Source organism: Felis catus, chromosome B2 (genome assembly GCF_018350175.1).
Source record: "Felis catus isolate Fca126 chromosome B2, F.catus_Fca126_mat1.0, whole genome shotgun sequence".
NCBI lineage: Eukaryota > Metazoa > Chordata > Mammalia > Carnivora > Felidae > Felis > Felis catus.
In genome coordinates this window covers 133,711,951-134,259,195 of record NC_058372.1, presented here as the reverse complement: position 1 = coordinate 134,259,195, position 547,245 = coordinate 133,711,951, and the positions used below count along the sequence as shown (strand labels likewise).

Genomic DNA, 547,245 nt, shown 5'->3' with positions numbered 1-547,245 from the left:
AAGATCAGATGCCCAGACTTTTGTTACTGAAGGAATAGGAGAAACCAGCAGGAAACTAGACTGTTAGTAAAGACCACTGTGCCCATTGGTACAAATAGCGATGTGATCACTATCAAAAGTAAAAGCACCTTTAAAATTACTGAGATCTTCTTTAAGCCAAGAAAAGGATTCGAAGAAACCACACTAGCTGGCCAGAAACACCTAGAGTACAGTAACCTTATTATGACTCCTTGATTCAGGTATGGGACTGGGCTGGCAAGGAGACCCCTCCTTGGGACAAAATTGGTGGATGGGAAGATGAGGGTGGAAAGTGCCATGAACAATGCACCGGGACAAAGGAGAGAGTATAAAAAACCTAGTCTCAAACTTTGAAGCACTCCTAAACCATGCTCCAAACTGTCAAGGCTGTTTAATGAAACTCCAAAGTAGAAGAAGAAAAAATGTTACTTGTTCCTTCAGGGTCTAGTTGAAATTCTACCTCTACATAAACTTTTCCTGGGCCTCCAGACAGGTATCCTTTTCCATCTTTTGGACCTTCATAGCATTTACTTTGTGCCTCTCTCAGGGCACTTCCCATGGTCCACTCATCTCCTTTAAGATGCCTGCTTCCTTGACTTCATGGATTCGTTTGTACCTTTGTACCTTCCATGGACTCTAGCACAGGGCTCACACATAACAGTCCTAGCAAACGTGTCTGCGAAGAAATGAATGAATGAATATATTCTTTAGCCAATCTGGTAAATTGTAAAATTGGATATAAATGACTCTGTCACAGATTCAACTAAATTAGTAACATGTAAGAGTTTACTTCCGCCCCCCCCCCTTTTTCTGTAAATTAAAAAAAAATTATATCCAAGTTAGTTAACATTATAGTGCAATGATGATTTCAGGAGTAGAATCCAGTGACTCATCCCCTACGTATAACACCCAGTGCTCATCCCAACAAATGTCTTCCTAATGCGCCTTGCCTGTTTAGCCCATCCCCCCACCCACAACCCCTCCAGCAACCCTCAGTTTGTTCTCTATTTTTAAAAGTCTCTTCTGTTTTGCCCCCTCCCTCTTTTTCTATGATTTTTGCTTCCCTTCCCTTATGTTCATCTGTTTTGTATCTTCAATTTCACATATGAGTGAAGTCACATGATATTTGTGATTCTCTGACTAATTTCACTTAGCATAATACCCTCTAGTTCCATCCGTGTTGTTGCAAGTGGCAAGATTTCATTCTTTTTGATTGCCGAGAAATACCCCATTGTGTGTGTGTGTGTGTGTGTGTGTGTGTGTGTGTGTGTGGTATATATATATATATACCACGTATTCTTTATCCATTCATCCTTCGATGGACATTTGGGCTCTTTCCATACTTTGGCTATTGTTGATAGATAGCGCTGCTATAAACATGGGGGTGCACGTGTCGCTTCAAAACAGTGCACCTGTATCCTTTGGATAAATACCTAGTAGTGCAATTGCTGGCTGGTAAGGTAGTTCTATTTTTAATTTTTTGAGTAATCTCCATACTGTTTTCCAGAGTGACTGCACCAGTTTGCATTCCCACCAGCAGTGCAAAAGGGTTCCTCAAGGTTTACTTTTTCGTATCACACCATACATACTTAATGTAGAAAATCACCTCTACTTTTTCTATCCTGAGAGAGCCACTTTCCCTGCTTTTTTTCTATTTGTAAATACACAGATATATGTGTATATATATAATGTATGTACACGTGCACACACAAGCATGCATACACAAACGTGTATTTTTTCCTCCAACCAAAATATAATAATGTGATATACTGCTTTGTAGCCTGTGTTATTTCAGGCTACACCAAGAGAGGATTAAATGCACATGAATTTCATTGGAAAACACCTGTGAGGGGAAAAGTGAAGGGAGCTGGGAGAGGCTGGGCAAGGCCTCAGACCATGATCTTCGTCTGATCCCAGTGAAGGAGAGAGGGACGGGAGGTGGGGTGGTGGCATCCTGCACTGTCATGTGGTCTGGGGAAAGTTCAGCAAGTGTCTGGGGGAGTCCTGAGAAAAAGCTGGCCATCAGGGGAGTCCCATGTCACTCAGGAGGAGGCCTGTCTTTGTCACTCTACCAGGTTGTCATTGGTTGGGAGCAGGCGTGGGGAGAGTGGCCTTGGTGCAAATGTTAGGGTACTTCGGAGCGACCAAGGCCCTTCTTCAACTTTATCTCCAGAACTTGAAAGTCTGCTGTCAAAATAGCCACCCTTTATTGTGAACATGTTTCCAAACCGTAAGATGTTCACCTGTAGTGTTTTAATAAACATTTCTATTTCACAAGTAACTCATGGCCATTTTGGAAAACTAGGACTGAAAAATAAACTGAAGAAACACAAAAATTGACTAAATAATTCTAAGCCTAGAATTACCCCCTGTTAACCTTTTGATATATGCCTTTCCAGATTAAAGAATGTGTATACATGTTTATATATATAAAATACATATGTTTATACGTTTGTGTGTATAATATGTACATATGTATGTACACACACATAAAATGTGCACATATATGTATGCTCATGATTTTCCAGTATTTGTGAAAATGATGGTACCTGATCCTGAGCTGGTTTTGGGCAGATCTTTGAGTGATTGTATGAAACAGAATAGAGACACTGATTGAGAGGTTTTCACACACGTGACTTTGACATTATGTGTACCAGAATGATTTCCTTCTTGGATTTGAAAATAAGTTTACTTTTATACGTCTCAGTCAAAACTGTTTTGCAAATGGCACTTAGAGTTTTGTATTAAATAATATACAAACATAATGGGAAAATAAACCTTAATCCTTATAAGTTTCCTTCTGTCATCCAAAATAGTGGCTCAGTGACTATGCTACATAATAGCTTCCTAAAAGTGGTTTATTTTGAAATCATAAAAATAAGGTTTTAAGGGATGTTAATATGTTCAGTATAGCATTTGCTGACAAGTATTCCTTGAATACATAATACTCTTTTTAGTGACAATGTACATGACTGAAGATGGAATATTATATGGAAACATTCAAATAAAGATACAGTTCTTAGGACACAAAACAACATTCATGTGATAAAACAAATAAATAAAAGGAGATTTGAAAATGTGGACTGGCATTCATTGAGTTAGGATTTAAATGTTTTTTTTTAATGTGTATTTATTTTTGAGAGACAGAGAGAGACAGAGTGTGAGCAGGCGAGGGGCAGAGAGAGAGAAAGACACAGAATCTGAAGAGGCTCCAGGCTCTGAGCTGTCAGCACAGAGCCTGACACGGGACTCGAACTCACAGACTGTGAGATCATGACCTGAGCCGACGTCTGACACTCGACCAACTGAGCCACCCAGGCGCCCCTGAGTTAGGATTTATAAACATGGGTTTTTATTTCTCCTGACCATGTTTCCTTGAGGAATGTTTAAGGGTAACTTGCAGAAATGAACATTTCATCCTCTTATTAATCCCTGCCGCCCATCATTTTGAGAAATTTCAAAGGTTGAAAACATAATGTATATACAGCAGACTTCAGCAAGCTCAGTGTATAAATAAGATTACAATGATCTTAATATTCTAAATTATAATGGTCCCAAGAATCCATAACTTGATTAGCAGGCTTCCTCCATTCCCCAGGATTATTGTAGTTCCCCTGTTACTGTCCATTAGAGGAGAGAGAGAGAGAGAGAGAGAGAGAGAGAGAGAGAGAGAGAAAGAAAACTCAAATGTCCCTTGGGACTAAACTGTAACTGTTGGCTTCTTGACATGCCCTCTGGTTTTGTTCTCTCAAGTGCCAGAGATTTTCCACTGGTGTAACTGGTGATTTTCTACGGTTGCTCCTCTCTCTTGCAGAGATGTGGCTCTGGCCAACCCCACTGTGGACCTTTGCCAATTAGCCATGTTCATGATGAATTTGGGGGTGAGGGGGTGGGTGGCCTCTTGTCCTCACTCAGTCTGTACCCTGGTTATCTCATAGCAAAACTCCCCAAGCATGGGTTCATTTTTGCCAACGTGCATCCAATGCACTTGGGTAACTAAGTCAGGATCTTACCTTTCCACACGGCAAAATGCAAAGTCTGAACATTCCACCCCAATGACTTAGGCTGCAAAGCTAAGGATCCTGAGTCTTGACTCTTCCTACCCTCTTTCAACCTTCCACCTATTTGTGCCTATGATTGTCTCCTTAATTCCCTGCTGGAGCCCCTGGTCTAACATCAGGTCTGTCTTTTAACCATAGCAGATCGTGTGTGCATGGGGTAGGGTGGGGTGAATGTGGTAGTCGGGGGAGAGATAGCTGATGTACAGAACTTCAGAATTTTATAACTGGAAGGGATTTTAAAGACCATTTCATGCAACTTCCTCATTTTACCTGTGCAGAAACTAAGCGATTTGCTCAAGGTCAGAGCAAATTATTAGTAGAACCAGTTCTACAGTCAAGATTATCTGACTGTATTCAATCTTGTGCCCATGATTCAACCAGCATGGCTCGCCGATCAAAGCCATGCTGTCTGACTTTTCCTAATATGTGGGGAAACAGGACATTTTAGTTTTCTTGAGTCAAGTATACAATTAAGGGCTTTAAATTTAATCAGAGTAACAACACATAAACATTTTAGAATGGATTCCTCTTCCTCAGTTCACTCACAAATTGTCAGGATTACAGTAAACTATCCTCAGTTTAGTCCTTTCCTGTACAAGATACTGTTCCTATAAGGTTAATACCTAGAGACTGAAGTTTTTCAACAGTAAGAAAAAAATCCTGTCTTTATCCAGAAGCTTCATCTTTATCTAGCAAAGACATTAGCTAGTTGGCCCAGCCTTCTTTTTCATCTTGCAAAAACCTGGGTGAAATAAGTTTTGCCTAATTTGCACTGTACTAGCACGCTTATTAATTTTCTGATGTGAATTATAATAGCAGCTGACAATAGACACTAGTGTAATTACTATAGTTTCGTGGCCAGAATTAAATATTTCAAACTAATGCTATATTCATAGATGAAAATTTCTACTAAAATCAGATCGTCTTAACATAGTTTTTCCCTTCCACTGTAAGACTTTAAATTTTGTTTTGCGTGAAATACATAAAGATGTTCATGGTTTGCTGTCAAGTCAAGGAAAAAGAAATACATTTGCATACTCATTTAGCATGAAAAAGATTCTTTAAGCAAATCCCCAAGGGAAAGTTATGATTGATAGTAATAATGGAGCTAAGCCTATTTTTTTAATTCAAAAACAACATAAGTAGAAGGAATGTACTTAGCCGGTTATGGAATTAATCCCCCTAGCCGAGATTATCTTAAAAATTCTCAAACAGGTTCTGTCTGGTGGGAGAATATAGTATCATTATATGGGATTTGCTAAAATTAATGTTTTCCTGTGTGTTCGTGTGTGTCTTAGACTTTGTAAAATGTCTTCCACATTTGAATTCTTCCCTAGAATAACCTTGAAGAGTAGATACTATAATCTCCAACTGATAAGTAACAAAAATGAAGTTCAAAGAGCGTCAGTGACTGTTTCAAGGTTGCACGTGTAGTAAGTAGCAGAGTCTCGATTTAAAACAAAGTCTTCTGATTTTAAGGCTACATGTCTTACCCCTAAAGAAAATGCATTTCCAAGAAATAACATGCATGTTCTCAGAGATATCTAGAACAGTAGCTATTGTAAGGTACAAAATATTAAAGTAGCTATGGACATAATCCCCTAAACCCCCCTGAAATAACTTAATTTTGTCTTTCAAATAAATTGTGATTTAGTACCAACGGCTTCTTTGGGTGTTTTAAATTGGTAGCCTAATTTTTAGGAAAAAATAAAGTAAATTGATAATCTTATTGTGAAAGATAAAATACTTGTTTTCAGAATTTCCATAACCCAATGTGTTGTTACATGAAGCCACATATTTTTAACTAAACAGGGAATATGTAGTATAGTAAGAAAAACTATTAAACAGCAATATCATGAATTTCATGACCATCATAAATTATTTAAAAGTGTATTCCTTCATTAAAAAATATCTTGGTTTAAATATTATGTAAGTTGTACATGCTCACTGAAAAAATTAAAACAGTGTGGCAGAATATGAACTGAAAAGTTTACTTTCTTATTCATACTTCAAATCATTATTTGAGTGTCTGTCTGATCTGGTCAGATCTTTTGCTGATCACTCATTCTTAAAATAAAAAGGAATAGACATGACAACCAAATATAATGCATGGTGCTTGATTGGATTCTATATAAGAGAAAAGGATATAAAATTATTTAAAAAGCTATAAAGGATATTATTAGTATGCCTGGGAATTTAAAATTGATTCTATATTTGATAATGGCATTATATCAATATTAACTTTCTTCAGGATGATAGTTGTATTGGATGTAGAAGAAAGTCCTTGTTTTTTGAAGCATTAGAGGTGATAGAGGAGAACTGTCAAGATGTCTACACCCAACCCCCTAGCTCCAAACAACTGAAGGACCGGATACAACAATTAAAAAATCTACTTGAAACATTGATGAGATGACAAGACAGTGAGAAATGGTCAAGTCAAGACAAGACAGTGAGAAATGGACAGTGAAACATTGATGAGATGACAAGACAGTGAGAAATGGACAAGACAGTGAGAAATGGACAAGACAGTGAGAAATGGACAAGACAGTGAGAAATGCATTGCGTGGAAGGCAATGCAAAGAAAGCAGGAAAAAAGATAGTTTTGCTTGAGGTCATTTTGTGATCCTGGAATATTAGTACAGACTCATTTTAACAGACTTGAGCACCCAAAGGACAAATATCAAAGTCCAGAGCTTGCTCAGGGTGGGGAGACAGGCCAGTGATGGTCACCACAATAAGCTGGGACCTCGAACTCAGAGCAAACCCCAAGTGAGACAACCAACTCTGTTGAAATCTTCTGGTTGCCTTGAATCCCTTTTGCTCTTTAGGAATGTCAAACCTTGAATTTGGTGCGAGCTGGTCTTGGGTTGGTAGCATGTCACTCTTGGTAGAAGCAAGCACAATCCTCCCTGAAGAAAATGGCCTTCACTGTGAGCCTCAAATTATTCCTATAAATACTTCTACAAATACAGTGCGTGGTCAAAGACCACCAGGCACAAAGATAACAGAAGAGAAATCATGGCAGGTTTGAAAGTATCAAATATAACTACCAGAAGTAGAAGAATTATATAAGGGAAAAATTTTAATTTAGTGGATGGTTTTACCACTAGGTCAAAAGCAGCTAACAATAGAATTGGTAAACTATGTAATAGTTCAAAAGAAATGATCCCAAGAACAACATGGAGAAAAAAGAAGAAAGAGAACTAGGAACACAGAGGATACCAATATATATATATTGGTACCAAAATATATATTAAGATTTTATGTTTTGAGTAATCTCTAAACCCAACATGGGGCTCACACCTACAAGTCAAGTCAAGAGTCGCAAGTCAAGAGTCAAGTCAAGTAATCTCTAAACCCAACATGGGGCTCACACCTACAAGTCAAGTCAAGAGTCGCAAGTCAAGAGTCAAGTCAAGTCAAGAGTCTACAAGTCAAGAGTCGCATACTCCTCTGACTGAGCCAGCAAGAAGCCTCAATCTAATTTATATGTATATATATATGTTTTTTAATTTTTTTTTTAACATTTATTCATCTTTGAGAGACAGAGAAAGACAGAGCGTCAGTGGGGGAGGACCAGAGAGAGAGGGAGACACAGAATCTGAAGCAGGCTCCAGGCTCTGAGCTGTCAGCACAGAGCCTGACGCGGGGCTCAAACTCACAAGCCCTGAGATCATGACCTGAGCCAAAGTCGGATGCTCAACCGACTGAGCCACCCAGGTGCCCCTCGATTTAATTTATATTTAATTGGAGTTCCAGAAGAAGAGGAGAAAAACAACAGGAAAAGAATAGTATTTAAAGAAATAATGGTCGAGAATTTCCCAGAGCTGATGAAAGATACAATCCACAGGTTATAGATTCCCTAGCCAGATAAACAAAACAAAACAAACCCCCCACTTAAACTCATTATAGTGAAATAGCAGAAACCAGTGACAATAAACAAAGTCTTAAAGGCAAGCACAGAAAAAAAAAAAAGACATTATCTTCAAAGGAGAGATAGTTGGGCTAACTAAAATCTTATGTGGCTTGACTGGCAGCTTTACTAAACATTTGTGAAAGAAATAAATCAGATCTTTCACAAATCCTCTAGAGAATCTTGCTTCTATTTTTAGAGCCCGCCATGACACCCACTCATGATGAAAATCCTATTCAACATTGTACTGGAGGTTTCACCAGCATGATAAGGCAAGAAGGAAAAATAAAAGTATAATGACTAGAAAGGAAGAAACTAAACTGAAGTTTAGATGGTATGATTATGTACTCTTCTGTATCTATGTTATGGTTCACTCGAAAAAGGTTAAAAGTATCTGATACAGTATTTGAATAGCACTTTATGACTTTCAGTGCTGTCTTACCTTAATGATCGTATTTGGTTGTTACAATTCTGTCAGGAAACTAAGGCTTAGAGAGGTCGGGTTACAAAGCTAGTCAGTAATAGAACCTGCACTAACACTCTAGTCTGGTGACTCTTCAAGAGTCTTTCCAGTTTGTAGGCATTTAGACTATGGCATACATTTTATTAACAATTGTCTATAAAGCAATCCATGTATTCAAGAACATAATTTATATTATGTGGGGTGTTACTGGTTATAAACTAATACCAAACTATACATGACCTTGGAATTAGATGGGAGGAAGAGGCCATAATTTAGAAAAATGTTTTAAATGTTTATTTATTTATTTATCATTAAAAAAAATTTTTTTTAATGTTTATTTTTGAGACAGAGAGAGACAGAGCATGAATGGGGGAGGGTCAGAGAGAGGGAGACACAGAATCCGAAACAGGCTCAAAGCTCTGAGCTGTCAGCACAGAGCCCGATGCAGGACTCGAACCCACAAACTGTGAGATCATGACTTGAGCCAAAGTCAGAAGCCTAACTGACTGAGCCACCCAGGGGCCCCAAGGCTATAATTTAGCAAATGCAGCTGCATTACTTGAGGGTCTTTGCTTGTCAAGATAGCAGGTGGTAAAAATCTGTTGTAACACATGGATAATACTAAAGTCACAGGTTGAATTGTGACCCCTGCCCCCGATTTATATGTTGAAGTGCAAACTCCTAGTACTCTAGAATGTGATTGTATTTGGAGATAAGATCTTTAAAGAGGCAAAGTTAAAATGAGGTCATTAGGGTGGGCTCTAATCTAGTGTGACTGATGTCTTCCTAAGAAAATTTGGATGCAGATGGGTATAGAGGAAAGACCATGTGGAGCTATAAGGAGAAGATGACCATCTACAAGCTGAGAAGAAAGGCAAGCTCCTTCTCTCACGGCCCTTAGAAGGAACCAACCCTACCAACAGACTCTAGAATGATTTGAAAATAACATCCTATTGTTTAAGCTACTCCAGTTTGTGGTACTTTATTACTATGGCCCTAGCAAACTAATATAGCTAGTGACAAAGAAAGAAAGAAAGAAAGAAAGAAAGAAAGAAAGAAAGAAAGAAAGAAAGAGAGAAGGAGGAGAGAGGGGGAGAGAGAGGGAAGGAAGGAAGGAAGGAAGGAAGGAAGGAAGCAAAACTCTTGAGCAAAACCCAGATATAATCAGATGCTGGATTGGAACAGTGATGTCTCGGTTGTACAGTCATTCTCTTACAGTTTTAAAAACTTTCTAGTAATTAAGATTTTTTTTTCAGGGAAAGTAACTTTGTTACTGAATATTTGATACTCTCTAGCCTCTATCTGCCTTTTTACCATTGAAACAATTGTTTTTATAACACCGAATTGGATTACTTGAAGTTTTGTAGCAATTAAATTATCATATTACAGTAGAAAACAAACACTTTTATGAATATTTTTATTTTTTTTTAATTAAAAAAAATTTCATTTGAGAGAGAAAGAGAGCAATGCAAGTGGGGGAAGGGGCAGAGGGAGAGAGATTCTTAAGGAGGTGCCATGCCCAGTGCAGAGCCTGACAGAGAGCTTGATCCTATGACCCTGGGATCATGACCAAAGCCAAAATCAAGAGTCAGGCACTCAACTGAGCCACCCAGGAGCCCCAATGATGACTCTATATCATCACATGGTATACATGAAGTCATATTATCTGTGAAGCGGTTTGATAGCATTTTGAAAGGTATCACAAATTTCTCCTTAACAGAACATGTTACGCTTACATTTCGAGGATGATAATTTTGAAGAGCAGACATAAATACTAATTTATTAACTATCTGAAAAGGCATTGGGGCCCTGCTGTACATGCCCTTCTTAACTCGGGCTGAATGTACCTGGAACATCTGGTCTTTCATTCATTGAATTCAACATTCCAGTGCAAAATGCTATTGGAATGTGCAAAGATTCAAACAACAAGCCAGGACAGCTGCATCTGAGACGAGTTTTATTTTGAAACCAGAAAACCCATGCAAATAAACAACAGCAACACACATAAGAAGTGAATTAATGACAACTTACTGGAGATGCCTCCAAAAGAAAAAAAATTCAATTGCATTTTCCAGACTTCTTCTAGGATTAAAAGAGGTGGGTTACTAAGCATCTTGAATGAGATGGTGGAATTTATAGAAGAAAAATTTACACTACATTACACATAAGAAAATATTTCAAAACATTTTGTTTTATACTCAATGATTTTTCTAAATCAAACAGTTCCATTTACTTTTCACCACAAATTTCTCCTTCCCCCACCCACATCCTCTCTGTCCCCAACGCTACATTAAGAGAAAGAAGGACAATTCAAAAGTTTTTTTTAATGCTCTATTGTCTAGTAAGCTCCCTAACGGAGGCCTGCCATCAGGAAGCCTAGCCTGAGAAGTTTCTGGACTTTACATGGTTGTTTTCATTGGGAAGTACAACTCGGTTGGAAACTCCCAACTTGCCAACCTTTCAGTCAGGGAAACTAATAAAGATATGTGCCTGGAAAAATTAATTTATTCATCTGCTCAAAAAATTATAATTTAATTCTCATATATTGAGTAACAACGAAAACTTTTGTAATCAGCTTGAATTATATGATATTTTTATTAAAGAAAAACAAAGGAATTTAATTAAGGTTAAGAATGTTAAGGAAATAGGTCATATGATTAGCTCTGAAATAACTTTAACTTTTGAATAAGTTCATTGTTGCTTAATTATGGTATATTGATTTGTAGAAACGTCGGAGGTGTTCTCCTTCCAAATCAGAAATATGCTGGATTTCTTACTGTGTAACTTTTGTGCTTCTTAATTTACCTGTTGGAACACTGTCAATAACATAGTTTAGTGTTCTTTCAAAAATAAATCTAATAATTGCTTCTTCCTCTATTTAAAAGAATCTGTTTGGTTTATTTCATACTTTTTCTTAAAATAAGCAAAAATTCTAGAAATGCCACTGGGCATAGTCTTATTGTTTAAACTTCTACTTTATAGGCAAATCCTTAATAAGTTTGATTGCATCAGTCACTCATTCTAAAAGTTTGCCCTTTACCTCGACTTGTCCGGTTCTCACGGACTCCCGATTAAGAACGAGTTTTCTGACGCTAACGCTGATCGAGTTTAATCTGTGGTCCGGGGCACTAGGAAATGAGCTTCATTAGTCCACGCTGCCAAAACTTACTAAAACTCTCCCTCTTTATAGAGCTCTGTTCTAATCGGAAGCACCATGCTTCTGTCTAGTGAATCAATCTGTTTGCCATCTCTATTCTGAAATTCTGCAAAATACAGTTGAAGTTCTGCAACCACTTCCTCTTGGAAGGCTGCTGAGATTATCTTCTTGTATGTAATTTTAATGAACATTCATCGGTCTGTTGCCTCATCACATGCTTTCTAATGATTTAGCTCTTGTGATCCATCTTCATAGACTGGAAACCCTTGATGGCACACAGTCTTCTATTGCTCATGGGACCAGCAACATCGCTGAGATTAGCACTCATTCACCTAGAAGCCTCAAATAATATTCCTAATGACGACATCCAGTCACACTAAAATTCTGCAGCGGTCTCTGGATAATCGAAGAAAGTTTAAACTGGTCTCCACACTGTGCTCTGAGTTTTGGAAACTTGACGGTCCCCGCATATTAATGTATGCAGCCACCTTTAGTCCACAGAACACGCTGCCCCCAATCATTCTGAATAAATGGGAGTTTACTCTGTGGGGTTCTGCATAGAGCAGGAACTTAGGGACTCTGTTTGACTTTAACAGGATGGAATGAAACCTCCCAAAGAAGAAAATCTTTTAAATTTCGTTCTCATTGTTTTAGATTTTGTGACAAACTGTCAAACAAGGCCCAGGCTGAAGCATATCTTCATTTTTGCTATGGAATATGGGGTTTATCTAGTAAGTTATTTGCATAAAGGAGATTTTTTAGCACCCACCCTGTACCATATTCTCTTCTAGGTTCTTGGGATATATAAGAAAGCAAAATAGACAAATATTCCTGCCCCTATGGAATTTACATTCTAGGGGAGAGGAGTATAGCAGAAACACAATAAAAAATTAGTAAACATATTGGATAATGCCAATTGCTATAGAAGAAAGTAAAGCCAGAAGGGAGGATAGAAAAGATGAGTGGGAAGGAGACAGAGGGTGGTTAGGTAAGTGCACCCTGCAAAGGGCATGTTGAACAAAGACCCGCAGGAGTGACGGTGGAGCCATGGGTGATCCTTCGCGAAGGGTGCACCCGCCAGGGACAGGAAGCGGCAAGCAGCCCAGCGGCCTGGAGTGGGTTGGGTGAGGAGGTGAGCCGTGCAAAACGAAGTCAGATTCTGCAGGACTGTGGTTCTCCACGCTGGCTACTCAAACGAATCACAGAGTTGCGGTACAGATATGAATCAGGACTTGAAGGACTCAGGCTAGAGCCCCGACGCAGAGACTCTGGTTTTCACAGACTCCCCCGGTGATCCACTGAAGACCATGGTGAGGACTTTGGCTTTGATTTTCATTTTTAGAATTTTCCCAGTTTTATTGCGATACTATTGACACGCAATGCCGCATAGGTTTAAGATGTACAACAAAATGATGTGATACATGTATATTTTGTGACGTGATCACAGAAGGTTTACCTAAAATCCATTACCTCATATAGTTCTACTTTTTTTTTCTTGTGACGACCACTTTGAAGATCAACTGTCCTGGCAACTTTCAACTATCCATTACGCCATTGTTAACTGTAGTCACTGTGCTGTGTATTACACCCCAGATCTTATGTTACAACTGGAAATTTGTGCCTTGGGACCAGCTTCACCCATTTCCCTTACCCCCCAACGTCTGCCTCTGGGCAATACCAATCTGTTCTGTTCCTGTGAGTTTGGTTTTTAAAAGTTTCACATATAAGTAAGATCATACGGTATTTGTCTTTCTCTGACTTATTTCACTTAGCATATTGCTCTCAAGGTCCATGTTGTCACAGATGACAGGGTTTCCTTCTTCCTTGTGGCTGAATAATATTTCTATACGTCACACACACCAGATTTTCCTTAGCCATTCATCCTGAGAGGGAAACTTGTTTCCATCTTTGGCTTTTCTTAATCTATCTTTTAAACGTTTATGTATTTATTTTGAGGGAGGGAGGGAGAGAGAGAGAGAGAGAGAGAGAGAGAGAGAGAGGAGCATGAGTGGGGGAGAGGCAGAGAGAGAGGGAGAGAGGAAGAGAATCTCCACGCTGAGTATGGAGCCTGATGAGGGGCTCGATCTCACAATTGTGAGATCATGATGTGAGCAGAAATCAAGAGTTGGGCGCTTAACCGACTAAGCCACCTGGGCGCCCCTACGTGATCCATCTTTTAAAAATAATTGTTTGGGTTCCTGTGTTGAGGGATGAGGGCAGAAGCAGGGAAACAATGAACGAAAAGCTATTGTGTGCAGTCTTACAAAAAACTGCAGTGAGTTCAAGATACTCTCTCTGAACATTACCAGGCATTGTTTTAGTTCCACTATCCAGTATTGCTTAGTACCAATACGTAAAGTATATGGCAAGTTCCTTCATGCAAAATACGATTGCATCTTTCCAAAAGTGTGCTGGAAATCATATTTGATTAGCTTTTTCGGCAATGGTTTGGGTTAGAGAGGTTTTTCTGGGCACAGAGGTTTTGTTTCTCCAGAGGAGAAGGCCCTTTTCTTTCTCTGGTTACAGGGTGACATCCGTCTCCCTCATCACTCACGTCTCGGGGGCTCTGGGGATAAGCAGGACGAGAGGAAAGCAGCTGGGGTGTGATACAGCCAGGCCGGTGGCTCGTGTTTGTTTGCGGGCTTGGTCTTGAGATGCCCAGAGCCTGGGCTCTGGTGGGGGAGCCTGTAGCAGTCAGTCTCTGTGGGTTTGCGACTGTCCGTTTTTTGCTGTTTTGCTGAGAGGTGACCAAAAAAGAAGAGGGAACCAGAAAAACACCCACTCTACTGAGCAGGCCATTGTGTGAGATGGAAATGACACAGGCACCAGTTTGTTAGAGTCTTTGTCCCTTAGGTTCCTCACCTGGAGATACGGTACCCACCTTATAAAGTGAGTTTGGGGCACCTGGGTGGCTCAGTTGGTTAAGCGTCCAACTCTTGGTTTTGGCTCAGGTCATGATCTCACGGTTCGTGAGTTCAAGCCCTGCGTCAGGCTCTGCGCTGACAGCATGGAGCCTGCTTGGAATTCTCTCTCTCTTCCTCTCTCTGCCTCTCTCTCTTTCTCTCTTACAATAAGTACATAAACTTAAGAAAATAAAATGAGTTTGGCACGAGTGAGATAATCCACATAAGGCGCTTTGCACGGCACCAGGCACACAGTGAGGACTTTAAAAATGTGTTGTTATCATACCATATCTTTGCTGATTTTATGTTTAAACGCTGAAACATTTGACTTAATTTAACTTAACCATATTTTATTCTTTGGCTTACCAGTAATTTGATGATTGAATTTAAACATGGCACACACTTATGAGTCAAAGCTCCAAACATTATCTAGCGAGAAACTATTCTATGGAGCTTTGTGCAATTGGGATCAGTGCTTAAGACTTCCCTGTAAATACACCCGACGCATGGGTTCTCAGGTTTTTTATTTACTATTGCACTTCAGAAAGTGTTCAGGACTAACCTACCTTTTCCTGAATTTCTGTCTACAGGGCAGTTTAAGCAAGCATGATGTCTTTATTTTAACACATACGGAAAATAAAACCAGGTATGCTACCACAAAGAAAAGGAGTTGGGTAACAGGTTGTTTGAGTGGCTCTGGGCTTGGTGGGCTGGCATTGTATTTTGACAAGGTCTCTGAGTGATTTTGATGCATTCCCAAATTCAAGAGTCACTGATTTAGGGTTTAAAAGCAAATCAGTTTGCACACCTGCCTAACTACTTCCACCTGAGGCTACATAGCAACCAGTTAGACATATATAAAGGACATTTCTGGCTTACAAGTTTTGCTTATCTACACGTGTTTGGAGACGTCACTCAATGTGCTTAGTACATGAGCGTATGTGATGAAGAGGGTATATGAGTATATTAAAATACAGGTTTTGAAACTTTTCCTCCTTTCTCACCTTATGCGAAGGAAAGATTCTTTGTTGCTTCCGGACTTCCTATGGTTAATAGGAATACTAGGTGGAAATGCAGAAAAAGTGAAGGAAAAAAAGGTAGATCATTTTGTTTGAGATAGATTGGGCGTGCCTCTGGGAGATGTGGGAACCATCCCCCTGTAAAGAGATTCTAGGAACTGTACAAGACTAGGCTCCAGGCACAATTGTGAAATATTTGAGACTTGTCTTCAGGGTCTTCTGGCTCTCTCTCCCAGGGGTCTTATGTTTTTGGTTCACCCACTATGGTTGTGTGGGTGATAATTCACAAGTTTGGCTAGAGGCACCCAGGCTGGGTTTGTCGGGAGATAAAAGCATTTGATATGGTTTCAGTATGAAGCCAGCAAGGATTCCGCCAGTGGTAAAAAGACTTCACAGGACAGATACGAAGTTCTTAAACACTGTTTAGGAGCATTGCCTTTCTGCTGTAGACCATAGGAGGCTATTAAATGCTCTAAGATGAGACATGACACGGGCCAAGTTGCATTTTAGGTGTATGATCTTGCAAATGAGTGTTTAGGTTGACAGGGAGAGATGTTGCAGATAATTGTTGGTAGATCCTAGTGACCACACGCCTGTAAGATTGCCATCATTGGTGTTCTGGAATCTGGAACTATTTGCTCCATTAATTTTAATGACTTTTAGTATACTTGAAACATTTTTTTTTTCATTGAAAGTACGCATAGTTATAAGCCACCCCCCCCCCCGTCATCCGTATTTAACTCTCTTCCTGTTGTGCAAAATCCACTACTTGTCTTCCAGTTAATTTTTCTTGTGCTTACTTCTATCCTGCCAAATGATGTTCCTCTGCCCCTACACTGTGATTTATTAATTCTAGTTGTCAGCAAACATCTCATCATGTGATGTAAAGACAAAACATGCCATTCTTCCTCCTCCCATATTCACATAATACGTGCATCGCGAGTTTGTTTAGTTTCTCTATTGCTCCCCAACCCATTTACATAAGTAAATATAAAATGTAAAATGTAAAAAGGCCTAAACTCTATGGCTCCTCCTACCTATACCCACTCAGCATCAACCAAGTGGTGCAAACAGAGCGCAGTGGGAGAGGAGCAGGGAGCTGGCAAAATTCCAGCCGGGGGTCCTCCCACAATACACCCACCCAAGCCTGCTAATTGGAGAAATGTTTAATTTATTAGGAAGTAGATCACTCTTCCTACATGGCCACTTGTCAGCCTTTTGCTTATTAAGGTAGAAAACCAAATCTTCACATAACGTTTTTTCTTTCTTCATTTGCCCCTCCACCCCCGAGATCCCCAGTCAGTTGTAACTTATTATGAACCAACAGTCAAGAATGCTTTTCTGTGATGTATTATGGCCTTAGGTGGGTGGGAAGAGATTTTTTTCTTAATGCAGGCAGTATTTTTTTTTTTTGTCTGTGCATGGCAAGAGCTGCTTCCTCCAAGAGCAGTGGCGATCAGAGCTCCTTCAGCGCGTGACTAATGCACGTGACTCACACATCGTCTCCTGCTTTGTTGTGGAAAGAGAGTCAATTCCTGCTGAATTTGTATCTGTTTTGATGGTTGTCCTAAAATACGGTCTGAAAATGCAGTGAGTAACATTTTCAACCACACGCTTAACAAAAACAAGTCTCTGTTTTTTGCTCCATTTCCTTAATTTCGAATTTAATTCATTGTAGCCAGAGAAGAGCCTTCAGACGACTTGAGCCCTTTAAGACCTTTTTTTTAAAGATTTGCTCACTGGCTCAGATTATCATCTAACTTGGTAAATGTTCCACGTGCACCTCAAAAGAATGTCTATTTTGTTGCCGTTGGGGGAGGTGTGCCATAAATGTCGGTTAGGTCAAGTTAGGGGATAGTTTTGTTTGAGCGGTCTGTGTTCTTACTGATTTTCCATCTAATTTGTCATATCAATTATTGAAGGGGGTTATTGAATGCTTCAAAAATAATTATGAATTCGTCTATTTCTCCTTGCAGTTCTGTCAACTTTTACTTCATATATTTTGAAACTTTGTCATAAGGTATAGGGTATATTTGCAATAAGGTATAAACATTTAGGGTTATTATGTTCTCCCAATGAATTGACACCTTTACCATTATGAGATGACTTTTTTAAAAGTCTCTGGTAAAATTCATTGTTCTGAAATCTTCTTTCTCAGATGTTACTGTAGCCACCCCAGTCTTCTTTTGATTAGTGCCAGCATGGCATATTTTTTTCATCCTTTGCCTTTAATCTTTTTATCTCTTTATATATACATTTCCGTATATATATCTCTTCTGCATTCTATATCTCTTTATATATACATCCTTCCTTCTGGAAGGACATATGTAGCCAAGTCTTGCTTTTTCCCTATTCTGAACAATCTTTGCCTTTTGACTGAGGTGTTTAGACTCCATTGTGTTAATACGATCAGTGATAAGGTTAGGTTTAAATTGGTCATCTTGTTATTTGTTTTCTGTTTGGCTCATCTACTCTTTTTTTTTATGTTTATTTATTTTTGAGAGAGAAAAAGAGAGGGAGATAGAGGGTCTGAAGTGGGGTCTGCACAAACAGCAGAGAGCCCAGTGCCAGTGTGGGATCATGACCTGAGCTGAAGTCAGACACTCAACCGACTGGGCCACCCAGGCACCCATGTCCTATCTGTTCTTTATTGTCTCCTTTTTTTTTTTCTTCTTTTCCTGCCTTCTTTTGAATTAACCAAGTATTTTTATGATTCTATCTCTTTTGTTGAGTTACTAGTTATAACTCTTTCCTTTGTTATGTTGGTGGCTGCTTTAGGGTTTATGGTATACATCTTTAACTTACCACCGTCTACCTTCAAATAGTATTTTACCACTTCAGATACAGTGTAAGAGACTTACAATAGTATACGTTCTTTTCTATCCCTCCCTGTCCTTGTGCTATTATTTTTATACAACTTTTCATATGCTTTTAAGCTACCCTGGTATTATTTTTATTACAACAGGGCATTAATTTTCTTTAAAGAGATTTTAATAATAATAGGAAAAAAAATCTGTTATGTTTATTCAATCAGTTAGCATAGCCAGTGCGTTTCATTCCTGTGTGTAGGCCTTGTATTTCTATTTGGTATCATTTAACTTTATATTATCAAGATGTTTTGGAAGAGTATTGTAATTAGGACTAAATGCATCACGAGTCTGTTTCTCAAACCACCATTAGACTTTTTGCAAGTAAAAACTATAGCAAATACTAAAATCATGAATATTATGCCTTCAATTCTAAACGACTCACTTAAAGGAACTAGAAAATGTTAATTAACTTGAACGCTATATGGTTAAGTACATTTAGACTCTGTTATCGGAGTAAGAATTCTGCATCATAGACAGCAGCCTTCTATTTCTTCCAAGGTAGATTTTAAACACTTATTTGACTTTTTGTGTAGGTGTTAAATTTATGTGGTTCTAACATCAAAAAATATAGAAAGGTATTCAGTGACAATCCCCTGCCTCTGTTTCTTATCTGCCCACTCGCCAGCCCTATTTTCATTCTCAATTAGGTAATCACTGTTATTAATATTTGGTTTATCTTTCCAAGGACTTAAAAAATGCATTTACAAGCATTTTTATCTTGTAAAATCTTATCTACACACACACACACACACACACACACACACACATTATATTTGCTGCACTGCATCTTTTTTTTAACTTAATATATTTTGAAAATTTTCTAGATCAATGTATAATAAGCTTGCTTATTTTTGAAAAAAAAAATCTATGTATTCCATTGTAAAGATGCATCTTACTTCAATTTAGACAGACCTTTAATTTATAGACCTTTCAAATCATTTTCCATTAACATACAATGTTGCAATGAATAAACTTGTACTAAGTTATTTGCACGTGTGTGGGTATATCTGTAGGATAAATGACTAGAAAAGGAATTGTTAGATCATTTGGAATTTTTTTTTTAATTTTTTTTTCAACGTTTTTTTATTTATTTTTGGGACAGAGAGAGACAGAGCATGAACGGGGGAGGGGCAGAGAGAGAGGGAGACACAGAATCGGAAACAGGCTCCAGGCTCTGAGCCATCAGCCCAGAGCCTGACGCGGGGCTCGAACTCACGGACCGCGAGATCGTGACCTGGCTGAAGTCGGACGCTTAACCGACTGCGCCACCCAGGCGCCCCAGATCATTTGGAATTTTAATATTGCCAAATCCCTCTCCATTGAGGTCTTACCAATTTACCAATTTACCCATTAGCATTGTAGGAAGGTGCCTGCTTCTCCACAGCTTTACCAGCATAGTGTACTTTGGGATTTTTGCCTATGTGAGAATAATGCTACTTCAGTTTTAATTTATATATCTCTTATTATAAATGAGGCTGAACCATTTTTCAAATGTCTAACAGCTGAAGGTAGAATTAAAAAAAGATTGATTTATCGAATCCCCCAAAATGCTTTGGAGAAAGTAGGGAAATCAAAGAGGGAAACTTTCAAATCTTTTAAATATTCTTAAGCATAAAATTCCTATTTTTTTGAAAAATGTTTATTTTTGAGATGGAGAGGGAGAGACACACAGAGTGCAAGTTGGGGACGGCAGAGAGAGAGGGAGACACAGAATCTGAAGCAGGCTCTGAGCTGTGAGCTGTCAGCACAGAGCCCGATGTGGGGCTCGATCCCATGAACCAGGAGATCATGACCTGAGCGGAACCGACGCTCAACAGACTGAGCCACCCGGGCGCCCCAGCATAAAATTTCTATTAAAGACAATAAATGTTCCTCAGAGTCAGAGTACTTCTTCCAACACCTGCCGCTGTTAATATCTCATGATACATAACATTTTCTTTGGCTCCAATAGAATACAAACCAATTACAAATGTTATAATGTACACATTGATTAACATGATTAATACTCCTTCCAGAGATTATCACCATTAAGCTGTACTTCTCTTTGTGATAAAATGTCCACACGTTGGTCCGTTGTATCCACTTTTTGAGGCTTATAATAAACCTGAGATCTTTATATATCATTATTTTTTAGTCAACTTTATTTTTTTTTTAGAAAAGTTTTAGATTTATGGAAAGACCATGAAGCTAGCACAGAGTCCTCATACACCACACCCCTCGTTCTCCTGTTGTTAACACCTTACATTAGTATGGTATATTTGTTACAATATTGAACCAATACAGTTACGTTACTAACTATAATCCGTACTTTATTTAGATTTCTTTAATTTTACCTCGTATCCAATTTCTGTTCCAGGATCCCATCTAGGATACCACGTTACCTTTAGTTGTCATGTTTCCTTAGGCTCCTTTTGGCTATGAAAAAGTCTTCAGACTGTCTTTGTTGTTGATGACCTTGGCGGTTTTGAGGAAGATGGGCAAGTTACTTTGTGGTGCATAGCCTTTGTTGGGATTTGCCTGATACTTTTCTCGCGATTAGGTTGGGGTTATGGGTTTTCGGGAGGAAGCCCACAGAAGCAATGTGACATTCTCATCACACCGTATCGAGGGAACATACTATCAACACACCTTAGGTTGATACAGAACTTAAACAGCTGGTTCATTCGGAGTTCTTCTACATGGGAGATTTGTCTCTTCTCCATTTATTTATGTATTCAATCATTTATTTATATCAGAGTGGGCTCATGGATATTTCTTTTATACTCTGTGTTATCATCCAATAGTACTTCATTTTGTTGTCAGCTTGCTCCAGCTTTAGCCATTGGGAGCTCTTTCAGTTGGTTTCTGTGTCCCTTGGACATACGTCTACCATTGTGTGTGTGTGTGTGTGTGTGTGTGTGTGTGTTGAATGCTTCCTTACTTTCCGGTACTGCGTGATGCTGTAGACTCATCCTGTACGTTTGCCTTCCCTAGGCCTAGAATCAGACATTTCTCCAAGGGGCCCTGGTTCATTTATTGGGGAATGGGATTAGAAACTAAGCTCTAAGTGCTAGATGTGTTCATTGCTGCTGGGGTTCTGTGGCTTTGAGTCCTCTCAGCTGGCAGAGTAAGGAAACAGGTGTGTGTATACTAAGCAGAGTATATACATATATAAGTATTGCCCTATCTAACCATCTATATCTATACTAAACTAAATATGAGTTCATACTCGTGTCTCCAACTCTAATCCGCTACCTGCGGATCATTATAACCTCCTCAAAGGTAGGATTTTTAGCATAGAAGATGATCATTTTAATATGTAACTTCAGAAAACTTTAGACTTCTGTTGAAAATTGAAGAGATGAGTGGGGTATGAATATCAGTCTACAACTCAAGTTCTGGGTCCATGTGTAGCCAGTGGGATTGAGCACCTCTTGGGGATCTCCATAAGCCCTGGTTCTCACTTCTCTCAAACCCTCAACCTCCTTCCCTTTTCCAATCAAGGTCCAAATCTCCACTCTCTCTTTTCCACTTCTCAAAGGCCCTCTCCCTCCAGGAGGATGCGGGCAACATCTTTAAAGGACTAAGACATTTTCCAAGGAAAGAAAGGGAATTATCTTTCAGACAACTTTTGCTTTTGGCTCTGTAACTTCTTGGACAACTCATTATCAAGGGGCACAGAAACGTCTGGCTACCTGCTTAAAATGGTGGAAGGGGAAAAACAAAGGGAGGGCAAATCAAAGCTAACATTTCAAAGCATTTTCTTCCATAAATAAATAATTGCAGGCTTGAAAAGTCAAGGTAATAAGTTGCTTTCAGTTACAGTTATGAGGCAAAAGAAACCCTTTCTACTGTGAGGTTGAAAGTCTATAATTCTGCTCTTGACAGCAAGAGGCTCAGGTCACATTCACGCACTACAGCAGTGGGATCCCTTCATGAAGTCACTTACTCCACAAGACTTTTGGATAACTGAAGGCAAGACCACCCACCTATAGCAATTTGAATGTACTGCTATTTACGTCATATAGCAAATGGTTGGTTTGGGGTCCTGGGTGCAAGAATCCACCACACTTTTGAGTTTTGGACTGAGGCCCTTTTCCATTTCAAACAATGGTAATGGCCAACGGAAATATGACACCTTTAAGACATAAAATTGGTTTATTAAGGGAGATCTAACTTTGCGAGGTACAAGCATAAAATTTTATTTTCTCCAGTCACTGCTTTTGATTCCCTACTGTCCATTTTTCTGGTTCTACTAGGCAGCAGGATTTTAAGAGCTCTGGGACTCGTCCTTGGACTTTCTAGTCACTTCCAATTTATTGAAATTAGTCCGGTTTCAATTCCAATTACCAGTCTCATTCAAGACCTCCCCTCTCCTCCACCACAGGTCAGACTTTTGGCTTGAGAGACTCTCAGCAAGGAAGCTATGTGGTCTGCCCTTCTGTTCCCTTTCCTCATTTCATTTTGAGGGATTAAGGACAAAGGGGAGGGTGGGGACAACCACTATCTCCCCATGTTGATTGTTGCTGTCTCTTTTGCTAAGATGCATGGGCTGCGGATTGCTGTCTTTGTGACGGGTGCCCACAGGTGGATTCTCTCATGGAATATATAAATCTTAGTTCTTAGGAGGCCCCATGAGTCTTCCCCAGCACACAGTTCCCTTCTTGGAGGGTCTGGCCCTGGCTCAACCTCTTCCAGCCTCTTCGATACCTGCCCCTGGGCAGTCCACTCTTGCTGGTGGAGCTCACTCACTGGGTGGACAGATCTTCAGAGTGTGGCTCTGCAGGGCAGATTCCTCTCAGCCCCTTTGGCAAGAGCCACTCACTCATGGGAAACTCAAGTATCCATTTCGTGCCAAGAGAAGACTCTCATGCTGCTGGCCGTCACTTTTTCTCTGAGACCCACCATTCCCTCCATTTTCTTTCCCCCTGCTCGGGTAAGCAGAGACAAAACCACCCATGTCACTCCCTAAAGATGCCATTCTGGACTTTTTTTAGGCACCTCTACTCCAGACTTTTTGAATCTTAGCACTGTTGACATTTTGGGCTGGATAGTTCTTTGCTGTGAGGGACTGTCCCAAGTATTGCCGGATGGTTAGTGGTACCCCTGGTGTCTATCCACTAGACAGTTGTGACAATGAAAAGTGTCTCCAGAGGTGTGCCTGGGTGGCTCAGTTGGTTAAACATCCCACTTCAGCTCAGGTCATGATCTCATGGTTCACAGGTTTGAGCTCCACACTGGGCTCTGGGATTCTGTCTCTCTCCCCTCCCCCATTTGGACACTTCTCTCCCCTCCCCAACATAAATAAATAAACCTTAAAAAAATGTTCCCAGATATTGCCATATGTCTCTGGGTGATAGGGTGACCAACTTTCCTAGTGCTAGGACTGAAAGTCCCATGCCCTGGTATAATACACAGAATACTGTCCCCTTAAAGCAGTCCACATGCAACTCCCCCAAACCTGTGAATGTATTACTTTCCATGGAAAAGGAGCTTTGCAGAGGTGACTAGTTAAGCATCTTGAAATGGGAAGATTATCCTGGATGATTTGGATGAAGCATTGTAAACACAAGGGTCCTTACAAGAAGGTGACAGGAATACCAGAGTCAGAGATATAGTAGCATATAGTAGTTGGAAAAGTCAAGAAACAAATTCTCCCCAAGATCCTCTAGAAGGAACACAATCTTGTCAACTCCTTGATTTTATTCTAGGGAGGCCACTGACCTCCAGAACCGTAAGATCATAAGTTTGCATCATCTAAGCCGCTACATTTATGCTTATTTGTTACAGCAGCAATCAGAAACGAAAACATCCGAAAACTCCTCTGTCCCCACCCAAACCAGGATTGTTGATCATCTTGTATGGGAGGCAAAATTACCCCCTGGATGAGAAACACAGCCCTAAGTTCTAGGAGTGATTTTTCTTGAGGCTTGCTCACTTAGCTCTGAGAAGGGACGTCTCCTTTTCCTTTCTCTTAGGATGAGGAAGGAATTATCTCTCACCACAGAATATTACATTCCCCACAGGGCAATTGCTCAACTTCCTCCTACCTCTCTATTCACTCAGTATCTGGGAGGTTGGGGGTGGGGCTGGAGATGTGTGGTGGTGTTTTTGTGGGAGCGTCTGACAGAATTGATGCCTGGCTTTTTGTCCTCGGCTTTTGCCAAGTCCTTTTGCTAATTCCAAGGCAAAAGAAAAATCACAGCAACTTTCCGTGAACCTCAAAGCTTGCTTTGGGCAAAGCTTTTTTGTAGCTTGTAAAAGGCAACTTCTGCTTTCCAGTTGCCCGTGAGTATGAGTAGGAAGGTCTTATTTTAGGTACAACAGCTCCATTTCCTACCTCTGGTGGACCAACTACTTGTCTCTCAATGTATGCGCTCCATAATAATAAAGTTTTAAGGAAAGCACTTGATTGCCTGGCTAATAAGTATACTCTCAAGACTTCCTAGCAGTTAGCTGTGGATAAGTCACTAAGATCTAGCCAAAAGGATGTTAGTAACTTCTGGGCCATGTCCTAAAAAGGAAGTGGCTTGCCCTTGACTTCCTCTTTTCCCTAGTGTAGGAATGCAGATAAAATGATGGTGAATTGGCTTCAACCAAACAGATGAGGAAAATATACCAGAGGATAATGGAGCCACAAGATAGAAAAAACCTGGGTCCCTGGATGACCAGGGAGTAGAGCTGTCTACCCATCCTAAATTAAGTAACGTTATGTATGTACAAGCTCATTGACAAAATTATTCACATTCTTGTCCATTTCTGTGTTCCGCATAGTAGGGATTCCCGAACCCTGTCATACCAATAGTGTTCTTGACAGTATTTTCAACTGTCCAAGTCTAAAGGAAAAAATAAGAATAATACTGTGGTTAAGAGAATGAAAAGAAAAGCCACAGACTAGGAGATGATATTTGCATTTATTTGCTAAAGGAGTTGTTTCTAGACTATGTAAGGAACTCTCAAAAGCAATAATAGGAAAACCAAATAAGCCAAATAAAAAATGGGCAAAATAATTAAGCGGACATTTCATTAAAGAAGAGATGTAGATGGCAAATAAGCACATAAAAAAAGCGTTTAGCATCATTAATCATAGGGAAATGCAAACCAAAAGCCACAAAGAGCATCAAACACCTATCAGCATAGTTAAACAGAAATCAACGTTATCAAGCACAGGCTAGGATAGGAACATTGGAACTGTCATCTATTGCTGATGTGATGCAAACTGGCATGGCCACTTTGGAAAACAGTTTAGAGGTTTCTTGTAAAGTTAAATACACCCTTACTATAGGACCTAGCATTTCCTCTCCTAGGTATTTACCCAAGTGAAATGAACATGGTTTTTGTTCACATAAAAACCTGGAAACAAACCAAGTGTCTCTCAACAGATAAATGGAATGTGATGCGTTCATGTAATGGAATACTACGCAGCAATAAAAGGAATGAATTACTGATACGGGCAACAACGTGGCTAAATCTCAAATACATTTTACTAAGGGAAGGATGTCATACTCAATAGTCTACATGCGGTATGATTTCACTTATGTGATGATCTTGCAGAGGCAAAACTTCAAGGACAGAAAACAGATCGGTGGCTGTCAGGGGCTGGGGCGGTGACTGGGTGGATCATAAAGGAGCACAAAGAAAATGTTTAGGGTAAGGGAAGCATTCTCTTTAACTGTTCCATGGCGGTGGGGTTATAGAACTCTATATGTTTGTCAAAACTTGAGGAACCGTACACTAAAAAGGGTGAAATTCACTATATGTAAACTGTAATGAAAAACAGGAAAGAGAATAATGCAGTAAAATTTTAATGAAACTATTTAAAGATGTTATAGTATGCACACATTCTGATCTGTGGCACTACGCTGATGAGAGTACAGTGCAACATTTCTTGTCTTTTATTTTGGCAGAATAAAAAGTTGGCAACTTTATCCTGGAATCCCAGGTTTTTGGTGGACATCTTCCTGAGGTATGTAATCTCAGCCTAGGATTCACTGCCTTAGAAGTCCAGACTCCATAGGTTGAATCAGGGATCATTGGTGCAATAAAATAAAACCCACTCAAATCATATCGAGAAAGGGGTTTACTAGCGAGATACGGAGGACTTTCGTGGAGCCCAAATGCAAGAGCTCTTCCTGGTCTGTGGAAGCAAGAAAGTCTGGAGTAGCTTCCCCACCCATCCCCCCACCTCATTTTCTCTCCCTTTGGTTACAGGTTCTCTCTTCTCTGTTGCTGTCTCCATAATGCTCTCCTGCCCTGGCTGCACCCCAAGTTCTTCTGCTTGTACATGGCCCGATATGGTGGCCACCCTAAGTTCTAAGTGATTCCTGACTCAGTCCCGATTCACAAGGGACGGGACCTGACCAGCTCAGCTAATCACGGGTTAACTCTTCACTTCGGTGCAGACAGCTATGACTGGAGAGGGGTTGGGTTATGAAGAACCGAGATGTTGGGGTTATGGGCATATATCAGATCATTTAAGAAGGGGTGTGGGGAGGCAGTGAGTGGTACCTTTGCTACAAAGGAGTTGTGTTTGTAGTCCGCTCTTAGCAAATGCTTGGCAAATGAGTAAAGTCAACCAGGGAATGTTTCCAATCTTCTCCCTCTGTGTCAACCAAAACAGGTCCCCAATTGTGAGACTTTGGTCTACTGAAACTCTGGTATTGACAATATACTCAAAGGAGGCACCACTTTTCACAGCACAGAGATGGAGAAAAGTGGTTTTTATTTAGGTGTTATGCCTCTGACTCAGTTCTCCATCTATCTTAAATAAAAATAATGTGTTATATCTTTATAGATCTAGTGAATGCTAACAAATTGAACTCTCCGAGGTCCTCGAGTATCCTTCCTTATCGCACTAGGAACCTAGGATTCAGAGAGGTTAAAGGGATGGCAAAGGCTACGCAGCAAGGGACTCTCAGTGCTTTGATAAGGACTTGGAAGTTTCCAGCTCCCAGACTCATGCTCCGTCTACTAGGTCACTCTCTGAAAAAAATTTTGACATTAAAAAAGATTGACTCATTCTGTAACCATGAGAATTGGAAACAACTACTGTCCTGTGCTTTCTTTTTTTAAAGTTTTTATTACACAAGCAGTACATGTTCATTATAAAGAAATCAGAAATTATGGAAAATCAGGCAGAAGAAATTGCAGATAGATACATTTCATTTTAAAAGCAAAAGGGAAGATTTGTTATCATCACGGTGGCAGATCAGCCTGCCTACATTTAGAGCAGCATCAGCAACTTTTCTCGTTTTTAGAGATGAAGTAGTGAGCATTTTCCTCCTCTTCCCACATTTCAGCCTCCCCTTTGGCCCTTCAGAGGGGGAGAATCGTTCCTCTGCTAGAGGCTGCCAACATCCTTCCGGTCTAAGAGCTTTCCAAGGTCTTCATGGAGATAAAGCAAAACCACGGCCGAAGTGCAGAGAAAGCCTGGAGCGAGTACCATGAAAAATGTACTCTATGTTGGAAAAAATACAAGAGCCAGCTCAGTTCAACACATGTACTCGAGATTCAATGTACCCTATGCTAGGGAATAATAATAACAGCCTTACCCTATGCCAGATACTTACTATAACAATCCTACGTGGAAGGATAAATCTGTTTTATTTATGAGGACTCCGAGGATTTTGAGAGGTTATGTAACTTGCCTAAGGAACCACAGCTAGTGAATTATATGGACAGAATTTGAACCCAGACAGTCAGACTCCAGAGCCTGCTACCTTAACCGGTACTATCTGGAAAGATAAAATTCTTGGATTCATTAAACAAAAATTTGGGGGTGTGGAGGCAGGAACTTAAAAACCACAAAAAGTACAAAGGAGACATTAAGAATCATTCGTATTTCTACCACTCAGAATTAATCACGTACCATATTTGTTTTTTCAGAAAAAAAATTTTAAATCACATGCTTACAAGAAAATAGCGCAAATAATGCAGAGGTGTACAAGTAGAAAGTAAAAAAGTATTACCCAGAGTTCCCACTGAATTAGATAAACGTCACTGCAGATATATTTCTGTCTACCTATGCAGATAGGGTGGCAGGCACTTTACTTAATGCCTCTAAACTCAGTCTGAAGCCCTGGATAAGCATCATGGGAGTAGCTTTTTCTACCTCTTTTCCCCATTGAGCTTCTTACATTCATGTTTGGCTTATTTAGGGTCGAGTCATCTTCCTTCCTTCTTTCCTTCCTTCCTTCCTTCCTTCCTTCCTTCCTTCCTTCCTTCCTTCCTTCCATCCATCCATTCATCCTTCTATCCACCATCCATGCATCTACTCAGCGGTTACTGTGTACTAGCCATCGTACTAGGTCCTTGGGATAAAAAGTTTTTGGTAAATGGTAAAAGAAAGCCTTGTGCGAAAACCAGACACTTGAAAACAATCCCAGAAACTTAACAGCAAAACGTAAGTAGTACCCTGCAAACACGGAGGTAAAATGGCAGTAACAGCAACTTACACTGATTGACAAGTGACCAGGTCACATGCTACTCCAGGCTCACTGAGTATATTAATTCGTTTGCGCCTGGGGGGGGGGGGGGGGGGGCGGGGGGGTCAAGGAAGGTTTCCCAGAGGAAGTGACATTTGAGTCGAATCATGAAGGGTGAGGAGTCATTTAATGGAAATTAAGGTGAAGAAGATGTATCCCAGGCACACAGAACGACTTGTCGCAAACCAGCGAGTGTGCTTTGTTGAGTGAGCTTTGTCAGTGGGGAAGTGACAACAGCTGAGGCTAGAAAGGTCAGGTCACGAAGGGACATAGTAATGAATTTCAAGGAACTGCATGGCATCATCTGATAAGTATATTAAAAAGATCTCTCGGGCTACACATGGAGAGTACATAATAGGAGAAGAAGCATGAAAGCAGATGGACCAGGAAGAAAGACCTGTGAGTACTGGTCCAGCTGAGAATTGATAAGGCCTGAATGAAAGGTGTGCATCTGGGAGGGAAGGGGAGGGAGGAGAGATGTCTAGGGGTTAGAATGGTCAGGGAATAATTATAATAGTGATAGAACACATTTATTGAACGCTTAGCGGTGCTCAACAATCTCCACCATAGCCTTAGGGGATATAGACACTGTCATTAGTCCCTTTTTACAAATGAGGAAACTCTTTTTTTCCCTTTGCTCATTTGCGTGGTTTCTTAAATTCCACATATGAGTGAAATCATATGGTATTTATCTTTCTCTGACTGACTTATTTTGCTCAGCTTAATACCCTCTAATTCTATCCATGTTGTTGCAAATGGCAAGATTTCATTCTTTTTTTATGGCTGAGTAGCATTCCGTTGTGTGTGTGTGTGTGTGTGTGTGTGTGTGTGTGTGTGTGTGTATAAACTGCATCTTCTTTATCCACTCATCAGTAATGGACACGTGGGCTTATTGCCACAATTTCTCTATTGTAGATAATGCTGCTATAAACATAGGGATGCACATACCCTTTGAATTAGTGTTCTTGAATTCTTTGAGTAAATACCTACTAGTGCAATTGTTGGATTGTGGGGTAGTTCTATTTTTAAGTTTTTGAGGAACCTCCACACTGTTTTCCAGAGTGGCTGCAGCCATTTGCATTCCCACCAACAGTGCAAGAGAGTTCCCCTTTCTCATCCTCACCAAGAAACAGGCTCTTAACTATAGAGAACCAACTGGTGGTTACCAGGGGGGAGGGGGGGTGGGGGGGTGGATGAAATGGGTGAAGGGGATTAAGAGTACACGTGTCATGAGGAGCACTGAGTAATGTAGACAACTGTTGAATCACTATCTTGTACACCTGAAGCTAGCATCACATTTTATGTTAACTAACTGGAATTTAAATAAAAACCTTAACAATACAAAAAATAAATGAGGGAACGGAGCTGCTCAGTAACTCGCTCAAGGTTATATAGTTAGCAAGTACGGGGCTTAGTAGTGAACCCAGGTCTTCTGACTTCAGAGCCTATGCCTTTGACCCTGTGCTGTGCAAACTCCTAGCATTTTTATTAACTATATTTATAGGAGGAAATCAAGACAGAGACTTAAAGAACAACTGGGTGTGGAAGTAAGAGGGTGACATCTATGATGATTCCCAGACTCCTTCACTGGGCAAATCCTGGGAGCCACTGGAATTCCTGCAGCATTCTAAATTAAGAATATGAAGGTGTCTTGGCATACATGGAGAACCACTGTTTAGCAAATTGGATTTACTTTTCTTCCTTTATATATGTGACAGACAGACTTTCTCAGTGCTCACTGTGGCAGAGCATGCCAGTTCTCTTTCATATCCATTCTCCCTTTCTTCTTTAGTAAATAGAAAGTGTGAGTTTTGAGTGGGCTCATGACAACCATAATATTATTTTTTCCAGCTATATGTGGCCACATGACTAAATGTAAGACGAGGCCAGGTGAGCAACTTCTGAGAAGTGCCCTTAAAGGAGAAAGTCCAGGACTTCTTGCCTTTCTTCTTTCTGGCTGGAATGCCGCCATGATGGCTGGAGTTGGGGCAGCCATCTTGACCCATGACATGACCCTGGGGATGGTAGAACAACAATGAAGAGGGAACCTGGGTCCTTAACACTGTGGAGGGCTACATCAGCCCTGGACTGATGAGTTTTCTGTATGAGTGTCTTCTTGTTTAAGCCACTACCATTTTGATATTTCTGGTGGTTAAAGCCAACTTAATCCTAATAAATTGATTATGATGTACTTTGTAGAGCATATTTCACTGTAGCCTTTGTTTTCACCTTTTGTATTGGGTCCTACTTATTCATTCAACATCAATTTACTGAGTTCTTATTATCGGTCAGAGAATATTCTAGACATTGGTGGCATAGCAGTGAACAAAACAAAATCCCTACGCTCTTGGAGCTTACTTTTGAGTGGAGCAGAGAGATAATGGATAAATATCTACATAGACAATACGATGCCGGTTATTAAGCTGTTGTTCCAAACTACCCTTCCGCTTTATGATGCTGAAACTGAGACTCAGAAACCATGTTTCTGCTTTGCAAGCTGGCTCCTCACTAGGTTCTACCGATAGGGGGCATCTGAGAGAATTCGGACCTCGGGGAAGAGGAAGAAGGGATATATGCCTCTATCTTGTTCGCCGTGCACTGCCAGCCTCATTGCCTTCCCCTGGAGGCACCAGCGGCAGGTGCTCCCTTCCTGGCTGTCTGAGTCCCAGCTTTGCAGGAATCCCCTCTTCCCCACTTATATTAATTTTCTAGGGCTGCCATAACAAAGTTCTGCAGACTGGGTGGCAGAAACAATAGAAATTTATTGTCTCACCATTCTGGAGGCTGGAAGTTGGAGACTGAGGTGTTGGCGAGACTGGTTTCTTCTGAAGCCTCTCTGCTTGGCTGGCAGGTGGCCCGTCTTCCCTTAGTCTTCACGTGGCCTTCCTTCTGTACCCATCTGTACCCTCTGTACCCAAATCTCCTCTTCTTACAAGGACAGCAGTCATATTGGACTGGGTCCCATCCTAATGGCCTCATTTTAGCTACTTTAAAAGCCTCCTACAAGTAATACAGTTATATTCTGAGGTATATTCTTAGGACTCTGGCATGAGAATTTGGCAGGAACACAACTTCAACCATAATGCTCTTCCAACCTTCTAAATTTTTATAATTCCAACCTCTTTCCTTTGCTTCCTCAGGCCCAGGGGTGGGAGCTACTTTCTTCCATTGTTAAATCCGTGAGACCTTGTGTTCCTTTTTTGCATTTAGTCTTTAGTCACTCAATTCTTTACATTAATTTTTTCCATTAGAATAACTGGTGTGGGGTCTTTCTCTGACGCAGACCCTGACTAGTCCAAGGCAAGACTGTGTGGCAATTATAGAGACAGTAGGGTGGTGTCCCAGGGATTCAAGGTGTCCCAGGGATTCCCATACGGGCTTTCAGGAGGCATTAACTCCACATTTGTGCCCTGGCTTTTAGCTTGTGAGGTTCACAAACTCTGTTTGGTCAGTGAGCCTCGAGTTGACAGGGTTCTTCGTGGTGGGTCCTTGCAAAGCAAACTCACAGGAGATCAAGGTGCGGAGTAGGAACCTGATGAGCACTTGTTGGATGACACAGGTTTGAGATAGTCATGTTCTGCAATTAGCCCTTCTCTCTCTCTCTCTCTCTCTCTTTTTTAAAATTATTTTAAGTTTACTTATTTTGAGAGACCGAGCAGAGGAGGGGCAGAGAGAGAAGAAGAGAGAGAATCCCAGGCAGGCTCCGTGCTGTCACTGCAGAGATCCAATGTGGGGCTCGAACTCACCAACCATGAGATCATGACTCAGCCAAAACCAACAGTCGGACGCTCAACTGACTGAGCCACCCAGGTGCCCCTAGCCCTTCTCTTTCTTAAAGAAACCTACACAGGCATCCAAATGTGACCAAAGGATCCGTGGTGAGCATGAAATGTGAACAAGGAGAAAGAGTGGGGTGGTCTCAGCTGAGAGGTGACCAGATTATGATATTCTCATGTATTTGTCTGCTAAGGGACAGTCTGCCAGGTGGATGAGAACCAGCGAGGATGACCTCTCAAGGGACACAGACACATGGACAATCCGTGGCTCCTTGGGCAACGGCTGACTCCTTTTTTTCTAGATCTGACACAGGCCAATCCATTTTTTTGTTCACATATCCTTTCTGCATGTGGATTTGACTACTTCTCTCTTTTATATTCAATTAACACCAGACGATATTCTGGTTCCGTCTCTTCTTTTGACTTTAAGGTGACTTTTACTAAACACTAATATCACCTAACACATCCCACTTTTAGCTGAGGGCATCAACTTATTTCAGGCTTTGAGTGTGGCAACCCATTGTAAGGCCCATGGGTGGGCTTCAGGTCAGTAGGACCTCTGCAGGGAAGGATGTGGCCACCAAGTGGAGGGTTGAGTAAGGCACAGAGAGCAGGGATGAGCATATCTTGCTCAGGGTTGACTTCCTAGCCGGCTGGAGAAGAGAATTTGTGTGGGTATTGTGGTAGGAGACCAATGCAGGTCAGTGTCGGACTGGGGAGAACTTTGAATCCCAGGCTAAGCAGTGTGTACCTTATATAGACATTAGGACAGCAAAGACATTTGTGAGGGGATTATACCCTGGCCTTCCAGCTCCAGCTCCAGTGCTCTGGAAGTGACCACCCTTAGGTATAAGCCCTTGTTATGTTCCCTTTATCTTACTTTTCATAAAACTTCACTTTCAGTAAAGATGCTGGACGGAGCAGTGCTCCAGGGTAAGTGGTTGGGGAGGAGGGAAGCTGAGGAAGCTCAGGGAAGCAGGAGCAAAAACACAAACACAAACCACAGAAGAGGAAAGTGAACTATTGGTTATTATTTCCATTCCTGTGGATTTGGAATACTATCCTCACTGCGGGAAGCTGAGAAAGGCCACAGCAAAATAAAAGAGAAGTGGTCGCGTTAACAGTGATGTTCAGATGTTGGAAAACATCTAAGGTGTAGACTTACGTTATGGAAATATCCTTAACCTCAACCGAATTCCAAGAACATTCGAAAAGAGAACGCTGGCAGACTGGATTTGCTTTGCAGGGTCTTCGCCATCAGAGACCCACAAAATTGTAAACCTTGGAAACTGCTGTGTTTAAAAAAAAAAAAAAGGGTTCTGAGCCCTTGTCATTTAAAATGCATTTTTCCAGCATCATTTCAAGTGAGTCAACCCCCCGGGCCCTTTTAAGGCTCCTACTCACTAAATTTGTCTAACTCAGATCGAGAAATCACACGCTTGTAAAGATAAGTATATCCTAATTCCCAAGCCACTCTAGCTAGCACTGGTGCAAAATGTGTGGGTAAAAACAACAAAATATAACCAACTGGCCTTTCTAACTCTTCCGCTGCCATGGCAGTCGCAGAGATGCGGCCACATCGTGGCTTTTTGGCAATGGCTCACACTTTGTCTTTGGCCATTAAGTTCTTCTCTGAGCTAGGTGCCCCGCATCCCTGGTGCCCTTGTCTCGTTGGCCTCTGCAGTTCTCTGTTGTGGGCTCACCCTGCTGTGTCCTGGGGATGTGACTGGCTCACCCATGTTGTTTTTGTTACTGTCTCTGGAGGGTCACTGGTGTTTCTGTCATTCCTTAACTTTCCCGCTCTGCTTCCGGGTTCCCTGAGTCTTCAGCCGTGACTGCCCGAGGACGGAGTAAGATCTTCCTCCATCACCACTGGTACAGCTTTTTATTAGCCCCTGATGAAGAACGCCTTGTTCCTTCCATTAGTCACATACATGAGTCACTAATCATCAGCCATTAACACCAGAACTCTCATTGGACTTAGGCTTTGCTTTCTTAAGACCCCTCTGTTGGGGACCCTCGCAGAACATTCTCTCAGGGAATGGGCCAACGTTGCTCTTCACAGAAGAGATTGTCCTCCCTTGCTAGAATCACCAAGAGTTCCTGCACCAAGCAAGGGCAATTTGAGGCCAAGGAATTCCCAGGCCTCCGCGCCCTGCCGAGGAGGCTAACGTGTGGCCTTTGTCCCTCTTCCTCGTTCCGGAGACTCAGACCAGGGGCAATCTGCCCGTTCCACGGGGCCTCCGAGGAACACAACCCACAGCAGCCGTCCTTCCCATTTCTGAATTCCCGTGATGGGCAGGCCGAATAGGTATCGCCTTCAGCAGAAACTGAAAAACATTCACCCGATCCTCCCCTGAAGCTGGCAGGACGCAGGCTGGGCATATGCCATGGGAAGAGGAAAACGACCCTGCCAGATTCTCTAGTTTCCAAAGTCAAGAAGAGATGGGGTTGGTGCCCCAGAACTGACTGCCTACCAAACAGGCCGCAGAGACGGCTCCTCGTGAGAGGCGTGTCCACTACGGAATGTTTGGGAGAACTCGTGGGTACGGATACCACTGGCCTGTCCCATAATAGCCTGTAGAAATTCCTTTTAGGGAAATCGTATGCCCGGGGGTGTCGAAGGGAAGAAGCCTATTAAGTTACTCTGCATTTTCAGGGCAGAGGAGGGACTATTTTTCACCATTTAGGGTAAACTTGGATCATGCCATTCATTTGGAACATTCTGTCGATCTCCATATGATGATATCCTACCAATACTTTGGTTTGGCTAACATGGCATGTCTTCCCTGAACCAGTTCCTGTGGAACTTACCGCCTGCGCACGGCTTTCAAACTGTAAATTCCTGCAGGGTGCTGACTGGTAACTCTTGGCTTCCACACAGTATCAGCATAATGTTTTGTGCACAGTAGGTGGCCAAATTAAACTGAGGTTTTTGTGTCTGGATAGTAATAGGAATTTGTTAAATTTAGGTGAAAAAAAAATCTGTTTTGATACAGATAACTACCCATTTATTTTTAATTAAAAACATCTGGTTTTTTTCTGTGACAACTATAACATGTCTCCTTTCTCCTAATGAACAGGGCTATTTTAACAGCTCTGAAAATTAGGCATCATTATCAAAACTTCTCAACGTTTGCACCTCGTCTAAAGCCTGGAGCCAAATACACAATTAAAACTTGACCAGTTGAATATTTCTTTCACAAAAGAATATTTCACTCTTTTTTTTTTTTTTCAACGTTTATTTTTGGGACAGCGAGAGACAGAGCATGAACGGGGGAGGGGCAGAGAGAGAAGGAGACACAGAATCGGAAACAGGCTCCAGGCTCCGAGCCGTCAGCCCAGAGCCCGACGCGGGGCTCGAACTCACGGACCGCGAGATCGTGACCTGGCTGAAGTCGGACGCTTAACCGACTGCGCCACCCAGGCGCCCCAAGAATATTTCACTCTTAAAAAGAGTTGCGAGACCAAGTCTTAAATATGTAATTCCTTTTCTTCCCTCTTGGATTTAATTTTTACATATGGGACAAATTCACCGTGAGAGCTACTGATTGAAGGTGGATGACGGCTGGTGACGGGGATTTGCTTCTTCCTGCTCTCCTGTTGTTTTCCCTAAATGGCAGCGATTTTTATCCAGCCAAGGAACACAGTCCTCTCAAGTTCCTTCCATTAGCTCCAGAATTTATTTTGCCAGGTGACAACTTTAGCGTTTGAATTTTTTACCTAGAAAAACAGACCTTAAAATGGCTGACTTTGACGCCTGGCATGTGAAGGTGGCAATTAGTTGAGCCTCATCAGCTTTGTTTATACACATATTACATTTCTCTGTTAACGGTTTAGACACCCTTAAACAGCCACACCCTTCCACCAGCCCGAGTTTCTGTAGCTCACAATTTCCTGGTAAATACTGCATTTCTTCAAGGAACAGGGATGTTACTGAACTCCAGCTGGTGTTCGATACCACGTTTCAATTGCTTGGGACAGGCAAAGCTCCACCTGCTTGGACACAAAAGACCTGACCTGAGCTGCTGTCCACTCTGAAATTTGGATCCAGAGCTACTGTGAAGGTGCTAAATTTATTCCCTACGGACGGATAAAGTAGTCTTGAGTTGGGCCTACTAAGAAGAGCTGGGCTGGATCCATGTAGTTGATTAGAATGGAAGTTATTTTACCCTGGGAGCCACTGTGCCCAGCTGGGCCAGTTTAACTTAGCTGTTCTCTGGAGGAGACACCATCCCTCATTTTCCCTTTTTCCTTTTTTCGTCAACAGTTAGACATCCATGGACTCTTGTACCCCCAGACATTAGTTAGCTATCATTAAATGTAATTGGGAGCTTCAACAATGCTGTCAATAGGCCGTGGTATTCTGTCATCACTTGACTATTGGTTATAATCCCGTTCCCTTATAGAGACTTCTCCCCTTTCATCTTTGTGGTTGCCAGACTTGTAATTTGTTTTTCTGTTTAATAGAAACCTTAGAATCATTTGGTATAAAGTATGCTATGAAAAACACATGCTTTTTAAAATAGCTCTTTTCGTCTTTAAAAATTAAAATATTGTGTTTTCATCTGTTCCCATACCATACATGCCCATTTTATAGCATCTCCTCTAAACTTTTCAACAAGATAATTAAAACATTTTTGTGCGTTCTCCTATGCCTCTTCATCTCCCTTTATATAGAAGAGATGAAAGGCATAACATTTGTGCAGCAGAGAAGACACTGAAAGATCTCAACTATGGGCAAAGATTTTGGCTTTCTTTTTTTTTTTAATGTTTATTTATTTTTGAGGCACAGAGAGAGAGACAGAGCGTGAGTGGGGGATGGGCAGAGAGAGAGAGAGAGAGAGAGAGAGAGACAGAATCTGAAACAGGCTCCAGGCTCTGAGCTGTCAGCACAGAGCCCGATGTGGGGCTTGAACTCACGAACCAGGCAATCATGAGCTGAGTCAAAGTCAGAGGCTTAACTGACTGAGCCACCCAGATGCCCCAAGATTTTGGCTTTCTAGAGACAAGAATGTGGAAGAACCAAACTGTGGTGACTTAAAATGTCTAATTCTTGCCATCTTTCCACAAACAAAGAAACAAAAAGTTTCTTTTTTTGGAGAAAGTGAATGATATAGGGCCTCTTCATTGATTTTTCTAATTAGAAAGACAATTAAGTTGAGAACTGTAATTAATCATGAATCAAGTGAAACACTTTTCAACCTAATCAAGAGTAAACGTAGCTTCTAAAGTTTTACTCTTAAGAATTTCAAAGCATCTTCTTTTACAGAACTATTTGGAAATCAGCATTTCTTTAAAATTGTTTTTCTTTTGAGATGGGGGGAGGGGCGGGGGAGAGGGGGAGGGAGAGAGAGAGAGAGAGAGAGAGAGAGAGAGAGAGAGAATCCCAAGCCAGCCCCACGCTCAGTGCAGAGCCTGACATGGGGCTCAATCCCACAACCATGAAATCATGACCTGAGATGAAATCAAGAGTCTTACGCTCAACCGACTGAGTCACCTAAGCGCCCCAGGAAATTAGCATTTCATGTGAGAAACAAGGATTTTATCTTACATGAGTTTACAACTCTTAGTCACGGGTCAACAACTGTCTTTCATATGTGTGTGCCTGTGTGACTACCATTCAGATCCGAGTGGAGCATGTCCCCAAAGGCCCCCTTGAGTCTCTGCTTCGTCAGTATCACCCCACTCCCTCAACTCTGCCTCAGGTAACCTCCACTCTCCATCCATCACCATGGGCTGGTTTCGCCTCCTTTTGATCTTCATATGTAGGGAGACATACCCTATGTTCCCTTTTGTGTCTGGCTTCTTTCTGTCAGCGTAAAGTCTGTAGGGTGGTTTGTCCATGTTGTGTGTCGCAACAGTTCATCCTTGTTTTCCTCCAGATTCCTCACAGAATCTGCGTCATGGGCAGGAGTAGAGAAACTCTGGGCTGAAGGGAAGGGCCAGGCTGTGAGTATTGGTTTGGACAGGACTGAACTCAAGGGGTAACTTTGTCCACTTGTGTCACCATTTTATTCCTTACCTGAAGGATGTGAAAGTTTGGCTAATGGGCCTCTTAACACCGTGGAGAAGTTTTAAAGGCAGCAAATTAGAGACTTCAAGAGAGAGTACATTTTACACCTCAAGGCTCTCCCACCCTTGTATGAATAAGCATCTGTAAGACAGGCCGCCTGATTCCTCTGGAGACTTCTGAATGTCTTGCCTTTGGCTAGGGAGGGCAGTGCTAAGAGCCAATTCTGACTTGGTGCAGGTGTTAACTTCAGGCTAAGGATCTTGTTTTAAGATCTCCAAATGAGGTAATGTCCAGATGAAACACTTACTCTGAGAGAACATTTGAGAGAAAATGGGAGGCTTACGCGCCCTAGTATCTTACATATTCCTCAAAGAGTCAAAGTGCTTCCTTAGGCTTAGCAAAGACCTCATCCTGTGTGTGTGTGTGTGTGTGTGTGTGTGTGTGTGTGTGTGTCAGTCTGTCTGTCTGTGTGTAGGGGGAGCTCCATAGACAGGCTTTGCTTGTCTGCACTATGGCCAAATGCGGTCAGCACTTTCAGGGCCATTTAGTTATACATTTCTAGTTATAGGGCTTTCTAGTTATACATTTTTCTTCCTTTGTTTTGCCTCTTTTCTGAAAACCAGGCTGTATTAGTTTCCTATTGCTGCTGTCAAGAATTACCACAAACTTAGTGGCTTGACATAACACAGATTTATTATCTTAAATAATGGATTGTGGAGGTCTGAAGTCCAGAATGGGTCTCCCTGGGCTAAAGTCAAGGTGTTGGGAGGACTGTATCCCTCTCCGGAGGCTCGGTGAGAATCTGTAGTCTTGTGTTCTCCAGCTTCTGCAGAGGCTGCTGTTCCTCGGTTCATGGAACCCAGGTGGGTTCTCCACCTCCAGAACCAGCAACAGCCTGTGGAGTTTTTCTTATGTCACGGAGTCTTCTGCCTCCTGTTTCCACATTGAAGGACATTTGTGATGACACTGGGCCCCTCCAGATAATCCAGGATAATCGGTTTTAAAATCAGATAATTAGCAAATTCCATTCCGTCCTTCTCCTTAATTCCCCTTTGCCGTGTAATCATTACATAGTTACATAGTTACACTTCTAGAGATTAGGATGTGGGCATTTTAGATGGGGAGCATTATTCTGTTACCACACAGGCACATGGTAATTTCTTTATCTGATTTAAGAGAGACAGGTTACCTGCAATTATCATCTTTTGGATTCAAACTTTTTATTTAATTAGGAAAAGTCGTGTTTGTATAAAAACTGATCCCTTTTAAAATGTGCTATTAGCAAAGAATAGTTCTATGTTCAGTGATGGGATAGGAGGGACACTTAGATATAGGAGTGTGAGAAAGACAAAATGATATAAAAGTGATGAGGGCTTTTATGTGAGAAGTGTGTGTGTGTGTGTGTGTGTGTGTGTGTGTGTGCACGCGTGCTCGCTGAGCCAACGGCGTGCTAGAGCTGGTTCACATTGGCTTATGAGAACCATCGTGTGCCTATTTTCCTAAGGTTACATTCAGGGACATCACGTTACAGGGCTTGAAATTAGCCCTGGTGGGAGAATTTACACCATGGAAATTGGCAAATGCTACAAGTCAGGGTTTTATTCTCCCCGGAGAGCCTAGTGTTGAACAGTAACCAGCAGACTCACTGCTTTCACTCAGTGCACACAACACTGTTTGGTAATACTGTACCTGTGGGTTCCCCAGCCCTATAGCTGGAGAAGGGGCAGATCCCAGGAGGCATCAGGACCAGCTGGCAGTTCTCCCAAATACTATCTAGATAGCCCTAGCTGCTATCATAACTGTAGGCTGCACTGGGAGCTAAACTTTCTCTCATGTGGGCTAAAGGTTCTTTGCTTCTTTGTTACTATGATCAGAACCTCTCTCTGTCTAGCATTTGTTTAGGTGTTTTGCCTGTCCTGTCCAACCCCTGTCATCACTCCATTGTTTGCACCCCACCCTTGAGGGGCTGGAGCCCCTTTCTTTGAGTTGCATTAGCTTGTCCTTGCTTGTCGGACAAGCAGGAAATCAGTGGCGCTCGAAATGCACAGGAATCATCAAAGGAGCTTGTTAAAATGCGGGTTGCAAGGCTCTGCCCCAAGAGAGTCTGACCCTGAAGGTCTGGGGTGAAGCCCAAGGATCTGTGTTATCGACAAACACCAGGTGATTCGGGGGTAGGAGGTTCCATATTCAGGCCACACTGACTGCTCAGTCTGGAAGCTCCTGGAAAGTTGGCGGGCCAGACACCTTTGCCTGTGTTGTGTCCATACATTGTGGGTTCTCAGTAAGGAAAGAGCAGAGTCATTTTAAAGAAACATAGAGCCTAGTCCCTAGGAAGTTTTTTTCCCCCATCTGGCATACAAAGCTTATGATTATATTCAGGCAGATGGGTGCAGAATACCACGCTCCCAGGCTCCCAGAGAGGAGGACATTTTGTTAATCAGGTGGAAATATGAAATGTTCACACATCTGTCGAGATTCATCCGCATGAGCCCAAATATTCCGACTATTTGAAAGCGCCTGAATAGTTTAGTCAACTTTTCACTTTCCATGGATGTTTAGCTGTTTCTTGTGCAGACAGAAACCTCGCAGCCACAGACAATGTCTATTGACGAGAAAATTCAGTCTTCACCAAACTTAATCCAACTTGTTTTTTTATTCACAAAGCCACTCTGACTCCAGAAATTTTCTTAGCAGGAAAGAGTTTGGTTGGTCGTGTGGTTGCTAACTTCATTCTTTTTCATTTCACACGTGAACAGGATCCGATTGGTTTTCTTTAAAAATATGGTCCAAATTAATTTATACGGAGTTGATTGAAAAATAGAGAGAAAATGAAGAATTACTGCCTTAGGAGACTTGGGTCTCAAGTCCTTTGATATTTGATACAAATTTTTACCCCCCAGGATGCAACCTTTCAGTAGCATGTAGGCAAGTTCCAAGGAAAGGAAAGGGTAATGAAAAATCTAATATGAAGGCTATAATTTTCTACAGAAATCTGTTCCTTATTAAGATCAAGTACATGTCAGTCATCTTATATTTTTGGAACATCCAGCGAACGTGAGGACTATACTGGATACTTCCACGTGTGGAAAACTTTATCCCATGCAATCGATTTTTCTAGTTTAGTAAATATCTAGAAAAGGGGGCAAATGAGATGCTTTCTATATCTTATCGGCAGAATAAATACATCTGAGTTATTTAGTAGAAAAGAGCCCCTGACCACGTCAGACTTGGGTTTGAATCCTTGCGCTGTGTCTCTGGCTCTCATTTATAAGAAGACTACAGGGGCGCCTGGGCGGCTCAGTCGGTTGAGCGTCCGACTTCGGCTCAGGTCATGATCTCGTGGCTTGTGGGTTCGAGCCCCGCATCGGGCTCTGTGCTGACAGCTCGGAGCCTGGAGTCTGCTTCGGATTCTGTGTCTCCCTCTCTCTCTGCCCCTCTCCTGCTCACACTCTGTCTCTCTCTCCTTCAAAAATAAACATTGGAAAAAAAAAAAAGAAGACTCTAAAGACGGGGGAAAAGAATATTTGTCTCAGGTCTCACGTTGGGGAGTTGTGAGAATCAGGTGCAATGACTTGTGAAAGTTTTATAAAAGAGTAGGAACGAAATAATACAGTTTATAATGGCAGAGTGCAGTATTTGCATGTAGTTTATAAATATTACATTCTAAGTGCATGTAGAACATTCCAGCCTTAATAATTCCAATTTCTCTTCCTTTATCCCAGTTCCCTCTGGGAGTACAATAGGATTCTTGTGTTATCACCTGGAGATGAAATTATAAAAACGTTTCCCTTCCTTTCTTTCTTTCTTTCTCTTTAAAATAAATGTCTTTCTTTCGCATAGTAAGCCGTGTGCCCCTGGAGGTGTCTCCACAGAATGTGGATTTTCTCCGCGTAGGTCTGTCAGATTACACGTACGTCAGCTGCTTCTTGATAGCTGAGATGGAAGGAATTAGTTGCTCATTCTTTAGCCCCTAGATGGCTGAGTCTCATGACACTGTCTCTATTTCTCCTTTTTCCTGTCCCCCTTAGAAGTGTACCCAGGCTTCTGAGGAGGCCTGAGTAGTGAATATGGTCGGTGGTCCACATGGGTCCTCCCTTTTGCAAGTTGCAAATCTGGCATGGAAAGAGAGGCAATTCTAGATGTAAATATGACTTTCAATCCCTTAAAAAATTTCCCCTTACTTTGGTCTGTCTCTAGGTCACACACACAGATACTGTGTGTAAATATATATTAAACATCAAGGTTCCCTGCAAGGAGAAAGAAACGTGACAGAAACAAGATGATGACACTTCAAGATTTATTAAATTTATGAAGGATACTACCGTAATTTCTTTCCTTGGGTATTTTTCCTGTTTATAGAAGTGATGGCAATTAATCATAGAACATGTGATAAATATGAGAAAGCACAAAGAGGAAATCAATTGTCCATTATTCCACTATTCAGAGATAATCCTTCTTAATAGAGTATCTTCTCAGTCTTACAGTCTTCTTTTCTTTTTTTTTTAATGTTTATTTTTTGTGAGAGAGAGAGAGAGAGAGCGAGCATGAGCGGGGGAGGGGCAGAGAGAGAAGGAACACAGAATCCGAAGCAGGCTCCAGGCCTCTGAGCTGTCAGCACAGAGCCCGACGCAGGGCTCGAACTCATGGACCGCAAGATCATGACCTGAGCCGAAGTCGGAAGTTCAACTGACTGAGCCACCCAGGCGCCCCTAGTCTTATTTTCTTTGTAGGAATGTGGATATATGTATACACATTCCTTTTTCACATATTTAAGATCATACTGCATGTTTTATTGCTTGATTTTTAAAAATAGTTTATATTTAACCTTTCCCTTCTCATCATGTATTCTTGCATAGCACAGTCCCTGGAACAGAGCAGGTGTTGAGCAAATATTTGCTGAATTAATAAATAAATTATTTTTGCTGGATGCGTAATATTCTATTATATGAAAATACCACAATTCATCTCACCAGTTCTGTCCTTTTTTCTGTTTTAAAGTAGAAAGAGCATGGGGTAAGATGAGAAGTTATTTGTGTAATTACAGCCATGATGATGGAGGAAGAGACCATCGGCAGGGAAGCTGTGTGAAGCTCTCTGTGGAGCAAGGCCTGAGGGAAGAGAGTGGAGCTTTCGTGGGTGACTGTGAAATTTGCGGGCTTTATTTCAGATCACCCAGCAACTTCGCCTATCAAACCTAGGATAATGTGACAGGAGGGGTCCTCAAGTGAGTTCAGAAACAGTTGTATGGGGGGCGCCTGGGTGGCTCAGTCGGTCAAGCATCCGATTTCGGCTCAGGTACGTGATCTCGCAGTTCGTGAGTTCGAGTTCCACGTCGGGCTCTGTGCTGACAGTTCAGAGCCTGGAGCCTGCCTCGGATTCTGTGTCTCCCTCTCTTTCTGCCCCTCCCCTGTTCACACTTTGTCTCTGTCTCTCTCAAAAATAAATAAACATTAATTTTTTTTTAAAGACAAAGAAAAAGAAACAGTTGTGTGGTCTGCATCAGCTTCTAAGAATGCTTTCAGATGCAAGAAACAGAAGCTCAGTTCCAACTTGCTTAACCGAGAAGGACGCGTACTGAATCCTGTGAGAATGGATGTTCGCTGAGTGAAAATCTAGAGGTAGTTCAGACTCAGGCACGGTTTCATCAAGCTTTTTGCTTTAGTTTTCGGTGATTGTCACAGCTCTGCACTCCTCTATGGGGAGTCTTTGGATGGTCTACCTTTCTTTCTTGCTCACAAAGAAGTAAGGAAGATAACAAGAGATGGGACTTGGTCTATCTCATAAAAGAAAGTAATTTCCTCCTGAAGACTCTAGCAAATCTTTCTTACGTTATGTTCGCTGCCATGAGCCTAGACCTCTCCATTATGAAGTCCATTACGGATGACGGTTAATAGGATTAAGTCAAAGCAAGCAGCCCCAGTGAAATGACTGATAGTATGTGTAATGCATTTCTGTGTAACAAACAACCACAAAGTCTCAACAATAAGCATTTATTTAGCTCCGGTGTCTGTGTGTGGGCTGGTGGCCGCCTGATCTCGGATGGGCCCAGCTGATATAACTTGACTGGGTTGCCCCTGCTCATGTTTCTCTCCTTCTCTGCTCCTATAGCTTCTCCAGGGACTACAGGCAGGTTCTTCTCACGATGATGGCAGAAGTTCTGCTCTTCTTGAGGGTTGGGACATGGAAGCATGCAAGGTCTCTTGAGGCTTAGGTCTGGAGGCGACCCACCGCCATTTCTGTCTCATTTTATTGGCCAACACAAATCACATTCATTAAAGAGGAAGAGAGATTTGCTCTGTCTGGTTAGTGGAGGAACCTCAACATCATATGGTGGACATCGTGGGCAGAACGAAGGGTAGGGTGAGGTGAGTGAGCACTCAACTTCAGTGAAAAGTTTAAAGGGGTGCCAAGATATTTAGTCAAGATAAATGATGTTTTAATGAAATATTTTTCAAAATCCAAATCAATGCAAAAAAAAAATCCATCATGAACACACCAAAATTTTATTGATTGATTTTTTTAACATTGATTTAAACGATGTTTTAATGAAATATTGTTCAGAATCCAAATCAATGCAAAAAAAATCCATCATGAACTCACCAAAATTTTATTGATTTATTTAATTTGTTTTAACATTTATTTATTTTCAAGAGACAGAGAGAGACAGAGTGCGAGAGGGGGAAGGGCAGAGAGAGAGGGAGACGCAGAATCTGAAGCAGGTTCCAGGCTCTGAGCTGTCAGCACAGAGTCCGATGTGAGTCTCGAAACCCCCAACCATGAGATCATGACCTGAGCTGAAGTTGGACGCTCAACCGAGTGAGCCACCCAGGCGCCCCGAACATACCAAAATTTTAAATAAAGACAGGATCAGTATGGGGAAGGATAAAGAACCAGGGCCAATAACTCAATCTATCATAGATTTCCAACCACAGTGAGACAGGACTCTCATGTCTCATCCTTAGGAGCCTTAAAAATAACTCTCTCCTCTTGAGGCCTGTTGCTTTTTTCTCTCTAGGTCTGGAGCTCAAGTATCTGGTTATCTTGGAAGTCTTTAAGAAATTTAATAAGAATAATTTTCAGAAAATATCCTGAAGAATAAAATATTTCTTGAGACTTTTTTGATAAAAAAAAAAAAAGAAAGAAAAAGAAAACAAAAGAAGAAAAGAAAATCAAGTTCTGTTCAATGATTCTCATACATTAACCCATTTCGTATTTTTTAGTTTAAGAATTGGTGTATCTATAAAAATTAAAATTACTGGGGTAGTGTAATGATTCTCTAGGGACTGAGTTTCATAATATCTGTAGATTTTAAATACAGTGCGTGTCCTAACAAAGCACAGTGAAAATCTTTTTGGATCGGCTGCAAGTTATGCCATGGACACTTAACGTTTTATAAATGAGGTTGGCTGAGGAATTCAAGAGCATATGTTAGCGCAGGGAGAACTTTCTCCTGTCTTGGGTGGTGACTGATGTGCTGATCCCAGCACCGAGGATGTTGGCGGGAAGGAAAGACTTCCCAAGTTCACAGGACTCATTGTGTGTGGAACTACCACGAGTCCGTGACCTGCCACAGAATTATGTGGGAAATAATTTTTTCAAAGAAACAGAAGACAAAAAAAAAAAAAAATGGATCTAAAATTCTATCATTGTTCCATTTAAAAAACACATCTCTTCTTTAACTTGAAATGCCAGAGCTACAAATTTGTCCCAGTGGGAACCACATGCTGGCTCATATGGGGTGGGAATCACCTTTCCACTATCTGACACTCCCCCCTCCCCCAATCCTGGTGACCCAGAGGCTTTTGGAAAAGAGAGGCAGGGTGGGGGGGGTGGCTTCAAACCAAGGAGAACTAGGAATCTCGTTGTGTAGTGGGAACTGACCCATGCTAAGTGAACTGTTAGGGTCAAAATACTTCCTGTGATGGCCCGACAGGAAGCCTGAAATAGTTACCTTTATAGCCATTTATAGAAGTGATTAAGGCACTGCATCTCCCAGAAGCGTGTCAGAAGGCTAACTTGTTAACTGAAAAAGTTAACTCAGATAGTGACGGACTTCATAGTGGCACAGCTGTGCTATCAGTGGGATTTAAAATGGAGACAGAGGGGCGCCTGGGTGGCTCAGTCCGTTAAGCGGCCGACTTCGGCTCAGGTCGTGATCTCGCGGTCCGTGAGTTCGAGCCCCGCCCCGGGCTCTGTGCTGACGGCTCAGAGCCTGGAGCCTGTTTCAGATTCTGTGCCTCCCTCTCTCTGACCCTCCCCTGTTCATGCTCTGTCTCTCCCTGTCTCAAAAATAAATAAAACGTTAAAAAAAAAATAAAAAATAAATAAAATGGAGACAGAAAGGGACTAAAAGTCCTCGAAATGCTAGTGAAAGCAGGATGGTAACGAGGACGGCCAGTGTCATTTGGAAATGAGTGGAATCCTTGGAGAAAACTAGTAGGAGAGGCAGAGACAAAGTTGGTGGTTTCAGGGGCCTCTATGGTGACATATTCGGCATCAGCACGGGGTGAATATTTAACATAGGGTGGTAAACGTGATTTTACAAGTAAAACCAAGATTTGGGGCAAATACCGCAAAGGAAGGGATAAACTTAATCAAAAACAATAGACCCTTTAAAACAGAGCGTCATGCTATATTTCCCTTCTAAATTTCCCCTTTGAAATGTTTTATACACAGTCTTAAGAGTTATCCCTTTAAAAAAAAATCCAGGGGGGCCTGGGTGGCTCAGTTAAGCGTCTGACTTTGGCTCAGGTCATGATCTCGCAGTCCGTGGGTTGGAGCCCAGTGCTGGGCTCTGTGCTGACAAACTCTCTCTCTCTGCCCCTCCCCTACTCACGCTCTGTCTGTCTCTCCCTCTCTCAAAAATGAATAAACATAAAAAAAAAACAAAAAAACCCTGGGGCGCCTGGGTGGCGCAGTCGGTTAAGCGTCCGACTTCATCCAGGTCACGATCTCGCGGTCGGTGAGTTCGAGCCCCGCGTCGGGCTCTGGGCTGATGGCTCAGAGCCTGGAGCCTGTTTCCGATTCTGTGTCTCCCTCTCTCTCTGCCCCTCCCCCGTTCATGCTCTGTCTCTCTCTGTCCCAAAAATAAATAAACGTTGAAAAAAAAAAAAAACCCAGATGTAAATAGGCCACTTCTTTGATTAAAAATTCTTTTGATGTTTTCTCACTATCTACAAGCTGAAATGTAGACTTCCTGGCATAAAATGTTCTTTTTATTCAGGCTCTATCCTACTTCATTCAAAATCCAAGATAAATATTTACTACTGTGTGCTGTTTCAGGATCTGTATGCACTTGTGAACAAAAGCCCCTCCCCACTCATGCTTCCCACCCTGTAGCCCCCTGCCCATTCCCATGCTCAGCCCTGCCCACGCCCTTCCTGTCCATGGTCCAGGAATTACGAGACCCAACTCACATACAGCCCTTCTCTGCAGCCTTGCCTCACAGGTTAAGCAGAGATAATTGCCCCCTTCTCCCTTTTCAAATAGCTCACTGTGCTTCAAGTAAAGGACTTAGAATTGTGTTACGACTTGATTATCCGCCCCTTGAATCGGTTTGCAAAACCGGTGACAAGGAAGGGTCTGAAACAGGAGGCGGTAACTGACTGTAAGTAAACAAGGAAAGAAATGGGTGGAGACACACATCTGTACAGGAACGCACATCCTGAAAGCAAGGGACCAGGGTGGACAGGACAGTGAGGAGCTACAGAGAAAGAGAAGCCTTCAACCTGGAGTCATCCATCCGTCAGGGCAGGTCCCAGATTTGTAGGTCCTGGTGGGATGTTTTGGAAGGCCCAATGCTGAAGAGGAAATACGGGAAGTAAGTTAGGAGGCGAGGGAGGAATCTCGCTATTGAGGCCGGATCCACCTGGTTCTCCTCTTCTGTGTAATTCAGCCTGTGTGTGCGTGTGTGGCTGGGAGGATTGAGTGAAGAGCCAGGAGAGGGTTGCCACGTGTCCTTAAAGATGTAGAGCTATGGCAGAAAATGAGCAGAAGTGATAGTAGCTGGCGGTGGGGGCATCATGGTTCCTGGGACAAGACAGAAAAAATGGCAGAAGGTCCCGGACACAGGTCAGGGAAACAGGCCAAAGAGGAGCAGAGACGGGACAGTCCCCCCGGACACTCGCTCCTTCTAGAGCAGAGCTCCAGAAAAATTCCTGACTTAGCTTGCTGACAATTTCATTTCCCAGAGGGTACAGAAGGAACTAGGGAAACCGCTCCCTTCGATAAATTTTAATGAACAAGGCAGAATTTGAGTTCACACTGTGCTACTTATGGGCACCTTGGGAGAAAGTTTGCAATAGCTGGCGAGAGAAACTCAGACGTGTACGATTTCTACGAACTCTAAATTTGTGGAATGTTGATTTCTTCAAATTCAAGGGAAAGATGCATATGACTCCATGGCCCAGGATTTTGGAAGAGAGGGAGGCTCAAGCCGTCCTGATGAACTCACAACTGGGACTCTGTGTAATTACAACTGATCTTACTGAAAATAAAAGGGTGCCCCCTTGCCCCAGACCCCGAACAGAGTGACTACACTAGGACCTGTCTAATGAACTCTAAAATCTCAAGGAGCAAGAAAAGAGCTGGTAAGAAAAGCATACAATCAAGTTAAAAACAAATAAGGAACATGGTAAACATAAGTAAGAACTGTGTCAGGAGCGTTAAAACCCCACATGAACTGAGGGTTGTGAAAGGGAATGAAGACTCTATCATCCTATTAGGTTAGAAGATCAAGGGTGCAGTTTGGATGACAAGAGAGCCCAGTGGTTAAGAGCATGGGCTCCCACCTCTGCTTCCACATCTTCAAAGCCACACTAAGAGTGCGTAGGGTTGTTTTGAGAATTGAATCAAATAGCATGTGTGAAACTCTTGGAACAGTGGCTGGCCCACAGGATACGACATGCCTGATGTCACCTGTGTCCTTACAGACGTATTAAGCAGGCCCTGTGCCAGCCTCAGGGATACGGGGTGAAGTCCCCACCTTCATAAAGCTTACATTCATGAGGGAGACGTAAAAGGTATCATGAGAAGGAATAACCGTGTGGGGAGGAGTCTCGGGAGAGGGGAGTGCTTACCTGAGGAAGAGTTGTTTAAGCAGAGGCTAGAAGAGGTGGGCTGGGGAGGGCAGAGAAAGAGCAGAAGGGGGGAAGCCACCAAGTTAAGGAACCGAAAAGTTGGCCATGACTGTGGGGCACGGAGAGCAGGCTCAGAGAAAGCAGAACTTTTGCACTTTCTGTTTTGTTTTAGTCTCTTGGTCAATAAGAATCACTTTGACACAGAAATGAACTCAAAATGGATGAAAGACCTAAATGGAAGAGAGGAGACCATCAAAATCCTAGAGGAGAAAACAGGCAGTGACCTCTTTAACCTCGGCTGCAGCCACTGCTTACCAGGTATGTCGATGAAGGCAAGGGAAACAAAAGCAAAAATGAACTATTGGGACCTCATCAAGATAAAAAGCTTCTGCACAGTGAAGGAAACAATCAGCAAAACTAAAAGGCAACCGACAGAATGGGAGAAGATATTTTCAATTGACATCTCAGACCAAGGGTTAGTATCCAAAATCTATAAAGAACTTCTCAAACTCAACACCCAGAAAACAAATAATCCAGTGGAGAAATGGGCAAAAGACGTGAATAGACACTTCTCCAAAGAAGACATCCAGATGGCCAACCGACACGTGAAAAAATGCTCCACATCACTCATCATCAGGGAAATACAAAGCAAAACCATGATGAGATACCACCTCACACCTGTCAGAATGGCTCAAATGAACAACTCAGGAAACAACAGATGTAGGTGAGGATGTGGAGAAAAGGGAACGGTTTTGCACTGCTGGTGAGAATGCAAACCTGTGCAGCCACTCTGGAAAGCAGTATGGAGGTTCCTCAAAAAATTAAAAATAGAGCTACCCTATGACCCAGCAATGGCACTACTGGGTGTTTATCCAAGGGATACAGGTGTGCTGTTTCGAAGGGACACATGCACCCCCGTGTTTATAGCAGCGCTATCGACAATAGCCAAAGTATGGAAAGAGCCCAATGTCCATCAATGGATGAACGGATAAAGAAGATGTGGCACACACACACGCACGCATACACACCATAGAATATTACTCGGCGATCAAAAAGAATGAAATCTTGCCATTTACAACAATGCAGATAGAACTAGAATGTAGTGTGCTCAGCAAAATAAGTCAGTCAGAGAAGGACAAATACCATATGATTTCACTTGTGTGTGGAATTTAAGAAACAAAACAGATGAACATATGGGAAGGGGAGGAAAAATAAGATAAAAACAGAGAGGGAGGCAAATCATAAGAGACTCTTAAACACAGAGAACAAACTGATGGTTGCTAGAGGGGAGGTGGGGGGAGGGATGGGCTGAGTGGCGGGCATTAAGGAGGACACTCGTTGGGAGGAGCACTGGCTGTCATATATAAGTGATGAATCACTAAATTCTACTCCTGAAACCATTATTACCTACATGTTAACTAGCTTGGATTTAAATTAAAAAAGAAAAAAAAGACAATAACTATGAGATCGAAAAGGCCTAAATATTAAAGAGGGAAAGTCCAAAGAGCACCTAGCCCTTCAAACCAAGAGCAAGACCCTGCACCTGAACTCTTGGCTCTTGACTTTCTCACCTTGGATGGTCCCATACCAAGCAGTCCATGCTTAAGGGCCTGTCCAGGTCACTGTAGTAGGTGAACTTGGGATTCCTTTGACGTCTCAATTTTTACTTTAAAAAAGCTGTGGCCAAAAAATGTAAGAACTTCCAATTAATGGTTTTGTAAAAAGCGTTTTTTTTTTTTTTTCAATGATGCAAATTAAGTAGATTGAGGAAATCATCCAGGGAGACTTGAGTTCACATTTGCTGAAAATTGGTTCATATAGCCGGCTCAAGAAACAGTGTCCTGTGAGAAGTATGCTATTGAACACAACTGAGCTTTTAGGCCTGAACAGGTCGTTTTTTAAAAATGTTTATTTATTTTTGAGTGAGAGAGAGAGAGAGAGCAAGCCGGGGAGGGGCAGAGAGAGAGGGAGATGGAAGGGCCAAAGCTGACATCAAAGAACCAATGTGGGGTTCAAACTCACGAACCATCAGATCATGACCTGAGCTGAAGGCGGATAATAATAATAATAATAATAACAACACCTCAATAAAGTAAAAATGGAAGGATGTTAGGAGGAGAATAACTTCTAACTTATACAGCTATGGGCTATTTTATTTAGTTAAGTAACAAATTCTGTAATTTGACATTTGATTTTTTTTTAAATTTTTTAATGTTTTATTTATTTTTGAGACAGAGAGAGAGACAGAGCATGAGCAGGGGAGGGGCAGAGAGAGAGGGAGACACAGAATCCGAAGCAGGCTCCAGGCTCTGAGCCGTCAGCACAGAGCCCGACGCGGGGCTTGAACTCACGAACTGTGAGATCATGACCTGAGCTGAAGTCAGATGTTCAACCAACTGAGCCACCCAGGCACCCCTGACATTTGACTTTTAAATACATTAAAGAAATACTTTGAATCAGATATCAAAAGTAAGAAGAAACAAGGAAAAATATCATGGCGATTTCACATCCTATTCTATAATACAAAACTACATTGTCAAGTGATGCGCTGTCAGATAAAAGCCTCCTCTCATGAATCTTGGGAGAATTAAATAATGTGCCACGTCGATCCGATGGCCATGAGTCCTCTCCGTCACCACTGCGTGCTCCTAAGGGCGCTCTCAGTACCTTTTGAGAAGTCAAGGGCCGGCTCAATCCAGATCACCCTCCACTTTCCAAAGTTGAATCTTTAAGCTTCACTGGCACCTAATGTCATGTTCTTCCTCTCCTTCTTCACAGAATCTAAGACCCTGATCCTCTTTAAAAAAGAAAGTCACTTCGTGCCTGTCTGGTAAATTCTTAGCATTTTGGTGAAGAATGTGGACCCTATAGCTAGATACCTAAGTTCACCCCAGCTCTCTCACGTGGCAGCTGCTGGAGTTGGCAAGTTGCTTAATCTCTCTGTGCCTCATGAAATAAGGATAATACTGATATCTATACACAGGGTCTTATGGGAATGGAACCAGTTAATACATACATAATAAAAATGCTTGCTGTGTCTGCCGTATGGTATTATATTGCTTGCTATTATTATCACTCATCTTTCCAGATTCCTCTAGGACATGGCTATTAGACCCCTCCTCGTTGATTTCATTGTCTCTTCCTACCCATCATTCTTGGGCTTTGAGCAACTTGAGGGTAGGGATCAAGTCTCCTCTATCTTTGAGTGGCCAGGATTGGGCATGGCACCAAGCACGAAATGGAGACTAAATTGATGTTGGAGGAATGGAAGGGACGATGGGTGGATAAAGCCATTCCTGAGATACTTCCGGATTTAGGCTGTTTCCAAACACCCCCGCAAGCCTCAGTGTTTGTGCTTGCATTTTGGTCACCTATTAGCACTACATCTCATTGGTGTGTGTTGTCTAATTTATCTCTCTTTATATTAGTTATATTCCAACTTAAGTTATGTACTTCTTGGTTCATGGTAGGTATTTACTTTCTCTGGTACCTCTTTCAGTTACTCACTAGAAGTGTCTGAGCCTGACTATATTTTGCCAAATGAGATGGGAGAATCTTGGAGGGAAGAAGTTTCAAGGGGCTTTCTCTTGGGGTACCCTAAAGATGGTGACCAAGAATTCCAAGGGGCATTTTCAGATTCCATAATATAATACGAGAAAAGGAACCAACCCCTGAAATGAAGAACCTTCAGTCGCCTCTACCCAGGTCCACATTTCAATTTCATTTCATTTCATCGACTCCTCCCCTTTAATGGTGCCCTGAAGTGAAACCCGTCAAGAAAGGTGGACTTAAAAGGGACCTGTTGAAGGGACCATGTTAGGAAGAATTCCATTTCCAAGAACGGCTCTTTACTCTTCCAGGGAATTCTTCTGTGAAACAAAAAGCTGGGGGTAAGCCAGGAAGGTGAAAATACAGACCGCCCATCTCCCGTTTAAAGACAAAATATTATATTATACAGTCAGAGAGCTCAGATGAAGTGTCTCCTGTTCTTTAGGGTTGGGGGTGGGGAAAGGCCTGGACAAACCTATTTCCATTTCCTAGTACACAGAAACTAGATATAATATCAATCTGTTATAAATAAACATGATGTCTCCTCCAACATTCGTCATTGCTTCTGACTAGTCTACTTGATCTGTGAAAATGAGATTACTTGAAAACCTGTCCTAGATTTTAAAGCTGAACAAGACATATTGATTATAAAAATATTTGTATGTCGCTATATATCTTGATAAAATAACACGCATGTCTGGAGTGTATGTCAGTCTGGAAAGCCTGCCCCAAACCAGATCTATTTATTTAAATCAGGGAAGGCAAAGGGCCATGCTGGCAGCCATTCAGCAAGTCGTGCTCTCATGGCTGAACACGGATAATAGTAATTTGGGGTGCACACGGGCAGATTTCTGAAAAGAAGAAATTAACCCCTATGTTTACATTACGAATCAGCAGGGAACTATCTCAGATGTTGAGACCAGTGGCACGCACGGCCGATTTTTCTTCTCTCTCTTTAGATTTCGAGCCCGTGTGGAGGTCCTCCTAGAATTCCAGATTCAGATTCTCATTTCTGGGAATTCCAGTTTCTAACGAAGTGATGAAAGGGCCGGGTTCCCAGGGCCGCCATTTATTAAGTACATTCCAGCCCGATGCAGTTGGTGATTTCCCAGTCAGGAGGAGACATGCACAGCCGGCCTTTCTTGGATGGTTGGTCCATGGGCTGGGCATGAGGGCGGGGCTGGGGGGGCACCGAGGGGATTTGATGGCCACCTTTGTGGGTGAGTCTAATAGTCCCATGGAGAGGAGATGGGCTATCCTTACATCACATGCTTTTCTTCATGGCAAAACAGCCCAGAACCAGAAGCTGCCTTGAGGTTCACCGGGGGATACCAAGACAGTAGACTTACACGCCCCTCAAGAAAAGTGTTGTTTGTTTCACTTTGGAAATACTCTTAAACCATGCATTCTGGGACACTCCATTTCCTGAATCCCAGAGGAAATGTCTCCTTTTGGGCATTGTGAGTCAGTTATTAAACCGTCAATTTCCTTTCATTGGGAGAAATTTGTTTCTTATTTTCCTCAAGAACAATTTTCTGTGTCTTGTAATTACACACACTGACTTCTCTGGACTGAATGTTTATGTGTATCCCTCCCCGCTTCATACGTTGAAGCCCTAACCCCCAAGGCCATGGTATTTGGAGGTGGGGCCTTTGGAAAGTAATTAGGTTTAGATGAGATCATGAGGGTGAAGCCCCATGATGGATTAGTGCTCTAATGAGAAGTTATAAGGAGAGAAAGAGACTAGAACCTCCTGCCCATCTCCCGGCCCCCCTCCTGCCCTCCCCCCTCTCCCTGCCCCCGGCACCGGGAGGCTGTGTCTGCAAACTAAGAAGTGGCAGTCGTTAGACACTGAATCTGCCAGCACCTTAATCTTGGACTTCTCAGTCTCCAGAATTTGGGCAGATAAATGTCTTTCATAACACCTTCTGGGCTATGATATTTTGTTACAGCAGCCCGAACTGGCAATAAGACACCAACAATAAATAGAGAATAGCTTCATTTAGATTTCACAGTGCTAATAGGTTTTGATTTATATTTACAAATTACTTTTTATTGACATTAGTGTTAATGGGACCAAGGGCGATAGCCGAGTTATCTCAAACCTTCAGTGACTCTTGTGATATTCCTCTCCTGTGGAAAAAGCAATTAATCAAATTTGATACGAATGAATCTTGGGTCCCTAAAACCAGTACAATTAGAGACCAAAGACTAGAATTGGCATCATCAAAATGACTGTGTAGTTTGAAAAATGACTGCATAGGTTAAGCATGATCTCTCTGAAAGCATTGTTTAAATACAAATATGTTATTTGGCAGGAAGGAGCGATATATTGAGCAGCGACTTCCCCATTATATAGAGATTAGTTTATCATTTTCCTAACAGAAAGTGGAGCCCAATGGCACATGACAGATAAGGTTTGAGGGCGAGGGTGTTTGAGGAAAGGTCAGAAGCCTGGGGAAGGCAGTAGAGGCTGTGGTACCTGAGGAAGACAGCAGCAACCCCCCCCCCCCCCAGGACTGTCCTTGCGAGGCAGAGGAGACAGGAGGCACCAGTGAGAAGGCAGAGGGTCAGCTTTGGGTCAAGTCTGCCTCCTTCCCAATTCGTCTGCTTCTCATTTGGATATATGAGTTCAGGGAAGCCATCTTGCAGTCTGATTTGGTATCTACGTATAGATGCAATCAAAGTCTAATCTCTGGGCTTGAGCTATAATAAAAATCATAATTTGGTTTGTAAATCAATCACTCTGGATAGCATAGTGTGGGATTAACTTCTGGTGAGAATTTGCCTGGAAGTCTCCTATGTTCTCTTAAAGATTGCAGTCAGTCTGACCTTCCTTTTTGACTTAACCTCATTTGCATCGTATTTCATAATGCAGAGTTGCTTGTGAACAGAATTACTTTGCAAAGCGTATTTAAACATTTTTTTTTTCAACGTTTATTTATTTTTGGGACAGAGAGAGACAGAGCATGAACGGGCGAGAGGCAGAGAGGGAGGGAGACACAGAATCGGAAACAGGCTCCAGGCTCTGAGCCATCAGCCCAGAGCCCGACGCGGGGCTCGAACTCACAGACCGCGAGATCGTGACCTGGCTGAAGTCGGACGCTTAACCGACTGCGCCACCCAGGCGCCCCGCAAAGCGTATTTTAAAGGAGTATGTGTTCAAACTGAAATGTTTGCAGGTATTCAACCTTCTCAAACATTTGTTGGATTGGTGTCTAACAGAATAAATACAGCAAATATGTCATTATCACTTGTAATGGCATTTTTTTTTTAAATTTGAGAGAGAGAGAGAAAATGAGTGAGAGCAGGGGAGAGGCACAGAGGGAGAGAGAGATACAGAGAGAGAATCCCAAGCAGGCTCCGCACTCAGCATGGAGTCTGACATAGGGCTCCATCCCACGACCCTGAGATCATGACCTGAGCTGAAATCAAGAGTCAGCCACTCAACCAACTGAGCCACCCAGGCACCTCTGTAATGGCAATTTAAAAACATGAAACTTGGGGCACCTGGGTGGCTCAGTCAGTTGAGCATCTGCCTTCAGCTCAGGTCATGATCTCTCGATTCATGAGTTCAAGCCCCACATTGGGCTTGCCGCTGTCAGCTCAGAGCCCGCTCTCTGTCCCTCCCCTGCTTGTGCTCTCTCTCAAAAATAAATGAACATTAAACAAAACAAAAACCATGAATATCATTTACGGGGCACAGAATCAATAGCCTGTTAATTAAAAGAGTTTAGGCAAGGCAGCACCATTTGAACACAAAAAGCCACCCTTGAAAACAGACAAAAAAAAAAAAAAAAGGAAAAGTGGTTTGCCTACCTATCACCAACTGTAAGTATTAAACTTGGCTAAAAATGTATGGTCTTAATCTGCTCGGGCTGCTGTAACAAAATACCGTAAATGGGATGGCTTACCCAACACTTAATTCTCACAGCGCTGGAGGTTAGGAGTCCAGCATTAAGAAGCTGGTTTATTCTGAGGCCGGTCCTCTTGGCTTGCAGGTGACTGCCTTGTGGCTGTGTACTCACATGACCCATTCTTTGTGCAGCAAGGAGGGAGCCCTGTGGTCTTCCTCTGCTTCCACCTGCCTTCTGGGATTATGGCCCCACCCTCCCGACCTCATTTAACCTTTGTCAACTCATAAGCCTTATCTTCAGCTACAGTCAGAGTCCACGTGAATATGGACACATTCCGTCCATAACATGCATCGTGATTAAATGTGCCATCCTACATATTTATATGAGTTAACATATAATTTGTTGACTTTGCACTTTGTGTTTCAATAGAACTATTAGACTTGACATTGGTCAAACAGTAATGAACAGAATGAATGGGTAATACACTTAAAATTTGTTCATGATATTGTGTACAGAATATACCACAATTGGGGAAGAATAAAAATATAATGGAATTGTAGAAAAATAAAGGTAATGGTTCTTGACTGGAATCTGTCTAGTCGAAGCCCAGCAGTGATGTTACCACTATAGTTTACAATAACAATCATGATGATCGTGGTATCCTTTAGTTTCATAGCATTTTATGGTTTGCAAAACATTTTGACCTACCCGACCTCATTTACATGGGAATTCCAGAGGCTCTTCCCAAATGGCTATGTCTCTCCAGTGGCTAAAAGATTCTGGCCGGGTGGGGCAGTATCCCTGTGCATGCGGGGAGTGTCCCTGCTGTTTGGGAGCCTGGAGGAATCCTGCCACCACCCAGGACGTAGCAAGCTAGAGGAGCCCTCTGGCTGAAGGGAAAGGAAGACTGAACCCTGGATTCTTCTTCTCCTCCCCCAGAGATAAGGAGACAAGGATGAGCCCCTGCCACAACCAGGTTCTAGAGCCATCAGTAAAATGCAGATTCCGGAATTAGTAACACTACTAGCACAGGGATCCTTGGCACAGCCATGGGCACGATCCGATTGGCCGTCCCAGGCCTGCAACTCCCTGTTACTCTCCACCACTTTCAATGGAGGGATGTGGACAGCTGGGTTGCCAGCTGTGGTCATAGGGGCCCCGGGGCCCCATTTTCACTTGGGGGCTGCTGCAAGCCCTGTGGTTTAGGATTTGAATAGACGGGCCTTGTTCCCATGCAGAAAGGCCTGACAATAGGCCGAGCTTACCTCTGGAAGTCATTGTCACTAGATTGTTCCCCTCCTCCCCCGCCGTATGCTCAACGAGTATTTGTTAAACAAGGACTCCCACTTCACAGTTCTGAGCCTGGAGTGGGTAACCAGCGTCAAGGTCAGGAGAAAATTCACCCTTTGCTAACATTACTGAAAACAAGCAGAAAAGAGGACACAATAAAGAAGCCCGTGGAAGGGAAGCGGCTTGAATGAAATGCTGTCTGATTTTCCCTGCCCGTACCTAAGCTCACTATATTTAAGTGAAATGTCCTAACACCATGTCAAAACATTTACATACGCCTTTCTAATTGAAAGCCTAGGGTTGTGGCAAGGCCTTAGCATGTTGAGAGCACCTTTTGATCACCACAAATTCTAGGCTTGTCCGTGACATTGTTTTGACGGAGATGTTGTGGCTGGAGCCGTGGTCTGCCCATCAATCGGCTTAGCCTCTGCTTCCTGGCTAGGTTTCTGGCTCAGGTGATCTCACCACATAATCCCAGTAAGCTCTGGCCATGGCAACTCTGGGCAAGATTTAAAGCACTGGCGACCAAGAGGATAGGCCTGGCATTGGTTTGGGCTTGCCCATCAGGCGATCATATGACATCTGTGTTCCCAATGGTCAGACACGCCAGGCTCTCTGGAGACCCAAATGCCCCATGTGTGTTATGATATCTGCAGTGATCCCTTTCTAAGAGTCACTTGAGTTTTAGACGGAGAAATGCATTCATGGCCGGCTATCAGTTGGTGAGGCACTGACATTCCACAGTCGGTTGAGTTAATCCCTTGCGGAGGTCCCAGAGATATTTCCACTGCTGCTGTCTTCTTTTTCAAACTGGTCGTCTGAATATGATAAATGTGAGTTTTACTGCTAAGATTAGCTACGCTCTCAGCCCTAGCTTTGTGAAGCTGGGTGGTTTCGAACGCGGACGTCAAACAAGGCAAGGCATGGCTGTGCCCCCTGAGATGTGACGGTCTCTGTGGGGGGAGCGCAGAAGCTCGCTTTGAACAGGAAACCCCGTTGTGTTTGCAAAGCCTACCTTAGGCGGCAAAAGCAAACCTGTGCTTTCAGAGGAAATGAGAACGTGCCCTCCAAGTCTCTGACGGCTTCCAGACTGTGCCGGTTTGTGTCTTGCAAGGTGTCTTCTTCCAGGGAGAATGGCCCCGATCCCCAGGGTTAAGGGGGAGCTGTGGGGTAGCACAGTGGGTGTTCCGTGCCCCTCTGTGAGGCCAGGGCCCGGAGGGATGGGTGCTTGTCCGGCCAGTGCCCTCACTCGGCACGGGGTCACGGGGCCAGGCCGTGCAGGGTCAGTCTTAACCTCAGTCGTTCGGACGTAGTCAGTTCGCTGTGCCTTGCACACATGCACCAGGTTTGGAATCTTGGAGGAGCACAGGCCAGAAACCAAACACATCCTGTGACTTCCTCACGGGAGGACAAGAGAGACCAGGTGCCCTGGAGCATAACAGAAAAGAAACACGGACTTTTAGGGACCTCTGGAAATTCCAAAGTTCCGGCGTGGAGTTTCACGTTTGTACCGGTGTGTTTTTGTCAGGCCAGCGGATGCGTGGTCGGCGTCTGGCACCCTCCCTGGGTGCTAAGGCCACCAAAGTGTTGAGGACAAGTTCCCTGACTGCAGGGGCTTGCCACTTAGTGAAGGAGGTAGATTAGCAACCACGAGTCGATGCTGGTAGAAACCTGAGCTAAATACCACATAAACAAGGAGGGAAAAGGCGAGTAGGGTCAGACATACTGCTGGGGTGGTGGTGGTGGGGGGGTAGTTTTCAGGAAAACATCACAGAAAGAAACATTTGAGTTGAGTTTTGAAGGAGTGGACGCTTGGCAGGCTGATGGGTTTGGTGGGGGACGTGTTCGAAGCAGAAACATAGTGTTGGCAATGGGGTCATGGCTCATCCTTGAGCCCACCAGGGTCCGGCACACAGTAGGGCTCCTGCAGTGACTGGCTGTCACATGGGAGGCCCTTTGGTGTTCCCAGAGAAGAGAGGACAAGGTCCAGGAAAGAGTCCCTGCAGGAAGCTGAGGCAGGGCGACATAGTTATAGCTCAGGGGTTCTGCTTTTATAGTGTAGGTCTTAGGAAGCTATTGAAGGCTATTCAAGCAGGAGAGGCCTATATTTCAGTGTGCATTTTATTTTATTGTTAAAGTTTGTTTGTTTGCTTGCTTGTTTCTTTAGAATCCCAAACAGGATCCGTGCTCACAGCAGAGAGAGATCCCAATGCAGGGCTTGGACCCACGAACTGCAAGATCGTGGCTTGAGCCAAAGTCGGATGCTTAACCAACTGAACCACCCAGGTGCTCCTCCAGTGTGCATTCTAGAACGATCTGCCTAAGGCCTCGTGTAGAACGGGTGGGAAGAGGCTACAGTGAACAGCTGAAGGAAAGGCAGGACCGACTGCTTTCCCTCTCTAGCACCAGAGTTGGCCTGGATTTGGGCAACTTGGCCTCTGAGTAAAACAGAGTGAGAAAAGATTTAATTTTGGGGTAAATTCACTTTCAGAGAAACAAAATGAGGGTCACACATCATATCTGGTTTTGTGTCTTACTCTGTTCGCCCAGCGTTGTTTCAAGAGCATCTGCTTATGCCCTTAAACGTATTGTTATTTCTTGCCGAATTCCTAGGAATTCTTTATGCTCAGGAATAATGCTTAATAGCGCCTAACACAATCCACAGAAGGCATCTTCACGCAAATAAATTAAAATATTTTACTCAGGTCAATTTAAGAAATAGAAAAGAGTTGGAAAGATAAATTATTGGGCTCTGCAGAGGCATGCCGGACCAAGTATTATATAGCAAAATATCAGTCTTGCAAAAAAAAAAAAAAAAAAAAGTCAAAGGAAAAGATTATGCTCAAAATTGCTCCTGGCTGACCGGCCTTCTGGTTATTAATTCAAATGTCCCTCCTATTGGTGCTGTTAATGGCTTCAAACAGATCTTGTCTCCTTTTATGCAAGGGGAAAATTGGACCCATTCCAAACAAAATAGCAGTAGCAGAAGGGAGCCAACATTTGCAGCTTTGTTAGATAACTCCAACTATTAATTTTCTTCAACCAAGTCGCTTTTCATTTTTCACAGATCTTTCTTGCACTGCTTAAACCTACAAGTTAGACATTCCTAGTGCATACGACAATTTAAATAAAAAAAGAATTCTCCCATTTGGTTAGCTTCCTGTCTCCCTTCCTGGGCTATTTCACCAACGTCAGGTAGTGACACAATAGCAGAAACCTCAGATGTGTGTTTTTTTTGGTTCTCAGCTAGCGATGGGGATACAGAATGGGAAGGGGGCTTTAAAATCTTTGTGGACAGGGAGGACAGCTAGGCAGAAATAAGTTGAAAACGCTCCTCACGTGATGCTGACACGCCCTCAGGTTGAAAACTACTTAGACTTGTTGACTCTTGGAAGTTAAGGGGTCTTTGGGTTCAGCCAATAATCCCTTCTACCTCGGGTTGGAACCTCCCCTGTTTGATCCTGTGATCTATGCTTGAATATCTTACGGACGTTATGTTCCTAGACCACTTTAATATTTAGAATGTATTTCTTCATCTTGAGCCCTGTGTCGTGGTAAATTTTGACTTTTTGGATGCCTTACATCAATGTCTCCTTCCTAAAAGCATCATGGTTTTCTTCTGGGACATAACCCGGAGCAGCCTGGATTGGACAAATAGAGATGTCCTCCTGATGTGGAAGTCAAAGACATCTTTGGAAGTTTCTCCGGCCAGACTCTTCCTGTTCCTTCCCTGGGGTGGTCAAAGTGTAGGCACGTGACCCTGCAATTCTTTTTTTCAAGGGGTAGCACCAGACAAGACGGTAACGAAATTCTTGATACTAGGATCTTTTATTATTACCTCTTTCTTGTTGGTCCCAAGTCTGGTTGGCCCCAAGTTAGCCTCAGGCTTTTCAGCAACTGGTGAACGCCTCTATGCGAGTCGGGTGATATCTGTTGCTCAGCAAACCGGGAGGAAGCAATTGAGGAAAGCCTTCCTGAGGGGGTTCACATCTGAAGACTAGTTAAGATCCATAATTACCTAGCACTTCCTTGTATTGGGCCACTGTCAATATTGGCAAGTCAGGGACAAAACACCACTTCTGGCCTTTAAGAGGCTCACAGTATGACGGAGGAGACAGACGAATGATTTGACCATGACGTTTATGTGTGGCGAATCCAACATAGAGATAAAAGCAGGTTGCCGGGCACTGGGCAGCTCCAGGCCAAGGTAGGAAGGAGTGTTAGTGATTCTCTCTGGAGGACAGAACTCCTACGGTAGGTGTCCTTGACTACAGTAGGGGTCTCGTGATGAGAAGCGGAGCAGGAACTTTGAGAGCAATGAGGCTTACTGTGGACACCTGAATCGTTGAGATTCTGTCACTGTGCTAAGTGGTCCCAGGTGTAATTTGTGACAGAAAAGCCCTGCTGCTCTCCCCTGACCAGGTAGTCACCGTAGCGTTAGTTACTTTATTCATTATTATTGATTGATTATTGCACGTTATTTCTCCTCACCCACGAAGCTCTTCTTACCACCTCCACCTCTGGGTTGGTAGATTTCCATACAGGATGACCCTCTCCTAGTATGAGACGTGGAGACTGATCAGGTTGCCTCGGGATAAAGCTCACTGTAAAGCTACTTACTGTGGACTGGCATGGGGTTATGACTGCGGGGATCTCAGCTGTGGCTCCCTGTCAGACGTTGGCTCCAACACAGATCACAGTGGGAGAAGCATGGCAGCGTAACTCTCAAAGGATGGTGGGTATGACAGGCATTTCGGGGCCTGTTCTGTCCTGGGATGCTTTCTCAGAAGGCAGTCCCACATACGGCTAAAAGCAAGAGCTTTAGTTCTAATGCTCATCAACTGAACGACCCTGGACAACTCCACTTGGCTAAGCCTCGGTTTCCTCATCCCTAAAATGGAACCCTACTTCATAGAAGTAAAGGAAATAATTGACAGAAGGCAACAAGCACCGTGCTTGGTACATAATGAGAGCCACATTCATTTCTTTTCGTATTCAACACAGTGATATTTCTTCACCACTTCTGTTGGTTGAACAAGGCAAACACTCTCCCAACCATATTCCTGTCACGGGCCTGGTTTCCTATCTCCGCGACCGATGTGAGGTCACAATTCCGTCTTGTGTTAAAATAGCCTGCTCCCTTTGAATCTGGGTGCGTGTGGGCCAGCAGTCCTTGGAGGTCAGCCTTGTATACGACCCTCTTCCGTCTTGTTCTCTGCTGACACTAATGGCCACCTCCTGAACCATTCTTCCCTCTCCAGCTCGCTTCTTGTTCCCTGTCCTGTAAAGTTCACTGTTGTACTTGGGTAGTTTCCCCCCTTCCCTTTGAATTTCTATTTCTGGTCCTCCTGTTTGGGTCAGTGAGTTTCCTGCCAAACATGTTCTTACAAAGCTTGTGGATGCGCTCACTGTCCCTTTGCCAGTAACTGTCGTTCCGTGTGGCGAGCCCTGTCCAGAAAACCAAACTCTGCTCTTTGACACCGATTTAGAGCCAGCTGTTCAACTCCTTGTTTCTTTTTTTCTTTCCCGAAGTTGTGAAACCCCAACTGGAAGAAGAGATGTAAACACCTCCTATACCCCCAGATGTTTGCGTGTCCTACCCAGGACTCGAGACGCGTTCTAGATTCCTTGCCAATTGTCAACTTTCCAAAAGAGACTTCTATACTCATTTAAAAGACATTTTGATGAATTTTAATTCATCATTTTAATTGTGCTGATGCAGGAACTCTAACTTAGCTTAATTACATTTTTTCTTTCAAGAGGAATTAAACTCAGTTATGTTCTATATATATACAGTGATTATATATATTGTGTTAAGTGCTTTTTTTCGGATTATAAATACTATATAGAAAACGTATTTAAAGCATATTAAACTTACTTTGAGTATAATCCCCAAATCAAGCTTAATATGTAATTTGTAAAAAAAAAAAAAAATGGAAGAAAACACCACAAGAAGTCGCTAAACCAACTATAACTACCTATATACATTCAATTCACAGAATGTAGTTAAGCCTCTAATTGTGTAAGTGTCTTACCACAGATGCATGCCTTTTTTTTTTCTTAGCTTTTTGTGTGGAATAGAAAATAAAGTCTGGCATTGAAGTGGTGACTGTTTGAGTTTGCAAAGCATGTGGTAGTTAATCATCGGCCCCATTGCCCTTTTCATATACACAATCAAAGGGAATCATTGTCTACCCTTCCGTCTCTCCTTCCTGATGCTCCCCAAATGCTGATGTAAAAGTTCCCAAGTACAAGAACTGAACAGTAAATGTTAAGTTTCCACGTTTAGTGTGGCAGCCCATGATTAGAAGTGTCCTGAAGGTAGAGGGATCTGACTTCCATCCCTCACAAAAGAAAGTTGGCGACGTGCTCAGTCAGTGAGCTTTGCTCTGCTGTCTAAAGAACTTGATACATTTATTTTTCAATGCCATTCTTTACCTCGGGCACTTGACCTAGGAAACATCTCTTATTGATCTAAGTTGGACCAGAGACCAATTTATTAGTCTGTTCGGTAGAGCAACTCAAGCCCCTAACACTTGAGGGAGTAGGAAACTGAGAAGCATGCCCTTGCTTTCTGGGCAGGACAGAACAACTTCTTAGGCTTGCAGAACTTTAGAGGTTTCCACAGGACAGTGCTCCTATGACAAGGGCGGAGGGGAGGTCATCACTGATGAAAGGGTTCTTCACTCTCTCTGTTCTGACTAGTGTATGGGAGGGGCTCAGTGTATCAAATACACAAGCTGATGAATCAGTGACTGTGCACGTTCGTGCAGGATGAAACCAATATCCATTGGTGCTTATCACCAGCATGTTATAATAAATACTTCTTATCACCAGCATATTGCAACAAATACTCATCACTAGCATATGGCGATAAATACGCCTCATCGATAGAATATTGCAGTAACTGCTCCAAAGCCTCTCGCTTTGTTGAATTTCATCGGTTTCATCCAGTGTGTATTTGGCCTGTAAGAACACAGAGGGAAGCTGAGATCTCATTATCCAAAGTCCATTCAGCCAAACACAGGCTTTTTGATACTCCACTGAACTTGAAGCCAAGCCTTTCCGTTATTCTAGCCTCTTACCCACTTCTGGGAGAGGTGTGCAAACATATTTCCAGAACTTGAAACCAGCCAACGTCCTGAGCAACGGCAAATGAGCAAATGAGCATTTGGGGAAATTTAAAACTTGGGTCCACACGATAACACGCCCACGAAAAGAACAAATAAACCCACCCAACTGCACTCCGCTCAGTGGTTTGAAAACTTGACCTGCAAGAGCACTGTTGGGAGTCAGGGATGACATTTGAGGCCCCCAGTGGCGCAAACAAGAAACTGAAGATGAGAAGGACTCGCAGAGGTCCGAGCCAGCTTTGCAGGAGATGGTGAGTCCGATTGTCCACAGTGCCCGTGAGCCCCCAGATCCCTGCTCCCCTGGACAGCCCCCCGTTGCCAGGCCTCCTTTCCACGCACAGCTGACTCTGTACAGGCTCCAGTTTCCCTCATGGAACGAAGCCCATGCGGCCCTGATGTGGCTTCTGGCATTCCCAGCAACCAAACAGCACCACCGTGTACCTACGGCCTCCCTCCCGCCGCACGGGGTGGGGCCGCCGTTCTCCGGAGGAAAGACCACGTGCCGGGATGGTGGCTGCTCCCTGTTGCCACCCTCCCCTTTAAAAAACGTATATGCAAGTCTGTCTTCAGCTTTGCTGGGCGGCCGACAAAAAGCACACGTTTTCTTTGTTAGCAAAAGCACGCTGCCAGTTCAGGGTTTTACTTTGCACTGTTGACAATTTCATCCTTGCTCTTGTGTTTCGTTTCTGACACCACACTTTTTCTTCCCCCTCTTGGTTTTGGCATCTCGCGTGTTTTCTTCTTTTATCTGTCTCTCCCCGTTCCCCTGCCCCGTCCTCCACAAGGCATGCGCTTGGGCTGGTTTGCTTTCCTTCTTTGTGGATTACATCAAGAATACTAGTTTTAGTCTCACCCTTGTAAGGGTCCGCTGTGTGCTAATCTTTGCCCTCTATTTTATCATCAGTGTCAGTATTTACTACCGTCTTTCTAATTGTTCCCTTTTGCTTTGTTTCAATCTCCCAAACAAGGAAAGCACAGTTCAGCTCTGTTTGGGGGTCACTCTGCCCTCTCTCCAGGGGGCTCTTCCAGCATCTGTGTTGATTCTCTGAACATATCCACACACATGCACGCACACACACGTACACACACTCTCCTCTTGCTTGACTAATTGGCCATGGCTATCCTGGGGGTTTCTGTGGTTCTTAGAGGCCAGTGTGATTGAATTGGCACTTTGGGACTCTTAAACCGAGCGCATTTAAAAGGTTGATTGAGAGGGAGCTTTGACAAAGGCTCTTTTAATTATTTTTTCCTCTGCTTTGCCAGTGCGCGCTGCTGTGGCCTGTCAGAGGCCAGTCCCAGAATCGTTAGGGGGCCGAGCCATTAGGTGTTCCTGCTTACTCTGCAAATATAACAGGCTTATCACGTAGAACTCTGTCTCCAGCTGGTTTAAAATGTAGGTGATGCCAGTGGGTAGCAGCTGTTACAGGCTGGGGAGCCGGGAGACGACGGGGACATTTTACGATACAAGGAGGTCAGAGTGGACAACTCCGTACGGTATAATGTCGCCTTCCATTCTTTACCCTGGTGGAGGAGGGTTCTGAAGGGCAACTGCCTCCCGGGGTCCCCAGATGCCACCCTCCCCTTGCCAGCCAGAGCCCAGGCAGGCTTAGCACTGGCTTTCAACAAGTGGGACCAAAACACTCACTCACGTTGCAGATAATGAATAATTCATACATTTGTAATTCAAATAGTCGTGGCGATGCATAATTCAAGTGAAAAGTTGTTATTGTAAACGGAGGGGAAATGGATTCATTTCAGAGATTTTTTTTTTAAATTTTAAATTATGATTTGCCTTAGGTTTCAAGGTTGGAGCAGCCTCTATTTTTGCAGCTGTTTTATCTGAATTGGTGCTGGGCTTCGTGGCTTTGCCACAATGTTGATCAGAGAGGGCAGTGCTTCCGGTTGAGATATTCCACCCAATAAAGGACTGATTTGCTTTTTTCATCCTGAGAAATGAGGTTAGCATAGACATTGTATTTATTCTCTCTCTCTGCTTGCTTCTTGCCCCAACTATGTTAGGGGATTTAAAAAACAAAAACAAAACACCATTATATTATGAAGAGTTTCAACCATACACAAAAAGTAAGCAGAACAGTGTCGTGAACCCCCCATGGACACATCACCTAGTAGTAGGAATGATCAAGGCACCCACCCCTTTCTTCCCCATAGATTACTTTAAAGCGAATTCTACATCTTAAAAAAAAAAATCATTTCGTCTGTTTCATCCAGTATACGTCAGCACGTTAGCCCCTCTTCGGGCCTTTTAGGAAGGATGGCCCGTATGGCCCATACCATACTCAAGGTCAGAAGAGACTCCTCACTGGTGACATGTTCTGGGGGCAGTTGGGGTTTCATGGAAGTGGAGGGCAAGTAGCAACCTGGCCTCACCCCCAGTGACATCACAGAGGAAACCAATCCCTGGGAGGAATGCCCTGACGTGCCCCCCCGCCCCCCCCCCCGGCCTCCACCCCCCAGGCAGTGGCCTGGCATCATGGGAATTTGCCTTGTGTGCTTGTTGGTGGTAACACGACTCTCTTTCTCTTTGAGCTCATATCAAGTTTTTAAAGTCTCTCACACTAGCCTATGGTTGGGGCATGAAGGAGCTAGATTTTTCACAAACAAGCTTCACTCACTTTTCATATTTTCAACGCAAAGTAGGCTCTAAATGTTGTGGTTAGGATGATCAAAGTGTACTGGAGCAAAGAAGAGAGATGACTGTGGACATGCCACTACTTAGTCATGCACGGAGAAGGTGAAGAATTTGTTTACCGTTTCTCATTTCTGTAATTCAGATAACACGGCACCAAAAAACTCCTCGCTCGCTCTAACATTAAACATCATTTGCAAGAGATGAGCCTTGCTTTCCAGAATATATATGTTCCTGAAAACAACTATGTAGATACTGTTCTATTTTGTTTTTTTCTGGGGGGGGGGGGGAGGAGGGGAGGGGGCCACTCAATAATTTGCTGAATCTTGGAGTTCTCCACATAGATTTTGAAATGGAGCTATTTGATAAGCAGAAAACTCTTTTAAAGAATGAATAAATACCTCATTCATTCATTTATTCATTCCTCAAACCGTTTTGAACTCTAAATACTTTGTTGCACATTTTATACATTGGGGTTTACGTGCATCCAGCATTATTCAGTTGGCACGTTGTTTTTCTAAATGGCGGCCTCGCTGACCGCAGTAACTGACATCGATCACACTGGGATAAGAGCACATCAATATGAGCACGACACAAATGCCTTACGTTTGTTTTCACACTTCCTGCCTTACAGAAACCAACGTTAATGAAAAGACACTACTCTGTGGTGCAATTTGAGGAGTCCAAGATCTGCCTGTCTCCATTGCCGTCTGTTTTCTGACTTGTTGCAGATGAGGACCAATTAGGAATACGTTGAGATAAAACAATTTTTACCTGGGAAAGGCTGCAAGTATTATATACATTGGACCCTTGAACAATGTGAAAGTTAGGGGCACCGCTGACCCCACATCTGTGTAGTAAAACAATCTGCATATAACCTTGTATCCCCAAAAACGTAACAACTAAGTTTCTGGACTGTTGACCAGAAGTCTGACAGATAACATCAACAACCGATGAACCCATAGATTGTATATGTATTATACATACTGTATTCTTATGGTAAAGTAAGCCAGAGAAGAGAAAATGTTATTAAGTAAATCATGAGTAGAAAATATATTTATAGTACTGTCTTGAATTTATCAAAAAACATCCCTGTATAAGTTGACTGGTGCAGTTTCGACCCATGTGGCTCAACGGTCAACTGTATTTCTAAAACAGCAATTTATCCTAAGCGAGCACATCAGGTTGGGTGGGCCTCACAGAACAGAGCGCTCCCCAAGCAATGGGGGCTGGACACAGACCTAGGGACTGAAAAGGATCATGGAGGTCAACTATGGTGTCTGTGCTTGGACGCGCACACACACACCCTGGGGACCCCTGGGAGCACAGTCTTTGGGGTCACTGAGGAATGGGACCGATGGGTCCTCACGCTTCCTTTCACACCTCTTGTTGACCCGCTCTCAGGCCACAGCCACGTCTTAGCTGGAGGTATTTCCCGTGTCCCTGAGTGAAGACAGGGGTGGAGACGGTTCCGGAGCCAGGTTCCCATGCTGTACCAAACAACCAGCTCAACCTTAGATGGCTAGGGGTTGGGGTCCTCTGGTTCTTCCCGTCCCATCTAAGCCCCATTTCATTAGAACCTTGCACGCTCCCGGTGGTTACTTTTCTGTGCTTTCGCGCTGTGTCAGCTTGACTTCCGGTTTTGCCTCTGGAACTTCCGTGAGGAAAGGCTTCCGCGGGACTCAAACGCTGCTCACCTCAGCAGACACCCTGGGCCTCGTGCCTGCTCTAGTGTCCTCCTTGAACTTCTGATGCTTTGATCTTGGATTCTTAGCTGCTCATATTCGGCTTCTCAAATTCTGCTTTCTGCTTGTTTTTGGAATATTTGAAATGCTGTGCTCTATTTTTCCCCCCAATCCTAAACAATGGGACAGCCTCACACCAAAACATGTTATTCATTCATAGGCTCCGGCAGGGAGCCTGTCCTCCTTTTTGCTGACTGCCTGGTGCCTTTCATACTAGATGATGTTTACTTGGGAAGCTGGGTCAGGCCCTTTCGGCTTATTGTATTTATTTATCTTAAAGTGTATTTATTTATTTTGAGAGAAACAGAGACAGTGTGAGTGGGAAAGGGGCAGAGAGAGGGAGACAGAGAATGCCAAGCAGGTTCCGTGCTGTCAGCGCATAGCCTGACGCGGGGCTTGAACTCACGAAAGTGACCTGAGCTGAGGCCGAGCCGGTTGCTTAACCCAGGCGCCACCCAGGTGCCCCAAGGCCCTTCTAGTTTCAAAGTTGTGCCTCTGTCCTTAGCTTTGGGTCAAAAAAAAAATTCTTATTACTGTTCTAAATGGGTGATTGATCTGCAAGAGGGAAGGAAGCAGGGAGGAAGGCCCCCGGCCTATTTTATGTGACATCCCTGCTCCCAGCCTGCCTGCCAACTGCAGGAAGACGTTTGCCTCCTTGCTTGCTCTGCCTGGGTCTTGACAAACTTTAGATGTTGGAAATCTGGCAAATTCTGAAAACTTTCCCTTAGACAATGAGTTCTACTTTTCATTAGTAGAGCCACGTTCTTGTCTCTTCCAGTTTTCTGATGTACAAAGGGGATTTAGTTACAGTAAAGCTTTAAAACACAGAGGGACTTTGAAGGCCTACAAGCTACTTCCCAAGTTGGTGTTTCTGATTGTTCAAAAGATTCATGTCTCCATTGTGTCCGTTTACAAATAGGTTTACAAATAACTACGAATTCTCCATTTTCCTTGTTTAGCATGAAGCAAGGACAGTGTCTTTTTGTTGTTGATGTTCTGTTTGGCTGTAATATACATAGCACATTGAGATCATATATTAAATTTTTTTTAAATGCTTATTTCTTTTTGAGAGAGAGACAGAGCACGAACTAGGGAGGAGCAGAGAGAGAGGGAGACACGGAATCCAAAGCAAGCTCCGGGCTCTGAGCTGTCAGCACAGAGCCTGATGTGGGGCTCGAACCCACGGACCGTGAGATCATGACCTGAGTCTTGACGCTCCACCAACTGAGCTACCCAGGAGCCGCGAGACTATAAATACGTTTTAGCTGAATGTACCAGTTTTGAAAAAAGTATTAATAGAAATTATAAGCACTCGATCAAAGCACAAATTCCAGAAAGAGACCAATTAACCCCAACATCCTGCATCAACACAGAACTGAAAAATGACCCAAGAACATCATATGCTATCAATTACACTGACACAGTCTAAAAAAAATATGTCTGCAGGAGAAAATACCTTAATTCCTTTGTCAGCTCTCCTTTTGCGTTTTAAGAGTCTGCTTAACTCCCACATAAAGGTATGTGGGGCAGCATTAATCTATGTATCAACCTGTCCATGATTTAAAAAGGCAAAGCAAAGAATACTCTTACCTTGACATTTTAGGACTAGTTTCTTCCTGCTGCTCTTTTGTTCTTGAAGACATCTGTGTTCTCCCTCACCCCTTGTGGCACTGTGGACTGGCATGTTTCCCTGGAGAGGCACCAGGTTCTAGCAGGATGAATGTTTCCTTCATGTAATCTGAGTGAGAACCACAGTCCTTAGTGTCGTAAGTTGCACTAAACCAAGGATTACCAGGAGCAAAAGGAAAACAGGGCCCATCATTTCAGAGTTCAGCCCACGAACCACTGATATGCTTGTTAGCATCTGACAGCCCAGATAGGAAGAGTTACAGGAAAAAGCCAAATAATTTGACTTGATCCAGGAAAGAGCGTTTGGAGTTTCAGAGGGCAACGCTAATGACTTTTTGCTAAAAATAGAGTATCTCTTCCAAAAGGGAGATGTTGGTTATCTTCCAAAATGAGTGGATCATCATATTGTAAGATAATACTTAAATGCAATTAGCTCCTTGTACTGTCCAAAGCGTGTGCCAGACAGACATGGGTACATCTCATTCATTATCACCTTTTCCAGCTCATGGGCTGCTATAAACATCATTTTCTTCCAAGGTCAGCTATAGTTACCTCACCGAGAACTGTCTAGGTATATTTAACTTTGGGGATGGGTCCAACATGCCGCTTTAAAAGATGATCACATTGTTTTTCCTGCTTTCCATTTCTGAAAAGGCAAGGCTTTGGCCAGTGGGTACTCGACATATCTGGCTGCAAATAAGTTACCAGAAGCCAGGCAATGCGGTGCCTAATTTCAGCATTCACTTAAGTAAAATTATTTATGACAGTCCCTACAGTTTTTTTTTTTTTTTCCTTTTCCTAAAGGGAGAGGTGTGCAATCTCAGCCAGATCGAAGGAATATTTGCATTCAGTCTCAGCTCCTGGTGCATTTGAAATATGGCCTTGAAGATACACCCTAGGTACGGTATAGAAAAAATTGGATTAAATGTCCAGAAAATAGCATTCATGTAAAACATCACTAAATCAAGTTTTCAAATAGTCATATAAGTTTAACATTTTTTTTTATATAAGCAGCTGAAACAACATCAGAAAAACGCTCTACAGTAATAGGACAAATCGCTCTTACCACAGATTTAATCACCAAAGCCACAGAAAACGTGCATAATGGAGACTTGAGCTGAGAGAACTGTCATTTCTAACCATCCAAGTTTGCCTTTCAAATTGAAAGTATTTTCCAAAGGCTTGGAAGGGGACAGAGAATCTGGGCCACACTTTCTAAAATGGCAAGACAATAAGAAACAGCAAGAGACACAGGCTCCAATTTGGAAACTAATGGTGGTTCTAGAACTGCTACATGTCCGAGCTGGGTGAGGCTTAGCGATCAGTTGGTGTTAATTTCTCTTTGGTTGCACAGATTCTGCATACTGAGGAAACAAAGGAAAGCTGGTGCAAGATAAGATTGTCTGAAATGTTGCCCTCATTGATAGGTCAGAGAGTTCTGAGAACCGAATTCCACAGCAGAAACACAAAACAGGCTCTGTCTTCTGCACTAAGACAGAGCTGATGAATCCTCATTTTCTTATCTAAAATCCTTTTGTGAGGAAATATCCCTTTTGATATTAACAAGATAGTCTTTTGAGTTTACGGTTTATGTTGCATGGGTATTGCTACTTTGCAAAAAATGTTGTTTTCTTATTAGACTTGATCTTGGTTCAGAAAATGAGATTGATGCAGTAGAAGGAGGTCGAGGTCAGAATCTAACAGATTCTAACAGAATGGAATTGTAATACTCTTGACCGTTTTATTAATTTTGCTTATTAATTAGAAATTCCTAACAGATGTGATATAGGTTATTTAGGGAAAACGATTCTGGGAAAATAGCTTTTCTAAGTACACAGAATCTGAGGTGCGTGTGTGTGTGTGTGTGTGTGTGTGTGTGTGAGAGAGAGAGAGAGAGAGAGAGAGAGAGAGAGAGAGAGGGGGGGCTGGCAGCAGCAAGAAAAATATGGGTCACGCTTGTAATCACCTGTGAGTTCCCTATTTTCAGAGGGAGTAACTGTTACATACATTCATGTGGTCAAGAGGGGGTGAGTAAGTTTCCCCAAGTCTGATAACAGGAATGGAAATCAGGAGTTGGAACACTGGCATTTCTGAATGTCTGACCGGGGCTCAGATAATCAGGAAGTCACTCCCGTCTTGCTTGCGTTCCAGGATTGACCACCTGCCAGAACCCATTCTACTTAAACTTCGTAAAGAACTTTTTTTTACTCTCTCCTCCCTAGAATAAAAGGAGACACTTTTACAGGGAGTTCAATGCGGTGATTGGAGAGTGTGTTGTTTCATTGCGGGAGGGACAGGGACAGAAAGAGGCTGGCCTCTGAGGGTGCTCCTCAGCTTGCTTGTAGCAGTGGTTCTCAAAGTGTGATCCGTGGACCCCTGGGGTTCCCTGAACCTTTGCAGAGAGATTCATGAGGCCAACGCTATTTTTATAATACAGATGTTATTTTCTTTTCTCACTGGATTCACTTTTGCACTGGTGGTACAAATAACAGTGGTGGGTACAAGCTCCGATGCCTTAGGTCAAATTGTGCAACTGGCAGCGTGTTGTTCTTTTCTCTGACACACTTATTTGTAAAATAGGGCTAGTTAAGGATGCCTTAAGAAGCAGTAAAAAGTATGAACTGCATTGATCTTGATGCTCAGCTACAGGTCTTACTAATATTTTTACAACATGGGAAGTACACATGAAACCCTGCTGCTGTATTTGTAAGTGCAGGGGGGGCTGGAGGAAAAACACCTGTGCGGTTGTTTGAGTCGCACACTTAACTAGCTGCAGGTTTCATGGAATCCCACTCTTCCTTGAAAGAATGACTGACTGACAGGCAAACTGGTTATTCTGACTCGGATATATGACAGGTGTTTTCTTGAAATGAACTAAGCAGGTTTCATTTCAAGGACAATAACTGCCAGTGTTTGTTGCCGATGATAAAATTCAAGCTTTCTGGTGAAAATCAGGTGCTTAAAAAATTTGTACCTTCCACCGTGGGCTTGTCAGCTTCCCCAAACTCTAGCTTTTCGGATGAGATTTGTAGTGAGACTGATAAATTTAATTTTTTTTGGTATTATATAATGAAATGTGCCAATATTTGGAAGAGCTGAATAACTCAGTGAGTTTCCAAATGACCGATGCATGATGTTGCAAAATCATGTATGGGTTCATGGTGAGAGCCCGGTGGAATTTAAAGTAACAGAATATGAAAAGTTCATCACTAATGGATTCTGATTCCATTTGCTAACTTAAAAAAATTTTTTTTGTGGGGGGGCACCTGGGTGGCTCGTCCGTTGAGTGTCCGACTTTGGCTCAGGTTCGTGAGTTTGAGCCCTGCTTTGGGCTCTGTGCTGACAGCTCAGAGCCTGGAGCCTGCTTCGGATTCTGTGTCTCCCTCTCTCTCTGCCCTTCCCCTGCTTGTGCTCTGTTTCTCTCTTTCTCTCAAAAATAAATATTTAAAAAAATAAAAAATAAATAAATATTTTTTTTAATGTTTGTTTATTCTTGAGAGAAAGAGACAGAACACGAGTCAGGGAGGGGCAGAGAGAGACGGAGATACAGAATCCGAAGCAGACTCCAGGCTCCGAGCTGTCAGCACAGGGCCCGTCGCGGATCTGGAACCCAAGAGCCATGAGATCATGACCTGAGCTGAAGTCGGACGCTTAACTGAGCCGCCCAGGCGCCCCCTATTTGCTAATGTTTTTAAAAGAAACTGCCATTTGTTGAGCCTTGGTATGGTCTCAGGGAGGAATAGCCACAGTTATCTGGAAAGGTTATAAAAATATACCTATCTTTTCCAACTTTTTATCTGTACAAAGCTCGATTTTCTTTACATAGTTCAACCCAAACAACATATCACAATAGATTGAATGCAGAAGAAGATATGAGGACCTGGACAGTCATAAAGAGATTTGCAAAAATTTACTTCTCTCACTAATTTTTTAAAATCATGGTTGCTCTTTGTGAAAATGTCATTTATGTAAACATGCAATGGGGTTATTATTATTTTAAATGAATTAATAGTTTAACGATTTCCCAGTTTTAAATTATAAAATATCAAAGGTCGATAGATATGACCTACATAAACAAAAGTTCTTTGGGGGGGTCGGTCTCAATAATTTTTGTTTTTTTTTTTTGAGAGAGTGAGTGAGCAAGCCAGGGAGGGGGAGAGGGAGGAGAGAGAATCTTAAGCAGGCTCTGTGCTCAGCACAGATCCCAACGTGGGGCTCGATCTCAGGACAGTGAGATCTTGACCTGAGCTGAAATCAAGAGTTGGATGCTTCACCAACTGAGCCACCCAGGCGCCCCCGGCCTCGATAATTTTTAAGTGTAAAGGGGTCTTGGAGAGTAAAAAAATTGATAACTGCGGATCTCCAGTTACTACTCTAACATGGACTACGGTAAAGGGTTCTTGCTGTTCTCACGTGTAGTAGAAACACACTGGGGATTTCTCACAAGTAAGGTAAGAATTTGGGGATTGGGGAGATCAGGAAGAGATTCTTTGAAACAAGGGTGATTACACATAAACACCTAAGGGACAGGGGTGAATCAGGTTACTGACTGAAAATAAAGGCAACATAAAGTAGCAGGTAACTTTAAAAAGTTTCCTGTTCTTTGATTGGATCTAAAAGCCTTCTCTAGCTCTCCATTAAAAAAAAATAGTGATTAATAGAGAAGATCCTAAATGAACAGAAACTATTGAAACCTCAGTAAGGCCACTTCTTAGCTGTAATCCAGGCAAATCTTAATGGTTACATCAGTTGTTCTATCTGTAAAATGGGGTAATAATATATAGAGTCAATAGGTATAAAGTGTGGCATTGCCTAGTTATGACCTGACCCAGTGCCTGGCACATGGTAAGTGTTCAGTGGATATTTGCAGGTCAATTACACACACACACACACACACACACACACACAAGAATATGAACTTAGGAAAACAAAAGTTTATAGTGGCAAATAGTGGCCCTGCCTCATCCAGAACAGAGATTTTTAATTTTTTTTTTTGATGTTTATTTATGTTTGAGAGAGAGAGAGAGTGTGAGTGGGGGAGGAGCAGAAAGAAAGAGGGAGACACAGAATCTGAAGCAGGTTCCAGGCTCTGAACTGTCAGCACAGAGCCGGACACGGGGCTCAAACTCATGGACTGAGAGATCATGACCCGAGCCGAAGTCGGACGCTCAACCTACTGAGCCACCGGGGCGCCCCCAGAACAGAGATATTTAAACTGTGAAGCTTCTGGGCCCTAATGCTTTGAGTTCTGGGAGGGACTCTGTGAGCCTCTTTGCCCTCTGGCTGTCACAGATGCACCCCCTCCCCAAACCCTCCCCAGAGACTATTGTAATTAGTCACTGAGCAAATGACAACAAAAGAAGGTTTATTTAAAAAAAAAAGAAAAGAAAAGAAAAGAAAAGGTGAGCGAAACAAAAAGAAAGTCCGCGAGTTTTCTGGACACAACTCTTTTCTTTGCTCAATCTGGTTTTTGCTGGCAGTATACTAGCGGCCTCTTTGCAGTCAGGGATTTTAATGGCCTTTTAAAAAGTACGAGGTTTCCCTTCTCTACTCATTAGTGTGCACTCCCCAGGCCTCTCTGCTTCAGGTCACCAAACGGATTTAGCACACGGGATCACAGAAGATCCTTTTCCCAGAACCACGGGCCGTTTCTTGCCTTTGCCCACTTTTGGTCAGCTTGCTCTGGAGAAGCAAACTCAGTCGCAAGCCCTCGTTGCTCTGGGACAGCCCCGAGGTGAAGCGTGCTGCATCCAGAGGCAGCCAGGTGGGGTGTAGACCTTCAGCAGCTGTGCCGCTGTGGACGAGCTACCTTCTGTGAGCTCCGGTCTTCTCATCTGGAAGAACCCGAGAGCAGTTCCCCACCCTGCCAGCTCGGAGCACCTGCTTCTAAGGGGACAGCCCCTTCTGGGATGGTGGGGGGGGGGGGGCGAGCGGAGGAGGGCCTGTTTTAGCCTCTTTGGCTGCAAGAACAGAGACTCAACTTGAAGTAGGGTAGGCACAAGACTTGGACGCTTTCTTCAGGCTTAACGTCACTCTTTTTTTGTTTTTAAACTTCTTTCAAACCTTGATTCCAGATTAATCTTTTTTTTTTCCTGAATAAGCATTTTAATAAAGCTTTTTTCCCCCTGAATGAGCATTAATCTTTTTTTTCCTGAATAAGTATAAAACATGTGCTCTGACTGGGTGTTGTATGGAAACCAATTTGACAATAAATTTCATATATTGGAAAAAAAAAAAAAAACATGTGCTCTGTTCCTTCAGCATTCTGCAAGAATAAGTGTTCTGTGTAGCCAAGAACCAATTTATTTAAGTTCCAAATGTACTACAAAGAATTTTTTTCAGCAGTGTAAAAAATAGGAGCGGTCGAGGGCTAATGATAAGCGTTCTAGTCTCCTAGATGTGTTTGGCAAGCACAGTTGTTAGGATCAGGTTCATCACTGAGTGCAGAAAATCCCAAGTAAGCTAACCGGTGAGGCACATCAATCCTATTGGACAAGACCAAAGGAGGTAAGATTTCAGAAGCTGAGAAAAGTCTGGTGGAGTTGGACAGGGAGCTAGAAAGTTCGGTCTTTGTCAGTTCTGCACCGACAGGGATCAGGTTCCTCTGGTCTTGCAGCTTTCCCACGAGCGGCCTCCATTCTCAAGGTCATGTCGTGGTCCAGACCTAACTTTAGCCTCTAGGCTTGCATTCTGGGCTTGAGGAAGGAGGAAGGGGTACTATAAAGATTCCGTCTCGAAGTTGCATAACGCACTTCAGATGGCATCCCTTTGGCTAGGACTTAGTCACATGGCTACCTCTAGCAGCAAGAGAGTCTGGACAATGCAGTTTTTATTCCAGGCAATCGCGTGTAGCTTAAAAATGGGAGAAGGTTCCATGACTGCGGAGAAGGGAAAAATGGTTAATGGGAGGAAGTAGCAGCCTCAGCCGCCAATAGTTTTATGCTGATCTGACCGTGGAGGTGGGGAGGTGCTGGGGGCTAAACCAAAGGTTGGCAAATGTTGCTTTAAGGGGCCAGATGGCAGACATTTTAGGCTTTGCCACCATATCGTCTCTGTGGCAACTACTCAATTCTGCTATTGCAGTGAAAGCATTCTTGGAGAATATGTAGTGGAATGTATGCGGCTGAATTTGGAAGTTGGGTCTTCGTTTGTCTTCTCCTGGGCCGAACAACAAAATACTAATACTAATACTCACACGTAACATTTATTCTCCACTTGCAATGTCTGTGCCAAGCACTGTGAATACCCCACAAGCAGTTTCTTAACTATTCCCTACAAGAATTCTACAAAGTAAATATCATCATCATCATCACCAGTTTTGTCTGTGAGGAAACTGAGGCTCAGAGAAGGTAAGTGACTTGCTCAAGGCCACCTGGCTTGTAAGTGGCAGATGGGGTTTGAATGAAGACCTTGACTGTGTGGCTCACTCTTACTCTGCTCCCCAAGAAAGTCTGGGCAAGGGGGTAATCAGAGCCTTGTGACCAGAGATTTGCTCCAAGGCATTGGATTTAGAGGGCACAAAAGTCTTAAATAATGTTTAAAAGCTTAACATCCAGTTAGGAAAAATTGTTGGTTAAAATGGGAAGAAAACGCATTGTGGGCGTTGTTGATTTAAGGGCTACTGTAAGTGCTCTCCTGGGTGCCCTAACCTCTTTGGATCAGGATAACTCGCTATATACAGATACTGGTGGTGGTGGAGGTCTTGGTGGGAGGGCACAACGGTGCGTTGGTTGGGACTGTTGTGTCCTACCATGTGACCATGATGAGCGTGTGACCCCGTACAGCTGTGCAGTATACAATCTACACCACTGTATGAGGTTGTCCTTGTACTGGGTGAGGCCAGAAGGAGACAGGATTTCAGAAGCTGAGAAGAGCCTGGTTGGACGGGGAGTTGGACGGGGAGACAGAAACCTCAGCTTATATCAGTGGAGGCCAGAGTCCAGATGAACTGTGTCTTCAAATAAATGGAGAGATATTTGGGTGGGATGAGAGACAAAGGAGAAAATGTTCCCAGTTCTTGCTGCTGGGGGAAATTCATGAACCCATTTCACTCATTGAACCCACTGAATGCCGAAAGCCTTCCTTCTCTGTAGGTAATTGGCAAGTCTATTTTTCAGCATCTAGTAGCTTTAAATGACGTACAAACAGATTTCTCCAGAAGGATGCTGTCTCCAGGGAGTGCCGTTCAGCTGAGCAAAGCATGGGCTTCCTCTGCTAGAGTACCAGCTTTGCCCCCACAAGACTCGGATTTCCTTTCCAGCTCCTTTATGACTTCTGGAAAGCCAGCCGATTTCTCAAATCCAGGATAGTTTGTTAGGAAATCTTGCCATTTGCAACAACGTGAATGGATCTTGAGAACATTACGCTAACTGAAATAAGTCAGACACAGAAAGACACATACTGTATGACCTCATTTATATGTGGAATCTGAAAAAACCAAACTCAGAGATACAGGAAACATACGGGAGGTCGCCAGAGGCAGGGGGTGTGGGGATTGAGCGAAGGTGATCAAACGGTACAAACTTGCAATTATCAGATAGATGAGTTCTGGGGATGTGATGTACGGCATGGTGACCACAGTTAATAATATTGTATTGTATATTTCAGGGTTGCTGAGAGAGTAGGTTTTGAAAGATCTCACTGAAAGAAAAAATATCTGTAACTATGTGAGCTGAGGATGTTAATTAAACTTGTGGCGGTCAAATCACGGTGGCAATATATACACGTAGCAAATCATTATATTGTACATGTTAAACCAATACCGATGTTTGTCGATACTATATCGATTAAACTGGGAAAACATTTTAAACAGATAGGTCTAAAAAAGGACAATTTGTTATTGATTGGTATTAATATTGATTAATAATCTGGACAATGCGTATGTTTTTCAGACTTTTATGTGGTTATTTCATCTGATGTTCGTAGAAACCCTGCAGGGAAGGGATGATCAAAATAAAACTGACACATATTGACCTTGGATGTTATAGATGTAACTGGCTGGCTACTTTTCCATATGCTATCTTGTTCAGTGTTCGGCCATTATGGGAAGTAAGTTATTACAGTGTGCCCATTTTACAGAGAGAGAAGCAGACATGGAGAATAAAGTAATTTTCCCAGGGCCATGCAGCTCACAAGTGGCTTCCGCTATTACCTCAACTTGAACTCCGTCTTCTGAACTCAGTTTTCACTGCTCCTTCACTCTGGCTCAGCTGTGGGTCCCTATAGAGGGCACGAGAAAGGAGTCAACGCTGGTGGATGTCAGGAACTTCTGAAGACAACGGATTCTATCCAAGCACGTGGGAGTGCCCAATAAAACCCTCTTTATTAACGTAGACCTGTGTTCATGATGGAAACATGAAATTAACCAAGAAACATCTGTTGACTTATTTATTCGTATATTCGACTGACATTTATTGAGAGACAGCCTCTGTTGAGACGCTAGGGATAAGAATAAGAAGGCTGACATTTAGCCAACACTTCTCAGCAAGACCATATGAGCACTTAAAGGTTGGCATCCATTCTAATGGATTGGTGGTCATGCCATATCTGTGGTTAAATTTTTTAAAATATTTTTTAATGTTTATTTATTTTTGACAGAGAGAGAGACAGAGCATGAGCAGGGGAGGGGCAGAGAGAGAGGGAGACACAGAATCCAAAGCAGGATCCAGGCTCTGAACTGACAGCACAGAGCCCGATGCAGGGCTCGAACCCACAGACGGTGAGATCATGACCTGAGCCGAAGTCGGACGCTCAACCGACTGAGCCACCCAGGTGCCCCTAAATATTTTGATTACCACCACTGGATACAGCAATAAATAAGTTCCTGCCCTTGTGGACCACATTTCTTCATTTGAGGAGAGAGTCAATTGAGAAATATTAGCTAAAAACAAACCAGGCGGTGGTAAGTGCCATAATGCAAATAAAACAAGGTGATGTCGTGAAGATAACACCTTTCTGCTTTTTATCTTGTATTTGGTTTGCTATATTAAGAAATTTGATTTTGGATTGAATGGATGCAAATAGAAGGTAAATGCAAACTTGAGTAAACAACAACAACAAAAACGACAACGACATCAATCTAGGATGTTGTGTTGGAGTCTAACCTAGGCATGGTGATCGGGGAAGGCACTTCTGAAAAGGTGATATTTAAGCTGGGATCGAATGCCAGGAGGGAACCAGCCTCCGAAAGCTGGGCTTCCCATGGAGAGGGAGCACCTCCTGGTAAGGTTCTAGATAGGAATAAGGTGGGTATTTGGGGGTGGGGGGAATGAAAAGAAGCCCACTGTGTCTGGAGCACAGTGGGTGAGGGACAGACAGGTATACACAGGAGATCGAAAGGGAGGATATGGCTGATTCATGCAGGGCTCTCACAAGGTTTGAATTTATTTGTAAGTCTTAAGGAAGCCATCGAAGGCTTTTAAACAGGAGGATGACACGGTCTGATTTGTGTTCTTGAAAGATTAGGTCGGCGGCAATGTGGAGAATCGCTTCTAAGGGGGTAAGGCGGGATGCAGGGAGACTGGATGGGAAGTTTTTATAGTAGTCTGGAGACTGATGGCCTGGGCTGTGGACATAACCATGGCAAAGAGGGAAGTGGATTGCTTTGGGCTGTAGTTTGGTTATGGAGCTGACAGGTAACTTGGATGTGTTGGTAAGGTAGAGGAGTCCTGGTTGCTTCCTAAGTCTCTGGCCTGCGCAATGGAGATGGAAAAGACTGGGGAAAAGCAGGTTTTGTATGAAATTCTGTTTTGGACACGGTAAGTTTGAGACGGCTGTAGGGCGTGTAAGCCAACACACTTCCACGCGTGAAGCCCATGGTATGCAAAGTGAACCACATACGTAGCAGAAGGAAAACCATGGTCACAAGGTTAGAAAGGATTTCTTAAGGCTATTGCTCCGGAAGCGTGATTAAGTATGAACCTCCAAGGCAACTCTAAGCTGATTAATAATGTTGCGACCTAAGACTTGTGCAGGAGAGTGGCAGAAGGTACATATGGGAGCAGATGGGAGCCAGTTCAAGGAAGACCCTGTACGGAGGTGACGGGGAACTATCGAAAGGATTCGAACGGAGAGTCATGTGACCGTGCTGAATTCTTCAAAGATAGCTCTAGAACATTATGCAGGGCAGACTGGAGGGGACAGGGGCTGGAACAGGGTGAACAAGGAAGATTTACTGCTAATAGTCCAGGTGAAGGCTGGAACTAGCCAGTGACCCTGTTCCAGAGGAGGGAGCAGATTCAGAAGATTTTTAAAAGATAGATTCTACTGTACTTGGGATTTTTTTGGCCGTGAGAGTCGAAGAGGAGTCCTCACTGGGTCAGTTTTTCGCGTGGGTGCCCGGGCAGATGTTGGGGCCATTAAATGAGATTCAGAGCGCAGGTCCTCGAGGGCAGGGGGATCTGACCTTATCCAGTTTTTCCTGGGCCAACCCCAGAGTCCCTCTTCAGTCTGAGAAGCTGATTTGCTTTAGCACTTCCTCTAAACGCTTCCTCCTTCAAGAAATTCTTGTTGAATGAACTGGGGGAACGCAAACATTTCAGCGGTAGACATTTAGGCGACTTGGTGGGTGGCAGGAGAGCTGGAAATCAGAACCAGAACCAGTGGAGAGAAAGTGAGGGACTGGCCAAAGGCAGCGCAAGATGCCAAGGGGAGGTCAAGTGAAATGAGGACTTACCAGCGTTCTCTGGATTAGGGCATCAGTACTATCATTAGCCAGAGTGGTTTCAGCGGTGTGGTGGCCATGGGTGGAGGGACAAACAAGACAGGAAGTGGAAAATAGTGAGTTAAAAACATTTGTGGGCAGTGTGGTCAGGAAAGTGAGAGATTTCCCACCCGAGTTTCTCTGTTTTCTCTGTGCGTTACAAAGAGGCAGATAATGTCCTGAACTTGAGGAAGCGGCATGGAAGGTTAAGATCAGTGGCGAATTATAAAGACAGGGAGTCTTAAAAACTCAACTCAGAAACAGAAGACTTTGGTACTCATTCCTATCTCAAACCGACCGCTAGAATTGTCCTCCAAGGACAAACCTCTCTGCCCCAGAGACTTGAGTTTGAACTCAAGTTAACTGACGTGTGGAGATGTGAACTCCTCTCCCTCAGGTCACAGAACGCTTCTCTGTCAGAACTCTCAGTTAATCCTGTGACAGAGCCCTGGCTTTTGCCATTTGACTCGGCACCATCAGACTTCAGTTTCAGTTAGCATTCCAGGCCAGGCCAGTTGGTTGCTTTCAATTTGTACAGTTGATTTGCTTTAGCACTTCTATTAAACACAAAAGAGCTTGGATTTGGGACCCCTAGCCGTTGCTGACACCAGTGGGGACCGGGGAAGGCTGTTAGGCATTCTAAGTGCTGCCCTTCAGAGAGAGATGTTAAACTTGTGTTTCTCCTGATAGATGTTGGTAGCTGTCCAGAGAAAAGTTAAAGTTCCCATTGCTTTTTCCAGAAAGAGTAATGGGGAGCCCTTGTGTTGCAGCCAACAATCCCTCTTCTCAATAAAACAAATAGGTTCTAATGTTGGCAGCTTTCTGGGCTGTTGCTGAGAACATAAAGCCTGCTCTGTCTTTTTCTGTGGTAAATATACAGCAAGCATTTAACTCGTTACTAGATAAATCACACCGAGATGGATCGGAGTGTCTGGTGCTGGTTTCTAAATTTTTTTTTTTAAACATTGATTAATATATTCCTCCTTTATTTTTTTTTAGGCCCCCTTTCCCCCCTAGCTTTACTGAGTGAGGTATAATGGACAAATAATAGTATAATATATTGAAAGGGTACAAAGGGGTGATTTGGTAAATTTCTCCTTTCTTGACTAACTCAGTCCCTGAAAGAGACACAGATAAACGTATTTAATAACAGCAATTTAAATCAGGTAACTAATTAGAGAAGTGAAATGTTTAAAGAACAGGTGTGGTGAGATTCTTAGTAATCACCCAGTGGTCTGGGGTCCCTCTGCATTTCCCAGCTCTCGCGGGCCAGCGCGGGTCATGGACTCACTCTGGCTGATGAGAGGATGGGCAGAAGTCATTTCTAGGCCTGGCACTTAACATCATTCCAGAAGATTCTCTAGCTTCCTTTCTGTTTATGATGACCATGAAGGCCATGTGTTCTAGTTGGCATGTATTTAAGATGGAACAGAGCCACCCATCCATATCAGACCTTCTGTGATCAAGAAACAAACTTTTATTGTGTTAAGCGATTGAAGTTTCTGGGTTTTATCGTTACTGTAAGTGAAACCTGTCTTAACCTTTCAAATGATACCACCTTATCAGGAAAAACAGGGTCTTTTACAAGTCCCCAGAGGTAGCTGACATGAAATAAGACAGGGGGTGGATCTATTTCAGAGCTTTCTGCAAAGATCTGCCTTGCCTTAAGATCATAGTTTATATACCTATAGAAATTTCCAGAGGTCTTTGCATTTAGTTATTGTGGATCGTAACCTCCAGTAATAGGCTTCTGACAGGCCTGCTTTCCTTTAAGGCTACAACTTGATGGCGGTCAAAAGAATGGCAGTTTATAATTTCCTCATGGAGTTTCCCAAAGCAGCACTAGCTATGAGTAAACCGTAGTTGTGATCATAGTAACTGCTTATGTTTCTCTGTCTCTTTGTCCTGCCTGCTGGTATAGACCCTGTGAAAATCTCTTCGGGTGTTACTGGTGAGGTGTGTGTGGGTGGGTGGGTGGGTGGGGGGTGCTGTCTAGAGAATGCCTCCCACGTCGTAATAAACAAGTCTGGTCATCTATAGCTATCAAAATGGCATGCCCCATTTTCTTCTCCTGGGCCAGCCTCCTCCGCTGGGCCCTACCATTTCTGCCAGGTATTCCTTCCTGCCCATCCTGGACATTGCTGCAGCTGAGTACATCTGAGGGACCATCTGTAGTTGGACGTTAAGGAACGAGATAACGTAAAACCACTGTGTTGGAGATATGCTTATGCCTCTTCGTTTCTTAACTTTGGGTAGTATCTGTTGACTGTCCACGACAAAAGTTGAAGGATTTTGCGTCCTTACAACTATTATTTCCCACATGCCTTCCTCCTAACAACTGTACTGCATTTGCTGGCGGGGGAAGGGAGATGAGAACACTGGTGTCTTTTGACCCATCCCATTGGCAGTCCTTTCCACAGTTACCCCGATGGCTGCCCCCGGGTCCACTCCTGTTCTCCACTGGGTGACTCAGAGCTTGGCAACTCTTGAAGCTTGTGTCAGTCAAGGGTCTTGTCGGGAAAACAGAACTCATGCCAGGTAGTTCTCTAGAGGGAATTTAATTAGGGGAATTAATTGCAAAGATTTTGGAAGAGCTGGCAGATAAAACAGGATGATGAAGCAACTCAGATTTTAGAACAAGAGGGGTATTAGGAGAAGAGATTTTCAGAGTTTAGGGGCTCAGGCTCTCCTTTGCTGGATGCTAGAACACTGGAGTAGGGTCGCCCAGGTGGAACAAGGCCTCCTGGTAGGAACTCAAGCCATGAAGTAGATATAGCTACTGGTGGAAGACACTGCCCAAAGCAGAATAAGTGGGGGGGGGGGGGGGGGAATACCCTGCCTTCTTCCTTCCTCCCCAAAATATGTGGGGGTTCTAACCCTCAGCATCTCAGAGTATGACCTTATTTGGAAATAGAGTCACTGAAGATGTCATTAGTTAGGTCAAAATGAAATAATACTGGAGTAGGGTGGGCCTTTAGTGTGACCGGTATCCTTGTAAGAAGAGGAAAAACACAGAGACACTTAGGGAGAACGGCAGAGGCAGAGACTGGACTTATGCATCTGTGAGGCAAGAAAGATGGAGGGTGGCTGACTGTCACCAGAAGCCGAGAGAGGCGTGAACAGATTCTCCTTCGCAGACCTCGGAGGGAAGCAACGCTGCTGACTCCAGCTTCCAGAACTGAGAGAAAATACCTTCGTGTTGTCCTAAGCCACCCAGTGCTCGGTGCTCTGTCACAGCAGCCGCCCTAGGAAACTCGCACAGGCTTCTTCTGGAAGGAGTGCGCTTAGGAGCACTCTGGTCTACTGCTTTCTCAGCAATGCTTTTGTGGCGGTATGATACCACGGACTTCCTAGTTTTCAAAAACGTGTCAAAATCTCTTATCCACTGCCCTCAGTACTATCACGGATCGGTTCTACTTTGTTGAAGTGCCATCTAAATGGAGTTCCTTGAAGAAGAGGATGAGAGCACAGGCACTCATTCTGCCATCCTAAAGCTGAGCTCCGCTGACTGACACGGCCAGGTTCAGTGATTAGGGCACCCTTGCCTTCTCCCACCCAGTGATGGGGTCTTCCAGTAACATATACCCTGAATACAGGACTTATCAAGTACAAAACCAGGACCTGGATAAAAGAAATCATCCTTATCGCAGATGGAAACTTTGAATTTTTGTTTACTCATTGATATAATTATCAAAATAATCAGAATGTTGGGGCATACCTATAAAGATATATATCTTATCTGTAATAAATATATATATAATATATATAAGGATATATATGCGTGTATATATATATATATCTGTAAGAGAGCTGGGATGTCTTTCTTTAAGCTTTATGTTATCAACTCACCATAGTTTTGTTTTGTTTTTTAAATTTTTTTAATATTTATTTATTTTTGAGAGAGACAGAGACAGAATGTGAGTGGGTTAGGGGCAGAGAGAGAGGGAGACACAGAATCCGAAGCAGGCTCCAGGCTCCGAGCCGTCAGCACAGAGCCCGATGCGGGGCTCGAACTCATGGGCCGTGGCATCATGACCTGAGCCGAAGTCGGACACTCAACCGACTGGGCCACCCAGGTGTCCCAACTCACCATAGTTTATTGTTAATGTTTTTAAGAACAATATTATTTAACTTTTTTTTTTTAATTTTTAAAAAAAGTTTTACTTTTGAGAGAGAGAGAGAGAGAGAATGAGCAGAGGAGGGGCAGAGAGAGAGGGGGACAGATGATTCAAAGTGAGCAGAGATCTCACAAACGGTGAGATAATGACTTGAGCCAAAGTTGGATGCTTAATCGACTGAGCCACCCAGGCCCCCCTTTAATGTTTTTTTGTAAATAAACAGTGTTGGATAATATCTCCTGCTTCTCCTAATAGCTAACCAAATTCTGTGTCTCTAGAACTTCTAAGAACTTTTACGAAGCAAACAACAATAATAACAACAACAAACACAAAAGCCCGCGTGGCACAATCAGCCTGAGACATGACCACGGGCACCGAGAAAAATTACTGGTTAGATGTCTACAACCCCCCAGATCTAAAGGGGCCACAAAACCATGCAAGTTATAAAACTCCCAATGTTCTTATCATGGGTACTGAATCAGCATTTGGTAATTGCTTAGGATATCCTTGTCTGATGGGAAAAAATAAAAGCGGCTTTCTGTTACATGATATTCCCTCAAAATGACTAATAACAAGGATTTAGAGAGAGAAAACCATTATTTTGAATGGCATTCTCACATGGGCTCGTGGTATTGAAGTGCATGGTTTTCAAGATCTAAAAGAAAAGAAAAAAAGAGTTATCCAGACCCTGTCTTTTAGCTGTTTTAAATTATTTTCCTCCACCTCCATGGCAATAAAATGATTCCCAGTGGAAACACTCCTGCAAAGCTACATTTTGCTTTTTTGTGTGTGGGAGAAGGAGAAAGAGGAGACGTCTTCTAAGGATTCTCTCCACATCACGTTCTATGTTGTGATCCCAGAGAGTTCTGCCCACATTTGCTCATTTTCCCAGCTTCATGCAGAATGGATTTGATTTGGTGATAAAAAGACAAAAAAAAAATCCTGCTTGTTTCTAATGTTAAGCTAGCTAAATTAGCTTGATTTTACTTGAAAGTTGCGATCTTTACGGAACTTGTGTGTTCTATAGGGATGGGAATTATCGTCTGGTTTCAGCGTCTGTACCCCAAGGCCTGCAATACTGGGCGGATGAGAGAATCCTCAGAAAACCTGGGCAAGGAATCCCCCCCCCCCCCCGACAGAAGACCGGTGTCATAACTGCTAAGGCCACTTGCTAAGGTGAGCTGAGGCTCACCTCCCAAGGGCACATTCACCACGTGTTCTCACGGGCGTCTCCAGTCCCTTGTCCCAGTTTGTGCCGAGTGCAGGCTCTGAGCTTACTGGAGAAGCAAAGTCTATTCTGGCGGGGCTCCAGGCTTGCCCCGCTGTGCCATGTAAATGCTGGTGAAAGTCACCAGGGCTGTGGCTCACAGGGTTCTGGGTCTTTGAGTTCAGTCTCTCCCTGACACTCTCATTCTCCTGAGCCTAGAGCTCCAGACTCGTTTCCCTCTGACATTTTTTCATACACTTTCCTGGTGCTCAAGGCATCTCACTTTTTGCTGCACAGTGTTCTTTTTTTTTTTTTTTAATTTTTAAAAATGTTTATTTTTGAAAGAGAGAAAGAGAGAGACAGAGCGCGAGCAGGGGAGGGGCAGAGAGAGGGAGACACAGAATCTGAAGCAGGCTCCATCCGGGCTCTGAGCTGTCAGCACAGAGCCCAATGCAGGGCTCGAACTCAAGAACCATGAGATTATGACCTGAACCAAAGTCGGAGGCTTAGCTGACTGAACCACCCAGGTGCCCTTTAAGTGTTCTTAATTATTCATTCAAAAATTTGGACTGCTTACCTTGTGGGTTATGCTTTGCTAAAGCATGTGAGAGTTACCAAGAAATATATGACAGGCAGAATGAATTTAATTTGTGAATTGTAGGCATTTTTTTCTTTTTCTTTTTTTTTTTTTTTTTTGCATCTCAGAGACATAATCTTATGCCTGCTGGACGCAAAGCAAATATTTTTGCAGTCTACGACTTATCTTTTGAATGACAAAAGACAGACAGTTTTAAAAAACCGCTTAAATGATCAAATATGCCTTCCCTTTCTGTCTGGCTTTCTTGCTCAGAGAAGCTCACTCCACTGCAAAGAATTTATATTCTGAACTTGGTTCAACATTTTAGGAGCGTACACTTTTGGGGACCCGTGGTGTGAGACGGACCTACCTTAAAGAGAGTAAGAGCTACAAAGGAATATTTGCCGAAAAGCAGGACGCTGTGATGGAGAAGAATATGAAGCGTAGAGTGGTGAAGCCTTCAGAGTCAGATGGTCTGTGGGTGAGTTCTGGGAATAACTGCGGGGATTTTAGGTAAGTTACTTAACCTCCTGTAGAAGGACCTACTTCGTATGTTTATTCCAAGTACTGATAACGAACAACAGAGGCATGTAAAGCAATTAGCACAAAGCGTTAGCCACTGTTATTACTGTTATTAGTGCAGAAAAGGTAGGAAAACATTTTGGAAAGGTAGGTTGGAGTTAAAGAGATCAGTCTTTAACTTGCAGTGGATGGAAAGTTTGCTACTGGAGGAGTAATATGGGATGGGCCATATTTAATAAAATTTGATCCCTGTTTAAGGACCTGTGGTTCCCCAAATGCTATATTTGTATGTATGTATGTATGTATGTATGTATTTTGAGAGAGAGAAAGCCTGAGTGGAGGGGGGCAGAGAGAAAAGTAAGAGCAAGAATCCCAAGCAGGCTCCACACCGCCAGCACAGAGCCTGACGCGGGGCTCGAACTCACAAACTACGAGATCGTGACCTGAACCAAAGTCGGACGCTTAACCCACTGAGCCCCCCAGGTGCCCCTATACTTATGTAGTTTTATCTCAAAATTTTATCTCGGAAAAAGGTATCACATCTTAAACCCAGTCACACTTTAAAAGTTATTGTGATTTGGTCAAATTGCGATTATTCTGTCAATTCAGAACTGATTTTAGGCAAAGATTTTTGTCTCATAATCAGATACATTCAATCTTAAAACCTAATAAGTCAAAACTCTATCGTCATTTGGAGGTTCATCTCGCTGGCTCTCACCATATCCCTACAGGCACATAGGATGTCACCTTCAGTGAGATGTGTCTACCTTTCACATTTGTCATGGACTGAATATTTATCCCCCGCCCTCCCCCCCCCACCTCCCAAACTCAGATGTGGAAGCTCTAATTTCCATGGTGACTGTATTTAGAGATAGGGCCTTTATGGAAGTAATTAAGGTTAAATGAGGTCATATGGTTGGGGCCCTGATACAATAGGATTGGCACCCTAATAAAAGACATCAGACAGCTTGCCTTCTCCCTCAGTGGTCCGAGAGAGAAGAGGCCATGTGAGCACACAGCAAGATGGCAGCTGCCTAGAAGCCAAGAGAAGAGGACTCAGTGGGATCCCAAATTTGCTGGCAACTTCGTCTTGGACTCCCAACCTCCAGAACTGTGAGAAAATACATGTCTATTGTTTAAGCCTCCCAGCCTGTGGTACTTTGTGATGGAAACCCAAGCCAACTAGTGCAACCCCAGCATCCATCCTGTACATATGGATGCCAGGGGTTATTTTAATCCAAGTTAAAGTTATTTTTTATGGATGGAATATCTTTCTCTTATTTATTTATTTTGAGAGAGAGAGGGAGAGAGAGAGAGAGTGCAAGCAAGGGAGGGGCAGAGAAAGGGAGAGAGAGAATCTCAAGCAGGCTCTGTGCTGTCAACACTGAGCCCGACATGGGGCTCGATCCCACGAACTATGAGATCATGACCTGAGATGAAATCAAGAGTTAGATGCTCACCCGACTGAGCCACTCAGGCGCCCCAGGATGGAATCTCTGTTCTTCCATTCCTCCCAAACCGAGGTTGCCTTTGCCTCCAAGAAAAATATATCTGGAGCCCAGATTCCAGAGAAGAATAAAGAAACACCCTTTCTTATTTAGCAGGATGTTGGGTCCCTCCTGCATGAAGTGTGGGAGAACGCGGACCAAGAAGTCACATGGTCAATGAATTAAATACTTGGGAGAATTATAAGACACAGGGAAAAAATACATCTCAACTTTAACCCGGCTTCATGAAATCCCAGTTATGGTTTCTTCCATAGAGAGAGAGCACGGCTTGACTCACGACTGTTTTTCCTACCTGCTGGTCTCCTTGTTTCGGGATACTCCTGAGAGACTGAATATACAAATGGACAATGGCCAGACCATATATAAAAATAGGACTCTGATCCGCAACATGCCCGGAAAACCAGGCCCTTTATCTCCAGTAAACAACCCAGGAAGCCCGCCTGCTCTAAATCCGATGCACGGATTGCTATCTCTGGCAACAATCTGGGAAGCTAAATAATAACTTCTGTAACAATTGGCCCTCAACTGCCAGAACTTGATTAATAACGGCTAGCTTCGCCGATTTTTACCCTTACTTCCAACTTAGGACGGGCCAGAGAGAGCCAAATACGCACCCCTAACCAATCACACGGTGCCCTGCTTCTAGTTAGCTGGCCACGCTTCCCGGAGCCAACAGCGTCCAGCGAGAGCACACTTGAAGCCTTTCCTTTCTTTCCACGGAAAGCTTTCCCGCTCCTCTGCCTGCCTTTGAGCCTTTGTCAAAATGCAAATGGCTTTGGCTGACCCCCCCTGGCTCTAGCAACTTGAATAAATAGAGTTGCTTGTTCTCATCCGTTTGATCCGCGTTTGGTTTCCCACTGTGTCTGTCTCTATTCCCTAGACAACTGGAGAGTCGTTTCCTCCCTAATTGTGCTCTGAAACATTTTCTGTCCTGTTTACGATGCAGATACGGTTCCCCCAAACCTGTGCTTGTGAATTGCATGATGCGGTATATATATATATATATATATATATATATATATATATATATATATATAAATCATGCTAGATTACTGTGAAGATAGAAACTAATCCTCAGCGGGAGGAAGGGGCACACGAAACCGCAAGAAGAGAAAACTATCCCGTCTCTCGGTAAACGTGGACTCGGAATATAGCACACAGGGCCCGTGCCCCCAGAGTAATTGTTCTCGGCCAGTGATGTGCAGGCAGGGCCTCCGACCACCTGTTCCTGTCCGCCCCCACCGCTGCCCCCGTCACTTTTACAAAAGTATTTATAGTGACTTAAGCCCATGTTTCTGAGTTCCTGGATCTGACCCCTGGCAGCCCGAAGTTTCCCTGTCTTCGCTGTGCCGTTTTCTCTACGCTCCCCTGGTTGTGTGGCCTCCTGGGTGTCCCCTTGGGGACTGGGCATTCAGTCTAAGGGCTGGATGGGCTCCGGCCAGTGAAAGAGGCATGAGGACCACCTCAAAGGAGGCTTTCAAGCTGCTGATCTTGGCTGGTCTGCTGTTTTGAAAGACAACAGAACAGTGGGAAGGAGGAAAATTTCATTCCTTTAGCGCTTCCCTGCTTAGCTGGGGCAACAATAGTGACAATGCATTGTGTGTGTGTGTGGGGGGGGGGGGGGGATTGTTTGAATCGGCTCCTTATCTGCATTGCTTGGAATAAGGTTTGATAAAAAAAAAACCAAACAAGAGCCTCAACCAAAAAGCCTCTCCACTAAATTCAGACTGTCTCAATACTCATTTTAGTCCGGTTTGTTTCTCAGTAATATGAAGGAATAAATAACTCCCCAAATTCGGGATTGCTAATGAATAGAAATCTGTTTAAATGAATTTGGAACCTGTTGGGGGGGGGGGGTTCTGATTTAACCCTATAATCTCCTTCACTGACCAAGGATGCTCTTTAAAACCGTGTAGCTATCAGTTAGAAACAGCTGACGGGAGAAGGGTCTGGAAAGTGGTCCAATAGTGCAATAAATGGGAAAAATCAAATAAGTAACCTTTCAAAGTATTACCCCAGCACCACACCCCGAGTGTAAGCGGGAGGGGGGTGGTTGATATCCCCTAAGTGACTATGTGTCAGTACCCACAGAATAAAGGAAAAATGTATAAAAGAGATCTTAATTTTGAATTTGAATCTACTCTGGGGTTTCCCAGTCCTATTCCAGGCGCCCTCTTTCATTTCTCGCCGGGCAGGCCTGGTAATGGATTCTCTGGGTATCCATGTGGCCACCCTTGTGTAGCCAGTCACCCTTTCTGACTTTGGCTTCTACCCCTCCCCCCTTTCCCGTGGCCCCTCAGACCTCGGAATCTCCTTTACTCCTGACAAGTGCTTTTCCCTTGACTAAACTTCAGACAGGCTCCTCTGAGCCCTCTTTGCAAGCAGGCCTTGTCCTTGGCTCCATTCTTGGCCCGTTGGGTCCAGTTTTAGCAAAGAATCCTGCAAAGTTCATGCAGAATTGTCCCCACCCCTGATAGCCAACCTAGCTCTTCCTTTGCCCACCCTTGGTACTTGACTAAGTTCCCCTTTGTAATTTTTCATCCACCCGCTGACCCTAGCTGTTGGCTCTAAATTCCCACTTGTTCCCGTTATTCAGAGTTAAGTCTAGTCTCCCTCCCCCACTGCAGTAGTCTTGAAGAAAGGCTTCCTTGCGGTTTCTACCAGGCGACAGAACAGTTTCTCTTGAGCACTCCCAACCCCAGGGTCCTGACTCTCCTATACATGGAGTTCTCTTTGTCCTTCAGCTCTCTGTCCTCTTCTTCGGATTAATCTGGTTCCCACTGTTGGGTGCATGCGGGCGTCACTGAATCCTGCAGGGTAGAAGAGAGGAGAGGAAAAGAGGCTTTCTCAGCGGACTGTTCTTAGGACCTGGCGGGAAGGATACGCAGAGTTTTCTCAGTGCTCGTGTTGGCAGCTCTATGGCATTGCCCTTCCTTCCTTCTGTTAAAAGAGTTCCTGTCGGGGCGCCTGGGTGGCGCAGTCGGTTAAGCGTCCGACTTCAGCTCAGGTCACGATCGCGCGCTCCATGAGTTCGAGCCCCGCGTCGGGCTCTGGGCTGATGGCTCAGAGCCTGGAGCCTGTTTCCGATTCTGTGTCTCCCTCTCTCTCTGCCCCTCCCCCGTTCATGCTCTGTCTCTCTCTGTCCCAAAAATAAATAAACGTTGAAAAAAAAATTTTTTTAAAGAGTTCCTGTCTCCTGTAGTCACCCCAGTCTGAGACCCCAGGAGAAAAAGAAGGAAAAAAAAAAAAAAAAAAAGGAAAAAAGTCTCCAATATTTCCATTTGTGTCGTTGTAAGGATGCATCCTGGAATGCTGAAAAACCCATTCTGCCACAGAAAGATCTCTCTCTCTATGGAATTAGAAATAATTAAAGTGATTTGAAGCTGTTACAAAGCAAACAACCCAAACAACCTGCTGAATGATTGATGCTGTGGAGGAAACATGGGTGTGAGGGCAGGTAGACCTCAATTTAAAACGTAGCTTCCTCATTTACCTTGCTGGGGCCTGAAGCAAGCAGGTGAACTTCTCTAGTTGCCTTCCCTGTAAAAAGCTCTGTCTCACAATATCGGTGACAGAAACAAATCAGCAACTGGGACAGTGCCTGACAGTTATTATTTAAAGGTTTGTTCCCAGGGGCACCTGGGTGGCTCCGTCGGTTAAGCAGCCTGGACTTCGGCTCAGGTCATGATCTCGCGGTCCCTGAGTTCGAGCCCCACGTTGGGCTCTGTGCTGACAGCTCAGAGCCTGGAGCCTGTTTCAGATTCAGATTCTGTGTCTTCCTCTCTCTCTGCCCCTCCTCCTCTCTCCTTCCAAAGTAAATCAACATTAAAAAATTTCTTAAAGGTTCATTCCCACCGCTAATCCTCGTTCTGGTTAGGGGATGACAGTCTCTAGGGGGCCCATTTTGGAGACTAAAAACTATCTAGTTCAAAAGTTTTTGATGGTTACCTTCAAGTTTTATTTTATGATGTACTTGATGGTTTAACATTATATTTCGACAATTCCCAGTATTTTGTATGTTGGTTAATATTTTATAAGACAATATTTTTTCAGCGTAAAATATGAGGGCATTTTGAAAGCAATTTTATTTCATCTAAGCTGACACAGATTTTTAAGCACGTGATTCTATAATATGTCAAAGCAAAGTGAGAAAAACGAGTTTAGTAGAATGGAAGGTGATCTTTACAAACACTGAAGCTCTAAGAATTTTGTAGAAAAGTGTGAACATACGTACAAGTAGAGAGAATAGTACCATGAATCCCCACACACTTATCACTCAGCTTTGGCAATTATCAGATTCTGTCAATCTTGTTTTGCCTATATACCACCCTCCAATTCTTGCCATCCCCTTCAATGGAATATGTTGAAGCAAATTAGATTAAATTAAAATAAATATAATTAAAATATCATAATTCAGGGGCGCCTGGGTGGCTCAGTCGGTTGAGTGACCGACTTCGGCTCAGGTCACGATCTCGCGGTCCATGAGTTCGAGCCCCGCGTCAGGCTCTGGGCTGATGGCTCGGAGCCTGGAGCCTGCTTCCGATTCTGTGTCTCCCTCTCTCTCTGCCCCTCCCCCGTTCATGCTCTGTCTCTCTCTGTCTCAAAAATAAATAAAGGTTAAAAAAAATTTTTTTTAAAAATATCATAATTCAGTGTGTATTTCTAACAGAGAAATTCTCTTCTTATTTTATAAAATCACATTATTATGATCACATTTAATAAATTTTTTAGATAGCTCTTTATTCCTTATACAGTTCTTTTATATTCTCGGTCTCTACTCCATGTGCAAATACTCAGATTGTTCCCCAAACATCTTTTTACAGTTGACTTGCTTAAACTGGGACTCGAGTAAGACGCGCTTTGTGTTTGGTTGGCATTTTTTCTTAATTGTCTTGTAATCTGTATTATTCCTCCTTTCCCTCCAACCATTCATGTCATTTCTTTGTTGAAGAAATGAGTCATTTGTCTTATAGAATTTCCCATGATGTGGATTTGGCTGATTGCATCAGTGTGGTATCATTTCACATAGACTCCGCCGCCCCCTATATTTCCTGTGACTAGTAGTTAAGTCTAGAGATTTCATCGTATGGAAGATTGAATTTGTTTTAAAGCAGGAAGACTTTGTAGCTGGAGCTGGTACTTTCTATGGATCACATTAGGGGGCGCATAATATCGGTCTCTCTTTTGGTGAGTTTTCAACCGACCAGTGAAGAGAAAGGGTATTTTAACTCCAATCCAGGAAAACATAACCCCTCCCTGCATATGTGGCAGAAAGGAGGTGGACTTTGGAGTCAGACTTGAGATAAGATAGTGAATTGTGTGACCAGACAAGACATGGTGACTTTTACTTTGCTGGGTGCTGGATATTTTCGTTTTCTGTAAATATTTTTGAGCCTTGTTCTGGGATGCTTGTACTTGGAAACAGTTTGATGCTTTTAGATCCTGTTTTTACAATTGCCAGATGGACCCAGAGTAGCATTGATCTAGGGCGATTAGGGAATCTGCCGGTATCCACTGAGGTCACCCCTCCCAGTATCATGGCCAGGAAATACAAGGTGATAAGCTGGGCCAATCAGAAGACTCGTCTCACTTACTTCCCATCTCTTGAGAATCATTTTTCTTTGTTACCTGATACTTGATGTCTTGAAAACTGTCGTTTCATGTATCTTACTTAGTTTTTGTTGTTTCGGATGGGAGGTTAAATCATGTGTCTCTACCTGGGCCAGAAATAGAAGTCTTCAAATGGATCTTTTCTCTACATTTAGTCTAGTAATCCATGAACATGATACATCTCTTCATTTATTTAGGCCTTGTTTACTATTTCCTAGAAAATATTCTTTTAGTTTTCAGTGCAGAGGACTTCCAGTATTGTTTTGGAGTTATTCCTGGTATTTGATTTTTTAAAGTATCTTTCTGGTGTTCTTTATCCTTTCTAGCAGATCGTGCTTTAATATGGTATCAATCCCATTTGACTCAAAGAATTTCTCTGTTGTGCTGGGCTACAGGCCACGAAGTCTCTCAACTTTCTGGTCTGCAATTGTCTTTGTTTTGCCTTTTTATAAAATTGTATTTTTGCTGGATAGAGTTCTTTTTTTTTTTTTTTTTTTTTTTCTTTCAGCATTTTAAAGATGTTGTTTCCCAGTCTCTGGTCAACCCTGTTTCTGATGATAAGCGAGTCATTGTTTGTATTGTTGTCAACTTTCCCTGATGCATCTTGTTTCTTTGGCTGTTTTAATTTTTTCTCTTTATCTTTGAGTTTTAACAGTTTGATTATGATGTGATAGATGTGATTTTTTTTTTTTTTTGTATTTAAACTGTTTGACATGTTCTGAGCTTCTTTGATGGCATTGTGCATTTCATCAATTTGGGGAGCTCTTTCTCTTCAAGTGTTTCTTCTGTCCCATTCTGCATTCTTCTCCTTCTGAGCCTCTAGTTATATTTATCTTCTACTGTTTCATATTGTTGAAACATATTGGGTGCTTTTCCATTTTTGTCCACCTCTTTTTCTTTGTGGTTTAGTTTAGATAATATGTATTAACTTGCCATAAAGTTCACTAATTCTTTCCTCTTCTGTTCAGTCTGGTGATAAAACCATTGAATGGTTTCTTTATTTTCGATACATTATTTTTCATTTCTGGCATCTTTATTTGATTCTTTTTTTATAGTTTCCAGTTCTGCTGAAATTCCACATATGTTCATGCCTATTGTCTAATTTTTCCATCTAGATCCTCTAATATATTGAATCACAGTTATTTTAGGGTCATTGTCTGATAATTTCACCATCTTTGGGCTATCTTTGGATCTACTTCTTTTTTTTTTAAATTTTTTTTTCAACGTTTTTTATTTATTTTTGGGACAGAGAGAGACAGAGCATGAACAGGGGAGGGGCAGAGAGAGAGGGAGACACAGAATCGGAAACAGGCTCCAGGCTCTGAGCCACCAGCCCAGAGCCCGACGCGGGGCTCGAACTCACGGACCGCGAGATCGTGACCTGGCTGAAGTCGGACGCTTGACCGACTGTGCCACCCAGGCGCCCCTGGGTCTACTTCTGTTGACTGCTTCTTCTTTTGATCACAGAACACGTTTTTCTTGCCTCTTCGCAGGTCTTGGACTTCATGATTCAATGCCAAATATTGTGTGTAACACAATAATAGAGAATAAAGTAAATAGGGTTTACTCTCAGGAAAGAGCTTGCTTCTTCTTTGGACAGGCTGCTAGTGAGGGAGGATAAGTCCATCTAATTGAGTTGAGCTGGTACTGGCTTTATCACAGCTTACGTAAGAGTCATTTACCAGTCACCAGCTTTAATGTTTTGAAGGCAGCAATAGGGTTTTCCCTTTAGCAGGGCATGAAATCTGAGCAGTGGTGAGATTCCATAGTTTTCTTTATGCTTAAGAGTTCAGCCACCAACGTTCCAAACCATACAAGGTTGCTTTCTGCTTTACAAGCTGTTGCCAACTCTGGGGCCTCTGCAGTCTCTTTGCTCCTGTCCCACTTCCAGACTTTTACTCCGTGGGAGATTTCTCTAGCTCTCTGTCCCGTACAAAACTTGAGGGCCACTACAGGGCATTCAGCATTCAGTGAAGGTCTAGAGTGTCTCAAGGGATTTTTCTCACCTCTCCTGTCTCAATCCTAGACTTTACTAGACTGTTTCTGTGTTCTCAGTGAAAGCCTCATGTACCCTCTGGGGATTTCTCTCCCCTTCTCTGCCTTTCCTCTAGCCTTCAGTATACCACTGACTAGTATTTGGAGAAGGTCTGTGTACCTCAGAAGGGTCTCTGTTTGAGTTCCTTCCCCACTCCCAGTCTCGTGTGGACTTCCCCATGAACTTGATAAGAGCCTCCAGGAAAGAGTTGGCTCTGGCTGGTGCTACTCAGGACTCTGAGTCCATCAGGGGAGCCTCTGTGATTGTTACATGTTTGTTAAACTTCAGCTGGCTTTTCCCAATTCCCTTCTATAAAAAATTATTCCTCCTCCAAACACCCTGCCAAGTATGAAGCCACTATAGATCTCTTCCCTCCTAGGAAGAACTTGTCACTTTCTGAAATTAAGTTCATTTAAGTCTGGCTTTTCCAAAACTATGAGTTTTGTAGCTTTTCTTGCTTCTTCTCACTGTTAAGGTCCCTATAATGTCTAAACTTTTCAAAGGTACTTATTTTGGGGGTGGCTGGGTGGCTCAGTTGGCTGAGTGTCTGGCTGCAGCTTAGGTCATGATCTCTCGGTTTGTGAGTTCAAGCCACGCGTTGGGCTTGCCTCTGTCGGCACAGAGCCTGCTTCAGACCCTCTGTGTCCCTCTCTCTCTGTCCTTCCCCTGCTTGTGCTCTCTCCCTATCAGAAATAAAAATAAGCCTTAAAAAAAAATAAAAGCAACCTACTCTAAAACAAAACAAAACCTTACATGGAAACTGAGTACATAAAACAGATCAAAGCTCAATGTTCCAAGTAAAACCTACTTGGTGGGGAGGATGGCGGTGGTGGCACGGAGGTTCCCCCAGGCCCCCTTATTACTTTCTGCAGTGACTACTTGGAGAAGTTTTCACGTTGTTTGACAATCACTGGTCTGTTCATCAAGTGGGAATGTTTGGTTTATGGGTCACGTCTTTATAGTTTAGTTTACTCAGTATTTCAATGTCCAACACTCTCTTTAGTTTTTACATACTTCTACTTATAGGATACTTGCCTCTCTCCTAATTTCAGTCACTTATGTTTCAGGGTCCAGCTCTCCCTTAAGGAGTTCTACATCCCCCGGACCGTAATGACACTTACCATTCGGGCTCCACAATTTAGACACTGACTGTGATACGTCTTCTTCTGGTTCAAACAAATGTTACTCTGCCTCTGTAGCTGGACCTTCTTCCCCCAGATAGAGACTGGGTGGAATTCATCTTACGTCTTGTTTGGGGCTGGGAGAGAGAGCAGACTGAATGTTTGCTGTTGTGACCACTCTGGAAACGTGAACACTGTCTTTTGGTTAATGACTCTGTGTCAGCCAGGAGTGTTCTATGTTCATGGTTTACATCTTTGCATTGAAGCCCACACAGTTTCTGCTTAAAATGAGCCTTAACTCAGATCATCATCAGGCCTTCAGAGTCAGGTGCTGCCTTTGTTTCCACAGCTATGTCCTGGGATGTTGGGACTCCGTGTGTCTTCTTAGCATTAGTGATGCTTGAAGACTTACCGTACGGTTATTTTAACTACCCCGTGTCTCCCATCCTTCACGCTGTGAGCTGGCCAGGTCCACCCATGCTAGCCTGGTGTTCCATCAAGTCTTACCTCAGTGGGGTAGACTGGCTGTATTCCAGAACCACACTTCAATTGGATTAATGTGGCTCTAAGAGGCGCCAACTGAGAGTGTGTCTTTTCCCTGATACGCGCTGAGCTGTCAGCAACACAACTGGCCTATTGCAAGGTGGCACCTAGAATATCTAGGCAAAGTTCTCAACATGTAATTGTGAGGATTTAGAGTTAGTATGTTACTTTTGACTCTGCCTGATTTCTTCCCTCAGAAACGGCTATTTCCGGGCATCTCTGACTCAAAGAAATTTCTGGGAGATGAAATGTCTTCCTCCTTCCCCAGAAAAATCAGAGAACTTTTAACTTTTCTTTCTCTAGGGTAAGTCAGCTACCCCTCTTTTCTCAAGTATTTTCTTTCTGAATCTTGGGAGTTGTTGTGGTGATTAAAAAAAGGCATCAGTCTTGCTTGAATTCTATGTGTCTTCTTTAAAAAAAATTTTTTTTTATGTTTATTTATTTCTGAGACAGAGAGAGATGGAGCATTAGTGGGGGAGGGGCAGAGAGAGAGGGAGACACAGAATCTGAAGCAGGCTCCAGGCTCTGAGCTCTGAACTGTCAGCACAGAGCTTGACGCGAGGCTAGAATTCACAAACCAGGAGATAATGACCTGAGCTGAGGTCGGACTCGCAACCAACTAAGCCACCCAGGCGCCCCCTATGTGTCTTCTTCAATACAAATGTTTCCAAGGTCTTTTATGCATGTAATACATGTTTTCCATGCATGTTTCATGCATGTTCTTCAAGACCTTTTATGAAGTAATTGGGGCCAAAAGCAACAATTGAACTGCATTAACACCGAGAAGGTTGTTTTTCTTAGAAGACCCAGACTTCAGAGACTCTGGTTCCAAGTTTTAGGACCCCGGTCTGAATCCTCATGGTAATATTCAGATCACATCTGTAGGTTGGCACATCTGTAGCATGGGTCCACAGACCCTGTAGTCGCAAGAACGTGAAGGCTAGTTGGTGAAAGACCCCCACACGTACACCTTTAACTTGGGAGAAGCTTTTATTATGTTTTCAGGGGGCACTCTACAATTTTCTTTACATTTTCTTTTATCAGATTTACACATTTTCCTTACAAAACACATTTCCACTGCAACTTTTGGTAGTGTCAGAGTCTGCGCATTGATTCTGCTCTCATGAGGTCATTTGCCCGGTTGGCATTCTGCAACTCTGAGCTACGCGCGGATAAAAGCTGGAGTTTGAAAGCTACCCAGCAATTAGTTGGCAGGCGAGGGCTGTATTAACCAACTTAAAATGAAACGTCTTTTGGGGCACGTGTAACATGAAGTCCAGCTGTGACTTCTCATGAACCAGGTGAATCCTGCCTTCGGGTCATGGGTTTGGGCACAGGTGGTCAAATCACCCTGTGGCTCTCCGGGAAGGTAAGAGTAGGACAGTGTAGTTTCTCCCTCACTTTGCAAAGGGTTTTATTGTTGTTACAATTCTTGGGGACTTAGATGGTTCTATTTGGGTACTTCATTTATTTATTTATTTATTTATTTATTTATTTATTTATTTTAACGTTTATTTATTTTTGAGACAGAGAGAGACAGACTATGAACGGGGTGGGGAGGGGGGGTCAGAGAGAGGGAGACACAGAATCTGAAACAGGCTCCAGGCTCTGAGCTGTCAGCACAGAGCCCGACGCGGGGCTCGAACTCACGGACCGCGAGATCATGACCTGAGCCGAAGTCGGCCGCTTAACCGACTGAGCCACTCAGGTGCCCCTTGGGTACTTTATCATCTGCATTCTGAAATGAAACCTCTTCAGGAGCAGAAGGGCTGAAACCTTGGCTGGCAGCAGTGTGCAGCCCAGCCTAGCCTCTTACCAGCCCGAGGGGTCAGGGGATTTACTGCTCCTGTAGATAAGATTCAACGTACTTAGACACTGTCAACATGTCCTGGTGTAAATGCAGTGCCCCTCTTTGACTCTCCCAAGGGAAAAATAGATCTCATGACATTGACTTTCATTTCTCAGCTACAGCATCGAAAGCGTCTTTTCTCATAAAGGGGGCTGAGACATCGGGCTTTACAAGTCTCCATTGACGGACAGACTCAGGAATGTAACCTGACAGGCGGTTTAATTGTTCACACATGGACATGTTTACAAATGCATGCATGGTTGTTGTGTTTTTTTAAGTTTTTATTTTCATTCCAGTTATTAGTTAACATACAGTTTTATGTTAGTTTCAGGTGTATAATATTCAACAGTTCCATGCATCACCCAGTGCTCATCATGGCTAGTGCACTCCTTAATCCCCATCAGCCAATTAACACTTCACCCACTTGCCTTCCTTCTAGTAACCATCGGATTATTCTCTATAATTACGAATCTGTTTCTTGCTTTGTCTCTCTTATTTTTTCCCCTCTGCTTGTTGTTTCTGTCCCTTAAATTCTGCAGATGCATGAAATCATATGGTATTTGTCTTTCTCTGGCTTATTTTGCTTAGCATTATACTCTCCAGTTCCATCCATGTTGTTGCAAATGGCAAGATTGCATTCTTTTTTAATGGCTGAATAATATTCCCTAGTTGCAAGCACTGTTTCAAACGTAAATTTACACTGAGAGGAAATGGGGGGCGTATGTGTAGGAAATAAGCATTGACTACTTGACGGCATCGATATCAGTTTAGATTATGACAGTGGCTCCTCAAAGGAAGGAATGGACTAAGCTCCAGAACTAAGCTCCACTGTAGCCCATTTTGTGCTTGACCTAATTGTACTTTTAGGTGGTTATTCATGTATCCATTCATTCATTTAGCACTTTGCGCAAGCACTGTGTTGGGTGCTGAAGATATATCTTGAAAAGCATAGATTGTCCCTTTAAGAGATTACAGCAGAATGGGAAAGACAAAATAAACAGGTAGTTGCTGTACTGTAGGAAAGAGGGGAGGCGGAGAAAGACAACAGGAGGATTCAGCCTCTGGGCAGAGGCCTGCAAAGAAGAGAGGGACCTGGAGGAAGTGACCGCAGCTTTATTTTCCGATATTTGGTGTAGAGGGCTCACGCTTTCTCAAATCTCCCCCGTTGCATAAAATCCGCCCCCCCCCCCATTTTTCCATGTTTATTCTTCTACGGAAACTATGTACAATTTTTTAAGCAAATTTAGACTACGTTTATCGATTAATTTAGGTAGAAGCACTGTCTTTCTCAGGATTGAGTTTTCTTACGTAAGAACCATATGCTTTCCTCCATTTGTTCACATTTTTTATAAAGATGTTTAGCAGCGTTTTATCAACTTATGTCCTCCATTTGTCTTGTTGTGGTTCTTGCTAGATATTCTCCCCGCCTATTTTGTTGTTGTTGTGATTGGGATTTTTAAATTATATTTTATAACCAGTCAGTTATGGTAAATAAGAAAGCTAGTGAATTTTGGATATTTATGTTTTACCTGGTCGTAGAGAGATCACACCAGACATAGGTGATTCCTCCTCCCATTTACTGATTGCCCTAGGTTAAGTTCCCTGGGAAACAGACCTGCAGATAGGTCTGTGTACAGGAGATTTCCTGGAAGGTTCCCTCAAGAAAGTAACTGTGAGGAGTAAAGGAAGCAGGATCGGGAGAGGGAGAAATAGAGCCACAGTAGAGTCGCAGCAGAGACTTCAGCTGGTCCCCTTAGGGACCTGTAGAGCTGGGACGGCCCTTCCAACTTGTCCTGAACTGAGGCATAGGGGCCAGGCCTTTGACCCCATCTACTGCACACTGGAGTGGACTTCCCTTGAGAAGCCCTGAGAAGGAAGTGTGAACTTGGGTCAGGCAGTTCCCTTCAGCAGAGGGCAATCTCAGAGGCCATTGGAAGTCAACACTCCAAGCTGCTAGGGGATCTGGTGCCTCAATCCTGAAAGGGAGAGCTGGGCAGCGCTCCACAGCAGGCTTTACACTAATATTTTCCAATTTTTGATTCCTGAATGATTAGGCAGTCAAGGACACCAATGATACTGATAAGCCCAGGAGGTCAAAAACACCCAGGTAGCTATCCTTTTGTTTACATTTAAAGACTTGTTATTTAAATTTACCTTTTAAAGATTTGTAAAGGCATTTCACCATAAGCACGGTACAGATCACAAAGTTTTTTGAAACCAGATAACCCTCGTTTTGAACTCACGCTGATGCTCTTTGGGGCATTAAATAATATTTTTCCTCAGTATAAGGAGACATACCAAGAATAAGATAGCATGTCTCCAGTCCAAACATTATTGGATGAATTTTAAAATGCCTTGACTAGTCCAGACCTGCTGAAAAAATCCTGACTCCCCTCAAAACACATTCAAAGTAAGAATTAAATATATAGCCATTTCTTTGCTTTTTCTCTTCTACGTATTGAGGTATAATTTACATAAAATAAGATGTGGCTATTTTAAGTGTAGATTTTGATGAGTTTTGACAAAAGTATATACCCATGCAATCACCACTACAATGAATGGATAAGGCATTAAGATATTCCATCCCCCCACCCTCCCCCCTCCACCCCCAGGCAACCCCTGATCTGCTTTCTGTTTCTGTAGTTAAGTTATAAAAGTTTCATGTATACGGACACATAGAGCATGCGTTCTTTTCTATCTGATTACACAGGTATACACCATTACATTTGGCATTTTACAGATAGCTTTATTGAGGTATAATTTGCCCACGATATAATTGACTCATTTTAAATGTGCAGTCTGATGACCTGATAAATGTATACAGTCATGTAATCACTGCCACAATCAAGATAAGCTCTAGAACATTTCCATGGCCCTGCAAAATCCTCTCATTCCTCTATGCAGTCCATTCCTGATCTGCAGAGTCTAATCTGCTGCTAATCCCATCATGTTATATTTTTCCCACCAGACATTATTTGGTCCAGTTGGCAATTTTTTCTAACCTCCTAGCCCTTTCATCATTGCATTCATGCTTTCTTTTATGTCTTTAGGCATGTTTATAAGATTTAAAAATCTCAATCTTTTCATTTTCAATCATTTAAAATCCTTGTCTCCTAATTCCATTATCTTTGTCATTTGATTGATTTTTCTTCTGGTTGTAGGTGAAATTTTCTTGTTTCTTTACATGCTTTGTGAATTTTCATTGGGTGTCGGGCATTGTAAATTTTATTTTTCTGAGTGTTCATTTTGCTATATTCCTTTAATGAATGTTGGTTTCTTTTTTTCCCGCCTGGCAAGTACTTATTACTTGGCATCAGTTTTATCAAGACTCTCTTTTAAGCTTGTTATCGTGGGTTAAAGGCTTCAGGGGACTCCATGCAGATTTCTACAGTTCCTTCTCGGCACAGCTCCCTTTTTTCATATATTCTGCCCCATGGAGTTACCTTGGACTCCCCCAATTCATATCTTTGTCCCCTTCACTTAGAAAAATAGCCAGGTTCTTTTTGCATTACTTCTCCACAAAGTTCATCCAAGCAGAAAGCTTTGCCAATGGTAGGGTCCTTTTCCTTTGTTTTCCTTTTGTCAGGAAGAAAAATCAAACACTGCTTGTTGCACAATGTCTAAACATAGCTAGTTCTGGTATTTTCTCCAGTTTTTTAGTTGTTTATGGCTGGGTGATCATTTGGGAGCCTCTCAATGCAACTTTTGTATTATTGCTTTTAAAACATATGTAAACATCACTGATATTTTAAATTCATTTTGTGATCCAGTCTTTTCTTATGATATGAATTTGATTTCCATAAATAGGGTCTCAATTTCATGTAACGGAAATGAAGTCATTGACCTTTTTGTGGTTTAAAACATAAAAACATTTAGATCGTAGTTCAGTGACGACTAGTACCCTCAGATATGATACATTCTGTACCTTGTTAGGACTAACAATAATTTCAGCATTAACATGGAAAAACATTTTGCCTCGTTGTTAGAATAATAAATCTGAAACTCACAAAACAAAAAACGAGGTAGACTTTAGTCATCATTGGAAATAAAACTACACACATTAGAAAAGGAAGTTGGTATTTCTGTTCCCTTTTACTCTTTTCTCTTTCTGCACTCCTGATTTGCTTGTTTTGAATGATTTATGCACATGAATAATCTCCACCACAGAATCAAGGTAAACCATGTCCCAACCATGAATAATTGCCCATGTACTCAGTATTTAAAAATAAACCATAGTGTATCCAAAGAAATCAGCAGTGAAACTAAACAGAGATGAATATCCAGGTAACACCGAGTTTGTAAGTCACTTCTGGCCAGGAGAAGGACCTGTCATTGTTCCTACCAACTGCTCCTGGCTCCCCTCTGTAGGACTCTTAGAACGACCCACCCAGAGAGTAAAGAGTCACCTTGTCATGAATCTTTAGAGCTAGAAGGGATGTTATAATTGGTGCCCTCCTTCATTCTGTAGTAGAGTTAATGATTTTTTAGTGCCCAGGAGATTGCCACTGTAGCTGTTGTCTTCTAGCTAGAAGGGAAGGTGGATTCCTGGTATACTCACATGCCCAGGATGCATTTTTCATAAAAATCATTCACAAGTAAGAGTATAGTTTCGGGGCACCTGGGTGGCGCAGTCGGTTAAGCGTCTGACTTCAGCCAGGTCACGATCTCGCGGTCCGTGAGTTCGAGCCCCGCGTCGGGCTCTGAGCTGATGGCTCAGAGCCTGGAGCCTGTTTCCGATTCTGTGTCTTCCTCTCTCTCTGTCCCTCCCCCGTTCATGCTCTGTCTCTCTCTGTCCCAAAAATAAATAAACGTTGAAAAAAAAAATTAAAAAAAAAAAAAAGAGTATAGTTGCAAACAAATTATCATACTCCAGTCAGCATATAGTAAGGGCTAAATTGGCTTTTGAGTTGGATGAGGAACTTAAGTTTCTGAGACAGTATGAGTCTCAAATTATAGAGAGTCCTTTACCTATATTCATTACAGGAGTCTCTACAGTTACAGGTTGCAGGATTCATAGGGAAGCCAAAGTCAAAGGCGAGCAAAAACTCGCCTGAAAATACTCACTAATGATCTGACAACCAGTCATCTGACCTTGACACTAGAGTGTTTCTCACCTCATCATGTCAAGGCATTTTGCGGCCTGTCTCTTGCTGGTGGTCAGATCTTGTTAATATATGACAATAAAATACAAATACAAAGGATTCAGGAATTTGTAAAACGGATGAAAATAAATTGGAGAATTGTTAGAATCACACTCAAAGCTTTGAACAATGAAAGTCTGGCAGAGTTAACCTGATGAACAACCAAAGAAGAGAAATCTGGTATGGGTGAGGTCAGGATATATCCCTGGGCAGAAAATGACCTCATTGTCAAAGGATTAAGGGAAGCATCGGGGAAGTTAACACTGTCCTAGATTTTTTTTATTTTTCTAATTACTTTCTTTATGACCACACTGAAAAAGCCAAACATGAATATCAAGTGAACCATGTCTTATTAAGCTATCATGCAATTGGCTTGAAAGATAATAATATCCCTTTCAAGACAATCCTCATGCAGTTGATCTTTAAAATTTTTTAACTTACTTTTTTAAAGCGTGTTTATTTATTTTTTAAAGAGAAAAAGAGAGCATAAGCAGGGGAGGAGCAGAAGAAGAGAAAGAGGCACAGAATCCAAAGCAGGCTCTAGTCTTTGAGCTGTCAGCACAGAGCCTGACGCGGAGCTCAAACTCACTAACCGTGAGATCATGACTTGAGCCAAAGTTGGACACTTAAGCAACTGAGCCACCCAGGCACCCCTACAATTGATCTTTTTAAATTTTTTATTTTTATTTATTTATTTTTAATATATGAAATTTATTGTCAAATTGGTTTCCATACAACACCCAGTGCAATTGATCTTTTTTTAAAAAAAAACATTGAGGCATAGTTGGAATTTAGCATAAATTGTGTTAAGTATAACGTAAATTTATCTGTTATAAGTTTTGTTTTATTATTCAAGATTAAGTTCTTATCAAACAATTTTTATTTTTAGTGTGAAACTTTGGTCCCCGTTTTAAAGAGATTTAACTGACCTTTAGCCAGTTGGGTTACTATACCTTTTTTACAAAAGCAATTTGGTGTTGTCGTCCTTTAGTAAATTGAAGACCATGAGGACTGAGCCACCCAGGCACCCCTCACCTTTTCCACTCGTATTTCCTTTTCTTATACAAGACACTCTCTTTTCTGGCCCTAAGACATTCTGGTAGTGACAGAAATCATCCTGATAATTCTCCGAGTATGTTGTTCAGCCTTGGATATTCACAACCGGATGTGAATTATTCATGTCACCATCTTTAGGTACAAACATAGTCACATGTCTTTTGTTTCATCTCTCCAGTGATGCACTAGGGCCGCCATTTCTCTCTTTAGCAGGAAGTTCATATTTCTTGCTCTTCATCTCATCTATCCCTGCTCCCACAATTACTTAAGAATCTTGGAGGCTTGTTCAGTCCAAAGGGTCAGTCTTGTGCCCAAATGCCAGTAGAAAAAGAACTGCAAAGTCTGATTAGTCTGCTAGGGGGCTTCCGATTATAGTTGCTACGATTCATTTTCAGCCCTACAGTGGTTTCATGGTAGAAAATGGACTTGCACAGTCAATGTGTCTTTGTCCAATGCTTTCAGGGTGCCCTTTGCATCTAGATCTTCCAGGTGTTTATGGCACCATTGGTAGATTTTTTTTTTTTTTTTAAGTTTATACTCACATGCTCAACCACATGATCCCAGAGTCCAATCTTGGTGTAAGCAGTGCTGTGTCTGGACAGGTTTGTAGCCTCAGCCGTCCTTGTCCCCTGCATGCTCCTTTCCCATCCATGTGGTGCCGGAGTGGAGTCAGTCCAAACTCCCCAGGCCTTCCAGGTGGTGTCCCTTTGGGCCCCTACGGCCCCTTTTGTACCATAAAACCTTAGTTAAGAGCCTTCCAACCTCTTGAATAACTTCCCAATAAAACAGAACCTCGAAAGTTTTGTTTCTGTGGCAGTGAAGGGAGCCCCGAAGTCTGTGAACTTACAAAGCACATCATCTCGTTAAAACCCTTTATTTTAGGGGCACCCGGGTGGCTCAGTTGGTAGAGCGTCCGACTTTGGCTCAGGTCACGATCTCCCGATTCATGAGTTCAAACCCCACCTCGCGCTCTGTGCTGACAGCTCGGAGCCTGGAGCCTGCTTTAGATTCTGTGACTCCTTCTCCCTCTCTGCCCCTTCCCTGTTCATGTTCCTCTCTCCCTCTCAAAAATAAATGAATATTAAAAAACAAAAAACAAAAAAAACCTTTATTTTAGAAAGGTGAAGAAAGAAATAAAGATGAGGGCCCCAAACATAACAGCTAGACCAGACCTCTTCAATCTTAGCACAGTGTTCTACATACGCGAGTTTAATGATATCATGGCATAATCAATCAAACTCTCCCTAGAAAGTTTTATCTTACATTTTGTTTGCTTGAAGGAGAATCAAAACAAGCCATGGGCTTCTTGGAATCGTAGGACCATCCTTTTATATGTCCTGCTTTGTTAAATACGATGAGAGTGTTAGGAGCTGAATATTGAAGCCCTTTTCCTAATACACACTTTTTCTACCAAATTTTTAAAATTGTTTCAAAGGTCAACCAATATTTTTTTAAAAAAGCAAAAGGAGAAAGGATAATGGAAAATCGAATTGTCATATATATTTGTTTATGCGTATGGTGCTAACATAGTAAGTTGGCTGTCTCTTTTGAATATCACCTCGTTGAGTGGATTCCTCTGATTCTGAGTTGGGCCCAAACCACCAGGGCCTTGTTAAGACGGCGTACTGAAAGTCCTGTCTGAATTTTTGTCTCTTGATATCTCTTCATATCTTTTCACGTAGAATCTTAGTTCTGGTTGGTTCTTTGGTCTTTCTCCTCAGGCTGTGTGGCCCCAGTTTCCTTCCCTTATCTTGGAGCGGTACCTTTTCCAGGCTTGAAAATGCTACGGCAAAAGCTAATTCATGGGTGCGGACTTCCAGGGGTTGCATGGCTCACTTCCTCCCTTGCAGATGTGTGGAACAGGCAGCTGGGACACTTCTGTAAACTTACCCATTTGCGGACTGTGAGGTACAGCTTGATCTAATCACGGTAAGCTCTTAATACTGCTTTCCTCCAGATGAACGGTGCTTTACCCACCTGACACTGGCCCAAGAACATGAGGAATGGGCCACTCAAATGACTCTCCCCTGACTTCTGCAAAACCTCTCGGAATCCTTTCCAAACTATCAAGTTTGCCCAGACTGGTAAGACACCGTTGTTAGAGTCCCCTGCTAAACAACGTTCAATCTGCCTCATTATGCGCCCTGCTCCATTTTTTTTTTTGCCTTTGGATCCAGCTCAGTGCCTGGCACATAATGAGCAGGCAGGAAATATTTGTTGAGTTAAAAAAATTTAAAAAATTCATGACCCGATTAGACAGAGAGCTCTGGCCTGAGCTAAATGGGAATAACAAGAGGTGGAGGGCAGGGTTGGTGAGGGCGGGGTGCGCCGTAGGCAAATGTAAGTTCTGGGAGTGGTTCATGTTGGTTTCATAGATGAATTCAGACATTTGATAACCCTGTAAATAGACTGCTATTCGGTTATATAAATGGCACACTTAGCTTGTGGTTATAAAGTGCTAAAATAACTATGAAAAATGAAAGAGTCCATCAATCAAACGGTTGTTTTGCCTACGTGAAAGTCAAACAACCAATCTGACCGAGTTTTTTTCTCCTCTGAATCGACCCCATTGTTTCGGGACCCAACGTTATAGCGCAAACTGCCAATTTAAGGCAATGCTGAGTGCTGATTACAGCGCTCGGCAGGCTCCTGTGCGAAAAATGAAGCGAAGTAGGCTTGCTCAGCCATGACGCTGGCTCAGGAAATGTTTGTGCAAGTCAGTGACTGAGGTTGTTTTATCACTGAGGCTATCAGATTGTTTCCTCATGGAGGGCATTATGCAGGTGGTGGAAGGGAGAAACGAGAGGCATAAAGGTGGAAAGTAAGTTCTATATTTTGATCTCTTCAATTTAAAGGCAATTCCTTTCAAGTTGTAGTAGAGAAAGACTGGTTTGTGTATCTGTGTAAATAGGCACTTACTGAAAGTCCCAGGGGCAGGCTGAACAATGGTCCCCCAAAGAGATCCAAGTTCGAATCCCAGGCACCTGTGACCGTGCTGCCTTACATGGCAAAGGTCCTCTTCCCCCGCTGTCCCCATTCCTCCTCTTCCCTTGCCTCCCTCCTCCTCTTTCCCCTCCCCCCTCCCTCCACCCCTTCCCTCTTCCTCTTTGCTCTCCTCCTCCTTCTTTGCTTGTAGCCAGCATTCATCCATTGGACATCCTGGCATTTGCTGAGGGCTGGCGGGATGAGCAGCGGCAGTTATCAAAAGGAGCCTGCTCTGTATCCTTCACTTCAGGTAGGCAGAGAGATAGCGTCTTTACAAGACCCCTACATCCGCCTGTTCACACCTGCTGTTTTCGGGCCGACCCCGGGATTCTGGGGCTTTTCTGAGGTCCCTCTCTAAGAATATCGGTTTGTTTCCCAGGGTCGCTGTAACAAAGTACCAAAATTCAGTGGCTTAAAACAATGGAAATGTATTCTTTGGGGCCAGAAGTCTGACATCAAGGTGTCTGCAGGGCCATGCACTCTCTGAAGATCCAGGGGAGAGGAGGGTCTGTCCCATTGCTTTCCCGTAGCCTCTGGGGTTTGCCAGCAATGCTGTGAGACCCCAGTGTCTGCGTCCCTTCTCTTCTTCTGGTAACGACACCGGGCACATTGAATTAAAGGCCCACCCTGCTCCAGTATGACCTTATCCAAACTTATGTCTTTTTTTTTTTTTTCAACGTTTTTTATTTATTTTTGGGACAGAGAGAGACAGAGCATGAACGGGGGAGGGGCAGAGAGAGAGAGAGACACAGAATCGGAAACAGGCTCCAGGCTCCGAGCCGTCAGCCCAGAGCCCGACTTGGGGCTCGAACTCACAGACCGCGAGATTGTGACCTGGCTGAAGTCAGACGCTTAACCGACTGCGCCACCCAGGCGCCCCGAAACTTATGTCTTAATTACATCTGCAAAGACCTATTTCCAAATGAGGTCACTTTCATAGGTTTCCAGGGTTAGGACTTAACATATCTTTTTGGGGGGAACACAATTCAGCCCAGAGGAGCTGAATTCCTGTCCCCCTTGACTTAGAGGAATTCGGGTAAAGGGGCAGCTTATGGTAGGAATATACATTAAAAATAGGTCAATGGTGCACCTGGGTGGCTCAGTCAGTTAAGTGTCCAACTTGGGCTCAGGTCATGACCTCACAGTTTGTGAGTTTGAGCCTCTCGTCGGGCTCTGTGCTGACAGCCCGGAGCCTGCTTCGGATTCTGTGTCTCCCTGTCTCTCTGCCCCTCCCCTGCTTGCACTGTCTCCGTCTCTCAAAAAAATGAATAAATGTTAAAAAAAAGTTAAAAAAAAAAAAACTAGCTCACTAACATCCTGGAGCAAGAGCTTGATAGGGTGGGTGCTGGTGCTGGAAGGAGGTTTCTTAATACTGATAAGCTCTGGGGACCTCCGCAGCCAGAGGTGTGGAAACCCATTTCTGTGTTGCCATTAACACATCTCAGCTCAAATCTGACTGTTGCTTTCTCCAGCCTCCCAGCACAAGTGACTTCCCATTTCTTTTCACCAATTTTGCTCTCCTACCACAACTGCAGTATGTTTTTGCATTGGCTTTTCCAGTCCTGATTCTGCCCCATGACCTCTTCAGCTGTAACTGACACGTTCTTGTCAGGTTTCTTGGACCGTATGTTTGTGTCTCTCCCAAATTCATATATTGAAACCCTACCCCTAAAGGTGACGGGATTAGGACACGGGGCCTTTGGGAAGTAATTAGTTTAAGATGAGGTCATGAGCGTGGAGCCCTCATCAGGGGATTAGTGCCCTTATAAGGGGAGAAAGAGATACCAGTGCACTGTCTCTCTCTATTTCTCTCTCCATCTCTGTCCCCCATCTCTCTCTCTTGCTGCTGTATGAGGACACAGTGAGAAGGTTACAGGCAGGCAGAGGCCCTCACCAGGGACTGAAACTGCCAACACCTTGCTTTTAGACGTTTAGCCTCCAGAGCTGTGAGAAATGAATGTCTGTCGTTTAAGCCATCCAGTCAATGGCATTTTGTTATAGCAGCTTAAGGTGACTCAGTCACATGCCTTATGGAGAGATTCTGAGTGACTCAGGCCCTCTGTGACAGGCTCCAGGGGAGGCCTTGGGAGGGCCAGGCCTGGGATGTGAGGTAGGTATGTTAATCTCCCCTGGTCTCAGGGGTGTGTGTGTGTGTGTGTGTGTGTGTGTATTGCTTTTTAATAGGACATCGTTGTCTAACTCAAAGCCTCCCCTCTGTAATGGTTGCATTTGAAGCTTACCACAGGCGGCTGACACACCCCAAGTCCTCTCAAAACACAGCAAAGAAGCTGCCTTGATTCTTTTGGGCTGGGGTTCCCACTGGGTTAGGGACCGGGCAGAATTCAGAGGGGCTCTCGGCATCCTTACAGGCGACTCTGACAATCTTAGATGGCACCTCTGTGCTGGTGGGAGGCTTGTGCCCCCGCCATGGCAGGGCTGGTGTGTCCGTGGAGGACGAGAGCACTAAGAGACCCACTCACGGCGGCTTGGTGCCCAAGTGTGAAGGCCAGATCTGTGGATTAATGCTTGTTTGTTTTGCTTTGTTTTTTAAGCTGCTGAAGCACATGCTCTGTTTCATGATGAGGAGAGACAGCCAACACGCGGCTCACTGACCTCTGTGGTTGAACCTGTTCCAACTTAGAGATGTAAGAGCCCCTCTTCAAGTGTAAAGAAACCCCATTTGCCCCCGTGACTGAAATTTTAAGTACCTCTCAGGTCTGGTTTCAAGTCTGGCAATAAAAGAAAAATCTTTCTCACCATTTCATAGATTGGGTCTCCCTCGTATGTTTAAACAAGCACAGTTAGCAGAAGCCTCTGATATTTCTGGAGACAAAATGAATAGGGGCAAATTCGGCCTCACCAGCTCAGTAGCTAGCATCTTGCTGGCCTTCGTGTAATCACAGCTGTGGAATGTTCTGGCTCCTCTCGCTGCACAAGAAAACCTGATTGCAACAGGAGATGGAAATGCAAGCTAGACGTATCTGAGGAGTAACATTGACAAAGGTGAAATGTACAGAGGTCTATAAATCCTTGAAAGGCATTGACGGGAAAGAACTTGTTTCCTCCCACCCTCTAGTCTTCCCATTTGGAAGAGCGTTGGTCACAGTACAGTTTACATGAGTCCAGGTTCCGAAACAGGCAGAACTGAGGGTCTCAGATTTCCAGAAAGAAGGAAAGCACACGGCATTTAACAACACTCAATACAGACTCACAGAACACAGGCAGTAAAGGGTTAAATGGCGCCAACAAGACCTGGCAACAGTTTAATTCCCTCCTCAGGCTGCTCTGTCTGGCTGTCCCTGGGATAGAAAAGCCAGAAGCGATAGCGTTGGCCTGCTCGGAACTTCCAGTCCAGTTGGGGAGAGAAGCCATCACGCAGGGAAAGATTAGACAGCATTCAAGGGGTTAAGTGAAGAGAGCAATGGGGGTGCCTGGGTAGCTCAGTCAATTAAGTGCTGACTTTGGCTCAGGTCATGATCTCACGGTTCATGAGTTTGAGCCCCGAGTCGGGCTCTGTGCTGACAGCTCAGAGCCTGGAGCCTGTTTCAGATTCTGTGTCTCTCTCTCTCTCTGCCCCTCCTCTGCTCGCACTCTGTGTGTGTGTCTCTCTCTCTCAAAAATAAATAAACATTAAAAAAATTTAAAAGAGAGCAATGGAAGAACTACAGTTCTTGAACAACATGGTTTGGAACTGTATGGGGCCACTTACATGCAGATTTTTTTGATGAAGAAAACTTATGCACGTTTATTTTGTTGAATACAGGATAGTACTGAAACCGTATTTTCTCTTTCTTAAGATTTTGTTAATAACATTTTTTCCCCTATAGCTTATTTATTGCAAGAATACAGTACATAACACATGCAACATACAAAATATGTGTTGATTGCCTGTTCGCGTTATCAGTAAGACTTCCAGTTAACAGTCAGCTGTCAGTAGTTCCGTTTTGGGGAAGTCAAATGTTATGCAGGATGGGGCGCCTGGGTGGCTCAGTTGGTTAAGCATCCGACTCTTGATTTTGGCTCGGGTCATGATCGCACCGTTCGTGAGGTGGAGCCCCGCGTCAGGCTCTGCGCTAACAACAGGGAGCCTGCTTGGGATTCTCTCTCTCCCTCTCTCTCTCTGCTCCTCCCCCCCACCGCGACACATTTACTAGCTCGCTCGCTCTCCCTCTCTCAAAATAAATAAATAAACTTAAAAAAAAAGTTATACAGGGATCTTCAACTGTTGTTCAAGTGTCAACTCTATTTTATAATAATGCTGGTATAATCGTCAAAGCCATTCTATCCACTGTTATTGTTCTGAGCTGCCAAAGGAAGGGGCCATGACTTTAGGTTGTGACGGCCAGAGATGAAGCAGGGCTAGACGGGGGGAATGGGCAGGAGTTTCACAGATGAAAGAACAGGGGTCTTTCTGGGTGGGCAGAATGAAGTGGGAAGAGGGCATGGAGGGGAGATGGAAAGGTGTGCTCAGGAGAAACAGGATTTGTAATAGAGGTGTTGGGGAAAGCTTGGGCATTTGGTCTTCATGTTTTACAAATACTCCGAGGGAAGCAGAAGGAAAAACATCCATTCTACAAAGTCCGGGTTTTGTAATAACTGCTGATAATCCAGACTTACGGACTGCAGGGTATTTAAAGGCGTGTTTTATTGTAAAACTTCAAATAAAATATTGTATACAATGATACTGAGATATAAACTGTATGAAACCTCAGAATGGTAAAGGCCAATTCTTGTACAATTTCTCTGATAAGTCCTTTTGTGTCAGGTCTTTTAGGTTTTTTTTTTTTAATCATAGAAAGAAATGTTGCCTTAACCACAGTGCTTTGAAATATCTCACATGGGAAGGCTTCTCAATGAGAAAACAATTATGTAATTCGACTCATGTTTACCTCACTTCGGTGCGCTTTAATTTACTAGAAGCTGAGGTACCTCCCAGAAATCTCTTCAACCCCAAGATAGAACTTGTGAATGGAAACAGGGTAATATCGAAAAAAACCACCAGACGCCGAATAGAAGCGAGGCAAGATTTTATTCACAGCCGGGCCAAACCTGACCTCCTGACATTAAGGAGAAAAGTGCAGAGAGTGGCCCCGAACAAAGGCAGCGGTGGGCTTATATGGATTTTAGCAAGTCAGAATACATCATTATTTGGTTAACCAATTACAATCAGCGGCATTTCATGGTAGCCAATTATATTGTGACACACAGACGTTAGTTTTGGCGGGAACCTATAAATTTTGAAGGTCTTTGTCCTAAGAGGGTTTAAAATGACCAATCATAGTTAGATACATGAGACGCGGTAGGGCAGTGAGTATGTGACTTTTTACCTGTTGGTCTTGCCTAGGCCAGACCTTGGTAGAGGGGGTGGGGGAGCGTTTTGCATCCTAAGTTATCTATTTAGTAAGCAGGCAAGGTCACAGAAGTGAGATAGGGCGGTTAGCAATTACTGAGAACCCAAATAGGGGACTACATAAGCCTTTTATCTCAACTATTCATGAAAGGTGAGTTTAAGCCGAACTTATGTACAATAGGCTTTCTGATATCTTATAAGTTGACCTATTATATGACTGTTGCCATCAGGTAGGAAACCTGATGTTTTAGATCTAGCGCTTTGTGTCAGTTTAGAAAGAGTCAGCTGTCTTTTACTCATCCGTGTGAAGCTGGCTTCTAGCAAACAGACCTCATAAAGGCCCCAGAAGCCATGGAAACTGCTTGCATCCAGACCCTAACTTACTGCCCTTCTCCCAATTAACTTTGCGAGCGATTCACATCACAGATGCCAAGTGGGAAATACAAAATGGCACCTCGGATGCTGCCCTGTTGTCTCTTGGTGCTTCTACCCACGCTGGTACAGCACAGAGAGGACTCGGTGGGCGCCGGGTACACCCGGATAGCATTTGGGCTGTTTGCCGGAAAGCTGAGCCTGGTCAACTTCAGAGCCCTGCCCCCCCCCCCCCCCTTGCCTTTTAGGAGGCGCAGATCACGGCCTGACAAAGCCCATTGAAATGTAAGCCCCTACCCAGAAGTTCATGTTTGACTGATGAATATGTCCCATTGTGAATCTAGGCGTGTCTCAGTTGCCGGCGGGTATTCTGTGAAAGGCCTGTTTGTATATGCTAATTGAGAGCATTTAAGTGTGACAGAGTTGCTGCTTTCTGCCAAGCAGAGATTGAGAAGTGAGGTTTTCCAGGGCCCAGCCAAAGACCGGAGCCCCCACCACCAGGTGTTTGCGAGGCACAGACCACGGAGAAGAAGAGGCTGGGTAAGCAGAAAGCCTGTGTTCACAGAGGCCACCATTGGAGATGGGGGTGATGAGGGAGGGGAGGAAAACGCGAGTCAGGCTGACAGCACCTGCCCAGGGGCTTCTACAGAAAGGCTCATCTCTCCTTTCTGGATTCTTCCCTCGCTCTACCACAGGTGCTTCAGCATATTAACCACGTCTTTGATTGTCTATCTACTGACCCGTTGACCTTTGGGGCCTTGTGACCCTGGAGGGAGGGACTCTTCCAGAGCAGGCCAGTTCCTAGAGATAGTAAACAACTCGCTTCCAAGGGCGCTTGTCAAATACGACACAACCAATCCAGGGTCCGCGCCCTGACACCTCCTTTCCTGAGCTTTCATGCTCTGGGCCACTCTGCACCCCACAGCCAGCTACCAGACAGCCGTGGGCAGCCCCTACTCTTCAGAGCCCCCCAAAGTTACTCAAACTAGCCAGTCCTAAATAGCTCCCCCTGCCTTGCTCGGCCTCTCCTGCACAAACTACGCTAAAGGCTCTGGCCCACAACTGGCCTCCTTCTCCCTCTTCCTCTTGGCCAACCCTCCTGCCCTCCTGCCCTCACGTGCGGCCCTCGTGGTGTGGCATGCCTTCTCCTCTGTGGGACTCTGAGGAACACACTATCTTTTCAGTGGCGATCGTCTCCTGATCTGTTGGTCTCACCATACCTAGATGGTAAAACCCATGACAGCGTTCAGTTCTGAAAATATCTCAGAGGCCAGTGCCTTAGCTGAGCCAGTCTGCTCCCTACGTCCCCACACGCTTACCTCACCCCTGCGACCTGTTCTCTTTGCTCTCAGCGTTAGAGACTTCCGCTGGGGATCAGTAGGTCAGTTATGTGAAATTAAAGCAAAAATGAAAGTGTAACAAAGAACAGGTAGCAAGAGTGCCTAATATTATCTCCAAAATCATCTAATAGAATCTCTGAATATTTAAGGCTGAAGTAAAGCCCGAAGTGCTGATTTTGTTAGTTACCGAGTGTTTGGTCAGTGAGAAGAAATGAGGTGAAATTAAAAGTAAATTTCAGGTCCACCGACCTAGATAGATCTTGGCCATGAATGGGCTGGACGTGGGTGGCAATCTTGAGAGATGCGAGGACAAGAAAAGCCTAGGGGCGTCTGGGTGGCTCAGTCGGTTAAGCGTCTGACCCTTGGTTTCAACTCAAGTCGTGATCTTGAGTTCAAGGCATGAACTCACAGTTTGTGAGTTCAAGCCCTGCCTCAGGCTCTGTGCTGACAACGTGGGGCCTGCTGGGGATTCTCTCTCTCCCTCTTTCTCTGCCCCCCCTCTTGCCCACATACTCACTCTTTCTCTCTCAAAAACAAATAAACATTAAAAAAAAAAAAAAAAAAGGAAGAAAGAAAAAGCCTAACATTTATGGGGTGGTTACTCTGTGTCAGGACAGCTGCGGAGGCTGCGAATCAATCATTTTAATCCTCCAACAAAACTGAGGAAAATGCTTTATTTCTTTATTTTATTTTTTTAAATAATTTTTTAAAAAGTTTATTTCTTTGTATTTAGAGAGAGAGAGAGAGAGACAGAGACAGAGAAAGAGGAAGAAAGATTCCCAAGCAGGCCCCACACTGTCAGCACGGAGCCCAATGCGGGCGTTGAACTCACGAAGCTGGAGATCATGAACTGAGCAGAAGTCAAGAGTCAGATGCTTAACCGACTCATCAACTGAGCCACCCAGGTATCCCGAAAATGCCTTATTTCTATTTTATTTTATTTATTTTATTTATTTTTTCAACGTTTATTTATTTTTGGGGCAGAGAGAGACAGAGCATGAACGGGGGAGGGGCAGAGAGAGAGGGAGACACAGAATCGGAAACAGGCTCCAGGCTCTGAGCCATCAGCCCAGAGCCTGACGCGGGGCTGGAACTCACAGACCGAGAGATCGTGACCTGGCTGAAGTAGGACGCTTAACCGACTGCGCCACCCAGGCGCCCCTCTATTTTAAAGATAAAGAGACGGAGGCACATAGATGCCGAGTGACTTACCCAAGGTCACGTGACTAGCTGGGCACCAGAGATGGGGTTCCAATCCAGCCAATGTGGCTCCAGAGTCTGTGCTCTCAACCACTTTGCCACCTTGTGTAGCAAAGCGAGCCCCTTTGGGGGGCCGGACAGACCCACGTACGAATTTGACCCTACCAATTTTTAGTTGGGTCCTTTTGGGTTAGTAACTTGACCAGCTATGATATAAGGGTTCATCTATAACATAAGGGTGATAATCCTTATCCTGCAAGGCTCTTCTGAGGCTAAAATAAGAATCCTGAAGTGAAAAACCCTAAATACAATGGTACATCAGTAAGGGGTAGGCGAACACCCTTTTTTTTTGTCCTCATCAAGACATAGCTGGTCACTGCCTCATTACTCTTCATGAGTGACCCCCTGGTTCCTCATACCAGAAGTATTTAAGAAAAGGCGGAATGTGGAAAGTTCTGGAAAATATGTCATTCGCTCAATCTTCCCTCCGAGGAGGAATCGAGGCAAGCCGGGCCGACGTTCAGCCAGTAGGCTCCAGCATGCCCACAGCAGTTGTTAAAATATGCAGCGTGTCCGCTTGGGTTGGTAATTAGCCGTTTCCCTGAGACTCCTTCCCCCCCACGCCCCGTCTCTCCGGGTTACCGGGCTCGGGCCTCCAGGGCGTCGCGACTGGCATCCGCTCTGGTCAGTTGGAGCCTTGTTGCTCTGGTGGTTAAACATCCCGAGTGTCCCCACTGGAGGCAAAAGCAGAAGAAGGGCTGCACTGACCAAGACCCCGAATCTTGGGCGGGGGCCAGCCAGAGCAGGAAGCGTGTGCTGGGCACACTGCCCTCCTTTTACGTGCTTGGGGATCAAAGAGACAGAGAGAACAAGAGACAGTTTTCTTCCTTCTGCCCTCCCCTCTCCTCGTTCTCACCTTTGAGAGTGACCTCCTAAGGAGGCAGGTTAACATTTTTAGACCCTCAACCACAATGAAAATGTCCATGTTTATGAAAATATTATTCCAAAGCGGATCTGTGCCACATTAGGCTGACCGGAGAGATAAAATCACCTTTCTCTGGGCTTAGGCCAAATTGCGGGCGGCTTCTCTGAACTGTAACTGCTCCCAATTGTAAGGGGGCACTTCTTGAAAACCCCCTACCAAGAATTCCATCTGCGCTGGGACCACCCAGCCTCACTCACACTGACGATCAGTCCAGATACAATTGGCTTCAATTAGATCTTTTGAAAACAGTTTCCTGTGAGCTTGGCCGTGAAGCCAGGAGGCATCTGAACAATAACATTTGAGCTCTTGCTTGGAGCAAGGTTAGGTTGCTTTGGAGTTTGAGCCAAGGCTTTATCCACTTTGCCGTGGGCATCTGGGAGAAGGCTTCTGAGATTTGGCAAACTCCGCTAAAGACAGTTCGTGAACCGTATTTATCACACCATTTTCAGAGAGAAACCCCGGAATCGTATTTCCCTTCGTATATACTAACTGCCCAGCTTTCCGTGTAACTCCTCATATGTAATCTAGGTCTGCCTTCTCAAAAATCCTATAAAGTGCCCTTACAAATGAATGAAATAAGATTTAGAGGTATTGAGTGCCCCACTTGCAGACGGAGTGAAAATAGAATCTTTCTATACGGTATTCTGCACTTAACCAAATTGCCTGAAACTGAGAAATCATAAACAAATCAGTTAATATTTTCTAGGAAGTAGGAATCCTTTTAAATTATTTCGACTTTTTTTTTTTACAGGTGAGATCTGTTAACCTTATCCACATTCCCCGATACACTGAAAAGCCGAGAAGCGGGTGGTAAGTGTGTACGTGCATTTACACATGCTGTAAGAACTAGAAAAAGGCCTTAGTGATCATCTAGTCCATTTTGTCCCAAAGGATGTGTCTCAAGATGTTAATACAGGTTATGCATTAAAATAAGCTTTTGATCAATTAAAGTTCAGAACAGTGATTTAAACAGTGAAGCAGGTGTATTTACCGTAGGGCTATCAGGGATTTTAATAGACCAGATGGTTGTAACCAGGTGATGACATATTAAACGTTCAACAACCAGTTCTCCAGAGGAAAAGCCCTGCTTTGTGGCATCTGCTGATTTCTGTGCTGTAAATATTCCCCTCACGGTCAATTTCAACCTTCCAACACAACATCAGTGATGGTAAACTTGGTCATCCGTACTGGCCACAATCTAGACAGCAGATGTAAATAACCTCAAGAGCAAACATCAAAGCAAAATGTAGTGAAAGAATTGGGAAGTATTGTTTTGAGTAATTATTACCTTGTTTTTAATATAATTTAGTTAACTGTAAGTTAAACAATTTAATTTTTAATAATGATCGTGTTTAACAATTCACTCACAAAATTCCTAAAAATGTAGCAATTGACGTTTGAAAGCTAGAACAAACCGGATCCAGCACACCAGTGTTTATGGTTCCCAAAGGGGTTCGGTGTGTTGGGGGGGATATTATATGGCAGTCTCCAGAATTACTTGACCCAGGACCCTTTCTTCAAGTAGGATTTTATGGGATTTGTGTTCTGGGGTGCACATTTTGGAAACTGCTGATGTCGTTCAACTTTGTCATTTTTCCCCTTTTGTTTTTCTTCATTTTCAAAGCTCGTATGGTTTCCTGACTACTAGCTGGGAGCTTAACGTACCACACTTCCACTCAATTCGATTCAATAAATAGTTATTGGACTCCTGTTATGTGCAAAATATTATGCTGGTCTTACAGAAAATGCTAGATGACTAAGAGTTCCTGCCCTTGGAGAGGAAGCTGTAGGACAAATTTACAAGAGAACTATAGGAGAAGGCAACATCCAGTTAGTGACCTAGGAAGGATGTAAGTATATAACTTTGGGACATCAGAGCAAAACAAATCACATCCAGCTATTATGGTAGGAGATAACCAAGTCCAAAGTGGGGCTGGAGATTCAGCAGCGCCTGGTGCTTGGGGCTAGAAGAGGTAGACACAATGGCCACCGTGTGCTCCTCTTGTGCAAAGTCTTCTTCAGCAGATGAGTGTGGGAGGTCCTGGTGTAAGGCCAGTGAAACCTAGCTCTTCAAAAATTAGCATTTTTAAATTACCAGGTAGACTGAGCATTTGTTCACATGCTAATTAGCTCTTTCTGTTTTCTCTGCTGTGAATTGTGTATTTGTATCTTCTGCCTACCTTTCTATAGGTTTTCCTTGTTCCCCCCGCCCTTTGCAGGGATTTCTTGTATGTTCGATTGTTTAAGTTACAGTTATTTAAAATACTTTCTCCCGGCCTATCCCCCATGCTTCATTGGTCTGTGTTGTCTTCCAGAGGCCATACAGTGGAGTGGGTGAGCACCAGGGCTCTCAAGGTCGGGTTCATCTCTCCTACACTCTGGATGTGACCTAGGACAAGTCACTTAACTGATCTGTGCCTGATTCCTCGTCTGTCAGATGAACAGTAGCCCCTGCCTCATAAGAGAGGTAGTAAGATCAGGTGAATGAATACCCTTGAAAATTTTTGCTTAGTGATTGATTATTAGCCTTTATTAGTTAACCTGAAGTCTCTGCATTTGATGTCATCAAATGCATTCGTTTTCACTTTTATGGTTTATGCTTCTTGGGGCTTTTTGAAGAAATTCTCCAACTTTTTTTTTCTATTAATTGTATGTCTTTATTTTCACACTTAGGTCTTTAATGGCACGAGGCAACCCTTCAACTTTAATATTCACCCTGTAATGTGCCCACACCATGTCTGAATAATCCACTTTACAATCTTTTACCTTAAGCATCTTCTGTAATATTGGTTTTAGATTAAATATAATGTGTTACATGCAAACGGTAAAACTGTTATTGCATATTTTTTCGTTCATATTTGACTGGGGCATCCTTATCTAGGCTTTTCAACCTTTCTGGTTTCTTTAAAAAAATATGTCTCTTGGAAATAATATTAATAATTAATTATAATAATTTCTGTCTTTAGATCTCTGTTTTAATTCATTTATATTTAAAAATAATCATATATTATCTAACATGATAGATAATACTATTATATGAGAGTATATGATATATTGCTGCCATCTGATTTCATGTTTTCAATTTACCACGGCTTCTTATTTTTTTTCTCCTTTTCCACTTTTCACAACCGTATCAAATTTCTTTCTACTTGTTTAAAAGTTTTACCTCCCATCTATATTCTAAGTTAAATTGCCTTAATTTCATAGATTATCTCAGAGCAGTATCTATTCTTTCGAGGTATTATACAATTCTCTCTAAAATAAGGGCTTATTGACTTTAATAAAAGTAAAACATTATTCAATTTCCTAATAATTAAATATGGGAAAGTTGAAAGCACAATAGAATACCATTTCTTAACCTCTAAAATATGTAAAACGTAAGTGTTTGGTAATACCCAGCGTGGAGAAGGTGCATGGAGACAAATAGTATCGGTGTAGGCATAAACTTTGGAGACACCTTGGCAATATCTACCAAAGTTTTGAATGTTCATACATTTTTAATACTGTATTTTTTTTTCAACGTTTTTTATTTATTTTTGGGACAGAGAGAGACAGAGCATGAACGGGGGAGGGGCAGAGAGAGAGGGAGACACAGAATCGGAAACAGGCTCCAGGCTCCGAGCCATCAGCCCAGAGCCTGACGCGGGGCTCGAACTCACGGAGCGCGAGATCGTGACCTGGCTGAAGTCGGACACTTAACCGACTGCGCCACCCAGGCGCCCCGCGAATGTTCATACATTTTGATTCATCCTTTCCATTTCTAGGTATCTACCCAATGGATAAGGCTTTAATTGTAGCATTATTGCAAAAATTGATAGTCTGTACTGTTTCAGTTTCTTACTATGAGTATATATCACTTTTTTCATTAAAAATGTACTATATAAAAATAATATATAAATATATAATAGAAAAGAGAAGAGAAATGTAAAGATGTTATAAAGCCAAAGCAAAGCTTGGAATCAACACTTTGGGAATCTCTGACTTCATGTATCACTTTAATTGTTTCTGTTTAGAAATATTAGATGGTTAGTGGTGTTTCGGTCAGTTTGGGCTGCTATAACAAATCACCATAGACTGGGTGGCTTAAACACCAAACAGTTATTTCTAACAGTTCTGGAGACTGGGAAGTCTAAGATCGAGGCACCAGTAAATCTGATGCCTGGTGAGGGCCTCCTTCCTGGTTTGTAGATGACCACGTTCTTGTATCCTCGCATGGTGGCAAGAGAGCCTGGGCCAGCGCATTTCCTTTTCTTATGAAGGCACTCATCCCATCATGGAGGCTCCACCTTCATGACCTACTTACCTCCCAAGGCCCCAGCTCCAAATACCATCACATTAGGGCTTCAGCATATGAATTTGGGTGAGGGGGGAGGACACAAACATCCAGTCCGTCGTAAGAATATTATTGTATTTCAATGAAATAAAAATGCGATTTTCTTTGCTCTTATAACACTTTTTTACATGAGTGCTTCAGAAATTCAACATCGTTTTCCTGTTTTATTTTTATAGGGAGTTTACTTAAGCTAAGAAGAAGTTAAAATTAGCTGTCAACTGCTGTCCCACAGTGAGCTAACACAGCCTCGAGGCCTGACTGACCACAGTCATCTCTGGGGGTGTACGTTTGTCTGAGAAACACATCACAGAGGTAATAGTGATTCTCCTTCCGCAGTCATCATTCAGTTCTTTGTACACATGTCTCAAGAGGAAAATCCCTATCAAGGGCTGTGTAGGGGCTTACATTTACTTTGGAATTATTCCATTTATTTTTACTTTTATGGACCATTCAAATTGTAATCATCGGTCAGTCAGCTACATGACTTGGTAACCAATGAAATTTGACAGTCTTAGTGGCCTTCCATTAGAAAGAATTGCATAATAGTCCATGAAATTACAATTTTGAATTGAATTCTTGAAACAGGCCTAGAAGCCACAGAATCAAAGCAAATGGCAAGTGTGAGTTTAGAAGAGGCAGACCTGTGAAGCCATGTTCCCAAGGTCTGGAAGCAAGGATTTTACAGCGGAATTCACAGGCTTGACAAGGCTTCAGGACAGGGAACTGAAGCAGCCCCCATTTCCAGCTTTGATCTGTGTTCTGTTCAAACAAAACACCTTGCTTCCTGAATGCTGCTTTGGCTTAATTTCAGCAGAGTAGCAATTCTTAATCCAAAACAATCAAGAAGAATTTCTACAGTGGTCAAACAGCATTTTTCTGAGTGCTTGGAAATCATGAACGTCCACTGTTGAAAAATATTCTCTAGCAAACAAGGCAGAGAACATGAATCAAAGTGCCAGACAATGCCAGGGTCAGCCTCAGTGGCCCTGAAACCAACTAAGACTCCAGTGAAGTACGTGTCTTGATTCCCTCAGCTGTGAAATAAGTACATCATGCAGCTTCATGCAAAAATTGAAAATTGTGCTCTAATGGGTATGTGTACGTATGTGTGTGTATGTACACGATTCATCCACATGCCATGCCAGTCTCGCCCGAATGAAGCAAATAAAATATTGGTTAATTCTCAGTTTTCAGGTATTACTCACGATCTCTTCTCTGCCTCCAAACCACTCTGTCCATGTTTTCATTAATGTGTTCGTCATATTGTGATGTAGTTAGTAATTTATCCATCTTTCTTCCCAGATCTTTCTCCATCTGTCTCCCCGTCTTTATATTTTCTTTCTTTTTTTTCGTCTTTATATTTTCAAAGCCAAATACAATACCTGGCATATATTAGGCACTCTATAATGTCCAAAGAATAAAGATGTGAGCCAATGTTAAAGCCTAACTATAGTCTGATCGGACTGTGACCAGATACTTTGAAAGAGTAAATACATCATTCACCACACACAGATTTAAAGGGGTGTGTGATAGAATTGCTAAAAGACAAGACGTAGCAGACAGCACTCTTTCCTGGATGGCAGAGGGAAAAAAATATATACATATGCATCCTCATCTTTAGATTTGGACAAAATCGAGGACAATTTCCATTCCAATCATTTATTATCTAAATTCCTGGTCACCAAGGTCCTTGGAATGTCAAAGGCAGCACAAATGTACATTATTTAAAATATATTCCTAAAGGTCTTAAGGATATTAATAAGGTCACAGAAAAAGCTAGTGACACAGGTCAATTTAATTGTTCTCTTTTGTCTACAAAACTTTTCTATGTGAAAAGAAGTCATTTGAATTCTTACCCACCTTAAACCACTAACCCCATAAGTTTACTGATACACATTTATTTCAAATTAATTTTTTAAATTTTTATTTCTTTTTGAGAGAGAGAAAGAGAGAGAGAGTGTGTGTGAGTGGGTGAGGGGCAGAGAGAGAGGGAGAGAGGGAATCCCAAGCAGGCTCTGTGTTATCAGTGCAGAGCCCAATGCAGGGCTTGAACTCACGAACCATGAGATCATGACCTGAGCCAAAATCAAGAGTCAGGTGCTTAACCAACTGAGCCACCCTGTTGCCCTGTTTTCAATTAATTTAATGAACAAAATAAACAGTGCCAATTATATCCCTGAATTTCAGTTAAGCCTACTGCTACTCATTAATACAATGGTAACTTAAAGGGAGAATTTATATACTAATGGCATATTCACAGGCCTATGTGTTGAAAGGAACTTGCACTTCCAATGAGAGGAAGAACATTTTTGCTTGTCAAGCTGGTAGAAAGGAACCAATTTGAATTGATGGGATGATTTTAGGAATGGACCTTTGGACAATTGGATATAATTGGTTAATATTTTTAGAGAGTTGGGAATAAGTGGTTAATAATTTTTAACAAAGAAAGAATCCTTGGGTTGGTGACTTTTCCTTTAGTCTGAGATTCAGTACCAACAATTTTGTGCTGCTTGCTCATCAAGGAGATGGCTGATGGGGAGTGGGGGAGTCCAGCACGGGGAGGCCAAAGGCACAGTAAGAGACACCTGCCGCACAGCATCTTAGAATCTTTGAAGGTCAAGGTATTAGGACCCAAGAGAAGTAGTTGAGGTCAAGATCGTGATTAATGAGAGCAGGTACTTTTATTTCTCTGATGTAATGACAGCATCATTTAGGAAAAAATGTGAGGTTATTCTCCTACATGGACCAGTCCTTGAGGATGTAAAGGAGAGAAGGGTGGTACTTGGGAAATGGGAAAGGGAAGGGGCCTTGACCTAAGGGAATCAGCTGAATGTCCTTCACCCCCAATTTGGGGGGTGACTTGAAAAGTAGGAAAAGCACTATAAATGGTAGCCCTTGAATTTTCTGGAGAGACCAAGGGCCCCACCCAATCTCGGTGATGCTCTGCAGTATGACAGGAACTTTGATGCTCCCACTGCAGTGCAATTCTGTTTGGTTAAGATTCTGTTCATCTTCTGAATGGGAATATCAAGCTGCCAGTCTTTCTAGATATTATTTGCCAAACCACTGTCATCTCCTGAGCAAGATTATTTTCCTTACATCAAGACACCACTAAGCTTAGGAGATCTCTAGACATCTAGACTGGTAGAAGTTGGGGGATAAAGCTTCCAGAGCTGGTCCTAGCTGAGAACTGAGAGACTATGTGTCCCTATTACATTCTCAGGAAGATACCAATACTTGAGGTAACTTGGATGAGTTCCTTGCAGCTGAAGAAATCTCACCAGAACATTGAATATCTGAGAATATTTGAGAATATCTGAGCTCCATTCCTGGTGGCTAGATTGTATTTGTTGACTGAAGCTGAATTGACTTTAACTGACTTTCCCAAACTGTTTTTACCCTTTTGTTAAAGGGGTGAAACCTGGGGCGTCTCAACTACTAGAGAATGTTGCCACTGCTACTGATGATGGCAGAGATGCTTTAATTAAGCAGCATTTAAAGTTTTTAGTCCTTTATTTCATAGCAACCACCGTGAGGTAGGTGGGAAGCTTTGGTTGCATATTCCAGCTTAAGGAGACTTCCAAATTCTCAGAGGCTATCTAGGTACTCAAATTACATTGAGATGAATCCAAATATACTTCCTTGCTTCGTTTCAAAGTCCCATACAGAAAACAACAACAACAATAACAAAAAACAAAGGAAAAGACTTCAAAAAATTTCCCCTAACTTTCTCACTTTTGAGATATCCTATTCTGTATATATCTTGCTGAGAGAGTTCAAATTCACATAATTCTAAAATGGCATATTAAAACACTTTTAAAAATTAGTTGTCACTAGATTGGGACTGCCATAGAGTTAAGGCCAAACCTATGTCGGCCATGTCTGCTGCATCCTTTGTAACAGTGGCTGGCACTCGTTCACTACTAAGTGAATGAAAAAAAAGTCAGGATTTCTTTCTTTCTTTCTTTCTTTCTTTCTTTCTTTCTTTCTTTCTTCCTTCTTTCCTTCCTTCCTTTCTCTTTATTTCTTTCTTTTTTTTTTTTTTAATTAAAGTTTGGTCTCACAGATCCAAATGCCTAGTTCAGAGTTGTTAGGTTGTAAATCTATACACTCATTTCAGTGATTCTGCCATTATTCGAATCCCTTTTGCAATTCTCATATTGGAATTCTTGTCTTAGAGCAAGGCATGTGGTTTTGAAGGATTTATTGGTGGCAAACTTTGCTTTTGTGGGGGGATCTGCTATTTAGAAAACGCAAAAGGCATCTGGAGCCCAGTCTGGTAAATACGTTGAGTAATCGAACTTTATAATCTCATTCATATGTGATTAGAAACTGACAAGATTAATTTTCTGGTGCATTTAATAAACTGTATCTGAGAACCAGTTCACGGATGTTTTGCAGAATGGTGACAAATACATATATCATCTAGGTGGGCAACCACCTTAAATGGAACTACATTGCTTTTATGCTTCTTTAAAAAAAAAATCTCATAAAGTTTTGTCACATTAGAGAAACAAAATTCCAAGCCGTCCTTATTTCGCATCCACTGGCAGTGCCTGTAGATTACTCGGAGCCGAGTGTCGCGAGCCCATCCCTTTGGTCACCTGGCCCAGAGGTCCCCAGAGCCATGATGAGTTTGAATTTGCATACTTCAGCATGCCAGAAGGGATGGCGTTACCACTCTTGCTTCTTTAGCTGATTATATTTTCACTGGAATTAAAATAATAAGCTTCTGTGCTACCTATTAACTTCCTACATGCTGAGATGAGAATAGCTTGAAGCTGTGGAAAAATGCTGATATACTTAAAATAAAGAACCAAAATAGCCATATAAACAAACCTCAGGGAATTTTAACCAAGAACTTACTGCCAAATAAATCTTCAGCCAGTGAAAATGTTGAATATTTTATTTCAAAAAGGAACTATATTTTTAGTCTCTGCCATGATTGTCAACACTCAATCGTCATAATAAACATAACCATTCATAAAAGAAAAAATATATATATATATATATAGAAGCAACCATTTTCAGAAACCCTATCAGCCTCCCTGTGTGCTAGTGGAAGCTGAAATACACAATTAACCCCTGGTGATCACAAGCATTATGTTGGGGCATTTGTAGATTGTGATGGGGAAGAAGAAAAAAACACCCCTGTCAGATGGCAGTTTCAGGAAAATTGCTGGTTTCCACAGTGCCCTTCCCACAAGAACAAAAGACGGGCTGAAAAATAAAAGCAAACACTGGTCATGTTTCATGGTATTTTACTAATATTTTCTTCTCTTTCTGTTTTTCCCTTTTGTGTTCATTTTATTGAATCCACTGTTATGAGGTGGAAAACTGAAGCAAACTGCTCAAGTAATTCAGTCCAGGGCGCCTGGGTGGCTCAGTCAGTTAGGCATCCAACTTCGGCTCAGGTCACGATCTCCCGGTTTGAGAGTTCCAGCCCCACGTCAGGCTCTGCGCCGACAGCTTGGAGCCTGGAGCCTGCTTCGGATTCTGTGTCTCTGTTTCTCTCTGCTCCTCCCCCGCTCACACTCTGTCTCTGTTTCTCAAAAAGAAATAAACATTAAAAAACATTAGAAAAAATTCAGTCAACAAGGCCATTAGAATATGTATTGTAAATATGATCTATATTATAAAACAATAGACATTTATCTTAGAATTGGACATGTAATTGTGTATTTTGATCTTTTTCCTCTAGTGTGTTATGAACCGTTTTCCATGTTAGTAAAAAGTCTTCAAAAAGGTGATTTTTTTTTAGAGGCTGCCTGATTGCAACCACATGCACAGAACATAAATTTGTCATCAAAATTCTATTGATAGTTATGTTATATGCATCCATAATGAGCACTTTCCTTTATGGTGTTTTGTGTTCTATTATGAATATTTCCTTAATACACATCTTTGAAGTGAAATTCCTAAGTCAAAGGGATTATTTGCATACTTTTAATTAATATGTTTTTGGTTAAAAATAAGTGCCTCTACTGATATGATGAAATCTGCTATAATACTCTCCCTTACTTACTTTTCTTTCAAAAATAAACATTATACTCTTGGACCTTGGGTATATTAGTCCCATCTCTATGGGGCATCTCTACGCAAAACCAAACATGATGTACAGGTTTACCAAGATGGATGGTTTGTCTCTTGCCTCACTACCTGCCAGGGTAAATAGGGCTGGATTTGCTAAGAGGTTCAAATATGAAAATAGGAAGCGTGGTAAACATGTTTAGGGGGCCTGCAAAGACCATCCCTCATTTTACAAGCACCTTTTTTACAGGCTTTGTTGAAGAGTAGAGTTCGGCAACTCTTTTTATAACACAGATCAGGGACATCTGACTCAACCTGAAGAACTCAGCTATAAATTACAAAAATTTGACTTAAGAGACAAAGAGATGCTGATTCCATGGACATTTCTTCAACTGGAAGACTGGGTTAGAGCAGTCTTTTTGGGCCATGAGGACTCGTGTGTGAACAGAGAAAGCCAGTCTGCCAAGGGAAGCCAGAGGTTGGAGCAACGGCACATAGGGAAATAGACGTGAGAGACCATCAAGCTGGGGTTAGAGGAGGTAGAAAAAAGAGACAGCGAGCAAGCATTTAGTTCCCAACCGCTATGGATTTCCTAGGTGTACATTTTCCACTTCATGAAGTACTTCACTGTGCTTGCACGAGACCCCCCTTTACTGAAGCTGCTGGAAGTGGGTTTCTGTTTTTTATACCCAGATTATCTCCACTGAAATGATGGGACTGATGTTGACCAACCTTCCCACCTGACTATCTCAGGCACAGGCCCTTGGCTTATGTGGTCTGGTTGCTGGTCAATAAATTTTAAAGAGTAAGGAAAAATCAAATAAGAATGTATAACTGCTGAATATACCTTAATTTGAAAATGTTCTCTCTTTTTTTTTTTTTCCTATCGATAACTCACATTGGTCAGACCACAGACTGACATGTGAATTTACGCCCTCCAAATGAGTCAGTTGACATACAATAGAATAAAAAGCCAAAGAAACAAAAAGCAAAAACCAAACGCCTCCCAATTGTTCTAAAGAATAAAAAGGGAGCTACTTGGTCCTATCAGCTTGTACTAACAAACAACACCCCCCAAAACCTGGCTTCAATATCTTTAAAACAATAATATTAGCTGTTTCTGCTACCCCAGTGGGAACAGAGTTTTAATAAACTGCATACTGTCTGGATTGGTGTGATTTTTAACCTGGCAGGGGGCTGAAAAGTACTTGGTATATAGTCTAAGGTTGAAATAGTAAGAGGAAGTTTCTTTTTGTTCATGTTTTCCTGAGAGGGTCTCTGTGGGTAGAAAACACTGAAACATACTTTGGAGGGGTGTCAGCTCTCCCCTCCCACAACCCCAGTTGCTGTTGGACAATCTATATACTGGTCCTCAGATGAGGCTCTGTGGAGACTGGAGTGTTTTGGTTTGGGTTTTGCTTCTATTTTGGAAGGGCCACGCATTATGTGGAGAGGAAAATGTGTTTGAGGAACAAAAGCCTACGGGACAGGGTGAGGACATAAGAAGCTATAGCTTCTTCTCTGTTTTCTGCTGGAATTCAAATTCTGTCGTGTGTTAGGTCTGATTTCTTGGGAAACCCCCATCTTGGCTGGATCCCTCAGGAGCTAAAAGAAAAGCTAGAAGAACCATGTTGCGATTTCCCCAAACCCTATACCTGGAGGCGTTCCATGCGTGTCGCACTGAGGCCTTCTTGGCAGTGTCACTCTTGTTCACCTGTGGGTACACGACGCACCGCCGAATGGGACAGCTCTGGGGTCTCGAGCGAGCCAGTGGTGGGTCATTTAAAAGTGCTTAAACTAAAACTACCGGTGCCTCAGCTGCGTGAGTGAATTCATTGATGAAAACATGCGAGACATTTGTGGGGGAACCACCACAAATCTTTGGGTGGTATTTGGAGGTGCCCAAGTTCTTACACCAGCAGGTAGGGGCCATCACTGATCACAACTGGATGGCTACTGTAACTGTAACAGCGTCTGTGTCCCCACTGGGGAGGTTGACACAAAGGCAGTGACATTTTACACATCTTAAGTTACAATGGGCTGCTGTTGGCTGAATGTTTGTGTCCCCCTAAAATTTGTATGTTGAAGCTTGATCCCCAGCGTGATGGTATTTGGAGATTGGGCCATGAGGATGGACCCCTCATGCTGGAATGAATGTCCTTATAAGGAGACAAGAGAAGCATGATCGCTCTCTTGGCCAGTGAGGACCCAGGGAAAAAGGTGGCTGTCTACCAGCCAGGAAGCTGGCCGTCACCAGATGCTGGATCTGGTGGCACTTTGATCTGACTTCCCTGTCTCCAGAACTATGAGAAATAGATTTCTGTTGTTCAAGCTACCCAGTCTATGGAACTCTGTCGTGGAAGCCCAAACCGCCGAAGACATGGGCGCTGAAGTAATTTTTATTTGCCAACCCCTGCTTGTCAGAAACAACAGGGAACGTCTCCCACCCAGGGTTTCAAGATGTTTGTAAGTCTTTTTTGTCTTTATTGCAGATACTTCATAGTCTAAGAATACGTTTTGTCTCTGGCTCATCTTCTAACCAAGTGTCCAATGCCTATCGGAATTTACGATCCATAGCGCTCATTTCCCCCCTCTGGGTTGGCCTTGGGTAAATTAATGGTTATAGAAATGAGAAAACAGATGACAAGGTAAAATATCAAAGAGGGTAGAGAGTTTCAGAAATTAAAAGACGTAAAGACATTGCAACCTGATGCTGGTCAAAGAGTACAAATTGTCACTTACAAGATAAATGAATTCTGGAGAGCCAAAAATGCTTAGGCTGATGACTATAGTTAGTAACGATATAATGTATACTTAAAATTTGCTAAGAAAGTAGATCTCAAGTGTTCTCCATGCATGCGCACATATACACACAAAGCTTAACTGTATGAGGTGATGGATACGTTAATTAGGTTGATTATGACAATTATTTCACAATGTATATGTATATCAAAACATCACACTCTATACCTTCAATATGTACAATTTTAATTCATCAATCATATCTCAATAAAGCTGGAAAAAACACAAAAAGAAATTACATATACACAAGGCTTTATGTGGCATCAATTGTATTAATAAAAGAATAGAAACTATAAATATTAATAAAGGAGTACTTAAGTAAATTATGGTACATATTATCCATACAACAAAAGTCACTGCAGTCATTAAGAATATCGAGGAAGTTCCTTATAAACCGATCTTGAAAAAATTGTTCAGGGGCACCTGGGTGGCTCAATTGGTTAAGCATCCGACTTTGGCTCAGGTCACGATCTCATGGTTCATGGGTTCGAGCCCTGAATCGGGCTCTGTGCTGACAGCTCAGAGCCTGGAGCCTGCTTCGGATTCCGTGTCTCCCTCTCTCTCTGCACCTCCCCTGCTCGCGCTCTGTCTCTCTCAAAAATAAACATTAAATTTTTTTTTTTTAAAAACCCTCCAAGATATATTATTTGGTTCAAAAAAAAAAGATGTTGCAATCTGGGTGGGGCAGGGAATTGGAAGGGAGTGTGGGCATGAAGCAAAATATTATGAAACTATTTCAGTGAATAATTGAGTAAGCAGACAGAGCCTAAGGTTGGTTGAACCAGGGTTCCCCTTGTTGGCCTGTGACTCAGGAAGGGTCACCCGGCCCAGGTCAATGGCAAGATTATTGGCCTCCACTCTGGTTGCTGCAGCCAGCCAGAGTGTTATTGCTGGTCTCCACTGCATAAACTTGTAAATCCGGGATTAAAAAGTTAAGGTAATGTTGATGGTGTTATGTAAGGTATGCATTCGTAAGGATCACGTGAATGTAGTAAGTTTTGTCATGACTGTGCTACATTTAGTATGTGTTATCTGATTTTAAGACGTGTGAGATTAGAATTATTGACTTTACTGTATTCTAAAATTTATTGGAGCCACAATAGGTGATTAAATGTTAGAAAGGAATGTACTTTTAGATTTGTTAAATTTACTTGACAGGCATTTGCCACGATGTATTAAATATATTTAATTATGTACTAAATATAAATTATTATATTTAATATAATTAAATATATTTAATTATGTGTACTAAATATGTAACTGTAGTATGGAATGTCTAAGCGAATTTTGTTATTTAAGAGAAGAAAGTTCAGTTCTTTTACTTATGAGCTAATTTAAAAATTAATCAAGGGATGTGAAATGACTTTTCTTATTTTTGGACAATTACTATATTTCTAAATAAAAAAGAAACAAGATTTGTAGGTTGAATTTAAACATTTGTAAGGACCGAGATTCTCAATTTATAGTTTTAATGGATTGAATACTAATGTTAAGCCCTGCTATGGAAAATCTTTCTTTCTAGACACAAAATCCCTCTAACTTTTTTTTTTTAATTTTAATTTTAATGTTTTAAAGTTACATCCAAATTAGCATAGAGTGCAACAATGATTTCAGGAGTAGATTCCTTAGTGCCCCTTACCCATTTAGCTCATCCCCCCTCCCACAACCTCTCCTGTAACCCTCAGTTGGTTCTCCATATTTATGAGTCTCTTCTGTTTTGCCCGCCTCCCTGTTTTTATATTATTTTTATTTCCCTTCCCTTATGTTCATCTGTTGTGTCTCTTAAAATCCTCATATGAGTGAAGTCATACAATTTTTGTCTTTCTCTGACTAATTTCACTTAGCATAATAGCCTCCAGTTCCATCCACGTAATTGCAAATGGCAAGATTTCATTCTTTTTGATTGCTGCGTAATACTTCATTGTGTGTGTGTGTGTGTGTGTGTGTGTGTGTGTGTGTATCACATCTTCTTTATCCATTCATCCATCGATGGGCATTTGGGCTCTTTCCATACTTTGACTACTGTTGGTAGTGTTGCTATGAACATTGGGGTACATGTGTCCCTTCAAAACAGCACACCTGTATCCCGTGGATAAATGCCTAGTAGTGCAATTGCTGGGTCATGGGGTCATTTTTTTCATGTGTTGGTTGGCCATCTGGATCTCTTCTTTGGAGAAGTGTCTATTCATGTCTTTTGCCCATTTCTTCACTGGATTATTTGTTTTTTGGGTGTTGAGTTGAAAAGTTCTTTATACATTTTGTATACTAACCCTTTATCTGATATGTCATTTGCAAATACCTTTTCCCATTGTGGCTATTGCCTTTTAGTTTTGCTGATTGTTTCCTTCGCTGTGCAGAAGCTTTTTATTTTGATGAGGTCCCAATAGTTCATTTTTGCTTTGTTTCCCTTGCTTCCGGAGACATGTTGAGTAAGAAGTTGCTGCGGCCAAGATCAAAGCAACTTTTGCCTGCTTTCTCCTTGAAGATTTTGATGGCTTGCTGTCTTACATTGAGGTCTTTCATCCATTTTGAGTTTATTTTTGTGTATGGTGTGAGAAAGTGGTCCAGGTTCATTCTTCTGCATGTGGCTGTCCAGTTTTCCCAGCACCACTTGCTGAAGAGACTGTCTTTATTTCACTGGATATTCTTTCCTGCTTTGTCAAAGATTAGTTGGCCGTACGCTTGTGGAAAATCCCCCTAACTTTTAAAAACTGCTCATTCCCATTGTGATCTCAGGGAGTAACTTAAGCACCTGAGATGGAAAAAAGCTGAGGGAAAACCTTAATTTAGTTGTCTTTGACTTTTAAAATCCCTCTCCAGGGGTGCCTGGGTGGCTCAGTCGGTTGAGCGTCCGACTTCGCTCAGGTCACGATCTCACGGTCCATGAGTTCAAGCCCCGCATCCGGGCTCTGTGCTGACAGCTCAGAGCCTGGAGCCTGCTTCAGATTCTGTGTCTCCTTCTCTCTCTGGCCCTCCCCCGTTCATGCTCTGTCTCTCTCTGTCTCAAAAATAAATAAATGTTAAAAAAAAAATTTTTTTTTAAATCCCTCTCCAAAATTCAGGTTAATGCAGCTTGATTGTACCTCTGTGATCTTCACATTGAAACAAGCCTTACATTTGTCTTTGCCCTTTTCATCCTTGGGGACGTCTCTGGAGGGAAGGCCTATGCACAGGATTTAATTTCCCCACCTGAGTCCTATGAGGAATTAATTGCAGACATTTTTACTCCTTTTCTAAGGGTTTTAGTTCTTTTCTTGGCTTCCTAAGTTCATTCTTCCCCTTCTGCAGCTATTTCTTTTTTCTTTTTTCTTTTTCAATGTTTATTTGTTTTTGAGAGACAGAGACAGAGTATGAGCAGGGGAGAGGCAGAGAGAGTGGGAGACACAGAATCCAAAGCAGGCTCCGGGAGCCTGACGCGGGGCTCAAACCCATGAACCGTGAGATCATGACCTGAGCCAAAGTTGGACACTTCACCCGCTGAGCCACCCAGGTGCCCCTCCTTATGCAGCTATTTCTAAGAAGCAATTTGCTTATACAGAATTTCTCATGGTTTAATAATAGGTATCAGCATTGAGTTCATGGATACCTGAGGTCCACCTTAGGGAAATGTTGATGGAGGAGGGGTGCATTTGCAGATCCTAAAAGGGTTATGCTGTCCCTTGTCTCTGTGACTGCCGTGTCCTTTCCTCTCTTCTCCTAGCTCACTCCTCATTTTTCAAAATCTCATCTTGACTGCTTGAATGTATTTTTGGGACTTACTTTTGACCCCCTCAATGCTTTTGGGACTCATTCATGTTGCTGTACATAGCTATTTGGTATTCTATTCTATTAACATATCACATTGTATTTATGCACTTCACTCTTGATGGAAATTTTAGACTCTTTTCAGTCTTTTTATATATTACAAATGATGCTATTATAAACAATCTTATGTGTGTCTCCTGGTTTACGTGTGCACGGATTTTGCTAGTGTCTGTAAGTATCTAGGAGTGAAATTGCTGGGTCAACGTTAATAGATGTTGCTGAAGGGTGCACTGATTTTTATGCTACTGCATATGAGACCTCTGGTGGTTCCAGGTCTTTCTGAACACTTTTTCAAAATTGAGATGTAGTTGACATGTACATTATATTAGTTTCAGGTGTACAACATAGTAATTCGATATGTATGTATATTGCAAAATGATAGCAACAGTAGGTCTAGTTACCATAGATGACCCTACATAGTTATTTTTTCTCGTGATGAGAACTTTTAAGACCTACTTTCTTAGCAACTTTCAAATATGCCACACAGTATTATTAACTACAGTCACCGTGCCGTACATATGAATACTTGCTATCATTGAGATTTTTCATATTTGCCAATCATGTGTGTCTGAAATTATGCCCCATTGGGGTTTTAATTTGCATTTCTTTGATTACAAAGAAAATTTTACTCTCTTTATGGCGTCTTCTAAGGAACAGACATTTTTCAACTTATTTCGTCAATATTTTCCCTTATGATTTTCACCTTTTGAGTTGTGTTTGGCTTCTGTACCCTGAGGTGATAAAGGTTGTCTCCTGTGTCGTCTTCTAAAAGATTTTTGTAAAAGAAAAAAAGGCTTTTTATTTTGAAATAGCTCCAAGCTCACAGATAAGTTGACGGTATAAAAATTGTACCAAGGGCTCCAGTAAGTCCTATAACCAGATTCCCATATTGTTTACATTTTATCTTCATTTCCTTTTGCGTTTTCTCTCTCTCAGTATTTTTTTTTCTCTCTTTCTCTCTTTAAACATTTAAAAGTAAGGTAAATCAATCATGACCCTTTGCCCCTAAATACTTCAGTGTATGTTTCTTAAGAGCCTGGATATTCTTCTAAAGGTTTAAAAATTTTGCTTTTCCCATTTAAATCCTTGAGCCTTCAGGAATTAGTTTTTGAGTAAGTTACAAGGTAGAGATCCAATATAGTTTTTTATAGAGATAGTTAAGAGTTCCACACCACCTGGGAGTACTCCAAGCTACCTCTGTAATATCGCTTCCAACAAATGTCAGTGTTTACACGTGTGTGGGTCTGTGTCTAGGCATATTCTAGGCATGTCTTAATCTGTCCCATTGGTCTGTTTGTCTGTTCCATTAAGACAGATCACATTATCTCAATTACTATAGCATTGTAGTGAGCCTTGCTGTCTGGTTGAGGAAATCCCTCTACCTGCTTTATCTTCTTCAAGAGGTCTTGACTATAATAAGCTCTTTGTCCTCTAATATAAATTTTAGAAGTTGTCAACTTCCAAGAAAAATCGTTTAGGGATTTCAGTTGGAATTTCATTTAGTCTATAATACACTTGTATAAGACCTGACATCTTTTTTTTTTTTTTTTAATTTATATAGTTTGAGATTGAGAGAGAGAGAGAGTGGGGGAGGAACAGGGAGAGAGAATCCCAAACAGGCTTCATACTGTCAGCGCAGAGCCCAATGCGGGGCTCAAACTTATGACCAGGAGATCATGACCTGAGCTGAAATCAGGAGTCAGGTGCTTAACCGACCGAGCCACCTAAGTGCCCCTAAGACTTAACATCTTTGTGAAATTGTGCTTTCTGGTCTATTAAATTAGTATGTCCTTCTTTTTATGTAGATTAAAAAAATTTTTTTTAGGTTTATTTCTAAATAATCTCTACACCCAATGTGGGCTTGAACTCATAACCCTAAGATCAAGAGTCTCATGCTTTACCGACTGAGCTGGCCAGGTGCCCCAATTTATGTAGATATTTTTATGCTTTTAAATATTTAAAAGAATTCTACATTTATAGAATTATTTTTGCAGGAAAGTATTGCCTGTGTTTTTTTGGAATTATTCCTAAGTTATTGTATGTATTTCTTGATCTTGTAAATGGTATCTTTTTAAAACATTAAACTCAAATATTTGTTATTGGAATGGAGAACAATGAACTCTTACAAATTGGTATTATATCTTGTAACCATGCTAGAAGTTCTAATGTTAACACTTTGTAGATATTTTTTAGGTTTTCTATGCAGTCATATGATGTATATATACAGTAATAATTTTGTTTCTTCCTTTTTTTTTTAAAGATTTTAAAAAGTTTATTTATTTATTCTGAGAAAGAGTTGGATGGGGAGGGGCAGAGAGAGAGAGAGAATCCTAAGCAGTTTCTATGCTTAGTGCAGAGTCTGACATGGGGCTTGATCTCGTGACTATGAGATCATGACCATGAGATCACGACCTGAGTTGAAATCAAGAGTTGGGTGTTTAACTGTGAGCCAACCAAGGGCTCTTCCTCCTTTTCAATTCTTATATTTTTTAAATATGTTTTTCTTGCTTATCTAGGAAGACTAAGACTTCTAGAACAAGATGGAATAGCAGTAAGAAAGTGTGTCCTTGAATTGTTCCTGATTTCAAAAAATATACTTTCAACATCTCAACATTAAATATGGTATTTAATTGTCTTTTTTTAAATGTGGACCTTTGATCACATTAAGGAAATTCTCTTCTGTTGTTTGCTGCATATTGAATTTCATCAACTGCTTGTTCTGAATCTATTAGGATGATTATAACCCCTCATCCTTTTAATCTGTAATGTCAATTATATCAACAGATTTTCTGAGTTTGAAGTAATCTTGCATTACTAAAATAAATCTAACTTGATTATGATGTAGTATACAACACACAGAATTCAGGCTACCAATATTTTGTTTAGGAATTTTGCTCAATTCTTATGCATGAGCTGTCCCCCCCCACCCATTTTCAAAACAAAATTATACAAATTTTGTAAATAAGTTGAGGTGATATTTCCTCTTTTTCTGCTTTCCGAAAGATGTTGGTAACATTGAAAATATCTGTTCCTGAATTTTGGGAGACCTTACCTGTAGAACCAAAAGCTAGGCTTGGTTTTCTTGTGGGAAGATTTTCAACTACTAATCTAATTTTGTTTGTTATTATCAAACCATTCAGAAAATCTTTTTTTTTTTTTAATTTTTTTTTCAACGTTTATTCATTTTTGGGACAGAGAGAGACAGAGCATGAACGGGCGAGGGGCAAAGAGAGAGGGAGACACAGAATCGGAAACAGGCTCCAGGCTCCGAGCCATCAGCCCAGAGCCCAACGCGGGGCTCGAACTCACGGAGCGCGAGATCGTGACCTGGCTGAAGTCGGATGCTTAACCGACTGCGCCACCCAGGCGCCCCAAACCATTGAGATTTTCTACTGTTGCTTGAGTCATTCTAGGATCTTGTCCATTTCATCTAAGTTTTCAATTTATTTTTATGAACTTATTCACATTATTCTTTTTTTTAATCTTCATAATCTCCACTATATTTGTGGTTTGGCCCATTTTATTGTTTACTTATACCTTCTCTCTTTTTTCTTGATCAGTTATGTGAGACAAGTATTCATTTATTAATCTTCCTAAAAATCCAAATAGATCCTCTAATTATTGTTTTTATTTTTCCTATTTCATTGATTTCTTCTCCTGTCTTTCCTTTCTTTTCTTTTTTTTTCCAGCCTCTTTGGGTGGATTATATTGTGTTTTCCAGGTTAACTTCTTAAATTGCATGCTTATTTCGGTAATTTTCCATTTTTTTCTTTTTTTATATAAGCCATATAATGGTTATATAAATTTAGGAAATATGTCTTCTTTTCTGTACTATTTCCCACCTCACCGTCCCACTAGTCTGGCAGTGATAAACTCTATAACTAGTCTTTTAGTAGCTCCCTTAGAAATTTTATTAGGACTATCTAATTACCAAGTCTAATGTTAATATTTTATCCTTTTGAATAATCCAAGGATGTTTATATGTTTTTCCTATAATCACCTCTCAATCAACTTCCCTATAATTGCCAAATAATTATGTCTTTTTTTCTTTGCCAGTCCCCACAAATTAAAGTTACTCTCTGATAGTGAAATAATTACCCCTTTGGGTCCCAAGTTCTTTCAAGTCCTAAGGCAGTCCACTGACTTGCCCTGCCTTTCATAGCCCTGAAGAGTGTGGACTTTCAGTCCAAGCCTCACTTGGAGTATACCACAACCATTGAAAACATCAGATCATGAAACGATTGCTGTTTCTGAGAACTGTTTATCTCAGACAAATTTCCCCTTGAGTGAGATGATCAAACAACGGCGACTCTCTCACCCCTTTCCTGTTTTCAAACTCTGACACATACCGTGCTTTTTAATGAAACAACTCTAGGCGAATTTTCTAGCACCCATGAAAGCCTGCTTTTCAAAATGAAATTAATGAAATATTTTCCCTTTTACTGGGATGCCACTAATTTCCACTGGTTCCCTTTCTTTTCCCCGTGGCTGAAGTCTTGAATCTTTATTAGCAAATAAAGTATTTGGTATTTGATATGTGAAAACAAAGAGCCTCAGTGAACAGTGGAAACATGGGCTTTACTTGTCGGGGTGCATTCCATGTGCTTCCTGGGTAAACATTTCAGAAAAACCCTTTCAGACAACAGACTCTGACTCTGAGGCCAGCACAGCACAAAAATGGCCAAGCGAAAGAAAGCTTAAGATAAGACAGAATTATGAATATGCCCTCAAAAGAGAAAACTGTATTTCTGAACTGGTCTCCGCTGGGTCGAAGCAATTTAATTCTTTGTCCTTCTGGTCCTACCGTAAATGAAGACCCAGGTGATTTCAGACTCAAGATGGGAGCAGAGACTTGACCTCTGGCTGCCCCACTCTGAAACCCATGGCTTGACTCAAATGACCCTCTCAGTGGCTTCCCAGTGTACTACATTAGGCTCTTTTGATTTTGGTCTATCCCAAAGATGATTATATGCCCAAACCATCAAATGGGTGAGAAAAAAAGCCAGTCTGTGATGGGATGCACACTCACCTATGATACTGGAAGGTCACCACCATGACCCACTGCGGAGGCTGTGTGGCTGTCCTGCAAAAGTCCTGGGAGAGCAGGTGGCAGAACTCTGGAAGATGATTGGCTAAGTTAAGCCACAGAGTGACGGTGGTTACTTCTAACTGAGGAAAAAGAAAGACATAGAAAGTTAGTAGGTGGGCGAGGAATTTCATTTGTGAAATCTGTATTCAATGACCTTTTTGGTTTTCTAAAATCCTTAAAATGAACTTTTCTAAGATAAATGACATATTTTTGTTCAATAGTGGGGAAAGTCCACACTTCCATAAGTACGCAAAAGGATTTTTTTTCTCCCTCTCTGAGGATTCACTGCTTATAATATCTCCAATTGCAATCTGGGAACATTAGTAATATTAAACTATTTTGCTTCATCACCTAGTGTTTTAAGTTTTACTTTTCACTTCTTTTTCAATATATTTTTTAAAGTTTATTAATTTATTTTAAGAGAGAGAGAGAGCAGAGGAGGGGCAGAAAGAGAGGGAGGGAGAGAGAATCCCAAGCAGGCTCTGCACCGTTGGCACAGAGCCCCACGTGGGGCTTGAACTCACAAACTATGAGATCATGACCTGAGCCGAAGTCGGATGCTTAAACAACCGAGCCACCCAGGTGCCCAAAGTTTTACCTTGCACTTCTTGAATGGGACCTGATTTATCCACCCTTCTGGATGTAATGTCTGTTAGAGGTTTGGGGCATATCTTTCGTAAACCTGTCCGGATTCCTCCAGTTTCCTTTTAGATCTTATCTTTTCCCAGGATCAAGGGTTATTGCATTCAACAGGTTTTTTTCTTTCTATGTATCAAACAGAAAATGCATGTTTAATTTTCCAAGATCTGCTTTTTGAGAGTATACTTCTTTGCTTTTTTGCATGAATAACCGGTTCAGAAATATTTAAGCCTTTCCTAAGAATATAAACTTTATAATTTTGCAGATGTTCACGTAGGTCCTTTATTGTTAACCACATTAATATTTGTCCGATGTCAACTATGTGCCAGGCACTGTTGTGTTTTGCATATATTAACTTATTTGATCTCCACAATAACCCCCTGGATGGGCACTGTCTTTATTTCCATTTCCCATGTGGGCAGGTCCAGGCACAGAGAGTTGCAATGACTTTCCTCCAGCCACACAGCCGATAATGCTGGGCCCATGCATCAAAAGTAGGCGTTCTGCCCCAGCTGCTCACACTCCTTGCATTCTGCTGTGATACCTCTCTGGCCGGATGTGCTCCATATTTAACCTGTTTCCCAGGCTCATACACATGTGGAAGCTGCATTAACTTCTAAAAGCCATTATTAGCACGCTATGCCAAGTCCAGTAAGCTGCACACAGATATGGTATCATTCCACTTATGTGAGGTCCCTGGCGTAGTCAAAGCCATGCAGGCAGAAATTAGAAGGCTGGTTCTTGCGTGGAGGGGAAGGGGGGGTGGGGAGAACAGGGAGTTGTTGTTTAATGGGTATGGAGTTTCAGGTTGCAGGATGTTCTGGAGACGGATGGTGGTGATGGCTGCGTTCAACAATGCGAATATACCTAATGCCACACACACGCTCACACACTTGCACGTGTGTGAGTCTGGAAAGGTAATTTATTGTGCTTTCTGAGGCTCCCCAAGACCCTTGCAATTAGGTTCAAATTTCTTGGCTTGGCATTTGACACCTGCCCCGTGGAAGGGGGCACTCTCTCTCTCTCGAACTTCCATTAGGAGTCCAGTGGGTGACAGCCGGGACTATGCTGGTTGGCAGGGAGGCTGTGACGTGGAAGCCTGATTCTGGGATCCCTCTTTTTTTATCTACACCATTGAGGCCTTCCATCACTGTACATTCCTGAGGGCTGTCTAAGGAACAAGCCCCCATTAGGGCCTTTCCCACCTTTACTCAAGCTTTTTTTGTCTGCCCAGATCCTCCCCAAACTACCTGTTGAAATCTGACCTTCTTCAGAACATTTTGTGTATCCGTCCCCAGTCCCTTCACCCAGGGGAGAACCCCTCTCAACCCCAGGTCTCTATATCCCTCCCTCGTGCTGCATATCAGCCTCACATTAAAGCTACTTGGCTTACTTTCCACCTCTTGTCTTAAACTCTGGAGACTAGGTTGGCGAAACGTTGTATTTCCTGTGTAGTTTCAAAGAGTTTAGCCACATCCCTTGCACAAATCAGGTGCTCTAAAAACTCATATACTCTTCTAAGGTAAAAAAGTCAGTATTTTTTTGGTCAGTAAAGTCACCCACAGTTATTTAGCTCAATTTATAACATTGTGGGCTGAACTATAATCTAAGGCAGCCATTTAGGTGTTAGTGTTATCCAGTGGGGGTAGAACACTGAACCAATAACTCCTTCCTGTATTGGTTGACATGAGGAGACCTTCCATGGGCTGGTCCCAGAGGAACAAGATCCTCGGTCCAAAGGGGGTGTGCAAAGGTGGCGGGGAAGGGCCAGTTTATGGGATCATGGTTCTTGATGGGAAGCAGGAAGAGGCAACTAGTTCACAAAAATAAAAGTGAGCATGTGCTGGAAAAACGAATGCACAGAGGGAAGGGGACAGAGAGAAAGATATAAGAGTTTCAAAGACCGTTTCCCTTAATTAAAAAATTTTCTTTGATTCAGCATGCCAAACCAAAGCGTCAAAATTGGATTTCAGAGGTTTTCTGCAAAAGGATTCCCATCACACTTTCTATGTATTTGTGGAAGTATAAACTGTCTCATCTGAACGGTTCAGTGATTGTCGCTTCTGTGTCATTGTTATTAAAATGAGACTCCCATATGAATAGCGTATCAACTTCGTATAGGCTACCATGGGTTATAAGCTCTTAAGAGGAAAATGTCTATCCAAGTGAAAAAATATTATTATTGCTACTTTATTACTTTCAAATTCAGCTGAATCTTTGTGTTGGGGCCATTGGGACATCTTAACATGCATTGCTTTGATCTCTTTATTATTTATTTCCATATCGGTGTGTGTGTTTTTCCTGGGGAATCTCTAGTTTCTGGCTCAGGGGTTCTTTGGCAGTGCAGATGCTGGGTCAGAGAGCGGGGCTCTGGGATTTGCCATTTCAGTTCGACATGTAGACTTACCTTTGAAGGCTCAAAAACTATCCGAAGGGGGGTTGGGGAAGAAAAGAGTTCTTTTTTTTTCTTCCTACCTTCGAGTCCAATTACCTAATAAAGATTCATCATTCGTTTTGTCCGAGGAGCTCTGTGACCTAATTTTGCTCCTTGCCTCGTTTCAGATATCACAATCCATTTTTATGCATTCAGCTTTCCTAATGAAATCCACATGTCTTAAATCAATAAAGCCATTGTTCAGCTGCCTCCCCTTTTTCTCTAGTGCTTTTTGCCTGGTCTGTTTTGTTTGCATACTTGTTTGTAGGAAATATGGCTCTTTATCTAGAATTCCCCCCTCTTTGGGGGGGTCTTTTTCTTATCTTTCCTTTTAATGATTACCAGTTCATTCATGTGCAGCTATTAAATGTACAGTTCTTTCTTTATTGGGCTACTCCAAAAGAAATTTTGTTTATATAGGTTTTCTTTCTCATTAATTGTTTGTTTTAGATAGGTTAAGAAATTAACAGTGAGAAACTCAATGTCTTTGTATACATGGAAGATGTATAAGACCCCTGTGTGAACTTCAGAAATTCAACTTTTATTGCCTGCCAGGGTTCTCTCTTTTCCCTGGAATCCCAAGTCTTGAATTCCATTCAAGAGCCACGCATTATTGAATATGTAGATCTTTTTACATTCTTGAAGCCCCCAGATCATGTCAAGACCCTCTTTTGTGGCTTTCTGCTCCCCCAAACTGTAAACCCATGGAAGTTGCTTGACGGCTACTTTGTAAGAAACATTTTATCTGAAATCCAGGACATCAAAATAGAACCCTACCCACAAGCACCAGAGTTGGTACCAAATGGTATTTTCTTCTGGAGTAGCTCTCTCCAAGTCTTCTCATAAATTCTAAATATTCTCCATCCCATCAGTGACTTTCATCAGAGTCAGGCAAGGGCTAGCCCAGAAGCATCTCCTGTGATTCCCCCAGAAATGTTTCCTTTTTTTTTTTTTTTTAAATAGCTCCAAGTTATCATGGCAGAAACTATGGGCCGTATTAGCAAATAAGCACTTGAATGTAGAAGGTGATGATGGTGATGATGATGATGGTGATGATGGAGGACCAGGTCCCACATGGTTAAAACATTAATATTGGGCTATTTTACTTACCAGATTATCTTTTTTTTTTAATTTTTTTCATGTTTTATTTATTATTATTTGAAAAAAAAATTTTTAAACATTTTATTTGTTTTTGAGATAGGGAGAGACAGCGCATGAACAGGGGAGGGTCAGAGAGAGGGAGACACAGAATCGGAAACAGGCTCCAGGCTCCGAGCTGTCAGCACAGAGCCCGACGTGGGGCTCGAATCCACAGACCGCAAGATCATGACCTGAGCCGAAGTCGGCCGCTCAACCGACTGAGCCACCCAGGCACCCCTCATGTTTTATTTATTTTTGAGACAGAGAAAGACAGAGTGCAAGCCGGGGAGGGGCAGAGAGAGAGTGAGACACAGAATCCGAAGCAGGCTCCAGGCTCTGAGTGGTCAGCACAGAGCCCAATGTGGGGCTTGAACTCACAGACCGCGAGATCGTGACCTGAGCCAAAGTTGGACGCTCAGCTGACTGAGCAACCCAGGCGCCCCTACTAGATTATCTTGATTCAACCTTGCGAATGGAAGAGATAGAAGAAGGAATGAAGAGCACTTGGGTGGTTTAGTCAGTTAAGCATCTGACTTAGGCTCAGGTCATGATCACATGGTTCGTGGGTTCAAGCCCCACGTTGGGCTCTGACCTAACACCTCTGACCTAACAGTCAGGAGCCTGCTTTGGATTCTGTGTCTCCTTCTCTCTGTCTCTGCCCCTCCCCTGCTTCTACTCTTTTTCTCTCAAAAGTAAATGAACATTAAAAAAAAATTTTTCTTGGGGCGCCTGGGTGGCGCAGTCGGTTAAGCGTCCGACTCAGCCAGGTCACGATCTCGCGGTCCGTGAGTTCGAGCCCCGCGTCGGGCTCTGGGCTGATGATGGCTCAGAGCCTGGAGCCTGTTTCCGATTCTGTGTCTCCCTCTCTCTTTGCCCCTCCCCTGTTCATGCTCTGTCTCTCTCTGTCCCAAAAATAAATAAACGTTGAAAAAAAAATTTTTTTTCTTTTAAGAGGAGGAATGAATAAACGGTGGATCCCAATGTTCAGATCCTATTCTTTTTTCTTTCACGATCTTCCTTGGCCCTTTTGTGGGTTCCTGCTCATGTCTCTTTTCCTCATAGTAAACCTCTTGCCAGAGTCATGGTAACTCTTCCCCCGCCATTTTCCTTTTCTGCAGTTTTATTTAAATTGTATCCTAAGTGTGAAAAAATGTCTCCCCCCTCCCCACTCCCTGAAAAGCTCTACTGCTACTATTCTGGACTTGATGTGAGAAGGTGAACTTAGAATGAAATCCCCACATGTAGCATATATAGCTAGCTGGCCATTTTAAAAAACACAAAATAAACTTCAAACCCACCTACCACTGCCCTATTAACATGTTTCCTTGAGGGGACATAGTTGAAAGGCAAGGCAATGAACACAACTGTTCGGCTTTGTCCACCCAAGAAGTGCAATCAGCATCTAGGGCACCAGTTTCCTTCAAGGAAGACAGAGAAAGGGAGAATCCTGCTCTGCTCTGTCTGCTGTGGCCAAGGGTGGTTGCCAAATCCCTTTGTTGTCTTCTCCATCTGTCCCTGTAGAGTCTTCATTCTTCTGAAACGTTTCCTCTCCAATGTCTCGAATTACTTCTCAGACACTTCTGTGAACTCATTTTGCACACCAATTCGAGCCCGTTGGCCATGCAAACATTTCCTGTGGGCAGACGCCCTTTGGCTCATTAGAATTATTTTTCTTCTCAAGTTGGGGAGGTAAGAAGAGTAAAAAAGAGGCGGGTGGAAACTGAGCTTGGTTTCACTGGGGCTGACTGAATTTTAATTAAAAAAGGGAACACTGTATTTGGAAAGGGGGAAGAGTTCCCTGGGGTAGGGTCCCAGACATTGTGCCTCTGGCTGGTGACAGGATCCTGTGGCTGCTTTGTGGACTGGAATGAGGCTGGGAGAGCTCTCGCAAAGGCTCTGCTCCCCATCCCAGCCTGGGTTCAGGAGTGGTACCCAATACCAGCTGGAGGCCAAGATCCTCCCCTGCCCCCACCCCCGCCACTCCTTCTGCAGCACCCTCTTGTCTTTGCACAGGTGTTTTCTCTTGGCTCTATCATTAATTGACCCAGGGAGCACAAGGGGCTGCTCTTTGAACATTATCAATGGATTATCTTTGATCGTTATCAATGGATGCATTAAGGACTGAAGAAGTGACTGCACGTGACCTGCTGGTCATCCCTTTGTGGATGTTGTGATTTACCAGTTAGTTCTGCTGTGCTGGTGTTATGCCTGAGTTATAAGTGGGTTTGAGATGCGGTAAAAGAAAGCAGACTGTGTGTCAGTCAAGAATAGAAAAAAAAAAAAATCATTTCGATCACCAATTCCTGTTACTGTGTTGACCAAGATTTTACAGCTTTGTTCTGGCTCAGCATGAGGGAGGATGGTCTGTGATGGGCATGGAGAGAGAAGTGGCAGCAAGAAGTTTGGCCCTTTTGATCTTACTCCTTCTACTACCGGGGGAGGAAGTGACTGAGAGGAACAAGGACTTCTTTCCTGACTCTCAGATCTGGTCTAAACTTCTCACTCCTTGTTCTCTTTCCTGGGGCTCCTTTGGCGACACTCATGACACATCCAGTCTCCCCCCACAAGCTCAGTGGAAAAGATGAGTGAAGAGAGAACCAAAGATGTGACTCAAGAAAGAGAAAAAAGACACCCATCCAGCACATTCCACGGAGTTTAATGACCGCCATGCCCAGCCCCTCTGCCTATCAGCTGGGAGACTTGGAATGACTCCGAACCTCTTGGTGGCATGGTTTCCTCACCCAGTTTTCTAGAATGGGGACAATACAGTGTCGTGAGGATTAAATGAGATAACACATACAAAGCACTTGGAATATTTTCCTGGTGCATATTAAGTTCTCCGTAAGTGTCAGCTATTGTTAATAGATTATATGTGGTCTCTTTATTTTCCTCCTAAAAGCTCCACTCCCTCTCTGGTGGCTTAACCCCATGTATTGGTAATGGCTCCATTTTTGTCTTTACCCCGGGATCCTCCCCCTTGGGACTCTGAGCTTCTTTGGAAGACAGACTGTGTGGCATTTTGGGAAACAGAGGCATCCCAGAATCAGAGAATGATGAGTCCAGAAGGCGCCTTGGCAATCTTCCCAGCTTGGAATTCATAGCGTGGAGCCAGCGATGGGCAAGAGGAGGATTTTCAGTGTTCCTCAGTCGTTGTATAGATTGATAGAAACTTGGATAAAACCATGAAGAAGGTGGGTGATTTTACGGTCTTCCTGTTCCCTTTGATCCTGACTTCATCACCCCCTGTTCTTTCCCGGCACCCACCTCGGTGGATAGTCCTGGGTGGACCCAGGCCTTTTTCTGGGTTCGCTACACCTTCATTCCCTGGGGGGAAGCATCCTGGTTGGGTTTTAGGAGATTATCCGATTCTGGAGATTTCTACTGTTAAGAACGGCTGATGTATGTGAGCACGTGGGCAGTGTTTACATTTTAAAAAGGAAAGCTATTAATCAAGATTAGGGGAGCAGGAGGTACACTTTTTAGTCTGAAGGGCCTTTCATTTTCCACCAAGATTTCAGAAAATCAGGAGTTTGTCAACGGGTACCCCATTTTGTGAAATGTCGGCCTCCAATCACTGATTCAGAGCCAGCTTTCTCCCCTCAGCCCGTGCTGAGGATTCTCAAAAAGATACTCAGAGAAGAGGGTTCTATAGTGCCCTACATAGCTCTCCCTGACTGTTCGATAATTCTCACAGTCGGAATGTTTTCTCTTGTATCTACGCTAACTCCCGTCTGTGCTGTTTGATCCATTCAATTTCCTCCTGTCCTGCCCTCAGTGGAAACAGAGCACAGCCGGTGACAGTTCCCCACACACAAAGGATTCTGGCTTCGGAGGGTATTTGGTTAAAAGGCAACTCAGTAGAGCAGCCACCCCCAGCACAGATCTCGCAGACCCTCGCTCGGAGGGTTGGGCTCGGGTCTCACGCTGCGGGAAAAGCAGGGGCACCATCACGCACCCGTTTTATGTCACTGCCGTGTGTGTGACAAACCCCGTGTTTAACTTGGGCGAGCTTCAGAAGCTTCTCGTTGTACCGCATTCCAACTCCGAGCCTGCCACAGAAGGGCCGCATTTGAACCCTGTTCACGTTCTCCACAGCCTTGCAGATTTCCCGAACGTAACCAACAAAGTAGCCGCTGTGGAGGACGTGGAGAGTGTCACCATTGTCCAAACGTAGTATTCATCTGTTTATAAAAAGCGGAGCGTGTACAGATGGTGTTGACCCCCAAAACTATGGGGCCCAAACTCTGTGTATTCCTGTTTATGTTATTCCGTCCTTCGTGGAACGCAAAGCTTCCTTCGCCGGCTTGGTGAAGAAAGGGAGACGGGTTTAAGTACAGAACGGATTCAGAACTCCCACTTTAAAGTGACTGTGTGGGGCGCCTGGGTGGTGCAGTCGGTTAAGTGTCCGACTTCAGCCAGGTCACGATCTCTCGGTCCGTGAGTTCGAGCCCCGCGTCGGGCTCTGGGCTGATGGCTCGGAGCCTGGAGCCTGTTTCCGATTCTGTGTCTCCCTCTCTCTCTGCCCCTGCCCCGTTCATGCTCTGTCTCTCTCTGTCCCAAAAATAAATAAACGTTGAAAAAATAAATAAATAAAATAAAGTGACTGTAGTACAAGTCTGTGCCCAAACTTTCTTGCCCATACAACAAAAACATATTGCTGTATCTCTAACTCCACTACTTTGAAACAACAATAATTCCCCAGGTTTTTTACCTTACAAGTTTATCTTTGCCGTGTTATCTACTGCTTTTCGAGTGGGATTTAGGAATGGGGGTAAAATACCGAGTGTAACTCATAATGATAAAAGCTACTTTTTTTTTTTTTTTGTAATGTTTATTGTTTTCTGAGAGGGGGAGAGACAGAGCACGAGTTGGGGAGGGGCAGAGAGAGAGGGAGACACAGAATCCAAAGGAGGCTCCAGGCTCCGAGCTGTCGGTACAGAGCCTGACGCGGGGCTCGAGCTCACAAACCGCAAGATCATGACCTGAGCTGGAGTTGGACATTTAACCGACTGAGCCACCTGGGCGCCCCAAAACTAACATTTATCGGACGCGCGTACCAAGTATTTGATGCATATGAACTTTTTTAACCTTCTCAACGCGCTGCTCCGAAGTAGGCACTGCTGTAAATCCTCATTATGTAGATAAGGAAACGGAGCCACAAAAGAATTAGGAACTTGCCCTAGAGGTAGGATTTGAATCCAGATGGAGTGCTTCCCAAGCCCAGACCCTCAGCCACAGCACGACATGACCGTTAAGCCTAAAGCTGTGGCTTAGGAACATGGCCGTTTTCCTGAAGGTTCAGGTTGCATGATGGTGAGTAATTAAGCACATTATTTTTTACAATGATAAAATAGACATGAAGTCTTTTTTTAAATAATTTATTTTATTTAACAATCTAGAAAGTTCTCAGCCATCAGCAGTTCCAGTGCAATTTCAGGTGCAATTGGGAATTCAGGAATCTCCGTGAAGCTGTTAGTGTAGCGAAACTTATAGGTAAAGTACATGCATACTTTTGATAGCACATGTGAAGGGATCTCTCTAAAATTGACTTCATTAGGGGGAGCCTAGGTGGCTCAGTTGGTTAAGCGTCTGACTTTGGCTCAGGTCATGGTCTCACGGTTCGTGGGTTGAAGCCCCGCGTCGGGCTCTGTGCCGACAGCTCGGAGCCTGGAGCCTGCTTTGGATTCTGTGTCTCCCTCTCTCTCTGCCCCCTCCACCACTCGCGCTCTGTCTCTCTTTCAAAAATAAACAAGCATTAAAAAAATAATGAAAAAAAATAAAATGGACTTCATTAGTTTCGTTCTCAGCAAAGTGACCAGGGCCACTCGACATGGTTTTTATTGTTCCGGATATTAGTGCATATTCTCTTCTGACAACAAATTCATGACCATTCGAAGATATTGATATGACATCCATGGCAGGATCTTCACAGCCACCATAGGTTTTCTCTTCTCCATCCATCATGTTCTTATGAAATCCTACTTTACTTCTGCAGGAACTTTTGTGGTTTCCTGGAAAGGCGGGGACGCAGCCTATGGCCAGCTTCCATCAAAAGAGATATGAAGTCTTATGCAGACACACAACCTCAAAGAAATTTTTAGTGTGTAGCGAATTGTCTCAGGCTGCACCCTGGGTGTGAGGGTATGTGCTTCCTCTCCTCCATGTCTGGGGCACACGTTCAGTGAAAAGTTTAAGAGGTACTATGGTGTGCCTTATCTGTTCCTGGATTCGATTGTCCTGCACTGAAGCCATAGGTCAGAGGTCAGAGGCTGATAGTAGAATTTCTAGCCATTTTTCTTGGAGTGTTGCTCTGTCACCTTCCCTCTTTGCAATGTCAAGGATAGGTCCTGCTGACGTCCTCACCTGCGGGGCAAGAAAGGAGCCTTTCCTTAGACACTGGGACCAACATCCCAGAGGTAGAGATTGTGTCTTTTCAGATCTCGAAATGTGTCCGTGCCATACTTCCCTCCTTTCTGGGAATCAGGAGCACAGAGAAAGCAGGATCCTATCAGCTCCTCCTTCGTGGCACGTTTATAAGGACAAGACGACACGCAGCTGGAAGGATCTTTTCTGGATGGACTTTGAGTGCCACTGAGAGCTCTCCTCCATCCCCCACGGAAGGATCCGCCGAGCAGCAAGGTTACAAGTTCACTCTACTGATATCTTTGTTTTAGTCTCTTTCTCTCCATATTGGATGATGACAAACTAAACTCTAAGAAACACTGGGTTCATAAAATGCACCAGGATGACAAGTAGCATGCCAAACCAGAGTCTATCCGGGGATTTTCTCCTGGTACTGTTGGCATGACCTTTTTCTCTCTTTGCTCTTTCTTTCATTCTTTGTTTTTGTTTGGTCGTGTTTGAAACTACACTCTTTGAAATAACTGCAGATTCGCAGGCTGTTGTAAGACACAACACAGAGAGATCCCATGTACCCCTCACCAGTTTCCCCCCACGGTACCATGCTACAAAACTAGGACAGCATCCCAACCAAGATATTGACAGTGACACAGTCAAGTTACAGAACCTTTCCGACAGCACAAGATCCCACTCGTGGTGAAATTTTATGGCCAAATCCACTTCCCTCCCTGCTGACCCATGCCAACCGTTAATCTGTTCTCCATAATTTTCTCCTTTCAATCATGTTACCTATGGAGTTACATATAGGATTGAATTCTGTCACGCAGCATGATTCTCTAGAGATTCAACCAGGTTGTTATGTGCATCAGTAGTTCATTTCCTTTTATTGCTCGAGTATCCCACGGTAAGAGTGCAGCACGTTTGTTCAACTAGTCACCCACTGAAAAGCATCTTTTTTTTTTTTTTCCAGCTTGGGGCTATTATGAATAAAGCTGCTATAAACATTTGTGCCAGGTTTTTGTGTGAACGTGTTTCATTTCTCTGGGATAAATGCCCAGGAGCACAATTGCTGAGTCATGTGGTGGTTGCAGGTTTATTCGTTTTAAGAAGCTGCCAAAGCGTTTTCCAAAGTGGCTGTACCATTTCGCTCTCCCACCAGCAATGCGTGAGTAGTACAGTTTCGCTGCGTCCTTGCTGTCCTGATCAGTGCGTTGTGATACCTCGTCGTGGTTTGGATTTGCATTTCCCCAATGGCAGAAGATGCTGAACATCTTTTCATACGCTTATTTGTCATCTGTATATCTCTTCTGTGAAATATCGCTTCCTGGTCTCTTTGCCCATTTTCTTTCTCTTTTTAAAAAAACATTTTTTTTTAATGTTTATTTTTGAGACAGAGAGAGACATAGCACGAATGGGGGAGGGTCAGAGAGAGAGGAAGACACAGAATCCGAAGCAGGCTCCAGGCTCCGAGCTGTCAGCACAGAGCCCGACGCGGGGCTCGAACTCACGAACTGTGAGATCATGACCTGAGCCGAAGTCGGACGCTTAACCGACTGAGCCCCCCGGGCGCCCCTCTTTGCCCATTTTCTAATGAGTTTTTTTGTTTGTTTTTTTTTGTTTTTTTTTAACCATTGAATGTTGAGACTATATGTTTGAGAGAGTAGTCCCTTGTTGGGTGTGTGGTTTTCAAATATTTTCTCACCATCTTTAGCTTGCCTTTTCATTCTCTTAACGTGGTCGCTGGTGGTGCAAAAGTTCTAAATTTTAATGAAATCCAATTTATCTATTTTTCTTTTGTGAATTGTGTTTCTGGTGTTAAGTCTAAAAAGTCTTTGCTTAGCGCTTAATCTCAAAGATCTCCCTCTCTTTTTCCCCCCAACATTTTATATTTTTACATTTAAGTCTCTGGTCCATTTTGAGTTTATTTTTGTAACGGGTGTGAGACAGAGGCTTGGGTTCCTTTCTTGTGTCTGGACGTCCAATTACTCTACTGCCATTTGTTGGAAAGGCTACCCTGACTCCACTCTAAGTAATAGTACTCGCAGCACTATCCAAAGTCACTTGGGCATATTTGTGTGTCTTCTTCTGGGTTCCCTGTTCTAGTCATTGCTTACTGTGCCTATTCCTCTCTCAGTGCCTCACCGTTTTGGTTACTGATTGTATAATATTACTTATGACATAATAAGTCTTGAAATCCACATTGTTCTTTTGATTTCATTTTTTTATAAAAAAGCTATTTTACCTCTTTACCTTTTTATATGCATTTGGGGATACTCTTCACATGTGCAAAAAATCTCTCTAGGATTTTGATAGAAATGTCATGAAACCTGTATCTAAATTTGGGCAGAATTGATACCTTTCCTCTGTTGAGTCATCCAATCCATGAGCAATGTATGTTTATTTACTGAGATCCTGTTTGATTTCATTCATCAGCACGGTGTAGTTTCCAGTATATAGATCTTAGGCCTGGTTTGCTAGATTTACACCTAAGTATTTCATTGTTTGTTTGTTTGTTTAGAATTATAAGTGGTATAGTATTTTTAATTTCAGTGTCCACGTGTTCATTGCCAGTATGTAGACATACAACTGAGTTTTGCATATTTATTTTGTATGCCGTGACCTGCATTGAACTCCTTTATGGGCTCTAGGAGTTCTTGGTAAATTCTTAAGATTTTTTACGTAGACAATCATGTCATCTGCAAATAGGGACAGTTTTATTTCTTCCTTTCTGATCTGTATGTCTTTTACTTTCTTTCCCTGCTTTACTACACTGGCTTGAACTTGCAGCACTGTGTTGAATTAGAATAGTGGGTGCGGACAACCTTGCCTTGTTCCCAATCTTAAGTGGAAAGCATTCAGTGTTGGTACATGGTCTAAATGCGCCAATTAAAAAAGAAAGACTGGTGGAGAGAATTTAAAAACAAGACTCAACAGTATGCTGTCTGTAAGAAACCCACTTCAAATATAATGATGTAGGCAGGTTGGAAAGGAGAAAAATGGAAAAAGATATATCATGCAAACATCAATCAAAGGAGGAGGGACTATATTAATATCAGATAAAATAGGCTTCAAAGCAAAAAAAAATTAACAAAGACAGGTAAGGAGATTATATAATGATTAAAGGGTCAATCCACTAAGGAGACATATCAACCCACTGCTGTTTTGTTTCCAAATGTTTGGAGATTTTCCTGTTATCTTTCTGTTATTGATTTATAATTTGAATCCATTATTTTAAAAAAAATTAATGTTTATTTATTTTGGAGAGACAGAGACAGAGCATGAGTGGACCCTTGACCGACTGAGCCACCCAGGTGCCCCTGATTCCATTATTTAAAAAAAAATCAACATTTATTTATTTCTGAGAGATAGAGACAGAGAGCAAGCAGGGGAGGGGCAGAGAGAGAAGGAGACACAGAATCCAAAGCAGGCTCCAGGCACTGAGCTGTCAGCACAGAGTCCTATGTGAGGCTCAAACCCATGAACCATGAGATCATGATCTGAGCCAAATTCGGATGCCTAACTGACTGAGCCACCCAGGCATCCCAGTTTGATTCCATTATGGTGTGATTTTCAAGTCTTTAAAATTTCTTGAAAAAAGAATTTTTAGTGGCCTGGGATATGGTCTATCTTGATATCTGGTCTGTAGGCACTTGTAATAAAAGTACATTCTGCTGTTGCTGGATGGTGTTGTTACTACCCAGAGGGGTGAATTTCCAGCTCCCTACTCTTCTCTGACCCTCCCCCCTGCCACGATGTAGTGGGGGGCGGTTAGCCTGTTGCAGCCTGTGGAGGTAAAATTCTAGCCTCCCCACTTGGCCTTTTCTGGCAGGAGTAGGGCTACAGGCGTTTCTGGGGTGTTTGACTGAAATAAAACAGCTATTGTTTAAGATAATCTGACGAGGCTGACCCTTTCCTGGTCCTCTGGCTGGAGAGAGAAGGCTTTCTTTTTTCTGTGCCCATGGGTTTTCCCAGTTGCCTGCTTCTTTGGCCACATGTCTGGACACATGAGGCAAAATGAAAGCCCAGGGAACTCACCACCATGTCATTCTTTGGGTCCCAAGGTCTCTAGCCCATCTTCCCTCTTCTTTACACCCTTCATGGTTTTATACCAAATGTTTGAGATTTCTAGTTGGACTCAGCAAATGGAATGGAAAAAACTACCTCTGGAAGAAGTCATCTTCCCGGAAGAAGTCAATCTCTCGTGGCTTTAACAATATTAACATAAAAAACATAACCCTTTGATGCTCTAGTCTTTGTCTGCTTGATCACTCACTTCTTCTTTCTTTCTTTCTTTCTTTCTTTCTTTGTTTATTTATTTTTATTTATTTATTTTGAAAGAGAGAGAGAGAGAGAGAGCCTGTGAGCAGGGGAGGGGCAGAGTGAGAGCAAGAGAGAGAATCTCAAGCAGGCTCCGTGCTATCAGCACAGAGCCCGACTCAGGGGTCGATCCCATATGAACCTTGGGATCAAGACCTGAGCCGAAATCAAGAGTCAGATGCTTAACCAGCTGAGCCACCCTGACTTCTCTCTTTTTTAAAACATGTCCTCAAATCACAATGACTTCTCTTTGGGAGAGACTTGAAGCAAAGGAGATAGAGACATGTTTGTTTGGATTACTGTGAGTGTGTTAAACTCTGTTTCTGTACCTCTTCTTTCTTTCAGAAAATGGGCTTGGACTTCCTGTGTCTGTCTACAGTGGTTTGTTCCTGGAGTATGCCCTGGGTCCAGAATGCCAAATGTCTTCTGGAATTGAGGTCTGGGCCCAGATTAAGAATAAGGCCAAGGCTTGTTCTTGGGTAAAGCAGACATGGCTGGCAGGAAGCAAGAACAGGAATGTGAGTCGTCTCAACCAGGGCAAGAAGCTGTCTTAGCTTGGGTGGCCATAACAGAGTACTACAGATTGGGTGGCTTAAACATGGATTTTAATTTCCCCACAGTTTTGGAGGCTAGAAGTCCTACAAGATGTTGGCAGGGTTTTTCTCTGAGGCCTCTCTTCTTGGCTTGCAGATGGCCTTCTTCTTCTCCCCCTGTCTTCACAAGGTCTCTCCCCTGCATGTGTCTAGGTCTAAATCTCTTCTTATCAGGACACCAGTCAGATTAGACTAGGACCCACCCTAATGACTGCATTTAAACTTAATTACCTCTTTAAAGATCCTATCTCCAAATACAGTCACATTGAGGGTTAAGGCTTCAACATATCAATTTTGGAAGACACCATTCAGCCCATAACAAACCCCAGAGAGAAAATGAGAAAGCAGAAGGCAGAAGGGGTAGAGTAAGCCCTCAGTGAGACTTCAGGATGGAGCAGATCAGCAGAGGAGTATCTACTGATTTCACTCAGTGGTATTTTCAACAGATTCTGATGTAGTGTTCATTCCCAGAACATCCTGGCCTTGCTGGGGCTCAACTTCTAGCTTTATTTATTTATTAATTATTCTTATTAACATAAGGGAAAGTTAGGTCACTACTAGGGGAATTTTCCTAGGCACTGAACACATGTCAAATCCATTTTGTTCTTTTTTCTTTTAAATGTTTATTTATTCGAGAGAGAGAGACAGAGTGTGAGTAGAGGAGGGGCAGAGAGGAGACACAGAATCTGAAGCAGGCTCCAGGCTCCGGGCTGTCGGCACAGAGCCTGACGTGGGGCTCGAACCCATGAACCGTGAGACCATGACCTGAGCTGAAGTCAGACGCTTAACTGACTGAGCCACCCAGGCGCCCCCATTTTTTTCTTTTATGGAGATGTACATAAATGCATAAAATGTACCAGTCTGGAGTGTGCTGCTCAATGTTTAAATATGTGGACGTTCTTGCAACCACCACTCAGATCAAGACATAGCACATGCTAAGAATATGTGTCCAGAAAGTTCCTTGTTCACTTTCGAGTCAGTCCGTGGTTTTCCACCTGGAGGTAAGCACTCCAGATCCCTGTTCTTGAATGTCATAGAAGTGAAGTCATACAATACATACCCTTTTGTGTCTGGCTTCTATTGTTCAACATAATGTCTGTGAGATTCATCTATATTGTCAGGAGTGGTCTGTAGTCTTTATTTCTGAGTTGTATCCCATTATACGAACGTAGCACAATTTATTTATCCATTCCCTTATTGATGGGCGTATGGGTGGTTTCCAATTTGGAGTTATTATGAATAAAGCTGCTATAAACATTCTTGTATTAATTCTTTTGGCAGGTCTGTGCACAGATTGCTCTTGGGTACATAAATCTAGGAGGAGGATTTCTGGGTCATATCAAAACCACTTATTAAATTAAATTTGATAAGCAGATATAAGCAAGTTTCAGTCACTTTTTCCTTATGGTGGGTTATTTTTTTGCAGTGGTTCTCTGGACTGCAGTCAAGAATATCGTGTATCTTTGTGATATTTAGCTATATCCTAACTTTAATTGAAGGTAGGATAAATTATAAAAAATTGACCACTTAAAAATGTTAAGAACAACATTTTGCATTAGACCTAAGATGTGGCAAAGTGGGGGAATATCTGAAATAAAATAGAAGCTATATCCTGAGACATTTTGTTGGTATATCACATTTCAAAATAGAGCACCTTTCTTCCAAAGATTTCATGGAAAGAAGAGATTATACACGAAATGCCTGGTAATGATGTAAATCAGAGACGAATTCTCATCCTTCATATACTCTTCTAGCCCAGTGTTAGCATTCTGGCTCTTTGAGAGAAATAGGATTGATGACGTGTCATCAAAATGACCCTTCTTCACCATCAGGAGTTCTGTATTGCTGGGAGATTAGACTGGGATGGGGGCTGGGCCCAGAGAGGGAGGATCTAAGACGTTGCTCCAGACCCTAAATAGTTGTGTTGGTTTCTGAGCCGCCTGAGAAATACCCACATCAGTGGTAATAGGATTGGGTTCCACTGAATTTTCATCAGACCATCCCGTTGAGGAGTACAGAGGCCCCCCATAGTGTGCCCAGCTTGGTCCCTCGGTTCTTGGGCTGGCAGTGGGACTGAAGCTTCCAGAGCTTCCTGGCCTTTGGCTTCTGGCTTGGAGTCACCACACGTCTTTACCTTGTCCCCCAGTGTGTGGTTCAAACATGATCATATTCTCTGTGTACTGTGACACCAAAGGGGATGGGAAGCACTCTGTTGGACCATATTCCCTCAAGTTCAGTTGCACAACCTACCCCAAAACTCTTCTGGAAGAGCTTTTCACTGACTCCCCTTTTCAGAGACTCAATACATGGAATCTCCCCTACTATTACATCTTCTTCTCTACAGTTCTTGCATCACCTCATTTTTGTAAATAGGTGTGGTAGAGAGAATCTTCATGCTTACCTCCCTTAAGGCCAACCACCCACAGGAGAACTGTGAGACGTGGGTTAGACTTGGTGGGACAGCTACCCTGAAGGGCACGGAAGAACTGGGCATCTGGTGGCCGTTGGCTGAGAAATTGCAAAGACCTCTGTAGACAACAGCAGTCCTGTTCTACAGGTTGATAATGTTGCCTCAAACCATAGCACAAAGGGCAGTGACCAGAAAGGGCATGTGGGCTCTTAATGCTGGTCAGGAGTGAGTGACAGGCGAGAAGACTTGAGCTCACAAAACCAGCAGATTCCCACCTTCTCTTTTTTGGGGACAGACAGCTAGAACCACTGTGGGCATCTTTGGGGGAGACGAGCCCATAGACCCTCTCTGCCTCATTTGCGAACGGCATTGATGTGTTCTTTTATAAACACTCCATTTTGTTTGCTTCTGATGATTAAATCTGGGTCATTCGGGGAAAAAAAGAGAGAGGGAGATAACTCCCAACAACAGTTTTGATGAGCACAAGATAACCATGGCAAATACCTGAAGCTGATATGATTCCCCCAGGAGCGAAGAAATTGTAGCCTTCAGCATTTTAACCTTACCTGCCTAACCTTAGCGCAGACCAAGGTATGATTTCTCTTAGCTCTTATCAAATATCTAAATGAGCTGAGGGATCCCCTGTCACTGCCATTATGGATGTTAGCCCTCTGGGGGAACCGTAGCTGTTGCATAATCATCAGCGACCCTTGTCCTGTCCACTAATAGGTTCTGGGAAAATTCCTTCCAGGAACCCCGATCCCTGGTGTCCTGGCCTTACCTCAGGTGCCCTAGAAATGGTGCCATTTCTGTTTTCTTCTCTTTACCCCTGCTCACACTTGATGTGTCGTTAAGGAACTTAGGAAAATCTGGAACTTTCAAGGCTCAGTGCAGTGTGACTGGAAAGTGGTTTTGGAAACAGACTGGCTCTTACTAGTCATATAAGTTGTTACCTTCTCTGAACCTGTTGCCTCATCTACCAAATGAAAATTATAGGAAGATCCATTTCCTAGGTTTGTTATGAGGCTTGGAAGAAAAACAGTGCCTGAAGGACCCATCACAGAGCCTGGCACACAGGAAGCTGTCAGTAGGGTCACATTCCCATGTCACAGTTCCTCTGTGTCCTCGGCAGAACCTGGGGACTGAAGAGGAGAGAGAGAGAACAAATGGAGGGTAATAGGGCTCTCCTTAAGGCCCCCAAACTTGAAGTCCCCTCTGAACTGGCCCGGGGCCCACATCTGGCAGCATCGGCGAGGGGAACAACTTTCAGGGGAACCTCCAGATTGGCCCACTAATAGCCTAAAGCCACTGGAGTTAGCATTCACTGGGCCAGCTGGCCGGCCACAGTCAGGAGCCTGTCACCAAAACTGAATGGACCCACCCCGCATAGTGGGTAATAATCTAGTAATAATTTAGAGTAGTAATCTAGCAATAATCTAGAGGCCCAGCGCAGCCTTAAATACCCTCTCGTCTACGTGAGCCATTTACTTCCTGATAGGATCAACGTTTTCACTTGAAAAGCCTTCTGGCCCCTTGAAAATGATCACTGGGGTAACATAACACTTGGATACTACATTCCAATGCTTTAGGCTAAACATTAAAGTGACAACTTCTAAAGTAGTAAACAACCAACCAGTGACAAACCAGTAAGAAAGAAGACCGAGGACCCAAGGTTCTCTGATGATGGACATAATCCTATCGCCTCCTTACCTCCCAGTTGGACACAGGTCCCAGGACTGCGGCTGCCTGTTGCAGAGGGGGAGAGGCTGGGGTAAGATGGGTAGCAAGGGAGTGAGTTAGCAAAGATGTGCAGTGAAGAATTAGGAGATCTTGAAGAACTCTTCAACTGTTTGCAGTCTGAACATCTGGGGGACCCCACTGTGCCCCTGTTGTGATCTCAGCCTTGCCTTCTGTACTGCTGACGCTTACCTGCCCCCCCCCCCCCCCCCGGCTTCACTTCTTAGCCTTCCTCTCCTGTCCCTGGGCTGGTGCAAGGCCGTGTCAAGGGCCTTGGTCTGGTGTAGGTGTGGTTACAGGGCTGGAACCAAGAACATAGCTCGAGCCTGTATTAAAGCCCTTGGAAATACTTCGGCTAATAGGAACAGAAATGCTCAGCGAGGGCTGTCAAAAACAATAAAAATACCAAACTCTATTTTCAAACTATGGTAGATAAGCCAAAAAGAAAACTGTTTTCAAATGTTTTGTATTAAAACTCACAAAACTGACATTTAAAAGCTGTCATGGAAATCTTGATAATGAGTTGAGGCCATTCTTGTGCAGAAGGGAAAAAAAATCCTCCCCTTTTAGGTGGAGAGCTGGGGAGTGTCACAACCCTTGGTCCACACAGGAAACCTCAGCCCTGGGGATGGCTCGGAAAGGTCACTCTCTGGTCTTTAGGCCGAAGCAATCAATGCAAAGTGGGATGAATCTCATCCGAGAGTTTTGCTGTAGAGAGGCCATGCCTGCCTCTGTCCCCCACAGCTCATCTCCATCAAGGAGGCTCTGCCGTGCAGGGTCCAGGATGGGGTTGCAGAAATGGGAAGGGGCGGGGCTCCAAGTAAGGGAGTTCATGGTCCCTCAAGTGTCAGCTTAGATGCCGCATGCCCTGAAGCGGTCTTGTTTGACCCCTCAAACTCAATGCACCTCCTCGGGGTTCCTATAACACTGCTTAGCACTATGAACATATGATACATACGCTTCCTTTTCAGAATGAAACACTATTTATTTATTTATTTAATGTTTATTTTTTAGAGAGAGAGAGAGAGAGCACGCCGAGTGGAGGAGGGGCAGAGAGAGAGGGAGACACAGAATCCGAGGCAGGCTCCAGGCTCCGGGCTGTCAGCACAGAGCCCAAGGCAGGGTTCAAACCCACAAACCGTGAGATCTTGACCTGAGCTGAAGTTGGATGCTTAACCGACTGAGCCACACAGGCACCCCCATAATAAAATATTTTAAAATAAAAATTTCAGGGGCGCCTGGGTGGCGCAGTCGGTTAAGCGTCCGACTTCAGCCAGGTCACGATCTCGCGGTCCGTGAGTTCGAGCCCCGCGTCAGGCTCTGGGCTGATGGCTCAGAGCCTGGAGCCTGGAGCCTGTTTCCAATTCTGTGTCTCCCTCTCTCTGCCCCTCCCCCGTTCATGCTTTGTCTCTCTCTGTCCCAAAAATAAATAAAAACGTTGAAAAAAGAATTTAAAATAAAAATTTCAAACGGACACACGTGGCATGCATGTGTGTGCACAGGTGCATGGGTGCACGCATGCACACCCACCCACGTGCACACACATTTAAACGCCATATGATTTAAAGTGCCTAGGAAGGGGTTAGTGGTCTCTTACTGGCTGCCTGTTGCAAGCTGGCTAAACAGCCTTGGAGAGAGAGAGACACTTGTCAGCACAGAAGGGCAACCTCCTAGCCTAGATCCACTTCCAGGGACCCTCTTGACAATGTCACTGGCCTAGTCAGGAGTCTGAGCCTACACTCTAGGAACATATGTTTTTTTGAGAGCTTTTGCAGTTTTGCGTGGATGTAAAACCGGAAAATGCCACTGCCCATTGTACGAGGGCTCTCAGCTTAAGCAGAAGTGAGAAACAATGCTGCCTGGAGTCAGTAAAAGTTTTGAGTTGCAAAGGGATTATGACATCGACCACACAGCTCACCTCCTTGAAAGGTGTCACCGGGATGATAGTGCTGTGTTTGGAAGCGTACCCAATCGTCTATGCGAACGTCCCATGGATGGAGACCTTGGAGCACAGCACAGTCAGGGGTTCCAGGATGTAACCTGCCATGTGATCAGACATCATTAGTGAATTCTGAGCCTTTACAAATATTTTTAGAAATACGCACTTTCAATACTCAAGTTTTCCATAAATGGTCTGCGTGCGTGCTGTTCATGATAAGGTGATGAACAAGGGGAAAACCAACATTTTGCAATCTACTAAAACATTATCTCCGGCCCTTTGTTGATTTCTTAAAATTTCAGGTTAAATCTTTATGAGCGATTGGACACTGCCATGGATCCCAAACCGTCACCCTGTGCATCAGAACCCGGGCATCCTGTGATTGCTTGTGCAGCGCGTGTCTCCTCGCTGACCCGCGAGCTCCTCGAGGCCACTCAGTGAGCTGTGCCCTGCTGCCGCCCAGAGCCCCACATAGCGCCTGGCACGTGTCGCCGCTGGGACGTTCCTGGGGAGCGGAAGAGAAGCTCCAGCATTCCATGAGAAAGCTTGTTCTCTCGTGGCATGGCACAAATTTGTGACCTTGTTGGCAGGTTTTTTATAGCTCTCCTGGCTTGATGCTCTTTTCCGTGAAGCTCGCCCTTACTGAATTCGCGTGAGGCAGCAATGCGCAAGGTTAGAAAACTCCATTTTCCGGCTTCCCTTCCTGCTAAAGTACCCTCGCAACTCAGCTCTAAGCAGTGAAACATAAGGAGAAGTCTGTTGGAGATCTCTGGATAAGCTTTGCTTTTTCAAACACAGGTATTGTTCGTGCCTCCTTGGCACTTCCTGGTCTTTCTGCCAAGAATGTGGTTCTGACAACAGCACGGCAGCAAAAATTGTCGGAGATCTCAGCCCTGAGCCTCCCCACCAGCACTAGCAATGGTGCCAATAAGGAACATTAAAACTCCTGATTAAAGGAGACAGATTTTATGAATGTCCAGAGCTCATTTGCATAAGTCCCTGGGTAGATGAGGTGTCCGGGAGTCTCAGGGAGAGTGAGGTCACAAGCAATCTGACTGACCGGGCAGTTCCAGCCCTCTGAGTGAATGAGCACTTTGTCTTTGGGCTGATAGGGACATCGCTGAAGAATGTAATTGGCTTGAAATTGTCATCCGGGCTTGAGCACACCTAGGGACCTGGCTTTGCCAGTTTCCTACTACAGTCTAGTTTCAAACATATTACTATCACTCTGAATGTAACAATATGCTCTTGGTTTTTCTTCCACAGTGTCCCGTCTGGGCTCCATTAGTCTCTCTGGAATCGAGCCCCAGTTGGGCAGTGGAAAACCCAAGGCTTGGAGCCACACCCACCTGCTTAACCCAACTCCACCGCTACACGGCTAGCGACCTCGACTAAGCTACTTAAACACCCAGTTTTAGGTTCCCCATCTGTCAAAAGGCATCAGTCTCCTGGCCTCACCAGATTGTCAGCAAAGGGGGTTTATTTATTCCCTGCCTCACCCAATGCCCTTCTCTCCTCTTGCTGCCGATGTTGAATTGACTTGGAGCTTTGCCTGCTCTTTTCAACCTGACCCAAATCAGGAATTACCCACTTTGAAACTCTCCCGTATGTAGTCTCTGGCAGTGCTAGAACCTGAGATTGACTTGTCACACATCAAATGACAGAGTTTGGCACCTTTGTCTGTGCTCCCCAAGTTCCCTGGACTATTGTATATCTAGGTCACATCTGATGATTATTATTGGTCAGCACCCCTCCCATTTTCAGAGTCTCCTAAACTTAGGGCCCTGTTGTATTCATTGTTTTCTCCCTAGCCCCTAGAACAGTTCTTGGCCCATAACACATGCCCACAGATTTGAAGAATGAATGAGTGAATGAATGAACTCCTTGGGCATTATATACATCTTTGTAGTCCAGAAGGGTCCTAGTAAAGTGCTTTGTGCATATTCATACTTAGATGCCGTTTGTAGTCCGAGAACATTCCAGTGCTTACTTCCCAGCTTTGGGGGGATTCTCCCTAATTGCTGTCAACTTCTTACCACTTTCATTTCTCGGTGTTGTGTAACTAGGACAGCATGGAAGCCCCCAGAGTTATACAACCCTGTTTACTGTATTTTATACTATCTCTGTTCTTCCCCAAATCTTCTCCCCACTAGACTACTCAAGGGAGGGCAACTGGGACCCTTATCAAAATAGGGCTGGCTAGTCTCTGGAAAAAGACAAAACAAGACAAAACAACAAAACAAAACAAAACAAAACAAAACACTGACCCTTGCTCACCACTTAGAACCTAGCAAGCTGTACCCGTAAGAGGTTACACTGGAATCCTGTGGCCACCCATTTAATGATGGTGACAGCCACGACTGACATCCATGAGCACTACATTTCACTCATTAACTCTTCTCAACAAACTTAGGAGGTAGGTAAGATAATTATCCCTGTTTTATAGATGAGGAAACTGAGATACGAAAAGGTCACGAAACTTGCCTAAAGCTACTGGTAACCAGTGAGGCTGGGATTTGAGTCAAGGCTCTCTGATCCAGAACTGGAACTCTTAACCACTGAGCTATACTAAAATTCATTGTTACTTTGGCAAAAGAATTTGGTGGCGTTGGTCCGATCCAACGAAATCTCAGTTTTTGACTTATTGACAGGAACTCCCGAAAGGATAATTTCACGTACATATCACTCCTTTTTCCTCCCAGTTGGATCTCAAAGATAATGTCAAAGTAAATTTCCACATGGGCTTGCCTAGTCTTATTATGGCCTAGTCAGTATTTTAAAATTTCATTTAGAAGAACCTGTAATCTGGTTCCCAGTCTCCCTTCTTTGCCTGTTTCACAGAATGCATCTTGCTTGCCCAGAGAGCAAGCCTGGCCAGTCACGAGCCTACAGGACTGTGTGCACAGTTGGGCCAGGAATGAAAATAACTCCACCGTAGTAACAATCCGTCATTCTGTCCATCTGCTGCCCTAGAGGGATCTTAAAATAGTTTCAATTCACCTTTAAAATCCACTGCTCTGTGAAGGGCTTGTAACACTTGGCGGCCGGAGGAACCTGCCTGTGAAACAGAGCTGGTATTCGGACTACTGGTGTCCAGCTGTAAGCCTTTTTGGAGGGAAACAAACCATCCATTCATTGGGCCCTTGTGAAATTTTCCTTCCCCACCAGCCCTCCCAGCAGAGGAGAATACCTGGAGGAACAGCGTTCTGGGTTTCTGTTCTCCCTAACGTGGCACTTGATTGTTTATTTTTCAGTTTGTCTACTCTTTTTTTTTTTTTTTATCCTGCTAAACTTTTTCTCTTCCAACTCCCCAACCCTACAACTTTCTCCTTCTTTTGGCTTTATTTTCTTCAGCCTTAAAGCTGGGGGATTGGGCATGAGTTGCTGTTTATAATCTAGATATTTTAGATCAGTTAGTGGGGTGACCACTTATAATGTATCACCCAAACTAGGGCACTTCTGAGGATGAGAAGAAGAGAGCTGCTAACAATTAGGGTAGGAGTAAGAGGAGTAAACCGGGACCTTCTTGGGCAAGCCCAGACACATGGTCACCCACTTCAGCTCTGGCTCTGTTGCACAGCACCTAAACAGTGTTTAAAGGCTTACCACACAGCAGCGGAGATAAGAACACTGTGCCTTCTTGCTCTTGGCTCTACTTGCTAACTGTGGTCTAAGTCTCGAACAGAACATGGTTGATGAGGATTAAAAGAGTACAGATTGGGGGTGCCTGGGTAGCTCGGTTGGCTAAGCGTCTCTCTCTTGATTTTGGCTCAGGTCATAACCTCATGATTGTGAGATCGAGCCCCACATCCGGTTCCGCAGAGTGTGGAGCCTGCTGAAGATTCTCTCTCTCTCTCTCTCTCTCTCTCTCTCTCTCTCTCTCAGCAAAAAGAAAAAAGCAGGACAGATTGTTCTCTTTTTTGTTTACTGTATCTTTCATCTATAATGATTGCCTAATTCTGTATTTTTCCAAAGGGCCACATGCTCAAGAGCCTAGTGGGTCTCTATTTTAAATTTGAAAGTTACACTGTAAAATTTCAATCTCGCACTGATTGTTTTTCCATTTTAAATCCTAATTAGGGTGTGAAACCAAGTTTAAAATAAACTTACAGTTATGCTGCTTGATTATTCTTTGGGACTGCTGTTATCAACTAAGAATATCTTATATGTGTAAGGGGTTTTATATCATTGCACATGTTCTCATTTGATACCCACACCAAAGCCCTGGGGTAAGCTGCAAGAGTTCAATTCTTCTTTTGAACACAGAACATACCACATTGCATTGGGATCAAATTATGGCAAGTAGGAAAAAAGGGGGCATAGGGAATCAACAGAGTTAAACAGAGTCTAAATGTACAATCTTGTCATATTTAACTGAAGTATAAACATACAGAACATCGTGCTGAACTACCATTTACTCTTGGTTTTGTTTGTTTGTTTGTTTGTTGTTCGTGAATAATCCTTCTACAGTGAGTAGCAAACAGTTCTGATTGCAACCTATAGCCACCCTCCCCCGCATATCCGTCCCAGCAGATCCCACCTTTACTTAATAAGGAAAAGGCTGGATGGGGTACCTGGGTGGCTCAGTCGGTTGAGGTCTGATTCTTGATCTCGGCTCAGGTCATGATCTCACAGTTCATGAGTTTGAGCTTTACGTTGGGCTCTGTGCTGATGGCGCGGAGCCTGCTTGGGATTCTGTCTCTCCCTCTCTCTGCCCCTTCCCACCCCCTCCCCTGCCCCACTCTCTCTCTCAAAAATAAATAAACTTAAAAAAATAATGAAAAGGCTGGCTTTCTCAGCTGCCATTGCAGCCATGGGCATCCAATTAAATCTTGGCGAATTAAACCAGTAAGGAAGTCTTCCTTGGAGATTCTTGAAAAATTCTTTCTCTTTGATAAAAGAACCATGCGAAGGAAAATCAGCACCTCTGTCTTTTGGCTGCCAACTGAGTGGCTGCAGGGGCGCCTGGGTGGCTCAGTTGGTTGAGTGTCCGACTTCGGCTCAGGTCATGATCTCGCGGTCCGTGAGTTCGAGCCCCGCGTCGGGCTCTGTGCTGACAGCTCAGAGCCTGGAGCTTGCTTCAGATTCTGTGTCTCCCTCTCTTTCTGCCCCATCCCCACTCATGCTCTGTCTCTCTCTGTCTTAAAAATAAATAAAAAACATTAACAAACTGCGTGGCTGCAGTCTTCATGCAGCCATGGAGGGACAAACCTGAGGACAAATGTAAACACACTGAAGACAGCAGACAGAAAGAAAGATGGAGATCTCCGTGGTTGTTTTCCACTTCATGAAGCCACTGAAACAGTGTTGGAACTACCCACCTCTGGGCTTCTTGTTATGTGAAGAAGTGGTCTTGATGCTTTAGTCTAAGCCACATTTAGCACTCTGTTCCTTGCAGTTAAGGGCATCCTTAATGACTCACCATTTAAATGACATTACTGCAGTTCAACATCAGACTTATCTCTCTCTGTACCAAACATTTTGCCATATTCCTTTTACTCTCTTGAAACTAAATATCTGGGGAATAAAACTTGCTTCTACCCATAATTTTAAAAAAGATCAGTAGGACACTCTGACAATAAAATAAAATAAAATAAATTATATTATATAATATACCCTGACTATAATATAATATCTAATAATGTAATATAAAGGAGAAATATTAAAAATAATTTTAAAGAAGAATGTGCATTTAAGTGGTAAATGTTTGGGCAGAGCTACATTAGAAGATGTGAGGAGGAAGTCAGAGCTTACAAGTCTGAGTCGAATCGCCATGAATATTCTAGCTCTCACAGCAGTCTGCTGCAGGCACACCGGTGATGCAAATCCCATCCGCGGCATAGACATTGGCATTGTGATTTTTCAAAAGGCGAACAGCTCTTGGTAAGGCTCCAAACCAAACAGTGGGCAATCTCACATGGATTTAAGTGATAGCTGCGTTCTTGAAAAATTCAGCATACATTAACACCACACAAAATTACTTTGTGATGGTGTGGCACAGAGAGTTAGGATCTAGGATCACAGGCTTATAGGCATATTTTCACTTACGTGCATATCCGATGGCACATTCGGAGGTGAGGTGGGACAACTCCATCTGGACGATTCTGTGCTGTGTGAAATTTGCCTGCGCGTTGCAAAAAAGTGGTGGTGATCCCTCATTACCGTGAGAACCAAAAAGCGCCCCCATGAGTTTTCAAAGTATCCTATGGGGAGGTCCCGCAAGCTTCGCCCTCACCACCGAGGATGGTGCATTGAGGCCAAACTAGTCTGGGGCAGGTCCCTGGGTCTCTCACTCTGCAAGTCACAGAGATGTTCCTGTTTCTTTGGGGTGCGCGTGGACAGGTGGAGAGGAAGCACGGGAGCCAATGGTGGATTGCTTAGGGTGAGAGTGCTTACTGAGTCTTGAGAGACAGCTCTTCACCCTTTTTCAGTACCGTGCGCTTTTTCACAGACCGTTTATCGAGCCCCTACTCTGCACAGCGAGCTACTAGGTGGACACAAGGCCGACCGAGATTTCCTTCCTGCCCTCAGGCAGATAGAAATCTAACGGAGACATGGAGAAAAGTATCCAACTAAGATGGGGCCGATGTTCTTAGCCTGGGGTTCCAGGCATATTTTTCAACGGATTCTCTAGTTTCTTGAAATTGCGGGCAAGATTGTATGTATATCTGTGCGTGCGTGTGTGTGTGTGTGTGCACATTTTTTTTCTGGGTAGAGGATATACCATAGATTTAATCTCATTCTCAAAGGACTCCGGCACCCTGTGAATGTTACAGAACTGGTAAGTGGGAGTGGCCTTATTTGATGGGTTTTCACTAGTTGCCTCTGTTCTAAATGTCTCTCTTGCTCAGTACTTGTCTCGCTGGAATTCTACCAGTAGGGATTCATCTCGAATGAATGAATAGTGAGCATGGGTCCCTGTGGACATCATCCTTCCAACAACATTCAGGGAATGTTTACTGAGTTTCTGCTGTGTGTGTGCAGGGCACTGAACTGAGGGCTAATGTCCCAGCAACAGATGGGAGGGAGCTCCCAGTCCCGTGGCGGATGGGGAGTGGAAGACGGATGCTAGGGCAGCAGAAGTGCAAGATCTTTCGGGAACATGGGGCAGGGGGAGGTAACCTGACCCACTCCAGGGCAGTGGAAAAGCTCTCAGGAGGCGATACTAAGCCATCCTGGGCTGCTAACCTCTGCACTGGTGTGAATGTGCACATCAGTTAGCAGGTTGGTGTGAACAGAGGGTCTTTGTCACAAGGACGCTGCCATGGGCCTGCAGACATGGGGAAGTGGCCTGGTGGAAAGGCTGAGCCAAGGTGGACAGCCTCCACTAGCATCAGGCCTCAGTTGTCTCATGGCTTTGCTTGAGTTAGCCACTAGGTGAGCGGGTCAGGCCTTGAAAGGAGGCCTCTGAAAACGTGACCTGCAGTTTGACGCATATTTAAAATTCCAGCTTACACGGGCTATCGCTATTTGTTGCAAGAGTATGTTTGGAAAGCAGACCGTGGACTATCTGGGGTTGGAGAATGAGGGGGAGGGTGGTTTATAACTGAGAAACTATGTGCTGACTGTAACCATGTTGAAAGCAGTGTGGTTTCTATGGGGTTCATCCTGGAAGCTAGTCCGTGTCGTTTTCCCTTGGGGACAAGGCCTTTGCCAAAAAAGAAAATATACCTTGGTCATGAAAATACAAAAACACTCTCCCTCGGCAGCTCCAAGCAGTTCTCCACACGAGGGTTAACTTGTCCTAAGTTTCCATCTTGTCTTTGGAAACCCCGAAGTAGCAAAACACAGATCTTTTATGCCTTCCCTTCCTTTACTAAAGGAACAGGAGTAATTGCCAATTCAGTAGGCTCCTTGCTCTTTTGTGCATTTTAAAGGCATTTGCTGCTTGGGATTTGGAAGAAAATCATGAGAAATGAGAATCTCTAGCTGCCTTGGCTGGAAGCAGGCTCATTGTTTGCAGAGAGAGCTAGTTTCCATGGTTTTGGACGATGAGAGACAGCTGCATTTTTTTTTTGGAGAGTAGTTTCTACTTGCGATCGGATCTAATAAATAGCCAAGGTCGACGGTCTTCCAACAGCAGAAGGTCTTAAGTTCTTTGAAAACACCCTTCTTATGTTATCATTTACAACCAACAGCACATGCCTTTTAGTTACTAAAACTCATGTATTTCTCTCAGGATAGGCCCTGTTTGGCCCAAATTTCTGCTTTAATCAGGGCTCAGGGTCTTCGTCTTAAAAGTAAGCACTTTCTTCTCCTCTAAACTACAGGAGACACAGGGAAGGGTCTGGGAGCGGGGAGTAGGGCTGGAAGCTGCAGTCTTCGAGGCCGGAGCCATAGCCAGGGGAGTGGCTGGGAGCTGAGACCGGCTTGGCTATAAGGAGGCCATATGACTTCCTCTCTTCTCAACAGCCTGGAGCAGGGCCTACAGACCGCCCCCCACCCGCCCCTGCCGACCTCCAGGAACCACACGGCAGGCTGCAAAGGAACCAACAGGTAGAAACTGCCTATTTTCACCTTCTGTCCCTAAAACAAGACACCGAACACATTTTTTGCTGCTTTTTAAAAATGTCACATAAAAAAGAACAATGTGCTAAAATTAAAAAAACAAAAAAACAAAAAAAATCCTTTTGTCTTATTAGAACACCGGCTTGGGATGCAGGAGGATCACGTCATGAATCGAACAATTTCCAGGGCTAGTAGCGGTGATAAAGCAATACGGTGTCCCCAGGATCTCAAGCAGCAGGCTTAGTCCGGTGGATTGAGCCTCAGCCTTTAGAAAAACCTCCGCTCCTTTTCAACGCGAGTGAACTATACGACTACTGTTAAAACCGCTTGGGGCATCTGGGTGGCGCAGTCGGTTAAGCGTCCGTGAGTTCGAGCCCCGCGTCAGGCTCTGGGCTGATGGCTCGGAGCCTGGAGCCTGTTTCCGATTCTGTGTCTCCCTCTCTCTCTGCCCCTCCCCCGTTCATGCTCTGTCTCTCTCTGTCCCCCAAAATAAATAAAAACGTTGAAAAAAAATAAAAAAAAACCCGCTAATATTTGCCATAAACTTTTTTGTGGGACGTTATGGTCTTTCGCGTGACTATGGCAGTTGCGCTGTGTCATTTTTCACTTGGTTTTCTCGTTTTCTGGTTGGTTTTCTGCTCATGCGACCCTTCTCTTGCTATTTGCTTTTTCTCTGTGTAGATCTTGCCTTCCCAACCGGCTTGTCAGTTCTTTGGGAGCAGAGAGCAAGGGCTCTTTGGATTTTCTGATGTATTCTGTTTCCCCACCTAGAATGAATTTCTGGGTCTCACACAGGAAACCACCTGGGCCTGTGTTGGATGGTCTTTCACACGATGTTTTGGTCACGTAAGACTAGAGATCACCCTTTCCGTGTGTCACCACCTCTTCTCTGGGCATCACGGTTGCTGAGGGTCAGCGAGTTTTTGAGGGTCACCTGAACACCAATTTACTGCCGAAGGTACAAAATGCAGACTGCTAAACTGGATAGATTAGCTAACATTAGACTAACGGTGACTAAGAGGGGAGTTTGGGAAGTTGAAGGAAAGGATTCTGCTTCAATCTGTGATGTAAGCATTGCAACGTCTTATTTTTTGGTAGCCGCTGCCTGTCCCCTTGGCAAGAACCAGATTTCTCCCCTATGCGGCTTGAGTTTTCTCTTCTCGACTGGATACACGTTTGGCTCGGGAACATTTCTTTCTCTTCCTTGGGGACCAATCTGAGAATAATAATAATACTAAGCATTTCCTTTCAAATAACGGCACTAAACTTTTCAGGGAGAGCCAGAGTTGGATACAGTCAGAGACGTGTGACTCGAGCTCGGGAGAGTGTCCCTTGGTGAAAAGAGAAACCCAAGAATGCTTCTGTCCTCCAGGCTGAGTGTCACAGAGACCCCAGGCTCAAGCCTCACCCCCACAACTTTTGTAGTTCGGTTGACAAATGGAGACCAACGTCAGGAACATTGCCCCTAGCTCCATTCGTCCTTAGAAAATGATGGGGCGCCTGGGTGGCGCAGTCGGTTAAGCGTCCGACTTCAGCCAGGTCACGATCTCGCGGTCCGTGAGTTCGAGCCCCGCGTCAGGCTCTGGGCTGATGGCTCGGAGCCTGGAGCCTATTTCCGATTCTGTGTCTCCCTCTCTCTCTGCCCCTCCCCCGTTCATGCTCTGTCTCTCTCTGTCCCAAAAATAAATAAACGTTGAAAAAAAAAAAAAAAGAAAATGATATAAAGTCAGTTTCTCAAGTGTACCTTCTGGTGACCAATACTATTTTTAAAACACCACTGTGAATTTTGTGATACCACTTTAAATGAATGTATTTCAATGTTGCTTCCACAAGGAAACTTCCGCATCTTAGGAATCTAAATAACTGTCGTGGTGTGATAAAAATTGTTCCCCTCTGTGGGCTACTGGTGTGTGTAAGAGAAGCAGGGGGTGGACAGGGCGGGGGGGGGGGGCGGGGAGGAGAGAAGAGAATAGGAGAGGAGAGATGGAGTGAGTTGGCCATGTGGGATGTGAGACTGTTACGAAGCAGCTTCCACAATGTGCTTTGAGACCAGAGTTGATTTTAAGTCAACTCCCTTATTCTAATATCATTGTCTTTTGAGCTTAGGGACGTTAAGTCAGAAGGAATTATGAGGTATGGGATTTAGAATCAAAAGTCCTGCCTTTAATCCGACTCCTGGTTCATTCTGAGCAATGTGAGTTTGGGTGATTTATTTCACCTCTTGAGCCTGGATGTGCACCTATATAAAAGGAAGAGAATGTCTTCCCCTTAGACTTGTTGTAAGGACTTGACTAGATTGCACACAGTGCAAGCATTGGAAAATGCTAGTTATCACATGTAGACCGGGCGCTCTTAAGAGTCAGTTGTTTTTGAAGAACTTACCAGCATCACTGCTGGTGGGAATACAAACTGGTGCAGCCACTTTGGAAAGCAGTACAGAGATTCCTTAAAAAATTAAGATAGAACTACCCTACAATCAAGCAATTACACTACTTGGTATTTATCCAAAGGATACCAAAATGCTGATTCGAAGGGGAACATGCACCCCAATATTTATAGTAGCACTATCGAAAATAGCCAAAGTATGGAAAGAGCCCAAATGTCCATTGTCTGATGAATGGATAAAGAAGATATGGGATGTCTATGGAATGGAATATTACTCAGCAATCAAAAAGAACAGAATCTTGCCATTTGCAACAACGTGGATGGAACTAGAGGGTATTATGCTAAGTGAAATAAGTCAAGCAGAGAAAGACAAATATCATAAGATTTCACTCCTATATGAGATTTAAGAAACAAAATAGATGAACATAGGGGACGGGAAGCAAAAATAAGGCAAAAACAGAGAGGGAGACAAACCATAAGAGACTCTTGAATGCAGAGAACAAACTGAGGGTTGCTGGAGGGGAGGGGGGTAAGGGGATGGGCTAAATGGGTGATGGGGTGTTATATGTAAGTGATGAATCACTAAATTCTATTCCTGAAATCATTATTACACTACGTGTTAACTAACTTGGATTTAAATTAAAATCAACATTAATTAGAATCACATTAGAATCACAAACAATATGTAAAAAAACAAAAACACGAAGCCACAAAAATAGATACATATAATGAAGCTTGATTTCACATAATTTACATAACTTAATGTTATAGAAATATTGGATAGGTAAAAGTGCATAAAATACCATCTAGGCAAATTAACCTTTGCACATTTTCCTTAACCAAACCAAATTAGATAATTATTAGTAAAAAAAGTGAAATTATAAAAAAATTTTAAGAAAGAACTTACCATCATCTAACACAAATAACTGACGTAGAATAGACACTTCCAATGCATGATTAACTGTATAAAGTGTAATATCTTGAAATAACTTGAATAAACAAAGATGAAATAATATTTTGAAAATTTTAACCTTGAATTGCATTGTTGTGGCATGTGAAAAATTAATTTATTCATTTCATACACCTTTACTAAATGTTTCCTAAGGTCGGGCACCGTGTACCCACCAGGAAGAGAAGGAAGAAATGCATCCTACAGGAGCTCAAAGGAAAGCTGGGGAAGCCCGACGTGAGCACAGATTATGATATTGGCATTAAATGAGCTGAGTAGGTAGCTATTGAAATGAATAGGCAATTAACTGGAATGCTTTTTTCTTCAATCATGTGGGACCAATGGGAGGTTTTTTTTTTTAAGTTTATTTACTTTAAGAGAGAGAGAGGGAATGAGAATTTGAGCAGAGTAAGGGCAGAGAGAGAGAGAGAGAGAGAGAGAGGGAGAATCCCAAGCAGGATGCACACACGGTCGGCACAAAGCCTGATGCAGGGCTCGATCTGACAAACCGTGAGATCATGACCTGAGCCGAAATCAAGAGTCGGACGCTTGACCGGCTAAGCCACTCAGGTGCCCCAACAGGAGTTTATTATTTGTGATCCCTGAGCTCTTTACACTAGGGTGGACAAGACACTCAGATCACTGATAATTAGCTCCTAGGACCTCAAAGGGGAGAGATATGTAACTTTGGGTTATTTTTCAGGCTGAGAATTAGGCTTCCTGGAGCTCTGGGCAGTGTTCTGTTTTGTTTGAGATTCGTTATAGCCGCACACCCGCCCCATGACAGTTTCATTACTGGGATGTTGTTGAAGTTTTTCCAGGAATTACTCAAAAAGTACACAAGAAGGGAGGGGGAGCTGACCTTTAAAAAATTAGATAAAAGACAGTGTTTTTTTTTCTTTAACTTAAATACGTTGCTGCCTATTAAAGATATCTAGATTTCCAGTCATAAAATGCCAGTGGCCTTCAGAAGTATGCTATTTTCCCCGGTAGACAGCCATGCTGTATTTGCTGATGTTGGAAGATACAGGTATTTCCTTGTTATGTGACCAGAATAATCACTTGGGCTTTTTCTGTGCTATAACACAGAAAGGATTCTTTTGTTGTTGTTGTTGTTGTTAGCCTCGAAAGAAGCTCTGTTAACGAATTCTTGATTTTCTTTTATGTTTCACTTACATTTCTACATCCCTCCCACCACTGCCCTCCACACGTATATCTGTGACGAAGCCGCTGACGTTTTTTTAACAAAAAAGACCAATTGCAATTGTGGATGATTTGTAGTTAGTCTCCATTTCAGTTTAGGTATTTCTTTTATTTTGAAAATTCATTTATGTATTTTGAGAGAGAGAGAGAGGAGGGCGTGAGATGAGAGTGTGAATGGAGAAGGGGAAGAACGAGGGAGAGAGAGAGAGAGAGAGGAGGGCGTGAGATGAGAGTGTGAACGGAGAAGGGGCAGAGAGAGGGAGAGAGAGAATCCCAAGTAGTCTCCATGCTGTCAGTGCAGAGCCCAACGTGGGGCTCAAGCCCATGAACCGTGAGATCATACCTGAGCCGAAATCAAGAGTCAGACGCTTAGCCAACTGAGCTGCCCACGCGCCCCAGCTAGCTGTTTCTTGTGGAATGGTTTAGTTTATCATCCCAGTAGCTAACCAGACTGTGTTTATCTTTAGCTTAACAAAGATTCTAACAAAGCCACTTATTACGAATCAGGTGGGTTCCCTAGAGCTCCCCATACTACCATGATGTTGAGAGACAACTCTCCATCCATACGTGGGTGTTTTACGTTTCAAGTGCTTGAAAAGCTCTACACGCATTTTCTTTCCTTCTTTCCACTCATTCGTTAGTTCATTCGTGCATGTGGTGTGTCAGGGTTTTTTTTTTTTTTTTTTTTTTGCCAGAGGCTTTATGATAAATGCCACAGGCTGTAATGCTTCTGATACACCGTAGGTTGAAGGTTAGTCATTCCTTCCACCATTAGTAAATTTCCACCATTAGTAAATTTTTTTTTGTGCCTCCCCTGGGCTCTAGCCTAATTTCTTTGAAGGGAAATGGTCAAGGTTTCCCTTGGCTTTTTCACACCTCCCCCCCCCCCCCCGCTTCATCTACACCACAAACGGCTACATACAGGATGTTTTGGGGCAGTGGCACCGACAGGCGGGTGGGGAACCTCTAAGTCAAAGAAATCATCAGACTTTACTGCCACTGAATTAACCAGGACGCGATGGACAAGAGAGGAGGGCAGACGTGCCCAAGCAGAGAGACACGAGAACGTCAACAGCGCCATCAAGGTGAAGGGAAAGGCGAATCTCGGCCTCACCGCCCTTGAGGGGCACGCTGGGATTGGAGGACATGGGCACCTTTTGGGACCCACATGCCAAGTGGCCGGGACCCAGGAGCCTGGCCACAGTTTCACGCTAGGCCTTGGGGCCTGGCCCTGCATCTTCGCGTGGCTGTTTGGATCTCGCTGCCTTCTTTGGACAAATACAATTTATGTCCACTAAAGAAACGCTGGCTGCACGTTTTCTCTCCGTGCTCTGGAATGTTACCAACACCGGAAAAGAAAATCCTATAAATCTCTGCTCATCCAGATCTTTCTTGTTCTGAAAAGAAGCCCAGCACCAGTTCCACATCAGGGGCACAACCTTCTCTGACTCCTCCAACCCACACGGAGTTCTCCCTTGGAGCCCCTACAGATTCAAGGCTGAACCAAGAAATTCAGCCATGAATCACCCTCCAGCACAGAGAGGCTATGGAGCTGGGGAATCCCAGGACACCTGGAGGCCAGGATACCCAGAGAGCGGGCTCCTGGGCGGGCTCTGCTCCTCCGCACCTTGAGCTGTGCAGTCTCTGCTCAATTGCATCCCTAAAAACATAGACTAAGTATCTGTAAGTTGACTTGTTGCTCAAAGACTTCAAGCTCATGCATTGCTTTCTGGTTGCTGGTTTTAAGTCACGAGAGCAGAAATTGTGTTTCATGTTGTTTCCTCTTCCTCTGCACGTGGTATCAGGGAGCTAGGCACACAGTACTTGGTCTACTGGATTATTTAATGAGCAATTACTGGAACTTGCTACACGCCATTGTGCTTCATGCTGTATGCAGCATGGTGAGTCCGACTGACATGCTGACGATCTTTAGAGCATTCAGTGATTCTCCCAATTAAGCCAGAGTCAGAATCTCCTGGAGGCTTGTAAAGACACAGGTCTCTGGGCTGCACTTTCAGAGTTTTCTCCCTTCCTTCTTTCCTTCCTTCTTTCCTTCCTTCCTTCCTTCCTTCCTTCCTTCTTTTCTTCCTTTCTTTCTTTCTTTCTTTCTTTCTTTCTTTCTCTCTCTGTCTCTTTCTCTCTTTCTTTTTTTCCTTTCTTTCTTCTATCTCTCTCATGTTTATTTATTTGTTTTGAAAGAGAGAGAGATAGAGAGTGAGCAGGGGAGGGGCAGAGAGAGAGGGAGACAGAATCCCAAGCAGGCTCTGCACGGTCAGCGTGTAGCCTGATGCGGGACTTGAACTGAGAAACCGTGAGATCATGACCTGAGCCAAAATCAAGAGGCAGACACTTAACAGACTGAGCCACCCAGCACCCCCAGAGTTTCTGATATAATAGGTCTACCACTCCAAGTTTGTATTTCTAAGAAGTTGCCAGATGATATGCCAATGTTTTTGGTGGAGAGAACCAGATTTTGAGAACCGATCTGTGCTCACACAGTTTAGTGGTGACGCTACGTTAGCCCGGAGTCATTATCTTAGCAGCCGGTGTCTGAACCCCTCTTAAGAAAGGATCAGCCTCTGAAAAGAAATGCCTTGATGAACCTGCTTGGATGGGGTGAGACCCTTTGGATGTCAGCCAGCACCAAGATATTAGGAGGGGGGAGTCACTTCTCAGGAGACCGTGTGAGGCATTTGTGGGCTTTGCTCCTGACGGGAGGGAGGAAGACAAATGAAGAGCTGAGAAGGGAGGCAGGAGAAAAAGGACAAGGGGAGGTGGGGGCCAGCCTTTTCTGTGAAGGTTTTTGTGTCGTGCTATAAAACCTGTCTTTTAAAAAAAAAATGTTATTTTAATTCCAGTATAGTTAAGCCACGGTGTTATATTAGTCTCCTGTGTACGATACAGGGATTCAACAACCTTATACATGTCTCCGCTCTCATCATGGTAAGTGTGCTCTTAACCCCCTTTATCGCTTTCACCCATCCCCCACTCGCCTCCCCTCTGGCGGCCGTTTGTTCTCTATAGGTAGGCGTCTGTTTTTCGGTTTGTCCCTTTTTCCCCCTTTGGTCCTTTGTTTTGTTTTTTTGTTTTTTTTTTTCCAACGTTTATTTATTTTTGGGACAGAGAGAGACAGAGCATGAACGGGGGAGGGGCAGAGAGAGAGGGAGACACAGAATCGGAAACAGGCTCCAGGCTCCGGGCCATCAGCCCAGAGCCCGACGCGGGGCTCGAACTCCCGGACCGCGAGATCGTGACCTGGCTGAAGTCGGACGCTTAACCGACTGCGCCACCCAGGCGCCCCTGTTTTGGTTTTTAAACTCGACGTGTGAGTGAAATCATGATATTTGTGTTTTTCTGCTTGTCTCATTTCACTTAGCATCGTGCTCTCTAGGTCCTTGGCAAGATGTCATCCTTTTTTATGGTTGGGTGATATTCCATCGTATACACTTACCACTTCTTTATCCATTCATCTATTGATGAACACTTGGGCTGCTTCTGTAATTTAGCTGTTGTTAGATAATGTTGCAATAAACACAGGGGTGCAAATATCCTTTTGATTTGGTGTGTTTGTATTCTTTGGGAAAATACTCAGGAGGACAATTACGAGATCATATGGACATTCTATTTTTAAGCCTTTGAGGAACCTCCGTTCTGTCTTCCACAGTGGTTGCACCGGTCTGCATTCCCAAAAACAGTGCGTGAGGATTCTTTTTTCTCCACATGCTTGCCAACATTTTGTTTCTTGTGTTTTTGATTTTAGCCATTTTGACCGACGTGAGGTGATATCTTATTGTGGTTTCGATTTGCATTTCCCCGATGATAAGTGATGTTGAGCATCTTTCCAGGTGGCTGTTGGCCATCTGTATGTCTTCTTTGGAGAAATGTCTGTTCTTGTCTTCTGCCCATTTTTAAATTGGATTATTTGTGTGTTTGTTGTTGTTGTTGTTGTTTTGGTGTTGAGTTGTATAAGTTACTTCTATATTTTGGGTACTGTTTATTGGATATATCATTTGCAAAACCTGTCTTGATTCCCTCTCTCTGCCCCACTCACCCTCCCCAAATCTTCAATGCCAAGAAGCAGGAACTCAGGGGAGAAGAGGCCATGAGAAGATCCTGGAAAACGCAAGAATCCTACAGACAGTCTCAAGACTCCACAGGCTGCAGGACAGAAATTCAGTGGCCCTGGATCCCATGTTGCCTGGCATTCAGGGTTGGGAGAACTTCAAGGGCATCTGGGCTACATCATGGCTAAAAGCTGAGTGTTTCATGAGTTCTTTCAGACCTAGACAAGCATTTATTTTATTGAATGTTTTAATTTTAAACATTAGGCCTTTCAAGAAGGAATGGAGCTGAAATTCCATTCATATTGCTATAATCACCACGATACCATACTGCGGTGGTAGCAATGAACTTTTTCAAACTTACAGTGTTCTTTGATCTTCACCACTGTCTTGTCAGACAGCAAGGGCTGGTGGTATTAATTTTACGTTTCCATTGGGAAACAAAGGCAAAAGACATGAACGATAAAGGCACGGTTTAGAGCCCAGTTCTGACAGTCGGTGCAGGGAGCCCCCCCACCAAGGTGACCTTGGGAAGGGTCTTTGTTCTTTGCCCTCTGTTTTCCTCTCAAATGAGCTAGCTGTGGAGTTCGATTCTAATTCGGAGCAAATCAATGTGTAGAATCGCATTTTAGAATATTCCAGCGAGGAGGTTAAATCATTTGGTCCTTAAGGTCTGAGTCTCAAATCCAGCACCTTACCATTTTCCTTTAAAATCTGCATGTTGTTTGTCTGCAGGAGGAAGGGAGGGAAAAAGTGTGATCACACTTCACTCTCCCTACATTTTACAGCCACATGTCAGCAGTAGGGGGCTTCCAGCCCTGGCCCGGGAGAATTCCGGAAGGGATAAGACCCAGAGGCCCCCACCCACTTGACTTGTCTTTTCAGGTATCATCTGTAGTCAGGTGAGGTCAAGTTTAAATGAGACTCCCTAACAGGAAAGAGGACAAGATCCCACAAAACCTAGGCCAAGGGGGGTTTGTGGTCCCAAAGGGGGGCAGCTTCACACTGGGGGGTGGGAGTACCGAGGGGTACTCTACCCTTGGCTCCAACATCCCACTCACGTATCCTCACACTTCGTCTCAGATGATGCGCCCCAGAATAACTGCGGCCACCAGTGAGGAAGCCCTGATGGGCCAGATTCATTTCCTGCCACTGAGTATCCTTTCTTCACAGAAGGGAGCGCTAAGTGGCGGGGATTGCAAGCCACCTGTCGGCAGAGTCAGTGTTTGAGCCTCTGCTACCGCAAAGCCATATGCTATGCTGTTCCATCCACTGCTTCCCCAAAGCCCGCCTATGAGAAAATAAAAAAAGGGGTGGTTTTTCTCATAAATATAAATTCATGTCTTTTTATTTGGAAGACTACGTTCTTAGTTTTTCTGGTGTCGGACTGTCCGTTCTTCTCTGAAAGTCATGACGACGGTAGATGGTTCTTTCCTCCTCGTCCTCCTTTTCTTCTCCTTCTCCTCTTTCGCCTTCTTGTTTTCTTTTTGTTTTGACTTGACCAGGAAAAAAAGAAACACCTGCTGATCCTACTTTGGTTTCATGTTTCCGTGGGGTTTTTCTTGTGACATAAATTCCCAAAGTCTGGGATCGCCGCCTTATCCGAAGTAACTCACCAGACGTTCAGAATGGCTCAGCTCGGGCGTCAAGGCCACACCCCTGGCCTAGGTGATGTGCTAGAAATGTGAGGAAAGATTCACTGACACGGTGCATTGGGGTCACGTGGGACACTAAACTTTAAGTGGGACTACTAAGGACGTCTCGCTGAAAGGTCATCCCTTCCCTACACTGAAGCCCCTTGTTCTTTAGGATTTCCATTTTCCTTTCCGGATTCACCACCCGTCTGGTTTCTTACAGCGCTAGGACGTGCGAATCAGTCAAGATGCTTTGACACCACTTTTATTGCTTTATGCACAATTCTTTTCTTTGCCATAGTAAAGCCTGAGCGCGTTTGCTCCATTTCAAGCGTGCTGGCCTTGTTACAAGCGCTATGAAAGCGTACTGGGCCCTATAAGGTGTGACGGCCCCCTTACACGTGAACTGGCCCTGCAAACGGGGACCCACGGAGCTCACCTGCGGCTCCGTCAGCGAGCTCCCTTGCTGACTTCACGTTCCGTGGTGTTAATCAGCCGTGGGCCAGAGCTGCTGGTGACTCCTCTCTTCTTTGAACGTGGACCCAGGGCAACCGTGAGTCGTCCGCTCCCTCCGCCTCCGAACCGCGTCTTCAAACACAGCCCTGTCTGCGCCCTCCCGGCTTCAGGCCCCTGGAGGGTCTCTGTGCTCCCAGTTCTTTAATTTCCTTTATGGACGTAGTAAATCATTCTACACACCGCAGAGCAGAGGAAAAGCCTGATTTATGAGACCTACCTGCTTGGTTCTTTCAGAGTAAGATCCCCACGTGGAATGGTTTTCTCTCTTCAAATTCTTTTTCTTTTCATATTTCTTAAATGCTTAAATAAAATGCACGTGGCACATCCATCAGAAGCTAAACAGGGGAATTCCGGTCCCATCCGGCCTCCCGCCATGGCTTCCAAGAGGTGACGAGTTACTGCCTTGTCACTTGTTTGCTCTCCATCTTTCTTGTTGCTCCCCTCCGCTTGCTCACTGCATCTCCCCCAGCCCCCTCTGCTCAGTGAAAAGGAAATAGTTCACCTCATTTGTTCATGCCTTCATGGGTTCACTCATTCACTCATTCACTCCGAGGGCTGTGTTAGGTGCTGCAGACCCAGCAGCGAACGAGACAGGCCAGGTCCCTGACCTCACAGAGGGTGTGATCTAAAGGGCAAGATAATGGGTGAATGGCGTTTCCAGTGTAGTGTGGCGAGTGCTACGTGAGGGAGGAACGCGGAGGGGACCCTGACTCAGCCTCGGGGAGGGTCAGGTTGGGCTTCTGGAAGGTTTTCCCTGAGCTGAAGGCTGAGTGCTGGGCACCGGGCAGTGAGCCAGGCACCTAGACCAATGCTGGTTTAGCCGGCCTTCTGGAATTGTCTGGCTTTCCTTATGGGCTGTAAGTGCGATTTTTGGTGACTGTAAAACTGTGGTTGTCCGACCACGTTGGGACACTTGGTGGCAGATGTGACAGAGGGAACATTGTCAGAGCAGCAGCTGAGAGACAGCCCCTTAAAACTGTCTCGAGGGCCCTGATTTTGATATGTGAGATAAGCCAAAATGCAAATAGCAATTTGAGTGTGGACGTGGACTTTGGGTGCTGTGTGTGCTCTGAAATGTAAGCATACTGCTCGCTTCTTGTTTCTCCTAACTGATGAATCTAGTTTTCATCCAAACGAATGAACTCTTGTGAGTTATAAGCATCATCTAACGGAGACTAGGTTTTCTCAAAAGCCAAAAGAGTTTAAGAATTTAGCATTCTTTGGTTTCCAAATTGAGACCAACAATATCTCTTGATCTTTGATTTTTCTTTTTCTCTTGAGGGGAACTTTGACGTATTTTTGTCATTTAAGTGTTGCTGAAAGATACCTAAGGGCGCCTGGATGGCTCTGTCCCTTGAGCGTCTGACTCTTGATTTTGCCTCTGGTCATGATCGAGCCCCGTGAGATCATGCCCCGTGTCAGGCTCGGTGCTGAGCATGGAGCCTACTTGAGATTCTCTCTCTCCCTTTCTGCCCCTCCCCAGCTTTGCTCATGTACACACGCTCCCACTCTCTCTCTTTCTTTCTCAAAAATAAACATTAAAGAAAAAAAAACATTAAAGAAAAAAGAAAACATTAAAGAAAAGCACCTGGGTGGTTCAGTTGGTTAAGCATCTGACTTTGGCTCAGGTCATGATCTCCCAGTTTGTGAGTTCGAGCCTCGCATCAGGATCTGTGCTGATGGCTCAGAGCCTGGAGCCTGCTTCGGATTCTGTGTCTCCCTCTCTCTGTCCCTCCCCTGCTCACGCTCTCTCTCTCAAAAATAAAACACTTTACCGAAATAATTTCAGGATTACTCTTAGCATTTCAGTGAGGATGTGGTAAAATTGTACCATCAAAAAATGAGAAATGAAGGTCCAGGGGAGACTGTCTGAAAATCAGGATGAAGTTATAAGAAGTTGTTAGAATATAGTGTGGGTCTGATAATTCCCAGCTGTCACTACTGGGTTTTCTTAGTTTTTTGGGCTAGTTGCTTTCTGTGTAGCAAAGAACCTACTTCGATCAACGATATTTTCCACTCATTAAGGTAAATTCTAAATTCTGCTTCATATGTGCTGCATGGGAATCAAACAATAAGAAACAGAGTTTAGTCTGGAGAAACTGAATAGAATTTTATAATTGAGAAACGGATCTTCACATTTCTGAGGAAAATGACAGTTTGTGATGAACCGTCACCTAACAATATGGCAAATAGGGGAATGGATTTAACTGAATGGAGGCGCTGAATGGAGGCATTTTAAATAGCAGATGCCTTGGGGTGCCTGGGTGGCGCAGTCGGTTAAGCGTCCGACTTCAGCCAGGTCACGATCTCGCGGTCTGTGAGTTCGGGCCCCGTGTCGGGCTCTGGGCTGATGGCTCGGAGCCTGGAGCCTGTTTCCGATTCTGTGTCTCCCTCTCTCTCTGCCCCTCCCCCGTTCATGCTCTGTCTCTCTCTGTCCCAAAAATAAATAAACGTTGAAAAAAAAATTTTTTTTTAAATAAAAAAAAATAATAAAAAAATAAATAGCAGACGCCTTGATACAAAGCACGCGGAGAGGAGCTGGCTTTCTTGAGGATGCGCCATTACAGTGGCCGCCTGGGTTCATTCACCCTTGACCCGTGCTCCCCTGGGCTAACATGGGACGCCAGACCCAAGGCAAGTTTGAATGGTGTATGTAATTCTTGTTGAGGGTGAAAGGTATCTCAGTGAAGCCCCACAAATGTGTTGGAAAACAAAGAGTAAGATAAAAGAGTGCCTGGAAACAGAGGATGGGACTTCTGCGGGGCAGAAGAGAGAGCTAGGCAGCACAATGTGAAGAGCAAAGTCGGCCACGGGCCATTAAGTTCAGCCAAGTGAGGACTCAAAGATGGGTCTGAGGGGTTAAATCCACTGAAGTTGTATACAACTCACCAGGGAGGGCAAGCTTGAATAATAGTTGACTATTTAGGGGCGCCTGGGTGGCTCTGTCGGTTGAGCGTCCAACTTCGGCTCAAGTCATGATCTCATGGTTCACGGGTTCAAGCCCTGCATCGGGCTCTGTGCTGATGGCTCAGAGCCGGGAGCCTGCCTCAGATTCTGTGTCTCCCTCTCTCTCTGCCCCTCCCCCACTTGCACCCTGTCTCTCAAACATGAATACATGTTAAAAAAAATTTTTTTAAATTGGCTATTTAGTTTAATAGAGAGAGGTGAACTTGGTAAGTTTCCTGAAAAATCCACTTTTAGTTGTCACCTATCGAATGATCTTGCCCTGAAGTCACTGCTCCAAGCGCAGTGCCCAATGATTCAGGTGGCGAAGTGGCTTTAGGCTAAAATGACCTGTCAGTTCTACGCATGCCTCTGGAATTCACCATCAATATCTAAAACTCCTCAGAGCCTACATCCTGTCTCATAATCTCATCTCCAGAGAGCCATGGCTCCCCTGCTCTGTTCCTTGTGCCCGCCAGCCTCCCTCCGTTGTTAACCCCCACAGTGTATACAAACAAGTTGTGGTGACATTCACAAGCTCTAGCCTTGAGGTTAGCGTAAGGGAGTTTTGCTGAGCCGAGATGCTGGGCGCCCGCTAGGCTCACCCACAAACTAAGGATCTGGCTTGCACATTTGGATACAAATTCATGCACTTGCAAGTTATAGTTTGCCACATGTCACGAGCCTATATGTCACTTGAGACTAGTAGAAAGTAAAATATGAAATATACATCAGTTAGGAGTCTATTGTAATTTATGCGGAAATGCTTTGGAAACTTGAATGCTCTTAACCTTTTTCTTGGTCACAGACCACTTGGAGAATCTAGTGAAAATATGTACCCCTTCCCAAGAGAAATACCCATCAATATGCTTATAACTGTAAGAATTTTGCATATAAATTTGAGATGTTCATGGACCTTCTGGTGTCATGGATTCCTGACCTAAAGGGATTTATAAGTATAAAATGTTATTAAGAGTATTCTTTTTACATTTAAATGAATAACAGGATGTAGAATTGTACACTTAACACTATCTCAGTGATACATGTAGGAAAGAATATATATATATATATATACATATATATATATGACTGGAAAGATAAGCACTAAAACATAAATAGTACTTATATTTGGGTGGTGAGATTGTGATTTAATTTTATTCTTTGAGTTTGTTACACTTTCACATTTAAAAATAAAATTTTTACCAGTTTATTTTCACAAAAGTAGCTGTTTATTGTGACCAATTATGGAACTACTGGGCAGAGCTCTCAAAAACAAATCTAAAAAGACACAGTAGTGACCACTCTTCCGGATGGCTGCTCATTCACAACATTTACCAGTCTCTGGGATCATGTGATCTATGGGAATCCTCCTTCTGATCTTCCAGTTGGTGCAAGAGTGGGGGGCCTGACTCAGCGGAATCAATCAGTGTCTTTCCTCAAGATTTTTCTGAACTGTAACTAGCCAGGAGCCAGCCAGCTCCTTTGTGGTGACTGAAGCTGTGAGGTCTGGAAGCTTTGAAGCCGGGCGGGGGACACACTTCCTGCTGGTCTGCAGTGACAGAGAGAGACAGAGAGACACCTCATAGTTCCTGGTTGTTCAGTTGCCTTTGAGTCCAGCTCACCCTAGTCCTTCTTGCATTTTGGCTTTCAATTCTTCCTTTGATTTATACCTTTTACCCTTCCAACAAATTTCCTTTTTGTCTGAACTGGTTAGAGCTGGATTTCTGGCACCTGGAACCAACAAGTCCACACAATTAACAAAAGTATATTTATAAGTACTCAAGAATAAAATTGGACTCAAGTTGTAAAATAAGTGAAATCGACAGAAGCGCCTGGGTGGCTCAGTTGGTTGAGTGTCCAACTCTTGATGTCGGCTCAGGTCATGATCTTGTGGTCATGAGACGGAGCCCCGCGTTGAGCTCCACGCTGATGGTGATGCCTGCTTGGGATTCTGTCTCTCCCTCTCTCCCCTCTCTCTCTGCACCTCATGTTCTCTCTCCCTCAAAATAAATACATAAACATTGAAAAAAAAAAAGAAATCGACAATATGTCTTAACACGGAAAGCGGCTGGCTTTGGGTGTTGGACCTTGCGCAGGACAGAGGGAGTTCAAAAAGCAGAGACAAATGGAGGTTATTGGTTCAGAGCCTCAGATCATCCTGTTCATTTAGGAGGTGGAACTTGTCTTCTTGGCTCTATGTAGAAACAAACCATAACGGGATTGTCCAAACCCTCGTTATCACCATAAACATGATAGGTCACTTCTCTCACTTATGAATGTGATGCTCGGGGTAACAAATTTACAAGTGAATGAAAGATAAATGTATTTTCTGATTCAATGAGCTAGAAAACAATCCCTGCATGAATTTGGCAACCTGAAGATATGTGAGCCCTGCCACAACTTTACAGAGGAGTTTGTGTGCTACACAGCGAGTTCCATTTCAACAAATGCTCAACTGTAATGAAAGTAGTTAGAAATACCGGGGCATGGCTTAATTATGTGAGGACTAGTGGACACAGTGAAATTTAAAGTGACCTGCCTAACTACAAAATAACTCATCCAAGCAAAAAGCTCCAGCTTCAAATCCAGTTCTCTCTGTATCCTATGGAAAATTGTATTTTCTATCGGCAAATGTGTGTTTCTACTGAGTTTTAGAAATGGCCTGCTGCAGATATGTGGGAAGCAGGTCATGATGGAGCCAGTTCCACCTCTGGGGGGCTGGTTAGAGTGGTAAAGCCAGAGGGAAGGAATTTTGAGTTCACATCGAAATCGACCATACGATAAGGAGACTAGATTTTTTAAAAAATCGACATACTGTAACGTACAAACTCTAATTCAAGTAAAAGCTATGTTCACATTTCTTGGAAGCTGAGAGATATCATTAGCACGGTATTTTAGAGGGAGACCTTGAGTCATCTGATCTGACATGCCTGATGTCTTTAGATGATTCTAGATTTGGGATTTGATGCTGTAGCTATGAAATCAGCACTTTTTGGCAGGCAGGGCTTTCAAACTAGTTAGAATCTCAGTGTTTATTTTATTGTGGGTTTTGATACGAATTACTAAACTACTTTTCAGGAACGTACCAATTTTATTCCCATCAGCAGAGTATTTCATCATGCCCTCTGTTCATCCCATGCATTAGCACACTTAACCTAGTTTGTCACTGAAGTACCAACAGTGATGTCACAATGTCACTTCAAATTTCTTTGACTATTCATGAAAATAAACACTTCCTCGTATTTCTTAGCCTTTGCAGAGCTAATTTTTGAGAATGAATATGTTCTTTGCACGTTTTTGCTGATTTATATACGTTCTTTATATATATAGTGATTTCAATCTTTTTTTTTCTTTTTTCAACGTTTATTTATTTTGGGGACAGAGAGAGACAGAGCATGAACGGGGGAGGGGCAGAGAGAGAGAGAGAGGGAGACACAGAATCGGAAACAGGCTCCAGGCTCTGAGCCATCAGCCCAGAGCCTGATGCGGGGCTCGAACTCACGGACCGCGAGATCGTGACCTGGCTGAAGTCGGACGCTTAACCGACTGCGCCACCCAGGCGCCCCGATTTCAATCTTTTTTAATGCCATTTCTGTCACAAGTATTTCTTCATTTTTAAATTGTGACTCAATTTGGAACCTCAGTGATTCTCATTCCTTTTTTCTTCGTGATTTCTCCCACTGTGCTTGCCTTTAAAGCCCTTCCTCATCCCCAAATCAGATTCCCCTGTGATTTATGCTCACTTGTACAATATAACGTAAATCCTGTCAATTCACTGGATCATAGAGACATATTTGGGGTAACAGCGTGAAATCACTTTAATTTTGAATAGCAGTTTTTAATTTATTCTATTTAAAAGAAAAAAAAAAGAGAAGACAAGAAGAGAGAGCATAATGGAAAGACAGAGATCTGTAGTCCCTGAGATCCTGGGGTGTTTGTTGGGTCTGTGTCTCTGTATAGAAGAGGAAACCAGCACTGACTTGCCTCTACCCTCGCATTGCTTCTGGGCTTTGGGTTAGTGTTCTGGCCGGAGTCAGGAAAATAGCTAGAGGCCTGGATTTGCTAACAACAGCCCCAGTGCAAGTTACAACGAAAACACAAATGTCTCCTATCTCACCTGACCATCAAGTGGATTAGGTGCCTGGAAACCCAGGGATGAAATGAGGGGCAGTCTTTTTGGGAAGGGAGGTGAGTGGGGGAGGGAGGAGCCTGGGAAGTCTGGTTCCTAGGGTACCTTTGCCTTCTGCCCTCCCCCTCTCCTTCCTCACTCTTAAGCCCTGCCCCCAAGACTTGGACACTAATTTACAAGGAATGAAAAGGAGACTTTTTTTTTTTAAATTGTTTATTTTTGAGAGAACATGCAAGCGGGGGAGGGGCAGAGAGAGGGGGACAGAAGATCCCATGCGGGCTTTGCCCTGACAGCAGAGAGCCCCCACGTGGGACCTTGTGAGATCATGACCTGAGCTAAAGTTTGACACTTAACCAACTGAGCCACCCGGGCGCCCCAAAAAGGAGACATTTTTAGATTTCTTCTCAACCCAGTTTATCTCTGGAATCATTTTTCTCTTAATTTCTTGAAACTAAAATTTGTACTGAAGTAATAAGTGGAACATAGTAAAGATCAAACCAGATAAAATCTAGGTCTTACTCCAGTCAAATCTCCCCATGAAAGGCCTGTGTCTGGAATTAGAGCTTCAGAAATGCCCCAAGTGAGGGGAGGACCTGTTTTGTATTATGTTCAATTAAACTCTCAGGCTAAGGGTTCAAGTGCTATGTTGCCACCAACTCATAAGAGAACCCTGCAATTATTATGTGATAAACACAACTAATGAATGAATGGATGAAGGAAGGAAGGAAGGAGATGAAGGAAGGAAAATGAAGGGAATGAATGAAAGAAAAAAGCATTTCCTATACAAGAGGAATAGAAAAGGAATCAGAGGATTCTAGAATCAGTTCAGCCACTATGCAACCTATCTGAGCCTCCTTGAGCTTCAGTTTTCTAATCTATTCCAGCTGTCTATCCACAGAGTTGATGTAACGTATTTGAAAGCGTTTTAAAACATGGTCTGGAACTATACGTTCTGGACATTGATCAGAGTTTAGCTGGCCAATACTAAATAATATTTATAACTATGGAAACCCTTTGCTTTTCAATCACTTCAGTGAAAGGGAGACCCTAGATGTTCAGGTTAATAATTTTCAGTGTGAGAATGCCAATAAATGATTCCTACTCTTCCTGGGATATATGGTTGGCCAGTTTGTTTGAGGGCTGGTGCTCATAAGCCTGAGGTCAGAGATCTGCTTTTAGATCAATCAGTTTTGCTATGTTTTCCACCCAAATCGGTCTGAAGCCATCTAAGATAGGCAGGTGTCTAATCCATCATCTTTGCTAGAAAAATTAATCAGGCCATCTTACTGATGGTGAACCAGTGCTCCGGTATCTGTATGTGCTTACCTGGAAGTCAAAGAATAATTAGTGTAAAAGAAAAGAAACCGCAGGCTTGAAGGAAAAGACTTGTTTTAAGAAAAAATATCAAAACCAGAAGCTCTGTGTATTCTGGGTAGTCAACTACAACTGGCCTTCCCAACCTTTTTCTCATATAATGGCACATCTAAAATATGACTAGATTTGTATGATAGTATGCTGATGTCAACTGGGGGGAATTTGGGACCCAGTCCCAGCTGCTTGTGGCCGCACAGAGGGATGAGGGCATCGATGTAATGCCCGTTAGAACCCTGCCTCCGAGGACAGTGAAATCCAGGAAGGGATGACCAGGCTCGCTGGACTCAACACATCCACACATCTCAAATGGAGCCCCTCTGCCTGCTAGGGCAGCCTTCTCACTCCATCGCTCTCTCACTCCATCATTTATGTCACTTGTATCTGTATCCAACTGGAAATTCCTGAGTTAATGCTACATTTTCCCTGGGCTCCTTTGGGTCCATTCGACTCAAATATTCACGGAGGACCTTTGTAGCGGGCACTATTTTCCATTGGTTGAAATCATTCCTGGGGCCATCTTTAAGTTCTGTCTCCTGTCCTTCTTCTCCAGTCTCTTCCCCAGCCCCCGTCCACGCCCCGGGCACACATGGTGATGACTAACGAGGGTTTTGCCCAGCATTCCTTCACCCATTATACAGTCAGAGGCAGAATTCCATCCAGATGTTCCCCATCTTCTGTGTGCCACCCACCGGCCAAAGCCAGCTAAGAGGCAGCAGGCAGGGAGCCCGGGTGACGTAATTCACAGGCAGGGCTCAGTGTCTCAGGAGACGGAGCCTGCGAAGAAGGGTAGTGAAAGGAGAGAGCTCTGGGAGGGCAAAGGGAGAATAGTCTGTTCACCTGCCAATGGGTTTAGAAAAAGAAAAACGATTTCCTCGTGTTTCTTTTCTCTTCTGAAAGGACTAAGGGTTCCTCACCGTTCTCAGCATACAATAAAAATTTCTTCCCCAATCCTTGGCAGTCAGGCTCAGTTTTATCCGGCCTTCTCGGATATGCATCCCGGCCTGGTCACTTACTGGGCTACCACAGGCGCGTTATTTAACCTCCGTGGGGGTCTTTATTTCCTATTATACAAACAGGGTACGATACTGTTCTTGTAGACCCACTGAAAGGTCAGCTTTCCTTTGTGCTTTAGATCGGCCCTGTATTCTTTATACAAATTCCACTGGCCCCGGAGGGGGACAAATTCCACATGATACCTCCTCCTCGTTCGAGTCTTCACCCGCCTCTCACCTCCGTATTCAGCTCCTGAGCGTGGCAATAAGTTTTTGTACGTTAAGCGTATCTGAACTGAGGTTTATCTGAATCTTTGCCTAGTTTGCACTGCCTTGCTGATGGAGCGATATGGGATTCTTCTTCCTGCATCCTCGTTTCGCTTCATTGTACCCACCTCGTCCTCACCGCTACAGCTGCGGTGGTGGTGTTTATTGCTTGAGGGTTATGATGACCGCGTGACGCAACTCTTGATTACCGAATGGGAACTTCAATCGTGTTGTAATTATACAACGCACTCAGGAAGGGTGATCTGATGAAGACCAATTAAAAAAATACTATCGTAATTTCAAAACAAGGGCAACAACGTGAAAGCGTGGCACACGGCTTGGGAAAGATAATACCCTATGAATCGACGGACAGTGTGAACACTGCGTGATTTTTTTTTTTAAGTTTTAATGTTTATTTATTTATTTATTTATTTATATTTTTTTTTTAATTTTTTTTCAACGTTTATTTATTTTTGGGACAGAGAGAGACAGAGCATGAACGGGGGAGGGGCAGAGAGAGAGGGAGACACAGAATCGGAAACAGGCTCCAGGCTCCGAGCCATCAGCCCAGAGCCCGACGCGGGGCTCGAACTCCCAGACCGCGAGATCGTGACCTGGCTGAAGTCGGACGCTTAAACCGACTGCGCCACCCAGGCGCCCCATGTTTATTTATTTTTGAGAGAAAGAGAGAGAGAGAGAGAGAAAACGAGTGGGGCTGGGGAACAGAGAGGGAGACACGGAATCCAAAGCAGGCTCCAGGCTCTGAGCTGTCAGCGCAGAGCCTGATGCGGGATTTGAACTCACACATGGCGAGATCGTGACCTGAGCCGAAGTTCGCCCCTTAACCGACTGAGCCACCCAGGTGCCCCAATGTGCACGTTGTGTTTTAAATACACTAACCGTGACTTCCTTCTGGGCCACACTCCTCTAAAGCATGGGAGGAAAATAAGCAGGTGTGGGAGAGAAATCAGGCTGGGAAAGACGTTGGGACTTCCTGAGTAAATTGTTATGGCTCCGGCTCCCCCTAGTGTACTGAACAACACAGGTACCCCAGTGTGCAAAAGCTGAGTTCAAGGTCAGGAGCCAGCCTTACCTGAACAACTGGAGATCTCCATTTTGCCACCGTTTCCTCCCTACTGCACAACCAACCACAGATCGGAGACGAACTGGGGCAGATGTTCTGTATCCAAACTGATCTGAGCACCGATCTTCGTGGAAGGACTGAATTGATGCGAGGCATCCAAGAAATATTTAAAAGTATGTAAAAATTGCTTTAAAAAGAGTTGCCACTTTCTCATGAAGTAGGGGATGTAATTAAGGAGCATGAGCAAAAATTAAAGACGGTTCCTTGTTAATTATTTTACTACACATTTTATCGGCCCCGGCCTTCTATTTATCAAACCGTTAGGCATCTGTAAATATATTTTCCTCAAGCAGGACACAGAGACCACTGGGAAGACCAAAGATCGAACCATAGTGGAAGGAAAGTAACTCTTCCAATGGGGAAAAAAATGACATATTAAAGCAATGTTTCTTAAAGTGTAATCTCCGAAGAACACTAGTTCCACAATGGGTCTTACTTTAAAAAAAAATTTTTTTTAGGGGCTCCTGGGTGGCTCAGTCGGTTAAGCGGCCGACTTTGGCTCAGGTCATGATCTCACGGTCCGTGAGTTCGAGCCCCGCGTCGGGCTCTGTGCTGACAGCTCAGAGCCTGGAGCCTGTTTCAGATTCTGTGTCTCCCTCTCTCTGCCCCTCCCCCGTTCATGCTCTGTCTCTCTCTGTCTCAAAAATAAATAAACGTTAAAAAAAAATTAAAAAAAAATTTTTTTGATGTTTATTTATTTTTGAGAGACAGAGAGAGCACGATCGGGGGGAGGGGCAGAGAGAGAGGGAGACACAGAATCTGAAGCAGGCTCCAGGCTCTGAGCTGTCACCACAGAGCCTGACGTGGGGCTTGAACTCACAGACCGCGAGATCATGACCTGAGCCAAAGTTGGACGGTCAGTCGACTGAGCCACCGAGGCGCCCCTAACGGGTCTTAATTAGGCTTTCATGATAAGTCGTTTTGAGACATGTGGGGTTAAAAAAAGAGAAACTGACTTTTTAAAACTTCAGTATTCTTCTAAACCCTTAGTGTGCTCTTAAAACCCCACTTTGTGACACTTAGAGCTAACGCATTTCCCAAATTGTCTAACACCATGATTTTTTTTTTTCATGCCTATCCCACACAGCTGGTTTGTGAATTATCTTTTGGAAATGAATACGCCCTGGATGAGAATTTCATTAACTTTCAGTCAAAGATGGAGAACGATTAGGAAAGTGAGCCAGAGGAGGAAAGGAAATGGTATTTGATGCAAGCAGCCAATAGGGTGGCTATAAAGAAGTTTGTGATCAGCAAAACATTAGTGACACAACAGAGTCCGAGAGTGGCAGTCCTATAATGGGGTCAGAAGGACCAACCGTGGCAAATGCATCGCCAGCCCACGCAATCATTACCAGACTTCTCCCAAAACGTCATAGCACTGATGCCATCGTGAGAATGCGAAAGACTGCAAAAAGTACAGTGCCCCATCCTATGGGGTTTTCCACTTTTAATACAACTTTTCTTGTGCACTACCTGTACTAATTGATGTGGACGTTTTAGGCTCTTTATTACAAACAGGATCACAGAGACACAGGGTGCTTTGAGGAAGTTAGAAGATGCCTGTATTTAGCGAAAGCGGTGAGTTTGAGAGGATTCCGATAAGTCACAGCTCGACAAACTCTTCTCAAAGGGAGTGTTAGAGAAAACTGGAAGTCCATACAGTGGCTTGTCTTGGATGATGGCACATGATAAGAATACTGACTCATGTCCACTAGAATGTGTCTATTCCCATTGGCTCCATTCACATTTCAGAAATGCTGCTGGCCATGGACTCATTGGGACGTTGGGTGACAACACGTTCAGTCATGAGGGTTTCGGGGGCATCAACGGACCTACAGTGATGTGTAATTGTAGGTTCTCTTGTTGAGGTCGCAGCGTTTCGTGGAGAAAACAAACATCCATCAGCCCCCAATGGATTGTGGCTCTTAGTCTCTTAGCAGATGGGGGTGGAGGGTGGGACAAAGTCCATTCCAGAAGCAACTCTTGGCCTTCAGCGGACCTCCTATTTTCCAGCTGGGTGGACTTCAGGCATGGAGAGGTCAAGTGATTTAGTCAAGCGCCTGATGAAGTCGAGCAGCTGGGACGTGATTTCAGGGACTTCGCTGGTCCACACCTCTTGCCCGAGTCAGTCAACAGCCCTGTTTCCTGGTTCTAGGCGCTTCTCTAGCTGCACCACACAGTCAGCGTGCTGCGTCCTGCGCGGCCGACCTCCCGGCTGTCTCTGCTCACGACTGGAATAGGAGGCGTGTTACAGGTCAAGTCTGAATGTTCTGGCAGCACAGCGTAAGGCAGATTGCTCCATGCCTGCTCAAAGCATACAGTGTCTGGCGAAAGCCAGATTGAAGATAGCTAAACTCACACGCCAAGATTCCAAAGGAAAAACTTAGCTCACATTTTTCCTCTGCACGGTGATTTTTCTTTCCCCTCCTTTTTTTTCTCTTCCTTTTTTTTTTTTTTTTTTTTTTTTTAAAGGGAATCCCCATGTTTACACGTTGAAATCCAAAGTGCACCAGTGGTCAGTTCACAATTCTGTGACCCATGAACATCTGTGGGCCAGGGTGTTCCTTGGGAATCGGCGGTGCCGGGCCCCGTGAGCCAAGCCTGCCCTACGCAGAAAGGAATTCTCCAGTGAGTGAAGCAGTCAGCGAGGGAAGAGGCCTGGGAGCGTTCAGGGCCTGGTTACTCTCTAGCTCGGGTTTTCCAGAGGCATGTCTGCACTCGACTTCAACTAGTTTTATGAGCTGTACTTGACTTTAGTTTTTGAGGCAGGTCCTTCTGAAGCTCCTTAGAGGAAGCAGAACACGAATCTTCATTTTACCTTTAGGAAAAATAGAACTCTCTAATCTGCGGTGGGCAAAATGGAGCTCAAATCCAGAAATAAGAAGCCCTCTTTGTCCTTTGAGTAGAGAGAAAAATCTCAGAGGGAACAGGTTTATTTTGACATCTGTCCCGGAGGACTTAGTGCTTAGTTAGGGTCTCCCTCTGTGGAAGGGGGTCCCACAGGCCCCACAGCTGGGCGAGCTGCAGGGAGAGATGGCTTCAGTGTGGGGGGTGGCACTGGGGGTGGTTGAATGTGCCTTATCGTTTCCATTCCAGATTTAGGTCGGTAGAGGGACTTTGGCGGTATCGTCGTTTTGATTTGTTCAATATTCACAAATTCATCGAACCCTCAACGGCAAAACTTAGCATGTGGTGTATTTGAATCTTGTATATTTCTGGAGTTTTTTTTTTTTTTTGCCTTGTTCTAAATTTTTTTTAATGTTGATTTATTTTCTGAGAGAGAGAGAGAGAGAGAGAGAGAGAGAATGAGCTGGGGAGGGGCAGAGAGAGAGGGAGACACAGAATCCGAAGCAGGGTCCAGGCTCCGAACTGTCAGCACAGAGCCCGATGCGGGGCTTGAACCCACGAACTGCGAGATCGTGACCAGAGCCGAAGTCGGACACTTAACCGACTGAGCCACCCAGGAACCCCTGTTTCTGGACTTTCAATTCCTTACGTATAAAAAAAGGACAAGGGCTAGATGGCCGTCCAGCCCCATGGCAGTTCGAGGGTTCTGTGAGTTTAGGCTTGCTTCTCTCCTAGTTGGAGACCAGTTCCTCTGTTCCAACTTCTCTGCTGTAGTCTGGGTGCTGTAAGAAGAACTGTGTCCCCCACAAAATTCATATGCTGAAGTCCTAACAACCAGTACCTCAGAATGTGGCTGTATTTGGAGACAGGGTCTCTACAGGGGTAATCAAGTTAACATGAGGCCATCAGCATGGGCCCTAATCCAATACGAGTGGTGTCCTTATTAAAGGAAGAATTTGGGGGTGCCTGGGTGGCTCAGTGGGTTAAGCGTTCCACTTTCGCTCAGGTCACAATCTCGCGGTTCATGAGTTCGAGCCCCGCGTCGGGCTCCGTGCTGACAGCTCAGAGCCTGGAGCCTGCTTCGGATTCTGTGTCTCCCTCTCTCTCTGTCCCTCCCCCACTCATGCTCTGTTTCTCTCTCTCTCAAAAATAAACAAAGATTTAAAAAAAAAAAAAGAATTTGGACATAAATGAGTGTGCACAGAGGTGAGACCATGTGAAGACAGAGGGAGAAGATGCCCAGGTACAAGAAAGACACGGGCCTCAGAAGAAACCGATGCTGCTGACATTGTGACCTCAAATCTCTAGCCTCCAGAAGTGTAAGAAAATAAATTTCTGTTGTTTAGGCCAGTCCATCTATGGCGCAAACACTCTGAGCTCTATATCACAGTGAGTTTTCTGAGCTGTGAAAGATGTTCTATGGGGTTTGTTGGTTTTTTTTAACAGACTCTTAATATTGGTTTTAGCCTAAAGCAGTCTTGTCTTTCCTAGGATATTTAAAATACTTAAAAAAAATGTTTTCTTCATCACCAGACATGAAGGAAATTTAGTAAAATAAACCCTCTTTACTTTTACTTGAAGGGAATTTCATAATTTCGACCCATAGAACAATTGTTCTGAATGCTTATGGATCATCAGTCTGCCTTCTGAGAAATACTACCATTATCTACACGTTTCATTTAAAGCCAAATAGTTCGCTGGATGAACTTGTAGGTGAGAGCACATTTCTGAAGAACTTCGGACCAAACACGCAACTCCAGATGGGGTGTAGTCCGGGTTTTGTTCAATACTTCTGTCTTTAAAGGTCACTCGGAGTCAAACATCATGTGACCAAGTTACAGAGCAAATTAAATGATAAAAAAAGAAAAAAAAAGGTAACCATTGGTCACTTGTTGTTTAAAACTCAGGCTCTTGCTTAAAGTAAAGCATGTTATCACCAAAATAGATTTTTCTTTCCCTTAGTACCAAAACTCTGGTTCTTTCCTTTTACAAAATAGCCACAGGAGTTGGCATGGGGTGCCCAATTGCTAGAAAGCAGGGGACTCCCTGGCTCTCTGCAAGTCCCTTTTGAGGTGGCTGTGAAATTTCTCAGGGAGTGCTTCTGGATCAAAACTGCTCGCTTGGGAGGGGAGAATCACCCAGCTTTTTGAGGCTCTGTGTGTCTGAGAAAGAGATCAGAGTACATGCTAAGAGGCGTGGTGGGAAGGGTTCTGACCAAACCCCGGACAGCAGACCAAGCGGGCCGGTGGAGGCAAGGTCAGGTGCTCAGTATCGTGTCCACACAACTAGAGGAATGAATGCCTTGCTCATTTTCTCAGCCAGCTTTTTGGTGTCACCCAATAACACGAATAGAGTTTATAGATTAAGAGAAAACCCATCTTTCTAAAAATCACAGCTTGAAGGAAGAAGTTTGGCCGATTAAAAAGGCAGAGGGCGCTGGGAAAAACTGCAGGCACTTTTATTTCCAGCTAGGAACAGAATGGGGAAAAAATTGCAACTTATTTATATTCATTTATTTATATGGATGATGAATAAGTTAAGGAACACTTCATCTCAAACACAGATTGCTTTTATTTTAGCTAAGCTAATGTTTCAGTTCCATATATATTTTTGAATTTCCATCAATGTCAAACACCATTTTTTTCTTCCTTCTTCTTCTTAAAAAAAAAAAAAAAGGATTTACAAGCACTTTTACGGCACTCCAGAAGAGTAGGCTGAAGGTTCATAATAATAATTTTCCTTTTAAAAAACATCCATCAGACCAAAATAAAATCATTTTAATTAACTCCTTCCTGAGTAACTAAAACCTTGGAATGTGCTGAAAGGTTATAATAAATAAGGCAGTCAAAGATCAACCAGCTTAAAATGTATTTTTTTTTAAATTAAACTATGTAAAATGTACAATATATTTCATGAAGTACAAACTGCGTTGGGCTCAGGGCCAAAGAAATCCTGTCATGTGTGCCAATAAATTGATGAAGTGCCTTGACTTTTAGGACGTAGAGACTCTTTGTTGGGGCAAAACAGCATTAAGGCCCTGCAAGTGAATAGGTCAGCATCTCTTGTTGGCATGGTCTAATGATCACTGCTGACAGTAAAGGCCTTTGAACACACAGCTGGAAGTGCTCGTGTGAACTTGCACTAGGATGATGCATTTTGCAAATGACCAATGGGTCCCGATGTTCTGACGAAAGCAGAGATCACTAAGCCAGTTCCATTTTATTTTCAGAGAGTGAGCCTGCACAGTGTGTAAACTAATTATCATTCTTTATATGCAGTTTCATAGAAATGACTCACAACGTACCAGGCGCTGTTCTTATCTTTTGTTTTTAATAGGACAGCTGTTCTCTGGGTTGCTTTTTAAGGTATGCCTAATGGTAGGGCCCTGGTCTCTCTACACAGGACAAAGGATATTTCCTCTTCTAAGAACATTTTTCTTAATCACGTCTCCGCCCCAGTTCTCTGAGGCAGAAAGGAGGCCCACCAGTGGCCCAATGCTGGACTTTGTGCCTCTGTGGTCCCAGCCTTCACTGGACTCCTGTGGGGTGGAGCCTTCTTAATACATCTCATGATAAAGTAGCTTTAGTGCACACTCGACAGGTTCCAAATGACTTGCTTTATATCTTGGCTACTGTCCAATTTTAGTGAACGAAGAAAAAACTCTAGAGAGACTTGTTGGTTTCTGAAAAGTAGAAAATGTGTAGCTTGTGTAAAGTCAGTCTTATTTACTATTAAGTATTCCCAACTCACACTCTGCTAGTGCTCTTGAAGGGCTGGCTCTAGGGGAGAAAACATGAAGGAGACAAAATCTGTCACATGTATCCCGTCTGCCACCACCCCCCGCACCCCTGCTTCTCAGCTGGCTGTATGTTATCCACCCAGAAATATATGCGTATCCAGAGCGGGGGGGAGCAGTTAAAGATGAAGACATTTCAGCATCCAAAGACCCACGGGGTCATGAGTCGGGGGCAGATGACAGGAGAGGAATGGGGAGAAGAGACATTTCAAGCAACGGAACTGCCCCCACAGCTATGCACCACTCTGGGGGCAGACGCCTGCTCATAAAGCTGGTCAGGCAGTCTCTTACCAGAAGCTCTTGCTTCTTGTCTTAATGTCTTAATAGGGGTTCTCAGGAAAGAGCTGCTTCCATAACAAAGGGGGTTGGAGTTTCACCGCTGCCTGAGTAGAACTCAGTACCCCTTTGGACCAAAACCAGGTACCCTTCAAGGGACCAGAAGGTGAAAGATGCCATTATGGTGGGACCCAGCTTGGCCAGGGGTTAGACTATGCATTGTCTGTGGGCAGGCTTAGAACTTCTGCCACAGGAGTCAAATGCCAGAGCTAAACCGGTTCCCGGGTCTCCAGTGAAAACGATGCTGGGGAGAGAGATGCCACGTGGGTACAAAGAACACAACCGAACCAATTTTCTGATGTCACATGACCTCCAGAGATGCTCGTGCCCACACTTTTCCTTACACGGCAAACAAATTCTTTTCCCTGCTATGATACTTTTAGATCCGTCAGAATGGTGCTTGGAAACGGAGGGTCTCAATGGAGCTTGCCCTGCACCTTGACCTTGGAAAGTACTCAAGGCTCTGGACTGGTTGGGGGTGTGGCACAAGCTGACTTGCCATTTCAGAGAGAAGTATGCTGCTGTTGGCAAAAGTGTCCCCTGGGATGGACCAGAGGCAGAATTCTACCCACGTGGGTGGAAACCACTCATCCAGGGGCAACCTCCCTTTTGAGGTCCTTATCAGTCTTACCTTCCCCTCTTAGACACTTCTAGAGTAGATTCCCTGGTGTCTGAAGTGGTTTTGTATTTCTACCGAATTATGTAAGTCTGGGTGTTTCCTACCACTGAGGTAATATCTTTACAAGTCATTTTACAAATGATAAATTATTGGGCTATGGGCTGTATTTCTCCCCCTCCTCTCATTATACTAGAGGGAAAAAGCTATGTTATGATGAACTGCCCTGTGATGGCGCCATCTAGTGTACCTGGGAAGGATCCGGGGAACCAGGAAGACCCAGAATACAGTTAAGAAAGACCCGCAAAACCGGGCGTCTCCCAATGACCCCAACATGTGGGAATGTTTCGTTCTTTTCAATGCAACTGAGCATTAATTTAGTCCCTTAAGGATTTTTCTTCCCCCAACAAAAAACTTTCTGGAAAAGGGAGATAAAGCCAGTGGAGGCAACACAGTGCTGGCATCACCTCTTATAAATATCTTCTAGCCACTTCTCGTCATCTTGTTCCTCATCATCGATCGGCTCCTCGGTTTCCAGTGGAGTTGGAATAAAGAACTGGGGTCTCAGAGGGGGCCTGCTGACGTGGGACTTCAGTCCAAACTTGCGTTTCAGCAGGTGGAACTGCTCTTTGACGTAGTGGTAGAACTCATACTCGTATCTCATTCGCTGGTAGAGAATCTGCACGGCCTCGGGGGAGGGGACAGTCTTCTTCACGGTCACAGTCATATTTCCAAGTTTCCTATGCTCTGGAAGACAACCAGAGTTGCATATGAGCAGTCACCTGTAATGCTTTCGCGCAAAAGGAGTAATGATGTACTCTGCATTATGTACTTAATACCGGCAGCTCCTATGGAAGGAACCTCAGCGTGCAAAGAATGGAAGGGGAAAAGGGTGCCCAACAATATTTAGAAAGATTTCACCTTAACCTAGGTGTTAGTATCAACATTAGTTGACTAAACATAAACTACCTGACATTCTTTGCATGGGATGCCAACTATGTAATTTGACCACAATTCAATGAACTACAAATTATACATTCCTTTGAGCAGCAAAATTGACCCATTTTTCCTTTTTTATTTCCTGTTACACACACCAAGGGCTTTCCTTTCAGGAAGAAGCACAGGAAAAAGCTCTCACCACTTGCCAATCATCTTGCTTTTTCTTTTAAAGTATTGCTACGTATTATTGATAGTTTAACTAGATATAAAAGCTATTCGCAGTTCATTATTTCAACAGGGCATTTGTTAAGAAAAATAAAGGGAGAATTGCCAGATTTCTTAGACACAATGTTAACTGTTATAAATTTGAGGGCTTTTTAAAATATGGTAAATTATAACTAAAATCTGCTTAGTTTTATATTAATGACTAAAAACACAATGTGTTATATATTTACACGTAATGCCTAACAAAAAATGTTATATGCATCATAAAATTTTAAGCTTTTTTTGTTCTGTTTTATTTATTTTTGAGAGAGAGAGAGAATGTGTGAGCAGGGGAGGGGCAGAGAGAGAGAGAGGGACAGAGGATCCGAAGTGGGCTTTGCGCTGACAGCGCGAGCCCAGTGTGGGGCTCAAACTCACAAATCATGAGATCATGACCTGAGCCAAAGTCAGACATTCAACCAACTGAGCCCCACAGGTGCCCCCAAATTTTAACCCTTTTAAAGTGTACATTTCAGTGGCATTAATTACATTCATAATGTTGTGCAACCATTACCACTATTCCCAAAATTACAGAAACTCTGTACTCCCTTCCCCAGGTAACCTCCAATCTACTTTCTGTCAATGAATTTGCCTTTTTTAGGTATCTCATATAAACGGAGCCATATAATAACATGGTCCTTTTATGCCTGGCCTTTTTCACATAGAATCCTATTTTCAAGGTTCATCCATATTGTATACATGTCAGTATATGAATAAATGAATAGTACTCCATTGTATGGATATACCACAATCTGTTTCTCCATCTACTCATTGATGGACACTTGGGTTGTTTCTACTTTTTGACTACTGTGAGGAGGACTGCTGTGAACGTTTGTGTACAAGTATTTGTTTGTGTCCCTGATTTCAGTTCTTTTGGGCATATACCAAGAGTGGGATTGAAGGCTTATGGTATTTCTCTGTTTAACTCTTTGAAGAACCACCAAGCTGTCTTCCTCTGTGACTGAACCACTTTGCACGCCTGCTGGCAACGTACAAAGGCTCCAATTTCCCCAGATCCTTTTCTATAATTGTTACTTTAATTAAAAACATTATAGTCATCTCAGTAAGTGTGAATTGGTATCTCGTGGTTTTGATTTTCATTTCACTAATGACTAATGGCACGGAGCATCTTTTTATGTGCTTGTTGGCTCTTTGTAGATTTTCTTTGAAGAAATGTCTATTCAAGTCCTTTGCCTATTTTGAAATTGGATTGTTAAAATTTTTGTTGTTGCGTTGTAGTTCTTTGTATGTTCTAGATATTCTGCATATATACCAGGTATATGATTTGCAAATATTTTCTCCCCCATCTTAGGCTCTCTTCACTCTGTTGATAGTTACCTTTGATGAATAAAGGGTTTTGATTTAATGAAGACCGATATATCTATTTTTTCTTTTGTTACCTGTACTGTTATACTAAAAAAAGCACTGCCAAACCCAAGATCATGAAAATTTGCCGGGATACTTTCTTTTATCATCTTACGAACGAAAACTTTTGTCACCAAAGTTGAATAGGTATATTGCTCACCGAACATAGCTCCAAATGGCTGGTGCTAAACTTGGATTCACCTGACAGGACAAAGGCCTGTCATTTTTTACAGCATTTGAGATACTTTCTGAAGCCTCCAATAGCAATTCTAATGAAGAAATTCTTGGAACAATCATGGCCTAATTGAAATAAGGGTGTTGCTTTTCCAGTTGAGTCTTTTGAAAGGTGTAATGCACATTTGGACATATGAGTTCTAGAATTTTTGTTAAAGAATTTGGCATAGTCTCTTCTGAAATGGGTTTCTGATAGAACATTTTATAATGTCTCTCTTCTTTGCAGATATTGGCTATAGCTAATCTGAGGAGAGACATATTAATAGGCGTATCCCTTTGGGTTTTTAAAACACAGAGTTTAAAAAATTGGAATTAGGGGCGCCTGGGAGGCTCAGTCAGTTAAGCGTCCGACTCTGGTTCAGGTCATGATCTCACGGTTTGTGGGTTCGAGTCCCGTATCGGGCTCTGTGCTGACGGCTCAGAGCCTGGGTCCTGCTTTGGATTCTGTGTCTCCCTCTTTCTCTGCCCTACCCCCCGCTCGTGCTCTCTCTCTGTCTCTCAAAAATACATAAATGTAAAAAAAGACTTTAAAAAAATCGGTACTAAAGACAGACAAGGCACCAAGAGTTTTCAGTTAACACTGAAAGGCACAAAAAACATAACTCACTCGTTTCCAGACTCCTACGATCTCTTCCTCTCAAAGCACTCTAAATTGTGTAGCATTTTGCTATTTCATACCATAAAAAGTATTAGGATTCCTGTGATTTTAAAATAAACTCTTTACTTAACTTATTTAGCCCAACCTGGTCTAAAAAGAATATATATAGAATTATAGAGAGAGAATATATAGAATATATAAAGAACTTTACAAAAATATATATGCTGCAATTAGTGAAACAATTAAGGAAACTGGGCAAAGGGAGTGTGAGGCTAGGAAGGTCAGCACTGGGGATAATGGCTTCCACCTCCCGATCTGGAAGGATCTCCCTAGAGTACTGCTCTTGCCTCTTGCCCCAGTCTCTCTCTCAGGAACCCGGGCCAGAGGGGTTTCTCTGAGCATTTGGGGGAAGGAGTTGAGATGCCATTCCCTCTGGAGAGAGTGCGTCTGTCTGCAGAGACTTCACACCTTCCTGCAGAGGAGGTGAGGGCTTCCAGCCATGCCTGGGACTTGGGGGGCAAGTCTGTCTAAGCCAGGATGGAATATGACCGGCCCACTTCTCTGCACATCTAGGCTGCATTCATGTAATATACCCATTCAAGTGATTTGGTAAAGAAGCTGACATTTTCATCTCCACCTGTCTGTCTCCAGCGTCTATTTCTCAATGAGTTTAAAACCCAGGCAGGGAGACATGGGTGTTATTTACTAGTTCCCCAAACCCCAATATCGAGGGACATAAGCTGAATGTTATGAAGTACTAAGTACTTGTGCAGGAGGTGGGTTGAGAGTTTGTCCCTAAACTTTCCAACAACCAACAAAGAATTTAACACTGAACTGCTCTTCATTTAAAACAGTCTAGTCACATCCATTCCTGGTTATAAACCATAGAGAAATGCCTGGTATGAATTTTCATAAGAAAAAACTGCAATGAAATTAGTATCATTTTTAGTAATGTCCTTTGAACATACGCAGCCATGAGTTTCCTGGGTGACAGAGAAAAATGGCACACCCCAGGTACTCAACTTGGGCTTGATCAGGGAATATGCTCCAGGGTAGAGGTTCTTAGCCCGCCTGAAAACCTGATGAAAGCTCATGCTCAGGAAGACAGGGAGGGTATATGGGCTTCTGGAATTTTCCTAAAAATAACACACGGCAAGTATAATCACTGACCACAAAGCCATCCAAGAAAAGTATCCATTGACTTTTTTATTCTAGAACAAGGAAATTTCCTAGACTAGTCTTCAAGATGAGTTGGATGCAAAATGTTGACTTGCTATTAAGGGTGATTAACATCAAGCCAGTAAAATTTTGAAGCTTTTAACAAAACGATAGTATGTGAAGGAGCTACACATTCCCTTCTTTGGTTAGGATTAGGTAACTGGGCCAACTGTTGTAAAGCTACTCCTGGCTCATCCCAACCGACTCTCTTCCCTGTATGCTTTCCTCTATTGCCGAGGATGGGCGAGTGGGTGGGTGGGCAGAGTAGGCAGCCGTCTGTCGGAACTGACACAGTGTCACTTAAGCACAAGTGAAAAGAACCAGGGTCTATCTGCATCATTAATGAATTGATTTGGCAAGAGATGATGACAGTCGCAGCTAAGCCTGATCCCTTCCGGTGCATTGTTATAAGAAGAGCCACACTGAATGAGCACCACGGTCATCCACTCTCCTTCTGATCACTCCCTCTCAGTTCCCCAGACCCAGACCTCTTACCCTGCCCGTCCTTGAAATGCCAGTGCTCCCGGGTGGTGCTGGTCCAGCCTTTCCCCCTCCTCCTTCCTTACTCTCCGGTGGTGTCATCCAACCCTCTATCCTTAGTTTTCATAATACTGTGGACGCAAACCCAAATGTTTATGTAAAATGATCGCAGCTTTCCTTTTTCCCTTTTGTTTTCCACAAAGCTGCCAAATTCAAAAGGAAGGTTAATGACACTGCCAGAAGATGGTGTCCTGGTCAGAAATTAAGAGCCCTGCTTTGTGAGAGAAGAAACAGGTTCAGATTCAACCAACGCTGACATGAGCACCTATTAGAGGTTTGGATTATGCCCATATGCATGTTGTTTTTAAAAATATTTTCAACCACCCTATGAGGCGCTCTGACCCCCATTTTGCAGATGGGGAGATAAAAGCTCTGGGAGATTAAATGACTTACCCAGGGTCTCACTGCTAGTGAGTAAGTGACTGAGCTGGAACCTGAGCCCGGACCTCCTATTTGTGTTGACGTTTCCACTAAGTACCGGGCCATAACCAGTGAAGCTTTCATGAGCCTGTAGAAAATTATCACCTTCACATGGAAAGACTAGAGGGAAGTTTGCCCTGTATAGTTAGTCGAGAATTTCTAAAATCACATTTCAAAGACATATGGTTATGTGTCTTGCTGTCCAATAATCAGTGCTATGGAAAAGTCATTTCATTGCTAAGTGTTCCACATTTTTGTAAAATGCCAGACTTTCCCTCCAAACCAAACAAAGCTACGTGAACTGTGGAATCAGTCTCTCTCCAGATTGCCCTAATAGCAGTTCTAGAGGAAGTTGTTAGGAATTTTTGGAGACTCTTCTTATTTCAGCCACCAAACAATCATGCTGTAAGAATCTGCACTTATTATTAGCATCCTTTGGGAAGTGAAGTCGCCCTCGTCAGGAGGGCACATACTGTAGAACGTAACCACCGGAAGTGAAGACCTACCCTACGAGTGGCCTTTGAAACTAGCGGGAACTGAGAGATGATTTCAAGGGGCTCATGTCTCTGGTCCCCACTGGTGAACAGTTCAGAAGGAGGAGACAAATTCAGGGCTCCTTCCAACAGGGCAGGCCCAGCAAGAAGGCAGCCTGGGATCTGACTGGCAGGCTGTGTGATTTGGCCCGCGAGCTGTTTTTTTTTTTTTTTAAGAAATTGACTTAGTTGTTGTTAAGACTTGGTGTATTTCACATGGAAATCTGGATTTCTGGCTTCTCTCAAAGTGAGGCAAGATTCTTCTGGAGCTGAGTGTGGCCGAGTGTGGCTGTGCACCCCTCCTCCCCCTCCCACCCCCCCCCCCAACCCGCCGAGAGAGGTCAGTGCTCTCCATTTTGTTCCAGACCCCAAATGCCAGTTGATTCTTTTATGTTACTTCCTTGGCTGCTATAAAAAAAAAATGGAGTTTTATGCTTCTGCTTTAAAGGTTTTAAAATTCTGGGTTTCATGAACCCAGGAAGCAAGTGCTCTATGTCAAAATGAAGGCTTCCATTAGCCCTCGTTCATGTGTCCGATGTTGTCTTCCTTTTTTTTTCTGCCAATATTGACTGAATAACTTTTCTGCACCAGGCATGGGAGATATAAGCAACGAATGGGACTTTACCATCATCATCAGCTGCATCACTATGCATTTTTGAGAGAGCTTTCTCAGTGCAAAGAACTTGAGAATTTGAACATGCACTTGATCCTTACAAAAACCCCAGTGAGGCAGGCTCTCCTATTATCACCATTTTACAGATGTGACCTTGGAATTTAGTCACTTGTTCAAGTTCACATGGCTGTAAGTGGAGAAGCCAGAAGTTGGATCTGGACAGTCTGGCAACTGAGCCCAGGCTCTTGACCTCTCACATTGTTTATGGCCAAATGGAGCTCGTGGTCATGGGGGAGAATCTCTTCTCACGGGCTTGCTCATGATGGGCGCTAATAGGGCATTTCATTCTGGCTTGTTGCATCGTGTCAACATTTTCTTTCCTTGGTCAGAAATCCCTCATGGAGAGACCAAGCCTAATGTGCTTGTCTCCGATACTCTGCATGGAGCTGGGTCTCTCATAACGACGGTTTGACTATTTGATCATGAAGATCTGCTGTGTGTGCAGGTCTGAGAGTAAGGTGTGTGTGTGTGTGTGTGTGTGTGTGTGCGTGTGTGTGTGTGTGTGTTTCAACCAAAAGATGGAAAACTTTTAGGAGGCCTCTGAGGCACTATGAAACTTCTGAAAACGTTTCCCCTGGATGTTTCCCCCCCCAACATCCCCACCATCTATCTCATCTAGCTGTTCTAATGGAGCTTGTTATGCTGAGAGTGCCCTGGAGAAGGGTGGCCCCCCATGTATCTTTATATTTCCACAGCTCAGCACCTAGGGGAACACAGCACCCTCCACACATGTTGTTGAAGGAATGAAAGAAACCAACAGAAGGAGGAGGGTGTTGTCAGACCGAAAAAGGCTTGGCTGTGCCTTTCAGGTGCAGATATAGCCAAGTGGGAACAAAGGCCATATCCGGATGTTCTTAATCAAAAACTCCCAAGAGGCCCATGAATGCTGGGTCCTCAGCAGGAAACAGCTTACCCTTACATCTGGGAATTTTCATCTCCCACTGGGGTCTATAATTTCCAGTGTTTAGCTTTGTGGTTCAGTTGCCTTTTTGGAATGATAGTGCTGACCAAGTCAGGGTTTGCTGTTCCTGTTCTTTAATTAATCGATATGTTTTGGCAAAGAGAAGCTGTGGTTTCGGGATGTTTTTGAATTTTTTTTTCATTTTTCTTATTTACTTTTAGGGAGTGGCAAAGGCTCCCCTTAAGTATTTTCATAACTGCAGAAGACTTCCTCAAAGTAGGCATTGGTTTTGAGCGGTAAAATGATCGCAAGGGAAAACAAACAAAAATCAACCTCTGACCTTTTCATTTCAATAGCAAAATAAAGATTGTTTTTCCTTACAGACATGTCCAAAGTCACCACAGAGTCAGGACTATGTGGGGACAGACTTTTTTAGGCTCCCAGACTCTACTCTCTCTGAGGGGTGGTGGTAAAGACCCTCTTGCTGGGACCCTGAATGGGGGTCCTTTTTATATTGCTGGCCCCCAATAACATAAACATCTATAGTTGGTCATCTAATGCCAGTAGAGAAAAAAACAAACCCAAGACTATAGGGCCAGAAGGGAGATTGCTGAGTTGAGTCAGCTTTCTGCATTATTAAAGCTTTATAGATAGTGGTGCAAGCAACTCGGACCTTCCCCTACCCCACTTTCCCCACAGGTCATCAGAATGGCATACCCTTCTTTGCACAGAGTTCCATGGATTCATGGATTTTCACACGGCCTTTCATTGCCTCACGCATTCCTCAGAGCAATCCATTTTACCTACAGATCCCCAGGGCTTCAGAGGTCACAAGACTTGCTCAAGGTTGTATGACCAGTAAGTGACTGTCCTGAGACTAGAAAGCAGGCTTTCTGATTCCCAGCCCAGCACCTTTTTGCTACATCACCGGCTGTTAATTTCCAAATTGAGTGGAAATCTATAACCACCCACTTCTCCTTGCCCTGTGTGTACTCTGGCATTAAGGGGACGGGTTGAAAAGAAGGGCTTGAGTGTTTTAAGTCAAGGGGAACGCTTTGGTAAGTCTGGGAGGATCTGGTGAAAAACTCGCAAGCCAGCAGAAATGTTTGCAGACCGAAAGAGACTGTATCTTTTTCATTTTTAGCTCCCCAGCACCCAGCTCCACACCTGGCTCATAATGACCATCCATAAAGATTTGTTGATTTGAAAGCTGTACGTTAAATCCATCTATAAGACCGGATTAACCCAAAGGGCAACTTTTGGTGTTGACTGTACATTTGTTGTTTCACTAAATTCGTTCCTTAGAAGAGGGTCCTTCCAGATCAAACTTTCCATTTCTAGAAATCAGATTTCTTTAGGATGGGCTCATATAGGTATTTAGGATTGCAGGTTGCTCTGGGGAGGCAGTGGTATTTGCTTTTCTTAGCCACTCTATTGGAGAACACTATGCTATGGTGACAGATTGCTTACATACACTTGGCAAAGCTTAAGAAATACTGTGATAAGGGACATCTGCCACAAACGTAAATACCCACGTAGGAACACATAATACATGCTAAAACCTTGTAGCTAATGCATTTATGTCACATGTATTATATACTACGGCCATGCAGTAAAGAAACCCCAATACTGTTGGAGCAGCAAACGTCTATGTGACCTACTTTTGCTATATCAGTGCAGTTCAATGACTGAATTCGCCATCGTTTTTGATGCTTTTTAATGCTGTTTCTCCATTTGCAAAAGCAAGTATTTCATTTAGTAGTAAAACATTCCATCAGATCACATGCACTTGACCCAACTTGCAAGGGCTTTGCTGTGGATATAGTTTGAACTGTGGCTCTTTGACCACTCTTGAATGCTCCCTGGTGGAAAAACTTAGGGCAGGACACGGGGAGTATCCCCTGAAAGCTGGTGTCTCAGGGAAAGGACTGCAAAGGACAAGTTCTATGGTGCACTTGGAAACACACCTCCACTCAGCACCAAGTGCATCCATCCACAGAGAACGCATATGCCAATGAAGGCGTTATGGTTCAGTTTCCCAACTCGCTGCTCCTCCCCCTCCCCACAAGGAACTCCTGAGCAAATACTGGGAGTTTAACTTCTGAACGTGATGATAAATATCATTCCCCAGTAGCCCATCTGTATGCAAGATTGAGCAGTGACAGGCACAGCGCCCCCCAACATGGCCTCAAGCTGAGGCCATGAATAGATTTTGCTTGACTGCCTGAGATCTAGACGTTTCTGCAAACGCAGTGGCTCTTTCTACCTCTGCTGCATTGACATTATGTTTGGACTGGTTCATAATCTTCAGAACTCTCAAAAATCCCTCTAATGTAAATAAAAAGGAAATCACAGAGCTGCCCCATGAAGTCCCCCTTCCCACCTCTCTTCATCTGTCACACAGGCATAATGGAAAAACGATGTAGCCCTGGCTCTGGGCCAAAATAAACAATCTGGAAATACTGTGTAAACCCAGCTGCTGCACCGGAGGACAGAGGCCTCACTTTATGACCTCCAAGATGGTTAACCATATGCAAAATAACAAAACCTCACCACGGGCTTGCAGTCTGTTCTGATGCTGAGCTGGTTTGGGCATTCCTTCCCTTGATCTAAGCAAATGCACACTCCACGCTGACCAAAGCCCCCTTGCCCCATCAATCTGGTCCTGTTTGAACTTGGTCCAGGGGAGATTATGTGCAAGAAATGGATACAAGTTGAGTAACAAGCAGAAGTGGGACCAGATTTTATCACCGAATGAAAAGAAGCGTCATCACAAGATAGGCATCAATTCTTTGGCTTCAGGGGAGCTGAGTGGTAATCAACCAGGAGGTCCTGCTGTTCTAAGCAGCCCTCTGTCTAAAAAACTGTGGTGTACTAACCTCAGGTTAGATTACATTTAGAAACGTCTAGCGCACATGGGATGAGGCATGCGTTCTCAGGGGACAGGTATGATGACAGTCACCGGTCAGGTGCAGTGAGCTGGGGCATTTAGTGCTGTCCTCAGACAGCATGGTGGGTCCACATCCCAGGGCCACTCCTGCCGAGCCCCGCATCGAGCTGGCTGCCCCCCAAACCCGTGTGAACATGATGTTTGTCACAGATAGAGTAACCTCATTTCCTGAATTATATAGGGAGGCCACACAGTTCAAACACATGTGGTTCCCTGGCAGCTGCCTTCGCCGGAAATGAATGTATGTCACTGTGGCGTGCAGCGATGTGCTGGGCTGACAGAGCCGGCGTTTGATTTGCCATTTGGATGATCGATGGCATGTTAAAACCAGCTTCTTGGAGGTATGGCAATTAGGGGAGAAAAGAACAAAAAGCACTTCATGCCTGACTCGGTGCTCGGGGTTGGTAAAGTAAACAGAGAGATTTTTTTTCTTTCTCTTTTTTACCATCTCCTTTTTAGATCTGGAAATATAATTAATTGAAAAATAAATTGAGATCCCTTTGAATTTCAAGAGAACCTTTTCTCTGTGCAGCCAAGGGAAAGTTACATGATTGGCTCTTTCTTTTTTTTTTCAAGGCCAGAAAGCGCTAGACCCCTTTGATGAAAGAGAATGAAGCCTTTTTAATGCTTCCAATTTGCTTTGAATTTTGGAAGCAGGAGCACAACAAAGGGAACCAGGAAGAAAAGTAATTGGCCTGTGTGGGACGGGTCACAAGGGCCCACAAAAGCCAAGGCACGGGCCCCCTTTGGAAAGAAAAATGGGGACGAGTCCTGCAAGGAGACGTGTTTTTACAGAAACATTGCATAGTCGGGTTCCAACCCTGTCAAATCTTGAGGTGGGGTGGCCCATCAGAGGGGTTTCCACGTTATGTGCCTTTGTGTTCCAACTCCTCACTACTTATCCTCCAAATCTGCTGCAGTTGCTGGGGGTGGTAATTAGTTATTCTCTTACCCGGCCTTCTTTGGCTCATTTGAATCTGCATGAAGCACCTACTAAGCACCAAGCATGATTCCAGGGAACAAGAGAGCTGCTAAACGTTGGAAACACAGGTTCCCTCTTCCAGAAGGAAGAGTAAACAATAAAGAGAATAACAAACGTACTCTCTTCCAGTCACTTCTCAAGCAGTCTCAAAATCCCATCCTTAGAGGAGGGAAGAAAAGGGGGGTCGGACCCAAAAGGGATGGGTGTCGAGGGCTACCTTTGCGTCCTTCTGTGGGGCCAAGTGAACACTTGGCTGGACAAACGTAATGTGTCATGAATCAACTGGCCAGGCCGACACCTGCAGAGATGGGGCCCTTGGAACCTGCATTTCTTGTTAGTACCCTAGCTGATTTGGTTGCGGGAGCTGTCCAACCACACACAGGTCCTCAAGCTTAGAAGTAAACTCGTCAGAACTGGAAGAGGTATCAGAATTCATCCCTTCCTGTTTAGACACGCACGTACTGTCGCTTAATCAGCCTGGGGGGCGGCCTCAGTGCCCACTGGGGTCTGCTGGCTCCAGTTCCCCACTCTCCCTGGTTCACTAGGCAGAGGACAATTCGTTCCCGTTACCTTTCTCCCCAGCTTTGGCATCACGACCCAAATCATCAAAAAGCTGCTCTATTTTTTTTGAAAGTGTATACCACCCTCGTTATACACGCATGCATTGCCCAGCATGGCATTTGGTCATTAAAAAAATGGCTTGGGCATGAGAATGGCAATAACAGAGGCCTTATTTTCACAGCAACAACTGAACCACGATACTGGAGAATATCTACTGAAAAACACCTTATTGGAAGACTTACTATGGCATTATTAATAAAATGCATTTCTTTGTTGCAAATAACGTTTTCATCTGAAATTATTAAGAAACGCATTTTTGTTACTTTTCGTGTCTTTGTTACTTTACTTGGAATCACATTATGATGAGTGATGATCGAGTGGACTTAACCTGAACAAAGAAGATCAAGCAAAACATTAACCCAGTAGTTCTGTCCAAATTTCTTTGGCATCTGACAATCTCCTAAGTTCTGCTTTTATTTTATATGCAAGATTCTTCTTCTTTCTATCCCTCACAGTCTGTATGGTGTTAGCAGGTCTAGGCAGTTGTCTTGTACACACACACACACACACACACACACACACACACACACATCCCTTCTTTGACAGGGAAAAGGCCCTCCTCTGGAATCACGCTGCATTGTCCAAATCTAGTCTCAATGATGTTGAAGCCAACTGTTAACACACATGGCCACTGTGGGCACTCCAGAGATGGTAAAACACCCACAGGACAGTTCTTGTGTCCTTTAAAAATTTCGCTCCATTATTTTTTCTCTCTGGTGTTTCATATAGATCAAGCTACCTATCTAGTTATATAGAGGGCTATCATAAAGTCCTTGGGGAATTTATAAGCTTTTAGCTTTAAATCTTAATTCTTAGGCAACTTATAATTTAAAAATTCATTTTGTCTGGTTATTATGTACCTAAATATATACATACCATACAGACACATATACTTACACGTATGTACATGCACACATATGCAAACAATAGAGGGTAACGTTTTTGGAAAAAGATTTTAAAAAAGATCAAATGGCTTTAAATCAAGCCATATTTATTACTATAATAATACATTTCCTTTTAGTCTTTTTCTTATTTATGTACGTGAATTGCAAAATAGATCTCTGCTGTACACATTATTAAGTTTCAGAGTTTCATATTATTTTAAAAATTAACTGATCATAAGCATTTGCTTATAGTATTAATTATTCCAAGTCATATTTTGCAGTGTGTTTTTATGTGCTCCACTGGTAGCCTTATAGATCATATAAACAGTTTGCTACTGTTAGATAACTGAGTTGGTTTTTAGCCTCTATGACTCTCAATAATATGAGATAAACAACCTTGCTCATAAGTGATCATGTGCCTTTTTACTTATCTAGCGTAAATGGCAGCTTTAGATATAGAGGGGTGAACTTTCTTTTCATGGCTTGATAAGGGTTTCAATTCTGACAGTTTTAAGACACCATTTACTTTCTTTTGTCAGGGATCCTGCAATTCATATGATGCAATTTTCCTAAATTTTAAGACATTTTCTTTAATGTTGCCTGACATTAATCTAACTATAACCTAACTTACTAAATCTTAACACACACAGGGCTTTTTGAAGATCCTGTAACTACTGTTTGTGAGAACAGAAAGTACCATAGCACTTAATACGGGAACACAGTTGCTTGTAAAACATTTCATGCACAAGAAATTCTTGGTAAATTTTACCATATGATGTGTATAATGACTATTTAATAGTTGCTTGTTCTTGGGATTCTGTGAACTGGGAACTCAGCGCTATCACAAAACCTACATTTTTCCTTTTTATTGTTCATTCTAGATACATTTTATTTGCGAGAATATAGTCTATTTCTTTGTCGTTATTTTGACATTGTATTTATCACAATGATCAGCTCTGATGAGAAAACCAAAGGTGAGTCCCAATCACCAGCAACCTGGATGTTTTCTCTGGAATGTTAAACACGGTGAGATTTTGATAAACCCTTGAAGGGCTTTGAATGAAATCGCTGTTCATGGAGGCCAAACATGTAGATAAGTGAGATATTTAACCTCTTGCCCAGCCATTAAGAAGTTAGGTTACTAAGAGGTGCTACTCAAAATAACCATTCCCAAGTCAGGAAAGTGTGAAATGAAGTTCCAAGGAGGCTGTCAATCCCACTGGGAAAGTCTGCTGTGTTACTCTGAAATTAAGGGCACTTCATCTAGGCAATCTGCAGCACACTGGTAGGGCCAGGTCTTGGGAGGATGTACATGAGTGGTCCCGTCTCTTCCTTCTCTCCGTGTTGGAAGTCAGATTTTCAACTGCGTGCTCTGTAAGAACAGTGTGTATATCGAAAAGCGTATCCAAATGGTTTGGCTTTAGGCAAAACCCTAAGAAAGAAGAGTGAGATGAAGCCACAACCTGTCCATTTGTACGGGAGGTCCATCTGTTCAATCAAGGGAAGTTTGAACTTGAGAGGCTCACACTAGTGGCTACCAAGAAGACCATCTGAGAGGGAAATGCTTGGGCAGCATGGCTACTACTTTAAAGAACAGTGGGAAACACTTGATAGGAACGTTTAAACACTGTGAAAATGTTCCAGACATGTTAAAATTCACAAATGTAGTCTGGCAAGAACAAGATAATGCTTTTCATCATCTGTTTTTGAAAGACTTGGTGGTGGTAGAAACTTGTTCTTGTAACTGGAACTTGCCCATAAAAAGATGGCAGGCTAGAAGTAGCAAGTCTCGAGAGAAGCTATTTAGGGTAGCAGTTGCTCTCAGAAAGAGGTGGTGAGGGAGGGGTGTTTTTATTGAGGTAGAATAGAAATTTAAACTCTTTCTGATGAGAAAAGTTAAACTCTTTCTTTCTTCTGACAGATGAAAGAAAAAAGGGAGGAACATTGGCACGTGCTAGGCGTTAGATCAACAGCAGCTATAAACGAAGATGGTTGGGTGATGTCTTGAGGTGAACTTTCATGGCCAATGGCTGACAGAGACCGCAGAAACCTGTGACGTGGGATGGAAGGGAGAGGACAACTGCCAGGAAACTTCTGATGGCACATGAGCCTGACCCTGTGTAGGTAGGCACCAGCCTTCTTCTTAGATAAGGTGGGGGTGGGATGTGGGGGTGATACTAAAAAGAAACAATCTACCAATGATGGGATGGCCACGCTGTGGATTAGAAGCTGCCGAGGAAGAGGTTCTAATGCTTTTAAGAAATGTGCTCATAGCTACCATTAGGTTCTATCAGGACTGATTCACTTTAGAAACGGCTTTAAAGACAGGTGGGGGAAGGGCCAGGAGGACAGGCGTACTGAATGACATTCAAGACATTTTTAAACTTTTGTTCAAAGGATGGAAAATCAAAGATGTTTGAAGGAGAAAAATCAACAAACGGAAAAGCTGTAACCCATTACATTTTAGTTTTATTGGGCCATGAAATGAAGTTTCATGATGTTCTAAAAACAACAACCCAACCGTGTAAAATTGAATAAGTGAATTGGCATTAAATCCATACCGTATTTTCATCTCATTTTGATATAAGAATAGAAACTGGTTCGTTATGTCATAGTCCTCCTGTTCAAATCATACACAGTTAAGGAAATATTTGAAAACTTTCGAATAGCTCCTACATTCTAGCAAAACCATACATAGAGAGGCTGGTTGATTTATGACTTTCCATTAACCTTTACTCTCCAATGGCTTTTACCAAATGATTTATTTACTTGCTCTATGCTGAGGTAACCTCCTGGCTGGACTGTCTGTCATCCTTATAGCTCAGAGGCTGAGGGACTGAGTTCCCTCACTAACACATCTCTTGAATTTCTGTGTGGGCTGTGGGTTCTCATACAGTGGAATGAGGAGGCCTGGGTTCAGTTTTAAAATGGTCCTCCTTCCCCGCCAATTCTCTTTGGAAAAAAGAAAAGAACGAATGACAATTTCTGACCCACTGGATAATGTATATGAAATAATAATGTGAAATAACATTATTTCAAGCCTTGGCCAGCTCTGTGTCTCTGCTTCACCTTCCTCTTGTTTTACTGGCCAACTTCCTTTCTTAGCTTACAAAATGAATCTGCTCAATGTCACCCGAAAGAGCAAGTTTTCAAAAGAAGACCTGAATGAAATGATTAGCTTTCCCGTTAAGCACGGGTGTCTCCCTTGACCCCAGCGGGTTAGATGTAGACGGTCTCTGGAATCCCAAGGAATTGTAAAGACAATGCCGGTGTTTAGATGACCTCCTTTATTGGCTATGAGCTCAAGGAGGTGGTGGGGTTGAATATCAAAGGTTGTGGAAACGTGCTAATAGGAATGAACGTGTCCCTCTTGAAAACTTTTACCGCATTTCTACCGCAAGAGATTAAATTTGAACTTAATGCTACTTAACTCAATTGTCGCTCCTTGGGTTTTACTTGTGACAATAAAATGGAGAACTGGAGGCTAGTGAAAGTCCTTTGGCTCTTCTTTGGGTGGGTTTAATCCCACTCTCCTTTTCTGGATGTTGCCAAATTTTCTGGAGCGGAACAACTTGTTTTTCTCTCCTTCTATTTGAATCCCACAAGGTCCAAAGCTGTAGAGTGTGGGAGTTGCTGGGCATGGTGGGGATGGGGTGAGAATAGGGCGGGGAGTCACTCCTGCTCTCAAATTCTGCTAGAGCCCTGGGCAGGGGTGATGAATCATGAAAGGCAAGCCACTGTTCCCTCTCTCAAGTCCATGGCAGTGATCAGCACCAGGCTCAGCCTGACAATCCTTGTGCCTGTGATTCTGGCTGCCATGACCGACTGCCCCAAATTGACACTAGACAGAAGCCCCAACTCTTGTACTTTTTCACTGACTGCATGTACACCAATGAAGCAATAGTACACCAATGATTCCTGAAGACTTTTAGACATCCTTGCCCTCTGTGCATTCCCTGAGGTAGTTAGACGCAATTCTTTGATAAGTTAATGGCTGCAACTGAGCGCACAATTCTTTCCATGTACTTAGAATGTTTATGAAGAAATTAGTTTCCAGTGCATATAACTTTATCCATTACTGCATCACCTGGTTGGATAGACATACGAAACGCTATTTTTTCCCTACATACCATTAGTACCTTGACATATATTGTCAAATGCTGAAATCTTTTGACTTCCAAGCTTATATTAGCGGCAGACATTGAATGTGTCATTTCCATAATTGCCATGGAAATGACTCCCTCCAACCCCCCAACGAGCTTGGGTCTATAGACAACAAAGGTCGACAGAGCAAATAGGAAGGATGCTAGAATTTTACGAGAAAAAAATATGACCCTGAACATTAGCATAGGATGTTTTCAAGCTTACTGATATTCACTGCCTTTAATCATAGCTTAATGACATTCCTAAGTAACAAAGGACTTTGTGAAAAATATTTAAAATCCAGTAATTTCTTTTAAACAGACTAATAAGACTCTTAAAAACTGAGAGCAAACTGAGGGTTGATGGGGGGTGGGAGGGAGGGTAGGGTGGGTGATGGGTACTGAGGAGGGCACCTGTTGGGATGAGCACTGGGTGTTGTATGGAAACCAGTTTGACAATAAATTTCATATTAAAAATTTTTTTTAAAAAGATTGAATATTAAATTGATTTTACTATCTGGTGATCCTATTTATTTCTGGTAGATATATATTTGCATAAACTTTATTTATTAAAAAAATTTTTCTTAACGTTTGTTTTTGAGAGTGAGAGAGACAGAATGTGAATGAGCAGGGCAGGGGCCAAGAGAGAGGAAGACACAGAATCCGAAGCAGGCTCCAGGCTCTGAGCTGTCAGCATAGCCTGATGCGGGGCTCGAACTCACAAACCGCAAGATCATGACCTGAGCTGACGTCAGATGCTTAACCGACTGAGCCACCCAGACGCCCCTAAACAACTTTAAAAATAAATGTTACTGAATGTCAACTCACTATAATTTTACCAGCAAATAGATCACAGAATATTAAAAAAATTTTTTTTTCTTAACATTTATTTATTTTTGAGACAGACAGAGACAGAGCATGAACAGGGGAGGGTCAGAGACACAGAATGTGAAACGGGCTCCAGGCTCTGAGCTGTCAGCACAGAGCTCGACGTGGGACTCAAACTCACGGACTGTGAGATCATGACCTGAGCCGAAGTCGGACACTTAACCGACTGAGCCACCCAGATGCCCCTGTCACAGAATATTTTTCTACCTAAATATATCACAGAATTTTTTTCTATCTAAACAACTAAAATCACAGTGATAGGACCCTAAAAAAGTTTTAAAAGAAGTGCTCATTAATCATCTTTTTGTTCTATATGATAAATCATGTACTCTAAACATTTTTTTTTTAATTTTTTTTTTCAACGTTTATTTATTTTTGGGACAGAGAGAGACAGAGCATGAACAGGGGAGGGGCAGAGAGAGAGGGAGACACAGAATTGGAAACAGGCTCCAGGCTCTGAGCCATCAGCCCAGAGACCGACGTGGGGCTCGAACTCACAGACCGCGAGATTGTGACCTGGCTGAAGTCAGACGCTTAACCAACTGCGCCACCCAGGTGCCCCTACTCTAAACATTTTTAAGACTCCATCAAACATTTGCAACAACCAGACTGGAAAGGATTCCCATTTTTGTTTTGCTGTTTTAGGAAAATAAGTGGTTTTTCCTTGGACTGTTTGCTTTCTTAAATTCCATTCCCCGATTCATTAAATCCTTATGAGAGCCAAAGTTGTTGACATGGTTGCAACAAATGGCTTTACTGTTCCAGATAGAGTCTTTGCAAGCACTTTATTAAAGCAGTCAACTTCAGTAATTTCAGCCACTAAAGTCTTTCTCCTAGAGAAATTGAAACAAAGTAACATCTCTAGAATATCAATGAACATCATCTCAACAGAATTTCTAAGCTTTCCAGAAACAATGGGTTCTTAAGAATTGAGCAAAACAAGATTTGCCGGAATCATAGGTTTTATTAACTACCCCATCACAGATCTTCATGGTTTTGATTTCGCTCCTACAGGGAGAGGCAATAGAGTGGTTAAAAGCAAGAGATACTAAAGACTTAGGCCTGAGTGCTGGCTCTGACAATGACCAGCTTAGTGACCTGGGAAAGTTACGAATCCGCTCTAATTTGTCAGCTTCCGTATTTGTGAAACAGGCATGGTAACGGTACCTACCTCAATAAGACTATTGTTAGGATTAAATGAGATGATATCTCTAAAGGGCTTAAAAAGTATCTGGGACACAATAAATCCCCACTAAGTGTTAACTATAGGAACAATTTTTCTCATTATTATTTTTTCCCCCAAATCTGTTCTCTCGAGACATCAGTATCCTGCCACTAAAATGGAAAAATGCTGATCCTCTTAATTGAAACAAAAGGGTGGGAGTTAAATTTAATTGAACATTAGTTGGTAAATTATCCTTCCTGCGATTACAGACATCAAGATTTCAAGATGCTCTGCTCTTTCAAAAGTTTAAGAACTGACTGTTCAGTGAAAGTAGAGATTCATATGCTGTGCCGTATTCGTGCACATTTATAGACTTTCCCCACCTACATATTCACGACCTTTCCAAATTTTTCAAAGTGCATCTTGCTTACTAATACCACACAATCTAGAATTGATTATGTAATGCTCTAGACATCAAAAATATATTTATGTTCCATGCATTTTTCTCTCCCCAAAGTTCCATTTGGGTAGGGTTATCTCTTTTCTATCCATTTTCTCTTCTGTTGCATTTTGACTGGGCAGGGCAAGTATAAGCCTTCAAAAAAAGAATTCATTACACTGAAAAAGAAAAAGAAAAAAAAGTAACGTTGAGGAAGAAACGCTCCCCAACCTGTCACTATCATAGATGGGCAGTTAAGGGAAGTACAATGAAATGGCGGAGATAGAAATGACCACGCGTGACTCTGTGAGACCAGGAGTTGTGCCGTCCAATCCTATGCCCTGTCCCCTAGGTCATGTAATTTGGTCCAAACCAACTGAGACTCACTTTCTTATGGCATGACATGCCATTTAACTAAATGATGACATGTACAAAGGATCAATTTCAGATTGTGTCCAAAGACCCAACAAATCCCAGGAACTAGTGCTGGGAAAATCAGATCCGTTCCCTGGCCTTTTCCTCTTCTGTGTTGGCTCTCCCATTTTTTCCAGAGAAGTCCCCCAGGGGTACAGAGGGGCTGCCTGACTTTCTAGGTCTTTTCCGGTCAGCTGAATCCCTCACAGGGCTGCACCAATGTGGCTGAAGGCAAGTTCCGGAGTTCTCTACTCTTGAATGTGGGTATTTCCTTGGGAAAATGGCTGTGGAAGACCTATAGCTCAATGTGGGATCCATATTCTACCACGAAGACTTCTGGTCTGTGCTGGGCTGTGGCCCCCACTCTCACGATCGCCCCCATCACATCACCTGTCCCTGGGCTGCCTTCTTGATCTGTCTCTAGACCACAGCCACCCCATGTGCCCCGGCTTTGGATGCACGTGCCTTCTGGCCCAGCCCCTACCTGGGCCTAGCAGAAGCATCTGCCCAGTTGCTGCCCAGGCTCTGGTTCCTTAACTAGTCTTGGCATGTGGGCCTTTCCAAACACTCCAAACAAAGTAGAAAAGAATCAGGAAGAGACAGTCAAATAGTCAACACAATAATCAGTCGAATGGGAGAAAAGGCGTATCAATTCACCATCACATTCCATGTGCCCACATCACCTGACACTCAACATCTTTGTAAAATTAATCATTCCTTTTATAAAAAATCAGGATCAATTTGTATCATCCGGGGGTGTGGTAGTTATAGTTAGTACATTTTGAAAGAAAAGCACATAGCTTTTATTTTTTCCTGCTTCATTTTGAAGGAGCGTGAAAAATACATTTTCTTGAAAAGTATCAACAAAGTCTAAACTGCACTCCTGAATCCTGCTGGTGTTTACCTCTCAGAAAGGATCTTTATCTGTCAAGAGGGAAAGTAAACAGACAAATGTCATTTTAACATTCCCTGAGAATTGTGCTATGGAATGTGGGGAAATTGAGCAGAATCTGGAATTTGCACACCTACGAAACTTAATAAGTCAATGACCTCAAAATACCATGGCATGAGAGTTTATTAGGTGCCATCTGCACTTATTCAACTAAAAACAAATAAGGGAGGGGCACCTGGGTGGCTCAGTCAGTCAGACATCTGACTCTTGATTTTGGCTCAGGTCACGATCTCATGGTTTGTGGGATCGAGCCCCACATGGGGCTCTGCGCTCACAGCCCAGAGCCTGCTTGGGATTCTCTCTCTCCTTCTCTTTATTTGCCCCTCCGTCTCTGTCTCTCAAAATAAATAAATAAACATTAAAAAAAATAATAAAAACAAATAAGGGATGCATATAAAACCTCAGTCCCTGACATGAAAACAGCTGCAGAGTTCACATCTGGTTTGGCTAAACTGTGATACTAACATTTAATCTTAACACTATCATGACTTGAGGGGAGGAAGGCATGTCACTCACCACACAGTGAAGTTGATTTGTTTTCAGATTAAGGACAGTCATACTGCAATAGAAAAGATCTGTGAGCCACTGCCCTGCAATTGAAACCATCTTAAATATCTGCATGGTCGCCTCCAGTGGTCAAGGACTCAGGCCTCAGGCCTCGGAAGCCAATTCCTGTGGTATGGTGTTTACACCACAGTTCCAATGAGGAGATAAAAATGTGAAGACTATTAAAGAGTTAAATATGAGTCATAGGATTTAGGATTTCAGAACTAGAAACCTTCACGCAATTTCATGGCTCCAATATATACCCAGAAAGGGCTGTGTGTGTGTGTGTGTGTGTGTGTGTGTGTGTGTGTGTGTATGCGTGCACGCATGTCTAATGAAGGGATTTTTAACGGACCACTGGCTAGGATTTGGCAGGCAATTTGAAGAAATCCAAAGAAGAGCCACTGACAAGAGGTTGGAAGTCTTTAGGGAGACAGGCTGGTGACGTGACAAAAAGCTAGGGCCTGGATTCTAAGCGCACGGATCTACGCTGCCCCCTAGAGAATGGCGTACCTTATCTGTTCCTTCTCAGTCAATGCCGCTCTGTGTGCACAGATCAGAGACGTCCTGCGTGATGCTCCAGGGCCTTAGTGCTCTAGTGGGCATTGCTTCTGCTTCCCTCTTTCACGTGCAATTTTTAGCCGACAATTCAATTACTTTTCCAAAATTTAAAATGCTTATTATATAATAGTAGGGAAAGAAGTCATAAAAAAAAAAATCACTAGTCATCCAACTACCCAGATTTGGCTAAATGACCATGAACACCTTGAGATATGTCATTTAGTTTTATTCCTGTGCTTGTAGCCTTTTTTTTTTCTAATAAAATTAGTATCATATTTTAATACTACTTGCTATCCTTTTCGTCTCCACTTCCTATCCTGTCACATTTTGAGCAATTGTCTCTGTCATTAAGTGTTCTCGAAGGCATGATTTTACTGGTTTAGTATGTGATACCCTTCAATTGATTATACCCAGATGTATTTAATCATCCTCCTGGTTTAGATAAAGTCTGTTTCTGTTTTGCAATTCTAAACTGTATTTGAAGAACGTCCTCATAATAGTTTGTATGCACCTGTCTGCTTTTCTTTTTCTAGAATTAGAATAACTGGATCAAAGGCTGTGACCACTGGGGCGCCTGGGTGGCTCAGTCGGTTAAGCGTCCGACTTCGGCTCAGGTCGTGATCTCGCGGTCCGTGAGTTCGAGCCCCGCATCGGGCTCTGTGCTGACAGCTCAGAGCCTGGAGCCTGTTTCAGATTCTGTGTCTCCCTCTCTCTGACCCCCCCTCCCCACCCCGTTCATGGTCTGTCTCTCTCTGTCTCAAAAATAAATAAACGTTAAAAAAAGATTTTTAAAAAAAGGCTGTGACCATGTTTCCCTATTAAGAATCATGGAATGAGTTAATGACTTAAGTGTAATAAACACTTCCATTTAAAACATAAAGTTTAGTGAGTTTTGGCAGCTTTATATACATGCAAAACCACCGCCACAGTCAAGACACAGGACATTGCTACCAGTCTCTGGCTATGACCTTCTGAAGGCTCTTCATATATATTATCATCATATGTATGCACTGCTCTTTACCCCAGGTTATGTCAATTTGCGTACCTAAAAGCCCATGTTTCTACACCCTCCCCATCACCAAGGACTCTCCTGTTGCTTAGTGTTTGTCCATTTAACAGATAATACTAATTTAATAGAAAATAAGGTCTCATTGTAATGTGCCTTTCCTAGATTATTATTGAGCTTATTTCTTAATATATTTTTATTGGCTACTTGTATTTTCTCTCCATTGTTTTCTGTTGGTGTTTTTCTTATGGATTTATAAAAATTCTTTATATATTAATAAGGTGTCAACCGCATATCTTACATTGTCGTAAATATTTTTACTCTCGTATGTTTTAAACACGCTTACTTTAAAGTTTTAGTTAAGAATATATATATTCTGTTTTCTTTTTGTATGTGTACTGTAGTCCCTTCTTATCCATGGTTTCGCTTTCCACGGTTTCGGTTACTCGCGGTTGACCAAGGTCCAGAAGAAGATGATCCTCCTGATGTATCGTCAGAAGGTCAAGAGCAGCCCAACTGCATCACAATGCCTAGGCCCTTCCCCTAACTTTATCTCATCCTGTAGGCATCTCATCAGCTCACATCATCACAAGAAGAAGGGTGAGTGCAAGTACAATAAAATATTATGAGAGAGAGAGACCACATTCATGTAACTTTTATGACAGCATACTTGTACACTTGTTCTATTTGATTATTAGTTCTTGTTGTTAATCTCTTACTGTGCCTAATTTATAAATAAGCCTTTCTCATAAGCACACATGTATAGGAAAAAACAACAGTACATATAGGGTTTGGTACTACGTGCAGTTTCAGGCATCTGCTGGGGGGGGGGTCTTAGATTGTATCCCCATGAATCAAGGGGGGACCTTTGTGCATTTTATTGCTTTTACGCTGAGAAAATTCTTAGCAAAACTCTATCATTGCAAAAATCGTCATGTATATTTTCTTCTATTTCTTTTGTTTTCATTAAAAGAAAATTAACTCTCCAGATAGAGCATCTGCAATTTGTTAAGGCCCATGGTATAAAATGAGATTCTATTTCTTCCTAAACATTTAGCCAATTCTTCTTCACCTTTATTTACTCTTCCTTCATAATGATCTTTACCATACAGCACATCACTTTTTTTTATACTGGGACCTATTTCTGTTCCATTGACTTGTCTTTCTGAGCACATACCTTAACATCATTATATTAAAACCAAGAACTTTCTAAAATTTTAGAATCCTATAGGACAAACTTCTTCTCATTTCTTTTTAAAAAAAAATCATGGGCCATCTCACACGTTTACTTTTCCAGGTGAGCTCGAGAACCGCTTTAAGTTAAAACAAGTTTTCTTTAAATTATAAGCTACTTTGAGAAAAATGGCATTTTTACAATATTCCACATTCTCATGCATGGATATTTTGCTCTCTGGCTCTGCCTCTCGGTGTTGGTGTTGGTGGATGTTCCCTAGGTCGAGAAGCTTGGTGCTGACATTTCAAGAAGAAATTCTGGGGTCTCTCCAGGGCTAGACCTATTGATGAAAAATCCTGAGCTCAGAGCACACGATACAAAAATGGCCCAGGGGTAGAGCACACAAAAGGTTCAATTTCAGAAAGCCAAGAGGACTTCTACATTTTGAAATGTTCCATTAAATGGCTATTAAAATGTGTTCCCATGACTGTCACCGATGAACCTTTGTGTTAAAAATCCCAGCTCTAGCACACGGAAGAAATGTGGGCTCTGATCACAGCACCATCCTGTACATAGGCTAACTCTTCTTAAAAGACTCGATGTTAATTTGGCATTAGCAACTACTAGTAGAATATGACTAAGTATTAGCACCATTTGTTTTTTCCATTAGCTTACTCACTCCATTTCACAGATATGTGGAAACAACGCCTGGCTTCAATTTGCATCTGAGATGGGTGTGTGTGTATTTTTACTCTTGGTTTATATTAAAAATAAACTAGAAGACCAAGTGGGAATGTGCCACAGGATGTGGCCAGTCAACTTCGTGCCACCTCAACATTTGCATTAGAAAACAACTCTAACTCTTGACTTCCAAGGTGATTTGCAAAATAATGCAGAGGAAAAAGAATTCCTCCGTAACTCCACGCGGAGACACTTGCAAGAAGTCAGGCTGCCCCCATCAGTAGGCACTAAATGGGCAGTTTCCCCACCACAAGAAAAGCTGAGGCCTCATGCCATAACACCCCTGCCAATCCTGCCGGGGAGTACTGGAACTCCGCAGTGTGACAAGCAGACTTTGGAACAACTGTGTCGCTATCTGCTCTGAGACGCAAAGGCCAGACGAGCATGAGCACCTGTTGCACATCCCGCCTTCCAGGGGACACTGAAAACGAGGAATCAAATGAGAAAAGAGGCTTAGAAACGGTGCTTTTGCGCACGAGTACATAATCTCCGCTAGTTCCCAGAACAGGCTCTATGAGGTTATCATCCTCTTCTTTCAAACGAAAAAATGAGCGCTTGGAGAGGTTAAGGAACTTGCCCAGGGTTAAACAGCTGCTAAAATTAGAGCTGATTTCAGAACCGAGTCTATTGGCTCCAAAGCCCATGACTGTGCCCTGTGGACTATACTGTTTTCTCATCTCAGGAAAAGAGAAGAAAACCTGGCTAACGGGAGAAGCGCTTGTGAAAGAGCAGTTGCTACCTTCCGACTAGGTGGTCGAGGACAAGGTAGAGTAGACCAGGCTCCCAGAGGCTCAGCTAACCCCTCTGCCTGCTAAAGGGCAGTGGTGGCCTGAGCCCTGGCCAGTAGATTGGCTGAGGGGCCAACCAAGAATACCAACTGTGTGTGGCCTGGACAATCCCAACCAGAAGAAGCCTCTAAGCCTACTCTTATTAAACTTTGGGGATAAGGGCGTTGATGCTCACCAATGGATTTTGTCCACCAAGTAAAACTCCAGGCTCCCTCCATAAATAGGGTTGTTAAGGACGCGCTCCAAGCAAATGCACGTTCTAAGTTACATTAGAGCTCCCTATGGATTTAAGAGGCAGATCTCTTTCCAAGTCTCTATTGAATATTTCTTGACCGTGGCCTGCAGGAAATGATAGTAATTGAGAGACACATGTCTGGCATCCAGCAATCTGGCATCTGTGCTCTCTGGTGAGCTGGCAAGATTTCCATAAGGCTCCCAAGCAGATTTTCTGGGGGATGGTTCTTTTTAGGGATAATTGAAAGGACCGCACTTCCAAACTTGGGTGACTGGCAAAATGGTGGAGCTATAGAGTGACCTATGTCTTTTTAAATACGTAAGACCTGAAATCCCACAATGGTAATTTTTAAAAAGCAGAGAAGCAGAAGTCACCTGGCTCCTGAAGACCCCTCTCTCAGAGACTGCCTTCTCTCAGACACTGTCATCAACTTTAAGCTCGGTCTTTTTTTTTTTTTTTTTTTTTTTTTTTTGAGAGAGAGAGAGGGGTAGGGGTAGAGTAAGAGGGAGAGAGAATCTTAAGCAGGCTCCACACTCAGCGCAGAGCCCGATGTGGGGCTTGAACCCATGACTGTGAGATCATGACTTGAGCCGATATCAAGAGTCGGATGCTTACCGACTGAGCCACCCAGGCACCCCAAGTTCTGTCTTTCAATCCCAGGAGAGAACTGCTCAATGTGTCAGGTGGCACCACTGCATTGGGATCATGTTGGCACCTCCTATCAGGCTGTCCCAACAGCGCCCCGGGGGACCCGCCCACACACCAAAAAGCACTTCCTGGTGAATGCTTTCTGCACCTAGCAGGGTCGGGCACACAGCAGGTGCTCCAAAATGTTTGCTACCCTGAATTGAGTTTGGGGACAAAATAAGTCTCCTCCCCATATTTCTCTTTTTTTCATCTTTTTAAAAAAATTTTTTTAATGTTTATTTTAGAGAAAGAGAGACAGACAGACAGAGCACAAGCCAGGGAGGGGCGGAGAGAGAGGGAGACACAGAATCCGAAGCTCGCTCCAGGCTCTGAGCTGTCAGCACAGAGCCTGACATGGGGCTCAAACTTGCAGACCTTGAGATCATGACGTGAGCCGAAGTCCGACACTTAACCAACTGAGCCCCCCAGGCGCCCCTCTATAGCACTGCATCTTTAGTGAACAGTGAAATTTATTTAAAAATGAAGGGAAACTCATGGGAAAATAAGAAACATAGAAGCACCCCTCAAGAGAAATGAGTTTCATAAAAAAAGATAGATTTCAAATACACAGGTTTCTGAGCACCCCAGTAGCTAATGATGTCCCTTAATAGCCAAAAAAGTCTGTCTACACAGGCACACTTTACCTAAACACTCTGGGATTCAACCTCAGAACTCTTCACTCTCTCTGAACCTGAAAACGGTACCAGATTAGTTCCACCCCTAATAAAGAACGATGCTTATCAGCTTACAGAATTTGGCACACCGCTGATGAGACAGTGATTATTTCCGCAATACGTGCTCACCACAGGATGAAATATTTTTTCCATTTTGTAAAGCAAAACAAAACACTAAGCCTTTGATGCTGGCGTATTGGCCTTCTTCGTTTGGGTGGATTTCTTTTCACTTGTGTTTCCTGCCCCACATTAATCTGATATCCAAAGCACGCGTTACTGGAAGAAGTTTGGGCTATTTGTGCTCAAAACGTTAGACTACTGAGGACATTATTAAGCAAACTTGAAAACAACTTGGATCTTTCTGAGGAGCTCTCCAGATGCGTTACCGCCTTTCAGCAAGGCCCAGCATTCTTGTCTCTGGTGGTATTAAGCTGGAGCCACAGGCATGTAGCAGACGCCATTTGACCAATAAATCCCATGGCTGAACGAGACATCGATGGCAACAGTCATGCTTAGTACCAAGTTCCACCTATGGATGGAGAAGTCGTATAACACTCTCACCTACCCTCATCACCTTCGGCGAGCAAAACGTGGAAACTAGGAAACTACAGACGTAAATCACTTAAACACTGTGTTTCTCCACTGATACTAAGGAAAAAGGGAGCAAGAGAAGGGGAAACTATAACCACAATGCCATAATTGAGGCCACAAATAAGCTACCGTATGTCAACAGAAGCCAGATACTGACAATAGAGGTTTTTTTTTTTTTTTTTTTTAATGGAAAAACATAGGCATTTTAGAAGAATATGCTAATATTTCTTAAGGGTTAGGAACTAGTAGACATCTTGGGTTGAACAGAGGGAACTGTTTAGCAGAACCCTCATGAAATTGATTTAAGTTTTACGAGGAATTAAGTTACAGTTTTTGACTCTGGACCATTAAAACCAACTATTCAGCCAAAAATGTATTTGGGATTTAACATTTTCTTTTAGAAAAACATCTTAAAAGTGACGTACTCTAGTTACTTAAAGGCTGTGAAACTCTATTTTAACAATATGATGGGGCCCATTTTCAACCAAAGCGAAGTTAATAATAATATGGTCTAAGATCAAGACTAACAACACATGTGGTTTGGTATCTACTTATAGACACTCTGGGAGTTGTGTGGTCTTTCTTGATAGCCATGGGGGCTGATTCTGGGTTGGTGCAAGTAAGCTAATCTTCCACGGTCAATGCCAGGAACCAACTCACATGCCCCGTTATACTTAGGCAAACAATATCCTATGCTATAATGTGGAAATCTAGAAGTATGATAGAGCCAAAAATCACCCTGAACAAACACGAAACTTCATCACCACTTGGAGTGTCAGCTCTATATTCTGTCTCTAAACAAGATGGCTGCCCTCAGTCCACTGGCTCAGTTCTTTTGACCGAGAGCCAGCTCAATAGTCCTCCTGGTCAATCTCCGTCAGATCAGGCCTGCCTGTGTCAAGGCTCACACCCAAGGGGCTTACTCTTCGTGGTAGGGCTCACGGTCCAGGTGAATGGGCATGTTACTAGCGGACAAGCTCTCCAAGAGACCAGTGACTGGAAGGGAGGGTGTGGGAGACAGTGAGCTAGTCTCAGAAGGATGCCATTAGACCACAGGTGGCAGGTTAGTGCAGTGGTTATGGCTGGGTCCAAATCCTGGTGCTATGTGACCTAAGGCAGGCTACTGGGATAAAGAGTATATTACCATACCCCAAGGCAGCCAAGATTTCACCTTATGTCCTAGTTGGTATTGTGATAAGTGGAAGGAAGTACCAAACATGCAAAATAACGACCTGGTTTAATGGCCAACAGAAGTTCACAATACCTCCCTATATTTCTAGGGCACCAAATTTACTCATCAAGCAAAATGAGTAAAAGTTCTTTAAAATCATTTTCAGTATACATATAATTAAAGGTGGCTAAAATGATTCTTTTTCTAAGGAGTTTATTTATAAAATAGTGATCTGTCATTTACACCTCTTTCAACTTTAGTTTTCTCATCTGTAAAATGAAAATAAGAAAAGAATCTATGTCATTGGGTTGTTCTGAGAATTAAACTAAGGAGTCCATATAAAATGCTTACAATATTAATTAATTCAATTTTTATTGAATACTTACAATGTGAAAAGCACTGTTCTACTAGGTGTTATCATTATTATTGGAAAAGTCCCTGGGCAATTTGTCCTTCAATTGTGTTACCGTCAGCCGGTAATACCTTCATACTTCTAGAATTATCTATCAGTGCTCTGAAAGAGTGGGCCACACGACAGCCTAATCCGGGGAGAGGATGGTTGGGGTACCAAGTGTTACTGGTGTGGAGAAGGCAGCTTAGGGTGTGGGAATGGCATACAGGTATCCCAGAAGTCCAGAGGCAGGCACAAAGTGGGAGAAATCTATCTGGAAAGGTGGACTGGAGGGTGCCGATGAGAAACTTCATTTCCTCGCGGTAAGGATAGTTCAATCTGGTCATGGGCAAAGCATGGCTGAGAGAGGGACTTGGGCCTCTAGTTATGGGGTGGAGTGGGGTGGGGGTGGGGAACAAACACTGAAGAGGCATCCAAACCATGGCATGTGCATTTCACAGTGACCAGTGATCATCATCAGCAACCTCTCCATCATCGTGGAAAGAGTCCTCATGACTAAACTGGAGGCTGGCACAGCGGGGGCTCCCTGGGAAGAGGGAGGAGACTTCCCAGAAGAGCAAGAAGCATGGACTAGGGGACACAAAGCAGGAGCACCCCAGTTTTCCTTGGCTATGAACCTCAGAATGCCAATTAGAGCTGGTTAACAAATTATCCAGATTTACGCACCTATCTCCGTGCCTTTGCCTCTGCTTCCCCGCAGGGCATTCTAGAACTTCCTCACTGGGCTGAAGGTCTAAGAGGCAACTTTCTTTGCACATGACTGAACCAGCTGGAGGGGAGCCCTCCTGGAGGGGAGCATAGAAGCCAGCAGTGGTTAGCGAGGGGCCCCAAGGCAGGGAGGAACTCAGCCACAGAGACCAGTCTCATGACCATGCGTTGGGTTAATATCTATAAAGTGTTCACATGCTGCCTGGCACACAGCGAGTGTGATATCAGTGTTTGCTGAATAAGGGACCCAGGTGCCTCTCTCTATTAGGAAATTTCCTTCCTGGGAAGGATGGGCTTTCCTTATGTTTTATTATTTCTGTACAACTGATACCCACCCGGGCATTTACGGGAATGCCACAGACTATATCTCAGGGCAGGGAGAAGCATTGTGCAAAAAAATGTCTCTACTGCAGCCTATTACTAAGATAGCCGAGATAATGAGCTCAGATCAGGAAAACATAATCCGGTAAGAGGAGGTCTTGGGAGTCTTTACCAGGATGCTTCTGAGCCCTTAAAAAAGCTGCGCCATGAAACTGAGCGTATTAGCATCCAGAGAAACGGCGCACCCGCCTAATGGAGACGCATGTCCGAGAACAGACTGAACCAAAGGCCTTTCAGGTACCGAACTCCATAAAAAATAAATTTTACTTTTACAATGCTTATCTGCTAGACTCTGGAGATGCTTTTCACGAAAAAGGACAAACAAAAATCAGATCAAAATAACGGAAACAAAGAATTGTGCAGATGAGGACTGAAATTCTATGATGAAACCTTACGATACATGGATGGAATAAAACTAGGTTTCAATAACCTATTTAAAAAGCAACTTAAATACGTTATAGCTAAGGTCTGAGTTATTGGAGTTGGAAAGGTTGAGGGCTACATGAAAAAGAGAACAGGGGCGAACTTGTTGTCCTGCCCTAACTGGCCTTCGGATTTGGGGACTGGAGGGAGAGGATGCCTGGTCAGCCGGAGACACACTTGCAGGCATTTGTTCCAGAAACGCTGGGTGAGTAACTGTGCTCTACATGGTATTCCCCAAACTCTGCCAGGCGGGGGCATCGGGCAGGAGGGAAGGATGGGAGAAGGAGAGCCAGGTAGACCTGTGATGAAAAGTGTTTTAAAGTGTTCTACAGCAGGTGTCGTGGGGCCTTAGGACGGTAGCCGCCATGGTCCCTGTCTTCAAGAAGCCTCCCAGAGCTAACGACAGAAAGGATGACAACGCCTCCATTCCATGCCAATGACTGAGGATGCGTGAGCCCCGCCCGAAGGAGCCACGGTGACAGTTTCTTCTGGTTTCATCACTGCTTTAACTGTCCCCCTTCCCACTATCTTCTCTGTTTCTGATCATGAAAGGAGAGGCCACAAAGCTCGGTGGAAAACGCACAGGATTTGGAGCCAGACAGGCTCTGCCTCTCACCAGCTGTGAGGCCTCGGATACAATCCTTTGACTGTCTGGATACTTTTTCTCCTCCAGCCTTTTTTTTTAATTTTTTTATTAAGTATTTATTTTTGAGAGAAAGAGAGACAGATCATGAGCGGGGGAGGAGCAGAGAGAGGGAGACACAGAATCCAAAAGCAGGCTCCAGGCTCTGAGTTGTCAACACAGAGCCCGATGTGGGGCTTGAACTCACAAACCGCGAGATCACAACCTGAGCCGAAGTTGGATGCTTAACCTACTGAGCCACCCAGGCGCCCTTCTCTTCTAGCGTTAGTACCTAGTGTGTTGTGGCATTTGGTCAATAGGAATATGCATGAAGAGTGCACAGCATAGGTAATACACTGGGGCTACCCTCAATTCAAGTTCATTACAGCAAACACAGACGATGTGGAAAAGTCTACCCAGAATCATAAATACAAGTAGCAACTGCTATTCTGTTGGTGTCTCTCTCTTCCAGTTTGTTCTTCTAAGCATAGTGTGTGTGTGTGTGTGTGTGTGTGTGTGTACTATAAACACATACGAATATTGTATATGAATATAATATTGTGTCTGATTTTTCATTAATTGTTTTTGTTTCTCATTAACAAGTCTTCCAAATAAAATTCCGACAGCCTCATAATATTTCATCGTATTGTTGTAAAGTCACTTATTCAACTTTCCCCAAATGTTAGATATTTCTTTCTACCCCCACCCCCACCCCCGCCCCGTTCCTTCCTCCCACAAAGAGAGACAATCTGCCGTAGAGGACAGTGCTCACATTTGTTCACATCCAGGCTCTGCTAATTGCTAGCTGCTTTGAACACGGGCAGATCTCATTATCACCGCGTCTCCAGACTTTCGTCTGGAAATGAGGGTGCAGAGGATATGTACCTAGGTTCCTACCGCTGCCATAAATGACCATAAACTCGGTGGCTTAAGACAACAGAAGTGTGTTCTCTCACTGTTCTGGGGGTTAGAAGTGTCAGCAGGGCCATGCTCCTTTTGAGGACTCCAGGGAAGACTCTTCCTGCTCTTTCTAGTCTCTGACTGTCCCCGCTGATAATCCTGGTGGCCCTCGGCTGGTGGCAGCAGAACTCTAGTCTCTACTTCCATCCTCACTCAGATGGACTTCTTCCCTGTGTCTGGACCTCTAAGAACACCATTGGATTTAGGGTCCTCCCTAAATCCAATAGGACCACATCGTAATGTGATTATATCTACAAAGACCCTATTTCCAAATAAGGTCACCTTCGCAGATTCAGGGGGTTAGGACTTCAATACATCTTTTTGAGGGACATAATTCAACCCCAAACACTACCTAACAGAATTGTCAGGAAAAAGTGAGCCAACATAAATCCAAGGTACTTTGCTAACTGTAAAAGTGCTATCCTAATGTGCATTGCCACTTTTAAAGGTTTTTAAAAATTTTATTTTTAATGTGTATTTATTTTTGAGAGAGAAAGAGACAGAGTGTCAGTGGGCGAGGGCCAGAGAGAGAGGGAGACACAGAATCCGAAGCAGGCTCCAGGCTCTGAGCTCTGAACTGTCAGCACAGAGCCCGACGCGAGGCTAGAATTCACAAACCAGGAGATAATGACCTGAGCTGAGGTCGGACTCGCAACCAACTAAGCCACCCAGGTGTCCCCACTTTTAAAGGTTTCAAGGTCAAAAAGGCACCCGATTTAGGAAGGCAGAGTGTCAAAGTATCACATCTCTTGGAGTTTGGGTGTTTGGCCATCGGTACAGGGCAGTTTGGGCTGAAGCCAAGAAGGCAAAACCATATGGAAAAATCATGGCACCTGATCAGTCTCAAATGCCTTAGGTGTGGTCTTGTTGACTGGATGACCTTCCAACTGGCAGCCCAAGCCAGCAGAAGAATCTATAGGGGCGCCTGGGTGGCTCAGTCGGTTAAGCATCTCACTTTGCCTCAGGTCATGATCTCCCGGTTCGTGGGTTCGAGCCCCGCATCAGGCTCTGTGCTGACAGCGTGGAGCCTGGAGCCTGCTTCCGATTCTGTGTCTCCCCCTCTCTACCCCTCCCCCGCTCACACTGTGGCTCTCTTTCTCTCTCAAAAAGTAAATAAACATTAAAAAAAGGGAAGAATCTATAGCAGTGCTTCTCAAACAATCTCTGACTTACCCCCCCCCCCCGTAATCCATTTCAGATTGATTCTTTTATCAACGATAAATAAGATTGTGTCTTTAAAAAAGGGATCACAGCCATGCCAAATTACCATCCAAATTTCTAAAGGCTTACTCTCACTTCCTGCCCTTATCTCATCATGGGCTGGGGGCAGGCAGCTTGTGGACTGGCACCCATCCTCCGACCACACTCTGAGAAACAATGGTCAGGGCCACTGTGGAGCTGGGGGCCCCGTAGGAGCATGGCCCGGCTTCCAGGCCTCAGAGGAGGGGGGGGGGCGGTTAACTGATTGCCAGCCTCCAACTCCATTCCGGGGGGCACGCCTGGCTGGGGAAGACAAACACACCTCCCACACCTGAGTCCCAGTGTTTTCTTTGAGTTTGTTTTCCCACTGACTTACTTTCCTTTCAGTCTGGGCTTTAAAAACAGCCTTCTGAGTGAAGGCAGGCGAACCCAGCAGTCCCACACCACGGCTCATATGGAATGCATTTAGAGAGGGGGAAAAACTCGAACGGAGTGGTTATACAATTTGGAACTGGCTTGGAGATGGCGTGGCTGGAATTTCAGAGCTGGCTTTTGTTTGCATTCGTCATGAAACATTTGTTATATGAGCTGCTGCTACCGCTACTAAGGCAGCTGCTGCTGAGAAACCCCCTCAATGGCTGCTTTTCTTCTGGACGTTAGCTGATGGACAGCGGTCACCAACCGAGGACCCCGACTCTCCTGCTCCGATGCCTTTGCCGCCCTCCTTGCAGAAGTTACGGGAGACGTTTCCCCCCCAAAGGGATACCTGACAGCACGCGAAACAGAGACACCTGTTTCTGCCACATTACGTGGAACGCGATCTTTGGGTGGTCGTGCCCTCTGCCTGGGATGATGGGAGTGTCTTTTGATCAGTTCTTAGAGTTTACTTTCTCTCTCATCATAGAGATCTCCAATATGGCCTTGATTTGTCTTTGAGGTGATTTTTAAAACACTAGTTTGGGGCTTTGTCATAGCAACATCATTCAGCAGAACCCCAATGGGGTTTAATGAATAAATTACCATGAAGGGATCTTGTTTTTGTTTGTTTGTTTTTGCTTGAGAAAGTCCACCAGGACTCTAATCCCCAGATACAGACGCTGAAGGCAGCGCTGTGGCCCAACCCACATCGTGGCTATTCGGACATCGCAAGAAAGACGCGGTGTATGTGACACGGCTGTAACGGACCTAGCTGAGAGCCCTAAACACAAAACTGGTTAACAGGCTCTTAAAGTCTGGGTAGTTAAAACCGTCTTAGCAACTGCAGTAGGCTAATTACATGCCTTCCACTCCTCTCCTCTGAGAATCCAAAAAGACAGTAAAGGATAATAATTTTACAAAAGAACGCAAGATCACAAGGAGATCTGGAAAAGGATGTCAGAACTGGAGAAGGATGTCCGTGGCAAACGGACCTCGACCGGTTTCTGGAAGGCGAAAGCGGATGAAGACACTCGACGTGGCAGAGCCCAGAAAGCGCGTCTGTGGCGTTGCAGTGGGGACATCAGGCACACCAGCTCGCCCTGCTGACCCCCTGAGAGACAGAGTGGTGGCACCAGGTGTCCAGATGGGAAAGCTGGGCGTGAGGCAGGCAGTCTGGGTCTGAAGCAGTTGGGCCCCAAATTCCTCCCTAACTGCATGCAGCCAGGTATCTTGCAATGCTTCTCCCTCATTCTCTAGGGGAGAACCCTCCACCACCTGGGAATCTTAGGATTAGTCTGCAGAGAATTTGGGCAGAGGCTCCAGACCAATCTGCCAACCCAGAGGAGAGAAAGGAGAGGCACGGGCTAAAGTAAGAACAATCAAGGGTATGGTGCACTGAATGCAGACCGTCGGCTCCTGTTCCCACACTGGCCGCCAGATGTTCACCCCGCTCTCCTACCTCACAACTCACCTCCCATCCCCCAAGCAGATGAGAATTCTTCAGCGGGGAAACTGAACAGACCCCAGAGAAAAAAGACCTACAATCACCAACAAATGTTTTTCCAGCAAAACTTCTATCGCTGTTTGATCGGGCCACGCAGCATCCATTGGTTGTTGAGGCTCCCTCACTGCACAACACTTTCAGTGCTTTAGTCCTTCCCTCTTGGATAGAAATTCTGACAGAGATCACCAAAAGAAAGTCTTCAGACTAGGGGCACCTGGGTGGCGCAGTCGGTTAAGCGTCCGACTTCAGCCAGGTCACGATTTCGCGGTCCGTGAGTTCGAGCCCCGCGTCAGGCTCTGGGCTGATGGCTCAGAGCCTGGAGCCTGTTTCCGATTCTGTGTCTTCCTCTCTCTCTGCCCCACCCCCGTTCATGCTCTGTCTCTCTCTGTTCCAAAAATAAATAAACGTTGAAAAAAAATTAAAAAAAAAAGAAAGTCTTCAGACTAAAAAAGAGAGGCCCACCGAACCAAAACAATAAAAAGAAACCTGGAGCAAATCGAGACAATGCAGGGAACAGACGAAAACATTTTTCAAAAATCTCTATACTTTTCAGGGATTTAAGGTGATCTTGCATCCAACAAACAAGAATAAGACATTATATAAGAAGAAAAATAGATGATTAAAAAAGAGTTTTTGGAAAAGAGAAAATTCAATAGGATGAATGGAATGCAAAATGAGGCACTCTTCCAGAGGAATAAAAAGTGGAAGAGATGAAAATTAAGAGGAAAAAATAATAAAGCATGGAGAAAAAAAATGAATGTAGGGGCCCAAATATCTGACCAACAGCATTCCATAAATGAAACAAAGAAAATGGGTACAATAAAATCATGAAAGGAAAAAAAAAAAAAAAGAAAAATTCCCAGAAATGAAAGACATTTTAAGCTTGGAAGTAACTATATATTGGCCATGGCAACTTTGTTCTAGATCTGTCTCCTGAGGCATGGGAAACAAAAGCAAAAATAAACTATTGAGACAACATCAAGATGAAAAGCTTCTGCACAGCAAAGGAAACAATCAATAAAACTAAACGGTAACCAACAGAATGAGAAAAGATATTTGAAAATTACGTATCTGGTAAAGGGTGAGTGTCCAAAATACATAAAGAACTTAACTCAACACCCCAAACACAAATAATCCAATTAACAAATGGTCAGAAGACATGAACAGACATTTCTCCAAAGAAGACATATAGATGGCCAATAGGCACATGAAAAGATTCTCATCATCATTTACCATCAGGGAAATGCAAATCAAAACTATAATGAGACATCACCTCTACACCTGGCAGAATGGCTAAAATCAACCATACAAGAGACAAAAGGTGTTGGCAAGGATAGAGAAAAAAAGGAACACTTGTGCACTGTTGGTGGAAATGCAAACTGGTGCAGCCACTGTAGAAAACAGTATGGAAGTTCCTCAAAAAAATTGAACATAGTCTACACCATGATCTTGCAATCACACTACTTGGTATTTACCCAAAGAGTACAAAACACTAATTCAGAGGTGTACGTGCACCCCCATGTTTACTGCAGCATTATTGACGAACAGTCACATTATGAAAGCAGTCCAAGTGCCCGACTGATGAACGGATAAAGAAGATGTGGTGTGTATATATAATGGGATATTATTCAGCCATAAAAAAGTATGAAATCTTGCCATTTGCAATGACATGAATGGAGCTAGAGAGTATAATGCTAAGCGAAATAAGTCAGTCATAGACAAATATTATATGATTTCACTCACATGGGGAATTTAAGAAACAAAACAAGTGAGCAAAAGAAAAAAGAGAGAGAGGGAAACATATCAAGAAGCAGCTCTTAATTATAGAGAACACACTGATGGTCACCAGGGGTGGGTGGTGGGTGAAATAGGTGATGGGGATTAAGGAGAGCACTTGTCTTGATGAGCATCGGGTGATGTATAAAATGGTTGAATAATTATACTGTACACTTGAAATTAATAAAACACTATGTTAAAAAATTGAAAAAAGAAAGTTGTATATATACTTATATATATACATACATATATAAACTATATATATATTATATATATAAACCATATATGTGTGTGTGTGTCTGTCTGTATATATATATCTATATTAAATATATATATGTATGTATGTATATATACACATATATATATATACACATACAGCTTGAGTACTTAGCATACTGAGGCATGTTGTAAAATTTCATAAGAGGAACACAGGGAAGACCCTGGGGTGGGGGAGGGAGAGGGAGAGAGAGAGAGAGAGAGAGAGAGAAGGAGAGTTTGAGAAAGTCATGGCAAAAGAAGTGAAAAATGGAATTAATGTCTGAAGAAATCTATATCCAGTCAAACTGGCGATCCAAGTGAGATAGAATATTAAGCTCTTTTAGACATTCAATGTCTCAATAAATTTACTTCCCATGTATCAGGAAGCTACTTGGGAATATCTTGAAGTAAAAGAGCGATTAAATCAAGAAACAGGATCTTTGGAATTCAGGAGACCAGGGATCCAATACAGAAATGTGTCAAAGGGAAGCAGCAGGGAGCTTCTGAGTAATCAGCCCAGACTGAAGCAGGAAGTTAGAGAGCTGTGGGTGGAAGAGGGGAAGGGGTCCTTGGGTGGGGGGTGGCAAATATGAAAATGTTCTTATCCAATAATAATGACAATATCAACAGTAGTATTGATACAACAGATGTAATGGCACATATGAAAATTTTGATAAGTACAAATAAATCTAGGCAAATAAAACAAAGGCAATAATTAATTCCAGGAAAACAATAAATTGTGCAAGAAATGAAATATAATCATGGTGTACTACTTGGATCAGCCGTCAATAAAATGTACAGTCACAGTCATGTAAATGGGACTACATATCCTAAATGTGGCTATAAACCATATTAGGAGGATGGGGGGCAGGGGAGGAGGTAGAGGTGAGGGTGGTGGAATAAGAGAACTAAATTTCTCGAAGAAATCAATCAAGAAATATCAGCCTTGCATACTGGTTTTAAGTCGTGTAGTGATTATCACAAGAAGCAGCTAACTGTGCTCAAAGCATCTGCCCCTGGAAAAAATCAAACTTTACGATGGGCAGGGTTGGAAGAGGAGGTTGCTGCTTTTCCTTATATGTCTTTTTGTACTTTTGGATTGTTAATTATATACACACATCACCTTAAAAAACATAGCTGAAAATCAGGGAGATAAAATTCTAGGATCAAATGTTGAAAAATAGCTCCGGCAGTCTCTGACTCTGAGAACACAGCAGAAATCCCTAAGCACATGGTAACAACTGGGGGCTAAGACTTTCCAGTCAGAGTATCTGAAACTTCCACTTGACAAGCAAAACTTTCCTCTTCTCATCAGTGGGGAATTATGCTGCATTTCTCCATGGGTTTAGGGACAATGAAATAAATGTGCTTAGCATAACCCACAAGGAACCGCGAAAAGCAGCAATGTTCTGTGCACAGGTATATTTGGAGGTTTTCCACTGTATTCTTTCACAGTTCAACACTGTTTGCAAGATGTGAAAAGCTAGAGCACGATGCGTTGATAAAAATGTCTGAAATGTTAAAAAAAATCAGGAAATGATACTTTTATTTGAAAAAGATTTAGCTGAACAAAAATAGAAGCTTCCATGGTAAAATGTTGAGTCATGCAAAATGGGTGAGGATTGTACTTCACCCCAGCTGGGGGTACATTTTATAAGCAAAGAATGTCAGGGAAGCTAGGCCATGAGCCAAGGATACAAAGACCGTTCTGAGATTCTCTGTCTGGCTCTCTTTGCGAGTTACCACACGAATCCGTGGTGTGGGCGGGGACCTTGGCAGTTTGGGCATAAGAGGGCAGTAAGATGGCAGGGTGTTTTCTGAAGATCGGCTATCACCCCTGGGGGCCAGGTCTCTCTTTCATCTTCTTTGCTCAGGCTTTAGAAGCATTTCAGCTTTGTGGAGTTATCAGGAAAGTCCAAAAATTGAAATCTGTGGTGACTAATTCCACCCCTTAGTAATATTCTTACTCAGTGCGAAGCATATTAGTGTCAAGCTCAACTTAAAACTGCTCAAAGCAGAAGTGATTATTAAATTCTAAAGTAGAAGAAATTCACCTCTAAACACAGAGGAATGCTGGGACCTTCAACACACCCAGATATTGTTAGCCAGCTCTTTGTTGGGGGAAATGAATCATAGGGGAGAAAACTGCACACCCCCAGGCCTGGCCACACTGTGGGGGGCAGCCGGGCTTCTCCAGATGATGAGGTTGGGACTCAGAGGACATCAACTTCTCAGGATGTGTGGTGTGGGAGGCAGGGGCTGAGGGAGACTGTTCTGGAAGGATGATCTCAAGGGCTTCCAGCCTGGGAGACCAGGAAGACCAGACGCAGTGTTGGGGGCACAGCCGGGTCGGACCCGGGATAGGGAGTCCATGCTGGTGGGCAAAGGACTGAATCTGGGAGATTAGGCAGGGCAGAAACTGGTGTTGACCGACGTGTGGTGGGGGCCCCCGTGACAGCCCAAGGCATATAGCCAGTGGGTGTCCCCAGCCTATTGAGTGGCTGGATCTGAGGTTGGGAGACAGGAAGAGAGCAAGGAGAAGAACCCTCGTGCTAGGAACTCGGGGAGCTGGCACTATCCCGACACACTGCTAGGAAGGGAGGGATTCTTGGGGGGTGGTCAGGACTGGCGGAGGGCAGGGAAACTGGGGGCGGGGGCGGGAGTCTGGGGTTGACACATGGCCCTCTGGCAACTGTGGCTTGGCCACTGGTTCTGAGACTGGTGTGAGTGACTCAGCTCCAGGTTGTACCACACAGAGAGCAGAAGCTGCTGATACTTTTCCCGCCTTGGGCAGAGCTGTCTTAGCAACAGCAGGGTGACTGAGTTATGAGGAATTGAGGCCCCCAGCTCCAAGAGGCAGAGTCAGCAGGAAGGGCCAGCGTGGGCCGGAGCACCCCCACCCCGTGCCTCCCGCATTCCAGGTACTTCCGCATCTTCACCCCTCCTTGCTTATATTCATGTTATTTTTCTGCCAAGAATGCCCCCTTCCGTGTCCATCTGATGAAAACCTATGTCCCCTTCCAGGCCTGGCACAAATACCTTCACCAGGAAGTACTTCCCGGTCCTATGTGCAATGGCTTTCAGGCTAGACCCTGCTTTCTTGATCTTTATAGCGTGCTTTCCCAGGACTGGCATCTTGCAGACATTTAAGCAGTGGCTGAATGTGTTTGTTGAATTTTTCTGTAATTTTCAGTTTATCTATGCTATTTAAATGTTAGTTTTCACAGAAGGGAAATAGTTTTGGAAAATTATTATTGGAAAATCAATGTAAATTAAGTCCTCTTGTCCTTCTCTTCTCAAATAATAAAATTGGAGATCCTTTCTACTGGACGAGGAATGGTACCAAGGCAAGAGAAAATCAATAAGCAAGTGAAAAATGCATTTAAAACTATATAATTCATGGTGGGGCGCCTGGGTGGCGCAGTCGGTTAAGCGTCCGACTTCAGCCAGGTCACGATCTCGCGGTCCGTGAGTTCGAGCCCCGCGTCGGGGTCTGGGCTGACAGCTCAGAGCCTGGAGCCTTTTCCGATTCTGTGTCTCCCTCTCTCTCTGCCCCTCCCCCGTTCATGCTCTGTCTCTCTCTGTCCCAAAAATAAATAAACGTTGAAAAAAAATTTAAAAAAAAAATAAAACTATATAATTCATGGTAATTGTTACTTCTAATACACAATATATACATCTATTTCTATACATAATACATATTTGCTGCAAATTAAGCTTTTATAAAATCAATTAAATACCCCTAAAGGCTGAATCTCTGTGAAAAAGTGATGTTCCTGTAAGTGAATCAAGCTATTGATCTGTGGTTACAGAGTTCCCTTCTAGAAGTGTTCACTAAAAACCCCTAAATGTCAGGGGGCCTGGGTGGCTCAGTCGGTTGAGTGTCCGACTTCGGCCCAGGTCATGATCTCGTGGTCCGTGGATTCGAGCCCCGCATAGGGCTCTGTGCTGACAGCTCGGAGCCCGGAGCCTGTTTCAGATTCTGTGTCTCCCTCTCTCTCTGACCCTCCTCTGTTCATGCTCTGTCTCTCTCTGTCTCAAAAATAAATAAACATTAAAAAAAATTAAAAAAAAACCCCTAAATGTCTAAGTTAATTTAAAGGGATGTTCACATTTATGTTAATTTAAACTATTTACTCAAAAGCTACAATTGAAACAGTTGTATGTATTCAGTTTTAATTTTTAGACACTATTTTAAAGGTCTAACACGACTGTTCCCTTCCACCCCGCACCCCCCACCATAAAGGTATCAGGTGTTTTCTTCTTCTAATGTGGATTACCATACAGCGGCATATGATACCTTAGTGATCTATGATGTTTCATGACCTCAAATTCCTTAGCGAACAGACCATAGGTGGAAAAATAGAATCTATGGATTTTATTTTTCAGCTCTCACCTTTAACTGCAATATATACCACGAATGCTTAATACCCCCAACCTCTGAGTTAGTGATTAAACACAAAGATTCTTTAGAAGGTCACAGGTGTACGGTGTTAGTGGCGGCTCTGGGGACAGAAGCTTGGATGTCTGTGGTCACTTAGGCAACTGCGGGCAGGTTGTTCACCATCTTTGAATCTCAGCTTCCTCGTTTTACAATGAGACAAAGACTGTTTGTCCTTCTCAACTGGATTCAGAGGATTCAAGAGGACTCAAAGGAGATATTCTGTGTGAAAGTGCTTTATAAACTGTAAATTGCTATGCAAATTATTATTATTTAGAGGCTGTTACTGCTTTTCTGACCCAACTCTATTCAGAGATGACTGAGCTATAATGAGGAGTTTAGTTGTGGGAACACAAATGAATGCACACACACACACTCACACACCTCATCTAGTACCAATGTGATTAGTGTCTGAACCTAGGTCCTGGCTAGTGAAAAAAACCAAATCTTCATGGAGAACACCGATGGCAGATAACCAAAAGCAAGAGGAATACTATTTTTATAAATGACAGTTGAGTTCTTTAAACAATGCCATTGGTGTCTGTAAATGGATAGTCTGAATTCCTCCCAGCCATAGCTTATGTCTCTGTGAGGTCCCAGAATGTTTTTCAGTTTTGTCGTGGCAAAAAGCAATAGGAAGTAGGAAACAGCAGTGGAAATGAGGGATGAAAGACAGCATTTGTTTAATACAGACATTGTAGAGAGATGGATTATTTGTGCAAAACCAGAGTTTACAGTGTATATATTTTTTTGACCCACATAAACGTATTTCATTATAAAACTCCCTTTACCGCCTACCATTGGCTCTCCTATAATGTAGTTCGGACTACTACAATCAATTGTACTTGGAATATTTTTGATATTTGTGATCCCATTTTTAGTCCTCAAATTGGACATAATTATACATCTGTGTTCAAGCATTATGTAAACTCCCGCCTGCAGATGCAAACTTATTAGGAAGCCACAGGCACGTCCTTGAGAAAGTGCAGACACTGCCACCTGCTGGACAAGGTTTGATTTACTCATTTAGCGTTTTGAAGTTAATTTTGCACTTGGGAAACAAACTCAAGGTTTTTCAAGAACTGAATCTTAGGGTCTTACTTGGAATAAAATCCACCAAATCTCTGGACACTCATCCTCTATCTACTAAACACCATGATATATAACAGTCTGAAAAAGTCAACATTCAGCAAAAGTTAATGGTTAATTGCCCCAATCATATCTCAATAGTGGGTTTCATTTGAAGTTAAAATCTTAGGGGTGCCTGGGTAGCTCAGTTGGTTGGGTGCCTGGCTTTTGATTTTGGCTCAGTCATGATCCTGGGGTCATGGGATTGAGCCCTGCATTGGGCTACGTGCTGAGTGTGGAGCCTCCTTAGGATTTTCTCTCTCTTTCTCTCTCTTCCCCCTCTCTCTACCTCTCCCTTGAACGGTACATGCTCTCTCTCTAAAATAAAATAAGATAAAATAAAAATAAAATAAGATAAAAATAAAGTGGAAATCTTAGCTCCCTGATAATTTTGGCAAGAGTTTGGGCGTAAAAACAAATGATTAAAAAAAATACCCTCAATGACTAGGATGATGTGTGTTTTCAACTTCTGAAGGTGTCACTGTAAGAATACTTCCAATAAACTTATTCCCTATAATTGTTCCAGAAATAGAGTACTAGCCAGAATATAATTGACTCCTCCAAAGTCAAAAATACTATTTCCTAAAGGCATACAATTTTATAGGCCAGCTGTAACTGTCAAAATAAGTCAAGGCTCATCATAGATTCTCTCTCTCTTTTTCCATGTAGAAGTTACAAAGACAGACTGATGTCCTGTTTCTCACAGACACGGGCCCTGTTTCTCTCCTGTGATGTGGTTTGCACACTAATATTAGTTATTTATTGAACTCTTATCATATGTGAAGCTCTGGGCGAAGGGCTTCCACTCTGAAGTGGATTGTATTGTTTATGCATCTTATTTTTTTTAAGTTTTTTTAAGTTTATTTTGAGAGAGAGAGAGGGCAAGTGGGGGAAGCGGGGAGAGAGAAAGACAGAGGGAGAGAGAAGATCCTGAGCAGGCTTCATGCTGTCAGCATGGAGCCCGACGCGGGACTCCATCTCACGAATCGTGAGATCATGCTCTGAGCCGAAATCAAAAATCCGAGGCTTGACTGACTGGGCCACCCAGACACCCCTTGTTTATTTCATTTTATACAGATGGGGAGACTGAGGCTCAGAGGGATTATACCTTCCCGTGGTGACAGCAGAGAAGTAGCTTTACCACCAGGCTGTCTACCCCAGATTCTGTGCTCTAATCATTCTGATATCCTACCTTCTCAACAGAAATGCATACGGTACAGAAAGAAAGGGATGGACATTGTGACCAGAGAGTTTGAGTTGGTCATCTCCATATCGCCAACCACAGGGAACAGCAGATTCCGAACCTAGAACTCTCCATTTAGGATTCCGTCATGTCCTCTAGGTGGCGATAGCTGCCGTAACTAAACTTGGAAATAATGCAATGGGGACTGTCCAAGGACTGCTGTTTTTTTTGGGGGGGGCGGGGGGAAGTACCCTGTAATTGTGCTAACCAACAAAAGGTGGAACATGTCACCTAAAACATTGTGCTTTAGTATCGTAATAATATTCTTTAGAGATCAGTCACCAAAATTGCACTTACCCTGGGTCATATGGGTAGAACCACGGCAGAAAGAAGATTCGAGTCTCCTGTAACTCCCAACTCAGTGTTCTTTCTTTAAAGAATGGCTGTTCTTTATGATACATAGGCCAGGCTTTAATCACTTAGCATTTGTTTAAACCCAGTCTGGCATTTTTATTGATAGATGGAGGAAAACTTGAATGTTTCCTGTAGCATACCATATTAACTTTTCTCTACAACATATTTGCTATTATTTTCTATGTAGATGTCCTCAGCTTTTTTTTTTTCAACGTTTATTTATTTTTGGGACAGAGAGAGACAGAGCATGAACGGGGGAGGGGCAGAGAGAGAGGGAGACACAGAATCGGAAACAGGCTCCAGGCTCTGAGCCATCAGCCCAGAGCCTGACGCGGAGCTTGAACTCACGGACCGCGAGATCGTGACCTGGCTGAAGTCGGACGCTTAACCGACTGCACCACCCAGGCGCCCCAAATGTCCTCAGCTTTAAATACAACAATGCAAATGAACTCAGAGTACATTACTATACTTCTAATAGGAGGTCTGATTATCATTCATGCATAGTTGAAAAAAATATTTAAATTTGTACTGTCATCGCTTATAAAAATACATAAAATATGTATTTTTTTTAAAGCGCTCAGTTTATGAATGAACTCTGCAGAGTTAGTACATAAGTCATTTGTTTGGAATTACACACTTTTCCTTTGTAATGGTTGGTGGCCAGAGTCTCAAGGCAACCCACAGAAGTGTAGTAAATTCCCTACTGTGGCGCCAATGTTTACATTTGTAATGGGAAAAAGTTGAAAATGAATACAAATGTAATGCTAGTAACGGAAAGTATTTAAAATACAAGCGAAAAGAATTGGACACAGGAGCTTTCGAGCCTCCAAGCGGAAGAAAGATAATGGGGATTAATGTTAGGTCATGAAGTTCCAACGCCTGGATGCTAGGTGGCGCTATTGAATCATAACAGCTCGGTCATTTGCCAAGTCAAGGGACATTCATTTAAGGGCTGTTCCTATCACAGATATTCACATGTTCTCTGCCTTTAATTAATTTGCTTATTTGTTTTGGCTCCTAACACCACTGTGATTTGAGCTCCTAAAGAAATTATGACTAAGAAACATATTGGGGGCTCACAGCATGTCAGTTTTTAAGAGTTGAGAAAAAGTATCCATAAGCACATTAATACTCATGGCTCAGAAACATGTTGAGTTCTGCCTTTTACTTCCACATTTTGGTGGGTGACTATGGATCAACTTCTCAACTTCTCTAGGCTGGCTCCAGTTTCTCAGTCTGAAAAGGTTAAGTAATGAGCAAATATAATCCAGATTAATCAATAAAAAAAGAAATCAGACTGTGTAGGTCGAACAAGTGAGTTTGGCTGTTCTTACCCAACACATCTGTTTGGGACCCAGTTCTCTCTAATTCTAACTCAAAGCAAGGTTGAGTGGAGTTTACTGAGTGGTAAACTTCAGGGTACTTCCCTGGACATCCGCAAGTGACCCCTGGTTGGCAAGAAATATCTGAAGAAAAATTCTAGAAAATTCTAGAAATTTCAGAAATATCTGAAGAAAAATTCTAGAAAATTCAAGAAAATTCTCTTGGTTATTCATGTGCTAAAACTCATTGTTATTTTCCTCTTGAGTACTTATTATACATTTCTTCTGAGATATGCTAAAGGGGTCTCCGCGGAACACAGACATTAATAAAAAAAATAACTTTTTAAGAAAAAACTCTAAAAATTAAGTTCCTCAAATACTTTTGGGAGGAGACAAATTCACTTGTCAGCATACCCTCCTACAAGAAATGCACGAGGTGGGGGCTAACAGTCGAGCTATTACGTAGGAAAGTTACGAACTTCCCTACATGGTTGGCTAGTCAAACAAGCAGTACTATTTGCAAGGAATTAAGAGGTATCATTCCTATCTTGAATAAGTGACAACCCATCTGACTAACAGACGTTAACTATTTTTACGAGCTCCCCAGACGGTCATTGCTATAAGTGCTTTTTCTTCAGTAATGAGACTGGTCTAAATATTTTTCGGATTGCTGTAGGGGGATTACTAAAAATCAGCACACACCTACAGTTTAAAAATAACAAGACAAGCGTCAAAGAAAAATGGCCAGTGGGGGGTCTGCATCTCACTCGGGCTCTATGGTCAGTTCATCTACAATGATCCAAGGGTCACTAGATCCCGCAGTGTCTTCGATTTTAGTGTTTCTTCCTTCCGTTCTCTAGGCTACTCAGTTATAAAATTCTTTAAAAAGGGCAAAAGCAATGATTTCGGTGTGCCATAATCTGAGAATTTAGACTAAAAATGGTCTGACGAGGCAGCTCTGGTATGAGATCGCTAAAGTGACTTGAGGTCACTCTTTCCTTTAACCTGGGTGACACCAATGCGCTGAGCACAAGAAAACAGTGCAGGTGCTTAGTCTTTGCAGAGGCTAAAATATAGTGAGAAACTGGCCAGGAGTGGATGTTCATCTCCTGTCCCCTGCCCCAGGGGATGTGGGACTCCTTGAGACACAGCAGTTGTGGGGCTGCTTGGCTGCCAATGTCACCACACAACAATCTCTCCAGAAGATGGTCGAGAGACCAGAGAATGTGGTGGAAAGTTCTGAGCAATCACTCAAGGGTTCAGTTTGTTATATGCATGTCGTGTGGCAGCTGAGAGCGTCACACTGGGGTGGTATTCAAAATATGTGGCAACCAATTCCACTCAGGACCTGAATTCACAACACTTGCTGAGTGTAGCACTGGGCCAGAGTCCTGAAGACTCGCTCTATGCCTGTGAATTACCTCTTTTGTTACCTCACTGTTGGATGAGGGGGCGTGGCAAGGGCAGACAGGGTGGCCAAGTGTGGGCACTGAGGGCAGTATAGGCATATTTCACTATTTTAACCACTAATACGCTGGACTGTGTGAACCGGCCATGTGTCGGTCCCGGCCTTAGAGAAACCTTTCATCCCACCACACAGGAGTATCGGACCCCCCTTACCCTCTCTAAGGCGGCAAGCCTCAGATTATTTAATATACTCCTAGGCCTAACTCAAAAGGATAAAAATCTTTATAAGGTCGAAAGACTGCGGCTGAAGCCACAAGAGCTAAGAGTAACTCAATTTTCAGAAATATGTTCTAAACGTGCTTCTGGATCATGGGACAAAGGCCCAGTTTCTGAGAAGTCACGCATCTAAATGGAGATGACAGTTGAGAAGTCAAAAGGATATCTTCTGACAACAGCACATAAGTGGGCTCTTGGGGCTGGGGTTTTTATTTGTGGTCTATTTGTATTTAAGAAGAACAAAGATAAAATGCCTCACTTATCGGGCCCACGATACTAGTTCCAGATCCAAGGACGGATGGCGTGTGTGATGTAGACTGACCGAAACTCTTCTCAAAGGCTGGGACGAGAGTGTGTTCATTTTTTTGACAACTCTGTGTCTCCAGGGTTTCGTTCATGTTTTTTAAAAAACATTTTTATGATTTTTTATTTTTGAGAGAGAGAGAGCATGAGTGAGGGAGGGGGCAGAGAGAGAGAGAGAGAGAGAGAGAGAGAGAGAATCTAAGCTGGGTCTATGCGCAGTGTGGAGCCCAAGGCAGGACCTGATCCCTTGAGCCTGGGATCATGACCTGAACCAAAACCAAGAGTCAGATGTTCAACCGACTGAGCCACCCAGGCGCACCTCGTTCACCTGTTATCTCGTACTATGTATCACACACACAAGCGCACACACGTATTCGTGCACACACGCACTCATGCACACACGCATGCTACACAAACAGATAAAGCCAAAGAGCGGAAGTAACGAATAACCTAAACTTTTTCTGCGAAAAAGTCTAACTTAGGGTCAGACCTCACCTTGCACAAAGACCCGAGTTTATGTTATCTTACAGAGTTAAAAATTGGTCACAGCATGGCTCTTCAAATTCTTTTAATTGCCCACTGTTGAAAGGGCAGAGGAAGGCCTACTTTCAAAAAGTGACCAGGGTCGATGATGCTTCCAGCCATTCAAACTGCATTTCCTGTTGAGGAGACAGACCTGCAGGGCTTGCGTGAAGGTTCCTGGTCATGTGCACGTCAGAATTTACCTCGGAGGGAGAGAGCTGAGACCAGGACAGCACCCACCTGCCAGTTATCTTCCTCATGCAAACCCCTGGCGGTGGCAGGGGCCACCTGATGTAACAGGGCCCCTCTGGGCAAAGACCAGTTCACGTGGGCATCGGCACCTGCTCCTGGTGCAGGTGGGGTGCGAGGTCCCTGCCTGGTGGTGAACGGGAGGCACCAGGGCTGCGTTTGGGGAACCTTTCATCTGTTTGGGGAACCTCATTTCTACACAGCAGAAGGCTGTCTCCCATTTCAGGATGATAAAACAACAACCAGAGGGGTGAATAAGTATGCAAGGCTTGCAGGGCAGCAGTAGATTAAGGAGAATGGGAGAGAAACAATGTTGTTTGCCGTTCTCTCCGGATACAATAATAATGAGAAAAATAAATGATGGATTTCTGAAAGTAATTATCTTTACAGTGATACCACAGGCACCCTCTGCACTTGTTCTCTGCTGCATTCCATTTCTCGCTTCTATTTGGAAACCACGCCATTCGTGAGAATAAAATCGTAATTGCGTGTTCAATTTGCTTCTGTGTCTATTCTATTGCCAGAATTGGATATGCCAGAGTGCTTTGTCAGATGGAAGTAGGGCCCAGATAGAGGATCACCTGATGGTTCCTTCACACCCACTTCCATCAGTGGACTCTGGCAACAGCCCTGGACCAAGGTCAATGCCAATGTTGCCAGCTTCACTTTCCAAAGGGAGAAATGGAGCCAGCAGGCCTTTCACACATGGCAAGTTTAGGTCTGGACCTGAAGCTCCCAGTTTTGGCATCTATATCTATAAGCTTCCTTTGAAGGTCAGGGCAACTTCTCTTCATTAACAGGAGAGAAGGTTCTACTCCTTTTATTGCCTGAGTCCTGTTCAAGGTGAGTAACCCCCCAAAACACCAAAGAGCTTGCTACAGAAGGGATTACCTGGGTCTTTGTAGATACTGAGCACACCCTTGAAGTAATGAGGTAAAAATCTTTCCAGTAAAAGCAGCACATCTTCCAACTCTTCCAGAATCCCCACAAGCAGGAAGTTTTCATTCACGTTCAGTTTTGCTCTTTCAAGGGCCCACTCACCAGGCTCCCTTCGTGGATACAAAAATGATTTCAAATCAAAGATTCATTTTCGAAATGCAGGAACAACATGCTGAGAATGTATCTCTTCAACCCGCCCCCCACCATTCGTTTGAGCCCCAATCCCACCTCCTTAAGGATCAGCTCTAATATGGCTGCCGCTGGGAGCCTTCCAGCTGCCATTTGCTTTTCCACCTCTTACCGCTATCATGTTTACCTGTGTGTGGTGCCTCGCCCCCTGAGGCCCTGGTCAAAATATTTTGGGGAAGAATACACACACAGGCAATTAGGTCCTATAAACACTGATCAAAGGGGCGATCAGAATGGCTTTTTAACAGAAGGACCAAACCAATAACGCTAGAAGATATGAAATCTGACACTTACTGATACAGTAGTTCTATAGAAATCAGAATCAGTTTTAGGTCATCCCTGCTAATCATCTTATTCTTTTAAAGAGTTTAAAGACAAGCTTTTATATTTTTTGTTTTGTTTTGTTTTGTTTTGTTTTACAGAAGGAAAATGGCCTCATCTCATCTGCAAGGCAGATCTCTGAGCCAAGTGCATTTCTGTGAGGGGGGAAGGATGGGAGTCATGGGAGCTGGGCTCCAGGCATGGCTGGCATTTCCCATCCGAGGGAATTTGGGCAAGCCAGGATTCTCTTTTGGAAAACTGTAATAATAAACCTAACCCAGCTCAAATAATTGAGGGAACAAGGGGACATTTTGAAAGAGTTTTGAAAATCATCGTCTGTGCACCAGGATAAGGCATCATGAGTGCTCTCCCCAGGATTAGGAAATATATAATTAAAAAAAAAAAAAACCACTTGAGGGAGTTAGGATCATGTTTCTTGGAATAAATATCTTCACTGTGACAGAAAGTGAGTCATCTGGCCCCAAATCTTCCCAGCGTCTGAAGCACTGACCGTGAACCAGGAGGCACTTATACAGGGGTGAGGATTGGAGTGGGGAGGCCTCTTGAACTCAGGAAGTTTATGACAAAGCAGAAAGCTGACGCTTCTAGTTCCAGATTTCAGACCGTAAACAGAGTCCCGTGTTACAGGAAACTCAGCAAAGCGGTAACAGCAACAACACACATAATAATTAAGCAGTAATCACTGAGCAGGCCAGAAGTACAACGGATGAGTTGTACTTCAGAAACAGTTTCTTCTCTCAATCTTTTCAGGAACACACTGACCTTCTAGTCAGTGTTCCCTTTGCAGGAAAATGTCACTTCGGCTTTATTTTCTATCACGTGAAGATCATATTCATTGTTACTATCATTTTTTTTTTCTCCAGGTTACACGTTTGTCTAGTACAATGAACTTAAACTGCAGCGAGACCAGGCTCACGAGAATCATCTGTGCCCCCACCTCAGGCACTGTGATTAGGTGGGGATTTCTAGCAAGTGCCCTGGGGACGCTGATGCCGGAGGTGGGCAGACCACACTCTGAGAGCCTTACCATCTGAGTGAGTCACTTTCTAAAGAAGGTCTTGCATCCAAGTAAGGCTGAGGGGCTGAGGACTAGGAAGCGCATTCCTCTCTTTCTACCAGATGTGTCTCCTGAGAGAAACACTGTCAGATTTTGGGGTGTGAGCGCCCAGTGTTTCAGACCCAATTAGACAGGGCACGTAGGCAAAGACGGGTGCCGATGAAATACAGGCGCTATGGGAAGCAGTGGGGTGATGTCCGCTGGTCTTTACTATCTCATGGGCTGAGCAGGGACAGCTATGAGTTAAGAATAAAAAAGGGTCTGGTTGGCATTTCAGTTACACATCTTCACGGGCGGGTCCCAAGGCCTCTGTCAGACCCTGATCCGTTCATTTCTTCCTACATAGGACATTCAGAGTCTCCAAAGCAATCTTTGGAGATTAATCGTAAACATAAACTGAATTCCAGAAGGCTGAGGGAGTAGGCATACAAGAGATTCCCCACGCAGTGCCCCCCGGGTGGCTTTCCTGCCATTGTCCTTTTTAGTCTTTACCTGCATCTGGGATGCTGTCCACAAAAATATGGAATGATGTAAAATAATCTGGGGTTGGAACACTCAGGATAGTTTTCAAGAATACACTCATTGATATCCTGGAAGAGAAAACACAGCAGTGAGATGTCTCGCAATCCCTGCAGTGCTTTGTCAAATGCCGTACAGGGTGAGTAAAGTTGATACTTCAGGTCACGCGGGCAAGCCGTGGGGAGATACGGAGAATTCACAGATCTCATGAGAAATCTTTCTCGTCGTCATTTTGCCTCCTGTTCCACTGGCCAGGTGCGCATGCGGTCTGAGCATTTCCAAGATTGCTTGCTCTGTTGACTAAATTGCATTTCTGCATTTCCCCTGTGGCCTGCAGTCTTTAGCTACATGACGAGCATCCTGACAGAACTATTACCCAGGGTACCCACTACCTACCGTAACCCAGACGTTACCAGTCAACCGGTATACAGTTGGCACTTAATAAATACTTGTTGAGTGAATGCAGTGTGGCTTCCTTCTTAATTCATTCTGACTTAATTGGAGATCCCCGTAGAGCCAGCCCTACAGAAATGTATTTCCCCGGGTATCTGTACATCCATCAAATAATGACTGAGTACCTACAGGAGTCACATAAAAGATTTTTAGAGTTTGGAGAGTTTGTAAAATAATTTCTAAGGTCATATTAGGTTAGAGAGTGACACGATGTTTGTATACGGTCTCTCACTTTCGAAGGCAACATCTGACTTCTAGATTTTCTATTTCTCTTCTGTGAGGTTGCACATCACGTCTCTGTCGATGGGTAAACAGAAAGGCTAAAAGTCAACTTTTATAAGGCAGATTCATTGGCTGCCCTAGAAAAGACATGCCTGGTTCTTAAGTATTTCTAAGGAGAAACAATAATCCAATTTACAACTAAACCAAACAGCTACGGGATGTTTTTCCAGAGAATACTGGCAAGGTAGATCAAGAGTTGATATAACTCAGAAACATGGTCACACTGGTAATGAAATTTGAGTCAGTTGAAGCCACTGTATCTGATATGACTGGGGTAGGTGATTAGATATTAATTTTTTTTTTTTTAGTTCAAGTTGGGAGTCATAAAAATGTACCACAAACTTTTTTTTTTTTTAATTTTTTTTTCAACGTTTATTTATTTTTGGGACAGAGAGAGACAGAGCATGAACGGGGGAGGGGCAGAGAGAGAGGGAGACACAGAATCGGAAACAGGCTCCAGGCTCTGAGCCATCAGCCCAGAGCCCGACGAACTCCCGGACCGCGAGATCATGACCTGGCTGAAGTCAGACGCTTAACCGACTGCGCCACCCAGGCGCCCCCACAAACTCTTTTTTTAACAACACTTTCTTTCCCCCCCATACCTCTTTGGTTTATATACCAATTAAATAAGTTGCACATTTACAGTAACAACTAACTGGAATAAACAGATTCAGCCACAAACACTTTAGCTGAGGACTGGAGTCTACTGTGGGAAGCAGGGGTATACAACTCTCAGAGAGGAATGAACTAGAAGCAAATGGAGTTCATCAGTCCATCCAGCCACGTGTTAAGTGAAGGGTGATGAAGAGTACTTTATTGTGTATGAAAATCCAGCAAAAATGCATGATGTTAGACCCAAAATACCTTTCTAAGAAGAATTTGACACAGAGGGGTATACAGATCTTCCTCAACTTGTGATGCAATTACATCCCAACAGCCCTTTGGAAGTTGAAAATAAGTTTAAAAGCATTGACTACATCTAACCTACCGAACATCCCAGGTTAGCCTAGCCTCGCCTACCTTAAACGTGCTCAGAACACTGGCCTTAGCCTGGGCAAAGTCATCTAACACAAAGCTTATTTTATAATAAAGTGCTGAATATCTCATGTAATTTATTGACTGCTGTACTGAAAGTGAAAAACCGAATGGCTGTTGGGTGCAGAATGGTTGGAGGTGCACAGGTTGTGGGCCCTCCTGATCGCGTGGCTCACCGGGGGCGGGGGGTGGGGTGGGGGTGGTGGCGGTGGCTGTTCACTCCTGTCCAGCATCCTGAGAGAGGCTGGTCCTGGTCCAGGAAGAGATCCAGATTCAAAATTCCAAGTACAGTGTTTACTGAATGCAGATCACTTCTACACCATCCTTAAAGTTGAAAAAAAATGTAACTTGAACCATCTAAAGTTGAGGACCATCTATGTAGGGATAGTCATTGCTACAAGATTATTACAACAAAATATGGCAGGATTTAAACGTTCGTTAATGGGGGATTGATTCCCTGAGAAGTTACGGTGCATTCCTACAGTGAAATATGGGGCAGCTGGCAAGGACAAGGGAAACCTACACGTACTGTCCTGAAAAGTGTCTGTGATGAATTTTCACATGAAAAAAAGCCAATCACAGGACAATATGCAGACGTAGGACGATATGAAGATAAACACGTATGTTTACATAAACACAAACATATCTAGAAGAACAAGTACCAAACTGTTAAAAGTGGTTCTTTCTGGCAATAGATGTAAAAGATGGGAATACGTTGGTTGAACTTGAACTGTATCCTCTTCCGAAATGTTATTTTCACTATAAATGTTGGATATAAAGTATCTTCAGTAAAACATTATTTTACATAAATGCTACTTCTATTGTAATATATGGATTTTACTTTTATCATCAGAAAAAGGAGATTTGCACATTGTAAAACAAATCAAAGCTTGTGGGAGGATGAGTGGGCTTTGCCCTAAGGATGCTCTGACCTCCCTTCCTCCCTTACAGTCCGGGGGACCCCTGGCAGGTGGCATCCCCCAGGGACCTGAGCCTTAGGTCAGAAGGACCCAGTAATTGGGCTGCCGTCTGAAGGAGGGAGCCAGGAGTTGGGTGCGGAGCAGAGCACAGGAGATCCCCGGCCAGGGCAGGGATGATCAGAGGTGGAGACTTCACACCAAAGGGCTGAGTAGGTTGGTGGTGGTTTAGGGGGTGTCGAGAGATGTGTCTCATACACTGTCACCGCCCGCCACCCAGAGACCCGTCTTAATAGGAGGGGCGGGCGACAGAGCCTGCCAAAGCCGCCCAGAGAGTCCACAGCATCCATGCTTCTCCAGAGCATGGAGAATGTTTCCTTTGAATGAGAACTGTGTCATTATTTGTTTAGGTGGGAAGTCCATGAGAGCACACACTGTCTGCTCACTGTGTCTCCAGCACTTAGCGCCCTGCCTGGAAAAAGCAGGCGTGCAATAAATACTCGGCAAATAGATGAACAAATGGCAGAAGGAACAAGCCTCGACACACAGCCGTGATGCCGTCCCCGGTGACCCTGGCCTGGAGCTTAACAGGATGGGACGGAGGACGTCAGCATCGGCTGGTGGGGGCGGGAGCAGGGAGGGCTGAGGAGGTGCAGGGGCCTGTGAAGGTCATTTCCCTATTGGAATCCACAAATAACCCTACAAGGTCAATTTATGGGAAGACATAAATTCCGAGTTTAAGAAGTGCCGTTAGCAATTTTTCTTCTCTTAGATCAAGGCAGGTCCCGGGGGATTTTAGAGTTCCATTTGAGCCCATTAGAGGTTGATGAATGGTGTTGACCACAACCGTCCTATGGAAACGCTATGGGAGGACATAAATAAAAGATGACTCAGGTGTAAGGTCAAAAAAGAGCAGAAAATGAACTGTGAAGACCCACACATTTAGCTGCCTGCGGCTTAGCCACAGTGACGAGGGACACTTCACCGCAGCTCAAGGACAAGGGGGCCTCAGGAAACTGCTCCTGGCCACTCACACAGTCCACTCTTCCTGGACCTGAGACCCTCCGTGAGTGGCCTTTGGTGTCCAGGGAAACTGAAGGGGACAAGTGTCAACACAGCTGCTCATACAATTTCCCGCAACAGGTGTGACTGATTCCCCAGGACCATTGGGTTTCTCCCCGTGTTAATGGTGTTATTGTTGGTGTTCAGGCTTCTGCCAGCCTGTGTTGTTTGACAGTTATTTTTATTTTTATTTTATTACTTTTTTATGGTCACCCTTTTATACAGGAGTTGTGTGTGTGTGTGTGTATGTATATATACACATACATATATGTATGTATACGTATATATACACATACGTATGTGTATATATATATACACACATACGTATATGTATATATATGTATATATACACACATATATACATATATATGTGTATACACACACAATTATTTCAGGATAAGGTTGCTTTAAATAGCTTTCATCTTTATTGAAGCTTGACAGCTTTGCTCTAAGATGGTCATCATGGTGATGACGTTAGCTAAGCGGGTCAGCACTTGCCCTGATTTGTTCATCCGGTGCCTGGATGCTGGCAGATACCACGGGCTCCCACAGCGCCCTCCTCTGCTCACGTCTTGCCCTCTTTTAAGATTGGGTCTGAACATAAGTCCCTACTCTGCCCATATTCTCACATTATTAGGGAAATGAGACATTATAAGTGAACATCCCAGATAACTACGAGAATCCTTTTTGTGGTCAAAACTGCCAAAAAAAATTAGACCAATTTTGGTGAAACTTACTCTAAACCGTACTATTTGAAAAAATATACGTTTATACCATCTAGGGATTTGTGTGTGTGGGGGGGGGCAGGAGGTGGTGTTACAGGGAAACCATCTTTTATTGATTTCCTCCTGTAACCTTTCGCAGGACGGATTGTGATGAACAACACTCACCTTCTGAGTGCCAAAGGGGCCCCTTTGACAGGAAAGGCCAGTCACGACATCCAGACCCCAGAGTTATTCCTGATCTCTCTCTCTACACCCGGCTCCGCATCCACTCAATTGCCCAGCCCTGCACCAGTTCCCTAATCTGCACTCTTCTACCCATTACACCCTACGGCCCCTGTTCTGTGCCTCTCCGGTTAGAATCTCTTCTTCCCCGGCCCTCCCCCCACACGCATTCTCCGCAGGGCTGTCCCAGCAACCGAGTGCATTGATCCAGGCCACTCCCCTGTTCAAAAACTTTCAATGGCTCCTACTGACAACGCAGTTAGGGCACCTGGTAAAAATGCTAATTCCCTGGCCCTACTAGCAGCATGTTTGACACAATGGGTTTGTCTGGGATCGGGCTAGGAATCTGTACTTTAGAGAACCTCTGATGATTTTGAGAAGGGGTCACTCTTCATGAGCCGCCAACACCATGCCATTAGCGAATTCCACGCCTTCGTTCACCCATCTTCCTTTGCCTGGAATCTCTTTCTCCCTCGTCCCCTGGTCCCAACAGCAGGCGCATGTTTTGCAGCCGTTGCTGTCAGGGTGAGTATTAGCACACTAGAGTCCAGCTAGGCTTGTCACTCAGGTCAAGGGAATGAAGGTGGCCTTGACCATGGCTCGTTTCCATCCCGGCTCTTCACTGCCAGCCACGTTGGGTAGGTGGGGTCCCTGGGACAGGCCTATGGGGCCGTCCAGCACAGCACGTCCTCCTCACCGTTGGCTAGAGCCCCAAAAGTCCCCACAGCCGGGTCTGCTCCCACCATGCCCTGCTGGTGGCCAGAGATCCGCTCTAAGTAGAAGGACTCTGTAACAATGCCCACAGAGGGATTCCCATCTGGACGGAGTGCCACTTGGTGTCCCAAAGTGAGGTTCTCCCCTCCCCCTTGCAGGGGCTCTTGCCTGTATTACCACTTGTGCCCTCCGCACTTGGGCTTGCTCTTGGGCCGCACTTGGGCATGCCCACCCACGCTCCCCTGCCCTGCTTCCTTCTCCTCGCCCCGAACGGCCATGCTCCTGCAGGCCTCATGCCTGCTTCCAACCGAGACAGAAAGCTGCCTGTTTATTTCTGTGCAGAGAGAGGACTTACATGCTTCCTCTCCTGGTTGTAGTTTTGGAAAGAGTGGAAGGATTGAAATCCCAGGTGGAGTTAATCTTATCACAAAGGGTGAATTTAGAGACAATTCATCTTTTATTTATCCTTTTATAAGGCAGCGCCTTGTCTAAAAACTACTGAATTGAAAAAAGACTTTTTGGTGTTCTTATATAGTTCCTTGCCGATGACATTGGCTTTGTCTGTATGGTCTCAGAGGTTAGAAGAGAGAATTTCTGATGCTTTTAGCAGCAGAAACCTTGAGAGGCCACAGGCAAAGCTGCCCAAATGAGGTAAAGGAAATTTGGGTTTCGGCCTCAGCCTGGCGATTAGTAAGTTGGGTGTCTTTAGATAGATCATGCTGTCTTGAGCCTCAGTTTCCCCACGTGCATAACTTGGGGCTGAGCCATATAATCTCAGTCCATGAAACCACAGTAATGGCCCTGGTGCCTCAAATTAACTAACTTTTAAGAATAGTGTTGTAATCTGAAGATCTAGAAAAAGTGGTAACTTTTTTTTATTCCAAAATTTACGCATTTATAAAAGGCTTTCACTCAGCATTTACCATATAAACGTCTCACCTTCAGGGAAGGCAGAGGGGGGAAAGGACCAAGGCTGGTACCAAAGAGACCTCAGTTCACATCTAGGCTGTACCTATTAGTGATTGTGGAGTCTAGCAAATGTCTACTACTTAGAGGCTCAATGTGCTCATCTGTAAAATGGGGGTGATAATACCTGCATTATTCTTTCCTTAGATTAGAAATCACGTACGCAAATCATTTTTCCTGCCACCCAACTTTTTCGACTATCCCATCTTCATCACATCGGTAGCATCTCAATTCCTCTTTCCCTTAGCTTATATTTAAACACATCATGACTGGTGATTGCAATAGTTTTAAAAACAGAGACATCAGCTAACTCACGGAGAAAACACAGAGGGGAAAAAAAACCCAAGGAAATATGAAACGTGCTATTTGTGGCAAGCCAAAATAACAACACAATGTGATGGAAAAACAAAACAGTATCGTGCAATCACTTCTCATGGCATCTCCTCTTACTCCGTACATGAAACAATGTAATAATACCATGCCCAAGAAAAGCGCTTTTTCCGTGTGGATTAAAACCAAACTGGGAGCCAGTCTTGACACTTTAAGCACACAGATTTCAGGAAGAAGTTGAAGGGTGAAGTAAAAGACACAACAAAGGACACCTTCCTGTGCTGGATGTGGCTTCCAACATGGCCACGTTGGGAGTGGGACAGAGAAAAATGACTGAGTGTCAGTCACCGTGGAAGCACTCCCTGAATCCTTGACCTGTAGACAGACCGCGGTAATCAGATCACGCACTTAATGGTTTAGTCAATTTAGAGAAATGGAAAGGATGTGGTCTAAGCTAACTTTTATTGTACCCTACATTCTTCCCTGTAAGCCTTTTTAAGCCTTATCGAGAAATTTGAACCAGAACCAGAAGTCAAGGAAGACCTTTTAGTTATTTATTTTTTTATTTTTTTATATTTTATTTTATTTTATTTTATTTTATTTTATTTTATTTTATTTTATTTTATTTTATTTTATTTTTGGGACAGAGAGAGACAGAGCATGAACAGGCGAGGGGCAGAGAGAGAGGGAGACACAGAATCGGAAGCAGGCTCCGGGCTCCGAGCCATCAGCCCAGAGCCCGACGCGGGGCTCGAACTCACGGACCGCGAGATCGTGACCTGGCTGAAGTCGGACGCTTAACCGACTGCGCCACCCAGGCGCCCCAAGGAAGACCTTTTAGTGAGGCTTAATGGAGTTGGACGTGGCAGATGGCCAGACACCAATGTTCTCTCGTTCTGTGCTCATGCCAGGCGTGAATTACTGATGACACGCTCTTCCTAGTAGTGATGGGAAGTACCGTCAGAATCCCTCTCAACAGAATCCACCTCCCAGGATCAAGCAGAGTAGCACTTTGCTCCCCCCCCCCCCGTTACCAGCACGGCGTGTGACGTCGGATGGATAACACCCATGGCGTTTTGGTGGCTTTGTGGCCCTGTACCCCACTTCTCAGTCTGTCGCTGTGTATCTGGTTTCAGGATGGCAGACAAAGGATTGTGGGTGAGTATAAGTCTGCATTTATTTTAGCCAATAACCATATTCACTGGGGGCTCTAGTCCAGTGGAGCTCCTGAAACTGAAACAATTACAGACATAAGAGAGAAAATATTTTTTGAAGTCCTCCATTTGGACTGCAAGCTCGTGAATTTCAGGTTTCTACTGCACTGAAGAAAAAAAAGTAGTCACGGTTTTATCCTGAACTGTTTTAAGATGAGGATCCATCCGTTATCTAGGTCAGTTTTCACTCGATTTCAATAGACCCTTTTCAGGTAGCTGCAACAAAATTTACCGAGCGCTCGTGATGACTGTGTGTAGGATCCTGTACAGGCAGTAAGTGCTGCTTTCCAGAAATGTCTTTGCACTTCTTCCGTTTACACACAGTGTTATTAAAACAAGGAACCGTGGTCTTTGAGATCAAGGAGTTGTGATGCTTATCAGAGATATGGTGACCACAATCACTATGATTTCCTAACGAGCTGAAAAATTTGGGGCGTTTATACAAATAAAAACGACAACATTCAGATGGAGCCCAGGTGACAAAGACTTTCTATTTTTATAGCAAAATATTTATCATGGTATTGTTTATAAGATCAAAAACAATTATAAACTCTTCAAATATGGAAATTGAGTAAGCTATAATATATCTAATTGTAAGATACTTGCAGTCATTTAAAATATTTACAGAGCATAGGTAACAATAAGGAAAATGTATATGTGAGAAACGTAATGACCCACATTTTAAGAATAGACTAGAAAGATGCGGACCAACAAAGGTTGGGTGTGAGATGGGGGAGCCGTGTATTTCCCCCCTCTTTTTCTTTTCTAGTCTTAAAATCTAATTCACCTTACATTTGCTACTTGAAAAAAGGTTTTCAGTTTTTGTTAAAGTAATACATGCACCCCCAAAACCCGTTAATAAAAAGTTTGAAATGAAAAGTATCTCTTGTCCTCTTCTTCTCAGTTGTACTTGGCAGAGCTAACAATACCATTTAACTAGACTCTATGTCTTACTATAGCTTGGTTTACTCCCTTGTTTTGCTGGAGCACATCTTTTTTTTTTTTTTTTTCAACGTTTTTATTTATTTTTGGGACAGAGAGAGACAGAGCATGAACGGGGGAGGGGCAGAGAGAGAGGGAGACACAGAATCGGAAACAGGCTCCAGGCTCGGAGCCATCAGCCCAGAGCCTGACGCGGGGCTCGAACTCACGGACCGCGAGATCGTGACCTGGCTGAAGTCGGACGCTTAACCGACTGCGCCACCCAGGCGCCCCTGGAGCACATCTTCAAGCAACTTTTTGCTCTGCTGTTTTCTAGCTTACAGTGTTGCTGTAAGGAATTTATTGTTGGTAACATTCGCAATACTTTGTAGGTGATTGTGTGTGTGTGCGCGCGCGTGTGTGTGTACGTTTAAATAATATCCTCTCCTTGGTTTTCTCTATTCTTTAATTTTAGATTTCTTTGTAGCTGGATTGTGGACCTTGCCTGATCCAATAAGAGACACTTATTCTTTCATTTTTTTCTTATTCTTTGTTTTTTTGCTTTTCTTCAAAGAAATTTCCTTTATTTTATCTTCCATATCCTTCTATTGAATTTTTTTATTGCAAAAATCATATTTTAATGTCTAAGAATTCTTTCTTGATACGCCCCGATTTTTTTATGTCATTTGCTCTTTTGATTTATTTTTAATTTTTTTTAATGTTTATTTATTTTTGAGAGACAGAGAAAAGCAGACCACAAGTGGGGGGAGGGGTAGACAGAGAGAGAGAGACACAGAATCCGAAGCAGGCTCCACGCTCTGAGCCGTCAGCACAGAGCCCCACGCGGGGCTCGATCTCACGAACTGCAAGATCACGATCTGAGCCGGAGTCAGACGCTTAACCGACTGAGCCACCCAGGTGCCCCGCGCTTTTTATCGGTGTAATATTTTCCCGAATCTGAGGAAACTAAGAAGAGTTCTCTTTGAAAGCCTACCTTTTTCCTGAAATTTCCACCTCCTTCAGGGTTATACTTTCTGCTTGATTATTTCAGCTCCTCTCTTACAAGGTGTAGCCTTTTCTAAAATATCTATGGAAGTTTTGCTTGTCCATGCATATTTAACAACGAGTCAGTAAAAACTGATGGAGAACTGTGTGCCATTGGGAGGGTTTCTCAATCGGTGGGCTTCATCGTTTTGCCGAGGGTTACTTAATTGCCAGATGGGTAGTGGGAGAGTCTTTGTCCTGGGGACATTCACATTCTTTGGGACACATTTCACTTGGGACACAGTTGCTGGACGTTCCCACATGGGAATGGGCAAAGGGTCACTCTTCCACATGGAGATCTCCGGTCAATCCCTGTTGTTAGCCTCTTGCCCTATAGTCACTCTCAATTGTGCCTGGCACTTCCACACAAGGCCCTGGGGCTCAGGCAGACTGGATTCTTATTCAGCTGTCTTTCCTACTCTGAATGCTCTCCTGGCTGTGGTCTCCTTGGTCCCACTTCATCACTTACCAATATTCTATTTCCTCTCCTATGTATTTGTTCAAGCATATCATCCTGTTGTTCTCCCCATTGTTGTGTGTCTGACCTTTAAAAATTCTCTTATTACCTATCAGCTGAGTGAGGTCTTGGGAGAGAATTAAATGGTGTGATCCACTGTCTTCTTGAACTGAAAAGCAAGGGCTAGTTTCCTCAGCCCCAGGCTCATGCTCCATTACTAATGCATAGATGAAGAAACTGAAATAAAATATACGCCAAAGAAAACTCAACTTCAGATATCTCATACTTTACAAATACCAATTTCAGGTCCTTGTTACTATAAGATACTATGTTTTGATTCAAATATTAATGCAACATTTTACATGTTAAGATGCCCATAAATATTAAATATGCTTTAGTTTTGCGACAGAAATTCCTGCCTTTGTGGGAGATTTCTCTTTTCGTCCTCAAGCCTATGGCAAACTGACAGAAAAGTCTCCTCTCGCTAAATAAGGAAACTCATCAACTGCACAGCAAGGCACCCTGACCAGCAGCAATGTTGTTGCACTGACAGTTTATGTCATCTCATAAGGAAATCGAGATGCAAATTCAAACAAAAGTTTGTCGGTAAGGGCAACATGAGAAGACACAGACTCACTAAATGGCTCTGGGCTCTCTCTGCACCTTAAAAAGTGAAATTACAAATAATAATGTAAGAAAGCAGCAGCGAGGAAGCACCCGGCTTCTGACCTTTTAGGCTCCTCTGCGTTTTAGGACTGGGGACACTGGCGTCTCTCTCCGACAGCCAAGAAAAATCTTCCTGTCTCAAATGCAAAGCCTGGAATGCCATCTTGACCACTTTCCAAAATGTTTACAAAAACACCAGTCGAACGCAGGAAATCAACCATCACTTTGTGATAAAACCCCAGGTAGGAGGAACAACCCGTCCATTCTCTCTGCAGGGACTTGAGCTTCCTGACAATTGCTGAGAGAAGGCGATAGGATAATAATCAAAGGGACTACCATAGGGGCCGCCTGGGTGGCTCAGTCGGTTGAGCGTCCGACTTCGGCTCAGGTCATGATCTTGTGGTCCGTGAGTTCGAGCCCCGCGTCGGGCTCTGTGCTGACAGCTCAGAGCCTGGAGCCTGTTTCAGATTCTGTGTCTCCCTCTCTCTCTGACCCTCCCCCGTCCATGCTGTCTCTCCCTGTCTCAAAAATAAATAAACGTTAAAAAAAAAATTCAAAGGGACTACTATAGACAGACGCTAGCAGACAGTGAATGCTCATGCCATGTCCACACGGAGACAACGCTGACTCTACAGGTATGGAAGGTGGCGAAGTTGCAGGATGGAGGGTCAGAGAAATATTTATGGCATAGGATTAGTGACAGAAAGGCTTGCTGTGAGTAGATTGCAGGCAGTGGCCCTGACCAATTATTTTCAGTTGGTCCCCAAAATTCATGGGCCACGGTGGGGCCAATTGAGGCCATCCTCTTAGGTTTGTGGAAATAATTGGGCTCAGACAGGGAGCTCAGCCGGGCACAATATCACAAGGGATCACAGACACCCTCAGGTCTGCCTTCCTCCCTCTTCCAATATGTCATCTTACTGGGTGTGGTCACGTTTGTGGGAAACATCATAGCTGTGTTCCCCCATCCCCTTGAGGGCCTTTCACCTCCCTAGAGGTACTGGGTACTCTCAAGCCCTCTCTGGCTTCCTCCCCGACTCCTACCTATCCAAAATGGCTCACAGCTCAGGGTCTAGCAGAAACAATCTCGTAAATTAATGCACACAGAGGTATAAATGAGTGCTTCCCAGAAATATTTGCAGAGGTATAAATGTGCTTCCCAGAAATATTTGCATTTCAATGGGGGGGGGCAATCATTTAGCCCAAAGAATTAAGGTTCTAATGCTTATTTGTTTTTGAAAGAAAGAGGGCAGGGCGGGGGCAGAGAGAGGGGGACAGAAGATCCAAAGCAGGGTCTGGGCTGACAGCAGCGAGCCTGATGTGGGGCTCGAACTCGCGAACTTTGAGATCATGACCTGAGACAAAGTCAGATGTTCAACCAACTAAGCCACCCAGGTGTCTCCCAAAGAATTAAGGGTCTAATGGTGAGGGAGCAAAGGAGGAGGAGGAGGACGAGGAGGAGGAGGAGGAGGAGGAGGAGGAGGAGGAGGAGGAGGAAGAGAGAGGACTACCCAACCGATGTTCACAAGGGGAAGAATAGGTTTCTTGTGTACAAGTGTTAAATACTATGTAGTATCTATACTCCAAATACCAAAAATATCTTTTAAAGCACATGGCAATTAAAAAAAAAGATTTTAAAATTTGTTGTAATTTTGGTCTATCGTGTCGATATCAAGTATTTCCAGCAAAACACGTCAATTTCTGGGTCATTTTAGTCTCCATTATCCGTTGTGAATGAATAGAGGCCCTTTGAGCCTATAAAAAGCTGGGACACCAACCACGCCTTCAGGAGGGTGCACGGCACACAGGTGGGGTGCCGGGCAGGCTTCCTGAATGCAACTCTCTGAACCTTCTGAAAGCCACACCTGCTTGGTCCGATGCTGTTCCAGGCTCCAGGGCAGGAAACACTGCCAACTAAGCTGAACTTTGCCAGATTGTGTGGTTATTTTATTAGGTGAATAAATGTCTACAGATTCTAGTGCAAAAACACTGGGCCCAACCCAGTTTTGTACAAACATTTTCAGCACTAAAAGTGGAATACATTATCAGGCACCAGTTCTCATAATTATAGTTTCTTTGGCTAACAATCATTTTCCTTCTCTGTACATAGAGTGTCTGGAATATTTGCACAAAGAATGTCTTTAAGCAGAGGTTAGGCCCTGTAGGATTTACTTAAGAAACCACTGGACATCCTAAATTTTATACAAGTGAGACATCTTGAGAGTCCCATCTTGACGAAAAATTGGGGGTATAAATTTTATGGGGTCATAAATTAAGAGGACTGAATCCAGTGATTAGTTGAAGGAATACTGAGGAAAAAGGTAGAGGTGGGTTATCATTTTTTTTAATGCTATATGGTTAGGAATGAAACAAAGATAAATTTTTCCTGGAATTCTAATTTAAAAATTTCCATTAGAATTTTCTTACATAGTTTATATCTCTGATGCCACAGTATGGTCTAATACAATTTTATTTCAGGGATTTTTAATTTGGGGTAGCTCAAAATTGGTTGTTTATTGTCTTTAAACAATTCAAACCCAAACCTTCCATAAACCAATGCCAAGATTCTTTAATTACATTATGAATTAAGTATCTACTATTTCTAAGGTATCATATTAAGTACTCTGGCCCCAAGTAGATGACAAATAATTGTGTCTGTCTTCCTTTATTTGTAGCTTATAAGACGTCCTCTTACTAACATTTATATCGAATTTCTTCTTAGTAGTTCATTTCCTTTATTTGTATGTGGTGTTTCTCTTCATTAATGCCTTTGCCTTATATTAAAATTTGTCTGATAAACTTTCCTTTAGTACTTAAATGGTGACCTTCTCCATCCCATTATTTTGAGCCTCTCTATTTTCAATAGGTGAACAAATTTAATCATTTGTCTCTACTAGGATTATTGATGTACTTAGATTTGCTTCTACATATTCCTTCGCGTTTTCTGTTTGCTATTCTTTTTCTCTTCTCATGTCTTCTGTTGGTTTAATAAAGATCTTAATAATACCCTTCGCCTTTCCTCTGCTGCTTTAGAATTAAAGGCTACATTTTTATTATTTTCATGATTACCTTTACATTTTTAATATTCTGAGAAGTCTTTTCCCCAAATATATGGTTCTGACAGCTTTACAAATAATAACGTAACGTAAAATACTTTCGTTACTTGGGAGGCTTTGAGGAGGGGTGCAGAATTTTAAAAATTCATTCATATATACATATGGATGGCCAGAAAGATGAACAGTCACCTAAAGTTTTTAATATTCAAATTTAACTAGAAAAAAGTTTTCTAATAAGGTCTGAGGTAATTTTTTTCCCCATGGCTTCATTTATGACATTCCTTGGGGGCAGAACTCCTGTCTGCCACAACTGAGCATGGCCCAAGCCAGTCATGAGACTGCAGATGCTGCTCAGGGACCCAGTCACCCTGCCAGTGCTATCACTGGGCAGGCTGACAGCACCAATGTCGGTCCCACTGCCTCCCATGCCCGCAAAATCCGAAGTAATTTAATTTGTTTATAGCCCTCCCAAATCTGGAAGGATCTTAGCACTTTTAACTATCCGTGAAACACCATACACCCATCTTATCAATGCTATCTAATTCAACACTTTTTAACACACCCCAAAAACTTGTAGCACTTAGTATTGAACTCATTTGCCAACATCTTTTAATCAATGGCTATTTTCATCTTTTAGTCAATGGCTTTTAATCAATGGCTATCACTCTTTTAATCAATGCTACACCTTCCCTACTTTTCTCTATGGAGAAAAGTATGGAGAAATCCATCTTTTAATAGAGCTTTCAGTGAAGTCCGTAAGTGGTAAACTACCTTTCTATGTCAAAAAAAAGTCTATACACTGATTGTTTCACTGGGTATAAAATTCTACTTTGACACTTTCCCTTAGCAATTTGGAGATATTACTCTACTGTCATCTGGCAGCTATTGTTGCTGATGAGAAATCTGTCACTAGCTTAATTATGTTTCCTTCATTGGTCATCTGCTTTTCTGATTTTTCCTTAACATCCTCTATTGTCATTCTAAAGTATTTGGGGGTAAATTTAACTTTGTTTATGCTGGTCAGTATTTGTGGTGCACTTTTAGTCTGAAGACTCACATCTCCAATTTTAGAATATCCTATCCTTCAATTGCTTCAAATATTTCTTGTCTACCATCCTCTTTTTCTGGAGCTATTGAATAACTATTGGAATATGACAAGCTCTTTCCCATATCTCTTAACTGTTCTTTATCTATCTGTCTATGTATCTATCTATGTATCCTTGTATCTATCTATCATCTATCTATCTTCTATCTCTCTGAATTGCATTTTGGTCAGTTCCTCTTGCCAACTTTTTAATTCATAAAATTTCTCTTTAACTCTACACAGTTTAAAGTTTATTTCATTTCTTAAATTTTTATTTTTAATGACCATATTTTCAAGATTTATAATTAACTCTTTTTTTTTTTTTAAATTTTTTTTTTTCCAACGTTTATTTATTTTTGGGACAGAGAGAGACAGAGCATGAACGGGGGAGGGGCAGAGAGACAGGGAGACACAGAATCGGAAGCAGGCTCCAGGCTCTGAGCCATCAGCCCAGAGCCTGACGCGGGGCTCGAACTCACGGACCGCGAGATCGTGACCTGGCTGAAGTCGGACGCTTAACCGACTGCGCCACCCAGGCGCCCCTAATTAACTCTTTTTTAATATACTCATGTTCTTGTTTCATATTTTTGTTGCATAATTTCCTATTTTTTTAATGCAAGTTATTCACTCTTTTATCTTTTCAAACATACCAGGCATAATTATTTCTAAGTCTTTGTCAGATTGTTCCTGAAAGCCATCTGGAGTGAAGTCATGTTTCAATAGATTTTGCTGCGTCTCTTTTGGTATTAGATTTTCTCTCATGTCCTTAGGATGTCTGGCCTGCAGGATCATTTTTGTTGGTTGGTTGGTTGGTTGGTTGGTTGGTTATGTACGTATGTATATATGTTTTTTATTTTCCTGCAGGCTCATTTTGAACGGGAGGTTTGCTCTCATTCTTGCTCTCTCTTTCTTTCCCCTCCCTTCCTCCTCTCCCTGTTTCTTTTTTCCTCCCTCCCTACTTCTGTCATTCCCTAGTGGTTTTGTAGTTACTACCATCTGAACTCCTGAGCACTTACCCCAGAAACAGATCACACTTATACTTCTCATCTTGCGGGAACAATGGGGATACTACAGATCTGGTTACCAAGCAGAAAGAATTTGGTTCACTTCCTACTTGTGAGGTTATAGCTTTGTTTTCCCACCTCTCTCTTTCTATAAACTCTTAACAAGGCCATAGCTGCAGCAATAGCTCAGCAAGTCATTTTGTTCAGCTTTCTTTGCTTGAGGGAAGGGGAAGTGTGGTTCCCCATCTCAAGCCCCAGGTCAAATCTCTGACCTCGTTCTGGTCCCATCTTGACAGGGGTGCATTTAGTCTCCTTTACTTTTCAGGAGCCCAATTTCTGGCTGTCACTGCCTGATTCTGGATCGAGCCCAGCTGGCCTGTAGCTTCACCACTGCTTACTACTCTGCTATTGCTCCAGGCATGGGTAAGCTCTTATTTTCTAACTTGGTAAATACATTGGACTTCCTTCTTTTAATATTCTATCTATCGCCAGCAAAGAATAATGAACACAGAGGCGTGGGCAATCTCAAGTATGGGAAGTGCAACTTGTTAAGTCAGAGGAAAGAAGCTTGGTGACATGTCAAATCTGTGCCAAAGCAAGGTCACATGTTTATTGACACGTGGTAATTTCTGCTTCATGAGTATGTGAGAGAACATAAGGCCAATATACAGTTTCAGCCAGACATCAAACAGTGTGATTCCCAAGGATTCTTCCTACAGACCTTGTAAGATATTAATATATCGCAGTAGGGTCTTTATTATTACACCGTTGCTTTTAATCTTTTAATTGCTTCAAGTGTGTTGCAAACGTTCTCATATTTGAAGTATGCCACGAATACAAAAAATATATAATATTTGTTCTCTATATATTTTTATTAGTAGTATAGAGTCTCTAAACTTCTAGAAGAAAAGCTTCATGTATTCTCTCTGCATTATGGTACCCACCCAGGGCCAGGCAGGTGCTTTCTTATAGCTCATAAAAGTGCCTTTGAAGATAATGAAATTTTAATTTGAATTGTGCTATGCCCAGCAAATCACCATGGGAAGCTGATTAAAGCTTTCAGAGGATGGCACTGGTTTTTAATAAACAACATCATAAAAAGTTCACCACTAGAGTGAAATCCAGAATACAAGTACTAATACATTTAAATGATATTGTATTGTAGGTAAAGATACATCATTATGGATGCTTTTTTGAGTAGACATCTGTATGACTGAAATGCCATTCAATGACCTATAACCCTTTTCCCTGCTAGAAAAAGTGCTTTTCAGATGTGGACTCCACTTAGAGGAATAATGACTTTGAGATTTTGTGGTTCTAGTTTCCAAGGCCCAGGAAGAGCCATGTGGATGGGCCTTTGCCACCAGCAGCTCTGCTGTGAGCTCTAGGTGAACCAGGCACACACTGGCCTCCCGAGCCCAGGGCTCTTCTGCCCGGTGAGTGGCAGAAGCCCTTCCAGAGAAGACTATACTGATTACATTCGCAAGTTCAGAGTCCATGGGACTATCTGTCCTTCTAATATGACTAATATTGAGGTGCTAATAGAAGCAGAAGGTCTAGTTTATGGAGAGACTCAACCCCTCCTTCCTACCTAGCCACATAGAAAAAAAAGGCCTCATCGTTCTGAGGCTTTCTGTAGGTAGCATGATATCATTTCAATGGATTGCCAGTGGATCCTATTGGGTCTACAATTTTACCATTCTAGATCTTAAAACCCTAGAAATGCATTTTAATTTTTGACTGCTCTCTCTACAACACCAGAAGGAAAATATGCCAGAGATCAGACGAACCACTGTAGATTTTACTTAAAAGTTGAATTATGAAGTGAAGAGAAACACATCATTCGAGTCAAATCTGTTCATTCCACCCGTTAAAAGAAGCGCGAGGAGTAGGCTTAGGTCTCAACACGGTTTAGTATTTCCTAGAGGCCGTACCGAACAGAAAGCTCAGGCATGCAACAGATCTTCTCAACCAGCACGAAACTTTGTGAGTGTAAGAATGGCAAGAATCCCTGAGAGACCAAGCATGTTCTTCAAGGATTTTATACCGTAAAAATTATTTATGACCCATTTGGGCCACACAAGTTTTTAAAAAGCATAGAAACTGTCTTCACAGAATTTGGATGATTTTGCCTTCCCAGCTGAAGAGCTTCAGAATTCCTTTCCCTTTATTTCATGTCCAGGGCTCTAATCGTTTTGGCCCAAGACATCAAAACAAACTGCAAAAGTCACACTTTCAACTTCTGGTTACCTGGGGCATAAATTGCATGTCTGTGGATTTTTTTAGGTCCACTCTCTCTCCTTTCTGTGGCCTCCTAGTCCCAACTCATGATCCATAATAGGTTTAATAAGGAGAAATTTAATTTATGCACCCAATATGGAAACACCCAAATACATAAAACAATTAATAACAAAGATAGAGGAACTAATAGATAATAAGACAATAACAGTAGGGGACTTTAACACCCCACCTACATCAATGGACAGATCATCTAAACACAAAATAAACAAGTAGACATGGCTTTGAATGACACATGGGACCAGTGCACTTAGCAGATGTATTCAGAAAATTCTATCCTAAAACAGCAGAATACACATTCTTTTCAAGTGCACATGTAACATTCTCCAGAATCGATCACATATTAGGTTACAAAATAGGCCTCAACCAACACAAAAGTATTAAATCATGCCATGCACCTTTTCTGGCCACAACGCCATGAAACTAGAAGTCAACCATAAGAAAACATATGGAAAGACCACAAATACATAGAGGTTAAGCATGCTACTAAACAATGAATGGTAAACCAAGAAATCAAAGAAGAAATTTAAAAAATAGATGGAACAAATGAAAAAACACAATGGTCCAAAACCTTTGGGATGCAGCAAAAATGGTTATAAGAGGAAAGTTTATAGCAATACATGCCTATATCAAGAAGCAAGAAAAATCTCAAATAAACAACCTTACCTTATGCCTAAAGGACCTAGAAAAAGAACAACAAACAAAGCCTAAAACCATCAGAACAAAGGAGATAATAAAGATTAGAGCAGAAATAAGTGATACAGAAACTAAATAAACAATAGAACAGATCAATAAAACCAGGAGTTAGTTCTTTGAAAAAAATTAATAAAATCTATAAATCTATAGTCAGACTTATCAAAAAGAAAAGAGAAAGGACCCAAATAATTTAAATCACAAATGAGAAAGGATAAATAACCAATACCACAAAAAAACCAAACAATTTTAAGAGAATATTGTTTGCAAATGACATATCAGATAAAGGGTTAGTATCAAAAACCTATAAAGAACTTATCAAACTCAACACCCAAAAAAATAATCCAGTGAAGAAATGGGCAAATGACATGAATAGACACTTCTCCAAAGAAGACATCCAGATGGCCAACCGACACATGAAAAAATGCTCCACATCACTCATCATCAGGGAAATACAAATCAAAACCACCTTACACCTGTCAGAATGGCTAACATTAACAACTCAGGCAACAACAGATGTTGGCGAGGATGCAGACAAAGAGGATCTCTTTTGCATTGTTGGTGGGAATGCAAGCTGGTGCAGCCACCCTGGAAAACAGTGTGGAGGTTCCTCAAAAAACTAAAAATAGAACTCCCTATGACCCAGCAATTGCACTACTAGGTATTTATCCAAGGGATACAGGTGTGCTGTTTCGAAGGGACACATGCACCCTCATGTTTATAGCAGCACCATCAACAATAGCCAAAGTATGGAAAGAGCCCAAATGTCCATCGATGGATGAATGCATAAAGAAGATGTGGCATATATATATATATATATATATACACACACACACACACACACACACACACACACACACACACACAAACACAATGGAGTACCACTCGGCAATCAAAAAGAATGAAATCTTGCCACTTGCAACTATGTGGATGGAACTGGAGGGTATTATGCTAAGTGAAATTAGTCAGTCAGAGAAAGACAAAAATCATATGACTTCACTCACATGAGGACTTTAAGAGACAAAACAGAAGAACATAAGGGAAGGGAAACAAAAATAATATAAAAACAGGGAGGGGGGCAAGACAGAAGAGACTCATAAATATGGAGAACAAACTGAGGTTATGGGAGGGGCTGTGGGAGGGGGGATGGGCTAAATGGGTCAGGGGCACTAAGGAATCTACTCCTGAAATCATTGTTGCACTATATGCTAACTAATTTGGATGTAAATTTTAAAAAATAAAAAATAAATAAAATTTAAAAAATTAAAAATTAAAAAAATAAAAAAAGAATATTATAAAAAACTGTATTCCAACAAATTGGACAATCTAGAAGAAATGGATAAATTTCTAGAGACATATAAATTATCAAAACTGAAACAGGAAGAAATAAGAAACTTGAACAGACTAATAACCAGCAAAGAAATTGGATCAGTAATCAAAAAAACTCCCAACAAACAAAAGCCTAGGACCAGATGGTTTCACAGGTGAATTCTATCAAAAAAAAATTTTTTTTTAATTAAAAAAATGTTTATTTAGGGGCAGCTGGGTGGCTCAGTTGTTAAGCATCTGACTTCAGCTCAGGTCATGACCTCACAGTTCAGGAGTTCAAGCCCTGCATCGGGCTCTCTGCTGTCAGCACAGAGCCTGCTTTGGATCCTCTGTCCACCCCCACCCCCCCCGCCCCTCCTCTTCTCTCTTGCTCGCTCTCTCTCAAAAATAAGTAAACATCAAAAACAGGTTTTTTTTAATGTTTATTTATCATGAGAGAGAGAGAGCACATGCAATTGTGGGAGGGGGAGAGAGAGAGAGGGAGGGATGTGGTGTATATATATATACGATGGTTACTGAGCCCATAAAAAAGAATGAAATCTTGCCATTTGCAATGACATGGGTAGAGTTAATAAGTCAGTCAGAGAAAGACAAATACCATATGATTTCACTCATGTGTGGAATTTAAGAAGCAAAACGAACGAGCAAAGGGGAAAAAAAAGATAGAGAGGCAGTCCAAGAAACAGATGCGGAACTATAGAGAATAAACTGATGGTTACCAGAGGGGAGGCGGGTGGCGGGATGGGTGAGCTAGGTGATGGGGATTAAGGAGTGGACTTGTTGTGATTAGCAATGGGTATTATATGGAAGTGTTGAATCAGTTTATTGTATACCTGAAGCTAATATTACATTGTACGTTAACTAACTGGAATTTAAATAAAAACTTAAAAATAATAAAAGGAGATTGAAACTATATAGAATGATTACTTTAGATTAACTGGGTATTTCAGTTTCTTAACACTCTATTGTCATGAGTGGCTAACAATTGTCTGTGACAGATTCACAGACTTGCTTCCCCTCTAGGAATATGTGAAAATTTCCATAATGTACAGTAAAAAGCAAACAAAAAAACTCCCACCAAGATGCACTGAGTATAGATGTGTCTCCAGCCACACGACCTCAATTGTCTTTTCTGCCTTCTTTTTCTCCTGGGCCTCTCTTTTTAAAAAAGATTTTTCCCTTAAGTAATCTCCACACCCAATGTGGGGCTTGAACTCACAGCCCCGAGATCAAGAGTCGCACGTTCCACAGACTAAGCCAGCCAGGCACCCTGGGCCTCCTTTGTTATAGTTCCTTTGTTCTTCATTCATTATTTAACTCACTCATATTTGATCTTTTTCTCACCACTGTAAGCTTCTTGTCTGTTTTCCACTGGTCTTTACAAATCCTCAGACTTTCCCCTTTGTGATTTTCCATCTTAAGTTTATCTAGAGACCTCATTTCTGACCCTGTCATTGGCTCTGCTTCCTGGATTCCTTCTGCTCTAGAATGAAATACAACAGCACAGAATGCAAGACAGAAAGCTACAGTCCTTTTATGATGCTAGTTATCGGGATTTCTCTTCCATCTCCTCTACCAGACGTTCTCTCGTGTATTTATTATGTGCAGCTACGTTTAAGGGTCTGGCATTTAGCAAACTGATGTAAACCCCGATTAGTATCCTTTAAGGTCTGTGCTACAATAGCTTTCTTTTATTGCCCTTTTCTTTCTCTTTTTGATGTTCTCTCCCCTTTTAAAATTTATTATCTGCCCATGGATCAGACCAGCGCTCTATAAATAATAGAAAAATTCAAATTACTACAATAATTTCTATATACATAAGAATGACATTTTTGAAATGAAGCACTATTAAAACAGCATTTCAACATTGCTTTTACCAAGCTCCGAATATATGCTGGCACTATGCTATATACAGTCCATTCCCCTCCCCACTCCCCGGGAATTCACGGTCAAGAGCAGAGTTGGCAAACACCCATGCCCACAAGTGCCTGTCAGGTAGCATGAACGCATGAGTGGGGCCCTCTGCCTGCTTCCACTGCCTGAATGGAGAAGCCTGGAGCCAACTGGGAAAACACGTTCCCTGTCATCAGGGGGCCGGTGCTGCTCAGCTCAAGCCCACCATTGCTACGTGGAATTTGTACCACGATGGCCTGATGTGATTTTTCAAGAGAAGCTGGAAGTTTGGATTTTTGTGTGAAATCCTTAAATGTCAGTGCCCAAAGGAAATAAAAACTGTGACTGACATAAAACATGTCGGCAGCTCAAATATGATCCACAGGTAACCAATGTATGTTCCACTGTCTTCAGCCATAGCTATTTCACGCTTGGGTATACTCTGAAAAAATGCGAGATCTTATAATTTTCTGTACTACGTTTCTGACAAGAATAGCATTGGTAAATCAAGGACAAGTAGGATTTGTCAGGAGTCTAGACCAGGAAAGAACTAGCTATAAGGTGGGGTAGAAAACACTGGATATGCCATTAGATGATTTGGGTTTGAGTCCTGGCCTCTTATTAACTGGCTGGATTCCAATGGACGGGTTTCTTCACCTTTCGGAGCATCCGTTTCCTCACCTACAACAGAAGGGTACGTCTACCTCTTTCACAGGATGGCTGCAGGGACTGAAGGAAATTTATGGGAAAACACTTTAGAAACTACAGACAGAACTCTGGGCGTGAATCGGCAGTTTGTTCTTGGAAGGCACTGATTACGGGCTATGAAGGATTCAGCAACACTGGATAAGATGGTCATGGAAAGGCAAGGGCTTGATTGTTCAACTCACCCTGGAAAGAAAACTATGTACTTACAAGTACCAGAAGAGCAGGGCAAAAACTAAACAAACAAACAAACAAACAAACAAACAAAAAGCCTGGTGGTGGGGACAGGAAGGAGAGCTGTGCTTTAGAGAGAGCATGGTTTCTTTCTTGAAAAAAAACGTACTGAAACTATAAAGCCCACAATGAAACCCTTCACTGACTAAGTGGTGAATATCCAGCTGGTGGGTTCTTTATAGCAAATTTAAAATCACGAGTTGGCTTCCTGCTCTTGGGATATTTTCAAACCACCAACTTACCTCTCCACCCTTAAGTCAAAGAATAAGAACTCATGTTAATACCAGCCCAAGAAAAACACCATCAGAGGAGATCACAATGCAGGAATACTCTTATTAATTCCAAGACTAAATATAGATGATTTTTTGGATTATTGGGTGTTTTCAATGATCGGCACTGACATTTTCTTTTATGAAAGTGGATAAATAGGTGGTTTTTCAGTATATCAGAAATGTTTCACCAGGAGAGTGGACATTTTCACTATGGGGTTATTCCTGGTTTTACCCTTTAGGTAACCACATAACTGTAAATTCTCTGCTTCTTAACTGTCAGCACTAAGGGCTAGATTAGCTTTTCGAAGGCAGTAAGTCTACGGATGCTGGTTTGATTCAAGAAGCAGAGAAAAAGAAAATGCTTGGTGTAAAACAAGTGTTTTTTCCCCCCCAAAGCAGTAACCAAAATTTTAGAAAGTCCCAGTGAAGGATTCTTGATAGTCCTAGACCCTAGGGAGCCCAGATCTTCCTACCTCCAGCCCAAGGCCATTTCCTTTTAGAAAGAATCTGTATTTGGCAGGAGACACAGTCCACTCAGTCTCGTAGAAGGTGAAGAAACTCAATTCTCACTCCACATTCTTGTCCTGGATTCGTTAGGTCTAAATCTATCTTATTGACAAAATCAGAATTTGGAGGTTTAAGATGCTAATTGACCTGGAAGCAAATGCATTAAAAAACAAATATGATCCTAGGTGTTTCTCCTTGTCAGCAGGATTGGGGGAAGCAGGTGGTTATTAACCTGGAGTACAGAGGACCCCCCTCAGGTGAAGACCTCTCTGTACTGGATATTTTTTCTTGACCGGGAACCACGTGTCTCTGCTGTAAGATGTAGTTCCAGGCTTGTATTACAGCACTGGGCAATTAAAAAATGTCAACAGATTATTTTTAACTGGGAGTTTTAAAATTTCTCCCTTAAAAGCTCGGGTAAGACTTCCATTTCAAAGAGTTGGACAGTAGACTACAATAACCAGCAACAAAATTTTTATGCAAGTAGAGTCCCCTGGGTGGTTCAAATGCCCCAAAGAATTTCTTTATTTGCCACTTAATCTTGCACAGTGGTTCTCAGTGTGTGGTCTTTAGATCCTCGGTGGGACTCTGAGACCCTTTTAGGGGTCCACAAGACCAAAACTATTTTCATAATAATGCTAAGGCATTATTTGTCTTTTTAATGGCGTCAACGTTCACACCAATGGTACAAAACTGTGGCTGTAAATGGCTGGCTCATTAATGTGAATCGAGACAGTGGACCTTACTGTACCAGGCGTAATGGTATTCTTCACCATCGCAACAAAAACATTTTTTTTTTTTGACTTAAGAATGTCCTCGACAGAGCAGTAAAAATCAGAAATTGTGCTAAATCTCAGCCTTGAGTATATATCTCTTGAAACTCTATGAAGAGATAGAATATAGCATTAAGCACTGCTAGTGACCTCTAGGAAGTTTGGTGTAGTCTAAGGACCCACTTCACACATCAATGTGCTTGAACGTATAAAATAAAACATATAGGATTATTAATATTGAATTATTTTGATACATTAAAAATATTGAATTATTTTGATAAATAATAGGTGAGATATATGTGTATACATATATGTATATGTATATACATACATATATATATACATGCTTATTTAATGTATTAAATAATGAGATTTCTCAGGGGGTCTAATATCTATCATAATATTGATACAAGTCTTATGGTAGTATGAATGACTATTTTGAGAGAGTCCCAGTAAGAGCAATTGATGTATCTAAATTCTAGACTGAAGACATTATAGATATTGTTAGTAGTGCTATAGTTTGTTACCTACATTCAAAAATGAAGGAAGGGGCATCTGGGTGGCTCAGCTGGTTCAGTGTTCAACTCTTGATTTCAGCTCAGGTTGTGATCTCATGGTCATGGGATCGAGCCCTGCCCAGCGCAGAGCCTGCTTGGGATTCTCTCTCTCCCCCTCCCGCTGCCCCTCCTCTGCTCTTGTGCACGCATGAGTGCTCTCTCTCTCTCTCTCTCTCTCTGTAAAATAAATAAAACTTTTTTTAAAATGAAGGAAATGCTGAGCTGGTGAAAATCAAGGTGTATCTTTTGCCTCTATTGGAGTTCATAGACTCTCTTAGAATTTATCCATGGACCATTATCACTACCTGAAATATTATATGTATTATTTGTGTATTTGGTTGTTTGCCATCTGTTCACCTCGCTAGGATATCAGCTCCAAGAGAGACAGGTTTTTGTGGTTCACTGCTGTCCCTGGGCTTAGAAGAGTATCCAGCCCGAGGAGATGCTCAGCTAGTGTCTCTCGAGTGAATGAGAAAGTACTGACAGCTTCTAGGTCCTACTGAGTCGACTTAGCAAGCGCTTTCGTCTTTCCGCCTCTAGTTCTGACTCCTGAAGGAATATCACTAAGGATTTCAGTACTTGTGCCTTACAAATATTATGGTTTGCAGCTAGTCTCATTATTCAATCAAAATTGTTTTAGAAAGAAACCGTCACTTTAAAAGAATGTCTCCATCAATTAAGAGCCTCTTGGCAACATTCCGAGGGTCTGGGGATGGTCTGTTCTCTACTGGCTTCCACAGAGAAAAGGCCAATGACTGAAACAACAAGCCAGAAATTTCTGCAAGATCCCTGAAAGAAAGCTTCTGTGGGTTAAGATGGAAAGTATGAATCTGAAAGGATGAATATCTGGGATTGTAGTTTTATCCATGAAAATACCCTGGTGTCATGTGAAAGAGGTCAAACAGCTAAATGGAAACCTACCATCCAGCAAACTTATCAGTGAAATGTTTTCTTTGGCTTCTCGATTTTTATACATTGATTTTCTTAACTATTTCTTTTTTTTTTTTAAAGTAAGAACCACTTTCTTTCTTTCTTTTTTAATGTTTATTTATTTTTGACAGAGAGAGAGAGACAGAGCATGGGGGGGGGGAAGGGGCAGAGAGGGAGACACAGAATCCGAAGCAGACTCCAGGCTCTGAGCTGTCAGCACAGAGCCTGATGCGGGGCTCGAACTCACAGACTGTGAGATCGTGATCTGAGCCGAAGTCGGACACTCGAGAGACTGAACCACCCAGGCGCCCCTTAACTATTTGATTTTAAAAGAAAGAAAAGATCTCATCTGCGTCAAACCTTAGTCCTCCTCTTTAAATATTTTTATTTACTACACAATCAACCCATGTTCGTGATACAATATATAGTTAAGCAAAATGAGGAAAATAAAAAGCAACCATAAATCTGTCACACAGATATAAATATTTTGAAATAAAAGATGTAAAGATTCTAAAAATATAACAAATAGAGGGAAAAATATATAAAACATATAAAAATAAAGAATAAAAGACAGAGCCCTTTCCAGTATTTAAAACAAAAATTTTTTTTTTATTGTTTATTTCTGAGAGACAGGGAAAGACAGAGCTTGAGTGAGCAAGGGAGGGGCAGAGAGAGAGGGAGACACAGAATCTGAAGCAGGCTCCAGGCTCTGAGTTGTCAGCACAGAGCCCGACGCGGGGCTCGAACTCATGAACCTTGAGATCATGACCCGAGCCGAAGTCAGACACTTAAACGACTGAGCCACCCAGGCACCCTTCTGGTATTTTTTATATGAAAGCCTATTTGTCTTGCTGTGTGTGGATTGTCCTGACTGCAACGCCAAAGTCCAAATAAAATATTAAAAAGAACAAAGGAAGCAAAAGTCTTTGGACTTTCTTACATTGTACCCTTTTAAAAAAATATTTATAAGTGAGATTTCTTTTCACACAGAGGCCAATGTTTCTTCGGTTGGATTTTCATTGACTTAGATGTCTTTCCATCTAAATTACAAACGGGGAGGAATGGAATTCATAAAGTGAAATTGATTTGATTACCAAAAAGCTCAGGAAAGTTTGTTATTTACCATATGAACGAGCGTCTTTTTTGTTAGCTCTTATATTTGAGAAAGAGGCATGCAGATCAGACCGTGCCCTCAGCTTCTCAAAGAAGGATGGGCAAGGTTTCTAGGGCCCCCTTTGTGAGCAGTGAATGCGGCTGCCTTAATTTAAAGAGTGATGTGTTCACCTGGAAAGAGTGACACATGACCATGTCACACTGGACAGACCTGGGGACACAAGTGATCTCCTTTGGCTGTTGGTAGAACACATGCTTCTGTTAACGCAATCCAAGCTGTTTTCGGTTTATCCAAATAGGGACAAGGGCCAATTGCCTTTGTTTTCCCTTTATTTTGGTGGCAAGCAGTCTCATGGACTACCTTTTTTCTTTCATGTTCCAGCCATCTGCCGAATCAGTCTATAAGAGTTGGTAAAATGCTAACGCAGTCTGTGAAAGGTCATTGAGACCCACGACTTGGATTTCTCTTGTGACTTAGCTACCTCCTTCAAAGAGGAAGGCCCTGAGCTATCGGTCTTCAACATTTCTTTCCCAGTTCTTCCCTCCCTTACTTGTCCTAATTCCCTTTGAACCTTTGAAACTTTTTAACCAAAGTTTTTATTTTGGGGACACTTACTGAAATCAATGAATTCCATCCTGGCGGACTTCCCACAAAGCCAGAAATGGCTTCTTCAGAGGTCTCGGGGCCTCAAATGGTAACAACAAAAACGCTATGAATTATACTTCTTGTCTTTTCAAAGTCTTTGAACATCTATCATCCTATTTTTATTGGCTGACAGAGGACTGATGAGGCTCCCACATTTCCGGAAGGGCCATTCCAGGAGGAGCAGAGGTGGCTCTAAAGCTCGTTGCTTGGCTCGCTCAGTGTGACGGGTACTGGGGTCAGGATGCAGGAGGAGAGAGCCAGGCTCTGAGCTGCCTCCCAAGGGCCAGTGAGTTACCAGTGAATTACTGGAACCAGAGGGCAGTGAGGAGGAGCGGCATCCCCGGGGCCAGGCAGAGGTCTCCCTTGAAGGGTGGGTTTGGAAATGCCAGGAGGCTGGGACAAAATGGAGAAGGGGAAGGGGCTGGGGTGTGGCTGGGAGGAGGCAGGGAGTGTGGGACCGTGTGGTCACCCTGTAGGTCTACATCTTCAGGACGGAGACCAGGGAGGTGCCCCCTCAGGCTTCCTACCTTTCAGAGAAGACAGCCAGCAGAAAGGTGGACTTCAGGGTATGGTGGGGGTGTCTGGATTTTTGTTTTGTTTTTTTAATAAATGGAATAAACCAGGGAATGGACACATGACGCAGGCCTTGCCTAGCTGTCCATCTTGGGTTTCAGTTCTTGCTACTTCCTGCCCCAGACTTTATACCCCAGCCACCTTTGCTGCCTTTCGTTTCCTCTGTGCACCAAGCTGTTCCAAGCTCTGTCCTGTCTGTGTTCCTTCTACCATCCCATGAGACTCAACTCAGGTGACACCTCCTTGAGGAAGGCTCACGGACACGACCTCCTCACTCAAAGCGGATTCTCGTAGATACCGGCCAGGTGCTAGAACCCAGGGGTTACGTGTCTACCTCCTCCCTTAAACTGGGTTCCATGAACAGAGTCTATCTTCTTCTGCAGCCCCAGCCCCCAGCACCACAGAGGAGACACACAGAGGATGCCTAAGGCCTGTTGGCCACATGACTACATGTTGGATAAATGAACACATGCCCATGCAGTGAAGGTCAAGAGGATTGAAACGAGGGTTGACACTCAGAGGTCAGCCCCATTGCAGTAGCAATTTTGTTCCATTTGCGCATGTTTCTCAAGTGCTGAGAAAAGGGCCTGACATATCGTAGACCCTCAACACAGTTTTTTTGTTTTTTTTCATTGGAGGATAGAGAAAGAGCACAAGAGAGGGGCAGAAGGAGAGAGAGAAAGAATCCCCAGCAGGTTCCACACTCAGCATGGAGCCCAATGCAGGGCTCGATCCCCCGACCCTGGGATCACCACCTGAGCCGAAATCAAGAGTCGGACGCCCAACCCACTGAACCACCCAGGCGCCCCTCAAAAACGTACTTTTAGAATAAATTAATAAGGAAGAGACATTGTTGCAAGTGGTGCAGAGGAAGTGGTGATTTACAGATTCTTTTGCAATGTCAGAACATTTCAAAGAGCTTTGCTGGAGGGCAAGGGTGGCTTTCACGAGAGACCTTGCTTTTTCCTCTAGAAGCAGACTTCCTGGCACGAGCTGCTTCTGCAGCTTGTTCGTGTGCACCAGAGATATTTTGAGTAGCTCACATATTATACGGTTGAAGTGACCCCAAATCCGAGTCTTCCGATGTCTCTTAGGGCCCATCACTTTCTACAGTGGCCCGAGTCCTCTGGGCAGATTCTTTTCACCCTATCCTTTCTGGGGTTCTCTACGGATCTGGGCTCTCGGACCACTGGAGGGCACGACACGATGAGAGACGTCTCAGGACCCCCTCTTTCCAGGCAGCATGCATACTTTATTTCCCAGGCTGGAGAGTGCAGAGCTGGGAAGATAAACAATTTCACAACAAGCGGCCCAGTGGCCAGGCAGGCAGGTAATTAATATATCTGCCGGTGTGTGGGTGGGAGTAGGCAGGAAGCATACCAACCACATCCCTGGGCCGTAATGGATGTTACAGTTCTCTTAAAAGGTCATCTTGAGGTGGAAACACACTTTCCAGTAGCGTCTGCCTTTATAAATGTAAGAGTCAGGATCTGTGAGTGGTAACAGATGCAAATGTTCTGAGCACAGACTTTTATATCATTTTAGAGATGTCACCGTTCCCTAGCTATCAATAGATGAGTGTAGGTATATCAACGCCAACTTCGACAGCAGATATTTATCGAGTGCTGCAGTGGTGCACAGCGGCTGGGAACACGGGAGGCGTAAGACAATTTCTCTCTCTGTCCTAGGGAAATTTCCTATCGAGGTAGGAAGCCGGGGCACACAGCGGTGACGAAGGTGATGAAGGGAGGTAGGAAACACAGGGGCATGACAACCCCTGCTGCAGGGATTCAGAGGAAGAAGGGTGACTTAAGGAATTTTTTGTATCAGAAATGCATCAGAAATCATTAAGGCAATTGCATGTAGCACAGAGGTAGGAGGGGTAGCTCTGGTCAGGTGACCTGGGTTCAAATCGGTGGAGTGCTGATGAGTGTATAACAACCGCTTGTCCAGAAAAACATACAAACAGGGGCCGAATTTTTAGCATTTGCAGATTTCCACGGTGTGAGAACTCCCATCACGGCCCAATTCAAGCTATCACCTTGATATCAACTGAATAGCACAATTTCTAAAAATTTAACAATTGCTCAGAGCCAGTCTGAGCCAGTTCCATCACCCCAGTGGTTGAAATCAAGTCTCTGCCTCTTACTAATCGTTTGAACTTAGGCAAGTTGCATAACTTCTGTAATCCTTGGTGTCTCATCTGTGAAATGGGCATGATGACACCTCTCTTAGAGGGATGCTGTAGGGATTAAGTGAGGTAACGTATGCGTGGCAGCTATGAACCTTTCCTGCTACAGGGAGCATAAGTGACCGATGGCCCCAGATGCTTTGCTCTGAACCTATCACCTCGTTTGTGCCAAGGCCATGCTTCCCATGGGCTGCTCTCAACCAAACACTGAGTGTAGCAAACAGACTATGACGCCCATTCCTGCAGGAAATAGGACTCCTCTGATGGGTGCCTTGGGCTTGAGGACTCCCCATTGGCCTGACCAAAACTTTCTTGGAACCACACTGTGGTCCAAGCTTCTGCCTACTCGATTCTTCCTTCTCTGTTCTTTGTGGCTCTTCCCAGCTCCTTTTCTCCCCACAGGTATTTCTTCCAAAAAATCTCCGAATGTCCAGTCTCATCTTGGAGGACCTCAGCATGCTAATCGCTTTGGACTTTGTATGTAGTAAGTGCTCGATAAGTATTTATTATTATTATTATTATTTTAATGTTTATTTATTTTTGAGAGAGGGAGAGACGACAGAGTGTGAGCTGGGGAGGGGCAGAGAGAGAGGGAGACACAGAATCCGAAGGAGGCTCCAGGCTCTGAGCTGTCAGCACAGAGCCCAATGCGGGGCTTGAACCCACGAACTATGAGATCATGACCTGAGCCGAAGTCGGATGCTTAACCGACTGAGCCACCCAGGCACCCCAAGTATTTATTATTTTTTTTAAAAAGGAATGATGTGGGATTCCCTTACCCCTTAGTTTTTGAGGACCTACCTCTTCCCCTGGTAAGTGATCCTGAAAGAGAACATCCTCTTGAGGAAAGACAATGGCTACCAACCTGGGCGTGCCTCTGCACACCTCATCAGGACAATGCAGATTAGCCCTTTCCATCACCATCTCCATGTTGTTCCTGCCCACCACTCAAGTTCATCTGGCCCCTACCCTTATCACTAAATGGAAACTATTCTGGCCCAGATGGCTTGTTTTTGCTATGTTGCTAATTCCAAGATGGCTGCGTTTTTCTAGTTTCATTTTGTTTGCCCTCCTAGAACCTTCCAACAGTGAAAACTATTTTCCTCTGATCCCGTAATGCCACATCTCTATGTTGTCCTCTTGTTAGGACTCTTGCTCAGGTTCCTTTGCTTCCAATTCCTCAGTGAGTGCTAAACAATGGGTGACCCACAGGCTCTTTTATCCTCAGCCTTAATTTCACCCCATGGCTCGGATTCAACAACTTTTAGCAAGTAATTACTGAGCACCAGCATTGTTCCAGACATGATCTCACCCCTTATGGAATATATACATTAGTAGATTAATTATCCTCTCTCCAGATACTGATAACTTCCAGTTCCATATATCCAGCCCTCTCTTCTGCCTGCTGGAGGTCCTTATCACACATATGTCAGGCATTTGAAATTCAGCATACCTAAGGCAGAACTTGTGTTTCCTGGCTCTCTGTCCCTTCCTTCCCCACCCTCGGCAACACCATCCATGGATTGGCTACAACCAGAGACCTGGGATCTTCCTAACTCCTCCTCTTCTCCTTCATATCCAGTCACTCATGAAGCATGTTGCTTCTACCTTATGGATGTGTCTTAATCTATCCATTCCTCTACCAGGACAATCCTGTTCCACGCCAAAATAATTTATCTTGTTTTGCTCCAGGTAACTTCCCCTGGCGCAAGATTTCCAATGCAAATCCTATCATGTCCTCTCCCTTCAACCTCCCCACCCAGCCATAGTTCAATCTAGGACTTTTCATTGTCTTCAGCCTAAAGGCCCACACGCTTAGGCTGGTTTTGAAGGCCTTTTATGATCTAGCTCCTGCCCACCTTTCCACCTCCGTATCACCCTCCTGTCCTCTGCTTTTTAAACTCCATCCATATGAGATTCTCCTATTTCCTGAGACTCTTGACCTGTGCACATACTATTCCCACAGCCAGATAACCTCTCTGTTAGACGTTTAATGTCTGTTTTCCCTGATAGATTACATACTCTCTGAGGGCTGGAACCACATCTGTGTTTTTCATTACTGGATTCCCAGTATCTGCCAAAGCACTGGCTACAGAGTAGGTGCTGAGTATTTGTTGAAAGAAAGAATGAATGGATTAGCCACATTAGCATATAAAGAGTCCGATCATTTTACGCACATGATGTACATAATCAGTTGCAGATGGGTAGGTTCATTCAAAGATGTTAGTAACAAAATGCCAGACCTACCAGGCTTATTTATAATTTGAGGAAAGAACCCAGGAAGAAGAGCTGAACTTAAAAAGAAAACACTTTTATTTTTAGTCCCTGAGTGTGCTCATGAGCATGTGTCCATGTAGGTGGGGGGACACAGAGGTCTACCCGTGGGGATGTGATCACCTTGAGAGGACCGTGTTCTCCGTCTCGGGACAGGGATGGGATTGCAGTTAAGTGAATCGGTGAACAGTAGATTGGAAAAGTTTAGGGAATAGCCATCATTTCTGAGCTTTATAATTTTGTTTCAGAGCTTAATGTACACCCTTCTAGACCCTCCTGCACTTCATAAGCTTGCTTCTGACATTCTATTTCCTAAATTCACTTTTTCTGCAAAACACCCAGCTGGCCTTCACCTTGGCAGTCAGCAGCAGCACGGTGAGAGCTAACTCCACCCAAGGTTCTGACCTTCCGGCTTATCCTCCCAACTCAAACAGTGATTGGAGAGGAGATAACCTCTCTGTATCTTTTCTACAGTTACGTGCTATGACTAAAAGAGGTCGGGTTTGGGGTTTTTTTTTTTTTGTTTTTTTGTTTTCTCTTCTCAAGTCCTTGGGATCCCACGTTAAAAGAGACCTGATGACAAATCCTGTTCTTACATTTGGCTTCCTGCCTGTTTTTGGGGGGGCCTCTTCATCTAATTAACTAATGATGGCCTGATCATAAGTGAAGGGCCTTCCCTGCGTGACTCCCTTCTGGTAGACCCTGGTAAAGATATTTAATTGCGTCTTGCTGCAACTTTGTCATTTGCAAAATGGGACTAATAAGGCTATCTTGGAGAACACATTTTTGGAAGATTGTAGACTTAATGAGGTGCTTTGAATGTTTCAAAAGAAAAGCCCTTTGAAAACTCGGTCTTCATTCAGCCCTTGATGTAGAATCATTTATTTTGACTGAATTTTAAAATCTGCAATGCTAAATGTGGCTTTGTAAGTGAAGTCAATCCAGATTGTGCTCTGCAGAAGCCTGACTCGCACTCACAGCATTTAGAGAGAATCAGATGAGGTACCTTTTATCAAAAACATTAAAATCCACACTGGATGGAAAGTGGAGACCAAAGCAGTGTTCGGGCATAAGGTGTAAAACAAATAATGGCTTCCTTTAGTTTTGGAGCAGCTTTCTCCTAAAGGAGATTTCTGAGAATGAAATGTTAATATTTGTCAAACTGATACCATTTGATTTACTCATAAATAAGTAAGTGCTATAGACCTCAAGTTTAAAAGTACTGTTTGTTGAGGTGGCTAAACCGAACAGTGTCTCTTTTTGGCTTTGATACTGAAATATTAGTTTAATTAAATGGGTAGAACTTAATTTCATCAGCCCCAAGGGAGACATGAACGCTGAAACCCTTTGGATCCATAGAGGCGACGACTAACTTTGTTGAGGATCTCGAAGCATCCATTTTATTTAGGAAAAAGTCCAGCTCAGTCATCGGCAGCAGCCTGGAAACAACTGAGAGATCTGTCCGTAAAATCCGGATCCAGAAATTTCCGTGAAAGGAAAAGCTTCAGAAGAACGTGCTGATTTGATCATATATTTACTGAACTGTGAATCCATCAAATATTCATTTAGTTATTTATTCAACACATGTTCTCTGAGCACTTACCATGTGCTCATGGTTTTTTGTTTTTTGTTTTTTTTTTTATTTTTTAGGTGAAGAAACGCTGGTAGGACAGATAAGTTCTCTGCAAGTACACAGAGCTTAAGAGCTTCCTATGCAGTGGGCTCCCGGGAGCAGTGAATGGGCTATTGTACACAGAGCAGAGAGGAAAGTGCTTGCCCTTCAGGACCTGGCAGTTAGGCTGGGGAAGGACAAAGGTAACAACGAGAGAGTCACATAGAACAGAAAGAGGCAGTTCAGCCTCGTGGTTAGGAACATGTCTGCTGGAGCCAGACTGCCTGAGTCTGAATCCTAGCTTCATCACTTAATGGGTGTAACTTAATTCTTACCCTCCCTGAACAGCAGGCTTCTCATCTGTAAGATGAGACCATAATAATAATCTCATAAGATTGTGTTGTGAAGGTCAAGTTCAGTGTTCAAGGGCTTAGCAGTGCCTGGAACGGAGGTGAACTCAGGAGTGAGTGACAGGAGAAGAACACACGAGTAACTGGAATTCTAGAAAAGGGACAGCACCCCCAGGCCGGAATCAAGCGAGAGTGGAGGTGAAATTTCGAAGGATAGCTAGGAAGCGGACGAAGAGGGCAAAGAGAAGGAGGCTTTCCAGCTTAGGGGAGCAACATAAGGGAAAGGGTGGAACTGGGCACGAGCCTGTCTGGGAAGAGGCTGGGAGCACCCTGGCTCGAGTAGGGTTTGTTTGGGAAAGAGGGAAATCAAGGCTGGTGGGATAGGTCCAGATGAGTGAGACCTTTGAACGGACTTTCGAATTCATCCCGGAAGACGGGACTCACTTAGCTTCTTGAGAGTGGGCTTAAATGCTGACGTGAAGGGCTGCTCTGGACAACTAGCCCAGCAGCACCAAGCAAGGTGCAAGGGGAGGGAAAGTGGCCTCAGAGAAGGTTTGCGAGGGAGCCATTGCAGCGGTGGGAGAAAGTAAAGACCGTGGTGCTGGCAGGAGCGACGGAGAGGGGCTGAGGACACCTGAGAGGCATTCCAAAGGGAAAATAAAAAGGGTTTCAGTGCAGACTGGACTGAATGAATGAAGAGCTGCTTTTTTTTTTTTTTTAAATCAGGATTATTGTAGATTGGTGATATATGTTTATTATTCAGAAATTTTAAATACTAGGCAAGGTATAGGAGAGTGACCACAGCAGATTCTTCTAGGCTACCCAAGGAAGGCTGAAAATGAACGCCCGAGGAAACCCCAGGGCCCAAGTGTCATCGGAAAGAAAGAAACACCGTGAGACAGGAGGGGCCCATCTGTGAAGGGCTGGAAATGGAACTCACGGTTCAAAATAAAGAAAGATTCACTCGGGCTTTCACAACTGGGATTCTCACAGAAAGGTGGAAGGCCTATACTCATTTATAGTAACGTTCTACATTGACTGATGGGAGCAGCCAGAAATGACCAAGTTAAAGTCTCAGGGACATGGTCTGTCAAAATAATTCAAGTGAGGGGATTTACTCTCTCACGTCAACTTAGTTTCCAGAAGAAAAGGAGACATAGCAGTCTCAGCTCCTGGCACTCTCGCCCACCACACAGGGCTGAGAGGGAGCACGCCAGGAAGTGCAGGTCCCTTGGAAGCTGTCCCACAGAGCTTCTCAAGGCCAAAACTTCAATGAGAAACATCATCCACCCAAGGGTCCACAGTCAAGGTTCCTCTCACGGTTCTGGGCTTATTTGCTTCCATAGTTGTGTTTGAACGGATTGACAGCTGCTCAGAGCACTGGGTCCTAATCAAAGAGTCTTTGCCTTTCTAAAGTCAGGTGTGCTCAGGTTTATATCAAAGGACTTTCTGGTCCTTTCGTAGCAGCCCCACAGGAAGTCAAAGAAGACTGTGCAACAGAAGTTGGGGGAGACATGTGGTCTCAGTGTCAAAGATGATCTTGATCAGGCAGCACTTTGTTTTTACGTTTGTTCAGAACGAAAGGCAAGGTGACATGTGTGTCTGATTCTACCCTCAGCCTCCAGTTGTTCTTCATGTCTCCTTTCTACTATGAAATTGTGAACAATGAATGTATTCTGCATTTATTACAAGTTATGAAATGTGGTCATCGAGGAACTGACTCGCCGGGGAAAGATCATACCCTTGGGAACAGAAACAAGCTCACATCCAGTCCAGAGACTTCTAGAGGGACTCCAACATTGAATTTACCCCCTAGTGTGTTATCTTTCCCTCACCGATCCAGGGAAACCGGCTGTTGAGAACACGGCTGTTCTGGTTACTAGATAATGGGGGCGGTTACCAATAGTGACATCTAATGGTGAAGGGTTAGAAAAATACTGTCTTTTCCTCAGGCTTTTCTGCCATTTGATATTAAGATTCATGTTGCTGGGGACACCAGCGTGGTTCAGCTGGTTAAACAACCAATTCTTGATTGCTGCTTGGGTCATGATCTCACAGTTTGTGAGTTTGAGCCTTTCTTTGGTCTCCCACTGTGAGCTGCTTGGAATTCTCTCTCTCTCTCTCTCTCTCTCTCTCTCTCTCTCTCTCTCTCTCCCTCCCTCCCTCCCTCCCTCCCTTTCTTTCTCCCTGCCCCTCCCATGCTCACTCGTGTGCTCTCTCTCTTTCAAAAGTAAGTAACTAAACTTAATTTAAATTTTTTTTTAACGTTTATTTATTTTTGAGACAGGGAGAGACAGAGCATGAACGGGGGAGGGGCAGAGAGAGGGAGACACAGAATCGGAAACAGGCTCCAGGCTCTGAGCCATCAGCCCAGAGCCCGATGCGGGGCTTGAACTCACGGACCGCGAGATCGTGACCTGAGCTGAAGTCAGACGCCCAACCGACTGAGCCACCCAGGCGCCCCCAAAAGTAAGTAACTAAACTTAAAAAAAGATTTAGGGGCACCTGGGTGGCTCAGTTGGTTAAGTGTCCAACTTCAGTTCAGGTCATGATCTCATAGTTCATGAGTTCGAGCCACATGTCGAGCTCTGTGCTCACAGCTCAGAGCCTGGAGCCTGCTTTGGATTCTGTGTCCCCCCCCTGCCCCCCCCCCGGCCCTACTCCTATCCCACTTGTGCTCTCTCTCTCTCTCAAAAAATAAACATTAAAATGAATTTAAAAAAAGATTTATGCTGCTTATACTCTTCCTGAAATGAAATTCCAAACAGCCTAGATCTCAAACATTACACTCTAGAAAAAAAAAAAGTGGAAACGATCAAACATTGACCGTAGTGATTTGATTTTTACTTCAATCACCTGGTTTTTAGAAGAAACCAATTCTTACCACCACTATATTTAGCACTGTTCTAGAGATATGACAAAAACAATTGGACAAGATCTATAAAAACTAGAAAAAAAGAGAAAAGTTATCATTATTATCTGGGGACACAAATTTTATCTGGTAAATGAAAAGAACTCCCCGAAAATCTATTGAGAAACAGTAAGAGAACTGAGTGAGTTGGCTGAGTTAAAAATGACATACAGAATTTAATAACAGTAATAATAATATGCAAAAGTAGCAAAAACAAAGATAAAATAACCTAGAAATAAACTTAAACTGTGCAAGATCTAAATGAGAACATTTTAAAAATACTCTCAAGGGCTATGACAGAAGTTTGAACAAATGGAAAAGCAAGATACATACTCAAATAATAAGACTCTACATAAAGATGCCAATCCTCTATATGTTAACCTAAAATTTAATATAAACCCAGCAAGTAACGACAGGGTTTTCTGGGCATATATGTGAAGAGGAGGGGAGCTGAACAAGAGGAACTGAAAGTTCCCATGGAAAAATTAACAACGATAAAGAGTAGGACAGTTGGGGGAAAAAATTCATGAGAAGAGATTAGATATGTAAGAGTGTGCGAGTTACTGTTCCTAAAGACACAGATGCATGCAACAAGATTGAAAATCAAAAAATAGGCCCCTCCAGAACCATATTATGTGCTAAAAGTGACACTTTAGATTAGTGTGGAAAAGATGAGTTATTGTATTAAGGTCATTGGGATAATTTGTTAGCTATCTGGGTGGGGGCAAGATGCTGGATTGATATGTTACACCTGACAGCAGGATAAATTTCAGATGAAGCAAAGATTTTAATTTAAACAATATGAACTACAACAACCCCCCTGGGAGACACCATGGGGAATTTTTTTTTTTTTTTTTTAAATAGCTTCAGAGTGAAGAAGGTCCTTGTAAGTGTAGCACACAACTCGGAAATAGCGTCTCACACCACGATATTTACTTTCTTGCTCAAGAAGCTTGGGGACGCCTGCCTTCTGTGATGAATTCTAAAGTCCCTTCTCTGATTCTCGCAGACTCTCAATAATCTGGACCAATCCAGCCTTGACTTAACTGCTTTCCCAAATAAATGCTAAGCAAACCATGCTTCTCCCATCCTCTACCCAGAACTGACTCTTTCTCATTTCCTTTTTTCCTATACTACGTATTGATTAACCCTCTCCCTTCTCTGTCGGTTTGTGATGCTCTTGTTCATTGAAGCTTTTAATTGACATAATTGTAGAGTCACATGCGGGTGTGATGCTTATTGATTACATAGTAATAATAACAACAGTAGAATACTGTTGACAGATATAAAATCCCTTACATCTAAGGAGCAGAAAGACGTTGAAGAGCCATAAGCAGGGGAACGACAATGTCAGATGCGCAAACTGGACACTATGGCTATGAATTGGAGGGAGATGAACTGGAGACAGGTGGTTGAGTCTAGGAGGTTTTTGCAGATATCCAGGTGAGAAATGATGAGGGCTTTTTACTGATGACCTTGATGGAGGCGGATCTGAAAGAAGTCAAGGAGGAAGAACCAACAGGCTTGGCAGGTGACTTGGTCACTTCTGTGCCACCTCCCACCCTCGTGGCCACTTTCTACTCTAGCCATTGCAGCAGCCACAGATTCACGCAGAGGTGACCTGAGATCGCCCTTGCCTCGGCGGCTTAAGACATCCCTTGCTTTCTGTTCTCAGTGCTACGCCCACAGGAACCCGCCTGGCACTCATGTGTGCAGAGCCCAGAGGTGAGGGAGTTAAGGGGCAAACTTGACAACCAAAGGTGAAACCGGAGGATCCATGCACCCCTTGTTTTTTCCCCAAGCAGAAAAAAAAATTAGGGTGAATTCTACACTGTCCTCGAGAGTCCTGGCAGGCTTGAGTCTTGGTTTCCAAGGGAGTGACCGATGTGAGGACATACCCTTGTACTGGCCTTCCCTCCTTCCCCGTTTCTCTCTCCAGTACCTCACGCCTATTCCCTGGGATGGCTGTCCACATTCCCTCACCCAAGCCCTTCACCCTTGCCTCAGGCTCTGCTTTCCGGAGGATGACAGGCTAAGTAGGTGGCTAACTGCACATGGCTTGGGGGGTCAGGGAACGAAAGCAGGCAGGGATGACTCCAGAGTTTCTTGTTTGGGTGACTAAACAGTATCACACTCACTGAGAGTGGAATACAGGGTTTCCTTGTGTGTGGTACAGGTAGGAAGTAGGGACAGATGCCCATCATAGTGCCTGGCACATTGTAGGTGTTCAAAGCACGCTGAAGTTTCCCATGCTAGTGGAGAAGAGAAGCATATGTCATTAGTACTCTGTATATGTATCTGTTATTAAGTATGTGCTGAAGTTTAGGCTGGGTTTTGGCCACAGAGCTGCGACGGGTGCTAAGATCAAAAGAGGAGATTATGCAGGGCGCCTGGGTGGCTCAGTTGGTGAAGCGTCCGACTCCCGGTTTTGGCTCAGGTCATGATCTCACGGTTCGTGAGTCCGAGCCGTGCATTGGGCTCCGTGCTGTCAGTGCAGAGCCTGCTTGGGATTCTCTCTCTCTCTCCCTCCCTCTCCCTCTGGCCCTCCTCCACTTGTACTCTCTCTCTCAAGATAAATAAATAAACTAAAAAAAAAAAAAAAAGAGATTATGTCCTATCATCTAGAGAATTACATTTTAGTTAAAAATATAAGACATATACCACCATGAAATAATTTGGAGGATTTAAGAAGCAACACACATTAGCAAGTAAAATACACACACACACACACACACACACACACATACACACATACACACATATGTATATGTACATATAGGTATATAATCCACACCAAGTAATAATTACTGGAGAAATTAAAGATTAGCAGTAATCAAGGTTGGTTGAGGTTAACCTTACCATGTTAGATTAGATCACTTTTCTTAATCGCACATAGTTTTTTACTAACAGCAACCAGAGAATGCCATAGTTAGATCTGAGATTCTATCGTCAACAAAGTTTCCTCGGTCTCCTATTGAAATTGAGAACTTTCTTTTGTACATATGCTGATTTCTTTCCACCAAGTCTCATCCAAGAGGTGAGTTTATTTCAAAAATTGGAAGTGAGCGTTTAAGACGGCAGGTGACAGGGCGCCTGGGTGGCTCAGTCAGTTAAGCGACTGACTTTGGCTCAGGTCATGATCTCGCAGTTCGTGAGTTCGAGCCCCGCGTCGGGCTCTGTGCTGATAACTTGGAGCCTGGAGCCTGCTTCAGATTCTGTGTCTGCCCCTCTCCCACTCACACTCTGTCTCTGTCTCTGTCTCTGTCTCTCTCAAAAATAAACGTTAAAAAAAAAAGGACTCTGCAGGTGGCAAAGGGGCAGCCATCTTTACTGTAAATTCATAGCAGAGTCACTTCCTCTTTAATGCAAAAGGTGATGAGTATATGAATGTTGGTACAATTCCATTGTGTTTCCACTTTGTCCAATGAAACGCTGAGCTGTTTTTACAAATCTTTACTCATCGTGAAGCTGAGTAGGCTTTGGCCAAATCTCTTTCATTTAACCATGAATATCTTCATGAGCTTAGGGTCAGAGAAAAGATGGTCTGTGCACGAGTTTATAGCCAGTTCATCCCCCACCTGTCCCATTCATTCCTGGCTGCTTTCCTAGAAGACCAATGCAAGTGTCATGTGGGGTAAGATCAGACTTCCTACTAAATTCCCACCAAACCACATTTACTGGTTCTACCCTGTCTGTGACACTCATTAGTCGCTCATAAGAGGGGACTGAGGTAGTTTGTTAAGCGTGTTCTGCAAAACCAATTCGAGCTAAGACCGTCACAGTTTCCAGGCTTGATTATTTATTCTACCACTTTTCCAGGCATTTAAATCTTTAGTATTTGGGGGCGCCTGGGTGGCTCAGTTGGTTGAACATCCGACTTGGGCTCAGGTCATGATCTCACGGTTCGTGGGTTCACGCCCCACGTCGGGCTCTGTGCTGATAGTCTGGAGCCCGGATTCTGCTTCGGATTCTGTCTCCCTCTCTCTCTGCCCCTGCCTCACTGGTGCTCTGTCTCTCTCGCTCTCAAAAATAAACATTTAAAAAACTCTTTAGGATTTGGAGGTGAGTTTTACCTTCTTGTTGCATTTCAGGAGATCAAGCATCTGTTTTACCAGCTTCTAGAGAAGACGGCTCTGAAGATCCAAGGCACTTGGCATTGGGTTTTGGCTTCCTAGCCCTCAGCCTCCATCTAGCCACCTCTTTTTACGAATCTGCTCACACTAGCATCTACGCCGTGCCCCATGCTTTGGGAAGAGAACCTAGACATCGTGCTAAATGGTCAGCCATGCCCTTCTCTTAGTTTCTATCCTCCTTGCTGTGAAAAGTATTTGTCCTTCTATTTCCAGCCATTAGAGGGCAAGGCTGCTGCAGCTAACAGATTTTAAGGCTTGTTTTGGGAGAGCCCGAGCAAAGCAAGCATTTTTCCAATTATACACCATCTAACTCAATTTACATTTATTAGAGAAACTGCCAGCTATTTCATGTTAATATTGACATTTTCATAAGTACTTGCAATTAGAATTTAAGCTGAGAGTCCAATAAATCTCTCAGATGCTTTACACTTTTACTTTTCCTGTCTGTCTTCGAACTTTGCAAAATATTTTTCAGAACGCACTTGGAGGTCATCCTGCCTTTGGGGAATTTGTGCTGTGTATGTAACACGGTTGGGCAGAGAAAAAAATATTACAATTTGGCAAAGCAAATTGAGGACAACTACAGTGGTGCGCCGGGTTCTGCAAAACAAATGCAAGGTATGAAATTCAAAATTTTAACGTAGATCAGTTGAGCCATTAACTTGGCACTTTATATAAAACTTCACCCCGTAAGTTCTTTGAATAGCAAATGCTCTGACTACATTTGGGGAACACTATTCGAAAGGACATTTCCTGACTGCATTTAAAGTGTAGTTCTATTTACCCATGTCTTTTGGCTTAGTATGTATATCAGTGGCTGGCATTTCGAGAGTGACACATGTCTCTTTGATGAGGTGGCAATACAGAGGTCCTCATGCTCAAGGATTTTATTCGCCAAAGTGCTCGCTCTCTGTTTTACTGCCTGAAGCAGGGCTCTAGAAAGTGAGATGTTAAATGCACCTATCATGGACTCTTTGGTTTCTGTATAATAAATAGGACCCACTTCAATTTAGAAGGAAGCCCGATAACACAGGTACAAGTATTCGTTAACGCAGCAAACCTCGCACTACATCATCAAACTTCTTTAACGACATTTATCTGCACGGGCCAAATAAAAGCCTTACAAGCAGAAACGTTTCTGAGGGGAAGGCAAGGACAGCTTTTTCCAAAGGGGCGGAGGATACGGGAGGTAAGACTCCAGACGATACTCAGGCGGTGCGTCTCTCGGTGACAGCAGCGCCTGCTAACACAGCCAGTCACGGAGGTGCTGTTATCCTTCATACTTCTCCACCTTCGCTACGTGTTGCCATCACTTCTGGAGCTTGTAACAAATCCCAAAGCCCAGGCTGCACTCCAGAGCAACCAGACCAGAATCTCGGGGTGTAGGAGACAGGCCTGAGTAGCTCTGGAATCAGGTGATGCCAATGAGCGGCCAGGCTGGAAACTGTCACCTTTGTGAATATGAGCCAACTGGCCCAGCAGGGGCGCAGAGCTGAGCCCCCAGCCAAGAGACAGCTGCAGGGTCCGAGGGCTCACAGGGAGGGGCGGGGTGAGGAGCAGAGGAGCTCAGCTGACAGGTGGCCAGCGGATGCACCTGGCTGTGCCCTGGTGGCCCTGGGGTTTGATGCTCCTGTTGGGACCTTCCATCAGGAGTGCACGCTGCTTCCCCTGCTCAGGGCCATCTGGAGAACTGCTTTACAGCCCCAAAGCTCCTCGCCTCCCTAGACCCTCCGCTCCAGCCAAGCTGGGCGGTTCACCAAAGAGCAAGCCTCAGGCTCTCGGGCTTTTGCACACACTCAGTTCCTATGGCCCTCTTGACCCGTACCCCTGCCTTAATCTATATCCGTCCATAAAGACGGAGCTCCCACCTCGGCTAAGAAGCCTCCCCCAATGACCCCAACTCTCCCAGATTGCCTTCCTCACCTGGATTCTCAGACTGTGTCTCCTTCATCATTTTGCTAATTAAACGTGGCCCAGCCAATGACAATTTCTGTGCTGCTGCACTGAGCTATGACCTCTCTTCTTGTTGGTGGTAAGCTTTTCAAGTTTGGTTCTTCCGTTGCCAGCCGGGCTGGTAACAACTAGGACAGTGGGGTGTTTGACACTTGTTTGTAAATGCTCCCCCATCACCACCCCTGCCCCAGACTGGAGCTGCTCCTTGTGTATGGTCAATGCTCCATAAACACTTGCTTCTTCATTTATCGCCCACTTGGATCTCTGCATTTAGCCTTGAACTAACTGGTCTATGCACATACTTGGAGTCCTTCTGTATTTTGTTAGCTAATTTTTTTCAAAATGTAAAAGTTTCAGGATCCCATCTACATATGCCTCCCGTGCTTTAAATCCTGAGTGTCTCCCCAGTGGTCTTTAACAGGGCCTGACCTCTGCCTGCCCACATTACCGGACTCAGCTTTTTCTGTCCTCCTTCTGATCTCTCTGCTCCAGCCTCCCTTGTTCTCCCCCTCGGCTTCCTGTGCTCCCTCCTGCCACCGGACCTTTGCACGTGCTGTTCCCTACATCTGGATGTTCTTCCTTCTCCTCTTTCCCTTCAGATCTTACTTCAACCATCACGTCTCTGACCTCCCACTTGCCAACTGCCTCATCCTATGCCTGGACAGTGCCCTGTCTCTGCACTGCAGGATGTGATACAGTTACTATCTCACATGCATTTGTGCGGTGGGGATTACTGCCTGTCTTCTGTCTTGCTTATAGGACTCTGAGCTCTATGAGGATAGACATTGAGTCTATTTTTGCTCTATGTTTTATCTCCAGTTTCTATTATCATGCCTGACGTACAGAAAGGACTACCGGTGTTTATTGAATAAATGAATGATGACTGGTTGGATGCGTCATTAGTGTTAAGGAGAAAACCCAAAATGTAAGACTGTACTCTTGGTTTTGAAGACCAGAAGCAGGGTAGCCGTAGTTTGGTGCCATGCCACAGTGGAAAACAGATGAGGGCCCCCACCTATGGACGGGACGGGTCAAGTGCCTGTCACGCTCACATCACCTCCACAGTCTCTTTAGGACCTGCAGTCCTAGGTGACACTGTGGCAGGCAGAATAATGGGCCTTGAAGATGTCCACACCCTAATTCCTGGTACCCGTGAATACGGTATCTTATGTGGCACAAGGGATCCTGCAGGTGTGATGAAGGTTATAGTCCTTGAGACCGAGAATATTCCGGATTATCTGAGTGAGTGCGATCTAATCACACGGACCCTCCAAGTGTAGATCCCTCCTCAGCTGGGTTAAAGGGATGAGATGGAAGGAGGAGGAGAGATTTGTAGCAGGTAAGGGGCTCAAGTCACTAGCTGCTTTGGAAAAGGGGGACCACATTTCAAGGAACGTAGACGCCTCTAGACAATGGGAATGGTGCTCATGGGAGCACCAGGAAGAAAATGGGATCTCAATCCTGCCAGCACAGGGCATGGATTCTGCCTTCCCCGAATGAACTAGGAAAGGGGTCTTCGCTTTGAACCCCCAAAATGGAAGGCGGCTCTGCCGACACCTTGGTGTTCTGTGCTACACTTCTCACCTACAGAAATGCAACCGCAGAAATTTCTGTCGTCGAAGCCACTACGCGCGGTCGACCGTCACAGCGGCAACGGGAAGCTAACACAGGCCCTGCGCGTACAGGATGCTCCATCCTGTCCCACCCGTCTGCCTACCCCCTCGACCAGAGCAGAGAGGGGACGTGTCTCAGAGACAGCCAAACACGACCTATGAGGCAGCTGGACAGACTGACCAACTGGGCAAATCAGGGTCACTCAGGGCCTTGAATGTGAGCCAAAGAGAAATACTGGGCACCACTGTGGGAGCAGCGGACGAGGCCACTGAAGAAGGCGAGAGGAGGGCGAGTGGCTGAAGCGTGTCAAGGACAGAATCGCAGAATAGGGAGCTGGGGACCCCTGGGCGGCCCGGTGCCAACGTAATTTGGTGGCCAGACCTGGCTCCGATTCCGAGCCACGTCTGGTGTCCCGCCTTGACGCTGGGCTTCGCTCTGCTCCCCGTCCTTCTCATGGGCTGTGCTCTGCGTGGCATGTTCTGGTCTTTGCCGGCAGTTGTGGTCCTTCTGTCCTCATTCCTGGACATGTCCTCATCATTGTCCCCACGCTTCTGCTCCCCCGGCCCCTGTAACCTGAGCGGATCTGAGCTCCTTGTAACTCACAGGGCCTAATACGACTTCCTCACATTTGGAGTTTGACCCTATCCATGTAGCCTGTCTGGGCTCCCCTTTGGAGCCCATAAAAGGGGGTCGAGGGGTGGGACCTCATACCTACACGCAGAGGTATAGGAGGATGCTGGAAGGTGAATGAGCAAATGTGAGGAGGGCACACTAACCTGCGACCCACCAGTTGCAAGGCTGTGGCTATTTGGTGGCATCCTGACCAGTGGCTGGAGGTTCTCCGTTCTTCCCTCACAAGGCACCTAGCCAGCCTTTTCTCCGAGACCCCTTCTTGTTTTCGACTCTCCTGCCCCTCCCCCTCCTGTGCCATCATCTTCTCTGTTTGCCAGAAGCTCCCGGGGCCGCTCCGGGGGCTGCTAAACCCCAGAAGTGGTCTTTGGTTCTAGCGATGCCCGTGACCACTTTTGACAAATGGATTCCAAAAATGTTTCTCTCAAGTCAGGGCTCTTTCATCCTCCGCACCTCTGCGCATTTCGGCTCTGGCTCACCTTTTCTCCCCACTCCTTGGAAGCCGACAGTGTGCTGTTTCCGTGACTTTACAGCCCTGTGCCTACAGCTGCTTAGGTTTCCAAGCAAATAAACAGGGACAAATATATGCCAGTGGGCCGGGATCAAAACGCGCCTCCAGCTGCTGGGAACACAGAGAGAAGCAGTTTCCTTAGAAACAAATTCCCAGGGGAAGGGGCCTGGTGGGGCCAAGTGAGATCTTGGCGGAGGTGGACCTCACGCTTCAGGACATGGCCCAGCGTGGCCTGGGCTACAGGGGAACAGCAGCCCCTGTCCGTAGGAGCAATAGTCTCTACAGATCACATGAAGTCAGTGGGTGAAAGCATTAATGCTGAAACCGTTTCTGGAAACTCTTAGCTTTCAGAGCACTTCGGTGTAGAATGTCTCACTTATTCTCCCAACAACTCCGTGATACAGGCAAGGGAGGTAAAATATCCCCATCGTACAGATGAGAAAAGTAAGGTTCACGGAGGCTAACTCACTGGCTGGGTCACCCAGGTAGGTAGGCTGTTGTCTCAGCCTGCAATCATAAGCCAAATCTGAACTAGTCGGAGACAGAGTATTACTTTTTTACTTTCCAAAATTCGGAAAACGTAGATGTGTACTGAAATACTGAAAGAGCAGACCATCCAAATCCCATATTTGTTTTCTTTCTTTAAGAAGATGACGCTTAATAAAGACGGAGGCAAAGCCTGAGGTTTCGATCACAAGACAGCCTCAGCTGGTCAGGGCAGAGTGGAAATTTCCAGAAATGAGTATTTCATACATACATTTCCAAAGCTAAAGGACGTTTAGAGTCCAAAACTTTCAAGCAGATTAAAATGCATAGCTCTCTGCAAAACCTTTGCTGACGCTGGCCAGTTTTCAGGCTTCTCCAGAATCCAACGGGGCCAACATGATTCACTGAATTCTTTATGAATTAAGAAGCTGTAAATTATGCACCTTTTTTTTTTCTAAACATGCATTACTTTCCACGCTTTACAGCCAAGGCGAATAAACAGTATCACAGAGGCGTTTTCTCCCTGGGAACATCTCCTTCTCTCCCTGTTCTTCAAATGGAGGGTCGTCTAGTGGAAGGGTCCTCCAGTGAATGTGCAGTAAGTTTGGGTAAGGAGGCCAACCTGACATTTCTTGGAGTTTGAAACTGCAAAGTGGTATCCCTGCAGAACATTCAAGCATGAACCTTTCTACAGCCAAGTTTTAGGCAAACAGCAAGCAGAAATGGCACACGTATACATAACGAACGGAGTGGAAATGCCAGGGCAAGAAATCCATTTGCGGGGAAATTCAGCAACTGGAAAAGGGAGTGGCTTCTGCCGGCATGAGATGCTCTCCCTCGCTTGTAAATCACAACAGTTGCTTTTCATTAGCGGCCATTCATTCTTTCATTAGCTACGTTCTGGGTGCCAGGGACCTCCCTGCCCTGGAAATAAAAGGAGCCTGGACTCCAGGTGGAGAAGAGTCTCATGCGCTGGGATGTATCCAAGTGTGCCTGGGCTCAGCTCTGTCCCACCTTATGAGTCTAAAAGCAAAAGAGAAAGGAGGAACCTGTGCGCTGGGCGGCCCAGTGTCTGGGTCTGGACAAAGAGATATGAGCCGAAGGGAACGGCCTTTTCACGGCGTGGCTGCTCTATGTTGAATCTGTATCCGTTCTAGCAAGAACATTTTTTTAATGTTCATTTATTTTTGAAAGAGAGAGTGAGACAGAGAGTGAGCAGGGGAGGGCCAGAGAGAGGGAGACACAGAATCGGAAGCAGGCTCCAGGCTCTGAGATGTCAGCACAGAGCCCGACGCGGGGTTCGAACCACGAACCATGAGAACATGACCTGAGCCGAAGTCGGACGCCCAACCGACTGAGCCACCCAGGTGCCCCAAGCAAGAAGTTATTTTAAAATTATTTTTGTGTGTGTGAATACAAGGGAAGCATGGTTTGGAAAGACATAGAAACTTCTAGAAAATCTGTTTCCAGAAAATATGGGAAATAGCTATAAGATGCTAGAAAATTTGGGAAGAAAGAAAAGGTTGTAACAGCTGTTGTCTTTGTAAAGATGCGTCAGACAAAATGATTTTGCTCAGAAAGCACAGAACTTGGCCCAGCCCAGTCCTCTTCTTCCTTTGACATGCAGGAAGTAAAACATAAGGTCCAAATGATCAAATGATACAACTGGGGAGTTGGGGGCCCGGCTTCTCCTTCTGGTGGGGCCTCTGACCCACCCTCAGACCCACACCCCGTTCCTACCCCCTGTGAAACAAGAGTCTCCCCATGACCTCCAGGGACCCTGCAAATCCTATGGTCCCTTTACCCTTTTCCATTTCCTTCCAAACCAGCATCACAAGATGATATTATTTCACCCTCTCTCCACCCCCCCCAACCGGGGCAGGCTCAGAGGCCCTGGCCCTCTCTCAGCTGTATGCTAAGCAGCTCTGTGAGGCTCGGGGCCAGGAGCAGAACTGCCTGAGTTTTGGCAACTGGATAAAGCAAGTGACTTTGGAGTGCTGAGATCTGGAATAATGTGGGTACATCAGTGGACCCGTTTGGGGCCAGCTCCCGTGACTCCGCGTGCGTGCAGTGTTCGGGGAGAGGTCTCACCACACGGCCACGCCTGCCTAACTTCTCGGGTGTGGGTGCACCCTGTGCGTCCCCTCCAGGGACAGCGGTCTCCTCACAGCTGCCCTACACCCCACTGAGACACAACACCCTCTTTTGAGTCAAACAACTGACCACCCAGGCTGGTCAAAATGAGGGCAGGCTCTGAAAGGGGACAGTTTTATTTCAAGGGTTTAATGGGTCCAAGGAGATGAAATGAAAAGTTTCAGCTATTAAAAAGAGGGGGGGGGGGGATAGACCATCTTCTTCCAAATAAACAAACTATCCTTTGAACAAGAAAAGAGTCTTCTAACTGGGTCAGGCTGGGGCCAGGTCACGAAGGAGTCACACGTCCCGTGGGGCCCCCTCTCTATTCTTGCTACCCTGATTTCTCCCTCTGCTGCTTTGGGGAGCCCAGTGCTCTCCTGCTGGGGCCCTGCCAAGGAATGACATGAGCTCATCGGACACAGGCCCTTCCCAGGACACAGAGCTTCCATTTGGAAAGGAGGCCCCTGCAAATCTCTAAGGGGAGAATTCCAGGCGGGGAAAGTTCCCCAGAATCCCTCAAATCACACCATAAAGGCAGCATAAGATTTGCTTCGACTACCAACTTTCAACACTTTATGGGTTTGTTTGTTTTTTTTAAATCTAAGCCATGATTTTTTTTTTTTTCTCTCCTATTTACAACCTCTCTGGCAAATGATTACAACTTAACTGTGTGAAGTGTGAATACGTGCAGACTACGTTATGTGCAATGATTCACAGGATGGCAAAAACGTGACAGGGTAGAAAAACCTAGAGAATTGCTCTCAGCCTCCATATCAATATGTGTTTGTTATTCAGTAAGTAGAATGCTATTTAGGCCTCCAGTATTTCAGCCCCTCTTCTGCGTGCCGGGGACAGAGATGGAACTTTGATCCCATCTGGTCCTCAAAGAGCTTATAGGCTGTTGGAGGGCAGAAGTTAAGACATTATATCACCCAGAGAAATGGTATCACCAGCACGGAACTTTCTGAGAGCACAGAGGAAGAACATCAAGGCCTCCCTGTACAGCTGTATAGCCTGTGCACTGCCTAACTGTGGGGTCACCATCCCACAAACTCCATTCTCAATAGAGCCCTGTGGAAACTTTGAGTGGGAAGAGCCTGTGAGACTTGCAGGGATTGGCCAGATACAGGTCTAGCGCAGGAGGGAGGCCCTGACTCCTAGAAAGGCGGGAGAAGCCTGCTGAGGGTGTTTGCAGGCTGATGGTATGACACATCCCCGCTGGGAGAAGGGCTCAGCTTTCCCATGGAGACTCCAGAGAAAGAGCACTGAGGAAGGTGGGTTTGACTTGGGGTCATTCGTGTTACTTCCCAGCTCACTTAGAGAAACTGGTGTCACTCATGGGGCTTTCTACGATCTGTTCTCTCCCACCCTTACCTCTCCGAATTTTCCTCCCGCCACTTTCCTGTCCCCACGCCCCACTCTCCACCAGCCACACTGTTCTCCCCGCTGATCTCTGAATGAACCACACGAGTGCCCACTGCAGGCCTTTGTCCAGATGCCCCTCCAGGTGGAGCTGTGTTCCCCTCGCTGACCAACTTGCCGACTTCCATCTTCTGCTCTGACAGTCCCTCCGATGCCACGTCCTCACTGTCTTCCTCACCCCCTTACTGACATCCCAGCCAGTCCCCGCCCCCTCTGGCATTCTGGATCCCCAAGGCTGCCCCTCCACGTCCATGTTTTTCCAAAATCACTTTTCACCTTCTGACGGACTGCGGACTGCGACTTTAGCTATTACCTCCATTAACGTTTGAAGAGCGGGATTCATAAAACTCATTTCCAGATCTTTGGTTTTTCAAGATCATCAGCTACAACTTGGTTCTAACTTTCTTAGTATCAGGATCGGGTCAGGAACCGTAATATTCTTTGATTAAATTGAATATGCCCCATCATTTTCAAAAGAACATATAAATGGTAACCAAGAGCCAATGCAAACCACAAGAATCCAAGTAGACATTACTCCTCTAATGAGACCGGGAAATCAAAGAGACCCCATGAAAGCAAAGGCTGTTTCTTTCTCCCCTTGGCTTCTTTTCCTACTTCTCTTCTTGCTGGGATCTGCACCCTACCCTGCACATGCCTTACCTTAACGTATGCCCCCTTTCTAAGGGATAAAGAGATAATGATATCTTTGGAGTTTTCCAGCACAACAGATGATATCTAATGAATGACCGGGCAGAGGTATCATGTGCCTGTTCCAGACCACAGACACTAGATATCTGCACGCCAAGACCCCTGGCTTCAGGGAACGAGCGACTTATGAAGGACGTGTGTGTGGACCCTGTCTTGTTCTGACCCGCTCCTGTATGTTTGACAGGACACACACCCGACCCTAATCACCAATAAAAACCGCAGATCCCAAGCAATGGCCAGACTCCCTCTTCTCCTTTCCAAATCTCCTGGACACACCATTTCTATCTCTTTCGGTATATATCTTCGGTCAACCCTGCTTTTGCCTCCTGCTGGGTTGTGTATGATTTCCATCCTGTGCGAAGCCAAGGAGCCTCCTGGCTGATTCTGTGGGACTGTCCCCCACTCTGGGTCCTCGGACCCGGCCCGCCTGCGTCGCTAGTAAGTGGTTCTATCCTCGGAAGATGTACTTGTCACCGAATAAAAAATATATAGCCATGGTCATAACATGTAGTTTCAAGGAAAAGATGAGAGTTTCTGCCACCAAAAAAAATTTTTTTAAAGTAAAAGCCATTTTAAAACTATTTCACTAAAGCATTAGGTGGTTGAGTAAATCCTGAATGACAACCGGGCTTAGTTTCTGGTCTTGGCCCATCTATGAACGCGTTGTTTCACGCCAGATAAGATACAACTCCATTTTCTCAACTCTGCTTGTGGATTGTAACACGTGAAAGTGACATCATGCAAAATACTCCCATCCTCCAAACACGAACTTTCATTAAACTTTTAAAAATTAAATGAGGAAAGAGAAGCTTGGGCATCGGCTGGAATTGTGGGTAATGACACTTCAGCTCTAAGGATGCTCTGTGGCCTTGACAGCAGCGGGCACAGGCTCTGGGTCACTCTCCCCCCCCCCCCCCCCCCCGGGAACAGACTTGTACTGACCCCTCATTACTCTCTTCTCCTTCTGCTGTGCCCAACGGCCCAGGATGGGTCTGGGTGACCCCAACAGGCTCCCTGAGACACACAGACCAGGATTTCCCCTTCTTTACCACCAGATCTCAGCTGCCCGACAAGCTTTTGTTGATCTAGGTCACAAACAGGTGACAAATGCACTCTAACTCTGTTGCTGGCCCTCCCTTTTTGTTCCCAACTCTGCCCTATGGAAACAATTACTGGGGTCACAATTAACATCCCCATGGAGCTGAGGGTCCCCAAACAAGGTCCAGAAAGAGCAGACAGTTTTTGCTGAGACAGCTTAATTCTGTTGTGCTCTGGTGGGCAAGAACCCAGACTTGACATTGGACGACCTGTAAACAGTCACGGTTGTGCCCACATCCTTTAAGGAACCACAGGGTCTCATCTGAAAACACCCCTCTCTCATAGGACTGCCACGGGAAGCACGTGTGCCCTTCAAGAGAGATCCCAAACACATCTAAATGACAGTAACACCCATCAGGTTTCCCTAGGGATTCCCCTGGGATTTAGTGCGAAAGACAAACCAAGAAAAACCTGGTCAGAAAGTCGTTTGAGAAGATGTTCATCAGGATCTGGGTCATCTGGGACAATCAGCTTTTCACGGGCAAAACCTTCCTCCCTGAGGAAGGTGCCACAGAAGTGCCACGGGACAGCCAGGGTGGGGAGGGAGAGCTCCCCGGCCTCCAGGGGCTCGCCCAGGGCGGGGTGGGCCACTCTTAGATGCCACAGGACTTACCAGGTAGCGTTCCTCCTGCCTCATGCTGGGGGTGCGGATCATGTGGTTCTGTTCTCCTCTCCAGTCTCCAAATCGACGGAAAAAATAGTTAGATAAAAACCGGTTGACGGGGTCTCTAATGATGTTGATGTAGACGGGCTGGTCTCCTCCAAACCTAACACATGCACACAAACATAGAGCTGGTTACGACCCATCACTTCTGGAGGACAGCGAAGCCCACTTAGACTCCGTTTCCCCGCTAGCTCATATATTGTCATTAGAGGACCCAGTCTGCTAAGGTACCAGTGAAGAATTCAATCAGCGTGCAGGGGTTCCTGATCGGCACTTTATTACGTGTGGGAAATGTCTGTGCGGGGACCTGCTGGGGCTGAGTGGGCTGTTCCTAGCCAGCACCATGCAAACGACTGGATTTGTCAGCAGGGAGGTGTGGACATGGTCTCGTTTTCTCCCTGGGCTGTGGGTTCCTGAGGGTGGGGGCACGCGGTGGTGGGTTTTGTATTCCCAGCATCTGGCACAGACACACTGGCCGGTGGCTGGCCCTCATGGAACGTTTGATCAATTCTGATTGCCTCGCTGGGTGAGACGGTGCTTCTTCTATGTTCTGATTCCAACAGACTCAGGGCAGGTGCTCTGCAGGAAGTGGGTAACATTAGCCAACGTTTATTGAACACACTCAACATTTATTAAATCACCTTCTTTTTTTTTTTTTTTAATTTTTTTTTTCAACGTTTATTTATTTTTGGGACAGAGAGAGACAGAGCATGAACGGGGGAGGGGCAGAGAGAGAGGGAGACACAGAATCGGAAACAGGCTCCAGGCTCCGAGCCATCAGCCCAGAGCCTGACGCGGGGCTCGAACTCCCGGACCGCGAGATCGTGACCTGGCTGAAGTCGGACACTTAACCGACTGCGCCACCCAGGCACCCCTTAAATCACCTTCTTGTAAACCTTTCGTGAACACCTCACAGAAGACTCACAACGTCTCCATGGCGTAGGAACCATAACCGTCCCCATCGGCACCTGGGGCAGGGAGGGGGTGAGTAATTTGTGGCTGAGCCGGGATGTGAACCCAGGCAGGTCTGGCTCCAGAATCTGTGCTCTGAACCATGGAAAGAAGATTCCAGAGTTGAGAAAAGTAGTAACGTAAGGGGGCATTATGAGCACAACAAAAATCTATGTAATTATCCTCAAATGGAGGCAGGTGGTTTTAGATCAAAATAAAACGAGTATCTAGGTGTTTCATTTTAATGCCTCCCACAAAGGGACTGGGTAAATGCTCTGAACGCTGGCCTGAGGGCAAGGCCTCCCTGAGGCAAAACGATCAGGTTGGCTGAGTTTTTCTTAAGGCTTCTCCCCTTTTTCTTTGACCGGCCTGCACACAATGGCCCTGGGGAGCCTGGGAGAACACTCCAGGCTCTGGGCACAGGTCTCGCTCTGGGGACCTTCTGGGGACCCGCAGGCAGACCCTCAGGGTCCTTTTACCCGTGACCCCGTGGCCTTCTGCTGAGGATGCCTGGACATTCCATCAGGGGTCAGAGAAAACAAACTGACGAGACCCCGTCCCACGACTCCCCGGCTGGCAGACTCTGTCACCTTGCAAAAGCCAGCCCAGAATCACAGTCACATCCTTCAGCAGTTCTGCCCCATCCCGTGTCCGTCCTTCTGTCCGGCACTGTCCGTGTAGGTCTGCCTCTCCCGTCAGCCTACGCTCCTGGAGCCGGCAACGATGCCACTTAGCACAGTGTGAGCCACACGGTAGGTGCTCAGCCAGTGAAGACTTGAATGCCTGGGTGTATGCTTCTAAGTTTACAGGTTTCTGCTGATATCACAGGCCTCTGCTATAGACGAAAGTCGACATACCAGGTCACCCATCCTTTGTCGTGTATTAACTCACATAAGGTCCTAGGTCTATTTGTGTTTTTATCTAAAATTTTTTTTTAACATTTATTCATTTTTGAGGGACAGAAAGAGACAGAGTGCAAGCAGGGGAGGGGCAGAGAGAGAGGGAGACACAGGACCTGAAGCAGGCTCCAGGCCCTGAGCTGTCAGCACAGAGCCCGACGCGGGGCTCGAACTCACGAGCCGTGAGATCATGACCTGAGCCGAAGTCAGATGCTCAACCGACTGAGCCATCCAGGTGCCCCATTTGCATTTTTATTTTTTTTATTATTTAAAAAAAATTGTAATGTTTATTTTTGAGAGAGACAGAGACAGAGACAGAGCGCGAGCAGGGGAGGGGTAGAGAGAGGGAGACACAGAATCCGAAGCAGGCTCCAGGCTCCGAGCTGTCAGCACAGAGCCCAATATGGGGTTCGAACCCACGAACCCTGAGATCATGACCTGGGTCAAAGTCAGACGCTTAACTGACTGAGCCACCCAGGGGCCCCCATCGATTTGCATTTTTAACGAGAAGCTTCATAAAGAGGAATCCAAAGGTACAAAAAGAAATGACTGTCTAGTGGTGGACTTTCAGGCACCAGGCTGCGTGAATGATACTCTGGACTCCTTGACCACTCCCCACGGGAAAGGTAAGCAGGGTTAGCCGTGCCAATACAAGTCTTGTATGGACACAAGGTGACGTTCACGCAGCTGGAGGCGCATGGGAACCAACTCATCTCACAAGTCAGCTGTGCCAGACCAGCTAACCCCTATCGTCCTGGAGGTATCTTCCTCTTTTTAATTAAATTGAGTTTCGTACCTACGATAAGCAGCAACTAAAGTAATAAAGCTACGGGTTAGGAAGACGAGGCATGTGTCCCAGATGTGAATGCCGGGAGGCCCTGCGCAATCGCATCACGTTTTCAAAAAACCTCAACTGTAGTCTGTCTTCATGTGAAGAATGACTATTACCGCGAATTAGCAGAAGTGCCCAATCCTGTGAAGCAAGGCACGGCTTCCCACTGTGAGAGGGCCCTCAGTCTGGCCGCTGCCATCTCCCCCCGAAAGGCTGCAGACTGACAAGGCTTCTTGGACGTGGGTGACGTGCTCTGAGTTGCACGCGGCAGCCCAATGCAAGGTTTCCAGGATAACTTTCCAAAACAGAAGTTTTAGGGGCGCCTGGGTGGCGTAGTCGGTTAAGCGTCCGACTTCAGCCAGGTCACTATCTCGCGGTCCGTGAGTTCGAGCCCCACGTCAGGCTCTGGGCTGATGGCTCAGAGCCTGGAGCCTGTTTCCGATTCTGTGTCTCCCTCTCTCTCTGCCCCTCCCCCGTTCATGCTCTGTCTCTCTCTGTCCCAAAAATAAATAAACGTTAAAAAAAAAAAAAATTAAAAAAAAAAAAAGAAAAAAAAATAAGAAAAAAAAACAGAAGTTTTAGATGGTTTAGGAATTTATTAAGTATCAGATAATATAATAGCCACTCTCTCGAAATTTCTAACTGTAGAGAGACGTCTGATACAGATCTCCCCCATTCCAGAAATCAACAGTAATAATGGTTTCAGGCTGCCAGCTCGGTCCTTTGTCTAGGACAGAGCTCCCCCCCAAACTGGTAAAACTGGGGTGGCATGTCAGTTACACCAAAGAGGCCAGAATACCACCCACGCTTCCCAGGGAAACACGTTTCCCCCCTCAACCCATCCTCTCTCGAGATCAGTTTCTCCTCCTCCTGCAATGTTTGGTCCTAATCAGAATTCCTGGTCACCCTTAGAAGGTCTCCCAGTCTCCTGAACGTAGGGCTGCTGATCTGTGCCAGAAACAGAAGGCTTTGCACGCCCACCCAATCTCAGGCCACACATCACTCTGCCTTACGTTTTCAACCCTGAAGAGAAGACTTCCAGAGCCTCCCGGTGAAGTCCCTCCTATTGGCCAACCTGACAGCTGAGGTCTTTGGTGTACCAGCCAAAATTCCCAGTCTTCTTTTATCCAGACTTCCTTTTGTTCATCCCCTCCACATAAAGAATTAGCTTCTCTTTTTGTTTGTGGCCGGTTGTTTTTGTTTGTTTGTTTTCGTTGGTTTGTTTGTTTTTACAACTTTTAGCCTTTTCGGCTTCAATTTTAAATCCTGTAAATTCTTTTGTGCATGTTTCTTCTTGAAAATTCCTTTGGCAGTTGCCTTCAGACTTATTTCCTTTTATTTTTTAATCTGTACTACTAATTTGGCCTTTATGAAGCTCTAAAAAATTGTGCTGACCACAACTGAGGAAAGGTTCTGCATTGTGCAAACATCCTAGAGCAGAGGAGGCGGGCCATATTTTGTTTTTCACTTAACAACCCACGCTCTTGTCCCTTGGTCACCACAACAGCTACTGCATATGTGAAGCTCTCTTTTAAGTCATCCTAAAATAGCAGGCGTTTCCACTCTTTGACTTCTGTTCATACACCGTATTTATCAACTCTTCAATCACCCCCTGTGGGTCTCCTTCCGACCCTCTGCAAATTTACCATATTCTTTTCATTTTTGTGTTTTGATGAGAAGATGAAGACCCAAGGCAGAATGTAATTCTCGAGAAATGATAACTGCATGCCTCTCACTTTTTTCCCATGAATTCCTAAATATCTCATTCTGAGGATGTTCTTTCGTATCTGCCCCCCACTGCTGCCTTAATCAGTCAACCCGCAGCATTAGCCACCTCCCCAATAGCTACGCAAAGCAAAGCAGGTGGGAAAGAATTTTAGGTATACTTTCATCAACGTGCTGGTGATATTCTGCCTAGAATATTACTGCACATAGTAAACAGCAAGACTTATGACCCCAGTTGTTCTGGGGAATTAAGATTGTGTTGTCCTCCCATTGTGGTAGAGTTTGCTAGGGCTGGGAACATTCTTTTGAAAGTATGTCTTCTTTTTTTTGTGTTCGTTTAAATTATGGTGAAATATACATAACGGAAACATTTCACGTATACAGCCATCCCCAGAACTTTCTCCTCATCCCAAACCCGAGCTCTGTGTGACCCTCCACTTGGCCCCTGGCAATTTCCATTCTACTGAAAGTGTATCTTCTTCTCACCTCTGGCCTAAAAGTAGGGGTTATCCCTTGTGCTGTTACCTAACATTCAAAGATGGTAAGTATCCCGTGGCTAGAAGCCCGGCTTTGATCCCTGGGGAAGAGACACTTTGAAGTGACAGGAAGGCCATCATGGAAAAGGCTGTGACTGTTTGGGGGGCAGGCTGAGGAGCTTCCCACAGGAGGAGGGAGGGAGGGATGCTTATTTGCTGGTCCTTCGTTGGAATGGGGCCAAAGGGCCACTGAGTATCCTCCCAAACCCGAGACGGGGGCACTTTGGTCCCCGCCGCCAGGGAGAGGATGTCACTTCACAAAACACAAGCAGGGAAGACTGAGCCTCCTCGGCTCTGTGGCGTGTCCTGAGGGAAGAGAGGGGGATGCTGAGTGGGGACAAATGTGGGTGAAGGGAGGGCCGGCTGGGACACTGGAGTGAGGGCTCCCGCTTGGAGACAAGGGGACTGCACAAGAGGGAAGGTTGTTCATAGCAGGCAGTGAGGCGGGCTCAGGGAAAAGTCCAGAGGACACTAATCTCCGACGGGCCAACAAAGCACGTGGGCTTATGTGTCCCCTGACCGGCGCCATCCGCTCCGGGGAAGGGGAAAGTGAGAAGAGAGCGCCATTTTCCCAAGATTGGTCCAGCAGTGTTTCAACAGGATGGAATCAAGCTTCAGGAGGGAAAGACAGCGTTCGGCAGCTGCTGATCTCAACTGTTACCTGGAAGCCCTCTTCAAAGGTGGAGCTTTCTGTCACCGTTACAAAAGATTTGCAGGGCACGGCCTGAAAGTGGGTGGTTTTGCCAATGAGAGCGAAAACAAAGTCAACATTCAGAAATAAGCTGTGGAAACCAGACGGAATTATGGAATTAGTAAGACGGGATTTGTTTTGTTAAATAGTGCCATCAGAGGGCAGCCTTTGTTCACGCCAGTAATTAAGGCTTCTTTAAGGGAAGAGAGAAAGTGTCCAAAACGCTGCTCCTCGAACATCACACCCTGCCCGCTTCTTGAGTGATTGATTTATTTTTAAATATTTTGCTTTTGTGAGTTAGTGTTGGCGTGGGAGCCAGCATCTGCGATAAATAAGGAAACAGAAGAAGTGAAGGAGGGCGAGGGAGTCATGAATGAGAAATGAGGAATCCCGTGAAAAAAGGGCTCTGAGACGGGGTAGTTTGAAATGGTTTAGCGTACTGATCCAGCCTGTAATTCGCTTGGACTATTCTGACAGCACCTTGCTCTGACACGTAACTTCCTCATGTCTTCCCTGCAAGACACAAGTTGGGAGTTGAGTGGCGGTGGGGGGCGGGGGGCACAGGTTGGAAAGTTACTGCCCCCTCAGACCCCCCCAAAACACTTGCAAACAAACAGTGGGGGCAAGGGGAAGATGAATTGAACTGTCTGTCACGGTCAGCGTGTGGATCAAGCCGCACCTGAGGAGGTGCCGTTCATGCGGAAAGGCTGACATTTGTCAAAAATTATCATTCTCTCGGTTAGTTCAACAATCAGGAATGGACACATTAGATGGCGGTACACAAATAGTAAAAGTCCTCCTAAATCATCACAACAAAGAAGGGCATCTTTTGGGCCAAGATCATTTTTGACTCAATTCTCCAGGTAGTCCAGTTGGAAAACATGTGTCCGGACCAAATGTTTAAGCGGTTCAAAAACCGTATGAGGGAGCGGTCTAGTGGAAACCCTCACAGATCCCAACTGGCCTGAAAATTCTGCTGAGTTTGGAGTGTTTATCTCCTCTGGCGGGAAGCCTTCCCCGAAGCAACGATGGGAACATCAGTTTGGTCTGATAACTACTGCTTTCTATGGTTGAATTAATAAGACTGGGTATCGTGAAATGGTCCTTTTAGGTCTAAAAATAGGGAACAGAAGGAACAGAGCAAGATGCCTAGATGACGAATAGATGAAGCAGCTCAGCTATCTAATCACCAAGAGCTCACAGGAGAGGATCTATATTTCAAGATAAGGATGCCATAGTTAATGGGGGAAAAAAAGAAATAAAGGCAATTCGTTCCGGGATAATGCCGTACGCTTCAGAAGTTCAGAACGTTGGCGTGCACGAGGTGTGGGGAGAGAGGTGACTTCCATTCTTATGTTCTGCTCACCAGGAAGTGTCTTGCTGCGTGTTAAGAATGTCAGGAAGACTAGAAACGAAATATCAACAAAGAATATTAAGCTGCACTATCAATTTTTCTCTTAATGACCTCATTATCTTGAAACAAGCCAACCATATGGCTGTCAGCAACGATCCGTGGTAGGTTTCTTAAGAGTAGCTCAATTATCTCTTTACCTTACAATTCAAAATATGGAAGTCATTTTTTAGAAGCACGGGAAAGCCCTCTTAACAAGTTCCCACTTAGTTGTTTTTCTGTTAATTGTATACTGGGGGGCTTGCTCTGTATGCCCGTACATATGGAGGTCTCGTACCTGGGCACCCCTCTTCCCGCCCCCCCTGCCCCACTCCCCGCCGCCTTGTGCGTGTGGGGTGGCAGGAGAGGACATGATCGCTTCCGCAGATAGCATGGGCTTTTTAAAAGGAGCAGAGCTGCTCAGGCCAGTCTCTCTTTTTTCCTGCTTAGAGCTCTTGACTGCTAGCCCTTTTTGCTGTGCTCACCCTTGGGGCTCCCATCTACGGATTCCTCTTGGTCCCTCTCTTTGTCCGGTTTTAGCTCATGCTGGTCCCTGCGCCGCCAGTGCCCTTCCCCTTTGTCTAACGCTGACCTGTCCCTCATATCCCAGAGGCAAGGGCTCCTGTTCTGGAAGGCCCTCCCACTCTTCCTCCCTCAGGGAGGGAGGGTCCCGCCTCCCCTGTGGGAGAGACTGCCACTCTCTTTCCTAAAGCCCATCACACTTTGCTGCCAATCCTTCCTCGATGGAAGAAGAACAGACACTTGCCCTAAAGCAGCGAACGCGTTTCTAGCTCATTGTGGAAGCCCCGGTCCTCCAGCAGTGAACAGGACATAGAGGGTGCCCGGCAAAACACGTGTTTGGTTGAACAAAATGGAATGGAAGGTGGAGAAGTCAGCACGAGCCGGGCCCTCTCCTCAGGGTATCTCGGGAGACACTGCGAGGCTGCTCGGGAACTCAGCCGTCGGCTCAGAAAGAGGCTTCGACGGCAATGCCTCTTGAGTGCCAATTGGCAACACTGTACAGGTGTGTTTCAGCAGTGGCAGAACAATGTGCTCGCTTCGGCAGCACATATGCTAAAACCAGAGGCGGCAGAACGCCCTCACAAACCACTTCGACGAGAAACTACAAAGGTAGTTTGTAGCTGCCCTAGGGCCGAGCGGTTGCCGGAGGCATAGGAACGCATCATTTCTAATACACAAATAGACACACAACCTGGATGGAAAAAAAAAATCACAAGTTATGCAGGGATTCCAGATGAGAATTAATAGGAAAGTACGAGGCAAAAAAAGATGATTGGCATATACCACAGGAAAGATTACTTAGAACAATCTCCTCCGTAAGGAAAACAGGAGTACGTGTTTCAGTCTTGCTCAAGTGTAAATTGCTACACTTTGTTAAGAATGATCTATTTTGGGGGCGCCTGAGTGGCTCAGTCAATTAGGTGGTCCGCCTCTTGGTTTTAGCTCAGGTCATGATCATGCAGTTCGTGAGTTCAAGCCCTGCACCGGTGTGGAGACTGCTTGGGATTCTCTCTCTCTCTCTCTCTCTCTCTCTCTCTCTCTGCCCCTCCCCACTTGCACTATCTCTCTCTCTTTCAAAATTAATTTTAAAAAACTTAAAAAAATATGTTAAAAAAAGAATGATCTGGGCGCCTGGGTGGCTTGGTCGGTTAAGCGCCCGACTTCGGCTCAGGTCATGATCTCGCTGTCTGTGAGTTCGAGCCCCTGTGCTGACGGCTCAGAGCCTGGAGCCTGTTTCAGATTCTGTGTCTCCCTCTCTCTAACCCTCCCCCGTTCATGCTCTGTCTCTCTCTGTCTCAAATAAACGTTAAAAAAATTAAAAAAAAATGATCTATTTTGGTACACGTTTTTTTAAGCATGCATAAGTAAGTCAGTATATATCTGGATTTATCTTATTTAAAATGAAATTATTTCCCCGTAAAAATATAAACTCCACTTTGCACGTATGTAATATCCTCCCCTCAAAAAAGTTGAAGGGCTTTCCTTCATTCCTGTGTTTGGAGCATCCCTACAAGGCCAGGAGTGGGCAGAAACTGTTCCTAGTTCATAGATGGGAAAACAGAGACCTCCCATCCCCACCCAGAGGTGAAACTGCTAGCCCAGAGTCATGGTCATTGGGAAGGTCTGACAGCCAGAGGTCCTGGCCGCCAGGCCAACACTGGTTTCTGGCGACGTGCTGTCTTCTCAAAGGTGTTTACCAATTTTTTTCTTTCATGATTAAATTAATCAAGACTAAACTCTTGGACATGTATGTATGTTGCGTTTATTGTTTTTTAAATGTTTATTTTTGAGACAGAGCATGAGTGGGGGAGGGGAAGAGAGAGGGGGAACAGAGGATCTTAGCGGGCTCTGAGCTGACAGCAGAGAGCCTGCTGTGGGACTCAAACTCACAAACTGTGAGATCATGACCTGGGCCAAAGTCAGACGCTCAACCAACTGAGCCACCCAGGTGCCCGTGGGACATGTACTTAATAGTAGAGGCCATGATAAGACATGGTTACCATGCTGTGCTTAGTTCTGCTGATCCGATTAAGGTACTGGCTTCGGCTTATCATTAGAATTTTACACTGGCCTGAGTCAATTATTAAAATCTGTTGCATTGCAATTTGTTTTGGTTGTAAAAACCTGACCCCTGAAGCAAGAAGAGTTAAATCGGAGGTTAGAGGACATCAGGGGTGACAGGGAAGGAAGCTCACCAGAAAAGCAAGGGGCGGGGGTGGGCGTGCTTGCTCTTTGCAAGTCGTAAAATGCAATGCCTGATAGCTAACACCTTGTTGTCTAGTTACGTCCCGTTATGTGTTCTCGGCCGCTGGAAGTGAGAGGCAGGGCGCATACCCCAGACAATCCGGTACCAGGCCACTCTACAAATGTGGTGGGAAACACGCTCAGGCTCCTGGGTCGCGGAGGCTGATCGGCAGTGTCCAATATGCCTATTCACCATCCAAGGGAACTCTGGGTAGCAGGGAGGCGGGGAAACCGCGGGGAGAGCTTACTTTTAAATATAAGGCAGCGCCTGCTCTTTGCCGCTAGGTAACTTGCTACATAACTTGCTCTGCTGAATCTCACTTGATTTGCTCAGGGCCTGGTGCACAGCAGGGCCTGGTGCAACAGCCCTTCGAAGGCTAAAACCTCCCACCCCCTAGACAGGTAGGCATCCCATGCCTCAGCAGGGAAGCTGAGCCAGGCAGCTCAGGTGTGAACTCGGAAGCAGCTAACACTCAGGCAGAGCCCTGTCTTTCCCTGAGCGCCAGCCTCCCTGGGTGCCTGGCCCTCAGCGGGGCGTTAGGCCAGCATCAGCCAGCAAGGCCTCTTGGTGCAGACCTGCGAGGTCCTATATCCCCGCGGGAGCTTTAGCAGTAAGGGAAGGGCCTGTGAGAGGATAAGGGAGGCCCAGGGGTCCCCGGGCTGGGGAGCGGATCTGCCCCCGGACCCCGTGCTCTGTCAGCGGAAACCAACTGTGAGCACAGACTCAGGCCACCCCATGGAGAGGAGGGATCTGAGAGCCACCGGTTTACAGTAAAGCGCAGTGACAGGGGACCTGGGCTAACGGCGGAAGAGAACGCCCAGAACTTGGGAGTTAGCAACTGAACAGATCAAGAGTCTCACAACATAAATTTGAAGATCTGCATTATTATCTGCAGCTGAAGAAAAAACCAGATTTCTAAAATACCCCCACCGGCACCAAATATGCAAGATTTAGAATAATCAAATGCAATATGAAAAAGGTACGGAGAGGCCAGTACTAGCACTCGGATCCTATAAAATACACATTACTCCTCAACTAAGTTACGCCCAGAGTCCCGTGTGGGTTCACATGGTACAAAAACGTGCAATGAAATACTTGTCGAAACACCTATCCCTTGCCTCTGAGTTTATTTGTTTTAGCACCTAGCCGAGTTTTTTTCTTTAAAACACAACTATGGGGAGTGCCTGGGTGGCTCAGTCAGTGAAGCGTCCGACTTCGGCTCAGGTCATGATCTCACGGTTTGTGAGTTGGAGCCCCGCGTCGGACAGTCTCCTGTCAGTGCAGAGCCTGCTTCGGATCCTCGGTCTCCCTCTCTCTCTCTCTCTCTCTCTCTCTCTCTCTCTTTCTGCCCCTCCCTTGCGCTCTCTTTCTCTCAAAAATATATAAACATCGTAAGAAATCACAACTGTCACGTCAAATGGCTGTGCATTCAAATCATTTCAAGTTTTCAAAAGATTTAAGATTAGTGTTCTAGAAAGAACTGAAGCTTCTGTCCAAATATTTCAAATTTGGATCCCTCCACCGCCAAAATAATGGATTAAAAAAAAAAAGTCCTTTCAAGGGCAATTACGCTACTTTGAAAACGAAGGTGGATTTTAAAATAATTGTTCGTTAGAAGGAGTTTAAGTGCTAAAAAGAAATGAAAGAACCATTAAGCTGGAAAATATCTTACCTTGAGAAGTTGAGGAAATGAACGTGTCGAGTGAATAAATAGGGCTGTTCCGCAGTACTTATATTTTTAATCAGTTCCATCTATTAAAAAAAGGCACAAAATTAGCATATATAGGATCTAATTTACCAAACTATATTAAGCTAAAGGTTATCTTCCCTACTCCTTTATCCTCACTCATTACCACTTGGACCAGGGCCAAACAGCTGTGTTTTGTGCAACAGTTGTGAACTTTACATTAGGCTTCTTGCTGAAATCGATAGTCTTGTATTTAATTTAGTTGATCACTACCATGAAAACAATGTGACAGGTTAAGTCACTTTAACTTGAGAATTCAGTGCGGCTGTACTGAAATGCAAGTAAAAAAAAATGTCTCTATGCCCCTTCTTTGGGAGTCAAGACAAGGCAAGAGGTTAAACATCATTTTACATTTCTATAATTACATTCTTGAGATATACAGAAATATTTGAAGCCAGGTCTGCAGAATTTAAAAGTGAGAACAAAATGAGGCAATAACTTACGATGTTCCTTTTTGATTTCAAAAATGTACAAAGCAGGTATTTTATAGGGAACACACAAAACACCCAAAACTTCTCGGTTTTCTGGTGGGTGGTCATCTGAAGTATTTATTTGCAGTTATCAGCAAGGCGAAGAGGAGTTTATATTTGTATAAACTAACGTTTACGGTCTTCTGGAACATGTCATGATACGGAAAATGTTTAGTAAAATCTGTTAGAAATTCCAAGCATTCTTCTGACTCCCTGACTTCCTGAATTCCACTTTCCTTAGATTTTCGAATTGGCCCCATCAATACTGACACACAGTGGAATTTTTTTTAAAGCACATTGAAAACTGCCACTTTGGATGTACATTACCTCTTCGGAAACAGTCCACGTAGAACACTGGAAACAAAGGCGGTCGTTCATGTGTTAGCCACAGTAGCAATAACCACAATAAAACCAGAGTCCAGAACTCCAGGTTTGGGTCGAGCCGGACAGAAAACCTGAATCTGCCTGGTTCCCTCATGTCCGGCACAGGGCTCACGTCATAAATAAATGCTCAACAGATATTTGCTCAACAAATAAATGCTCAACAAATAACTCCCCCTAGTACCTGCATTTTAGATGGTTACAGCAGGATCTCAGTGTCTCAAGCCTTTAATTAGATAGTCAGGCTCACAACGACTGTTTGAAGAAATGAAATTGAATTTTAAAGTAAATGACTGGCACTTCCTAACCTCCTACACGGTTCATCAGTGGCACGCCTGGGTAAATAATGATCTGCCTGTCCCCAAGCTTGAGTATAAAAGGAAACTGAACCCTGCTTCTTTATCTGTTGTTTATTCTGTGCACCACTCCCTCCCTCCACACACCCCCTGCATGTCCCAGCACCTGTTTTTTGGCAACAGAACTTCCTGCTGGGTCACCTAAATTTTCATTTTTGATGGATCTAACAAATAGACTTACAGATTTGGAAGCACAACCGAAGACTTCCGTTTGCTTAGAAACATAACTCTACGTTAAACGTGCTTAACGCGAAGACCACGTGATGCTTTAACCTCTAGATTATTTTGATTCAAGTATTTCTCTGCATACGTGAAAGTAATACGAGAGAGCCCCTCGTATCGTACAGGAAGACTGGAAGAACAGGTCAGAAGGGCAACTGTTTCTTTTACCTATTCTTCAGCATCATAATATATCCTGTAAACACATGCCAATGTGTTCAATTTAATGGAAGAGCTGTAGTGGTTCGATTTGGAGAGCAGTGTCGTAATAGTTCTAAAGCTGTCTATTTCACAAGGAGAAACGGATTCGCGGTGACAGCGCGTCACTCTTTCTAGACGTACCCTTAAACGTAGGCGAGAAGTACTAATGCTCATGTTTAGTGCATCGGTACACCGAAGTTGGAGCGTATATCCAGCTCTCACACGCTCCATTGCTGCACACAACAGCGAAACCACGTACGAGGCCCCGCAAGCATGGGTGTAAGGCATTATGGTCAAGGTGTCCTTTGCTTTGTCTTCACGAATGCTAAGACTTTCCCTAGGTCTAACGGCAGGCAGTGGTCTCCCGTGCCCCTGCTGCCCTTCCCCGGAGTTTCGTCCTGGACCTCCACGGTTGCCAGCGGCCTGCCGTTTCTCTGGCCCGAGTCTTATCTGCACGGGTGGCATCACGAGTGATAATGGCACTACCTAAAATCGTCTCAGAAACCACCTGTCCTTTTCCTTGGCTCATGCGAGGCCACTGCTGGCCTTTATTCTGATTCCATCGCCTACATTCATTTATCATTCATTCACTCAGCATTTAAGGAGTACTTACTAGGCTTTGGAGACCCTGGAGATCAAAACATAATTGAGGTGAGTGAGAAGACACAGAAAGACAAGACAGTGGAGTGTGTCCTAATGGTGTCCCCAAATCCACGATGACCCGGACCACACTCTCAGTCCTCGTCCATCTTTACTCCTTATCCAGCTTACGCCATCTCTGCAGAGTGTGGTCCTGGCTGATGGTACTCTCCATTTATCCATACCTGGCTAACGGTATGGTATCCATACCATTTCACATTTGATCTGGCTCTTTCCTGACACTCATATTTAGTCACTTGCTGAGTTACGTTGATTTTACCTTTACTATGACCCTCAAATGGCATTTAAGGTGTCCTGTGGCCAGCCAAACAAGACCTCTCCTTGTTCCTTCCTTATACTGTGTCCAAGCTTGACCATATCCGAGCGCAGGCTCAAGCTTCCTCTTCTGGAATGTTCTTCCTCTTTTCTCTGCAGGTCCAAACCCTAACCACCTTTTACATCCTGCTAAAATGCCTACCTCTTTCAAAGTAGCCTTCCCGGATCTCCTTTTATTCAGCATCCATTGATTTCCAACTCTGTGTCAGGCAATGTACTGCTTGGGGTTGTTGCTATAGAGATAAAAGATCGGGTTCTTGCTCTCAGGAAGCTCAGAGTCTTGCCGGCAAGCTGGACTGGTAGGGAGGGACCATTATGTGATAACCACCATGGGGTAGAATGCACAGAGGTGAGTGGCCTATCCCTGCTTGTAGGTGGAGAGTTAGTGTTTCCTCAAGGAGGCATTCCTGAGTAGTTGGCAAGGATTCACAGAAGTCAGCAAGTGAAGAAAGGGACCTGTGGACTGCAGACAGAGGAAACAGTAGATGCAAAGGACAAAACCCGAAATGACCTGGATATTAAAACCGCCAGGAGTTCTGTGTGCTAGGCATCGGCTGTGGGATCTGCGGGGCAGTAGAAACAACTAGAGAGGAAGGCAGAAGCGGGTAATTGAGGGCCCTGCAGGCCATCTGAGGGATTCTGATCTTTATGCTATGGGCAATCCACAGTCAGAAAGGGCTTTCTTTCCAGATCTGAGATCGGGGTGGAGAATGTAAAGAAAGGAAGGGTTAGAGACAGCTTAGCTAGGAAGACGGGGCAATAATCCCAAGAGGAAATGACGCTGGCATGAACTAAAATAGTGCTTCCTGGTGTGGCGCCCAGACCAGCAACATCGGCAGCAACTGGGGTCGCAACTTGTTAGAGATGCAAATTCTCAGGCCCTACCCCAACCAACCAAATTAGAAGAAACTCTAGGGGGTGGGGCCCATCAGTCTGTGTGGGGTATTTCTTGTTCGTTTCTTTATTTTGAGAAAGAGAGAGAAAGCACACACACAAGCATGGGAGGGGCAGAGAGAATCCCAAGCAGGTTCTACACGGGAAGCACAGAGCCTGACACCAGGCTCGAAGCCACAAACTGTGAGATCATGACCTGAGCCGAAACCAAGAGTTGAACACTTCACTGACTGAGGCACTCAGGGACCCCATAAATCTGTGTTTTAACAAGTCCTCCAGTAGATTCAAAGGTACTGAGGGTTGAGGACCACAGAAGGAAGTCACTGAAAGTGAAGACAGATGGGGAGGTTTAGGGACATTAAGAAGGATCTTCCTCAGGCCTGTGGCCAGGTGGCAGCAGAAGGGAAGGAGAGGGAGTGGTCAAGAGAGCATCCCAGAGCCCTGGCCGGATTCGGACACAGGCTGGTGCCCATTCGTGGGGATGGGAACGCACGGCAGGAACACGTCTGGCTGCAGAAGTCAGGGCAAAAGGGTTTGGTTTTGAACACCTTTGGCTAGAAATGCTGTTGCCTCTTTGATCTCCCACAGAGCTTTGAGGATTTTCCAGGACATACATTTTTTTTTACGTTCCATCATAGTTGAGTTTGTGTGCTGTCTTTGAGCCAGACTGTAAGCTCCTTGAGGGTCGAGGCTGGGCTCTAACTGCTCCCCCAGAAAGCCTAGCACAGAACACATACCCCATCACTGTTTATGGCATGAAGATACCCCTTCCAGAAGAACTTCTTTGGAGTCAAGAAACGTATAGCTCACTGAAGACAGAATTATCTCTCAGGCAATGGAAGCTAGCCTTTCTGGGACAGACCTATACACTCATCACCCTGGTGTTACACCATCTAAGACACAGCAACACTAAACTATCATCTCCTGGGTGGTTTCTGGGCTCTGCAGTGTCCAGAAGCTCTTTCTTCACGTGCTGCCATTCATCCTCAAACAACTCCGCAAGTTAAGTAGTATTATCTACACTTTACAGGTTAAGACACTCAGGCACAGAAGGGCTGTGTAAATTGTTTAAGATCTCACTGCTAGAAAAAGGTGGCATCAGGATTCAAACACAAGTCGGTCTGACACAAAAAATCCTGCTCTTTATCACGAAGCTGCAATCTCCTGCCATTCCCAGTGCTTTCTGATCTATACATGACCTCTTAAAAGGGAGGAAGGGGGTGCCTGGGTGGCTCAGTCAGCTAAATGTCTGACTTCAGCTCAGGTCATGATCTCATCGCTAGTGAGTTCGAGCCCCGTTATCGGGCTCCCTGCTGCCAGCATGGAGCCCACTTCGGTTCCTGTCTCCCTCTCTCTCTGCCCCTCCCCAGCTCGCACTTGCTCTCTGCCTCAAAAATAAATAAAAAACATCAAAAAAAAATTTTTTTCTACAAAGGGAGGAAGAGGTCGCTTAGCAAAATAACTCCAGGGACTAAAGAGGGTTTATGGGGATGTGCTTTTTCTATCCGTCCTGTGATGTGTTGAAAAACTGAAAGAAAGTTACAACAGGTGGAAAAGCATTAAAAATAATTAAATACGAAAGCATTAAAATATCAGAGAAGATATGTTTTTTAACGTTCCTGGTGGGAAAACAGTACATTTTCAGAAGAACAGGAATGAATTTAAAATACTGTGGGGAAAAAAGCTATGGAATGGAATGTACCTAAAGGAAGAAGTTGAATCACAGCGCATCTGAGAATGAAAAAGAACTGAGGTTAAAAAAAAAAAAAAGGCAAGAATCAAACAGAATTTATAATGCAGACGATCTGCGAGGAAGTAATTTTAAACTTTGTTTTCAATCTAACTGGCTGGGATGGTACAGCAGAAAACCTTTACCTGTGGTTCTACAAGCACAGCTAATGAGTGAAAGACTCTGCTCCCGACTTCTTTAGAAAATACTTGTCAGCAGTAATTGACAAGAGTGTTGACCCGAGTCAGGTCTGAATCCTTGCGTCACTTGTGAGTAACTAGACGCCCTATAATTTGGAAAACATCTTCATGAAAGAAAAGACATGTTTTTCACACATCAAAGCTAAATAGGGAGCAGCTCAGGGGAGAAATCCGTGGCCCTTTAACCTCAAAGCGTGGGGGGATGGCTATAGGCTCCCGTTATCTTCCCCTCTTCCTCCTGCGTGGGGCAGAAGCCTGTCTAGCTCCAGCCAGGATGGTCTACCCATCTTCAGCTCATGGCAACAAATGCCTGCAATGAAGAATACGTCCACCAGGGGGGGCAATGACATGAACTAGGCAAAGAGGCTGGGCCTGAAGAGCAGAGTCCATCTCGCCACTGCAAATGGAAGGGGAGGAGAAAACACTTGAATTTTTCAGGCCTTGTTGCTTCTACCTCCTTTTTGCCTTTTCTTTCTACTGAGTTTCCATTTAGCGGACTCGGCTTTTGTCTGTAGGAATCCAAGATAAGGCCTTGTTTGCAGAGTTCATCCTTCCTGTGGCCTGGAGACAGATTGATTCTCTGCTAATCTCGTTGGTTTGATTCCGAGGTCCGGTGGGAGCAGCTCCGATGCCTGCGGACACTGTCACTGCTACTATACAGTCAGGAAACTTTGAGGGTCGTTCTACGGAGACTTTTCCAGTAGGTTTCAAGCCAGGGATAAATGTGCAGGCTTCTGAGGAGGCACCACTCGATAATACTTCAGAGGAAACATGATGTCTTCGGAGGTTTGAGAGACCCTCAGGGGAAAAAGGAACTTTCCTTGCTTAGTGGAGTGCTCACTTTAATAAAAAGACAAGTTTCTAATAATTAGAGCCTTTCATGCAATGATTTTTCACTAGAATTGTGCATGAAGACTTCTTTGGGAATTTTTTTCCCCTCAAAGATACAAATACCTGTTTGTAGTGGGGCCAGGAAACATGTGTTGTGAAAAAGCTCCCCAGAAGATTTTGATGCCTGTCATGGTTAAGAACTGTTTATTTAATGGCTCCCCATTGCCCCTTGAATAAACTTCCAACTCCTTAGCCTAGGATTCAAAGTTCTCCAGGATCTGACCCTGGTTCACTTTCGAGTCTTATTCTCCCCCATTCTTCTCGAACACTTGCTCCTTCCTATAAAATGGGGCGATAATACTTTCCTGACGATGTTAATTAAAGGGTTAGAAATAACGTACACAAACATCTGGCGCTTAACGTGCAGTGTTATTAGTGAGTCCTTAATGAGTATTCACCAAAACGAATGAAGAAACAATAGCGAGACCGACTCCATAAAGGAGTGAGCGAACCTTTGTTAAAACAGAGAGGCCAGGGGCACCTGGGTGGCTCGGTTGGTTAAGCGTCCGACTTGGGCTCAGGTCCTGCCTGATCTCATGGGTTTGTGGGTTCCAACCCCAATGTCAGCAGTCAGCACAGAGCCTGCTTTGGGTCCTCTCGGCCCCTCCCCTGCTTTCTCTCTCTCTCTTTCAACAATAAACATTAAACAAACAAACACACACACACAAAACCCAGAGAGACCAGATGCCCCTGCCCTAGGGAAACCCAGGAGGAGCCCTCATGGCCTCTAGACCATTTCCAAAGCCACCATGGTTTCTTTAGGTGAGTTTTCCATTTTGGAGTTACACTTCTACACAGACACAGTCAGGATTTGAACTTGCACTGGTGAGAGAAAGGCAAAGGGAGGTATAAAACATGGTGAAGAAATTCTGTTTTTGACCAAGAGACTAAAGCAATCTAGAGCACATGGGCACAAGGTCTCTGTCTCTTCAATCCTTTGAATACTTTTCAAGGTTTTGATCATTTGAATAGCTGTTGAATAGCGTCAAAGCAGATGTGAAGTTTATAGTGAAATAGTAGCCTTTCCTGGCACGATTGACAGAAGTGAATAGGTTAGTCCAGCATTTTCCAAGCTGTGAGTTGGAGTTCTGTGGGATGCATGTGACAGCCACAAGCATTCATGAAGGCTCCCCTGGTCAATTAAGGCTAGGAAACTCTAGGGGAAAGCCAGATAAATAGAGTGTCAATTTTGCCTTTAACTGGAGGAATTCTCAGTCTTTAAAATGTGAACAATTGTTATAAATCTCCTAGAGGGGGACCTGGGAGCGGCGTTTCCTAAATTTATTTAACCATGATATTTTCTTCAAAAAAAAATTTTTTTTTCAGTGTCTTAGAGGACAATGCTGCATGATAGTTTTGACAGGAGTCTTAACCCTGTGTGACATTTATTTCATTAAAAAAAAAAAAAGTTTTCTGGACTCTACCCCACAATCTCCAGGAGAAGGGCCATTGCAACTATATGTTTCAAAAGGCTCCGCTGGAGATTCTGCTGTGCGGCCAGAGTGGAAAACCACTGTGTCAGGAGAATGGCTTTGGATTCAGGAAGACGTAGGTTCAAGTCCAAACAGCACAGACATTCTATTATGTTACATTTGGAAAGTGACTTAATCTGATTGTCTTAATTTTCCCATCCATAAAATAAAGAGTTATACTCACTCAGTCATATCATTTTTGGTCCAAAAGAATGAAATGAAATAATGAAGGAAAATAATTAGCACGTAGTAAGTGCTGTTTCCAATTTGCAATTCTCAGTAGCTCCAACATAAATAAAACTGTGGAATTATTTTCTTTGTCCATTCCTTAGGCTCCCACGCCAACAATTTTTGCCCCTCTTCAACAAGAATGAAATAATTCTGAATCCTTATATCCTGTTCCTGGGGTGTCCCTTTGCTGTACTCAGACTGATGTTCTGAGAGAGTGTCAGACCATTAACGAAGATGGTTGTGAGTCTGTTGGCGATCACTCTCCTGTCTTCCGCAAAATAGTTCCCTTTCAAAATCTGCATGTTCCAAGAGTTTATCTACACCAGCCCAAGAACCCAGAATCTGGTTTCAGAGCATAAATGCAATGATGTCACCATGAGCTTGTGTCATATGCCCCGAAAAGGCCCAGCATCTGGCCAGTAGCATCTGCCTATGCTCTTCTGTTGAGGTGCTTTTAAAAATATAAACTTCAATGGTATTTCTATTTCCATAAGGGCAGATATAATGGGCTTTTAATTGGCATTGTAACAGTTGGTGTCTTCATGCTCCCTTTCCTTTTTAATAATCCCTTCAACGTCTTATTCCATTAAATAGACTTTGTTAAACTTAGTACTACGTGTGTGTGTGTGCGTGTGTGTGTGTGTGTGTGTGTGTGTGTAATAACAGCTATCTTCTGGGGAGAAATGTATACACAGATTTGACTCTGGCCCACACAAGTGCCTTTGTGTATGAATGGACTGGTATAGATAATTCCAGTCTTATAGTGGACACGATTCCAAAGTTCATTTGTAAGTCAGTAGTTGGGAACTTGGAACACATTTTCTCATAAAAGAACTGTTCTACATGGTGGAGAGAGGCCTGGCCAGCCCACAAGAGTCTGTTTAACTCCTACCGCACCTGAAGTGGAATTGTTATGAACTATGGAGAACAATGTTTCCATGGGAACACATTTTCGGAGCTCGCCTGCTGAAGGTTGGGAACCACTGACTGTAAAATTTTCACTCATCTACTAAATCACTTCTTCCTTTTTCCTTTAATAAATTACCAAGCAGAGGAGCTATTCTGACCACAAATTGTTGCTTCAATATATTAGGTTAAAATAATGTTTCTTTTCCTCCTCTTGTTTTGTGCACTTTGCAACTTTAGCCAAAGGGGTGCATATAAGGAGGAAAACAGTTCCTTCAAACACTCTTGGACTTCCTCACACTCGGGTTCTTGTCACTTCTCGGTTCCCTCTGCATGTCACAGCCAGTCAGCTAGTGGCAGAGAGACAGCTGCCACTCTTACATTTGCTTTCACATCGAAATCGTTTGGTTTTTTTTCAACCTTATCAGTCCCTTAAGTTTTTAGGACGTGCCTTATAACTTAATAGGAATCTGGAATAACTAAGTAATGAAATATATTCTAGGTCACACTGACCACAGGAATCAGAAATGTTTCAACTACACCATACACAGATTCTGCTAGAAGTTGTATAAATATATCACAGAATCACAGGGCTGGAAAGAACCTTAAAAGATTGTCTAGTCTGTTCCCTGGCTTCCAGACAAGCCAATCATTCCAAACAGATGAGAGCTAACCTCTCTTTTAGAGGAAGAGGATGACTTTGTCTTTAACCCTTTCTAGATGTAACAATGTACATAGCATTAGTAAATTACTGTTGTCTTTATGTCTAAAATGCTTCCCATGACAGTTACAACTGTATTTCACTTTCTCATGTTTGCTTCTCGTAGGAAACAAAGTAGGTTTATCTGTGCAAAACCCCAGTATATTTATATCTATTGTCCTTTCTCTTCTAGGGCCTTCCTGAACATCCCAGTGTCTAATACTTCAGTTCCCTTTGTCCTGTTCTTTCTGGGTTATTTGTACCCTTTTAGCAGTGGGAACTAAAGTTAAGCTACAGAGTTTGATGGGGCATCTGAGAACTGAGCGGTTTCCCCTTTCCACGCATAGGAATATTTTAAAGTAATCCATACGCAGACCCAAAGACCTAGGGCTCCAAGGAAAGACAAATTTAATAATTGTAATAAAACTGCAATAACATAGGCTATTTATTTATAGTCACTCTCTTTCAGGCAGTGAAAAGGGCATAACTAGCCTGATAATAACAGCTTTTTTGATCAGGCAAGGAAATTAAAGAGAACCTACCCCTACTAAGGTTATTCATAAAATGTGATACCCTTAAATGTCACCAAGTGTAATTTTTCTATTGCAAGCCTACCGCACAACCTATAAGGGCCGATCTCAAAATATTTTTTGCTAATTGGGAATGACTATTCAAACTCGATACTCAGAGAGCCTTTCATGGAAGTTTTCAAAGGCATGGGCTTTTTGATCTCTACACTGGAAGACACTGAACATACTAGCTTTACAGCAAGGACTACTGGCTATGTTGCTGTCTTAAAAGAGTCGTACTAGCCCCCAAGATAAAAAAGAATGACAGGCTATCATAAATGAATAATGAGATCCCTTCTGTTTGTGAGGTTTTGAATGCCTCAAAGGTGAGGATTATGCCAGAAAAAAAGTAGCCATGGGTAAAAATGTTCATAATTATGGTTTCAATCTGATAGTAAACCGTGTGCCATGTTTATTCCCCAAATATTTCCATACTCACTGGGTGGCGTGATGGGTAATATTCGTGTGTCCGCTTGAGGGGTACCCATATGGCAAGGGGTACCCATATTAAATAATATTTCTAGGTGTGCCTGCGAGGCCGTTTCCGGATGAGATTAGCATCTGAATCCGTGGGCTCAGTAAAATAGATCGCCAAGCGATACAGTAGATCACCCTCCCCAGTGTGGGTGAGCACCATGCAATCCCTTGAAGTCCTGAACAGCAAAATATGTAGAGGAAGAAGGAGTTCTCCCTGTTTTTCCTGCCTCACTGATTAAGCTTGGATATCACGTCTTATCTTCTCCTGCCCTTGTACTGGGAGTACATCATTGACTCCCCTTCACAAGCCTTCACATTTGGAGTAAGACTGAATTAGACCAATGGCTTCCCTGGGTTTCCAGCTTGCAGATGGCAGATTGTGGGACTTCTTGGGCTCTGTTATTGGATTAGCCAATTCCTCATAATAATCTATCTATCTATCTATCTATCTAGATATCTGCATCCTTCTGGTTCTGTTGTCTGAGGAAGCCTGACCTATGCTGGTGGCTACTCATACATCCTAACTATCTAAGGGGACAGAAGCAACTTCGTGAGACCAGGCAAACACATCTGACCCTGTAAAATTATTGTGCCAGCACGGCGCCTAACTTCTGTACGTGAGCAAAGCACCTCAGTGGAGACTGTGGACCCTGCTTTTCTATAAACTTACGGAGTAAAATCTGTCTTCATAGCTTCTTGGCAGACTACAGCACCCCTAATCTACTGCCAGCATGACCACTCACATCATTGGGCTACGTTATGACAGAATTCTTGGGGCACCTGGGCGGCTCAGTCAGTTAAGCATCTGACTTTGGCTCAGGTCATGATCTCAAGGTTCGTGAGTTGGAGCCCCACATCGGATGAGTTGGAGCCCCACTTCGGGTGAACACAAACCCTGCTTCGGGGGAATCCCGCTTCCTTCTCTCCCTCTTTCTTCCTCTCTGCCACCTGTGGGATTCTCTCTCCCTGCCCCTAGCTCACGCCCTCTCTCTCTCAACAAACAAATAACCAAACAAACCAGACAGAACTCTTCCTGGGAAATGGGGTAATTCTTTGGCTTCCACTGAATATGCCAAATGCTGCTTTGGAAACTCAAGACCCCCCTGAGCTCACCCATAGCAAGAAGTTCCTGCCCCCATCAACCAATCAGATTCCTGGCCCAAAGAGAGCTTGCTCTGTAGTATAACCCTAAGTGTGAAAAAATGGAAAAGAAGAAATAATGAAAATAGTTTTCCTGTTTTTGTTGTCAGGATGTCGGCATTATTTATAGCTCAGTGGTGTAACCATTTGAGAATTACGTGTGGCTAATTTTAGCTAAATAGACAATGATGAGTGTATACTGTCCTTCCCCCATCTTAATAAAAGTATCCCTTCAGGGAAACTTCCTGTCTAAAGACTGCCTTCAGGGGCGCCTGGGTGGTGCAGTCGGTTAAGCGTCCGACTTCAGCCAGGTCACGATCTCGCGCTCCGTGAGTTTGAGCCCCGCATCAGGCTCTGGGCTGATGGCTCAGAGCCTGGAGCCTGTTTCCGATTCTGGGTCTCCCTCTCTCTCTGCCCCTCCCCCGTTCATGCTCTGTCTCTCTCTGTCCCCCCCAAAAAAATAAATAAACGTTGGAAAAAAAATTAAAAAAAAAAAAAAGACTGCCTTCAGACTTTAACTTACATTTCCTTCCACACTCGGCCAAAAATACAGTATGACATTGCAACTCTGTTATTCATTTGTTAGGTGTTTGAAGGATGTCTTGTAAGGCACCCACTCATTACACAAATGAATTGACACAAAGCACAGTTTAACCATGGGCAGCGACAACTTACTTGTTCATTTTTAGTAAGCCTGGTTTTGTTGTGAATGTCTGACGTGACCAAATTGAATCCGTGCTTCTCTGACAAGATTCTCAGCAGCAAGACCACAGTACGACTCCCACACTTGCCTACCCTGTTGTACACGACCTGGCTCGGGAAGGGTAGCACCTGGGAAAGAACGAGAAAGCAAATATGAGACCTCGGGTGAAAATACTTGGGATTCTTCCCTCAGTTTCAGGACAACAAATGTCTGATCAATCTAAGCGAGAAGGGTCCATGTCAAGTCAAAGAGAGAACAGGAGCACGGGACTCATGGTTGTCCTCATAGTATGACTCGGGACAAATGGCGGACTCATTACCTTTCTGCACCGACACTTACAACTGGTAAGCTTTTACGCCAATCCTAAGCCTAATTATGAAGCTTCTTTTGTTTCTTCTTAGGAACAAAATATATAAATATGTGCTGTGATGACAGTATCTTTTGCAAGTCATATTATGCTTTATTAGAACTTCATTTGTAGAGTGCTCAAGGAAAAATACTGAGATAGCAATAGAAAAATCGAGATATCAATAAAAACTCACCCTTCCACAGTGGACCATTTAGTGGTTTTAATGTACCACACAGTTGAGCAACCATCACCACTATCTAATTCCAGAACATTTTCATCAGCCCTGAAAGAAACTCCCTACCCATTAACAGTCACTTTTCATTTCCCTCACTACCTGGGTCCCGTGAAACCATTTATCTACTTTCTGACTCCATGATTTTGCCTATAGTATTCTGGACATCTCTTATAAATAGAATCATAAAATATGTGACCTTTTGTGTCTGGCTTAAGTTAGCACAATGCGCTCAAGATTCATCTATACTGTAGTACGAATCTGTACTTTATATGGCTGAATAATATTACATTGTATGGATATACCATATCAAGTTTATACATTCATCAGTTGATGGACATTTGGATTGTTTCCACCTTTTGGTTACTATGAATAAATGCTGCAATGAACATGTGTGTGTAAGTTTTTGTGTCAACATATGTTTTCGATTCACCTTGAGTATATCCTAGGAGTGGAATTGCTGGATCATATGGCAATTCTGTTTAATTTTTTGAAGAACTTCCAAACTGTTTTCAATACAGCTGCACCATTTTATATTTCCACCAGCAATGCACGAGAGTTCCAATTTCTCCACATCCTTGCCAACACTTGTTTTTGCCTGTTTTTTTTTTATAGCCATCCTAATGGATGTGAAGTAGTATTTCATTGTTTTGATTTGCATTTCCCTGATGACTAATGATGTTGACCATATTTCATGTGCTTATTGGAAATTTGTATATTTTTTTTGGAGAAATATCTGTTTAAATCGTTTGCCCATTTTAAAACTGGGTTATTTGTCATTTTATTATTGAGTTTCAAAAGTTCTATGTTTATTCTGGATTTGCAAATATATGATCTGCAAATATTTTCTCCCATTCTATGGGTTTCCTTTTCATTCTCTTGACCATGTCCTTTGAAGTACAAAAGTTTTTAATTTTGATGAAGTTCAATGTATCTAATTTTTCTTTAGTGACTTGTGCTTTGGGTATCATATCTAAGAAATCATTGCCTAACCCAAGAATGTTTTCTCCTAAGAATTTTATATTTTTAGTGGCCTAAAACATTTAGGTCTTTAATTCATGTTGAGTTTATTTTGTGTGTGATGTGAGCTACTGATCTAACTTCATTCTTTTGCATGTGAATATCCATTTGTCCCAGCACCATTTATTGAAGACGATTCTTTCTCCATTTAATTGTTTGGCACCCTGTTGAAAATCCACTAACCATAAATGTATAAATTTATTTCTGAGCTCTCAATTCTACCCCATTGATCTATGTGTTTATTCTTATGCCAATACCGCAGAGTCTCGATTACTATTGCTTTGTTGTAAGGTTTGAAATTGAAAAGGGTGAGTCCCTCTAACTTTGTTTTTTTTTTTTTTTTCAAGATAGTTTTGGCTATTCTGGGTCCCTTGCATCTCATATGAATTTTAGGACCAGTTTGTCAATTTCTGCAAAAAAGGCAGTTGAAATTTTGATAGGGATTGTGTTGAAACTGTAGATCATTCTGGGGACTACTACCACCTTAATAATAGTTTTCCAGTCTATGAACATGGGATATCTTTCTGCTTATTTAGTTCTCATTTCATTTGTTTCACTGATGTTTTGTAGCTTCCAATGTACAAGCCTAATACTCCTTTTATTCTTTTTGATGTTATTATGAATGGAATTATTCTCTTAATTTCATTTTTGGATTGACTGTTCACTGATAGAAACACAGTTTATTTTTGTACATCAATCTTGTGTTATGCAATCTTGTTGCATGCATTTATTAGCTCTAATAGCTTTTATGGGTGGATTCTTTAGGAATTTCTATATACAAGATCATGTCATCTGCAAACAGAGATAGTTTCCCAATATAGATGCCTTTTCTTTCTTTTTCTTTTTCTTTTTTTTTAAGTTTATTTATTTTGAGAGAGAGCATGTGCACAAGCAGGGGAGGGGCAGTGAGAGGGAGGGAGAGAGAGAGAACCCAAGCAGGCTCCTCACTGTCAGTGCAGAGGCCACCATGGGGCTTGATCTCATGGACCATGAGGTCAGGACCTGAGCCGAAATCAAGAGTTGGATGCTTAACTGACTGAGTCACCTAGGTGCCCCTCTTTTGTTTTTCTAATTGCCCAGTTTAAATGACTCTTAGAGACTAAGAAGCCATTATGAAAAGCATCTGATTAAATATTTATATCCCTAATAAAAATATTTCCATTTTGAATGCTCAGCATTGAGTAACAACTGACAAATGTTAACCAAGAGTCCTTCATTCAGCACGTACCCATAACAGAAGGCCACAAGCTAAAGAATATAGTATAATATAAATATACATATACCCCAAACGTGCCTACTGTATGTAATATGAATTTTGCCTCTGTGATTACAGGCTTACTTATTTTTATGAAATATTTTATATTTATATTTACATTTATATAGAGCAGCATTTCATAAATTTGGAGCTTAAAGGCTAATTGTCATTGGAGTAAAACATTATATCTATCACTCACTTAGCAACCCATCATGTACCATTTTGATATAATTCTTCCAAATTTTTTTTTTTTAATGAGCAACACCTTGTTTCTTTAGAACCAGTCAGTATCTTCTATTGTGTGTCCTCATATTGCCTAGAACATGCCATGTATATAAATATAGGGCTTCAACAAACATTGATTGATTAGATCCTCTGAGGGTTTAATATGCTGTTTAACAACGATTAACACAATGATTCTGCTAAAATGTGAGACCAGGAGAATCTTCAAACACAGCTGATCTTTCTACCCAGATGCTAATATAAAAGGCATCAGGGTAAAAGGATAATCATTCTAATAGGTCATTGTACTTATGGTTTTATCAGTGAGTACCCCAAAATTAGCGCTTTCTTTTTTTTTATTTTAAAATTTTTTTTTAACGTTTATTTATTTTTGAGACAGAGAGAGACAGAGCATGAACAGGGGAGGAGCAGAGAGAGAGGGAGACACAGAATCGGAAACAGGCTCCAGGCTCTGAGCTGTCAGCACAGAGCCCGACGTGGGGCTCGAACTCACGGACCGTGAGATCGTGACCTGAGCCGAAGTCGGACGCTTAACCGACTGCGCCACCCAGGCGCCCCAAAATTAGCGCTTTCTGACAACAACTGCGGAAGCTCAGATATTCAGATAAATCAGATATGTTCTTCCTCATGAGGTTATGATCCAGGGAGGCTGAAATATAACAGGATGTCAATAGCGTTTGCAAGCCGGCCTTTCCATAATCACTAGGCTGCGGTTTAGACTGCAGTTGTGACGGAGCTGCTGATATAAAGACAAGTTTTAATTTCTTTGAAAAAATAAATGGCTTAAGAATTGGGATCAGTGTGTCTTTCCTTGTCCTCTAGCACAGCATAGAACAGCAACGGAGAGCGCTCATTCCGTCTGAATTGCTGACCAAGATGAGCTCCCGCATACGCAAGCACTTTATTCCAAGAGTACAGGTGTATCTCAGAAGATTTAAATGAAGAACCGAGAGGCACAAACCTTTGGCGAAAACACTTAATTTCTCCTGAATTTTGTGGGTAATTACACCGTGGCAGGCTTCCCATCTATTTCCTTTTGCTAATAACTAAAGATATTATTATAAACCTTCTAGTTGTTTGTTGACTTTTGAAAAACTTTGCATTCCAACTCCTTCATTAGTCTTGTGGGAGGCTCTCACATAACAGTTATAAATATTTGTTATTTAAGAACACTTTTGTCCTGACAAGAAAAAAATTCTTTATGGATGGTGACGGATTTAACTACACTTATTGTGGTGATCATTTTGCAATGTATACAAATATCAAATCATCATGTCATACACCTGAAACTAACATAATGTTACATGTCAATCAGAACTTGGTTAAAAAAAAAAAAAGAACACTTCCATAAAAACAAAAATTCCCTACATTGTTCCTGCAGCTGTATCTACAATAATATTTGAAAAGAAAAGAGAGCTGAACATCCCCACTGTGACTCTATTATACCATTTCTGTAAACACCAATATACAGCTACAGGGTATAAAAACTGAGCTAGAAAATGTGTTTTTAGATGAAGCTTCTGGAATCAGTCCGGTGATTGTTAAAGACACAACATACATCATCACAAACATAAACTTTTCTCAAAGTTAGGATGGGGCTTTTAAATCATTTTCTAAAAGAACCTATGTAATGCTCTGGAAATTGGCAAGTTTAGCAGGCTAAATCAACGTGCTGATGTTGGATAAGGCGTTAAAATTCGGAACGGCAACAAGTAGATTCATCCCCGCTTGGGTAGAGCTATAGATCCGCTCCTGAAGGTCTGTTTTAAAAATCATTGTCATTTTTTTTTATTTGAAGTCTTCATTCCGGAAAAGTAGGGGGGAAGGAACTGATTTTTATGAAAGGCTGACCCTGACCCTGTGCTAGGCTTTGTGCCAGGTAAAGGCTTTTAATCCTTGTTAACAATACCGAGTCAGAGAGTGTAATTGTCTTTACTCTAGTTGCACATCTCTCTAGAAGGTTAAATTATCAAATAATTTAAGCATCATTAATTGCCCCTAAGGGACTCCCAGTGTGCCCCTCCCTTCTCTATAGATCACGGATTCACAGAGGAACAGAGTTTGAGGTCTAGAGCAATTTAGAATAATCCACCCGCTCCAATCCCCTCCCCATCCCGGCACTCCTACTCTTTATCATTGTCACACTCAGCCCAATGTGTTTGGCTTGGCGAGGGCTTTCTTTTATGTTGTCTTTTCATCCTCTCGAGTACCCTGTGAGGGAGATACCGTGACTATTTTTAGATAAACAAACCGAGGCTCAGAGAGATCGTTTGGCATTTTCAAGGTCAAAGAGTGGCACATAACAACTAAAGCCCAGCTCACAGCTCTCTGGACCCCAAGACGACACTCTAATATATAACATCAAATGGTGAAATAATTTTTAGTGTGACTTCTGTGAGACTGACCATCTCCTCTTTTATATCTTGAATGCGTCCAACTCCATTCAATGCTATTTTTCAACAGTCTGCCACGTCATCCAGTGTCATCGGCCATTACGCACCCATTACCCAAGTCACTGGAACGCACAGGTGGAACTGACGGGAGTCACACAGCCTCTCCTTTTGCTTCCAGAGGACATGTTTTATGTGTGAACGTAATCCCAGAATGTCAAAGCGGCTAATGGGTGAAGGAGAGTAGAAGAATGTGGTGTTCCCTTCACTCCTCCCCTTAATCTACTGTAGGCAATCACAGAGCGTTGCATATGGTGGAGCACTTCCACCAGGAAAGGGAAAAACAGGAAGCAGTAAGTCATAGTAAAACACACGTGAAATCCTAAATACACCTGAAATGCCCATCAAGACAAGCAGATGCCCCTCAAAGACAAGCTGAATGATTTTTAAAGGCCTCTTAAGGTCAACTCCAACATCCCCATTTTTTTTCAACAGATACTTGCCAAGGATCAGGCAGAAAACTATATCCCAACTGTAATATTACCATTATCTTTCGCAAACAAATTTCTAACACTTACTCTTTCTTTGGATGCCCTATAAAGAAGTACACACTAAAAGTCCTCATCCTCCCCCACTCCCCAAACGATTCTTCATTCTTGGCAACTATGGTTATACGAATGTTATGTCTGTGGTTTCTATTTTATGGCCAATTTGTAAAAGTGAAGGGAGCTCCAAAATAGTTCACTCTATGAATTATATATTTTTATGTTGCCTGCTTGTAAGTTCTGCAAATGCCACAAATCCCCAGGGGCTGACAGGCTTGTGTGGAACATGCCAAATAAACAGAAGTCTTTCCAAAATCCTGAGCACAACAGTAACTACCACCAGATGACGTGTACAATTTCAATCGCTTGTCCCTGGTTTGCATCGGTAAGGGGGACAAAGAAGACTTTCTAGGTGAAAAGCATGCTTGGTCTGGACCAAGACTTCCATAGTGTATGATTACAGGACTCCTTGGGGACTGGTCTCGTTAGAAGAATTAACATCAATTCTGCTTTTAAGTCTTTGCAAAATGGCATTTAATATGGTATGTTACAAGCTGTGGTTCCCAAATGGCTGTATATTTGAATTACCTGTGGAACTTTAAAACGACAGATTTCTGGGCCCCATTCTAAGACTAGCTGAGGGGCGTCTGGGTGGCTCAGTTGGTTAAGCGTCCGACTTCGGCTTAGGTCATGATCTCATGGTTCGTGGGTTTGGGCCCCGTGTCGGGCTCTGTGCTGACAGCTCAGAGCCTGGATGGAGCCTGCTTTGGATTCTGTGTCTCCCTCTCTCTCTGTCCCTCTCCCACTCCTCTGTCTCTCAAAAATAAATAGTTAAAAAAAAAAAAAAGACTAACTTAAACAGAAAGTCTAGGAGGAGGGTCAGGAATCTAGCTCTAAAATGCTCCTCGGGGGGGGGGGGGGTCTCTGCCATCACTAAGGAGCTAAGGTGGGGGAAAGGGTTGTCTGCGTAAACGCTGGAGGGGACAAGGTGAGAACCCCGTTTCCTCTTCCTTGGGTCTCCCTGGAGTGCCCACAGCCTCCAACTCATAGTTAAAAGTCATGATTAGCCTGATAAACATGCTCACACTACATTAACGCCTACTTACCCAGAATGGTTACAACTAGTGACCTGGTTAACTGAATGTGTGCATTAACTGAAATTTACACTAAACATCATCAAAGCATTAGACCCGACTCAGTACTCATATTATGCTGAAGATGAAATTACTTTCCTTGAGCAACAAAACTGCCCCTTGTGTTTTACATCCCCTCTGTCCCATGGTTCCTCAGACCCACGTGGGGACAGTCACAGCCAGGTCTCTGTGAGGCCTGAACTCGGGTACACTTCTGCTTCTCGATGTCTCTGTCCACATGACTTTGTTTTGTTTTAAGACAGAGAGAGAAAGAGAGAGCATGCAAGCAGGGGGAGGGGCAGAGGGAGAGAGAGAATCACAAGCAGACGCCACACTCAGCACAGAGCCCGACGCCGGGCTCGATCTCATGACCATGAGATCATGACCTCACCCGAAATCAAGAGTCAGACGCTTAACCGACTGCACCACCCAGGTGCCCCAAGACATTGAGCAGCAGTTCACATCCATTCGGCAAGTCCTCATTTTAAAGTTTCCTAGGACACGGTGATGCTAGGAGCCATCCATATCACACCTTCCTCATCCATAAAAGTGGAAAACTGGGTTGAAAGCCAATAAATGATCCTCTCTTCTTAAACTAAAATTCTTCACTTTAATCTAGATTGCTTATAGACATAAGCAATATATCTGGAAAACCTTAAAAATTAACACTGGATTTTAATATGTTTCCTTGTTAAGTATATTCATAAAAAAGAAACATACAAAAAACCCGTTCCAATATTTTGTGCTGATAACATGGATTCCATCTCAGGGTGTACAGAAGTCTCTCTTGGAACCTTTGTCATTTCTGTCCCTGTCCCGCTCTTGTTGGGGCTGCTCACGTAATAAATCTTCTTTTATGTTCTTATGTTTCTCTTCCTTTCCACAGTTTTAATCACTTCCAGCTCTCTGCTTATTTTAAGACCACCACCAACACCACAGCCTGCACAACACAGGGCTTCAGGCTTCCTGCGGGGCTTTCCAGAACTCAGGAGGCATTGTCACTGACATCAAGCCATTGTAGGTCCTCTGCCAAACGCATGCCCATTTGGTAATCACCATCAACTCCCCAGACCCTTGGGCTAATTGCCTCCACTCTAGAGAAGGAAACACATAGGACCCATTTAAGAACTCTATTTTCCCTCACTGCCAGACCTCTTGAATAGAGAGTTCTTTCTATTCACAACTCTCAAATATCATCCCTGTGTCTTCTAATTATTCATAACCTATCTTTTCCCAGAAGCCTTGCCAAATCTGAACCTTATGCTTTCTCCTTTATCCCTGTTCCTACCTGAAACAGTTTCATGTTGAATGCTATCTACAGAAAGACAAAAGCTACAAATCCATTACAAGCCCATCTGTTTTATTGGTGTAATAGATTGGGTATTTTATGTGCACAGTGGCTACTTAAAAAATATCTGTCTATTAAATAGATAGCCTGGTTGGATAAAAATACTATTCAATGTTGTTTTAGAACCAATGCTGTCATATTTGTCATTATTAAGGATGCTCTTCTGGCCTTCTTGTCTGCTAAAACTATAAGGTAAATCTATCAATTTTTCTTAACCCTCATATTTTCCAACACTCTTGTGCTGTATTACATAAGAAAAAGTTTGGTGATGTGGAGAAAGTTCCCTGTATTGAAAGTCATAAAACTTTGGCTTTCTCCTTGGCCAAACTAGTTGAAGGACCTTGACTAAGTGACTTTGAACAACTTCTCTGGGCCAAAGTTTCCACAAATATAATTGGGGATATTGAATCCAATGATTTCAAGGCTCCTCCCTATTCACATCTCATGATTGTAAGGCAGGGTTGCACAACAGTTACAGATGTTCAGGGGGTCATCTGAATGGCATCTTGCACTTTTAAATATTCATTCCATTCTGGTCTATCTAATGTCCTTATCTCCCTTATATACATCATTATGTTATTTCCAGGAATGTAATACCCTTTACATTATAACAGAATCCTCATACAAAGAAGCAATTTTCACAAGGAGCCAGAAGCAATTTTTGGATGTGATGATTAAGCCATCATAGTTGGAACTTTAAAGTATGCTTCAGAACAAAAATGATTTCTAGTTTGATTAAAAACTCAAATTCCAGGTGACCTTGAGTGAATGCTATCAATGCCACGGACAAGAAGATGAATACTTTCAAATTTTGAATTGACAAATGCTAAAAAAAAAAAAAAACAAAAAACACCATATTAAGGAAAGACAGATTCACTTTTAATTCTGCAACATTCTTTATGCTTCTTTGTCTGGTCAGTATACAAATCACAGGCAAGAAGAAGCCCATAATCTGGGTATCTCGTTACTCCAGTAGGTTACAGTTTCTAAAGTTCAAACCTCAGTTTGGTCCATAGAAAATGGAGTCCATGGAACACTCAGATGTTTGACAGAGAAGAGAAATGACGTCCACATGCCATGTATATGAATTGTGAGCAGAATGTGGAGGATGTGTAAGTGTTAGAGGCTAACCCATCCTGAAGAAGTATTTCAAAGTGTTAACATGGGACTTAGTCTTGCTTCTACATATACATAGTAGCCCTACTGAACTTGTGCTAGGAACCTCTGCCCATTCTCCTAAGAGCCCTTATTTAAACCCTCTGGATGGCTTTTATAATCAAAATCAAATGGAGAAACCCAAATGGGTTTGGCACTCCTATTTAACCCTCATCTTCCTGTGTACGTGTGTGTATGTGCCTTGTATGTTTTGTTGAGTTCAAAGACGCTATAAGTAACGTGGTTGTAGTAAGTCTGAGCCAATTTCAGCCATTTCCAGAACTTTCTCATATGCCATGTATTCTGTGATTTACAAGTTCCTTATTACACAAAACTCAGAAAGAGAGTCACAGATTTATCAAAAAGAACACAGGATGATTCGGTCCTCAAATTAGTTCTAGATCTAGAGCTGTTCCATTTTTAGTATTAACCAATTGACTTCTATATTAACTTTTGGACCAGGATATGGAATTATGTAGATGCTTTTGGGTAGATAATCTTTCCACCAGACCCACATACTTAGTTTTTAACTCTCCATTCAGGTCTAGAACACGTTTTATCTTCATCACGTCCGTCTCCAAATAAAATACGCATAGACATTTTAGTTTATACAGACGTTTAAGGGTTAAGAGTCTGCTTTAAAGTTAGGCCTTATTTCTTCATGTGTTCTTTTTATCCTATTTTTTTTTAAAGAATTTATGCTCTGAGCCCAACCTAAAAACTAATTTGTTATAATGCAATAGAGAAGAGGTGTTGGTTATTGATTGCAAGTTTCAAAATTTATAGCAAGTATTGGTGGCATGGGCCAACCATTCAATTTAGAAAGGTCTCTTCTGGATGTGGGGAGGTGGGAGGGGGAGAAGAGTCAATTATTCTTATTACGAACATCACAAGAGAAGACTGTCCTCACTGTAAACAGTACAAATGCTGGGGGAAGAGCCACATTTGGTTGTCAATCCCCCCCCTCTCATCAAAGCACTGTGTAAAGGTTTTAAAACCAAAGGCTTAGATTCACTGTCCACTGTGGACCACAGCATTATTTTCCACTTAAAATGTCTGAAGCAAATTTCAGTTTGAGTATGAATTTGTAGCAAGAAACTTCTTCTTGGATTCAAATAACCATTGTTGAAATTCCTTGGCTGCGTTTAAGATTTTCAGACCACAACCCACAACTTAAAATAGTGCAGCAGATTGGTACAGTAATGGCCTCAAATTCATCCCCCTTTTCTACATTCATGCAAAAGTGTAACCTCTTGCCACATGGGCCTTGAGCCTGGCCACACACTCTGCTTTGATCAATGGGACAGTAGGAAGCACAATGCAAGCAGAGGCTTGAAAAGAGCCTGCACACTGAGTCTGGATCCTGCTTGCCTCTGGGAGCCTTTCCCCTACAATATGAACTTAGACTAGCCTTCAGGAGCATAAGAGGCCCTGTGGAATATTGAAAACTCTGTGACTAATTATTCAACTGATAATTACTGGGCTCTTACTGAGTGCCTGCCATTTGGTCAGGAGCAAGAAATGAATCGATTATTGCGATAATGAGATTGTCTCCGAGTAGACTCAAAATTCCATGACGGTAGGGGTATATCTGCTTTTCCTTATTCTACATCTTCAGTCCCCAGCTCAACGCCTGGCACGTAGTAGCTACTCAACAAATAGCTATTAAATGAATAAATACAACAAAGGCTATGACAAACACCCTGCTCCATGGGAACTCACGATCTAGCAAGGGAACCAAACACTGGCCTGCTTGTTCTGATACCCTGTGGGAGTGGCTCACTAGAGCTATGACTATAGCAGTAGGAGAAGAGGAACAAGGGGTGATGAACTTGGCCTAACAGGCTCAAGGGAACTTTCACAGAGAATGTGACATGGGAGCTGGGTCTTGATACCTCTAGAAACTGTGTAGCCTTGGGGCGCCTGGGTGGTGCAGTCGGTTAAGCGTCCGACTTCAGCCAGGTCATGATCTCGTGGTCCGGGAGTTCGAGCCCCGCGTCAGGCTCTGGGCTGATGGCTTAGAGCCTGGAGCCTGTTTCCGATTCTGTGTGTCCCTCTCTCTCTGCCCCTCCCCCGTTCATGCTCTGTCTCTCTCTGTCCCAAAAATAAATAAAAACGTTGAAAAAAAAATTAAAAAAAAAAAAAAAGAAACTGTGTAGCCTCAATTTAGTCATTCTCCCTTTGCCAAAGTACAGCTACCTGATTCTTGTTGGTTTGAATTAATAAGGAACTTTCTAGCCCTCCATGCTTGACTTGGCTATGTAGAGTTGGCTTCTTGGCATTTTTCATATTCGTGTGTGTGTGTGTGTGTGTGTGTGTGTGTGTGTGTGTGTTTGTGTTTGCGTATGTTGCACATGTGATATGCAAGGAAAATACACCATGCTAAGTTCATCAACTTTCTGGGCTAGTGTTGCCTCATGCCCACCAGGTGTCGAGAGACAGGACAGGAAAACTGAGGACCTGCGCTCTAAGAACAACTGGCTTAACCATGACTACAGAATTCCCATGATTATGGGGTGCTTGGGTGGCTCAGTCAGTTAAGCGTCCAACTCTTGTTTTGGCTCAGGCCATGATCTCATGGTTTGTGAGATTGAGCCTTGTGTCAGGCTCTGAGCTGACAGCAGGAAGCCTGCTTGGGATTCTCTCTCTCCCTCCCTCTCTGTCCCTTCCCCCACTCATGCTCTGTCTCTCTCAAAATAAATAAACATTAAAAAAAAAAAGAATTTCCACGATCGTTTATATAATATCTCCATACATCAGTGAAGTTGCTTTTGTTTCAGGTAACAGAAAACCCAACCTAATTCAAACAATAAGGAAAACATATTCTCCTACAAATAAATAAAGAAAATATATCCTCTTTCAAAATAGAAGTTATTAGGTATAGAGGTTTTAGGATTCTTTCCTTATTTTTATTCCATCCTGCTCTGCCACCATAGTAAGTCAATATTGTTCCCAGACTAGTGTTCCTCATGTTTCATGATGGCTGCTGCAATTCCAGCCATTACATGCGGAATAACAAAGTCCAGGGGAAGAAAAGACTATCTTTCCTGGATGTTTCCTTTAAGGTCTGAAAATCTTACCTAAAGGTCATGAGAAAATTTCCCCGCCCGTTTCCTTGGCGAGGTCCAAGCCAGCAGCCCGCTCTCCACTAACCATCAGCAAACAAAATGAGACAGTAATTATTGCCTAGAATTACTTAGTTACCTTTGAGCTGAGGATGGGATTACCTTTCCCATAGGGTAAACTATAAGCAAAGTCAGATTTCTGCTAAAGAGGAGGAGATGGTGGGGAAATGAATGTGGGGTTTGCAAGTAACAGGCTCTGCTATAGCAAAAGGACCTATTGTTCTTGATCCTTCAAAAATCCATTCTTGAAAACCCCATTCCTCAACTACAGAAGACACAGTAAGAAAGGCAGACCCAGAAAACTTGCTAAACAACAAGGTTCTACTTGCTGGCTGTGTCCCCACAGTGTCTCCATCCCCTCGTCACGGATTTGCTGATAGCTGGAGAAGGGGACAGATGACATACATTCCCCTTCTACATAAGATAACATCACCACCACCACCCACCCACCCCTGCCCCCCCCCCCCCCGCCACTGACATGAGATGAAGAATTCGCAACAAGGTGAACTTGAGCTGTAAGATTAACTCCACAAAAGAATCTAGAATTCATAAGGTATTTTTAGCTAGAGATGATAATAAGACATTTAAATTGCTCTCAGATGAAGAAATGTCATACTGCCTACATGTTGGAGGCTTTTCACAAGTACATCTTTTTTCCTAAATGGATTAATTTTGAATAAGTGTGTCATGTACTGTAGACCCAGTCCACCAGCATGGACAGGAGTATGTAGGCTGGTTTTTATTTGTTTTCATTCGTTACTTGGTGCTGGGTAAACAGGTTTTTTCATAAATTGCCACCAAGATGAAGTATTTCCCATTTCCTATAGGGAACTATGATCACATTCAGACTATCAAACACTGCTAAATGAAAGAACCATTATTGCAAAAATACTTTTTAAAAAACTGACATGAATATTTGCCATCAGGATTTCACTATAATAAATGGAAATAGTAACAGAAAGAGGGGGAAAGGGAGACAATTTTCAGAGCAACAAATGTCTTTATATAGTTAGAGAGCCCCCACTGGATGTCAAACTTCTGATTTTCCCCATAGTTGTCAAGGAGTTGGACCCGAAAAAGCCATAAGAAAATCCTTGTTAGCAGAGTTCATGGTAAGCTAGAAAAATGTGGTAAAATGAAGAAAGCTGAAGTTTGAACTGAGAGAAAGGACCACAGGTTTTAAGTGTTTAGTGCTGATTCTTGGACTGGAGCCATCCAAGAGCGCTGGGGTAAGATCCAGTCCTTGCCAAAAGGCGACCATTGTCCCGGCCAGAGCGTCAGTTACGCTGGATGACCAAGCTATGCCACTAAAGTGCAGGGGCTCATCATCCACCAATATTCCACTCCAGGCTCCCACCAGGGACTATCTCCTTGAACAGACTGCCACTCAGATTTATCAAAAGGCTGGCTTTTTGATTGATTGAAGAACAGAGAATCCATCCATTTCTCTGTAAACTCTGGATTTTGTCTTGGACCACGCTGGGCGATCACAAGGCTGTACATTACAGCATAATTTCTTGGCCCCATCAAGAGCTGTCTTGACCGAGTGACATTTTCATGTCCTTGGTGGTCATCAAGGGACACTATAAGATAGAGCATCACACAATCCACTTCTGTGTTTGTGATAGGGAAGTAATTAACCACTTTCTCTCCTAACTTCCTATTTTTTTTTTCCTCATCACAGGGCTCTTATTTGTTGGTACCTTACATGTAATTATCTCAGTTTGTAAATCAACCCAACGCTGTGAATACAAGTACTCCCGTATAAAAGATGAAAAGCTGAGAATTAGATGAATTAAGTAGTTGGTCCAAGGTCAATTGCAGAGCTGGCATTCAAGCCCAAACTCATGCTCTTTAATCCACCATACTACCTGGAAAACTAGTATATTTCTGCTTCATGGAAAATAAGAACTGTAGCCATTTATAGCCCCCCCCCTTTTTTTTTGGCTACCAGGAAATTCAGAGTAAAGTCTTTTCAAGTACAGCAATTTTTTGGACTTTAGGGTCTCTGTATATTACAGTTTCAATTCCAATTTATATTTTCCATGGTTCTGATATGTTTTCATTTATATTTTATCATTTTATTTTATATTTTCTATCAATGGTCCCAAATTGTTTGAAGAATGAGCAAAGTATTAAGTCTACCAACAAATAAAAGGTATTATTATTTTGTTGCCTGTTAAAGTATCAGCTTAAAGTTGTGTTTTGTTTTTTTGTGTGTGTGCCTATGGCATATGCACAATCTCATGATAGACCAGCTGCAAGCTTGACTCAGTTTAGAGCAGTTATTATAATTAACAAGACTTGCAATGTTCCCTCCTTCCTCTGGTAATAGTATCTCCATTTTCTTTTAGAGAATCACCCCCTTGCCCGCTCTGCCCATGAGATTTTGGAGGGCTGCCCTCAACCTTGCCTCACGGGAAGATGTTTGACCTGGGCATGGTCAACCAACACATTCCATCCACTGGACATGATAACTGGTTAACAGGTGGGCATCTGACCCTAGGTGTCCAATGAGACTGCATCTCAGGAATTTGTAGGCCTGCTGAAGGTCAAGTCCTTTTTTTCTACTACAATTAGTAAGTGAGATGCTTGCCTGGGTGTGCAGGTAGCCATTTAACCACCAAATGAGCCTACCTAAGAGTTAGGATGCCCAAGAACTGAGAGGTAAGAATAGACCAGAGCTGATGGTACAGACTGAGTCCCTGGATCCAGCCATACCTGATTGAGAGGCTTTAGTTATATGGGCGAATATATGATCCCTTCCCCAAAGATAGCTCCACCTGTGTGCATTTACACACACACATACACACACACACACACACAAAGACACACACACTTCTGTGTTTGTTTAAGCAGTTGGGCTTTTATCACTTACAACATAAAGACCTGACGAACATTTTGAGAAACTGGTGAATGAGCCTATGTTAAAGTCAACTTCTTCCCCGAAGGCTTTTTCTAACTCTTCTGGGCCACAATAATGCCATTGTACCAGACCTGGACTGTTTCTTGCATGCAATAAATAAGCCTCATCACCTGTTTAGGCCACTGTTTAGTTAGGTTTTGTGTTGCCTTCCAGAGAACACATTTGCAAATGATGCAGCCGCTTCCCCTTTTAATTTTGCGATAATTATATTAATTTTTTTTAATGGCCACAGGTATTATTAGCCTCTGGGGAAACCAAGAGCGCTCATGGCTAAGAGAGCTCCAGTCTCCAATCATTCCTTTAGGTCCCGCTATGCACCAACACGGCCGAAGGAGCACCATTAGCTTAAAAATTCTGTATCTATGATCAAAATATGTCACCGGAAAGCTCTGTGCTTTCTTTCTTCAAGTGCTTTAAAATTCTTTCATTTGACAAGGTACTCTCTTCTCTGGGGTAGCTTATAAAATATTTATGGTTGGAAGTCAAAGGTAGCTGAGTAAGGAGGTGCGTTATAAACACCAGCTGCACTAGCAGCCTGTCAAATGTAGCTCACTGTAGTGGTTTTAATCTGCTCAGTGAGGGCAAAGACTCCTTCCAGAAGAGGTGTCAGGTTGATTCTAAAAAACACAAAACGTTCTAATTTGCTCCGAAATATGGCGACAGCGTTCCTCAGCCCCTATGCACCCACCCCCAGCTTCAGTGTAAAAGTGTTAAGGTCTGTATTTTGCATACTTTGCACCTGGAAGATGATGTGGTCAATAAACAACTCCTGACCTAATTCTGTGAGTCGTTCTTAAGGCCAAACTATGTTCTCTAATCCGTCACGGGGAGTGATCTCATCCAGACGGTCCCTTGCATCCAAGGGTGGAAATGCAATTTTCTCTTTCAAGAATTTATAAACAATTCCTTTGAAGCTTCAGAGGAGTAATACTTGGGAAGCTTTGACATAAATTGTTTAGAATCGTGACTTGGAAATCTTTCCCTAGTCTTTCCGCCGGTCAATATGCTTGCAAACAACCTACATGTTGGAAGCCTTGGAGAAAACCTGTTATAAACTGCAATGTTCCATTCTGTTCTGTTCCCTTCCATTCCCTTCTCTTCCCTTCCCTTCTTTTTTTTTTTTTTTTTTAGTAGAAAGTTAACAAATCACTGTGAATTGCAAATCCTTCATTTGCATTTGTCATTTTCCTTTTTAAAGATGTTTCCTTATCTGTTGAAAAAGTCTGTCCAGGTTTTTGCACAAGAGTTGGAAACTGCTCAGCTCTGATCCCGAAAGCACCTCGGGCACCTACTGGCTCAGGCAGGCGCTATCCTGCTTATTTCTTACGTCTTTTCACCTGCAGACTCACTGGCCTTCCTCAAGGGGACACGGAGTCGAGGCACAAATCAATCTTTCCCTTTCTCTCTCATGCACACAAGTTCATTGAAATACATTTTTGTTTTAGCATGTAAGAAACCAAAAAATGAAGACATATCACGTCAACAGTGTTTGCATGGCTAATTCCACACAATTGCAGTGAAAGCTCTAGGTAAACACAGAGCATCTGTTTCTACACAAGAAATTCAACATCAGCATGAATATGAGAAAAATAAGTAGAGACCTAAGAAATTCATTTGAAGTGTCCCAGCGTAATAGACTCAAGCAGGTAGAGTCCCGCCTGCGTCTCTAAGACTCAAAACACACTCATTACACCTTCTTGCAGTCTAGCCCCCGTCCACGAGGGTGTAAATCCTGAACCCAGGCAGCCCAGCTGGGAGCGGCAGGGGGCTCCCGGATGAAGCTGATATCCACAGGCCAAGCTTTCTGGAAGGGAGTTGTGAACCACTGAGAAAGGTGTATCTAGAAGTCTACCCCTGCATGATTGTCAAGGGGAAGTTCAGGATGTAGGCAAAATTGTGCTGTTGGCAAAACACTGTCCCCCTCCTCCTTTACCTTTCCTTTCCCTAAATTAATATTAGCTTCCTACTATGTGCCAAGGGACTCAGGGATGAAGTGCTGATAGCCTTGTAGGGATTCTGTGTGAAAGGGCAGTGACAGACAGGTCCAAGGTGAAGAGCCCTGAGTGGGAGCACCTTGCCCTGGAGCAGGGCGGGCAGGGTGGGGGAGGGAGGGGCTGCCACAGAAGGGTTCGACAGCAGGGGCGGTAAAGTTTTACTGTCAAGTGCCAGATAGGAAATATTCTAGGCCACAGAGGGCATATTTTCTATGTCATATATTTGTTGCTTCACAGACTTTAAAAAACATAAAAACTATTCTCGGCTTGGGGGAGATGTAACATGAAGCCAACAGGCCAAGAGTGTTGACCGGTCTTCTAGAGGAAATAACATCTGTGCTGAGTTCTTCAGGACAAGACATAAAATTAACTACTGTTTAATAAATGCTTTGATCTGTCAGGCCCTGGACCAATTGCTTTATCAAGTTCATTTTCATCATCATGATACCATCAGAAGGTTCTGTTTTTATTACTCTTGTCTACCAGCAAGGAAACTGAGGACCAGGGACATTAATTTACTTGTCCAAAGTCACAATCCCTAAAGCCCAGCTGAGGCTAGAAGCCAGGTCTCTTGGCTTTAAAGGAGCCAACAGCAGACCACATGTTGTGTAGATTGTGCCCTGGACAAAGATGCCCACAAAATAGGTATGAATGGCTGAAATCTAGCCCACACCCTACTGGCTCAGCCAGGAGTCTGGGTGAGAGGCGGTGTCCAGCCCACAGAAGTGGAAAGAGTGCCCAGTTCTTTGCACAGAGGTACCACCTTCTCACCAAGCCGTGTCCTTATGAGGCTGTGTTCGTGGGGGTTTGGGAGGAGACCTATTTCTAACTGGCCCAAAGACCATCATTTTTAGGAGTGTAATTAGCAATAGTTAGGAATGGACACTAGGGTTTTGCCTAGATCCCTGAAACATAGACCATACCAACGTTTTCGATACTGGTTTAGAAAATGTTGTATAACCACAATGAGATAGCACTTTACACACACTAGGGTGGCTATAACTCATAGGACAGACAGTCACAAGTGTTGGCAAGGATGTGAGGAAACTGGAACCTTCATTCGTTGTTGGTTTTATATAAAACGGTGCAGCCACTTTGGAAAATAGTTTGGCAGTTCCTCAAAACAAGTTAAACATAGTTACTATACGGCCCTGAAATTTGACTCCTAGGTATACATACCCAAGACATGGTCCAAAAAATCTTATACGTGAATTATTCATTATTCATGTAGAGCAGCAATATTTGTGATAGCCAACAATGGAAAACAACCCAAATGTCCATTAAATGATGATGGAATATACAAACTGTGGCATATCCGTACACAGTCAAATAGTACTCTGCTATATAAGTGAGTGAAGTATTGACATATGCCACAACATGAACGAATCTCAAAAACACACGCTAAGTAGAAGAAGACCGATACAAAGGGCGACACACTGTATGATTCCAACAACGTGAAATGTCCAGAACGGGCAAAACTATAGAGCAGATTAGCAGCTGCCTGAGGCAGGGGGACCGGAAGGAGGTGGGGAGTGACGGTCAACGGGTGCAGCGCTGAGAAACAGAAGAAACATAACTAATCCCGAGTGGCCGGGGCCCCGAGCAGAAGAGTGGGGCTTGGGTGGGGGTGGGGACATAGAGGGAGATAGGGCTCCAGAGAGACAGGCTCTAGACCAGGGGGTGGCACTCCATGACTGGGCTGCTTGCCCAAGGTCCTCTGTCCCCTTCTGTGCTTGTATCACCCACACAGATGCTCTAGGTCCCTCCTGGTCTGGAAGCTTCTGATCAGCAGGCCACCCTGGGATGCCAAAGGCTCAGCGGGGTCCTTCCTCCCAGGGATGTGTGTGTTCCAAAGGAGGACTCAGGAGAGGACAATGCTTCCCTCTAACACAGTACCTTTCTCGTGGCAGAATGCCAGGCACCGAGGGCCCCTGGAGAGGGAGAAATTTTGTGGGTGAGGTCCCAGCCTGGACGCACTGTAGAGGTTGAATACTTTTTCACTATAGTCCTACAAAACACCGCCTGTCCTACTATACAGCTTTCACGTCACAAGGAAAAGCCAGCTGCGATCTGTGCTGAACCCAAACACTTCCATCTTTTCCAGCTCTGGGGGATTTTCCTGTCCACCCGTTGGACTGACGATCACTAGGACGGAGCTGGGCACTAAGTTATTTTCCACTCCTTAATCTGCTTGTATTTTATCTTCCCCAGGAGACCGCAGGCCCCCAGAGGCATGAGCGCTGGCTCTGGAGATCTTTCGCCTCTCAGGGAAGCGGAAGATGCTCAGCCTGGGGCCGCTCATTCTGCCTGGCTGCCACCAGCAACTGGCCATTAACGGATGTTATGTAAACCTTCCTTGTTAGAAATAATTAATAGACTCGTCTTGTGTACGACCAAGAAAATGCCTCTGAGCCTTTTGCAAGTAACTGCATCTAATTAACTCTCAAGCCATCTATTTCAGGTGCCAGCAATGCCTAATGAGGGAAGCTTCCAAAGTGGCCTGTAACACCCGCCTGGCGTGGGAACACGCGGCTGCTGTCTGTCCATCTGATACACCCGATAGGAATACAGCCGAGGTACAAAGGGAGATGTGATAAAAATACCCCGGACAAGTCTCCAATCGCCACCTCTTACAGAGTCTTAGTTTTGCTTTTAAGAGACCAAGCAAGAAGTCATGGTAAGCAAACAGACAGCAAAACCTCCCCAGGGTGGGGAGAGGGGGGCTGGGGCAGGGAAGACACCCAGGTCCTTCATCCTGGGTCTTCATCCTGAGGGATGTCAGGAGGGTTTGAAGCGGGGGATGCCGGGAGCACACCTGGGCCTCGAGAGACCACATTCGAGAGTGTGGAGGACAGACTGGAGGAGAGAAAGCCGGAGCTAAGGGCTGAAAAACCTAACACAATGGCAGTTAGGAATCAGGCTCACATGCAGTGCCAGTGCTTCCTCTAAAGATCGATTCATAGCATAAAATCCCTAAAAATAAACAAAGTCTACCACATATTCCAGTACTGATGGTCTTCTCTCTTAAATGTGGGAGAGAAAACTTTCTGAGGAGACTCCAAGATGATGTGTTGGGAGGCTGGGAGTGTGTAAGGAAGCCTCCATGGATGTTCTCAGGGTGGGCACGTGGGCCTGACCTCACTCACTCCTCACACCAGCCCTCTGAGCGGGGGGCTACTGTGGGTGAAGAAACTCTGGAGAGGTTAATAAACTCATCAAATTCACATTACTCGTGAATATATAGCTGGACCTTAAACTTCCGTCCATCTGACTCTAGGCCTTAAGCCAATCTAAGCCATTTTCATAGATAACAGGGGTCAGAAATCACCTAGGAACACTCTAGAAAGTCCAAGAGGCTGAACTGACACCAGAGCAATAAAAACTGAAATATGTTTAAAAAACAATGGCTATAGATATTTAGGAGAAAAACCCTAAGGAAAAAAAATTGTACTGAATAACTGCCTTTGGAAGACAAACTATTTTGGAAATGCACAGGTTCCACATTTGGCCATAACCACCATGATACTTGTGGGAGATTATTATTAGCCTGATTATCTCATGACTTAGAAAAACCTTACATGAACTTTTCCTATTAGACTGTGAACTCACCATGGTAACAGAGCAGGTATTCATTGTTACTTATCTGCAGCCCTCACCACAAAAAGTATCCTTACACACCAGCACACACACGTGCACACGCACACATACACACACACCACTCCTACACCAAAGAACACTGTGGAGAGGGAAAAGGGATCTCCTGGCTCCAAAGAAACTCTGACATTTCGCTTTGCTGGGCTGGAGCAGATCTGAGGCAGATCTACTGCAGGGACGAGCTGGCCAGACCCTTGCAAAGGGCAGCCATGTTGGAAGACGCCCAACTGCCCTGAGGAGGTGGACAGGCCCAGAGGTTGGGGCGACCTCTGGTGGTAAGGGTTTGGGGAGGAAAAAGATACATCCTGACTGGCTTGGGGGAGACATTTCTATGTAGGGTATATATATATATATATATATATATATATATATATATATATGAATGTATGTATAAATATATACAATATTCATACCTGTATAAATATGTATGTATAAATAAATATATATAAATATATACTATATATGTAATATATAACTTATTTATTTTGAGAGAGAGAGAGAGAGAAAGAATGAGCGAGTGCACGTAAGCAGGGGAGGGGCAGAGAGAGAGGGAGAGAGAATCCCAAGCAGGCTCTGTGCTGACGTGGGGCTCGAACCCACAAAACATGAGATCATGACCTGAGCCAAAATAGAGAGTCTGACACTTAACCAACTGAACCACCCAGGTGCCCCTATGTAGGGGTTAGTAAGGGGGCTCAAGTTCACTTCTCTAGGAGAGATTCTAGCACTTTGGAGGGATCACAGGCTGTAGTACTGTCCATGTAAAAATAATGCTGTGAATCAAAATGAACCAAAAGTTGGATAAATGTAGATGAATACCATAGTTTCCTCTATTCATGTTTATTAATGATGTTTATTTACACAGATGCTGCTTTATTCCAGAAAGGATACAAGCTAGCTCAAAAAGATATCTTCCCTGTAGCAAAGAAGCAGAAATTAAAAATAAGACCACGTATTTTTAAATTAATAAGAAAAAAAAAAGAAAAAATTACAAGGCTTAGGATCTAACACGGTGCCCGGAGTTAGAGGCTGAAATGCACGCCATAAAGAGGCTATTGATGTATTTCTGGTACTCTGTTAGATAAGGCAGGAGCCATCTGTCTGAGCCTAATCATAAAATATGGGTAGGAAATATGAACTCAATCACACACATTTCCTGTGATACTTTAATCATCATTTAAAAGCAAGTAAGAATAATAAAAAAGAGAGTATTTTGTTTGACAAAGAAGAATTTGAAGAAGATGGCCCTATAAAATTTATATCCAAAGCACTGTGCAGGCCAATTTTTAAAAAGCACTCTGCAGACAAATTCAGGTGCCGGGTGATGAAGAACCACTAAAGAATGGGAGAGTCATTAGGTGCTTTATTAAATCAAATGACTAATAGTTGAAAGTAGAAAGAAAGGTTGGGGGAAAAAAAACTATTAGGTTTTATAACTTACGTGGGACAGGATAAAAATGTTTCTTTTCCAAGCACACTCTCAAAGAAAACAAGTCTTTATGAGCTTTTTACATGGAAACGGTATCTTAAAATTTACTTTAAGAGCATTAAATGACGATTCTGAATAGGAAAGCAAAGTTCAATTGATTTGGGAAGAGTTCCAGGTTAGTATTCAATTCATAAAGCAATGGTCTTTTCCTTCTTACAGATTATGATAAAGCCCTTCTGGAATTTTAAGTACGTGAGGACTCAGATTCCATTCGTAGGGGCCAGAGTCTCAAAGGGGCTCCCTCTGGTGTGTGTGCTGTGTGGCTTGTGGCCACCAGAAAGCCACCTTATCAATGGAGAGGGTGGGCACCGGTTATCAGAAGGGCAAGAAGTTCTGTTTAGGCCATTTCTCTAAGTGAATCCACATTCTACCTGCCTTAGAATCACTAGGGCACGTGTTGAGAATTCAAACCCCTAAGCTCCACCAGCCTGCCCCTGAATCAGGCTCTTGTGGGTGGAACCTCGGAACCTGCAACCTTTACAAGTTCTCAGGTCGTTGTTGGGGCCAATGTGTGAGCATTCTGCCGTAGGATGTCATGGGGTGATGCTTGGCTGTTTATACTAGTCAGTGTGTTTATATCCAGCCAGCATGTAACTATGATCATCAACAGTGACTCTTACGCATTAAATATTTATCGGAGGCCTGCTATGTGCACGATCTTGTGTCTTAGACATGGGAGTAAATGCAGATATCCAGGTGACTAAGACAGCCCCACGTCTCAAAGGAGTGCATACGTGTTGGCAGAGAGAGATGCAGATCCTCCAAAAACCTGAGTCAGTGAGGGACACCGCTCTGAGTTGCTCCTTCCTCCCCAAGCCAGGGCTCCAATTTGGAGCCCACAGGGTGATGAAATGCTGACTGCCAGGACCCCTCTCCTGCTACCTGTCTCCACTCTCCTCTACTCTTTGCACACAGCACAGAGGCCCAACCATGCGATCAGATCAGAAGAGCACAGGGATATGGGGGACGTCCTGGGAGCTGGGAGGGAAGCTGGGAAGCGAGGAGAGGAGGGAGGGAGGGCAACTTCATGAATAAGGTGGCAAGACGTTTCCTCTGCTCTAGTCCACGTTTCCTGCCGAGGTTGGGTCCTGCTAAGTAGCTAGGTAAGAATTCTTTACCAGTGAACCTAAGCGCAAATCACAGGCCACTACAAATCACAACACTGTACCCAAACTCTTGGGGCTGCAAAATCTAGGAGGGGGTGTATTCAAATGGATGGTGCGTGGGGTACGTGTGTGAGGTCAGCCTCAGGGGAGAAGCCGCTACATCTCCTGGCAAGTGTGTGACGTCCAGACCTCCCTCAGAGACGGAGGAAATGAAGAGGCGGTAGTTGGGAGGAAGGAGCGCTCAGGGGAGGAAACAAGTTCTAGGGTCTAAGATCGCCTATTAAATAAACGTCCTGGGCTAAGATCGGCTGGAGTGCCCTCCACCCGGTGCGGATGGCGAGGTATCCACGACCAGAAATATGTCTGCACTCAGCTGTGAAACCCAGACGGTCTCTTCTCCCTGTTTCACTATTTATGATAAAGCAAAATTAGTGTCGACACCCCACCTCCCTCATCTTGCTTCCTCTAACAATTCACGAAATGCACTCAAGGAGATTACTACAGGGGCGCCTGGGGGGCTCAGTCAGATGAGCATCCGACTCTTGATTTCGGCTCAAGTCATGATCTCATGGTTCGTGGGATTAATCCCTGTGTCAGGCTCTATGCTGGCAGCTCAGAGCCTGTTTGGGATTCTCTCTCTCTCCCTCTCTCTCTGCCACCCCCCCCCCCCCGCCCCACTCACGTGTTCTCTCTCTCTCTCTCAAAATAAATCAATATTTAAAAATAAAATAAAATTGATCTATTGCAACATAGCATATTTCCAGGGTTCCAATCTTAGCTCTCCCTCTTACCAGCAGTGTGGCTATAGGCAAGTTACTTAACCTCTCCTTGCTTCAGTTTCTCCATCTGTAAAATGGGGATAATAATAGTACTACTTTCACGAACTGTGAGGTTTAAGTGTAACCTATTCAAAACAATGTGTCGCACAGGGTAAGCACCCAATATACTTTGGCTGTTACTCTTGCCCTTTCCAAAGTTCCTACTCAGACAAAAACCAAACGGCTGACTACTTTAAATGAACCATTGAAGTGCACAGAAGTTCCAATTTCAGGAGAGTAAAAGGCACATCATTTAAAAGGCATATGCTGTTTAAAGTAGTGACAGTCTGTTGAATATAGTTTCTGGAGAAGTTATTTGTTTTATGCTCTATTACATCAGTGGATATATCTATGTAACACCTACATCCCCCACACCTGGCTTCAGTGCTCACTCCCCACTCCCACACCTACCCTCTTGTACTAATTCCTGGAAATCATTTCACTCCACATTTCACGTTGGAAGTATCCTTCCTTTTCTTGGACACACTTGACTTCAGTTCCCATTTCAGCCTGGGTTTCTTGGACGTAATGATTCAAACTTATCTTTCAATGACAGAAACTCACCAAAAGCTGGTAATAAGCTCACCAAGAATTTCTCTGCATTTTTATGTATGTCTCTGTTTTTCCTACCTGGGACCAATATTTCTTTCCCAGAATTTGCTATTTATGTTGACAGAATAATGAGTTGCACCAGGATATAGTTCTATACTATATGTAATGGACATTTATCATTTGTGGCTGCCTAAAATCTTTTGAACACCTTATCGATATTTTGATCACTTTATAGAATGTGAATCCTGCCTTTCCAACTTTTCTGGCTTCTCTTGAAGCTATGGGTGACCACTTAAAAATAGGCAGAATTCCTTCGTTGGCATTCTGGAACAGTTTGCTTGCATTCGTTTGCTTGCTTGCTTATTTATTTATTTACTTATTTATTTATTTATTTATATTTGTAAAAGATAGTGTTTTAGTTTATTTTTTATTTTTTTAATTTAAATCCAAGTCAGTTAATACACAGTGTAATGATGATTTTAGGAACAAAATTTAGTGATTCATCGCTTCCATATAACACCCAGTGTTGATCCCAGCAAGTGACCTCCTGAATGCCCTTTGGAACAGTTTCTTAAATTACAGTGACTCAGTTGGGAGGTAGGCTCTTCTTTCAGCTCCCTCACCTGTATCCCTACGACCAGTCTGTGAAGCAGATGTAATGGCTGGAGCTTCAGTGGCCATTTTGGACCATGAAGTAATCTCAATCATCGAAGCCAGCCACAAAAAGAGTGGCTCCTTGATGACTGAGTGATTGCCATGCCAGTCTAGAACTGCCTATCTTTGGATTTATTTATTATAAAAAAAGAAAATAAACTATCTTCTATAGGCCATTTTTATTTTGTCTTTTTTTTATTGTATGTAGCCCAATTTGACCATATATTTTTATATTATTTATAATGATATATTATATGTTAATATTATACACTATATTTCACTTATCAAAGGTAGGATCAAGTTTTGATTCAGAGTTCTGAACTTTCATATGAAAGATAAGACCATATTTAACAATATGGAGAAAAAAGACAGAAAACCAGACATGTGTATCTCCTACCTAATGAGACACAATAGGAGGCATTCAGCACCACCTAGAATATATTTTGACCCAAACACTGAATTGGAATCTGAGTAAGCATCTGCATTTAACCACCAATTTACAGGAAATACAGGAAGTAGAGCAACGTGTTCTACGATACCACAGGGATGAAAGCACCAAACTCCAGAATGTAGGAAACTCTAGTAGGACAAATGGTTCAGTTTCTTCAAAAGTACATTGCAAGGTGGGGGAGGGGTGGCAAAGAAAAAAGAATTCACAGATTAAAACCGTTTTGAAACATATTAACGAATGCAATGTGTAGAAACTTTGGAACAAACTGTTTGGAACAAACAGTGGAACAAACTGAAAAACATTTTGAGGTCATTAGGAAAATGCAAACACTGTATGGGTTTCTGATGACATTAAGGTATTATAGTTAACTTAAAAAGTTATAATAACGGCTGGGGCACCTGGGTGGCTCAGTCAATTAAGTGTCCGACTTCAGCTCAGGTCATGATCTCGTGGTTTGTGAGTTCAAGCCCCATGTCGGGCTCTGTGCTGACGGCTTGGAGCCTGGAGCCTGCTTTGGATTCTGTCTCCTTCGCTCACTGCCCCTCCCCCACCTGTGCTCTGTCTCTATCAAAAATAAATAAATGTAAAAAAAATTTAAGTTATACTAATGGGATTACAGTTATATTTTTAAGTTCTTATATACATGCTTATAAAGATACATACTAATATAGTCATAGATGAAAGGACATAATACATGGGAGTTGATATAAAATAATCCAAGGATGAGGTGGGGGGTTGAGAATATAAATGAAATAAAATAGACCATGTATCTTAGTCAGTTTGGGCTACTATAACAAAAATACCATACACCGGCTGGCTTAAACAACAAAAACATTTCTCACAGTTCTGGGGGCTGGGAAGTCCAAAATCAAGGGGCCAGCCAACTGGATTTCTGGCATGAGCGTTCTGCTTGCTTTGCAAATGGCTGCCTTCTTGCTCTATCTTCCTTTGGCAGGGAGAGAGATCATTTCTCTCACGTCTCTTCTTTATCAGGGCACTAATCTCATTCATAAGGGCTCTAATTTTATGATCGAATTATCTCCTAAGGCCCCCACCTCCAAATACCACCATTTTGGGGGTTAGGGGATTAGGGCACAAGCATTCAGTCTTTAGCCCCATGTGTTGGTAACTGGTGCGGCTGGAAAATGGGTACGCAGAGTTTTGTCAAACCAGTCTAACTTTTGCAAATTTTCTAAAATTTAAAAACAATATTCAACAAGACTCTATTCTTTTTTTTTTTCAACGTTTATTTATTTTTGGGACAGGGAGAGACAGAGCATGAACGGGGGAGGGGCAGAGACAGAAGGAGACACAGAATCGGAAACAGGCTCCAGGCTCTGAGCCATCAGCCCAGAGCCCGACGCGGGGCTCGAACTCACGGACCGCGAGATCGTGACCTGGCTGAAGTCGGACGCTTAACCGACTGCGCCACCCAGGCGCCCCAACAAGACTCTATTCTTTAGTAGACTTCTAATATTCTTTCTTTGATAAATCAATTTCTTTCAATATGGCAGGTTCTTTTCTATAGAATCAACAATTAATAGGATTAATAGCTTTTCTGAACTGGCATAGCAAAGCCAAAATGTTGAAGTAAGAATTTCAAGTTAAGGAATCAAAATCCCAAGAGAAGTATAAGCTACTCACTGTTATGGGTCTCCTCTGAAATTCCTTGTTATCGTGTGCCCACAACTTTTAGGGGCATTCATCACTGACAACAGAATTATCTTGTAATGAATTAGTGTAGTTACATCTAATCCATTCTAGTTGGTTTCTCGGGTCACCCCAGTGCTCACAGATGATTTTTGGTTTCTATAAGGCTGGACAAATTGCTTGCTCATGTAAATACAAGGTTTTATACAGTCCTGGAAAGGAGTCCTACAGCCTGGAGAGAGTCTAGAATAAAGGCACTCTTCAAATAGCCCTTACTATGGGCAGGTCACAACATCAGCACCAATTCAGGATGGGTGTTTACGGAAGTTCTGCCCTGGCCATAGCAAAGCATTTATGGATGATCTTTGCTTAAACCCTTGGTTTCCAGTTGGGCAACTTTAACAATTAAGCGAGCTGAGGGACGCATAAAAGCCACTGGCATTGCAAGTCCCTACTGGCTCTACTAATTTGGTAAGAAATTTCTGCACAAAGCTATTTGAAACTTCTAAGTTTCTCTAAAAATTCTTCTGTGTAGAGTAAGAACCAGGCATCATCAGCAGTCACGTAACTTGGAGCATGTCAGAAAGTGCAGAATCTCAGGCCCCGCTCCAGACTTACAAGAGTCCTGTTGACTCATATGCATATCACCATGTAAACAGCAACCTAGGAGCACCTACCTCTTGATAATAATGCACAGTGAACGGGTCAGTGAGAAATGATCATCAAAGTTGGCTTTCTGCAACAGCATTCAATACTTATTCTCCCAAGAGATTTTTTTTTTTTCAAGTGCTCTCCTTTGCTTATCAGGGGGCGATTCATCACAAGATAAAAATAAAACACAAACTCTCAGGGATAATCTACCACACCTTGTAACTCTTTTGTCTTCATTTCTTGCCAAATCTATGAACAGGCTCTGACCAGCCAGAGAGAAATTTTTCCAGTTGTTTGTTTCTCCCTGTGGATAAATTATGGAGGCCATTACAGGCAAAGGCAATGTAGATAAGAGCTGCTCCTCCTTGATCCTTGTGTTCTCTTAAATTACACACCATGGGGTTACAGTTATTGGTTAACAACAGCAAGGCCTGAAATCCCCCCATAGTATGGAATTTAAGGAAATGTAGCTCAGAATTGATGCAATGATACCAGTTTGCTCTCCCTTTGTCCTTATCTTCTGTCATGGTTCCTTGTTGCTATATGTCATCGGATAAGCAGCCGGGAGATGAAAAGAAGTGACAACTCATCAACTGCAACTTTCATTGACATATTTTCCAGTGGGTTATATGAACTCAGGAAATGCGTGCAAGATACTATAAAAACATACCTGTAGATAGGGCATTGAATCTATTTTTATTTTTTCATTAAAATTTTTTTTAATGTTTATTTATTTTTGAGAGACAGAGGGAGAGAGAGAGAGAGAGAGAGAGAGAGCGTGAGTGGGGAAGGGCAATGAGAGAGGGAGACACAGAACTGGAAGCAGGCTCCAGGCTCTGAGCTGTCTGCATAGAGCCTGATGTGGGGCTTGAACTCATGAACCGTGAGATTGCGACCTGAGCCGAAGTTGGACACTTAACCAACCGAGCCACCCAGATGCCCCATGTTTTTAAATTATAATCTCTTTGCTGCCAAAAAGGATTTGGCACCATTATCTTCTCCATCCCTCACTCCCCCCCCCCCAAAAGCAGAGAACCAATAAAACAACTAAAAGAACAAAATATAACAAGTAAGTAAAGAGGGAAAGGAGACAATATAGAAAAATATAACAATTTCGGCTTCCTAACAAATTATTTTTTCTGATAATTTCCTTTTATTTTACGTTTCCCTTTTGAGCATCTAAGTTTTCAGTTGTGACTTTTTAGAAAAGCTATTTGTTTTGAAAGCTACATTTTTCCAAAGCCAAGTGATTGAGAAAAGAATGGTTTGGAATTCTAAAAGCTAAAAAGCAAAGCCTGAAGGAAGACATCAAGTTTATCAACAAAATCAAGGATCAGTAAAAGAATAAAACAAGAGCCAGTTGCTTCCCAAGGGGAGATAAAGGTTTAGGTGGCTGGTGGATGAGAATGAAGAGGGACAAGACTAGATGCTAGAAGCTGTCTGGGTCCTTAGGAAAAGGTCTGGCAATCCACCCACCTTGGCCAAGTGGTTTGGGAAATGATGGGTTGATAGAAATCCCAGAGGACAAGGGGCCAGCTTCACAGGGCGTGTCCTCAGAGGCTGTAGGCCATATAAGGAGGCCTCACTCCTGACCAGAGCTTGAACTTCAGGGTGACTTTGGCTGAGGGAGATATCCACTCTGAGACGTGGCCCTGAGGCAAGTCACCATGAGGAGTCTTCTGGGATTCCTCTGAAGCTCTGAGACCACAAGGCTGGAGGCACCTGGAGTTGGGACAAGGAGGACGCAGCAGGTGGGGGCCTGCTGAGCAGAGGCCTGGCCCTGGGGCCAACATGACAGAAGCCAACAGGCTGAAACCCAAGACCAGGCCCAGTGACCGGGGGCAACCCCGGACAGAGGACAGCATGGGGACATGGTGCCGCTCCCTGAGGACACACAACCTCTTCTCGCCAGGGAAACTGATCAGCCACAAGAAACAGATGAAAGGAAAGGGAGGGAGGGGTGCCTGGGTGGCTCAGACGCTTAAGCGTCCGACCTTGATTTCGGCTCAGGCTACGACTTCACAGTTCATGAGATTAAGCCCCACGTAGGGCTCTGTGCCAACAGCGCTGATTCTCTCTCTCTGCTCCTGCTCCACCAGTGATCGCATGCGCACACCCTCGCCCTCTCTCTGGCTGTCCTCTGCTCCAGTACTCTCTCTCTCAAAATAAATAAACATTAAAAAAAAAAAAGAAAGGGGAGGGAAGGAGGGAAGGGGAGAGACATGAGTTTAAACTGGAGAAAACTAAGATCCCTTGCTACCACCAGTGGCAATACGGACTCCTGTGCTAGGTTTACCTATAGTAGGGAAAAATCTATGAATGGATAAAGGAGATGTAGTACGTGTGTATACACACACACACACACACACACACACACACACACACACAATGGAAGACCACTCTACTCGGTGATGAAAACAAATGAAATCTTGCCGTTTGCAACAACGTGGATGGAACTGGAGGGTATTATGCTAAGTGAAATTAAGTCAGAGAAAGACAGATGATTTCGTTGTGGAATTTGAGAAACACAACACATGAACATAAAGGAAGAGAAGGAAAAGTAAGATAACAGAGAGGGAGGCAAACCATAAGAGACTCTTAAGCACAGGGAACAAACTGAGGGTTGCTGGATGGGCTAAAGGTGACACAGGCTTTAAGGAGGACACTCTCTGGGATGAGCACTGGGTGTCGTACGTGAGCGACGAATCACGGGGTTCTACTCCTGAAGCCAAGGCCACACTGTATGGGAACTAACTTGAATTGAAACAAATAAACAAAAAATAAATAAATAAAATGCTACAGTTCTGCTCAACTAACCTCATACCTTTTACAAGTGTGTATATATGTATGTATATGTCCTTAAATTTACTAGAAAGTAGAACTAATTTTGATTAATGGAGAGAGCAGGAAAGAGAGGCCCACCTAGTGGTTCTGGGTTAATTTCATTAACATCATTAAGGTTGTGAGTCCGAAGTTGCGCCACAAAGAGTAGGTGGGTCGTAGTTTGGTGGAAAGTGAGATGGCTTAGATTGTCCGTTGTGTCTGGCACAGAGCTCTGGAGGAAGGAAAGGGGGACGAAGTAGGGAGCAGTGTCCAAAAAAAAAAAAAAAGTATTCAAGATTACCTTAGGGGACTGAAAGAACCTATTCTGCTTATGAAATTTATCTGTCTCTCAAGCACAATCAAATTAACTCTAGGCTCTACTAATAGGAAACAAACTTCAAAAATCAGCAAATAAATAGCAGAAAACGTCCCCCCTTCTCCCAAACAATGCAAAACCATGGCCTATTGCTTTTCGCAGTAAGGTTTGTTAGTTCTTTCCACATTTGCATAATTAAGGCAACAGTTCTTAAAATAATACGCACTATTCATCTATCCTGCGAAAATGGAACTTGCCTGTTTAGCCATCCGAACACATCACATCTGCCATCGCTTCTGACGGGGGTGGGGGGCAGTAGTTGAGGAATTTCTATCCAGCCAAAGATTTATCTTCTTGCCAGGTGCTCCAACCATAGCGAAGTAATCACTTAGAAGGCAGAGCACAGGCCGGCAATTCTCTAAGTGAAAATGGAGGTGGTCTGCCAGCGCACGTCCCCTCCGCTAACACGGAGCCCCAAGGACAGCACTGCTAAACAACCGCATGAATAATGTAGATCCTGAGAGCTTCTGAGTCCCTAGGGACCTACAGGCTCCACTGCAAAAACAAAACAACAAAACTGCTGCCCTAAGCTCCCTGAGACACCTGACATTAGACTATTAGTAGAGCCTATTTAGAGGGAGATGGAAAATTTCACTCTTTATATATCTGAAGAATATCAAATCATACATTTAATAAAATCGGTCATCTATTTTTAGTGCCGTTAGCACAATTAGGGAACCGCGTAGTTTTCTACACCTTATCTGGTAACTTCTGGAAACTGGGAAGAGTGTTTCTCTCTCTGCTGATGGTAGAACTTCTAGAACTCTGTTGTTGAATCTATATAAGGCCAAAAGCAGATGGCACTACCCATTTCCATACTTGAGCATCCATTATAATTAGAGCTCTTTAAATATAAAAGAGTTGAATTACTTTCCATTAAATTTGAAGTTCTGACAACAGAGAGAAATTTCATTAAAATATACTTTTTCTCAAAGAGAACATCATGAGACAAATATAGTTTCCGATAAAATAATATTGGAAACAATTATATTCATATGACACTTTTGAAAAGTTTTGTGAAAAGATAATTCTAAGCTTTTAGAGTTATGAAATATGGGGCACCTGGGTGGCTCAGTCAGTTGAGCATCCGACCTAGGCTGGCAGTGATCTTGTGGGTTTGTGAGTTCCCTGCTGTTAGTGCAGGGAGGTGGGGAGGGAAACCCACCTTGCGCTCTCTCTCTCTCTCTCTCTCAAAAATAATAACATTATTTTTCTCAAAACTAAATAAACATTAAAAAATAAAATATGGGATACATACAAAAGAACCTATGAAAACACATCCTTATAATCCTCTATTTTGAATTACAGCTTTGAGCTGCAACTCAAACATTCAAGGATCACATAATCATAACATCAACTGTAAATAATTAGAAGATTAAGAGTAAACTATTGAAAATACTTTGATAAGGTTCAAGAATGAGTCCCATGTGAACAGATGGGATAATTTAAGTGCTCAGATCTGCCCCCAACAAAAGGGGATGATTCGCCTTTTTTAATCAGGTCTTTTTGTGATGTTGTGAAAAGATTTTCTTCTATTCAAACATTACATTACAAAATCATTTTGTAATTAAAATGAAGGAAAATTCATCTTTCATGTATGCTTTTTGGATTACGTATCTATATTTGAAAACATGTATAACTTAATAATTCAAATTACTCATGTTCACATAGAGGTAAAAGAAATTTTATTTATTTATTTACTTATTTATTTATTTATTTATAGAGAGCAGGGCAGGGGTAGGGAGAGACTCAGGGAGAGAATCTTAAGCAGGCTTCATGCTCAGCACAGAACCCAACATGGGGCTCGATCTCACAACCACGGGATCATGACCTGAGCCAAAATCAAGACTCAGACACTCAACCGACTGAGCCACCCAGGCACCCCAAGAAATTTGATATTTCTTACTAAAATATAAAATTATATATTTGTAAAACAGTAACTTGTTATCTTGTGTAACAATGGTTGACTTTCTCATACACCAAGAGAAAAAATATACCCTTGAAAGTCCAGAATGTTGAAATGAAATGAGTTTTCTCTGGGACACTTCACTAATGTACTACTTGGCTTTGAGTACATAACAATAGCCAAATAGTCCTTAATGTTTTTGATTGAATGAAACAGTAATCTAAAAAAAGTATCTCACTATATCAGTGATTAAAAATATTATGTATATCTGTCAAAAACGTTTAGTAACAAAAACCCATTTCTGGTAGAAAAAAAAATCCAGCTAAAACAATTGATCTGGTTTGAACCCAATGCCACAAAACATACGCAACAAAATTTATTTAAAACATCTATCCTGAAAGGTCTCAGGAGATATTAAAATGGACAGTTGTTATAATGTCTACAAGTATTAGCAATTCAGATCAGGACCCAGTAAAACACATGAAAGTCAGTGACATTAGGGCATGTGACTTAGATAATGAAATTTGTACCAGGTTGGTGCTAAGCATTTTATGTGGTTTCTTTCAATCCACCCTCTCAATAGCCCTTCAAGTGGGGACTTCTCTATTATACAGATAAGGAAACTGAGAATAACACACATTCAGAAATCTGTCCCAAATCACATAGTGAGTAAGAGTCAGCCTTAATCTGAACTCAGGCTCACAAAGCTCTAGAAGCTAAGCACTCATCTACCACACTCCAATGGCAATCGTCTAACAACATCTCTCGTCAGTGTCCATCTTGCATCTCAACAAATTATGAAATTTTAGAAACGTCTACTGGCTAGCCCACATAAGTCATATGTTAAGTGGACAAATGACAAGCCCACATCAGTTTATAGTTTCCTATTCTGATATTTCTACCTATGACGCAGTTAAATTGTAGCACAGAATTAAACTTAAAGGTTTTTTTTGTACATTTATTTATTTTTGAAAGACAGAGCGTGAGTGGGGGAGGGGCAGAGAGAGAAGGAGACACAGAATCTGAAGCAGGCTCTGAGCAACCGTTCAACACAGAGCCCAACGTGGGGCTTGAACCCTCGAACCATGAGATCATGATCTGAGCTGAAGTCAGACACTTAACCGACTGAGCCACCCAGGCTCCCCTCCGGAATCAAACTTTAAGTCAAGGGACCTGAGATCCTCCATAAAACTACGCTCCGCATAGTTCCCTTAACACCCTGGCATACATCTTCATTGGGATATTCTTTCTGGCCGAAGTAAGAGGGGGTGGGGATGGCATCTGGTTCCGAAGAAGAAGGGAAAATGAGAGAGGCATAAGAATCAAAGTCGGGGAACGAAGCGAGTCCAGGCAAGAAGCATCTCCTTTCTAGGCCACCTCTGACGGCCAATGTTCGAGGGCACCATGTTAAACCAGCAGTGCATCGTGGAATCACACAGGATACAGCTTACACAACTGACAAGCTTGTTTTGGGTACCTGTGACCGCCAGATGAAAGGAGTCCTCTGGGTACACATAATTAGTACATATCCATTGAGCCATAAAAGATGTATAAAGCACGCCCCACGCCTTCAAAGAATTACAGTATACTTGGCGAGAGAAAAATATACACATAGAGGTGACATTTCAAAGTATCATATTTGTGCCAACTACTGTTACAGGAGAGAATTATAAGATCCTAAGGAACACTTTTAGTGCTTTATTGGCACACAATGATCTCTAACAGGAACTGAAGCTACCTTCTTCTCTGTGAAGGAAAAGGAGTCCTTCAGGTCTATATTCCTCAAGGACAAAACTAAGCCAAGGGGGGCAGGAACAGTGCTCTCAAGATACGGTACAAAGGTTTTTGAAGCTGTTTTCTACCTGGACCCCTTTCTTGATCTCTGCTTGCCGTTGGCCTGTTTCACATTGTTCATTTTGCTCTTAGGTCCCATAGAGCTTGTGCAATAAGTGAATGGTTTCCAATTTCCCTCTCATGGGGAGGGAAAAAGGCAAGAGGGAGCGTGGGTATGGCCACGGGGAAAGGCTACAGGCAGAGTCCTGATGGCTCTGTTCTGCTCTGGGCCTTAAGAAGAGATAGGGACCATCCTGCATCTTCTTACCTCCAGGAGTAGTAAAAGTTCAAGGTCAAGATGAGAGTGTGAGCCTGAAAGAGAACCATCAGGGTGTCATTTAGCCTGCCTTTCACTAGGGCAAAAGGAACCCTGTAGTTCCACACTGGGGTTCATGGGCAGAGTGTTCCCTCAGGAACCTGGGGAAAGACAGGCAGCTTCCTGAGGACTCAGAGGTTCAGGAAACAGGCCATTACCATCTTCACCTATCAGTGTAGCAGCTCTATAGATCCAAAAGCATTTTTGCAAACAGTTCTTGAGTTCCTTTCACAAAAATGAGAATGTAGAGAATATGGGGAAATCGTTAATACTTTTCATGTTACAAACAAGATAAACAAAACTCAGGACGCATAGCTGGCTTTTGTCGGGTCTAAGAACTAGTAAGAGCTAAAGCCTGGGCTTGGATTAGGATGTTCAAACTCCTGGTTCTGAAGTCTTCACACACTTGAGCTTCTAGCTAGGAGCTACAGCAGGTGCAGCAGTCGGGCAGAACCCTACAAAATGGGGAATCTGAACAGCAACAATTCAGCGAATGACTTTCTTTTTTTTCTTTTTTTTTCTTTTTTTTTTTTTTAAGTTTATTTATTTTTGGGACAGAGAGAGACAGAGCATGAACGGGGGAGGGGCAGAGAGAGAGGGAGACACATTATCGGAAACAGGCTCCAGGCTCCGAGCCATCAGCCCAGAGCCCGACGTGGGGCTCGAACTCACGGACCGCGAGATCGTGACCTGGCTGAAGTCGGACGCTTAACCGACTGCGCCACCCAGGCGCCCCTCAGCGAATGACTTTCGAGGTAAGCATCAATAATTACTAAACTGTAAAGAAGAGTCAATGATTAACAATATTCTTACTGGGAAAAGAGAATGTTCATTTTTCTATTATATATAAAATAAGAATGATCTTACTGGGTGTAAGAACATCAAGTCTGAAACATTAGGTTGCCCCTCCTTATCCATTGTGGATTTGTCATCCATGAATATCCATCCATGACTGATTTATAATTTCAGCCTGCCCTGGCATGTGGGTAAATGAAGTCCAGTCATTTATTATCCACCATAAGAAGCGGAATATCCTTCATTTTGTCTTTGATATTTAAACCTTATTTAAGGTTTGAGAGACACTATGTCTATTTATTTCAGACTAGAGACGTGCTTAAGGCCTCAGTGAACAGTTTTCATGTTCTCCTCAAACACACTCCTTCTGGTTTTATAGACTTTGATCATTTTCCCAAGCCAATGTCTTTCCTGGCAAGAATCATAATCAATGTAGTCATTTCTTCTACCTTCCAAGAGCATTCTCGTTGTTACATTCTGGATGTTCTCCAGGTCAATTATGCCTCCTTTGATCTCTGTGGACTAAAACTTCATATAATCTTTCAGGTGTAGATGAATTGTAGCTTCCACTAGGCACCGTTATGTCCTCTGTTGGAGGATGTCCAGTGTTTTGATGGCCTTGTTGGGCTGCGGTATCACACTGGGTGGGAGCCCCTAGGTGAGAGCTGACCAAGACACCAGGCTAGGACGTAGGGTTTAGTACCACTGTCCCACAACAATAAAATAAAGAAAAGAAAAAAGAAAAAGAAAAAGAGAAGGAAAGGAAAGGAAAGGAAAGGAAAAAAGATCAGAGTCACCTGCCTTCAGAGACTTTTCTGAGCATTTCTTCCTCCAGGCCACCAGTAGAGATCTTAAAACAAATTGAACATTGATTAAAAAGTGCCTGTTTATACTTCCCAACCTGTCTGCCCCAGTAAGTTTTAAAAGTGAAAGTAAGTTAAATTAAATCAATTCAAAACATGTTTCTAAGTGCAAGATCACAACTCACACAGGAAATAGGATTCTCTCAAGTAATGTATGCTTTCAGAAAATTAACAATATTTTGTTAACGTGATAAAGCAAATCCATTTTAAGCTAAATACCAAAATTACAGTTAGTGATAAAAGACTTGTAGCACTACCATTAAAACTTCAAACAAAACAAAGACGCTGTCTATAGCCATTCCGTGATTTGACAAGTATTTACTGAGTGCTACTGTGGGCCAGGTACATGTTCTAAATGTGGGTGACAGGGGGAAATTGAATACACACTCGCCCATGATGGACTTTATATTACTTAATATTATTCTAGATAATGCCATACACCTTGAAACAGAATTAGATAGGAGTAAAATGGATATTGTTCAATGATGTGATTCCCTACTAAGGAAAAGAAAAAGAATAATTATTGAAATAGATAAGAAGTTCAGTAACATGAGTGTATATAATGTATAAAACCTATATATGTGTGTGTGTGTGTGTGTGTGTGTGTGTGTGTATATATATATATTGATTTTAGAGAGAACACAAGAGAGGGAGAGGAGCAGTGGGAGAGGTTTGTTTGTCTGTCTGTTTGTTTATTTATTTATTTATTTATTTAGAGCAGGCAAGGGGCAGAGAGAGAGAGGGAGACCAAGGATCCAAAGCAAGCTCCAGGCTAACAGCAGCAAGCCCAATGCAGGGCTCAAACTCATAAACCGCAAGATCGTGACCTGAGCGGAAGTCGGACGCTCAACCGCCTGAGCCACCCAGGCACCCCGATAATTTTTTAATATGACAGCAATCAGCTTAAAATATAGTGGAAAAAATTCCATTCAGAACAGCAACCAAAAAATAATAAAATATCTAGGAATAACCTTTCGGGAGAAATGAAAAGGCCCCATTTGGAACCAAAGAACATTCAGAGCACAGAAACAAGGACAAAAAGCTCTTGGAAATTAAAACCAGGAAAACAGTGAGGAAGAAACTCAACAGAAAGGCTGGAAGATAAAGTTGAAACACTCTTGCAGACAGTACAGCAAAAAGGCAAAGAAAAGAAAAATAAGATGAACAAAAATAAGAAATATAGACAACTATATCTGGAGGTTCAACATACAAATAATGAGTTCCAGAAAGACAGAAAGAGAAAATGCATGGGAAGAAATCATCAGTGAAGAAGGGCAAGCAAATATCCCCAAATAAGATACTAGTTTCCAGAATGAGAGGTCCATTGAGTGTCCAGAGCAGGACTTGAAAACTGGCACACAGTGGGCACAAAATTGTACACTTTCAGGACATTAGGAATAAGAAGCTCCCACAGAGACAGATTCGATTTTCATATAAAAAGTCAAGAATTAGTCTTCTCTGCTGAGATATATTAGAAGCTGTAGCGAAACAGAGAAGGAACTAGAATTCTGAAGGGAGATTCTTTTATGGCAGAGACATTTAATGCTCAGAGCACCCAAGTGCTCGATTTCCCAGCCTCCTACAGTTGAGTGGGGCCTTGTGACCAGTTCTAGCCAACAGGGTACTCATAGAGGTGACATGTGTCACCCGTCTAGCTCCTTCTGCTCTGCCACAATGACACAAAGTTCCTGTGTTGGGATGGTGAAGCCACAAAGTGGAAATAGCCTGGATCCAGAGCAAGCTTTTGAAAGAAAAGAGCCACCAGACCCACTGAGGGTCTGACATAAGCAACACATAAACTCTCAACGTGTGAAGCCACTGAGATTTTTGCATCACCTTAGCCTATCCCGATTATTATAGATTTTCAATATGGAATTTCACATCCTGTCAAACTATCAGTCAAGGTTAGAATAGCCATCTTCAGAAATGCATCATTTCAGATAACTTCCATACCGTGTACCTTTTCTCAACAAGCTGCCGAAGACCAAGGAAAGAGAAAGATATATGTTAAAGTCGGAATAATGTGTACCCCCTCTAACCCCGGGATGTCAAAGCCGTAACCTCCAGAATCTATGAATGTGTTACCCTACATGGCATAAGGGATCTTGACCTGGGGAGATTACCCTGGATTACTCAGGTGCATACAACATCATCACAAGAATCTTTATGAGTGGAAGAGAGAGAAGAGTCAGAGTTTGAAGATGCAACAATGTTGGCTTTGAAGATGAAGAAAGGGGCCAGGAGTCAAAGAACGCAGGCAGCCTCAAGAAACTGGAAAAGGCAAGGAAATGGTTTCCTTCATAGAGCTTCCAGAAGGGACGCCGCCTGGCTGACTCCTTGATTTTAGCCCAGTGACACCCATTTCAGACTTCTTTAAGGCAATAAGTTTGTGTTTTTCTAAGCCACCAGGCTTGTGGTAATTTGTTACAGCAGCAGAAAACTGATACAACATGGGGTACAGGAAGTGGGAGGAAACACAGAAGGGGGGGTGCTCCCAGACACGTCTGAGCAGGAGGCTGAGTCCAGGTGGGAGCTGGTGGGAAGGCCTCACAAAGACCTCAGTAACTGCACTTGGATAAATCCCTAACGTGTTTGGAGGCTCTGGGATTTACACAACTGGAAAAAAGTTGAAGGGTAACTTGGAGGTCACGGAAAAGCGTGAAAATGAATTCACCAAACAAGACAATTACTTGCTACAAAGAAAACTAAGAGCTGAACAGGAAAGAAAGCACGATCATAATGGTCCTACTGCCACTATTATTTGCCTCGTGTCAACAGGAAAAACACCAAGCAAGGGGCCTGCCCAAATACCACACGTGGTTTCGAAGGAGGGGGCTGCAACGAAGGTGCTAAATCCTCATGTTCCAATGGAAGAATGTCAACAGACAAGGTCTAAAGCTGAGGAAAACCAAGAGGTAGCATAAGCTGGTTATTCAGAGAGATGAAAGCTGACCCTGAAGATTGGCCGGAAGAGTATAAAGTAATTGTTTCTCAACAGCAGAAAGTAAATGGGGAGGGTGTAGCCAGGGGTCCCTTTGTCATGAGCCATCTGGTGCTTTAAACCCTGGGTGTTATGTATGTGCATGACTTTGATTAAACATAAAAGGTACATCCAAGGACGGGCAAAATATTTGCAACCAATGATATGTAAGGCTTTTATACTCTTAATACACAATAAAGATTGGGCAGAATTCTGAAAAATGCTTCATTATGGTCGTCTCTGAGTGGCGGCATAATGCGTGCTAATTGTTTCCTGCTACTCTGCAATTTTCTGTACTTTCCAAATCAAAACGAAATAGGAGCATGCATGGTTTTTAAAACAAAAAGAATTGATCATACGGTCGAGGAAGAAATAAAACAAACAGAAAGAATTAGGTGACTATATTGGAAGCTGCTAAAATGATTAAGTTACTACAACTTTGAAAACCCTGAGGCAATTGTTCCCCTGCCAAAAAATGGTGGCATGAGTTTTCTTAATTTACTAAAGCAATTTCTTGATTAAATATGCTTTCCAACAACAATTTGCAATTTAAAAATTTCATGCTTCATTTAAAGTCCTTTATTTTTGTTGAAGGCAGCCCAAACCTGGCAATGTATTAAGTCTGTGATTGTAAGTGGTGCTGGTTTGGATAAGGTGTGGAGAACAACTTATCAATGAAAACTGGCCCTTGGGTTTTGGGGAGTGCGGTGGGGAAGATACTAAAAGAACAATTACACAAACCACGTATTTTTAGACCCGTGGCTTTGCAGAATTCTTTTAATTAAAAAAAAAAAAGTAGAAGATACGCTTAATAGCACTAATCATTTGTTGAGTAAGAAATGATTCATTATGTTCTTCTTGTGAAAGAGTGAACACATTACATGCTCATAAAATTGATAAATTGAGAAGTACTGTTTCTGAACTTGGACACAGATTTCCATGGAAAGTTGAAATCTCAGGAGGCCACTGGCTGGGCCAAAGACTTCCATGTTAATAGTTAAGAGCTGTGGTGAGTGCAAAGGAAGCATGAAGCAAGAATACAGGTGACTTCAGGATAAGGAAACAATACCCTATTATGTAAGGCTGATCTGTTCCCCTTTGGCAGATTCTTTTTTTTTTTTTTTAACCTTCTCAGCTAGTAATTATCCCTCTCAAACAAAATTCCGAAGTGTAGAGTTCGTTATGGTACCCACTGAACTCAGATGCTCTTCGAGTTATTTAAAGATAAAATATTCGAGTCATAAATTTTCCTATCATTTGCAATGATCAAGACAAAATGAGAGGGTGGATGGGACTCCTTCAAGGTCATGCTCATCTGAGTGAAACTGATTCCTAACTCCCAGCCTCATTCTGTTCTGCTTGTTCTTTCTCTCAACCTAATATATTTATCATGAATCATTAAACACAAACCTATTACCCAGTGCAATTGATTCATCCATAAAATGAAAAGCAGCTTCACTTTTGTAGTGATTTTTAAAAAGGACTTTGGGTAAAGTCAGGTGTGGACGCAGAGAACAATATAGGCTTCAGAAAAGCTAAATGCCCAAGGTTGGTATGTGGAAGTCTTTGCTTAGTGTTCTAAACTAGCCCAAGGAAGAATGGGAGCAACCACAGAACCTGAAAGCTCTTACACTGGTATCTGGTATGCCAACTGACACGTAATTAATTGCTTTTAAAAATCCAAAAAAAAAAGGGAGCATCTGGGTGGCTCAGTCAGTTAAGCACGCGGCTTTCGGTTTCAGCTCAGGTCACGATCTCGCAGTTCAAGGGTTCAAGCCCTGCATCCTTAGGAATCCCTTAAGAATCCCTCCTTAGATTCTCTCTTTCCCTCTCTATCTGTCCCTCCCCTGCTCATGCTGTCTCTGTCTCTCTCAAAATAAATAAATAAACTTAAAAAAAAATACAGTTGGGGGGGGGGTTGTTGAAAGCTAGTCTTACTCTAAGTAATAACAAAGTGAGTTACCAGAGTCTGCAAAAGGCTATATATATAAGCAATATCCAGACTACTAGAGGCCCCACTGCTGGGTGCTTACTTACGTCTGGCATGCTAGGTGTTTTCTATTTATCGCATGTAAGCTTCCAGCTCTATGAGGTGGATAAAACCATCCCCTTTTACAAATACAAAATTGAAGCTCCAGGAGATGAAGTCTTTATTCTAGGGCAACTGGTTACACAGCTAGAATCTGAACTGAGGTCTGACTCCCAAAGCCAGGCTCCTCAGCCTGGCAGAACCAAGAAGAATCTGGCAAGTTAAAAGGGTAACGTGTTTTACATCTACGGAGTGGGCACATTTGGTAGGTTGGGTACTCATCTTATTTGTTTTCATTAATTATCTGCCCTTGGAACGTTCCCCAACTAAAAGGTAACGATAAACACACTTCACTGTTTCTGCCTTGGATAAAAATAAGAAGATCTAGATTTCTTGAGAATGCCACTTTTTTTTTTTTTTTTTCTCCTAAGGAAATCAGACAATGTGGGTCTGAGGTTATTCACAGCAGGAGGAGAGGCAGCTGTGAAACCAGAAGGCCCTCTTACCAGCAGCAATGGCTTCAAAAATTGTCAGAATGGAAGCAGCTCAACAAGGCAGGCCAAATACACCCCCAAGTCTCTGCCAGAGATTTATTTGCTTCTTGAGGTCTTCACAGACAAGAGGAAATCAAGGGGGGCGGCCATGTCTATATGCTGAAAAATAGGTTCTGAGGGATAGAAACAAGAAATTGCTTTTCCTTTCAATCTCAGCGCTACTCTTCCACGTAAGTGATTTTGACCGAGAGAGACTCTGTACATACGTAAAACTCAGCAATCCTGCCCTCAGGGAAAAAGGGGGATTTTTGATCCAGAAACCCTCTCCGAGTTGACCAATGCTTGGCCAAGATACCTGAAAGTAACTGTACTTCTGGTATCTTCCAGAAGTCATTTACCTTTATGATGATTAGATATGTGGGTTTTCCTTTTTAGGCTCCAAACGAGGAATGTGAACCATGGTTTCTCTACTAGAGAACATTAAAACTTCTCCTTTCAGCTGATGTTTGCAAGGATTTATTGATAGAAAAAAAACCAAACAAACAGAAACAAATATGCAGTCTTTCTGAGGGACTTGGGAGTAGAGGTTGTTAAATGGCAGACAGAAAAGTCTCATATAAAAATACAGACATATTTTTTAAAGGGCAACAGACTTCTTTCCTGTTTTTCTCTGTCACTCTCAGCCCCTGATTCTACGAAAGTAAGAAGCTTCCTTTCAGGTAACTTTCTCTTTTTTTTCACTAAGATCTTTTCCCAAGAAAAATATAACATAATATGATATGACTTTTGTATATTAAAAGCACAATTCGAACAGCAGAAATGAATTTCCAACAGAAGAAAGTGCAGACATCAGACTGATGAAGAGGGAAAAAGAGAACTACGAAAATTGAGGAAGGAATTTTGGGGGATAACTTTGGTATTCAATGTTGAAAAAACTATGAACATGCATTTAAATTATCCTAGTGATAGACTTCGAAGGGTGGTTTTGATGTTAATTAAATCAAACCAAATCATGCATAACAGGGCAAACCACTCAAAGCTATCCGTGTTATTGAAAATGTTAAACTCACCCATTTGAATTACTTTCTAGGGCTGCCATTAACAAAGTATCACAAACTGAGTGGCTTAAAACAACAAAACAATAATTATTCTCTCACAGTTCAGGAGGCCAGAAGTCTGAAATCAAGATGTCAGTTGGGCTAATTCCTTCTTGGGGGGCTCAGAGGGACAATCTGCTCCACGCTTCTCTCCTAGAGTCTGGCAGTCACCAACAATCCTTGATGGTCCTTGGCTTGTGGCAGTGTAACACCAACCTCTGCCTCCATGCCTCCAACCTCTGCATTCTCCCTGTACGTCTCTGTGTATGTGCCCAAACTTCCTTCTTCTTGTAGGAACATCCATCATACAGGATTTAAGGCCCATCCTTATCCTGCATGGCCTCATCTGAACCACGACATCTGCAAAGAGCCGGTTCCCAAATAGGGCTGCACTCACAGATTCTGATGGCTAGGACTTCAACGCAGGGCAACACAATTCCATCCATAACCCCACGCAGAACTGAATCTGTCACTTGTCACTCCTTTCCTACTTACCAATTTCTCTACTACACAATTTATGCCGCCATGGTCAACGTCTTCTAGGCTATCAATTTTTTTTCTCTTTCTTGTCAAAGCCACGTTTCTCAAAGCATTTCATATCTTCATTTTCTACCCACCACTCCTCAAACCTCAGAAGTGAGGCCTACCTACCCCTCCTCACCCCGTCCATCCCAGATTCTTTGATCTGATTGGGTTGTCCTACGCAACCTTCAGGACTCCCACCTGCAGAGGTCAAGTGGAGTCTCCAGTGTTCATTCTATCACAGCACCTAGCAACCTATGTAATGTATCTGATCGGGCTTGTATGAGATGCTAGCCTGTCCTTGCAACTAGACTCTAAGCTCCTGGAGGGCGAGGATTGTACCTCCTACAGTCTTACAGCCCCAGCACAGAGCCCAACACAAATTTAGTGCATAAATAATGCTTGGATGGGGGCGCCTGGGTGGCTCAGTCGGTTAAGCGTCCGACTTCGGCTCAGGTCACGATCTCACAGTCCGTGAGTTCGAGCCCCGCGTCGGGCTCTGTGCTGACCGCTCAGAGCCTGGAGCCTGTTTCGGATTCTGTGTCTCCCTCTCTCTCTGACCCTCCCCCATTCATGCTCTGTCTCTCTCTGTCTCAAAAATAAATAAATGTTAAAAAAAATTAAAAAAAATAATGCTTGGATGAATGAATGGTTGTCTGCATAGGGTCATTTAGACTGAAGGTTATATCAGCTGTGTGCTTCCATAGTTTTCTGATCCTTGGAAGCCTTGAGATGCAACTAGATTGTAAAGTACTAGATGGCAGAGATTATCTTCACCAATTTTTTGTGTCTTCCTGATCCTTCGCATAAAGAAGGCACTCAATAATTAATTGATACTAAGGGAAAATTAGCTTCTGGGCTAGGCTGGGAGGTAACAAGGACTAACCTTTATTGAGCAATAGTTCACTGCTGGACACATGTATTATACAAATGTCATGTCAATTAAGATCACTACTTCTCTTTCATTTGAATATGTTTGCTCAGCATAATAAATTATAAAACCCTTCTAATGAACCCATTTTAAAATAGAATTTTGAATACTAACACTAGCTAGCACATGATTATATAAAAATAATATATAAATATTATCTTGTATGTCAAAACACTTTTACATACATACGCAGGCATTGGTAATATATTTTAACCCTGTTATGCCCCATCAAGGTTCACTGCACCCAATTTTAGTTTTTTCGGCTTGCAGCGTTTTTTGAGTAGTTCTAACTATTTGTATGTATTGACATTTCTTGAATTTATTCTTTCTTAGAATGTTCCAAAGACAACATACCTTATTTTTCAATAAAGAGAATAAAACTCATTCTACCCTGCAATTACTGTCAAATAGGTCCATATTATTACAATTATATAATCATAATTATAATAATAGATATAATATAATTACCATATAATAGGGTCTACCAGCCTCTAAAAAAATTTAAGAACCATTATGGGAGCTGAATGCTATTATTTTTTTCTCTATCTTGAGACACTGCTATTTCATCATCCTAGAATAATTACCTACCAATTATGCATCAATTATTCCCAAATATGCTTTAGAAAGACTAAAGTAATAGAAAAATGGAATAATGATAGAATGGCTCTAACTACACTGCTGCTTAGTGGATTACTGGAATGTTCTATTCTGTGCTGTCCAATACAGTAGTCACTAGCTACATGTAGCTCTAAAGAATTTGACATGTAGTTAGTGGAAGTGAGAAACTGAAGTTTTAAAAAAAATTTTAGTTGATTTTTTTTTAAATAGCTACACGAAACTAATGGCTATTTTCCTGAACAGGGTAGGCCAAGAGGAGTAATCCATTAGAGAAATACATTGTCACTCTTGCATTGCTCTTTATATTTTATTGTGCTGCCCCAAGGATTGTATCATCTTTCCAAAAGATAGAAGACTGGAGACACTTTGTTGTTTGCTTTTAACTTCCATTAGAATGGGGGGTTCAGAAGTTTTATTCCTGTCTACAATGACAAAAAGAAGAAGACTGACAGAGGGAGAGGTTCCACAAGATTGGAGGAACCACGGATGAACTCTAAGAGTTAGAGAGCAGCACTCAAGACTCTAATGATGACAATGACATTAATTATGAAAGGGAAACCACAGACTCCAAGTCTTCAGATGATAACATCCTGGATTAATTCTCTAAGATTCAATAGTTCCCGAGGAATCGATATATTTCTAAGGACAAAATGTATATGTATTTACTTTAATTAATTAATTAATTTTTAGATAGCTATATATACAGTATTTTCGTGCAGTAGGTCATCAAGAGGAAGGACTTTGTCAGACAATATTTTGCAACAAGAACCTAGACCATCTCATTTTGCTACATGAATGCGAAACAGAGTTCTTTCACCTTTTATGATGTTTGTACACCAAAATTTACTCTATATGCAGTTTGTAAATGGACAAATTCTGAAGGTATATATGCATACAAAAGTGGAAGGAAAAAGACGAGATAGAAATTTAAAAACTTACTGGACTGATAACTGATAATGTACTGGACTGAGAACTCAAATGGTAGTGAGGACTATTTTTCTTCTGGTATACTGAGTTAAAACTTGTTTACTGTACTAGTTAAGGTACAAGATACCTTATATTAAAGAGTAAAATTCCAGAAATAAGGTAAAACAAATTATTGCATTTCCACTTAAATAAGTAATCTTGAAATGGTTAAAATAAATCCTGGAAAAAACTACAGCCTTGGGCTGGGATCCCAACTCTAATACTTACTACATGACCTTTGGCAAGTTATTCAGCCTCTCTCTCTATGATCTAGTTTTCCTTATCTATAAAATAAAGATTACAAGATTACTTCCTTTTTTGGAAATCAAAAAATACCCTGAGACAAATGAAAATGGAAACACTGCAAAATCTTTGGGACATAGCAAAAACAGTTCTAAGAGGGAAGTTTATAGCAATACAGGCCTAACTCAAGAAACAAGAAAAATTTCCAATAAACAATCAAAACTTACCCTTAAAGGAATAAGAAAAGGAAGAACAAACAGAGCCCAAAGTTAGTAGAAGGAAGAAAATAATAATGATCAGAATGAAATAAGTGAAACAGAGCCTAAAAAAAAAAAAAAACTGCAAAAGATCACTGAAACAAAAGAGCTGGTTCTTTGAAAAGATAAACACAAGTGATAAACCTTTAGTCAGACCCAAGAAGAAAAAAGAGAGAACTCAAATAAATAAAGTCAGAAAAAAAAGAGGAGAAGTAACAACCAACATCATAGAAATACAAAGGATTATAAGAGACTATTATAAAAAATTATATGCCAACAAATTAGACAACCTCAAAGAAGAGATAAATTCTTCAAACATACAATCTTCCAAGACTGAATCGGGAAGAAATAGAGCATCTGAATGGACCAGTTACTAGTAATGAAATTGAGCCAGAAATAAAAAAAAAAAACTTCCAAAAAACAAAAGTCCAGGACCAGATGCTTCACAGGAAAATTCTATCAAACATTTAAAGAGGAGTTAATACCTATCCTTCTCAAACTATCTCAAAAAAAAATTCAGAAAGAAAGAATGCTTCCAAATTTATTCTACAGAGCAGCATTACCCTGATACCAAAGCCAGATAAAGACACTGAAAAGAAAAAAACAAAAGAAAAGAAAAAAGAAAAGCATTACAAGCCAATATCCCTGATGAACACAGATGCAAAATTCCTCAACAAAATATTAGCAACCTGAATTCAACAATATATTAAAAGGATCAAGTGATCGCCATGATAAAGTGGGATTTACTGCAAGCATGCCAATATGGTTCAATATCTGCAACTCAATCAAAGTGATATACCACATTAACAAAATGAAGGATAAAAATCATATGATCATAAAAACTTTCAACCAAGTGGGTAAAGAGGGAACATACCTCAACATAATAAATGCCATGTATGACAAATCCATAGCTAACATCATATTCAACAGTGAAAAGCTATATGCTTTTCCTCTAAGATCAGGAACAAGACAAGGGTGCCTACTAGCACCAATTTTATTCAACATAGTATTGGAAGTCCTAGCCACAGCAATCAGACAAAGAAAAAGGAATAAAAGGCATCCACATTGGTAAGGAAGAAGTAAAACTGTCACTAATTGCAGAGGACATGGTAATAATATACAGAAAACTCTGAAGACTCCACCAAAACACTATTAGAATGAATGAATGAATTCATTAAAGTTGCAGGATTCAAAATTACTACACAGAGTGCTGTTGTGTTTCTATACACTAAAAACATACTAGCAGAAAGAGAAATTAAGGAAACAATTCCATTTACAATTACATCAAAAGAGTATAATATATAAGTTTAATTAAGGAGGTGAATGACCTGTACTCTGAAAAATGTAAGACACCTGATAAAAGAAACTGAAGATGAAACTTAAGGGAAAATATACCATGCTCATGGATTGGGAGAATTAATACTGCTAAAGTGTCCACACGACCCAAAGCAAACTACAGAGTTGATGCAATCCGTACCAAGATACCAACAGCACTGTTCACAGAACTAGAACAAATAGTCCTACAATCTGTATAGAACCACAAAAGACCCTGAACAGCCAAAGCAATCTTGATCAGAAGAACAAAGTGAAGACATCACACTCCTCGATATCAAACTATCTTATAAAACTATAGTAATAAAAACAGTATGGTACTGGCACAAAAATAGATACATAGATTAACAGAACAGAAAAGATCGCTCAGAAATAAACCCACCCTTGTATGGTCAATACATCTACAACATAGGAGGCAAGAATATACATTGGGGAAAAGGTATCTCTTCAATAAATGGTGTTGGGAAAAGTGGACAGCTACATGCAAAAGAATGAAACTAGACCATTTTCTTACACCATACGCAAAAATAAACTCAAAATGGATTAAAGACCTAAATGTAAGGCCTGAAACCACAAGTCTCTCCAAATAAGGCATAAGGAATAGACTCTTGGGCATCAGGATTAGCCATAGTTTTTTGGGTCTGTCTCCTCAGGCAAGGGCAACAAAATCAAAAAGTAATTGGGACATCAAACTAAAGACCTTTTGCAAGGAAATCATCAACAAAATGAAAAGACAACCTAGTGAATGGGGGAAGATATTTACAAATGATATATCTAATAAGGGCTTAATATCCCAAACATATAAAGAATGCATACAACTCAACACCAAAAAAAAAACAAAACCAAAACCAAAAACAGCAACCAATTTAAAAATGGGCAGAGGACCTGCATAGACCTTTTTTCCAAGGAAAACATATAGATGGCCAACAGACACATGAAAAAAATGCTCAGTATCACTAATCGTCAGGGAAATGCAAATCAAAACAGTAACACCTCACACCATTCATGTGTGAATGACCATAAAGACAAGAAATAACAAGTGTTGGTGAGAACGTGAAGACCAGGGAATCCTTGTGCACTGTTGGTGGGAATGTAAATTGGTGCAGCTGCTGTGGAAAAGAGTATGGAGGTTGCTCAAAAAATTAAAAACAGAAATATCATATGATCCATCAATTCCAGTTCTGGGTATTTATCCAAAGAAAACAAAAGCATTAATTCAAAGGGATATATGTACCCCTATGTTTATTGCAGCATTGTTTATAATAGCCGGGATATGGAAGCAACCTGTGTCCATATATAGATAAATGGGTAAACATAATATATATGTGGGTACACACACACACACACACGCGCGCACGCTGGAATATTAGCCATAAAAAAGAATGAAATCTTGCCCTTTGTGACAATATGGATGGACATAGAGGCCATTGGACATTATGCTAACTCAAAGTGAAATAAGTCAAGCAGGAAAGACAGATATTGTATAATTACGCTTATATATATAATCTAAAAACAAAACAAGTGAACAAACAAAACAAAAATAGACTCCAAACAAAGGGAACAAACCAGTGGTTGCCAGAGGGAAGGGGTGGGGGCAGGGATGAAATCTGTGAAGGGGATTCAGAGGTTCAAACTTCCAACTATAGAATAAATAAGTCACAGGTATATAAAGTTCGGCACAGGGAATATAAGTGCCAGACGGTAACTCCATTTACCATGGTGAGTACCGCCTAATGTATACAAGTTCAAATCACCAGGTTGTGCCCCTGAAACTAATACAATATTGCATGTCAACTATACTTCAATTTAAAGAAAATGACTTCCTCTTTTATAGGGTTTTGCGGAGACTGAACTTGCACTTTGCAGAGCGCTTAGCAGACTGCTTGCCCCATAGGAAATGACAGACATCAGCTATGGACAGTGGTTTTATTTTCCTTGGGTCGCTTAGGACAGCTTTTCTATCTATCAGATTTGAGATCCCAACATATGTGAAATTACTGCATCCCATTTGCTACCATCAGAATTCCTGCTGCTGTCTCTCGCTGCGCGTCAGGGGCCCACGGTCCAGGGCGTGGAACAGGAGGAGAAGACGTCAACCTTCAGAGGTCAGGCTGCTCTGAGGCGTCAATGAAACTGCAGACGACCCTGCAGAGGCCCGAGCACCAAAGGCTTTTCGGCCCAACCCTACCTAATCTTATCTCACTTAAGGACTTTCTCCCCTGATGTTTAGATTGAACAGGCATTACTTTAATGAATGCAAAAGTATACAGAAAAGTATCAAGAAAAGAGTAAAATGCTTTCCAAATCTTACCATCCAGAGAAAACACTATTACCCCTTCCAGACTTTTCTCCGTACACAGTCATATACACACAGGTTTATTATTTTTTTAACTTTTTAAATGTTTATTTAAGAGAGAGAGAGAGAGAAAGAGAGAGAGAGAGAGAGAGAGAATGCATGCACGAGCAGGGGAGGGGCAGAGAGAGAGAGAGAGAGAGAGGATCCCAAGCAGGCTCCTCACTGCCAATGCAAGGCCTGACGTGGGGCTCAATCTCACAAACCATGAGATCATGACCTGAGCTGAAACCAACAGCCAGGCACTTAAATCACAGAGCCACTCAGGTGCCCCCATAGACATATAATTTTAGAAGAAGTGACATCACACTACCCTGGCTGTCGCATGCCTGTTTTGTTCTCAAGAATATCCTTCTGAGGGTTGCTGAGGGGAGGTGGGGGGAGGGAGGGCTAAATGGATGATGGGCATTAAGGGGGGCACTTGTTGGGCTGAGCACTGAGTGTTCTACGGAACTGATGAATCCCTGGGCTCTACTCCTGAAACCAATACTACGCTGTACGTTAACTAACTTGAATTTAAATAAATAAATTTTTAAAAATTAAAAAAAAAAAGAGAGAACATCTTTCCAATTCACTCATAAGAGATCTAGGTGCTCGTTCTTCGCTGGGCTCTAACCTGAAGCCACGTGTTCTGCTTGGTGGTCATAAGTGGTTAACAAAAGAAAAGATTAACATCTGCCTTAAATAATGACTTAGATTAAAATCTGAGGTGAGCTGTGAGGTTCAAGTGGATTTTAAAAACAAGTAACAACAACAACAAAAAAATCGGAGGCATTTGGTTCTTTTTTACGAATACGCTGGAGAGAAGGGAGACCCGTGCCCTGCATGTGCTGTGTGGTATACACCCCATTCCCTAAATGGCTATTACTTGTGGAATGTGAAACTTGGGGAATGAACTTGTCATCAAACGAGAACTCGCCCGTAAACCTCAGGACATTTTCAGGGCTTAAAAATCTTACTTTATCTAGATCACGGCTCTTTTCATCTTGGCATCAAAAAGTTATTTCTGGATGCTAAACAAATATGAAAATGGTGGGTCTGCAGTCAGTTTTGCTCTCCCCTGCCAGGCTGGGGGTGCATTCTAGAGGCCACACACGCGTGAGTCCTTCTCACCTGGATGCCACCACGTCCCTGTACCCCTGGTCTGCAAGCCCTTACTAACCAAGGCCCCACCTCAGGGGACACTCGAAGGACCTTTATCTGGAAGTCTGACCTCCTCACTCCTGGGATTCACTTCCACACTGGTAGCGGCAATCAATGTGGATGAAAAGATGTTAACATGCCAACATTATTTTTATTCATTTTTATATTCTTCTCCTCTTTTGGCTACTGCTTCGAAAGTCAAGAGCGTTTTTGCCACTCCACTCCTGGATAATGAAAATACATTTATAGTAAGAGAATCGGCCTCATACAAACTTCTGCTGGTTGAAGGAGATTATAGTCACAATTTCAAACTTGGAATAGAGTTTATAAAACCGGATTTACTCTGAAAGTGGTCTCAAATGATCTGATATGACCTGATGGTTTCTGGGTGTCACAGGGAGCTTGGGCTGGGGGTGGGGAGAGGGGTGACGACCAGAAGGCAGGGGTGGGAGACTGCAGAGCCAGGGAAAGCTCCACAGGGGCAAGGGGAGAGGGTCCAGCAGACGCAGAATCCAGGCATCAAAGATAGTAGGGAAGAAGCAGGCAGGATGGCCAACCTAGCAAGAGTGAGGCCCCAAAGCAGACTAATGAGGTGGTCACCAAGGATTGAGTTCAAGAAGGCAAGTTTATATAAAGCGGGCCTGGGTCTCCTGATTAGGTAAAGCCCCATTTATCAATCCTGAAACCCAAAATAATGTCCCAACATGGCATTGAGAGAAACAGCTGATGGATCCCACAGAGCCCCCCGCCCCGCCCCACCCCGCCCCAAACCCCTTTTCCTGCAGAGCAGAGAAGGTAGGGAGAATTCAACTGGCCCCACTTGGGACAGAAGTAGTTAGTGGTGCAGGAACCTAGCAGACCATCCATACAATTCTTCTCCCCCACCTCCACTTATTTGCCCTCCCAGGCAGGTTACTGACCAAAGAAAATTTGTTTTCACTATAAGTAGAGTTATAATAGTGAGTCACCATTATATTAAGAAATAGCCTTTATATAATAAGCCATACTACTCTTTCTAGGCTATCAGCAGTGAAAACAACATAGAAAATGTCCAGGGAAATTGTTTTCTTCATATTCGTGGCCTTTAAAGCAGTGGTTCTCAAACACGGTCCCAAGAACGGCAGCAGCAGCATCACCCAGGAGCTTGTTCGAAACGCAAGTTCTCAGGTCCTACCCCCGACCTACAGAATCAGACACTCAGGGGTCTGGGTCCAGCAGTTGTGTTTCAATAAGCCTCCAGGAAACCCTGATCCAAGCTAAAGTTTGGGAACACTGGCCTAGTGGAAGGAACCTGGGCTGGGAGCCAGGACCTAATTCAGATTCCAGCTCTGGATTCCCTGGTCCAATTCAGTGAAATTTAATGAACAGTCACAACGTGCTATTGCAGGGATGTGAGGGTACTGAGATGAGCTATCCTGGTTCTTACCCTCGGAGGGTGTCTCACTTCTATATCCTTTTGCTCCTCTAGGGCTTGGGCTATTGTGTTCTTCTGCTCTTGTCTTGTTTCATATTTGTATTCCCAATGGTGCAGTGTCACAGACACGCAATATATATGCAGGGGACCAAGTGGTAGAGCCAGTCACAACTGTGATAAATACTACTGTACCATTCATCAATAACCTTAATGTGGCTCCAGTCTAGTTAACAACAGCCACTCTTTATTTTAATGCTTAGCGCAGGCCAGGTGCTGAATGTCCTATATCAGCTCATTTGATCCTTTTAGATGTCCTCTACCGTGGGTAGTATTGTTAATCCCACTTTGCACATCAAAAAACCAAGGCTCCAAGTAATTTGTCCAATGTCGCACACTGAAAGTGGCAAAGCCAGCGATGAATCCAGCGATCCCTGTTCCAAAACCCGTGGTCTTAAAAATAATAGGGTTCTTTTTCAAATCCCACAAGCTCAAAAGCCGACCTTGGGCTACATTTCCAGCCTCGAAGGTTAGGGGATGATTATCCTCTTACTACGTACTTGAAACTGTACTTTGCAGGTTATCATCTTAAGTGGTCGAAGACTATCTTTATTTTTCCCATTTTCTGGTATCTTGACATTTAGTGTTCATTGAGTACAAGAAAGTAAATAGTGGCGGAGAACTACACTAACATGTCACCAGACTATTCTGACCCTTAATATAGGAAAACAAAAGTGGGCACGCAAGTCAGGCCAGGGCAGCCTTGAGAGGGCACTGAAAGAGAAAGCCAGTTCTAAGGGGTTGAGCCTTTGATGGAGCAGCCCAACTAAGGCAGCCCAGGGAGAAAAGGGGCAGAAATGAGTGTAGCCCCTAGGCCCAAAGGCAGGGGGAGGCCAGGCTGTGGGCATCAGATCACGGGCCAGTACGGATGCAGAGGCAAACAGGGCAGCAAACAGGAGAAGCCGCCAAAGATCTGAAGTCAGTCTAAGGCTCTAGCGCCTGGCACAGTTGCAAGTGTTGATAAAATAATGGCCCTTCCTCCCTCGCCATTTTGGCGCTCTTCATATGCTTCCTTTTCGTCCTCACTGTAAATCAAAGATTAACTTCACATCTGTCATCTACTATTTTCTTGCAAACAATTCATGGCCAGGAGGGCTCTGGTTAGGGTTGTTGGAGGCTGTAGGAACTGAGAAAAGAGAAATGGGATGTATAACCATAAGCAAAGACCTTACCTTACTAGGAGGTGGCCCATGATCATCCAAGTAAGTGGAATTTCCTAGGGGAAAAAAAAAAAGAAGAAAGTTGATGAATCAGTAGTTTTAAAACCAAAGCGAATTTAGTGCATAGTCACTGAAAACAAACATTCCAGATATATGTCTATTTAGACAACTCTACCAAAGAAAAATAGGTCATTAGTTGCCCGTTTGGTGGGATTTTGTTGACATTACCATGCTCAATTACACTTTCAGCAGTTACAAACATTGTACATACGTTGGTGTGCGCACACACACACACACACACACACACACACACACACACACACAGAAACACGCAGCACAATTCCTCACCCCGTGTCTGTTGAGTTTGCTTTAGACCAGTGGTTCTCAAACCTCAGTGTGCATCAGAATTGTCTGTAGACCTTATTAAAACACAGATTGCCTGGGTCCCCTCCCAGAGGTTCCAATTCAGTGACTCTGAGAATCTGCATTGCACAAGCTCCCAAGTGATGCTGACGCTGCAGGTCCTGGAACCATACTTTGAGAACCACTGCACTGTTTCTCTACCTTCGTCTTGATGGTCAATTTCCCTTCATCTTTTCAGTCTAGCTTGCTTCAGAAGCTTGATCTGTCTTGACGAACAGCCACTTTTTCAGAGTACATGATTATCGTTTCCTGATGAATATAGATTCAGACTGGTTAGGGTGGGAACTAAAGGTCCCAGAGTTCCCTTTATGCAGCAGGTACCTGCTAAGTGCTTCCCACCTATTCACTTAATTCAAATTTCGGAGGTGGGTTATACTGATTCCCACTTACAGAGGAGGGAACAGAAGCCCAGAGAAATCCAGAGATTTGCTCAGGGTCACACCCTGTGACACTGCAGGAAAGACAGAAGATCGTTTCTTCCAGAGGGTGCTTGGGGATCTGTTGCTCATCTGTCTGAAAAACCTACCTACCAGCTTTTGCAGAGCCCAAGCACCAGCAACATACTCTGGGCACTGACCGTGTACCCCAGACACCAACCCAGCAACACATCTGAGCCCGTGGGGTAGCCTATGATGTGCTCGGTGTATTCAAAGGCTCCCCTCCAAGGAGATAATGCTTGTCAGTCAGGGGAAATCACCTTCACAAAAAGGGAAGACAGTCAGCCTTTCCAACACAACAAAATTAAAAAAAAATATTGGAAACACAAGGATATCTAGAGAGAACAGTAGCTTAAGGAAAAAGTAAGTGTCCCAGTTGGAGTAGATGAAAGCTGATTTTTTTTTAGAAGAATGCAAAAGTGACTTAGGAAATTGGAATAAAAAGGAGAAGTAAGGGGCGCCTGGCCGGCTCAGTCAGAAGGGCATGTGACTCTTGATCTCGGGGTCAAGAGATCGAGCCCCACATTGGGTGTAGAGAATGAATGAATGAATGAATGAATGAATGAATGAATGAATGAATACACTTTTTAAAAAAAGGAGAAGTAGAACTTAAGACAGAGACAGTTCAAATGGGAAAACTTATCCAAAAATAGCAAATAAGTGGGTTTGGGCCTATAGGGTTTTTTTCCTTCTTCCATACTGGGGTATCAGCCGTCCCTTTTGCTCTGTAGTCTTTTGATCTGTCACCCACTTGAGGTCCACAGTGACTGTACTCTAACTGGCTAGTTGTACATAGTAAAAGGACAACGGGGCCCGATTTTCACGTACAAGACGTGCCAGCACAAACACCTGGCGTGTTCATGTTGGGTTATTTTCAGGAATCTTTGAAATGTGAATATGATTAATGATTTGTTTGATCTTAATTATTGTGCTGCATTCCACGGGGAACACACAGAACTAGGAAGTGAGATCTCTATCTGACTTAATAAAGAGGATCTGCTTGAAAGAATTCAGAAAAATGACTGCCTAAGTCTAGAGAAATATTCAGAGCTATTCCGACATAATGCAGTCGGTATAGCTGCAGAAGCTTCTCGTCACCTCCTCATGTGAATGTGTCTTCCCAGGACGGATGTGAGAAATCCCAACAAACGTTTGCATGTCGTCCAGGTACCAATCTCAGGGTTCAAAGATAGCTCAACCAACCAATGGTTTTGAAACAGGAGAAGTTTCCAAAAGAAACAAAGTTCCTACAAATGGATGACTTGAATGCCGACTGTTCCCTCAAACCCCGGACTCGGCTACCCACTGACGCACTCCTTAGCACCCGGGCTTAGACATCTATAGGCACCTCGCACTTTGCCAGTCCAGACAGAACTCTTTTATTTGCTGCAATTTCACCTCCCCCCCCCACCAAGTTGCTGCCTCCCTATCTTCTGTATCTGGTTATACAACACATCCTTCCCCTATGGGCTCCAAAGCCCAAGAGTCATCCTTGATCCATCTCTACCCCTTACCCAATCTGTACCAACCCACTCACCAGTCCCATTGGCTCAGCCTTCGAAACATGACTCAATGTAATGTTTTGATCACTTCCCACTGGCCCCTCTGGGCCATTTGGGAGAACTCTTACATCTTTTCACTGCTTACAAATTTTCTCCTCTACCCAGATGGCAACCAGAGGGCTCTTCTAACCTTATCATCAGGCCATGTTAACCCTCTGCTTAAAACCTATTTTCTCTAAGAATGAAATAATCCACTCTTTACCATGCTCTATACTTCAACAGGAGCCAGGCCCTGCCCTCCAACCACACCCATCGCCAGCCACAACAGCCTCCTCTCTGCCCCAAAACACACCAACCTGTCGGCAGCTAGGGACCTTTACAGCCAGTTCTTCCCTCTGCCAGAAAACGCTCTTCCCCACCACCATCATTGAGACTTAGCTCAAATATCCTTCCTTTCTTCCTTCTCCCATTCTTCCTTCCTGTCTCCCTCTCTCCCTGGCTCCCTTATAGAAGACTTCACTTCTTTCCTTCTGCACAGAGGAAGGAACAGGGCTGACCAGTGTTGACATGCGCGCCCCGGACCCTGTTGTTCTCTCCATCAGCAGATCCCTGAGTGCCCATTGTTGGTAGGTTTATTAGAACACAGAGGCTGTCAATGTTTGGGCTTGTAGCAGAGGTACAGAAAGGGCAAAGAAAAGCTACATACATTTCCTTACTTGGAGACAGCAAGTTTTTATTCTCCTAGGGCATAACCATATTTTTATCAGATATATAGGTAGGACTTTCCATCCTATGATCTTATGCTTTCATAGCACAAAGTAAACAAAACTGTCAGAATCTTCAAACCTGATGTTGGTAACTTATTGGCTGTGGAGATCAAAGGAGGAGCCCTGTTATCAAAGTAAGCCTCTCTGAATGGGCTCCCAGGCACCGGAGGAACTTATGGTCACTCTGCCTCGTGGGGGACTCAGTAGAGGGTGCCAGGTGGGGAAGGAAATCAGACCAAAGCCCTCCAGGCCTTTGGGCTTGGAGCTCAAGCTGCAAATTCAGAAGGAAAAGGCAGAGGGGGGCTGATGAATGATCTAGAGCCAGGAGAGAGGACAAGGGCTCCCTTGCCACCCACTTCCACCTGCCCTGGGAACCCCCAGTTTCTGATCCCAGGCTGCAGCACCCTATGAGGCAGTATCTCTTATTTATGGAGGCCTATAAGGGCATATCATCTCATTTCTTTCCAGAAAGCAACTCACGTCTTTAGATCTTGGACTCCAGCCTCCTGTCTTAAGTCTTTTCTTTGAGGATCGAGGGTTACGATACTCAGTCAATGTAGAAAAAAAGGAAAGGCACACCCCACGTTTCCACTCCTATCACTGGTCAAATTTTTCAGAAAGGCCTGTCTCCAAACTGCCAAGAAATTGCTAGCTCAGGCTGGCATCAAGCTAAAACTCTTACAGAAAGTCAAGCTTGTCCAGGCTGCTGAGGTACGGAGAGGACACGGTAGGGACTATTTGCAGCAACACTCCAGGCCTTCTAACTCCATGTGGCTGGTCTATAGCTTGATGGAGGTCATGCTTACGTAGCTCTGTACACGGATTAAAACCTAGAGAACTATACATCAAAACCAACACCAACAAAACACTCATGGTTTAATGGTTTTTAAAATTCCCTGACTAGAAAGCAAGTGATCTCACACTTTGCAACCAGCGAAATTATACCATGTCCTCAATCTCACCCTAGCCATCTAGCCCTTCATATTGGACACCTCCCCAGGAGGTGGCAAATATAACATGAGAGATCGCGTGCAAAGGTGCAGAGGTGTTAAATCCAAGTACATGGGGGTTACAGTCTGCATACTTACTACAGAGTATGTGTATGACTGGGGTCTTTGCAGGGCAGTATGCTAGTAAAGCCTACCTATCTCTGCTATCATACAAGCTATTTGCAGCAAAGATGCATTTCAGGACACTCGTGTGACGTCTAGTATGAAAAATCAGGAGGCCAGGAGATGTGACCTGGAATCCGAAGGTTCTCAACCGATTACTATCTCATAGCCAGTCTCCGGTGGCAGAGCCAAGGCACGTTGACCATACAAGAGCCATCCAAGTCTCCCATGATAAGGGAAATGACGTGAACAACCAGATACAACGTATACCTACGCAAAAAGGTTTCGTCTCACTTTTTAATAGAGAATATCCCCAAGAAGCATCATTCAGCTCTGAATAAATTGCTTTGTCTCCTCAAAGTCTTCCATATACACGTCTGTAAAAGTGAAACAAGCTCCTAAGTTATTATAAGGAGTATGCAAAGGTAATTTCATTCTATAAAAAAATGCCTAGAACACTCCCCGCACACAGTAAGCGCCTAGTATGTTTGTTGGCAATACTCGTTGCACTGCTAACAATACTAATTGTATGACCAGGGGTCCTCATAGTAGCGAAAATCCCTCCTCCAACGTCTCTCCATCCTCTGTCTCACTAGTTTTCAACCCCTCACTGCACAGTCCACTTTCCTGCGATGCTTTTTGAGAATGTGGATGCCAAGCCCCAACCCTAGCTCATCCAATTTAATTTGAGGACAAGTCATTTAGCTTTTAGTATTTCCTAAAGTTCTTCAGGGCATCCTAATGCTTCGCCAGGGTTGAGAATCACTGAGTTACAAAAAACAATTAATGGACTGCAGAATTCAGGCTGAATCGCATTTTCCAGAAATAAAAAAAAAATAACAGACCAAATCCAGGCTGATGTGAATCATGGGTCACTCCCATCATCTCTGCTGAGAGACTGTGCAACATGGGTATCACGTCAAAGGGGAATGTTGGTAGAGAGCTGATGGTCACAGAAGGACTCCCAGACTCCAGAAGACCACCGGGCAGCTCCCCGTTGGGGTACATAACAAACCTGAAGAGGGCCAGCTCACAGGCTGCCCGAGGACTGGCATAGGCACCACTGGGCAGGGGGAGAGCTGACCCCCTAAGCCACATGGGTTGTCCAATTTTGTGGGTCTTCACAAGTCTTTCCAAAAATAATTTTCAGAGCTTATAGTTTGACATATTGTTCCTGCAAGCAATGCTTAGCACATGTTGTCCCGGTGAACCTCTTGTTTCAAGGTAAAAGGGGAGGTAAAAGCATAAACCTCCATCCCCAGGGTTTCTCCAGATCCTACTCGACTTAAACAACCAGAGGGTATTCTATCAGTCCTGGAGACACTCATAGGCGATCCCTACAAACGCTTTAAGGGACCACAAGGATCTGAAAGGAGGAAGCTTCCAGAAAATCTGTAGCAGACGCACAGCCTGGTCCCAGCCCAGTGAGGTGCCTGTCTTGGCAGGCTGTGGGCCTGGAGTGGAGAGGAGGTGAGCGAACCTGGTCAGCAGAGAGGATCGATGCGGCACCCAAGTGAATCCAACAGAGACTGTGAACACAGCTGATAGAGGAGAAACTGCTAGAAGCACTGATATGAAGAACTATTGAACAGAATGAGCCATGTATTATAAATAGCAACAGTCACTCTTATGTGAGAGAGAGAGAGAGAGAGAGAGAGAGAGAGTGAGAGAGAGAGAGAATGGAAAGGAGCCCCAGGGTCATCACTGAATGGATTCGGGGAGATACGGCTTATAGCACTGACTGTCACTGGTGACAAGGGTAGCCCGGGGGTGATAGAGGGAATACGACAGGCGGCAGAACAAAAGACCTGGGTTCAAGTCTCAGTCCTATCTTATACTCATTGAATGGCCTTGGAATCAGCACTTAATTTCCATGAGGCTTAATGGCCTCATTTGCAAGATGAGGATATTCACAGTAGCAGCGACAGGATTCTTATGAGAAGGAACAAGACATATATAAAGCATTGAGCACACTGCCTGCCTGGCATATAGATAGTAAGTGCTTAACGAATGGTAGCTTCCTCAGCTTATATTATCTGATTTTATCATCTATAATCAATTTGATAATTGTATTTATTATTGAGGAAATCCAAGAGAATCCTGAGGTCAGGGGTCAGGTTTAAGGATGAGTATTAATATGAGATCATTATCTGACAGTTTCTATTACTTTCTGATTCTATCTTTGATCAGTCTTCAAAAAGATACAAAAAATTCTCCCCAATAGTTTGACAAAAACACCTTTAGCGATGTGCAAATGCATTTACAGAACCTTCCCGGCACAGAAGTTATTCTGGACTCCTAAGTCTCGCATTAGCAAATCTATTTTTGTCTGAATGGGTCCCTGAAGAATAAAAACGCTTTAATTCTAATCCCTCTTATGGAAACCATAATATGCATCAGTGTCAATGTCAAAAGAGCCGCCTGTACACTCCGTCAATTTTGATCAAACACCAGCAATGCTTTTCAGAGTCTTTCTTCAGCCCCCTTTAAAAAATCACACTCATAAGCAACTGAAATCCTTTCCTGTTTTATTTAGAAACAGCCATTTCACACGGGGTTCTGGTTACCTACAACACAATCATCTCCCCCCCCCCCCCCCACCCCGGAGTCTGGGCCTCTGATAAGACACTGTTAATGAAGGAGTCACTGTTAAAGGCAACACTGCAACTTAGCTTTGTCCTTGCCAAAAAATTATGTTAATGCCACACTTTCCACCATTAACTATGGGTTACGTTTCTCTAAGAGGCAGCTGTTAGCACACACCAGCCGTGGTTAACAATGAGGAGTTTGTGTGCTGAGTAAACGTCTCCAATAGCTCCATTTATTATAATTAACGCGGCCCCAAAGACACTGTAATGGAGGAAAATTGCTTGCACAGCTTTATTTAAGCTTTAATGGAATTATTTTCCACTGAATTAAAACAAATGGCTTTATTAACTATCAATAGTGGAATACACCGATAAAAATGCCTCTCAGAAAAAAATCTTAAGTGTTTATCCAACCAGTTAACAAAAGCAGAATCATCCTGAAAACACTTTCTTGATGGTAAGTGATAAAAATGAGCATCCCAGACACTGAAAAACATATTCAAATGAAACTGCCATCAAGTACAATTTAGAAAGTGGTTTCCATTTCTAATGAATTTTAGAAGAAAATTAACGCTCCCCTCTTTGTATTTCGGGCTCAAAAGCACTGTTTTGTTTTATAGTACATCTCTCTCTCTCTCTTTTTTTTTTCTTCATTAAATCTGAATATACATTTTAGGATGTCAAGGGCACATTTGTAGAAGGAAATTACCTTCGGGATCAAATGATCAGTACGCTACTGCTAAAATAACAACCTAAATATAAATACGAATTTATTGCCAAATTAGCTCAGGGATTCATCATAATCATATATAGACCTCATCCAGGTAGGCATGGCGTGTCAAAGAGAGATAGAATCACCTAGGTTTCTGTTTCGTCCCATTAGATTTTCCCCCCAAAGTAATTACTATAGTCAACTGATCCTACCTGTGTAACTCTAACACCCCCATTAACACAGCAGCCCCAAGCCCTGCACGGGGCAAGGCTCGAACGAGCTGCCAGGTTAAGTTTTCTTCCGTAAGACGTAGCCACCATGAGAACGGACACTTCCCATTACGTGCTTACTGCACAAAGCACTCTTGATAACTATGGTGGAAGACAAGCAGGATGTAGCCAATTTAAGAGAGAAACAAAACGAGGCTGAATCAATCAGCATCTGCATTATCGTCACCGATGGTTAGCACCGTGCTCAGTATCCTCCAGACCTCACCCTGTTGAGTTCCTATGACAACCATCCCGTTACCTCCATTTTATAGCAAAGGAAGCCGAGGCTCAGGAAAGTGAAGGTGACCGTGCACGATGCTGCACGGCTAATCAGCATGGGATCCTGGACTTGACCACAGCTGCCTGCCTCCCTGCCTTGCTCAGAGACTCCAGGCTGGAGACCACAGCGTGCTTTGAGGTATTGAGCCTTCTGGCTCCAAGGGCAGCTCAGGCTGGGCAGTCTGAGGCCACCCAGGGATGGCCGAGGCAGAGGAGGGTCTGAGCTCTCTAACAACATCTGGCACTCACCAGCTAGACAGGACCTCTGACTGAACGTCACTGCCCCCACCTCACCCAAGGGCAAGGGGTCTGCAGACTGTGGAAGAACTTAATATCCTGGGAGTCCAAGGAACCAGCACTGCAATGGGTAGGAGAGGGGGGAGGGGGCAAGTTAGGTGGGGCCCAGATTCCAGGGGCAACTCAGAACCTCTGGCTGCCTCGGGTCCCTGTCTAGCTGATGTTCTATTTTAGTGGGTCCTGATTAGCCATAGGACGGTACACTGTGAGGGCACGAGCCTTCTGCAGTCATCATTATTTTGAAATACTTGATACAAAGAGTTAGCTTGGGTTAGAAATCCATTCTCATTATTGCAAAAAATGCCAACGTTGTATTTGTCAACTATCGAAAAGGAAGCTCTGCTTGATTCCTTAGATAAAACTTCAATTGATGCAAATTTTGTGAAGGGTAGTGTGGTAGGCTGAATAAGGCCTTCCCCCGCCCCCACCACAAGGTTATCCACATCCTAATCCCTGGAACGTGTGGATATGTGACTTTACACGGCAAAAGGGACTTTGCAGATGTGATCAAGTTAGGGATCCTGAGGTGAGAAGCTTATCCCTGATGATCTGGGAGGGCCCAATATAATCATAAGAGTCAGGAGGGCCAGAGTCGAAGCAGGCATGATGATTAGAGGTTGGTGGAATGTGCTTTGAAGACAGGTGGAGAGGCCACGAGTCAAGGAATGTAGGCGGCCTCTAGAAGCTGGAAAAGGCAGGGAATAGACCTTCCCCAGCATCTTCAGAAGGAATGCCACCCCGCCAACACCTTGATTGGAGCCCATTAGAACCCATTCCAGATGAACTGTAAGATCATGAATTTGTGTTGTGTTAAGCTACTAAATTTGTGGCAAATCATCACGGCAGCAATAGGGGATTAGCACAGCTGTTAAAATGGTTTTACATTTTAAAAATCACCTCTTGGGACACCTGGGTGGCTCAGTCGTTCAGGCATCTGACTTCAGTCCGGTCATGATCTCGTGGTTCCTGGGTTCGAGCCCCGCATCAGGCTCTGGTGCTGACAGCTCAGAGCCTGGAGCTTGTTTCGGATTCTGTGTCTCCCTCTCTCTCTGCCCCTCCCCAACTCACTCTCTCTCTCTCTCAAAAATAAACATTAAAATTTTTTTTAAAAAAATAAAAATCACCTCTTTATGTAAATAAAGTTTCTTGTCAGTGGTAATTCTCAAGGAGTTGAAGAAATTTTCATCAAAAAGCCTATAACGGGGAATTGGATGACGTCTTGTAAAAGGCTCGTCACTCGCAGGGATAAATTCGAAATGTTTCTCTTTGCAAGTTTCCCATGACTTCCAAATGTAAGATCTTCCCTAATATTTTGTATCTTGTTTTTCTAACAGTTATACACAGTTAAAAAGAAAACATAACAAGTGTTTTCATCATACCTCATATAGATACCCCCCTCCCCCCATCCTCACCAGTTTACCAGCGTTCCATAAAAACCTCAGCATTCTCGAAGTATTTCTGGACTGGAAAAGTTTTGACGCACTGTTTCACTTAACAAACACACAGAACATCAATCAAATAGAGTGCTGCCTTTGACAGAGGGCTTCAGTCCGACCAAACTGCCATTGCTCTAAGTCTGGAATTTCTCTTTGGCTTTGTTATCAGGGCCAACAGTATGGGTCACACCCCGTTACACACACGTGCGAGCACGCGCGCGCGTGCGCACACACACACACACACACACACACACACATCATACCATTTCAGGACAGGAAAATCACCACAGATATACAGTCCAACCCCTCAATCTACAGAGGACACAACTGAATTCAAAAGAGGTCGAGTAATGAGGCCAAGACAGAAGGCTGATTAGCAAGGAAGGGTTAAGAATAGACCTAGGTCACTGGTGTTCATTCCACAACATAACAGTCTTACCTCATGCCACGTTTTTACCCTAAATGGTATTTTCAAGCTTGAGCCCCTGGCTTACTCTCCGAGCTTAAACTGGAATGAGTTTGTGCTTTTCTGACACCCTCAAAATTACCTCTCTATGGGTAAAGATATCTCGCGATTGAGAGAGTTAACAAAAACGTATGCCTCGAACACTGAAGATAACTCCCCGAGAGAATATTTTACACGCCCTGTGCTCGGCTGCGGGGAGTTCACAGCCTCTCAAGGCTGATACGCTAATTTAGATGTTCAAGTTTCGGCAGGTTTGATGGAAAAGAGTACCTGTGCATCGACTTCTGTAAATGAACCAAACACGTAGGAGACTGTGCCTTGTGCAGAAATGTAAGTGAAAATACTAAATACTTGAGGAAGTGCAAGGGATAAGGGACAGCGGAAGGCGAGCGTGACAGGGACGGATGAGAGGCAGGACGCTTCCAAGTTCACGTGTCAGCTATTTATGGAGCGTCTACCCTGCACCGGGCACTGTGCTGGGTCCTGGGGACACAGACATGAGGAAAAAGGCAGGATCCCTGTCAGACTTTGGCAGTGTGGGCTGCTTATAACAAATCACCGTAGACTGGGTGACTTCAACAACGCATATTTATTTCTCCCAGTTCTGGAGGGGGGGGGGGCTGGAAGTCTGAGATGAGGGTGCCAGCAAGGTCAGGTTCTGGTGACAGCCTTCCTCCGGACTCACAGATGTGGTCTTGCTAAGCCTTACATGGTGGAAAGAAAGCTCTGGTCTCTTCCTCTTCTCCATAAAGACATTAATCCCATGGGGGTGGGGGACCCTACCCTCATGACCTCATCTAAACCCATCACTTCCCAAAGGCTCCACCTCCACCGTCACATTAGGAGTCAGGGCTTTGGCACATGGATTTTAGGGGGACACAAACACACAGTCCGTGGCACTGGCAGTAAAAAGAGATGACAGACATTAAACTATGATTACAAAGTAAGTATTTAGTCCGCACTGCGACAGTCTTATAAGGAATAAAGTACCGGGGGGCCTAAAAAGGAACAGAAGCCCCTAAATTCAGGACTGAGAAGCCGTGAGGACAACGAGTGATCCAGGCAGGTGAGGGCAGCCTGTGTCGGTGCCCAGGTCGGCGAGGAGCCCAGAGGGGACTGTGCCAGGCGCACGTCTGCAATGAAGTCAGGCACGGCTCCGTGGAGGGGGGCTTCCAGCTACGTCTCAAAAAAAGAGAGGAGCAGGTGCCCCCGGACAGGGTACCGGTGCTTGTCCTGGGGCTGTGGCACTCAGAGGTGGGCGTGTCATACCAGCACATCCCTGCAGGATGGCGAGTCCAAATTGAAGATGCCCTTGTCACCTTGAGGTCAAGATCAGAGGACGAAGTCTCATTTAAGAGGCAAAGGGAAGTTTGTGCAAAGAGGCCAAGGGCTTTGGGGCACATCTGAAGTGAGCTCATGTGGGTGCGAAGCTCTAATGCTCCCCCACCTCTGACCCCATCAACCACGGGAGATCGGCACGCAGAGCGAGGATCCTCCTTTACCAGGAAGGAAGCTGAGCCCAAGGTGACACGGCTAGGAGGTGTCAGAGCTGGCCTAGGACTTGGGTTGGCCTCAAGCTTGTGGGAACCCCAGTCCGCACTGGCTCAGGGCTCAGTGCAGCATGGGCAGACCAGAGGGTTTCCCGCAGGCACAACATGTGAGCCTGAGGCCAGAATCCGGATGAAGAAGTCTGTGAGGACAGAAGAGGGAAACACCGTGGGCAAGTCGCCAGAGGCTGGTGGTGCCATAACCTCTTGCTGGGTTATGGATCACCACTTGCTTGAAGGTTGGTGTCAAAGCATACGGATTTTTACAGGGGTATAAAAGATTTTATGTTTCTAGCTCTGTCTCCTGCTTGATGGGTGCCTGGGCCATGGCCCAAGGCCACTGGTAAACAAGCCATCTGTGTCTTCTACACTGTAACTGGAACAGTCGTATGTTTGACAGAAAAATGACTTGTCACTTGCCAATTGCCTTCCTGCTTTAGGGAAATGAGTATGAAGGAACATTCCACGCAGTGTTTCAGCCAAACTGCACTGAAATGCTATGCACGTGAAAAAGAGATTTGAAGAGCTGCTCATAAATGCTGATGTTGGTTTAGAAAGCGTGTGGACGAAATGGGTCTGATGGCAAAGTTGGTCTCACATAGTGGTCGTGTGTACAAAGAACTATCCCATCTGGGATTATGCCTTCATATACACTTCCCAGGAACACAACAAAGAGATCATGGTTTCTTCTTTATTAGGTCTTCGACTGTAAAGGGGGATTTTTAATAGAGCAGCAGCAATCATTGAAGTCATTCAGAATAGTAATCGGCACAAAATTAACCACCAATCTAGCATACGAGCCCGGCAGTGTTTATTTAAAAAAGAGTGAGTTTCAATAAACTTATCAGCTCTACTTTTTCTATCATTTCTCTAGTTCCATTTTGAATCAGATTCAATAGGATTTCGGTGAGGTTCTGTGGTTCATAGAACTATAATATTGGAAGATGGGAGAAGATTCTTTTAGCTCCATATGTTACCCCACAGGCCCGGATAAACACAAACACCCGCCAATACAAAAAGGCAAAACAAACAGGTGCTTGAAAAATCAGAAAATCCTCGCCAAAGATGAGCCGAAGGTATAAGGAAAAAACATGTAGAAGAAAGAATATGGGCTCTGCAGCTGAACGGTCCAAGGTGGCAAGCTACTTACTGGCTATGACCTTGAGCGAGGTCTTAAAGTTTCTAAGCATTCGTCTCCCCACAGGTAAAGCAGGAAGAATAAAACTTACCTTATAGAATTGGGGGGATTAGAATTACCCTTTATAAACTGCCTGGCATGCATACAATAAAATGTAGCTCCTACGATTATATTTAAAACAGAGCCAATTTAAAGACCTGGTGCATTAAATAAAACCTCTTCCAAGTAATCACATACATAAACATCAGTCCCGGGCACTGAAATCTACATCCCTCATTATGCACTAGAATGGCCTGTCAGTGTCTTCCTCCACATTTTTCAGGATTTATGATGGGAGGTTATACCTGGGTATGAATGAAATGTAATTTTTAAAACCCTGGCAGGATTTGGGTCTTCCTATGCTTTTATTGTTGTTCCGAAAGATAGAGTGTACTGGAGGTCATAAATACTCTTTAGCACATATTAGATCGCTTTCTTCTCTAGCAAAGTTTTAATTCTGCCTTTCCACAAAAAGAGTTGGGGCCAGGGTGAGGTGGGGGCGGGGGGTGGGGGAGGAAGTGCTGGGAGGACCAAAAGGAGTCCTTCCTGAAAGCCTGGCTGCCTTGAATGCATCACAGATCTGGAAAAATAACGTCTCTCAAAGTCTCAGTGAGATACTCACTTTCCTGAACCCCTAAAAGGCTGTGTCTGCGGGCAAAGGTAGGTAGTCTTGTATCAAAGGCCAGTGCAGGCCCGGCTGGAAGAAAACTAGAGTTCATCTTCGCACCAAAACAAGCAGGTGGTTTGTCCTGCTTTTCACACTCGCGGATGCCAAATATATCCGAGCCTACTTGACATCAACTTGCTTGTGGGAAAATGCTTCTTAATAAAAAAAAAAAAAAGTTTTCTCCAACAGCAGAAAACATCAGTCAGATGAATCCATGCCTACTTAAAATAACCGAATTGTTAGGGTGCACAAGGGAGCTTTAGCTCATCAGAGACAGAGCTTTCAGTCTGAAGAAATCAACTGATCAGTCCTGGTCTGAGACTTTAAGGATATGCCTTTCCTGAATGGAAGGAGGTCCGTGGTGCCCTTCCTACCTTTCTCCCAATTCTCAGATTTCCTGAAGCTCCCTTCTGGCACTAGAAAATGAAATTGCTCATCTTTTATTTTATTTATTTATTTATTAAAATTTTTTTTTTCAACGTTTATTTATTTTTGGGACAGAGAGAGACAGAGCACGAACGGGGGAGGGGCAGAGAGAGGGGGAGACACAGAATCAGAAACAGGCTCCAGGCTCTGAGCCATCAGCCCAGAGCCCGACGCGGGGCTCGAACTCACGGACCGCGAGATCGTGACCCGGCTGAAGTCGGACGCTTAACCGACTGCGCCACCCAGGCGCCCCAGAAATTGCTCGTCTTTTAAACATCATTAATTTATCAAGCAGATTTCAATCACAGAGGGAAGTGTGAATAGTACGAATGGTGATATTGGTGACATCGCAAAGACATTTTAACATATGGGCATAACTCTAACACCGAATTTGACAAATGAAATGGCTTTAAAAAATATACGTGTGGGGGAGCCTGGGTGGCTCAGCTGGTTAAGCATCTGATTTCAGCTCAGGTCATGATCTCACGGCTCATGAGTTAGAGTCCCACATTGGGCTTTCTGCTGTCAACACAGAGCCTGCTTCGGATCCTGTCCCCCTCTCTCCCTGCCCTTCAAGCCTCGCTTCTCTCTCTCTCTCTCTTTCAAAATATATATAAAAAATATATATATGATATATAGCACTTCAACCCTGCCTTAAAGAAAGGTAGACTGGGGAAGGGAAAGCTGGTCAATGCCAAATAAGTTCATCTTTCAGGAACAACTTCATGCCAGGCAAATGGCATAAGTGTCATAGATTTTTCTCTGTTGTGAACGCCAGGCAAGCATGTCCTGATTTAGCCCAGTGAAGTCAGTGGTAGAAACTGGGGGTGACGTGAAGAGGAGACAGTCTCATTTCAGGACACAAGGACTGAAGTTAGAGTTGATTCAGCAGAATCAAAAGATCCCTGTTACGGATTTTGGAGATAAGGTTTTACGAGAGAAGCCCCACAGACCAGGCAACAAGAAGAATAAAGCAAGATTCTGGGTCAATCCAGAAGCCTTCAGACTCAAGCAAAGCCACTACAAACCTAAACAAAAACCAGAACCAGAAATGCTTTGTGAGGGTCGTAAAAAGATAAATCATAGGAGAGTATGTGAATGCTTTTATACGTAACAAAGAATAATTGAAGAAACCACTGGGCAATGGAGAAAATCTATTTCGTGATGGTACAGAGAGGCACTGGAGCTTGTAAGGATTATAAAAATAATAATGTAGGGTTATAAATAATATGAGAAATTGAATATGCTAATGGACTCGTGACAATGAAAGCTGGAAACAGAGAATTAGGTCAGACTAGCTAACAGAACTATGAAGCAGTGGAAAATGGAATTTTAGGTGGGAGCCCCTGATCCTTTCCTGAGGCAAACAGCTACAAGACTCACGCATGAGGCAAATCATTACATAGAACTCTCTCATTCAGTGTTCAAGGCTTCTCATCTTGTGCATGAGGAAACGACCCCCAGAGAGGTCATAAATCTTTACCACCAACGAACAATGAAGCCCACGGCAGGGTCAGGACAGACTCGGAACAGCACGTTTCCAGAACCCGCGGCGCATTCCCCTGACTACTCCGACCCACCACACGCTTCTGGTTCTTCTGAGTAACAGCAGTAATTTAATAAGAGGGATTTTGAAATGTCTTTCGAAATTAGTGGAAGAAGTAAGGTTTGGGGGGGGGGCCCATCGTAGGTTTTTAAAAGTATGTTATTTTACTTTTCGTTTATCACATGAAATAACCAATGTTGTCATGGGACAAGGTAGGGAGGAATTTTAAAACTCCCTTTTTATATACCACACATATATTCTGAAGTTCTAAAGTTATATAATTAATGGCACATAAAGCTGTGCATAAAAGAGATGTCTGTCCAGGGGAGATACGTATCTTGATTGAAAAGACTCAGTCTCTCTCTTTTTTAAAAATGTGTATGTATATATGTATGTATGTATTTTTATTTATTTTTAAATGTTTTTAAAATTTTTTTTTTAAATTTTTTTCAACGTTTTTATTTATTTTTGCGACAGAGAGAGACAGAGCATGAATGGGGGAGGGGCAGAGAGAGAGGGAGACACAGAATCGGAAACAGGCTCCAGGCTCTGAGCCATCAGCCCAGAGCCCGACGCGGGGCTTGAATTCACGGACCGCGAGATCGCGACCTGGCTGAAGTCGGACGCTTAACCGACTGCGCCACCCAGGCGCCCCTAAAATTTTTTTTTAATGTTTATTTATTTTTGAGAGAGAGACAGAGCATGAGTGGGGGAGGAGCAGAGAGAGAGGGACACAGAATCCGAAGCAGGCTCCAGGCTCTGAGCTGTCAGCACAGAGCCCGACGCAGGGCTCGAACCCATGAACTGTGAGATCATGACCCAAGCCGAAGTCGAACGCTCAACCGACTGAGCCACCCAGCTTACCCTTCCTTCTCTTTTTAAGTAAGTTCCATGCATACTCCCAAGAATGTTTCAGTCAAGTTTCCAAAAGATGGTTTTTACCTCCTACTTTCCGCCCATCCAAATTTGGGCCTCTGAAGCCTCATCTTGCTTCTTTCACTAGGTCTATTTTTGAAAACCCTAGGCCACATTCATTCTCTGCATTTCCACTATGACAGGGGGAGAGAGAGAGAGAGAGAGAGAGAGACAGAGGGAGAGAGAAAATACATATATTAATTTTTATTCATTTGTTTTTGTCAGCTTGGACAGAAAGGTCTACCCCAGGCCCGGACAGTGAATCAGATCTGACTGCTGCACGTTCCATTTCACTTTGGTGACCCAGCTGTCTAACCACCAAGTGTCTCTCTTTCTTTTCATCCTCTATGCTAAAAACAAAAAGTAAATGACTTTTCCCCCAAAGCCAAGAAGATTAAGAAAATCACCAACTTTTCCCTCTGCCGTACCTCTAATCATAGAATTAGGGACCATACTGAAAATCAGTGCTCGATTTGTCCCTCTGGGGAGTCATTCCAAAGCCTTCAACACCACAACCCATGCCCCCAAACACACTCGAGAGACGATTTCAAAGGTGGGTTCTGCTGTTATGCGACTCCAGGAATCATTTGAGCATCTATTCCCATCAGTAACGTTACCCAAAAATCACGTAAATACTAGCAGAGAGAGCTGTATATGTGGCCAAATTCCTCCGAGAGCAGTCACCCTTCAACGTGCCACACCAAACACACAGAGTCACCCAGGTAGTGTGTGTATCACCTGTCCTTTCTCAAGGCATCCACATGGCATTCACAGTAGAGGCCAAATTAACGTTTAAAGTTCGAAGCCCGCATAACGTTCACAATCGTGACCACTTCTAGACCTAAATACTGCCGAGTACGAAGTAGCATTTTTAAATTTCGTTTATTTAGGTTTTAAATATTTCATGAATAAAACAACAATATGCATAATGCAAACAAAATTTGTAAATATTTTTCTTAGCACTCACAGAAAATAGACATTAGCGTTTCGGAACACTCCTGGTTTTGCACACTGAAGCCCTGTGTGCTGGGGGAAACACCAGAGGAGCCAGAGGAAAGACGGATGACCCGTTTCACTGCCCAGGAAACTGGACTCTAGAACATTCTATTCTGTCAAGTTACGATTCTTTCCTTTGCTACGAATATTGATTATGACATTTGCAGAAAGAGCCGAGGATAAGTACTAATTAATACAGCAGTCCTGACACTGGCACCCAATCCCTGCGGAGTGTTTCACAACCTCAGAAGTCAGTACATGAGTTTGCCTCACACGATATCATTCTATAATGTTGCTGCGAGTGAACACCACTCTTTGCAATCAATATGTATGTGGATTCTTGGCTTTTCACCCAGGTTCTGGATTCTCACCTGGTGAGTATCCTTGTCCATGGACAGGAGAAACTACCATCCTGTGGTTTCTCAACCACTAGCCACCCAGGCCTGGGTCAGGCAGAAAAAAGAAACAAAGGCAGAGATGCCTTGCTATGCTTCTTCCTCTTAAAGCATCCAAGAAATTTGGAAGGGGTAAGAGCTCTTCAAGGACACCGCAAATCTGTGTCTTGACTTCACACATTAACAACCTATAAAGTAATGGTCGTATCGCATAGCCTCATATGCAGACTTACGGTTAAGACGAATATATTCAAGTAACGTCATGGTGTAGGGGCGCCTGGGTGGTTCAGTCAGTTGAGCATCCAACTCTTGATTTCAGCTCAGCTCACGATCTCACGGTTCATGAGATCGAGCCCTGAGTCAGGCTCTGCACTGACAGTGCGGAGCCTGCTTGAGGACTCCACCCCCCTCTCTCTCTCTGCCCCTCCTCTGCTCACTCTCTTGCTCTCTGCCTCTCTCTAAAAATAAATAAATAAAATCTTAAAAATAAATAAATAAATGAAGTCATGGTGCAAACACTCTGCTATGAGCTCTGTCTTCAGCACCTGCCCACAACCCTCTAATTACACTTATCCAACTGTGGTAATTGACTTATCCACTGACCATAAAGTCAGAGGCAGGACAAGGACCTATGTTGGCAGAACTTAGAACGGAAGTAATACTTAAGTCGTCCCTTAAAGGCTGAACGTGATTCAACTCTGATGTGACACAGGGAAGGGCATTTACAGCAGGGGAACAGCAAAAGCGATCAGAATGATAGGCAGTGTCGGTCTGGCCTGTATGGAGGCCAGGCGCAACGTCAAGGGCACTGCAAGAGATAAAATTGTAAGGGAAAGATGAACATAATGGTATCTGCAGCTCTCCTTTGAGCATTTTTAGAACCTGTCGTGGACTGTGTGTGGAAATTTACACTCGAAGCCAAGTTCTGTTCACTTAACGTGTATACCAGTTCCAAGATTCTCCTAATCAAGCTCCTCACAGAAATGACCAAAACCTCCCCAAAGGTAACATGACATATTACTATACCTACATTCCATCCTTCAAATATAACAAAGCATGTATATAAACACACACAAACATAAATCACATGCAGCACACCATTCTCAGGCATTTCTCTAATAATCCAACTGCAAGACATTGTTCACTGTGAAATGTTATCTCTGGGGATCAAAAAAGGAGGAAAAGGAGAAAGTCTGGGATTTGACCACAGTAATGATTTCAGATCCCAATTCTCAATCAGCTCTGGTATGAAGACCAACCTGAAATGTAACTTAGGGCAAGTTTATACTCGTCCGTCTTCTAATCGGTTCAAAGGCGGTGCTCCTGACCGAGTAGCTTGTGTGTACTTGATTTACCTAGATGTTTCACGAGAGACTGTGTGGGGGAGCCCACCCCCCAAGTCTCATCCCACCTCTCCAAGACCTAGCGATGCCGTGGTCACTGGCATTCGCGTGACTAAAGGAAAAGCCACTGTCAAGGACATTTACATACACAGCAGCCCTGCAAGTACATCTCTTTATAATACGCGAAATAAACAATAATATTGTCAAGGTTGTTTGCAGCCTTGCTAGGTTGCAGAAAGCTGGAATTTCCCCTACTAAACACAAAGGAAGAAACGTCTCACCCGTCAAATGCCGTTGTTTCCAGGTCTGAATGCTGCCAGTTCCAGGGTGCACGAGTCACACAACAGCCCCGCATCTGCGGGGGGACCTATGGGCTCACCCCAGGGGCACACGGCCTGCTCAGCACTGTAGCTAACCCCGTTGGCTCCAAGATCCACCTTTTCTCCTTGAGTAATATGATCATTAGCGAACAACGCTCAGTGAGAAGCAGACACAGGGTGTCTCTACCCTCGTGCACGTAAGGGATGAGACCGGCCTCTGCCAAAACTGCTTTCAGACTCAAGTTCCCACCTGCCTCGGGTTCCTCTTCACTCTGGATGGAGACTCCCGTTTAATCTCCTTAGTTACCCAGATCTAAGGCTCCAAACAGATACTCTCCACGTGAGCAGTGACCTTTCCAGAAGGTGGCACATTCCTGCTCTCCTGCCTGTCCCTGCTGGCCTTCCTCCCCGACCTGGCCTTCATTCACAAGAAGTGGTACGTATTGCGTTAGGACGGTCTTGTGTTGCTTTGGGCGGTTGGGGCGGGGCGGTGGGGGGGGGGGACGGGGTGCAAAAATTCCTCCCCTAAGAAAAGCTGTGTGCTCTGGGACTCACAGCTGACTGCTGGGGGACCAGGAGAGAAGAGAACGGACAAATCTGTGACAGTAAGGCAGGTAGGCTGTGAGAGAGGGACCTCTCTCCGAGCACGCTGTGCCAAAAATTGGAAAGGCTGCTCACGGAGAATTATCACTGGAATAACTGATGCCAACCACAATGCCAAAATATTTCAACAGCAGAGACTACTAAAATACCTCCCTACCTTTCGTTTCTGCCCTCTTCACCAAGTGTTACCCATTACACGGTGATCTACGCACCCACACGTTAACTTCAATTAATCAGGAACCGGGAGCTTTTATCTTCCCACCAGCCTAGCTCCTTCTCCTCCCTAATGTTCCCATTCCAGTGCCACATTTGTCTAAAATTGTATTACGCTGACTTCTCCCGAAGCACGGTGATATTCAAATGAAGGTTTGGTCCTCAGTGAATAACCTTTTCCCGAAATGGAACACAAGGACAAAACCAGGGTCATAACTAATACGCTAGACAGCACATCGCAGTGCTAAGAGCACAGGGGACTATGAAGAAAAGCACGTTTAGACAAAGTTTGATTCTCAGTTCTGCAAAAGGAGAAGAGAAAGAGTAGGCAAGATCTTTTGAAGAAAATAGAACAGCCTCTCTGTAACGTGTGCACTTGGTTGGCCTGAAAGAGATCGGGCGAATTCCTCCCCGGCCACACGTTCACAATCATGTCCACCCTCCCTGGGCTTGCGGTGCCCAAGCCCATGATTCTGAGCCCCTGTGGAGCAGGCTGCAGCAGGGCAGGGAAGGGTGCCAGGCTCCAGGCCACAACGTGGAGGGCGGGCTGCATTTGGAATGCTCACTGCAATGCTTCCAAATCCTATTCCTATAATCTAGTCAAAGCAATCTTATTCCAACAACTACAGGTTTGCTTTTGTCTTTCCGTTTCTGTTTGTTTTCTGACGATGTACCTACCAGGAGCTACCACACTTAATCACGTATGCTATCTGTTTGGGAATAAAGACATCCGTTAGCATGAGGCAAAAGTTGCACATTTTTGTCCTTATGTATCTCGTGAAGTGGAAATCTCAAATGTCACCTCAAGATTTGGGGTAGGCAGCGGGGAGGCACGGAGGTGGCCCTGGGAGCAGGAAGTGCTGGCCGGTGAATGGCGGTCCCTGCTAAAGGACAAACGTCTTTGAGAAGAGAGCTGTCGTCATTCACTCAAGAGATGTCTGTTAAGATCATGTGGCGGGCTCTGTCCTAGGTGACGTGCTTCTGATCCTCACAGACCCTCTGCCTGGTGAAGGATGGAGACACGTTGCAGGCAACTGGAACCAGGTGTGAAAAGGGGAAGAAGGCTGGAGAAGCACAAAGGAGGAATAGTCAACTCAGGCTTGGGAAGTCAGTCAGGGAAGGCTTCCCAGGGGAAGCACCATCGGTGCCCCAATGAGAAAGATTAGTAGGAATTAGAAGATGAGCAGGAGCTTGGTGAGAGAGAAGGGTGGTTTAGACAAAGGGCGTTCTAGACAAAGGGAACAGAGTTCACTAGGCCACTCCTATCTCACATGCCCTGAAAGCAATTTCTGATGCTTCCAAAGCTCTGAATATTATGGTATCTCCTCGTACACATGGATGAAGAAGAGAACGAACTTGGTTTACACAGTGATAGAGGGTAATATCTATCAGTAGAATCCCTGGGTTGAGAAAAGGGGCCTCACTGTAACACAAACAAGACGAGGCTCTTTCCCGGGACTGTCACAGCTCAAACATACATTCAGATCCCGGACAGGCACCATAGGCCTTGGCAGTGGGAGGGTAAACGAGAGATTAGCATTTAACCAAACACAACATGTGTTTCTAATAGATTCAGTATAATTTATCTCTTCACACGGACTGTCACTTTGTCCCAAAGGAAAAATCAGTGGTCTTCATCCACATTTGTTTCTAAACATTTTAAACACAGTGGTCCTGCCTCTGCTTTGCGTTAGGTCCTTTCTTAATTACAACCCTGGCATTCATCACAAATTCAGAACATGAGTCGAGTTAAAAACGTCCTTTCTGGAGAGAGATGAAAAGAATCTGGTGGCTGGTTTGCTTGATTCCTTTGCTGCTAATTAAATCAGCCCAGCCATCATCCTATGGTTCCTCAAGTCTTGTATGAACAGGAGTAAAAAGCCATTATTCAAAACATTTCCCGGTCTCATGCAGCGTGTGCTGTCCCTCAAGGGCTCATCGGGGCCAGCTCCAGGGTCAACACCGCACGGTGAACACCTACCACTTCGATTTCTCTGCTCACTGCCCCCTAAGCGACCAGCCGGAGGGCTCCTCCTGGCTTCTTCCATGCCCTACCACACACTGCATCACCCCCGTGTGCACACCAAGTTTTCAAAGATTCAGGAAAGTCTGCACAAGTGCAGATGTTCTGACAATTCTATTCCTGCTATCTGCTCAACCCCAAGCAAACCTAGTCACAACACTGTTGGTATTTCTGTTGACGAAAATGATGGTCTGGATCAATCACCTGACCATGAAAGAACGCACGCCCTGTTGGGTCGAAGTTTACCAACAGCCTTCTTAGTATGGCTAAATTCACACACAATGACATGTGTCATTATGTAGGTACATACGCATAGAGATGTGCATGACAGGGTACTGAAAATATCAGTGCTTATTTTTAGTAAACAAAGCCTTATCTGTGAATGGCTGGATTTGGGGGGATTTCTACCTTTTTTCTTTATAAGTGTGCATGATGCCTGAATTGTTTCTGTAATGGGAATGCTTTGTTTTATGGTCAGTAAAAACTATAGATATATAGGTACATATAAAAAGTAGGAATATGCAGCTTCATATAAATATGTTTTACATGTAAATAACTATAAATATGTGCATGTGTATAAATATTTGCATACTTATTTAGATGTATAATAAGAACTCACTTATTTCTAGGATTTTTTAAGCAAAGTAAGCCTGTCCCCAGACTACATTTCAGGGACAGATGGTGCTAAATGTGCACGACAATAACTGTGCATTGCTCAAGATGTCCGGGAGAAGGAGTCAGCCCAGCTTCAGCATGGTCACCAGAGCAAGCTGAACCGTCCTCTGCTCTTGCTGCTCTTACCCCACCAGCCCTCCACAGGAGGGTAGGAGGTCTGGAGCTGTCTTCTTCACAAGGGTAAGTTCTGGAACAGGACAATGCCATTTCGATATGGTGGGCGTCAAAGCCTAGGGGTCCTGGGGCTCTGTTTTGCCTCCAGCCCACGAATGTCCCAATGCCATGCGAGTTGCCCACAGAGCATCCATGGATGCAGCAGGGAGTCTTTGCTGGCCCCAACTGTGGCTCTGTGGAAGGCTTCTTTAGAGTGGGACAAGAGGAATCGCGCTGGGGGCAGGTGCTGGTTTAGCGTCCATGACACCAGTGAGACTACGACTGCTCTTCAGGAACAACTCATCTCTTCTATTTTCCCTTTCCTGGCTCCTCTGCGCTCCTATGGGTCAACCTGGAGACTACGCTTACAGATGCCACTTGGGACTTTTCACAGAGCTCCGACCATCACTGAAACTTTGGGGGTTGGTTTTTAATCCACTGGGGGAAACATTGTGTGTTGCCTTTCAGAATCATAATTAGGCCATCTTCGTGGGGGTGTTTATTTTCTTTAAAATAGTGAAGTGTGGGCTTTCTTAGATTGGTTGTCCCAACCCAGAAGCTTGTGCCAGGCTGAAGCGAGCGTGCTTTTCTGGTTTATTTATTTTCCTTAAGCTGGAATGCACTGGTTTATCTTAGACTCTTTTGTTGATTCTGCTCTTTTAGTGTTGGGAAGGCTGGCTCTGGCTTACACATGAAAAGAAAGCAAATTCCTCATGACTGGGGACAGTGTGACAGTTAAGAACAGAGACTCTGGTCCAGGCTGCTGCTGTTCAAATGCTGGCCCCACAATGGAAGGGCTGTGAAGCCCCAGGCAAGTTGCTCAACCTCTCTGTGCCTCTCTTGCCTCATCAACACAATGGGAATAATAGTACCTACACCACAGAGTTTATCAAAGCATACTTTTCAAAAAGTTAAAACACTATTCTCATGTAAATATAGAGCGAGCATGAATCAAATACTTATTTTATTCATTAGCAAGGGAACCAGCAGGTTGAGAACACTGGGGTTCACAGAATATGTGGGCTAATGTGTATATATAGTTCCAAGTTCAGGCATTTTTATAACAGGTAGTTATGAGAAGACTGAATTAGTACATATATTTATGTGTATATATACTAATGACATATGTGTATATATGTAATAATATAGGTATATAGGTATGTATGTAATATAGGTATATATTTACTATATATACTATGCTGGATAGAACTGAACTTGACACATTATAAGCACTACATAACTTTCACCATTATCATTATTTTGTAACTAAAATAAATTTTTCTCTCACTATGTATCCATCGAACAAGGCATTTTTGTTGCTTTCAATGTAAATTGCCTAGAATGAATTTGAAATGTGGCATAAGAAGTTTCTAAATGTCTATTAATATTGTCTTTCTTTTTCAACTAGAAGAGATAAATCTACAATTTTCCATATCTTTGAAATGATTAATTCATATACTCAAGGAAAGTAGGTTATGCAGCTTATTCAAGGAGATGAATCTTGAAACGAACTTTTTTTTTTCAAGTGTAGCTATATGTGGTCTTTAGCTTCTCAAAGCTTTCTAAACTATTAAAGGATTCTAATGTTTCCCAAAAGTCTGGAAGTGAGCCTTTGTGCTTGGTTTAAATTTGAAAAAAAAAAACAAAAAAAAAAAATTTAGGGAACTCCAAATGCTTAATTATTAAGGACAGACAGAGTAAATACCATATGGTCAAGGTTGGACAAGGCTCTGCTGTCTTCCTTAGCTGGCCAAACTCCCCAAAGCTAAGGGTTAAAGCTTGAACACCTTCCAGGTTATCTTCTAATAAGTAAAATATGCTGTTTGTGCTGGTCTTTATATACGTGACTTACTTTTTAAATTAAAAATACTCTCCCGAAAAGTATAGAAAATTTGGTTTCCTATGACCCTCAGGATTTCTTCCTGTGTTTTGTCTGGGTCAGTCATTCTATTACCGATAAGCAAACTCGCGGCCAAGAAGTTTGGCTTCCCATGCTTGTGTTTAAGGGGTCACTCTGCCCATCGCTCTGTGTCTTTAATCCATGGCAAATTTCAAAGCAGGAGCTCAGTCCAGGAGCGGATCATAGAAAAGACTCAATTCATCTACACTGAATGAACCCACTGAGAAGCATTTATCCAGAAATCACTTCATGCTTTCCTATCAATCTTCCATACAAGTGGACATTAACTGCAGATAATTTATCCAGAACAGTGTCCCTCTGTGTTGGGGTAAAACTGGAACCTCTGAAACTATTCAGTAGAACAGTAAAAAATTTAATGCGCTCTTTGGGTCAAAACAACTACTTTGCTCATAATACCTGTATTTTCCACTTTGAAAAAGATATAAACTGACGCTCTGTGGCAGACACTAACATGACCTCCCAAGTGTCCTCACCTCTTGGTGTTCATCTCCTTGTATAATCCTCCCTCCTTGAATGTGGGTAGTATCTGTGACTTGCTTCTAACCAATATTGCAAAGGTGACAGGATGTCCCTTCCGTGATAACGTTACATAAAGCTGTAACATCTACCTTGCTCGGCTGTGCTCCCTTGCCAGCTTTGACGAAGCAAGCAGCGGTGTCCAGGAAGCCATCACACCGGAAGGAACTAGGAGCGGCCTGTGGCCACCAGCTAGCAAGAAACTGAGGCCCTCAGTCAAACAGCCTACATGGATCTGAATCCAGCTAGCAACTATGTGAGCTTGGAAGGGAATCCTTCCCCAGACAAGCCTTGAAATGAGCCCACGGCCCCAGCCAACCCCTTCACTGCAGCCATGTGAAATAGAAGACTCCTTTGAGTCATGGCCAGACTCCTGCCATAATAAATGTGTGTTGTTTTAAGCTACTAAGTTTACTGTCATGTTATTATGCAGCATTTGACAACCAACACGTTATCCCAAAAGACAGGGTGGAGGCTGACGTTTATGCTTTCAGCGATGTCCAAGTGGACTTTTCGTGTCAGGTGCGGCTACTACTGGAGAACAGCCTCCCAGCACACAGTGGGACTCACCAGACCACCTCGCTCAGGAGAGCCAATGCTCACTCATCAGGGATCACCAATCTGCCGCTTCCCTTTAGAAAGGCTGCTCCCCTCTAAAGATGATTATCCACAGGCCTTTCAGTTTAAAACAATCTGCATGCTACATGGCATGAGGTTAGTTCGATTTCTAGATATTCATGGCTGGAAGGGATCCTGACAACCATTTTTGCAATCCTCAAAATTAGTTTCACATGCATCATATTTGTGCCAGACGCTGAGTTAAGCAGTGTGGACACAGAGGTGGATGGCACCTACTTCCTGATCTCAAGAGGGGCTCACAGCTGAGCAAGAAAGAGGGCATTTCAAAAGGCAACATTAAATTGTAACAAGAGCGACAGAATCAAATGTCGGAGAAGATGCGGAGACCCTACAACTCTCGTAAGTTGTCTATGAGAGTACACATGCAATCGGACAGCCACTTTCGAAAATGGGCAGTTCCTTACAAAGTAAAACAGGTCTCTACTCTTTAACCCACACATAGGTATTTGCCCAAGAGAAATGAAAACGTATGTTCTTAAAAAGGCTTGTGCGCAAGAATGTTCACAGTAGCCTTACTCACAATAATTTAAAACCGGAAAGAAAACAGATGCCCATCAACAAGAGAATGGATAAACAAATTGTGGTATATTCATAAAATGGAATACTACTCAGCAGTGACAACGAATACGTCATCCATATGGTAGACACCAGCACACAACAACATGGATGAATCTCAAAAATACTATGTTGAGTGAAGCAAGTGATAGACAAAAAAAAATGTATACATATATCAATTTCTATAAGTTCAAGAACAGCCAACCTTCACCTTGGGTGGCTGGAAATGACAGAGAAGGGGCATGGAGGAACTTTCTGGGCAGTGGAAACGTTCCATGTCTTGACTGGGTAGACAGTGACACAGATGTGTGCACTCATCAAACCTTGTAAACCACACGCTTAAGATATTGTGTACTTCACTGCATGTAAAATTTGCCTCGATTGAAAATTAAAGAATACACTGAAAGCACAGACTTTAGGACTCGGTAAGATCTGGATTCCTACTCCATCTCCGAAATTCACTAACTGTAACCGAGAGGAATTTATTTAATCCCTCTGAGCCTCTGTTTCCTTACCTGTAAAATAGGATAATGATACCTAAGGTTTGTGTCTCCTGGGGTTGTTTTGAGAATCAAAAAGAGATAACATCTGTAGTGTATTTAGCTTAATGCCTGGCAAGTGGACACCAAATGGAAGTTACCAATCCCACTTTTTAAAAAATCACATGGAAGTATATATAAAGCGATGAGTCATACATAGAAGAAGCATTTCTGCTTCAAGGACAAAGTGGACCAGAGAAAGCTATATAAGTGAGATAATGGTATGAACCAGCCCTTGAAATAGGATTTTACCCAGGTGAAAGAAAAGTGGACAAAATCCAACTCTGCAGCTTTTGAAGGGCTCAAGATACCTGAAAACGGGTTAATTCAGCAAGTATTTATTAATTATGTGCCATAGGCATCACATCATGCTATCTACTGAAAATGGAAGAAATAGCAAAACACAAAAATAAACCATAAATACCTGGCTTATGCTGGGAGTGTGGTTGGCTCCACGTAAATGGGAAACCCAGCCAAATCATAAAGGTCTTTGAACCTGTAGGCCCATGTGATATTGAGTCATGGCTACCTGAGGCGTTTGGGGGAGGGGATATGGTTTTAGACAAAGCTGGGTCTGGAAACTGGAACAGACCCCCGACTTGCCAAGTGGACTTTTTTACAAATCAGAGCCTCAGTTTCCTTTCCTGCAAAATGCCTTCAAGAAAGTTATCTCGAAGATAAAATGAGATAACTTGAGTAAAAGCATCTAGTCAAGTAGGTCTACTAGAGTACTTCGTGTAGCAGAGGCTTTAAAGACTATGGAGAGAGCTACGAAAAACTCAAAGACTTGAGTTAGAATATAGCCATGGGGAAAGGGTGTCCTTTAACCACAATCCATAATAGTCTTGGTCACTGTCATTAAAATTTTCGTCCTTTCGTTGATTTTTTATTTAAAAAAAAAAAATTTTTTTTTCAACGTTTATTTATTTTTGGGACAGAGAGAGACAGAGCATGAACGGGGGAGGGGGCAGAGAGAGAGGGAGACACAGAATCAGAAACAGGCTCCAGGCTCTGAGCCATCAGCCCAGAGCCCGACGCGGGGCTCGAACTCACAGACCGCGAGATCGTGACCTGGCTGAAGTCGGACGCTTAACCGACTGCGCCACCCAGGCACCCCTCGTTGATTTTTTAAATGTTTATTTATTTATTTTGAGAGAGCAAGAGAGCCCGTGCATGCATGTGAGTGGGGGAGGGGCAGAGAGAGAGAGAGAGAGGGAGCGAGAGAATCCCAAGCAGACTCCTTGCTCATGAACCATGGGATCATGACCTGAGCCGAAATCCAGAGTTGGATGCTTAACCGACTGAGCCACGTAGGCACCCCCAAAAGTTAGTCCTTTTGAAAGAAAATCTTACTTTTAGATTCCAAAGAAATCTGTATTTTAAATTACAAAACCATTCCACCGTAATGATCAGTATCTTCTGAGTTGGCCCAAAGTGTCCCAGGAGAAACTAAGCGATTGATATTGGCATGGATGGACTGCCTTTGAGATCTTACACGGTAAGATGAGCCACTCAGAAGGGAATGCTTCTCTTGTGGACGCATGTCTCACTCAACATCTGCTCCCTGTTTCTCCTATGATCAGCCAAACCAATTTCAAAATATTTTATCTAAATAAGACACTTGATATAGACGTTGCTTTCCTGAAATTTTAATCTGGGAAATGATGTTTGTTTATGCACAGGAATCTTCAGGTGCCTAGACCACACTCAAATTTAGGGTTTCAAAATTTCATTTCTGGCAATAATTACAGAGGTGTGTGCTTTATTTCATTTAATATCTTTTTCCTGTGTTTTATTTAGCTTCTAGAACCACACTGAGTATGTCATCACCGCAACAGAGTGGTTTTTAAACTCTCTAAGTGCTACTCACCAGCATTGCCACAGACCAGCCCTGTTATAAGAAGCCTCTTAAAATACACAGAATAGAGCCACGCTGTGTTCGCTGCCTCCGAAGGTATGAATTAAGGCTAAGTGCAAGCATATGCCTACCGAGGAAAGAGTCTTACCCTTTTCAAACATATCAAATACTTCAGCAAAATAAAGTCCACGGTTTAAATAATATTCTCACTCTGTGAGGATAGCCACAGATGAAGGGATGTGCGGATGGAAAAAAAAAATCCCCACAACCTTCCTTTAGGCTACTCCCACTTTAGCGGACTGATACCACTCAGGTACCTCCTGAAAGGCTTACCGTTCTTAACAGAGTAAATGGACAGCCTCCTAGTGATCATGACCTAGATCTCCTTCTTGGTCTTCTCATTTGGAACCCAAGAAAATGAAACCACAGTTTTTGCAGTGATGAGAACAGTTCTATCTTGTAAATAAAATCATGGTCGGCATAAGACCATCACAAACAATACGTGCATGCGACTGACTTTTCCTTAAACCATCAGGTGAGGAAAGATGGTTGCCAAGCCCCTTCTTGCCTACACAACTGAGGTTTCTCTTGTATTTTTTTTTTCTGGAAAATACTGAAAACAAAATTCACGATTTTACAGATATTTTCCATGCCCTAATGACAGACTTTAACCATCCTAAGGATGATTGCAAATAATGATCTGTGATGACCTTTGGATTTCGAATTGACTTGTGATTAGCTTACTGCTATTATAGCATTACAGTGGTAGTTAAAATGTAAAGCTACCATTCCTCTTCCTTAGAGACTATTATTTGTTCTAGGTCGGCCAAATAAAATAATTCCCCAAAACTGCCCAGAAATGTAACAGCGCGCTTTTGCCTTTTCACAGGAAAAGCTAGCAACAATTAGCTGTGTGTTCAAACACAGGGGGAACAAAACCAGGCATCCTGGGGCAAATTATAAGGCCCAGCTGGGGAGAAAATGAAAAGTCCTTCAAAACCTTTGAGTAGTAATTGTCAAATAGTAATTCAAAGTGGAACAGAAAACAACAACAAAAGAAATCTTTCGATTTATTGGGACTTTCTTTTCCCCCGTTCCAAAGAACAATTTCTTTTCACACATGGAAATTTGGAAGGGATGAAATTCTGGCGGAAAAAAAAAATCATTTCAATAATTTCTTCTCTCTTTAGATATTACATTAATCATAAGAGAAGGAAATTATGCCAAACAAACGGCTGGCATGGGAGTTTGTTTTACGGATACAAATTAATTACTGGTGCCATAAGAAACTTTCTGACTTCATTTAATAAGAGGTCATCTCTCTCTGCTTTTTAAAAACATTTCCTGGGGCGCCTGGGTGGCGCAGTCGGTTAAGCGTCCGCCTTCAGCTCAGGTCACGACCGCGCGGTCCGTGAGTTCGAGCCCTGCGTCGGGCTCTGGGCTGATGGCTCAGAGCCTGGAGCCTGTTTCCGATTCTGTGTCTCCCTCTCTCTCTGCCCCTCCCCCATTCATGCTCTGTCTCTCTCTGTCCCAAAAATAAATAAACGTTGAAAAAAAAATTAAAAAAAAAAAACATTTCCTTCACAAGTTAGGAGAGAGACATTTTATTCTATTTTAAGTCTTACTAGTCTTTATTTTTAAAAAATCTATTAAAGTATCAAGAAGAGCCACTATAATTTTACAGTTTTTTTTTTTTTCCCCTTCACAAGCTTCTTTGTCATTGAAGACATTCAATTAGGTTTTGGAAGGCAGGCGTGGTCAAGCACAAAGCCATATTTTCACTAATCAACACTAGTGGTCACAGCTCAGTACAGTAAGGACACATACTACGTGGCGGAGAAAGGGTAACCACAGAAGGGACAAGACAATGAATAGAGGGTGAATACCTGGGGCTGGGGGACTGGTCAGTAGGGCTCCGCAGGTGAAGGGCCCAGAGTGGAAGAGGGGCAGACTCTAAATGCCCGCAAGCCACATCTGCTTCCTGTCAATGGCGACCACTAGCACAAGACCAGTGGTTAAAAAGTCCAGCTTTCAGAGCATCTATTGCATTCTTTTACACATAGAAGAGGTGCATTCTAGCAAAAATGGCCTTCCAACAGAACGCATGTGTCAAACCCCATTTTCCCACTGACAAGCCTTTTTCAACAGAGTTGCAGTTTGGAGGGAACCGTAGGCCCAGTGGTTGCAGCATTGACGACCAGAAATGGCGCCTCTGGATGCAAGCTCACAGTTTTCAGCCCAGGGCCGCAGTGGCTTCCTGATCTCTGGGATCATCCCTTCCCTTGTGTCCCATCTGCAACTGTCCCTTCCCTGAGCACCCCCCCCCCCAACTGTAACCAGTCTCCTGTGTTAGATGCCCTCTGTTTGAAATACCTGAGTTTCTGTTTTGTCGTTGGAACCTGCTTCATACAACATTCCTCTCAATATCTAGCACAGTGAGTTTTGCCCCAACCAGGGAAGTAGGGAAATGGTACAGTACTATAAAAAAAAGCACTAAATTTGGAGTTAGAAGAACAAAGGTGAAATCTCCACTTTATCGCTTCCTGGCCACGCGACCTAGGGCAAGTTAATTACCCCCTTTTTACCTCCTCTGTGCAGTGGGAACAACAGTCCTGGTTACCTCCCTGGGAAACTGGGTGAAAGCTTCTGGCTCCAAGGCTCTCAGTCTGAACTATACATTAGCACCACCTGGGGAACTCCTTTAAAAACCCAGGTCTGGGCTCCTCCCCCCAGAGACTCTGATAATTCACCTCAAGTGTGATCCAAACGCTGGTAATTTTGAATGTCTCCCGTGACTCAGCCTCGCAGCACGATTTGAAAACCACTGGCAGAGCTCGGTGTGTGCTCGGTAGGTCAGCAGCATCGACCTCACCTGTTAGGAAAGCGGACTCCGAGGCCCCACCCCAGACCTACTCAACCAGAATCCACTTTACAAGATCTCCAGGTGATTACCATGTAGTTTACCATGTACAGCTTGGAAAGCACTGTTCTAGAATATAGTAGGCCCTCAATGAACAACGGCAGGGACTAATGTCAGCCTTACTGAAATACTTACTGAAATTGAACACTGGGTCGCAAATCTGTACAGTACGCTCGAGGAGAACCTACTGGAACCTCGGGAGTCACAGGCCCCAGTCACATGACCCTGAGCGTCCATACCCTCCAATGCACTACAATAGCTTCTAGCTGGTCTCCCTGCTTCTACTTCTATTTCTCTGGAACTCATCCTCCATTCTCCACAGGGCAGCCCAAGTGATCTTTTAAAACACAGATCAGACCCTTGATACTCCAAGTAGGGTCCATGGACCAGCAGCCACGCATCACCTGGAAGCAGCTAGAAATCCAAAAGCTCAGTCCCCACCCCAGGCTTCCCAAGCAGGGTCTGCAGTTTAAGAGGTGATGCGAACGAATCTGCGTAAAAACTCTAACAGCTTTCGTTACAGCCGTCAGTAGATGAATCTGCACATTCATCTATTACATTAGGAGGAAACCTACATTCCCAGAAGATCTGGCCCCTGTCTTCCTGACCTCGCATCCAAGCACTGCCACCCACACTCACTCTGTTCCACATGCACTGGCCTTCCTTCTGTTCCTCCAGCCCACCAAGCCCATGCCTGCCTCAGGGTCTTGGAACTGGCTGATCCTTCTAACCCTTGTCCGTGAGGCCTCCACATGGCTGAGTCCTCAGCTCATCTGTCACCTCCTAAGAGTGCCTTGCCTGTCCACCTTATTTCATGAGCTCCCCCTTCCCTCACCCTATCCCCATAGTTCTGTATCATTTTATTCTTTTTTTTTTAAGTTTATTTCTTTATCTTTGAGAAAGAGAGAGAACATATGCACGTGGGGGGGGGGGGGAAGGGCAGAGAGAGAGAGAGAGAGAGAGGGAGAGAGAGAGAATCCTAAGCAGGCTTCTTGCTGTCAGTGCAGACCCCAGTGCGGGGCTCAATCCCATTAACTGTGAGATCATGACCTGAGCTGAAATCAAGGGTCAGACGCTTAACTGACTGAGCCACCCGGGCACCCTTCATATTATCCTGTTCTAATTTCTTCAAGGTACTCATGAATCTTTGAAATCATCATATTCATATGTTTACTTATTTATTACTGCCTCTTCCCCCACTAAGAAGAATGTAAGCTCCATAAAGAGAGAGACCTTGTATGCCTTATTCTCTGCTATATCTCAGAGCCCTGAAAAGTGCTTGGTGTTTGGTAGACATTTAATAAATTCTTGTTGAATACGTACTTATTTCATATTTTTCCGCCACAGTTCCCAAGGTCACAATGAGTTTGATGCTAATTGTAGGAAGAGTATCCTTTTTCCACGCCTTGGGATTCCAAGCTAAGGAACTTCAGCCAGAGAACATTCCTGGCCTGATGTCTCTCCCACCTCCTTTTAGTGACTTATTTGATGGATGAGTTTTGGAAAAAGCAACAGAACATTTCTGGCTTTTCAAAGTAGCCTATCTCCTCAATTCTGACATCCTCTGCTCCTAGGGTCTCTTAGTGGGGTAGTCTTTGTTCCAGTAAAGAGGAGAGAGGTGTCCGTAAGTTTAGGAGGATAAATTCAATCTAGAGAAGAGTTGGCAAGCCCATTTGGATGCAAATCTAAAACCATTTTGGTTTCAAATTGCCTGTCTCCAATGGCTCATAATTAGTCCAAAATTCAGAAGAGGACTAAAGGGTAGTATTTATTAAGCTTCACAAAATCCTCACACGAATCACAAGTCATATCAGGGATACTGATTTTATATATATATACATATATACACACACACACACACACACACACACACGCACACACACACATATATTTTAAAGACGTTTCATTTTTAAGTAATCTCTACACCCAACATGGGACTCGAACTTAAAACCCTGAGATCAAGAGTCGCATGCTCCACCAACTAAGCCAGCCGGGCACCTCACAAACACTTATTCTTATGAAAGTTAGAATGGATCTTTTCTTTTTTTTTTTATTTTATTTACATCCAAGCTAGTTAGCATATAGTGCAATAATGATTTCAGGAGTAGAATCCACTGATTCAGCCCCCACAGATAGCACCCAGTGCTCATCCCGACAAGTGTCCTCTAATGCCCCTTGCCCATTTAGCCCATCCCCCTACCCCAAACCCCTCCAGCAACCCTCAGTTTGTTCTCTGTATTTAAGAGTCTCTTCTGTTTTGTCCCCCTCCCTGTTTTTATATTATTTGTGTCTCATTGGAGAGCTAAATTTCTTACTGAAAGATCCATGGAAGTACTTGAAATTCTCTTTTCTCCTCCAATCTATGCCTTCATGAGTTACCAGCTGAGGAAAATGAACCCAATTCCAGTAGTTCCCCATTGCTTCTGAAGAGAACTGCTAATCTCTTTTTCATGGCATAGTGATCCCTCTCCAGGATCTAAGTGTGTTCAGAAAGCTGAGCCCTTGTTTTGCCTGGGAAGAGTCCTGCTTTCTCACCCATCTTGGGGGAAAGTTCTTGGCACCCCAGGGGATCATCTAGGCACCCCTCACACTGACTACTTCCCATCCTGGATACCCAACGGACCCAATGCCCATCTTTTGGCAGGGTCTCCCAGCGTTCCCAGTGACATCCCTAAATGGTAACAAGTCTCGGAGAGCTGCAAATTCATCCCAGGAAAAATTAGAATACGTTCCTTGAGTTCCAAGTCTCTGAATTCCATCAGAGCTAGATGGAAGCTAGAGATGTTCCTGTTTCAAGAATCCAGTGCTCAGAGAAGTTAAGTGATTCGCCCAAGGTGACTCGGCTAGAGCGTGGCAAGGCCTGAACACTGTATCCGCTCAAGACGGGCCACCTTTACTGTGAATTGCGATAAAGAAAGTAGGCAGTTGTGTGAAACACTGCCTTCTGCCAAGCAGGTCCTATGAGATGTTTGCTTGGGTTTTTGTGAGAGGGGGTTAGCACGGGCTAACATGAGCCAGACATCAGAAAAAAATGATGAAACGGTGCCAAGTCATTACAGCACCAATAACAACTATAGCTAAGAAAAGTAACTCATGACTCAGAGTAAATAATTTCCATACACATTGAATTAGCATTGGCTTTTGGCAAGAACGTACTAGAGTGCATGTAACTGCAGGGATTAATTGAAAATGCTGTCAAGCAGATACCACCCCTGTGTGTGCTTGGGACTGCTTTTTTTTTCCTACCAAATAACATGAACTCCGATAGTTCAAATGAAAGAAAAACATGAAATTGCCAAAAGTTGTGATTTTCGTCACCACAACGCAGACCTGTAAATCAGGGCCGCTCGTTTTAGTAAGTTATTGGCTAGACAATAAAAGCGGTGGTTTCTTATAGTCTTTACTGAAAATAATTGTGTGTCATCATGAAAGGAAAATACTCATCTTTAAACTAAAGCTTCTAACATCCCTCTTTAAAAATAGCCACGCAACTGAAAAGGAAAAATATTTTCCAAGGAAAGTTGATTGCTCTGAACTTCCTGTCCTACACACTCCCATATTTTTGCACAAATGTCAATGCTTAAGATTCAGAAATGAATCAACCAGGCGTCCTCTTAGAAAACCCTAAAGGCCCCCAACTAAGCATGCAGCCTGGCCAAAACTCTCTGGGTGCCAGGGAACCAGCCGCCTTGTTATGTGCACGCAGGATGCCCATTTTTCAACGTGGCAAATGACAGATTGGAGATTCAGAAAATGATGGCATTTGAGTCCTTCGTGACAAGACCGCTTCACCAATAAATCAGTTAAATCTCAGCAAGCCATGACGAGAGCTGACTGGGGACAAGAGATGTGCTTGATTAAGACACAGTCTCTCTGCTAAAACTTGCGAAGCCGTCACCTTTCTCCCAACTGGAAAATAGAACACTGATCACCTTCCATGTATTTCACAAGGATGAACAAAACCTTTCGTATTCCTCTTTAATTCAATAACAAGGCCATGGGACGTTTTTCCCATCCATTCCAGAAATGAAATTTAGAATCAGTAGCAACACACTGCCTTAAAGAATGGCTATTTCGGGGCGCCTGGGTGGCTCAGTTGGTTGAGCCTCTGACTCCTGATTTCAGTTCAGGTCATGATCTCACAGTTTGTGAGATCGAGTCCCGTGCTGGGCTCTCCACTGACAGCACAGAGCCTGCTTGGGATTCTCTCTCTCTCTCTGTCTCTCTCTCTCTCAAAATAAATAAATATTTAAAAGAGAATGACTCTATTTGTATACTTTGGGTGTTGCATTTTGATACGTCATGTTGAACAGTCATTTTCTATTAGCAAGCTTCAGATGAAATTCATCTTTAAAGAGTATGAATTTCATGACAGCAGGATCTGTGTTTTACTAACTGAAATATCCCTGCATATAGCGCAACACCTACCTCGTAGTATGCCCTCAGCAACTCTTTCATAAACAAAGGACTAAATCAATGAGTGGCTTGCTTATTGGAAATAATGCTGTTTTAGCCAAGAGAACACTTTCCCAAAATGGTTTATTCTCACTTAGAAATCTAAAGGTTACCTACTAATAAGGGTTTTCCTCCAAGAAGTGACTAAATGGTAATAAACTGTGTTTTGTTTTGTTTTTTAAGTTGGTCAAAGTAAGATTACTTTGACGTTGAGTATTTTTTTTCCTCTTTGTTTAAATGTGTGCAAGGTTAAAATGAAGTGAATTGTATAAAACATATGTGATTTTTTTTTTCTCCTTGGTGTATCAGTGCTATTCTTTTCAGGTCTTTTTTAAAAGCTGTTAAACAATATAAAACCATGGAGACCATAGGTGGAAAAAATTACATGTTCAAGACAGACTCCTGCCCATACTGTTTCAATAACAGCATCAATTTCTGAAGAAAAAACAAGACAAGGAAAAGGTCAACATGGCAACTGGTTCTCTTGACATCAGCCATTTTGCAGAATGCGCATCTTGATAAGAAAAAGACTTTTGTTCTTTTTAAAAAAAAATTTTTAATGTTTATTTATTTCTGAGACAGAGAGAAGAGACAGAGCATGAGTGAGGGAGGGGCAGAGAGAGAGGGAGACACAGAATCAGAAGCAGGCTCCAGGCTCTGAGCTGCCAGCACAGAGCCCGACGCGGGGCTCGAACTCACAAACCATGAGCTCATGACCTGAGCCGAAGTCAGTCTCTCAACCGACTGAGCCACCCAGGTGCCCCAAGACTTTCGTTCTTAAACCATCAAGATATATGCAGCCCCTGAAGACCGTGCTTAGATCTGGGGGAAAAAAAAAGTTTTTTCCTTTAGCCTTTTGATGAAATGGCTGGTTTTAAAGGTATGATTTCTTAAAAATAGTATTCGGATCTGTGCATGTTGAATTTCAATCACTCTACTTCTCTGAGCTGGAGACCCGTACAGTGGACAACTCTGTCAAGGTTATACATAGGTGGGCGGCTGGCTACAAAGGTTGACAACATTTCCAGCAAGGGTAGAACGTGTATAGCCTATTTGTCCTCTGCCTCAATTTTCTTGACTGCAAGGTATCCTTTTATCTTGGACACACATTCTTTGCCCACTAGGAATAGATTTATAAAAAAAATTTTTTTACTACTTGTTCTCATTCTATAAAACCAGGGATAAGTCTTCTTTTCTCTTTCCGTAGGCTCCCCAAGTTTTAAAAACATGTTTGTGATGTCTTCCTATCATTACAAATAACTCTCTGGTTATACCCTGCCAGTAACGTCCTCGTAGAACTGAATGAATCAGGGCAAAATGTCTTCAAAGGTCTGGTGCTTTTTCTGAGGAGGACAAAAGGGTCAAGAACGATTCCGTCAAATGGCTTTGAATAAAGGAACTTCTATACCTTCTTTTCTGGTTACTGAAGTCTCTACAGGAGGCTTTTTTTTTTTTTTTTTCTGTTTCATCATTTTCTAGTGCATATTTGTCCTGAAAGTCATGACAAAGAAAAGACAGTATGATTTGGCACTGCTTGCTAGTTATAAGTTGAAAAACAAACAAACAAACAAACCAACAAAAACCCCCAAGGAATATAAGCAGCTCAGAAGCTTTGATTCCTTGCCTCCGTAGCAAATAGAACTCATCTGACAATGAGTTCCAAATACAAACTGACCACACTTCTTCACCAGGCATCCTCTCTACAGGGTTTGGCTCATGCAATTGAACCTGAGTTTTCTTTTTTCACTTTCTTGTACAGGATTACTTTGACTTTTCCCCCTGAAAGTGCTCCTCCAAATCATGAGATCACCGTAAGGGTGATGTCAACTCAACATGACATGGTCTGGACGCTCTCACCTTCACACCTCTCCCACCGCCATGCTATCTGAACGGATCAGGCCTGGGGATATGCCGTACATTGTCGGTTTACTCTGTCAGGTGCTGAGAGCTTTTAGGTCTCTCTCAGCTTCACCTTTAAATTAAATTTGCCCCATACGAGGATCCTAAAGGCTTCATACTAAGACATGTAAGTTACATCCATCAGCAGCACATTTAGTTCATTGATCTTTTACGAGCTACGGAAAATTAATGATGTACACTGTGACTGTAGGCTGAATGTTGTGTACTCTCCACATGGATGTGTTGAGCCCCATAACCCCCAATATGACGAGATTCGCTAGTGGGGCCTCTGGGAGGTAGTTAGGGCTACATTAGTTCATGGTGGGCCCTTCATGATGGGATTAGTGCATTTAAGAAGAAGAAGACAAAAAAAACAGAAAGAGGAAGACAAATCTCACTCTGTCCGGGCACACACACTGGGATAAGGCCAGGTGAGCACAGAGCAAGAAGGTGGCTGTCTACAAGCCAGGCAGAAGGCTCTCACAAGGAAATGAACCTGCAGACACCTTGATCTTAGACTTTCCAGCCTCTAGAACTATGAGAAATAAATGTCTGTTGTTTAAGCCACCCAGTCTATGGTACTTTGTTACAGCAGTCTGAGCTGAATAGGACACACACCAAAACTTGGCGTCCAACTTTGGCTGATTTCAATAAGGATCTAATAACCTCCTTAGACAGACACATCCCTGAGTGAAACAAAAATGCATTTTACGATGTCTGGTCTAAAGTTACCTAACATTGTCTCAAATGCATTTATAAGTATTATAACCAGAATAGGTCACCGAGTTTAACTGTAACGCATCAAAACTAAATTTCAATCCACCACTTACTAGCTCTATGACTCTGAGAAAGCACTTAGGCCATCTGGCCCTCAGTTTCCCTGTTTTTGAAGTGGGGATAATAATTGTACCTATCTCTTGGCATTATAGTAAGGATTGTATGAGTTTTATGTGTAAGGCACTTAGAACAATGCCTTGCTCCCAATAATCACTATATGAATGTTTGCTGAATGAAAATAGAAAATATTCACAACACCTGGCACACAGAAGGTATTCAACAAAAGATCTAAATTCTGAAAATAAGGGCAATACAGCCTTAATAAAACAACACTAAAACTATAAAGCAAATTTCCTGTAATAATGGCATTATGTAGTAGAAAAAAATTCTCTTTTGTGAGTCATGAAATGGCTGTCTCAGTCGTAAATACACCCTGTGATAATAGAGTTAGACACTTCCTCTCTGCACCTGAACTTTTTCATCTGCGAAATGAGAGAACTATACCGTAATAGTCTCTAAACGCAGGTATGTGGTTGTAAGCCAGTCAGTGCCAATGCATTCTGTGACAAAATGGGAAAACAAAGGACAAAGAATTGATTTTTTTATGAAGTTATATTTCATATCTTTAAACAAATATTCTTTTATTTGAGATCCCTCCTTCCCTTTCTCTCCCTCTCTTCCGTCCTTCCCTCTTTCCTTGCTTCCTTCCATCCATCCATCCATCCATCCATCCATGCTTCCTTTCATTCTTCTCTTTCTTCCTTTCTTTTTGATGTAAAAATTCCCTTTCTTCTAGGCAACAGTCATGAAAGTAGATATTTTTAATTGCAGCAAAATATGCACAACATAAAATGTGTCATTTTTAAGTGTATAGTTCAGTGGGATTAAATACATTCTCATTGTTGTGCAAGCCTCCACTATTCACCTCCAGAACTTTTGAATTACCTGAAACTGAAACTCGGTTCCCAGTAAACACAAACTTCCCGTTCCCCCGTCCCCAGCCCCTGTCTCCATATTCTCCTTTCTGTCTCCACAAATTCTACCCTAGGTCCCCCTTATAAGTAGAATCATGTACCATTTGTCACTTAGCAGAATATGCTCAAGGTAGGATTTTTTTAATGCTCTTACTCAACAGTTCCCAAATAATGTTCTCACTAATTTCCCATCCACAAGTCTGGGAACCGCTGGACGAAAAACCTTTAACTCCTCTTCCAGCACTAGTATTCTGCAGTTCTATGATCGAGGGCAAGGGTCACATTTTCAATATTCTGTGGCACCCAACACTTTAAGGAAGTGCTCAACAGACTTGAAATAATGTGGCAAAGACCCTGGCTGGGGGCTGCTCAGCGGTCTTTGCAGGGGCAGAATTGGACTGAGCCCGTGTTGGGTAGATCACTTCCTGTATTAATTGCCAAATCTCCTTTGTGCTCTAAATTGGTAGAGCCACAGATGTGAAAATGAGACGATAGCAGAAAATACTATTTTTAAACACGTACATCATGGCACCAACAAAACCTGGCCCACTTGCTGCAAACTGGCAAAAAGAGGTTGATGGGCTGGTCCAGTTTCTACTTGATTCCACAAAGCATCTGCTCACGTCTGCTCCAGAAGAATTCAGTAAGTCGCTGTATTAAGGGAACTTGAGGCACTGGTTCGTCAAGTTACCTTGAAACTCACAGATCTCCCTCTTGGAGTTCTGCTATCCAGCCACATGGCCAAGATGCCTGAGAACTTACAACCCTTTATGCAGCAGTTAGTTACATCTAAGTGCAGTGTCCGGTGGGTTTTTTTTTTTTTTTTTTTAATGTTTTGGAGATGGCGTACAAGTCTTTTTCCATGCTACTAAGCCCAGAATGTTTCTGCACTTCAGGTCACCAACCATGAAATTATGAAAACAAACAAACAAACAAACAAACAAAGGATGAGAAACAGCATACACCAGCTTCCAAAATAATATTCCGTAGGTCATACCAAAGCGAGTGGAGAAGTACATAATGATAGGTACGGCAAAAGCAGTTTCATTTTTGGAACTGAAGCTACAAGTGACCATCAGGAGGAAGAGGAATGCAGGAAGAATAAGAAAAAGCGTTACAAATGAAGGTCTATGCATAAAAATGAGCCCTACACAATTTAAAACAATCAAGGCGTAAAAATAACCAGAGAAGACAAGGAGAACACAAGTGACCAGAAGCGAAAGGCTGGTGCCGGGGGGCCCGCACGGAAATGACGGGCTACCAAAAGGGCAGGTGGAGGTGGAGAGAACAGAATGGATTCAAGCCGGATTTTGGAAGCAGATTGACCAGAACAGAGCATATTTTAAAATACTTGCACCTGGACTTTCTCACTTTATATTGTTATCTCCAGTACTCTCCCAGGCTCGCTGTGATGCCCGGATGTGGCTGACAATATATGCACTTTCCAGGCTGGGAATTTGGGCACAGAGATGGACATTACAGCACAGGTGTCTGCTCAGATGGCTGAGTGGGAGAGGCAGAACGAGGCAACACGCATTCATGGGAGCAAAGGGTCTATTTCCTCCATCACTGTTAAAAAAATGCGTGATCTTGAATTTAACAAGGAAAAAAAAAATCAATCCCAGGGCTTAACTGGAAATAACCACTTTGTCCCTGGGTACACTCAGCAAGATCAGGGACACAACTCTTGAATGGATTTTGCACTTCCTACTTGAAGGGATTGGTGGCATTGCGTTTCTGGTACATGAAGTGTATTTTGAGTAACTCCTGTGTATTCCCTCCTGAATAAATGTCATCTGCTTGCTAGTTTTTAAGAAAGAGGCAAATCTGGTTTTAGTTGACTTAGTCAAACGGAGCTACTAATAAAAGGTTAACCGCAATGCACCATTGGTTATGAAATGTTATTGTAATGTTACATTGTTTCTACTCTCAATTTGATAGAGTGATTTGTGAAGCCTTGAAAAGTGGTTGATATTTCACAGGTGCTTAATAATGATTACTTAATGAATACTTTTACCCTAAATCTTAGTAATAATAATAATAATAATAATCAGCATCATAGCAAACATTTACTTACTTACAATGGATTAGGCATTTCTCCAAGTGCTTTATGTATATAACTTTGTTTCATTTTCTCCTCCATTTTATAGGTGAGGATAATGAAACAAGTGGGGTAAAGTGACCTGCCCAAGGACACATATCTAACAAGTAGCAGAGTCCAAGATTTCAGCCCACGCACTCTAGTTCTAGAGTCTGTGCTCTTAGTATCACATTTTCCTGCCCCTCTTAAGCCTCTAAAGGGCACACAATTATTTAAATGTATTCCTCAAATATTATATTGCTGTAACTAACTCTGCAAGCTTAATTTCCAATAATAACATAATGGCATCATTAGCTTATGATGTGCTCGTTCTGAGCTCTTCCTATATACAATTCTTGACATCAAATCTGGTGCCGAAATGAGAATCAAATTTCTGAGCAGCACAATTATAGTTTTCTTTGTTTAAAAAAAAAAATCACATAGACTAATAAAGTACTTGAGACATCAATCTGTCAGACTTAAACTGAGTAAACAGGTAATTTAACGGAAGTCAAAATCCCATTGGATTACCCCAAATCCAGAAAGTGAATGGTTCAAACTCATTTTTAAAGGCATGGAAACAATTGGCAACCTCTATGAAAAAGCTTCCCCCTCCCCTGCCCCCAAATGGCAAGTGAAAATAGACAGTTATAGGAAGAATTTCCCACTCTCCTTATCCAATCATTTCCCAAAAAAGGCATAAAAACACAAGAACACTTAAAAATCTATGCTTGAGGGTAAAAATCCCCTACCATAGGTTTTAAAAAACCATATATGCTCATCTAAATATCATGTTAAGGTTATTTTTTTTCTAATGAATACAGAGTAAACTCTTTAATTCACAGTTATACTTTTTGAAACAAACTAGAATAATTTTAAAATTGAGAACATGGGAAGGTGACCAGGATCATGATGGATATTTTTGCTGAGATCACCTCATTTGAAGTTTGGTCTTTTCTCTTTCTCTTTCTTTCTTTCTTTGGCCTTTTCTCTTTCTTTCTTTTTCTTTCTTTCTTTCTTTCTTTCTTTCTTTCTTTCTTTCTTTCTTTCTTTCTTTCTCCCTTCCTTCCTCCTTCCTTCCTTTCTTTCTTTCTTTCTTTGGCCTTTTTCTCTTTTCTTTCTTTCTTTCTTTCTTTCTTTCTTTCTTTCTTTCTTTCTTTCTTTCTTTCTTTCTTTCTTTCTTTTCTTTCTCCCTTCCTTCCTTTCTTTCTAGTAAAAGGCCACAGATTCCTCTCTTAGAATAAAAGAACAAATCGTATATACTTCTTCGTATCCAGAATCTTGTTCCATTTCATAAGCAGAATTAAATTAGTGAACCTGTTTTGATGATAATTGGAATGTCCAAAAGTCCATTTGCCAGCAAATCCCAAAGTCTGTCCTATATATGAATCACTCACACTACAAGAACAAGCAAGATCGTGGGCATTTTAGTCATGATCAGCAGTGCCCTTACTTACTGGTATTTATTTGTAGGCAGAATAATGGCCCTCAGTGCGGTCCGTGTTCTAATCCCCAGAACCTGTGACTATGTCGTTACCTCACATAAGTTTGTAGATGTGCTTAAACTGACGATCTAAAGGTGGGGACATCTGGATGATCTGGGGGGGGGCAATGTAATCAAAGAGAGTGACAGAAGGGAAAGTCACAGAAGAGGACGTGACAACCAAAGCAAGATAAGAGAGATGCAATGTGAGAAGGACAACCTGACCTTGCTGACTTTGGAAATGGAGAAAGGGGGCGGGGCATGAGCTCAGGAATGCAGTTGGCTTCTGGAAACTGGAAAACTCAAGGAAATGGATTCTCCCCCAGTGCATTCAGATTTGCTCATGTCTTAATTTTCATAGCCCAGGGAGACCCTCATTGGACTTCAGACCTCCAGAATTAAGACGACAAATTTGTATTGTTTTAAGTTACTAACTTGCTTGAAGCATCTTATAAATATGACAGCTTATTTGAAGCTAATGACAAAACTTTGATCACATGCAAAAACTCTACCCCTGTACTCACCCTCTCCATATTTTTTTTTGCTGTCATGATTTACATCTTTTTGTATTGTACATCCATTAACATATTACTATAACTTTTTTTTTAAGTTTATTTATTTTGAGAGAGACAGAAAAAGAGCATAGGGCAGGGGGAGAGAGACAGAGAGGGAGAGAGAGAATCCCAAGCAGGCTCCATGAGCCCGATGAGGGACTTGAACTCATGAAACCATGAAGTCCTGAACTGGAGCCGAAACCAAGAGTCGGTCGCTTAACCGAGCCACCCAGGCACCCCTGTAGCAGTAGCTATTTTTAATCCTCTTGTCCTTTAACTTTTACACTAGAGTTAAGTGGTTAACATGCCACCGTATTACAACATTAGAGTATTCTGAATCTGACTATATACTCACCTTTACTGGTGTGTCTTATATTTTCATGCCTTCATGTCACTGATTAGCCTTTTGTTTCAGTCTGAAGAATTCCTTTTAGCATTTCTTGTATGACATGTCTAGTGGTGATGAACTCTCTCAGCTTTGGTTTGTTAGGCAACGTCTGTCTCACCTTCATTGCTGAAGGACAACTTAACTGGGTAATTTCCATTAGCGGCCATTTTCTTTCAGCACTTTCAATATCTCACCAACTCTCTTCTTGACTCCAATGTTTCTGCTGAAAAATAGGCTGATAAACGTCAGGGGTTTCTTCGTATAAATGAATTCTAAAGTTCTCTGCTGTTTTTAAAATTCTCTCTCCATCTTTGAGGCACCTGGGTGGCTCAGTTACTTAAGTGACTGACTCTTATTTTTGGCTCAGGTCATAATCTCACAGTTCGAGAGTTCGAGTCCCATGGGTTTTGGGCTGACAGCTCAGAGCCTACTTGGGATTCTCTCTCTCTCTCTCTCTCTCTCTCTCTCTCTCTGTCTCTCCCTTGCCTGCTTTTGTGCACATGCTCTCTCTCTTTCAAAAATAAATAAATATTTTAAAGACAAGAAAAACGTTTAAAATTAAATAAATAATAAAAGAAAATTCTCCATCTGTGATTTTAGACAGTTCTATTATAATGTATCTTGAAGAAAATTATTTCAATTGAAATTCTGATGTGATCTATCAGCTTCTTGAACTTGAATGTCTAAGCCTCTTCCCAGATTTGGGAAGTTTGCAGCCATTATTTTTTTTTAAAGGAGCTTTCTACCCTTTCTTCCTCTCTCCTCCTTACGGGACTGCAATGATACATAGATTGATTTTCTTAATGGTTTTCCCTAAGTCCCCCTAGGCTTTCTCCATTCCTTTTCATCCTTTTCTCTCTTTGCTCCTCTGACTGGATAATTTCAAATGATTGGTCTTCAAACTCATTGATTCTTTTGTTTCCTCCAGTCTGCTACTGAAGCTCTCTGTTGAATTCTTCAGTTCAGTCTTCTTCGGATCCAAAATTTCTGTTGGATTCTTTTTAATGCTTTCTATTGTTTTGTTGAACTTCTCATTTTGCTCTCGTATTATTTTCCTGATTTCATGGAATCTCATAGCATCTCTGAGCATCTTCAGAATAATTATCTTGAATTCTTTGCCATGAAATTCCTGTATCTCCATTTCTTAGGTCAATGACTAGAAGTTTATTGTGTTCCTTTGATGGAGTCACATTTCCCTGAGCTTCCAAGGCTTCTGCAGCCTTTTGTAGGCGTCTGCACATATGAAGAAGCAACCACCTCTTCCAGACTTCAGCGACTCACTTTGGTAAGGAAAGACCTCTACCTGTGGGTTGAGGACATTCTGGAGTGTGCTGTGGCCCTGGGTCTAGTGGTGCAGGGCACCAGGTATAGCTCCAGATCCCAGGGGTACACGGTGACTTGTCACCTCGGGCTGCTGGTCACCACAGCAACCACACCTGCATGGTCCTTGATGAACACCATGGGTGGTCCACAGAGGAGCCAAGGGCCACTGGGTGAAACTGAAGTGGGTTCAAAAGGCTGGGGAAGCTGGTTTCTTATCCTGTTCTCTCTTTCCAGCAAGGAGGACTCTTGCTGGGGAGTTCCTTCTTGGAGAGGAGTCATGCCAGCTTAGGGGAGGGAATGATGCAGGCAAAACGAAGCTCTCCTTCCTTTCTTTTTTTGCGTGTCATTCTCAAGGTTGTGTTGTGTTGTGTTGTGTTGTGTTGTGTCGTGTTGTGTTCCACTATGTGGCTGTAGTGTCTCAAGTGGACTCCAGTGCTCTCCCATGACTCTTTTTCTTTGTGGCCACTGTCTAATTTTTGCCGGTGGAGGTAGGCTGGGGCGTCCTACCCTGCTGTCTCAGGGGTGTCACTCGATTCTGAATCCAGAATTATGTAAACACTCCTCCCATCCCAGTCTACAGGGCGCGAGATAGAATCCACCGGAGAGTAGTATTAACTGAAAGTCTAGGCCTATCTTCCTAATAGAGGATACAGTTTTTAAAAAAAAAAAACTTTTCTTTCTCACCCTTCCAAATGAAGGCATAGTGCTACCACTCTTCATATCACTTTTCTGTTCTGTGCTATCCATTAAACGATGAAAAGGAAATGCAGGTAACAGGATAAGGCAGCACCAGCAGCTAATAAATTAAGGCAGAAAATATAATCCTCTTCTAAATTATGTTTATCACAAAAGTGCACAATTGCTCTGCAGCTTAAAACACAGGAGCCCAACTGTTCTCTGCAGGCAATCAGATTACTATTGATTTCAAGAATACCTGATGTTAGCTGCAGATATCATTTTCAGAGCAAAGGGCTGCAGATTAATTTACAGGTCATTTCTTTCCGAAGGTAATTTTCGTATGGTCACTGGTAAACTTCACTTTTTTACAGTTTGCTTTATTTAGATTAAAAAAAAAAAAACTTTCCAAATCATTCTTTTGAATTTTGTCATAAACATTTATACAGTCTGAAAAAGCATGCAGTTATGCAGAAAAAAAACAGTCCCCAAATCAACATTTCATATGACATTCCACATTTTCCAACGAAAAGAATGGTCCCATACAGCCTCCTCTTCTAAAACTAAATGGAATTATCTACACCTCTGTAGTGGTGGTTGGCAGATGTGGGGAGACTCACGCCCCTCTTAGCGTGTGCACACATATGTAATAACACCCATCCACCCCAACACACACAAATACAAATACCCACAAGTCATGTTAGAGCCATGAATACACTACCTCAGTTTTTTATTTTTTTAATTTTTTTTTAACACTTATTTATTTTTTGAGAGACAGAGAGAGACAGAGCATGAGCAGGGAAGGTGCAGAGAGAGGGAGACACAGAATCCAAAGCAGGCTCCAGGCTCCGAGCTGTTAGCACAGAGCCCAATGCGGGGCTCGAACTCACGAACCGTGAGATCATGACCTGGGCCGAAGTGGGTCGCCTAACCGACTGAGCCACCCAGGCGCCCCTGCATCAGCTTTTTTATTTTTTTTATTTTTTTTTTAATTTTTTTTAACATTTATTTATTTTTGAGACAGAGAGAGACAGAGCATGAACGGGGGAGGGGCAGAGAGAGAGGGAGACACAGAATCGGAAACAGGCTCCAGGCTCTGAGCCATCAGCCCAGAGCCCGACGCGGGGCTCGAACTCACAGACCAACATCAGCTTTTTTAAATGGCAAGGTTATTTAATTATCTTATTAATAAAAACAATGAAAACTTCAGTTGCTTTTTAAAAAATTTTTTTTCCACTACCCATAATATATATAGTCCGACTTCTCAAATTTTTTCATTAAGATTTTTTACTTTTGATGCAAAAGTCAATGTTTTAGGCTTATTTATCTATTTTGTTTTACCTTAGAAATGACAAACCCTCTCCCAAAAGAAAGGGAATCAATTTTGTTCATTTCATTGAACAATGGTAAATTACTCATATTCCCGACATGTCTCAGAGTCCATAATTACTTAATGTCTATATGTCAAAAATCTGCCTTGAAACTGAACTCAGGCTTGGTTTTATAGACTGTGCAAAATACTCTATTCTCTCTCTCTCTCTCTCTCTCTCTCTCTCTCTCTGTCTCTCTCTCCTGGGAATGTTGCCAATTAAGGACTATTGCATGTTTTTTCTCACGTGAGGTCAAGGCCAGTAGGGCAAGAGGCAACGAGGCAGCCCATGGATGGGAGGATTGGTTATTCAAAGGCTTAAACAAAATATACTGAAAATAATTGGGGTCAGTTTCTTCTCAGAGAGGGAGTTATACATAAGGATAGAACGTTATTCTTCTGACTAAAATAAACCTAAGATACTGTATTTGAATTGGAGTATCAATGTAAACACAAGATTTTTAATACATGAGTAACAGATAGAGAATCAGTATAGGGATGTGTGTGTGTGTGTGTGTGTGTGTGTGTGTGTACAGTCACGTATTTTCTAGTTCTGTTCACTGAGGCCTAGAAACAATCACCTTCCAGAAGCCACGTCTAACACCCAAATCTTGAATTTTAAATACGAGTCTCAACTAAAAAGAGCCAGATATCATTAGAGAATGTTGATTCCGTGGCAGGGAAAGTACAAGGTGAGTCTAAAACATCTTTTTAGACCACAAAATAAGAAAGTGCTCAAATAATGATGGGAACTGTCCAAAGGACACAGGAGCCAACTTGTTGGAGTGCCCCCATCAGCCAAATCTGGGAAGCTCTGAGCATCAAAATAGATATGGTTGACCCTTGAACAACACAGGAATTAGAGGCGCCAACCCCCTGCACAGCTGAAAACCCATGTATAAGTTTTGACTCCCCCACAACTTCACAAATAGCCTACTGTTGACCAGAAGCCTTACAGATAACATAAGCAATTAACACATATTTTGTATGTTAAAATATTATAAACTGTATTCTTACAATAAAGTTAGCCAGAGAAAAATGTTATTTTAAAAATCATAAGAAAGAGAAAAATAAAATAAAAAATCATAAGCAAGAGAAAACACATTTATACTACTGTGCTATATTTATTGACTGATTTTTAAAAAATTTTTTTTAATGTTTGTTTATTTTTGAGACAGAGACAGAGCGTGAACAGGGGAGTGGCAGAGAGAGAGGGGACACAGAAGCTGAAACAGGCTCCAGGCTCTGAGCTGTCAGCACAGAGCCTGACGCGGGGCTCGAAGCCACGAATTGTGAGATCATGACCTGAGCCGAAGTCGGACACTCAACCGACTGAACCACCCAGGCGCCCCTGTGCTCTATTTACTGAAAAAAACATCTGATATAAATGGACTTGCACATTTCAAAACTGTGTTGTTCAAGGGTTAACTGTAGTGATGGCAACAGATTATAGCCCCTTGAATCAAATAAGACTTCATGATTCTGTAGTGAAAGAGAGAGACAAAAAAGAAAGAAAAGAGAGATTTCTGTTATCACAGTAGAGTGCCATGAAATAAATTAGAAAGAATGAGAATGTTGCCATTTGGCAACAATCTGGTATTAACTGAATACATTTGATAAAATCGATTCTGTCAAGAATCATCAATGGATGCTGAAACTAACGGATGAGAGTCTGATGAACAACAGAATATGTAGTTTTCAATGCCACCTCATAAAATATTTATTAACTACTTATTAGTTCATAAGCACATAATACTTGTTACTTAAATTTGTATGTAGAAATCTGACAAATGCCACTTTATCAAAGTAATAAAAGTTAACAGTGATGAGTTCCTCATCACTCTCACCAATGATGAGACAAGTCAGCACCATGTACCTCCTGATACGATGCACTGGAGACTGGGTATCACTTCCCCAGTGTTTATTCACACCCCCCACAATGCATCACCGGAATCTAACTAACCACAGTGAAACATCACACAACGTCAAATTGAGGGACATTCTACAAAGCAATTGACTGGCACTGAAAAAAAAAGATTACTCCAGAAAGAGAGAGCAGAGAGACATGACAATTAAATGTAACACATGATTCTGGACCAGATCTTGGACCAATAAAGAACATTACTGAGACGAGTGACATTTGAATGGGGCCGGAGCATTAAGTGGTAGAATTATATCTATGTTAATACCCTGATTTTGATGGTGTTCTGTGGTTATGTAGGAGAGAAATCTTTTTTTAGGAAATATATATTAAAGTTTTAAAGAGTAATAGGACATTGTGTCTTCAGTTGACTCTCAAATAGTTCAGAAAACTAAATGACATATAGAGAGAGGATAACACATACACACACATACAGAGGGGGAGAGAGAAAGTGAGAAAGAGGAAGAACAAGAGAGAGAGAGAAGTAAGTATGATTAACTATTCATTTGGGCAAAAGGTGTATGAGAATTTTTTGTTTTATTCTTGCAACTTTACTGTAAGTGTGAAATTACTTCTGAATAAGCATTTTTTTAAAGGAAAAAGATTAGAGATTTTAATATATCGGTACCTTTAGATAGGGCTTACTGAGCACCTACTATGTGCCAAGCTTTTGCGACCCACTGGAGCTTGGGGCTTGCCATCTAGAGGGATGATGAACACATGCGGTAAGATGTGACACACCTTGGACGACTAAGCTGGTGCCCAGAGTAGATGACACTAGTCGGGAATGAGAAGTAGAGTTTCATGGAAGGAGTAATGGATTACAAGACTACTTTCAATCAGGAGCGTTTTCAGTAGAAGATGCTAGTTTTCCCTTTTTCATTCATAGAAAGGTTCCAGACAGGCTACATTACATTTAGTGCAATGAAGATCCTATTGCTGATGTTGACAGTCACACTCATGATGCCCAAGCATAAATTACTACTAATACAAAGACAAAATCATGCTCTTCAATGTCCATATACTGACTTTACAAATAATCTGGAAAAGATGCAATTCCAATTTTTAACTTCCTAAAAGCATAAAATGCATTATTACCCATCTGGAAACCCTTCCATCGGAAAATGTACAAAGCCCGTGTAAGTTGTCAGCAGGCAAATAAGAGATTCTGAATATCTTTCTATCTTTAAGTCAATAGATTTTCCAGTCTGATTCAAGTCGCAGTCTTGATTACTTTTGCAAATGGAAGTATGAGGTAACAGGGCTTAGTTTTTTGACCCCAGGGTAACTACACAATGAACCTTATGTCAAATCATATTTTGTTCTACTGAGTAATGGGAGAGAGTAAATCAAGAACCCACAGTGGTATTTTTACAGTCTCTTTTAACATTTAAACCATACTTGCCTTGCATTTCATTATTATCTCTGCTAACAGGATCAGTGATTAAATTCAGACTATTTTTCAAGCTGAAAAGTAACCTAAATTGAAATCTATTACTTTCTAAAGGTTGCAAATCTGCCCTATCTTTGCGATGTGAGGTTCCTTCGGAGAACCCAGCGGGGGATTCGGCTTCAAATGTAGTCTCTCCATGGAAGTGAAAATTCCATGAACGTATTAACCCTTCATTTCTCAGATCTGACTAATTTTTCCCCCAACAGCGATCTTGCATTACATAAGAGCCCAGATTTTCATTACCACCCCCCAAACAGAAAACCAGGGCTGGACATAAAGGACTATGTAGATCTGAATCCCTTAGCCGTTAGGCGCCAGGAGATGAGAAAAGAGAAACAAATCCACTCCTTTGCCTTTTCTCATTTCTCTCTCTCCTTGGAGATGATCCTCTGTTATGAAATACAAGCACAAATTCGCATGTATGAATGTTCGCGGATACATAATTGGAATAGACTCAAATGATGTTAATTTCTCGTCCCAATCAAATTCACTGAACAACATCATCTTGTCCTCAAATAATAGAGCATTGCTTACGGTAGTTCACATTTTTCTTAATATTTGGCAAATAGTCTTTGAGTTGGCTACCAGCCTAAAATTTCCTTACAATCACAGAATTTGCCCCGGGGTTAAAAGCCAGCCACCCACGTTTGAAACATTTATGTCTGAACCTGCAATTTGTTGGCCACCCACACTCGCTCATTAAAATGTTGGAACCAAATTTGCTTTGCCAGCTTAATTATCAAAGCCAAGAAATCCATTTCCCACCAACTGAATCAGTGACAGCATTCTCTCTCAATGAAAAAATGAAGACCTACGTATATTACCCCTTTCTCTAGATTAGTTAATGCACCTGTCTACTACCAAGGAAAAGTGAGATTAGAGCAAGTCTTGAGTGCAAGGCAACAGTCAAACCCAGCACAGGGCCAGGTGTGTCCCTCACCCCAAGTCACACTTCGGTAAATGAAATGAATCACTGATTGCATTTATTGGCCTGGGCACATCTTCTCTTTCAAGATCTATGCAGCTTTAATCATCTATTTTGAACTTCCTCCATTCTGGGTCTTCTTAATTTTTGTGGCTAATGGAAACAGATTCCTGCCCGACTCGTGAAGTATCAGAGCCTGCCGGTGAAGGTCTTACTTGTTCTCGGGGAAACGAGAGAGCCGTATCAGGTACGTGTTCATCCTTTAACATGGAGGTGGACAAATTTTTTTGGTAATGGGTCAGATGGTAAATATTTTCATTTTTGCAAGCTATGTGGTCTCTGTCCCCGCCATTCAACTCTGCCATTGGAGCATGAAAGCAGCCATGGACAATGTATAAACACATGGGCACAGCTGCGTGCCAATAAAACTGCATTTATAAGAACAGGAAGCGGGCTAGATTTGGCCCACGGGCTGTTGTTTTCCGACCCCAGCTTTAACATTTCTTGTCTAGTGAAACACAGCTTTTATAGAGAAAACAAAACAAAACAAAACAAAAACAACACTGGAACAGAGTTTCTGAAAGAGTAATTCATACATCATCTGTATCAAAGTCTGCCAGCATGTCTGAAGGCCATTCATGGACCCTGGGCTCCAACCCTACTTTACTGAATCAGGGTCCCCAGGAGGGGGGTGCAGGAATCTGCATGTTGACAAGCACCAGATTTAAGATCTTTAGGGCCATAACTGCAAGGAAAGATAGGATATAAAAGTGTGCATCTGTTGGGAATAATGGTTTTGGGGAGAACTCTATCATCCTAACCTTAAGCCCAAAAGAAAGATTCACTCTCATCTCAAGGGCTATTGATGACCCCACCGACGAGTGTAAGTAACATTCAGCTGTTTGCTTTTAAAAAGAGGTTTAAGGGGCGCCTGGGTGGCGCAGTCGGTTGGGCGTCCGACTTCAGCCAGGTCACGATCTCGCGGTCTGTGAGTTCGAGCCCCGCATCGGGCTCTGGGCTGATGGCTCAGAGCCTGGAGCCTGTTTCTGATTCTGTGTCTCCTTCTCTCTCTGCCCCTCGCCCGTTCATGCTCTGTCTCTCTCTGTCCCAAAAATAAATAAACGTTGAAAAAAAAAATTAAAAAAAAAAAATAAAAAGAGGTTTAAACGCAACGAAGAGAAAATGAATGTTCCATATCCCACTCTCCACTTCTCCTATACAATGGCCATTTAATCTCAGTTTTGGTTTTCTTATATGTAAATAGCTGGATGCAAGCCTTAATTGCTTAATGCTTTACGATCCATTCTTCATACATATGTTTATGTAGCTGATGCCATCGCTCTCTTGATTTGTTTTGGTCTGGGCATCTCAGAAAACGTTCATTTCAATGGAAACGGCTATACAATGTGCACAGACAGCTGCACAGAATTCTATCAACTCCCTTCACACGTCAGACTTTGTACAAAAGCTCCTACCAGGGGTCACAAGGGACATTTCCTTCCTGCCCTACCTCTTCTCTCAGTAACACATGCTTGATTTGGAATTTAATTATCTTTTCCCTTAAGACTGAGACACACTTCTCAAGTGGGTGTGAGGCTCCCCTCTTCACACGTTCCACTTGTCTGTCACACTGCACTTGAAACAGCATGTCGCGATCACCTGTCATTCATTTTCCCTACACGGTGACTATGTGGTTGGAACGCACTGCTGGGGACCAATCAGGGGCCTGTGGTGCATTACAAGCCACTGGTTTACTTTTTGTGGCATCGCCTGAGAATTTTAACTGAAGTGTGCAAATCTGGGTGAAAACACCGCAGTATGCGATTTAGATCATCCATTCACATCCGGGCTAGCCCATCACAAGGCATCACACAATCCCTGCATCACAGAATCGCGGCATCTACTAGGTTTTGGTCAAGCCCTCCCATATGTCACAGTCAAGCCCCCTTAAAAAGTTTCATCTTTGTTGGGAGGCTCACCAGCTCTGCTGCTCATGAGTAAAGAAATGTCCCACACAGGGAGATAAGGAGAAAGGTGGGGAGTTGAATATAATGGAAAGAAAAGTGGACTCAGGATTCAGCCTGTGTTTTTAAAAATTTTTTTCAATATTTATTTTTGAGAGACAGAGACGAGCATGAGTGGGGGAGGGGCAGAGAGAGAGGGAGACACAGAAAACGAAGCAGGTTCCAGGCTCTTAGGTGTCGGCAGAGAGCCCGACGCGGGGCTGGAACCCACGAACCGTGAGATCATAACCTGAACTGAAGTCAGACACTTAACCTACTGAGCCACCCAGGCGCCCCAGGATTCAGCCTGTCTTTAACTACGAAGTCCATGATCACCCAATTACTGATAAAACTCTCTAATTATATAATTCCCATTCACATAATTAATTATTTAAATCTGAAGACAGGGCTTTACACAGAATGGGAAAACTGCTGAGAAACTTCAAGAAAAATACATCTCCAAACCCAGACTCGTTTTCTCCCAAACAAGAGAGCTTTTCATTCTCAATTCCTTTTTGTGTTCGTTTTTCTCTCTGACCAAGACACTGTTCATATTGAATGGCAGTAGGTTTCTTTGTTTGTTTTGTTTTAATTTTATTTTGAGAGAGACAGTGAGAGAACATGGGAGGGGCAGAGAGAGAGACAGAGAGAGGGAGAGAGAGAATCCCAACCAGGCTCTGCACTGCCAGCACAGAGCCCAATGCAGGGCTTGAACTCACGAACCATGAGATCATAACCTGACCTGAAACCAAGAGCCAGTCACTCAACCAACTGAGCCACCCAGGTGCCCCAATGGCATTAGTTTTTAAGTATATAATATATACTTTGAAAATAAGAATGAAGGGTGGTTATCCACAAGGTACATATTTTTTCAGTGGACAAATATTTCTTGAAGGTTTGCCATGTGCCAGGCACTATGCAGTGGGAACATAATAGTTCAACCAAGGGGGCAACCTACAGCTTGGTTCTCTGCCCTCCGGGGATTCATTTGTGTCCTGAGGCTCACTCCCGCCAAGCCTTGCTTCAACGTTGCGTTCTTTCAGTATTGCTGTTTGTTTGTTTTATTTACTTGGTTCAAGATTCAAAAGGCACAGGAACACATCCTCGTACTTCTGTCTTCCATCTACCCGCTTCCCTCCCTAGAGGCAACCAATGTTATTAGCTTCTGATAAAGCCTTCTAGAAAATGTCATACAATTCAAGCAAACAAGCAGATCCTCCTTCTCTCCTTGTCTTTAAGTACAATAAATACATCAATCACATGCTCTGTTTTGCACTTTGCTTTTTATACTTGAAAAATCTTGGAGATCATCCCAGCTTAGAACATCCTGTTTACAGCTGCAGAGTACTCCACTGTAAACCACTTTTTTTTTTTTACCGTTTATTTATTTAATTTTGAGAGAGAAAGAGAGAGAGAGAGCAGGGGAGGAGCAGAGAGAGAGGGAGGGAGCGAAAGAAAATCCCAAGCAGGCCCTGCACTGACAGAGCCCGATTCGGGGCTCGATCTCACGAACCACGAGATCATGATCTGAGCTGAAATCAAGAGTCAGCCGCTTAACTGACTGAGCCACCCAGGCGCCCCTATACCACAATTTCATGAGTGCCTTTAATGGACAATTACGTTGCTTTCAATCTCTTATTATTACAAACTATTAACATATAGTTTCTCATTCGTACACACATTTTAAAACAGAAAGCTATCCTTAACGGCGTGACTTGGCTTAGTTCATTCCTTGCTACTCAGGCAGCCTCTGGTCCATAAGCAGAAACGACCCAGGCTGCCCCTGAGCCCCCGACCCTGGTGAAACCCCCAACACCCCTGAAGAGACACGTCAAAGAGAAAGCGCAGCCGTTCGGATCCTGCTGTGCTGTGTATCCTGGAGAGTTTCCTTGGGAGAAAGGGAAAGTGAAGAATCCAGTAGAGATTCTGGGAAACCTGCAAATAATCAACTTGTTTTTCTGAGGTCTCCAAACAACTGCAGCGAACTGCACCGAGCCCCGGAGCCCCCAGAAGCGGACCGGATCAGCTGCGGGGTTAAGAGCTTACAGAACCGCAACCCTGGTGTCACAGATGGAGTTCAGGCACCGGGCATCAGAAATCTACAAGAATTTCTTGGTCAAAAGCCCCGTTGGCATGATTTTTTTTTTTCTTTCAAAATGCTGTGAAATGCACAGAGCCTTTCTCTCCCTCCACGCAGCTGCAAACTTGTCCCTGCAAGAAGGCATAGCTGGAGTGTTTCCTTTTAAACCTTTTAAATCAAACACCTTCCATAGGTACTTTGGCAGCCCTTCTAAGTCTTTAAAAGTGAGGGGGCAGAGACAGGACCACCCACGTGCAGTTTATTGGCACGGGCGTAATCCTTGTGGTGGGCCCTACAGGACTGCCCCTCCTCCCACTCCTTGCACAGGTGCTCCCTCCTCCTGCTCTTGGCCGGGACTTTGGTCTCAATGCAAACCTTGTCATTAGTATAAACGACCAGAGTCCTGTCCTTATTACCCCATCATTTCACTTGCTAGTGGCAATTTACCGAGCACCCACAACAGGGCAGGTGCTGTAAAATTTATTAAATTTCTCAGTGACTGAAAGTGCATCATGTAAACGAATCCAGAGGTACTTCTGGAAAGGCTGAAAAGATTTTTACAGACACGAAAATGAATCAGTCACAGGTATCTCACATAAATGGCAAGGGCGGGGGGGGGGGGTGCGTGTGAACTCTCAAACCGTAGGAGTGTTCATTTACAACGTATTAAATTAGTTCGCAGATTGTAATAAAAGCTTTAAAATCACCCAACGTAGAAGGGCCCTTTCAGTACCCTGGTCCGGAGCACACTTCCTTCATGCCGCCTCAAAAACAGTAAATGATAGCAGACCTGTAACTTGGCAGAAACAGCGAAGGGCCTGGTCTATTTTGTAATGGTCAAGTTTCTTGCCAATGAAAATTTCATCCGTTAAAGGAACTTTTAATGACAGCGGCTTACGTGAGGTTGGGGGCAGTGTGACCTCACTTATGGAAACTGGGCACTCAGTGAAAAAAATTAACAGTTTCTGGGAGACGATGGGACCCGGCAGCTTCCCTCTCTTTTATTTCTCCTTCTTCCAAACCACAGCTTGCGGAGGGCACTTTCTGGAAGTTCCCCAGCAACTACACACTTTGTAAAATGTTCTGAAGTGTTTTATGCACACATTAAAAATATGAGATTATGTAAAACTATAACAAGATCTTACAATGTAAAAAAAAAAACTTTACAAGAATATCTTACCATTTTTTAAATATCTTACAATTCTTTTTTTTTAATGTTTATTTATTTATTTATTTTTTTAACGTTTATTTATTTTTGGGACAGAGAGAGACAGAGCATGAACGGGGGAGGAGCAGAGAGAGAGGGAGACACAGAATCGGAAACAGGCTCCAGGCTCTGAGCCATCAGCCCAGAGCCCGACGCGGGGCTTGAACTCACGGACCGCGAGATCGTGACCTGGCTGAAGTCGGACGCTTAACCGACTGCGCCACCCAGGCACCCCTGTTTATTTATTTTTGAAAGAGACACAGAGTGTGAGCGGGGAGGGGCAGAGACAGAGGGAGACACAGAATCCGAAGCAGGCTCCAGGCTCTGAGCTGTCAGCACAGAGCCCGACGCGGGGCTCGAACCCACCAACTGTGAGATCGTGACCTGAGCCTTGGTCAGGTGCTTAACTGACTGAGCCACCCAGGCGCCCCTCTGATAATTCTTTAAAAGGTGTCACTGACTTGTGGATCTCTGCCAGCTTGTACCTCCACATGAGGGGGATGTGCTGAAAGTAAATGTGTCCTGCCCGTGCATCAGTGCAATTTGAGGGAACGTATTTCCAGCAACGTGCGATACCCAGTCTCCCACGTGGCTCCCTTGGTGCTCCCTGCTCCTGGCACCCACACGCATGTACACTCCCCTCCTACCAGGAGGAGGGCTGGTCTGTGTGGTCTGTGTGGTCAACAGATTGTGACAGAAGTGAAGGCACATCATTTCCAAGATTAGATTATAAAAAACCACAGCTTCCATTTGGGCTTCTCTGTCTCTTCCATTCTCTTTCGCTCTCGTGCTCTCTGCCTCCCTCTCATGATTCACTTGGAGAAGTCAGCTGTCCCATCGTGAGCAGTCTTACGAGAGACCGACGGGCCCAGAAACTGAAGCCTCCTGCCAGCTGCTACATGAGTGAAGGCGGAAGCCGACACTCCGGTCCCAAGGAAGCCCTCAGATGAGACCACAGTCCCAGGCGCAGCTTGGCTGGGCCTACAGGAGACACCCAGTGGGAAGTCAAGCCACTCCTGGATTCCTGACCCACCGACACTGCATACGATAGGAGACGGTTACTGTTTTAAGCTACTACATTTTGGGGTAGTTGCATCGCAACAGATATCCAACACTGAGATACTCAAACCAAGACAACGCCAAGCCAATGACAATATTGTTATCTTGGTGAACTCCTAGATAATTAAAGTGAAAATTACAAGCATTTTGTGCATATAAACTTGAAAATAAACTAAAGTACAAGTATATACACTCATTAAACTGTATAGAAAATGTGTATGTGTGTGTTTTCTCAAAGACCATGGAGAACTTGCACTGAAATCCACAGTTACCCTTATTTATTTCTTGGGTTAGTTTATAACATGCAGAACTATCTAAAATAAGAAAAACATCTGGTTATGTAAAATGGAAGCACACTATTGTGTGACTATGGAAATAGTCAGCAATAAAGATATGAAAATAATGGCACTGTGACTTAACATCACAGAGTAAGGTAAGTGATTTATCTCCATAAACAACTGCGGTAGTTTTGTGGAGATTTTAAACATGTCTGCAAATTCACCAACACTTCTTGCAACAAGAGATAGGGTCTATTTCACCTTCCCTTGGATTTGGGCTGACATCAGTGGTCAGTTGTTACCGACAGAAAATACTGGAAGTAAAGATACGTGGTTTCCCAGGCTACAACAGACAAGGCCACTCAGCCTCTGCCTGGTTCATTTGGGACACCCACTCCAAGGGACGGAACCGTCAGGTAAGTCTGCTTACATGTTGGAAAAGTCATGCATTGGCATCACCTGCTAGCCATGGGAGGGGGCCATCTGCAATGCCCCCACTGAACCTCCAGATGACTGCGGACCTAGCCCAAGTGACTCCCAAATGAGAACCACCAAACTGAGCCATTCCCAAATGCTTGAGCCACAAAATACGATTGTATTGTCTTATGTCACTATGTTTTAAGAAACGTGTTAAGCAGCAGTAGGAATCAGAAGAAGTCAATTGCAAATTTGGTACCAATTTTCACCAATCCTCATATGCATATTCTTTGCTATGTGACATTACGTAGTAGAGTTTTTGTCTCCACTTTTGAGCCTGGGCTTGATTTATGGCTTGCTTTGGCCAACAGAAGCAATGGTGTACTGCTTTCAAGCTTAGGTATCGGTGGCCTTCTGCCCTTCTACACTGTCAGTACTCTGCCACTGCTATAAGAATACACCTAGGTTAGTCATCTAGAAGACGAAAGACCACAAGAGGCTCACCTGCCTCTGAGCTGTCCCAGACCAATCAGCTCCCAGCTGACCCTAAACACTTGAGTGTGCCCTTCACTCGAGACCAGAAGAACTGTCCAGCTGACCAATAGCACCAATAAATGCATCGTTGTGTATGCCACATTTTTGTGATTGTTTGTTACACAGCATCACTGAGGCAAAGGATAGCTGATACAAACAATCATATTAAAAGCAATGTCTTGGGGTGCCCAGGTGATTCAGTCAGTTGAATGTCCAACTTTGGCTCAGGTCATGACTTGTGGTTCATGAGTTGGAGCCCCGTGTCGGGCTCTGTGCTGACAGCTCAGAGCCTGGAGCCTGCCTTGGATTCTGGGTCTCCCTCTCTCTCTGCCCCTCCCCCACCCAGGCTCTGTCTCTCTCTCTCTCTCTCTCTCTCTCTCTCAAAAATAAATAAAATATTTTAGGGGCGCCTGGGTGGCTCAGTCGGTTAAGCGTCCGACTTCAGCTCAGGTCACGATCTCACGGTCCATGAGTTCGAGCCCCGCGTCGGGCTCTGGGCTGATGGCTCAGAGCCTGGAGCCTGCTTCCGATTCTGTGTCTCCCTCTCTCTCTGCCCCTCCCCCGTTCATGCTCTGTCTCTCTCTGTCTCAAAAATAAATAAACGTTAAAAAAAAAATTTAAAAAAAAAAAATAAAAAAAATAAATAAATAAATAAATAAATAAATAAAATATTTTAAAACATTTTTAAAAAAGCAATGTCTTTGATAATCAACGTACCTTTTACGAAACTTGAAAATGTCAGTTTGCAAAAGCTCCATGTTACATGTGTCAAAATTTCTTTTATGACTTAATGCAGACTAATTAGTTATGCAATAGTCCAATTTTGTTTTAGGAATTATTGTGTAGCTTAATTAATGATCTATACTTATGCTGATGTATATAAAAGGATAGTAGTTTAAACTACGTAATCTTACCCCAGAGTTAGGTTAACTAGCAAAGCACAGTGCTAGAAGTAACGATCTGGTGGGTTTTAGAAGGTTTTTTTTAATTGCTTTTCTTCTTTGGTAATGGTAAAACCCCCCTCTTGTAGTTTTGGGACTATAGAGAGAAGACAGAGTTGAGCCCACCTCTGAGAAGGTCAAGAGAGAAACTACCTTGGTGCTTATTTTGATGCCATATTGCTTAGCAGATGGGCAGTAAGGTTCAGACATGACCCAATAGTAGGGCTGATCTTACCCACACACTTTTCCTAATAATAGCCAGGCAGTAATTACGTACGTGGCAACTATGTACCAAACTACTGCGGTGATCTATTTAAGTCACGGAAACAGAAATATCTACATACAATACTTATTACTCATAGGAAAAGACAAACTTAAATACTATTTACATCGATTCAGATAAGGCACCACCTCTAAAGCCAATAGCAAACCATATAATGAAGTGTCGAAAGGACGTTTTTGAACCATATTTATGGCCTTTATTCTAATCCTGATCCAAAGCAGCTTACCCGAAATTCCCAAAGCAGCTATAATTCTAAACAGACTGAAAAAAAAAATACATTGCTATTCAGTCTGCCCTCTGCCTAACCTTGTAACCCCAAGAGAGTCAGCTGTAAGGTTCAATATCATGGTCAGAGTTCAAAAGTTTTAATGCTCAGGTTACTTCTGGCTACTGGCTTTTCCTTCCAGCTACTAATTTAACCCAATTGCATTCTAAAACTGACTCTGGCAATACATTTAAAAATGTGGGCACAACAAATAAGATGGCTCTGTCTCCTCCCTGTCCTCCAGTAGGGAACATCCCTGCCCACTCAAATCGACATCAAATGTTCTAGACTGTAGGCACCAACTGATGTACAGCAGAGGAGCTGGGGTGAGGATGGGCACAAAAACACACTGGGCTGGACCACAGAAAATTTAAATAAAAGGTCAAGACAACTGTGGGAAAGATGCCACAGGGCAGTACATGTGAATTCGAGAATAAAATGTAAGACTGGACGAAGTGACATTTATGGGTTCTTCCAACCCGGAGACTCACTGATAAATAGCCACACAAATGGGAAAGGAGTTTGAAAACGAGACAGCTTCCACCAGGCAGAGATATTCAAGCCGGCTAGAAATAACGACACCACACTAGCAATCCGCAGAGCTCCTGGCTTTTGCTGCCTGAATGCCATTTCCCAGCTCCGTTGCTGCTTAGGATAGAGACAGCTGCAAGAGAATGTCGCTCCCACCCTAACCATAAAAAAAAGACAAACAGCTAATCTACAAAGCCACAAGTTTCAGAGCCAATTAGAATGTTGAGGTCAAAAGGCAACTAAGTGAACTGAATTCCAAAGGGTGATAAACGTCCGTGGGGAGAGAGGACGCGCACACTTTCACCTTCGACAAAGGGTGGGAGAAAGGGGTGGTGGTCAGAAAAGCAGGAGAGGGGCAAATAACTACGATTTTAGCAAATTCTGTGGGGGTCAGCGCAATTAGCTAAGGACCCCTGGATCCCTACAAGGAGAGTCTGGCCCCCACCTGCCAACTCTTTTTTATAGGTTTTCCGCCAAATGCTCATGAGAAACTTGGGACACAGTGAAGCCCTGAGAGGGTCCTCCCGTGCACAGGCCTTGTTGGGGTTTGACGGGGGAGCAAGGGTATCTTGAGAAGCCCGTGTGCACTTTGGGCCTGGCACAGGCGCAAAAAATGAGTAGTTGCAAATGAGGGACGGTGTCTTTGTCAGCTTGGCCTGCAAGAGTACGGTACCACAGACTGGGGAGGGCTCAAACAACAGACATTTATCTCCTCCAGTTCTGGAGGCTGGGAAGTCCAAGCCCACGTTGCCAGCAAGTTTAGCTCTCAGTGAAGGTCTGCTTCCCGGCTGCCTCCTGATGTGGTGGAGAGAGAAAGCATTCTGGTGTCTCTTCCTCTTCCTACGGGGACATAAATCCCTTTGCAGGGGCTCCACTCTCACGACTTCATCTAAACTTCATCACCTCCTAATGGGCCCATCTCTTAATACCATCTTGTTTGGAGTTATGCCTTCAACATATGGATTTGGGGTGTGTGGGGAACACAAAGATTCAGTCCATAGCGAATGGGCACAAGAACTTCCCGTGTCCCGACCTTCTCTAATACCAAACAAAAGCCATCTGCTGCTGAGGAGGGTCGAGAAACTGCCCACGTTCCAGAGGTGCCCCTGACATGAGGCAAAGGCAATATGTCACTGGAAGAGAAGCAAGAAACCCTCCCAACTCTCACCCCCCTGCCCCCAGCCTCCTCCCCAGCCCAGGTAAGGACAGCTGCTTTCCAGGGGTAGAAAGTCACTCCCTTCACTGCTACTGGAAGGAACTGGGTACAAGCCATTTGCCCCCTGAACAGGGGCTGGTGTCCAGGATCTTGCACTGGTATAAAACAGAAAAGGTAAGAAAATGTTTGCCTGTAAGGGTGGACTGTCCCCAAAGCCAAGGGACATGAGTGAGAAGGTAAAAGGACTTAATACTCCCCAGGAAACCCTGCTCGCTCAGGCGCACTAGGTTTCCTCAAGCCCCGCCTGGAACATCCTCTCTGCGGGTTGACACAGACCGAGTGGAGCACTCACGCTCTTTACGTGTATCTCCCTTACGACACCCACAGAAACTCCTGCCACGTCTAGAACAAAGGTGGCTGCTCTTTGGAAGTCTCAGTCCTGGTTCGGATGGCTCTGACCTCATGCCAGCCCAGCCGTACCTGCCACCCAGGCACCCCGACCGGTGCCTACTGCTCACTGCTCAAAAGTACTGCTCACTGCTGGTATCCACCAGGTCCCAAGCGTGGTGCTGTGACGTGCCAACTGTGCTATTCTTCCTTCTGGTTGGTTGCTTCTCAGACAGAAAGTGAGTTCAGGGGGCCTATTCACATTCCTGTCTGAGGTCTTTCAGACCATGACACTGATATCCACACCTGGCATCTTCTCCGCACAGAACAAGCATCCACAGGGACCCTGTAATCCCTTCCAGACACGAACCGCAGCACGTGTGGCTACAGGCCAGCCCATCACGGTTTCTCAGTATGCAAATACAGCCTTTCCCATCCGCCTCTTACCAACCTACCCCAACACCCTGGCTAAATGTCCTCTATCAAGGTCCTACAGAACACGTTCCGTAAGGTCTCCTAGACACGATCCACCCTGCAGCGCTGTCTTGTCCCCACTCCTGCCTGACCTGCTTGCCTCTGGAAGAGAGAAGGAAGCGAGCGCGCATTGCACACGGCCCGGCCAACAGGTGCTTTCACACTCAGTCCTCGTCTCATTATTCTCCTCGTTCTGTGCAAAACGGCCACATGGCTGGAAAATGGAGACCTGGGATTGAAACCACTAGCCCCACAGCCCACACCCTCCCTCCATTCTTTGGCGTGTCGTGAGAAGGCCTAACGGGGTAGGGCCAACGAAGAAAAGATGGCATCTCTCCATCGTGATCAGGTGATGCAGCAGGGGCTTCACCAGACGTTTCTTCCAGCCACCTGTCCGGAATCACTGGCAGCAATTTCCCTGCCAAGAGGTTGACACTTCCCAGTCTGGGCAGCCGAGGGAGGTACTGGCCAGACCCACATGAGAGCTCTTCTCCAGGTGACGACAAAGTGACTCCCCCTTGTGTAGGGAAGCCTTTCAATTGGCCCTCTCCTTCACATCCTCCAAACTTCAAAAACGAGCTCCTTTCAGTATGCAGAGATTCACAGAGAAAAAGAAGGAAACAAACCTAAAAGATACAGGGAGGGTAAATCCCTTCCCTTTTTAATTTCAAGAATAAGCTTGAGAAGCAATAACTTTTCAAGTAACAGAACCACAGGGAAAATGCCTAAAGATGAGCTTGATGAAGTCTGAGCCTAACAAAACGAATTCTAACCAAATTCAGGATTCTCTTCCACATTCAATCTGAATACACTTGGGTTAGATTGTAGACAGTAAAACACCACTGCTTACGAGTGAAGCAGCGACCACATGTACACATGCACAAGAGGAAAACTCGTCCCTTTGATTTCTTGAGAAATGTGTATTTAAGCCAGCCAAGGACACTATTTCCGGTTCCTGTGAACTTGAGTTTCATCTTTTTTTTTTTCCTCCCTTAAATCAGCTCTAGCACTTTCATAAAGATAACGGAAAACGAACAACAGTTGCTTTGAGCACCTTAAGAACAAACCTGCAGCTAAAGCAAACCTCCATTCTCTGGCTCCATAAAGTTTTCTCGCAGAGATAAGAATGCACAAAATGTTTTGAAGGTCTAAAATGTGTTTTAGCCTCCTCATAAGCTGAGTCTTCTGGATATTCATGACTTTTCAAGATACGACAGGGTGAAGTTCACCTTTCCAAAGTGCCTATGGGTCTTAAGGGATACGAAAAGTTCAAGAAAATGAAACTTTAAAAGAGCCTGAATTCTGAACAGTGTTGGAAAATTACATCAACTTTCGGTTTCCTCTCCAACTGTGAATAGCCTTCACAAGAGATGTATTCCCTTTTCTGGCAAACTTCTTTCAGAAAGCCTCACCACTTCATTGTTATTTTCACTTACAATTGGATGACTGTTGGGACATTGAGTCTTTAAGAGAGAATCGTTTGCCTCTTTTCTCACGTCTTTTCTACATAACTTTCCAAAGGAAAACAAAACAAAACCGAAAGCCCTCCACTAATTTTCCAATATCTCGGGTTTTTTTTTTTCCAGTTGACTTTGGGGTGACTAATCATGGAATCAAATCTGCAGGCAGATTATTCACTTCCTATTCTTTTTCTAATTAACATGATCTATGAACATTTCCACACAACATAACAAACACTGAAATAATCCTTCTGCAGATGCCCCGGAAGACATTTACATAAACAACCAAATTATACAATGACTTTGGGATTTTGAAAGATTTCCTTCAAGAGTGAAATCTCAAATAAACAAAATGATCTGGGAGAACAATTTGAAGCCCTTAGCTACATAAAATCATCTATTTTCTGCACATGTTTACACCAATCCTCAGATACAGAATTTTGATCATGTGGACTTCCAAGAACTATATACACACACACCACACATACATTGGAAACATACTGTACTTTCAGAAATTAGAATTTACAAAATTAGGACATGATACACTATATGGAAAACCCTAAAGATTCCACCAAAAAACTGCTAGAACTGATTCATGAATTCAGCAAAGTTGCAGGATATAAAATCAATGCACAGAAATCTGTTGCATTCCTATACACCAACAATGAAGCAACAGAAAGAGAGATCAAGGAATCGATCCCATTTACAGTTGCACCAAAAACCATAAAATACCTAGGAATAAATCTAATCAAAGAGGTGAAAATTCTATACGCTGAAAACTACAGAAAGCTTATGAAAGAAACTGAAGAAGACACACAAAAAATGGAAAAAGATTCCATGCTCCTGGAAAGGAAGAACAAATATTGTTAAAATGTCAATACTACCCAAAGCAATTTACATATTCAATGCAATCCCTATCAAAATAACACCAGCATTCTTCACAGAGCTAGAACAAACAATCCTAAACTTTGTATGGAACCAGAAAAGACCTTGAATAGCCAAAGCAATCTTGAAAAAGAAAACCAAAGCAGGAGGCATCACAATCCCGGACTTCAAGCTACACTACAAAGCTGTAATCATCAAGACAGTATGGTACTGGCATAAGAACACACACTCAGATCAATGGAACAGAATAGAGAACCCAGAAATGGACCCACAAACATATGGCCAACTTATCTTTGACAAAGCAGGAAAGAATATCTGATGGAATAAAGACAGTCTCTTCAGCAAGTGGTGCTGGGAAAATTGGACAGCGACATGCAGAAGAATGAACCTGGACCATTTTCTTACACCAAACACAATAACAAACTCAAAATGGATGAAAGACCTCAATGTAAGACAGGAAGCCATCAAAATCCTCGAGAAGAAAGCAGGCAAAAACCTCTTTGATCTTGGCCACAGCAACTTCTTACTCAACACGTCTCCGGAGGCAAGGGAAACAAAAGCAAAAATGAGCTATTGGGACCTCATAAAAATAAAAAGCTTCTGCACAGCGAAGGAAACAATCAGCAAAACTAAAAGGCAATTGATAGAATGGGAGAAGCTATTTGCACATGACATATTAGATAAAGGGTTAGTATCCAAAATCTACAAAGAACTTACCAATTCAACACCCAAAAAACAAATAATCCAGTGAAGAAATGGGCAAAAGACATGAATAGACACTTCTCCAAAGACATCCAGATGGCCAACCGACACATGGAAGAATGCTCCACATCACTCATCACCAGGGAAATACAAATCAAAACCACATGAGATACCACCTGACACCTGTCAGAATGGCTAACATTAACAACTCAGGCAACGACAGATGTTGGTGAGTAATGCGGAGAAAGGGGAACTCTTTTGCACTGTTGGTGGGAATGCAAACTGGTGCAGCCACTCTGGGAAACAGTATGGAGGTTCCTAAAAAATCTAAAAATAGAACTACCCTACAACCCAGCAATTGCACTACTAGGCATTTGTCCATGGGATACAGGTGTGCTGTTTCGAAGGGACACATGCACCCCCATGTTTATAGCAGCAATATCAACAATAGCCAAAGTATGGAAAGAGCCCAAATGTCCACTGATGGATGAATGGATAAAGATGTGGTATATCTATACGATGGAGTATTACTCAGCAATCAAAAAGAATGAAATCTTGCCATTTGCAACTATGTGGATGGAACTGGAGGGTATTATGCCAAGTGAAATCAGTCAGTCAGAGAAAGACAAATATCATATGACTTCACTCATAGGAGGACATTAAGAGACAAAACAGATGAACATAAGGGAAGGGAAACAAAAATAATATAAAAATAGGGAAGGGGACAAAGCATAAGAGCCTCATAAATATGGAGAACAAACTGAGGGTTACTGGAGGGGTTGTGGGAGGGAGGATGGGCTAAATGGGTAAGGGGCATTAAAGAATCTACTCCTGAAATCATTGTTGCACTATACACTAACTAATTTGGATGTAAAATAAATAAATTAAATAAATCAATAAATCAATAAATAAAGCGCAAAAAAAAGAATTTATGAAATTAGACTTTAATTTGCAAGTATATTTTCATTTCATGAATCACGCATTTTATATATATACACACACACACACACACACACACACACACATACATAACAATCAGCCCACTGAAAAAACACAGTAATTACAGTATCATATATCTCGTATTAAGTATTTGTTTTATGAACCTGAACTCAGGTTTCAAAATAATATGAAATCACTTACACTTCAAGTGTATTACACTCTCACATAAATCTTAAAGACAAATGCCTTTAATGTTCATTAGAAAACAAATTATAGGGGCGCCTGGGTGGTGCAGTCGGTTAAGCGTCCGACTTCAGCCAGGTCACGATCTCGCAGTCCGTGAGTTCGAGCGCCGCGTCGGGCTCTGGGCTGATGGCTCAGAGCCTGGAGCCTGTTTCCGATTCTGTGTCTCCCTCTCTCTCTGCCCCTCCCCCGTTCATGCTCTGTCTCTCTCTGTCCCAAAAATAAATAAACGTTGAAAAAAAAAAAAAGAAAAGGAAACAAATTATAAAATTCCAGCCTTGGGGGGCCTGGGTGGCTCAGTCGGTTAAGTGTCCAACTCTTGATTTCAGCTCAAGTTCGTGAGTTTAAGCCCTGCGTCGGGTTCCACGCTGACAGTGCAGATCCTGCTTGAGAATCTCTGTCTCCCTCTCTCTCTGCCCCTCCCCAGCTTACTCTATCTCTTTCTCTCTAAATAAACATAAGACAATAACACAAAATAAAATTCCAGCCATGACTTCCCTCTCTGAAATACATTCCCGGAAAGCCTCACCCAGAGAGCCACTAAATGTAATAAGGGCACAAACATCCTGCAGGCTGTTTACATGCAATACTCAATCTTTGGGCCTTGTAAACAAGCAGAGAGTACCAGGCCCTCACCCCGGTGTGTGGCACTAAAGTCACCAGAGATGTCCCCCCACAGCAGGTGGATGAGAGGGGCTCTGCTCCAGACTAAGGGATGGAAACTTCCACGTCTACCCTGCAATCGACCAGTGCAGGAGGGCAGCAGAGGACACAGAGTTGAGCGGTGATGGGGGAATATTTAGAAGGGATCATCTTGCAGGGAAGGTTGATAGGCACCATCAAATGGAGCCTCCTCAGTATAAGAGGAGGAGAGTTTGCATCCCTCCCTCTCTGAGGCCGGTGCATCATCACTTGCAAAGCTCCGCATCAGCCACTCCATCTGACCCCTCCTGATGCGTAAATGGCTCAGAGGTTCACAGAAGCACTCCCCGACAGTTGCCCTGCCACTCAGTTCCTGCATGTGCCTCATTTCCGGTCACGTATTCAACAAATATTTACTGTGTCCTACGTACCAGGCCACTGTAGGCCCCGGAGATACAGTGGAGACTGAAAGCAGATATTTCCTCCAGCCTCCGGGAGTATATAAGCAACGAGGGAAGGTGATGAGGAGCTGGAAGGCATACAAAGGGATCATTTGACCCAGCCAAGGATTCAGGGAAGGCTCTCCCGAGATCTGAAGGACAATTAGGGGTTAAGTAATGGACTGGAATCTTCTGGCAATGGGTACTGCAGTGCAAAGGCTTGTGGCGAGACAAAGCAGGGCAAAATCAAGAAGGCCAGTGTGCCCAGAGTTAGGACACCAAAGTGAGGAATGATGTGGAAGCAGGAGAGGAAGACAGAGCTGGCTCTGGCAGGGTCTCTTCTGCTCAGCTGGGGAAAGAGCTCTAAGTCGTGGGAAGCCACAGTAGGGGGTCAGGCAGGCTGGGAAAGGCAGGAGGGATGGGAGGCTTTATCTGATTTACATTGTGAAAAATTCACTCTGGCTGCAGAGTGAAGAACGTTTGGCATGGAATCTGAGTGGATAGAGCTAAACTAGTTTGATGCCTGCTCCAGTAGCCTGGGGGAGAGAATATTGTGCTTATATCGCAGTGTCAAAAATGGAGTTGGACCAAAGTAATAGCACGCAAGAAGTATTTAAGAAACAAAATCCACAGGACTAATGATAGGCAGTGCATACATTTTCTAAGGGATGACTTCCAAACTTGAACATGGACCCTGGCCAATATATAGAGGAGAACCATCATGCCACCTCGGAATGTCGCAGTGATAGTAAAGAATTAGAGACCAAGATCCTGAATTCAGTTCGATGCCATACCTGAAGTTTCTTTCTTCCTTCTCCACGAGGAGAAGCAGAAATAGATCTAGAAGGGAGAGGACAGGAGGAAGAATTATTCTTGTCTATGAATCTGTAAAGTACCAGCCTTGTCTAGCATGAAATCCTATTATCAGAAAAGTCAGCACTTGAAAGCACTTGAAACAACAAATCTTATTCTTCCAAAGACTCTGAAAACCAGCCCCTGTAGTACAAATTATTGAGAAGACACAGTCTCCAAAAACGATGAAAATTATGGTAACAAAACTGGCATGCCATTATGATCGTCAGTATTAAAAAAGAATTACTATTTTCTTGAGAGCCTTGTAGCGGGCAACAGAATGGAGTGCTTAATCCTTACACAATGACCACCGCACAGCTGACGAGGCAAAGAAAGCTCAGAGCTGTTCAATCAAAACGTGTCCCGGTAAAGGTTTAAAACAACCTCCTTCTGTGTCCACTATCCTGCTCAAAGCTCTAAGATCTCTTTCATCCTTTCAATTCTAAAATTCTTCTTACTGTCTGGGTAGAGACATCTTCACTCATGAGTATACACTGGTGTCTTTGAATTTCTTGGTACTTCCCAAGCACAGAATCTGGGACAGCACATTAGCATTTTCTCCCACCCTGGCCCTCAATACATAGCACTTACAAATCTGGCTATATTTCAGAGCCAAGAGAGTATATATAAAATCTCCCATAATTTATAAATGACACACGGGGGGGGGGGGGGAGAATTAAAGTGCATCTTAAAGTGATTCTCTAAAGACCTCAGTCCTTCATTTTTAATCAAGTTGGTTCAGATAATCTTTCCTACTCATCCTTTTCTGCCCCAAACCACCAAATCCTACAGCTATTGAACCTCAAATAAACTCACGCACATAATGTATGCTCATAAGTAAAAAATTAAGACAGAAAAAAATTAGGTAATAAAAAAGTGTGACAGGTGGCTTGTGCGTTCTTGATTCACTGGTTTATTAAACAATCTCAGCTTTAAAGAAGGATGATTGCTTGTTAAATAAAAAGCATTGTAATGACGTCTCAGGTTAAGTTCTCTAGAAGCAGAGTCTGAGATAGGAATTTGGACACAGTCCTCCAGAGAAGGGGCAGCTGTGAATCTTAGCAGTCTACACTCACAGAGGCTGGGGATTTTAAGCATCGACTCAGAGAAGGACCTAGGCAGTGCACTACAGGCTATTTTTACAAGGTGATCTTACTTTCTTATAAAACTTTTCCATATATAGAGTGCCCTGGGAGCTTATGATGCCCCTCTCCCTCTACCAAGAAGAAAACTGAAATTCAGAGAGGTGGAATCACTCATACAAAGCCAGAGAATCAATTAGCAGGGCTGGTACTTTAACCCAAATCTTCAAACTTCAACTCCCATTTATTCAATCTGACAGCCTGAAAACTTTCCCAGTATAAAATATGTAGAAATGTTGGATAAAATATAATAAACACCATTTTATAAGCATGGTTGAGCTCAGAGAGAGAACAGGATATGTTCAGAGGCCAAAAAGAAAGAAGAAACTGAGTGGTAAGCATGTGTTGGTGCCCAGGTGGCCCCTGGGGAGAAGGGTGGGAAATCTAGGAGTTTGGATTTTAATGGCCAAAGAGGGTTGAGGGTTTAATCCTAGACCCAAAAGTGGGCTGGAGTGAGAACTAAAAACCCCATGAAAAGCTGAGAACTTCACATGGCTACCCTGAAGGGATGAACTAGAAACAGAGTCCACCCACCAAGCATAGTGAGACAGTAAGGATGTTCATCTCAGTGTGAGTTCTGGGTGGGAAAAAAAAGAAAGAATAAGAAAACGTTCCAGTGGAAATTCATAATTGGGAGCTGACTTTCCCTTTGGGTTTGGAGGTCAAATCTATACTATCAGTGAGTCTGGGAACCATCAGGACAAGAGATTAACATAAGTACTTTCAGGTCAGAGATCTCCTGGAGCACAACTCAGAAGTAAACATAAAATCTCTCTATAAATAAATAACCAGACCCCAAAGAATCCTACGGATAAAATGCACTGAAGAGAAGCCCACAAATCAAAACTACAAAATACCCAGTGGGGAGAAATCTATCATGACCGCATCAATAGACACAATAAATAGCAAAACTAGACCCTCATGTTTTCAAGTGTCTCTCCTCCCATTTAACTCCCAAGAGACAAGGTTGATAAGGCAGCTTTACTCTCGAGCCACATTATTTATGGAAATGCAAGTCATGCTCCAGTTCATTAATTTAAAAAAGCTATTCAGTCGCTCAGAAAAGTTTCTCTGTGATTTTGGCTTTCAGGGAAAAGTGACCATGGCCTTGTAATCTTGAAAACACATGTATTTATCAATATCTTTTTTAGGTAATTTAAATATAGACCTAGCTGGAGGCAAGCAAGTGGAATAATTTTCTTCTTTAATTCCCCTGGAGTCTTAGGATTCTATGAAGATTCCTCTAAAGCCACGTGTCTCAATCTGCTTTCAAAAAAAAAGTATCTGATCTGAAAATGTTATGCAATCATTGGCTGTAATCAAAAAGAGGGTGGGCGAGGAGGCTGTATTGTTTGCCAACCAAAACAGTAACTAGACTAAAAAAACCCAACTTTTTTGTGTTTGGCAAGCTCTCTCATTCTGAACCACAGATGATACAAATATCCCTTGAAGAAATCCAGAGTGGCTTGTTGTAAACAAATATATAATCATTTCTTATGACTGCTAGTGCAGGTCACAGACAATAGCCAAGTCTCATAGTATGAGACCAGGACATTTTCCAGCTTGTACTCAAAGCCAGATTGTTAAATAAATACAGGGAAAGGGAGATTTTTCTCTTCATAATAAAAAGATTATTTGACTGTTTTTCAATGGTTTATTCTAACTAAGAGCAAAAGATGGGCTAGGAAGAAAGCTGACATAAAAATGTGGAGTTAGGAAAGAAAGACGATTTAAGTACTGATTACGATGCAGCAATAATTTGAATATATTGGTTCACTGAATCCTCACAAAATCTTATGGCTTCTGAACCAACTTACAGATGAGAAAACTGGGGCCCAGTGTGGGTCAGTAACTGCCCGCAGCCACAGAGTCACTGAAAGGCACAGCCTTCGTCAGGTCTTTCTGACTCCAAAGCCTAGAATTTTCAGTAGACTGTGTCCTAAAGTCCATATTCACACCAAAGGCTCATGAAGCTAGGGAGAAAGAAGGCTCTTCCTCTCTAGGATCAGAAAAGTTCTGATAGTTGTAGGCTTTAAAGTTTTAATGAAATATTTCTCATATTGGCACCTCACAGGCTTGATAACATTTGCGTTTACTAAAACACATATGTCCCTCAACAAACTGGGTGTGGAGGGAACATGCCTCAACATAATAAAGGCCATATATAGCAAACCCACAGCTAACATCACACTCAATAATGAAAGGTTGAAATCTTTTCCAAGGAGATCAGAAACAAGAGAATACTTTCACTACTCTCACTCAACATAGCACTGGAAGTCCTAACTAGAGCAATCAGGCAAGATAAAGAAATAAAAGTCATCCAAATCAGAGAGGAAGAAGTGAAATTATCAGTATTTGCATAAGATATGATCTTACATATGGAAACATTTTAAAGGCTCAACCAAGAATATTTTGGAACTAATGAACAAATTCGCTAAAGTTGCAGGATACAAAGTCAACACCCAGAAGCTGTTGCTCTTCTACACACTAAGAATGGAATATCTGAAAAAGAAATAAAGACAGCTATCCCATTCCAAATAGCATCAAAAATAATAAAATACTTAGAAAAAGAAACTTAACCAAGGAAATAAAAGATCAGTACAATGAAAACTGTAAGAATTTGATGGAAGAAATTGAAGAAGAACCAAACAAATGGAAAGATACCTTGTGCTCGTGGATTAGAATTAATATGATTAAAATGCCCATACCCTCAAAGCCATCTATATACTCAATGTAATCCCTATCAACATTCTAATGATATTTTCCACAGAAATAAAAACAACAACCTAAAACTCATATAGATCCACAAAAGGCCCCAAAGAGCAAAAGTGTTTCTGAGAAAGAACAAAGCTGGAGATATCTCACTGCCTGACTTCAAACTACACGACAAACTTATAATAATCAAAATGGTATGGTACTGGCATAAAAATAAATATATAGATCAGTGGAACAGAACCAAAAGCTCAGAAATAAACCCCTACATATATGGTCAACCAGTATTTGACCAAAGAGTCAAGAATACTCAAAGGGGAAAGGATAGTCTCTTCAATAACTGGTGTAATCAGAAAACGGGGTAACCACATGCAGAAAAATGAGCTGGACCTCTATCTTATTCCACTCAGAAAAATTAATTTTAAATAGATTAAGGACTTCAACTTAAGACCTGATACCACAAAATGCCTTAAAGAAAACAGGGAGGAAGCTTCTTGACATTGGTCTTGGCAAGATTTCTTTGGATATGATATCAAAAGCATAAGCCACAGAAGCAGAAAGCAACAATTGGACTACATCAAACCAAAACACTTCAGCACAGCAAGAAAACCGAATCAACATAAGGAAAAGGCAACCTACAGAACAGGAGAAAATATCACCAAACCATATATCTGGTAAGAAATACAATCTAAAAATTGGCAGAGGAACTGAACAGTTTTCCCAAGAGGACAACCAAATGTCCAACAAGCACACGAAAAGATGCTCAACATCACCCATCATCAGGGAAACGAAAATCAGAACCACAACGAGATATCACTTCACACCCATCAGAATGGCCGTCATTAAGAAGACAAGGGACAACAAGAGTTGGTGGGGATGTGGAGAAAAGGGAACACTTGTGCACTGCTGGCGGGAATATAAAGTGGTGAAGAAGACAGGAATAAAGGGAAAGGGAAAAGGAGTGAGGGAGTCAAGAGCCGATAAAAGAAAAGCCAGACGGAGTAAGTCTTTTCTTGAATGGTTTAAGTATGGAGGGTTGTAAAAGATTTCCCTGAACAAGAAGGAACCACTCAGCTGTGGTGTACCACTTCTGCTCCCACCTTATCACCAATGTCAACCGGCATCTATTAACTGACCACTTTGGGCCAAAAATTCATGTGTCATGTGACCGACAGATGCAAAGGAGAACAAACCATGGCCCTGGCCATCAGGGAGCTTAGGGCCAATCTGGGCAAGTTGGACTTTTTAAACCAACAGCTACAGTACAAGACAGAGAGTGGTAAATGCCATAGCAGCAGCATGGATTAAGCGCTATGGGCCATCAAGAAAGAGAGTTGGCTCCTGTTTGAGCAGAAAGAAGTCGGAATAGAGATCAAAGGAGCTAGACTATAGTGGCCCTGAGGGCAGAATTGGCCTTCACTTCCTACAGGCCCCAAACACATATCCTCTGCTCCCACTAGAGACATCTCTTCATAAACCGCCATCACATTGTCACCGCCATGGCTGTGCTAAATTACTACCTTGACCTGGGATTCTGCATACCTTCCCTCCATTATCCACATTCTACATGAATTTTAAAGTCTTTATTTCAACCCTACCTCTCCCTTCATTGCTTTTCCTGACCACTCCAAGCCTCAGTCATTTCCCTGTCACCTGGATTCCTAGGAGTTAATCTTAACAAACGTTGAGCAGCATTTCCTGTAGGCTAAGCACCTTCTGCAGTGTCTGACCCTAGTGAGTGCCCCTTCTTGAAACTTTCCCCTCCCTGGCATCCATCACATCACTGTCCTGCTTATCTTCCTGCATCTACTTACCCTTTTGAGGTTCCTCTTGCTCTGCTCACCAATCAAATGTGGGTAGTCCCCAAGGATCCATGCTTGGTCCTAGACCACACTCTTTACCCACTTTCTAGGCGACTTCATCCACATCCTCTAATTTACATGGCAGTGCTATGCTGATACCTCCCCAGTTGCTATCTCCAGGCCAGAGCTTGCTCCTGACCCAACCATCTATGCATCATTTCCTCAAACATAAATATTTACACCACAAACTCAGCATTCCATAAATACAACCCATTAGCCTCCCTCCCATTCACCATCACCAAGCCTGCTCCTTTTCATGTGTTCCGTATCTTAGCAAATGGGGAAACCAACAAAATCCCTTCTTTCTTAAAGAGAAGACAAAAACCAAAAACAGAAAAAAATGAAAACAGCCACTGCTCGCTCACCTTGGCTCTGAGGCAAGCTGAAAGCTAAGTTGTGCGGCGCAGACATACCCCCCTGTCCACATGGAATTTGCCAAGCTTAGCAGATTCTGTTTGTCTAAAACCCCACTCTGTTTTCACCAGTGTGCCTGCATAGTTCAGGCTCTTTGCCTTTTCTCATCTGAATTATTTCTCTATCTGCTCCCAGTCCCCACCAGCCTTTTGCAAACCATTCCCAACGCTGGCCTCAAGAAGAACATTCCAAAACTCAAATCTGACCACTCTGCCCATCCTTCAGGATGACAGCCAAACTCCTAACTCTTCGGTGTTAGTGGAGTACACAGGTGTGCTCTTTATGAACGGGCCACTGACTGTCTAGCCGGCCTCATCGTGTGACACCACTCGTACCCTCCCTGACACCCATCTCCTCATGCCCTAAGTTCCGGACGTGCTGAATAATGAGCAGTCCTCAAAGATCAACAAATTGGCCTTCACATGCATGTTCTTTCCGTCTGATTGCCTTCCTTCCCTCCTACATGTGATCAACTCCTCCCCATCCTTCAAGACTCAATGCAAGTATCAACTTCTCCGGGAAGCCTTCCCTGCTTACATCTTCCATGAAACCCCGCACCCTTCTGCGCTCTCACAACATCCTGTGAGTATAATTTCCATCATACACTTAATCACCCTATACTCTGAGCACTCGTTTATCTTATGGTCTTCCCTTCAGGCAGGAGTTGAATCTTTTTAGATTTTGTATTTCCGGTGCATACAACAAGGCCCATAATAGGCATTCAATGAATGTTTGTTCAACAAATGAAGAAAAGATTAGCAATGTTTTCTAATATGGTTCTTTGCTCTTCCAGTGTATTAACCTTTGTGTTCGTTCACCTGTGGGGGTTAAAATAAATAAACAACACACAGGACAGTGCCTTTTGATCTGTTTTAATTACCAGAAAACATTGGCTTTTAAGGAACAACACTGTATGGGGATAGGGCCTGGACGCTGGGGGGCCAGTACCCCTGAACTTCACTTCTGAGGCCTACCAGCACATTATCTATCGTCAGTGTGCTCCATTTTCTCCCTCTCAGCTCTTAAACTGTGACTTGACTTATAAACCTTCAATTTATAGACAATTGTCAAGAAATGTTTACATGTTTCTAAAAACACGACCTCCCTTCTAGGCGTGTGGATGCACGTGCTGAAGAGAAGAGCCAAGTCCCATGTGGATTCTCATCTCAATCTTACTCCTGGATAAGGATTCAAAAACCCCTTCCACCAGGTTTTTGGGCTGGATAAGTCACCCGAGAGCACTCTGCCCAAGCGTTGCGGCGGGAATTAGTGCAATTACCCACCACGGTGTCCTACCTTGTTTGTTGACTGATTAAACCACAGTTACGTTAGGCCTAAACAAGATTAGTGGGACAATAAATATTTTCTTGATGATAGTATATGCAGGTGTCGTTAAGAACCAACCTTTGTTTTGCTTATAATAAACTACCTCTGGAAGTAAAACAAAATTAATGGCTGTATATTACTTCAACCAGCCCACAATGAATGAGCAGAATGAATGAATCAATATTATTACATAAACATTTATCACACCTGACATAACAGTTATACAAATCAAGTCCGTGGCAGGGTTTTATAGCTCCATTAGAATGCAAAAATACTTCATCTGAGCAAAAATGGAATATTTTTGAGTTGCACTAATCACAGGCTACAGACCTACAGAGAGCCCCCTCCCCCACCGACCCATTCCATAACCCCATTTAAGGGTACAGTTCTTCAAAAATCCCTGCGTAAAATAGAGCAGGTGTTGAGAGGACTCTTTTTTTTTTTTCATGTATGGCAGGAAAAAAAAAGAAAATTCCTAAGTCCCAGTACAGAGCTTTGCGCCCTGCCCCAAACCCACCCTTTAAGAAAACATATTCACACTAAGTCCAAGAAGTCAAACAAGGAAGCACTTTGTGTCCCAAATCAGAAGCACATCCGTGACACGTTCTCGCTCATGAGCAAGGCAACCTCCAAAGTTAACCAGCCTTGTCCGGGAACTCCCAGGGAATGCCCTGAACGCCCTGAAGACCAGACGATTCAGCTTCTTCACCCACTGTGCATTTACACCACAAGGCTTCTTGTCGTTAATGTTCCCCCACTCCGCTCACACCTCCACGCTAACCCTGACACTCTTCAAATATTTCTTACGATCCCTTTGGAAAGTTTGGAGACTTATTTTTCCATTGTAAAAAAAAATACTACAAATCACATTACAGAAAATTAGAGAAATAATTCGTTGCAGTTGGGACAGAAACAGAAGTCAGGAAACTCCAGACTCATTAGACTTTGCCCCAACAACCAGTGCCCTTTAATATTTAAAAGCAACATGAGTCAGTACTCAGGATGACTGACTGCCTTTCCTTAGGATGTGGAAAAGACCACGCAGCCTTCAAAGACAACTGTAGACCTAAGCACTCAGTCAGAAAGAAGCTTTAAAGGACAGAAGTTGCTCATGGCAGTATAGAGAACATGGTAAAAAGGTAAAAACAGATAGTATAAGTGCCCCTGATCTCCATACTTTATTCATTATTCCACAGATTTATGGCCCCAAATGCAAGTCCTTTCACACAATGGTTCTGTTAGTTCACTGGATGTTCTACACACAACACCAGCAGCCAGTTCTGTCAGGATCTGCCCAGAGTAGGGTAATGTTTTGGCTCTGGGTCCAGAGCAAGCATTATATGAATTAAATCTTCTGCCAATGGGTCTGGTGAGCCTCCCAGCACTTAATCAAATATTTCTACCTCTAACTGTGGGAATACTGGCTTTAAAAAGTCATCAGTAAGATCATCAAATCTTTCACTCCTAATCTAAGACTGACAATAATTTACAAGAGGATTTCGTATCTTGAATCACACCACACTAGCACTGTTTAACTCAAAAAAGGGACTTCCTTACAAGTAAAATTCTGCTAATGGTAATGGAAGAAGATGATACTCTCGCCATCCAAATTTTAGTTATTAGAAGAAAAAATTGGTTACCTGGTCTTCAATCACAAGAGGCGTATGAAACTTGAAGCCATTCTGCGCAAAGAGGAGGTTCATCCTGAACATCAAACACCACTTGCCTCAAAAAACGTAGACAGTGGCTCAGAGTTTTCTAGCATATCTATTTGATATTCAAAATATAGCTGTCATCATAACCGAGGTAGAAATTATCTGCAATCTGACAACATGAAATAATCCGGTACAGTTCAAAGCCGCTTAGGGAAATCTAGCGATCAGTATTAGAAAACACAAAGGGGGGGGGGGCGCCTGGGTGGCGCAGTCGGTTAAGCGTCCGACTTCGCCAGGTCACGATCTCGCGGTCTGTGAGTTCGAGCCCCACGTCGGGCTCTGGGCTGATGGCTCAGAGCCTAGAGCCTGTTTCCGATTCTGTGTCTCCCTCTCTCTCTGCCCCTCCCCTGTTCATGCTCTGTCTCTCTGTCCCAAAAATAAATAAACGTTGAAAAAAAAATTAAAAAAAAAAAAAAGAAAACACAAAGGGAAAAAATACAGAGGTAGAAGTCTTAGTTGGTACAACCACTTTGAACCAGCAATTTCATTCTTAGGTGCTCCCCAATGGAAACATGTGCTCATGTTAACCCAAACAGTTCTCACAGTTAGCACTGTGCTCCCAACCACAGACAACCCAGATATCCATCACCAGTAGCATGGACGAATTAAACATAGTATACTCATCCAATGGAATACTACAGAGCCATGAAAAAGAACAAGCTATCCACACAACAGTAGGAATGCCTCACAAACACCATGTTGAGCAGAGGCATCCATGAATCCAGTAGGACATATGTTGTATGATTTCGATTATATCAATTTCAAAAACAGGCACTGACCCCTGCAGGTTAAAGTCAGGACAGTGCTCATCCCTGGCAGTGGGTGGGAGGAGTTTTGCTAATTTAAGTTCCCAACAGCTGTGTTTAAGAGTTCCTACTCAGAAGACATTAACTTTTGAAGAGTGGGGCAACCGATAAATGCTGTTTCAAATATTCGATTCCCCCCCCCACCCACCGCCTGCCATACAGGATTTTTAAAATAGATCCCAGAAAATGTATAAAGAAGTAAAACCATAAAATTTCCCATAAAACTGAAAACACCAGCTACATGAGTTTTAAGTGAGTCTCAACCTGAAGTCTAAGCACAGGCAGTTTTGGACAGTATCCCTGAGTCACAAGCTGACGGCAAAAAAGTGACATATGGGAGGCGGTTGATATCCAGACGGCCCTCACACATTCCCTTATGGACGATTTTCCAAAGTTGTCTTAATCCTTCAATCAGAAGCATCTAGAAGGCTGAGCGGCTTCCACATTTCTGGCCCGGGGGACTTCTGGGTTTTGTTGAACACAGAAGCCTGGGGCTTGGAGTTGGCAGCAAGGAAGATCTGTGAGCCCTCGCTGCTAGCACAGGATGAGCTGTGGACAAAGGGGCGGCCTCTCAGTTTTTTCAGTTTACAAAACTTGTGCAACCTGAATATATTTTGGTCTGCATCGTGCCAAGGTGCATTTATGCAGTGTAGAAAACAATTTTGAATTCCCACTGATGGGAAACAGGTTATTCTCTAGGTCAGCAATTAACCTCAGTATCCCGAAATTCGGTGAAGATTTCAAGGGAACTGGTGAGGTCCTGTCCACCTTCTCCTTTGGGCCACCTGCCACTCTTCCGGCTCTTGTCACTCTTCCCAGGCACCCTTCCCTTGAAGACAGTGCAATCTAGTTCCTCTTAATCTAAGCACCAGAGGCAATTCGGATGAACTATCTGAATGTGGTGCTTCCAGCTGAATGTGCTAGAGTCAACCTATAAGCTTAGATACGGCACCATATGTCCTGTGATTGAAGCTTTGGTGCCGACTTATTCATTCCTTCGATCTTTTCACGGGCTTCATGCTAATGGATACAAGTTCCCATTTAACACATGAAACTGTCAAGAAAACAACAGGAAACCTAAATTCCAAGATCCTGATATGGAATTCCTAGATTCACATTTCCCCTTTATTGTTACTTTAGACAGGCAGAAGGCAAGAGGAAGGATTTACTATTTCTATCCCAAGAAAAACAGAAAATCTAGGACAAGCAGTCATAAGACCCTGGACAACAGGAGTATTGTATTTAAATGTGTTTCTCCACAGGGCTGGTGATCAGAGCTCCTACCAGCCTCAGGCTTACAGAGTAGAAGCCTTTCCCCCACCCCCACCCCTACCCCGGGGAGCAAAGGAGTGGAAATATTGACTTTGAGTTGGTGTTTCTCTGACCCTACAAACTGCTTCTGCGAGGATCTCCAGTAAACGTAAATTATGCAAAACCTATGTCGCAACACTATATTTATCCACATGATAGTTTTAATATGGAAGCTTTTTAAAAAATATTTTAGTGTTTGTTTATTGTTGAGAGAGACAGAGAGACAGAGTGTGGGCAGGGGAGGGGCAGAGAGAGAGGAAGACACAGAATCCAAAGCAGGCTCCAGGCTCTGAGCTATCAGCATACAGCCCGATGAGGGGCCTGAACTCACGAACCGCAAGATCATGACCTGAGCCTAAGTCGGATACTTAACCGACTGATGCCACATGGAAGACTTTTTAAAACATGGAGCCCACGCCCTAGAAAAATCTGAGGGAAGTACAGTATTTAATTCTTACTTCAACTGCCTCATTCATCCACTGGGGTTGGCCCTATTGGAATTTGGGGCTGGGGTACTTCTTCACTATGGAGAGCTGTCCTGTATACTGTAGGGTGTTTAGCAGCATCCCTGGCCTGTATCCACTGGATGCCAAGACAACCCCCAAGTCTCCAGAAGTCGCCAAATATTTCCTGGAGAACATGATCCGCCCCTGTCGAGAACCACTGCATTGGACGCAGTCAGAACGTGGGCCTGGCAAAGCGTTGGGTCGAGACCGGTTCTGATCTAGATCCGGCAGCTAGCTGACTGTGTAACCTGGTCACTGAGGTTCTCTGGGGTTCAGTTAAAGCAGCTCTTTTAGCTGATGCTCAGATGCTCAGGCAGAGGTGTGCGTGCACGCGGGCATGACCTTTAAAGAAATGAGGGAAGCAGGACTGGGCACAGAGAGAAGGTAAAGTGCATGTGACTGCAAGGGACACCTCCACCAGTCCCACAGGGAGCCCCCACACTGGGACGGCCCTTCTGAGCTGTCGCAAAGTGAGGCACCCCACAACCACCAGGCACTGCCCCCGCGGAGGAGGCATGACCTTGGGCAAGGAGATGCCCTTCAGCACAGGGCGATGCTGAAAGAGGGACCCAGCTGTGAGCCATCAGCACACAGAGAGGACCGAGTACCTCTCTGCACACTGACACATCACAGCATCTCCTAAAGGATCCGAATGATGCAGGAGTAAGATTCGCCAGACACGAACACGTATGTGATGCGGCAGTAAGAGCAAGGACTTCAGAAGCAGATGAACTAGGTAGGTAGCTGCCCTTGGCCACACTGACCTGTCTGCATCCGAATCACTGGTCCCTACTACTCTGACTCTAGTGCGACAGCAAAAATATAGCGACAGGTCCCTCTGTACCAGGCTTTGGAGATACAGCAGGGAACAAAATAGGAGTCTCTACTCACCAGGAACATTCGACCTAGCAGAAGGGTATGGAGGAAGAGGAGTGAGGTGACTGCAGGCACGAGGTGACCTACGGGAACTGCTAAATGCACCCAGAGAGGCTGAAGCCCGAGGAAGAAACAGGGAACGCCGTCCGTGAACAAATCACCGTAAGCAGCCGAAGTCTAAACTGCTTTAAGGACAAATACGACAATAACGTGAATTTATTAATGCCAGGCAAAGAAAAGCGCTAAAGGAATCGGCTTCCGGGGGAAAAAATAATAGCAACTTACAGCTGAAAATACCTTGAAATCCTGAGGGCTGAGAAAAAAAAAAAAACTGGCTTTTAGCCGACACATGTGATATTTATTTATGAGTCCTCATTATCGAAGCATTACAGTGTGGCATTATTTCCTTTTAATTCCATGATCACAAACATTTATAAAATAAATAAAATTACAACACTTCAGGAAGACAGTGCCTGCATGTGTGATCTGTAGAAGAGTTCTAGATCCTCGCTACTCAAAAGTATGGTCCAAGAGGGGAGGGACGGCTCAGTCTTCTGAACCTCTGCACAGGTATGTCGACGTTCTTTTGCTATAATGTGTGTGCAACCTGCCACCTGACTTTGTCAGGCATGAGGCCTCAGCCCAAACCCCAATGCAACCCAAACCTTCCACTTAGCCCATCTTTTATGCTAACTGCCTCCCATTAATAAAGAAAACATATAAAATCTCTTCATTATTCAGGCACTGGGTAGCTATTTTGGGTGCTGATGCTGATAAACCAGCAACAATCATAGTGCGAATTTGGAGTGTTTCTGTTCCTCAGAAACATTACTTTTGGGAAACACACACACACACACACAGAGCTGTTGGAGTCAATAATACTTCATTGATAGTCACCCTGGAAATTATTAAAATTTTCAAGCTGCCAATTCTAGTGGGGAAAAATGCATGTTCACACCAAGCCTCGCCCCCCAAATTTTTCTACACATTATCAGCGTTCAAAGAAAAAACGAAAACAACAACACTGTGAAACTGCATTATAGTAAAGTTAATACTATACTGTCAAAAAAAAAAAAAAAAAAAAAAAAAGCATGGTCCAAATCATGCAGTGCTCACAGAGAAGATTCTATTAAATGCAGATTTTAATTGAATGGATTTGGGATGGGTCCAAGAGCCCACATTTCTAATCAGTTCATAGATGTTGCTGATACTGCTAATTCAGAGACCACACATTGAGGAACAAGTTTCCAGATCATTCAGCTCAAGTGGTTTTTGAAGTTGAGGTGAAGAAATAAGTAAATAATTGAGCATCCTAGAAAGAAAAAGAAATGTGGAAACAATATTGCACCAAGGATCTAGTAGGTTAAATTCTGCTGTCTTAGCAGCAAAATGAACCCTAATTAAAACTTGCAACAAATCAAAGATATTTCCTTTAGCATTTAAATGTTAGTCTCCGGATCTAAGACAAACCTAGGTAGGTACCATTTGCTGGAAGGCACAGGTAGTTACATGGACTTTGGATATATTATTTACAATATAAATACCACAAAACAAGACCTGAATAATATCACTCCCTATGAAAATGGGCCAACCCTAACCACAGCATTTTCCTGTATTGGCATTCACAACAATTCCCCTCAAATGGCGGAGCGAGCCCTTAAGTAGAAATAATTTGCTACAGACATCATGTTGATGAGATAGTTACTGAACATTCTTAATAAAAAGAGTAAGAGTTGGTCTTAAAATTAAACAGACTGCTACAGCCAAAAGTATTTGAGTTCCTCTTAACAGTTTTATTCTAGATCCCTGGCACCATTCAAGAATTTTTTCTTTTCTTTTTTTTTAAACAGCTCATAAGACATATTATAAGTCAGCATCTGGGATGGTATTTTTTATCATAGTCATCCAGATTGGATGTGTCAGATAATTATTATATGAGGAAAATGAGTGATCTGGGGGAATGGTTCAATTTCACTGACATAAACAGAAGTGTATAGAATGAATAATAGCACTTTCAAGAGAAATTCCTAATATATTTTAGTGATCTTTTCATATAATAACCTTTCCTCAAGGTGACTCATATCTGTATCATTTAAACACCCAATAATAAGGTTTGGCTGGTTAACTAATAAAATAACTATTACAATACATATACACGTTATCTACATAAATTATATTTCATTAAATACATTAGAAATATATATGTTTTAGTTTAACCACCTATTATTAAAACTTGATTAAAATTCAAGAAGGTAAACTATTTAAGAAATGACCTAATAGGAAGAAATTACCCGCAAAGATTTACCATGTATTGTTAGTGGCTCTGATTACAATTTTTTCAAATAGCACCGCCAGCGAAGGATCGTTATTTATGATGGTAGAATTTGTGCTAGCAGTCTTAAGATTGGGTTCCAGTTGCCTTTCTTCTTGGGGCGCCTGGGTGGTTCAGTTGGTTGAGCATCCGACTTCGGCTCAGGTCATGATCTCACGGTTCGCGGGTTCAAGCCCTGCATCAGGCTCTGTGCTGACAACTCAGAGCCTGGAGCCTGCTTCAGATTCTGTGTCTCCTTCTCTCTGTCTGCCCCTCCCCCACTTGTGCTCTGTCTCTCTCTGTCTCTCAAAAATAAATAAATGTTTAAAAAAAATTTTTTTAAATAAAAGATTAGGTTCCAGTTGTACTGTATTATGGGAGAAAAAGGCATGTTTTTTTGCATGAACAAAGCAAAATCAAATAATTCTTATTAAATTCCATCCCCTAAAATACCTACGAAAAACAAATTCTACTTCCCCAATATCCTATGTCAGTTTCTTGATTCGCATATTTTTTGCATAATCAGGGGATCAATAATAAGCAAACATGTATATTAGGGAACTACTTTTTTTAAAGCATGTGGTTTAGGGTATCTAGTTCGAGTTGGTCCTTTTCCTATATATTTCTACATCCTTAATACAATTCCAGTGTTGGAGTGCTAGTCATGAAATACACTGCAGACTCTTGAAGCTTCATTCAAGTGATTGTGTTCAGGGGTGCCTGGGTGGCTCAGTTGGTTAAGCATCCAACTTCGGCTCAGGCCATGATACAGTGGTTCATGTGTTTGAGCCCCGCTTCAGGCTCTGTACTGACAGCTCAGAGCCTGGAGCCTGCTTTGGATTCTCTCTCTCTCTCGCTCTCTCTCTCTCTCTCTCTCTCCCCCTCCCCTGCTCATGCTCTGTCTCTGTCTCTCAAAAAATAACTTAAAAAAATTTTTTAAAAATGATTGTGTTCAATATAGCTTTGATGTAACGGATAATTTATCATCTCTCTTTTTATTAACTAGATAGATATTTACTACACTTCTATTATCCAGAATATTAGAATAATCAGAATACCATATTCTCCAACTATTCTTTATAAATGGCAGTTTAGTGGTCATTTTAATAGTGTCCAATTTCAATATAGCCAAGTAAGCATAGTACTTTAGTCTTCAAAAAGTGATTTTCGTATGATTGCTTCATTTAATCCTTAAACAATCCTTGAGGTAAGCATTATAACTGTCCTCATGTGTAGATCTGAGGAATTTCATTAAAAGATGATACAATTCTGGGGCGCCTGGGTGGTTCAGTCGGTTAGGCGTCTGACTTCGGCTCAGGTCATGATCTCGCAGTTCGTGAGTTCAAGCGCCACATCGGGCTCACTGCTGTCAGCCTGTCAGCACAGAGCCCACTTCAGATCCTCTGTCCCCCCTCTGTCCCCCTCTCTCTGGCCCTCCCCCGCTTGCACTCTCCCAAAAAATAAAGGAAAAAAAAAAGATGCTGTAATTCTCTCCAAATCATCTAGCCATCAGGGAGTAAAGTCAGGATTCAAATCTGGGTCTTCGCTGCTGTTCTCTCCACAATGAGCTGCCTCTCCAAGATAACGTAAAGGAAAGTACGACATGGACTGACTGTAAGAGATAATGGTTTAAGTCTTCTTACTGCTTAAAAGCATTAAGATGTGCTCTTCACAAGAACTTAAATATCCCACGGTTGTGTTCTGCTGTTACTGGGTGCTCTACCCTTCATGACCACTGCCAAGATATTTTAAAGTGACTTCGGACGTGCTAGTATGACAGTCTGTTGGTTTTTACCTGACTTGACGTAACAAGCACGATCACGTTCCATTCATTCGTTTGTTCACTCAACAAATATATACTGAGCTTCTACTATGTAGCAAGAACTGTTTGAGCAAGACTGCTTTGAGTCTTTCCAATGGCTCAGTGGATATACACAGAACATAAACCACCCATATATATACAACTTCTCACTCACTCTTCTTTCCAGTGGCATATTCTGATTGCAACAAAGTCTATGTTCTTATAACTAGCCTAGAAACAAACCAAACTATGATTTGCTTGACATGGCCCTCCGATGGGGGTGGGGGGCAGAATAACACCTAACGTCTAAAACACACATCATTCGTTAGTGGAACTTGAGAGGATTTCAGACAACGTGTGAGTGGGCAAACATTACCTAGACTTACGCAGGGAGAATATTATTTTCTTCCCAATCTTGTTTCAGATTACATAAACAAGAAAGGCATAGTTTGGGGCGAGTATACGTTTAACATCTCTATCACTGGATAATCTCTCTTCTTAGCAGAGAGAAAGCTTCAATCTCAGAACCTTGAATAGGCAACTTTGGTTAAAATGTAAAGTATCTTTTGCACTGCATTTAGTGTTACTTTTTTTTGTCGTGGCAAGTGAAACCAGCTCTTATAGAAAGTTCCTTTTATAAATTATTTACATATCAAAGGCAGTCTACATTTAAAATTATTTTGTCTCTGATGGAAGGTGGGGGTACATGACGTGGCATGAATTATGGAAGTGGTAAAGAAATTGCTGACACTCATAGGGAGAAAACACAGCGGATTGATCAGCACAAGCCTGGCTCTAGACCAAGCTGCGTGACTTTGAAGAAGTTCTTGAACCTGGCAGCCTCACCTTCTTCATCTGTAAAATCTGGGGTTGGACTGGATCAGCAATGCAATGTATTTCTGTCCCCTGTCCCGTAGACTTATGACACACTCCCATTAGGCGGAATAACCTCACTGCTACAGTGACTGCAGAGTAGTAACTAGAAGGTTAGAAGGAAATGTGTAGCTTTTTCAGTTTCCCTGGCTTACACTCCCAAGAGTGGAAGCTGTCATGCTGAGAACATGCTTGGAGGTTTAGAATCACCAGATAAGACAAGCCCTAAGGCCTCTTCCAACTCTAAAACTCTTAAGAAACTCTGGTTTTACATATAAATGTTAGTGCTGAAGGATCAGGACCATTTGTTAGCTGTGAGAAGAAAATATGCCCATAATTTCTCCAAAGAAGGAAGAATTATTAAAAAAAATAATAGGGGCTCCTGGGTGGCTCAGTCAGTTGAGCATCCGACTTCGGTTCGGGTCATTATCTCACAGTCTGTGGGTTCAAGCCCCGCGTCAGGCTCTGTGCTGACAGCTCGGAGCCTGGAGCCTGCTTCAGATCCTGTGTCTCCCTCTCTCTGCCCCTGCCCCACTCATGCTCTGTCTCTCTCTCAAAAATAAATAAACACTAAAAATAATAATAATAATAATAATTAAAAACAATAATAGTTCTGCTTTTTTCAAGAGAAGGTATAGCTGGCTCTCTAGGCTCCAAGAGAAAAATACTCTATGCAAGGCTGGTTCAAACTTGAGCTCTGTCCAGCAAAGAGAATATGAATTATCTGAATCTGGCAAAATAATCCTACCCCACTAGAGACATGTGTCTGTTTCTGTATGTGCGTTTCGATACACAGGGTACACCATAAAACACAGTAACGCCTCCCTGATCCATAACTCGGTGTCTGGAGACTTCTCATATCAGGAATAAACCTGAGAATCAATAGGTAAGTCGCCAAAATAAATATCATAAAGCCTCTGCACTACAGTTCATGTGGCCTCCAAGAACGACACTCACAGCAGTTACAATATGCTAACAACAATGGAGTGAATTGGATTAGAATATGCAAACCCCAAATACGTCACTCTGGCCCGAAGATTATTTTGAACTGAAGACAACTGAGAAACAGCAGACACAGGAGGCACTCTCGGTCCTCCCTTTATCTGCCTAAAAGCAGGGCTTAACTTTTCCTTTGTAAAGGTGACAAAAATTTCCACTTGCAAAGGTGTCCCTCTTTCCCACACTAGGAAGAGGATGATGACGTTCATGACTCATCACCAGAGACCACTTGATTCTGCGTCACAAACTATTAAACCGGGGGCTTCTTTACTCTCCCAGAAGCCCAAACCCTTTTTTTGTGTAGTCACCTCTGTACAACTTACCATCCTTTGTTAAAATGGTATTTAAGCTCCCGTGTCTAACCACCTCTTTGGGCTTTCCTTTCTTTTCTGTGAAGCCCCTGTGAACATACAAATATTAAAATGTGTATGCTTTTTCTCCGGTTTCACCTGTCTGTTGGCAATTTAATTGACAGGCCCCAGGAACTTAACCTAAGAGGGTAGAGGAAAAGTTTTTCCTCTCTTACAGGAGGGGGAAAAGAATGTGAAAACCTGCAGTTTAAACATGGATTTCCAAGTGGAGAATAATTCACTATTTCCTCCACTTAGTTGACCAAAGGCCCTCTTTTGTCTCAAAGCCATATTAATATTTCCAGTAATGATGGCACCTACATTTCTGAGGCTCCTTTAACTTCTGAATTTTCCAAGTGCTTCCACATCCACTGCATCTCATTTTGTCTTCATCACATCTGGGGGATTGGGCTGAGTGTGAATTATTCTGCCCTGGGGACAGTGGAAGAAACAGAGACGGGCCCAGAACCAGAACCTCCTCAACCCCTGCGCCTTCCTCCAGACGGGCATTCTCACGGCTGTTAGTTAACTGAAGTCCCCCGTCCATCAAATGCGTCTCCTGTACAAACCTGGAGATTTCCTTGAAAACATCTTAAATCTCTACAAGTATCCTTTGAGAATGTCATGCTGAAAATTTAATATTACATAACGCTTCCTGTCACGTCTTTATTTCATCTCCTCACTGAAATGGCAGGGGCCTAAAATCCATACTTGAAAATTAGAAGGAAAAAAAAAAAAAACGCTGAGTCAAGGGAAGTACGGTGATGTTTCTGAAATAATGAGGAATTTTCCAGGAGGTTTTAGGGGGCACTTTCTGGTTGACAAAAATGTTGCACAAGGAACATTCTTCGGTGAAGTAAAAGCTTAGTCATTCAGAGGGAAAAGAGAGAAGTGTTACATGGGTACCACAGCTGGTAAGGACGGCCACAGCTGTGAGCCATGGCCTCACAGAAGTGCTGGGCTGCTGTGCCCCCCACAGGGATGGGGCACAGAAAGGAGAAAGTGGGAGATATGCCATGGACAACGCATTCTGGGCAGGATGGAGTGGACAAGGCTTAGGCGACACCACAGGAGACCAGAGCACTAGCTCAAGGCCCCATCTCACCACACGCCGGATTTCCAATCCTTGGCAAGTTGCCCAAAGACCCTGGGTTTCAGTCCTGAAGGCAACACAATGTCAGTGGTGTTGACTTGTGTGCCTGTAGATAGATGACAGGCGCACTGGATAGACTCTGAAAGCTCAGGACTCAGACCCTGTGGCCCTATGATGACCCTCCTGCCAGGCCCCATCTTGAAATGGGACCCTCACCACAAGGACCACTCCCCACACCAGCATGCCCTGCTCGAAGTGGCCTGGGAGGGGGCAGGGCTGTTCACTAAGCCATGGTGCCCCGTCCTCTCTGATGAAGGACACCTTTGCAAAATGAGTTAGTCCCAAGGGGGGCATGCTATTGTATTTCTCACAAAGATGCTGTATGTCTAGCAGGGCGTGGAATCTTCAGGACTTTAACTCATTTAGTAAAATCGCTCGATGTAAGAAAATAAGACAAAAAATATCCCCAACAGGCAAAATCTCCTTACCTTGCTTCTGAAACTATTAAGAGAGAAGAAAAAGCGAACAACCGTGCATGAGTGGCCTGAAAAAGAACAAACACTAGGAACCGGGACTCTCTACTCCAGAAACTCCTTACAGGGAAAGGAACCAGCTCTCTCCTCCCAAAGGCCATCTCCTGCTACTTTTTTTCATTTTTCCTTTTTATTTATTTTGAGAGAGAGAGAGAGAGAGAGAGAGAGAGAGAGAGAGCTAGGGAGGGGCAGAGAGAGAGAGAGGGAGACAGAGAATCCCAAGCAGGCTCCGTGCTGTTGACATAGAGCTGCACACAAGGCTTGAACTCATGAACCATGAGATCACGACCTGAGCCAAAGTTGGGTGTTTGTTTGACTGAGGCACCCAGGCGCCCCTCTTGCTACTTTTCTAAATTGAAAATTAAAGTTAAATTTATGATTGTTTGCCTTACTTTAATTTTTGTTATTTTAACCTTGTTGGTACATAAATATAAGGACGTCTATTTAAAATATTCATAATATGCCCTACTTAAGAAAAAAGAATCTGTTATGGTTGTTTGGCTTCACGTTTGATTTGGCGTTATCAGAGAAAAACCCGTCAAAACTGCAGTCCACCAAAGCTTATTTATTCATTCATTCATTCATTCATTCATTCATGCATTCAGAGTTATCTACCGGGCTTACCCATCTAAAAGACAGCGGAATAGGGGCATCTGGGTGGTTCAGTCGGTTGAGCATCCGACTTTGGCTCAGGTCATGAGACCACAGTTTGTGGGTTCCAGTCCCACATCGGGCTCTATGCTGACAGCTCAGAGCCTGGAGCCCGCTTTGGATTCTGTGCCTCCCTATCTGTGCCCCCCCCCAAATAAATAAACATTAAAAATAAATAAATAAAAATAAATAAAAAACAGCAGGATATAGGAGGTAAACAAACAAAAAGGCTTCTGGTGACCTAATGGCCAAAGTGCTAGCAGGTGAGCTCGGTGTTGAGCGTAGAGGAGAGAATGACAACAACACCAGGCAGGGCTCCTGTCGGTGGGGAAGGACGCATCAGGTGAGCATTGAGAGTTCTGCTGAGAGCTAGTGCCCCTTGTTTTACAGACAACTCGGACAAGTTCTGTAATTTGCTATGTATGTATGTATGTACAAGTTCTTGTAATTTTCTAAACGCACTGCTGTTTAGAAGCAACAAGTTAGCAACGGGAGAAGAACTGCCCGCTACCCGAGAGCAGGGAAAAGCACCAAGGACAAGCCAGGAGACAGCAAAGCTCCAAAAGACAGATCCAAGAGTTCACAAAGCAAAGCTGACTCCCGGCAGGTGCAGGGAGGACAGCAAGCGCCTCAACAGCTCCAGGAAGCCCGGCTGAATCACACACAGCGCGCTCCCTACGCCCTGCCCCAGAAATGCCTACAGCCCATTAAAAAAAATCAGGGACGCCTGGTGCCTCAGTTGGTTAAACGTCCGACTCCTGGTTGCGGCTCAGGTCACAATCTCATGGTTTGTGAGTTCGAGCCCCACGTCGGGCTCTGGGCTGACAGCTCAGAGCCTGGAGCCTGTTTCGGATTCTGTGTCTCCCTCTCTCTGACCCTCCCCCGTTCATGCTCTGTCTCTCTCTGTCTCAAAAATAAATAAACGTTAAAAAAAAATAAATTCAAAATGCTCAACTCCAGGGGCGCCTAGGTGGCTCAGTCAGTTAAGCCTCTGACTTCAGTTCAGGTCATGATCTCGCAGTTCATGAGTTAGAGCCTCCTGTCAGGCTCTGTGCTGACAGCTTAGGGCCTGGAGCCTGCTTCGGGTTCTGCGTCTCCCTCTCTCTCTGCCCCTCCCCTGCTCGTGCTCTGTCTCTCTTTCTCTCTCTCTCTCAAGAATAAATAAACATTAAAAAAAATGTTCAACTCCAACTGTTGTATCTCACTTTAAAGTTCACTTTAAAACAAGTCAAGTGCAGAGAATTAGATGATTCTGCACAAAACTGGTAGTCACAATAAATCAGCTCGATTTCTAAGTCCCGGAGATTCTGTTACATCACTGACCACGCTCCCACCCTCAAAAATCCACCGCAAACACTTCTGCTGAAAAAGGACTGAACACATTGGAAAATGTAAGCTAACGGTCATTTTTTTTTTTTTTTTAAATTTGGAACAAGCTTCACTAAATGCCTGAATGAGAAGCAGAAAGAAAGCCTCTCCTGGAAAGCAGTCCTGGAGGTCTGAAGTGAGATGTCCCAACTGCCGCAGCCCAGAATAGCATCATGCTGGGATTTAAAGACAAGATCCATCATTTTTGTTTGTTTCTTTGAGATGAGGTAAACTGCCCTATTAATTCAGCCAAAAGACACAAGAAAGACTCTCTGAAATGTACCTATCCCTTAAAAATGCAGAAAAGAAAATATAAACAAACCTTTGAGCTCAGTTTCTCCAAATTAAAAAAAAAAAAAGACAAAGATATATGCCTTGTTCTCCTAGAGTCCCGAGTATGAAATTCATATTTCATCAAGTGTAGATAATTAACTGTGACATCATCAAAATAGTTCCCATATTTGGGATTCTTTCCCAATAAGGTTAAAACCATGGCAACTTCACTGCCACAGGCTAACAACAGACCAGTGCCTGGTCTGAGTAAGACTGCTTCCCTTCAAAGCCTGCATCTCCTACCCCGCAAATTATTCGTCCCTAAGCCTCAGCTTGTCTATTAGTAAAATGGAGTTCTCATAACTCACAGGATTTTGTGAAGATCAAATGAGATCAATGACACAGCGACAGAGCCCAGGGTAGACAAGTATTAACATTAGAATTTTTTTTCACCAGACTATAAGCCCCTGGAAGCCCCCTGGCACACAGTAGGTGTTCAATAAATCTTTTTTAATGTTTATTTATTTTTGAGAGGGATAGAGACCGAGTGCAAGCGAGGGAGAGGCAGAGAGAGAGAGGGAGACACAGAATCCGAAGCAGGCTCCAGGCCCTGAGCTGTCACCCCAGAGCCCGACACGGGGTTCGAACTCACGAACCGTGAGATCGTGACCCGAGCCGCAGTTGGATGCTCAACCGACTGAGCCACTCAGGCGCCCCTAAATATTTTTAAATAAATGAATACATCAGTACAATATAAATTCAATGAAGTTCCAATTTAATTGTATCTGCATTGCATTTTCCCTGCTAAGCACGAATGCGACACAAGATGCTGTGACAAATCAAAAAAGATGTGTGAGACATAGTTCCTGCCTTGCCATCAAAAAATTTACAAACATAATTGAAATAAAGTGCGCGGCACAGTTAAACAGCTTCTAGTAAGGGTTGGTGGGATCCAGTTAACTCCTATCCACCACCACCACAATGAAACATGATTTGTACTGTGACTGAAAAAAAGAAATGATGTGCTATTTATAGTCCCTGCTGCTTCTAAGAAACTGGCAACTAAGTTTCGCCGAGTGAAGGGATGGGGGTGGGACGTCACAGTTTGGAAAGGCTTGGAGAAGAGTTAAAATGTTCCCAGTGACATCAAACAACCTCACAGACAGAAACTTGCATGGTTTAATTTGTTGTTTTTAACCAAGGGTATATAGCTCAGAACAAGGACAGGATGGGGAAGGATGGGGCGGAGAGTGCAGTACAGAAGCAGCAAGGGGGGGAAGAGAAAAAGGAGGGAGGAATCTAGTTTTCCTGCCTCCCTAGAAAAGAGATGTGAAATCAGAACATCTTTCCATGTGCAGCCATGCTCTCAGCTACCAAGACTTGGTAATAGCCCCTGGTGTCCTGTCCAGGACAGTTTCTCCCATGAAAACCTCTGAATACAAGCCACAGGATTCATTTCCACCCATGGTGGTCAGCTCCCGGCTCTCTCAACAGAATTCCAAGTGTTAGAACAGCAAGGGCGCGTCTATTCTGTGATGGTTGTCAAACTTTTATGCTCAGAATTACCTTATAGGAATTCTGAAAGACTTACATGCCATAGCACGCTTGAAGTTGACACGCAGAATTTTTCATCTTCTGTTTAAAAATCTGCAAAGGATACAATTTCCAGGAAGACACATACTAACATGTTAAAAATAAAATAATTGCGAGGCGCCTGGGCGGCTCAGTTGGTTGAGTGCCCAACTTCGGCTCAGGTCATGATCTCAGGGTTCCTGAGTTCGAGCCCCGCACTGGGCTCTGTGCTGACAGCTCAGAGCCTGGAGCCTGCTTCAGATTCTGTGTCTCCCTCTCTGTCTGCCCCTCCCCTGCCCATGCTCTGTCTCTCTCTGTCTCTCTCTCAAAATAAATAAAAGTAATAAACTAAACAATTACATCATTTTATACATATATCCAACAAAATACTCCCCACCCAACACACACACACAAGCAATGATACCTGCCACTGTGAATATACAAATCTGTTTCATGTAAGGTTAGGATGCACGTGTGTGTGTGTGTGTATGTGTGTGTGTGTGTGCGCCCCTACGTGATGAATAGAGGGAAATTCACAGTGAAATTACTAAAGCCTAAGCCTCAGAAGCCTTTAGACCTGCATAAATAAACTTACTAGCAATAAATTCAGTTGATCTTTACTCAAAGGTAAACTGCTTAACTGCAATTAGTTAGGACCACAGTCTCTTTCCACTTTTTAACTTCTCCTCCTTATACACCCTCCCAGATTGGGTGACACCAAACTGATTGGGCATTTTTAACTCCTTATTTTTTTATTCTTTTTCCTTAGGGGGAAAAAAAAAAGCTTAGATTTGTATAGTATTCAAGCCCCATGAAAACTGGCAGAGAACAGTAAATTCAAGATTCAGAACACTAGTTACCTAGGCAGGGGGGAGACCAGGAGAGAGTGGGAGAGGGTAACACAGGTATATTTAAGTTATTCTCATTAGAGGAAAATGTAATCCTCATTAGAGGCAAAACCATCATGAAGGAAGGAAGGGGAGGAGGGAGGAATTAACAGACTTTTCTTCCATTCACTCATTCTTCTCCAGTAAGTTGTATCATCATTCCATGTCACCCCCAAATTTTTGTTCTAACAGAATGTATTTTTATGTTTGAGAATATTTTCCATCATTCCATTCTATTTTATATAACAAAAATGTACACAAATTGAAATTCATTTTTTAAAATTTTCCTGTGACCATAATGCTCTAATAGTACAAAAAATATATTCTGAGCTGAGCTATTATTAAAATTACCATTGGTTCACGATTGATCAAGACGGCATAAAGATTTTTACAAATTTCACAAATGATTAAAAAACCAAAGTAAAACTTAAATGAGATGTATTTATTCTATTCCTATTTTTCTTTTTCACAATAATATGAACACTGAGAAACCTCGTTCACATAGATTAGTAGATAGAGACTGGAGAGTTCTATTATAGTCGCTCACTTCTTTTTCGTGTCTTTCTAAATCCCACAGTAATCTGTTGATCCCCTACCGGAAGAGATCATTGATTCCTTGAATGGCTTGATTCCTTGATAACTTGAACTCCTTCACTTTGGTTGAAAGCATAGAACTGAAACCACCTGATTTACAAAAGGATTTGGTTACCTTCACTACTCACAGCACCAGCCTTCTGCATCCTTCCATAAGCACCTGGCAGTGTTTGGCCCCCAGCTTAGTGTGATTCAGGCAAACCTCTCTGCAGAGTGGGGAAAGGCAGAGGGCCTGGGGGTGAACTAGTGGGAAAGCAGAGCCAGCATGGAAAGTTCTCAGGGAGATCAATTTGAGGAAAGAATAACTGGGCAGTTGACAACTGAGACTTTGATTCTCTCTGACAATCCCTGCTCCGTACCCCCTGGAGAGTCTTTGTGTGCACAGTGGCCGAAGCTGTGTAAAACCCTATTCTGAGGTGCCACAGAACCTACGCCCAGCATTTGGTGCAAGTTCACAAATCTGCTCTCACATCTCTCCCTCACATTGTCCCTTTCAAAAGGTAAAAATAAATAAAATGTCTGTGTATGTCCTGTAAAAATTAATTAAACAAAACATCACCCAATAAAAAGGACTTGAATTTACCTTTCCCAGTGTCTTAAAAAATCCATGCTGTATGTGTCTGTATTTGCATGTATGTGTGTAAAACAGACTTAAGGTGTTTCCATTTACATCTGAAAAATAATTAGACTGTTAGTATGCATGTCGTCTTATTCCAAAGGGGAAAAAAATGCCCATTTCTAATTCACATTAATATTAACTGAAACTAAAAGATATGGAAATTATCACTATGTACTTTATAATTGATTTCACAATATCCTTTATTTTTTTCAAAGTTCCTCATACATTTTTGTAAGATCATGTATTCAAGAGTGCCTAAAACATGGCAAGACTAATAAAAGTTTGCTGAATTGGAAAATATTATTTTCATCAGGTTCTTTTAATTTTTTTTTTTAATGTTTATTCATTTTTGAGAGACAGAGAGATACAGACTGCAGGCAGGGGAGGGGCAGAGAGAGAGGGAGACACAGAATCTGAAGCAGGCTCCAGGCTCTGAGCTGTCAGCACAGAGCCTGACGCAGGGCTTGAACTCACAAAGCATGAGATCATGACCTGAGCCGAAGTCGGACTCTCAACCGACTGAGCCACCCAGGTACCCCTTTTTCATTAGTTTTTTAATGTTTATTTTTGAGAGCGAGAGAGTACATGTGAGTGGGGGAGGGGCAGAGAGAGAAGGAGTCAGATCCCAAACAGGCTCTGTGCTGATAGCAGAAAGCCCAATGTGGGGCTCGAACTTAGGAACTGCAAGATCGTGACCTGATTCGAACTCAGATGCTTACCCAACTGAGCCACCCAGGTGCCCCACATTATTATTATTACTATTTCAAAAGGCACAAAAGCAAAGCCAGTAAAATGAACTCCGTTCTCTCATTGACAAGTGAAAGTATATTAGATATTGAAAAAACAAAAAGAGTCCTTCAAGGGATCACGTGTTAAGAGGATTCACAATATGTTTATTCAGGGGCACCTGGGTGGCTCAGTCAGCTAAGTGTCTGACTTCAGCTCAGGTCGTGATGTCACAGTTTGTGAGTTCGAGCCCCACATCGGGCTCTGTGCTGACAGCTCAGAGCCTGGAGCCTGCTTGGGATTCTTTGTCTCCCTGTCTCTCTGCCCCTCCCCTGCTCATGCATTCTCTGTCTCTCTCTCTCTCTCTCAAAAATAAATAAACATTAAAAAAAATTCAAAATGTGTTTATTCAGAATTTCTTTCTCTGAGAAAGATTCTGGCCCAGAATCTCAGCTACCAGATCAGGAACAATGCTGAGACTCCATGAGGGTCCCGCCCAAGGCTGGACCCTTCCCCAGGCCCAGCAGATCCCAGATGGGATGTCTGATGAGGGAAGGTGAATGCAAACTCACCCCACCCTGAATTTCTGCACCTCCGCCCTTAACATCATTCACCCAACTGCTCTCCTGTTCCTGCCAAAACCGAGGCTGAAGAAATTGATACTTGAGGAAAAACAATCAGGGCCATGGGCAATACCCATTGCTCTGTGTTTTCTCAACACGTAAACTCACTGAAAAGCAGGACACCTAAGCTAAACAGACGAGACACTTAAACAGCTCAGCTCCCCAAGGAAATGCGATTGCTGACCTGTGATTTTATATCTTGCTTTTCACTTTCACCAAGGGCTGATGTACGACACAGTCTCATGAAGAACAGGTCATTTTCTGGGGGGAAAAAAAATACTGTAGGAGATATTGTCCAATATAATACTTTTAAGATCAAATAAATTTCTCCTATAATTTGAAAGCAGGAAAAGAGAGGCCACCCTTTCCCAATGAGCAAGTATGTTTCTTATACAGATAAAGACAACATGACACATTTTATTCCTTTTTTGCCTTGGCCTCCGGAAAATTCAGATATATATTTAATATTTTTTAATGTTTATTTTTGAGAGACAGAGAGAGACAGAATGAGAGCGGGGGAGGGGCAGAGAGACAGGGAGACACAGAATTCGAAGCAGGGTCCAGGCTCTGAGCTGTCAACCCAGAGCCTGATGCAGGGCTCGAACTCACAAACCGTGAGATCATGACCTGAGCTGAAGTTGGACGCTTAACCGACTGAGCCACCCAGGAGTCCCTCAGATATATATTTAATGTACAGTCACCAAAACTCTGTCCCTCCAGGTACATCTTATAATTACCTTAATAAACATAGATCACCCAGTAAGTGCCAGACCCTGGGCAAGTTTAGCCAGGCTCGGGCACAGAGCACCCACTTAAGCTTTTTATCCTTCACCTCTTCTCTAAAAAGATGTACTGCCATTCAAGTGCTCAAATGACCATTTGTCTTTTTAATCTCTATTTTTGAAAGAAAGAGACAGAGTATCTGTGAGGAAGGGCAGAGAGAGGGAGACACAAAATCCAAAGCAGGCTCCAGGCTCCGAGCTGTCAGCACAGAGCCCGACGCGGGGCTCAAACTCTCCAACCGCGAGATCATGACCCGAGCCGAAGTCAGATGCTTAACCAACTGAGCTACCCAGGCGCCCCTCGAATGGCCACTTTAAGGACTACCTACCCTTATATCACAATCAGCACAGTTCAATTGTTTTGTAACCTGGTTCCCATTCCTCCGACTGTGCTTTAACAAGATTAGAGATTTAGAAACCTGCTTCTGGTCCAAAAGAAGCACAAACAAAATGACCAGAGCATTTTGCCTGAAAGCTCGCAGAGCAGGTGACAGCACAGGTAGGTCAGAGTTTCCCCCAGCAGGGGTTAGACGGGCGAACAGCTTTATAAAAAGCTACACTCAAAATGCAAGGTCAATTTTGGTTCAGGTCATGGGATCAAGCCCCGTGTCAGGCTCTGCACTGAGCATGGAATCTGCTTGGAATTCTCGCTCCCTCCTTCTCTCTCTGTCTCTCCCATTGCCACTCTTTCTCTCTCAAAAAAAAAAAAAAAAAAAAAAATTTAAGATCAACAGCCCCAGCATACAGGACACAAGGCAAGACATAAGTGGAGTCATCCCTAAAGAATCTTCAATAAGGCAGGCACCTGGGTGGCTCAGTTGGTTGGGCGACTGACTTTAGCTCAGGTTGTGATCTTGAAGTTTGTGAGTTCGAGCCCTGCATCGGGCTCTGTGCTGACAGCTCAGAGCCTGGAGCCTGCTTCGGATTCTGTGTCTCCCTCTCTCTCTGCCCCTCCCCTGCTCACACTCTCTGTGTCTCTCTGTGTCTCAATAATAAATAAACGTTAAAAAACATTAAAAAAAAAAAAAGAATCTTCCATAAGGCTACAGAGAAAGTAAGCCTGCCATCCTCCATGAACAATCATTTTTAAAACAGTGAGAAATTACAGCCTAAATGCTAAGTTCATCTATGACAAAATGGCATAATCGAAGTTATGGAAATAAATGAAACATAAACTCAAGATACGATATAGCCTATCCTAATAAAAACGCAGTGGGGATTTTTCTTCCCATTTTAGCTAATCAGAGAAAATAAACCATCAGCTTGTAGAACGCTATCATAACAGCAAAATAGTGGCAAGGAGGCAAAGTGACGTGAATCTATTACACTAAATAAATACCTGGAGGGTAAGAATTAAGTTGGGTTTCCTGTCAAACTTTCTTTATCAAGATTAAAACCACTTTGAAAGTTCTCATTAAAAGAGTCAGAAAAATACTTTGGTGCTTTTGTTGAAATCTGCCTCCATATGCAAGCAGTAAAGAGGAAGAGATCCCTGGGGCCTGAGCCGACTTGGACCGGAAACAGAACACCTCCTCTCCCCATGTCACCAGCTGGGCCACTCGCAGCCTTTCATGCATCTCTGGACTCAGGTTCCTCATCTGCAAAGTGAGCTTAACACCCGCCGCACGGGAGTAAAAAAGCAGGTGTGATAATACTTGGGCAAGTACTACTCTATGAACTTCAAAGGCTATTCAAACCTGAAGACCATTCCAGACCCACGCTTAGACTTTTCCATGGTGTTCTGTTTCCAGAGTTATCTCCATGAATAACAAAGCTGCGATCACTCTGTTGTCTTAAAACCATTCGGCGGTTTCTTCGCCGCCGGCCAGTTAGTGTAACACGCATGGGTTCCTTCACCATCTACTGTCTTCCCGTAGGAGGCTCCCTTGCAGCAAACCTCCCCCCATCCCCCTGCCACAGTCTCTCGCCAGCCACCCCGTACTGCTCAGAGGACCCAAAGGCACCACGATTTTGCCCACTGGCTGGCCCTTGCAAGCGCTGTTCTCTTCCTGTTTGAAATGCCCTGTTCCCACCTCTCTGCCCAGCAAACTCATATTTACACTTCAACACCCAGCTCAGGTGCCATCTCTTCCAGGAAGCCCTCTTGTACGAATTTTTCCCTCCCCTGTGCTCCCCAGCACATGGATGAATCTCTAGTAGCACAAATGATTAAGTTATACATCTATACTCTAGTAGCACAAATGATTAAGTTATACATCCATATCGGAGACTAGACTACTAGCTCTTTGGAGAGTTTTTGAGTCTCCGGGACACAAATTTTGAAAACAGTATTGAAAAAAGTAAAAGCTTATTAAATGATCACAGGGTGTTTTAGAACTTTTAATCATCAGGGGCACCTGGGTGGCTCAGTCAGTTGAGCGTCCAACTTCAGCTCAGGTCATGGTCTCACAGTTTGTGAATTCGAGCCCCACATCAGGCTTGCTGCTGTCAGCACAGAGCCTGCCTCGGATCCTCTGTCTGTCTGTCTGTCTGTCTCTCTCTCTCAAAAATAAACACACACACACACACACACACACACACACACACACACACAAAGAACTCTTACTCATCAAACTGTTCTTTGCAACTTAAAGCGAAATGGCCAGAGGCCTTAGGACATACAGAAAACTCTTTGTTTAGTCCTTTAGGACAACAGGGAAAGTGTAAAAATATCCACTAGATTAAAACATAATTTACATTATCTTAGGAGGCCTTCTTCATGCAAAACACTATAACAGAAAGAGCAGAACTCTACACAGCAAATAACTACTGTGTGTGAAGGCCTAAAGGCAGAATTCTAATGGGCTTGTTTGTTTGAAGACAAAACACACACACATCCCACAGTAAGTAACTCCTACCCTCACTCCTACACTTTGGAGCTCTGATCAGGCTTCTGCCTGGAAAACTAAAATGAAGATGTGTATTAGCAGACATTACAAATGCAAATTTTCATAGTATTCCAGGCAGCAGAGTACCAGACAGCACTCTCTTTATAAGCTGGTGGTGGTTGTTCCGGAACAGAAAGAGTCCCTCTAAAGGAGATTCAGAGAGTTTAAGTGAATTCCCCAAGGTCACACAGCGGCACAGTGGCAATGCCAGGACTCAAACAGAGAACTTCTGATTTGGAGCCCAATGCTCTAGTTACACTAACGCTGCCTCCTGAGATACTCAACATCCCGGTACAGGCAAGTTCACAGTCGCAACACGATTTCCTGAAAAGAAAATTTAGCTCCGCTAGACCATATGGTTGGTCTTTAAATGTCCGTGTTTTCAAATTGTGATCCCTTGAGTTTCATAAACATGCAAAAGAATAACAACCCACGGGAACTGAATAACTTATTGTCATCTAGCTGTTTATAAAAATAGCGTTACAATGAGTGCTGTCCCCATTGCCAAGATGCTGCAAAGGGCTGGTCCTAGAGCCAGGCTGACCTTCAGGAGCTAACCCATCGCCCTCAGCTAAGTTTCCAGCCAAACTGAAGGGGGTGCATGTGGCTGCCGGGAGGCTCATTTTTAGCCTGAAACCCAGTAAGAATCCAAGAGGCTCAGATTTATAAATTTGTCCAATCCTGCAACCAAGCAACTCAGGGCAGGCAAGGAGAGTGGTCGTGTCTGCCTGGCCTGAACGCTGGCAACTCTACAATCCGCTGACACAGAAAGTTCTGTCCAGAAGTAATTTCGGGGGCTGGGGAGCAGGGACCTGCACCCACAGGTACAGCTGGAGAGGCAAGAGTAAGAGAAGAGGCCTAGCCACGGGTTCCAGGGCTGCAGAGAAGGACCAGAGGGCCTCCGAAATCCCTCCTGCTCCCGAAGTGTAGGATTAAATGGCAAATGGGGTTTCGAATCCTCTAAAAAGCATTAAGGTCAAGTCAGTTCATCTTGATGTTTGAAAAATTAATTTACTGTTCAAGAATGACAGCATTCAAGTATGACGACTTTTTCTCCAGCTAGACTTGCAAAATCGAGTTAATTTACACCAAAATAATTGCCAAAAAGGGTGAGAAAGTGAATGAAATAATAAAACAACAAATGAACTGGAAGAAAATACACAGGCTATGTACTTGATGTCAGGATGTAAGGCCTTTCTAAACATAAAAGCAAAGAAAAAAATAATAAATGGAAGACGGTTAATTAGTGCACAGGAAAAATAAAAGATACCGATTTTAAAAAACTACAGGGCGGGGCTCAATTGGTTAAGTGTACAACTTCAGCTCAGGTCATGATCTCATGGTTCGTGAGTTTGAGCCCCATGTTGGGCTCTGTGCTTATAGCTCGGAGTCTGGAGCCTGCTTCGGATTCTGTGTCTTCTCGCTCTCTTTCTCTCGCTCTCTCTCTCTCTGTCTGTCTCCCTCTGTCCCTCCTGCTTGTGCTCGCTTTCTCTCGCAGAATAAATAAATCAACAACTTTAAAAATAATAATAAAAAAAAAAAACTACAGGGCAAAGAAAAGCCAGGAGATTATTACAAATGAACTCTTACAAATGGTAAGAGAAAGGAGAACACATAGAAAAAACGGGGAAGGGTAAAACTGTCATTCCCCAAAGAAGAAACATGTCTCATAAACACAGTCAAATTGTTTGGAGTCACTAATATGCAAGCAAATGGGAATTACAGGCTTAAGAAGATCACTTCTCACCAATCGAATGCATGGAGTTTTATAATATTATAGCCAGTGCTTATTAAGAGCATAAGCACAACACGTTGCAGACTGCTGCTGAAATACACCTGTCCTAAGAGCATGCACTTTCATCCAGCAGTTCCAAGCCTAAGAATTCATCCCAGGGAAGGAGACAAGAGTACAAAAGCTGAACGACGTTCATCATAGCTGCACCTAGAAGCTTGAAAAACAGGAAAGAGGCTACCTATGAAAAAGGCCCTACTAATGGGACCACGGCACACTCACAAGATACTCTGCCACCATGAAAACCGACATTGTAGAAAAAGGTTTGAAGAGGTAGGGCTTCTGGGATACCGCACAGGGGAGGAAGACGTGACCAAACCAAAGCAGTTGTGAGTAAAGCAATTCGTGTGCCTTTTGTTTTCTTCTTTGTGCTTCTATATTTTCCAGTTTCCTACAATGAGCACGTATTCATGGTTTTAAATATTTCTTTAAAATGTGTGTTTTTAAAGCATTACACCAAGTCATTCTCATTATTTGCTCTATTTGCATCCAATTATTTGCTCTGGCCATAAAAACAAACAAAAAACAAAAACAAAAAAACCATTCTACCAGGAATATTTGGATAAGAGGGGCACTTGGCAATGAATTCTGATACTATGCCTCAACATCAAAATTTAAAACGGTGCAAGAATCTGCCAACAACTATTTGAGGAAACTTCATACCCAAGACCAGTTGCTTCCTTTCTGATGCTTATTAATGAACTTGACATGAGGTCAAAATCTGTGCGGTCACAAATCTCCAAACAGCCTATGCTTCAATACTGTGTATTACAGAGATTAAAAGAAAAGAAAAAAAAAAAGGCATTTTAAATTTGAATCATGCAAATGTGTGATTCTCCCTTAAGAAACACCTCGTGTTCTTAAAATTCGAACAATCAAATGGGTGAATGAAAATTCAATTTAAAAGAATGCCATAAAACATTTCAATGCACCAATATTTGGTGGGCAGGGCTATACCTTGACTCATGGGTCTGTTTACAAGTATTGACTATTTCCTACGAAGGCTACAGTGTAGAGCCTGCTCCTCAAAGTGTGATCCTCTAAGCGGAGTGTTGGTGATACCTGGGAGCTTGCTGGGAGCGCAGGATCCCTGGCCCCACCTGAGACCCACACTACACCGGAATCTACAGTTGAACGAATCCCCAGATGATATGAATGCCATTAAAGTTTGAGAAGAGCTGCTATAAGAAGTCAAAAGCTGAAGTGTTATGTCACAACCAAATAAAAGATTTAAATTAAGTGAAGCACCCCTGAACAGCCCCTGGAAGAAGACCTCATACACACACCAAACCGCAGCACCCTGCATCTGCTACGGCGGTTCCCCACCCTGGCCGCGAACCAAAATTACCTGGGAGCTTTTAACACGCGCAGGTGCCCAAGCCCCACCCGGACCCAATGAATGAAAATCAGCATTTTCCAAAGCCCTCCGGGTAATTCTATCGTGCAGCCAGACTTGAGAGTTTGAGACTGGCACAGACAGACCCTTAACCAAAGAGATCGCCAGCCTCACCACAGCCAGGCACAAATAACCCCTGCTTCTACTCTCTTCCGGTAGCTTCTCACAGGCCCCTGTTCATCACTCCCTACACTGATCCTCAGCCGTTCTCTGCCCCTACAGCCCCGTGAGCGCAGTGTTATTGGTCACATTATCTCCAGCACCTGGCACTTCGCTGGAGCTGGATGAACATTTGTTGAAGGAATGAGATAGAAACAGGAGAGGGCAACTGCCAAGCTGAACGTGAAGGAGGGTGGGCAGGCGGACGCAATCGGAAAACGCATGTTCTTTGATCCTCTAAGGCTCATCGATGTGAAACTCCCATGAAGTATAAGCCTTGTGGGCAAGACTTACTCTAAAATTAACAAAAGATCACCTATCATTCCAACGACGTGGCCGGGGGAAAAATTCTGGACAAAGGGGACTGTGTTTTCAAACAGCAATGTACCATGCCGTGAAAGAAATGCAACACTAAAACAGAAGCCCTCTTGGTAACCCAAGTGTGTGTGTGTGTGTGTGTGTGTGTGTGTGTTTAATGTTTATTTATTTTTGAGAGAGAGACAGAGACAGAGCATGAGCAGGGAATGGGCAGAGAGAGAGGGAGACACAGAATCCGAAGCAGGCTCCAGGCTCTGAGCTGTCAGCACAGAGCTCGAGGCGGGGCTCGAACCCACGACCCGGGAGATCATGACTTGAGCTAAAGTCGGTCACTTAACTAAGCCACCCAGGCACCCACCCAAACGTGTTTTAGTATGTTCTCCCTCCAAGCTAGGGCAGCACACCTACTGACATGCTACCCACACTCTCTCTCTCTGCCCAAGTTCAGGTCGGAAAGACCGGCACCTCCATAACTGTGTGCATCCCACGACCCAGGCACAGAGAGGGAACTTACACACCCCTCCCCGGCCATAAGGAACAGGACAGCAAGGCACAAGAATGCTTGAATAAAGTATTTTCCAAAAGCACTGGAGAAGTCTGTGATCAAACTGCAAGCTTATGAGATTCCAGCGTTATCGCGAAATGCTAACTCTAGATATCCTCTGCCCAAGGGTAAAGGGCAATAAAGAGAGGTTTTGGATCCTGACAAACACTTCCCTCTCCCTCCCTTCGATTTCTGGGAACCTCTTCATCTCACAGCATGACTAGGAGAACATAACCACAAATACTTTAGACTCCAAAAGGCCTTGGATCTCTGCTGGGCAAGCAAACAAGAGCAGCCTTTGGAATTGGGAAAAGCACGAGCAAAGAAAATAATACGGCCTCACTCCTGTCATCTGGTGAAGCAAAATAAAGATGCCGCGCCATTTGGTTTTCATATCTGCGTGGCTTTCCAGAACGCTTTGCTCCATTTTCACGTCCGTGTCCTGGGCAGATCTTGGGAGCGGGGCTCCTGCGGAACTGTCTGGAGAGTACACGACGCGTCTCGGGAGTAACCAATGTTCACCTCACAACTGCTGCATCTAGCATCCTACTCGGAGGCGATGCCAACACTCTCCCCTGGCAGGTCTCCGGCACAGGCCCTCCTCACCTGACCTGCTCAGAGACGACCACACCGCAGCCCCCAGGCCAGTGTGGCAAGACAGGAGACACGAGCGTCCCCACACCCCGGTCACGCAGACACCTCACCTCCCCGCTCGGCCCTGCCCCAACGTCTCTGCCAACCGGCACTTTCTGTTTCCTTCCCCGCCCTGGTAAAAATAACTTCCTCTTCGGGTGTCTAAATCTGTGTGTGATTTTACACACATTCGCTGGCACGTCGCTGGATGAATTCTGACACTAAAGCAGAATGAAATCGCAAGAAATCTGCAGCCACATTTCCGTAGAACTCCATCCAGATGAGTCAGTTCCACTTGTTTTCCCAGATATTGAGAAAATACTTCCAGGCAAGGTGCTGCATCCTAAGCGTGGCGTCAGTTCCTTCTGCCCTCTGCTTCTGACGGACTCAGCAAAGCCACGGAGAGGCAGGGCGCGGGGTGCAGGCACTGCTGTGTATTAACTGTGCGCGGTTCACTGGCTGCAGTTCCGAGTGGAGAGAAGGGCGTCTCAGTGAGCAGACCACCCAGCACAGATGTGGCATCAAGACCCCAGCGAGACTTCCTTATTTTGGGCCCGAGTCGGGGCTCCCGAGAGTGCCTGCCGGATCCACTCACCTGTCATAAGGACAGAATGGTGGAGGATGTGGCAGTCGTTCTCAAAAGAGGACAGGTTGGAAGAGAGATACTTCTGATCGTGACTCCTCTCTGCAAAGCAGGCTCACAGATGGAGGGAACCGGAAGCTTCCTCAGTTCTACGGGCCAGCGAAGGGCCACAGAGACAAAGGGGTGCAGGTGCTTAAGAGAGTGAAGATCATGGAGTCTTCTCGAATTGCTTACTGGCCAGTTGTGTCTCCTCTCCTACAAGCTGCCTGCTTATATTCCTTGCCCTTTTATCTCACAAAGTGTTTCTCTTCTTTATTGATTCATTGACCACTTAAAGACTGCATATTCGTCTCATTTCCTAGAGAAACATCTGTCCCTAGTCTGGGTCTTTTGCCTCGCTTACGGGGTGCCATTGTTCCGAAGGTTCTACTTGTACAGTCGTTTTCTTCCCTTTGCTATTTGTGCTTTCTGTGCTGAAGGTGACTTCAGATGAGGAGCTAAAATAGAGTAGACATCTATTTTTCTGGACAATATTCACGTGGGGGGGGGGTAAAACAATCATCTTCCTGTCTTCAGTCCTCTGAAAGATGATGCAGTCCAATGGACTATTCTGTGTAGCTCCCAGAAGAACTAGCAGAGGCAGAGTGAAGCTACCCGGAAGTAGCTCATCATACAGCAAACCACTCCCTCAGTCACTGGAGCTGTCCACAGGGCAATGGGACGTCCAGTGGCAGGGAGCCGGATGGGGGTGAGAGTCTCCTTTGAACAACACAGCTTCTTATTCCTATGTGTCTTCCTTCTTTCTTCCTATCGCATTGTTAGATTTTGAATTCTGGAAAGACATATCTTAGTCTGCTTTCTCTCTCTCTCTCTCTCTCTCTCTCTCTCTCTCTCTCTCTCTCTCCACCTTCCTAGGGATATTCTGCTTCCCGCAGTTTCTGGAGCAAGATTCTCCCACTATTGCCCGGATAGGCCGTGGCAAACTGGTGATGATGGAGAAACATGCTGCCAATTTGAATGAAGACAAAACAACAAACAAACAAAGCAAAACCAAAAAGACTATGATTCAGATTTTGAAAATAATGGTCAAAAAAGTTTTTGTGCATTCTACTTGCCTTAGTCACTTGACTTTTACAATCTTTTAAATAAGCATTTGGTACCAAAGGAAATCGCCTTCTAATTTCAGTTGCTAGAGTGAAAGGACTTTCTTATCTCTTTCACATGATTTTAAGAGTAGACAGGCCCGTAGAAAACACCAAATGCAGTGATTCTAAACAGAAAAGCAGCAGCATCTCCTGGGGCTACATATAAAAATCACCTAGAGAATCTCTTTGAAGAACCCCAAATCCACCCCATTGTCCCAGTCCCGGCCACTGGGACACAGTCCCAGACAAACCATCAAGGCAATACAGACACACTGCTGACGATGGGGGTCGTACGAAAGAAAAACAATGGAGAATCATGGACCTAATCAAACGTCTTCATTTTAGAGGTGAGGAAACCTAAGCCTAGGAGGTTCATGTGACTTAAGAGCACCGACCACTGAACTATTTGGGGACCCTTCCAGAACCAGGTCCCATATCCCTCCCAGCAACCTGCACGGCTTTGCCTCTGCTTATTCAGCACAAACGCATTCACGTCAAACAGCCCTCGTGTCAGAGCAGGAAGCTCTGCGCTGGAACTGCAAGGTCATGGCTTTTCCAAACAAAATTTAACTTTCTATTCAACGATGTGAATTCGCATTTGCTTTCAACTTCTCAAGGAACTGGGTGACCAGCTACGGCAGAGAGTAATGGCCTGTGGCTCTCACGTGCCCTGGCGCCCACCCAAGGCTGGGAAGGTCCTGGCAACATGAAGAAGCAGAGAGGATGGAAAACAGAGGCAAGTTCACCTGCCTCTGGGCAAAGGCATTATCCATGACTTGGGTTCACCACTCTGGCCGTGACTTCCAGTAGAAGACAAGTAGGAACCGGAGAAAAGCAAGTGACCGTACCCCTGGGCATGGTGGTTCCATCTCTCATGGGAGAAGCCCTCCTACCTGTCACAGTGTGTGCCTGGCATTCTGATTGTCTGAAAGGGCATAGCTACAGGCCACTAGTGCCATTCTCAAAGAGCAGGCCATTCCAGAGAGTAGGCTGCGCCATGCGCCCCCTGCACAACTGTTCTTATTTTGCGAGTGCGGGGGGAGAAAGCGTGGATAAATTCAAAACAGAGGAAAGCACACCGTGCCTAGAATGTGTTCTTCCAAGACTGTGTCTAGGAAGCAAGCAGAAGGAAGAAACTGGAAGGTTCCTGTGTGTCTAATTAACAGGGCAAGTGACTGGAACTTGCCCGCCGTTGAAGAGCCCCCACGAATCGGAGGCTGAGGGTGACAAGATGAGCCACAGGAATACTAGTTTAATACTTTCGTGTTTCCTGGTTGACTGCTGCTTTCAACTGGAAACCAAGCCAGGGATGAGTCTGCATGTATCAGCAGCACGGGTGTTGGTACAAACGTGCGTCCCCAAGAATGTAGGTTTTCGTGCCAGAAGAGAGGGGAGTCTGAGAGAAGCGAAGAACAAAGTGATAAAGTTGACATGTGCTGAATTCAAATGCCAGGCCGTGGGTCAGGTAAGTGTCCTATAAAACAGCACTTATCAATCCCGTCATACGGATCAAAACACCTGAGGTTCAGAGACGTTAAGAAAATTGCCCAAGTTCTCCCAGCTGGTGAGTCGCACTGGGATTTGCATCAAAATCTCTCTCTAGGGGGTGCCTGGGTGGCTCAGTCGGTTGAGCGTCCACTTTCGGCTCAGGTTATGATCTCGTGGTTTGTGGATTGGAGCTCCGCATCGGCTCTGTGCTGACAGCTCAGAGCCTGGAGACTGCTTCAGATTCTGTGTCTCCCTCTGTCTCTGCCCCTCCCCTGCTCATGCTTAGTCTCTCTCTGTCTTTCAAAGATAAATTTAAAAAATTATGAAAAAAAAATCTCTGCTCTAAAACCTATATTCTTTCTAATGTCTGATGCTTCTGGCTCACAAGCCTTCCATGAATATTTGCTGAATGACTGAACAAAAGAATTTGTATGTTTCAGAATACTTCCATTTTTATTTTCATCAAGACTGTGAAACTCATACTCACTGAGCTAGGAAAAAAAAAAAAATCAATGGTGTTTCCAGAAATGCAATACGGCTAAATGTAAATAATTACTTAAATCACCCATCAATGAGTGAATGAAGAGTTGCTTAACCAAAGCCATGACTTCAAGGTTATTCAATACCTTTCATCAAACAAGGGTCAATGGGTTTGTGCACTGAGCCCTGATTTTATAGTTTCTCATTTTGCCATTCTAGGTTAAAATCCATTTGCTCACAATTTCAAAAACCGCATCATCTTTTGGTCTCATCTCCTTAAAGACAAAAAGTCACGCTTGAAACGTACTAGCTAATTTAACACAAATCGCTATGTAAGGAAAAGACACCAGCTTAGAGAGAGAAATAAACTATCTGCAGACTCCCAAAGCAACTGGTCGGGGTTCAGGAAAATGACAAGAAACAAAAAGTCTGCATTCTAGTTATATGCAGTCAAAGCTCTAGATTGACCTCAGGTATTCTTAAGAGGTGAACAATTATCCCCATGCATGGAGGAAATCTTTACAGAACTGTATGGCATAGTGGTTTTAACATCTTTGCTTGGAACATATGCTTCAAACAGCCAGGAAGAGGCAGGCTGTAGACATCACCTGAGCTTAAGTCTTTCCTGGCACCCGTCCCCATGTTCTCTACTTAAAATAGAGACCAAACACCGCAGGATGTGGAACCCTAGTGAAGAACATTCTGCTTAGCAAATATATTGAATCAACAGATAGTTACTGAGGGCCTGTGCAGGAGGCACAGGAGAGGTGTCAAAGTAGAGTTGGATAGTACTGAATAAGCTTCCTCCTTTCAAGGAGCTTGTCCATGAACTATCACAATACAAGGCAGAATGTCACAACTTCAGACGTGATCATGAAATAATTACAGGAGTTTGGAGGTCATCACTGGAATCTGAGCTTCCTAAACCACCAGCAGAGAGGCAATAGCAGAGGCAAAGTCACATAATGAGACCAGAAAAATGAGTTAGTGGCTATCTTTGGGAAATTACAGACAACTAATAGAAGAAACCCTGAGACAGACCAGGAGGTATAAGCATACCCTCAACACTAAGCAGCTATCTGGCTCCCCTGTGATTTTCAGTATGTGAGTGTTACAAATTATTCAAATTGAGCCTCTACCAAGCAGCATGGAACTGACTGCATCTGTCTTAAAGCTTCTCATTTTGAGAACACCTATTTTTTAAACATACCAAAAGTGTCTAACGCTCTTACAAAACCAAGTAATATTTCTTTCTAAAGCCTGCAAGTTAATTTACCAAAGAGAAACAATTCTAGGAATTGTAAATTCTAGGAATTTAGTAAATTCCTATGTTTGTCTTGTATGTTACACCACAACATGAATAACAACCAAATTGCACGTGAATTCTAATTTTATGAGAATTCTCAAGATCTCCTTGGTATCCTGGTAGTAAATACCTTGTATAAGGAACATGATGTACCCAAATGTTTTCCCCTGCTGAGCTCATCAGTTCCATTCCAGTGAGCAAATACAAGACAGATACTCACATCCACTGTACTATAATCTGCTGTTCAAAACTGGCTCACTTACATGTCACATATGAGTCACAGCAATCTCTTCAGATGTCTGTAATATGGATAAATGCTGGCTATCCAAGAATTTACATACATGAGAACTAAATGCAGACAACCAAAGGGATTCCTATTCAAAGTAATCCATACCTCATCACTGCAAACAAGACCCCCAGGATTCTTTTGAAGAGATCCTTGCTTCCGTTCACTGTTAGGAATGTATTTAGATTTCATTCTATACGCGGACACTGTAATTAGCACTTTGAAAGTGACTAAAAATGAAACTTTCTTGCTCCTTGAGAAGGTGCCCACCTATTACACAGAGAACAATACGCCACAGTATTGTGTTTCAGCCAGCACCACCTTTTGCAACTTCAAAACAAATAGCAAAATCATATATCTGATAAGGGTCTAGATTCCAGAATATGTAAAGAACTCTTAAACCCCAAAAACAAAAACACAACCAGGTTCAAAAATGTGTGAAGGATGTGAAGAGACATTTTTTTCCAAAGAAGCCACACAAATGGCCAACCAGCTCACGAAAAGATGCTCGTCGTCACTAATCATTAGGGAAATGCAAAACAAAACCACAATAAAATACACTTCGCATGCACTAGGATGCCTACAATCAAAACAATGGAAAGGAACAAGTGTTGGTGAGGATGTAGAGAAACTGGAACTCTCGTACATTGCTGGCGGGGATGGCCACCAGTGCGGCCACTGTGCAAAACAGCTTGGCAGTTCTGTAATAAGTTAAACATAGAATTACCATATGACCCAGCAGTCTGCTTCTGAGTACGTACCCAAAGGAACAGCAAGTAGGTATTAAAACCGAGACGTCACGCAAAAGTTCGTAGAAGCGCTATGCACAACAGCTGCAAGATAGAAACAACCCCAACGTCCATCAACACCTGAATGAATAAACAAAAATGTGCTATATCCACTGGCATATTATTCAGCCATAAAAAGGAAGGGAGCATGATGCATGCTACAACATGAATGAGTCATGAAAACAATATGCCAAATGAAAGTAGCCAATCACAAAAGACCACGTGTTATATGGCTCCATTTCTAGGAGATGTCCGGAATAGGCAAATCTACAGAGACAGAATGTAGATTACTGGTGACTTAGGGCTGAGGAGATGGCGGAGGGAGGGGACATCCAAAGGGTAGATAGGGTTTCTCTTCGTGCTCTAAAATCAACTAGAATAATGGCTGTATTTGTCTATGAATATACTGAAAACTACCAAACTACTAAACACTTTAAATGTGTGGCTTGTATGGTTTCTGAATTATATCCCGATAAAGCTGTTTTAAAAACTTAATAGCAATAGTGAAAAGTGCTTCATTTGGAATTTTCTTGCCCAACAGTTGCTACAGTTTTTTGATTTCTGCAAATCAGAGTTTTGGGTGAAACAGTAGTGTTTGTGTCCCCAGGTCTAATAAATAAAACGGTTTATGGCCATCACTGCTTAAAGTTGAGTTTCTCTAAATAAAAATCAATACAGGTAAGACGAAATTTCCCTGCGGTCAAGTGTTCCCATCTTTCAAAACCAAAAACAAAACCCAAAAGAGCAAATGATAACTCGTAACAATTCAAGCGGCCAGGATCTGTCAGATAAGATGCCTTTTTATTGTCCATCACTGCTCCCCTTCAGGACAGCTGCAAGGCAAGAGACAGTGTCTGCTCCTAGAGCTTCCTCGGGGGAAGCAAAAGATACTATCTCTTTTGGGACCCAAACAGCTTGACCACTTTCATTCTGGCTTCTCAAATACAAAGCCAACTAGTGTTTTAAACCTGGGTTGATGACAGGGAATTTAAGGAAAGACAGTATCCAGATAATACATATTTATATGTGCTTTCAAACAATTCATACTGAGACTAGTCTACAGCAAAAATAGTTTACAAAGCAGAATGCTTTTCACCATTCATGTGCTGTGTTTACTGACCAGTCTGCCATTGCTGAATACCATTTTCTATCCTTCTTCTAATACAGTGCTACTGTGTCCCCAACCAACCCCATAAAACACATTTGCAGCTATGAACAAGAATGCCATTTTGGTTTTTTTGTCAACAATTTCTATTGATAACATTATATCTAATGCATTCATTTCCTAGATTGCTGTCTGGGGCCCAAACTATATTTAAACCATGCTTGATGTGCAGAAGACAAATTAAATTTGACTTGTAAGGTTTAAAGAAATGATTTTGTAATGGATCAGGACCTCTATTTTGACATTTTCCTTTAAATTCATTTAAACTTAGAGAATTTCAAATGCAACACAGTTCCATCTTTTTCTCTGTCGTCTTTTGACTTGAAATTGCCATCCTCGTATATAATATATATAAAGATTGGCAACTCTGGAAACTGAAATAGAAGTGGTACGTCTCCATTTAAAGTAGTACAACGTAAAAATGGAAAGGAAAGCATGTCAATTTGAGATCGACCCAACAAATTTAGTTCCCATAAAGGCTAAATCACATATCCAAGGCTTGATGATAAATCATTAGAGTTTGCCAGTTGTAGAAGATCTGTAGTAAGCCATCTGGCTTACTCAGTTTACATCAGTGTAACAAGTGTTATCCCAAGATTCTGATATTTCCACAGCTCATAAGTAATGAGGCTACTGGCAGAGGCTGTATCATAACCTAATTTCGGGGGGGGGGAGATCTTATGTGATTTTTATTTGTTTTCCATAGCAAATCAAAGTCTGAATGCTGCTTCAAAACACAAAAGTGCATTTCACTGAATTGGAAGGACTATGGTAGCCAAGTTTAGGCACAGCCTTTTGCTAAATCCATCCACTTAGCCCACTGTATGCTCGTGTTCTCCCTCTACCCATTTCAAGAAAGAAAATACCAAGGCCACAGTTATTCCTGCATGATCCACCCCCCTAACTTACTTTCCTTTTTGCAAATGTGTTGCAGCAGAAAGTACCTTTCAGGAGAACATACTCTGCCCGTTCCCAAAACAGACCAGAAAGAACTGTTCCACTGGCTTCTGTGGGAAGAGAAAGCATCATCGCTGCCTCCTTTCCCTTTCTTCCCCCACTATTCCTTCTGGTTACCAGCTCCACCCCATTCCATCCATCTCCTAACCTCAGAGAGTCTAAAGCCAGCTGGAGCTGCGGCTGTTGGCTGGTCTTTCCCTTGAAACAATGAGGCTTAAGCAGCAAAGCAGATGCATTTTTCAAAGTCGAAATGTAAAAGATGAAACCACGCACATCACCTTTAAAATACTCGGTAAATCTCCTCTCTTTCATCTCCTGTCTTTCGCTCAACTATATAGGAGGCTTTCTGAAAGTAGAGCTGTATTCCGGAACGATGGTTCTCGAACTTCAGCCTTCATCAGAGTCACCTGGAAGACTTGCTAAAGTACAGAGTGCTGGGCCCTCCGCCCAGACTCTTTCATTCAATTGGTCCGGAATGAGCCCTGAGCATCTGCATTTGTAACAAGGTTCCAGGTGATGCCGATGCTGCAGATCCGGGGCCACACACGCAAAGCTTCTAGCGTGGACAGAGAACAAATCGCTAAAGGAAGGCAAAAGATCGGGGATTTAAGATTCTAATTCCCATCACCTCCAGTCGTGTGGGTCTGCTAAAGCTGAGTTCCGTGGCACTCGGGGATTAACACGGGAAGGTGGAGCTAAGAGCAGACCAGCTGCTTGACTTACTTCCCTTCCCTGCTGGCCCCTGAAGATGTTCAGAACAAAAGTAGCAAGAAAAGGAAAGCGAAATTATGCAAATAAGTATGATTGTGTTCAGCCAGTCTGCTCTTGAGATCTGCACTTGCCTTGTGGCTGATTGGAGAGCTGCGCAGTGGGCGCCCGAATCAGACGGAGTTGGGTTCAGGTCTTGCCTACTGGCTGTGCGTCCTTCAGCAAGTCAGTGAACCCGTGTTCTCATTCCTGCCACATCAAAAATGGGAATAACAACCGAACCCACCTGTAGCATTGCTATGTGCATTACAATTTCATTCTGCATGTGCACTGACGGGACCAGGCACAATCAATGTTAGCTTTGACCGTGAATGGTCATATCTCTTGGCTCTACTGGGAGAACATTTAATAGGTTCAATGTTGTTAAGACCTATTCGATACAGTAGGTTCAGTTATTAATGCCAATAAATAGCAAGTAGAGACTCTGTGTCAGACGTATAATGGCACACAAGTATATTAAAATAACACCCTGGCAACAATTTATGCTAAAATGTTATTCTGATTTGGAAAATTTTCACTTTATCTGGACTTATATTTAAGGAAAACACTGGCCTCCAAAATTGGCTAACTCAGGAAATTGACAGGATATGTTGACTAACCACAAATTTTGTTTTGACAGACACTAAAATAATAGAACGGACGAAACAAGGGGAAAGTATTCTGCAGATACCTTGGCCTTATATTATTAAGGGTATATTTTAGACCCTCTTAAAGACCACAAGCCCACTCTTCCCCAAAATCATTATATTTATGCAACAAAACAACAGGGAACAAATTTGGCCAAGGTATCCTATTTTCAGTTCATGGAAGTGATGTCATTTTTTTTTAACTCATCATGTCAGTCAGAAACTTCCTGATGAGTTACTAACAGGAGCGATGTTCAACCGATCAGTCCTTCCCAGTTCCAGAGTGAAGTCACCCTTCTACCAACGGAGCCCCCAAATTTATCAGGCCTCATCTTTTGAAATATATGATGAAAGCATTCAATTCTGGGCACAACACACTTTGGGCTCAATTTTCAAAAGGTTAACGTGCCAGACGTCACAGTTTCTTGATTTTACCCCCCGGGGTTGCCTCTGTTCTTTCCTCCTCTCGGGTTTTCCTGTCCCCAAGAAGGGTATCAGAACCACAACATCTTAGGAGCTGGGTGGACGTCTGAGATACAACCTAGTCCAGCCCGGAACTCTATTAATGAAAAACCTAAGGCCCATGAAGTTTGAGCGCCCTCCCTAAAGCCAACTGCTTTGAGGGCACTAAACACAGATGTCTTCCTTCTCCATGCACTGTATTTTCCCTGCCCCACTGGCCTCCACATTTTGCTTAAAGGGAATTTCAACAAAGTATTCGTTATCAGATTTAACAGACCCCTAAGCTTCAAAAACACTTCCCAGTGCCAGTTAACAGGGATTATTGTTGATGGTTTAAAAGAAAAAAAAGTTACCTTCGTAGCACTAGCAGGTGTCTGAGACCCTATGAAGTCTCCATGAGACTCCAAAATGCAGAACTCAGGAAAAAAAGAGATTTGACTCCTTAATAAAAGTGCGTTATTACCCCCAATCTTCTTAGAAGCCTGATGCTGAGGATTGTTATTTGCAAATCTGCTCGGACAATGTTTTCCTTTAATTTTCCCTAAAGCATCTTACAAAACCAGAGTTCTCCCAAGTTTCTACCGAAACAGGAGCGTACCTTTTAAAATCTGAGCTTCTCTGCGTGGAAAGGGCATGCTTGTTATCTGCGTTTCTATTTCAAAACGCTTCAACCCATCTGTCACTTTGCTGAGGTGGTTCCTGTCCTTCGAAAACGGCCTGCTATCCAGACCTGTGGCTTCCGCGACTCAGGGACTCTTGAGGGAAGTGTGGAGGCTTCCAGCCCCCTGGAGTCTTTGGCCCGATACGGCCCAGCGCTCCAGAGGCTTCCCTTTGCGCACCCGCTCGCGCCAGGCAGATGCCGGAGGTTGGCCGGGTGGCTCAGGTTCATCACCTCGGACGCGGGCAGGGAGCTGGCGCCTCCCCAGCCTCTCCCCCCGCCCCCGCAAAAGCTCTCCGGGCCGCGCGGGCAGGGGCGGGGGGTGGAGATTCGGCCCCTCCCGACCGGGGCGCGCGCCAGCCGCGGAGCCGGGACCCGGGCGTGCGCTCGCGCGGCTCTGGCACCGCTCTCCCCGCGCCCGCACCGAGCGGCGGGTCACGCCCTCTCTCTGCGGCCGCTCTCTCCTCTCGCCGCACAACCCTTTCCTCACCTCTGCTAAAAACGGGCGGCCTCGCTCCTAAGACACCCTCCCCCCCCCCCCCGCAAAAAAAAAGTTCTGACTTGAGACGCACGCAGCGCCGAAGAGAGTCGGGTCACAGCAGGCGACACTGCCGGCCAGGCTGACCCGGGCCCTCGAACAGCCCCGGATCCCCGGACGCAGCCCCTCCCCGCGTCCCCCTCGCCGCCGCCGAAGGACAAGCCAGCCCAGGGTCAGCACGGGGGCCCGAAAACTGCCCCTAGGTCACGGAGGCCGGCGGGCAGGAGAGGGACTCGCGAGGCAGAACTGGCAGAACCGAGCGGGAAGGAGAGCTAACTCCACCCCCCCCCACGCCCCCGGAGTGCTCACGAGACAGGACTACGGTCACCGACAATGCCACGGGGGGGGGGGGAGGGGGACTGTCCCTTCCCCTCGCCGCTCCCCACACCTCCAGGCCACAAAACAGACACTCGTACACACCCACAAACACACACGCCCGCACTCCGCCCCGGACCCGGGGACAGAGGCGGGGAAGGTATGCGGCGCCCCGCCCGGGGTACCTGCCCGGCCCGCCGCCTCCGGGCGGACGGACGGGCGGACGGCCGCACGCACGGACGCGCGGGAGGGAGCCGGCACCCGGACGTCCCACCTGGGGAGCCTCGGGGCGCCGGCGGGCGGTCGCAACGCCACAAGTCCCCGGCGCGCCCCTGTCCCCCACCCCCTCCCCCGCACAAGTTCGCGCGGCCGCCGCCGCCCTCGCCCGGCCCCCCTTCCTTACCCAAATACTGCCGCAGGTCGAGCAGGAAGCGAGGGGGTCCCCCGCTGAGCTGATAGAAGAGGGAGCCCAGGCAGAAGACCAGCAGGGTGGCCATGCAGAAGCCGTAGTCCCGGAGCGAGAAGCGCAGGAAAGGCAGCAGGGGGACCCGGCGCTTCCAGCTGCCCAGGCCCGGAGGGGCGCCCCCCAGAGGGGTCCCATGGGGCCAGGGATCCGCGCCGCCGCCGGGATGCTGCTGCTTCTTCTTCATCGCCTGCTCCGCCGCCTCGCACAGCCTGCCCGTGCCAGGAAAAGGTCACCCATCCGCCTGCGAGGAGGAGAGCCCGGCCGGCCGGCTGCACATGGGCAGGGCCGCGCCGAGGGCAGCCCGGGTGGGGGCGGGGTGGGGCCGAAGTTGCCGGGCTCAGGAGACTTTCCTCGGCATGGTCCCCGCCGCCGCGGCCCGAGCGGCCGAGGTGCCCGGCCCCGGCTCGGCCCGCGCCCGCGCCCGCGCCCGCTAGCGCCCCCGCGCCCCGCGCCCCGCCGCGCCTCGGGCTCGCTCGCGGCCGCCGGGGCTCGCCTCCAGCGCCAGCGTGGACCCCCCGGCTTTGTGTCTGTCGGTCTCGGCGTGTTTTGTCCCGGTTCAGACTCCTCTAAAAGACGGCAGGGAGGAACGGGAGGCGGACACCGTCGCCTCGCTCCACCTCCTTGACAGGGGTTTTCCTTCTTCTCCTCCCCTTTCCCTCTCCGGCTCTCCGCGGCCCTCTCTCCTCCCTCTTCCCTCCCTCTCGGCGCTCGGGTCTCCGGGTTTCTCTCGGGTGTCACGTTACTGCCTCTGACCGGGGAGCGGGGCGGGGGGCGGCGATTATTCGCCACGAGGAAGAAAGTTTCTGGGTGTTTTTCTCCTTCCCCCTTTCTCTACAGTCTGGCCTCAGTTTCTGCGCCACCAGCGACCTCTGGGGGGCCCCGCTGACTTCCCTCTCTTGTAAACAGTCACCGGCAGGAAGAAGCACGACTTCTTTTACTATATGTTGTTGTTTTTTTTTTTTCATTTCAGGAACTCGATTCTCCTTCTGGATCCCGAGCTGCCTACAAAAGGCCGGTTAAAAAAAAAAAAAAAAAAGGTACTTGGGTATGTGTTCGAGACTTGACTGAGATGGTCCAAGAGCAAGTGGTGTGAATTATAATTCGACATGACCCCTGGGGCCACGCTCCTCGCTCCGACCGCTGGTAGAGAAAGGAAAGAGGACGCTTTCCCTTTGCTCACAGAGCCCCTCATCCACGTAGCGCCCAGAGAGGCAAGGCGGTGGTACAGGGCGGACTCCGGGAGGTCCTTCCTCTAGCCGATAAGGCGGGGAAGGGCCCTTAGGTACCCACTTCATCGCCGCCTCCCTCCCTTCCTTGGGAAGTTTCTGGACCTGAAAGAGAACCTCCCAAGGTAGAAAAGACCGCATCCAACAGCGATCTGGTGATGGGGGTGGGCGATGCACGAAAAGGGCTACTCTCATCAGCCACACTTTCAGCAAGAATCATTTACTGCTGGAGACGAGCTGTACCACTTGAGGCTCAAGGGACTTGCCCCAAGACACAGAGCTTCTAGGAGTCCGGTCGGGAGCTGCACTGAAGTCTGTGTGACTCTCCAGCTCACTGTACTGCCCTGCACTGTCTCCCAACCCGGGCCCTTTTCTCTTAATCTGCACAGTGATTGGAGGAAGAGAGAAAACTCACTCAGCCCAGGCCACCTTGAGAAAAGATGCCCTGGGTTTTTGGTGCCTCTCACTGCAACATTCCAGTAGCAGCCAGCCAGTCGCAAGAAAGAATCAGGAGCCAGGGACCCCTCTGATTCTAAGACCGTTTTCCCGAAAACCTTTTTAAAGGTGGGTATCTGAAAACTGTTCTATGGGCAATAAGAGGATCCTGAGGTCAGGAACTTATAATTTTTTTTTCAACTTTTTTTTTTTTTTTGGGGACAGAGAGAGACAGAGCATGAACGGGGGAGGGGCAGAGAGAGAGGGAGACACAGAATCGGAAACAGGCTCCAGGCTCCGAGCCATCAGCCCAGAGCCTGACGTGGGGCTCGAACTCACAGACCGCGAGATCGTGACCTGGCTGAAGTCAGACGCTTAACCGGCTGAGCCACCCAGGCGCCCCAGGAACTTATAATTTAAGAATAATACGATTTAACCATAATCCATGCGTACCTCTCATTCCTGATTTGAAATGGGTGAAGAAGACACCTAGATCTTAAGCTGGAGAGAGTTATGGATGAGGCGGGTAGTGTCACACATGCACACACACAAATTCTACCTCCCAGTTCTCTGCCCTAGCCCACCTTCTCAGGGATCGGAAGGCTGCTTTGGGGTCCAAAAGGGAAGTCCCTTGGTTCTGTCACCGAAAATCCTACGCTGTTCGTGGTTTGTTTCACATTTATTCTATGAATCAGAGATTTATTTGGATTAATATGCACATTTGAGATATGTGAATGCCCCTGAGAGAATTAAGGCAATCAGTCATTGCCCATTAATGCGAATTACCTTAAACACCACACTGAGTAGCCCAGAATAGGCGCCCAATTAATAATTTTTTAGTCAATGAAGAGGGACTGAGGGTTGGAAGAGCAAAGCAGTGTTGATAACGTTTCAGAGACCACCTCTGACAAATCGGACCTGTACCTGCGGCCTGATCCCGTAATATGACGGTTTTTCATTAGATGTAAGATACTGTGCAAGGTTCTGCGGGCTCGCAAGGCCCAGAAACTTCTCTCACAGAATGGGTTGGGAAACCTTCCAATTCTTTCCCCTCAACAAAGAAATCTGAGCAAGAATGAGGTTATAATGGGGAAATGAAGCAGGCAGGAAGGAAATAAACATCTGTAAAAGTAAGTAAATATGGGAATAAGAGGGTTTTTTTTTTCCAGTTGTGAAAAAGTTTTGAGGCAAGCACAAGGAGGCAAGGGCCCAGCTTAGAAGAAACAAGCTGTGACATGAAGAATTTTAGAAAGAAAAAACAGGTCAGTTTTTAAAAGGTTGCATTAACAGACTAATCGTCTTTAAAAAAACTCAGGAAGGGGAAAAAAAAATCAAGGTACAAAGAAGTTGTATGTGGGGAAAAAAAAATGCCTTGCATTTTCACCTAACAAACACTTAGATTTGGGGGTAAAATTTTGCTCTGTGAAGTCTTGTAAATGTCCCATCCAAAAAACAAACAAACAAACAAACAAACAAACTTTTAATCTCAAGTAGTTACACTGATGAATGGTATCTTTATTCAAACCGGTTAATAAATCAACTAATTATGGGAATTTGTGAACAATTTTTATGGATAGTCTTATACTTAATATACTTTGTTTAACACCTTGAGTGTCTTGGGCTTCTTCATCCCTTTTCTCATCAGTGACTTTTCCTCTCTCTCATCGGAGCCCCTCATTTTCAGCAGGAGCCTCTCTGACCATCAGCAGCTGCCCTGCTTGGTTCCCCAAATGTCCACACTCCAGCAATTTTTTCAGCCTTTTCAAGAACCCTCAACTTTTCAATCCATCACTCGTCTTGTGTGTTCACTTGCCCCTTTCCCCAATTTAGATACCTGATCCATCGTTGTGATCCCTGTCTTGCAGACACCCCTGCGCCCCCTGGTTCCTTTCATTTTATATGCTACGGACTCATCTGGCAAAACCCTGCAAAGCCCGGCAGTGCCACTAGATTGGGCCGCAGAACGACGCACAGTGTTGCTGACTGCTTCACTTTATGTTGGCCCAAATGACCAGCAGGGCCCGCCCGTTGCTGCCCAACAATCCCTTGCTCTAACGTGACTGCTTCTGTCTCTCTCTCTTCTCCCATCTGCACCTTGTATCTCTATTCCTTCAGTCTCGGCTGATGACTTGGCCTCATACTTTGTTGAGAAAATGGGAGCATTGGATAGGAACTCCTTCATTTCTCCGCCAGTCTACACCCCACGCTCCCACCTTCCTTCCTGTTTCTCTGTGTCCCTCCCTGCTTCAAGCAAGGCCAACTTGCCACTGGCCTGGACTCTTGATTCTACCCAAACCGAAAATCTCGCTCTCTCGCTAGCCTTCTGCATCTCTGCAATTAATGGTGCTATCAAGATGCTTGGAGCAAAACCTAGAAGTCTTCCTTAGGTTTTCTCTTCCCCTCTCACCCCTGTGTCTAACCCGTCTAGATTAACTAGAATCTGACTTGCTTGGCTACCACTCTGGCCCACCACCTCTCTCCCCTGGAGGACTGCAGCGGCCTCCTATATAGTTATGTTTAGGTTCAGCTGCGTATAACTAAAAAATCCCAAATAGCGATGGCGTGGGCAATATGGGAGGGCACATCTCTCTGCTGTGAAACAAGTCCAGAAACAGGCAGTGCAAAGTTGGTGAGGCATCCCGCTCTCACCAGGGACCTATCGGAGCTTTCTGTCCCACCATCCTCATTTGAAGGGTCACCTTATGAGTCACGATATCCACTGCAGCTCCAGCCATTATGTTTACATTCCCGGCCGGTCACAGAAGGAAGCAAAAGAGGAAAAAAGGCCTCCTCCCAATGGAGTAAGCTCTTTTTATGCAGCATTCCAAAAATGCTACCAATCATCTTCTTACAGTTCTTTGGCCAGAACGTAGTCACAGGACTATGGTCCAGTTCTGAGAGAGAGCCAAGAAATAGAGATTTCAGCTGGGCACAGGGCTGCTACCAGAAAAAAATCGGGGCTCTAGCACTAAAATAAGAAAGGACAGGTGGCGATTAAGTGGCAACCAGTAGTCCTGGCCATAACTCCTTCCTGCTCCCAGCTTTTCACTGGATACTCATCCCCCACATAGCAGACGGAATGTAACTCCCCTGCTCTAAACTTGCCCACGGCTCCCAAAACACTCAGAGGCAAAGCCAAAGTCATTTCCGTGCCCTACAAGACCCTATGCAATCTGGCCCCATTGTCTTCCTGGCCTCATCTCCGATCATTTTCCCTACTCCACCTGCCCCATCGCTGTTCACTAGATAGACAAAACTTGCTCCTCTATCAGGGCCGTCACAGCTGTGGTCCCCTCTGCCTAGAAGGTTCTTTTCCCAGATCTGCACATAGCTTGCCCTTGACTTCCTTCCAGTCTCTGCCCAGTGTTACATGATCAAAGCAGTCTTCCCTGACTACCGCATACAGAATGCACACACGCACCTGCATTCCTTATTTCCTTGACCCCCTTTAACTTTCTCCATGGAATTTACCATAGTCCAAAATGTTGGTATTTTTTATTTGGTGTGTATGTCTCCTCCCTGGAAAACAAGCACCAGGGGGCTGTGATTGTGTCTCATTCATGAACTGCTCTTTCCCCAGCACCTAGGATAGTGCTGACAGGTAGTGGTCATTCAATAAATATTTATTGAAAGAAAAGTTAGTTTTTAATATGAAGGAATTGAATGAAGCTCACGGAGTCAGATCTCATTATTCCATGTCTGCCCAGTTGGGGATGAGAGGTAGAGGGAATGGAGAGCAGGTCTGCATCTCCTAGAACATCCAAATGATCATTGAAGGAATTCTTTGAGGTTAAAACTATATTTATTGAAAGGAAGAGTGGATGGGAGGAGGGAAAAGAAGAAAAAAGGGACAGAGGAATGAAAGGAGGAAAGAAGGGAGGAACCTTCGTCGCCTCCATGACCCCTAGTCTAATTAGCAGTTTAGCCATACCCTGGGATTTGGAATGCCTCATGGAATAATAAAAGGAACGCAAACCCATGAGCTTTGCCTGCTGCTACCATTCGCCTTGGCAGAAGTGCGCCTTATCTTCAAGACTGTGGTTCATTTCAGGGATTGAGGAATTCACTCTCCCGGAAGCCCAGCTCTTTGAGTTTTGGCTTTAGAAGACCACTGGGGCTATACGTTTGTATCCTCTTTCTCTCACTGCCCTACTCAAAGGAGGTCCATTTCCAGGAAAGTGTTTGAGCTAGAAGGTCCGTATTATAAGGATGATAAATCGCAAGCCAGCCTGATCTGTTCCTCTACGTTGGAATTGTGCAGTCAAATGAGAGAACAGGGTCTTAATAAGATTAAAATATCTCTGGCTTCCGGTCTCGTGGATCCCTGGTCATTGTGTCTATGGGAACTTGGTCTTGGGTTCTCTGTACACTCTCCACTGTGCAGCACACCCTCCGAACTAGCTACACACATCAAGAACAAAGGTGCTTTCCAACCAAGCACGCTCATTACTCTTCTCCCTCTCCTGAGGAGACAAGGCATAAACACGGAAGCAAGCAAGCCAAGAAAGACAGATAGCATTCAACAAAAGGGACTTTTAAATCTCAGATATCTTGTGATGAATAATAATAGCCACACTGTGTTAGTCTCACTATATTCCTAGCATATTCTAATCACTTTACATGAATTAAGTCATTTGATCCTTACAACGTCATGCTGTAGGTACTCTTGTCTTCCCCGCTTTACAGATGAAGATACAGACCATACGAACAAGGAATATTAGCTGTGGGAGATCTGGTCTGGGATGGCTCCCTGGAAGAGGTGGAACACGAACTGCATTGCAGAGTGAGTAGGACTTATAACTGGGCAGTAGCCCAGAAGGCATTCCAAGTAAAGAGAACTGACTGAGAAAGATTGCAAAATGTGTTTGCGGGGCAAAGACGAGAAGAAAGGTGGAGATCTGTGGCTGCATCATTGCTACGAACGGGGGACCTCAATTACAGGAAACCAACTGTAGTTCGTCCAGAGGTTCTTTAGAGATTCCTCCCCTGTGCCAGTGCCCATGGGGCTCTTAGCTCTCAGCAAGTGTTCAGCAGAAACTCTTGATTCTATTTCAGTTAAACAGATGCTGCTGAGAAAATAATGCCAACATAGGGAGTGCACAAAAGACAGGCATGGCTTACCTTTTTGCAGAAAGAAACCACTTATCCAAACAGGTACTGTAACTATAGACTGTGTTTCATCGTCCTAACCTAATACCGTGAAAGTCTAATTCCTCCGCCTCTGAGAAGAGGGAGGGCCTCCAACAGACTTTTTTTCTTTCCATCGTGAATTTTCTTTAAAAGTCTTTGTTTAGTGCCTATTAAAAGCCTAAAAAATTAAGTTTGTTTATAAGCAAAGAAAAACATGTTTAATATGTCCAAGTATTGACTGTCTTACCTTAAGAGGTAAGAGCTATATCACTTTAACAGTGCAGATTGCTGTTTGGATCATATTTTTAGATCTCTTGGCAGTACAAATGATTACACTAACCTCAGAGTGAATTGTCTGGCTGATTTATTTTTCAGCATGCTCAGAAGAGGTTCTATACTGTATCCAAGTTTTTATTTATATTTTTCTTACAAAAACTCTTGACTAGACTCTTCATCTATGATAATATAGCTTAGAATTATATATTCCTTTCAATCATGCAATAAATCAACACTTAGCACTGTTATGTGCCTATCACTCTGTTAATTACAATAAAGCAAAACAGCAAAGTATAACACCAGATGTTCAGCCTTCAAAGAATTTGCAGTCTTTTCAGGAAGACAGGAGTGCCATAAGTGCAGAAATTTGACAATAATGCGAGGCATTATTGAATACTAAATTGCTTGCTACATACTGTAAGTAGTAAAGTCATTAAAATCTTTAGAGAAGTCCAATAGTCAATTCATGTCCAAAAGGAATAATTTTTCTTTGATTTTTAAAGTTGTCTTACAAACCTTTGTCCTTTGAGTATGAGAGTGATTTTTAGATTTGAGACTTGCTTGCCAGCAAATACAATGAATAAAGTTAGATGATCGAATTGGTGACTATTTTTGGTCCCAGAGTGGTAGGATTCTGAATTCATGGTTATGAGTTCCATGTGTAGCTTTCACATTGACTGTATCTGATGCACATTGGTGGGGAGGAAGCCAGATGTCAGGCTAGGGAGATGGAGGGAGGAGTCTGTAGGGGGCAAGGACAGCCTGGCAGAGTGGGAACTTACATGCGGCCTTTAGAGACATTATTTCCAATAACTAGCTGAGTAATTCTTTTTCAGATGGACTTTGTGTAGAACTTCATGTAATGCAATGTTATTGGTCTATTATGAAATATGCCTGGTGCTTTTCATGCAGCTGAGCACAAATATAAATTCTACTCTATTCATTTATCACAAGATTTTTTTTTTTTTTTTTTGCTTTTAATTAGTTAGACCAGTGATTTGATGGACTTCTCTGCCTTGCTTAAAAAGCATGACAATAAAGTAATAGGATGGCTTTCTTTTTACTTGTTAATCCAAATGAGTGTTGTCACCCTCACATTGTGGATATTTGTTTAAATCCCAATGCCATCGCTTAAAATATGAAAATATGACACGTTCTTTATTTCCTGTTAACTGATCACATCTTACTCCAGAGGCCTAGTCCCTCAAGCGGTAGGGGTTAGGGATGGCAGGAATCTGTCTAGCTCAGCTCTTCTATCCAGCCCTTCTGTTTGTAAACAATCTCTTTCAGGTTACACTTACTACACTTGGTCCCTTTGGGGTCAATATTCTGTCAAATTTAAGCTGAAAATTCCCTGCAATGGCCCCCCTTTTCCCCGCAAAGATGGTTCTGTGTAGGAGCATGTAATGTGTCACTGAGACAGGTGTGGCTGCTGTGGCTCACAGTCTCTGATGCCCTGGTGACTCCAGTCCCTGCAGTCCACGGCTGGCGACCTCTCCACTTGCTCTCTGCTTCCCACTGGCGTGGCTCCTAGTGCACAACCACCTGTGCTGCAAAATCTTCTGTTGCATGAAGTGACCACCAGCTCTGAACAGCCAGTCGCCTTCTGTTGGCCCTCTGCTACCTTGAGGGAGCACAGGAATTTTTCTGGATCTTGCTGTGTCCTACTTATCTTAGGCAGACTTAAGGAGCCATCTCAGGCCTTCTCTGCTTAGAATCTGTCCTCGAGGAGCGCCTGGGTGGCTAGATCGGTTAAGTCTTGACTCTTGATTTCAGCTCAGCTCGTGATCTAACAGTTGGTGGGATCTAGCAGTTGGTGGGATCAAGCCCCACATCGGGCTCTGCACTGGCAGTGTGGAATCTGCTTGGGATTCTCTCTCTCTCTGCCCCTTCTCTGCCCTCTCTCACCCTCAAAATTAATTAATTAATTAGTTAAAAATAAAATGAATAATAAAGAATCCATCCTCAGCCACTTCTAACCTCTGGCTGATTGGCACTATGATTCTCCAGAAGGCTTAATACCTCCTGCATCTGTTCCAAGGAAGGATGAACAAACCCTACCGTTCTGAGAATGCCCTTGTGTTATTGCAGGCTGCCATACCAAAATACCACAGACTGGTGGCTTGAACAACAAGCATTTATTTGTCACAGTTCTGAAGGCTGGGAAGTCCAAGGTCAGGACATCGGCAGATCCAGCGTCTGATGATAGCTTGCTTCCTCATCTGTATCCTTAATGGCTCTTTGGTGGGGCAGGGGTGAAAGAGAAGGAGAGGATGCGAGAGAGAGGGAGAGATATTGATCTAGTCTTCTCCTCTTCAGTCCAAAGAAGCCTCAAATTATCCAGTGGTTTCCAAACTTCCCTGAACAGTAGTATTTAGACCTGGAGTGGGAGAGCCAAGACTAATGTTTCTCATAACCTGCCTTTTTTTCTCTCTTTCTCTATCTTCCAACTCAGCCCCCGTGAACCTAAAATGCGTTCTTTGTCAATGTTAACAAAACAGCTAAAGGCAAAGAAACTAGAAGGCCAAGATAATAATTCAGGGAAATAATTCAAACTATACCATCTTCATTATGCACCTTTGGGCCTTATATTTCTGAATTTCCCTTTGTGTTGTCAGTTTCTTGAAGGGCACGTATCTTCATCCTTTGAAGACTGATTTGATTTTTAGAGACAGCCAGAAGTATTCCAATGCAAACATGGTGAATAAAACGAATGAGATATTTGATCTCATCATAGACAAAGGCGTTGATAGGAGGGAAGAAAAGGAACCACAAGGCAAAGACAGAGACAGAAAGCAGCTGGGGAGTTAATCTGGTCTATGGGACAAAAATGCACTGAAAACAGTCAGGAGCTGGTAACACCTGCCCTTTCCCGTCCATTCTCTTGAAAGCCTACCTAACTTAAGTATGCAGTCCAGTGGTACGTTTCAATGAGAGGGCAGCAAAAAACAAACACTCAGTGACCAACAAGCTATGGCTTACGTTTCAACTCCTATGCATTGACACGACTTATGAAAACTTAGCTTTTAGCTTATCCTTAAGGATAAATGTATTTAAAACCAAAAGTTGCACTGCATAGCTATTCCCAAAGGCTGACCTCTGTGATATCATTGGCCACCTAAAGGCTCTGTTGGAAACTGTGCAGTATTTTCTCTATTTTTTTACAAATTGTAATAGACCATTTGTATAGATGGAGTGAATAGAGAAAAAATTTAAGTCAGATACTCACCAGTTGCTTTCATGTGATTTTTCAGCTACCTCTTACTCAGCCACAGAGTTGAACTCTACAGAGTTGAATCTCTGGCCAAACTTAATTCCTCATTTCCAAAATCCTTGTCAATTCACAATGTTAAGCTGGCACTCTCCTCATTTTAGAGGTCATTGTCTGGTGTTAATGTGTAAGAGTCGAAATCGATGTAGAAGTGATATCCTTTTTCCTCCCTTCTTAACAATGTCATTAGTCCTTGTTCAATGGGCATGTCACATACCTTCCTGTCTTCTTAGAGAAAAATATTGCTCAAGCTTTGCAAAGTACTTTAAACTAATTTTTTGAAGATCAGCCAAAAACCAAACTATGAAGATAGAGAGTCAGCTCTCCAGTAAAAAATTTTAGCACAATAAAGATTCCCAAGGTCGTGGTAATAGAATATGTAAGAAAATATTAGAGTTTGAAGTATAATCTTCCAGCTCTGCAAATTACTAGCTTTCCGACATAAGGTCAACTGCTGAACCTCTTTGTACCTCAGTTTTCACTTCTATAAAGAATGGATAATAAGATCTATACTCCTCGGCTCCCAGAGCTCTTAACTGGTTCGGTATGAGACTTACCTGGTAGAAGAAACACATCACCAGCTGGCTGCTTTTCTCTTTATGCAGGGAGGCGAAGCAAGAAATTATCCTGCCTGGGGAAGATGTGGTGCCAAAAGTATGGCAATGCAAACTCTTACAAAGAGCAGGAATATGGAGAGTGGAAGAAACATGGGTCTTGGTCTAGAACTTACCTGGGGATGAATGTGATCTCAGGCACGTGACCTGAGTGTGCTCTGAGCCTATCAGCATTATCCACAAGATGCAGCAAAGACCTAGCATTTAGTGATGAAATTAAATACACTTTTACAGTGCCAGGTACACGTAAGCTGGAACGCAAAAGAATTATTTGTAGAGATGAGGAAAGTAGAATACAATGAATTTACATAACCTGCCCAAATTTATATTATGTGCAGGAGGCAACACTAGACCATAAACACTGATCTTATGAGCCTATACTACTTTTTCTTTTTTTTTTTTTTATTTTTTTTTTCAACGTTTATTTATTTTTGGGACAGAGAGAGACAGAGCATGAACGGGGGAGGGGCAGAGAGAGAAGGAGACACAGAATCGGAAACAGGCTCCAGGCTCTGAGCCATCAGCCCAGAGCCCGACGCGGGGCTCGAACTCACGGACTGTGAGATCGTGACCTGGCTGAAGTCGGACGCTTAACCGACTGCGCCACCCAGGCGCCCCTACTTTTTCTATAATGAAGTAAATTTTATTTGGGTCAAACCTCTCTGAGGATCTGTCACACCTATGAACTCACTCCCCCCAAACATGCACATCCATGGACCTTCTAAGGGACCATGGACCCAGATTAAGACCCCCTGTACTATAAACTGTGGTCTCTCCTAAATACTTCCAGTGAATTTACCAAATTCTTAGATCATTTTCATCCTTATATCAAAAGACTAAGGTAGATTACTTGGTGCTAAAGATGTATGGAAAGCCTTTAAGTGATATTGGAAATGTTAAATCTTTCCTCAGACTGTCATGGTGTATGGGTTGGGAGGGAGACTCTCCTGAAGGCTGTGTGGACAAGGAAGTCTTCTCTGAGAAGTTGGCATTTGAGCTGTGAGCGAAAGAATGAGAAGGAGCAGCCTGGAGAAGATCTGGAAAACAAGTGCTCCATGCATGGGTAACAGCCCATACAAAGACCTCAAAATGGAAATGAACTTGTGCACCACTATCACTATGCTGGGAATGGGCTAACCAAGAGGGCAAGTGACATGAGGTGAGACTGGAGAGGCAGGTAGATGGTGTCAGTCCCTAGAGAGTCTTGTAGACCAAGGTAAAGAGTTTGGCTTTTATTCTACACGGGATGGAAAACACTGGAGAGGTTAGGAGAGTGACTTAATCTGATTCATGATTTTAAACGATTATTTGGGCTGCTGGGTGGAAATGAGTCATCAGGGGGCAGGAGTAGAAAAAGAGAGATGCATAATCCAGGAAAAGGATGATGCTGGCTTTGCTCAGGGTGGTAATGATGAAAAAAGGTAACACATCTGGGATATGGTTTTTGGAGGTTATGGCTCTCAGACTAGCCAGCGAGGAGGTAAAAGAAAGTAAAGTTAAGGATGATACCTAAGCTTTTGCCAGAGCAACTGGGATTTAAGGTTAAAATGTTTCTCGAAGCACAGGAGCCTGGAACAGGAGGATTCGGGGAGGAGTAGGGGAGCAAGCAATGAGCAGTAATGATCAGCCCTGTTAAGTGGGCAGTTAGATATATGAGTTAAGAGCTCCAGGGAAAGACCCTGGCTAAAGATGCAAATTTAATGTTATTTCTATCTAGATGGTATACAAAATAATATGATTGCATAAAATTAGCTCTAGAAGCATGTAAACAGAAAGAATAGAAGATGACACAGATATAGCCTGGGAGAAGTCCAACATTAGAAGTCCAACAGCAGAACTAGAGCCAGCAATGGGACTGAGAAAGACCAGGTAGAAAGGTAGGACGAAAACCAGGAAAGGGTTGTGTCACAGAAGTCAAGGGAACAAAAGTATTTCAAGAAGAACAAAATGATCAGCTGTGTCAAATGCTCCCAGGATGTTGTAGCAGAGACTGCTAATTGTCCCCTATAACCAGTTTCTCCATTGTTCTTTGAGTAATAAGAACCATTGAGTTCTAACTGGACACATGGCCACCCATACAGAGACTGCATTCACCAGTTTCCTTTGCAGCTAACCGTGGCCTTGTGTCTAAGTTCCAGTTGCGAGAAAAAAAGTATTTATGCAAGCTGCTAGATTTGGTCTTAAAATATCAAGTGTGCATTCCTCCATTCTCTTTTCCTGGTTCTCATAACTGGAATGTGGACATGGAAGTGACCCAACTTTCATCATGCACGTGAAGACAGTGCTCTAAGGAATGTCAGAGAACGTGATGAAAGAAACCTTGATCCCTGAATGCTCTTGTGAAGTAGAACCGCCCATCTGCTGTGGATGGCCCACCTTCCTCTGGATTCTCTTGTGAAAGAAAGAAATTAACCTCTCTCTGGAATCACTGTCTTTTGGGCTATCTGTTTAGAAGCTTAGTCTATTCCATAGCCTATATACATATCAAGAAAGTGGCAGAGAGGCGATGCGTAGCTGATTAGTGACTGAAAATTTCAGAGGTATCAACGGGACACAAACCTGCTAGGAGTATATTGAAGAAATCATCCATTCTCTCATTCATTCAAGACATTTATTGAGTTTTTAATAGGTGCCACACCCTCTCCTAAGCTCTGGGATATAGCAGAGACCAAGAGAGATAATGCCCTTGCCTTCATGGAATTTGCATTCTAGTGGATACAAATGGTAAACACACAAACAGATAACAAATAAACAGGTAAATATACAGACCAGGTAGTAATATGTGCTAAGAAGTAAATACAGTGGAGAGAGTGGACAGGAAGTGCTATTTTAGGTAGAGTGCTCAGGGGAGGACTTTTAGAGGAGATTATTTTTTAGTAGATTTGAATAAATGGGGATTAGGGAGAAAGCTACGAGAAAATTTCGGGCGAGAGTACATCAAGCAGAGGGAACAGAAAGTACGGAGCCTGCAAGGCAGGAATTCACTTGTTCAAGGACTGGCAAGCAATCTGATGTGCTCTGGAGCACAGTGAAAGAGACAGAAAGCAGCAGAACATGAACATGGAAAGAAAGGAGGCTGCCAGGGCGTGGAAGTCCTTGTAGACAAGAGCAAAGGGTTCCAATTTTATTGTAGGTATGATGGGAAACCATTGGAATAATCATAGAGGATTTAAGCAGATTTTGCATTTTAAAATGTTGATCCTGGTACAATTTAAAGAACTGAACGTAGGGATAGGGGTAGAATCAGTTGGTTGAAGTAACCCAGGCTAGAGATGATGGTGGCTTGGACTGGAGTAACAATGGTGAAGGTGGTGAGAAGTGGCCTTATTTGGAGAGCATGTGTGCTAGGGTTGCTTATAGAATAGCTATAGAAACATCTTCGAGATGATCTGCTATGTAGGCGAGCAGAGAAATGGGTCAATAGCTGGAAAGTTTATAGGCGTCTACAAAGAGTATAGGAGCATACTCATCCTAGAGCCAGGATCTCTGCTCTCTGTCTCTGTCTCTCTGCTTCTCTCTGTCTCCTTTGTCTGTTCCCTCTCTAGTAGGAGATACTGGAGTTAGTCTGGTGATGGGGATGATCCAGTGGAAAGGGATAAATTGATGATGCAGGAAAGACAAGTGATATGTGCAGGAGGAGGATGGATCTAGAACTAAGTGGAGGGTTTGGTCTTTAACAGGAGCAAAGACTTTCTCCCTTGGAAAAGGGAGCATGTGTTGGAAATTTCCTGGTAGAAGAAATAAAGTCTTGTGTGATGGTATCTGCTTTATCAATGGAATACGAGGCAGCTCAGTGTGCAGATATGGTCAATGAAGAGGTAGGAGGTTTGACTAAGAACGCACTGTGGCATGATTATTTCAGAAAGTGAGAAACATGCACCTGAAGAGAGGGGCAGAAGGATTGCTGAACAGCATTGAGCTCATTTGAAATGGGTGGTTCTGAGCTTAAAGTGAATCCGATCGGCACCAGTGTTGTGTTTTCCGGTGGCCCAGTTCAGTTGCTTGTGTGCAGGTGCTGAGAAAGGGTTCATTATTGCTTACCCTTCGCTGGGGCTTTACTAGGGAAATGGAGAGAAGGCAATGGTGTTAAGGCTGTTTGCAAAAAAGAGGGTATGGTGGCCGACCCTGGAGTCTAAACCAGCTGAAAAGAAAAATAATCAAATGCAGGGAACAATGATGCACATTTTATGGGCCCCAAATTAATAGAATTTGGGGGCCCCCTTAAAGAATAGAAAATGATAAATCCAGAATTAGATATGAGAGTTAATATTTATTTAAAATGACAAAAACAATTATAAGAAATTGTGAAGTTTATAAAGCTGATTGATTTTGTGTGTCCATTTGACTGGCTCTGGGGTGCCCAGATAGCTGTTAAAATGCTATGTCTGGGTGTGTCTGTGAAGGTATCTCCAGAACCGATTAGCATTTGAATTATTGAACTGAGTGAAGCAGATGGCCGCTCGACATGGGTGGGCATCATCCAGTCTGTTGAGGACCTAACAGAACAAAAAAATGAAGGAAGGGCAAATTTGCCTTCTCTGCTTGTGCCGAGATATCCATTTTCTCTTGTCCTTGGACACTGGCGCTCCTGGTTCTTGGGTTGGGGTGCACAGATCTGGACTTTCACCACCAGCTCCCCAATACTCAGGCCCCTTTGGACTCAAACTGAATTCTACTACCAGCTTTCCTCATTCTCCAGCCTGCAGATGTAGATCATGGGACTCCTTGGCTTCCATTAACTGTGAGTCAACTTCTAGAAAGAACACCTCTTATATACACCTATATGTATCCTACTCATTCTATTTCTCAGGAAAACCCTGACTATATACATAATACACAGACATATGCCATAATCCTAACAAAAGCCAGAAAACTTACATGATATTTTTATTAACTCACGGCATGAAACACCTCTATTATATTATCTTCCTTACATATTATGATTGCATAAACTTTTATCACCTCTTCATGTGGCAACAATTTTGTAATGATTTTTTTATACAGAAAATAGGAAGATAATCCAGTCCTTCCTCTAGCATGAAAAATGTCTGGAATACAAAACTCATGTACCCTCGCGCACAGATACACTTGTTCTTTGTAGTACAGCTACAAGTTTCTGCTCTCTCCTAGGAATTTTAATAAATTGTATCTTATATAATCCCCATCATAAAAGGAAAAAATGCAGGGTGTTTTCCCTCACATCGCAGTCATGACAGGAGAGAATTTCTGTTTTGCATCAGTGAGAATCAAAGGCAACACTTACGGTTTCATGCAACAAGCTTCCCTGCATTTGACACTAGGTCCCTCCCTTCTGTACTACCCAGTGTGGGCCCTGTGATCAAGTAGTGAGATGTCCCCTTGCTCTGCCTCTCCGTGTCACGCCCCAAGGGGGATGGTGTAGCAGGCAGTAAGAGGAACCCCAAAGCCATTCCGCCACGAAGCAACAGCTAGCGATGACATGACTATCATTGGAGGTGACTATGAACCCTCTATCACAATAAAACCCGATCTAAATGTACCCGCGAATAAAACTTCCCCGTAGCTATGACCTTGAATATACCATCTTACCTAAAGGAAAGTGTGACAGAAGGGATGGCAGAGTGAAAGGGATACCATTCTTAATTGTCACTGTTGACTATCTCACAGCCTGCACTGATGGGTCTCAGTTTAAGTCCTTGGCCCTTTTTGCTCGAAGTTACGGTCTTCTTCCCCTTTGTGCTTTACGTATTATTAGGCTTAAAACTTTTGCTTGTTATATTTTAAGGTGAAGAGGAGCAAAATGTACCACTACAGATTATGCTCCTTTGGCATATTATTTCTTTTAGGCTGGCAATTTTTTTTTTATTTAAAAATTTTTTTTTCAACATTTATTTATTTTGGGGACAGAGAGAGACAGAGCATGAACGGGGGAGGGGCAGAGAGAGAGGGAGACACAGAATCGGAAACAGGCTCCAGGCTCCGAGCCATCAGCCCAGAGCCCGACGCGGGGCTCAAACTCCCGGACCGCGAGATCGCGACCTGGCTGAAGTCGGACGCCCAACCGACTGAGCCACCCAGGCGCCCCCGTAATTTTTAATTTTTATTTTTGTTCAGAACGTTTTCTTTTTTAAATTTTTTTTCAACGTTTTTTATTTATTTTTGGGACAGAGAGAGACAGAGCATGAACGGGGGAGGGGCAGAGAGAGAGGGAGACACAGAATCGGAAACAGGCTCCAGGCTCCGAGCCATCAGCCCAGAGCCCGATGCGGGGCTCGAACTCCCGGACCGCGAGATCGCAACCTGGCTGAAGTCGGACGCCCAACCGACTGAGCCACCCAGGCGCCCCTAAGCTGGCAATTTTTAAGCAACAGCAAACACAGATGAAGCTCTGAAAACTAAGTGGAAGTAACCCTTTTTCTAAGACACATTTGCATTCCTAGGAAAAAAATCTCCATTTGTAAGGGCTTCTCCCTCTCTATACAGTAGCCTCCTCCTTATCCACAAGGGTTGTGTTCCAGGAACCCCAGTGGAAGCCTGAAACCATGGATGGCACTGAACCCTGTATGTACGCCATGCTTCTTCCTACACATACGTACCCATGATAAAGTTAAATTTATAAATTAGGCATAATAAGAGATTACCAACAATAATAAAATAGAATAATTATAACGGTATACTGGAATAAAAGTCATGTGAATGCAGTCTCTCTCTCTCTCTCTCTGACAATATGATACTGTACACAGCCTTCTTGTGATATTTGGGGTGATAAAATGCCTACTCAGTGAGCACCGCCGTGATAAGATGAAGTGAGGTGAATGACATCGGCACGTGACCTCATGTTAGGTTGGCGGTGACCTCAGGCTTTATATCAGAAGGCAGACCATCTGCTTCCAGACCATGGTTGACCATAGGTGACTGGAACCATAGAATAAGGGGGCCACTGTATCAGGAAGAGCAGGACTCTAAATCTCTAGAAACTCCTGTCAGTGGGGAAGGCAATGACTTCAATCTGCATAACAACCTGACCCTATTTACCATGTTTTTCCTGCTCACTACTTTGTCTTTAGCTGGAGATGATATTTAAGGTGGTGGCTTAGGTCATTTCAAGGATGGACTCAGTTCTCCTAGCTCCCTCCCATGTATTTAGGAAGTTTACATGTTATTAGTCATTTGTTTGCTGTACTGTTAATTAGTATTTGTATTACAGGAGTGTTTCCATGAAGAACCTAAAAGGGTAGAGGAAAATAATTTGTCCTCCTCCACGAAGGCCTGGTTGGAAAGTCTCTCTGAGCACTTACTCACCACAAAAAATATCTGACCATATGAATTCCCTGCTAGAGCCCCTTCCAGGCCTTGCAAAGGGTCTTGGAGGGGTGCCAAAACGCTTAAGCTTTGCCAGCTTCCTCGTAAACCTGCCTCTGGCTCAGACGGAGATATCGGAAGTACAGATGAACTTTTAAAAGATTGCTTCCTGAGGCGCCTGGGTGGCTCAGTCGGTTGAGCGTCGGACTCTTGATTTTGGCTCAGGTCATGATCCCAGGGATCGAGCCCCACGTCAGGGCCTGTGCTGAGCGTGGAGCCTGCTTCAGATTCTCTCCCTCTACTCCTCTCCCCTACTCGTGCGCTCTCTCCCTCTCTAAAACTAAAGGAAAAAAAGATTGCTTTCCTTACTGAGAATCCAGTCCTCCACAGCTTCCTCTGCTGCCCCACTGTCCCTGACTTCTGTGTCCTTCAGGCCCTCGCACCACCTGCGCCCATAGTGGGGTGTGTGTGCTGAGTGGTGGAAGGAGGAGGGCAGGTCAGGATTGGCTAGGAAAGCATAAATCCAAATCTTTGGACCTCATACTTGGGTCAGCGGTTTCTTTGAGGCTTGATTTCTGGTTCATTACGGGCTTGGAGTTCACTCTTCAGGGTACGAGTGAGGACACAAATGAGAAGAGAAATACATGGGAGAAGAAAACCATACTACTATTTCACAATGCAATCCAGCCGAAACCGGATAAATGAATTTAAAATAGCTCATGGGTATTTGATTTCTCAGAAGATGAACAGCCCCATATAGCTGTTATTGCTGTTGAAACTAGGCTTATAACTAAATCTCTCTGCAGGGCATGCCTTCCTGGAAGGCCCCCAACATTCACTTCTGTCTTCCTCTATGAAGGCCAGCCAGAACGTGCTTCCGCAGTAAGATCTACCATCACAGATCTACTTGAAATTCCCCCTGTTGGAATATCCCCTTCAGTTCTTTCAGGAAGCTGGTTAACATGTAACTTTTATCTGGAACAGATGCATTAACCTAGTTTAGTTTCTAAAGTCAATTTAGCAAACAGTCTACTTAGGGCACTAAGTAGAAATGTGAGCGAAAACGGGTAGGTTTTGATGCTGCAGTACCATCAGGAAAGCTGAGAGCAATGAGATAGTGGGGGGGGGGGTCAAGAATAGCAGAAAACAGGGGCGCCTGGGTGGCTTAGTCGGTTGAGCATCCGATTTAGGCTCAGGTCATGATCTCAACGCTGGTGAGTTCGAGCCCTGCATCAGGCTCTATGCTGACAGCTCAGAGCCTGGAGCCTGCTTCGGATTCTGTGTCTCCCTCCTCTGCTTGCTCTCTCTCTCTCTCTCTCTCTCTCAAAAGTAAATACACTTAAAAAATTTTTTTAAAATAGCAGGAAACACAACATACTTCACAATTGACCCTAACTCTAAATGTGAACCTCCATAAGGTTGTCCTCTTAGCTGCTTGGGAAGTGAACTTATTCCTCAAATCAGGAATTTGAGGGGAAATTTTTCAGGCTGAGAACGTAAACAACTCCATTGAGAGGAAGTATTATTTACAGAAGGTATTCTTTTAATTTGATGGGAAAAGTGGACAAACCTAAAACCCCCCGCTACCAAACTAACATCTGTAGAAATACTGTATAGGAGATACTAGAATATATGCCCGAATGTAAGTGAAAGATTCCCTCAGAAAATGGTTAATTATATTCTGCCTTTACAAAGTTTCTCACAAACTTGCGATTATGGGATCCTCGTGCGATTATGCTATTTAGAACTAAAAAAAATATATATATATTTTGAGGAAGTCCTATAGTTTGAAAATGGGCTTAATCAATGTTAGCTTGCAGTGCTAACAGAATAGATGGGAAGCCAAGGAATTTTTTTTTTCAGTTTCCTTGAGGTATAATTTATATACGATAAAATTAATCTATTTTAATTCTGTATTGTGGTAAGACTTAGCAAACTTATATAGTCCCTCAACCTAAGATTACAATCATGTCTTAGGCTAATTCCATCATCCCCTAAATGGGATTAATTTCTTGCTCCTTCCCCAGCATCAGGCCACCACTGATTTACTTCTGTCACTAAGTTTTGCTTTTGTAGATCTACATATGGAATCTTAACGTACAGTCTTCTCTTGTTCCTTTCACTCATAGGAAGTTTTTGAGATTCATCCTTGCTGTTAAATGTAGTAGTCTTGGGGCGCCTGGGTGGCTCAGTTGGTTAAGCGTCCGACTTCGGCTCAGGTCATGATCTCGCGGTCCGTGAGTTCGAGCCCCGCGTCGGGCTCTGTGCTGACCGCTCAGAGCCTGGAGCCTGTTTCAGATTCTGTGTCTCCCTCTCTCTCTGCCCCTCCCCCATTCATGCTCTGTCTCTCGCTGTCTCAAAAATAAATAAACGCTAAAAAAAATAAATATAGTAGTGTTTTGTTCATTTAGTTTTGGTACTTAATTATTGTGGTAAAATATACATGACCCCCAATTTACCATTTTAATCATTTTCATTGTGGGTGTGACATTGTAATTTATAAGGAATGTCTGTCTATATGTGATACTCTTTGCCCTGTTTCTGTCACAGAGCACCTCACAACACAGCTGAAGTTTCCTAAGTGCAGAAAACGGGTCAAGGTGTCCTTTGTTATGTTAATCAAGTGCCTTTTGGAAAGCACCTACTGAGGAGGGTCAGTAGCCAAGGGCTCCAACCTTGTGGTTAGAGATTTAAGAATTTTCAGTCCCCCACTCTCCCCACTACCTCTGGGGAGGGGGGAGGGGGGAGGGGCTGGAGGGTGAATTGATAGCCACCGGACAATGATTTGATCAATCCTGAAGTCTCCATAAAAACCCCAAAGGATGGGATTTGCAGAGCGCTGAGTTGGCAAACACGTAGCGGTTCAGGGAGAGTGGCATGCCGGGAAGCTCTGTCTATTCCCTTTTGCCTTGCCCTCATGTGGCTGTTGATTCATATCCTTCAATATCCTTTGTAATAAACTGGTGACTTAGTGAGGAAACTCATTTTCTGAATCCTAGGAGATGCTCTATCAAATTAACTGAAACTAAGGGGGAGATTGGGAGAACCTCTGATCAATAGCCAGTGGGTCAGAAGCACAGGTAACAACATGGATCTGTGGTTGGCGTCTGAAGCCGAGGACGGTCTTGCGGGACTGAGCCTTACCCTGCGGTCTCTGATGCTATCCCTGGATGGACCTGAGTTGAATTGTAGGACCTCCAGCTGAATCGCTGCTTGGTGCGGGGAAACTACCACATACCACGCTCACACCTTGTTAAGACTGAGTGCGAAACAATTAGTGGTAAAATACGCAAGCACGAAATTTACCATTTTGAACAGCTTTTAAGTGAGTAGCTCTGTGGCAGTAGGGTACATTCACAATATGGTGCGGTCATCACAATTAGCCGTTTCCAGAACTTTCTCACCTTCCCAAACGGAAACTCTGTACCCATTGGATACTAACTCCTCATTCCTCCCTCCCTCCAGACTCTAGCAACCACCACTCTGTCTCTGTTCTGAATCCTGCTTTTAGGTGGAATCATACAACCCTTGTCCTTTTGTATCTGGCTTATTTCATTTAGTACGATGTTTTCAAGATTAACCCATGTTGTAGCACGTATTAGAACTGGTATCAGGCACCTGGGTGGCTGAGTCAATTAAGCACCTAACTCTTGATTCTGCTCGGGTCATGATTTTATAATTTGTGAGTCTGAGCTCCACTTTGGGCTCTACACTAATAGCACAGAGCCTGCTTGGGATTCTCTTTCTCCCTCTCTCCGCCCCTCCCCTGCTCATGTTCTGTCTCTCTCTCTCTCTCTCAAAATAAACAATCATTAAAAATTACTTAAAAAAATAACATCATTCCTTTTTAAGACTGAATAATATTCTACTGTATGGATATGCCCCATTTTGTGTCTCCATTTACCTGGTGATGAACACTTGGGTTATTTCCCTGTTGACTCTTGTGACCAATGCTGCTATGAGCATGGGTGCACAACTGTCTGTTGTGGTTCCTGTTTACAGTTATTTGGGGGCCTATCCCTAGAAGTGGAATTGCTGGATGATATGGTAATTCTGTTTAACTTTTTGAGGGAGTGCCATTCAGTTCTTTCATTTCTTTATTGGAGCTACTCTGGTGGATGCGTATCTTACTACGATTCTAATTTGCATTCCCAAATATCCAGTGATGTTGAACAGCTTTCCATGTATTTGTTTTGGCCTGTGGTACATTTTCTTTCTTTTTTTTTTTTTTTAATTTTTTAAGTTTATTTGAGAGAGAGAGAGAGATCAAGCAAGGGAGGGACAGAGAGAAAGGGAGAGAGAATCCCAAGCAGCCTTTGCGCTATTAGCTATTAGTTTAAGCTGCGCCCTAAACTCACGAACAGTGAGATCACGACCTGAGCTGAAACCAAAAGACGGACGCTTAACCAACTGAGCCACCCAGGTGCCCCTGGCCTGTTGTTTATTTTCTATTGTGAAGTATCCATTCACCTCTTTTTCTCATTTTTGGGGTCTATTTTACTTCGTTACGCCATTTTATTAAGGTATGATTGACATACATATATTGACCTGTTTGTCTTATTGATGAATTGTAAGAGTTCTTTTTATATTCCTTTTACAAACATATGTTTTACAAATATTTTTCCCAATCACTTGCTCATATTTTCTTTTTGAAGGAGCATGCATTTAAAAATTTTGGTGCTGTCCAACCTATCACATTTTTTTTGCAGTTAATTCTTTCTGTGTCCAATGTAAGAAATCTCTGCTTAACCGAAAGTCCTAAAGACCTTTTGCCTTTTATTTCTTCTAGGACTTTTATAGTGTTAACTCTCTGTCTAGGTCTACCATTCATTTTAAAATAATTTTTGTCTATCACATGAGGAAAGAATATTCATTCTCTACCATGTATTCAGTTATTCTAATTTCATTTATTGAAACAAACTACTCCCCCCTCCCCACTGAATTACATGGTCATTTGTTGACTATGAATCAACCCTAATTGTGTGAGTTTATTTCTAGACTCTCAGTTCATTTTTATGGATCTACATGTCTATGCCGATACCACACAGTCTTAATCACCAGAGCTACATGGTATGTCTTAAAAGCAAGTGTTGTATGTCCTCGAACATTTTCCTTCCTTCTAAAAATAGTTTTGACTATTCTAGGTCCTTTGCATTTCATATAAACTTTAAAATCAGCTTGCCAATTTCCACATATAAAAAATGTCTGCTAGTATTTTGTTTGGGGTTTTTTTAATGTTTATGTATTTTGAGAGAGAGAGAGAGAGAGAGAGAGAGAGAGAAGGAACATGCAAGCAGGGGGAGGGGAGAAGAGAGAGGGAGAGAGAATCCCAAGCAGGTTCCATGCTCAGGGAAGAGCCCAATGCAAGCCAGGCTCAATCCCATGACTGTGAGACCATGACCGGATCCGAAATCAAGAGTCGGACACTCAGCTGACTGAGCCACCCAGGCGCCCCGCGCTAGTATTTTGACGTGGATTGTGTTATATTTTTAGATCAATTTGCGAGTGCCATCTTAACAATCTTGAGTCTCTCAGGCCACAAATATTTATTTAGGTTATGTTTAATTTCTCTCAGTAATGTTTTGTGTCTTTAGTACAAAGGCTTGAAATCTTTTCTCTCTCTTTTTTTTAAAATGTATTTATTTATTTTGAGAGAGAGAGAGCGGGGAGGGACAGAGTGAGAGGGAGAGAGAAAGAATCCCAAGCAGTCTCCACACTGTCAGAGCAAACCCAATGCAGGGCTTGAACTTACGAACCATAAGATCATGGCCTGACCCAAAACCAGGAGTCAGACACTTAACTGACTGAGCCACCCAGATGCTCCTGAAATCTTTTCTTCAATTTTTTTCTAAGTATTTTAAATGTGCTTACGAATGAAATGTTTTAAGTCTAAGGTTTAGATAGTTTCTGGTGTATAGACATCCTAAATTCACCTACGAGTTCCAGTAGTATTTCATAAATTCTCTACAATATTCTAAATACACCATGTTTCCTTGAATAAAGAAAGTTTTGCTTCCTCCTTTTCAATCTATATGCCTTATATTTCTTTTGATTGTCTTATTTCACTGGCTAGAACTTTCAATACAATGTTTAATAGAAGTGGTGAGAGAAGTTTTGTTCTTGATCCTTGGTAGAAAGTATTCAGTTTTTCACGATTACATGTGATATTGTCTCACATGTAATTTCTTTGTTGATGATTTATTAGATTGACAAAGTTCTCACCTATTCTTATTTTGTTGAAAAAAAGTTGAATCACAAATGGGTGTTAGAATTTTTCCAAATGCTCTCTCTATGTTGAGAATTTTCTTCATTAGACTATTATTAGAATTCTATCGTTATTAATTTACTTTATTAGAGGTATATTGTAGTCATTTATTTTTGAGTATCAATACATTCTTGCATCTCTGTCAGAAGCCTCACTTGTTCATGATCTATTATCCTATTTGTACGTTGCAGCGTTTGAATTTTTCATGTTTTGTTAAGGATATTTGCATACGTGTTTGTGAATTATATCGTTCTGTACTTTGTGTTTTTTACCTTGTGATGCCTTTTTCTGGCTGTATTATCAGGGAAATTCTGGCTTCATAAAATGAGTTGGGAAGTTTTCTTCATTCTCTATTTCCTGGAAGATCTTTTTTATAGGATTGGATTATTTACTTGATATCGTCTTTCCAGATTTTCTATTTCTTTTTGAGTCAGTTTTGGTAATTTGTGTCTTTCTAGGGATTTGTCTATTTTCTCTCAGTTGTCAAAAATACTGGTATCAATTTGCTCATAATATTTCCTTAGTATCCCTTAAGTGTAGGATCCATGGTGATATCCTTTTACCATTCCTGATATTGGTAATTATTATCTGTCCTTTTTCTCTTGATCAGTCTAGCTAAAGTTTTATCAATTTTGTTCACTTTTCAAAGAAGTGACATTTAGTTTCATTGATTTATCTGTACTGTTTTTCTACTTTCTATTTTATTTATTCATATATTTTATTTCTACTTTCTATTTATTTATTCATATTGTTGTTCCCTATATGTGATCTATCATTTTTCTCTTGCTGTTTTCAAGATTTTCTCTGTGCATTTTGAGAATGATGTTTCTTGGTGTGATTCTCTTTGTTTTTGGCTAGCTTGAGGTTCTTTGAGCTTCTTGATCTGTAAGTTAAAATTTTTTATAACATTTGAGAATCTGGGAGTCATTGTTTCTTCAAATTTTTTTCTAGACATTTTTCTCTCTTCTTTCCTTCTAGACCTCATTTATACACATGCTGATAATTTTGGTATTGCCCCATATATGTCTGAGACTATTCATTTTTTTCCATTTCTCTTCTTTTTGTTTGTTGTTGTTTCTTTGATTCAATAATCTATTGATATATATTCAAATTCCTTGATTTTTTCTTCTGATACCTCAAATCTGAAGTTGAATCTATCTAGTGAATTTTTAATTTCAGTTATTGTACTTTTTCAGCTCCAGAATTCCTATGGGGTCCTTTCATAGCTTCCATTTTTCTATTGAGAGTTCTTATTTTTTTTTTTTTACCTAAAGTTAGCATTTTTCCTTTAATTCTTTGAAAATATTTAGTTTGAAGTCTTTTTATATTAAATTCCGTCATCTTGGCCCACTTGAAGTTTCCACTGACATTTAAAAAAACCACCTGAGGGGCGCCTGGGTGGCTCAGTCGGTTGAGCGTCCGACTTCAGCTCAGGTCACGATCTCACAGTTCGTGAGTTCGAGCCCTGCGTCGGGCTCTGGGCTGGTGGCTCAGAGCCTGGAGCCTGCTTCCGATTCTGTGTCTCCCTCTCTCTCTGCCCCTCCCCCATTCATGCTCTGTCTCTCTCTGTCTCAAAAATAAATAAACATTAAAAAAAATTTTTTTTAAACCACCTGAATGTTTGTTTTGTTGCTTTGAATGTCCAGTATTTTTTTTAAAAGATTTTATTTTTAAGTAATATCTACACCCAGTGTGGGACTCAAACTTTCAACCTTGAGATCAAGAGTCACATGCTGTACCAACTGAGCCAGCCAGGTGCTCCTCAATATCCAGTATTTTTTTTTTTCATTGAAAACTGTACATTGTAGATAATATGCCAAAGCAATTCTATAGTCTATTTTATCTTTTCAAAGTGTTTTTTGTTTGTTTGTTGTAGTAACTTACCTATAGTCAATCTGGGGATTGTCTATACCATGATATATAATCTGTGGTCTCTTTGCTCAGACTTACTTGTTCATTTTAGCCTTGTCCCATTAGGTCTCCTTGTGCCCGCATAGTTTAGCGGTCAGATAATTATTTGGTAGAGGTTATACTCACCCACTCTGAGCCCATAAAGCTGCTGTCCTTTTTCACCCAGGCTGTGTGTAGGTTCAGGAATTCTTTCAGAGGCACAGCAAATTCTCAAATCTCCTTCGATCCCACTTTTTGTTGCACTCTCTGAGATCTCCCCTCTATATATGTAGTTTAGCAATCATCTAGAGATTTGTGGAGAGTTTTAAGCCAGCCCTTCTATGACTCTCACTTCCAATCTCACATTTAAATTTCTAGTTGGTAACCACATGCCTTCAGCTGAAATAGTAGACTCTGACTGGTAAAACTACAAGTTTCGTCTCCCCACTGCAAATGGAATCTGCCACCTTCAGCTAGAAACAACCTGATTTTCACCACCTATGACAAACAAATCCACCACTACCAGCTAATGGTCTTTAATGCTTAGGCTGGAAGAAGGGAAAAGATAGGAGCGTCTTCAGGGAAGAAGCCACATTTTTTTGACCTTACCCGATGCAGTAACAATTTTTCATGAGAAGACTCTCCTCGATTTGTTGTCTGCCTTGGGTCATTCTCTAGTGCCTTGTGATGGTTGTTTCCAAAAGTTTTGTCCAATTTTCTACTAGTTTTCTGAAGGGGGAAAGGGAAGTCATTTTATACAATGTTTGTCATTATACTTAGAATTTTACAAGTATAACTATGTGATTGCTTGCAAACTACACAAACTTAAACAGCAATATTGAAAATGGTTAGGTTGTGGAGATCTAACAAATATGTAATCTACTGGATGAACAACAGCAGCAAAAGTCTATCCTAATGTTTTGCAAATGGTGCCTTGGTTGTTCATAGAGAGGCCATGACCTCCCCTTCTTTCTAATAGAAGTAGCATGTGCTCACATTTTGTAAGATACATGCTTCATATGTCCCTTCCCAATCTCAGGAGATAAATATTGATTAATCTTAGCCAATTATAGTAATTCATATCCTTTGAGGGTTATCACTATAGGCATAAGCTTATGTCACAACCCCGGTCAACGAGATAAAAGGAGAATCCTGCCATGTGGCTTTTGGAAAGGCTTTTTTTCCTCATATAAAGAGACATAAGACAGGAATTCACTCACTGTCCTGTTTTTGATGGTTGTTCAATAAAGAAAAAGTGCTGAGAGCTGCTCTCAAATGAGCAAAAGCCAAGGACAAAAGCCTCGGTGATATGATAGGGTTACTATCATCCCAGTTGGCCCAAGACTAAGTTTTAGCACCAAAAGTCCTGTGTCCCAAGAAGTCCTTCATGATTGCTGTGGTGGGCCAATAGCAATGGCCTCAATTTGCCACTGAGGGAAAACAACAAAATAAGTTCTGTGAAATCAGAGATCTTATCCATCTTGTAAGGAGCTATATTCCCCATCATCTAGCATAATAGTCAGCACACGGCAGGTAATCAATAAATATTTATTGAATGAACATTGCTCATTATTTTTACTAAAATTTGTCAAACAAATAAGAAGTGTCCCTGGTACCACTAGGTGAATTAACCAGTGAAGTTAACTCCTTGAAGGTATTGATTTCTATATCAACGTTAGACATATCTAGTATACCACAAATCAGAATAAGCTAGCGGACTTGATATCTTACTGGGGAGGGACAAAGGGAAAGCAAAGTCAGAGGTTCGGGATCTTGGGGTGAAGAAGAGGTATATAGCCAATGACTAACTCTAGATACTGATAGAAAAGTATATATTTAAAGGGTGTCTGGTGGCTCAGTTGGTTAAGCGACTGACTCTTGATTTCAGCTCAGGTCATGAACTCACAGTCATGAGATCAAGCTCAAGCTAAAAGCACAGAGCCTGCTTGGGATTACCTCTCTCCCTCTTTCACTTCACCTTCCTCCAAATAAATAAATAAACTTAAAAAAAAAAGAAAAGTATATATTTAAATAAGTTAAAATTTGGGGATAACTTCACATTCTAGAGTGTATACTTTTAAATGATGCTGCAATGCTGTGGTCTGGTCAGGAAGAGGCAGACCTTGGTTTTAAATGAATAATGTGGATGTTGAGTTGAGAGCTAGTGGGCCAGCCATGAGCAAGTGAGCCCACAATAAAGATTGGGAGTGGACAGCCCGTCCAGCTGGCTGGCTGGAGACCCTGGCAAAGACGTAGGAGTGTGCAGCCAGCAGGAGCCAAGGTGAAGCTGAGTCAGCATGGGGAGTGGTGCTAGGCACAGAGCCTGCGTCAAAAGGATAGACCATAAGTTCAACAACTGCAGACCTCAGCTTCAGAGACCAGCTGGGTGCCTAGCAAATCAAGTGGACAGGACATTGCCCCAGGGTCTAGAGGACTCCTTACTCAAGGATCCTTAGTCTCTCTTCTCCCCTCCTCTACTGTCATTATCTTAGGGAGAGAAGCAGGGAAGGGGAGGTGCATGTGAAAGACAAAATTATTTGATTTAATAGAGAGCCAATGTAAAATATTACATTGGACTAATCTTTATTATTATTATTATTATTATTATTATTATTATTTACTGTTGGCCACTGATTGGGAGCCTATGAGGATGGCTGTATTAATTACAGACCAGATAAAGAAATCTTACTTTTTCAGTATGTGAGTTATTATTGAGTTAAGTTTTGTGACCCTCTTGCCCCCACATACATATTACACTGTAAGGGGGAAAAAAAGGAAGCTAGCTTTCCAGGAAAGTTGGAGCTGCAGAAGAGAAGCATTGGGGAAAGAGTGAAATCAAAAACGACTTCCTGGATTGCTCAGAATGAAAGTCTCTGAGGACACAGCTGTGTGGTTTTTGATCCCAGAAAACACTGGAGCAAACTTGAATCTGCTTTAGTGATTTAACCTTGTGCTCTTGATCTATGTTGTTCAATTTCCCTCTGCTCTAACCTCCTCTCTTTATTACTATTTACCATGAAAGAACGTCTATGTGGGCCTTTTCCATTGTGTAACCCACTGGTTGGGTAGGGAGTCAGTGTTTATGTAGTCAAGCTTCCCTCTCCACAGCTAGCTTTTGCCTGGGCTCTCATTTCAATTGTTCTTGTTGGAAATCACCTGATAAGTTCATTTGTACTAAGGTGTCTGATATTAATGGTGTTTTTATCTCAAAGGTATTTTAATGAAAACTAAAAAAAAAATCATCAAAATCTAGAGTAATGAATGTGTAAGGTGACTGTTTCATGGTGGTTTTTAGGTGTCCAATATATATATAAATATCCTAGAAATATGCTTTATTTTTTTTAATTTTTTAATGTTTTTATTTATTTTTGAGACAGAGAGAGACTGAGCATGAGTAGGGGAGGGGCAGAGAGAGAGGGAGACACAGAATCGGAAGCAGGCTCCAGGCTCTGAAACTGTCAGCACAGAGCCCTATGCAGGGCTCGAACTCACAGACTATGAGATCATGACCTGAGCTGAAGTCGGACACTTAACCGACTGAGCCTTCCAGGCGCCCCCCCCCCCCCGCCCCGCAGAAATATACTTTAAAAATGCAGATTCCTGAGTCAGTTCTGCCACCCCACACTCTGAGAATCTGATCTAGGGTCAAGAGTGGCTGTCAGCAAATTCACAGAGACAGGAAGTGAAACAGGTTACCAGGGGGTGAGAGGAGGGGGGAATGTGGGTTTTTTTTTAAGGATGTAGTACAGTTTTTGTTTGAATGATGAAAAAGTTCTGGAACTGAATTGTGGTGATGGTTTCACAACAGTGTAAATGTCCTTAATGCCACTGGGTTGAACACTGAAAAATAATTAAAAACGGGTGGGGGGCGGGTGCTGGGTAGATCAGTTGGATGAGCATCTGACTCTTGAGTTCAACTCAGGTCATGATCCCAGGATTGTGGGTTCCAGCCCCATGTCGGGCTCTGTGCTGAGTGTGGAGCCTGCTTAGGATTCTCTCTCTCTCTCTCTCTCTCTCTCTGCTCCTCTCCCCCACTTGTGTTCTCTCTCTCTCTCTCTGTCTCTCTCTAAAACAAAATTAAAAAGATAGTTAAAATGATAAATTTTAGTTCATGTGTATTCTAACATAGTAAAAGAGAGAAAGAAAAGAAAGCGGGCTACAAAAACGAAGCTTTGAATGTTTCCTATAAAGAAGTGGAGGGTTACAAGTAATAAAAGAACATTATACAAATAAATAAGGAAATCCTAAAATTACAATCAAAAAGTGTACACATTGGGAATTTGCAACTTCAACAGGCATCCCTGCTGATTCCAATGCAGGTGGTCCATAGAGCACACTGAGAAACATTACAGATTAGATCTCATGACAAGAGCAATGGAGAGTTCTTTATGGTCTAGCAGTCTTGTCTGCCTCTATTTCATTATTTATATCTCAGGCCATCAGTGATCTCCCAGGGACCCCAGTCCTTTCTAATTCCTTCTCCATGGTTTCTCATAAATTCCTATCTTCCACCAGATTCCCACCTGGCTTTATGACTTACAAGGTAGCTGTAGCTGGCTTAGCCTGATGCTCCAAATGTATCAGGAGTCTCGTTCTACCTTGATCATTACCCGCATAATAGCTATGAATGGATGTTCCTGCCCCACTTCCAAGAGAAGTTTTTTCCTTATTGGTGGTGTGGTTATGCAAAAGCTTAAAGCACTAACATTCTGTGTCTTTCCATTTCACAGAGCAACTGGGAATGCCAGGTTTATTAACTTGCTCTCTGTTGGGGTCACCACCCCACAGTCTATCCAGGACTCTGGCTTGGTCCAAAAGGGAATAGACTGTCCGTGATATGGTACCAAAACATGCTCAATAGGCCCTCCTTGGCAACCCTAAATGTTTTCCCCATACTTTTTATTCAGGGTGAGTCTTTTCCCACCTGACATATTGTGCAGGGGATAAAAGGATATCTCTGGTTTCCCTGGGGCTCAGGGGTCTTAGAAGTCTTGGCCCACTGAGTAGTCAGACTTAAAGCATAGATTCCTTTTCCCTTCATACATCATGCACCTTGGGTCTTCATGCCAATATCTTTCTGGAAGTCCTACCCCTGCAACCTTTTACATATGTCTAGGCAAGTGAGAGTTTCTGAATCTACACCCTTCAGGCCGACAGTTTGGGTTCTATTTCCACATGTGTCCAAGATTCATGACTCTGAATTACATAGCCTATTTGAATATATTGTATGCGTGCTTTCAAATAGAAGTTTAGGAAATTATTAGCAGGAATAGCAGGCATTTCTCAAAGTTTTTAACACATTTTAATTTCGTGGTTTCAAATTGGAAACTTGATCCAATAAAGCCTTCCAGATTTAGGCTCCTTGAAATGTGGATTAAACACCCTGTTTTTCAATGCAAATTGCTTATAAAACGAATTTCTCTTTGGATGTGAACTAAATCTTACAAAGCTGTATTTTGATGAATGATGTTTGAATTATTTAAAAGCCGACAAATTTAATTTTCACTGAAATATACAGGGGTTTAAAAATTAAAAGTGCTTGCTAGGATGTTTCTAAAGTTTAAGTAACTGAGTAGTGTATTGGTTGATACAATATATTTTCAAGTTTCCTGTGTGTATTTCCACTTTCCTAAGCACAAATCCAATTAAAGGATTTATAAGTTGTATTTTGATAAATTATTACAATCTGACTTTCTCAATGTTCCAATTTCCCATCATAATTCTTTTCAAGGTATTAAAGAGAGAGAGAAAGAGAGACAGACAGACAGACACTCTAGTTTCCTAACTAGCTGTCCCCTTCTTTCCTTTTAGTTAAGCTAACTCCTATTTTTACATCACTAGAGTACAATACAAAGATTATGAAGAAATCATACTTAGCATTTCTTTATGAAAACGCATACACTCCTATTAAAATTTAGCAATGTTTTACTAATACAAAGTTCTTTGAACCAACTTGGCTTCCATTTCTTATATTCTTGGGATTACATATGTGTTAATATCATAATTTACGTGACTAAGATATACATATATTCTCTCAAATACTCAAGAGATTATTTTACATAAGAACTTGAAAATTGCAACTACTTCTAATTCATAAATGCTCATTTCTACCAATGCTCACTCAACAGATGTTCATGGGAGTCCTTTTATGCCATTGCCAGGGACGTAAGATCAAATAATCCTGGCTCCTCGTAGGTTTCTTAAAGGCTTTGTCTACCAGTCTGTTTTTGATCGGAAATGCAGTGCTTCCGATTTACGAATAACAAAGGACAAATTAAATTATTTAATCTTAGCATTTCATTATCCTTTCCACAAAAAAATTTTTTTTAATTCAATTTCCATTTATGGTATTGCCCTCCTCTTCCCTAGTCAAACCACATACTCTTCTGATCATGATATTTTCAACATGTTATAATAGGAAATACATCCCGATCAAAGTAGAAGTCATTCAGGCATCAACTACTTGTTTACCATTATAGGTCAGGCATTGTTCTAGGCGTTGCGGATATGGAAGTGAAGAAGACAGTGAGGTTCCTGCCTTTCAGGAGTTTACATGCTATGCAGGAAAAAGGACACCCCTGGTTGCCTGTCTAGTCATTTCATTCTGCCTTATTATTAACTATCAGAGCCCTGACTTAGTTCAGAGCAATAATGTACCCCATTGGAAATACCTGCCTAGTCTTATGTGCAGCGAAGGGTGGCAAAGTGACCCATTCTGGCCACTAACAAATAATTGTAAGTTGCTAAGTAGGACTTCTTTAAAAGTCTTAAAAGGCATGCTCCTTTGTCTTTTGCTCTCCACTCTCCACGCTTCTTCCCTAGAGCATGAAAATGATGCCTAGAAGTGGAGCAACCATCTTCTTACATGGAAATGAAATCCAAAGTCCAGTAGTGATATGGCAGAAAGCTAGAAGGAACCTAGTTCCTTGATGGACACAATGCACCATTTACTCAAAGATATGTAAACTACTTTGGTTAGCTAGGAAGGTAGGGTTTCTGTCATATGAAACCTAAGGCAATTCTAGCTAATTTTTAAGGGTTGGGTTCCCTGGCAGCAGACTGTGAAACAGTGATTTTCATACAGGAGGTTATTAGGTAGTGCCTTTGGGATCAACACATATGGATTGGGGGAAGGAAAAGTTGGGCGATGGGTATCTTTGAGACTGGGATGGCCCATTAGACTTGATTTAAATTGGATCCATGGCACTGGCCTTTATAAACATGCAATGATCAGTCATAGCATATAGGGTGCCCAGAAAGGGAGTATGCTTCAGGTGAGACAACCCTTTTCAAGAGAGTCACTTCCGCAAGAGGGCTAACAACAGGAAATTGTCCATTCGCAGCACTTCCAGCAACTGGGGGAATAAATCCTCCACTCTTAAAGGAAAGTCTGGATAGTGTATCATGGCATCCACAGCTGTCCATCCTATATGGTCATTGAATACATTTATTAATACAAGTTCTATGAGCAACACCTTTGGATTCCATTAGGCCTCTGTTATTGAGGGAAACTTGGATACAAAAGGTTACCAAAGCCCCCAAAATATTTAATAGAAAGGGAGAACTGATGTGGTCTTGGAGTTACAACTGAAGCTCAATGAATCCTTTGCCCACTCTCCATTTTACATTCCTCTCATCTTCAGGTAGCACCTCTGCTTGCGTAGCAGTATGAGTCAGACCCTCATCACTGAAGGGTCTGAGATGCTCGTGACTGTGACTTCTTCAGGCCAGCGTAGCTACACTTGTCCATTCACCATCAAAATTGGACAAGAGACTACCAAGAGATGCCCAAGTGGATTATTAAGGGCCAAATATTTTCTTCTCTGCCCTCCTTGTCTAAGAGCAGCCTTACATTCTTCTGATAATCAGGGTCAATTATCCCTAATAAGATAATAAGTACTTTTCCTATTGGTCCCTTGGTACTCAAAGACAAAATTACCTAGACAACAGTTGTAGCTTGTAAATCAAAGGGACCATTGATGTGTCCCTTGGTAGAAGCATTTCTCCTTGTGAATCAGAAGCTCCAAATCTGGGGTGTCTGGTGGCTCAATCAGTTAAGCATCCATCTCCTGATTTTAGCTCAGGTCATGATCTCACAGTTCGTGGGTTCGAGTCCCGCATCAGTCTCCATGCTGTCAGTGTGGAGCCTGCTTGGGATTCTCTCTCCATCTCTCTGTGCTCCTCCCCCACTCATGGTGCCTCTGTCTCTCTCAAAATAAATAAATAAACTTAAAATAAAAAAGAAGAAGCTCCAAACCCAAGGAGCACAGAACTGTAGAGACAAGAAGCAAGGATTTCCTGAATGGGTCACTGAGAGTTATGGTAAGCAAGACCACTCCTATTTCTACCCATTGGTTCATGGACCTGTGTATTTCAACAATGGGAACCCGGCCCCACATAAATGTCTGATTTAGATTATACCTGGCCTTCCTGAAGATAATGTTTTACTGGAGAATCGGGGTCAGTTTCTGTTACTTGCACATTACTGCTACCACTGGCTGTAGCAGTAGCTAGACCAGACTTAGTAAGTGGGAGGTCACACTGTTGGGCTCATGCAGATACCCTGTTCCTATGACTCTCACAATTCTATTCATGTTCCCATTGTGCTCAAAGTGGGATGGCTGGTGACAGAGGCAAGCTGAATATAGCAGTGACATAGTATCAGTGGAGACTCAATGGAACTGACTCCATAGGGAACTGTGAAGCTGAGATGGCCCTTTACAGTGGAGGCTAAAGGACTGGAAAGGCACTTCCTGAAGGGAACTGACAATGAAGTGCTGTTCTCTGGATGTGCTTTCTGTAACTGCGGCAATACGTCCTTCATTTCTAAAGAGGGTTCTTGGAGATACGACATTATAGATGATACCAATACAAAGATAAGGGCATAAACACCCAAACAAATAAATAAGAATATCGGACAAATGCCATGAGGAAATGAATGGCATGACGGGACCCCAAATGACTACAGTGGGAGAGGGGAGTGATAATTGAGAAAAAGTATTCATGAAGTCCCTCCTGAGGACTCGGCAATTGTACTGAGAGCTAAAGAATGAGATGATTCAGCAATAAGGACAGCCGGGTAAAGAATTTTCTAGACAAAGAAGACTGCAAGCGGGAAACTCTGCGGTGGGGACGACCTTGGTTTATTTGAGGAACACAGAAGATCAGTGAATTTGCTGTAGAGAGGATAGGGGAAAACGAGTATAAAGTAGAGGCAAGTGGAGGCCAGATTATGTGTGATCATTTCGGTCACGGTGAGGTCTTTCCTGTTTATTCTAAATGCAATACAAAGTCTTTAGAGGATCGTAAGAGGGTAACGCCTAACACCTTCTGGTTACGGTTTTAAAGGATTTCACTGGATGAAGCTGGAGCAGACAGCTATAGAGGAGGCTACTATTTTTGAATCTTCTCAAATCCCACCCATAGGAGCATCCAGAAATTAGAATAGCAAAAACAAAAATCCGTAGGTAACATCTACAAAAACACTAAGTAAAACAGTAACCTCATCAACGCCAAAATATAGGTGAGCTCTACCCTGACAGCTTTAAAACCTGCAGGACATCGGTGTTTCTGAAGGAGAAAGCAGAAGAAAGCAATGGGTAACGCACAGACCTAAGAACTCCAGAGCAACCACAGGTACTTACTTGAGTGCTCTGCACGACAGTTTGGGAACAGCAGCTAAATCTAGGGGGAGGTTTCACGCTACCACAACAGGTCAATGATAAGGTCTTAAGCTGCTGGGGTAGTCTGGACCTATAAGCCCTCAAAACCAACTAGCAAAAGCTCCATTGCAGGACCACATCCGTCACTGAAGTGAAAGTCTTGGCAATCCAATCACAACTACTCAGGAGATGGTCAGTGGCGTCACGGGAAAAAGGAAACTCTGTATAAAAATAGGGAAAGGGAACAGGGCTAAGAAACCTTGAAAAGCAAGCCATTATGTTTTCAAACACCTCACAAACAACAGGAGAGGGAGTTCGAGGCCCATGAAGTTGGAAATGTTAATCTCAAGTTCAGGAATATAAATTTCATATAAAAATGAGCAATATAAGGGGATTAAGGTGAAATCCCATGCAAAGTTATTTTAGGAAAAAAGAAAAGGAAGTACAAGATAACATTTCTAAAAAGCAAGCCGGAAAGACATGTCCTCAAATAGATGAAAAACATAAGCCAATATTTCAAAATAATACAAAACACATTAAGAAAATGATACATCTAAAAGAAGAGAATAGGTCAAGAGAAAAAACTCAGAAATGGGGACATAGAGCTAAGGGAAGAATGACAAAAAAAAAAAAAAAAAGAATTTTTCTGAAATAAAATCTAAGCCAGAAGAAACACAGAATGGATAAATAGAACACAGAATGGATAAATAGAATGGATAAATAAATAGAATGATAAAAAGTCATGCTTTAAGAAACACTGGAGATTAAAAGAGGCGTTTAGGGGCACCTGGGTGGCGCCTCAGTTGAGCGTCTGACTCCGGCTCAGGTCATGATCTCGCGGTTCATGAGTTCGAGTCCCATGTCAGGGGGACAGACAGATCGGAGCCTGGAGCCTGCTTTGGATTCTGTGTCTCCTTCACTCTCTGCCCCTTCCCTGCTCATGCTCTGTCTCTCTGTCTCTCAAAAATGAATAAACGTTTAAAAAAAGTTTTTTTAATTAAAAAAATAGAGTAAGCATTTAATACAAAAAAATAAAGTATAGAAAGGTTAAGGAAGAGTAGAAAGAAAATGACAAAGATAGAAGGCAGGCAAAAAGACCCTGTATATACACAACAGGAGGCTCTGAGGACAAAACCCAAGTCAAGGAACAGGACAAATAACAAGAATCACAAAAAAAAGAAAAGAAAAAAGACTTTCCTAGACTAAACAGCAATCATAATAAAAATCAAAGACACAACTCGGAATGACCAATATTGAAATATAATCTAATAAAATTATTGGATTAAAAAAAATCTTTTGGGCACCCAGCAAAAGACCAGGTCACTTACATGAAGGAAATAAAATCATATTGTCCTCGAAATCTTTGACAGCTTTATGCTAAAATGCTTTATGCTAAAAAAAAATGGAATAACATATTTAAAATGTTCCAGGAAAGGACATGGGAGCCAAGGATTTTATATCCAGCTAAAATAGTTTTCGAATATTTAATATTTGGCTAGGGACAAACTTAATCAAAACTCCAGAATTCAGAAAATACTGTTTCTATGAGTAATTTCTTAAGAAATTAAAAAATGTATTTCAGATAACCAAAATTATAGGAAAGACCTCAACATGGTAAGCTCTAAATATATACTTGTATAAAAAGTTAACACTAATTGAGATATAGAAAGGAAAGGAGAAAGTATGTAGTAATAATATGGTCTGATATAGACCATAATAATATAGACATAGTACAGCTATTTTAAAAAAGCAGGGGGACACCTGGGTGGCTCAGTTAAGCGTCCAACTTCGGCTCAGGTCGTGATCTCATGGCTTGTGGGTCCCAGCCTCATGTCGGGCTCTGTGCTGACAGCTCAGAGTCTGGAGCTGTTTCAGATTCTGTGGCTCCCCCTCTCTTTACCCGCCCCCCACTCACACTCTCTCTCTCTTTCTCAAAAATAAATAAGCATTACCTTTTTTTTTTAATTTTTAAAAAATTTGAAAAAGCAGAGGAAGAGTTTGGCAAAAATAATTTTTAGAATACTTTCAATAATCCTATTGCTAAAAATACTCATGTTGTTAACCTTAAATTGCTTTATGTGTAGTTTAGGGTACATCAAATGAGGAATTATATGAAATAATTTCTAGCATACGTGACGAGCAAGATGTATGGTGTGAGTGACAGGAGAAACAAGTTTCATATTGAAAAGATGAAGCTAAAAACTCTGTCGTCTTGAATTTAGAAGCCCTGGTGTCTTTTAGTGGGAAGCACTGTTGTTGGTGTCTTTTAGTGGGAAGCACTGTTGTTAGATCCAAATTGCTGCTTAGGATGGTCATTTTTTTCCAGACCTTTCAGTGTTCAGAGCTGGAATATGTATCTCTTCCTGATTACACGATGTAAACCCCCCGGATCTTAAACGCCACTCTGAGACGGATAAAGGGCAGACAGTAGTCCTGAATGGACAGAGTCTGAAGGTACTGAGAAAATCCCGAAGTGGCCAAGAAACCTGGAATTCAGTTTTCTGCCATCTGTGGAATGAGAGCGAGAAGGCTCCATTCGGTTATAGAAAAATAAATGTATTTTCTCACACTCGCATTTATGATTTTGAGATTTGTTTCCGCCATATTTCTGTCGCTTAAATGAAAACTAAGGCAAGGTCATCAGCTTAGAAGGGAAAGGGGGCATGAGATGGTTAGGAGGAAGGGAGATTGAAAATAGCCGTCGCAGAGGAGAATGATAAACCTGCCCAGGGGAACTGAGTAAGGGGGACTGAGCAGTACTGAGTGCCTTTGGAGGTCTGTGAGAAAGTGTTGATCGCCAACCTGACGATAAGAATACTTTCAACAATTTGCAGGGGAGAGGTTTGACCTAGGCTTGGGATTAGCCAGCGAAGCACTATGTAATGAAAACGAGAGAGGTGAGATTGGTAAGAGTTGGCAACCTTGATATATTTCAGTATGTTAGAATTAAAAAAACACAATGCGATGTATTTTTGTATTGTATGTGTCAGGAAAAATATATACGATACGGATGCAACATGTCCTCATGGATGTTATTCTTTCAAAGAGCCACCCACATACACTGCAGAAGTATCTTGAGCAAAAATAGAAAATAATTGTTATGCCTAATTTGTTATTAAAAAACAGTATGTTTTATGTATAAATTTTCAATGTGAGTTAAAGAAACTGCTTTGTAGTTTTTTATGTTTATTGGGCTTCAAAATCATTGTTTCATTCTTGGGGTGCCTGGGTGGCTCAGTCTGTTAAGCATCCGACTCTCGATCTCTGCTCAGGTCGTGATCTTATGGTTTGTGAGTTTGAGCCCCGTGTCGGGCTCTGTGCTGACAGCATGGAGCCTGCTTGGATTCTCTCTCTCTCCCTCTCTCTCTGCCTCTCCCTTGCTTGTTCTCTCTCTTGCTCTCTCTATCTCTCTCCCTCAGAATTAATTAATTAATTAATTAATTAATTAATTAAATAAAATGAAAAAAATATTATTTCATTCTTAGTGAATTTTACTTGTTCCCAGGAAACCATATGACTAAAATGAACTTACCTATTTTTCACATAGGAAAACTAAAACCTAAGGGTAACTATACAATAAAGTATTGCATAAGGACTGAATGTTTTTCTTCTCAAAATCTATACGTTGAAGCTCAAATCCCCAAGGTGATGGTATTTGGAAGTGAGACTTTGGGGAGGTAATTAGGTTTAGACGAGGTCTTGAGGACAGAATCCCCATGATAGAGTTGATGCCCCATAAGAGGATAAGGACACCAGAGCTCACCCTACTCCTTAATGCAGGATACAGCAAGAAGGGGCCTTCTACAAGTCAGGAAAAGAACCCTCACCAAGAACTTGACCATGCTACCGCCCTGATCTCCGACTTTCAACCTCCAGAACTGTGAGAAATGACTGGTTGTTGTTTAAGTCACCCAGTCTATGGTGGGTGGCTATTTTTCTGTTATAGCGACCCGAGCTAAGACAAGTTTATAAGGTATTTTAAGATGAGGAATACAATTTATGTTGCAAATACATATGAAATTCTCAGGTTAGAATCTATTGTATTTATACCTCGCTTGTCAAAAGAAACCAAATGTTTATAGGACAAGAGAAATTGTGACTGTCTTTTCTAAAAGAAAAGACTCGTAACTTATGTTCATAGCATTATACACTTGAATTTTACACCCTTCCACAAACAGGTTCAAGAAGAACGCTAGTATCCACTGGGCTAACTCATTCAGTGTACATGTCCCAGCTAAATGCCATTTCCTGTGGGAATCCTTTCCTGACCCCCTGAGTCTAAGTTAGGTGCCCCTCTGCTGTTCTCATGACACCATAAATTTACCTTTGGTCAAGGGGTATTAGAACTGCCTGTCTCTCTGTCTCTCTTCCTACTGATCCGTCAACTCTTTGGGAATAGGGTCTTGATGTTGTTCATCAAGGCATCCCTGGCATCTAGCCCAATCCAGCTCAAGTCAAGATAACAGCTCTGTGTTGAATGAATAAATGAATTGTCTCTAGAAAAACGAGTGGCCAACTTGAGAACTGTAAAATATACTTTGGAAAATGCAAGGGACTCCCTCCTTCCTATTTTTTTTTTTTTATCAAAAGGAACAGGAATTAAAAAAAGGAAAGAGCCAGAGTTTTTTAAATTGCCCATGTGTTGGAAATGTTGGAGACATTAAAAAAAAAATTTAGAACACTAAAGCAAAATAATGAAATTGGCCAAGAAGGAAACAAGAATGTAACATTAAAATTAGCATCGCCATTCCAGAATCTGAAAGGGCAAATATTTAGAGGAATTTTTGAGAATAATAATAAGGTTTCTGTTCACACAGATGTGAATGAGTACATACACAGTTCATACAGAGATTTTGTTCAAATCATTGCGTTTTATGCAAACCAGCTAGTGAGACCATTTTGGCACTCTGGTTGGTTGTTGTCTTTGTCCGAAATCATGTGCTCCGAGGACAACTATGAATTGGTTTAAACATTAACAGATGCTGGATTTAAAGAGTGATCACCCTCTAAACTGCTGATCACCATGGAAAAGCGAAATACGCACTCTCTGTTCTGTATCAAGTTGGAAGCTATTTTACTATAAAGAGATTTCTTCTGTTGGAGAAAATCTAAAATATGTGCCATAAAAGGCAATGGTTTAATGGCTACTCGTCTCTCCTTTGTATTTGGAGGTGGCTGACGTCAACCAATTCTTGCTAAAATATACCCAGCACGATGATAATAGCTCACAGTTACTGAGGGCTTCCCGCGTACCAGACATTATTCTAAAGGCTTTATGTGTAATAACTCGCTTAAGCCTCATCATAACTCCACGAGAGGTATTATGGGACATTTACAGACGAGGAACCTGAGTCATGGAGAGAAATTTGC

General features: G+C 43.2%; 2 protein-coding genes and 3 long non-coding RNA genes across 9 annotated transcripts; 3 read left to right on the top strand and 2 right to left on the bottom strand.

Moving 5' to 3' along the window:
- Positions 1-119,466: 119,466 nt before the first annotated feature.
- Positions 119,467-126,326, top strand: LOC109499958. The gene is made up of 5 exons (XR_002157561.3): positions 119,467-119,527; positions 121,559-121,617; positions 122,432-122,657; positions 123,123-123,287; positions 125,317-126,326. It is a non-coding gene; the product is annotated as an uncharacterized LOC109499958 (long non-coding RNA).
- Positions 126,327-152,465: 26,139 nt separating this feature from the next.
- On the bottom strand, positions 152,466-153,129 carry LOC101098462 (elongin-C-like). The gene is made up of 2 exons (XM_045058638.1): positions 152,862-153,129; positions 152,466-152,623 (listed from the first exon to the last, which is right to left on the bottom strand). Exons 1-2 carry the CDS (start codon positions 153,040-153,042, stop codon positions 152,466-152,468), a joined length of 339 nt encoding a protein of 112 aa, XP_044914573.1. The 5' UTR covers positions 153,043-153,129.
- A 34,640-nt stretch (positions 153,130-187,769) lies between these two features.
- On the bottom strand, positions 187,770-506,642 carry UST (uronyl 2-sulfotransferase). Of its 5 annotated transcripts, none has more exons than XM_023254491.2 (9): positions 505,763-506,639; positions 387,063-387,106; positions 331,775-331,930; positions 319,214-319,293; positions 307,700-307,853; positions 254,356-254,453; positions 252,228-252,385; positions 202,602-202,881; positions 187,770-188,182 (listed from the first exon to the last, which is right to left on the bottom strand). In XM_023254491.2, the coding sequence occupies exons 1-9, from the start codon at positions 506,007-506,009 to the stop codon at positions 188,092-188,094; spliced, it is 1,308 nt and encodes a 435-aa protein (XP_023110259.1). In that variant the 5' UTR covers positions 506,010-506,639; the 3' UTR covers positions 187,770-188,091. The 5 variants fall into 5 exon arrangements, with proteins under 5 accessions (XP_023110259.1, XP_023110261.1, XP_023110258.1 ...); XM_023254490.2 differs by lacking the exon at positions 187,770-188,182 and adding an exon at positions 199,829-201,068 and having other exon boundaries at positions 505,763-506,637; XM_045058185.1 differs by lacking the exons at positions 187,770-188,182; positions 505,763-506,639 and adding exons at positions 199,829-201,068; positions 504,447-505,029.
- Positions 285,651-296,962, top strand: LOC123385571. Its single transcript, XR_006598380.1, has 2 exons — positions 285,651-285,732; positions 296,487-296,962. It is a non-coding gene; the product is annotated as an uncharacterized LOC123385571 (long non-coding RNA).
- On the top strand, positions 406,698-411,631 carry LOC109499956. Its single transcript, XR_002157559.3, has 2 exons — positions 406,698-407,106; positions 410,139-411,631. It is a non-coding gene; the product is annotated as an uncharacterized LOC109499956 (long non-coding RNA).
- Positions 506,643-547,245: the final 40,603 nt, after the last annotated feature.

Coding starts and splice junctions, on each gene's coding strand:
- LOC101098462 (XM_045058638.1), bottom strand. CDS start 153,042: ATGATGGATGGAGAAGAGAAAACCTATGGTGGCTGTGAAGATCCTGCC. Junction 152,624..152,861: donor GAACGAAACTAATGAAGTCC/ATTTTATTTTTT, acceptor CTAATGAAGTCA/ATTTTAGAGAGATCCCTTCA.
- UST (XM_023254490.2), bottom strand. CDS start 506,009: ATGAAGAAGAAGCAGCAGCATCCCGGCGGCGGCGCGGATCCCTGGCCC. Junction 387,107..505,762: donor CGACCTGCGGCAGTATTTGG/GTAAGGAAGGGG, acceptor TTTTTCCCCTAG/GAAATTCCACTTACTTGGAT. Junction 201,069..202,601: donor CTAGAAGATATTTATAAGAG/GTGATGCCAGCA, acceptor TCTACTTTTCAG/AAACCAACAAGTCTCTCTAG.